The 483536-nt window shown below is 40.8% G+C and overlaps 48 protein-coding genes and 1 long non-coding RNA gene across 83 annotated transcripts; 19 read left to right on the top strand and 30 right to left on the bottom strand.

Moving 5' to 3' along the window:
* Positions 1-5224: 5224 nt before the first annotated feature.
* Positions 5225-8543, bottom strand: Vps51 (vacuolar protein sorting 51). The gene is made up of 10 exons (XM_034322989.2): positions 8351-8543; positions 8142-8276; positions 7841-8062; positions 7151-7746; positions 6861-7074; positions 6557-6781; positions 6146-6477; positions 5891-6068; positions 5558-5670; positions 5225-5493 (listed from the first exon to the last, which is right to left on the bottom strand). The coding sequence occupies exons 1-10, from the start codon at positions 8429-8431 to the stop codon at positions 5346-5348; spliced, it is 2244 nt and encodes a 747-aa protein (XP_034178880.1). The 5' UTR covers positions 8432-8543; the 3' UTR covers positions 5225-5345.
* Positions 8544-8585: 42 nt separating this feature from the next.
* On the top strand, positions 8586-12057 carry LOC117603653 (uncharacterized). Its single transcript, XM_034322995.2, has one exon. It carries the CDS (start codon positions 8957-8959, stop codon positions 10889-10891), a length of 1935 nt encoding a protein of 644 aa, XP_034178886.1. The 5' UTR covers positions 8586-8956; the 3' UTR covers positions 10892-12057.
* A 137-nt stretch (positions 12058-12194) lies between these two features.
* On the bottom strand, positions 12195-13540 carry Vps24 (vacuolar protein sorting 24). The gene is made up of 4 exons (XM_034323007.2): positions 13409-13540; positions 13289-13349; positions 12827-13221; positions 12195-12745 (listed from the first exon to the last, which is right to left on the bottom strand). Exons 1-4 carry the CDS (start codon positions 13451-13453, stop codon positions 12581-12583), a joined length of 666 nt encoding a protein of 221 aa, XP_034178898.1. The 5' UTR covers positions 13454-13540; the 3' UTR covers positions 12195-12580.
* A 276-nt stretch (positions 13541-13816) lies between these two features.
* Positions 13817-19476, bottom strand: LOC117603977 (uncharacterized). Its single transcript, XM_034323621.2, has 2 exons — positions 19364-19476; positions 13817-17453 (listed from the first exon to the last, which is right to left on the bottom strand). The coding sequence occupies exons 1-2, from the start codon at positions 19474-19476 to the stop codon at positions 13880-13882; spliced, it is 3687 nt and encodes a 1228-aa protein (XP_034179512.2). The 3' UTR covers positions 13817-13879.
* Positions 19477-19980: 504 nt separating this feature from the next.
* Positions 19981-28787, bottom strand: LOC117603976 (uncharacterized). The gene is made up of 13 exons (XM_034323619.2): positions 28718-28787; positions 27997-28024; positions 27612-27764; positions 27045-27181; positions 25969-26130; positions 25685-25892; positions 25468-25592; positions 25260-25393; positions 24482-24747; positions 24272-24416; positions 21692-24208; positions 20487-21278; positions 19981-20409 (listed from the first exon to the last, which is right to left on the bottom strand). The coding sequence occupies exons 1-13, from the start codon at positions 28785-28787 to the stop codon at positions 19990-19992; spliced, it is 5157 nt and encodes a 1718-aa protein (XP_034179510.2). The 3' UTR covers positions 19981-19989.
* A 603-nt stretch (positions 28788-29390) lies between these two features.
* Positions 29391-206017, bottom strand: cpx (synaptic transmission protein complexin). 3 transcript variants are annotated; one of them, XM_076690837.1, is made up of 6 exons: positions 205670-206017; positions 168444-168478; positions 138508-138605; positions 50093-50256; positions 38654-38783; positions 29391-37827 (listed from the first exon to the last, which is right to left on the bottom strand). In XM_076690837.1, exons 3-6 carry the CDS (start codon positions 138560-138562, stop codon positions 37751-37753), a joined length of 426 nt encoding a protein of 141 aa, XP_076546952.1. In that variant the 5' UTR covers positions 138563-138605; positions 168444-168478; positions 205670-206017; the 3' UTR covers positions 29391-37750. The 3 variants fall into 3 exon arrangements, with proteins under 3 accessions (XP_076546952.1, XP_034178899.1, XP_034178901.1); XM_034323008.2 differs by lacking the exon at positions 168444-168478 and having other exon boundaries at positions 205670-206016; XM_034323010.2 differs by lacking the exons at positions 138508-138605; positions 168444-168478; positions 205670-206017 and adding an exon at positions 68005-68118.
* A 15026-nt stretch (positions 206018-221043) lies between these two features.
* Positions 221044-240257, top strand: Skeletor (DM13 and DOMON_DOH domain-containing protein skeletor). The gene is given in 15 exon segments (XM_034322986.2): positions 221044-221115; positions 221117-221300; positions 228411-228548; positions 229158-229230; positions 229455-229563; positions 230051-230213; positions 230297-230556; positions 235158-235257; positions 235769-235953; positions 236127-236426; positions 236520-236694; positions 236894-237087; positions 237180-237404; positions 237475-237685; positions 238145-240257. Coding segments are annotated over 15 exon segments (3654 nt in total). The 5' UTR covers positions 221044-221058; the 3' UTR covers positions 239425-240257.
* A 372-nt stretch (positions 240258-240629) lies between these two features.
* Positions 240630-245700, bottom strand: LOC117603650 (DDB1- and CUL4-associated factor 10 homolog). Its single transcript, XM_034322991.2, has 5 exons — positions 244997-245700; positions 244798-244911; positions 244350-244719; positions 244056-244271; positions 240630-243984 (listed from the first exon to the last, which is right to left on the bottom strand). The coding sequence occupies exons 1-5, from the start codon at positions 245191-245193 to the stop codon at positions 242866-242868; spliced, it is 2016 nt and encodes a 671-aa protein (XP_034178882.2). The 5' UTR covers positions 245194-245700; the 3' UTR covers positions 240630-242865.
* Positions 245701-245919: 219 nt separating this feature from the next.
* St2 (Sulfotransferase 2) lies at positions 245920-247927 on the bottom strand. The gene is made up of 7 exons (XM_034323001.2): positions 247775-247927; positions 247488-247691; positions 247172-247268; positions 246950-247106; positions 246759-246879; positions 246596-246690; positions 245920-246533 (listed from the first exon to the last, which is right to left on the bottom strand). Coding segments are annotated over exons 1-7 (987 nt in total). The 5' UTR covers positions 247776-247927; the 3' UTR covers positions 245920-246221.
* A 602-nt stretch (positions 247928-248529) lies between these two features.
* Positions 248530-251925, top strand: LOC117603652 (protein fem-1 homolog A-like). 2 transcript variants are annotated; one of them, XM_034322993.2, is made up of 8 exons: positions 248530-248672; positions 249284-249736; positions 249989-250297; positions 250373-250739; positions 250804-251047; positions 251119-251367; positions 251456-251581; positions 251649-251925. In XM_034322993.2, the coding sequence occupies exons 2-8, from the start codon at positions 249298-249300 to the stop codon at positions 251877-251879; spliced, it is 1965 nt and encodes a 654-aa protein (XP_034178884.1). In that variant the 5' UTR covers positions 248530-248672; positions 249284-249297; the 3' UTR covers positions 251880-251925. The 2 variants fall into 2 exon arrangements, with proteins under 2 accessions (XP_034178884.1, XP_034178885.1); XM_034322994.2 differs by lacking the exon at positions 248530-248672 and adding an exon at positions 248760-248974.
* Positions 251926-253145: 1220 nt separating this feature from the next.
* Positions 253146-256421, bottom strand: LOC117603649 (protein Skeletor knk). Its single transcript, XM_034322990.2, has 12 exons — positions 256281-256421; positions 255810-256029; positions 255631-255739; positions 255305-255543; positions 255067-255235; positions 254878-254989; positions 254682-254818; positions 254481-254616; positions 254231-254420; positions 254059-254159; positions 253740-253994; positions 253146-253663 (listed from the first exon to the last, which is right to left on the bottom strand). Exons 1-12 carry the CDS (start codon positions 256354-256356, stop codon positions 253368-253370), a joined length of 2040 nt encoding a protein of 679 aa, XP_034178881.1. The 5' UTR covers positions 256357-256421; the 3' UTR covers positions 253146-253367.
* A 28-nt stretch (positions 256422-256449) lies between these two features.
* LOC117603658 (uncharacterized) lies at positions 256450-258253 on the top strand. The gene is made up of 5 exons (XM_034323006.2): positions 256450-256567; positions 257372-257447; positions 257508-257747; positions 257813-257940; positions 258000-258253. Exons 2-5 carry the CDS (start codon positions 257392-257394, stop codon positions 258251-258253), a joined length of 678 nt encoding a protein of 225 aa, XP_034178897.2. The 5' UTR covers positions 256450-256567; positions 257372-257391.
* On the bottom strand, positions 257965-261094 carry LOC117603657 (luciferin sulfotransferase). Of its 2 annotated transcripts, XM_034323003.2 has the most exons (6): positions 260780-261094; positions 260451-260699; positions 260283-260379; positions 258829-259127; positions 258664-258758; positions 257965-258582 (listed from the first exon to the last, which is right to left on the bottom strand). In XM_034323003.2, exons 2-6 carry the CDS (start codon positions 260629-260631, stop codon positions 258289-258291), a joined length of 966 nt encoding a protein of 321 aa, XP_034178894.2. In that variant the 5' UTR covers positions 260632-260699; positions 260780-261094; the 3' UTR covers positions 257965-258288. The 2 variants fall into 2 exon arrangements, with proteins under 2 accessions (XP_034178894.2, XP_034178893.2); XM_034323002.2 differs by lacking the exon at positions 260780-261094 and having other exon boundaries at positions 260451-260772.
* A 522-nt stretch (positions 261095-261616) lies between these two features.
* Positions 261617-267278, bottom strand: LOC117603644 (uncharacterized). 2 transcript variants are annotated; one of them, XM_034322984.2, is made up of 3 exons: positions 263043-267278; positions 262798-262972; positions 261617-262558 (listed from the first exon to the last, which is right to left on the bottom strand). In XM_034322984.2, the coding sequence occupies exons 1-3, from the start codon at positions 267276-267278 to the stop codon at positions 262335-262337; spliced, it is 4635 nt and encodes a 1544-aa protein (XP_034178875.2). In that variant the 3' UTR covers positions 261617-262334. The 2 variants fall into 2 exon arrangements, with proteins under 2 accessions (XP_034178875.2, XP_034178876.2); XM_034322985.2 differs by having other exon boundaries at positions 262386-262547.
* Positions 267279-267710: 432 nt separating this feature from the next.
* Positions 267711-272757, top strand: TAF1B (TATA box-binding protein-associated factor RNA polymerase I subunit B). The gene is made up of 10 exons (XM_034322987.2): positions 267711-267982; positions 268043-268133; positions 268217-268421; positions 268481-268622; positions 268687-268817; positions 268892-269107; positions 269180-269409; positions 269485-269677; positions 271087-271527; positions 271607-272757. The coding sequence occupies exons 1-10, from the start codon at positions 267896-267898 to the stop codon at positions 272643-272645; spliced, it is 2775 nt and encodes a 924-aa protein (XP_034178878.2). The 5' UTR covers positions 267711-267895; the 3' UTR covers positions 272646-272757.
* A 200-nt stretch (positions 272758-272957) lies between these two features.
* On the top strand, positions 272958-302136 carry tws (protein phosphatase 2 regulatory subunit tws). 5 transcript variants are annotated; one of them, XM_076690836.1, is made up of 11 exons: positions 272958-273401; positions 282259-282467; positions 290774-291085; positions 294767-294832; positions 295029-295126; positions 295447-295725; positions 296045-296222; positions 296327-296661; positions 296734-296949; positions 297023-297193; positions 297282-302136. In XM_076690836.1, exons 3-10 carry the CDS (start codon positions 291001-291003, stop codon positions 297173-297175), a joined length of 1410 nt encoding a protein of 469 aa, XP_076546951.1. In that variant the 5' UTR covers positions 272958-273401; positions 282259-282467; positions 290774-291000; the 3' UTR covers positions 297176-297193; positions 297282-302136. The 5 variants fall into 5 exon arrangements, with proteins under 5 accessions (XP_076546951.1, XP_034178887.1, XP_034178891.1 ...); XM_034322999.2 differs by lacking the exons at positions 272958-273401; positions 282259-282467; positions 290774-291085 and adding exons at positions 293250-293791; positions 293869-294140; XM_034322996.2 differs by lacking the exons at positions 272958-273401; positions 282259-282467; positions 290774-291085 and adding an exon at positions 291734-291902.
* A 2479-nt stretch (positions 302137-304615) lies between these two features.
* LOC117603804 (uncharacterized) lies at positions 304616-306862 on the top strand. Its single transcript, XM_034323302.2, has 3 exons — positions 304616-304895; positions 304973-305098; positions 305164-306862. Exons 1-3 carry the CDS (start codon positions 304743-304745, stop codon positions 306802-306804), a joined length of 1920 nt encoding a protein of 639 aa, XP_034179193.2. The 5' UTR covers positions 304616-304742; the 3' UTR covers positions 306805-306862.
* Positions 306802-309169, bottom strand: LOC117603810 (ornithine aminotransferase, mitochondrial-like). The gene is made up of 5 exons (XM_034323313.2): positions 308204-309169; positions 307798-308102; positions 307529-307729; positions 307231-307456; positions 306802-307152 (listed from the first exon to the last, which is right to left on the bottom strand). Exons 1-5 carry the CDS (start codon positions 308574-308576, stop codon positions 306986-306988), a joined length of 1272 nt encoding a protein of 423 aa, XP_034179204.1. The 5' UTR covers positions 308577-309169; the 3' UTR covers positions 306802-306985.
* Positions 309170-310228: 1059 nt separating this feature from the next.
* On the bottom strand, positions 310229-312614 carry LOC117603808 (ornithine aminotransferase, mitochondrial). 3 transcript variants are annotated; one of them, XM_034323311.2, is made up of 5 exons: positions 312473-312614; positions 312028-312172; positions 311426-311727; positions 310986-311316; positions 310229-310900 (listed from the first exon to the last, which is right to left on the bottom strand). In XM_034323311.2, the coding sequence occupies exons 2-5, from the start codon at positions 312082-312084 to the stop codon at positions 310304-310306; spliced, it is 1287 nt and encodes a 428-aa protein (XP_034179202.2). In that variant the 5' UTR covers positions 312085-312172; positions 312473-312614; the 3' UTR covers positions 310229-310303. The 3 variants fall into 3 exon arrangements, with proteins under 3 accessions (XP_034179202.2, XP_034179201.2, XP_034179200.2); XM_034323310.2 differs by having other exon boundaries at positions 312439-312578; XM_034323309.2 differs by having other exon boundaries at positions 312380-312522.
* A 1168-nt stretch (positions 312615-313782) lies between these two features.
* LOC117603821 (uncharacterized) lies at positions 313783-314900 on the top strand. The gene is made up of 3 exons (XM_034323328.2): positions 313783-313923; positions 313988-314665; positions 314742-314900. The coding sequence occupies exons 1-3, from the start codon at positions 313864-313866 to the stop codon at positions 314898-314900; spliced, it is 897 nt and encodes a 298-aa protein (XP_034179219.1). The 5' UTR covers positions 313783-313863.
* LOC117603813 (putative methyltransferase-like protein 25) lies at positions 314770-316543 on the bottom strand. The gene is made up of 5 exons (XM_034323315.2): positions 315977-316543; positions 315549-315900; positions 315370-315467; positions 315018-315296; positions 314770-314908 (listed from the first exon to the last, which is right to left on the bottom strand). The coding sequence occupies exons 1-4, from the start codon at positions 316541-316543 to the stop codon at positions 315063-315065; spliced, it is 1251 nt and encodes a 416-aa protein (XP_034179206.1). The 3' UTR covers positions 314770-314908; positions 315018-315062.
* A 76-nt stretch (positions 316544-316619) lies between these two features.
* On the bottom strand, positions 316620-317270 carry LOC117603824 (uncharacterized). Its single transcript, XM_034323333.2, has 2 exons — positions 317116-317270; positions 316620-317038 (listed from the first exon to the last, which is right to left on the bottom strand). The coding sequence occupies exon 2, from the start codon at positions 317025-317027 to the stop codon at positions 316620-316622; it is 408 nt and encodes a 135-aa protein (XP_034179224.1). The 5' UTR covers positions 317028-317038; positions 317116-317270.
* On the top strand, positions 317271-324029 carry mor (SWI/SNF- related protein mor). Of its 3 annotated transcripts, none has more exons than XM_034323290.2 (7): positions 317271-317380; positions 317625-317728; positions 317960-318079; positions 318168-318281; positions 318339-320283; positions 320358-320668; positions 320752-324029. In XM_034323290.2, exons 3-7 carry the CDS (start codon positions 318065-318067, stop codon positions 321199-321201), a joined length of 2835 nt encoding a protein of 944 aa, XP_034179181.1. In that variant the 5' UTR covers positions 317271-317380; positions 317625-317728; positions 317960-318064; the 3' UTR covers positions 321202-324029. The 3 variants fall into 3 exon arrangements, with proteins under 3 accessions (XP_034179181.1, XP_034179180.1, XP_034179179.1); XM_034323289.2 differs by having other exon boundaries at positions 317378-317516; XM_034323288.2 differs by lacking the exon at positions 317271-317380 and having other exon boundaries at positions 317451-317728.
* LOC117603809 (uncharacterized) lies at positions 321594-323326 on the bottom strand. Its single transcript, XM_034323312.2, has 4 exons — positions 322803-323326; positions 322388-322718; positions 321928-322133; positions 321594-321816 (listed from the first exon to the last, which is right to left on the bottom strand). Exons 1-4 carry the CDS (start codon positions 323324-323326, stop codon positions 321594-321596), a joined length of 1284 nt encoding a protein of 427 aa, XP_034179203.1.
* On the bottom strand, positions 323801-326613 carry LOC117603802 (small ribosomal subunit protein mS39). Of its 2 annotated transcripts, none has more exons than XM_034323300.2 (10): positions 326471-326613; positions 326237-326336; positions 325954-326151; positions 325636-325880; positions 325450-325558; positions 325038-325374; positions 324767-324972; positions 324355-324687; positions 324037-324258; positions 323801-323959 (listed from the first exon to the last, which is right to left on the bottom strand). In XM_034323300.2, exons 1-10 carry the CDS (start codon positions 326497-326499, stop codon positions 323801-323803), a joined length of 1938 nt encoding a protein of 645 aa, XP_034179191.2. In that variant the 5' UTR covers positions 326500-326613. The 2 variants fall into 2 exon arrangements, with proteins under 2 accessions (XP_034179191.2, XP_034179190.2); XM_034323299.2 differs by having other exon boundaries at positions 326237-326339; positions 326471-326607.
* A 6453-nt stretch (positions 326614-333066) lies between these two features.
* On the top strand, positions 333067-335840 carry LOC117603801 (prestin). 3 transcript variants are annotated; one of them, XM_034323295.2, is made up of 10 exons: positions 333067-333203; positions 333270-333542; positions 333758-333933; positions 333997-334161; positions 334223-334327; positions 334395-334528; positions 334595-334757; positions 334821-335021; positions 335082-335330; positions 335400-335840. In XM_034323295.2, the coding sequence occupies exons 1-10, from the start codon at positions 333101-333103 to the stop codon at positions 335838-335840; spliced, it is 2010 nt and encodes a 669-aa protein (XP_034179186.2). In that variant the 5' UTR covers positions 333067-333100. The 3 variants fall into 3 exon arrangements, with proteins under 3 accessions (XP_034179186.2, XP_076547004.1, XP_034179187.2); XM_076690889.1 differs by lacking the exon at positions 334821-335021; XM_034323296.2 differs by lacking the exon at positions 333067-333203 and having other exon boundaries at positions 333402-333542; positions 333709-333933.
* Positions 335841-336087: 247 nt separating this feature from the next.
* On the bottom strand, positions 336088-346135 carry Scgalpha (sarcoglycan alpha). 8 transcript variants are annotated; one of them, XM_076690895.1, is made up of 12 exons: positions 344819-344944; positions 343518-343565; positions 343302-343439; positions 342622-342761; positions 342384-342559; positions 342006-342107; positions 338823-339012; positions 338497-338744; positions 336949-337020; positions 336519-336662; positions 336309-336377; positions 336088-336230 (listed from the first exon to the last, which is right to left on the bottom strand). In XM_076690895.1, exons 3-12 carry the CDS (start codon positions 343423-343425, stop codon positions 336206-336208), a joined length of 1290 nt encoding a protein of 429 aa, XP_076547010.1. In that variant the 5' UTR covers positions 343426-343439; positions 343518-343565; positions 344819-344944; the 3' UTR covers positions 336088-336205. The 8 variants fall into 8 exon arrangements, with proteins under 8 accessions (XP_076547010.1, XP_034179195.1, XP_076547006.1 ...); XM_034323304.2 differs by lacking the exons at positions 343518-343565; positions 344819-344944 and adding an exon at positions 345404-346128; XM_076690891.1 differs by lacking the exons at positions 343518-343565; positions 344819-344944 and adding an exon at positions 345431-346127.
* On the top strand, positions 345159-354245 carry 5PtaseI (inositol polyphosphate-5-phosphatase A). Its single transcript, XM_034323292.2, has 12 exons — positions 345159-345301; positions 346173-346214; positions 346291-346391; positions 346992-347079; positions 347162-347225; positions 347308-347528; positions 347600-347740; positions 347813-347974; positions 348075-348260; positions 348346-348411; positions 349183-350695; positions 353018-354245. The coding sequence occupies exons 1-12, from the start codon at positions 345239-345241 to the stop codon at positions 353194-353196; spliced, it is 2826 nt and encodes a 941-aa protein (XP_034179183.2). The 5' UTR covers positions 345159-345238; the 3' UTR covers positions 353197-354245.
* Positions 354246-356392: 2147 nt separating this feature from the next.
* On the top strand, positions 356393-357478 carry SNRPG (small nuclear ribonucleoprotein G). Its single transcript, XM_034323334.2, has 4 exons — positions 356393-356504; positions 356667-356689; positions 356850-356974; positions 357059-357478. Exons 1-4 carry the CDS (start codon positions 356473-356475, stop codon positions 357107-357109), a joined length of 231 nt encoding a protein of 76 aa, XP_034179225.1. The 5' UTR covers positions 356393-356472; the 3' UTR covers positions 357110-357478.
* Positions 357479-357632: 154 nt separating this feature from the next.
* LOC117603800 (uncharacterized) lies at positions 357633-362979 on the bottom strand. Its single transcript, XM_034323293.2, has 2 exons — positions 360682-362979; positions 357633-360618 (listed from the first exon to the last, which is right to left on the bottom strand). Exons 1-2 carry the CDS (start codon positions 360784-360786, stop codon positions 358711-358713), a joined length of 2013 nt encoding a protein of 670 aa, XP_034179184.2. The 5' UTR covers positions 360787-362979; the 3' UTR covers positions 357633-358710.
* Positions 362980-363128: 149 nt separating this feature from the next.
* Meltrin (disintegrin and metalloproteinase domain-containing protein meltrin) lies at positions 363129-404072 on the bottom strand. Of its 3 annotated transcripts, XM_034323275.2 has the most exons (13): positions 403798-404072; positions 380254-380345; positions 374311-374466; positions 371978-372167; positions 371421-371488; positions 371126-371290; positions 370687-370856; positions 370389-370580; positions 369558-370154; positions 369277-369478; positions 368950-369154; positions 368722-368851; positions 363129-366717 (listed from the first exon to the last, which is right to left on the bottom strand). In XM_034323275.2, the coding sequence occupies exons 1-13, from the start codon at positions 403919-403921 to the stop codon at positions 364119-364121; spliced, it is 4890 nt and encodes a 1629-aa protein (XP_034179166.2). In that variant the 5' UTR covers positions 403922-404072; the 3' UTR covers positions 363129-364118. The 3 variants fall into 3 exon arrangements, with proteins under 3 accessions (XP_034179166.2, XP_034179167.2, XP_076547002.1); XM_034323276.2 differs by lacking the exons at positions 374311-374466; positions 380254-380345; positions 403798-404072 and having other exon boundaries at positions 371126-371321; positions 371978-372112; XM_076690887.1 differs by lacking the exons at positions 371126-371290; positions 371421-371488; positions 371978-372167; ... (1 more) ...; positions 380254-380345; positions 403798-404072 and adding an exon at positions 370959-371110.
* Positions 404073-404356: 284 nt separating this feature from the next.
* LOC117603805 (cilia- and flagella-associated protein 206) lies at positions 404357-408371 on the top strand. The gene is made up of 13 exons (XM_034323303.2): positions 404357-404740; positions 404812-404977; positions 405045-405225; positions 405295-405464; positions 405538-405751; positions 405833-405962; positions 406043-406150; positions 406214-406316; positions 406399-406466; positions 406557-406705; positions 406774-406872; positions 406935-407070; positions 407126-408371. Exons 1-13 carry the CDS (start codon positions 404648-404650, stop codon positions 407351-407353), a joined length of 1845 nt encoding a protein of 614 aa, XP_034179194.2. The 5' UTR covers positions 404357-404647; the 3' UTR covers positions 407354-408371.
* Positions 407437-411628, bottom strand: Non2 (upstream activation factor subunit spp27 homolog Non2). 2 transcript variants are annotated; one of them, XM_034323331.2, is made up of 5 exons: positions 411467-411628; positions 410164-410254; positions 409537-409832; positions 409198-409454; positions 407437-409103 (listed from the first exon to the last, which is right to left on the bottom strand). In XM_034323331.2, the coding sequence occupies exons 1-5, from the start codon at positions 411507-411509 to the stop codon at positions 408987-408989; spliced, it is 804 nt and encodes a 267-aa protein (XP_034179222.1). In that variant the 5' UTR covers positions 411510-411628; the 3' UTR covers positions 407437-408986. The 2 variants fall into 2 exon arrangements, with proteins under 2 accessions (XP_034179222.1, XP_034179220.1); XM_034323329.2 differs by having other exon boundaries at positions 409198-409457; positions 411467-411627.
* A 1560-nt stretch (positions 411629-413188) lies between these two features.
* LOC143305821 (uncharacterized) lies at positions 413189-413993 on the top strand. Its single transcript, XR_013062989.1, has 3 exons — positions 413189-413290; positions 413374-413507; positions 413660-413993. It is a non-coding gene; the product is annotated as an uncharacterized LOC143305821 (long non-coding RNA).
* Positions 413994-414542: 549 nt separating this feature from the next.
* On the top strand, positions 414543-418234 carry Trc8 (TRC8 ring finger protein). Its single transcript, XM_076690890.1, has 5 exons — positions 414543-414861; positions 415003-415255; positions 415364-415763; positions 416209-416576; positions 416763-418234. The coding sequence occupies exons 3-5, from the start codon at positions 415481-415483 to the stop codon at positions 418041-418043; spliced, it is 1932 nt and encodes a 643-aa protein (XP_076547005.1). The 5' UTR covers positions 414543-414861; positions 415003-415255; positions 415364-415480; the 3' UTR covers positions 418044-418234.
* Positions 418235-418379: 145 nt separating this feature from the next.
* Positions 418380-436647, bottom strand: LOC117603818 (uncharacterized). The gene is made up of 8 exons (XM_034323323.2): positions 436182-436647; positions 435873-436103; positions 435469-435806; positions 430187-430381; positions 429638-430121; positions 429332-429562; positions 425493-429102; positions 418380-422237 (listed from the first exon to the last, which is right to left on the bottom strand). Exons 1-7 carry the CDS (start codon positions 436645-436647, stop codon positions 428762-428764), a joined length of 2286 nt encoding a protein of 761 aa, XP_034179214.2. The 3' UTR covers positions 418380-422237; positions 425493-428761.
* LOC117603797 (cilia- and flagella-associated protein 61) lies at positions 422220-428372 on the top strand. Of its 4 annotated transcripts, XM_034323286.2 has the most exons (22): positions 422220-422886; positions 422951-423085; positions 423336-423496; positions 423564-423690; positions 423769-424104; positions 424177-424397; positions 424463-424716; positions 424791-425044; positions 425190-425406; positions 425507-425751; positions 425820-426014; positions 426147-426269; positions 426335-426447; positions 426514-426665; positions 426734-426941; positions 427001-427170; positions 427233-427445; positions 427513-427617; positions 427686-427763; positions 427842-427958; positions 428016-428081; positions 428150-428338. In XM_034323286.2, exons 1-22 carry the CDS (start codon positions 422708-422710, stop codon positions 428336-428338), a joined length of 3858 nt encoding a protein of 1285 aa, XP_034179177.2. In that variant the 5' UTR covers positions 422220-422707. The 4 variants fall into 4 exon arrangements, with proteins under 4 accessions (XP_034179177.2, XP_034179175.2, XP_034179176.2 ...); XM_034323284.2 differs by having other exon boundaries at positions 428016-428372; XM_034323285.2 differs by having other exon boundaries at positions 427842-428081.
* LOC143305819 (odorant receptor 67c-like) lies at positions 432154-434223 on the bottom strand. 2 transcript variants are annotated; one of them, XM_076690898.1, is made up of 4 exons: positions 434089-434223; positions 433527-434010; positions 433221-433451; positions 432154-432494 (listed from the first exon to the last, which is right to left on the bottom strand). In XM_076690898.1, the coding sequence occupies exons 1-4, from the start codon at positions 434221-434223 to the stop codon at positions 432154-432156; spliced, it is 1191 nt and encodes a 396-aa protein (XP_076547013.1). The 2 variants fall into 2 exon arrangements, with proteins under 2 accessions (XP_076547013.1, XP_076547014.1); XM_076690899.1 differs by having other exon boundaries at positions 433527-433982; positions 434089-434204.
* A 1983-nt stretch (positions 436648-438630) lies between the features above and the next one.
* Positions 438631-442597, bottom strand: LOC117603973 (uncharacterized). Its single transcript, XM_034323616.2, has 8 exons — positions 442439-442597; positions 441890-442358; positions 441564-441794; positions 441150-441487; positions 440217-440366; positions 439688-440156; positions 439379-439609; positions 438631-439229 (listed from the first exon to the last, which is right to left on the bottom strand). The coding sequence occupies exons 1-8, from the start codon at positions 442595-442597 to the stop codon at positions 438889-438891; spliced, it is 2388 nt and encodes a 795-aa protein (XP_034179507.2). The 3' UTR covers positions 438631-438888.
* A 541-nt stretch (positions 442598-443138) lies between these two features.
* Positions 443139-462739, top strand: LOC143305820 (homeodomain-only protein). Its single transcript, XM_076690901.1, has 8 exons — positions 443139-443258; positions 443327-443461; positions 454547-454731; positions 454824-458114; positions 458199-458809; positions 459292-459593; positions 459666-460163; positions 460251-462739. Exons 2-4 carry the CDS (start codon positions 443347-443349, stop codon positions 454893-454895), a joined length of 372 nt encoding a protein of 123 aa, XP_076547016.1. The 5' UTR covers positions 443139-443258; positions 443327-443346; the 3' UTR covers positions 454896-458114; positions 458199-458809; positions 459292-459593; positions 459666-460163; positions 460251-462739.
* Positions 443876-451227, bottom strand: LOC117603816 (uncharacterized). The gene is made up of 8 exons (XM_034323321.2): positions 450371-451227; positions 449829-450297; positions 449502-449732; positions 449036-449367; positions 445200-445397; positions 444671-445139; positions 444361-444591; positions 443876-444224 (listed from the first exon to the last, which is right to left on the bottom strand). Exons 1-8 carry the CDS (start codon positions 450506-450508, stop codon positions 443884-443886), a joined length of 2409 nt encoding a protein of 802 aa, XP_034179212.2. The 5' UTR covers positions 450509-451227; the 3' UTR covers positions 443876-443883.
* On the bottom strand, positions 445339-449030 carry LOC117603814 (odorant receptor 4-like). 2 transcript variants are annotated; one of them, XM_034323319.2, is made up of 4 exons: positions 448109-449030; positions 447574-448042; positions 447248-447478; positions 445339-447171 (listed from the first exon to the last, which is right to left on the bottom strand). In XM_034323319.2, the coding sequence occupies exons 1-4, from the start codon at positions 448244-448246 to the stop codon at positions 446831-446833; spliced, it is 1179 nt and encodes a 392-aa protein (XP_034179210.2). In that variant the 5' UTR covers positions 448247-449030; the 3' UTR covers positions 445339-446830. The 2 variants fall into 2 exon arrangements, with proteins under 2 accessions (XP_034179210.2, XP_034179208.2); XM_034323317.2 differs by having other exon boundaries at positions 447574-449030.
* LOC117603826 (odorant receptor 4-like) lies at positions 451558-454550 on the bottom strand. The gene is made up of 4 exons (XM_034323335.2): positions 453320-454550; positions 452778-453246; positions 452451-452681; positions 451558-452071 (listed from the first exon to the last, which is right to left on the bottom strand). The coding sequence occupies exons 1-4, from the start codon at positions 453455-453457 to the stop codon at positions 451731-451733; spliced, it is 1179 nt and encodes a 392-aa protein (XP_034179226.1). The 5' UTR covers positions 453458-454550; the 3' UTR covers positions 451558-451730.
* Positions 455587-457085, bottom strand: Dhod (dihydroorotate dehydrogenase 2). The gene is made up of 2 exons (XM_034323322.2): positions 456734-457085; positions 455587-456659 (listed from the first exon to the last, which is right to left on the bottom strand). Exons 1-2 carry the CDS (start codon positions 457083-457085, stop codon positions 455836-455838), a joined length of 1176 nt encoding a protein of 391 aa, XP_034179213.2. The 3' UTR covers positions 455587-455835.
* On the bottom strand, positions 457537-460786 carry LOC117603815 (uncharacterized). The gene is made up of 7 exons (XM_076690903.1): positions 460643-460786; positions 460239-460568; positions 459762-460158; positions 459363-459685; positions 458320-458791; positions 458024-458254; positions 457537-457877 (listed from the first exon to the last, which is right to left on the bottom strand). Exons 1-7 carry the CDS (start codon positions 460784-460786, stop codon positions 457537-457539), a joined length of 2238 nt encoding a protein of 745 aa, XP_076547018.1.
* LOC117603807 (uncharacterized) lies at positions 462605-467288 on the top strand. Of its 2 annotated transcripts, none has more exons than XM_034323307.2 (6): positions 462605-462739; positions 465037-465250; positions 465745-466463; positions 466539-466740; positions 466800-467018; positions 467094-467288. In XM_034323307.2, exons 2-6 carry the CDS (start codon positions 465062-465064, stop codon positions 467172-467174), a joined length of 1410 nt encoding a protein of 469 aa, XP_034179198.2. In that variant the 5' UTR covers positions 462605-462739; positions 465037-465061; the 3' UTR covers positions 467175-467288. The 2 variants fall into 2 exon arrangements, with proteins under 2 accessions (XP_034179198.2, XP_034179199.2); XM_034323308.2 differs by lacking the exon at positions 462605-462739 and adding an exon at positions 464186-464923.
* Positions 467289-467825: 537 nt separating this feature from the next.
* LOC117603823 (ADP-ribosylation factor-like protein 3) lies at positions 467826-469218 on the bottom strand. The gene is made up of 5 exons (XM_034323332.2): positions 469084-469218; positions 468527-468655; positions 468331-468462; positions 468033-468269; positions 467826-467964 (listed from the first exon to the last, which is right to left on the bottom strand). The coding sequence occupies exons 1-5, from the start codon at positions 469084-469086 to the stop codon at positions 467923-467925; spliced, it is 543 nt and encodes a 180-aa protein (XP_034179223.1). The 5' UTR covers positions 469087-469218; the 3' UTR covers positions 467826-467922.
* LOC117603819 (RCC1 domain-containing protein 1) lies at positions 469099-470817 on the top strand. Of its 3 annotated transcripts, none has more exons than XM_034323326.2 (7): positions 469099-469240; positions 469447-469689; positions 469878-469945; positions 470017-470146; positions 470213-470339; positions 470399-470573; positions 470648-470817. In XM_034323326.2, exons 2-7 carry the CDS (start codon positions 469451-469453, stop codon positions 470815-470817), a joined length of 909 nt encoding a protein of 302 aa, XP_034179217.2. In that variant the 5' UTR covers positions 469099-469240; positions 469447-469450. The 3 variants fall into 3 exon arrangements, with proteins under 3 accessions (XP_034179217.2, XP_034179215.2, XP_034179218.2); XM_034323324.2 differs by having other exon boundaries at positions 469755-469945; XM_034323327.2 differs by having other exon boundaries at positions 469755-469945; positions 470629-470770.
* A 72-nt stretch (positions 470818-470889) lies between these two features.
* On the bottom strand, positions 470890-482157 carry LOC117603812 (uncharacterized). Its single transcript, XM_034323314.2, has 7 exons — positions 472441-482157; positions 472044-472186; positions 471813-471979; positions 471587-471749; positions 471364-471525; positions 471096-471292; positions 470890-471035 (listed from the first exon to the last, which is right to left on the bottom strand). The coding sequence occupies exons 1-7, from the start codon at positions 472513-472515 to the stop codon at positions 470890-470892; spliced, it is 1053 nt and encodes a 350-aa protein (XP_034179205.2). The 5' UTR covers positions 472516-482157.
* Between the last annotated feature and the right edge of the window lie 1379 nt (positions 482158-483536).

Genomic DNA, 483536 nt, shown 5'->3' with positions numbered 1-483536 from the left:
CCATGATAAAGGATCGTGTATCGGTGTTAGGATTATGCAGAGTTATGTTTTCTACCGAACAATCGAAAGAAGACAAATCTGAACGATCGTCGGTAAGAATTACAGCGAGATCGGCGAATGTTTCTCGCAAAATGTATTAATAATGGTTTCCGCTTATCGGAGGTGACTTTAGTGGTTAGGAGTTAATCTTATTTGCGTGGTCGTGAACGTATTTACGAGGGAAATAAGACGAAAGTTACTTTGATATCTAATCCATACAAACAAGTCGATTTTTCTTGAACACGTGATTTACATTGTTGTTATTCTGTTTTAAATAAAGCTAATAGCTATGCGAATGATTCCTAAAAACAATACATATTATTAGGCTCCTGTACTATGTTTAACATTCAAGAGTAATCGTGTCGTACATGACCGAACAATCGAAGGAAATCTCATGACCTTTAGCTTCTATTCAACATTACTGGTCATTGATGCGTTCTTCCGTCGTTATTAATGTAATAACACGATGCATTTAGCTCTTCGGAATCGTCATCGTTTGCTACGATCTCACCCAGTGACCTCGGAATATCGTTGAGATCTTTCGTGAACACTGCACTGATTTTATCTAGATTCGATTTCGAAGAGAAGTGCGACAACTATTTGGAGCTCGATCGATCAATGAAAAAGTTAACAACAGGAAATGCACGGTAATCACAAGAAACATGATCTCGAATGAAATACGAAACGCCACTAGGAATGAATGAGTATTACCATACGTGCGAAGCGTATGTTGAAAAATAAGCGTTCCCGCTCGGAACATTATTTTCACGTGACTTTCCCGCGTTCCTGCACAATTCTTCCTTTTAATTTAACGAACTGCTCTTCGTTCGATTCGATCCAACAATTTCAAACATTCGCGACATATCCGCGACGTTAAACGGGGATAAATTGTAAAAAACGCGAGCTTAGCACTGAACGATCTCGTTGAAACCGACAAATATCGCGGGCAAACTCGTGACAAGTGGTCGTTTCTTCTCACGCGAGTCATTTGTTTCAAGAGTTACAATTATTTGAAAAAAAAAAAAAAAAAAAGAAACACGCGCACGACACATGCGATACGACAGCAGACCGACGACTGAGCGATAAACTGTTCTTGATTGGCTTAATATAGTCGGACGAGCGCTGTAATTGGCCGCTCCTTGCCGCGCGGGAAATGATTGGTCAATTTAATCCTAGAAGCACGGTGCATTAAGCATTCAACCAGCGTTCAGTACCTATTAACGGTTCGCAAGAGAGGCACTGCCACTGCCACCGCCATCGTTTTCTGTGCTGTGTGACGGTACACCCAGTCACGATGGTGGTGTATATGGTTCTTTCTTTATCTTCTTCTGCATACTATGGCCTCCAAACCTCTCCACCCCCGTCTAACCTCATCATTCTCTCTTTTTTTCTCTCTTACCATCGTTCCAAATCAATTTACCAATTGAAATCAGTGCCGGACAGTGAAGAATCGCGTCACTGAATGGTCGGCCAACCGACGGGCAATATGCGTCTCCCCTGTGCCTGCCTTCCATCGCTTGTTATCAAACCATTCACCGACTGACCAAATCCTTATTGCCTTGCCTTGGCGCACGATTTGAATCGCGCGGCTGACGACACAACCGTTCGCTAGATTCTCTCTATTGAGAGTGCTTTTCAACCTTCGCTTACCGCCAATTCAATTATTCCGCCGTATCGAAATACGATTCGAAATCGAACTGTACAGGAACGAACGTTTAATACGTCGAAAATGTTCGAATATAATAAAGAAAGTAGTTATATTTCAAATTCACGACATAGAAATTGTGTTAAATCATTGTTTTATGCATGATTTATTTCCTTATTTGAAATTAGTACAATGTTTCTTGAATGTACTACATTGACCATAACCTATGAACGTAGGTTAGTAGGTATTAATATTGTAACAAAAATAAATCATTGGTCACATTTAAAAATACGTATAAAATTAAAATGAATAATTTAATGTAATATTCTTACAAAATTTAACAAATATATGTTTTTTTAAACAACCTTGATTTGATATCAGCAGTACATCCTATGAGAACCGCGGACTCGAACGATGAAGCGTTCGTGGCGCTGATTGGCCGAGAGATATCCTTTCGATTCTCCTCGTTTCCGGTTCGGTGTATTCGGAAGTGGTGTTCCCGCGTCCCTCTTAGTCGTTTTCCGTGTATATTTTACTTTTGGAGGTGTAATAAGTGGCTCTTTGCTAAAAATCAATCAATAAAGTCTCGGTAATAAATCGTGTAATATTAGTAACGCGTTTAAAGACCTCGATTAACTGAAAACAGACGAAACCGTTTCCAACGTCCTGAAGGTTCCCTCGCGCCATGTTCTGACCGCGCAGGTAAGATTTACATCCAACTTCATCGGTTAAAAATACTAAATTTAACACCAAAACTGCTATCTAATGGTATTTGTTGAAATATTTGGCAAAATATTTTCGAAATATTGTAGCTGTTACTTGTCTGTATGAAAAGTAATCGTGTCGAGGTGAATTTGTAGAATATCACCTACGGCACTACTACTTAGCAGACAGACAAGCAAATTGAAGTAGACAAGCAAGTTTTCTTGGGCTCTGCAATCCTTGACAATTGCTTTCTGACTGCGTTACACGAAATTTAGGCCCAAATATATATGCCGGGATGGATCTAATTTTCCTAGTCATTAGTCACACGATATTTCTTATCGCATTTCGTGCTTACTTTTCCTTTCGATTTACCATGGAAATCGTGACCGAAGGAACGTTCTCGATCGAGAAGTTATTCACCAATAGGGTAGTTGTTCGATTTATCGATACCGTTCCGCGAGACACCTGCCGAGAAGATAGTTTAATTTGTGAACGTAGCAACGAGCGCGTTAATTTCCCGCCCATTATTACGGTCACAAATCGAAATATCTTCTTTGATTCGAATTCTTTCCTGTAAATAATATGAAAAAGCTCTTATATATTGTTTAAACATTCGTATTCGTATTTCTAACCTCCTTTGTTTCTGTTTCAGAAAAGAGAAAGTGAATTAGAAGATTTGAAATCGTTCTCACATTCAACATTATCAACAATCTCTACGTACCTTGTCCTGTTGCGTCCAAACATCGTTTCTCATCGTAATGTAAGTAAATAGAATAAATACATAGTATCCCAAATAGATCCATCAGTTTAAATAGTTGGTCATGATGGTGAATCATCTGTATCGAAGTTCTTGAAAGTTGTCCTTTTTCCACACGCGTGTTTCTCGACCGTCAAAGGCTATCGACGTCGAGGCTAGAAATTCGTTGAGCAAATAATTGGTCGAAGGGCCGTGAGCTGGTTCGTCCGTGCAAATTGACGAAGAATGACGGGTAGTCATATACAGGGAGTTTAATGGAGGAAAAGGACAACTTGCCGATTGTGTATGCGATCCGTGTGCCCCTATGGCACCGAATGCGTTACGTGCTGCAGCACCAATCGCTCTATAGAAATAGTTTGGTCATTTCGTGATAATCGTCACACGAGGCCTGGCTGGAGATAGATTCAGGCTCGATTTTCTCATGCGGGTCCATTTTACTGATTTAAAACGATCTAAGCCACGCGCCTCGTACCTTTTATTAGTATACAATCCCTGTGTTACGTGGCCTTTTCTTCCATCGACGACGATCTATTGTGCATCGATTACGACGGCTACTTTCATTTAGTCTCGTCTAAATAAAACGTGAATCGATATCACGTTGCCCGGTCAGTCTTCTTGAACCCTCTATACGACCAGAATTTTTGTACATTTACAGTAAATTATTATAAAAGTTGATATTACGGGATTACTGATAATGGTACATAAATGATTAGACCGTTGCAAATTAGAAAATATTTAAACATCATCGCATATGGAGGGCACGTTGATATTTGTAATTATGCTATTTCTTATAAACAACACTCACCTGTTCTGCAAGGATACTTTGATTAGTATTGCATTTTAGATAAATTTTTTATTTTTGGTACACAAGTAACACAATTGTACACAATTTCGTTGTTCGTCAACATCTATATGGCAACGGTTTAAGTCGAAATGAGCATGTCGTCGGAAATCCAGCTCGCAACATGCAGAGGCCACACGTGCACAGGTGTTTTCGGAGATCACGTGTGCCACAGATGCCTTTACAACGCGATATAGCTGTTCTGGTCTTGAAGAATATATATTTGACTTGTCTTAGATCGAAATAGATGCTTACGGTTCGAATTCTGTTCTTACACAGATTAAATGTAGATTATATAAATTTCATAGCGATTGGCGCAAACATTTCGAGGATTGTATAGATGAATAATGTAGGAGCCATCGGTGATTGGCACTATCAATTAATGAAGGGAAATCAATTTTAGAAAAGTTCATGATTCCATTCTGGTCGTATTCTGAATAATTGCAACTATAAATGTTGACAATAACAATGATGGCAAAGGCAGACTCCGTGGCCGACCTAGCCGAGTGAAATTTAGTGAATTTTCCTTGGATTTCCAGGGAAAATTCATGATTGAACGAGGGAATGGCCCCGGTCGAGCAATTTAGAAGAGTTTATTAAATTGGGTAGAATGCTGTGCGTAGGCCTACGCCGGATACTCGGAGAATGAATCTCATCCAACGAGAGGAAGTTCGAATTAACTCGAGCCACTGCCAAGGGGGTACAACTGAACCCCATATACCATAAACTCTTGTCCCATTTATTCTTTGCACATTTAACGATTCAATCGTTTCAACATTTTTCATTTTCAAACAAATTTAAATTCAAATTTAGATTAAATTTCTATTAGCCATCTTAGAAATTTCATATGGTTCTTTTTGAATTCGATAGTCCTCTCCAAACTCGAAACAAGAATGATAGCATGCCATTTTTATGATGGTAATTATTTAGGAAACAAAATTGATAATAGAGTTCGAAAGTGCAGGATGTAGAAGAGAATTAAGACTTATTAGAATCATTTGACCCTGCTTCTTTATAGCTTACTAAGACTTTGATGAGTTTATTTTATCCCGGATAGGTGGGGAGGGCAAAGGAAAAGAGATGAAAGATCGTATTGTTAAAGAAGGAAAGACAGAAAAGTATGTCGTGCATCGTGTTACTTGAATTAGTAGTACTTTGACGCTATGCTTCAGCCCCGTAGCGTTCGATCTGCGTGGGCGATCATGCGAATTAACAATTAGCCCAGAGATAGGTCTTTTCATTTCTGGAGTTCTTTAGAAAATTTATTTATGAAATATACAATAATAGTAATCAATAAATATCTTTAATCTTTACACGCAACAATACTAAAGACTGTACAATATATCCCGATAATGTTACTACGTCATTCGCATATTTAACATTGATAATGGTTCGCTGTTCGCTCTCTCACAAATAATATCCACGACACTTGGCTCCATTAAAACTGGTTCCAAACACCTATGTACAGCGCTTCCAAGTATTTCATCCAGTAAAAAATGAACAACACTGTAATAAAAATTTCATATTAAATAGTTTCAATTGTAGAGTAAATTGATCTTTGCAAACTTACTTTTCATCCGAGACGAATCTCCATAAATATAGTTGCAAATAATGAGTGTCGACTTGAATTTGTTGTAGACCGTATTTACTGAAAGTTCTTAGTCTGACGCATTCCAGAAAAGTCTGCGGACAAAGAGAGAGGAATCTTTATCGTTAGTTTCGAGCCAAGTGTTGATTCTTGATAGTGATAAATGAACAAAGTATGTTGCGTAGTATGCAGTAGACGTAGAATAAAGGTATCCTCGCGATGCAAAGTGGATAATGACTGTGCTATTTTATCATTGTAACTGCTCGAACAGCACCTGTTTCTATTACGGTACCGTGCCTGCTAAAAGTATTTTACCTTTAAACTGATCTTGATGATCCCGGTTAAAATGGAGGCTTTGTTAAATTGAACCGACGAGAATATCTCTATACGTTCAGAAAATAATTTGTGAATGTTTGTCATCAACGAAGAGTCTATATGACTGGGCGTGTACGATGACCAGCTAGATCTGTAGTGATGTCTCGAAACACTCACGCTGAAATAAACAAACAAATCATTTACCGATACTGATACTGATACATTATTCATCGTATGACAAACAGAATTTTGTACCTGTGTGTTTTTCTACTGCTGTCGCTGCTTCTGTCGACTTGACCGTCCGAGTCGTCGTACAAAACAGCAACTTGTGTATCAATTTTTGTTATGTCCTCTACGACTCTCTTCATTACAGATCTAACTGTTCTTGGCTCGATTGTGTGTAACCAATCTCTTGTCTCGACGGATATTCTTAACATTTGTGATACCGCTAAACCTTGAATACGAACATAATGGTTTAATAGACTTTGTGCCGCTTCTTGAAACTTTTCGCATATCTCTGAGTCAGTTGTTACGTTTGCAGCTGATGTATACTGTTCGATGTTAAACAAATCATTGGTGGTAGTAAGCTGTAATTGAAAAATTTAGGATCATCTACGTCTCTTAAAGTTAGAGCTGTTTAAATTACATTCGCATCATTCATTTTACCAAATACTTGACGTTGTTCTCTTTGTATTCAATACACATTTTGCTCAATAAGAGTAGGAGAGTAGGTGGAAACTTTGGAATATCGGATCCAGTACAGAATCCACTTGCTGTAGCCATTAAATGATGTAGAAATCCAACCACTAGGCCTTCTCTAACTTCGTCCACACAAAAGTCTTGTAGAAATTGTGTCTTTAAATTGAATGACAAATCCGGTTGCAAAAATACCTGAAATTTTATTATTCCAAATCAGTTGGTATCGATTGATTAGGATTATAAGAAACAACATTAAAGATAATAGACTAACCAATAGATCTTGTAAGACACCTTTAACTTTTTCAATAGTAGGCATAATAAGTAATGCTTGAAGCTCGGCTAAACTACCATCTTCTTCTTGTGAAACTTTAGTTGCCAATATTTGTCTTACTTTAACGAGTCCCTCACTTAGGTGAGACTTTAAACTGTCCAAGTGATTACGGCATTGTTTTCTACCTGCGTTGACGACAATGTCTGTACCTATCCTAGTAAATAACAGTATATACTTTAGCGTATATTCTGCTTTTTGATAATTTCATTAAAAGTTTATATTTTTATTACCTTGCAAAGTCTGTTTCTTTGCACAGCATATTCATAGCCTGTAGCCTCCTGTGAAATTTATCCAGTGCTCTTACTAACACTGCTGTATCGGCTACATTTTCTACCCTCTTTCCAATAAGATCAAAATACTTTTTCATATTTCTCATGATAAAATTATTTAAACGTGCGATAGCTTTTGTATCAAAATCATCTGTGAACTGGTTATCTTCTACCGGTGGTCTGTTTATGAACATATCATTGTAGGATGCAACAATAAGACACAAGTCACTAAGAAAACCAGAACTAGCCATATCTACAAATTCTATGATATCATTTTCACACATATCTTTTAGAATGTCTAATTGTTCCATTAATCTTCCATCTGCATGTGTTAAAAATTCAGCACACAAAGAGTCAGCTGGTTCTTTTAACTGTAATAAAAGATCTACATTTTCTGCTAAGGATTTAGTTGATGCATCTCTTTTATGAAACTGCATCCTTAATCTTGATTTCAGTTCCTCCAGAATATCTTCACAGTCTTTTTGTATTCCTTGAAATGAAGGCATATTGCCATATTGATTTAATACTCTTTGTGCATGAATATAATCTTGTACCGCCTAAGAGAAATAAGAGAAAGGGCCCTTTAATTAATATCTTTAATATCTAAATTAAATGAAACGTATAATTCATAGCACAAAATGAAATGTAGACCTGTCTATAGTTTTCTTCGTTCATTTTATCTTTCAAGTTACTAGGCAATTTGAATAGAAATTGCAACTTTTTTAAGAGAGCATGAACTGAAGATAATTTGGAAATTTGTTGCCTTGTTCCTTGTAATGTTGATGAAATCTGTTCTGAAAAAGAAGTAATACTGTCCATGTTTTTTGCCAATAGGTCCATACTTTCTTCCATTTCTTTGAAATCAGTTTTCATCTAAATAATAGATAAACACACTGCAGGTTATTAATATATCAGATGTCTTAAATTTAATTGCTAAAGCACCTGGATTTACCTTCCTGATGGTGTCTGTAGCAGATATGAATTTATTATAATTTTCATATACTAATGTTTGCATATCAGAGTGTAATGTTTGGGTATTTTTTATAATTTCTGCTTTATGATCCATAATTTGTTTCAAAGTACATTCCTGTAAAAGAGGCAACATTGTCTTTTACTGTCAGACAACCACAAGATGTAATGAAAATGCAAAAGTAAACTTACTTTTAATAATTTTTGAAAGTACATATCAGGATTAAAATGTTGTCCATTAATATCATATGGGTTATTAGAATTTTCTGCCATATCTTTAGCTTTTCTATTGCAACAAAACTACTTTGACAGTAGGAGCTTTGTAGAATGTTAGGTTAGTGTATTGCCAAGTTGAGGATGTAATATTTTATGAAAGGTTAGGTAAAAGACGTTGTAACGAGTAACATAACCTTTCACGAACTTTTGGAAAAAATGCAACAAGTGCAATAAAGTGTAAAGAAAGTGACTTTTTAATGTTTGCTTATAAAGATAAAGTGTATTAAAGTAAATGTTGATCTGTTGTACTTTCTTAATATTACTGCACTTCATGAATACGTTTGATACATAAGACTTATGCAGTATCAAGAAAAGAATGAAGAGGTTATTGTATCTTATTATTGAATTTTATTATTCAAACATCATAAAAGTACATCGTATACAAAAGGATTATGAAAAAATAATTTAACTGTAATCATTTAAGACTGTGTTATTTATTATAAGGAAAAGAGAACTTATGATTTTGTCACAAGATGAGATACTTTATTTGACGAAAGTATAGAATAAAAATTAAGTAGAAAAATGCCACATCCATGTGTTGTATGTGGACGTTCGCGTATGAATCCAAATAATAGGGAAGAAGAATATATGTTTTTTGGATTTCCTGTTAATGATGAAGCTCGATGTAGAAAATGGTTGGAATTCTGTTGCCGCGAAGATTTATATAAACTTACAAAAAAGCAGTTGCTTCAACGAATGATTTGTTCCAAGCATTTTGAACAAAAGGATTTTGTAAATGAATATCTTGATAGATTAAATTGCATCGCAGTACCTTCTATTTATGATCCTAAACAAAGTTTATACAATATAACTTGCGTATTGTGCGGTCGTTCACGTAGAGATCCACCAGGTTTGGATTATGATGGTGCAACTTTCCATCATTTTCCTGGTGAAGAATTTCGATGCTTAAAATGGCTGGATTTTGTTGGTGTAGATTCATATTACAGATTGACGAGAAAAGAAATTTTATTCTGTTACATCTGTTCAAAACATTTTGACCATTCCCAATTTATGCCTGGATACAAAAGCAGATTGATAGACAATGCTATTCCCAATATTCGCAATCCTGATCAATTGAATGGATCTGAAGAATATATTATGGAATTTGTATCTGACACAAAATCATATAGTCCATCAGAGAAACATAAAAAGTTAGAACCTTTACCACCTGCTGTGTTAGAAAGTCAAGCATGCGCTGCCTGTGGTAGATCAAGATCTGATCCAAAGAATAAAATAGAAAGATATAAATTTCATCCATTTCCTGCGTATGAGATTGGAAGATGTTTGAGGTGGTGTCAATTTTTAGGCAGAGAGGATTTATTGAAGATGTCTCCAAATCAAATAAGGAAATTAGTATTGTGTTCAAAACATTTTCAAACAGGGCAAAATTTTCATAAAATAGGACCATGTGATGCAGTTCCAACTATAAGGGATGTATCACAGTTAAACTCAGTCAATTCAACAGAACAGGTTGAAGATGAACAAGATGTGTTAGAGGAATCTAATTGTACTAATCCTGGTAAAGGAATTAAAAAACAAGGTTTCTTAAGACCCTTAGTATCTAGTAAAAAACCAAAGGTAGATAATAAGCCTACACCTCTTGCAAAAAAGCGTGGGAAATCTAAAAGGCCAACACTTATTAACATTCCAAGGCCTGATCCTAATAATATTGAAAATCGTGTGATAAAAAAATTACCGCTTCCTCCTACTTCTAACTGGAAAATCCAATTTACAGATCAGTTCCAACCTATAACAATATCTAATAATATTACATCAAATATTACAAATAATATTCAAGGCAACATAAAGAAAGTGATCTTACCATTCACTGGTGACATATCAAATTTAGGTGCTCCTATTCCAGTGCATAGTTTATCTAGCATACCTCCAGGTTTACTAATTAAGATAGATCTTCCTGAACAAGATCAACAAAAATCCGTGAAAGCTAACAAAAAGCAAACTAGAACAAAAATTACTCATACTTCTACTAACTCTAATGAAACTGATTCAAGGCAACAAGTATGGATGAAAAATGGTCAAGCAACAGTTACATTGCCAGTAATAAAACAGATTAAGCAAGAGGCAGATAAAAATTTAGTTGAGTTTCTTTCAATTTCTCCAGAAGAAACAGAGAATAAAATAACTTCTGAAGAATTAGAAGTACACGAAGAAGTTATTTTACCACACGCATTAGAAGTGTTGGATGAGGAAGCAATTAATGTAAAGGAGGATCACTTTTACGAGGACTTTGAAGAAGTAGAATGTTTATCTCCGAAAGAAGAAAAACCCGTACGACGTAAAAAAGTTTCAGGGACAATGCGTAGAACAATGTTTCCAATTAGAAGTGAAGTTAAATATTTTTTACGCAAACTCGCACCTCATATGCATAGACTTCCTAGAAAAGCTAGAGCACAGATAAAACTATCGATCGTTAATATGGTGATCGATCACTTGTAAATGTACTGAAACACAAATAAATGATAAATTTTTAAGAATATATATAGTTACACATAAATATTATGGATTTATGCACACTATACGACTATTTGTATATTAAAAGTGACCAGGTATATACTCTACAAACAGTGATAATTAAAATATGTATATATTATTTTTATTATATATTTATAACACGATGGTGATAGGCATGATAATAACAGTAATAATAATATTAGGCTAAAGTAACAAAAAATTTTGTAGAGTACAAATACAAATTGTTTGGTCATTTTTGCATCATTTGTTTTTATGGTTGTTGAGACATATATATTTTTAAACGAAAGAAATATTAGAATGTTGCAGAAATTTATGAAAACATCACATTTTATTTTGAAACCATATTAAAAAACACATGTTATATCTGAAGCTTTTAATAGGAAAGAATTATAATTTTACTGTGTATATTTATGCGAACACATTTCTATTCATGCGTATGTACATACAAACATTTACACATAAAGTTACAACTATTATGTTGCAAAAAATATATGTAAAAAGATTTATTGTATAATGAATTTTTGTGAAAAATATTGAAATATAGGATACCATTAATTTAAGTATGTATATTTCGTTAATTTAAATATTCTGTAAATAGTTGTGGTAAATTATTTGCGATATATAGCAATAGAATCAAAATTTTAGTTTGATGTCTCTTAGCGGTATTAGGTCTGATACTAGAGGTACCCATATTTTGTCTACATTTTGAGCATTAATATCTAATTTTGTTTCAGAATAATCAAGCATAGGTTTCGTAAACTCTTCATTTAATTTGATAGGATTTTTTATCCACAAAACCTTTGCTGAAGCAACTGGTTCTAATATAAATCAAGGAATTTAAAATACCGTTTAATAATTTATATCGTTGCATATTAATGCATTTATACTTTTGCTCACCTACATTCATCTTGGGTAGTGAATAGTGTCGCGATCCAATACAGTAAAACATAAATTTATTTAATATTTCTTGATGTTCTTTACATTCACACAATATACCAAGAGGATGTTCTAAACAATTATCAGATTTTGGGTACATAATTTATTATGGAATACAAGTATTTCTATCATTTTATAGTTGAAAACAATGAAGTTGGAAACATTCGAACCAAGTAACTTCAAACAACAGAAAGATTGTAAATTTATACAATATATCAAGTTCTAATTTTAATTGAAATTGATCATATTCGTTACTCACCTTGCTGTTAATTCTATGTTTTCGTATTATCGAAATTCAAATAGAAGGTGTGAACAGAAAATGCACAAATGATAACAATCAAAATTAATGTTTTATGTATAATACATATTAATACGCGGTGTTACAGCTATAATTAACTTAAGCAATGTGTGTTTAAACTTAATACACTTAAGAAGCCAGCTTCTCTATATCTATGGCTATAGTATCTTGTACAGATTATAAAAGCTGGATACAGAAACGATATTAAGAGAATAAAAGTTTTTCTCTTTTTGTAATACTTGATCTTTATTTTTTTGGTTACTCAGTATAAAAGCATTATTCAGATACTTCGAATGATAGTATCTAATTTCACTGGGCATCCACTCCATGCTGTTTGTACGTTTTGTATGCATATGCTTAATTAGTGCAGGTAGATTTCAACACAAAATTAATATAAACAGGTTATTTACATATTACACCTAACTACGAAGACTTTGAAGTCTCATTTTCATTTCTTCGAGTTCTTTATCATCTACTTCTTCCCCTTCTTCTTCAGCAGATGTAGATGCTACAACTGATCCTGGGGTTTCTGTAACAACTGCAGGTGCAGTACCTAACTGGCCTGCTGTAACTTCCCATAAAATCTGTAATACATATTCAACATTATATGGCTATATTCTTTTTTAGGTATTCCTGAAACATTTGATTATGTAGTTAGAAATTACTTTATCTATTTCCTCATCTGCCTCATCTTCTACTTCTTCAGAGTCTTCTATAGAGTCCATAGTTTCATCCAACATTTCTTCAATAATTCCAGCTTTCATCATTTCTTTTGACAGTTCTCTCATTGTAGCAGCTACTTCGGGTACCCTGACTAATGACTGCATTGCTTGCATTACTTCTGTAGATTTTGACACAGAACCTGCTACTCTAATAGTAGCCAACTGATTTTTCATTTGCAAAGAAATAGAGTTCAAGTGAGCTTTTGATGTATAGATTTTATTGCAAGTTTTACGGGCACGTATGATTTCCTTTGCAAGTATTTTGCATACATCCTTATCACCTTTCTTAGCTGCTTCTTTTAGAGAACGTTTTATTTTCTCCTCTTCCCGTTGAATTGCTGTCTCATAAATATAATCTCTCATATCAGAGTGTACTCTAATGAAAGATTACTTGCAATAACTTACCTCTAACCTGTCTGTCGAGTTGATAACCCTCCTTCCTTAATTTATGTGTCCATTCTTGAACCTGAAATACGATTTCATGTAAAAATTGAACAACTGATCAGAGTTCGTTTCAATTCTAACCATATCTTTTGGATTTCTTTCCTGGGATTTGCCAAACAAACCCATTCTCTTGCTATGTTGACAGACGTTCAAACCTGCCAAACATAACCAAGTTATCAGTTACCTTCCATTGATTCGAGTTAACCATTGAGGATTACGTCACTCAATGACTCACCACCGATGGTAATAGATCATAAAGATCAGAAATCGATAATAATAATATAAAATGGGAGGATTTTCTTTATTTATCAGGTAGTAACTCTTTATTTTATCTCTATATTACACTAAACAAATTAAAAAAGATATAATGAAATATAAAAAGAAGTATTAAAATCATTATAGCTAGGTAAATTATAAAATAGATATAACATTTTAATTTTATAGATTATAGAACATAGTTTAGTCGGAAAGGGATCTAACCTTAAATTTAAATTATCGCTGTCTTCGCGGTCTGCTATCGGATAATAAAAAATCATAAAGAAAAAAAATCATTTATCGTTTAGGCGATGCATTTAAAATTATATTTTTCAGCCAGTTCAATATACTTTTCACTATTTCTACTCGTTTGTTCACGTTTTCATCGGTGTTGCGATGACGTCGGTACCTATCAAAGCTTTTCTTCTCTTCTCTCTGCATTTGGTACTCGTAACTCGTTGCACCCTCCTTTCTATCATTATTTACCCTTTTCGTTTGATCGTTATCAGAGATCGCGTGAATGGTCAACAGATCACGAAGATGATCAACGTTCACCTTGTTCTTTTCTTCATTTTTCAAATTCCTCTTACGTTCATCAATCTTGTTCTTCGCGTCTAAATTCCACGGTGCTTGCGCCCTCTCCAAATTCAAAGACAGATTGTATCTTCTCGCGAAACTTTCTACGGGCATCGAGAAAATGTGCAAGCTTTCATCGGTTAAATCACGTTTCCTTCGTTCGTTCGATAAAATTGATCTTGTCGATTCACCGTCGCTGATTATTTTCCTCCTGCTCGACCAGATTCCTCCGTCATCATCGTTCGTGTCCGAGTTTCTTCGGACCGTGCGAACAACATTACCTTTCACAGGCACGCAACAAGGGCATTCCTTGTTTAGAAGGTGTTCACAGAATCTCCTTGATATCGATAAAGCGTACGAGCCATCGTTCAATTTTCGGATCTCTAATGGTAGCTTCACGCCGTCACCGATATAATACAGCTCGGAATTTTTAAGACTCTTCACTTCGTCCGCATCATTCCTGTTCTTCAGAGAGATTTTCCCCAAATAAGCGAGATCGTGTTCAGAACCAACGTCTTCGAACGAAGGCTGTTCTTCATTCGAACCTACGTTCTCCATTCCTACCAATGCTTTGTCCTCATCTTCATCATTTTCTGCTTGATCAGTCGAGGACTCTTGATTTCTTGGAGCAACAGCCACGTTGGACTGAGTTTCACTGCAGCTGGATTTATAATTTGGTACCTCTGGTGGTTCTTCCGAGTTCGATGTCATTGAACTACCATCTTTTGCCATTCCAACTACACCATCATCCGTGGCTTCCTTCTCAGTATCCTCTTTATTCAAATTGTCTTCTTGAACTTCTGAGTTTCCTGTATTAAGGGATTTCGGAGTTGAAGATTCATGTTCCTCGGTGTCATTCACACCCGCCTCGTCTTTGGCGATGTCTAATAACTTTTTCATATCAATATTCGATACGTCGAGGCTGTCCGATGCTGGTGTATCTTCTGTCATCGTATCATCTTCATTTTGTTCGTTCTCTGTTTGCATAAGGCTCAGTTCTTGGTTCAGAGTGCTTCGAATCACCGAATCGTCCACAGGTTCTTCGTTTCCTGGCTCGAAAGTGTTTCGAACGCTTTCGACGATCATGTTTTGGACGGCAGGATGTTTGGCCGCTTCCAAACCTACTGCTGGATCCCGAAGAAAACTTCTGACAGAAGCTTGTACCTTTCCCAAACTCGTTGGAGCACGAGTTTCGTCGGTTTCTGGTGCAACAGTAACCGCGTTGGTCACCCATTTTCCATCTTTGAATTGATGTTCCTCGACGGTCATCGGCGGAAGTTCCGTCTTTGGAATGGGTGCAGCGGACAATATGTGACGTAAAGTGTTCCTGATCATGACGGCCGTCTTGTCGCTGTCGAAGATCTTTCTGTCGACGGTGATTATCTTCGACAAACGATCCTTCACCTTCTCCATGATCCTCTGCTCGATCCGCGGCATGGTCAGAACACTCTTCAAATTCGGAATTCCTACGATTTCCGGTAGAAATTCCTGGTTGTGCGTGGAACCAACCGTCTCCTCGGACGAGCCTTCGTTAGCATAATCATTAACTACCGATTTTATTGTGCCTTGCAATAAGGAATTGTCACAAAATGGCAACGATTGCTGTGATTCATCCTTTGCACCTTCAGCATTATCCGTCTTCAGCGATGATCCAACGAGAGAAGAATCTTCTTTCGAATCTGAATACTTGGTTGCTTGTTCATTTACAAAATCATTCTGTTCTGTCGTGTAATCATTTCCAGAATCAGTAGTGTATGATAATCTATCTATCCAAGAACCTACCGAAGTCTCCTCTTCAGCCTCTTCGTCATTAGCTTCTTCTTCTGGCGATTCAATCGTCTCTTCATTATGAAAATACTCTTCTCCGTTCTCTTTGGATGCGTCAGTTTCATCTGGAGGCGTTGAATCTTCGTGAACTGACCCGATTGTTTCTTCCATAGGAGAAGCTTTTCCAGTTTCTTCTTCAGTTTCATGTTCCATGTTCTCATTTAATCCATCGTTTGCAGACTCTGGGTTGCTTTCTCCCAACACAACGTTTCTTCCTTCATCGTTTTCTCCATTCAAGTCTGTATTGCCTAATTTCGTTCTTTCTCCACTTGCTTGATCTTCTTCAGGAGTGTTCGAAGGACTCTGCAAGTTCACGTTGTGACCTTGATCCTCGCCGGTGACATGAAAATCATCGTAACCAGTTGGACCACTTTCAGTTTCATCGGTGTACGCTTTCGAAGTGAAATACGCGTTGGTTACCTCCTTGATTTCAGAGTAATCCAAACCTCCACTGCCCGTCGTTTCGTATTCGTTTTCCTGGCGGGTTGATTTTGGCTCGGTAGCCTGCACGTTTGAATCATCCGGTTGCGAAGCATCCTCGGGGATAAATGGTTCTTCCTCGTCGATGGAATTTTCCGTTGCCTGCTCGGAGGGATTCGAGTGTGCGGATTGTAAATTGTTGTCGTAAACATTGGTAGCTTCTTGTTGATCGTTCCTTGGAGTGTTTTCCGTCGATTGGGACAGAGTTTGGCCAAGCATGTTCGAAGGACACTGAGATTGCCCAACGATTTGTTGATCCTCGTTAAAATCACTTTGTTGACCAATCGGCGCTTGTTGGCCAACGATCGAATCGGGTTTAACGGCAGCCGAATTCAATGGAAGGTTGAATTTTGTTGGCTTTCCCTGAGGATCCACGCGATGAACGTACGGGACGTACGGAATCCTTTCTCGCCCTTTTTGTTGTAGAATAGGGTGGTTTATTTTAGGACGTAAATTTGCAGAATGTTGTGGAACACTGGTATGCGATTTCTTCGGTAAAATTGGTCGATGAGGAACGTTTGTAGGTATCGGTTTATGTTTGCTACCTACGAGCATGTTTCTATCGTCAATCTTTTTTTCTGGTTTAATTTTCTTAGGGGATGGTTTCGAGTCAAGCGTTTGATCAGTTTCTTTTTCGGCTGCGGGATCCTCTTTCTGTTGGCAGTAACATATGTATTTCCCATCGTCGTATACATCGGTTTTCGTCAGCGGATTCCTTTGCGAAGCACCGACGATTTCGTCTCTAGATTTTAAACGATTTTGTATCGCTCTTAAAATCCCTTCTTTTTTAGACAAAGGCGGAGAAACCCTCTCTGCACGAATCGGAGTTTTGCAACGCTTTCTTTTTTGACTGTGACCCTCTGTTTCTTTGCAGTCGATCTCTTCCTTCTCTTCGGATGTTGGCATGAGAACCAACAAACTCCTCTTTGCGCTTAGTTTCGGGTCAGATACGTCCTCGTCGTGGAGCAACGGAATGCTTGGGGTGACTCTGCAAACGAAAAATTTCATCATTTTCCAAGGAACATTTGTGGAAACATTATATTTACTTTGGTAGGTATAACTTATATAATAGCATCTCATAATTAACATTTACAATGTTAATTCAGTGGTACCTCGATATACGTCTGCTTTAGAATACAGTGAGTCACAAAATTATTGGCACACCGTTTAAAATGGAATACCTCGTTTAAAATTGAACCAAATGACTTGGGGCTTTTTGAGAAGCTATAAAAATTAATTTACTAAGATATGTAATTACTTTAAATGCGCTGACCGATCTCGATGAAAGTTTTAAGCATACACATAACTTATTTGAATCTATGAAAGGTATATTTTAAATTTTCATTACAGGCTCAAATAAAAAATTTAAAAAATTGCCTTTTACTATTTTTTTTCACGATTTCGATAAACTAATTTTTTTAAAACAACAAAAGTACATATCTTAGTAAATTAATTTTTATAGATTCTCAAAATGCCTCAAGTCATTTGGTCCAATTTCAAATGAGGTATTCTGTTTTAAATGGTGTGCCTATAATTTTGTGACTCACTGTATGTCCAATTCGGAACACGTCCTGTCTGGACGTGACAAATTTTACTCGGTACACGACATAAATAATTTGTGTGAATTTTGCGTCATTTGTTTAAACAGTATTTAAATTATTTTACAATCCCATTAATGTGGGTATAATATCAATAGGAGTTTTTTTTTTACATGAGAACGGGTTAATCATTTTTACATTACTTCTTATGGTATACGTCCTAATCGGTATAAGTCCAAACATCAGGAACGGATTAAAGTCGTATACCGAGGTACCACTGTAAATGTTAAATAATTAAAAACATTATAAATTTCTTTGTTTTCAGAGTGGAAAGTTGTAAGTTTCAAAAGTAAACAGACTAGAAATACGACTTTTTGATATCGCTCGAGGAACGTTCAAAAACAAAAATTGACCCTGCTCGAGCAAGGTAATTCTCGCTTAGTACAAGTTCGACTCCCGACCCGATAACACGTGTTGCTTCGTTCTAAACGTTATATTAGTGAAGTGTAATTTCATCAAATGGACATTCCTCAACCATCATGGTTTTTTCTTCCCTTTGAGAGAGGAACTCAGCCATCTCGGTGAGTGTTTGTATATATAAATAAATTATTATTTAATTTTTTGCTGCGACACAGATTGTGTAATAATTGCGAGTCGATCACTCATTGTTTTTTATTATTATTATTACATTTCGATCTTTGTTTAATTTAATCTATTAATGTCTCGCAATCTATTATTTTAAAATGTTATAAAAATTGTTCGGTACATATGCACCGTTCGAAATCGTATGACACGGGTATGAATTATATTGAATCGAGGATTTCTTGCGAATTCGAAATTTTATCTTGGCTCAGCTTGAACGTGAAATGTAATTTAAGCGTAGCTGACGCTAACAGTTGCGCCAGCATCGGTTTTCAAATGACTAACATACTTTCGCGTCTACGATCCAACGGGCTACCAGCCTCACCATGATTCGGAATTCGTCCAAGAAGGAACTCGTTTGAAAAACTGAAAGAATGTTCCGATGTACTCCCCTGGAAAGCTAGATAAATGGTGCGGGATAAGGGAAATTTATGAGGGAACGGATCGTGCATCTATGGCCTGCTGAAATATATTCTCAGAGAAATTTGTTGAATGATCTTTCGTAAATGCTAGCCTACCGCATACGTTCTTCTGTCTAAGAAGGGCTACAGTTTTAGAATATTAAATTAAACCTCGGATAAATCTCTTGTACGGTTAATCAAAATTTCCGTATATTTATTAGATTGTATCATTTTTCATATCCATTGGTTACGATGCTCGGTAGAAAATTCACGTGATCTTTTTAAAATTAATTATTTAAGATAAAAGTATCAATTACCTTGAATCGGTTGGGTTTTCGACGTCTTCATTGTTTACAAATCCAATGCTTTTCGAGCACACTGTTGTAATAAGTGTGAAAAGTATCGAATAGATAATAACCGAGCGACGCATAACGATCACGGAAATCACTCGTTTTAAACTTTCCGTTTTAACATCAATTATTTTTCTCTCTTGATCGGAATCGAAGTGAACGGTATCAAGAGCAATCGGTAACTGTACCTCTCGATGATCCTACTCATATATGGGATAAAAATTGCCTACATGTTTTGATGTTTTCTTATTGCAAAATTGATTATGCCGTGTTGCAATTATACTGCTGTAAGTTTATTATACATTTCGTAGTATATGGAACAGCACAGCAAATCATGTGAATGAAAACAAATCTGAATTTTATTTTATTTTATTTTTTTTGTTTATTTTATATTCGATACTTCATATTTGTACTTGTGAATAATTGAAAGCTTTTTAATTGCAAGCTGAAATTTGGAAAGGAATTAACAGTGGTACGTACTTGATAATAATTTTTATTTAATTGTTATATAAGTGGTGATTAAAATACAAAAGGTTTAGTACAAAATATAGTTGTGATTGATATAAAGTAATATAATAAAAATTTGTGCGAAATTATCCTTGTAAAATTCGTGTAATTCCACCGAGCAATGCAAAGAATTTTTTCACGTTTGTTATTGCATTATGAAACACAGCTTGAGTAGTAGTTATTGACCTAGAATTGATCGAGTTATTTTCATCTTCGCCCGATGTTGCCTCGTCAAACTTTTCGTCCAGATTTTCAATCAACTCTTCAACTGATCCCGTGAAATTTCGAGCTTTTTGTAAACTATCGACCACAACGTTTTGCAAACTCGGTATACTTTTCTGTATGAGAGATTGCAATCCGTTCTCATCGTTTAGATCTTCTTTCTTCGTGTATCTTTCGATCGGTACCTTTTGAACTAATGATTTTTCTATGTCGTCCATCTCGGTGGATGTCTGAATTTCTGGGCTCGAAGATCCTTCCAGTTGTTGCAGTACTGATGGTTGTACCTTAGAAAATGACATTGAAAAATGTAACTGTAAAGATTTTATTAATCCACGTTTTATTAAAAGAGCTTAGTCCTTACCATATCAGCATTTTCATTAATTTTTTCTTGATCCACTGCTTGTCTCGGCAACCTACCAAAATGTTCATTTTTCTCTAAAATCTCCATGATTTTAGATGATTTAAACCACTTGGAATAGTTTTTTCCTGGTTTAGTACTCGTGTCCCTTCGTCGTCGTCCAATTATTCTTTCAGGAGGGTGTTCTCCTATAATGGACACTTCAAAAGTGGTGTCATCTTCGTTGCTTTGCGTATCCTGTTCTATGGAAACATCCAGATAACTCTCTGTTTGATCCATCACCTCTTCGTTATTAAGAATCTCTAAAGATTCATTTTCTCTAGAATTTCTCATAATCTCAGAACTTTCTTCGTCTTCCGATCGTTTCTTTCTCATCTCTTCAACGATCGAGCGTATAAAATTACGCTTTTCATCTGTCGTATTATATTTGTCGAGCTGTTTGAAAAGCTCTTCGACAGATTGCAAGTCAAGATTGTCGATCAAAACTTTTAAAAGCTCTCCAGTGTTTACATTTTCCGATAACTTCTCAGATGTTTCGGATACGTCCTCGTTTGTGACTTTGTCCTCGCGTTTGCGTTGTTCCACTGTACGAATGTTATACGGCTTTTGTAAGGATTTACGAATTACTTCGTATAGATTTCTTGACCTGAAATTCGGTCTTGATTTTAATGGATCTCTGTACGGTTGTAAAATCGGTTCTCCACCTCTGTATTCCGAGGGATCAATCACGAATATTTCTTTTTTAGGTTGATTATACCTGTAATTGTTACTGTAACGCAAAGGAGGCGATGATTTCTGTAAAACAAATTAATTATTTATTTATTTAAGCAGTTAATCAAATGGCTTTTCGAAGTTATTTTTATAAATATGGCTGTGTTTCCAAATGGCCCCACCAAAATTGAGAACTCAGGTTCGGATTGACTACAAGAAACCGATTAAAGTTGGTTTCAAAGGTGGATGTCTTACTGTTTTCGAGATATCGTGGTAAGGTTAGGTTAAGTTAGGTTCCGTGTATGCGCAGTATCGAATAGCGCATAGGTAGTCCCAAAAATGTACAAAAATTTCTTACCACGATATCTGAAAAACAGTAAGACATCCAGCTCTGAAATCAATTTTAATCGGTTTCTGGTAGTTAATTTAAGTTATATACCGAGCCTGAGTTCTCAATTTTGGTGGGCCCATTCGGAAACTTATCCATAAATATTTACCTGTACGTTTCTTTGTTTTTCTTGCAAACGGAAAAACCGTGGCCTGTCTAAGTTTTCCACCAAAACAAAATAAGTCGTACCATCATCCCCATCATCCTCGTCAGATTCTCCAATCGTTGCTGCTTCCTTTTCATACAGATCTTTCAATTCGACAATTTCTTTCCTTACACTATCAGGATCTGAGTGTTCCATAAGCGTTGAGTCACAATGGCTCCTTTGATTTTTAGGATTAAAAAGCCTCTCTCTGATATCTGTTGTTCTGACGATTTCAGTGATCGGAGCGTCCCTTTTTTCAATTGATTCATAACTCTCATTATCTTCATCGTTCGTCGGGTTGTATACCAAAACGCAAGCTAACTTTTCAGAATCCATCACGTCTTTAAAATCCTCATCATCATCGATCATCTCCCATACGTGTCTCCTTTTTAAATTTCTGTCCTTTTCATTCACCATTTCGTTCATTTCATTATCAATACTCTTCTGGACTTGCTGTAATATTATATTTTTTTTTTCTGGTGATTTATCGTTTATTGTTTGACCCTGTCCCTTTCGAGTCTTCGATCGTTCTCCAGATTTGGTCCTCGATCTTGATTTTGGACGAAATTTATACACCTCGTCTCCTGTTTTCCCACGAATCATCTTCACTAATGCCGACAGTACCTTTGCTCTCTGCATCAATCGTGATTCTCGAGCTTTGGCAATGTTAGTTTTCAATTTTCTATTCAATCGATTCGGTCTCTGCCTTCGATTTCGTCGAAAATCTTTCAACGATGGACTTGTTGACTTGTTTGCAGCTTTCGCGGATACCTTTGGAACATTTTCATTGACGACTTGCCTCTTGGAGCTTGCCACGGCTGCTTGATCATTATTATAATCCATCTCGGCCTCTTTCGCGATATCCGGTTCCCATAAAGTAGCCGATTTGAACGTGGTACTTGAACTTTCTTCGCCCTCTTCCGTTGCAGTCTCGTTGCTGCTGGAGGATGTAGAATTTTCCCAACTATTCGAACTATATTCCGCAGGATCCTCGAGAGTATCGATCGTGGTCTCCTTCGTCTCGTCCTGCCTCGATTTCTTAAGAAAAAACTTCCTTCTTCCGCCACGAATCGGCGTTCTATGAGATCGAGTCGATTCGTCGCCTTTCTTTGAAATCGACGAAGAGACTGTGGACAATGTGGATCCAGAATTGATCTCTTCAAGATTTACAGAACGTGCACCGATTGTTTCCCTTGAAATTAAGGGAGTTGTAAACGGAGTTACACCAATCTCACTTGGAATTCCCTCCAAATCAATCGGTACATTCTGTTCACTCTCCACAGCCTCCATAGGCGCTTCTTTAAGCTCCGAAAATACTTCTACGTCTGCCATATCGTGCGAAGTTAAAGATGCTACTTCGGAAACAGTTGCGGACTCCACAGACTCTATGGGTTTCACAATATCCCTCTTTGGTCGGCAATTACAGGACTGTGGATGTCGAATGACTCTACACTTGCAGTCTTTTGAATTCGCATCGTCTTCCTTGATCATTTCTTGATCCAGTATAGCGTTCAAGTCTTTGGCTTCTCTTTTAGACCTTCCATTTCTCATGGGAAACCCTTCTGCTTCCCAAAGTTCAACAGATCTCCTTGCGCTAATCTTACTTTTATCATTCAACGTCCTTGGTCGTCCGAAAAAGGGTTCGTCGACTCTAGTCGGATAATCGTACTCGTACTCCTCGTAATCATCGTACTCTGGTGCTGGAACATTAAAATCTGTTCCTTCACTTCTTCCATTGTTCCTTATTTCAGGATGTTCCGCAGTGGCGAAATGCACGTCACCTTCCGGGAATCCTTCCGCAGGATTCATTTTGAAGAATCCATAAAACGTATGTTCATCACTGTCACTTTTGTCCCATTCAATTACACTCGGGCGTATCACCTCTGTAACATCCCGTTTGAACAACCTATTTTGTTTGATTGCACCGATTGGTTTATTTAAATTAACGCGATTCAGAAAATCGTAGAGATCCTTCAAATGATTCTTCGCACTTCTTGGTGATTTTATTTTGTCTGAATGATCGATTTCCTGTTTCGTTGGATCCAAAGCGTTCTGTACCTTGGATACCAGCGACGATACGTCCGAAACGACTTTGTTGAGCCTGGATTTCATTTTGTTCGAATTTGATATGCTTCTTATTCGTAATATGCGATCCTTGAATTCTTGTAATTTGTTTTGAATATCGTTCTGCGATTCCTGCTTGGTATCTTCTGCTTTAGAAGTGGAAGAATCTTCAGATTTCAATGGGGACTTCGTGATCTCGTAATCGTTCAACCTTTTCTTCGCGTACTTCCGCAGTTTATTGAGCTCTCTTTTCAAGATTGACTTCCTGGATGCTTCAGAATCAATTTTCTGTTTTTTCTCAGTTTTCAAAGCTGATCGATCTTGCACGGATCTCGTAACGTGAACTTTCAGCTCCTCTTCACTTTGGAAATCTTCGGAAGAGTTAAAACTTGCATCATCTTCCATGCATGATTTGATCTGCAAAACATCATAGATTAAAGAAGAGCACTAAAACACAATAAAATAAAAATTCCTAGTTACTTTTAAATCAGGAAGGACCCAAAAACCGATGCCACCTGGATGCAATTCAAGTTTTAAACCTTCTGGATCTTTCAAAATAACCGGATACAATTCAGGAACTGTGTCGTTGATCAAATTCAGTGTCTTATTATTCAAGAAAACACTCCTGTAATGGAAACGTGATAAAATAGAAAAGAAGGTTTTCAAGTACCAAAAGATAAGAAAACTTACTCAGAAAACATTCTATTGAGCGAATCGAAACCTGGTGAAAGAACGTATTCATGGACCGTGTTGATTTTCATCTCCTTCAAATCAATGATAGTCTCTTCAGGGTTTAAATTCACGCCAAAAATTGTGACAGACCCTCTCTGGTATCTGTTCGAAGCTTTGGTGCATTGACAGTAGAGGAACACGTGATTCTTGCTACTGGATTGAATCTTTACATCGAATACCTTTTGTCCAACGAGAGTTTTGTGGAGCAAAGACACCCAGTAATCCTGTTGCACCATTTAACGCGTTAATTATTCTTAATAATAATAACTATTATTATTTATATATAATATATATAAAACTATCCCTAAGACCTCTACACCGCTGGATAGATCACGAAAAATCGAAGCGAAAAGTTCTGTAGCATTTTTCGATGGGATCAGTAGTTTAGCCACAATTCGTTGTTGAAAATTAACCAATCAGCGCGCAGCTTGAGTGGCAAGACACGCGGGGTAGGAGTGGCTCGGCGGCGGCAGAGGAGGGTAGTCCCCTACTCCGCGGGTCTTGCCATTCAAGCTGCGCGCTGATTGGTTAATTTTCAACAACGAAATGTGGCTAAACTACTGATCCCATTGAAAAATGCTACAGAACTTTTCGCTTCGATTTTTCGTGATCTATCCAACGGTGTAGAGATCGTCAGGGAATTTTTTAACACCCTGTATACTATATATATATAATAATTATTATTTTTCATTCGTATAATTTCTACAATTTTAAGGGTTCTCTTTTAATAACATACTGGTGATGGGTGAGTTAAATCAGTCGGTTGCCTCATTAGAACGTTTATCTTCGATCTTGCTGCATTGCCTAATCTTCTCGCTAAAATCAGCGCCCCAATGTAGAGGTTCTTGCATTCCTCTGGTTTGGATTCCGCTTCAAGTAATTAATTATGAAAGCTGGTTATTGTTTAGACATTTTGCGATATAAACTACTCGCGTATTTCTTACCAATCCACAATGGCTGTTTATCCACGAAGCGACCAATCACTTTCAGAAGCTCTTCTCTGTCCTTCTCTAAATTATCTTCATGTATGAAGGCTCCTTCGTTGTCCAAAGTCACTCCAGCTAAATCACTGCAATAATTAAGAAATTGTGTTATTAATTTTTGTGTTATTAATTATCGCGTAGTAAAATTTATGCGAACGCCGAGTAAATTTATGTTTACGGATGCCAAGTGATCGCTGAAAGTGCAGGAGAAGCGATATCAAAATAATCTCGAAGGTACTGTCGTTGCTTATCGCTTCTATAAGCGACGACATCCGGTCCAGCAACGATGCTGTTCGAGTATCTCGGAAATTCGTTCAGTATTTTTCGTAGATTCACCGTCTGTCTCGCTAAATCGCTGGCTGAGATGTTGCATCCTGTCTGACATTCTGAAAAAAAAATCAATTTAAACTAGATCCTCCCGGGATGAATAATTAAAGCGAGGAGGTTGACGAGATAATCTACCGTATCCCAGTTGCCAACTCGTGTTGAAAGCCACGTGATCGCTGAAAGAAACTATCTCCCTCGTGTCTTCGGTTTCATCTCGTTGATAATCCGGTGAGATGCAAGCTATTACGTCCAATCCTGATTTTTTCGCCCATTGATGAGTTCGAATCCAATCAGATTCTACGGTCAAAAAAATTTCGCGATTAAAACGATCGAGGCTAACGATTCTACGTAATTAGAAATAGAATTGCCAGGTAGACGTTTCGTTTCTTTCCCTCGTAAATTCCCGGTGGACGGTAATTCTCCTAACTGGAGCATAAAACAACCGAAGCCCCCGGCCCATTATCACGGTTAATTTAGACGGCAATGTAACGGACGATAGCTTACAAAGGACCCACACGCATCCGTTCCCTCGAAGCTTCCATTAACGCGGAGAAACGCGCGTATCACACACATCTTCCTCGCCTAATTTCGCGGCTGATGCACCAACCTGACCGCTCATTGTCAGTTACAGAAACTGGCTGCATTAACTCGAACAATGCTTCGCGCATCAATGCGTTGCTGACATATATCCCGTGGCTAGATATTTCCCAAAGATACGCAAAGTTCCTGCGATTAAACTGGGAGTAGGTAAATTTTATAGTTTTCATATTTTAATTGTCCAACGTTCTCTTTGAACAATCCGATAAACTAAGCGGAACAGAAGTTGAGAGTCTACAAGGAAATTAGCTTTTTCCCTGTTGTTACAATTAGCTGTCTCTCGAGTAGCCTATTAATTTGTACCAAAGAATAGAGAATAGTCGCGGTAAAGTTTAGTCGAAGGGGAAGACAGTATACAGGATTCGGTTGTCGTGGTGTCGGATTGCGTCGTACGCCATGTGGAAAACGCACCGAATGTTAAATTACTGAGCTCGTTAGGTAGATTTGCACCTTGCACCAGACGTGTAAGTTTTGCAGGTAATTAACGCGAACGGCCAGAATAATGCGAGGCGTGTTTCACGGACGAAAACAGGCTGCTCTCCGTGAATTAGAAGAATGAACATTTTTAAAGGATGATCTAACACCCGCTTTAGAAAAATTACGATTCGGCTCACCAGTTAGGATAGTTATTCTGTTCTTATCCTTCGCGTCTGGATCGGCAAACCGGAAGAAGGATCTACCTGGTCCTTCGAATCTTATGTATGCCGGGCTAAGTGCTCTTGCCAAATTTATGCTCTTCTCAAAATCCTTGCTGAAATAATTAATAAAGTCAGAAGAAGGGTTTTCTATTTTTCGGACACAATCAATGATAGTTGGAACTGAAATTAAAACACGTTTAATTTCGCGGGGGCCAGATTGAATTGCGTTTCGTTCAAAGGTTGTGCATGTAGAGTCATTTCGATAGGTCTTTTTGTGCCCGGCATTCGGTACCTTGCATTCTATTGATTGCTTTTAAATTGATCTCGAATTGGTTCACGGTTATAAGCGCAAAACACAAGAGAGGACGTTTGAATATGACGTTTCTCGACTTTGTTTGAAACCTTCAATTAAAAAGTTATCGAACAAAATTCGTTTTAACGTGGAAGTTTTGTTTTAAAAATGCTTTGCTAAATTAACTGTTTATCAAAAGAAATTGTTAAATTGTATTTTGTAAATTGGGTCAGTCTTGTGTTTCCACATACCTTAGAGCACTTCCGGTCAGCAGGGTTGCTGGGTCAACAGTGAGACTAAGAAACTTTTCGTTGGTAACCGAGATAGGTTTATCAAAGTTGACGTTCAGTGTTAAATCTTGAGCCAAAGAACGAACCATGAAGATGTATAGGAGCAGCAAAAAGCAAAGATGATGCTTCGAACGCTTCATTTTTCTACTCGTTGTTGAATTAATTGCTTCGATTCGAGATACTTTCCATGTCACGATAGGGCAAACGATCGATACGTATCCCGGGAAGGCTTTATTTGCACTGAGAGGTCGATTGTTCGAAAAATAATGCATACGACACACCGGGTGACAAGTAACGCGAGGTATTTGAGCTATTTCGAAATCGCAGTAATGTCGGTCATTGCATAAAAAAAAAAAAAGATTGAAAGTAGTGCACTTTTTGCACGCACAGCGGAATTCGCGAATTGAATTTCTCGTCGTTCCAATTTTACTGTGCTAGATCTAATTTTTATTAAATTAAATTGATGTAATACGTGGTATCACATCGGATAAGAGGGAATAAGAAAGGAACAGACGATCCAGTTGGTAACACGATTGATTTTTATTACATTTTATTCATTTTTTTGTTGTTCTTGTCGTTCTTGTTGTATTTTTTAGAACTAAATAACATAAACGCATATTCTGGGTTAATTCACTTGTTGTTTATTATTACTCGTAATATTACTATCGGTATTTTTAAGAGCTATAACGACGAGGCGCTCCCCTAAAAAATCGCCCTCTTTCGTGCTTCTCTCGTGAGTTCTTTTTCTCTCGCGAATTAATCCTTTCCGCCGTTTGGTACCCATTAAGAAACACCATGAATTTTCCGTACAACGTAGGAAGAGGAAAGCTCGATTATCCTTCTCTGTTCTCTCTTTTGTCTATCTGTTTTTGATTTAATCCCTTTTCATCGTTAATCGTCTTTTACTTTCGTTGCTGAATTTCAACCCCTACGTTCACCCTCGAGATGTTCGTTTCATGGAGCGTCTACTCTCTGGACGATTTACGTTTTCAAAATAAAAGTTTTCAAGCGTTTTTCGACTCGGTGGATCCAGAAAAACCATTCGTCCTCCGTTTCCCAGTTTTTACCCCAACCGCTTTTCGTCGTCTCGAGGGTGAAAAGAGGAGAGTCGACCAGGGAAAGTAAGATTCTCTGCATTTTTCACGCGTGACAAGGGTTGCTGCCCCTTCTACTCACAGGGACATTTACGAAATCGTGTGTCCTGTCGTATCGTGTCTCGTATGTTCATTTCCTGTGTGAAAATCGAGTATGTCGCACCTGTATTAACCTTTTATTTGGCACTGGCAAACTGTGAGCCGATTGAATAGTTAATTGAAACTGAAAATCAACGCTTCTTTATTCCAAGTTTTATAAAAAGAAAAAAGAAAAAACAAAGGGTACTGTTCGATGCAAATCAAACATAAAATCAATAAGGGAGAAGGCTGTAATTAACATTAATTTTGCTGATTGATTTATTGTATAATTCTGATTGTAATAACGAATTTACAAAGAAGAAATTTTTAAACATTATAAGACAACTTTACAACAACTACACTACATATAAAAAATATCTAATTTCGTAACGTTTCGAGACATTTTTTCAACAATTTTTGCATCCAACAGTACAATAAATCATTAACGTCGCTAAATAAAGGGTTAATCTTTTCTGTGCAAACGAGTGTATGTTCTGTGTTGGTGTATCGTGAACAAGTGGTCGCTTAACGTCTAAGTTACTTCATTTTTTTTTTTGTTATATCAATGTATATATATATATATATATATATATAATATTATATATTATACATAATCTAACAACAATATTAATATTATTCATCATCGACCCATCCGGCGTTTACTTTGTTTTCCTCTTCAAATGTTACAGAATATTTTACGCTCAATAATCAACTCATTCGTATTCCAATAATTTAACCGCTAAGCATACTACGTTTCATACAAGAGATTTATTAATTCATCTTTCTCTTTGTTTCTCATTTTTCTTTGGTGTCGTTTGAACATTTACTTACTTTCTTTCTTTCATTTATCCCCGGAGCAAGCTTGGTGCGATTTTTAGGGCATTTGATTATCAAGATCCCGTATGCCCTTTTGCTTCCATTCAATCTTTCCCTACATCGTTAACGATTACAATAAAAATGATTATTGGTCGTTGCATGCAGCTAAAAACGCTTCGCAATGTGTTTTTCTTCGAACGTCGAAATATAAAATTACACAGAGATCGATGTGAACGTACGCGTCGAAATTACAGCAATTTTTCATCCATTTCTTCTTAACGCTAGAACAATCAAACTATAACATCACGTTTTTCTAATTTTCAATCACAAAAATCATCGAACTTTTCTCACGTATGTTCACTTTTGTCGAGGTAAAGAAAGAAAAATTTTAAATCACATTGAATGGTTGATTGTTCCAGTGTTAATTAGTCTTTTTCGCGTGTATGGTACACGTTGCTTCGTAAATACAGTGTTCTGAAGTGTGTGTAAATGTACGCGCACGCGTTTCTAATTTTCTCATTGTTTTTGCTCACTTTTTTTTTCCTGTATAAGACACGTATAATAGTAGTAATTATAGGCATCTATAATATTGCTTGTCGGTTCAACGAGTTTACGAAGACACCGGCCACGGTGTGATAATTTGCGACAATTGTGATCACAGTGAAATGCTGCCCATTGTTTTCATATCACAATCGTACGATTAATCCTTCATACTGGAGAAATGAAAGATATTTGATGAACCTTTAAAAATTTCATAGTCCGTCTTACAGAGGACTAAAACCGTGTCTGCCCGATGTTCTCCACAGAATTTCGAAACAAATTCAAGGTAGTTTCGAATCTCCAGCGACTCCAAACTCCAATTTCAGACAGGTGTCGCTTTTCCTCGTTCAATTATTCATTGTTTAGAAGCATTGTGAAAGTTTCAGACGTTTCGTTCAATGTAAATAGAATTTCCTCGAGGGAGAAACGTTTGCCAGAATTTATCTCGTACAAGCCAACAGCAGGTCACCGTGTGTTCGCAGAACCCCTGTCCAAAAAATCGCACAAGTCCGCTCGAAGATGACGTTACAAGAGTTCTCGTGTCTTTTTTTATTTTTTTTTATTTTTTTTTAATTTAAATCCAATGGCAGCTGACTCGAAAGAACTCTATTTTAGTTAAATGTGATTTTTATCTCGTCTCTGGGAACTCGTCAATCATCAGAGTTCTTTCTCCGTTTTTCTCTCCCTCTTCCGTTCGATTTTCATCGCCACCCTCTTTCTGTATACAAAGCTAACGACTACTTTTTTTACTTTACTTAACATCGTGATCTTTTGCTGTTTTCCTCTACGCATTTTTTTTTTCATGTTTTTTTTTCTCATTTTGTTGCTTTTTTTAAATACTTTTTTTTTAATGGTGTTGCTCTCGCACGCTTATCGAGAAACACACACACACACGCGTCTACGTTATTTTATGCAACGATCGTCGAGATCACCGTCGTTAAATGGATCATAACAATATTACGTCGATTTCATTAACGTTAATTTATCATTATTACTTTATAATGCGTTTTGTCGTTGTCTCTGAATAAGTCGAGTCGGTTCTTCTCGCGAGTTACGCCGGTGTGTAATCTCTCCCTCTCTCTCTCTCTCTTTTTCTTTTTCATTTTTCACCTAGAATTTCGAAAAACTCATCGTTGTCGTAACGATGGAAATTTCTGCTAGCTTCGTTACGAATAAAAATCGTACGAATTTGTAGAGACACGCGGAACGAGATGGTTTTTCGAAATTTCAGGATGCACGGTTACACTTTGTCCTTCTTTTTTTTTTCTTTCATTCATTCCTGTCGATTTTTGTGGAATGAAATCGCTTTTAAACGCTAAACCCAGTTTTGGATTTTTTTTTTTTTGTAACTATGTACATTGGAGAAAAAAAGAACGTTACACATCTGTGTCGTTAAATCTTAACGTTTCGGCGCATATCGTACCTAAAACGCGTTATACTCTTTGTGACCTTTAATAATTTCTTGTCCGATAATTAAGTACCTAAGAAAAAGGTCCTTTAACTATGTTTTACACGTTACTCGGACCCGTGTCTCGTTTCAACGAACCTGCTTGTTCAATCGAAAATTAATTGAAAAGAAAGACTTTGTACGATTCATTGAAACCAGACGCGATTCATTTTTTTTTTTTTTTCTTTGGTTTACCTTTTTTTCCTGTTAAAATCTATGAAACACGAATCGAATAGATTTTTTAAGTATTTATTCACTTTTTTTTTTTTAATATCACTTGCCACGTGCCGCGGGTAGGCAAAGGGTGGCTTCAGGGGAAATACGTGAAAAGGCAGGATAGGATCGTTTGATTTGTTACGTGCTCGTGCAAAAGTGAAGATCAACCCTTTGACTAGGGGTTACTCGAAAGCAATCGTCATAACATGTGCATGGTCGAAGTATAATAGTAACAGTGATTGTAATAGAAGCATACAATTTCAAAGTATTTCAACCCTTAAATGTCGAAAGACACCAATGTGGGGTCGTTACGCTTACACTAGAAAAAATCAAAGGTTCCACTAAGGGGACGTGTAAAGAACGACAGTTAAGGGTTAAACAACATCTTCTTTTTTAAAATTTAACAAGGTGAGTCGCTAATTTCAATATAACAGTGAAAGGGTGAAAGGGAATCGAGGAGATCGAGGACAGACACACAGTTCGTAACAAGTGAAAGAATGAAAGGAATCAGAGAACGAGAGAAAGTCTCGAGAATATTCACGCGATCTTTCTTCCCTTCAATTTTCATCTATTTCGCCAATTACACGTCGATACGTGTATCTCAAGATTATTTTTTTCTTTTTATTCGTAAGAGGGTTCTGAATTTCGGACCGCGTTTTCTTGATCGTAGTTATTTCCTGTTACTTCTATCGTTTTCTATTTTCGAGAAAGGTTCTTTTTTTAACGAGAAATCGGTGAAAAATCGTCGGCAAACGGCCTGCTCACCCAAATACGCCACGTATCATAGAGTTTAACCCTTTCAGAAAATTTCTTCACCGACATAGACAGAACATTTACAGCTATAACAAACATTTCTCAACGAATAATAGAAAATATATCATTTCTTATCGAGAGAGGAAAAAAAAGCAGAAATTATACTTATGCGTAAACTATCAATAACACATAATAATTAATTAACATAGATATCACATTTATAGCTATAACAGAGATTCCTCAACGAATAAGGAAAAGAAATAATTTTTCTTTTCGAAAGGGTTAATATTGCGATTATTTTCACGCGTAAGATTATCAAAGTAAAATGAAGTTCGTGTACAGTAGGAACGTGTAGGATAGAATCTTTGGTGCGCTGTGTTAATCGTAACTTGACGTATTTCAATTAAGGTAGACGAGAACTAAAGGCACACAAAGCTCTTTAATCAAATCCATTGAAAGTTACATGTGTGGAGCTTGTAACAATACATAATTACACGAGGGACAAGAATAGAGCAAAGAGTCGAACTACTTAGCTACTGTTAGAGCAACATTCACATGCTGAAATCACATCGAGAAACAACAACGACACACGACATTAATCAGCCGTAACAACGTCTTCTTTATTTCACGCATTGTTATTTATTTATTTATTTTTTTTCTGTTGTCTTGAAGTGCATTTACGCGACGATTAAGTAGTCGTGAGTTGAAAGAGAATATTAGAGCAATAAGGGGTCACACATCGAGCAAGAAGGGTATCCCAAAGACGATAGACAGAGAGAAAGATTGCTGTCAGAGAAAAATAGAGCGTAAGAGAAAGAGAAAGAGAGACACAGAGAGCGCAAAAAAGGCATAAGGAAAACAGTTTGCGAATTGTACATCACTGTCTATTTTAATTACATTACGGTCCGCCGTTCATTAGGATCAATTTTGTAGATATAGAAAATATTCCGGTTATTCAGAGTTCATTTTTCAATTTCATTCAAATCCTAATTGAAATTTGGAAAGTTTCTCGCGATAATTATCGAACCGTAATGCGTTTGTCTGTTGAAATAATTTGACGTCAATTGCTTTCCTTTCTTTAATCGCAATGATAAGAACACGATCCTTTCGAGGAACGATTTACCTTCACTTTCAACTTGTTTCGACACCTCTTCTTTAATCCCCGTTTAACACCGTTTCCACGCATATCGAAAAAACTTGATAAGATTAACGTACGTGTGTATTATTCTCTGTCTAGAATCAATATAGATATATCTTTGGATTAATTATTGAGTAATTGACTTCAAGTGTGTGTTAAGAGTAGATCGTACAGGAGAGTTCAGCGAAACAATTTCTGAATGCTTTCGGGAGAGAGGACGAAGGGAAGAAGGTACTTCTAGGTAATTTGAAAGCGTTTCCATCTAAAGATCGCGATCGTACAGAGAGAAAATATGCGAGGGTTTCGAAATCATTGAAAATCATCGCGATCACGTCCGATTATAGTCTCTGGTTACTTTCTTTCATAGAGGTTGCTTTTCGGCTCAGGTAGCAAAATACAGGTGTAATTCGAATTTGATAGACGATCGATCGGATGATTTTCGATGATCCTTATTTGCTTATAGTAGAGAACATACAACCAACGACATCGATATCGATAGACAAGAGAGGCAGGTAGCATGCACGTTGAGACACGAGAGAGACTACGTCAAATAGATTTACACATGAAAAGCACATCCATCTATTACTCTTCGTTGCTTCTATTTTCATACTTTTTTTTTTCTTTTTTTTTTTTTTAGTTTTCACATTTTATTTTATAGTTCGTCTACGTTGAACAGTCAAGGTTCGCGTGACTGCAAGAAATTACTCGAAATTTTCCTCCCTTAATGGAGGAACTTTTCGAGAGGTTGAAAAAGTTGTCGGTTGTTTGTTGACAAGAGACCGACTGTCAAGAAACGTGTAAGAAGGTTCTCGTTACGTTGATTTTCCGCAAAGTTCGCAAACGCGAGGGAAGCTTTTCCCAGAATCTCTAACCGCAGCGGAAACTTACTTTTCCCTCGGTTCCGGGATCTTTGGAAAAATCCAACGATCCATCTATAACGAGGCGTCGCTTCAGTGATTTTCATCCGCGGTTCGTTCCCGACTAAATCGCTGAAATATGCTCGATCGTTAAAACTTGCCTAGCATTCACTTTTATTATCGACGAATTATCGAGGTCTGAAACAAAGTTGAACTCGTTTCGAGGCCCGATTTCTCGCTCGGCTTTTCATTGGGTAGTTACGCGAACCTTTCGAAGCAACGTGGCTGGAAACGACAGAGAACAGTCGACGCTGTATCGACTAACAGGTGCTCGCGTATTAAACAACACAGGGTGCATTTTACAGCCCACGAACACAGAAAGCTTGACATGCGCCCGTTTGGATAGAAGGCCATCCGACTTGCGGCTGGTGTTTTGCTAGTTTGCCAACTGGGACGCGGTCCTTCATCGTCGATGAAAGATCACGGAATCCGTTCTTTTTCTAATTATTTCCGAAACATTGAGAAACGCGTGATCATTCCTCGAGTCTGCGGCGTATTGTCCAGGAGAGTTTGTTTATTCTTTTGAATTCGAACGAGTATGACAGAGCGCGTGTTTAGGAGAATCTCGAGTTGGCGAAGAAATCAGAGGATAGTCGTTGTCATAGAGTCAGAATCGATTCGAGAAGATTCGATAGTCACGAAGAAGAAGAAGAAGAAGAAGAAGAAGAAGATGCAAGAATAGATTCCTATCAGAACATAAGAAAGTACACTTTTTTTATATATCATTGCACGTATATAGAAAAAAATAAAAGAAACAACTAGTCGCGCGAAGTTGCTTGCCTTTCATTTCCATCGCACATTTATTTCCACCCTATACATATACCTATTCACGTAATAAGTCTCTTTAACCCTTTGGATAAGGAGCATGTTTTAACACTTTATCGACGAGATAATTTAGTAATTTTTTGTTAGATCAAATCTTTTTTTAATTTTAATTTTAATTTTAATTTCAATCTTCGAATTTAGGAGGTCGTCTACCAGTTTTACCATAGAAATTCGGCAAAAATGACCACTGAAAATACTCAAAGGGATTTCTAACGAGTTCTAATCGCATGGATTTCGTCGATAAAGTGTAAATCTCGTATATGTATAAGGCTGACGTTACATGCCGGCAGTCGATTGCTCTGTCCATCCCGTCCAGTGTCGTTGCCACCATTGAGAACGCTAATCAATTGTATTATTTATCGCAACGACTGGAACAAACACGATGGAACGGTAACTAACTTGGCTCGAACACGTTCCCGGCGGTAACACCTGAAACTCCATTAGCTAATGAACGATGTCTCGACTCCAGGCCCTGTCCCCTCCAAAATCGTTCACGAACACTGTTGCCTAACGTTGATTAACCTACTGTATTTAATTAACACTCGATAGAAACGTGCCGTATATAAACATGAAAGAAAGGCATTTTTTGTCATTTTTACATTTAAACGCGGGAAGTATCAGTGCTGCTCGGATATCAGTCGAGCTATTCTTCGCGTCGATATCTTCTTCTTCTTTTTTTTTATATTTTTTTTTATTTTTACTCTCGTTAAGGCGTTCTAACTAAACACGTATCTAAATCAGGTGTTACGCGATTGCCCGACAAAGGTGATCGAAAAAATTCGAATTTGGACGGAAGGGAGGAGAGCAAGGGCCGCCGGTTACGCTCAAACATTTCTCAGTTCCCTGTTTTCTAATTTATTTAATTCAGTCATTCTCTAACGATTCTTCTCTGTCTTTGTATTGTTAACTGTTGGTCTCTTGACTCTAGTTTCTCGTGGCCCTCGATCCTTGTCTTAACTTTGTCTCTAAATATAAACGGTTCAATGGTTAACAATCATAAGAACAATGACCGCGTTATAATTCAACTATCAGAATAATAATCGATAACTGTAATAATAATAATCATCATAATAAATGACTCCCTCCTTTTCTGATCTCCTTGTTGTTTTGAACAGCCGTCGAACGAACTAGTGACTACGTTAACTCTACTACCGGGAGTGTTCTTTGTTACATCACTATTCGAAAATTCGCTAGAAACTTAGGTACTAATTTTACGTCTTTTTTTTTTTTTCATTTTGTTTAAACTTGTTTCTTATTCGTGTATATATATATATATATACTTTTTTTCTTTATTTATATTTATATTTATATATATATATATATAGGTATGTTTATATGCACGCGCCCTTCGACTGCTCACGTCGCGTTTACGCCATCGAAATTCGCACGATATCCGAAAAGACAGACCGATCGAACGATCATTTTGATTATCCCTTTGTCATCTTCGTCTTTCTTCTTCCTTCGAATCTGTAAGGCGTAAACGAATTCTCGCCGATTCTACTCTCTCTCGCGTTCTCCAATTCGCCCACGTTTCCTTTTTTTTACTTCTCGTTCAGTCATCGTCCTCGTTCAAGATCGTCTCCGTTCTCCTCGTTTCTCCTGGGAATTTTTGAGCGTAATTTCTCTCGTACACGTTGCCTGCTTTTATCCGCTCCGAAGAAGTCTTCGTCGATCGCGTCGTTTTAAATCCTTCACTTGATGTTTTTACACTTCGTCAGATGGTTTTTCATCGATTTTTAAACATTCCTTAACTTTCCCATCGAGGATTCGTCTTTCTGAAAGCATTCGTCCTCGACATCGACAACGACGACGATACCTTTATACTTCCTGAAAGTTTCTCTCTCGTCACCGATATCGATCGAAGTTCATAGCTTTTCCGTTTGGTCGACGTGCTTCTTCCTCGAGATCATCCTCGGTGTAACATAGGAAAGCCTTCTCGACGGGATCGGTTGTAGTACGATCCTCGAGAAGTGTGTTTCTCGGTGTGTCCCGAGTGTTTGTCGCTTCCTTTGACACTCTTATCGCCTTTACTGGCCAATTCGAATCTCGAGACGATGATAAGTTGAAACAACACGACGACGACGACGACCACGACGACGACGACGACATTGGTGCTGATGGTTTCCTGTATCGTTCTTTCCCTTCGCTTCTCCGACAACGTTCGATCTCGCTGGTTCCGTTTCTCGTGATGTCGTAGGGGCTGAGAGGCGGATACGGCCCTGGCGTGACACATGATGCCACCCTGTTCACCGACCGCTTCAAGGGTATGGGTAGGCTTATTGGAGCTCGCATTTACCTTCCAGTACTTGCGCTTTGATCTCTTGTATATGCGTGTCTAACACGTTCTTGAGTTCTGCAACAAACATACGAAATGCGTTTATTTTACTTTCGGGTCAACTATACAGGGTGTTAAAATATTCCCTGAATACCTCTACACCGTTGGATAGATCGCGAAAAATCGAAGCGAAAAGTTCTGTAGCATTTTTCGATGGGATCAGTAGTTTAGCTACATTTCGTTGTTGAAAATTGACCAATCAACGCGGAGTAGGAGTGGCAAGACACGCGGAACTCTCAGCGTGGTTCGGCGCGCAGAGGAGGTTAGTCCCCTACTCCGCGGGTCTTGCCATTCAAGCTGCGCGCTGATTGGTCAATTTTCAACAACGAAATGTGGCTAAACTACTGATCCCATCGAAAAATGCTACAGAACTTTTCGCTTCGATTTTCCGCGATCTATTCAACGATGTAGAGGTCTTCAGGGAATTTTTTATCAGCCTGTATAGCCTCCGTGCTCCCGAAACGCGAGGGTTAAGCCTTCGGGTATTCCTTGGAAGTTAATAGCAGAAATTGGACGACTGTGGCATGCAACGGCACAAGGATCCACCAAGAAAACCGTATATAGAGGGTAGAGCTGTTTGATTTCTAGCCACGGCTCGTTAACCCTTCATCGATCACCCCCCTGCCGTGTCTGAGCACCGTCGCATTAATTCGTCGGACAGCTACTCTCTCAACGTATACCGTGAATTTGCAATTCTCCGTTCCCTTAACCCTGTTTCACGATACCTCTGACCATCCTGCGCCGAGACCAACGAACCGATTCAATTCGAATAATATCGAGTGGCATTAAATTCGAATCTCCTTCGAATTACCTGTTCAACGGAAGAAAATATAGATTTACGTACTTGTAATCTCGTCCTCGTCTTCCGCTTCAGCTTCCGCAGCCAACTCCTCTGGCGTCTTCTTCTTACGCATCAAAGGGTTAGGCTCTTCTTGGGTCATTTCCTGTACCTCTTCTCGCTTCTTTATGTTATACTGCAATCGAACATGGAGAAACGGATTAACAAACAGATGCGAATAAGTTGCAGGACGATAGCGCGATTCCTCTGTGCCAGATTTCAATGGTAATCGTATTATTTTAGCGATTGAAATGGAGCTAGATTAATATCACGTTCCAGTGTTCGCGATCAGCGTAGAAATTACAGGTAGTCGGTTAATGGAAAACTCATTTAATATTCACCGATCGAGTATTTTGATCGATGCGTTTAGTATCAATAATGAAACAGGTCGTTCCACGGGATTAGTATATTACGAGGTAAAGCTGCCTCGCCATTGACTCATTATACTTTGATAGTGCAGTTTACAGTCGCCACTGTTATCACGATAGATTAATTACACGCAAATAGCGGTTCGATCGATACCGTGTACGGTCTGCTAATTTTTCCCTGATTCGATAACAAGGCTGGAACGTTGAAAGTCATTCTAGATAATCAAAGTGGAAAGAAAAGTTTGTCGTGTTTCACGATCGTTGGTAAAGGTAATTTCTGAGAGCAGAATGTTTTCTCGAATGTCCAGTATTCGTGGAGTATCTTTTATCGAGACGGCAAAGCTCGGTGCGGCAAGTTTCCTCGATAGAAGTTCCCGCACCGCTACCTGCAGACGTGTACGTCGACCGTGAGACGCTATTTCCAAAACTTCGCTAACGAGAAACTTGCAACGTGACAAAGTAACCGAAAGCGACAATCTTTCCCTCGAGCTTTAACGTTGATGGGGTTTTAAGGAGGCGTTATCTTCCGATGTCTCGTGCTTAATGACCAAGAAGAACCACGGAAAACGGAAATGCTCGAGAGAATCATCCAAAGGGACGGGGAGATATTAAGGCTACGGGTCGAGTGATTTTTTAGCTATCCAGTTATCGGAAGGGTTCTTCTAACCCTTTGATTTTGATGAATCGTCGCGTTAATGAATTACGGTGACCGAGAAAAAGGATAAGTTTCCGAATGGCCCCGCCAAAATTGAGAACTCAGGTTCGGTATATAACCTAAATTGACTACCGGAAATCGATTAAAATTGGTTTCAGAACTGGATGTCTTACCGTTTTTGAGATATCGTGGTAAGAAATTTTTGTACAATTTTGGGACTACGTATGAGCTATTCGATACTGAGCATGCGCTATTCGATACTGCGCATACACAGAACCTAACCTAATCTAACCTAACCACGATATCTCGAAAACGGTAAGACATCCAGTTCTGAAATCAACTTTAATCGCTTTCTTGCAGTCAATTTAGGTTATATACCGAACCTGAGTTCTAAATTTTGATGGGGCCATTCGGAAACACAGCCGAGAAAAATTCAAGCTCGATCGAATAATCCTCTCGGACGATTATCCCCGTCATTTTCGATTCAACGTTTCCGATCGGCTCGTATCCCTCGGTTAAGACGAAGAAACGTAGTCAGGTGTAATTCTCGTCGCAGCTAGCCAGCAATCGATGCAGTCAGATTAGCGAAGAAACGTTTTCGGGCAATCGGCTTAAAACCCAAACAGTCAATCGCGTCTCTATCTGGTGAAACAAGTCTGCCTGTATTAGCCAGCATCGAGAGACCTTCACCACGCCCGAAGCTTCGTAATCGTATTAGCCCGACAATTTGAATCTCCGTTGGTATCATCGAATCCGTCCGATGATTTGCAGGGTTCGAAACGCGAGATCGCCACGTAACCACCGAACCTACACGTGCCTCGTTGTCCCCTATTTACACTAGATTGTCTAGTCACATCGTGGCTGAACGATGCTCGGACCCCTTGCCGTTGCACACGTTCTCCAAAGCTTTGCCGTTGTTGTTGTTGTTGCTGCTGCTGCTGCTGTTGGTTACATGCAGCCAGTAGTAGCTAGGTAGATGCTTTGTACCCAGGGCACTCTTGTCGCCCAGACAATGAGCCCGATTGCGGTACAAGCCCCAGACACATGATCAGCTGTACGAGTGCGGCTGCCTGCTACCATCGCGGGCATTGTAATCGACTACGCGTGTATTACCGCTATATCTGCAAACGCTATAAATTCTCTGTGTCAGCCAGCTTCGTTTCGCTGTTCTATGTACCTCTGCTTGTCTCTTGCTTTCCCTTTTCCGCCTTTGCCATGTCATATCTCTTTTGTCCCGACCCGGTATCATTCTTTTGTTCCATCAACGGATGAACATTTCCATTCTTCCTTCTCTATTGTAGATGATTGATATAGGGAAATAAGCGGGGGTAAAATTTTGCTTAATTAACCGTTTAATTATATACGCGACGAGAGGAGACGATCGGATAGGCTGATCCTAAAATATTTAAGGATTTAATATCTCAGTTAAGAGGAGTTATTATCTAGTCATGTAAGTTCTTAAGATCTTCCTAGGTTCTCCTAAGACCGAAGGTAAGCGATTACTCACCCTTAGCTAAGGGAAGCCTACCCTGCACTCGAGTGTACAATGCTGAGCATGCTGGTCTTCTTTAGGGAAAAAGCCGGCGCGGAGGAACGAGGCCAAATAAAGGGCTTTACAATTTCCTTTGTAACCGAGGGAAATTAACATATTAGATTTATTAAGACTTTGCTTTCACTGGTGGGTGAGAACGAAGAGCTGTCAAATATACTCGCGCACACACTGAAAAATGATACAATGTGTAGGTGGTACACAAGCTGCATCAGCACGTGCGTCCTAGTCGCGTCGTATCCGCAAGCTACGTCGCACTGCGACATTTTTACCGACGCCCTTTTTTTTTTTCTTTCACCAAGCTTCTTACACGGACAGTTATCTATCTATGCTTTTAAATCAGCTGGTAGAGACGATCGATCCGGCAATGAAGAACAGAAGTCTGTTTGAATTGTCGTTCGATCGTAACGCGTGCACGTAATGATGGTAATTTTGTAAGTGTTACCGGTCCGTTGCGGTTGTTGATATTGTCTGGCTATCTTGTTACAGCATTAGCATTCGTACGGTTTCTGACTCTCAATCAGGTTAATTGCAACGTTGGTTACCAAGCAAACCGAGCTATTTGTTAATTGTTCGTCGCCTGTCCTCAGGAAACGCGGTTGATACGCAACGAGAATTAAAGGTTTTGATTGATAAAAGAAACTTTGAAAATTTCCTTGTTCGTACTCATCGTGTTCACAATTATTTTGATTAGTTACATTGATAAACATTACGGTTTCTTCGTCACGAACGCTCGCCATTCGCGTGACTTAATTCGCGAAAGAATCTAGAGCACAGAGCGAACGTATTCTGTTGGAATTTCGTAACTCGCAAACGAACGTGCACCGTTCAGATTTCAATTTGCGCCGAATCATGATTATTTTTCACGATCAGCGAATATTTTCGTTGCTCAGCTCGATCCTGAGAAAATTGAAATAAAAAAGGAGAGAAGCGGTATCTATTTTTCTTTAATTTTTCCGAGCAAGAGTAATTCATTTTTTATCTCACGCCAGCTGGGAATAATTTCGAATCAACGCGTAGTCTCGCTTACAATATTTGATCAATCAGTTCGATGTAATTAATGAAATTTAATTAAACTTGATATGCCAATTACGCGAATTAATTTTCTAATTGGCCGTGTGCGTTACCGTTCGCGATCGCGGCTGCATTAAAATCTGCAATTTCGCCGGCGCGAATTTATCGTTGCGGACGTTTATTGCATACCGATTGAAAAAGAACTGCTGGATGCTCGTTTTTCGTTTTAATCGCGAAATTATCGGTAGGCAACGTTGTAACGCAATGTGTTGCCGTTAAATCTGCGATACATTCGAACGGCTATCTCTTTTTAATTACGTATCAGTGCAATAACGTTAGGTCGTCGATGTTTTTAACTTTGTGAAATAGAATATATATATATATTTTTCATTTATAGATCAATTTCAGAGATTAGTTTCGCTCATGATTGATATTGAAACGTAATCCATGGAAAAAATTTCAATTTAATCCTTACGATATTCCTTTATTTAATTCATTAATTATATTTTTTGGCATGGAAAAACGGATGATCTTTTTTATCTGATATACCTATATACGTAAGTGTTACGCTTGGGGTGCGTGTAGTACCCTACTACTTTATCCATCGTCATGAAAAATCAATTTTTCAATTTATGCAACGCTTGAACACATTATCTTTATAGGATGATAAATTTCTTCTCCATAATCGTTATTTTACACCTCGCCTTGATAGGATCATTTACATAAACTAGTGATTCGCACACGCGATCGCGTAGAAAAATTAAATATACTTAACGATATTATAACGAGTATTATCTTAAATCAGAATTGACTACGATATTCCCTACTGACACGCAAACAATAATCAAACGATGACAGTCTAATGCAGGGTTTCCCAAACTATGTTCCGCGACAATCTGGAAAATTTTATATTTAAAAATAATTACTAAATAAATAATGTGTTTTAATAACATTTTTTTCTAAATTTTTACTAGTAGAAATTACCCAACCTAAAAAATAAGCTGTGTTCCGTTAAAATTTCCGGGTTTGCGAAGTGTTCCATTGCAGAAAAAGTTTGGGAAACCCTGGTCTAATGAATTCGTAGTTAAGAGTTAACTTACTCTATCGAACGAAGTGCAACTACATATCGATTACATTTTAAACACATTATCGCAATAACCTACATTTTAAAATGTACTACAATAAAAAATAGCTTTAACATCGTTGATACTTTCATAAACACTTTGACGATGGGATCCGGTGAACGTCTTAAAAGGAGTCAGCCTGACTCTATTAGGAAGTCGCCATATTGAATGCAGGGACTCCCTACTAGAGTCAATTTGACCCCAGTTAAGTTCAATCTTCTTTCTTCTTTTTCCTTGTCCACAGACTTCCTCTCCATTTTTTCTCCTTCCTTTTCTTCTCGTCTTTCCTCTGGTACTTGCCTGTCTGCTAGCTGCTTGTTCTGCACCATCATCCGTCTTGTTCTTGGTTCCCTTCCTTCTAACCCGTCTCTCTTCGTCAGCGTCACCTTTGACGGGCAACAGGGTATTCGTGCTAAACACAATATCGATCAGACGCCGGATTTTAATTATCGCGTCGAAACCTAATTAGCTCGACACGTAGCTTCGGTGTCTCGTTCGATCGAAGCCTCCGCTTCGTTCACACTGCTGAACGATATTTAAGCGTCAGCCTACGATCTAACGATGCTACTGATCGATACCTTATCGTTATTACATACATATGATGAACAGTCTAGAGGATTTATAAATAATTTCCCTAAAGTTTACTAGGTTTAATTCACTAGGTAATTTCTAATTTATCAGAAATTTATCGATCGATCGGAACAGCTGGTCATAAAAATAGCAGAAAACGGATGACGAGTATAAGGGAAAAGAAACGCGTCTACCAGGGTGATTTAAAACCAAGTTACCACACCTGACTTTCCGTCAGTTTGATACGCGATCACCCTTCGTTCCCGTTTCTCCCAGTATTTCCATGCCATTTTATTGACACCAGTCAGTCGGTCGAAGAGACTACCAGAGAAGCTTCCCCGGGTCATGAATTTGTGAAATTGGAAAGCTGTCTGTATCTCTTCTCCCTGTTTTACACTTTCCTCCGTTCTGTCTGTCTTTCCCCCCCCCCCCCCCCCCTTCATATTCCCCGATTCGTAGATTTTCGGCCGAGCAAGACAACCGGCTTTAGGATATCGAGAACATTGACGGGGCTACGTGTCGATATCTCGATCTGTATTATTTCTTTTATATCAGCCTTTGAATTTCACAGCGACGTGTCGCGGGGGATGTTGATAAAAAAAAAACAGAATAGGAACAGAGGGTGAGTTCTTTGCTTTATGCGATATGTTAATTTGCTAATGCTTTTAGGGCAGTTACAAAGTAATAAATTATAAAAAATCTAGATAACCTTCGTATAAATTTATAACGGTTTATATTTCTTTCTGTTTATAACTGTTTATAACAGCGCGGGTTTAACCCGATCCTGTTCAATTTAAGATCACCTTTCCCTTATCGCTTTACATTTTTCTATTAACCTCGATTCATGATACTCGTAACTTTATCGCCGATTCACGACAAGGCAGTTATGAAATTCAGTGAAATTTAGGTGGACCCGTTGTAGCTCCATCGCGAATTTATTTACATAGATAATATTGTTCCCCCGCACCTGCTGGAAGTTTATTTATGCAATCCATAATTCACCCCGTTTATTTCGTCGCACCTTCGCTCGACTACCCTTCGAGTCACCCAATCCATTTTTTTTTAACGTTTCGCGCGTGCAAGCTGTCGCCTTTTATCGGCTTTGTCCTATTTTCTATTTTCTTTCTCTTTTTTTTTTTATTCTTTCCTCGCGATTCATCTCGGTCTTAATCGTCGAATTACAATTTTAATATCGTTAATCGAGGATCGCGGGTAACGTCTACGGTATTGGACCACTCGTGAACGTTGCTCGAACGATTCTCCAAAAGGGTACACCGGGCTGTTGATCGTGATTGCATAGCAGTTGCGTGCTCGCGTGATGCAAATGTTAAAGCAGTTTCGCCGATTACGGGCCTATCGAAACGCGAAAAAGCCTCGTATCTCGCTAGTCAGCGATTCAGAATCGTTCTATTCTTGGCGAAACTTTAAACGACGTATCAGCATTGCTCGTGACACGAACCATGCAATTTTTCCCCTCTGATTCGGTGTACTTTGTGGAACGCATACGGTATTAACATAACGATGATTTATTTTCCAATGTCCAGACAATTGTCGGTCTCTTTTCTTCAATTGAAAATAAACGCGGTGCAAAGGAAATTGGGGATATTTGTAATTTGTAATATAATCATAGTTGAAGAGTGACTCGTTCACCGGAACATTGGTTCCAAGCCTCGAACCGGAAGAAACAGCCGGTAGAGAGATTCGATAAAGCACATAATAAAACACAGCGAGGGTAGAACGGGAACGTCGATGGGGATTGGTCACGACAACGTGCAATAATGTCGTTCCTTCGGCAATTTCTCGAGAGGAGCCGAGCAGAAAGGCCACGGCACTGTGGAACAAAGTGCCGGAGATGGCACGGCTACATTTTCTTCTTCGAACGCGTAATCGATCGAGGAAAAATGCCGAGCCTCCGTTTCCTTACGCGATCTATTCCTTCGAAATTTCCTCGTTTCATTAACACGATTTCTGGGTCATCGCTCTTTGGATATTCTATTCGCACTGATCCATATTTCTCGCCAGCCTGGCAGAAGGTATCGATTGTTTACTTGACAGTGACACGACCACTTTTTTCCCCTCCCTTGATAATACTGCCAAAAATCGTGATATACTGCCGGTTATCCGGCACGATAAATCCCGAGGTATCGTATTAGAATTTCTCTTCCATATTCCTATTTCGTACTGTCCGTTTCGCGGGAAATTTATGTCGACCATTCTGTATATCTTCGAAACCTTTGCATTAATCGATTCGAACATTTCTAAAAAATTATTCCCCTTTGAAAAGTTGAATTTACGAAGAAGAAGACAACGGAGGTTGGACGAAAAAGAAACTGTTTTCTTGCGACTGTATTGGTCGGGTGAAAAGTTTTCCTCGACTTTCAACCAAGTTTCACGAGATTTGACGTTTTACTTCTGCCATTGTTATCCGTTTAACGTCGCACCACCTAAAATATTTACGACTAAACTTCCCCGATGATCTTCTTTATCCCTTTTAACTTAATTTTAGACTCTATTTCATTCCTCTTTATCAAATTTAGAGCGTCCAATCCATTTTTGCAAAGCTCGTCAATCGGTATTGATCGAACAGCTAAAAGTGTTTTTACCAATTCCTTTCTGAATAAACAGGCGCGCTTATAAAAAGGCTACGGCGATTGATTGAAAGGTTATTTAAACTTGTATCGATCCACGTCATTGGAAGTATGACGAAACAATGATATTGCTCGCGCTATTTGTACAAATGGAAACAAACCTTGGCTGGGTTTCAATGGAAACGTTAAAACACCAATGGGGAATTTACGTGACTGTCCATGTATTGCTGCTGAGTAGCAGCAGCTAACCATGGACATGCTAATGCAGCGCATTGCTCTGAATGGATTGTTTGTATAATAGCGGTGCAACTTATGAACATCAGCAACTACCTTGAATACAGAAATCGAAACAGTTACGAAACTCCGCTTGCATCATTGTTACAGAACGAATTAAATGGTTTTCTCTGATAATTACGGGGATTCCTACGAAGCTTGGGCTATTGTTTGAAATTTATTTACGGCGGACTTATCGTTTGGCATGGGGAACAAATTTTTAATTAGGAAAATCTATCGGAGAGGTGCATTATATCGGATGCCGTCATCGTTTCGTTGCCACTGGGGTCGCCATTGTTTCATCGAGTCACCGTGACGAACGGATGTTGGGTCGTCGCCAGTGTCTGGAGGATTTTTAATTAATTGCTCGAGTTAATTGAGACAGACAGAAAGAGCGAGCCAAAATGAAACGACCTTTTTCAGTTAGCACGAATGAACCTCGCGTTTCGTACAAAAAGAATTGCATTCGCGTCGAAAATATGTGACCATCGCTCTTGTTCGTTGATTCAATGTACGCCCGGGTAATTTCAAGTTGATATTACATGCTATAGTTTAATAATTATAATGTATCGAACTAATATTATAATAAATTCACTATGGTCCGGTTCAACGAGTTAATTACGTTAATTTACAACGTTTCATTGTTCATTTGGATAATAAAATGGTTAATTGAAAGTTTCTTATATCGAGAATAAAGAAAATGATACAAAGAGAGTTTATGCAATTAGCGAAACGAGTTGTAAAATTAGCAGAAAAATCGGGCGAGCGTAAACGAAACGAGATGCATCGAGGACATTCGCCAGAAAAACCACCATCGACAGAGACAATGAATCCACTGTTCGAAAAGTTTTTCAACGCGACCGATTTACCAGGAAACAAACAGGAGCGAATGAAAGAAAAAAAAAAAAAAAAAATACACAAGCGAGACAGGGAAATTTTAACAAAGAGGAAAAAGATGAAAGAGGACAAACAGATGTCGCGCGTTCGCGGTATCGTGCCATTGTCAATCCTGATGTATTGTCCTGTCAGGACGTAGTCAGCGACACTGACATGACCCAGATGAAATCGAGGGCTCTTTACAGAATAATCGTGAAAAACACGTCCGGCTGTGTATTGTACGTATTAAACGAATAACTCTCGAATCGGCCGCGACGTCGCGTCGTGCTCGTTTGTCGAGGGCTTGTAAAATTACCCGGGTATAAACGCGTTTTCGAAGATAGCTCAACAATTTGAAAACGACCGATTCAATAGCCAATTGTTCCTGAACGATCGAAACTTCGCAGGACCAGTGTTCCTCGTTGGCTGAATTATAAAATAATCTCCACCGAGCGAAGTTTCAAGCGTTAAACTCTTTCCGACGTAACGTTCGATATTCCATGGCAATTGAAACGTCAATTAACAGCGATAATTATTCACATTTTTATGGTTGAAATCAGGTTTCACGAGAATCGTGGGTATACGTGACAATTTTTCACGAATCGATCGAAGTGTCAAAGCGTTCAATTCGAAGAGGCTAACGAAGGGTCAGAAGAGAGCTTTTTGGCTGGATGCCATACGGAAATTGGAATCAACTTTCCTGAAAATTTACCGCAAACTAGAGATTACGAAAATTGAAACCGCATTGCATCGGGAGGAAGTAGAGCATCGTTCCGTTCCTGAAATATCACTCCCTCGTTAAATGGAACCGAAACCCCATCTGGATATCTCGTTACCGAGCTTCGGTTCCCATTGATTTCTAACTCTCCAGCAACGAAAATTTTAATTCCATCGGGAAATTTCCAAGTTTCCCTATAAATAACGTAGATCGAATTTTATCAAAGTTATACGAGAAGGAATGAAAAAAGTACCAACCACTCTAATATTCCCTCGAGAATCGCTCGCTTTCAATTAACGAGGTTCATTAGACGGAGATGTCGAAAATCTTTCAAGAAGAATTTCCTTCGACCGGAAAATCCAAGATACCTATAATAACACCGGCGATCCTCTTGAGAATGAAGATGTATTCCTAAGCTGAAGCTTTCCTCGAGTAATCGCATCGGTAGCATTGTGATTTAAAGAAAATCCGATTATGAGACTTGACTAATGATCATCAGGAACAGATTTCGTTACGTGTCTTTTAGAAAATTCCTCAAGATCGGCTCCCGTGGAGGAATATCTCGTAGCGGATAATTAAAAATAACCGGACATTCTTTTTCGATCGAACGTAATTAATAGCTTTAACGTCGAGCCAGATTTAATTACACTCCACATTCCTTTATGCTGGAAATAAACCGTGTTCGCCGCAAATTATTTCATTTACGTTTGAATATCGAGTTAAATAATTTCACGTAATCAAAGGTGGAAGAAGGCGAGTGTAACGAAAGGGTCGAGCAGGTGCTTTGTGTCCCTCGTGTTTGGATAGGGCGGAGCATCGCTTCGACAGCAATTTGCCCGAGCATTTTCCCAAAAATAAACGCATTAAATCGCGAAGCGGTTTTGAAAATAACGACACGCGTCACGGCCAAACGGTCAAATGAAGGCTATTTTTCGCGCTCGTAACCAGTAAAACGTGCCTCCATTATCGCTCATTGTTCCCCGATCGAGAGTGCGGGCCAGGTGACCGGTTGTGCAGGTAGTTTGGAAAGTTTGCTGAATCCCGGCGTGAAAATAATCACGCGTCGAGAAGAGATTATTCGTTAGTGTCATTATCGGGGGAGGACGATTACGAGACCGCGGACAACCAGGGGAACAATGGTTCTCGTTGATCAAACGGTTACGTATCATCGAGCCGGTAGTCGGACTAATTAGCCTGATTGCACCCGACAAAATAGCGGCGACTAGCTATATTCCGAACGATGGAAGCTTCGTTATATAATTGCACTATTTCCTATTGACGCTACGAGTTAGCAGAGACATCGGGGCAACGTCGGGTTATCGTTAAATAGTCACGATTTGCTTTGTCCACGAATTATTAGATCGGTTGGAAAGCTCGAGCAAATTATTGCTTCCCACCCGTTTTCCATTTGATTTTTCCAAGCTGACAGATATCAAAGGCGGGTAACGAGCGATTATTAGCCTGCCACACAATCGCAATTGATGCGGTCTGATTGGACACGTGGACGGGTTGATTGATTGTTGAGAAGATTATTTATCCTCGATAGAGTGTGTTTTATTCCGATTCGCTGGTTGATTCTACCGTGTACTTAAAATCAATTGAATTAAACCCGTCGCTTTGAACGAAGAACGACGCATCTTCCAGTTCATTATTAACGTCATTATTCCAGAAGTTAATTTTCCATTGAAGGTATTTACTAAAGGGTCTTACCTTGTCCCTGATTTCTTGTCGCATCTTCTCTCGCTCCTCTTCCATTTTACGGTGCTTCTCCTTCCTTCGTTCCTCGGCCTCCCTGATCGCTTCTTGCCTTTCCCTCTCGGCTTCCTCTTCCTTCTCCTTGTCATCTTCGTCTCCGCCTTCGCCACCTACGGCTCCTGGAAAATAAAAGAAAATTTATCGTTAAAATTTTCAAAGTCATAGAAAAACTTGATGCACACGGTGCCGGTACTATGACGAAATTTTGAATGGTTCCTCGTGTTTCGTTCTAATTGCAAGTTAGTCCGCTCCTGTTTCATTCCGGTCGTACTCGTCATGCAGAAACTTCCGGCAGGTATAATAGAACACGATAAACTAACGGTTTACCCTTGGAAGCAAACATTGTAAATCAGCCTGATAGCCAGGATGCTATTCCCTTGTAGTTTGCACGGTATTGCAGAGGTACCGTCAAGTTTCTAGGGAAAATTATTTAGTCATAGAGAAGTCTGGATCGATTCTCGTGACAGATAGGAAAGTTTCTTCGCAACTAACGCGCATCTAGCTCCCTGTAGATACACAAAGTGTACCGAGGATCAGCTGCTATTATACAAGCTACTCTGTAACATCATCCAAAGTTGTTCTTTCCTCGATTGATCCTAATAATAAAAGCTATCAAACGTTCTATGTACAGGATATCGTTGAAATTCGCTTCTATAGGGAGAGAAAAAGGCGTTCTCCGTCCTGGGATTGTCCGCCAGACGATCCCTGCCCCAGACGCCTATAGGCTCTGGGTTCCAAATTTGTGACCCGTTCGGGGGTGCACTCTATACAATCTTTCAGATACGAAAAATCCTTTACTCGAAATTCGTTGGGCGCCAGCCACCTTCGCGTGGCGATTTGAAAAAGGGGAAAATCGGGATTCTTCTACACAAGACGGGGACTCGCGGCTCGACCTCGGTCTGCCCGCTTTTTGGAACTCATGCCGGGGGACCACCAGCGAGAACGGACTCAATCCCGCCGCCATCTGGCGGTCGCCGACCCGAACTAAGGGCGTCCAGGGAGACTTACCGCCTTCCACTAAACGCCTACACTTCTCATTGAAAAATTAATTCCTTATCAGTTTGAACAACTGGAAGGAATATTCGTTCGATCTATCGAGTAGATAGTAATACGTTAAGAGTCTGACGTATCGATCCGAGTAAAAGATATTAGAGCAAGAAACGAAGAGGATATCTTGTCGAGTGTCTCCTTGAATTTCGGACTTGATTCCAAATTAATTCGATTCCAGTCCCTCTTGGAACAGCAATTCCACCTCCATAGACGTTTATGATTGAATTCACCTTCGATAACCGAAGTAGAGGGGTGAAAAGTAAAAAACCTCGAAGGGAATCGGTCGCTTTTCATTCGGCTAAGCCATGGATGGAAATTCCAGCAGCTTTGGTCCGGTCTTAACGAAGTTTTATTAGTTTACCGAAAGATTAAGCGGACTCGCGAACGGTTTCTCGCCGTATTACTCGCCCAGCCAGGAGAATCCTGGTCGGTCCTTTCCTTCCGTAAAGAAAAATCGTGTTTACAACGGAAACACATCCGCCCTATGTTCGCTTTCTCCCCCGTAACGCGATACCCTCTGCCGGGATGTAAAAATAAGAAGGTTTGTTTGCGAATCCGTTAGCCGGATACTTTGAACTTGCCCGGCTTCGACCCGGAGCCGGATGCTGGAGAATTAATGGTAAACAGTAGGGGAAGGGAAGGAGTAGGGAAGGGAGAATTTGTCTTTTGTAATGCTCTTTTCTCCCGTGCAAATATTCGCGACGAGTGTTTGCGATCGTGCAGAAAGAAAGGAAGAAGGAGAGCCGAGACGAAGACGAACGACCGTCTCGCGTTAGTAATCCGTGTGCACGCGAATTCTTAACACTTTGCCCTGAAACGACGTCTCTGGCACGTCATGCGTTTGTCGCGAGCAAAGTATACAATGACGTGTCAGAAACGTCGCGCGATTTGAAGAGATACTTAACGAGATTTAGCTTGTGCAAGGCTTGCTCCGTTTATAGAGATTACAATGTGCAAATGGTAATTGCGTCGCGATAATAATTAACAATTTGGTTAGATTGCAGTTTCCCGGGTAATTGATCTCGACTATTTTATCGGAAGGTCGATGTCACGTGATTTAAAAAAATCACAATTTGGAGAACTAAGGAGAACTAAGCTGAGGAGAACTAAGCTAAGCTAATTCAAAGACTAGCTATTCTAGCTGATAAGTTGGGTTGGGTTAAGTTAGGTTAGGTTATTTTTTGGATTCGAATCCAAATTTTTCACATTTTTGAAAAATTGTGATTTTTTAAAATGGCCATAACTTTGTAACGCCACGTGATATCGACCTCGGGACACTTCCTATCGTTTTCTCCGACCTTGATTTATCCGATAAAATAGTCGAGATCAATTACCCGGGAAACTGCAATCCAACCAACAATTTTAATATCTTTAATAATCCGAATTGCTGTAGCGTGCAATGGTAGACATTTCTATTACGTTTCAGCGCGTTCACCGCCACAGTAGAAATATCAATGTTTAGTCAGCCATAGGATACCGCAATAAACCCACTCGTAGAGGCGCTTCAAATTTCGAACACAACGCAATTTGACGTATTAATGAAAACGTTTCGAATTACCGAATCGTGAATCCTCCACTGGCGAGGTTAAGTAAAACTGGTACGGTTTGAAGTAAGAATTGCAGTGTGTATAATGTTAGCAATATCGGGAACGTAGACGGGGACCTGGTTGAAGGGAGGCGAAAGGGATTCGTCTTTCCTGGTGTCTGGCGGAGAATGATGTGCCAGGACCTCCGGGCTCGAGGAAATTAATACTACTTCTGTCCCGGCGCCGTCTACCATTTTCCCTTTCTTTCCTCCTCCTATCTCGTCCCATCTATTTGCACTGTTTCCCGCCACCATTGCTTTCCGCCTGCTGGAAAGGTACTTTGAAGTCCGAGCCAACGAGTACCTTCATTCTCTCAGCCTTTTCTATCCTTTTCACCTTCTCTGTTTATTCTTCGACCCCAATTTCTCCAAATCATCCACTCTTTTCTTCCTCCCACGAATGAGAGCAAAATTTTATCGTACCTATGCGTCACAATTGTCTTTCTTCCACTTTCCAGTGTTATATCTCTCAGTTAACTGTGAGTAAAATTCAAAGTGATATTCTCGGTGACAATCAAAGTCCTGGTTAAAGATATCGTTAACAAAGGGAAGTCAGTTACTTAATTGACCTACAGCACTTAATAATTCGTGTACCTCGAACGTCGTTTTTCATCTCCTCCTCTCGTTCTTTCTCTTTTCCACGTAAGTTCAGCCACGTGCTTTATTCAATTAATTAATTACGCCGGCTGCTTCTCAACGCCGCGCCACTTAATCGTTCTCTTCCGCTTAGCGAGCTTGCGTTTAAGTTTCGTTATCTCCTCGTTTATGCACCGTACGCGGTGCATTTACATTATTACACCGTTCTTATCTTATCTTTTTTGTTTGATTCGTCCTCTCCGGCCAGGCTGGACGAAGAAAAAAACTTCCCACCGAGGGGAAAATCCACTTATCTCTTTCCTCATTCGGTCTTGCGTTCATTCATCGTAGCCGGTTTTAATTAAATTCACTTATTTCGTCCTGGCAGCGATCTCTGTGTCTTCATTAAGAGATCTTCCTGGCCCAGTTTGATCGTTTAGAAATGATATAACGTAAGGGAAATTGATGAGCTTCCCTTCTTATTATTGCAATCGAGCTGTCCGGCCTTTCAGATGGAATCAGTTAGATGACAAGAACAAAGTGTAAGGTTGGTTAAATAAAAATACTAGTTGTCAGGATAACTTTAATCAATAAGTTCCTCAATTCTTCGCTTCTTATTTGCTACTTATTTGCTACTCTGTACTTTCGTCACTGGCGCGCTTTTTCCGTCCCTTAAAACCAAGACCCGCGCCCCATTCTTTTTGGAAAAACCTTGGTATTTGGCTTTCCGAGGCCTGGTCGTCATCGCCCTAGCGAGGACGATCAGGTCCTTGGAAATCATAAGGGACTCTGGGCAACGTCGCTGTACCTGTCGGCGATTGTCTCACTCGCACGCTCTTATAAAAGTTTGAAAAGGGTAAAAATGGTATAGGACCACAAGTAACGAGGTTCGAGTTGCTACTCGTCTGTATCAAAAGAACGTTCGAGCGGAAAGGATTAAATTAGCCAAAGGCGGTGAACGTGTCGAAGAATAGGGATAAAAGTTTTAGCTGTCGTCATTTTATCGGCTCGATTTACGTGAAGTTCCGCCGGCTCATTTGACGCGTCGTGACATCATTTGGTGGGTGGCGATCGTACAACAAGAACGAGTATAATAGCGAACGAGGACAATTGTCCCGGTGCAAATGGTGCGACGAAAGAGGAGTACAGTCATTTGCACCGACATTTTCGCGGAGCCGCTCAGTGTCGTTTCACGTTTCGCGCCATAACCTCGTGATCCTCCACTAGATGCGGACCAACGGTTATCTACATTTTCATCGAAATTATCGATCGTGAAACTTTGCACCTCGTGAAAATATTACCCTGGCTATTAGTTAAATGGATTGCACGTTTTTCAAGCAGAAGCTCACTTTTTCTAGTTGAGAAAATCGAGAGCCTTTTTCAGCTATACTGCAAAATAAGCAATCGACAAATAGTAATTAACCCGATAGATAAAGGTTGCCTAATTTCGAGTACAGTTTTCAGTGGAACAGAAAAATCTAGCGAAGCGTTATTTATAAAGTTTAGAATTTGCTCGCGTACTCGTTGAAAAAGATTCATTAATTTTCGCGACGCGAATCAACCAGGCGGACCGAATGACAGAAATAAAAAGTGTCCCAACGAAATAGTACTTTTTTCATTGCCCGTCAACGACTTCGCTCGGGCTTTCAATACTCGCCACGATGATTTAAAAGCGGCGCACGATGGAGTCATCCACGGTTTCTGGTCGATATTTCAACCAGAGACGTGGCCCGACTCGGTCTCCTACACTCCCGTACATCCGTCCTTATTTTTTTTTTTCTTTTTCACCCTGTCTTCGCATGTAGGCCAAGAGTCCGCTACGTTGCGGCAGCTAGCTTTTTGTTCCCGCGAATCCGCGCCGCGGATCATTAAGCGGAACGACGCAGTCGCTAAATCCGACCGTCGAGAAACGTTCTTTTTCTCCTTAATCATCATGCGATCCCTTAAAGTCGTCGTTACGCGCTGCTCGCTCGCGATAATTAAAATATTTTCGTTGCTACGCGCTTCTCCAATTAACCCGCGTTTCGAAACTTTCAACGTTAACAGATTTCCGATCACCGATCACGCCGTTTCACCCGGTAACTCCTGTATCTTTATGAGAAAAAAAAAATGACCCATTTTTCAAGGGGTGGAGCAACGTCACAGACGTACGACGGTGTTTCAATCTCGGGAATATAAACAAAAGAGTAAGAGTACGATAGGGAAGGCATTCGAAAAGGAACTTTGAACAGGGAAAATGGAAAACCGGTGCTCGCGATCTCTCTAAAGTCGTCATTGTTTTTTGTTCACCATCCAAACGACAACGACGTCGACGACGACGACAGAGTATGGAGACTCGGGGATAAATTCAGCGATGTTTTCTCACTGGAAACCGGCGGAAACGGAAGGGGAAGAAGGCGAAGCATAAAGCGTGGCGAGAGCAAAGGAAACAACGCTGGCCTCGATAGTCATCGGTAATCATCCCATGCGGCGGTGGAATGAAAGCAAACGAAAAAGCAATCTTCATCTAACGTTTCTCCATTCTTTTGCTTTCTGTCTCAGCCGGCTGACAGAAATTCCGTTTATCATCGATTCTTTTCACGCGCCTTCGGGGGTTACTAATCAACCGAGCGATTCAGTTTATATATCTGTCGATATCTTACGGGTCCGACGAAAAATTACCCCTTTTCCCATCAGAGAATTGTGCGATTTTTTAGAAACGTAATAATAGTCAGCACGGAACGCTTCGTCATTGCGGTCCTAATAAAACTGTAGGAAACAAAGTATCATGATCATTCGATTCTTTTCTCTTTAATTGATTACTCTTAAAGAGAGAAAGTCGCAACGGAAAGTAAAGATTGAAAAAGGGGAAAGTTCGTTTCGAAGAAGCTAACGAGAAAGCTGGAATTCCGACCACGCATCCAAGGAAACTCCTCCGAACGGAAACCGCTAACAATAGTTTGAAAACTGCAAAAAACACGACGATCGTGTCGCGCTTTCCAACCAGCCAGTTTTTTTAATTCAAAGCTGAAAATCGTCGAAAAGCCGTGTGCTGAAACGCGAAACTTTCATCGCTGGAAAATGTTGGGAAAAAAGTTATTTCGAACACGGTACCGTTTACACAGGATCGCGTGAGTTGACGGAAAAGTTGTTGTTAGGAGATTAATACAACGTCCTCTTGGTTACCGATCGTTTCATTCGATCGTCATTACAAAATTATCATTATGCTAATTAATTCACGATTTTATGATTAATTCCCCAAGTGAATGCAAAGCTGTGCGTATCACAAATTCCATCATAGCTATAATCGTGAAATATTTTTCAGGGGGATATACTGAAACTGTACAGTCGATTATTTAACAAAAGTAATTTTAATTACGTGCCAGAAGAATGCGCGTTTCGTTCTCGAAGGCATACAGAGTCTATTGCGTTAGGAGTTTCATTCGTTCAATTAATGTAACCGTGTAATTAATAAATCCAGTTCATACAGTTTGACGTATTTATCTTTTAAACATCGTATTCGCTGCAATTTGCCTTGATTAAAATCCAGTCAATTTCGAGGTTCGGCTAATCAACATTAAATAACGTTACTCGATAGAAATGAGAGAATGAAAATTGCAATTCCTTCGACAAAGCTATTGGATGCGATAATTTATAATAAAAAACAAATCCTTTTGTGTTTGTCACGGTTGAAATTTTCTTCTTGTAATAACCATGATCGATATGAAAATTGTACAGAAAATTACGAGTTGGTATTGTAATTGGAAAAAGAAAAAAAATAGGAGAGAAAAGGAGTAAATTAGTAGGTTGAAGAATAATTCATGGTTGTCAGTCACGAAAGTGGTGGCAAGATAAGGGAACGGGAAGAAGAATGGTATCAGGTTTGGGATTTAGGAGGAGCCAGTTTCACCGGCTACCAATCATTTTGGTAAATACACGAGAACTAGATGCTAATGAGGATAGGAATATTGGATAGTTTCGGTGCGGCACATGCTAAATTACATGTTACAGGCGTTGCCAGTAGATATCACTGTTTTAATGGACGCGTTTCGACTATGTTAACCCACATATCCCTTCTGTTACCAACTTGCGAACCTCGGAACGTTGCTTCGTTCCCTCGCGTTAATTCAGGATAAAATGCGGGATAATTAACAGAACGAATCTATTAATTAAATTATTTTTCGATCGGATAATTACACCTACGTTGCATGCGATATTCCGAAATTATTTGAAATTGTATCAAACAGGGAATCTTCTCTGAAAATTCTCGATACAGCTTGGAATCGCATTTCAATTACCGTTCAACAAAGTCGATTAGATTTTTGAAATCCCATCGGGGCTCGTCGTCGCTTCAAAGCTACGTCCCGTCGCAAACTTGTTCCCGCCTTCGGTGACAATTTACCAGGCAAAGCTAGAAATTGCGAACAAGACGAATCCCGTTCGCGTGTAGGCGAGAATCAAATTTACGATCGTAGTTTCGCATCGATTCTCTCGCTGTTTCTACTCGCTTCCTATCTTCTGGTTCGTTGGAAAATTCACTTGCGACCGAATAATCCTCTCGTTCCCTCGGTCCGTCCAGCCCTTAATCCAGACCGAAAACAGGAAGATGAACAGGTAGCGAAATAATCGATCGGTATCTTGCTAACGATCGCGTGTTTTCCATTCTTTTCGAATCGGCGCAAACTTGTTTCACTATCATCAGGTGCAACATCTCCGAGCCGATGATTGGATGACGTTATTGTGCGTCAGCTGAACCGTATACTTCAACATCTGCCTCGATCCACTTTTTCCTCTGTCCGTTCGAATCTTTTTCACACTCGTTAACTGACCGTGTATCGAGACTACGCACCGGTTAACCGTTGTAAAATCTAGTTAAAATGCAGATTCGATGAACGAGCCCGATAACGCGTTGTCCACTGGCTCGAAATCGAAACTGGGTCTTCCCGCCAGCTTTTCCCGCCGAGATTTATGCACCGTGTCGGCTTTGGCAAGAATGGCCTCGCGAGAATCATGCACGCCCACTGCCAAGTAAAATATAACACGATTTATCGCCGGTTTATATTTCGAACGTAGCTTCGTTCATTTATCGAGTTCACTTTTTTCAACAAACAGTGACACGCTTGTTCCCTTCCCGAAAAGTTGATTTCGAAAGATTTTTCATCGTGTTTCGTTTTTCCTGATCCGTTTCGTATGGAAACGACGCTCCCCATTTTTTTTTGTTTATTAATGTAATCTCGTTACTTTTTTCCCGGACGGGGACAAAGGGAGGATATTATGTTTTTTCTTGCTCGCGACAATCGGTTTTCGATCAGCGGAGGGTTGTTTTTTATCTTGGGCTCGTAATCCGGAAAAGATGGACGAAAAGTGTGGGAAGGGTAGATTTGCATCGAAATCGGATCTCGTGGTTGAAGGAAATCGGACTTCTCTTGCAGCTAGAATTTCCGCTTCTAGTGGAATTACGCTACTTCTTCTTGTTCTTCTCGAGCTTGTCTAGATAAGACGCGTAGCCGAAGCGAGAAGCACGCTGTACAGGAAGAGGAAGGATGAAAGTTGAAGGAAAACTCGCGCCACGGGGCAGGAACAAATTGTCCAGACGTTTTTCCGTTCATGCATAAAACATCGGTTTCGTTGTCCGACATTAACGCAAACAGACGTAGGATCTGCTTTAGGGAAACTGGAGGATCCATGGTTCGTCCGGTTCCGTCGTATCAATCTTAGTAACACCTTGACCGTTACGGCAGAAACGGCCATATGTAACAAGACACCCAGTAGTGTGAATTATTAACGCGTTCGCTAACACGAGGGGTCACTTATTAGAATTTCAAATGAAACGCTGGTCATTGAAAAATCTTACGGCTAAAATAAACAAAAGGATCGCTTTGTTACTGGTGTAAAGATAGATAAATAATGGAATATGGGATTATATTAAAAAAGTTCAGTCTATTCTTTATACTAGATTGTAGGAGAGTCAGACTTGTCAGTGGGGCTAACAACAACAGACACCCATCATACCGCAATTCGGAACTTCTATAGCGGGCGACCGCTAGCGAGAACACTGATCACCGATCATCTCGCCGCCACCTAGCGGTCCCCGGCCCAATTAAAGGGGTGCAGGGAGACGAAACCCTCTCCCTCTCTCCGCTAAACGCCTACAAGATATTTTATTTTGAATGAACAAGGGATGAATCCTTCTGAAAATGCACGGAAAAAAACTGGCGCCCAATTTCAGAAAAGAAAGTAACGGCCCCGGGCCTTCAATGCATTTATTACTCAGACCCTTAGGTCTGGAACGGCTAGAGACCCATCAACTCTGGTGACAGAACTAGACCTTTTGTTTAATGGACAGTATCTCTCAACGTAGAGATTCATTTTTGTAGAAACCAAATAATATTATTCCGACATGAAACGTATCAAGCAATTGTCTTTAGACGGAAGGAGATCAGACAGACGATGGAATAATCAATACAGGATTATCATTATCCCCATTGTCTTAAATGACTGGATCGTAATCACTAATCGATAACTGGACGAAGCGAGTATAATCTGACATTCACGTGACACGTTTACACGGTTACGTTCGACTAACAAGCGTATGGTTGCCATAAGCTCGAGTCAAGTAGTCTTGATTAAGCCACTCCGACATAATTAACCGCATCTCCTAGAATTTGCTGTTGAACCAATCGATCCGATTCTCAGTTCTCCACGGATCATTCGTTGATGCAACGCTTAATGGAATTTGCATTATACTCGGGATATAGTATATGCATTTTAAAAATTTTTATTTTAATTGGTTATTTGTTCTGACTAATTGGTAACTAAATCCTTTTTTAAATAAAAAAAAAAAAATTTGAATGTGAGGTATAGATTTTCAGATTGGCAATTTTAAAACGTTTTAGTATTTTCAGAAAAATCCTGCATTCACGAGTTAATTAATACGGTTCGTTAGCAGTACTCAATTGACAATTCATTCGTTATACATATCTTCTTTTATAAAATATCAAAAGCACTGAATACACGAGTCTCTAATAGGGAACGTGTTAAATTATACGCGAAGGAGTTGATCAGAATAATTCCTTGTCTCTCTAAGGTGTACAAACTGCTCAAACAAGAGGTTGTACGAACAGGATGAACCTTTAACACCATCCAAATAGGAGTCTCCGTCTTCTGCCATTTGCCGTTAAGTTGCTGCCACGAGTGGCTCGTAATTAGCCGTGGAAACACAGTTAGAAAACAGAAGCGTCCCCGAAGTTGCTCGTATTCGCGACACGTCCTAGAATTAGTCCTATTGATTTCTGTCCGCCGCGATAACTTCGTTCAGACGGAAACGCGGCAAGAGATGATACTTGTGTGCCGACAGGAGAACCGGGCTGCGGACTCGCTTTGCCTGTCACAATAGCTGGGTAATTTCTCTTCCCATTTCCGTGTTCCCTGTCTCTTCCTTCGTTTCTGTCGTCACCGTGAGTGAGCAACTTGTTTCCCTACCTTCCCCCCCAGTACTCTCGCGAAATTGCCAAGTCGTGGCCTGGCTTTTCTCGCTACGACGCGAAGCTTGGATCGTTTTCAGCTGATTAACGGCTACCTCGTGCCAATCAAGCCCGGACTCGACGAAAGAAGAAAGGAATTTCTCTAGCATTATTATTTTTTCACTCGCTAGTCGTCTGAATTTTTTCCCTCCATTTCTTAAGAACTGTTTAACGTCTCAACGGAGCGTCCGTGAAACGAGTGTATCGTAGAAAAAGACGAAATGTTTAAGCGGGCTAGCTATCAAGGAAAGAGATGTCGACACGTTTCACGACCTTGTCACGAATAAGGCTCGAGTGTGCAAGCTCAAAGTACGAGTAGGTCAAGCATCTGGCTGACCAACGTGAAGGATACGCTGTTCGCGAGGAAGCCAACACTCGAGACTCGGCACCGAGAAAGGCATTTTTCTCAGCCACCTCGTTTATCGCGTTCCTTTGTCAGACGTTGCTTTCGTTAAACGAACCTCTTCGATGCTACAGGCTGCTTCAAAACGAACTACACTCTCATGGACAGTGCTGCATTTCAGAAAAGAAACTTTTTTGTAGGCGGGTTTCGTCTCCCCTGACGCCTTTAGTTCGGGCCAGGGACCGCTAGATGGCGGCGAGACGATCGGTGATCACTGTTCTCGTTAGTGGTCGCCCGGCATGCAGTTCGACTGGGTTAAAAAAGTTACGATAGGTGTCTGGGGCAGGGATCAGACTGACGAGTCTGACAGACGATCCCGAAAAGAAACGTCTTTTTCTCCCTTCTCCTACATTTTTCAAATTCCATTTCCATTCAATATTTAAATCAGAAATATAACGAGGATTTAAGAGGCAACACAGTTGGAACGGGACAACTTTAATGGCTGCGTTCGTCTTTCGTTCAATTTATTTATCGGACTTTCGATTAACGAGCAACCAATGAACCTTGCAAAGGGTAATTACGAAACACCCTGTCCGCCTTCTATTCACCGACGAATGAACCAGCACTAACCGAGCTCGAATGTTTTATTAACTGCAGCTAATAAAGTTATCTACTAAGAAGCTTAACCTCCACAGTTAACTTTCACGGTACTCTCCTTTCAAACGCGACTTCCGGCTATTATCATTCTAACTCTTTCATCCCGTCTTTCTTCAGAGAGCACTGCATTTCGCTACAAGAGAATCATTAACAAGATTGAAATTATTAAAAAAAAAAATAAGCGACCAGCATCCTTCCTTTTTCTCTAACTGAACCACTATACCGGAAACAAGCGCAACACACGCGTATGCATAGGGATGGAGCGGTGGAAAGAGGAACGATTCAATTCCATCGTGCTTTTCGAGCGAGGATCAAGCAGTGCTCGAGCGGTTGTCGCTTATCACGATACCGAGAGCTCGTTCACGAGCGTCGTTAAAAAAATACGGGTCACACGACAGGCCAGTGGTTAGCAGTTCTCGAAAAAGAAGCCTTAGGCTGCATTTTAGGCCAAACTAAACTCGCACGGTGCTCGTCGTGTCTGTTTCGATGCAAACAGTTTCATCTGAAATTTCAATTAGTACGTAGACGTGAAAGAAGAGGAGAAAGATGCTGAAAAATATATCGATCTACGTACGGTAAGATTTACACCTTACGCTTGTCTAGGAAACAACAAAGAAAGTGTTCTATTCTTTGGCTTGGGAACCGCTGACGAGGAGGGTCTCTTTTCGCGAGCAACGTTGAATGCTTGAAGCTTGAACCGTGTTGCTTGGAAAGAAGAAGTAGGCCAGCTTGTGCACGTAAAGAGTCTATTTTTTGTGACGCATAACCAACGAGGTCGGTCAAAGGGAAACCTCAGCAGTTCAGCGAGATCTGACACGTGACGCTGGGATCGCATGCCAACCCGATCGGACGTCGATCCTTGAATACCAATTAGCCGGCTAACCGTTTGCCTTCTTTTTCATTCCATCCGACGGAATCGTACCATCTGATTCCGACTTCGAACACCGGGGAAACTGATCGGTAGATTACGCACACCATCGATTACGCATGATTATTCGTGCTCTTAATCGCGATTAGATTCAGAGGGTTTAATCGTAGGAAATTTTCGGGGGTGAAGGAAATCTCTGCTAAGAGGTTAACTACTTCTGGTCAGATAATGTTTTTAAATTATTCCTGACTGGTTGAAACGGTCGAGCTAAGATAAGCGCACGGCTAGGCAGCAGCTACCAGCAAAATACAACAAGAATTATTGCTACGTCGGGATAAGGATAATCCTCACGTTCGAGGATTAATTGTATAGTTCCGAGTTCTCTCGCGTGAACGCTATCGGCTTGCTTCGATCTAACGATTAGCCGTTTCTAATTGCACGTTCCAACACGCGCGTGACCGTTCAGCGTTCTACGCTTCGAAATCAGGAAAGTTCGACGAACCTGCGAAAGGAGATGTTCCAGCACCGAAAATTCACTGCGACTTTGATCGTTTCATTTACCGAGGATAGCTGTTCCTTCGATTCTCAGGTCAATTTCAAATTACACGTCCCCTTTTCGAGCAACTCACAAGGGAATGGTCAAAAGTGGATGTGCAGAGTTGCTCGTCCAGACTATGAAACGAGGAGTATATGAGCAGTGCAATTTTTGGGTGTCATTGGCAACGGGTTCAAAAGTTATGGGAATTTGAAATTTTCATATTTTTTAGTGCAAATTGGATCACACATGCAATTTTCATTGAAACTCATCTTAATTGTTAGTAAATATCATCTAATCATCTTAAATTCATGCCTTTGTCACTTTTACACTTAATTTTCACTTCATATTTCGATTTCTCATGTTTTCTAATCATTTGCACTTAAAAATATGTAAATTTCAAGGTCCCATAACTTTTGAACCCATTGCCAATGGCACCGAAAAATTGCACCATAAACTCTTCGTTTCATGCTCTTTCGAATAAATATAGTCTGGACGAGCAACTCTACCATCCACTTTTGACCATTCCTTTGTCAGAGTTGTAAAAATACTTTCCTCAGTGATATCTTTGTGAAAAGGATCTTCCTCGTTAATTAGAAATATAGTAGATTCCATTTTACTCTCCTTTAATTACAAGAGTATCAGATTCTAAGCTCGTGAAACGTCGAGTTGCTGTAGAAATTTTCTACAATATTTTTGTGAAAAGCGTCGGCCACTTTGCAGAAAATTAAATTTAGCTTTATAGGATTTTAATTGTAAGAGTATTAGGTCTTAAGCTTTCCAGATATTCAATGTCTCGATGTAGAATTTTTCTACCGTGTTTTCACGAAAAAGTAAAAGCAAATTACGTTTTACTTTGCCGTGCTGTAATTACGGAAGTATTAGATCCTAAGCTTCCGAAGTATGTATTCAATGTTGCCGTGTAGAAAGAACAGAAGTGAAGCTTATTCAAATTATTGAACCGTGGATCCTTCGATTTTTCCGTTTCCAATTAGCTGCTTCCCCGGTTAAAATGAAATTTCAATTTAGAGTCGTCGATAAGGATCGGATTTTTGCCTGTCACGCTGTTTGATCATTAATTACTCCAAAATTCGACGAGAGCGTATGGAGGGACCTGTTAATTAGCATCCGTCTACTCGTTGCTCGATTATTTTTCGAAGAACACCTACGTCACTATGGAAAAAAGAATTACGCTTCTGGGAGGGAAGTTTAATTTACAGAGTATCGAATTACTTCTTGGACTAATTAAATTATAATTAATAGGTCACTCTGATATTATGGTAATCTAACATTTCCTTTTTCTCTTTTTCAGGATCGTGATATGAAAGTTAATTGCAAGCCATAGGAGACTACAGTAATGGTGAGTGTTACCATTTCATCGTATTCTTTCTTTCTGCTTTTTCCTTTTAATTAGAAAATTCCTGAACTTTGGTGAAACTTTACTTTTCGCCGACCAGGGAGCCTGGTATAATTTTAAAGCATGTTATTTACCGAATAATTTGCGGCCCCGTTTGTAATTGGATCGCAGGGAATACACATTGAATTCTATATTTTCGTGTCACGTTGCACTCGGTGTACGTTCAATCAATTAAATTATACAAGCTCGAAACGAACGATCCTGCTGTTCGAACGAACATTTTTGCAGCTTTAGTTTACCGATACCGACTCGTTGCGAAAATCCCAGCTGCGAATTCTCGATAAATTCAACAATGAAATATCGAATGCTTTCGAGGGCTTTTTATTAGCATCCTGCGAATGGATCGTTTTGTTCGACGCGCCGGAACGGACGGTAAAACTTATCTTTACTGCTATTTTTTTATCAAAGGAGCCGCGGTATTATTTTCCACTGTTCCTCTGTTAACGTCTTTAACTATTAAACGCAGAGTTAATTAATTGTAGAAAGGGGAGCAATCGAAACGATAACGACAGAGTCAGATTTAACAGCAGATCAAAGTCTTTCTCAAACTATAACGATGTTTGGAGAGATCAAAATTCAAATTTAGTTCGCGGGACAGATTGTGCCCGACTTCCGGTCCTCGTAGTTAGCAGAGAGTTAGATACCCTTACCCGTTTCTATCCTAATTCGACGAACGCTGTTATCCGTTGTGGATTTAATTGGGATCGTGCTGCACTCGGACCAACTACCGTCCCGGAATTGTTGCTACTTTAAACCGCTCTATGTTGCCGAATATATTCCCACGAAATACCTGCTCACTGCTCACGTTTTCCGCTTCGTTCTCTCTACGACTTAATGAAACTCACGTTGAATTCAAACGAGCGGTGTTTTTCTTCCTGCCAACTTCTCGTACATTTCGCTCGCCAAAGTTAAAACGTTGACAAGTAAACAAGACTTTATGCAGCCATGAAATTTGCCACCTTGTTTCAGCAAGGAGAACACGAAACCTTAGAATCGAAGGCTGTTATAAATATCAGTCGAAGGGATAGTTAGGTGCACTTTGAAATTGTAAATCTTTCGGCGCTAGTTCACCTCGTTCCAAAAAGCTTTCCTCCAATTAACCTGCACGCTATTGCGCGCGGTTCGAGCGGAGCCACGCGTGTCAGTGAAAATCGTTAGACAAGTCGTAAACTAGCGTAACGTAGAGAACGATAGGCTGATTTTCGAAGGCCGTTTTCCAACCCTTCTCCCTCGGTCGTTCACGCAGTTACCTTTGAAATTAATTTCACCGGCAAACAGACTTCGTTTACGGCTGGTCACGTTTTTCGCAGACTCTTTCCACGCGGACAATCGATTTCGCGGCTCCCGTCGTGCATATATTCGCGCTCGTTACGTGACCAGCCTTGTCGAATAAGCGAAAATTTTGCTTCCACCCCCTAATACCCTTCCGAGACTTTCGTTGGCTATCCTTTCTCGCCCTGCAGAGATCGATTATTTTCCTAAATATTTAACATTTATTTAACTAACTCTCACACTTTGTCGCGTTGGATTAGTTGCCCTCCGAGGCGTGGTTCGGTTGCCCGGGGCATCGGATCGTCCCATTTACGTCACTCGCCACTGAGTCCAGCCAAAAAGGCAGTAATTATTTACAAAGGAATCCAGTGGAAAATGTCAAGTATAAAATTATTGCTCCTCTGCGAGAGAAAGTTTACCTGCCGCGTTTGTTTCGCGAATTATATCCCACCCCGGGGAACACACGAGCGGTTTTATCGTGCGAGGAATCGTTGAAACGGAAGTTTCGATCACGGAAAGGAAAAACAACAAAGGAGAAGCCGATGGTGTGTGCACGCGAATGTCGCATGCAGACAGACGCGTTGGAGAGCACTTATGTTTGGCGAAACACAAGGAGAGATGAAGACTGGGAGTGGCCCACACCGCGTTTTCGAGGCAAAGGGAAACGTCGAGCAGGAAAACATTGGCCCCTCCCCTCCCCCAGAAACTCGACGAATCTCGAGTTGTCACGAGCAATTGCAAGCGTAAACATGGAAAACTCTCGAGGCCAGTTCATCGAAGCCCTCCAGAGGCTGAACTTTAGGGTAAAGAAGTCGGAAGGTTGCGTTCTCTTTTCTTTTTTTTCTTTTTTTTTTTCTCTTTCAACGTCGACGAATTCGTTTCGAGTTTTGGCTGGCTTTGGTCTGGAAAGAGCGAGTGCAAAAGCATTCCTCTTTGCTCTCTTCCGCGAAACCGCAGTTGAAAATACACGAGGCGGAAAGCCGAGCTCTTTCAAAAGTATCTTGAATTTATAATCCTGACGTTGTCTTTGTGCAACTCGAGGAAACTTGAATTTAATTATATTCGGATTATAATTTTATTTGGACGAGGCAAAGTTTGACAATTTAGTTCGTCGAGATTCTTTCACGGAGACAAACGTACTCCTAGTAATTGGGCGGGGGGGAAATAGAGACACGACGAATCGAAACGCGTTAATTTTAAACCGATTTAGATTAATTCAACTCGCTCCAATTAGAGTTTGACGATTATCGGTCGCGAGCCGGCATCCGCAGTGCAGTTTGAATTTCAGAAGGGTCATGGCGCAGAAAAGCGCACTGCGTACATCGCAACCGGATATAATGCTTGAAAAATGTTCAGATGTACTTGGCATACTTGCACCGGGGTGACATATATCTAGCGCATTAAGAAAATGGTGGGCGAATTTTCGCGCGGTTTAAATCAAGTCAGAGGATGATGAAGCGGCTCAAGCATACTTCAAACTAAACGGTTTATGCAGTCATACATTAAAGTCAGAATCAGGACAATAGGAGATGCTTAATTATATGAGACGAATGAAATATTGATAAAGCGCTCTCTGACTTTCGCGATACGAATTGTTATTTCATACGTTATTAAATAAAATAACACGAGACTTTTTCAACTCAGTGGAGCCATTGGCAATGAAACATCGATATCTAAAATAAAAACATGCTTGCAAAACATGATTAAAATTAAAATGAAAAATGAAAGAGACCAATATACCTGATTCCGTTCGCTGTTATGGCCAGGTGTGACGTGGTATTTGGTGCCGTGTCACCCTGGAGCCAGTCCCCTCGTGGGCGAAGCGATATTTGTCACACTCAATAAAAAAAAATAAATACGAATGGAAAACTGGCGTTGCAATAGAGTAATGCACGGCAAAGGGACAGGCTCCAGCTATCTCCCCGTTTTTTTCTTTTCTCTACATAAAACTAAGATCGACGAATCGAAATGAAGTAGCTCGTAGCACGTTCGCGATGAATCAACAAGAGAGCAAGTGAAGAGGCTAAGTAGTGTGCATGCTTGTCTTTTTGAACGGACATACCCAGTATGTCCATGTCTCGGCCTCGTGGCTGCGCTCGTGATGCTGGCGACAGTAGTACTGGCGCCGTTTCGGTCAGACTTGGCCTGCCAGCACCAACGCCGACCACCACCACTTCCACCGCCACCACCACCACCTAGCATCATCGTTCTCGTCTCCTATCAAGAACCGGCTCTCCCACCACCACCCACGATGGGCGTGCTTCCACGAGCCTCGGGAAGGGGTGCGTTACGGAGGGGTAGAAAAATGTTGCTCTCCCCTGTGGAACTTTTGGTAACCTCATCCCTTCCGCGTTCAACGGAGCCAACCCTGCCCGCCCCGCGTCGCTAATATTTCGAACGGTGCTTCCGGACTCTTTGAGTACATTTGCTACACGCAACCCATCGTTTCAGGGATCTCGCGGAGAGATAAGTTGCCTTCTTTACCAGGGAAACGAAGGCACTAGGTCAGAACGAAAGCGACTTGCAATTTAGAGTTCTTAAGAGGCCCCGAAAAGTTTCTGGTACACAGGATGGTATTCTACAGGCTAGCGAATTGTTACGCGTTTAAAGCGTTGATTCCATTAGGGGGTTGAATACCGATAAAATCGTCGATTGGATAGACTCGTTTGCACGGATAAGAAATGTTAACGCGAACGGTATTAGCGTGCGAGAGAAAACGAATTCGGTTCTCATCGATCGTTTTCCCGGAAAAGTCCATCCAATCTGGTTCGATCGAATGTTTGAAAGGATAAAAAAAAGGCGGAGGAAAAGGGTGCGAGCACGGTCAATGATAACAATTCGTTCGGAAGTCGTTTTCCATCGCGTTCAATTCCGGCTATTGTTTCCTCTCATGCAAGTGAAATAGAAACGTAAGTCGTGCGGCCGATGAAAATTCGTTTCCTCTAAGCGGATAGCCGGAGAAAGAGAAATAGAGAAAGGGACAGTGGTAGAAAGAGGGAGAGGAGACGGAATTCTTGCACTCGAGCGAAATTGCAATTAGCAAACGCGAAAGCGTCTTGGAACGCACGCATTCTCCGCGTAGCAGCAGCAGCAAGCCATTAAGGAATATTCCCGCGTGCGAGCCTCGCTTAATGAGCGATATAATTTATTGGCTCTACTTAGAAGACGGTCTAGTTGCGGTTACCAGTTAATAGGACCTACGACCTCCGACCCATTAACGGCAGTAGGTGGATCGTAAGATGCCACCTTGATCGAAAGCACCTTCGAGGGACAGTCGGTCGAGGTTTCACGTTATTTCGACTGGCTTTATCACGATTCGAGGGTACAACTTGCCCTTTACCATCCCTTCGAGCAGGCCCATTTACCTACGGTTCGATTCACTCCCTCATTGTCTGCCGTTTCCTTCATTGTCCGACTCTATCGTGGCTCGTACTACTCGTATGTCTATTCTCTCTACCCACCGGCTCTTCCCTTATTCTGCATAGGATAGCAGTTTGATAGACACCAGAAGGAATACCCTTCGTCTTCCTGATATCGAGGTTCCGAAGATTTATCTTACCTTTCACGCGTCTCCCTCCCCTCTTTCTTTCGTCAGCTTGAAACTGACTATTATTTGCGAACAACGCTTTCTGCGAACGGATGGTTTAAGAGAATTTACGTGATAGATTGCTTTTGATACCACGCTCGGTGCCGACTGGATTCTTGCGGTTTAATCCGTGAAAAACGATGGTCGGGTTACTTCTGACAGACAGAAGAAACATCTTTTTTCTTCTGTTATCATTTCACGGTAGGTCTTAAACGATTCTACCTCTCTTAAGCCTCGTACTGACCTAAGCATTTGCGCGCTGAAAACGTTCGTTTGGGCAAGAATAGTTAAGTAAGTGCGGCCCGTTAATGTGTTCGCGAAGGCCCATAGCACGAACGAACGCTTTTCGATGGCTGTAGCCTCGTACTCACTAGAGCATTCGTGCGCCGAAAACGGCCCATTATGTGTTCGCGAAGGCCCTGGGAACAAACGAACGATACAAAATTCCAAGTATCGTTAGTCGACCGCTGTCGAATTTACCCTTCGGAAAAACTCAGTTTATGATATGTCCTGATGAACCGTCATAAGCTGATTTTCGAAATCCGGAACAATTTTTGATATTAATTGTTTGGATACTTTAAACAGATACTGAAGACTCGTATATGAATCTCCCGTTGCTAAAAAATGTAGCGTTATAGCTAAGCGTTCTTTCACCGTCACAGCTTTCCTGAATCTGGTGTCGTTTTTTTGAATTTCGGGACCGATAGCGTTTATTAAAAATTCAAAATCTTCCGATAACATCCGCACAAAGTTTTTAAAATGTCCACTAGCTTCTATCTGTAAATCTCTAACTAGTTTTTCACCACTAGAGGTTACTCTATTTTTATACATCTGACTAATCCACCATCGTTTATCTTCATTTTTTCTTCTTCTTTTTTTTTTAATTATTGTGTTCATAATAATATACATTCTGACATTCTGACTTCGACTGGTTTATGGTAGAAAAAACAAAGGTTTACGGTACCCGAGGTAGAAAGATTTGCGCGAACAACCGGAGAAATTTCATGTTCGTTCGCCGAGAGCATTCTTTTGGGCAAAATGCACAAATCAATACGAGGCTTTACGGAAAGGGTCAGTATCGTTCGAGAACCTCTATCATCATGATATTCCGTACGAGTACCGCAGAGATTCAATACGCTACTAAACAGATAAGTAACCTACTTGGCTGAAGAATTCAGACGACAAGTTTCTCGCTGAAACGCACACACGAGAGGCGTAGGAACGAGGCTAACCACTTAACGAAAAGAACAGCTCGGGTCGGTTTTATACACGCGATAAAGCAGCGAAGCGTTACTGACTTACGACGCGTGGCAAAACGAGTGGAATAAGGAACGGAGAAAGAAGGAAGGCGCGCAGTCGTAATCCATAAACATCGGCAATCCACTTCTCGAGGGTTGAAGCGGATCGAGGACCGAAGGCGATCTCTCACCTGTTTACGCGACGTGCTGCTGCGTGTTCAACCCCGTGTGTGCACGAGGTCTCGAAGCTCTGGCTATCGACTTGATAAATACAAGCGGTCGTTGAATAATGCATGCACCGTTCTGGCACTCGGCAGTAAACAAGTAACCTAACACCGTGGCCTAACGTCCGTCGAGGGTGGATGGTGATTCACCTAAATCCATGTCGTCTTACGCGACTTTTCTCACCACCCTCGGCTGATTTCATTCCTGAATTATAGTTGAAAAATCTTTTATCATCGATTTAGGTCTCGTCGAAATGCGAACACGATCGGTGGAAGGAAAAGATCGTATCGTTGCAAACATCCCCGTTTGCATTGAGTATCAAGAGTGATTAAAAGAAAACATCACCGTTCCAGCGAGACCGATCAAAGAATTTTCTACCGAATATTTTTCCGTCAGCTCTCGGTTGCTCGTTTTGATATCAAATAGTATTTTGATATCGATACCATGAAGAGAAAGGAAACGTGGGTATCGTATACAGCGATATCGATATCATCCTTGGACTTTTTCTAGTAATTGAATGTCAGATCGATATCTCTAACGACTCGTATGAATATCAAATATATAAACAGGAAGAAAATGAAAGCATTCTTCGATTACGATAGTAGGAAAAATTATTGCTTTTTCCCTCTTATTCGATACCCTCGCTGATGAATCGTCGACAGTACTCGCACGTAACGTATATAGTCTCGATTGCATTTCATCGATTCAAAGTACACAACTCCTGCCGTTCTGCCGTTCAAACGTTCAATTTTGCTCGATTGATTGGCCTACGTTGTCAAAGGGTCCTCCAAAATACGAACACTGTTTGCTTCTGCTTGAATCTATCTGTTTAAACAGTAAACGAAATCGCAGGATGGATCGTCACTTTCACCGTCAAATTTTCTACATTATAAGTAGTAACGTACAAAAGCGACTATAACACTTTGAATTTTCAATGTTAGCCCAGATGGTCCTTCCCGTAATCGCTATTTTCTATAATAGTGCTAGGATTTGCGCGTATAGTCTCCTCATTTGGAGATAGGAATCCAGACGCAACACGGTCAGGTCACGTTAATGAGATAATTTCGCGTTGTCAGGGATATCAAGCCGTTTCGGTAATTGCGGACGTTAATAACGATAGACGCGTGTGTTGATGGAACACAGGGTAATCCGTGTTTCGGAATACTAAACGGCATAGAGAGCCACTCGCGACGATGGACTCGTCGGGCATTGTAAACAATCGAACGCAATCAACGCGGTAGATGATTTACGCGAAGGAACGTTCCTCGCGACAAATATTTGCCAGGTCTTAGAAAAAGTATCGATGGATGGTTATTTCGGGATTTCAATCGAGCCTGCGGGTCGCGATCGTTGGCGAAGCAATTATCTGTAATTGCGTGCAAATACCTGTCGTCTAAACTTCTATTAGTTTGTTGGGGAATTTTTTTCTGTTATCAGATCAATAGAGAATCACAGAACGGCGATGACTATCGAGTAATTGGATTTAATATCGTTTATGGGTGGGGCGGGACAAATTGTCGAGGACTGTCGTCATCCTGGTTGAATCCATGGCAGTGCCGCTGCCAATCATTATCTCGATGGTATGCAGACATACCAGCACGTGCGAAAGCGGGTATGCGATGGCTTCCTGGGAGACGACAGGGTCTAGCTAGTAGGCCGGGTCGATGAGAAGGGAATAGGTTGGCGAACGGGCTGCGTCCGGGAATGAGAAGGGACGACAAAGCCCTGGGACCAGTATATTGGCATACCAACGGCCGCTGATATGGGAATACTTTAAGAACAACTTTATACCGGTCGACAAGGCTGAATTGAGAGGCCAGCCGAAGATGCTTCTTCACGGTCCTTCGATTGCTCTTAGGATTCTTCGTACTTCCGATTTAATCATACGAAACTGAATGGCGGCCATACGTTTTTCGAGCCATCGTATCGTACGTAGGTGAAACAGAAACATTGGTAAATGTCTACAATTAGTGCCCCAACGAGAAATCAATTGAAAAGAGGTAAATTCTATGTATTTTTGCCCCCCGAAGCCAAAACTATTTAGTATTTACTAAGATATTGCGGTAAATATTGATATAAAATCATTGTTTTCAAAAGTTAATGACTTTGTGGGGTAGACGATACTTTTAAAGCGCGTCACTAACCTATAATATCAGTCATAGTGTCCGTTTGTCTAATGTATTTTGTAATTTCAAATAAATCATTGAATATTCTAAAGCTTTTATCAGATGATTATATTAATTATTTTAACGCTTTCATTAAATAATTAGATTTATGATATTTGCTGCGGTTAAACTTGGACTCCAAAGTCAGTGCTTTTTCACTAGACGAACGGACACTATGATTGTAAAGGAACGAGTAACATGAGTGGAGATAAAAGTACAGAAAGAGTGTCAGATTAAAAAGTACGGACAAGTATGAGTGGAATTAAAAGTACAGAAATATGTAACATGAATAATGTAAATTGAAAATGGCGCGATAATGCTTGTGGCTGATAACTTTTCGTTGGGCAAAAAGGGACAGATGCAAAAGTCCCTAGAGAACGCCACTCTCAATAAAGGGAAACATATAAAGTGACGTGATATTGTACATAGGTTAAGTTAGGTTAGGATATCAGAGAAAATACAAGCGATCCCCAAATTTTATCAGCAGTTTTGGATTCTAGGGGCAAAAATACATAGAATTTACCACTTTTCAATTGATTTCTCGTTGAGACCCTAATTGTAGACATTTACCTTCAAATTAACCTCTTCCATCGATACGCGTGTTCGTAATGCTTGAACGCGGAGAATACCTAACCTAACCTAAGTATCTTAGAAAATACAAGCGATCCCCAAATGTTATCAACAGTTTTAGATTTGAGGGGCAAAAATACATAGAATTTATCTCTTTTTAATTGATTTCTCGTTGAGGCTCTAATTGTAGACATTTACCTTCAAATTAACCTCTTCCATCGATACGCGTGTTCGTAATGCTTGAACGCGGAGAATACCTAACCTAACCTAACCTAAGTATCTTAGAAAATACAAGCGATCCCCAAATTTTATCAACAGTTTTGGATTCTAGGGGCAAAAATACATAGAATTTACCTCTTTTTAATTGATTTCTCGTTAGGGCCCTAATTGTAAACATTTACCTAAACATTTCCTAGTTAAATCCCTCGAATTGATCGCAACCCAGGTTCGTATTCGCTGCTTGAATTTCTCCGGCGAAGCAGACGCAATGAATGTAAAGCTCGTGCGAATAAGCAGGATCCCTGTTTTTAAGTCGAGCCAGCCTTTGGCTCCCTTCTACCAGTGACAGTAAACTCGCGTGCTTAGAGACATTAATATCGTCGAATTAACTCGAAACGACGATCTACGCGAGTTCGAGACGAGCTTAACTGGAACGTAGCGTCGGTAGATCTTGTCGCGTTTGGATTCTCTCGGAGAAGCGTCTAAGCGAGTCGACTCTTATCTATCACCGACTACAGACGCCTCAATAAAGATACACACGTGTCCTTTCGAAACAGTCCCATTAGTTTAGATTCGCGTTAAATTGAGTCGTTGTCGTCGTTACTCGTGACTACGATAAAACGAATCCAATCTAACCCTCGTGTCCCCTTTATTTGCGACCGTTTCGAATTTGCAATGCTATGAATTCGATGGTTCAGCAGTCTGTCGTAGGAAACTCGTTTCGTTGTCCGTCTAAGCGAACGCGTGAATAAAGTTACAGGGAAATTGCTTGGTAATTTCATCAAGTTCTACAAAGGAAAGAGAATGAAAAACGCGAATAGAGTTAACAGGAGTGTGGGGAGTAAAAAAATTCAATGAAACTTTTCAGAATCTAAGTATTAGATTGAAAAATTGCTTCCTAATCTTAACACCGCAAATGTCCTTTGGAATATAAACATTGCGAGTCGAAATAGAAGCCGAATATTTTCTAAGGAGATAGATCTAACTGATAAGCAAATTACTTATCAAGTTTCGCAACGGAAACGTCGTAGCGGACTGGTTAATGTCTTAAATAATTCATGCCATTGCGTGTCCGACTAATCCCGGTTATTTCTACTCCGGCAGTCAACGCGTTAAGTAAATCAGATATAATCTGACTGCTGAATGTATGGGCAAAAGTGGTAACCGACTGCGATAGCGAACTAAAGTCTCGCATTAGAAAGTTGTCGCCGAATAAAGCATATTATTGAATGTCTGACTAATCGAGGATATTTCCACTGCGCCGGTTATCTTAAAATAGTACACGCGAATCTACTGGATAATCCAATCGCCTTTCAACTAATCATTTCTTCCAAGGTGTCTAGATTTCTCTGTCGAAGCAATTTATTCTTTCCATTATACCATTGTCTAAACACCATCGGTCATTCAATTTCGCGTCGATCGGCAGCGATCGACCGTTTCTCCGACTACGTTGCGCCGAGATGATCCCCTTAAGAAGAAGAAGCTGAATCGTCCGCCTAATTGCCGGAGTCTCTCTTTTTCCTCGTTGCCAGCCTCGATGCAACCCCTGACCCATCCCTTTCTTTCGGTAGATCCGAATCGATCTACCGGCTCCGGCGGCATGGCGGTCGGAGAAACGTGCAGAAACGACGGATAGAACGGGGCTGTTCTTCCACACCGAACGTCAGCTCTTTCATCGACGAATCGAAGCGAGTGGAGATGGTTGTAGCAGGGACAAAGAGGAGCGAGAGAGGCACGAAGCGTTTAAGAAGCGCCGACAGAAGGCAAGGAGAAAAAGAATGAAGGCGAGGAGGAATCAAGGTGGAAAGGTAAATAGAGAGAAGTTGGAGCGTGGAAATTGTATGCCGGGGCTAAGGTGGAAGGAAAATTTCGAGCAAGCAACCGGTTTGAATGGCTCGAAGAAGAAGAATCAGCGGACCGAGGAAGCAACAAGGCTGGAAGAGATAAAGCTCGAGGATATTTAGGGAAGCTGGAAAAAAACGTGGTAGCGAGACGGATAAACCAGTGGTAACCGTGAGACTGGTAGACGGTAGACAGAGTTGAAAGGTAGAAAAAGAAAAGGAATGGGGGTGATGGTGGTGAAGCTAACAGAGAAGCTTAACGCTTCGCTATAGAATCGTAAAAGTCTACTCACGTGCGCGCAAACCACGCCACTACCGTTTTACTGTAAATCAGCCTTAAACCAGTCTGGGCAGCTTACAATCAAACGTACTTAGCCGACCATCCAGCGGACGGCTAAAGTGGCCGAAGACGAAAATGGAATATATCCTTGATCATAAAGCAGCTGAGGTTATCCGCCTTCTCTTCACCTCCCTTACCCTATCAATCGGTCAACTTGCCCCATCGGCATTCCTTGCGAGAAACGTATCGTCAAGGAAAAAGTGCACGCTCGTCAGCACAATGGAAGTGGCCCTGAATGCACCGAGAATGCCATAACTTGGTACACGCTAAAACGTTCTTTTCCTCGAACCCGGTGGCCGCTTGTCGCGGTTTATGCTTCGAGCTTGAAAACGCTCGGGACGGTAGCAACGAGCCGTGTCGGCCACGCGGATTTCGACCAGCAATCGAGAAGAGTTATTATCGTCCAGATCTATTTTACGCCCCTGCGAATCGGGGTAAAAGTACTTTCACAGACGGAATTCTTCATATCGCGACGAATATGGGTGATTTCAGAACGGCTATTTGGAAAAGAGTGAAACTTTTGTCGCGTACCGCGTTCCTCGAACGTTCTACGAGCGCTGTTAAAAACGTTAGATTCTCGGATAAGCTGCGAACGGTGTACGAAGGAATGGGAATGGAAGTGGGTAATGTCAGGAATAATATCCAGGAAATGCCAGAGGGTTCTCATCGATGTCAAAAGTAAAAATATAACGTCACGGACGATGGGCATTATGCATGTATAACGCGCGTCGCATCCTAGCTACGAATAATTATCTTGAAAACGAATTACACGGTTCAAATCTGTAAAATTGCTTTCTGCTGAAAAAGCAGAGAGATTTAACGGGCAGGAATTTTTAAAAATTCTCACAAACAGGGTCAAAGGTTTGTTTCTCTACGGCGGAGGCGCCCGCCGCGTCGATCCAAATTACTCAGCGATATTCCGAGGGCCAAAGGAAGCGAACGCGCTTCGAATTCTTCTCTCGTTATTAACGTTCGCCTATGTTTAACCCGCGTAGCGTGTATCTTCCTCGTAATTCTTATTTTTTTCCTACGAAAAGAGAAGGGGAAACGGAGAAAGAGAGATAGAACGAGGACTTACAGAAACGTGTCACGGGTGAGAATTTTCGAATAATTTCGAAGGGAGATCGTTATGCAGGTTTAACGAGATTAATTTCCTCGTGTTATCGTGAATTTCCATATGACTTGGTCGCAGAAGGATTCGTCGCGTCGGTCTAACGCGATAACCGGGATTAGAAGGGACGGGTCCGAGGGATGTACAGGCTTAGGAGAAATACGGTACATGGTGCAATGATCCTGATTAGAAAGATTTAATTCCAATTGACGCGGAGTACCGCGTCACTTGAGTAACATTCAAAGACACTTGGCTGATGATATTTAACTTTGAATAATAAAAAATTTAGTTGGAAAGTTGCGAAACGTAAGCGAGAAAGTTTCCCGGTGGTTTTTATTTGTTAGATAGGCGAGCGGAGTAATATTTTGGTTGATGCACAAGTGGTACGATAAGATGGGAAAAGTGTGAAGATACGCGGGAAAACGTGTTGGTTATTCCCGCGAAGATGGACCTAGAAAGACAACGGGCACACCGGTGATGGCCTCGAAAGATATGAAAATAGGTGCCGGTAGAAGGGGGAAACGGGAAGAAAATTCGTAAGAAAAAGTCGTTAGGAAAGGAAGATAACGGGGAGTGGAGGCGCAGCGGCGGGTTTCGCTTTGCGAACAATGTTGCGGGAATGAGAAGGAACAAGAAGAAATATGAGAAGGGAAACGTACGCGTGCGTTCACCGTATCGAATTTCAACGATAACGTCCGCTCGTTTATATAAGAAACACTACGAAAAGCCTTGTGAAAACACAATAAAATATAGGTCGTAGAGATTCGCCGGTGATACCGAGGAAGCTACAAACTTATGGGATCAACGCTGTAAGGTTAATTTTGTTTATTCTCACAACGCACCCGAGGGGTGTCGTTGACCCTTGAAAGTTTTAAATAAGGGTAGAAGGGACAGGAAAATGTCCTTTGCTAAAACGTTCGACGTTCTTTTTACAACTCGGTAAACAATTTACCCTTGCGATTAACAAGGGCTCGTTAACATAGCGTACGTCGTACCTTTGTTAAAAATCTCCAAGGTACTTTATAACAATGTAATATTTATTTACCCCTTTAGTCATTCGGTAGCAGACGACAGGCGCATTTGCTCCGAGGTAAATATCAACCGTTGTTACTTATGCTTTTCACATTTACCAGCCTAGCCAAGTGAAATACGTTCCGTAGGTATTCGTTAGGAAAACACGCGAAGGTGTGCGAAAAAGCACAGAATCCTAATTTGCTTAGCGAAATGTTGTTAGCTGCGTAGCTATTTCCAGGGAACTGTTAAAAAAAAAATAAACAAAAACCCATTCAATTTGCTCGCTCTCCTTTTGCCTTCTTTCATGTAATCACTATGGCGGCTTAGGGGGTGCTCGGGGGGAGTGGTGCATCTCGGTGTGCACGTGGCACAAATTACTGGAGTAATTACGGGCACAGGCGAAACGGAAGCATTCGGGTAAACGCGTATTCCTTTTTTGCACATTTGCAGCGTACAGTTTTTGTCGCGCGCCTTCGCGATCGATCGTCGCGATGGAATTTATGCAAATAACGAGCGCTGTTCGAAGGATCATTTAGACGTAGCCTCTGTCTTCGCGTTGCATTAAAAGAATTTTCATTATCCAGCAATTGGAACACCGATTCTGCCTGTTGGTCTAATCTGGACCGCGCCCAAATTCCGGTCAATTTATCAAATCCACGGAACGTTTAATCAAGCCTGACTTTTCGACGAGTAATCCCCACGGAATTGGCAATCAGTGCTTTTTTTTATCGTCGCAAAGGAAATAAAATATAATCTAGCGGTATAGGGGGCGTAAAAACAGGCGTTAAAAGAGCATCTATGGGAGTTTCGAGGTGGCTGTTACCCGGTCCAAGAGAAACGAAGCCCCTGGAAAGGCTGCTCGTGTCACCATCGACATCCGCAGTGCCGTAGCTGGCGTCCAGCCAAAATCCTGCACATGTAACCCCTCCGCGTGGCTTGCTGCGCTCGCCTCTGCTGCTTAGTAAATCGGGGTTACCCGGGCTTCTAGCTGCCGCGTCTTTATCGCGAGGATTTTCCCAGTCCGCGCAACGGCCAACGGGCCTCCATGATTATTGGACGGGGATTCCCTCAAAGCGCTCGTAATGTCTCGGAAATTTTCGCTAGCTGCTCGCAAGAAACGCTCGGAAAAGATGCTTTCCAAGCTTGGCAAGTAATACACCCGGGGAATTTACGTCGTAGCGTTTATGATAGCGACTGATACACTGCTCTTGCGATTTTTGAAGTGAAAACAGTTAGTTTTTTAATATTTAACCGGTAATTATTTAGATTACGGACAGTAACTCCGATTTCGATGATTTTTAAAAATTTTGTAGAAATCAACATTTTGAACAACTTTTTCCTATACATATAACCGCCGCTCGGCCTTAAAAAGGGAACTACTCAAGTGTTACACTCACTTATTGATGAAACTTTGCCAGCTTGTAAAGCTCGTCGAGCTGAACACGCCTATATCCCGTTTTGTGGGCAGACGACTAATTGTTTAAAAGATATTAATAATTAAAGTTAGTTACTACTTACATTGAGAAGTATGACAGACTCACACATACAAGTCGCAATCTAGAGATCCACGGGTCAAATCCTTGATTCCCAACATTTTCTTTTTTTTTAAATGATAATTTGTCTCTTTTTGAATATCTATTACATAAAAATTATCATAAAAAAAAAAATTTTTTTTGTGAACCCAGGATTTGAACCGAGGACCTTCAAATTCCAAGTCACGGATCTGCTCCGTGGTTAAACACATGACTCCTAATCTAAAGGTCCTCGGTTCAAATCCCGGGTTACCGTTTTTTTTTTTTTTTTTTTTTTATTATATAATGATAATTTTTCATTTGTTTTCGAGATATTGCGGTAACAAATATGGAGATTTTTCACGGGAAAAATTCACTTCAGTGAGAAATATCAGCAGGGTTCCTGTTCGCGCGTTTAACTAATTTTAATGATTTTAAATCGCACTATACGAACTCATTAATTATATAGATTACCATATATTTCGTCGGTATCATTGACTCGCATGTTCGCTTAAGTGAGACATACAAAAGAAAAGGTTCAAATGGGACTTTCCTTCTTGGTACAATATTTTTACGCACATAGCTGCAGTATGCACCCTCATCGAGATACTGACGACAGGAAAGGGCTTGAGCCCATTCTGGTATAGCGATTTCATAGTTTTAAGTTTTCACTTCTATCGACAGTCCCCATGACTGATTTCCATTCTTTTTTTTTTCCCCACCCTCTTGTAATTCGGGATGATTCGATAGAATTAGAGATCTTTCTCCTTCAGAGGGATGGATTTTCTCGAAGATTTACGATGCAGTCCGATGAAAACTATTTATCTTGTTACCGGCAACCGCGATAACGTCCCGAAGAGCGGCCTTTACGTCCGGATGTCGATCGCCACCCGTCAATTTTATCCTTATCTCTGACACCTTTTTGCTCGTCATCTATCGCCGTCAATGGTGGAGAAAAATTACACTGTTTACGAAAGCTAGACGCACGTTTTATAAAATAAACGGTTTTTAAGCTCGACGATTAATCGACGAATATCGTTTTCAACAGTTCTTCTTTGTTGCCAGAACTGCGAAATCTATTTTTGACAATTTTAGAGATATAGTACACGCCGAAAGAATGGTTGCGAACAACGAACACCGGTATAACTTTTTTACAATTATAAAACTCAAGCTTTGTGAAATATTATGAGCTTCTAGAGTTTACGTAGGTTAAAAAAGCTCGTAATTTTAACCTTTACGAAAACGTTCTCACAAAGGTGAAGCAATTAACCGTCGACCCAGTTTCTTCGTTTACGCACAATCCTTTATTCACGTTTTCGCGAGCTTTTCAATCCTGCGCCCCTCGAATTACCTTCTTCTCTTGTCTGATCTTCGTGCCATTTTTCGAAACGTATTTTTCTCAAAAGGATAATAACTCCCTTATTAGTACCTTATATAAGTACCTTATATGCGCGAAGGTTGTTGATATTATTATTATTATTGCTATTATTATTTTGTTAAAATTTGTATTAAAGGGTTTATTCCCGTTTAGGAAATAAATAAATAAATGTATTGATATTTGGATTTTCGATCGTTCTCGATATGGACTGAAAGTCAACCAGCAGATTAAGGGTATTATAAATTTAAATCGTACGAGAGACTAAGAACCGCGAATGTAGATTTCACGCGAAAGATAGGAATTGTATGCGAAACCGACACACTTGAGGCCGCATTGTACGTAAGATAGAACAGGTAGAAGATTCGCGTGGCAAATACGATTCAGCATGTTCCAAGCGTGTACTGGAACAACGAATAAACGCGTACACAGGACAATTCGATTTAATACAGGAAACGCCTGCGCCGAGCAGAAAGTAAATATTAGCTTCCGCGTACAATTTAATAAAGTACATTTACCGCGAACGCGGTTCAGTTTGGAATATGAGATTCCATCTCTCCGATCTAATGTTTGCATTGTTTCTAGGCCAATGGAAGGATACTTGCTGTCGACGGTATAATCGTAGCCACTAACATTCACACAAACCATTGGGGGGAGGGAGAGAAATAGCAACGGTATCGGATGCAAGCAAATATTTTACATAATCGCAATTAACGTAATTCTCACCACGGAGGATCGGGTTTCGAGCAATCGGTAACTCGCCTCGCTAATCCTCTCAGTCAGGATAAATGGGACGAAGTTTTACTTTGTAATTTCTTCTGGAAACTCTTCTCGCAAACGTTAGACTGCATTTAACGGAGATACGATTAAACAGTTTCTTGGTTTTGGAATTCTTCGTTTCGTGAGAGCTTAGACTCGTGATCCAAAGTACTCGATATCTTCATTTAGCATTTCTCTTGTAAAAGAGGGATCGTTGTAATTTATCCGGTAGACAAAATACCATGAGCAGATTTTCTGTTCTATCGCTTTTAAATTCTAATTACACGAAGAGCACCTCCTTGACCCGTATTTAACGACGTCGCTGAATTAAGCTTGTCCCAGCGCGCTTACATTTGAGTAATTAGCAAGATTGCGCCGCAACTAAGATAAACGTACACGTTTGATCCGAGAACGCGTCGTTTGTTCAAAGGAACACGAAAGGCAAACTTTGGACAGGTTTATTCCGTCAGCATCGGAAATATTTCGGGATTGTTTTACAGGGGCTGGTCTTAATCGTTTGACAAGATTCGAGGAAAGTTTCGTTGGTAATGTAATGAGCGGTGCAGCTGGGCTCGTTCTCGAACGACGGGATAGAAATTATGATACGGATGAAAGGCGAGCGTAGGTGGACGTGAAATCCAATGCATATGCAAAAGAACGGGCTGTTTCCTTTTTTCGATGCGGCATCCGTGAATATTCATGAACTAGCGCGGGAAAAAATTCTATGTAATTTCAAAGCCGCGTTCGCCAACGGCCAACGAAACTCAGCTGGAACGTAATGACCGATGTAAATCTCGGGGACACTGATAGAACCGCGATTCTTTTTCGGTTTGTAAGCGAAAATAGAAAGCCAAGCAACGATTGCTTGATTCGCCGGTACGGGAATCGCAAATCCGTATGAGAATATATGAAAATTCCTCGTGTAATGAATATCTTTATAATACCATAATGCATACGTCGTGTAACCCGAGTAAATCCTTCCGTGGCAAAACCAACACCATCGTCGGGCCAGTGAAAGCAATTTTCTCTGGGAACGGGGGTCTTCACCGAAAAAGAAATTTATCTCTCCAGAGAAATCACCCGTTTCCGTTTGGCCCACGATTTTCGGCTCAGCCTGTACACCGTTTTCCCTTTCCTTTCATCCTCCTCGCCGAACGATCCACCGCTCTTTTTTTTCTTCCCTATCGTTCTTTTGCTCTTTCTGTCAGCGGATCTGTCCCGCATCACTTCTTCACGGAATCCTCGTGAAAAATGGTCCTCGAGTGGATCCGACCGGGCAAAAACTGGTGAAAACATGGAAACGATGCGCGAAAAAGACGGTGGAGCTGCGTGGAGGGGATTCGGCTCGTAAATTATTAGGTCATCTCATAAATATCGCAAAAAAACATGAATCGCTTTCTTTCTTGGTCACATTTCGTAGATAAACGGTTTGCAGGAAAAGTGGGTCGAACAAAGATGGAGCAGAATTGTTTAACACAGCCTGGATAGTTGGCACACTGACGAAATTTCCATGGAACAAGATACCGCGATAACGGGTCAGCCAGTTTTGTCCGCGTTTCAGGAAAAGAAGCCGAGAAGCGATCGTGAAACGGCTCGATTACAGCCGGCTCACTTTGTATCACCGTGAAACATGCAAATCGAGCTTGCCTTGTCATGGAAATTCAAACGATACACCAACATACCCCCTCCCGCCACTTCGCTATCCGCGAAATCGTTATTCCAACCTTGGACCAGAAACTCTTCCATCGTGAAGGAATGCCGTTTGAAATTGCGGATTCCTGTCGTCCCGCTGTGGACGACCATTCAAAACGGGATATTGTTATGTAATCTCGAAAAGTATGCGATCGTTCATCTTCGCTAAAGAGGATCAAGGGGGTCGCATCAAGTTCATCCGGTTAGACTTAACGAAGAGCGATCGTTTCCCTTTTCAATTTCTCGGGCCAGTAGCTTTTTTCGAATAAGGAACAAAAATCATCATCGTTTCGAGCAGTCGAGTGTCGACGGCTGGTTATCTCAGCGAGACATGCTTCGGGGACACAATAACGAATCGGTTCACACTCGAACCGACGCGATTCGATCGAGTGTTGAAAGGGGAATGGATCGTCGCGTCGCGACACCTTCGACGACGCTACATTTACTCCTGTAGGTTGCTTAACGTATTACCACCGTGTCACGGGCAAATATGTCTGCTCTGGCATGTCGCTGGCGTATCTGGTGTGCCAGCTTTCGTTACGGTCCAGCCGTTAAGGCGATGGCTTTCGTTCATTGCTGCGGAAAGCAGATAGGCTCTTGGACCTAACCGTGTCAAGCACGCGTGTGTTCGCACGCTTCAATGCTCGCAGAACGCACGAAAATTCTCCATTTTCTCGTCCGTCAACCACAAACTGGCCGTCGCAGTTGTTATCTCGGGGATGGGCTGGATTTCTTCTTAACGATTCGATGGTGACTTGTTTTCTGACCCAGTTGTCTTTCGGATAGAGAAACGTCTACTTTTTATAGGGTTATGAGCGAAAGATGGCGCCTCGGCGCTTGGGCCTCTTCTTTCCTGTGATGGCCGCAAGGTGTCGCGCGAGTAACTCCATTCTTTCTCGCAAGTGCTCCATCACGGGCCTTGTTGCTATATACAGGGTGATCCTCTCGCTACTGGACTCAAAGAAAATGCCGCCATACCATTATGAATGGACCCAAGCCCTTTTCTCGACGGGGGTGCATACTGTAGCTGTGTCCGTGAAAAGGTATCGATGATAGAAAAAGGACTTGGGCCACTTCTCATGCTATTGTTCACTAGCGAGAGGATCACCCTGTATATAGAAGCCAGGCGTCTGGGGCAGGGACCGTCCACGTCAGCCCCACTGACGAGTTCTAGTGGACGGTTCCCGAGACGAAACGCTATAATTTTTCCGCCGGCATTCTATATTTCTGATAACTCGAGGCAGGGAAAATGTGTTAATATATGGTAAAGAATCATAAGGCAGATGTGGTTAATTCTCTAATCGATGAGGGTAACTGATGCGGTTCCGTTGGCCGAACTTTCCGACCGAAGCGCAAACTTTTCCGAAAGGTTAGCGGGTTGCCGATATTCCAACCGAGACAAACTGCAGTTCGGCTTTATCGCTTTACCTAACTCGTCTTACAGCACCTCGTTCGTCTTCCCTTTCCGATTTCTTTATTTCCCAACTTTCGCGAACGATCGATAACACCATAGCGCCCCATCGACACCTTTCGACATCTGCTAATTTTTCAGAGGATACCATTAGTTTTGAGCTTTGAAATTGCTTTTGGAAAAGCTGGCGTTAGCTCTTTAACAAAGAGCATGTAAGTAGGTCATGTGGGCCCGAGCACGGTGGAAAGCTTAACGTCCGGTAGATGTGTCCGTCCATGGACTTGACAAGAAACTGGAGGTTGTAAGATATTGTTAGTAGAGTTGTTAAATCCCTTTCCAGCTGCTCGCAGCGTCGAGCTGCTAATTCATTGTAAATTTATACAATTAACTCCGTCAGAGCTGGTTTCCGTGACACGACACTAGGCGGTGGCTTCGTTTTCACGGGTCCTGTCAGCCCCAGTTTACTCGCTACTCTCTCTCTCTCTCTCTTCTTCTTCTACTCGACACCCTAATTAAGTTCTGACCCGGCTCCTTGTAATTTCGGCGCCGTTCATTTTTCAATTATTCGCTGAAATTTCATTCTTAACGCGTATCCTCGACAAACTGCGAACGAACAAGACGAGCAGAGATTTTCTAAATTGCGAGCGAGATGCCAGCAACGTTTAAGGCTCTCGTCAAGTGTAAACGATATTAATTGGAAATTAAATTATTCTTTCGCCGCGAACTTTCTTCGATACTTGGAAAGTATCCTCTCTAATGGTAGCTTGTTTCATCGTTGAACTTGAATCGTTGCTAGACACCTTAGCGAAGTTAAAAATTCAGTTAGTTCGATCGCTATTAATGTTTTTCACGTGGAAATATCGTGATCTAATAACCGTGGGAGCGAAGAGGGTAGAAAGCGAAGCGCTCGCTCGAGAGCAATTAAATTATACCTCGCTTTTCCTCGACCTTAACTTTCGACAGTTTAGCAAGATGAAAGGAGGAAAGGCAGGTGGCGTAATTGGTAGCCGTTGGCGCGACATCCAATGAAAACCGGAGACGTTTTGTCTGTGATTGAACGACGCGTTCGCGACTTTGTTCATTCTGCATAATTTCTGCCGTATTGTGGCCCATCAGCGGCCATTGTTTCCCGACAGACAAACGCGTTCGCGATTGCTTTGTCGCGTCGCGTCGTCGCGAACGACAATCGAGAATACACTTCGTGTTTCCCATAGTTCGGATAAAGTGCCACGATATTGTTGCCTCTTGTAATTGTCTCGTTTCATTTTCGACTGATCCGTGAAAGGATCGGCAGACGAAGGCAAGTCTGAGAGAGGGCAGGAAACTTGATATACCGAGTCAAACTTTCGGCAAACTCGAAGACTTTCGGTTAATAGATTCGAATCGAGTTAGAGTCTACTTAACTGTTGGAAAGTTTGTGGTCACTTGTCTTCCAATTACAATCGGCGCAAAGAAATCATTTGTAATCTATGCATCGCTAAAGATCAAGAGCGTTCGAACAAACTAACGAGAGAAAGAGGCGAGGAATCAACTTTTCAATATTTCTAAGAAGTTGTATTCGCAAATGGTGTCACGGGTGTGTTCTCTTATCACGGGAACTCGGCTGGAAATTCAATTGAACGAGGTGGGAATAAAGGAGAATCAAAGTCGCGCGAAGGTATCCATAGCTGGAATGAGAATTTCAAAGAAAGATCGCGACCGAACGAACCGTCGGCGCTGCCGTGACTAACAATATTTCCGGTTACCAGTGAATCCGGCGGCTGTTGTTGAAGAGCTGCCTGCTACTTGCTCTCGTGGTTCAACAATAGGAACACGAGCGGAGTCTTGCTTATTCATTGGTATAAATCTTTTAAGCGAAAACCTCGCGGGATTTCGCGCGTGTACCTGACGAGAGTACAAATCGGATTCCTACAAATTGTATTTTCGGCTCGCCTTCTCTTTAAGGAAATTTTTTTCCTCGAAAGACACGGAATCCTCTCGGAGATGAATTTCACGGTAATTCGCGACTGCTTGCATCCGAACACCGTTCAAAGTCTCTTCGACTTTGCTATTCGTCGCGAAAAGCCAGGGTGTCTTCGATTTACGAGGAGGAATTCTCGTAAAATAATCCGTCCGTTGGGTCTCAAAATCGAATTTTCCAATTTCCGGCGAACCTTGAAACCGACGACATAAAGGCCGGATGCTGGAAAGCCTTGGAACAACCCGTTCGCCAGTCCATCTCGCGTCAACTACAGATACACGAAAACAATCTTCGTTCCCATCGGTTCCCATCGGTCGAAAACACTGGGAATGGAAAAAGGAGACACTTGGGGTCTGTCGTTACACGTTCCACCAGTTTACAGTCCAGAGGATTCAGGATTCGTTCTCCGATTGAATTCTTCCTGCATCCTGCTACACCTAAGTCTTTCTCTTGCTCTTTACATTCGAAAGCCATTTGATCGATCGATGCCTGCTTCTCGCAAAATTATAGCTTAAAAGTCAACTTTCCCGAGGGACTCGACGATTATCGCGAAACGAGCTGCGATTTCAGCGAAATGGTTCAAGTAACGAGGCTGATGCGTTACCCATCCCTGTCCTTGCACCCCCGAAACTGAATTGCCGGCTACGAGCATTGCAACGTTCGGTCTATTTGATATGCAGCAACCTAATAATTGCGAAACGAGAGAAATACACAGCGACGCTGAAAAATGTTTGACCACCGGTATCATCAGCTATATTTCACGAAGCAGAAAAATTCAAACATTCAAAGAGTTTAATTCCTTCAAACAGCGAAAACAAATATTTATTCCATTGGAAGTAGGATGAAATAGTTGATCAATAGTATGCGGTAGCGTAGGAGGTAAAGTTTCTATCGCGGTAAAATCGTAAACGCAAGCGCGCTGGGTCAAATTGTCGTCTCGTTTAGCAAGTTTGAGGCCCGGTCAAATTGCATCCGCTCGGATTAGGGAAGTTCCGGTCGGGTTAGGTAGAAGAGGGTGGCAGTTAGGCGTCGCTACTATTGGCTCGCTCGAAGGAGACCGCGAAACTTTGCCAGTGCTTCTTCCCGTGTGCTGTTCTCTTCTACCGGAAGTTACCTCTGGTATCCATCGGAGCCAGGGCGACCAACTTCGCCCGATTATTATTCGGGAAATTAATTCACGGCGGGTGTGTATGTATGTGTGCTTTATTGAAACGCGACCAGAGCCTGGATTAAACCGAACTCATTACCTTTGGCTACCTTAACTCAACGAGGATCTTCTGCTCGAAGTAACTTGCTCCTTGCTTCCTGCGACGCGTGCTGTTTCAATTTTATACGAAAAGAAATCGATTTCGCATTACACGTACAGATTACGACGAATCCCAATAACGTGGAGAACAAAAATCGCGGTTCTAACGTGTTCTCATCGGGCGAGAGAACCAACGGGAATGTCGATGGAATACTCTTCGAAGGAGATTAAGGTCTAGGTCGTGAAATCGCGCACCCACCCGCGTTCGCGCACGAAGAACAGAACAAGCTCGCTAATGCGTAATCCGAATTAATAACACGCTCGCGTGTTTAAGCTCGACCGGAACATCTCTCGAGCCGTGTGCTTGATAAACGCGTTTACTCGACGCGTGTACACCAGCTTCGAATTCCTATAAATTTGATCAATCGGTAAACGCGTTAGTCGTATTATCGTCACTCTGCTATTACAATCTTGCTTTATCGTTATTGTATCGACGTTTTACGACGTGTAAATTTGGCAAATTCGTTTCACCCTCTAAATACGTTGCAAATGCAAACAATAATTTATATCGAAAGCGTCCAGCATCGAAATTCGATGAAGCGTACGATGTTTCGGCAGGTTGTTAATAATTACACGCTCGTTGTAAATCGGTTTTTATTGCACAATTGCAGCAAGGTTACTTTTAACGCTAAAACGAGACAAACTAAAACGCCACTCAGACTGCAGAGGTTGTTTAAAATAGAAAATAAAAAAATAAGGGAGTATAATCGTTCTCGTTACTCGTATCCAGGCACTATCTCTTCGCTCCGTTTCGAGTGACATTTCCCTCGAATTAATAACCGTCCGGAGTTTTTAACGCACCATCATTTTTCTTGCGAGGAATGAATTTCAACGTAATCCCGGGGTAATTTTCCTATTGCGACCGGCTGCTGGATACGGGCCAAACGCTTCCCCGGTTTTTGCCATCGTTTCACGCTCCCGCACACCCTGTCATTTCGTTTCCGCGAAATTTCTGGCCTCGATTTCTCTCCTCTGTTTGTACGTATATTTTAATTAGCAATCCTTTTTTTTCTTTTCGTTCGTCCGTTTCAAACAACGCGTGGAAATATACATTATACGGGTGTTCCTTTCTTTTTTTTCATTAAAAGCTTACACCCACATGCACCCTTAATGAAGGTGAAAATAAGAATACTAAGGGGGTTCGGTTCGCACTCTAGCTTGAGCGAGAAAAAGAAAAACGACGGTCTCTGGTGGAATTTAAACGTGCGAGGCAGTGTAAATAGCGGTACAGGTTCGCACAGTTTTTCAAGGGGGCGAAGGATCTTTGGATGCGGGCCAGATAGTTCGCTTCCACACCGACAGCACTGCCAACTTCCTCTTTTCTATCCTTTTATCTATCCCCTGGCTGATCGTTCGCTTTTGTTCTCGGTCGGCGGGCAACCGCCGCACCGCGAGATAGAAACGAAGAGGAAAGTTCGAATCTGACCCAGTTTTCTTGGCGGAAAACGCGAGGAACTGCAGCGTTCCGTAAAAAATTTATATTCCAAAGAGGCTCCCGGACGAATTCGAGCGATCGTATTTCTTGGATGGAACTCCATCGACCAATTTATCGACGAAAAATCAGTCGCCAGGAGGAAAGTTCGAAGGGAGTAATGTACTTGGAAAGGAATCAAACTTGACGGGACGTACCTGAAAATTCTTCTCTCATGGGGCAAGCATCGTGAACACATGCGAGTGAAAAAGGAATACACCATCGATGGAAGGTGTACAGGGGAAAGTCGAGTCAGAGGCCATTATGCTAGATTAAATTGGAATTTGCATTACGATGGCCCGCTGGGACACGCTCGAGGAACACGCACGCACCGTTGGGACCGTCGGAAAATTACGATGCCTCGTTACGGACACGTGTATCGACGAGGAACGAACAATAAAGTCGTAGGAAATGCGTCGCGACGAGGAAGTAATCGATGAAAAATCGACGATCGAACGTGGAGAAAAAAATGATAAGATGAAATTAAAGAGATTCGAGGGTGCTTACGCGTGAATTTCCTTCCTGGTCTCGAGCTACCCTTGAATTATTCAGCAGCTAATCGAACCGAGTCCAACGGAAGAAGGTAGGAAGGAAGGAAGGAAGGGGTGCGGAGGACAAGCAGCCTGTTTTTCATTATTCATTTTACGCTTCTCGTTTCCGTGTTTGATGTTTTATCACGAACCATTAGCGTAATACCGGCGACTGGTGTTAATAATTAAAATTTGGCGTTGGGGTTGGAGAAACGAAGGGGTGGCCGTGTCGATGGGATCGTCGAAGGGTCGGGAAACGTCGACGAAGGCGTTTGAAACGAAGGGGATCCTCGGATACGATTAAAGGTGTTCCAAGGTGATACGTTCCTTCCAAATATTTTCGATTCCCCCTTCTGATAGATTCACATCAACGTCTCCATCGTGTCGAAAGAAATATAGAGCGCGTTAGACGATAACAGGCCCCGCTAGAGGAACGGTAAGCACAACGAAACACGCGATAAATCACTCGGACAATAACGTCGTAATTAACGATGACTTATGGACTAGCTTTTGCGCCGACCACGACCACACATATATAATACCCGGGCAATTATCGCAAGGTATACCATCCTTCTCCTTCTCGACGTGTGCCATGTACCTTGCACGAATGTTCTTGGGGGAAAAAAAAGAAGAGCGAACAATTTAAAACAACCTTTATCAAGGGGAGCGAAAAGAATAGCACGGGGTGATAAATCTTGTTCGATATGAAAAGGGTGTTAAGTGCAGTCAAGGTATCGGGGCAAGAAAAATAATTGCCTTTTCGTGTTACCCATATTTTATTTCATATTTTACTTTATAAGACATTTACGGTGACCAAATCAATCAGAAATAAGAATCGTGAAACGGGACGTATCAGGCATAAGTAGAATATTTGTCGATCAGACTGGCGAGGAATTCGATAGCGAAAACGATTCCGTTTCCCTCTCGAAGTGCACGTTCGAAAGGAATGAATTTGTTCTGGCAAGAAGCGGAGGATCGATTGGTGGAAACGATACGCCAGCTAGAACGTGTTCCTCCCTTTACTTTCCCGATAATTAAGTCCGCGTTACGTGTAATTATGCGGGTAACGAATACGGGCCGGGGGATTACATTCGCCTAGGGGTCGCCGAGAATTACTTTGCATTACACGTACGGTAGCTGGTGGCGAGATATACTCCATAAGTCGTCATTAATTATGCCGCTATTGGCGTGATTTACCGTCTGCTTGGTTAACCGGAATTACAATTATTCGTTGCTCGAGGACCGATATGTTTAGAGGAGCCTTAGAATAAGTTTGCGTGTTCGGCGACTAACGTGGACGCAGTGCCGGTTTTAGAAATATTGGCGCCCTGGCCGAGATTATCCGTCCATTCAGGGGCTCAAAATTTGTAAGAAAAAAAGACAAGGTAATAATATGAAACGATGAATCTGTAGTTAAATTGTAAAAATAAATTGTTAAACTACATAGCAGCTTTACTAATCTAAAGGGGTATAAATGAATAAATACTATAGATCTAGCGCCCTGGACGATTGCCCGACCGCGCCTCCCTCCTAACGCCGGCCCTGCGTGGACGAAAAGTAACGAATTAAAATGAGACACTGAAAATTTCAACAGTTTATTCTTCGTAACGTGAATTTTCATTGTGACAATCAACGCGTTAGAAACGTTAGCGCAGAGTACACGCGTGCTTGGAAGTTTCTGAAATAAAACAGCGTTGAGAATTTAGTTCTTGTCGAAAGTTTAACGAGCCAACTAGTTTGCAGAGGGACGTAAAATATAAATGGTAATAATACCGAGGTGCCTTCGTTTTATCCTCCCGTGGAATAATCTCCACGGCACGATGGCTGTTTAACTGTTTAATTACGCATAGTTCCGTTATGAACTAACAAGTTAATTATTAGCCTTTCATCGCTCGCGAGCTTGAAATTTATTTATTTCACGAGTTAGAATACACTTTAATCGTAGCTGATGATTAATTATTGTTGTAAAGCAGGTGAAGCCTTCGAAATTTCCAAATCCCATGCAAACTTTCTAATCTTTTTCACCTGTTATTTATTTATTCCGGGGGTTAAGAGATAGTAAACGCGCTGCTTGTTCAACAGTTCGCATTATTCTTGATTTCTCTAGAAACGTTTGTCCAGTTTGTTTGGAATCGTTTGTTACATCCCCTTATTCGTTAGGGAGAACGATCGAGAGGAGGTAACTTTACTCGGCGATGCCGTAAGCGAAGCTTAAATCCATTCCCCCTCGTTTTCTCGATGGAAACGGAATATTTACGAAACGTTTCTTCTTATCCTTGTGTATCTTGTTTTATCTTGTTTACCCTGGATCCAGATTGCTACGCTAACCGCCTATTCTACATTCTTGCAACGATATTTATCGGCACCCTTATTCTTCTTCATTTATTATGCAAGCAGAAAATCTTACAGCATTTTAACAGATTTCTTTTATGCAAGATATTTAACTTGGAAATTGAATATTTACTAAAGGACAGTACTGAATTCTTGATTGTTGAAAAGTCAGAGAAGCTTTAAAGCCCCCTCTATTAATTCTCTACTTGTCGATCATCGATCAGCATCGCGAAATCCTAAGTACAATGTTCGAGAAGAGGGTTGGCCGCGAAAAGGTGTCTATAATCGTGAGTCATTCATCGTGCATGATTAAAGGATCTCGAAGCTGAAAAGCTGGAAATCGTGCGGGTGGCTTTAGTCGGTCTGTAGATTTCATTAGTAGATTACTTAATCTGCATTGGTTGGCAGGATCGATGGAAAGATTGAACAGAGTAGCAAGCTAAAACGCTGGCATTATTTCGCGGTCGTCCGCAAACTGCTCTTTCTAACCGTCGATCTGAAATTCTCGGAGCTTAGCCTACTTTCCACCCTTCGCTAAACCGTGGATTTATTTCCTTCCCCACGGAACCACGCCGCGCCGCGCCGCGCCGTCTGCTGTTTTCTACTTACTACCTTCCAACACCCTCCCAGCCCTTCTCTTCTTCCCGCCCTTACAGCCACCTTAATGCACACGTCGAAATCTCTCACCTGAAACAGACCACCGACACGAGTTTCGTTAGAAGGCTGATAAGTAAAAGATTAAACTTAAGGTTAAAGAGTATATTAAATTTCTACAGTGATATAACGGTATAAAGAGTCAGACGGGACTCCTTGATAAAATTCGACAAAATTTTAACACCATTCGTACTCTTAACGAGTGCAAACCTTCACCGTCGGGAGTCTTAATTAATTTTCTGACTGCAATTACTTTCTTAGCACCGTGCACACGAGGGTGTACGCAAAGAGGTGGAATTTGCTAACAAGCAGAGTAGAGAGTAAGGAGTGGTTGGTTTCTTTTTAAATTTGAAATTGTAATTCGGTCGTGAACGTGGTCGGTATCGTAATGAAAACGGTCCTTGTGTAAACGTTGTTTCGTTGAATGGTAGACGGTGTAATGGAAATTTAACCGGTGGTTGTAGAGGTTCCGAAGGAAACCAGGAAAGAGGGTCAGGAGTTGGATGTAAATGACTGGTCTCCTTTAGAGGCGTTATGTTGCAAGTTAGAAAGCTCTCGTGAAATTCTCTCGCCTCGTTCCGTGACCTGGAACACCAGGTTCATTTGATTTTTATCTCGGGCAATAGCACTATCTACACCTTATTTTTCATCCCTTCCGTTCGTTTTCCCTCCTCGTCTCCGAGGTCTTTTCGGACACCACTTTCGATTATTCCATATTCTAATTTCTTTCCTCTGTACTTGGAACTTTCGCTCGATTTTTCTTTTTAAATGACTTTCAAAACTTCTCCAATCCATTACTATTCAATTATGATAATATACCGCGGTATTATAAAGGGGGATAGAAACGTTTTCGACTAAACTCGACCATTTTCTCGTCGCGGCAACCGTCGCAATGTCAGAAGGATTAAATGGCGAATTTTCCGAGTTCACCAAGTACGAAGTAGTTTTTAGAGAAAAGGAGATCCAAGGATGTTTCTGCGCGTAATTTGATCGTCTTTAAAATGTCCAAGAGAAAGACACGTCTGAAAAGTTACCGACCCACCAACGTATGTTCCACGCGCGCGGGGTGAATTGCTTTTACACCAGGGATGAAAACCGTTTCCGCCCGTTTTTCATCCGCTTTGCCGTGTCCTCGGGCGGGCAGTTTCATCCCTTTGCACGACGGATTAATTTCGAGCAGTCTACACACTCGTTGTCCAAAACTTCCTCGGTTCATTTTTATTGTTTTTTTTTTTTTTTCACCGTCATGTAGTCAAGATACTTTCAACAAATCGAAACTCTTTTTCGGTGTTGTCTCATCGGTAAAGGATCGAGAAGAAAGAGTCGGAGTACATCAAACGGATTAAATAAAACAGAAAGTTCGTGTTCGTTTCTTGGCGAGCTCATTCGGAAGTAAGAATGCTTCTACGTGTCGTAAAAGCTTCTTCTCGAAGCGTGCCAGGGTAGACGAATAAAATGATGGAATGGTTGTAAAAGGATCGTAAAATTTCGTACGGAGTCGCAGCGGACGTAGGTTCTCGGAGACAACGAGTATTAAAGTGTACATATTGCATGTAGGTAGATGGCGAAGCCCAGAGGAAACATTCGAGGGGATTTGGGGATGTTAAATTATTTTTCAAGACTCGTACTTATAGGCGTTTAGTAGAGGGGGGAGAGGGTTTCCTCTCCCCGGACGCATTTAATTCGGACTAGGGACCGCTAGGTGGCGGCGAGACGATCGGTGATCAGTGTTCTCGCTACCGGTCGCCCGGCATGCAGTTCGAATATATAAAAGTTCCGAATTGCGGTATAATAGGTGTCTGGAGACACGGGACCACAAAGGTGCCGTTCGGGGCCTTGCAGCCAGCCCCAGCGGTGTCATGTGGCAACCCCCTCCTGCCCGTGGTGTGGTCCGGGCACCGCCTATTCTGGTGGCAAACGGGGCGCTCAGGCTGTGGACGCGCGAAGCCGCCTGGTGTGGGTGTAGTTGCTAAACCCACTCCAGGTTAGTTTGTTTAAAGTACTGTGGAGAGATGAGATGTTGCGGAGGCGGCTAAGGAGTGCCTCCTTGGTGGTCTGTCCCGCCTAGTCCCCACGCACCTCCACACTATTTGACTTTGCGGCGTGCTTAATATCTGTGAGCGTTTCGACCAATAATAACACGCGCGACGGTCTAGAATGCGTGTGCATTAGGCGTGACTAGAAAACTCTGACCAATCGTACCCGCATTCCTTAACCTCCGCAACATCTTATCCTCTGTACAGTAGAAGCGTCTTAGATGACCTACCCGGCGCCATTTGGTTGAGAGGTGGCTGCTGGGAGGTGGATCCTAATAGCGCTATCGCGCCCTTAAACACCGGCGGTATAAGTGCAAACTTGAGAACGGCAGAGCGGGTTTTAAACCCCACAATGCTCCTTAAACAATAATCTGTCTGGGGACAGGGATCGTCGATTGTCAGCCCCACTGGACGAGTCTGACAAATGATCCCGGGACGAGAAACGCCTTTTTCTCCCCTCTCCCGCATACTGTAATTCGACTCAAAGTACAGTGCACCGTTGAGATGTTGCGGAGGCTAAGGAATGCGGGTACGATTGGTCCAGAGGTTTCTAGTCACGCCTAATGCACACGCATTCTAGACCGTCGCGCGTTATTGGTCGAAACGCTCACACATACTAAGCCCGCCGCTTGCCCACCGCAAAGTCAAGTGGTGTGGGTGCGTAACGACGTTGGAACTAGGCGGGACAGATAGCCTCCGCAACATCTCCATCGGTGCACTGTACTGTACGCGTCTGCTAAGTTGAGACTCCTAAGGAATTGGGTCTGATTGGTCGGAGCTAGATGGGCCAGACTTAGACACGCACACTTATACAGTTGACCCACACGCATTCTCGCTATTCTTCGCTCTCTAGGTTACAACTACTAGTAGAAACTACTACTACTACTACTACTACTAGACGAGGGTTCGAGGTGAGGATTTCACACCTCGAGTCCTCAACTTAGTAGACGCTTACAATACCATCCTTGTTGGTACGTTTAAGGATCGAGTAGCGAGCGTGTTGCAATGCGTGAAAAAGGGAGCGAAAGGATCGTTTTATAATTAGACCGTTAAGTGGTTCATTAGCAGGCAAAGTGGAGTTGCATGGAAAAGGCATTAGTTAGAGGTTAGGGGGAAGGAAAGGCGTAGTGGGAAGAGGTCAAGAAGGGGAAAGGTAATAATGTGTAGGGTAAACCTTATCGCGAGGAGCACGAGCGAAACAGGGAGCAAACATCGACCACAGAGGGAAAGGGAGGCCGCAATTGGGTAGAATGGGAAATTAGAGGTGGTGGTACAGGAACTGAAGGGAAAAACTGGGTGGAAGCGAGGAAAAAAAAGAAGGAGAGATAAGCGTCATTTATATACCGGCTAGCAAAGAGAATACCGAACGCATCCGGCCTGTATACCATGTTCCCTTTGATGTCTGCAAACGTGTATTCTGCTGTATCTTCCCTGGCAATTTCGGATGAAATTTATTCTCTGGGGGGGCGTACCGAACGGAAATGTTACGACGGAAGGACGAACAAGTACGATTTCCGGAAAGGACAGGTAACCTGTCGCTGCCTCTGTTGATGCCTTCGTTCATCGCATTAAAAGCTTTCCCGCCGGATTTATGGCCTCGCCATTTATTCACGAGTTGTTTCAGTAGCTTCATGTTGATTCCAATGTCGCGTGGAACGAGACGTCCTGTTCGTTGAGTGTTTGCTCTTTTATTTTTTCATGGAGAAACGTTCGTGCGAGCAATGATTATACATTTTTACTTGTAACCGGTTGGTTGCTCATTAAACTTTCGCAGTCGCGTTTGCCATAGTTGAAAATGTTTTTTCATAAATTCCCGATAAAAATGATAATCGTATTGTAAAATGACAGGGCGATGACGCGGGATGATAAATATTCAGAATGACATTCGTTAATTCTTTTGAAAAACAAGAGAGGCGTTCGGATACTTGTTGCCTGCCGATTGATTCCGCGCGGTATTTACAGAGAATTTGTTGCGTTCTGGTGTCGGCTAATTAATCTACACATCTTTGTTTCACATCCAATTAATTTCCGTTATTTGTCGGCGTGAGAAAATTGCGAACAGTAGATAGCGAACCGGCACCGCGTCTTTCCCAATTAATCGATCGGTCGGCCGTTTAATTAGGCGGCTTGTTAACGAAAGTGTCTTCGTTAAAATATATTTACCGTGACGCGATAATACCCGTCCTCGGGAAATTAAAATATGTCAACACTGCTTTCCCCGGGGGCAACGTTCAACAAAGACTACTCTATTTCACCTATCATCGCCGTCAGAGCTTAACCCTTGCTCTTTTCTAAATAAAGATCTAACCCGAATACATCATACCTACGTAGAATTTCATGGAAATCAGACGAATGGAGCGTGAAGGAAACTGTTCGTAGAAGTTTCGTCCACGGTTCGGCTAACTTTCGAACGCGAGGCCGACTTTCGTTCATGTAAATCGCGAATGAAGAAGAACTAGAGGCAGAGGCCCGGTGGTTGCAACGTGGAAAGCCAAGAAAGGCTGCTTGCTTTCCAGTTAGGCCACGGGACGATATGAAAAACTTTGAACGTCAAACTCGACGGCCATTAATCTTAGTCCCCCGCAAACATCGATCCTCGACTTTGTACACGAATACGTAATGTTCAGTTACCTCTTGCCAAGTGGTTGGCTTCGCTAGATTGCAACCAGCCCCCTTTCAACCGCTTGCTGACTCTGCTACCAACCTTTCCCTCCCGAAGTAATTCAGATATTTCTTTTTCGGTATCCGGTTGCACGTAGAGGCCACGTGTTTGGTAGTTTTCCAGTGGAAGGCAGGTATGTAAGCAAGAGAACGCGAAAGGAAGCCCCGGCTTCATCGTAATGCTCTTACGATGTAACCGAGCTATAATCTCCGACGGGAAGACCTATTCGAACAATCTGTCTTTATCTTGAAAGTTGGTGGCGACTTTTCGAGAGGCAGAGGGACGGAAAGCTCAGGAAACTTTGGCCCCGTGTAACTGTCTCCTTTGTCGAGCTCAATTGATTTTTATTACTCCGCTCGCGGCAGAATAAAATGTACTTTTATTTCGTCCGTTGAATGGACGACGACGACGACAGACTTTATGGCGTTTAATATAGTAGAAGAGACTTTGGCTAACAACCACTCCTTCTTCTCCCTATCTTTTTTTCGCTCGGATACACAGCGTTCATTTTCGTGGAAATTGGTCACGATTCGACTTTTACAAGAACTAACCAGATTCTCCGCTAACCTTCTTGGTTACACAGCTACCGTCTGTAGAAAAAGTAAAATATACATTTCACTGTACTAAGGAACTTGATTGTTACCGTGAAAGCAGACACGATTTTCCTACTTTAGTTATTTAACTAAATTAAATTGTTCCATCACTGCTGACTACCTCGGTATTCTACGCGCGTTAAACTTTGCGTTTCTATCCAAGTTCTGCAATAATGTTTCGTTTGTTTGTTTCAGCGCGAGACAAGTAGATGAAAGAAGAGACAGAGTTGAGTTCCTGTCTTCATCATGGTAGGACGTTTGCGTGTTCATCGGGTGAGTGCATTTTTCAAGAAAAGTATTCGGACATTTTTTAAACAGAATACCTCATTTAAAATTGGACTAAATAATTTGAGGTTTTTTCCTTTTCGGAAATTTTAATTATAATTTTTAAACGCGTTGACTGACCTCGATGAAATTTTCAGCATATTCATAACTTATTTGAATCTACGAAAGACATATTTTAAATCTTCGTTACAGGCTCACATAAAAAAGTTGAAAAATTACCCTTCGCTATTTTCTTTCACGATTTCAACAAATTGTAATTTTTTAAAACGATAAAAGCACATATCTTAGTAAATTAATTTGCATAACTTCTCAAAAAGCCTCAAGTCTCTTGGTCCAATTTTAAATAAGGTATTCTGTTTCAAAGAGTGTCCGAATGAATACTTTTTCGAGCCAGGAATGTGAATTACAGAGAGGGTGAAGTGTATAAAATCGGTTCCAAATTCTTTTAAAAAAAACACTTAATATTTTCTGAAGTTATACTGAAATAAAAGTGGTAAAGTATAATTTGTGAATGGGAGCGATTTTCAAAGCACCACCCTATATACTGAACGATTTATCGGGCAGAAAGCCACAAGCACCGGTATCGATCACAGGAGAAGGAGAGAACGAAGCTCGTTTCGCGAGCAATTTGTATCTTTGAATTATTTCGAGACGGTGTCTGTGACAGGCCGAGTGTCGGACCATTCAAGCATCGAGCTTGTATCAGGGACAGGATCTAACTGTGCTTAGAGGTTCGATCCTTAAACGCGGTTCCTTGCTTTCTACCCCTAATTCCTTTCATTAGACCGTAGCTACGGAGCTTTTAGCAACACCGTGGCACGGTTATTCCTTCGTAACGTCGTTTCTCCTAGGTGTCGCGTTATACAAATTGGTCCATCACTCAAATTACATTCCTTTGAAAATTCCACTTCGACGTCCTTAACACAGATGGGGGAATATTAAAGCTCCGGAACTCGAGATCTTCGTGGAATTTCGATGGGAAATGGGATTTTGAACGGTCCATAGCCGATACATTCACGATGGCACTTGCCGTCGTTCGAAGGGTTCCTTCCAAATTACTGCTTCTTTATTTTATTTTTTATTTTTATACATATATATATATATATATCTTGTATCCGACACTTTATCTAGGTTAGATTCCTTTAGCCCCTATTTCCTACGAATTCCAGCGACACTTCGCAGCCGGTATAATTCGTATTTCACGCTTAGCCCGGGTAAAATATTCGTATCGCAAACCCGGGCTATTAACGCGACAGTAGGTACGTTTCCAGTGAAAATTATGGCATATTGAAACAAAGAAACTCGGACCAACCGGTGCGTGGTAACGCAGCGGGGAAACTTTCGTATTCCAAAAGTTTCGAAATCGCTTTTGTTTAAAAATTTCCCTCGAAAGTAGGAAAACATTCGTCCAAACACCTGAGCGAAGAAGTTGTAAATAAGAAACGAGATTACGTCGAACGTACATACGTTCTCGGGGACTGTGAGAAACGGAAAGAAAAACGAAGCGCGTTAAAATTTCACTTCCTCTTATGAAATACCCTGTACAAACCGTCCGACCCGACACCGACTAGTTTCCATGTGTAAAAAGGGGTTAGGTAGTCCACTAGCTCAGTTCAGGCTGAAACACATCTTCGCTTTTTCCATTTCTTTTCCTATTTACCTTCTTTTTCGGTGTATATAAAGCGGGCGCGCACTCGGTAGCTGGAAAACGAGGTGGCGAAGAAAAGAAAAGAGAAGAAAAAGAAGTGGAGCAGGGAGGTTCTTTCCTTGCGAGAAGCTCCCGTTCGTCGAGTGGTGTCTGTTCTAGACACAGCTCGTGTAATCTCGCCGACGCTCTTCAGCCACGTGGTTATCCCGCGATAATGGAAAATACCAGGAAAACGAGTCAATTTACGTTACGTCTCGTACAGGCTCCCACTATCGGTGAGATTGCTTCCGTTCGTTTGGTCGTTGGCCCATTCAAGGAAGATTCAATCAGACGGACGAACGACCAGATAGACAGGACAGACGTTTGCGAGAACCAGTTATATCACGTTAGCTGGCTACCAGATGCTGCTGTACTCTCTCTCTCTCTCTCTCTCTCGAGTATCCTGTTACCAGGAACTTGATGAAACGCCCTGGAATCTACTTGCAAATCGGAATTTAATAGAATCCCTGTATCGAGGTGAGCAGAGCTCGGCGGGATTTAATGGTTCTCCGGTAGGAGAAGAAGTAACGAGCAAGCGAGAACCGGGCAAATTATTTGTTGCCGGTGAAAGCTAGGATGGCCTAGAAATTCGTGGAACGCGTTGGGAATAGCTGGAGAACAATTTGGTAACAGAGTGCACTTGCTTCGATCGGTCGATGATATTAACACTTGGTTGATCGCATATTTTACGAAATCGATGCCTCTTGAAATTTCATATTTTATTTATTTTTCTTTGGATTGAAAAGGATCGAGTTTGTTACACGCCAGGGTCGTGCGAGCGATCGACAAACGAACGGTTCGAATTTTTTGTACGCGACCCTTTGTCCACGACAAATCGAAGCAATCGCGGTTTCTACGTGACCGATCGTAAAACTGTGCTCGAATTTTGATTTGTTCCGGCGGATGTGCTTCGAATAGAAACTCTTTCTTTCGACGGTTTGCTAAATCAACCCCCGTTGGCAAGTTTATCGGAAGAAGTAGCTATTTCGAACGATTCGTGTATTCTCCGTTAATTGGATACGATTACGAGATAATTTGAGTAAAAGGGGATTTAATTAAAGGACACATCGTCCTCGTGGGACTAGCCGTTCGGAGGGAAATTAATTTTCCTTTTATCGATCAACAATCTGGCCGTCTGTTGGCCGTCTGCTCGGCAGCCTGTTAATATCGTAATGGCGGTTTCTGGTTCCATTAAAAGGAGCATCCCATTAAAAGTAGTCTCACGCCGCGTGGCTCGCCACCCTGTGTGTTTTCGTGGCTGGTCGGGCAATTTTCTCGAAATTAACGAGACGTTGAGTACACGGCTGTGGGGGGTCGGTCGTTCATCTTATCAACCATAAAGCCTTGCTCACGTTTCGATCTCGAACGCGAACGTGATCTCTGATACACCTTTTAATGAACCTTCCTTCTTTGACGGACAAGATTGTTAGAGAATTTTCGTGCAGGAAACGGTAACTTGTCGAGGAGTCTTTTAAAAAATGATCACCTATCCGTAATCGATAGCGATCGTTGCACCGAATTCTCGACTCGGCAAGAACGGAAGTAAAGGGAGGCAAAGTCGCCGCTGATAGCAGCAACTTCACGAAGAAATGAGGCAGAAAATGTCTCGATCCCGCAGAGCTGTTCCACGTTCCCAGCGATTGGCCAGTGGCCTGATTTTCATGGTCGACTAGCCTCAAGATAGATTAAGTATAACCCTCGCACACCTTTCATCCACATCTATACGTGTCCCCGTGGAAGTTGCGTCCTTTCTAACTCGCCTCTACCGACCAGATACTAATTTTCGATCGTTTCAGCGCAAACAGCCGAAAAAGTGAAAGACGTAAAATATTTCACGATAGGTCCGGCCGATTCGATGTCCCATAGGGCAGTTAAATTAGGTCTCTCAGGGCAAGAGCCATATGGTAGGGTTGGCTTGTATACGAGGCTCGGATCTCGTAATGTTCTATCGGGCAGAGAGGCGAAACATCGAGGCGGAACGCTCGATGGCCATTTCCGACCGCACGTACCGGAAGTTTCGCGCGTTTCACCTGCGTCCCTGCCTTCCATAATCGCGAACACGATCCGCGTCCGCGTTACGAATAATACAGATTAACTGTCAGTCTCTCTCGAGTCGATGACCGTGTTGATTCCTAACGGGAAATTATCAGGAGACAGCCTTTTATTATTACCGAAATTGCGCTAATAATTTCTGCCGGTGTCGTTATCAATTTCATCGGTCCATGGAACGAGGTCGCGGAACGGCTGAAAAATCGTGGCGATACGTCAAAAAAAGACGGAGAAAGATTTATACGTTGAGGGAAAAGGGGACGGAAATCGAAGGGGAAGAAAATTACAGAGCAGAATTTAGCGGTGACTGTTCGCTATCGCGAGCTGGTAATTCCGCCACGGTAATTTGTCATCGAGCAATCGACGTATAAATGCGTGGCCGTTCGCCAGGATACAGGGCGACACTCACCCCCTACCGACAGGTTCCAACATACTGGAAATTCTCTAGGACTCGCTACCATTAACATTCGCGAGAACTTTGATAAAAAAATAAAAAGGAAAAATCGAGGCTTTGATAGCAAGGTGATTAATTCGTTTTCTCATAGGGTATCGCGTTAAAAACCTCCTCGCTCGACGCGCGGAGCATTGTTACGCTCGAGCGACAAGGGTGGCGTGAATTTGACGAAGGAAGTGATAGTTTTCCTCGATCGAGCACGGTGATCATCGTCGAGGATCATTTTTTAACCGGCAGATTCGTTTGGAAATTGGGCAGGAAAATTCAAAAGGGAAAGGGTGAAATGTATGTTGCTATAACACAGCGAAAGAGCCACTGCTCCCACTCTTACTACTTCAAACTTCCCCCACCATCCAGTAGTGTCAGTAGTGGGGCAGCGGTTTCTAGCAGCTAGGACTAGGGATACGCGTGAAATATTGGAAGAGTGGGGGGAGGCGAGCGCGAGCTGCATGGTGGGGGAAGGAGCCACGAGCGGCCCGCGGGCCGCAGATTAGACGGGCCTGCTATAACAAGATCAGCAACGCAAGCTCTGCGCAAAGTGGTTACTTATTAATTGCAAAAGTAACGAGACATAGATCACTAGATCCTTAATCATTTTTAACGCTATATAAAATTGTGATATCGAATGGCAGCTAATGAAATTGGTTGGCTAGCATTCGCGAGAGCATCTTTATCCTCCTTTTACGTTAACTTTAAACGTTTAACGAGCCTCTAAGTGGCGCGTTTCCGTTGCCATTCGATCAGTTCCTTTTACGTCTGTCGGATGAAAGCTGCTCTACTTCGGGATTCTCGATGAAAGCTTTCAAGCTGGAATATCCCGGCGTTTACGTGACCATTTCCACCACCGCGATTACAAACGGCGAACAGAAAAGATCCGTTCGTGCTTCTTTTTTCTATCTTCCTACTTGAAGAGGAAAAATATTTAGCAACGAAATCTTTTGAAAGTGAACGAATGAAAAATTCACCGATTCAAATCTTTCATCGATCTCGGTGCATTTATATTCCTTTTTAACGAGCGACTTTAGCCGACAAACTTTCGACCGCGCGTCTATTAATATTCATTCCTTTAATCCGACTTAAAGGCCAGTTCTTCGGAAGTTGCCGGGCTCTTTGCCTGGCCACGATTCATCGTCGGATCGTGCTTTCCATTTGTTCCTCGGGTTCATCCACCCATTGTCCTCGTGAAAAGAGAGAACGACACTAGATGATCGATCACCGTTCGCGCGAAACGTCAACGAACGACAGCTCTCCTTCGCCGGAGGGCAGGGGAAATTTTAATTTTTCAAAAAACACCTTCGACAGTTTTGTCCTCGAATCCGGCTCGAAATGAAAAACCATCGACGAGGAGAGATGCGACAGACGCTTTTCCGTTGATCGCCTCTCTCCTCGACGTTTTACGTATTAACGTTTAATAGGAACTTTTTCATTCCCGAATAGGGTCCGAGGATTAACGCGTAGAGTATCGCGCTTCGTACCGCGAATGAGATATATCGTAGGTATAGAGTTGTTTATTTTTTTATTAAGCGACAGGGAAATAAATCTTTTTGGCTGGAAAGATGACCCAGTTAACAGATTAAAATAATCCCAACGGTACGGGTCTCCCTGTTCCCGAACGGATGAAAAACGAGCATCCAGATTCTTCCTGTATTATTCTCGATCTAAACGAATATCGATGAGAATCGTATTCATGCGCAGAGACAAAAGAAACCAATTCTTTTCTAACGAGACAAGAACGTATAGAAACTCTTATGATCGAGGTCTGCAGTTGAAGGTTTCCCTGTAGCGTCGACTGGAATATCAATGGTACGCTATTTTTCATTTCTTTCCCTTTTTTTTTTCTTTTCCTTTTCGCTTCTTTTTTTTAAGCTCCCAGAGATGAACCGAATTGCTTTTGCATTTATATTGGTTCGTGCCAGTGAATCGGCCTTTCTTCTTTCTGCCCCGGACTCGCGTTTCTTGTTTCCCCCTTTTCTCTTTTTGCTCCTTCCCTTCTTCTTTCACCGTTCGCCATTGCGGCTGTGTTCTCGTTTCCGCTAGAGGAACACGTGATGCAGCTGCTTGATTTTACAAGAAGCAGAAAGCTCATCGTCGACCCTCCCCCAACCTCGAGTCGGTAGAATTTCGATGACACGGGGTTGCAGGGTGAGAGCTCGTATCCCCGTTTTTCTTTCTCTGCGCGAACAGATTCCCGGCAGAAAATTTGATTTTCTTCCGTCTGTGTCACTTACGGTCTCTGTGTTCTTATAGAAATGCGGTATCTTATGATTTAGTTGAGCCAGAAGTAGTAGTTATTCCAATCTTAGAAATTTCTTTTGATGGATCTCCGCTGTATTCCTCCAAGAGCTTTCAATTATTATTTGAATTGAACCCATCTATTCCATAAACACGATTGATCGTGAAAGAATTAGTTATCGCGAAAGAGACAAATTACCCTTGTAGAAAAGCGTATCGGTTTTCCCCTTGATCTGCATAATCCTTTATCAGGATCCACGTTATTATATCTATTGATGGAATAAAAAAAGGCTGACGCGAAATATGTTACTTTAGAAAGAAGTTAAGTGGTTTTAGTCGTCGTTAAACGGGCACCGTAGGAGGGATGCTAATTTATTCGTTATTCATTATCAAGAAAGAAATTGAACAGGCACGATTTAGGTGGGCCGTTACTTATTATGCAAATTCACCCTTACGAAGCGGTGTAGCTGGCGGGACGAACTTGCGCCAGCATAATACAGTTGTAGGGGTTTTTTCCGAAATTTACGATAACTGGCATCCAGATAACCCAGAAACGTGCTTATCCTTCGGGAGTAGTAGCAGCAGCTGCGTTTCTGCAACGACCCCCAGCCAATCGGTTTAATTCATCTCTGGTTGCCGTGTCGTGGCTGCGAAAGAACCGAAACACACCGCGTATAAGTGGATGCGTGTCCCCTATTAAACAACCCTGTTTCAACCGATTTTACGAGTTAAACAGCCAACTCGTGGCATCCGAGACGCCAGCTGGATATTAACCGACTGTTTTATGGGATCGAGCCAAGTATATCGCGCGGTTATCCCGAAGGTTCTTCGAAATTTTCGCTTAAAAACCGACGGTGCTACGAGGGCAGGATGATCTGGTAACTGTTCGACGTGGCCTGGTCACGTCGCGTGCTGGCAATCGATTAATCTTGCCGGCTAATCCAGGAGCCGGCCGATCAGCAACCACGATCACGCCGGATTAGAAGGCCGATTAAACGACGACCACGCGACAAGCCGGCCACCCTTACTCCGCGTAAATAATGTCGGTCGCGGTTCTCCAAGGCTCCCAGGGGATCCTTGGTCAACGAAGCGACGCAAACGATCCTTTCTCACACGAAGAAACAATCTGAGCTTAAACTTATCATTCGACGTTTCACCGGCTCTTTAAATCTATCCTCGTCGACGTTTCAATGTCGTAAAATTAACGGAAACAAAAGGAAAAGGAATGTTAAATTAAGCGCCCTCGAACGAGGATCGCGAACAAGATTGAGTTAATTAAATCAAAGGTTCGAGGCTGGTCCTTACGCGTTTCCGATAAGGGAATCTCAGAAAACGGAGCGTGTAACCGGGGAAAATTCGCAGGCAATCGAACGGGAAAGGACCAGTGGCAAGGAAAATCTCGTATCCTCGGAGATACATAAAGAAAAGGAAAAAAATAGGGAAAAGGGGGATAGAAGAAAGGATATTACAATTTCAAATGCAATTCCTTCGTCTGGTCTCGACGGGCCACTCGGAACTATCGAAACGACGACACCGTAAAACAGCACGCGCGAGTTTTCCGCTCGCGCGGGTACCAGTTAACCGCGCTGCTTGCTACGCTCGCTGTTTCGCATTACCAGGATTAAACGGCTTGGAAAATGGCGTCGATAGAAACGATCCGACGGAGGCTGCGACTCTCCGTTCGATGAGTCGTCGAAGAAACGATGTCTCTTAAAATAATGAAACGTTCCCTACCGGCCGGAGTTCTTTAATTGGATGAAAACAATTAACGCGAGCCCGTGGACGACGTTCGAATTCCATTTCGTAATTACCATGCATTCCTTTCCTTCTCTTTTTCTATCATTCTCGCTGTTTACGGGATGCTGTAAAATCCATGGGCAAGAATCAGAATCGTATGGAAATACATTTTCATTTTATACTATTTCAATTTATGCTACGTGTTTCGAAACAATGGTGAACGAACACGTGTGGTTCGCGTTTTTCAAACAAAATATCAACGGTAATTGAAAAGGAAGGAGGAGACGGTGTCGAATAAAATTTTTCCCGTTTCCCTCGATCGCACAATGGATACTTCCGGTCGCTAGGGAAGCACACGTTTATCAGGATTTTCCTTCTCTCGCGAAGCATAAATTTCATCGTTCTTCGTGACGAGGTGTCGTCACGCGTCGTCGCGTTAATTCTTTCCTTTTTTTTTTTTTTTTTTTTTTTTTATTTTCTCTCGAATTTACGTCTCTGTGACAGATCGAACAATGGGACGCGTCGGGATAACGAGTAACGAGCAAGATTTTCCCGTACGAAAGAACAGTATTTCCCTTCCGCGAGGGTGCAGATGCAAATACTCGCAGTCTAGCCAACCAGAACAAAGGAGAATCGCGACACGAGTTTAAGATGAGGTTTTTACGTTCCCCTAGACGACGACATGGCTGCAGCAAGGGGACGGAGGAAGCCGGTAAACAGCGACAAATTATTAATCCGTCTCGGAGACAAAACCCCATTTTCCTAACAATACTGTACTTCGTTAAATCAACGAGCTTTTATGCTTTCGTTCCTTAATGCGAATCAATACAAGTTGCTCTTTTATAGGGAAAAGGAAAATGTTTGTCGAATATGGTTTTTTTTTTGTTAGGAACACGCGTGGAAAGTTATAGAAATAACGCATACACACACGTCGGGAACAGGGTGGAAAAGATTGGCCCAATTCAGGTTCGAAGCTCGCCACCCTTCTGTAGGATTCGATTTGCCGGGTGTTGGAGTTGTAGGAACGTTTATTCGACAGATTCACGGTCGCTTTGCAGGTTCTTAGCTCGGTTTCTTCTTACGATCTACATCGGTGGGCTACAAGATCGCGAAGCCCGTTTCGAGTCGCTTATTCCCTCGGGTCTGCGCGAAGATATAGGATACCGGTGAAATTTATGGACGCTAGCCAGCCGAATGCGCAAAACACGAACGTTGCAGCTTAGATTTATCGTCCTGTAGTATTTCGTTCGGATGTTACGCCCTCTCTGTCTGAAACGTAGACTGCTCAAGGTATTCCCATCGACTGCCGTTTCTATCTAGCTACATTCTAAACCCCTCGCCGAGCATCCGAATACCCTTATACCAGCTATTCGATACCTACAACCATTCTCTCCGTGTATCTCGGACCATTTGTCTTGGTATCCTGTATCACAGCCTGCCTCTCCTTTTCTGCTGTTTCACATCGCCTTATGAGTTACGCTGACCTAGTAATCCCTTCGGAACGATACGGGTATAACGAAAAATTTCATTTAATTTCAGCTGAAAAATCGTACCAACAACGGTCACCTACCTGCAACGCGAAAGCAAAGTTTCGCCGTAGGGCGAATAGCGGACGTAGCAAAAGAAAAAGGTATACACTCGTAAGGGTGATATGTAAATTAGGTGCAGGGAGAACGAGGCGGGATATCCGCACCTGGGAGGACGTTTCCCGCTCCTTGTTTGTTCCCAAGCTAGTCGACATCCGTTTTCATCCACGAGCAACCAGCGAACGCACCTTACGCGTACATAAACGCGTTGTTTCTGTAGTTTCGCATATGATTTACGTTCGGAACACGGCAGGATTTCAGTCAACTTTTACCAGAGAGAGGCGTACGCGTACTTTTTTCCCCTCTAGCTAGTTTTATCGTGTTTCTAGACCGCGCGTCGTCGAGATGGAAAACTGCGGGCTATTAGTGCCGTTTGTTTTGGAATTTTTCCTTTTTTTTTTTTCGTCTGGCTGGACGAGCGAAGCGGAGCCGTAATGCGTCCATTAGGTCCGTTTGCAACACAACCAGCGTGGATTTTATCGAGTCGGTAGCTCGCTTTTAGCTGGATCGTTCTGAAAAGTTTTTCCTTTTTTCGGGGGCGGAGAGGGATATTCATCGCTGGATCCATGATGAAACCGACCCACTTTCGCGTTGATAGGGGGTTATAGAGCGTACTATGGGGGAATAGTAATCACTTTAAACGCGACTACCGCCTTTTATAAAAGTAATCCTTGTTTCTTGCGATGCACTTTTCGAAATTGCCCGTTTGAAGAATTGACCGACAACTTTCAACTTGTTAGGCGTGAAATTGCCCGGCAAGAAAGGGGTAAAAACTAGCGGATAGAATCGAATGTCGACGGTCTATCGATGCTCCAGATCTCGGTGTCACGACCTCGGCATTCTGGGTTAATCCGTTGGCCGAGCTCCATCTCGATGACGCGTCGATATAACCCGGGCATATTTACACGGCCTCCGATTTAACCAAGTTCCCTGAAAAAATTGTCGCCCTGGACAATGGATAGAAAGCTCTCGTTTCAACCATCTATCGTTGTAAGACACCGATCCCTTACGTTCGAGCGGTTAACGTTCGTCGTTCAATCGATATATGGATTCGGGTGAAATAGTTATCAAAAATCCGATCGTTTTTCACGCTCGATTGTAAGCGCAATTCGTTACGAGGATTCGAACAACGTGGCTGGTTGCATCGAAATATCATTTATTGGCCGACGTTCGAACAGCTTATCGTAATCTGCGCATTGTGGTCTACTGTCCCATCCGTTCGATAACGGACGAAGACTTAATCCGACGTCCGTTACATCGATAACGTGAATTATAGATTTTTCCCCCGTCGAATCGTTACGTCCCATCTGGACTATCATATTTCCACCATTGGCTTCGTGACATGTATATATGCTCTTTGCAATTTCAATTGCCAGTTTTGAATTTCATCCCCCGATATTCGAACCTGCCTGCATATTCATCGCTCGATCGTTAACAGCTTTAATTTATAATTCTACTTAAAACTGATGCGATACATTCGCCGGTACGGTTTGCTCGTTCGTTCGATTAGTAGATAAACAAATATGACCGCTTCGACGATCTGCGAAATAGTCGGAGACAAGTTTGGTGACAAACGCGAAGGCTACGTCGTACATCTTCATTCCTTTCGCTCCGTATAAAGCGTCTTATCTCACGCTTTCCACCGATGATTCTCCATTATTCCATTGATTCTCGTCGAGAGAAAGAAAAAAAAAAAAAAGGATGGTAAGAGAAATCCGGGACAGGATCGAACGAGTGCTCGCCGCGACGCGACGTCGCGACGCGGAATCGAATACCAGAGAATCTTTTTATCTGGAGGAGAGAAAAATTCCTCCGCGACTATCCGTTCTACGGTAAATCTCTCTCTTTCACCCTTTTCCTTTCTTTTCTTTTGCTCGAGGCTTCGATGAAATGTTGACACTCTGGCAGATCTGGAGCGAAGCGAAGCGTCCTTCTATTCGTTATTCTATTTCCCTGACAGTTTACCGACACGCGACGCCTCCCGTAACGCTGTGTCGTGAATTTACGCGCGTTGCCGATGCCGGCTATGATCGTCGCGAAATAAGTTGTGCATAATTCACGGATAAGAAACGGGATCGCCTGGCGAATCGATATTCCAACGGGAATATCCTTGTCGCGAGGAATAACATTTGTTAGAAATTTTGCGGTGGAAACACGCATCAGCTTGCAGAAAAATGAAAGGGAGACGGGTCGAGTGATATCTGGATTTTCAAGCTCGAAGGAAATTGAAAACAAAACTTTCTCGAGTAGACTGTGGGAATAACTCAATTTTCTCGGTCTGCATTATCTATTTATACTCGTCGACGTTGATTAGACTTACAACGGGCACATAATTCATTATCCTCGAGGAAGTTATCAGTTCGGCAACAAGCTTCTGCTGGGTTGGTGCATATCAAATGAATGCTCGAAAATCCAGCAGGAGACTGTATGAAATTTAGCTCTGCAACGTGTGGAATTACTCGAAGATTTTCGAGACGAATGTATTAAATAGCCATTGCTATTCGCGCTATCAGAGCGTTAAAGTGCAACCAGAGAGGAATCCTTGGAAATCCCCGAAGCGTTGTTCGGGCCAAGATATCACGAGAATGGAGCCGATGGCAGGGCGAACGCGTAAAAATCGAGTGTCATTCCCTGGAGAAGCACTTCGGTAGATTCGCCGCTATCAAGCAAGATGGACGAACGGACCGGGATCGTAAAGTCTGCCTTGGATTTTCTTGGCCCGGTGACGCGTTACAACGACGTCATTCTCGATGATGGCCGCTTCGATCCGCGGCCACGTTAAGCCGAGACGCCATGCTGGCCAGCCACGAACAGTTGTTGGCTGTTCTCCAACTGCATACAACAGCTCGAAAGAGCGGGGCTGAACAAGAGAAAACTACGAATCCTCCTACGATCGCTCGCGCTCGGCGTACAGGGTAATAATTCGAAACGAGCCAGCCGATCGTCGCGTCGAACGCGTGTTCTCCATAATCGTTGACCTCGATCACTTAACGTCCAGGGAATCGGGGTCAGGAGGGACGCGTTACGTAGAGTGCTCGTTAGGTGGTCGATTAATTCCGCGTGATGGAGCACCTACGATTGAAATTTTCGCGGGTCCGGTGTCGTGGACAGCGGGTGAAAACGAGCGGACGTCATAAGCCGTCGACGCGAGACCGATCCTTCGGTTTTACGAGGGTCGCACACCGGCCTCGCGACGTCCCGAACAGACGTCGAGAACCGCGTCCTCGTAAATTTATCGAGTGTCATATCGAGTGCTGTCAACCCCTTGGACCGATCGGGTCCATCCTCCCGATCGCGTAAAGTGGGCCAAGATAATCGTTTGGATAAACCGTTCACCTCTCTTTCCGACACACGCATCCATCCTTCAACCGACATCGTTCTATCCTCATCGTGTCCGGTTTTCCACTTTCCAACGAGTTTTCACGAGACGGCACCTCCGTAAATTCTACGCTCGAACGTTTATTGCGAAACGACGAAATCAGTAGGTGGCGGTGGACGAATGAACGATCCGCTTCGAAACGACCGACCCCGTCGTTAAATCCGTTTCCAGTTTTCTTCTCCTTCGTGGACCATCGTCCGAGAAAATCGATTCCCTTGTAACGATACAGAAGACTCGCCGAATCGCTTTCACACTTCTGAAAAGGAAGTTTAATCGAACGCCTCGAGAAAGAAATCATTGTCGCGATAAAAAAAAGAATAGCACATGTGAAGTTTATGAAGATTACTATCTTGCAACTAGCCATCAGACGTCGAAGCTGTTCGATCTTCATAGAAACCCCATTTTTCACGGCAGAGGAAGCAGGGACAGGAAGATTTCTATGAAAAGGGAAGCGCAGGGGTAAATTTAATCAACGGCTAACAAAAATCGCGATCTTCCCTGTGGCCGGCGTGCAGGACGACGCGTCTCGAACAAGGTTTTTCAGCAAACAAGGTTCTCGCTTTAGCATCGAAGTCCAGTCGAGTAGCTGCTGTCGGCTTGCAAGAGCTAGCGGCGAGCGCAACGCAAACACTAGCGCGGTTTTTCCCGATTGCTTGGTCGCGCCAAATGAAAAGAAACGATGCAAGTCGAGTGTTTTCCGATAGAGCAAGAAAGGGACCGGTTACCCGGTGTTCTCTAACCAACGACTAATTGCTTTCTTTTTCCTCGTCGACCGAAAGTTAAAGCCGCCACCAGCTGGAACCACCCTTCTTCCTTTCCCTGCCTTTCCACAATCCTCTTCCTTCCCTCCTTTCTCTCGCTATTTTTAATTCGCTCTATTAACCGTTCCACTCGACCACGAAAGGTCTAATTAGGTCCACCAGTTTCCCTCCTTCCCTCTGCTTTGTTATTCTTTACCTAAAACCCGGCCATTTCGAACGATCAATTGCCTTCAACCCCCTGACGGTTTCCAGAAATTAGCAGGGTTTCTTTGAAAACATAAATGACCATTCGATGTAAATATCGTGATAAATGATTTTTTAAATGGTGTAGGCATTTAGTGGATGGGGAGAAAGTAGGGTTTCGTCTCTCCGGACCCATTTAGTTCGGGCCGGGGACCGCTAGGTGGCGGCGAGATGATCGGTGGATCAGTGTTCTCGCTGACGGTCGCCCGGCATGCGTTCCAAATTGCGGTATGATAGGTGTCTGGGGCAGGGATCGTCTGTTGTCAGCCCCACTGACGAGTCTGACAGATGATCCTCCGAGACGAAACGTCTTTTTCTCCCCTCTCCTACAATGGCTACATTTTTATGAACCGAAGAAAGCAATTTGAAGGTTCCGGAACGAGTATTGGCACCGGCCGCGTAAGCTCGGGTCGTATCCGTTTCGATAGGGAGGAAATAATTGCTTCGGATCGGACTTATTGTGCTCGCAAGCACCATCTGGCACAGCAACTTTGCTATCCGCAACAGCCACGTTTTCAGACGATAGAGCGGCAAAATTCGTGTCGGTGGTTTCTCGGTATCCTGCGGTTAGATGGTACGTATGTATGTTACGAACATATTCGCCAGCCATATTGCATCCGAAACTTTTCGTTCCTGTCGAAAGCAGCGAACGATCGGCTGTTCGTTTATCGTTTTTCGTAACTGCAACTAATCCCTGGCGAAACTTCCCGATCTTGCTGGCAAACGACACCGGTTCGAACAGCCTACACCTTTAATTATCGATCGAACATGGGGTATTCTTTGATGAGGGGGGTGGGGAATCGGTAGGTCGGTAAACGACGGCTTTGTAGCGAGCGTTGATGTTCCAATTACGGGAAACGTCGCCGCCTGTGCACTCGCAAATGCCAAATACGACAGGGCAGAGTTCAGCGGGCCGTGTACGGGTCGGCTCGTAAAATTTTAACGACTAGCCGCTGTTGTGAGAGCCGGTTATAAACGAAACATCGTCGCGAATCTACCGTGTGCATGCTTGCAATACCCCTCTCCCTCGATAATCGACGCGATTTTTCCTACGACGTTATTCGACAGATATTCCCTCGTTTCCCCCAATGTTATCGAGCTATATTATACGGCCAGCTTGATATTTCTTTCGAATTACGACCCGTCGAAATTACCATCTCATACGTGCCGGTTATATTATATCGTCTCTTTTCATTTTAGTATTCAACGAATTTCAACGAGTTTATTTGGCGGCTCTTTAAAAGCGCGAAGATCCTCGACTATTGTCGAGGGAACGGAGGGACGGCGTTGGAAATTGCAGGACCTCGTTGTCCCAATTACGCGAAGGTATCGAGTATTGCTCCTCCGTAATCGGTGACGTCGAGCACTGCTGCTGGATACGTCGATTCCCATGAAAGGGTAATCGAATCGACTATCGCACTTGTTAGACGACAGAATAGTCCCCTTGATCTCGGTCGCTTCGAGTTAACTACTCTCCGCCATAGCACATAGAGCTGGTCTTATTCGGTGGTTTAGAATCAGGCTCTTCCTCTCCTTTTCTACATCGTTCCATCAAATTTTCCGCGAATACAGCTTGTTAAGGAAGCACTAACCAACAATTTCGACTATTTTATGTTGGAGCACGTTTTAGAACTCGAGTGGCAATTTTAATGGGGCTCCGAGTTAAAAAGCATCCATACTCGAGAGACAGATTTCACGATTGCTTCCATTCTAGCTTTACTATCGCCGTCTGCAGGCCGTCTGTTCGCAACAAAAGCCGAAATTGGATCGCAGCCATCTCGATCTTCTTTGCGATCTACCGAGTACGATGCTGCGATTCTCGATTCAAATCCTATCTGCGTTATTGCATCTCCCTGTCGCCGTTCTTTTTCATAAAACCGTCTTGCAATTGATTTTCGTTTGATTTCATATACCAGGAGATTTGGTTTATTTTATCAAATACCTGGTTTCTCTATAATTCAAATTGGTAAATGTCTACAATTAGGGTCCCAACGAGAAATCAATTGAAAAGTGGTAAATTCTATGTATTTTTGCCACCCAAATCCAAAACTGTTGATAAAATTTGAGGGCCACTTGTAGTTACTAAGATATTGTGGTAAATATTGACGTAAAATCATTATTTTCAAAAGATAATAACAATGTGGGGTAGACGATACTTTTAAAGCGCGTCACTAACTTACATAGGTTATGTTAGATTATCAGAAAAAATATAACTTACCTGACGGCAAAAACTTGACCAGTCAACAATAGTCTCCTTGCTCAGTTATAATTCCTGTTCATAGAGTGCACAGCGCGGAGGACGCATCATAAGAAAGTATCCAATAAAACGGACAATCGTCGTGATATCAAGATTAGAATTGGTTATCCACCTACCACTTTTAACACTTCGTTTAAATTTACACTTTGAAGTTATTCTTTTCAATGAGACTATTGTTGACTGGTCAAGATTTTGCCGTGAGATAAGTTATATTTTTTCTGATAACCTAACCTAACCTATGTATCTTAAAAAATACAAGCAACCCCCAAATTTTATCAACAGTTTTGGATTCGAGGGGCAAAAATTCATAGAATTTACCTCTTTTCAATTGATTTCTCGTTGGGGTTCTAATTGTAGACATTTAGCTTCAAATTAACCTCTTCCATCGATACGTGTGTTCGTAAACGCGGAGAATACCTAACCTAACCTAAGTATCTTAGAAAATACAAGCGATCCCCAAATGTTATCAACAGTTTTGGATTTGAGGGGCAAAAATACATAGAATTTACCTCTTTTTAATTGATTTCTGTTGGGGTCCTAATTGTAGACATTTACCTTCAAATTAACCTCTTTCATCGATACGCGTGTTCGTAATTGTTGAACACGGAGAATACCGGATATTACGCTCTTGTTATTCTTATCGAAATTGTATCAGCAAGCAGTATCCGCTCAAAATCCCTGCATCTCTTTCGTCTTCCAGTCACGCCCTACATTGGAACGAGCGTAAAGCATCCGCCCCTGAAGCGAGATTTTTACACCTATTCTTATTTCCCAGGCTGGAAGACTTCCTTACGAGGCAGTAACCCTTTTACACGCTCGGAACGACGATAACGGTGCTCGAAAACGTTCCTAAGCTCGTTTCTTTTACTTCTCCAACAGGAGGCTGCGTCGAGTAACTCGCGAATGAAAGCGTCCGTCCGGAGGGAGGGTGTAGATTGAAAACGCGAGGTACGATGATCGGTAGGAATCTTAAAAGCACGAAATCGAACGTTCCCTTCGGGGAGGAGGCGCTTACAAACGGGACGAACGAACGAGCGATTAAACGAAATAGCTTGTAAATTTAATATCTAAGCTTTACGAGCTTCCTGCTCGGAGCTGGAATTCAATGGATCCGTTTGATCGCGCGTATTGGAGCCGATTGGCCTCGAGCCAACGCGCCGATGGAATCGAGGACGAAAAGGTCTCACTGACCGAACGATTTTCAACGGCCAACAGTTGCTCTTTACGTTTCTGGCTATTGCGTAATTTCTTCCCCTTCCGTTGCTCTGAAATATTTGCAAAATATTAAGTAAATTGTTCTTGCTCCTTGTTATCGCGTTTTAACGATGCACGCGATAGAAGGCGAGAAAATCGCAAGGTGGACCTCGTTCTATTCGTTAAACGATGGATTCGCAAGGATAGTCGCGAGTTACGCGAGTCGTGATCTCCTGCGAACGATTGATATTATCCTGAACGAGGATTCGTGCTAGGAATCCTGTTCCGCCACTTTTCAGACCTTTGTCTCCGGCTCGTTTGAATCCGAGAAACGATCCCGGCGAGTGTTCGTGTGCTTTCTTGAATTTTTCTTCGACGACCTAGCAGTACGATCGTTCCCAATGACGAAGCCAATATCGAGAATGATCCTGGGTACACGGTCGCAGTTACGCGTTAAAGTAACGCGATCAGCGTGTTCGAAGCGAGCAATCAGCTCGCCGGGAAATGTGATTTGCAAGCGTATTCTCCTTGTCAGAGATTGCGCCCCCTTCTTCTTCGCGGCGTTTCGACGCCATGATAATTCCGGCCTTTTCTTTTCTCCTCTCCACCTGACAAGCAGAAATTTTATCGTGGAAGACGCAAAGCCGATTTCCAGCCAGCCTACGTGGCTCGTCGTAACGCAATCCTTGAACGACGTCGGGGAAAACGTGTCTGGAAATCTTTTCGTCAAACTCTATCACAGCTACAACCTCTTCGAACTTGAAAAAAAAAAAAACACAGACCAAGCAAAGCCTTTGGCTAAGGGAATCGTAAGATTCAGCATCTGCCCTCGAAATAAAAATTAATCTTTTACAATCTTTTACTTCTCGAGCTGATAAATTTCTAAGCTCCAATGAGAATAGTTAGATCTCTGCGAACTTTTCACCCGTATCGCTATACATCTTGCTTTTCTGCACATGATCCCGTAAATCGCACGTGTCACGTAGCAAATTCCTTTTGTTCTCGATCGAGAATGCCGTACATCGGCGTCGTCCAATTCATTTGTTATAAACATTCGTGCGTATCTAGGAAAACGCAGGGACAGCTGTACCTGCGTGGTGGCCCTGGGCAATGCCGCCCTTACACAAGTAACGTAACTTTCTTTAGAAATTCGATTGAAAAACTTCTACCAGACTAGGTTATGCGACTTGTCACCCTACCTACATATAATCCTTCTTTTCGGTCATCTGCTTTTGTAAAATTCATTTATGTACACTAATGGAACTTGTACCGTCTATTAAAATAAAATAAAATAAAATAAAATTAGTTAATTGCAAACGTCTCTCCCTGTATATTTGACGAGCAATTCCCAATCGAGAGCGTTCGACAACGTGAATGAGAAAAGGAAAGCTGATTGATATCTTTGCCTTTATAGAAACCGAACCGATACGATATATACATATAGAGATGTAGAGGGAGGTCGAGACCGATCGAATGGGCGATTCGATGAAAATCTGGCTTCGCTAACGATAAGTGATCGAGCGGACAGAGGTTAATGCAGCGTGCAGAGCCGGCCAGACCGTTCCATATAAATTTGCGTTTACCCTGTTTATTACACGAGTATTTTATCGAGTTCCTGTCACACGCAGCCACGGCTAGATACAAGGGCCAACGATAAATCTCCCGGCTCTCGACCGAGGCAGCCATAAAGATTTTTCTCTTTGCGCCGCCGATACCTGTGCACGAGCACACGCTAATAGAAGCCTGATTAATTTCGGGTTCAACCGATTGGACGGCTCGTTCGACCTCGATAAGTGTTCCCTCAATTTTATTTTCTACCTCTATTGCAGCGTTTTTTACTCTACACAGTATTTCCTACACTTTTTCATTCTTATTCTGAATTATGAAAGAGAAATTTTTAATTAAATCGTTTATTAGCCAACCCGCATCTAAGATTGAAAATCTTGAGAAGGGGGATGTAGCATTTAGACTTTATGTCACTTTTGTACAGGCCAAACGGTAAGAGTTATCTAAATAATTCCCGATCACTTCCGATCTGACCGGAAATGGCTGAAAAAGGGTTGGCTCTAGAGCAATTCTCGCTCTAGTTCACTTTAACTTGTTTTACATACAGTCTTTGTATAGAGATAATGTAATTAGAATGTTAGTTGATTAAGCGTGGCTGTCGACGAGCATGGTATAAATGTCGTTTTCGTTAATACCGATGGGCCAGGGTGGCGTGCACCCAGTACGGTTAATAGGGTGCTAGAGCGTCAAGGGAAACTTGAAATGGTCACCGTGTACCCTCTGCACGCCTCTATTTATTCGCCCTGCTGCAATTCCACGTGCACCCGTTGCATTCGATACGGGCTGCAGAGTTTTTTCCCTGCACTATCGACGCCAACTGCTAAACCAGTTGATGCCTGATCGCACCCAGATAATCCTTTCCCGTTTCTTTTTTTTTTTATGCTTGGTCCACCGCGTGTCGTGTTTACGTTTCGATTCACAATGGCTGCTTTCTTTGGTAGATACATGTTATTTCGCTTTGAATTTCGGTTCACACGTGGCTGAACTTTGCGCGAATTGTAGGGGATTGATCGAACGATCCTTAAATGGTGTATCGCGTGATCTCGGAACGATACGTAGCTTTTCACTGTACGGATGGATTAATTATTTTCGAAGGGCACGAACTGCTGCGAAAAATTTCTACCTCCTCGACGAAGATAAGTTGGAAATCGTGCAAACTCGAAAGAAATCCATCTCGAGAAGCCGAGATTCCTATCCCTGAAAAATCTAATCGCACTCAGAAACGCTACTTGCCGAACCACGTAGACCATAGCGAACTCTTTCACGTTTTTTTCCCCGACGCTTCTTCTTGCGAGGATCTGTCACCGGAGAAATTATTCTTAGCGGGAACATTCTTTTCGCACGGTTGCACCCTTTTTACTGTTATTCTTGCGTGGATTCGTTGTTTTTGCGAGATCCTCTGTTATCGATTCCAACCCTCGACCCTCCGTTAAGAATCCAGTGTCGTCGACAGACCTTTTTCCGCTCGACTTCTGGAAAAAAGGAAACTTGTTCGCTATAGAGCACCTGTTCTTGCTCCCTTGTTCCCTTCTGGCCGATGCCTCGTTTCACCAACTCGGTGACACTGTCTCCTTACTGGTCAACCGGAAGGAACGAGCCAGAATTCGTATAATTACGAGTATCCTACGATGTGTAGGCAAATAGTTGGAGCATCGCTGCATAACATGCTAATTTCAGTATCAAATGGGACGTTAGTTATAGATGTACAGGGGTTACGGTGAATAGAGGGGACACGTATGTATATGCAGAGGGACAGGATGTCTCAGCTCTGTGTCGCATGTATGGCCCAGATAAGACACGGTTAATTTGCCTCGAGCGAATGTTGCCTCCTGCGAGGCTTCGAGCGACAGCTTATCGATACACGAAACTACTTACGCCCATGTAGGTACGTATTTCTACTCGTTTGTTCGAAGAACAGAAACGTTGAATTAACAGAATAGAAATTGCTAAATCCAAGCTAATTGATAGAGCACCCCATGGGATTCAACGCGTTAACACCAAAAGTATAATACGGTTGGAGCGAAGTGATTGGGAAAACGTTCGCTTTGATCGCGTTATTCGTGGAACAGAAACGCGTTCGATTTGCGATACACGAGAGCGGCAAGATACACGCGACTCTCGCGGAAATGAAATTCCGCTTGCGCCGCGGTCGTAATTGGATTTTCGGCTTCCGAGAGAAAATCTCGGACACGTTGGCCGGGAAAAAAAAGCCCGATTCCGAGGATCCCCATCGGAGAATCACGCTCCAATTCTCGTTACCCGGTTGACTTTTCGTGGCTCTCCGTTACATCGACGACAACGTCGTTTGGCACCGAGCGTTAATTAATCTTCGAAACAAAGAACCTTTCCGAGACGAGACTTCTCGAAGGTTTAATGGAAAATCGACGAACGCTCGCTGGCATTTCACCAAATTCTTCTTCCATCCTTTTCTATATCGATTAGAATACCGAGCTTCACCTAATCTAACGTCCCTGAAGCGTTAAACACAATTTTATTTAATAACCGACACGTTCGTCAGAGATAATTCGATCGATCAATCAAACCTCCTACTGTTTCTCACTGTTCTCTTGGGAATCCGAGTAAAAGGAGCCACAACGGCTGATCGATCACAATCGAATTCGCGATGTAAAATGCATCGAGGCCGATAATTCAATCGCAGACGTCGCTGCTTCTGCTTGCCTCGAATCGATATGAATTGCTTCCCACTGAATCACAAGATTATTCCGTTTTAACTATTTTTCCCTCGACAAAAAGAGCATGAAAATGAAAATATAACTGTCAGGGTAGTATATTCCCTTAACGGCTTTCCATCTACATCGGCATTTTCATTTTTGCCGTTTCCTCGGAACGGGGTTGTTATCGTGAAAACCGTGATTCAGTTGTCCCTGGTGGCATCGAGTGTCCAGGACTGAACTTGTCCAACCCTAAACCCTTTAGCGACATCCAAAGTCTCTTCTTCCATTCTTGTCGCAGCAACGAGCCCGTTCGATCCAGCCGTCTATCCTTCTACGTGACTCGACGAGGCATCGGTTGCAGGGATTCCAGGAAATTCAACTCGTAACCGAAGCTCGATCGTATTTCCTCCAATAAGGCTCCTCTTCTCGCGGCCAGTCAGCAGGAATTTCAGAAACTCCATGCGGATCCTTATTCCAGCTTCCGCGACGTATCTCCAATTACCGCGCCAGCCCGGTACAGTTAAACTTATTCCATAGAATCCGTCTTCAATACACCGTGCAGACGTATAACGCGGCTCATTGTTCCTGCCTTCCCTATTGTGTCGTCCGCTCGCGTGTTACATTCTAACCTTCCACACACTCGCTGCCCTCATTCACTTGCTTGCCTCGTCGCAGACCTCCGACCAACCCCTGCCCGCCCCCACTCCTTTCTTTTCCGCAGCGTCTCAATCTGCGAAAGCTACGGCAAACAAAAAGGCCTGTCGTTCACGGCTGCGACCGTTTTGTGTCTGCTCGCGAATCGCGAGCCACGTTACTGCGGGCGCAAACTGGAACGCTGTTTCCGAAACACCTTCGGCGAGCTTTTGTCAAGCTTCATCCTACTGAAACGCTTCAGACTTCTGGCATTTCTTTTTTTCTCACCAACAGAACGATTATTCACACTGATTTTCACGCTAGCCTGAAGCTTCGAAACTGATAACGTATTAAGTATATAAATTTATTCTGCCGAAAATATAGAAAACCCCTTTCTCCAGGTCACTTCCAGTTATTGTTGTAGCAACGCGCGTGAAATCACGGCCGGGACCGCGCCAATCAGGCGCGAGAGTGGTTCGAGCTTATTTCCCGATCGCCACTTTTGAAGGCCTCTAGGTTCTTTCGCGCGGACCTCCAAGAGTGCCGATCGAGAAATATGCTCGAACCAATCAGAGCCACTCTCGCGCCTGATTGGCGCGGTCCCGGCCGTGGTTTCACGCGCGTCGCTACACTGTCTTCAACCGATTCGTCGAGTTACGTTTCTTTGTCGCAACAAAAACGAATCTCGGATAACAAGTCGAGCAATTTTCCGCGAGAATCTCGAGCATAAAGTGCAGGGAAACAAGGACAATCCTTCTGGTCGTAGTGCTTTAAAGGAAGTCGAAACGCAGATACGGGCTTCCGCGAGTCAAAGGCTAGAAACACGACTAACTGATGGACAGATTCCATAGCTGCTGGTAGGATGGAAGGGGACGGGTAACGTTTCTCAAACTTTCCAACACTATAGACGCTTGATACGTGACTTTCGTCGAGTTCAGACCTTGTCGTTTCGCTTTTTCGAATAAACCTAAAGTATTAACATGAAACGCACCTGCGTATCGCAAAGTCTTGCCGAGAAACTTTGATCACGATTCTAAACAGACTTTTTAAAGCTTCCAGTAACTCTGTATAAGAATTGGGTTGGATTTGAAAACGAACTATATGAAATGGCAAACGATAGATCGTAAGATTCTGATAGGGATTTGGTAGAATAGCTTGTACTTTGAGAAACGCTGCTCTAGCATCGGGGATGACCAGACCCAAGGGGGAGGGGTGGCTCGTGCTATAATCTTCTTGACAAAAGCCACCGGGCTCTGACCGCAATCCGAAATCAATAGCTCGCGGTCTGTTGCCGCTATCTGTTCCATCGCCTCTACATTCCGTATAAATAGACGTACGCTTAATGGAAAACGAGTTCTACTCGTGGTAAGTCGGCGGAGTGCATCGATAGAGCATCTACAGTCCCTGGTTATCGAATCAGTACCACGTACGAGAATTTCACTTTTATGGAATATATGGAAGATTGTCTTAGGTCATTCAAATTATTACTAGATACATTGATAACGATTTGTTACTATTGTGATGAAAATAAAATTCTATTGGCGAGTGTTTGCCTGGAGCCTACTCAAAAAACTTGTTTACAACTCTCCAAGCACCACATTATCGGAATTGAAAACGAAAATTACAGATATTTGGGAAAATAACGAAGATATAAAAAGCAACGTACGAAGCATGCCGAAAAGAATACAAAGTGTAATCAAAGCAAAGGGTGAAAATACAAGATATTAATTATGTTAGTAGCTAATACATTATATTATTACAATTTGAACAGGCCTTTTAATTTTACAGGAAAACGTGAAAAATGCTGAAAATTTCTAGTGTTCTTAATTCGATGGCCAGGAACTGTTGGTTTTATTCAAAAGACAGAAGCTTCACGATACCTGTACGTTTTTCAAATCTCTTAACGATGCAAATGAATTATTGCTACGTTTTCCACGTTAAAACCGAAGGTAAAAGCGTCCCCGTTCGATGCCGACGAGAAATCGTTCGGTGATTTATTATCCTGAAAGGGAAGAGCGTGTATCCGCGTGGCAAAGCCAACGTGTAGCAGCTGACACAGAGATTCCAGGGGATGGTTCTGCCTTCTCGAATTACCGTTTACGTAATTCCCTAGCCAAACGATCAGATTTTCCGGGTATTACACGGATTTCCCGACCTCGTTACAAGATGACTTCGCCCCACTGAATTTATGCCCCAGGTTGTTCCATTTCTATTCGTCCTACCTACCGATCTGATACACGTCGAACGATAAAGTCAACAGGAGCGCAAACACCATTTTCCCGCGTGACAAAGCGTCGAATAATTATTTCTTCACGGTGATGGATATGTTGCTTAATGTTTCCCGATAAATGCCGCAGAAAAGTCAGCCAACGAAGTAGCCGCACGATTGAATTTAGCGATCGTTCGGTTATCGGGGAAAAAGCGAAGGCGGTTTCCCTGGCTGTTCTATCGAACGAACTTTTCCCGGCTCGATTTCCATGAAATTTCTGGCGCGAGCATTTTTCGAATACCGGCGTTATTAAATGCCCGATATATCGGCCCGACTGCCATTGGTGACATAGCATCGGTCGGCACGAGCTGGTCTGCGTTAAAAATCCACGTCAGGAATGTTTTGAAAATACATCGGTTGATCGATGCTGCACGATGGTGCACCACACACCCGCGCATCCAGAGGAACAAGGACGATGGATTTTCCCTACGGTGTCGAATTCGTTTAATCCATGCCGTGAAAGCAGTGAGAGAAATCGCGCGCGGTTTACGCGATTTAGGGAAAAACAGTTGCCAAGCGGATTTTCTGCATTTACGGACTCGTTTCGTTCTAAATCTTCTTCATTTTTAAATAGCTTCTCGTGAAATTTCGATGTTTCAAGTTTCACGAGGAGTTCATTTTTGAGAAATTCAAGCAAAGTAGGGAAGCGAGAATAATAGATATTAGATTTCGAGTGGAATAGAAAGTAATCAGAATATTTTCACTTGCTCCCGCGTATAATATTTTCAGATTTTCCTAAGAATTTTTACGGCAGTCGGATCCTAGAATTGGCTAGAATTTCTACGTACAGTCGAGACTGCTCGGTATTCGCCCTGAATTAAATTAATACCGGAACCGCGCGATTTTTTTCCATTTCCCTTTGTCCCGCTTGTATACAACAGGCCAGGAAAAACGGGAATAATTTCCACGAATCGTCACCCACTATGATAAAAAGAAAGATTAAGGTGCTTCGATTTCGCTGCTAATATCGAACATTTGATGTTACAGAAAGCGGAATGGAATAGATGGAGCATCGTCTGAATTCGTTAAGAGTCGAAAATGACGTCGTTACGACGGCACGGAGGCAAGGTAAGAATTTTAATTAATTTCCATAGCCGGGACCGGCAAGAAGTTTCTCGTTAATGCATTCTTCGAGTCTGCCGTTCGACGCATAATTAATATCGTTAAGCTGGCCAGACCGGAAGAACTTTTACGCGGCGCATTCGAGGCCGGAAACTGCGACGATTGCGATGCAGGCCGGCATTAGCGACGCGTTGGATGCTCGTTAAAATCTCGTTAAGTGTTCCCGCTATTCTGTCCCGTCTTATGTTAATGCTCGCTCGCATAATCCGCGGAAAGAAACAATGCCATTCTTTCCCAGCCGCTCCGCGTTTTATATTTCGACGAGATCGCGAAACAGAAAACGTTGCCGGATGAGGGACGGCCGGTTGAAATGGAACAGTGAAACGCGCTTCTACCGCTAAGTAAAACAACTCTTAAATTCTGCTTCTGGCAGATCAATTTATGTAATGCAGAGTAGACGAATAGATGGCTTTTATCGCGTTACCGGTGATTCATTTCCACAGTTTTAAGACAGTTTTGCAATAAAAAGCTGGAAAATCTCTGGCTGTCAGTGAGAGAGACACGGTAAGCAGTTAAAAAAAGATTTCACCCCGACAGAAACGTAATTACACAAGAATATATATCATAGAGCAAGGTTCCGCATGGTCCAAAAGGGACCCATTTAAAAAATGTTTACAGTTTCGACGTGAATCACGTTCTTCGCCGTGTTTGCGTTCGCGTTATGCGGCAACACGAGGATGTCGTGTGCACGGGACTCCATTAAAGTGCACCGGCAACTCTCGGCGCGCGGTGGGAATTTCGGCGCGTTTTAATTTTCCGGCCGCTGGTAGGTAGAGGAAAGGAAGGAAAAGGATCCGCGGAATTAGTCGCCGGTACTTCTAATTAGAGGTGGCGGTAATGAGTTAAAAACGGACGCGAGGATCTCTCGAGGAAACGGAAGGGCTGTGAAAATAAGGGATGGAACACGGTCTCGGATGGTCGTCGAGCAAACGATAGTCTATTACGCTCGGCGGCCGGAAAGAATTACCATGTTGACGAATGGATTTTCATTTTCGAGTCTCGCCGCGTGCACGAAACGAACGTTTTATAACAACCTTTTCCATCGCGATTCAGTTTTTATTCTCACCTTTCACCGACTCGATTATTAATTAACGCGTCAATTACTCTCGTAAATGAATTGCATCTGCGCGATCTCTCGACTCCGGATGAAAGGAAGGAAAAAAAGATGGCGATCCGGGCGAACAATCGAGATTATTTTCAAAGGAAAAGCAGACCCGTCGATGTCAGCGATTGTTTTCACGCGCGGCAGACACGCGAGGCTGAACAGGCAGATTCTTTTTTCGACATTCCAAGGATCCTTCCTTCGGAAGCGTTTTAATTCCATCGACACCCCACTCAGCTAGACATTCTATTCCCTCTGCTTCCCTCGTTCGTTCAATTCAAACTTAATAAAGCGTCATGCACACTGGCTGGCATTTTTCCGCGACTCCGGCAAGACGAAGACCGAATTGAATGCGGCGAATGCTCATTTAGCATCGCGCCGCGTTGCAGCCAACCCCGACCCACCTCCCCTAAGCCGCAGCCAACCTCCGTCGATAGGAAGCTGGATCCAGCCTCTCCTCCTGGATACGGCAGCATCCTTCTGGAATCCTTAATATAGTCCGTCGAAAGGGGAGAGCTGGACGGGGGGGTTGAGAAGGGTGAGAATGGCACGCGAAAGGGATGATATCTCGCCATCCTGAAAATTACGTCCCGAGCACGATATACCCCCTCGGCTGGGTAAATAGGCATCGGGAATGGAACATCGTCGGGATGCGAAATGGCTCGACCCCGCCATTTATTCGTTTCTTTTTTATACTCCGAATGGAAGACCGTGTTTAATTTTCAATTAATAGGACGTAAAGTGTAGCCGGTGAAATTTCTTTAACATCCCTTATATTTTTATAAAATAGCTTGATAACGCGCTGGAGTTGCTCTAATTTGGCCGGGGTTCAAATCCAGCCAGGGGTTGAAACTATTTCTCCCTGAAATGTTTCATCGCGAAACTTGTACAGGATAGGAAAAAAAGTGAAATTCTCGTTGAGAAAATTAGCGGAGATTAGAACGTTTCGCAATCGATGATAAACTGGGGAGCTCGAAACTATCGGTCCTTCAATCTCTCTCGTCTGCCAATGACTTCTCTTTGTTCTAATTCCGTGGTGCCGTCGTCGATCTCTGATCGATGGATCGTTCTCTAGCGTGGCTCTAGGGATAACGAGGATGTGGCTTCACGCAAACGAAAATGTCGTCGATCATCCTAGCCTCCTCTCTTTCTCTCTCGGTGCATCTATCTTTATCCTTCTCGTCCACAGAAATGCCTCTCCGTCGCGATTATGCTAATTGCTGTTGCAGCTGCAATCACTCGCCGTGACAGTGTACTCCCTCTTTCTCTCTCTCTCTCTCGCTCGCTCGCTTCCACTTGGTACTCGCTCGGTATCGATCGATCGACAAGGATTCCCGCAGATGCGACTCGCGTTACCAGCAACGGCAACGCTAATTAATCGGTCGCGTTGCTAATTCGGGGCTCGGATCATTTGCATGGAGATATAATTGCATACGCGAGACCACCGTAATAAAATATGGAGTTTAACCAAGCCTGTATGCTCGCTGCGGACACGATTTTTCCTCGCTATACAATTCGATTCCTAACGGTGCAATAACGATACCGAAACTACGATTGCCGAAAATAACCGGCAACCCGGGTAAATGGGTGTTACTCGTGGGAACCTTTCATCGTTCGAATTCATCGTCAGAGAAAAGAGCCCTTTTCTTGAATTATTCGGCACGGAAATCACGTCAGCTGGAAAGTGGGTCGTTATATTTCGTGCATTAACGTGATTGCCCAGCAACGATTATCACGATCGAAGCGAGGAGTCTTCTTTACGAGCTTAAAAGCTGCTTTAGAGTGCTTCTCGTCTAACGCGATTGGAATTTTCTCGCATTTTTGCGAGTCATAGAAGAAGAAGAAGAAGAAGAAGAAGAAAGGTTCTTAACGCGAAACACCGATTGCCGAGAAAATCAAGGTTCCGATCGATCCGTGAATAGCTCGAGAATATGCCATGTTCGAAATCGTTGGAGCGAATTTCCTTTCCACGTTCACGGGTCATGGGGCAAGAACCGACTAGGGGGTCCGTGTATGCGCCATTCGAATTTCCAGCTCGGATCCTGATCTAATGACATGATTAATGGGACCATTGTCTCCAAGTACAGCACCGATTCGAGGGCACAAAAGCGACGAATGTGACGATAGTGAAACATTGAAACAGAGACAGACACGCATAGTTCTCTGAAGGGGACGTCTATTAAGAGCAAAGTTATCAAACTGGTGATCCTTGCTCCTTGAATCGTGAAAATTATCCTTACGAGAGAGATACCTCGCTTTCGTTTCTGCTAGTTTGTTTAATAAATAAATATTAAATGCCTTTACATATAATATTGGAAGAAGGAATTCGATAAATTACCTTGCTTCTCCTTTCATCGAATTAAGTAATACTCATCCTTGGCTGGACGTTTCGAAATTTGCAACCGTTCGTTACGTTTAATCGCGGTTAAGTAGAACTCGAACCACTAGCTACTCCGTTAATTAAATTAGTTAAATATTTCGCGAATTCGGTCACGAGCATACGATCGATCCTCCAGTACGAAGCTGCTTGCGTTTGTTAAATACCTGGACGAGCTAGCGAGCCTTTCCTCCATTCGCCCGACTGAAACTTGTCGAAACTTTGTTTACACCGGGTCAGAGATCCTCCGCTACTGTATCGCTATCGATTACACTCTGTTGGAACAGCGTACGCAGCCGAATAATTGCAATTAGAACGATTAGCATAATTACTACGAGGCGGGAAGTGCGTTCCTGACTGATGCGACGATGCGACGTGAAACACTGATTATAGGCAGGAAATCAACTAAACGTCAATTTCTTTCAACTGCTTCGTCTCGATACTTCTACGATACGTGGATAAACATTTTTAAACTGTTGAAAATGCACGGCATTCCAGAGGAAAATTTATTTATCCGAAGGAAAGAAACGAAAGGAATTTGAATGGAGAGTGAAATAATTCTAGAGGCCGCGCATTGTACACTGGTGACCCTTATCTCGGGATTGCGACGTGTTAAATAAGAACAAAAGCACAGCTTTTGTGTCCCTCTCGCTTTATAACCATCCTCGCCCTCGAGAGTTCTGAATTAATCACGCGGATACTCCATTTGCGTAGTGTCTCATCGCCAACAGTTCCATAGGGATCTTCGAGGAACTAGCCGTTTCTTCTTTCCCTTCGTACCTGCTAAGCTCGTTAGACCTTACACTGTTGCGATTACGCTTGTCCAACATTTAGAAGCACGATTCTTGTCGTGGGGAACTTCTTAATTCGTCGACTCGTTTAACTAATGCTCGCTGATCGCGCTTTGTTTAATTATATTGATAATCCAACATACAATTATATTATTTTCATAGAGCCACATTGATTATAGACAATTCGATTAATTCGGGATGAATTATCAACGGCAACGCGACACATCGTTACACTAGATAAATTGTTAATTAATCATTTCCGCGAGCGTCAATTTCAGATCACGTTAATCCAGCCTCGATTTTAACGTCGGATGATACTCGCCGACGGCTGTAATTCATCGAGTGTAACTATAAATCGAGGGAACTAGATCGATTGAATTTTCTCGCCAACTCGTCGACCGTCGATTACGTGTCGTTGTGCAATTGACAATAGCACCGATGATTGATTATAAGAATTAATACCCTCGTGTATATGAACCTTCCAACGACACACGTAATTTGGACAAGGTTGACTGAGTAACCGTGAGCAATAATCATCTTACTTTTGCAATATTATTCAATAAAAAGTAGTGCCGGCCCTGAAATTTCGGGGCGAGCTCCGAAAATGGGCCCCTTCACATAATATAACATAAAAAAAAGTACCTCTAATAAAATTTATAAAATTAACATTAAACCTTGTGTAACTAATTTAGATTTGCATTTACACTGATTAATATTCAAGTAAACATTACTCTTCTTGCATTCTTAGACGTAAAATCGTCTTATGGAGGCCCTAGGCGGCCGCCTAGTCTGCCTAGGCACAGGCCTTGATAAAAAGTATAATTTTGCCAAATTGGCTAAACAGGGACTTAGAAATTGTTCCCTCTTAAGGTTGTTGTATACCGAATCATTCACTATCGTACTTAGATAGTCCGACTTTCTCATTGTATTATAAGTCAACCTTCAACAACAACTACCCCAAGTCTTTCCTTCTATTCTTAATGATTCATCCAACCTAGGCATCTCCAAACCTTGACCTCATAACCTCATCCCTTACCGACCAGTGGACTCACAATAACTCCCACCTTCCTATTTTTCCGATCCTATAAAATACCCAACACTTCCCTCCGGGTCAGATTTTTCCGAACCATTTTAGGACTAGAGTCTACTTTTGTCACGACGAATATTGTATGAAAAACTTTGCTTGTATTTCATTTTCTGATTGAAATAAATAAATATCGCGAGTAGAATACAAGGTATATACACCTCGAGGCATGTAACCCTATACATATGTGGGGGTTATGAGCGGAGCATGGCGTTCCCGGCGCCTGGGTCTCTTTCCCGTGATGGCCGCAAGGTGTCGCGGGTGTAATTCCATCCTTTCTCGCAAGCGGTCACAAAGGAACTGGCGACAATGAACCCCTTGCCCGCACCATGAAGAGGGCCGTACACACACAGAATCATCTCGGCCCGGGTAGGTCCCCGTTGGCACGCGACAATCCGGACCTCTTCATGGTGCGGTCAAGGGATTCATTGTCGCCAGTGTTCCTTTGTGTCCGGCTGCGAAAGGATCACCCTGTAGAACTCAGGCGTCTGGGGCAAGGATCGTCCACGTTAGCCCCACTGACGAATTCTAATGGACGGTTCCATAATTTTCCCGTCTGTATCCTACATATACAGGGTGATTCTCTCGGCGCGCAACACAATAGCCGTCCTGCACAATGGAACCCTGCTGTTCCGTTTCTTGTCTTCGCCTCAGCCATAAACACACACAGAGCAGTCTTGGGTCCGGCGATATGGCCCCTGGGCCTCTTTACCCGCAAAAACCGCAGGGTTCCATTGTGCGGGACGGATATTGTGTTGCGCGCCGAGAGAATCACCCTGTAGTATAGGTATGAAGAATCCGTCCGGAAGGTCTGCGACGCACGGCACTTTACTTTTTCCTTCAATAAGTAATTGCTCGCGTAAAACGTTCGAAGTCTATAGTTATTTATATTTAGTCTATGCAACGCCTTACAACGTGGCTGTATTTTATCCCTGCCACCTCGGAGGTAGGATCGATATGTTGGTGCGCGACCAACCGCGAAAACTCGGCCTCGAAACAGCGGGTCGGTTTTTTAGGCCATTCTCCAACACAACGATGAGCATCCACCGATGTATCTTGCAAATGTTCAGGCTATGACCATCATTATTGGCAGCAAACGCCTATACCCGGTTGCTGGGTAGCTTTTTCACGGAATCTCTTCGACCCTTCGAAGCTGTCTACGAACGAGGCACTCGAAAATATATCGTAGCTCAGCTGGAAGGTAGCGGGTTCAGCCTTCCGGTTCGCGAGGGAATTTTTCGGTCGTTTCGTAAATGCGTCTCGTTTATCTTGCAACTTTAATTTCACCGAAACGCGACACGCCTGCTGCGGATATTGCTGTCGCGAAGACGGAACAGAGAGAGAATGAAACGAAGCGGTTCTCGTTTATAAAATCCACATGTTGGTTCCAAACGATCGGTCACGCGAACTCTCCACAACTCGTGTGTACCTAGGATTCTGACCCAGAAACCGAGCAAAAATTATTATTATCATCTAGAATACGTAACGTTCAATCTGTGAAAACCGAGCAAAATCTGCTGTTTCAACAAATTGTAGGTGATATTTGTTATCGGGTTGACAGACCTATTTCGTTGCTGTTCATTTTTTTTTCTCTGAAACTCGTGGAACAATCGATCGAAACAGAGATACCACGGTAATTTCCGTAAAACCTGAAGGTGATGGTTGCATTATAGGAACGGCGTGTTTCGCGATATTTAATTAAATCGCTGGCTGGTCGGTAGAAAGTTCTGTCGATAGTTGGGAACAGTTAGCAGGAAGCACGTTTGCCCTCGGCCGACGGACATTTCGCGGACACGGACAACCCACGTGGCCGTTTCCCAGCATCGGAACGCCGCAATGTTCTGCGAACCAATTCCATTGGCCGATACTATTAACCGATTGATTTTCCAGGCTTTCTAATACGTTTCTGCCACGTAACATTAATGTTACCTCGAACACGTAGCACCCTTTATAAATTTTTTAACAGGACCCTGTTTTTCTCCTTTAATTCTCTATCGATATTTCTTAGCACACTGGAAACGAAAGTAAGAGTCTCGCATGAAGATATAAAACTTTCTTCTATCTTCTCCATTGTTCCGTGATGAATTTAGCAAAACGGGACAGACGGGCATACATCGTTTTCGAAAGTGCATTCGTGTCAACGACAGACGGACAGCTGCGCCGTCATGGCTCGTTGAAACGCCTAGACCGGCCCTCAAATAAATCACGAGGCGCATAATTAATTGGGACGATTGTTTGTCGCGCGGTGGTATCGATGAACAGGCTGATTCCCCGGTTAAATGCTGAGCCCTGCCTCGATATTTGATTATCTCTGCGTGAACTTCGCTCTTCCATTTGAATTCGAGCTTCCGAGTTTCCCCTGTTCCTTTCACGTTTGCGGTAAGTTCAGCAAACAATGATTTTCCTACAACCAACACGCATATATAATTTCATTTACCAATAACTACTGCTGTTTTAAACACGATCACGTGTGAATTATCATGCTAACGGTATAAGTTAAAATTTCAAATGTCTTGCGGCCTGTGCCAATTTTCACTCAACATGTTAATTAACTGCTGTGTGCATTTCATCCGAAATATCGTTCGAAGGTATCTTACCAAATATGGTGAAAATGCCAACATGAAATTTCGGCTAGTTTTCCCGAGTGTTTACACGCTCTATGCGAGCACACCCTATGTTCATTAATTTAGGGTGTTTCCGGAGATATATTTATAGTCTTAAAAATAACAGACATCGTCGTGTTTAACGCTAGATTTAATCCGAGCAGTTGAAACTCGATGGCATGGAGTAATTTTTTTCAGCGCGTCCTCTTGGGGTAACATCCGCGCGACGGTGAAGAGAAGGGGGAAGGGGAGGAAATAATTCAAAGTCGAATGGAGTAATCCTTGGGAAACTTTGCTCCTAGCTAGTGCTCTTTTGTTTTCATCGCTCTTTTGTTCTTTGCCGCCAAACTCCGTGGAAAAAGGAGTCCCGCTCGCCTCGTAAATAGAGTTCACGTGGAAGTTCATTTAAATTGGACGAGGATCATTCTAGCGGGTTTCCCGCGGAACCGCGCCGAACACATCGGTCGACCAGCATTGCAGCTATGCTCCGGCCAATTCTGACCGCAGCCTGGATCCGCCATAGTTCAGGTTTTGGGGCTCGGCCCAGATACGATGCCGGATCCATGGAGGGTAATTGATGGAACCACGTTGGATCTGGCTGGAACGAGCGACAATCGGTTCGTTTATCGATTGCTTTCCTTCGTGGTCGAAGAGCGTGGCTAATCGACTTCGTTTGATGGTCGATTTTGTAAGAGCACGTTGTTTCTTTTCATTCCTGTTTCTCTAACGTTAACACGCGTTACCGTTACGCTGTTGGTCAGATTACGTTTTCTTCTTTTTTGTTCTATAAATACATGCTGTAGGGATGCGCGGGTACCCTCGATATTACGGGCTCGGGCGGGCTCGGAAAAAATTGGACGGGCTCGGACGGGTGTCCGACTATTTCGGGTCAGGTCGGATAAAGTTGGGCAGATTCGGACGAGCTCCCGCGGACCGCGGTCCGTGACCCAACTCTCGTGTACTTGTTAATGCTTGCAATAAGCATGTTCAAAAACTATTTTGTATAAAATGAACAAGTATTAGTTTTCAACATAAAAATTATCTTATTCCAAAATTCCACAAAACAGATTTTGCACATGCTTATTGCAAGTATTAACAAGTACATAAGAATTAGGCCTCGGCCCGCGGCTCGCGGGAGCTCGTCCGAATCTACCCGATTTTATCCGATCTGACCCGAAACAGTCGGACACCCGCCCGAGCCCGCCCGATGTTTTCCGAACCGACCCGAATAGCCGGGAACCCGACATATTATTCGAGCCGCATATCACTAACATGCTGGTCATCGATTTATATTAGTCTAGAGAAATGAAATTGATGGCTACCGAGATTCATTATTCAGGAAAAATTACAGAGTTTCGTTAAATTGTATGACGAGCGTCCTGAGACTTTCCGAACGATAACATACGACATCGGGAATAAAGCATCGATAACGACGATCGGTGTGCGTAGCCGTTCCGCGAATCGAAACAATGCCGCGACATTTGCATACCATTTGCATGATTTATAACGCGAGAGATAATTATCTTGGTAGCCAGGCGCCGTAAATATCGCCGTTCACGCGCATTACCGCACCAACCCCCGTGCACCTCTACCCCTTTTACCATAACCATCCTGTTATTTATTTACAATATCTCCTACCGAGCGGTTGTCGCAATAATTCTCTCCCGTCTACGAATTTATAGCTGATCTTTCTCGCTTCCACCGACCGTGTACCCGTTCGCGGCTGTCGAAACAACGTTCCAGTTTAACTGGAACGATAATAATTTGTATACTGTTCGTTCGTTTTAGAATTCGACGTTAAATAGCAGGAAGGTTGACGAAAGTGTACCGTTGAAATATGTATCAACGATTTCCAGCAGAGGATCGTATCATTGGATGGCAAATAAAATCCGCAACGAATAGGATTTCGTTCCTTCCAGCTACGAATCCGTTTGGAAGCTAGCAAGACTATGACTGCGCCGTGAAATAGGGAGATTTTCCTGAGGAAACGTCAGATTTGCCGGTGACAAATACCGTTCGAGATAGTAATGCGATCTACAATATTTCCCGCGGCATCGTCCTCTTCATTCATCGTTTTATCGAGCAATCTCTCTTTCGCTTGATAACAGACGATGCACTTTTCAAGAAACTCTGATCGATCAAGGAGAAAGACGTTTTATTAAGCTGCCGCAAAGATAATCACGATTTTTCATCCCTTTTATTTTCTCGATAATTCTTTGGCGAACGCCGCGATATGGATAACGATAGATAGAAGAGAAGGAAATCGACAACACTACGGGGAAGAGGAAATCCGTAGAGAAGCATTCATTCGGGTCAACCCAAACTAATTGCCATTCGATTCGTCCACTCTTGGAGGTTCGCGAAAGTTTCCTGACCGCATTCCCCGCTAAAATCCCGTGTCGCACCCTCGAGCAAACCGCTGGTTTCCGGACCTCTCGGAACTTCCGACTTCTCCTCCCTCGTGACTGCTTTACAACCCTGATGGACAACTCGCGATAATTGCTCGGTGAACGATTGCGCCCGGTTTATCCTTTCGTGAATACAGCAATAGCAGCTTGTTTTCCAGCGATCCATCTACTTTCCAAAACTACGAGTTTGCGCAGTCTTGAAATTATTACCCCTGATTTTCTGAAATACATTCGAAATCGAATGGAGCTCTCGAAAAAGCTACGAGTTTGCCGAAATCACATCGATCAGAATATGCTATTCTCGTTATCGTAAAATACATCGTTATCCCAAGGCCCGATCCTCTGAATTCCAACAAATCAGAGAAGAGTCTAAGGGACGAGGGAGGAAAAACGAGCGAGGCCATTTAAAAGTTACATCAAGGAAGGTGATTGTAGAGAAGAATCGAGTCAGAGCTCGAGACGATTCCTCGGTCAATGTACATAATGGAAGACATCGAAAGAACAAACGAGCCAGTCGAGAAAAGACAGAAGAAACGAAGTGATCGGGTGGAGAAGGAAGAGGATAGAAAAGCCGGGACGGTGGAGGATGGATTGATTATGTCCAAGTGAGTTAAGGTTGGCCCGAAGAAAGATTCGAGGTCGAGGCTTGCTCGTAGCTTGACGAAGGTCCCCGTTTCCCATTACGGATTCCTCGCGATACGCTTGCCTCCCATACACCCCGTTTCCCTCTCTTTCTCCCGTTCCCGGGGCAAGGGGGTTGAAACTTTCCCCTTAATGACAGAAGTTTTATTGCGAGCCATCGTTTACGCTGCCAGCTAGCCGACAAGCCAGCCGGTGACGCGTCGACCGAAACTCTCTGCCCGCGGTTGCTTCTCTTCAATTCCCACTTCCAACCGGCCAACTTGTAATTGTAACACGAATAACAGTGATTAAGTGTTCCGCTCGCGAACTGCCATTTGTCGCGGCTACATAATCTATACTATGAGATCTTCCGAAAAGTAAAAAGAGATCACCGAGACTCGTTATCCTAATTCAAAGAAATTCAAATTGCAAAAGATCAATTCTAAAGCAAAGAGTTTATAAATGAAAGTTACAAATTCATTCGGAAGTGGATCGGAGAAAGCAAGTCGATTAGGACCCTAATGAGAAATCAATTGGAAAGAGGTAAATTCTATGTATTTTTGCCCCCCGAATCCAAAACTGTTGATAAAATTTGGGGGTCGCTTGTATTTACTAAGATATTGTGGTAAATATTGACATAAAATCATTATTTTCAAAAATTAATGACTTTGTGGGGTAGACGATAGTTTTAAAGCGCGTCAGTAACCTACATAAGTTAGGTTAGGTTATCAGAAAAAATATAACTTACCTCATGGCAAAAACTTGACCAATCAACAATGGTCTCCTTACTCACAAGGAGAACTACCCAAGTGTTACATTCACTTATTAATGAAACTTTGCCAGCTTGTAGAGCTCGTCAAGCTGAACACGTCTATACCCCGTTTTGTGGGCAGACGGCTAATTGTTTAAGAGATATTAACAATTACAGTTAGTTACTCCTGACAAACTCACACATACAATTCGCAATCTAGAGATCGACGGTTCAAATCCTTGGTTCCCAAAATTTTTTTTTTTAATGATAATTTGTCTGTTTTTGAATAACTATTACATAAAAATTATGTAATCCTACTATTCCGAAAATGTCCTGGGACAATGTGTCCTAATAGTAAAATAACAAGGATGTTATAATGGAACAATCTTCATTATATTTTACGTCTGATACAACAAAAAACATGCGTTGCATAGTTGCCTATATATGTACAAGGAATAAGCTCAAAATTACTGGAACACTCAAATAATACGCGGTTTTGGGACGTATTTGTCCAATAGTAATTTGATATTTGCTCTGGGACATATATGTCCCGACAGTGGTGAAAGGGTTAAAAAATACAAGCGACCCCGAAATTTTATCAACAGTTTCGGATTCAAGGGGCAAAAATACATAGAATTTACCTCTTTTCAATTGATTTCTCGTCGGGGCCCTAATTGTAGACATTTACCTACCGTGTGGATCATTAACAGAAGGTTGATTCGATTAAGCGCGTCGATTTGGTTTGCTAGCAATTCGATTCGCGGCTGCAGCTGCCGATTATCAACCGACCAGTTGGCAAAGTTGACCGCGAACGATATAATTGACTGGCAATGGAATATACCGTGTGTCGTTCAGTTTTCGAGGATTCGATGGCCCTTGGCGATACTCTAATCGAGCCGAATCAATTGTACGCCCTCGGTGGGTTCGCTTTAATCCATGCGATACAACGCCGCGATTCCCACGCCACCGTGGAATTCTCTTACGTTAAAGACCTTGTAACTTTAATGGGATATGTTGTATCGTGTGATCGAAAGTATATGGAATCGAGCCCGTGTCTATGAGGTTTATGGCTCCTTTGAGGCTTGTAAATGTACAGCTTCTGTATAGCTTGCAGGCAGATATATGCGTTTGATACCGTCTACTGACGAATATATACGTTCTACTTAGACTAGAAGCGTTCGGTATTAGCTAGTAGCTAATGTAAGCGTTCGATATGGCCCAATGACGAATATACGCGTTCGAGGTGGCCTAATAAAGAATATACGCGTTCGATATGGCCTCCTACGGATATATGCATTCCAGGTGATCTAATAACGGGTATAGACTACTGGCGAAATAATCCGAAAAGCAATAGCTGTCAAAGCTTAGACGGGAAGGCGAGGATAAATCAGATACGAAATGTTTCTCAGTGACGAAAATATAACGCGACGCAAAGTCATAAATAACAAAAGTGACAAGCTTTTTATATCATTTCGTTGACACGGTTACGTGAACAGCATCGAAGGGTCAGTATTACAGAAGATTCTATTTCAAGTATTATCGGTAACTCGGGCGAGCGTGAGTTAAGGAAAGATTCTTTTAACTCGGATCGATAGGATAAAAATACATGGCAATAGCGTTGGCGAAAGTAAATAATTTTTTCGTGTTTTTTTTTTCTTTATCATAGTCGACGAACCAAAGCCTTGGCGCCAGGATAACGATGCTTCGTCATTTGATCTAATGCTTTCTTCCTTCCCTCCCTCCATCTTTGCTTGGCTAGCGCGAACGATCAATCTTAATTCGCGAGCTAAATTACCGAGCGAAAGACTGATGTTTCTTATCGAAGAAAATGTATTAAGACAGGATGAAACGGTGTTTTTTCTCTAGCGGCGATTATGTTGCTTTCCCTGATCTCAAGAATTTTCTTTTTGCAAAAAGAATATTTTGGTAATTGTAATTTTATCCGGGAACTCTAGTTCTCTGTCGATTAGAAGAGCGCAAGTTTGTTCGGGCGTTCGAGGATAATCCTTAATCGTCGAAGCGAAGACTTTCGAAAGAAATACGAAAAGAAAGGAAATTTCCAAAGAAAACTCGCTGGTTTTATCGAAGATGCGACTTACCTTTAACGGCGTTCAGCTTGTTTCCAACCATCTGCTTCGCCACGAAAGCTGCCATCTTGGTGCTGGTTGTTTATCACACGGGGATGAAAACTGTGGACCTGTAACCAATGATTTTCTTACAATCGATCGAGAAATATCAAGCTATTGTTGGGAGAAAAATATCTCTTTCGAAAACATTTCGTGCTATTCATTCAAACGTTTTGCAGTCTACTTGTAATAAAATAGAATCCATCCCCGCAAGGAAATTGAAGGAAACGTTTCATTTTTCCCAGCATCTTTCATTCTTCTTCCAATAACTTTAAATTTCTTTTCGAATTCGTCTTGCCTTCTCTTTGCACTCGAAGGGGGGCTGTTTCACCCCTTAAACACCCAAGTTTCAGCAAGAATTAGATAATAAATCCTGATATTTATTGGAAGGATAAAAATCAGTGGTACAAGGGGCGAGTGGGCGAGCTTCCACTGTCAGAAACAACCCTAAACAATCCTAATTGTCTCGTTGGTCGTACACAAGTTTGGATAAATGAACGTGTTTCACTCGAACGACGAGTTAACTCATCTTCCCCAGGGTAAACACATCGGCTAATCCAGTCTATAGATTGCCTCCCCTAAACTTCAGAAACATAAATGGCCGAATGGTAGTCATTCATTCGTCCAAGTAGAACAGCGAAGTAAGCAAAAGGAGAAAGTGTTGGTCGTAAAAATTTCCATGCCCCCTTTTGAAATCCACGCGAGCCGCGATAACGTAGCCCTGCCTTTTATGTATGTCCTGAAATCTCTTCGTCCAAAGAAATAACCATTTCGGGTAATAACATTATATGGTTTTCGGCTCGTAAATTTCCTTTTACGACCTCGTGAAAACTAATACCGCGTTCGATCCGATTTCAAGCTATTCCAAAGTGGCCTACTGAAACGTTTCATTCTCATTGTCAGTCTATGTACACGCACTGTACTCCATCGAATTCGTCGCGGTTCATTTCAACGAATCAAGGATAATAACGACTCGAACCGAATGATACCGAACCTTTGGCATAATTTCATCCTGTAGAATACATACACTAGTGAAATTAATTCTGGACACTTAAATTTTTACTTAAATTTCCCATTTATTCAAATTATAATCATTTATATTTTATATTCTAATCGTTATTTTCTAATTTTAGGGCGTCGCTTATATAAAAAAATCAGTGAAAAGACCATTTACAGCCATAATTTTAATATACAATAAAAATTACAATTTCAGTACATCAAAGGAGGTAGAAAAAATTAATATCCAACACTCTAATTGAATATTTCACATCAGGCGCAAAAATAAAAATACCGACACAGTTTAGATTTTTTTTAATAAAAATTTTGAAACGTTTACAAAGCAAATCATGTGAAAATATTAAGTATAAACATTATAAATTACAATAAAAATATTACGGTATCAATTTAGCATAACAGAATACACATTTTCCGCACAAATATGAAATAAAGAATATTTTTATTCAAAGTGTCCAGAATTAATTCCACCAGTGTATAGAAGAAAAGTGATAGCATTAATTTTTTTCGAAAACAAGGGGTACAAGAAATTCCCTTCTTCTTTTCGTGTCTCTCGATATCACATTACCGTGAAAATAAACGTCTCGAGGAACTTTCTAATGGTATCCCCTGCTTCTTCCTCGTTCTTCCAACTTTCCTGCTTTTCCTCGATTTGTCGCTACCTGTGCCCGGAATAACAGCTCGGTGGGCTAATAATTTAAGCGTTTCGAAGTCGGACGATCGTTTCGAGTAATCGTCGTCGTGGGGGAACGTTTGCTTGAAATATCACCCCTGCTCCTTACCCAGTAGCTTTTCCTTTCGGTCTTCTTCCTTTTTTTTTTTCTCGAGAGAGCGTCGTTTTGGCATGGAAATGAAATACGCATCTCGGGGGACGTCCTCGATCCGACCACGATGAAGAGCATTTTAATCTAACGTCGCAGATGGCCACGGAAGGGTAAGGAAACGGTACGTGTTTCGCGTGTCGGTAACGGCTAAGGGAAGGCAAGGGGTGCACACGTTACGTCGACGAAGATGATGCTCGTCGACGCGGAAACCGCCCTGTCAGCGCGATGAATAATTTAACAAGGAGCTGTAGGTCACCTAGGCTCGGGCCTCGTGCACTTTCGTTGGCCTTGTCGAGGGACTACGAGATGTCAAGAAGCTTAGAGAACGGTTCGCGTTGCCTATCGGTTAATACATTGCGAAAACGTCGAGTTACATTTGTATAGGCGGAAAAATGTTCGTACATTAAGCCTTGACGTGGCCTGCTTTCTGAAAATGCACGATGTTTGCCTCCTGGATGCATCAAGCTATATTTTAAAGTCGTACACAAAGATTGACATCATTCGCAAATGCAACGTTTCTTTTTGACGTCCTAATTCGTCTGTTCGCGAAAGGAAATTCCCCAATATTTTTCCGTGAACGAAAATTCAGCTGGATCGCTTATGTTGCGACCCTAGGTACATCAGCGTCGCTTATCTGGCGTCTAGCGCAGAAATGGCTAAACCAGAGTGGCTTGCAGTCGGCCAGCCAAACACAGGGGGTAGAGAAAGGATCAATAGAGAAACAGAACGGATCCAGAGAGGATGGAAGGAGACAGGGTTTCGATGAAGCCAAGGGGAGAGCGAGGAAGAGAGAGAAACAACAGGCACGGTGTAAACGGAGATGAAGCGACTACCGGGAGACGAGAGGAGCAGGGCGTCTGCGAGAAGACGACGCCGATAAACCGGCGGTAAACCGGCGTCGAGACGTCTCGGCGCCTCTCCTCTCTCGCTCCACCTTCCCCGTGATTTTCCAACAACGCAAGGCAACTTTATCCCGACGACAATGAACGAAACGAACATCGACGAAGATATCGCCTGTTTTTTTTCTTCTCTTGCATCGATGGAATTCGCTGTTACAGGAAGAAAGCCCTTCGATTAGCTCTTAGATCGTCACTGGTAATGAAAGGACTCAAAAGGGACTATGCTACCTTCGGTTATTCTATCGTTAAACAAATTCAAGCCTGCGCTAAGTTATCCAAACCATCGACGAGTATTCTTTCTTCACCTTTGAAAATTCAAACGATTGTTATCTCAAAGTTCGACGAAGGGTTAAATTCTCCTCGGTTCATCCCTTAGGAAAGCCTGCCACCTCTCGCGGCATCCTTGTTTTCGTTTACTTTAGCCGACGATTAAGCCTTTGCCGAGTAACTTCTTCGCCGACGCGATCAGGAGTTATACAGAAGAAGCTTCTCGAGGGCTTCTCGAGGCAGCTGCACCGAAAATTCGACCATATTTTCGCGACAAACTTGCCGTGTTTGCTCGAGCCGCGAATCCTTTTGCCGAAGAGAGGCAGGATGCTTGCAATTACGCTGACAAGCGAACGATGGAGCATCGAATTGCAGTCGAGTCACCGCGGTGGAAACTTTATCCAGGCTCGAGTAAAACGAGCTTACAGCTAGGAGGCTGGAAAATCGAGGCAAAACAAACGGAAGGAACCTCCTGAAATCAGGCTAAAGAAGACTCCTCTCGTAGAATACCACTTTTTTTTAACAGAGTATCGCGTTCAACCCTTTGAAAGGAGTGAATTTTAACCTTCGTAATGACGACCGGAGTCAATGCTATTGTTAATTCTGCTACGTCTCGTCCAGCAAGGAAGAAGAGATGTTTCCTTTCGAGGTCGCGCAAAGAAACGAGCTTTGAGTTTAGAAGAGATGCCGAAGTACTCTCTTCATAAGAGAAAACTGCCATGCTGCCTCGTTAGAACGCTGAGACCACCTCAGGCTATCCTCTACCTACCTTCTCGATCCCATGCCAGTAATTGAATAGAGCAAAGGACGCGGATTCGGCGTTCGACTCCAGCGAAAATCTCGCCTCTGGGGCTGCAAAGTGTCGAGGAAGAAGAGCTGGCTGCAAACGGACAATCTCTGGATCTGCATTTAACCCGGGTTAATTATCGGTGGACCGTTCGTCCCTGCGATTTCCTTCCCTTTATCCTTCGTTCTGCCTAACGAGCCGTTGTTTTTTCAACTTATCCTTTCTTCTCTTCGGGCTTACTTTCCGTTGGAATTCTCTGTTCTGACTTTTAGAAACGCTGGTTCAAGCGTTTTCAGTTTTCCTACTCATTTATTTATTTATTTAGCTTCTAAACGGGTGAAACCCTTTTTACACAGAATATGGTTGGATTGCAGTTTCCCGGGTAATTGATCTCGACTATTTTATCAGATAAATTAAGGTCGGAGAAGACGATAGGAAATGTCCCGAGGTCGATATCACGTGGCGTTACAAAGTTATGGCCATTTTAAAAAATCACAATTTTTCAAAAATGTGAAAAATTTGGATTCGAATCCAAAAAATAACCTAACCTAACTTAACCCAACCCAACTTATCAGCTAGAATAGCTAGCCTTTGAATTAGCTTAGCTTAGTTCTTCTTAGTTCAAGATTTTCAAGATTTTTTTGCCGTCCTAATAAATATTTAATATGAAGTGAAATATACCATCGAAAAGTACATGTTTTAAGGTTGTTTTCAGATTTTTTTAAAAGTAAAATGTTAAATAATGAGGGAACGCTCGTAGAACGCACTTATCTTGAGAATCACTTGCGGTGGCCACGATATCTTCCAAACCGCTTATTTGAAATCAAAACCAAAGAAGAATGAGTTAGTATATTGTATTGTTAAGGGCCTGAACGAAGGATTTATAATTTCGTTGAAAAACTTTTTTTTTATCGCAAAGAAAACAAAATTTGACTTTAAAAACCGGATTTTTCAGTAAAATTCTTGTCATTTTGGTGAAAATCAAAATTTCGCAAAACCCTTCGTTCAGGCCCTTAACAATACAATATATTAACTCAATCTTCTTTGGTTTTGATTTCAAATATGCGGTTTGGAAGAAGCCCACCGCAAGAAAATTATTTAATATTTTACTTTTAAAAAAATCTTAAAACTACTTTAAAACATCTATTTTTCGATGATATATTTCACTTCATAGTAAATATTTGTTAGGATGGCAAAAAAAATCTTGAAAACTACGTCATTTCCCCGATCCGAACAAGGCGTAACCCCTTAATGAGTTGGAGACGGGCCGGACAGTCAATTATTTTGTTTGTTAAAATTTTATGAAGGAACAAAATTTCAACTACACTGCGTCATTGCTCAAGTGTTTTGATTCTGAATCTGGACATGATAGGATTGTAATTATGATTAGTCAGGCTCATTGTACTTCCAGCTTTCGAGGCGACCATATAATTGCTGCGTATTCAAGATTTGGTACAACAAGTGCTAGGTAAAGACAAAATAGTATGTGTGGATTGGTGAAGTGTTTATAGACGCGTTTGAGAAAGCCAAGCATGTTAGATGCAGTTACCTGCACCTTTGCCCTTGCCTTTTCATTGTCTTGCTCGAAGTTTCGTTTCTTCCACTGCGAAAAAGTTGTTGCGAATGTAGTTTCGACGGCGAGCGCAGAAAATATCACCGCGACGTGTTATCTGATTCAGCAGTCGTCGAGAGGTATCCTTGATATAGAATATAGAGTATCTAGGAGATATCTATCATTCAATATGGTTGATTATCGATACCGTTAGCCTCCTGAATATCCAATGACGTTTCGAGTTTCCCCGCTCTATTTTAGCCAGCTTCGTAAAAAGGATACACGCCTGTTAAAGCATACCTCGTTTCGAATCGAATTTTCTTTATCATTCGAGGAGTCGTTGCCTTTCAAAACGCGATAGAGTTAGAGAAGTTACGAAACCCTCTCTCTCTTTTGATAACTGATAGAATCGATGAAAGTTGAGTAACTTCTGCCCCGTAATCGATGCTCGATTAATACTCGGAGTAGATTAGCGGAACCCGGTTCCATAATCCCCGAGTCAACTGTGGCAAAGGATAAGTGAGAAACCGTGTAATGTCGCGATCCATCAAGGTGATCAGTCGATCCATCAAAAACAATCCTTCTACTCAGCATTCGCGATACGACTCGTTAATTATTTCCAGGTTCACCTTGTAAAAACTGGCTGAAACCGCGTCGGGTTATTACAGGTTTTACGATTTATGGGTTATCGAAGTAATTCCCTGCGTGAAGTATGGTGTATCGATTACAAGGCAAGCGGTGTAATTCAGTACACAGCTCGGGACACAATAATCCGTTTCCGTTTCGAGGCCAGATACCGAGGGATACGACTGGCGTAACACACAGCCAGCCCCGTAACTAAGCGCTAAATTATCCTACAGGCTAATGGCTCGAACTGCGCAACCCTTTCGCTCGAGCTCTCCTCATCCCTTGAACGTTATAACATGAGCTGACCTTCGGAGAACATTATGCACCGCAAACTACGTAACTCCTAGCCAGGCGAAATTACGTGGCAGCTGTCGCTGGATGAAATGATTCAGGGGGTCTCGAGTGGAAAGTAAACTAGAGATTCCATGAAAACTTGCAACTTTCTTCCGGTGTCGTCGAACCGTAACCAAGTAGTTTCACCTATAAACTTTATCAATTGTTTCGCATTGATTTACAAGTTTCCGCGATGAAACAACCCTTCGAGAATTATTAGTTTTCCTAATTGAAAATCAACCCTTGTCGTAAACGCGATTTAGTCGTCGAGTCATGTCTTCGTTTCTGAATTCTTCGAGATATTTGTGAACTTTCCTCGCGGTCGTTTCTCGAAATTTTATGCCAAGTTTAGCTCGCCATGACGTCCCGAAACGTCCAGTATTTCCACGTCGAAGACTTTCCTCGAAGACTGGCTCGCCAGGTCAGCCGGATATCATCAAGTATTCGTCGTTTCGAGGTTCCGGGAGACAAAGGCGCAGCGACGAACCGAGCATTGAACAACGAAGGGAGATTTACAAATTAAAACAGAGAAAAATGAAAGGAAAGGAGGGAAAAAAAAGGTGGCGAGTTTTGTAAGTCGGTGCAGCAGATAGTTCTACCGGCCCTGCGATGTACAAAGGCCCTCTGTACGCTTTTTTCTACACAGTTTTATCGCTCGACCGATTTTTTTTCTTTCTCTCGTCGTTGCTGGAATACAGGCCGATGTCAAAGCTGTTCTATTTTCGAAATTGCGTTTTCCCTTGGTATATTCGAGGCACACGTTGCGAATCCTTTCGAGTTCATAGCGTGAAAACCTTTGACGAAGAGGCGATCAATTAAACAGGAAGAAACATAGAAAGTCTAACGTAATTTCATCGTATGAAAGTATCTGAAAATAACTCTCCTGGTATATTAATTGAAAGGTTAAGGTTCGACAAAGAAAAGACTATGGCAATTCGTCTCTTATTCGTTTATTTAAGGGGTTAGGCCACTCTGGAGCAAGAAAAAATAGGCATATTTTGGGAATTTTTTTTTTTTTTAATGATGGAATAAATCCAAATTCTGTAAGCATGCCTTTATTTTACAACTAATAAACTTTAAAAATTAATTTTTGTATAGTGATTCGATGACGCCTCTTTTTTGTAAGGCTAAACGGCCGGACCAGCAGCTCTTACTACGTAGGATTTTTTTGCCATATTGATTTTTGCAAAAATGACGTATGTTTTAAGAGAAAATGTAAAATTTCAAGAAAAAATCGCCAAAAAATTATTTATAACAAAAGAACTATGTAATATAATGAAAAAATCCTACGTAGTTCGATAGAGAATTTAGTTTTCAATGTACTGTTAAATTTTCAAATCGATTAGTAATGGTCTGTTTGATTTACGAGTCAGGCCAGTTTGAAAAATGCGTTTAAAGTCTTCAGTAATAGTCTCCAGAATTCGAAATTCGAGTACTTAGAGATTTTCCCCCCATAATCTTTTGCCATATCATTTTTAAGAGATTAAGGCACCTTCTAAATAAAAAAAGAAATTTTGATTTTTTCAAAATTCTAGAGTGGTCTAACCCTTTAAAAAATATCGAATGATTGTGTTCGTTTTCTCGAAGACGGTGTCTCGCGGCATAGAAGATACACGAGGAAGTCTATGTTCCCCGTGGAATCGTTTGAGACAAGAACGTCGTGATCTCGTATCGGTTCAATTTTCATTTAACCGTCTTGTTGGATCCGTGTCGCGACACGTGCTACAATTTTCCGATACAGCCGGTACACCATATTTCCCGGCGCCTTTCTCACACATCCTTTTGTCCGTTCAGCTCGCCACAGCGAAGCTGGAAAATGTAATAACTCAAAGCCCACGGGAGGCGCAAGGGAAGATACAACGGCGGATACGGAATCCAGGCTAAAGTTGCCGCTCTCGTTACTCACGATCGACCGTTGTTTATCGCCAGCTCTTCGCTCCTAATGTAATATGTTCGTCGGCCTCTGTGCGGAACGAGAAATCGTTCGTCCCGCGATAAATAACATCCGTCGAGCGTACGCTGTTCGCAACAGACGATTCCTCCTATTCTCGTACATCTGGAAACGTCGATTTCCCTCGGATGATCAACGAGATAAATGCCTCCCAACTGAAACTTTTAAGAATCTTTCATGGTACCAGCTCAGCTCCTTTGTTCCTCGAAATCGAGAATGTTTATTAAGATGAAACGAATCTGCTCGATTCAGTTTCTCCTGCAAAGTGTAAAGGAACGGCCCGCGGCGTTCGGTCGTTCTATGGATTAAACGACGAGTGGAAATTTCGTGAGCCGTGAAAAATTAGGACGACTAGGAAGGCTGGTTCTGCTGGCGAGGAACAAAGATAAAGTCGAACGGTGAAACAAAGAGGAAGAGTGGAAGGTAGATGAGAGGAGGAGCAGAGAGCAGAGAAACGCATCGCGGCTATTGTCTCGCAGACGGTTTCTCCAGGAGGGCGAATAAAAGGCAGGACGGCCGATAAAGGAGCTCTGAACCGAAGCGGAACACACCGTGAAGGAAACGTTTCACGCGAAACGGAGAAATATTAAGGGTTGCACTCCCGATATTAGAGATCCTGCGGCAGATCGGTCGCGATTTGTTCCAATGAAACGCTCCGACAAACGTTCCTTCCGATGCTTCCTCGGTATTCCTATTTTCTTGCCACGATTGCCTCTCGTTTCTCTCGTCGCGTACAATTTTCTACTTCTCCTTCGACCGTTTCCCTCTTTTCAATTCAACCATTTTACCGAATCCTTGAAAATAGAGGGGATCGCCATTAGGCGGCTCGAGATTTCAGAATGCATCCGTTCTCGTTGTTCACGAGAATCCTCTCTGCTCGATATCGCGCGTAATTGTTGGGATAATTGTGGCACGACGTGTGTTTCGGATTTGAATAATAAAAGAAGAAAATTTCTCTGTTCCAACAGCGATACAATGGCTCTTTGTGCTGGAATTATTTTTCACGTTTTGTTTTCGCTAAACGAAAGCGTAATTATTATTAAATCAGGCGCGATGCAATTTCATATTTCCGAGAATTTTAATTCTATCTGCGTTTATCGATTCGAATGTGAAGAAGAAAGAAGAAATTCTGATAAAGCTTTGCTATAGGGAAATTGTTAATAAACAGTGGCAGTGAGACTGGTCAAGTAATTGACCTGGCAGGAACACAATAAAATTGATTATATCATATGGAATGAATAACTCTGCGAGCTCTGTCCCGGGAATATACCAGCTTCAAACCGCAGAGGGTTAAATTTGCTCACCGGATAGGTTCGTATCACATCCACGTGTACAAAAGAGTAGCTTTATAGAGTACAGTCCGGCGTGTATTTTACGAGGAAACGGTGGCTGGTCATATTACAGAGCAATGTCGTAATAAGTGGCTCGATAACGAAAACTTTCAACCACCTGGAAATCAAGAGGAGGTGAAAGAGAACCGCATACCTCTGAAAATACGCTTCTATCGTAACTGCATAAACTTTTGTGTTCTCGGATCAATCGTACTGTTCTCATCTTTTTTTCCTCTTTTTTTTATCGTTGCAACGTATCGTATCTCACTTGACTACCGTAATTTACCGTTCGGTTTTTCTCCCTGTTTGAACACGCGCAAGCATCGCGGAACAAAGTTTTTAATTGCGAATGTGGAATCGTTGAGGATCCTCCTTTTTTTATTTATCTTTTTCCCTTATTTTTAAACGAGCAGCTTTAGAACTTGTTCGATGGGCGAAACAAGGCGAATTTTCGAATCGAATTCGAGGTAGATTTTGGGAATTCAAAGGATAGCCGCTTGAAAATCTACTCGATAACGCGACTTCGTTACCTCTGGGTAAATAAATTCGAGGACGTGAGCAAGATACGTGAAATGCATTTTCTGGAAATGTTGTAAAGTAGAATGGATAGGATTGTAAGAGACAGGATGAGAAATCTAGTTAAGGGGCTGAACACGGAACGAATTTAATCTGTCTCGGTTTCGAGGTTGCAGTAGAAACAAGCCCCATCTGATAAGAATGATCGAGATATAGGAACGTGTAAGTACTCGAATAAAAAAGAAACGAGTAAATAAATAATTTAGAAATTCGAAAGCCTATTTTGCATACCTACTCGGTCTACCTTCGTGGCAGTCGTAACTTTGAAATAAATAAACTTGCCCGAACAAACGGTGGAGGAACACGATAATAACTGTGTTTATTCGGGATGTGCATCGAGAAACAATATTCGCTGGAAAGAAGAAAATACGTAACCACGACTCGATCAATACCGCTTCGAACTTCTCTCCTCTGTGTTATACAGCCGTATTGTTCAGCCTGCTTCCACCCCTTTAGTCCTTCCGACAAAACCGCTTGTGGCTTTCAAGAGGGTTATATGAAGCTTCCAGAAGTAGCCGTCTCCTGCAAGGTTATACCCAGCCACTAAATAGCTGCTTCCTGTCTCGCGGAATTGCACCCTCCCTACCTCTCCCCGACCGTTCCGTTCCCCTTCGAACGCGACCAACGACAAATATTTTTCCATTTCATCGCCGATAGCTGCTCCGAATAAAAAACGCGTATTCGGCAAAACGGCGAGGGTAAACAAGAAGAAAAATAAAATCGTAAAAAAAAAAAAATACATCCCTCCCTTCGAGTCGGTGATAACCGTCGGATGGATCGAGCGTGATTAACAACATTCGAATCATCGTTATTCCCGTTTGCATAACTTACCGTCAGTGTTTTCTAACCGTTCCGTACGGCAAAGAGGAAACTACGGTGTATAACCGGAAAGCTATTGCCGACAGTCACGTCAAACGCGTTATCCGTGCTGAAACGTCCGATAACGAAGTCTGAAAAGAGTTATGAGCGGCGTTTCTGACGATTCTAATGGGGGTCGACGACGAACTAATAATAGAGGGGATCGATACGAGCTGTGGTAGTCGAAGTCACGGTGGCTATCCCTCTTCTCCCCCCCCCCCCCCCCCCCCGCTATGCCAGCCATCGCTGTTTAACCGGCATCGTTGTAGTTTTGCTTCGAAACAGGGATCCCCAACCGAGCGATACAATCGTCAATCTTCTCTAAATATCTTACCATTTTCTACCATTTCTTCCATTTTCGATTGTCCTCCTTTCGAACGACGCGAATATCTCGCAGAGGAATTTCGATTCTAAAACGATTGGATCGCTTAAATAATAATCCGGCTGACTTATCGTTCACTCGTACTACTGGCGCGGTAAATTCGTCGAATGTCTGTAGAGTTATAAATGATATTTCGGTTTCCTTCGTCTGCATCGAAACGATAAATAATTCTAAAGCAGTGAATGGCTAATTAAATTGTTTGATTCATCGTTGAGTCGTACTACTCGGACTGTTTAATTCGCAAAAGTGATTACTCGACCGGCTCGATTGAAGCGACTTTTATTCGTGTTTTCGAGCAATCACGCGTCACCGGTGACATGGAAACGGCAGCATAAAGCTGTCAGAAAAGTTGACAATCACTGGCGCGGACATCCGGCAAGTAGACCGAGTCAGGCCTTTAGCAGGCGTCCGTTTATTCCCGGGCTAGACGTTAAAATATTCATCCACCAACTGCAGAAGTCGCTTCCTACTATCTCCGTCCCTCGTTTCTCCTCTCTATTTCGTTCGAAAGGAAACCACCTTTGAACCCCGACGAGCCGGCTGAAAATCTTTACCCGGAACCGATCGATTTTCGATCGAGGGGAAAAAGAAACGAACAACATTCGTTTCTCTGAACGTAACGCGAATTTCGAAGAGCAGTTTGAAATAACGCTCGAGCGTGGCACCGCAGAAACGAAATCAAGTCCAATTTCGTTTATCCTCTCGAGAAAATGTCTCCACGGTTTACGGTATCGTTGGAAACTTTTTAAACATCGTTGAAGCCGAGGAATTTCCGTTTCCGTGATACGCGAAAATTTCAACGAACCAGCTCGCCGGTTCTCGCGCCATAAAGCAGAGGGAACGAGGTAACTCGCTTGTTGCCGTCCCTCCATAAATAATATTTTCCAAACTGGCTTGGAATTCGAAAGTTCTCGTGGTTCTCCTCGTTAAAAAGTGGCCACGATAAACGAGTCGGGCCTAAATCACGCTGCTCGGCTGAATATCACCCTTTCTTTTTTTCTTTTTTCTTGGGAAAAGGGAACGCGCGAAGAATGACGAGAACAATTTCTTGCTTACTCGAGTGTACGACTTTACGGCTTGCGTCGCGGACGAATCACGTTGGAACGTTCTCGCGAAACAGTGACAAGGGTCTACTCTAACAGACGATAAAAAACTTTAATCTCCTGCGACGAGGATCGTTTTGCAATCGTGACGACACTGAATCTTAAGGGTCGTACAGACACTCGCGACAGAAACTGGGATGTATAGGGTTATCCAAATTTAGTGTTGCATCTTCAAATTGAAATAAAACGCAAAGTATGTGATTTTTTTATGGTTTCGTTATTTTAACACAAAGTCTACTATATGACATTAATTATAAAAGATAATATTATTTAAATGTCCTCCTCGACTTTTTTCACCTAATTTTTCATTATATTTTCACACAAATGGAATTCAATTTCATCAATAGCGATTATGATTTTGTTGCTCAGCTCGTCGATAGTCTTTGGATTATTGACGTAAACTTCACTTTCCATAAACCCCATAAAAAAAATCTAATTGTGTTAAATCATCCGATCTTGGTGGCAATTAGTGTCTCTTCCCTGTGAAAAATGACTCATTCGAAGGACCGTTGAATGATATTGTTTTTCATAATTAATAAAGTAACCATACAAAATTTTCAATTTGAAGATGTGACACTTGTGTTTTATTTCAATTTGAAGATGTGACACTTAATTTGGGTAAAATTATATTAAGATTTATAGGAAGCATTTGATTACGAGTAAATTGATTTATGGAGACGGGCGAAACTTTCCTTGTACCCCGAACAAAAGTTTTTCAGTATCGATCTCTGCTGATCCATAGCGCAACCAAAGATTTTCAAAGTCGTTTTTCCAAAAAACGAAGTTATCCGTAACGGAAACTTACTCGGCAACTTTAGTGTACTTCTTTATACATAACAGCACCCCTTTTAGAACGCGTTGTACACGAAAAGGCCAGAGGCTAATCTTTATCCGAGAGATATTCATCGTCGGAATAGGCGGACGTGGTCTGCCTATCGAGAAACTTGTAAGAAATGCTAGGAATCTGTCTGAACAAGTTGTCAAAGTGTGTAGGACGGATCTTTGAGGTAGCTGGGCAAAGTTTCGCGCAAAGTTTCCTACGGTACATCCGGTGGTTGGGTAATGGTGGCCGCAGGCGAAATAGTTAAAATTTATAACGGCGACCAGACCGTAGTCGCGGCGCTATAAATTATCGAAATCAGGATTTATAAGGGTGGAAACGCGACGGCGACGTCGGCCACTCGAAAAACCGTGCCGCTGTAAGAAGCGTCTCGCGCTCCCGTTCCGATTTATCCCGTTTTATTGGCCGATATAAATAACAGCATCGTCGATTCACAGCGAATCCCGCGATATATGTATAGAGAGCAATTTATAAAGAATCGTCGGCAATCTGATCGATTGACGTTCGACCCTCTCGAAGGAAAGTGTCGAAGGGCGAAGAGAATATTTTTAGATGAATTTTTTTACATTCTCATTGTTACGAGCCCGTTTCTGCAAACAGACATAAACAGACCTTTCATGGGTCCCAGTCGCTGCTAACGTCACGATCGTAAAAGGAAAAATCTGATATCCTAAAAAATGTAGGGAATCTCGTTAAGGGAAGGACGTACAGTACAGTCTGAAGTAGTAGAACTGTTAAATAAATCAGACCCGGGCTTCTGTTTTATTGAATGTTGAAATGGAGTGGAAAAGTGAGAAGAAGCGTGCTCGAAACGTGTATTGAAATTAACTCGCTGGAAGAACCCGGAGACGACGATACGAGCACCTACGCTTTTCAGTACAAAGCAGTCTGAACTTTCACATTTACCCCGTCGCGAGTCGAACAGAGACTCTTCTGAATAATCGGGAGCACGCTCGTTTCCTCCTTCCACCGGCGTGATTTTCTCGAGGTCGTTTTCTCCTCGTGCCGCGGGAAGAAGCAGAAAAAAATTGTCTAGAAACGAAAAAATTGCGAGGCGGAACGGCGAAGGGGGGAATAGAAGTGGGGTCGCGATAGGCCTAGCTACGGTTGTGGATTTTTCCAGTGGCACGGTTGCTCGAAAAAAACTGGGTCGAATATCCGTGGCGCAGGTTTTCTAAAGCAGCCGTTTCGAGCGACGCCACACTCTCCGCGGAAAAGTGCTTCGAGCGCTAATTAAAGGGGCTGAGTCGGTACGCGATAGGGTAGCAGAGCTTATCTCCTGTAATCTCACGCTGTCGCACGTCCCATCGATCCTCAACTTTCAAAAATACTTGCACTCTTTCTTCCTCTTAGATTCCAAAAAATCTATAGTACTATTGGGAGATGAGAAGTTGACGAGGCTAAGGATTACACGCATTCTACGCGTTCGGACTCATTAATCGCGTCGTCTGACAAAGAAGAAAAATGAGACTTCGCGTCAAAGCGAAATGGTGCGAAGTCAACGTTGCGGCGAGGATCAAACCGTGGGGACAGCGTGCTCCCTTTGCCCTCGTCACGTCCATCTCTTCAACTTCTCATCTCGCAATAGTACTTCCCTCGAAATTGATTAATCGTAGATCGGATCGAGAATGAAAACAATTTTCCAACGGTTTAGACGTCGATCTTTGATCCGTCGAGAAGGAAACATTCCTTTCGGTACCCTGAATGGAAATCCTGTTTCCAACTGTATCGCCCCGTGAATATCCTATATCAGGATGGATAGAGTCGAAAAGCACGTTAACGTAAACGAGATTCACTCGATCCCTTTTCAGCCCGTGCACCGGGTGAGTCCCATTAAACGAACTCGAAGTCATCTTACCCCCGTCGCGTTAGGGGATGTTTCCTCTGACACGATGCCTCTGCCTCGTCTCGTCTTTCAGCCTGATTCCGTGCAAAGCTATTAATTACTCGCTCGTTCGTCGGGTTTGACCGTATTATCCGTGGATCGGCGTGTTTGCCACTCGAAATACAAAAGCACGGCGAAGAGGAGACGCGGGAAGAACATGAAGCGGCGAAGATAAATAGGGAGATACAGCGGCGAGAACGGTCGAGCAAACAGATAAACGTATAGCTGGTGTATAGAGAAAGGGAGAAAGAGAGAAGGGGCCGGGAAATAGGTCCGGTCGATTCCAACTGTAATTGGAAGAATCGATTTGTTGCGATGTCGAGCGTCGTTCTAGATTCTCGCGTGGCCTGTAATGAATTTTCAGCCCAACACCGCTTTGCCCTGGCCCGGATTCTACTTCCTATTTCATAGAATACGAGAAGAAAGGGTATCCCTTTTCTCAAACGACTACAACATTCGCCTTCTGTCTTGTCTTTGTATCGAATTCGATTAGAGGTGTCCATTTAACATTTTAATTGAATCCCCTTTGATCGAGTTACAAATTATGCTTGCTAAAATCTTTGAGTCTGCTATACGTATGTAGCGCGAGGGTAAGCGGTAAGAGGGAAAACAATGGTCTAAGGCCAGGTCGCTTTGGTATAGCAGCTGTCAACGACAGCTTGCTTTCTGATCGGCAACTCGATAACTATATCGTGATCGTGTCCCGGTACGTTTAAGTGCGTCAAATCGAGTCAAGTCACGTAGCTGGAAACTCGATTAGCGACTGCGGACCATACCTACGGAATAATTGCTAATTAACCACTCGCCGCGTCGCGTCGCTTCGGACGCGATCGTCTCTTGGAAATTTCATTAACAATCACGAATCTTCGTGTCGGACATTTCTCAGAATCTTTATTTAAAATTTATTCAATTTAAATTCAATTTCCATTCCCGATGGTCCCCGGTACATTTTTAGAACTGTTACGTTTAGACGCCCTCTGGTTATTCCTTTCTCCACTCGCGTCATAGTTTTGTGGACAAAAGAAAATTTTCCAGCACTTGGAGCGCGCGTACGATTTCCCATCTGTCCTCGTGTTATAGTTGCTAACTTCCTGTCGTCTGCATCCACGGCACGTAACGAAGTTTCGGATACGGGTGTAGTCCGGTTGCCAGAACAAATATTCGTTGCATGGCAGGTGCTACATTGTTCGCAAGCAGACAGCAACGACCTCGGTAAAGAGCTTGTGGACAACGTCTGTCGGACAACGGCTCTCGAGCACGCTCCATTTCAGATAGTTAGGATTATATCCGGTATTTATTGCGTACCTTCTACCTGAACAAGACTTCCGCTTCCCAACCGAATCTCTGTATTTGCGAAACGTTTCAACCATTTGTAAAGTTTCACGTATGAATTTCGATACGGTACCATAGAGAATACCCATTAAAGTTTCCGTTCGGATAGAAAACTATTACGGAAGAAAATGAATGTTTATCCGAAACACGTTCCGCTATGCCTCCAAATGTCACGACCATAAAAAGCATCCGGGTTCGCTGGTGTTATTGCAGATTTCCCTGTGGAAGCGAAGGAAAATCGTATCCGGAGGATGATCGAGTGGCCCCATAACGTTTCAGCTGTTTCGCGTTCGTTTGATGCACTTTTCCAAGCTTCGGATACGATTCCCGTTATAGTACGTGCATTCGGAGAGAAAGAGAGGACAGGAGGACGTACGTTATCTTTTGACGCAGCCGCTCGTCTGGAATCCAATCAGAGCAAACGAGTCGCGTTTGCAGAGAGCAGAAACGAGGGATTTAGGCTGTTTGTTTTCTTCAAACGAATATAAAGCTCGACTAATTTTTTAGATAAACCTATCGTTTTCTATCGAACATTTTTTTATTTGTCAATATTGAGGATATGTAGGAAGCAGGTTACTGAGATAGTCTTTAATGAAAAAGAACTTTATTTGTGTGGGCGTTTAGTGGAAGGCGGTGAGTCTTCCCGGACGCCCGTAGTTCGGATCGACGACCGCCAGATGGCAGCGGGATTGAGTCTGTTCTCGCTGGCGGTCCCCCGGCATGAGTTCCAAAAAGCGGGGTTATAGGCGTCTGGGACCGAAACGAAACGCCTTTTTCTCTCCCTACATTTGAAATGTGAAAAAAGAAACAAACCAGGACGTACTGTCCTGCCCAAATTGATTCTTGTATCGAACTGACTTAAAGATTAAAAGGTCGCTAATACTTATACGAAGATATAAAAGTCTGCCTTTTCAGGATGGTGCATGAACTGCACAAATTATTTTATGACAATTTATGGCGGGGGCCATGAAGGGCCCGCACAAAGATCCTGTACTGTATACCTGGACAGAGCTCTGTAGAGCCAAAAAATAATTTGATATTAAAATTTTTTGAATGACTAAGGCCTTCCAGGCTGCCAGGAATATATTCTTTTAAAAATATGAAATAGATAGTTATTTTTTACTGACTAACCTAACCTAACTTTACCTTTTTCTATCTAATCGAAATTAAAAGAAATCTTCCGCTGCTGATCGAACGGGTTAAAGATTGTACTGTGTAATTCCCGCAGGAGCCTAGCTGGCTCCTTCGTACAGGACCTTCGTGCGGGCCCTTTATAGCCCCGCCATAAAGTGCCATAAAATAATTTGTGCAGCTCGAGGCCCACCCTTTTTCAAGTATGCTTACTCCTCGACATAACCTGAGCGCAAAACGTCTTCGGCAATAAAACGACTTGGAAAAAGCCAAGTGTTTTATTGCGCCTGATATTTTTGGATGGGGAGTGTTCTATAACTGTTTGAATCCAACAGTTAAAATAACTTGACAATCGATTGGTACACTGTAATGTGCAGGGAGGCGCGTAATAATTGTCGACCGAACGCGAATATCGGGCGATACGAAAGCAGACAGGTTCTCTGAAGTAGGTTAGTGATGTGTCTCAAGCATTACCGCAACGCGGGCCAACCGGTCCGACCAAGTCGAACCACCCATTTCCCTTGTCCCATGCTGCTGCCTAACCCAGGTCAGCTTATCGCCGTTCCTTGACCTCCACAATAGCGTACGCCGGCCTCTCTGGAATTCGCAATCTCGATCACGCAGCTTTACCTTTGACCGGATCCGATCGATTATTCCCATAAACGAGCGATTCGGTAAATTCGAAATTAATAAAACGCCGATGGAAATGATATTTTTCTATTCATAATCCAGCAGCCGAAATTCGTCGCGTTGAAATTCACGTCCGTCGAGCGAGAGGAAAGAGAAATAATCGAGGTGGCGTAAGGTAAAGCCACGTCTCTCCCCCAGGGGAGCTTTAACGATCACGAGCGTTCTCCGGGTAATAACTGTAAACAAAGAGGCCGAGGAAAAGCAGCTCCGTTCACGAAGCACCTTGCGAATGTGTATCGGGGCTGTTCTGAATTCGTGGCACGCGAACCAGCTTCGCTGACAGTGGCGGAGGTGGTACGCTAGCGAAAGAAATCCCACGGGTAATTCATAAACAGAACCAGCTCTGCGGCGAATTAAAGCGCCGTTGAGAATGATAATTCGCTTCGCGCTGTCCTCGGAGTCTCGTGGACTCTCTTAAACTCTACCTTTCTTCTGTCTCCGAGAAAGAAAAGAAGGAAACCGACTCGTTACGTTCGACCATTGTTAGTCGGAAGCCTTTCTTCACCCCAGATACGAATTACCAGTCCGAATAGATCTCCACGACGAACAGTTTCCCTTTATGCACCTCCCTTGGAAATTTATTATTCGATCGTCGACGAGTCTCGTACTCCACAACCGCCGTATTAGCTTCCTGCGTTTTCGACATTTTTAAAGGGGATCAAATCACGAGCAGTATTATCCTCATCCACCGATTCCCTTCTTCTCGCGCCGCTTTTAATCGTCGCTATTGGAAGAACGCGGAGATTCTCCCATTGCGAACGTTAATTCTCTAAAGACCTCTTCATCCTCGTCGGCAATTTTTTCCGACTCTGACGCTTCTTCTTCTTCTTCTTCTTCTTCCTCTCGTTCACCTCCTTCTCTCCCGCGGGACCGACGATTAGTCTTCCGTGAAGAGCTTTGCCGTGCAAGAAGAATCCTCGATTCCCTCCTCGGTCAGGAGATGTACCTTCGTTGCTCTTCGTTATCAGTTGCGACACGAGCTTTCGCCGCGAGCTAATTGAACTTTAACGAGAAGGAGTCCGTCTTCCGATCCCGAAGGGAATCCGTCCTCTCGATGACGCGGCTGTCTGGGAATCGTCGAGGGAGCGTTAAAGCTTTCTGGTACCTTCTCGCGGCGGGATCGTTCGTCGAAAGACGAAAACGATGTTTAATGTTGTTTCTCGAGAGTGAGGGAAACTCGTGGAGAGTTGACCACCGCGTTAACGAGGGTTCGATCGCCGAACAGTTGGCCATTTCCACCCCATCGGTTAGTCGTTAAGCTACCGCCAATGGCTGATGCGGAATCGTGGGAATCAGCTCTTATCGGGTTGCTTGGAAATTCCGTGAACATCCGTAACTTGCTCGATCATGATTTCGAGAGAACGTGTAGCCCACGGTTTCCATCCACCTAATTGGAGAATTTTCGACCAACTCTATCACAGCTTTGAAAATTAAAACGCCAGCTGTTTCGTAACGAGCGATATATTTAATTTTAAGCTTCCATCCAACTGCATAGACGATTTCTCAGAAGCTACCTTCGTTATATAGAAGCTCTAATTAATCAACAGCGAAGTGTCATTTAGCAGCATTCGTGTAACCGAATGTTGACAGAGAACAATGTAATTATAAACGAGTCAACATATAACTGGCCGTCGTTTAAGGGACCGCGTTATTAGAGCCATTCGAATCTGTTTCGACGTCGCGGGGCGAGCTCTTCGTCGACGCGTCGCCAAGTTCTCGGTTAATTAGCAGACACTGCGTTAGATTCACGGACACGTTCAACCGCGAAAATAATTTATCGTTACCTTGGTAGTTATCCCTATTAAGCGCGAGGGATTTAGTCCGACATTGCAGCGAGATAACGGCGTACACATAGCTCCTTAGCCTGGTTCGCGGTGAATAACGACGCCTCTGTTATCTTCCATCTCCTTCCTCCACTTTTACGCTCCAATTTCAAGCTCCATCTTTAACGAAGACCTAAGACCTGTTCGCTTTTCTTCTACCACGGTCCCGCAAGCACTGCCAGTCGATTCTCGCTCTTCTTTCCACCGAACTTCCAAACCTTTTTCTCTTTCTCTCTCGCCTCTGTTCTCTGGGAGAAAAACTTTTCGAATGGTCGCTCGACTAACGAAGCCAATTATCCGTTAGAAGTCGATGCTGATTCCTTCGTTATAGCAAATCACTGTTTACCTTTGCGACCAGACTTGCGGTTAAGTAATTCTCGAAACGAAAGAACCTGCAACTTGCTTTATCTCTCGATATACGCGTCGATCAAACAACGATTTAAAACTTACTTTCTTCCAACGTGGAGGAAGTTTCGAAGCAACCATGTTGCGTTTCTCGGAGGTAGCTATTCTCTCTTTTTTTTTTTTTTTTTTTTTAAAGAACATTGCTATCGTTCTTGAATGGTTCGCTCGAAACTTTTTTATTCCACCGTTCCATCCTGTGTTTTTACGAAGCAAGAGTTTGGCTTTTATCACCGCCTTTATTCTGTAAGCAGCTTCGAAAGCTTCTCCGCGAATTTCAGAAACATCTACCAGACGGACTCGGAGTACGTAAGAATGGGAGATTGAGAAAAGCATCGAAAGGTAAACGATTTCGAACGGTGAATCGCTAAGCTAAGCAATCGTAGAGAAGTAGCCTGGCTGGGAAAAGTTTCGGGCTTATTATCTATAAAGGTCAGAGTAATCCTTACGGAATGGTTGCTTATGCAGGCATCAATCATTCGGAGAGTTGGCTTTAGGGGGAGAACAGGAAGAGTTTCAACGAATCTCCTCGTTTCATTTACGCGACAGTATCTCCAACACTTGTCCCACCTCCGTCATCGCGAAATCCCTGTTTCCCACTAGTTCCAGGTCTATCCATCGATCCACTTAAATGGATTACCTTCCCTGACAGCGAATGCCACGTGCCTAAAATACGTATGCCTCCGGTTACTTGGTACTGCGTTAACGATAAGGCCTGCCTTCACTTCTCTCCGTTTTCTATCTTTTTTACCTTGCCGTATTATCTCGAGAAAAAAATGAACTCTCCGCTGCGTTGTTACCTTCGCTTCTTCAAGGATTCTTTGTTCGAAAGTGGAACAGCTTCGCTGTACACTCAACGTTTTACGACTATTAAGCAAGGATTTGCATAGAGAAAGCACAGTTCGCGGTATCCGGCGCAACGAGGAACATTATGCTAATCTCTCATTGGAGGGAAATCGCGGTTCAGTTTCAATTTCCTTGGAACGTTAACGAAACGACGTTCAAGATTACCCCCTGTTACTGTACGCTAAACTTTACGAATCTCGGAAATTTCGTGGAAGAAATGAAATCGCCACCGTGACGCTAGTTCCTGCGTCCTGAAGAACATTCGCAAGTCTTCGCCTAAGTCCTTTCTTCTGGACAATGGAAATTTTGGGAGCCGTGTACTATTCTTGTCTCTCTGCCAACTTTTCAGCTTTGCACGCTTGAAAACTCGGCCTCGAAAACTTGCCTGCGAATCGAGTTTCCTTTCCCAATCCGTGCTCTTCGGCACGATCACCGTATCATATTGGAAGGCTACTAATACTGTTACAACCCAAGCATCCTGTTTATTTAATTGGACGCGATTGCCGCGGGTTAATCGTGGCTCCACACCACAGGTAATTGTAATTTCCTGTCCCTCAGTGACTTAAGTCATGAATTACATAATTACGCGGGTACAATTGAGTCGTAGGTAATTTTGCACGAATGTTTCTTGCCGAGCGATCTTCGCCGGATGCCAATTATGGATCCGATCCCTTTGACAATTAGCGAAATCGATATCGATCCGGCAATTTCATCCCCCTGGTTGAGTCTTAAACGGTTGCGTGCTCGCAAAATCAACACCCCTATCCTCTGTCGACGTTCTAACCAGCCGGAAATCGATGTCCCGCATCTCTACGCTCGAACAAAGAGTCCGTCAGTGATTCGCTTGCCGCTTCAATCACAAGATTATCAAATTTGTTACTTATCAATGCTAATTAATCTCTTGACCTCTTCGCTGTGACGTCCGTTGCATAGTAATTGAAAACTGACCGCTAGAGCTTCGCAATTCATCATTGCGAGCATACATCAATGGCTCGAGTCGACATTGTTTCAACGGATTTTCCTGAAACTTGCAGGATTTCAAGATATTGTCTCCAAATTTAATTTGGCAAAGTAATAGTGTGCGCCTCTCAAGATTTTCAGAGAAAATTGCATGAGAATCGCTGTTCTTCTTTATAAAGAGTGCGTTAAGGAATGATAATCAGTAGGTTGCTGGATCGAATCTCGCTGTCGACGTTTTTTTTTTTTTTTCTTTAATTGATACCTACCTCAATTTTTAGCCTGAATTTTAGGAAATCTGTACCAATGAACAATTACTTTTATGATTTACGTAGAAAATGCATGTTTTTTGTTTGTGGGCATTGGGAAAAAAATCGTACATAAAAATAATACAGAATGTTATATTGTGTTTGCGAGACTCGAACCAGCAACCTACTGATTAACAGTATTTCTAGTTACGCCATCAACCATTCGGATCGTTGTTCATTCCTTAACGCAAAGTCTTTATAAAGGAGTACAGCGATTTTCATGCAATTTTCTCGTAAAATCTTGAGAGGCGCGCGCTATGCTTTTGTCAAATTAAATTTGGAGACATCTTCAAATACTGCAAGTTTCAGGAAAATCCGTTTTCCGTCCATCGCGCCCTCTCCTTGTCAGACATTCTCCGCACGAAACTGAACTTGGACTTTGAAATTTTACGACTAGAAACACCGATCGAATTTATCGGCTTAAACGAGGACCAGCTAAAGGCGGTCGCCATCTGCTTCGACTATAAACCTTTCCCTAGCTCTGCAACACTTTTGTTGCAGCGCACACCCACGCGTACACGCCTCCGTTTCATCGTCTTACATAATACGCGAGGAGAATTAATATCGTAGCCGTTCTTTGCGCCCGGATCGCTAATTGCGCGTTCGATAAATACGAGCCAGCCGTTTCTAAGAGGGGAGTAGAATTTTACCGGGTCAGTCGTTAATGAAACGCGATTATATTTCCGGGAAAATCGTCTCTCCAGCAGGTTAGTGTACCGAACGAGGATATTCTTTTTTCATAGACCCTAGAGAAGTGGAGATTCTCATCTAATTTCAGATTCTCTCATCGAGCGTTCAAGAAAATTATGAAACTACCCGGGATAAAGTTCTTTGTTCCCTCTCTGTTTTATACAGAGTACACCACGCTTTAGGAGATAATGTTTTTGAAGCAAGATTGCGATACTTAACGCGCTCAACGTCAAAGTAACAACGCGTCAATCAATCCATCCGTCGAGCTAACCAAGTGATTAATCAAACGAGCATCTAGTGACTATTGATCGTTCAACGAAATCAATCCAATGTACTCCGCGTAACCCGGTAACGTCTCCATCAGGTGCAGAACGGCATGGTTCAGTCTGGTTGGTCGATTTCTCGACTGGAATGTAGGAGAGGGAAGCTTGTAGAGTGCAAGAGACGGCTGGTTGCAACTGCTGCCACAAGGTTTCCGTATCCGACAGCACTTGGGCCCATCTTTGTTCCCATTTCCATAGCTATTCCATTAGCGGACAGGTCTGAGCCGACCTTGTAATCTAATAACTAATCTTCCCCGGACGTACCAGCTCGGATGAGCCACGTATTTCGAGACGAAACTCGGCAAGAGCGACGGCCGAGTTACAGGATGTTCGAAAAGCAACGATGTCGTAACTAAAGTTTCTTTTCCCCCCCGTTTCCTGTGAACTGTACTAATTTTCTAGAGTTTCGTTACGAAAGCAACTTAAAAATGAAAAAGTCTTTCTTACGGTTCGCGATGTCGTAATGTTTACAATCGCATTCAGAGAGCAGGTATAGAGCCACGAAGGAAGCCTGTTGGCAAGAAACACTGCTATCGCTAACCCAGAGAAGACCTTTCAACGTTTAAAGCACACCGTTGCCTGTTTTCTTTACGAAACTAACATTTCTCTCGCCGTTTGAAATCTCCTTCGTCTCTCGGTTAACTATCATTGCGACACGGAAGTCGTCCTTCGAACAGGAACTGGACTACTCGATCCGTCGGAATCGAGTACTAATCGTTCTTCTTCTCGTTATTTTTCCGTTTCGAACGGAAAACGAGCACGGAAGAAGAAAATGCAGCGGAGAATTTGAAAGCAGTTGGTTTTGCAATTCATGAGTCACTAATTACTCGGCGGGCTGTCGTTATAGAAGGAAAGCGAAGGAGCGGTGCGCCGCGACGCGGCGGGACTTATCGATTCAGAGGAAAATTCGGCGGCCGGCGCCCAGCGCCAGCCAACCGGGGCAAGGGCGGAATGTACAATTTAAAGGGAAACGACGGACCCGCAACGGAGCAAGACGTTTAAGTCATTAATTGCATTAAGTAAAGTGCCGTCGCGTCGCCAGGCTGAGAGACGCGGGAGAGCTCTCGCCTAAACGAGACGGATAGAGGAAGCTCCGCGGAAATTTGACCGGGAATTTAACGAGACGCGACCGGAGTTTCGAAGCTACTGAAAATCAGAGGATATTAAAGTAGGCGTGCCAAACTTACGACCCTGGAACCTTTTAATATTTGATCGCGAAAGCCGTTACTCAGTGTGTGTACAGTCGGAAAGAATTCAGCAGAAATTCTCGTTTCGTTTTTCCGCATCGAGGTATTTTGCGTAAATTATTTGCCATAATTTCACGTTTACTGGTTCGCGATAGTGAATTCCACCTATCCGAACGTTTTTCAGCCCACTTTTTTTCCGCAGCTCGTTTAAATATCGAAAACGTAGAGAATCTTGGGTTGCGATGCGAGTAAACGGACGGAAATCGATAAGCCTGGTACGACATGGAAGCGTAAAATATCCGGTTAGCCGCTAATCGAATATCCAGAGCGAGTTCGGGCGGAAATCGCGACGGAAATCTTGGATCAGGCAGACGTTCATCTGGATCGCAGAGGAAGAACACCGAGTGCCGTCTCCGAAGGACGCTACGGTCACCCTCGATCTTCTCCTCCGAGTCGTCAAGGACGAAAATTCAATTTCCCGCTATCCGAACCGTGGCACACGAACGCTGGCAAACTTGCTTTTCCCTCCAACGTGTTTCATCGTCCGACGGAAGTGGAGTGTTTCACGTTACAGGAAGAAGACATCGGACGACGGCCACTCGGCACGAAGACTCGGGCAAAAATAAATGAAGAAATAAAAGAATTTGCAATTTATAAAGATTGTTCCGAAAGTTGATGAACGCAAATGAAAGGAAGAGAGTTTAAATTTTCCAGAAGTAAAGCTGGATCTTGGAACAGCTTGCGGAAAATGGCAGAGTAACAAGAAACTCGTACGACCCCTCCAAGTACCCATCTCGATGGAAAGCAAACAACGGAACGCAATGTTTTCCAAACAAAGTTTGCGATTGCTTCAAAGCGGGGGATCAAACCGGATGTACGTAGCTTCCTGATCGCAGGTGGTACATCTCTTGGCTACTAATTAGTCAGGCTATCCGGCAATTACAGCAGCTCGAGGAGAAGGCAAATTAGAGATGACGGATGGAAGCGGGATGAACCGTTTGCCAAATATTTGCTGGCCAACAATGATTAGCTTAATTCCACTTCGGCCCTCCGTTCGCTTCCGTGATCGCTCCGGAACATCCTATTCTTCTCTAGAAGCATTTTCAGATACTCTATCACTTCCCAGCCGAAAGTTATACAAATTTTTTAATTTTTCAACAGAGCGAATCGCTTTTCTTTCTGTCTTTGTATACGCGAGCAAAAGTTTGTTCCGTGAACAATTGCCTGTACCCTGGACTACCCTTTAAAGTTTCGCGGGTATCGTTTGCAGACAGCAATGAACGCAAATATAACTTTGAAGATTCTAATATCTGACTCGAATTCAACGGGTGTTGAAAACGTATCTATACGTTTGCAAACTTTCCATCTGACCCGTCATTTTGTCTACCTGCGGAACCCAAGGAATTTTTCGACGCCAGCTATTTAACGGAATTCTCCGAATAATCAGCTTAGTTGATGGAAACGTTTAATAGCCTTAACGAGCGAGTGTTTTGAGAAGAGGATCATTAATCTATCGGAGCACCCGCCTCTTAAGTGAATTACTTTGAAACAACTTCTCGAAGGAAAGTCTTTCTGCTCTACTTTTCGAAAACGTTCAACTACGATGAAAGCTGTCTATATACAGCGGAGCGTTGCCACTTTCCGAGGACATATATAGAGCGGTAAGCGTTGAAAATTCGAGACGAGCCGATCGTTCGAAGCGAGAAAGAATGATAGTAAAGCGGAGATTAATTTGAGAGCGAAGGAAAGGAGGGCAACGGAAAGGATTCTTTCAATTAGTTTGTCGAGTCGAGGTCGCAGACAATCAAGTCTCCTCTCGGACGTCTGCTACTCTAATGATCGCTAAAGTCGAGAGAGAAACGTTGGATGGTCCCTCCATTATGCGGAAACTTTAACGCATCCATATTGATAAGCTTGCTCTCGACTCTTCCGCAACATCTACTTCGCAAAGGCTTTCGAATAAATTCAGGTACGTCCTGTGGAAAAGTTGCGAGGCTTGCTAGCAACGGAAAAAACATATCATGATACTATTTCTATCATTTGAAATTAGTAGAGGTGTGCGAGTACTCGTAATTTACAAGCCGAGCTGAACTCGCTTCGATTGTTCGAGCCGAATTACTCGAAATCGACGAACTGTTTGAAACAAAAGCGAGCTACTCGAAAAAATCGAACTTCGATTTACTTGAAGATGAATTTTCAGCTCGAATCTTCGAGTAGCTCGCTTTTGTTTCAAACAGTTCATCGATTTAGAGTAATTCGGCGAATTCATGCGCTCGACTCGCCTCGACCGACCGATCATTGTTTCACTCGAAATTCGAGTACTCGAATAAATCGAGAACGCTTAATTGTCGCTTACGACGCGTTAGCGGTTCAGCTTTGGGAGAGACGTAAAATTTCCCATTTCGATGGTAACGATTTAAACGATTCGGCCGAAATCTCGTGGTAATTGAAGGAGGAAAGCTAGTAAATTCTGGAAAAGTTTTCGTGCTGCCGGACCGCTTCGAGGGCAGACAATGAGTAACGAGTTTCGGGCCATTAGAGGAAATGGAAGACGAAATAACTGGCCGGACACGGTTCCCTCTTAAAAACTCGATGGAGAACGAAGAGCCAGACGATTTCCTCTTTCCATTCGGCACGTAACGTCTCTGGCGAATATACTTCGAAAGAAATTACGATTCTGTACACCGGTTTGCGATATACGAGTATTTTTAAAACCTTCCTCGCTCACCAATCACGTGCGACACGATCGCTTTGGTCGCTCGGTTGACCAACAGCCATCGGCCAATAGGCGATTTGTAGCTGAAGGAAGATTAATCGATACATTCTGTCACGAGCATCGACAGAAATCTGGGTCGTTCTTTGAAAGCAACCGGGACAAGAAGAGATTGATCGAAGATCGAAAGATGGGCTAAGAATTTACATAAGTGCTTAAGTAGCTGGCACTCCGGGGGCCGAGCATCTCGAGAAGTTAAGTTCCTACGGAAAACGGAAGAAACTTTCAGTTCTTGTAATGAGCTCGACATTTTTTCTTTCTCTCGACTTACCGGATGACTCGGCGAGCCTCTTACCGAGCGAAGCTCCTCTACGCTTCGACAAACGTCGTCGAAGAACGAAGAAGTCGAGCGATCAGAAGAAACGAAGATGAACTCTCCGAATACGCGATTACTTTTTAATCGTTTCGAACTGGAAGAGGATTAATAAAAAAAAAAAAAAAAGGAAGAAACGGGGCAGACAGGAAGAGAAGAGCGGAAAGTACTTTTAACCGGAAAGAAAGTTTCGGCTCGTGTTTCCGACATTTCGTCGCGGACGACCCTTCTACTCCATGGACGCGGCGAGTTAAAAAGTTAAACGTAAGTTTTATAGGGAATCGATTGGACTCGATCGGACTCGATTGATGAATATCGGCTACCCTAACTTCCCCGTGCCTCTGGAGACCTTACTTCGAATTAATGGCCAACTATTCGACTTAAGAATCTACAAACACGACGCTGCTACGCTGCTAGTTAATTTTGTTTGCAACAGCAAAGCAAGGCAAGTTTAATTATTTCAGGTGATTTACTGTCGCTGAGTGTACGGAGATTGTTTCACCAGCTGAGCGCCGGTGTAAAAAGTTATACATCAAAGTCACGAATACGTGACACTACGTCGCGGTGTTATGTTATAAATCGAACGTGCTTATCCATTTCGTCCGGGAGCAATAGCGTGTTAATAATTCGAATTTAATGCGCAGAAATATCGACGAGGTAAACACTTTGGTTCGACGACGTTTAGGACGCTTAGCGTCGAATAAAAACGGTTCACGTGTTAAACGCGAAACTTGCTTCTAAACGATGTCCAAGTGGAAAAGAGGTAAATCTCAATTTCAGCCGTTTCACGCGATAGCCGTCAACGAGGAATGATAAACGACGCTCGATTAGCTTGAATTAACATTTTTCCAGAAAACTCGACAACATCGATCGAAGTTATTCATGACGGGGTAGCTCGATTAATTCGCCGACAGGGTACTTTCGAAGAGAAAAAAAAAAACAAAGGAAGAAGAAGATGAAAAAAAAGGATTGCAAGCGTGTTTCAACTCGCACTTTTTCGCAATTCATCGTCGAGGACATGCGTGGCCCACTTCTCCCTAATTCATTTAAGGTGACCGCGAAGGGTGTTCATTTTTCACATATTCGTGACTCCGGCCACTGCGAAGGAGACAGTCCATTTATCTTGTAAACATAAAGGGACATTCCTTTGTAATCTACGCATCTATACTACCTCGCCACGCGTGTATCTCTGGCATTCTACAATCGTTTTTTTTTTTTTTTTGTCACTCTCATTCATTATCAGCGAGCTGTACCGCAAACCCCTAAATGGTACGCGTTGACCTTCCTCGACAATGACCAGTCACACCCCTATGATAAATTACCGCGCAAACGAGCTAGAACAATTAATTCATTTTTCAACCTTATCCTTCGACAACACGGAGATTTCAATTGAAAAATTCAAATTGAAAAGTTACACGAATTCCATAAATGTTTTATTAAATTCGACAAAGATGGATCGCAGATTAACGATAATCGTGTTCGTCGACAGTTTCCAAGAGAAGCAGATTCTACCATCCTGTCGGAGGCTCTTTGATGAAAATAGTAGCGCTTAATTGGAATAATGGAATCGTTCTGGAAAAATGGTCAGCTGTAAAAAAAAAAAGAAGGGAATTTTCGCTTGAACCGTTGGAAGGAAGCATCCACACATGGTCTCTCGTTTTTGGAAACGTGTTCCCTCGCTCGGCTGGAAAAAAGCGTTCCGTCGGTTAATCCGACGGGTCCAGCGAGAGCTTCGAATTAAATCCCTCCCCGCATAATGATTTTCCTCCGGCTGGCAGCGAAAATTTCGCGATAATTCGAATTTCGTTGAATTGTTCGAACATTTCGCGTAGCCGTAAGTGGCGCGAGGGATTATCTGCTTGGAAACTGTCGCGGCTTTTCTATGAATCGTTTAAATAGCTCACCGACGTCGAATGGCTGCAATGAAAATGCACCGTACCTGCAACAGACAAAGAAAATAACAAATTATCATTTAATCTCCGAGTTCAACCCGTGTCGCATTCAGATGTTTTTTTAAAAAAATAAAAGGTTTGCATGCATTTTATAAAATATTATAGCTGCAAAAGTACTGTCAGCAGACTGTATAAAAAGCTATGAACGAAGAGAAATGTCTACTTTCTAGCAGCAGACAACTTTAGACGCGTTAAATTCGAACGTTTCTCGGTCAAACTTTTGAAATTACTGTTTGGTAAAGGGTGAAATAGAGAAGAATGGCCTCTGGTCCCTTCATAACTCGCTGCAAAACTTGCAAGCATTATTTCTCAGTCGAAGCTTATTGTCTCTTAAAAGGAACGATCAGTCAGCCTCCGGGCGAACTCGTCTCGTTCCAAGCAACTTTTCTCTCTCCCATCTCTTCTTCACTTTCTCTTATTTGCTTATATTTTTCTTCCAACAAATAGATCCTTCTTCCCGAACGAAACTTTGTCGACGCCCTCGAGACGTCCGCGCGACTTTTGGTCCCTTAAAAAAGGAACAGGACTCTCGGATATTATTCTCCCAGGAGATAGTACTCGTCTTTGGTTTCGTTACTTTGCGACGGTGTTTCCGGACGAAAAAATCATCAATTATAATCCGGATCTGTTTCTCTTGAAGATGCTATCTCGAATCTTCGACCGTCTCCGCTAAAACTTCATTAAACGTTTATCACTTTAATGGCCTGCCAGCTGTGAAATAGTGACGCTGATTTTTAAACCGTTCCACGTCCAGTTGACCCAAAAACGTATTAAGTTCCTCAATTTTCCTCTGTTTTTTATCTCTCCCTCTTCCCGTCCTCGCCGCTCTCGCGTTGCGGATAGCATTGAAAAATTTAGACAGGCAACGATTCAGATAGGAACGATATTTTCCGCAGAGTACCGTTTTAATGGCAAATTGCGATTCCAACTAAAGACCCTCGACCCTCTGTTGAGAGTGGTACACAGAACGCTTCAAAATTCATTAGAAACTTTCGTCGAAAGAAGCTCTCGAGAATCGAAGTTTAATTGAAAGTTCGTTCCAGAAAGAAAATACGTTCCCTGAGTTTGCGGGCAATTTTCGTGGGGGAAATGCTTAATCATTCCACATCGGGACAGTTTTGGGAAGAATTTTGCAAGTCTGCCGACTTGCTTTTCCTCTTGATCTCTTTTGATTGATTTAAAAAAAAAAAAAGAATTGAATCAAAGTGAGAATAAAAATTGGGTCTTTTCAGATGTCAGTCTGAGGTGCAGTGAAAGAGGGACTGGTGAAACAGGCAGGATTATAATACCTATAATACCTAATCTCGTCTAAGGGTGTCTGGGAGCCCCTAAATCATGACCCCTCGAAAACGAAGGCACGTCCAGTTTTTTGCATCTGTAGCCATTACGGTAAGTAATTATCTACTGTGTTTTACTTTTAACAACCATCCGTGGGACCAGGTGTTGTTCATTTCATGAAAACGTTTTCTCGGTCCCTCGAGCCAACTCTGTTCGCAGCGACGATTCGCTGTCGCGTTTGTCTACAGCTTGTTTTTTAACACTAAATTCGTCCCAGAGGAATGAAACGCTGTTGCTTAAAATTATCGACGATACTTTGCAAGAATCTTATCTTCGTTGTTCGAGGCAAGGACAGTAATTTCTCTGTCCTCCGGTTTTATATTTTTTTCGTAATCAACGCCAGGAGTGCGATTCATATCTCTCGTATTTCAGCAGGATCGTCACGGCACCGGCTTGATTATCCCAAAAGGTAATAACGGTTTAAACAAATGACGGTCGGTTGATTTGCATAACTTTTTCGAGTCGTCGCGTCGGTTTCGAGCAAAGGATTACCAACGCTTTGGCGAAGTTATAGCGACTAGAACGCTGCTCGCAAGAGGAACTCGTGTCTACCGGTTAAATCCGCCATGAATTACACGGTCCGGATCATAAGCTTCGCTCTTGCTCGTTAACTGTTACAATGTTCCTGTACAGTTCACGCGGTTACGCTTTCGGCGAAAGTTAAACGGATGGCCGAGCCTGGTCCGTCGAGCGATCGCGGCGCTACTCTCGCGACGGTGTCTCCCTCTAAGAGGCCGATATCTACTCGAGAACTTATTACTTACTCTAAACGTGCCTCGATCAACGATTAAACCGTCCTTGCTCGAATGGACGGGGACAACGTGGAAGATGGAACGGGGCTGGTTGAATGTTGAGCCTTGTAGATGAAGCAACATCTTCACGGATATTACCGAGGCAAAGACGCAGCCGCGTATGCAAATGACCAACACGTTTTCGGCGCATTGGATTAAGCCATAGCTTATGCGTCTAATCCCAGATTAAACTGGATTATACGCAACACATTGGGGGGGAACAAGTATAGCGGTAACATTTATCAGATGAACCGGGAACAATCAGCGTACCAGAGCTCGCCGTTTCACTCGTACTGCTCGAACATTTTCATTTGGAGAACGGTCTTACTTAGAGTTTCTCAATTATCCCGGGAGAAGGATAATGTTGTTTAATCGTCTCGATCCACCGATACGATAAATGTGGCGTAAATTTAATGGCTGAACCGTGACAAAGAGGGAAACAACAAAGTTCTAACTGATCCAAAGTTTGCTCATCACTCATCAATGAGGTTACCAGGGGATCCGGAACCCCATTTCGTATCGTAAGGGATTAGGTAACCGGATATGAATACAAAGGTGTTGGGTTCGATTATTTTCTACGCTACCTTAGCCCACCCTTATTTTAAGCGTTTAGGGAAGGAGAGATCTTCAGTCTTTTAGGCGATAGCGTGGATCCTAATAAGGAAATACGAATTCACCGGTAAGGCTGATTCGCAAATTCCACTGGTTTACAAGTATCTACGAAGATAGACTGGTTTATATAGAGACAATATAGAAGCGGTAAAATCGGAAGGGTGGTATACTCTGTAGGGTAGTAGATGGAACATCGATAAGCTTCGAAGTAGCCGCGGGCTGAGTTCCGAGAGAGTAAGCCGATCAAACTGGGGTGAGTTTGTATCGACGACGAAGTGTACGGGTTATTCGGGCTATCTTCCTTCAATCTCGCTACGGTAACTTGTTAGCGGTGTTAACTGCTTCGTAAAATTGCTATCGGAAAGTACTTGGTACCGGTGGAAAGGGAAGGATCGAACGTTCGACGATGATGCTAATGTTTGCCTGCTTCCGTTGTATCTTCTAACGCACTGTAACCGGCTACAGATTATCGATCTGTTTGACTTCTTCGGGGTGCAGGGCATTGTTCACGATCGGTTTCAGCTTGTTAAACGGTTCGCCACTTTATCGTATACTCTCTTGGCACAACTTACTAGTCGATTCTTCCCGGAACTTGAGTACTTAATCCTCCCAACTATTTCAGCTGGTCGTCTCAGATCGAGGCAATGTTTAATGCTACTTAAAGTGTTTTCCCTTGAAACATTTCGTTGATTTATCACAACTAAAACTTACGATCTTGTTCTCCATGAAACTCGAGCGCTTAATCGTAACGCTATAATGTTTCGTTCAAGTTTCGTTGAATAAATATCGCGGCCAACGTTACGCGGCGCGCGGCAACACCTCGTACTCGAGTACTTAGGTTACCAGATTACTCTCCGAAAACACTCACCGCATCGGATATCGCAGCGAGACGTATCCTCGGAGAAACAAGGGACCCCGTAAATAAACTCCACCTACATGGTTAAAGCTTAGCACCGGAAAACGACGCTGGCGAAGATGCGTTTGTCGACACTGGATATCTTCTCCTAACCGACGATTAAGTCTAATTTCTATGAGACCGACCCAGAAGGCCCTTCTACGTCCAGTTCGCGATATCGTCCTTGAATTGCACCATTCTAATCCTCTCTCAGTGTTTCTTACCCCTTATCTGCCAGCCACCTTACCCTCTAACCCTCTCTCCTGGGGCGCGGAAGCGAGTGTAACTTCTCGCTATTACCACGATACACCCCAGACCCAGCTACCTAATTCGATCAGAACTACGAAAGACAAGTTCTCTACCCCACGGATCGGAAACTGCAACGAGCTGCAACCGTCTTGGTCCAACTACGCAACGATCTTTCCTTACCCTATGCAAGGGGTAAAGAGGTTTTCCTGACGGTCGTTCCCAGCGAAACAGAGACTCCGGGATGGTAGAATAGCCGGGTAACGAAGGAGAAACGGGAAGAGGGTGAACTCGGTGAATAGGAAACAACGAGGCGGTGGAAATATAAGGAAATTACTACTTGATTCGATACGGCTCTCTTCAAGTAGCGCTGCATCTTCGAGTAACGAATGTTAAATCGAGTCCTGCGATATCAGTTCACTGAATAAATACTGAAAGATGTGGATTTCTTAGACGTTGGAGACATCGGTCGCCTTAGGCGGTCGCTTTTCGATTCGATAGTAGCAGGATGGTTCGAAAGAGGGTGGCTAACAACAAAGAGGGTGACCATGGCCGGACCGTCCATCGCAAGAACATCAGAATGGATCCGTTACTCGAAAAAGAGAGGCTTTTCCGTTAGGAAATTCGGTTTGCCGGACAAATGCATCCTGCCGAGAGAGCCGAGAGGATAGTGGGCGTTGGAAAAGGATTTCGTATCCTGGAACGAAATAGAACCGAGGGAAATGAGATGGGACGAATTTTAGAAAAATTTCGAACTGGAGAGTCAGGAATCCGGTGGATCTCGTTACTTAAATGGCCGGCTTGATTTAACGTAAATCCCGTTTCCCCGTCTGCTCGTTTAATCATACCGACCTAACATGCTGTCTAAGATATGAAATACGAGCCAAAGTAACTTTGAGGAACGTATATATGCTTCATAATATCGCGAGAGGTTACGCGTTTAAAGGGGAACGCTTTTAAAGGCCTTTCAGGTCAATGATTTCAACTAGCGAATTTTCTGAATCGTTTTCAGGGAATGGAAAATTTCCTCTTCCGGTTTTCCTTGTCCAGAGAAACCAACGAAATTAATCCATTTTACGATGTATCAACATTTCAATTCTATCAAAGTTTTTCAAGTTTAAAAGAAAATCTGTCACATAGCACTGAGATTAGTATAGTTAATCAGCTGGTAAAATCGTTTCGCCATTAAATCCAGCAAAGGTAATTAAATACTAATCAGAAACACGTAACGAGTAGAGGGAGTAACTCTCCGGGGATCAGCATTCACGATGCAACCAAGAAACGTATTTTCGAGTAACGAGCCGTTTGACTGAAGGCTAATTTGCATAATACCTCCATCAGAGAGAAAACCAAGATCGCTGATAATAATCGAGCGAATTAAAGGAATATTCATCCGGCGTACGGGTTGTAAGAAAACTTTCTCGCAAACATCCCGTCGCAATGACACTGCGAAACGTCTCACGCTTATGTAACAAACGACTAAACTTCCACGGAAGATCCTGTCAACTTATTTCAATGTAGAACTGCTGGAACTTGGCAAAATATCAAGCCATGTATAAATCAAGAAGCTGCTCCACAAAGGACAGACGGGTTAGACGCGAGTCCTGTCAACCTTATTGAGCATGCACGCGAGAGTTTAGCCGTGTTCGAAGTACTGCTTCAATTTCTATACGTAGAAGCTAGGTAGAATGTTAGACTGGATGAAACTGAGGACGAAGAGTACGAGAGGATGCTGTTTCTGCAGAGAAGTTTCCAAGGCAAAGGTGTCGTCGCTCGATCGAGCGCTAGAATCTTCCTTGAATTAATCCTTTGCCCTGTAAATTTCGTCTCGAGCCAAACGAAATCAGTCTTATTCGCTGAATAGTGAAATTTTCAATCGTCGAACGTTCGTAAAATCGTGGATAAAAACCGTGTCGTCGTTTACGCGCAATTAAAATCAAGATTCTTTCGTTTGTACCTACAACCTGAATTCTCATTACTCGAGAGACTTTGCATTTAAATGAAAAAGTACTTTTCCAAGCGATGCATTTGTTCTCCTAGAGAACCGATAGAACGTATCTCGATCTCCGCTACCACGATCAACCGGGTTAATTAAAAATTACGAATTCTACTTGCTCCGCGTCGAGTTTTCGCGCCGACCTCTTTCTTCTCCCCTGGAATTTCTTGCATTTCCAGTTAGTTTATCCTTTCATGCAGTTCACAGTCCCGGAGCGTTATTTCTCGACGAAATTGAAAGAGAACGAAGAGCCCGCCTTCGCGAGAGTTCTCGTTCGGGGAGGGTGAAAATATCACACAGGAGGGAGGGTTTACTGCAAATTGTACACGCGAACGGAAGTAATTTCGCCATTCTTTCGTTGAAATTCTCGACATCTAAGATCTGCAATATACACTGCGATCAAAAGTGGCCTCGAACGTGTAGGATGCTCTGGCAATTGGAAAAAAAGGTATTCGCTCTCTGATAATCAAATTTAATTCACTTGCATGCAAAGGGCGTTACGCGATAGGATTCTACAGGACAATGAAGATTTCTATAAATTATTTGAAACGGCCTGTGCAATTCTAATAACATTGTTAACGTTGATGATTCGTACGTGTTGGTTAGTATGTAGGTCATAGCATTACATTTACATAGTTTGGTATTCCAGCCACGTACCATGCGAACTTTGTTCGGATTTATGACGGTAATGAGATTTACATATTAAATTATCTTCGCGAGATAGTCGTTGCGAACAATTCCCCCGAGAACAATAAGTTTCCACGCGTCTAATTAAAAGCAACTTCCGAGACGTTTGTCAGACGCACGCATCGCGTTTGAAAGCGATATAAACGCGCGCTTTGACTGCGAGTCACACGCTCGCTGACGAACTTTCCATCGAGACGTTTAATAATCCCTTTACGTGCTTGTACGATCCTCTTACTGTACCATTAGTGTAGGCGTTTAGTGGAGGGGGGAAGAGGGTTTCGTCTCCCCGGACGCCTTTGGTTCGGGCCGCGGACCGCTAGGTGGCGGCGAGATGACACAGTGTTCTCGCTAGCGATCGCCCGGCATGCAATTCGAATATATAGGAGTTCCGAATTGCGGTATGATGGGTGTCTGGGGGCAGGGGACCACGAAGGTGCCGTTCCAGGACCTTGCAGCCAGCCCCAGCGGTGTCATGTTGGCAACCCCTCCTCCCCGAGGTGTGGTCCGGGCACCGGCTATATATATACCAGTGGCAAAAGGGGGCTCTCTAGCTCTGGACGTTGAAGCGCCTGGTGGGGGTGTTAGTTGTGCTAACCCACTCAGGTTAGTTTGTTAAAGTAGAAGCGTCCTAGACCAAAATTCCCCTTACACGCCAACAATGAGTCAAGTGTGTTGGGTCTTCCGTTCACTCGCCTAACCTTAACCACTTGATAGGGAGGTGGTTGCTGGGAGGTAGGTATTATTAGTGCAATCGCGCCCTTTAACACCACCGGTATAAATGAAAACTTGGGAACGGCAGAGCGGGTTTTAAACCCCACAAGAGGCTCTCCTTTATACAATGATATCTGTCTGGGGACACAGGGATCGTCGTCTGTTGTCAATCCCACTGACGATCCCCGAGATAAGAAACTCCTTTTCCTCTCCCCTCTCCTACAACCATAGGCATCCGCAGGATTTTTCTAGGGAGGGGCATAATATAAAATATCACTTCTAGAAAATGTATGCTATAGCCGTGTGAAAGAAAAGGAAGAGTAATCAAGAACAATTCGAGATACAAGATAATTCGAGCGAGAAAGAGACAGAGTTCCAAACGAAGGAGACAATAATAAATGCGACTCCCCTCCCCTCTATCCAAGTGGGGGCTATTCCATCGCTGTCCCGATTGCCTACAACATTAGATTCTTGCATATCGGATGGACGAAATTTCCAAGTACGGAAAGTCTGACACGATTACACAAAAAGGTATCGAGAAATAACAATAGGTTTAAAGATTAATGCGGCTCGATATGACGCAACGCGGTGGAAATGGCCGTGACCAGTACGGCACACGATAATATGGATTATTAAAAGAAGACACACGGGGTATCGTTGAAAATTTCACATCGCTTCACAGTGAATTTTAGTAGCGGAACGAAGGGGGGCAGGAATCGCAGAATGCCGCGTAAAAAGTTAATAAACCGAAACGTTCACGAAACTTACTGCCTCTCGATAACCATAAATTCGCGATGAGAAATATTTGCCCGTGGAAGCGTTATAAAGATATAGAAGAAAGGTAACCGAGCCAAGGAGAAAATGAAGCATATCCGGAGGAACGGGTCGAATGTGGCTCGCTTTCATCGACGCGCTTATTACCGACACGCTTCGTCATAGTTTGCGAGATAACTTGCAAAACCGTCTGCCGATGCCTCGAAACTTGACGAGGCTAAGTAAGCGGAAGATCGAAGTGGCTTATAAAAGTTTCCCTTGATAAACTTTGCAAATTACTCTTCTTTCGGGACGCTGTAGGAAGGAGAGCTTTTCCCAAATAGAGTTTCCGAGACAACGCGGGTATCCTAGTCCGCAGTTACAAAATTCTTTCGCCAAGATTCTGGTTACATAATAACTGCGACAAAAATTTGGAGAAGCGACAGGAAACAAAGAAAAATGTATGATACTCTGTTCACGGTCGTCGATAAAGCATCGGGCAAGGATAAGCGGGGACTAAGCGTTTGTCGACGCGCGAACTTGGACGGGAGGTGGTGGTTGAAAAACTTTCTGAAATATTGACGGCCTCCTGAAAGACTTTTCCAGTATTTCACGCGGATATCTGGCTCTTGTCCCGGTTCTTCGCCGACCCGCACCCTTCTACCGTTTCTTCCTTTTCCTTTCGACCCTATTTTCTACCCCCTTATCGCGTATCACTGCGACTAACAAACGTTTAATGCAATATTAAGTAGGTATAGGAAAGGTTGGAAAAAAGGGTTCGGATTGCTCGGGGAGATGGTCTTATAAGAGGTCTGAATCACGAATAGGTTAACCGTGAGTGGAATTTATGCGTGCAAGGGGAGCCCGTAGCTGGCGTCGTCGTTCGATCGCGAGTATAATCGACCAACGGGGTCAGAGCTGCTCCAATGGTTTTGCATTATTAAATCCGTTCGATCTATCGCGGATGTTTAATGCATGACGGTGCTACCCGTTTGTTGGCCGCATCAAACGAAGTCGAATTTCAGACAAACGGACAATTTTCCTTTTGCTTTGAAATCCGATGAAACTAGGCCGTTCTCTTCCCTCGATCGTTCTAATTAACCCCGAAAGAGAGACTTTCGTTGTCCCGGCCAGCATCTGATATCCTGCTGGCACGGTTCGTCGAATTTTCTTTGTTGCCATCCTGCAGTTTCACGGTGACCCAATTTTCGGTTAATTTAAAAGCCCTTGGCTAAACCGTTCCGGCAACTTCCGGCCGCCTTATGGGCCCGGTAAAAGTGAAAGAAAGTTTCGTACCGTGAAGAAAGATTGCTCTGTCGTGTCGGTTTCGTCTTCTTTTTCTTCCCCGCCTCGTGGAAGTAAGACCGAAGTTCCCCGTTACGGCAACGGGAGGTATGCGCGTTTCGAAAACGGATCACGTCTCGCAGATTCGATAGATAGACATCGACGGAATCGAAGTAACTCTCCCGTTCGATTTTCATCTATAACGCGAGACGAATATTCTATTCTGAATGTGTCATTGGGCGATCTTCGATATACGCCGGAGGAACGGGGCAGGATATATTTGTACATCCTGATGGCGAACGATCGAATACAGATAAGGGTTGATTTGCCAGAAAAATTGGCGGGAAGCTATTTTTTTTTCTTCTTTTCGTCACAAGGACCACGCATAAATTACGACGACGAGACGTTTTTGTATTCATGCCGGCTTGTTCCCGATACGGTCGATTGTATTATCGGTTTTTCGATGCTGAACAAATTCTACCGGGTTCAAGTTGCCTGTAAACCGGAAAATGTAAATAAAAGGTCGTGGTTGTAACGTTGAAACGAATCAACTCTCGAATACGTGATCCAGCTGTTAAGCAGACGAATTAAACGAATCAAGAGCTTTTTATTTACTGTTTCGATAGATTTAAAGAAAACCTCGGTTGCATCGTGACTCGACGTTTAATCGACGATTAATACTCGAGAGGGAAAGGGTTAACCAGCTGTAGGACGCAGTGTGCTTTCAACGTGGCAGGAAATGTAAATGAAATGTTGTTTATCTTTCAAGCGTATCATAGCAGGGAAAACAAGGTTGGCTGGTCGAGTTCTGAATAGAATCGACAGCAAAGCTCCTTCCCTTCCATTACGAAATATGTTTTGAGCGTCGTCGGTTGCCGTTCCAAGGGACACAAACAAGCTTTTCATCAAACGTTACGAGGCAAAAGCCTGCGGAACTTTCCACTAACACGAGCTTGTTAGTTCAATCCCTCACAAAAGGTGTCTCGACAAGGTTTCCGCTACTATTTCGTCGTCTTCCCTGTCGACCCCGCACAGAATGAACAGAGATACACGCCGGTATCTTCTACCGAACCATCATCCTTCTCGCTTTCAACGGAATCGTGACACGGATAACGCGAGGACGTCGTTATTCTTCCCTTTCGTCAACTCTGCCACGGTATCTCTTGCAACGGCAAGCGTAAATCGAAGAAACAGCAGAGAAACGAGCCGATAGAAGAAACGTGACAATGCTGTTGGGCAAAATTTATGTGATGGGTCATAGGTAAAAACACGGTTATTCTTCCTCGCTCAATTTATTAACCCCCTTACAGTTACTTGGCTAACTTTTAGATAACATATCATAATTTAAAGCCTTCATAAATTTCAAACTTTCTTCCTCTCTGCTTTCACCTCGCACCGTAGAGGTGTGCACTACTTACACGTAGAGGTACTCGAATTTCGAGTCAAACAATGATCGGTAGGTCGAACCGAATCGAGCGCTTGAATTTGCCGAATTACTCGAAATCGACGAACTGTTTGAAACGAAAGCGAGCTACTCGAATATTCGAGCTGAATGTTCATCTTCAAGTAAATCAAAGTTTTCGACGGCTCGAATATTCGAATACTTCGATTTATTCGAGTACTCGAATTTCGAGTGAAGCAGTGATCAGTCGGTCGATCCGAGTCGAGCACTTGAATTTGCCGAATTACTCGAAATCAACGAACTATTTGACACCTACACGTAGAGGTGTGCCGAGAATGTCGAATAAATCGAGTACTCGAATTTCGAGTTAAATAATGATTGATCGATCGAGCCGAATCGAGCGCTTGAATTTGCCGAATTACTCGAAATCGACGAACTGTTTGAAACGAAAGCGAGCTACTCGAAAAAATCGACCTACTCGAATATTCATCTTCAAGTAAATCGAAGTTTTACGACGGCTCGACTATTCGAGTAGTTCGATTTTTATTCGAATAGCTCGCTTTTATTTCAAACAGTTCGTCGATTTCGAGTAATTCGGCAAATTCAAGCGCTCGGCCTGTAAATTACGAGTACTCGCGCACCTCTACTTACACGTATCAATAAGTCAAGGAGAAATATTTATTCGTTCAACCATCAAGGATACTAAACGAAGAAACAAATGAAACTTCGTATCGTAGCTTATCCGTGCGGAAATGCAAGCTCCGTAGCCGCGCGCGCATTCTTCTCGCGGTAACAAACGAATTCCAGCGCCTTGTTTCGAGCGGAATTCCGCGTTGCCGCAACGACGCGGCGATGTCGGATGCCTGGATCGTTCACAAAGCCGCGTACACGATTCCAGCTGTCCCACCCTTCTGCCCTTTCCGCCCTGCATTGTGAGACACGATACGATACAGCCAGTCGATGCGTTACACAGTGGCTTCGATAATGGTTCTCTGCTTTGCATGCTGCCCGCTTTGCCAATGGCACACCATACGATCCGCGGATCGATGCAATTAAACCGCCCACCCTTCAGAGAAATTCTGCTGGTCGGAGGGTGAGATAAAGAGCGGGCAGGTTTTCGCGGTGTGTACCGGACCGAGGAGCCACGCGTGCCGATCCCGATTCCGTTTCCATTTCTCGCGGAATCTGGACAAAGGCGCGTCGATAAAAGCGTAAATTCGTTTCCAATTGGAATCGAAAGCTGTACACCATCTCCCCCTTGCTATTGGCACTCACGGATTTTACCCTCTCGTTTCTTTTTTCTTCTCTTTTTTCCCTCTTTTCTCGTTTGATACGGTTATCGAGGGAAAAATGGAAGGGCAGAAACAGAGAACGGTCGGAGTAATTTCGACTTTCGAACTGTTTAAATTTCCATCGATTCCAGGCAAAGTTTGCGATTTATGTTGAAAAGAGGGACGAAGAAGGGGACCAGCGTTAACAGATTCTTCGTAGGAGACTGCGAACGATGACAAAGCACCGAGCGGCTCGTTGGAAAGTGCTTCCAATAAAAACTCGCTTGGAAACTCGCCTTAGGCATTATAAGGGAATCACGAACATCGACGAGGGTGGACCAGCCACTTTAACTCACGAAACTTGCTGAGTCGCGATTAAATCGTGGACCATCCAGCGGATACGTAAAGGGTCTAACTTGGTCGGGTTCAACACTTGGAGGGCCATAGACGTATTAATGCGTTCGAAAGGGGTGGTTATAATTGTCGAATCAGTGATCATCCTGTCTACGTGACAAGACTGCTTGAAACTCTGAAAAATATTTTATTATTCTTTGTCAACTCTGACGTCCATAAATCACGCGTGGAATTTTTATTAAACTCCGGCTGTTTTAACTGTGACGCGTGCGAGGCTCGATATTGCGCGAGACAAAGGGTTAAATATTATCAGAAGAATCCAAGCGTCGATCGATGGAAAGGGGAAAAAAAGAGCAACAAATTGTTTTTTGTTTACAAAAAGTGAATCGCCAGCCTGCCGTGAAGACACGTGAAGCAATAAACGTCTGCAGGGAAGATGGAAACGTGTTCCCCAAGGGCCAGGGCTAAAGGGATTCTTTGAACGTCGTAAAAATTAATTAAAATCCGTTGGCTTGTAAAACGAACATCACGATGAAGGGAGGAATATGAGGAAGTTACGGAGCGGAGAGAGGGGAAAGCGAGAGGGGGATTTGAAACGAGAGATGACGAGACGAGACGCGGAGCCGAGGAGAGGAAAGGCGTCGAGACGCCTTGTAACAAGGCTCCTCGACTCGCAACAGCAACGACAATACCGAGAAGCGTCTGAAGAGGATGAGCAAGCATCCGGTGAGTGGTCTCGCAAGAATGTCCTGCTGAAACAAACAGAAAACTGTCCCCGGATTCGTTGAATTATTGGCGTATCAGTCCTTCTGACAGCCACAGCAGAGAGTACGAATCCTGGACAGCTCCTTCAAAGAAACGCCGACATTCAGAAGGTATGTGGCTCGCTGCGGCACACAGTGGGGCGACCATATACGAATGTTGGACATTGAGGCAAAATATTAATGTTGTAATTTAAGAACATAAGTATATTTTTATGAATCTTTAAGTCTTCCACAATTATGTTCCACAATATTTTTACGTTTTGTACCAGTATTTACCCTGAGGCATCCAAAATTAGTTACATCGATCAATTTTTCTTTTTGGTAATTCACGTTCTAATCCTTGTATTTTGTGACTTTACCAAAAGAATATGTGTAATATCTAATGTTGTGGTTCTAATAATTCTAAAATAAACAGAAAGGTGACATAAATAATCAAAAGAAATGTATTGCATTTGATTAAAATCGTCCAGAAAAAACTTTGCACCATTTGTTTTAAGAAGTATATAGATCGTAGCCATTCAAATGTTTTTTGCTTTTTGTTGCTTTTTCGTCAGATATTTAATTTAATTGCTTAACAGTTTAAGCTTTATATCTTTGGTTGTAAGGTATGAAAAATGTTGAAAAAAATCAGGAATATTCTGCTCCATGACCAACGTGTTTCTGAATTTTTTCAGAATTTTTCATTGCAAAATGGATTTTTAAAAATTCGGAAAGTTTAAAAAAATTTCTTTTTTAAATAGATTTTTTATACAAATGTATCACATTATATATAGACACTTATGTTTGAAGAACAATTAGTATAAAATATTTAACGAATTATATTTACTTCATACTTCATTATACCAATGTCCAACATTCGTATATGGTCGCCCCACTGTGCGGCATTCCGAACGAATTATTCTCAAACGAGAGAAGGTAAAAGGTGAACCGATGCAACAACGAGTTTGTTCGAATTAGGAAATAAAAGTAGTCGTTAAAACGTAGAGGGGTAATTAATTTGTTAACTGGGTCGTGTTTAAAACGCTATTACTTTCTTCTCGCACGTGTAATAAGGGGATTATACCAAGCAAAAAGATGGTAAAAAGTATCTTAAGGAGAGCTGTTACAAGTAAAAGCTAGTAAAAAGTACATTAAAAATCGCGTTAATATTCTTTTATTAAGAAATATTAATACTCGAGGCAACGCGTTAATATCTTTCCTCTCGATATGCAGTTTGATTGGTCATCCACGATCACCGTGCCAGCTAGCGTGTTAATAATCGTTTCTATAATGTGTCGTATTGAATATGACCATTTTCAACATGGCAATCATCGCATCAATCGCCAGCTATATTCGAGGAATCGAATATCGGTGGTGAAACGAATATGAAACTGGTATTTAACCGTGCTGCATGGATATAAAACAAGTTTCGCCGGTTTCATCGATCGATACGTGCTAATAACTTTATAAACTCGGAGATTTTTTATTGAAATCGTTCGTTATTCCACGCGAACGAGCACGATCGCTCCTTCGTGACGAGGAAACCGACGGCAATATTGGAATCCGGAAAAATAGTTTCCAATGGTGAACGATCCAAGCCTGAATTGCGGTCAACCGTTGCTCTAGATTACATTTTCAATCTTACATTTTTTTAAATCCCCCCGATATCGAAGAGTTCCCTCTGAAAATCTGCCGATCGTATAAAAACTTTCCATATACAATGAATATTCGTGAAAAGCATTATTTGATGCTCCGTTGAAAAAGAAGATTCGATATGGAACATCGATCATTCCTTCTTTCATATTACATAGGCTAATTGCATGACATTGAAAAGAAGTTTTAACAAAAAAAGAGAAAGAAAAATGTGATAAGATTACTTTAATGAGAACGTTCTTTCGGCGAATGATTCATAAATTACAAAATTTCAGTCGACGAATGCGGGGAGAGAATATTTCTATAACAATGATAGGATAGCGAGAGGCAAATGGTCGGAGAAATTTATATCGTCAGAGATCAAATATTTCGACGGAAACTGGTAAATTGGAACCAAAATTGTATCTTCGAACAATTGAAATATCGATGGTTCACGCGTGGTGCCGGGCGTTCGGTAACGATGCCGGTCGTATATTTAACGACTATTCGTCAGCAAAGTGTTCGGTTTATTTAAAGCTGGAATATTGGGAAATACGTGTGATATTTCGAGGATGATTCGCTCGATATTTTTATTAAATAAATTGTTCAAGAATATACGCGTGTTAGAAGAGTATGTATTTTTGCTTTTAACTGCAACATCAGCAGCTGCATCAGCCAACTGTAATCACCCTTAATAATGAAAGGGTTAATGCAAACTCAAATCCCGACCTAGCTTATTGTGGTAAGGGAATATATTGGTCAAGAATTTTACACCAGTAAAACTGAGAAATCAACAATTTCACGTGATCGATGATAGAAGTATTTTTCGATCGGAAAATACGTGTGATATTTCAAGAACGATTCGCTGGATATTTTTATTAAATAAATTGTTCAAGAATATACGCGTATTAGAAGAACATTTCTGCTTTTAACTGTAATCTCAGCAGCTGCATCAGCCGACTGTAATCACCCTTAATAATGAAAGGGTTAATGCAAACTCAAATCCCGACCTAGCTTATTGTGGTAAGGGAATATATTGGTCAAGAATTTGACACTAGTAAAACCGAGAAAGCAACAATTTCACGTGATCGATGATAAAAGGATAAACCACTGGTATTTATTTTTATAACTATTTTTTTATATATTAATAGTGGAAGATTATTGATTAAAAGTTACATAATGTAAAAGCCTTAAAATTATAGCTCTATTTCTACACAAACACGAAAAACTCATTTTTCATACCGTGGCTCTAATAATTTGATCACCCACTGTATTAAATAAATAGTTCAAGAGTATACGTGTATTAGAAGAGTATGTATTTTTCCTTTTAACTGCAATATCAGCAGCTGCATGAGCCGACTGTAATCACCCTTAATAATGAAAGGGTTAATGCAAACTAAAATCCCAGCCTAGCTGATGGTTCTGCGCCTCGAATAGAGTCGTTGTTCCTGCGAATAGCCATGAATTACCAAACGAGCATAAATAAGAGCGGTCTGAAAGATGAGAAAGGAACGGATCGGTCGAAAAAACATTCTGAACGAGCAAAAACGGGGCAGAGGATTAGCGAAACTTTCAACAAGCAATCCCGCCGCGACTCAGGGTAATCCGATTCATCTCACCTTCGAAAAGTTTCAACCGATACCTTGACTAATTCCGTTAAGAAGTTCCACGAGGTTAGCGTCGGTAGAAAAGCTCGACGTGGCTCGCGTATTTACGGCCGCCTTCTGCCCGCGGTAATTAATCTTAATTTTCGCGACCGCGGGAATACCGTTCCGACTGTTAACCACGCGGAGCGACATATTTACAAGCGTCGACGAGGCTCGATGTTATTACGTGTCGGCTTTAACGGTGACACTGAACAGGCCTGGTGAAAAAGATGACCGCCATGCGAGCGCATACATTAGCGTACCGCCACCCTCGTAAAACCAACCACCAGGGAAACTGTAACCGCGTTTCTGTCCCTGCAACCTCCTTTTTTGCTGGTGAATTGCAAATTGCTGGCCTGGATGCGGTCGCCAACTTACAAGCTCTCGTTTAAGCGCAAAAACAACTTAAACTAGTTTCCAACCCGAACGCGTACCATTCGAAACTTTCTGATCATCGATCGAAGGGCAAACGATTTCGCGTCGAAAGAATCTGGGTATTTTCAACTAGAAAATAGATTTTTCATATATTTCAGTGTATTGCGTTACGAGCACTTGGCTGGAAAGTAATCCACAAGGAAGAGCAGCTTACCGAATTCTGGTTGATTTAAAATTCTCACAGAAACACGAACGCGCTCGAACATGTCGAACCATCGAACGGTAATCCTCTAATGGACCAGAGGTTTTGTCAGAGTCCGAGAGCGTACTACCAACGTTCGATGATTAAAGATGAATGATGAACAGGGACAAACCAGGACGAAGCACGGTAATGTTTACAGAGAGAAAGAAGAGATAAAACGAAGGGGTAGATTGGATCCGGTATCGAGAATAGTATAGAAATTTGTAACGCGAACGCGTACGGATATTCGAAGGAATAAAGGATCCCTTTTGTTCGTATATAGACGAAGGACCGAGGACGAAAGATGAGGGTGACGTGAAATTTCTTCAACGTTTCGCTATCTGTTACACAAATTCAAAGATTGCTGCTTCCTGTTATATGTATTCCGCACCAGCAAACCTATACAGATCCCGCCATTTGTATTGTTCGCACGTTTTAAAGAATGGCTTATTCGTGATTCAGGATCGTGTAACCGGCATGGGAACAAAAAAATGGAAAGATTTAAGGGGATGTTTGTTAACTATTCTCCTAAATAAAATTTAAGCCCATCCGAGGTTAAACTTTACTTCAGGGGACACTAGATCTTTTTGGGTATGGGTTCCATCACTAGCTGAATTTAAATTACTCATAAAATTTATACGGTAGAAGCAATAACCAAATTCATGGACTCTATCCTCTCTCTAAAATCAAATTCACGTTTACCATTTTCCACTCAACTTTTCTTAATTACTTTACTTTTCTTAATGAATAAGAGGAATGATTTATAGAAGAAAACATTAAAATTTCTTTTAAATTTATTTCTTCAAGAATAAAACTAGAAGACCGTACAAAAATGTTTACAATATTAGAATAGATTTTGATCTGTTTGTAGAAAGATATATATATATATTCATTATTTTTATATTTTAAAATCAATAAATTATTACATATTTACAAGATAAATATAAACCTAACTAACTCAGACAGTATCAAATTTACAATTTGACTAAACCCGCTAAAGTGGTCGGCACCCACATGCGTCTGCCTGCGGCTAGCGACACCGTTCATTGGACAAGAAGCCAATATGGCGTCGCAGCAAATGCACTAAAAGTGTCAAACTTTACACGCTTATAACTTTTTAACCACTGGATTCCTAAAGTTAAGACTTGCATTTTTGGATTCTACACGTCAAAAGCTATAAATAGAAAAAAGAAAAGATCCAAAATTTTGGATCCCCTGCAGTAAAGTTCAGCCCCATCCGATGATGGACGTTGGATTTTTCTGAATATCTCCGCTCGACTCGACTCGCAATAGCGCATTCCAACATGCAGCAGGTGACGTGGATGGTGAGCGAAGTAAACAATAACGATATTGTCCGCTTTCAGTCCCTGCGGACCTGCCGCGTACAATCTCCAGCCTCGCCATTGTCTCGTTAATTAAACGGATAAGCCGTCGAGAGGCTAGGGAGAGAGAGAGAGAGAGGACGGCGTCGTCGACGTCGACGTCGACATCGACGCTGCCAGCCCCGGCGACGCCGATCGCGACGAACTTGACGCGAGCGAAACTCGCGCGGCACAAAGCGTCGGAAGCGTTTGACGAGGTTGACGGACGCGGACGGAGATAACGAAGTTGCTTTGCTGCGTTCGAGTGACGTCGGCGACGAGAAACGTCGCGTCGAGTCGCGACAGCTGGAAAAGAGGTCCGACGGGAAGAGGAAAGAAGAATAATAATGGCACGGTAGACAAAAGACCGTCGAGTTGCTGCGCGTCAAATGAATGAGAAAATAATTTTCCGAATCTCGTTCGATTGGATTCTCCGAAGCTTTCGCCGATCCCTGATTCGAGGGACGAACGAGCGGAGAACCGAGACACTTTTATCTGGGTTTTGTTGTATTTGTGGAAAGCTTCGCGTCAGAGAAAAAGATTTAAGAGCATACGGAATGAAGATAAGAAATTGGAAGAGCGAAAGGTCAAATCATGGTCTTGTTAAGAGGGGCAATTAATCGTACAGATGAATGGATGAAGAAGAGGCAGTGAAATGAAATTGCAAAGAATGAGTGAAGCAACCTAAGAAAAATATTTGTCCGTAATAGCTTGTGAAAAATGTGGAAGATTCGAGACACGACAAGATAGAAGCGGCATTCCGTGCATACCGTTTCTCGTGGAAACGTTCCTCAGACTACTCCATTTCCATCGAAAATATCTCGTAGTTAAACGTGAAACTTTCTGCTCAAAGGTGAACACTGAAACACAGTAGGGAAAAAAAGCAGAGAAATTCGATGAAGCAAACGTACAAAAAAAACCTAAAATAAACCCATGCTCTATTGGGACCGTTCGCAAACAAAACCATTGATTCGAATAGGGGGAAAAAGAAAGAAAGGAACTCCGGTGTGAAAATTCAAAAACACCACGGGAAAATATGATTCCCGTGAAAGTTTAACGACATTCGCAACGATTTCGTCGTCTGTCGCGGGTTTTGAAGTATTTTGCAAATATCAGCGAACCGGAGATGGCCGGCGTTAAGCGTTTCTACGTATTCGTTAATTAAAACTTTCCCGCGGTCCAAGTACGCGTATAACCCCGAAATATTCGCGCGAAAAGCCTGAAGCCGGAGAAGATGAAGGAGCTGACGTGGAATTGCCGAAAGCCAGGTAAAAAGCTTGTGAAATAATGAGACTGTTTCAACGGAAGAGGGAAACAAAAACGTGAAAATCTAGATGTTCCGCCTTAACCCGTGGATAACCCATTATATACCAGCCTTAATTAGAATTAGACGCTAGCTGCAGGGAACAATCGAGTCGGAAGAATTATTTCGACAGAAATAAAAGGATCTTGCTACTGGAGAACAGGTGAAACCTCGTACGCCTAACGAGTTATCGTACAGAAGAAAAACGTTTGATTAAACGAACTTTTTAGCTGTGCAATTTTAATACCTGCTAGTTTGAAAATTTTCATCTCATTTGTCGGTAATGTTATAGAATAGAAATGTGAATCTAATAAGTTTGATTCCTTCTACACGACGGAGAATTCATTCGAGGGTGATAACCGATCGTCACGAAAATTCTCCTCTTGATGTATCTTGTAAGCCAATTTGTTCATTAAATTAGCCTTATCAACGGCGCGGAATGATCGATCACGTGCCAGGAGAAATTGGAAACAATGGAGGGACCGTAAAGTCTCGGGGGTCACGAAATATACGTTCATAAAGAAAATTACGAGCCACGTCGATGTTCATCGTTCATAAAGTGGCGATACACTGGAATATCAAATCGTAAAAGAAATTTTGATCGAGAGACTGTTACGCGGTGGAATTAAAATACCGGATAAAATTTTAATTATCGATTCCCGAGCCAATCTGATTTGATTACTCTTTAACAAATGGAGGATTTATTTACGAAGCTTTTAAGAGCCGTAATATTTCTTTAATTTATACATTCTATTTGATCTTGATTGCACACTTGCAATCCATCAACGGCGAGCAAGTAGTATGTCACGAGGATTGGTCAGACGGAAAAGAAAACGGCTGATTATTCGTCTATTTTTCTACATTTTCTCGTTTTAGAGCTTCTTTAACACTAGAACTACCAATGGGGTAAAAATGACTAAAAAAGTTTCCATTTTCTTATTTTAAATTATAAATTTTATCGAGGTATTTTTATGTTGGCTGTTATTGAGCTGAAGAATGAACTCATGGCCAACCGATTAGGAGGTAATTCTACGCGTAAAAATGAGTCGAGAAGAAAGAATAAAATTTTTTCCTCCGTGTCTTCGTTTTCGAGGAAATCGAAGTCGAAAATTTACTCAAAAATTACTTACTTATTTCAAGGCAATACTGTAATCATACCGATAATAAGACAGCACGAATGACAAACTATCAACCGAGATCATTACTATGTTTTTAAATATAAATAAGATCCAAAACAAGAGTGTATAGCAAGATACTCGAAACCAAGTATATTTTTGACTTCGATTTTCTCGAAAACGAAGACACTTATGAAAAAATTTGATTCTTCCTTTTCGACTCATTTTTGCATATATGTAGAATCACCTAATCGGTTGATCATGAGCCGCGGGACACGCTGTATATTAAATTATGTTTCATCCTTTATCTATTTCGTAATCTACATTATTTTTAACTTAAAAATAAGTAGATACTACTTTTAGTATCTAAAATTTTTAATATATATAAAAATAACTACGCCGGTAGTTGTAGTGTTAAAGAGACGTTCAAAGGTCACCGTATGGGAACAAGAAAAGAAAGTAAAAGAAAATGTGGAAAGTCTCGCGGGAGGAGCACCGGCATCAGCGAAGCCCCGATCAATTTTTCACTTACTAAAATTCCTGCCCTACACAATTTTCCGAACCTTCTATTTACCGTGTCGGGATCGCCACGGAGGGGAGATCGATCTTGAAACTGCTCTTTCTCCCTTTCCTTATCCTTAATCCAAATATAAGGGAACGTAGAGATCGTTTCGTCCAAACCAGTCTCGTCGTCAAAGAGTTAATTTCGTTGCGACGATAAAATTAACATAAAAGCAGTTCATTCCGAGAAATCTTGTTCCGGTGGCACTTTCTTACAGCGAGTTGCACTGTTTTATAATTGAATTGTAGGTCGGTTCGTAGCGAATCGTAAGCCGAAAAAAAGCGGGCGTCTGTCCATTTGCGAACTCGAAGAGTCGCGAGAAATGAATTTATAAGGGAAAATGGTCGCGGTAATTGAACATCAAAATGTCCATTAAAAGCCTCTGTGCATTGGTAACGCAATTTTCCATGCTTTTACGATGCTTCACGCCTTTCCCACGCAGACTATCGCCCCCTTTTTGCGCGAAACACCGGCAAAAGATTATTAGCCGGTACACCCCCACCCCCCCTCCTTTATAGTGTGACACGGAAAACGCGCCGCTAATAGACGTTAAATGCATTTCCTAATAGTTACGTGATACTTCGTCAAGGCAGATTCTATTCCGGGGAAGAGAATCTTCATTAACGCTGTAAGATTCCATTAAAATGGGATTGCGTCATCTAAACGGATGGCCGTTTATCGTTGGATGACTGATGAGTCGGAAGATGGCACACGCGAATAGGATTCGTTCGAGCGTTTCGCCCTTTTAATCGAGAATTTATCGTTTTAATGGGAGGAGAACAGCAACGAGAAATCGTTAACGGGGACGGCTGGCTAATTACTCGATCAACATCCAGGCCTTCGTATCTGACGAATCTCATTATTCAACGTCTCAAAATTTCAATTTAACCGAGAAGTTTGAGAGTTTCATAGCTTGGGAGTGTTAAGAAACTATAAGATACATTTTCAACGTAATATAAATATAAAGTTGAAGTAAGAAAACATAGACACAGCGATTCGAGGAACGTTTCGCTAGATTTAATGGGCCCATCGTGTCGAAAAAGGGTTGCGAATCGTTGTCGGTTCAGTTTCGTTGGTAAATCGGTGCGTACACAAGGGTTGCGAACCAGATGAAATCCCAACGAGAGAATACGACCCTACAAATGGCGAAGTTGCGTGCCAGGGATACCAGCCGTCCCGCTCCTTCCAATTTCGATGTATTTGGGTAACGTTGCACACCCGGCGACCCAATAAAAACCATCGTCGGTGGATAAAGAGAAAAAAAAAAGGAAAGAAGGGATCGTGAACGACAAACATCCAAAGACAAAGTGGAAATGTTTTTTTCCCTTTCCAAAATACGCTACCAGAACGCGACTCGAACGTGACTAACCCGGTGCTTTCGATTGTAATAGCTTCGGCAGCTGGAAAATTGCCTGTTAAAAGTTACAATTGTAGCGGCCAAATGGAACGTTCGTGAATTCACAAGGTATTCGACAAATTTTCGCGAAGAAAACAAAGATTCGAGGGGAATTGAACGCGCACGATCGGACGGAAATTTCTATTTTCCTCGACTATCTCATAAATCGTGTATCGAAATTCAAAGCTTCGTTTTATTGATCTTTCTTTACGCGAGAATCTCGACTCGATTCGGTACGATGTGATCCGCTTTAGATGCTCTTTCCCTTCGATATTTCGACGATTCCTCGATAATTGTAGGTATTAGCTCGAGAAGAATCAGAACGGATGTCCCATGGCACCCTCAAAGTATCGCGAAAGTCGATCAATTAAATCTCGACGTGAAAGTTTTCTTATTCTTCGTTCGGAGGGGGGAATCGTTCGAAAATATAGCTGAAACCGAATGAATTGGAACGGAAAGGGGAAGGTAAATTGAGCGAATCCGGCAATGGTTTTTCAACGAGAAAGCATTCGTTTGGAATTTTCAACCGCTAGCGAAAGAGCAGCTGTAAATCGATCACATAGGAAAGGTTGTCTATCGAATATCGTGATCTTATCGAAGGCTGATTGATTAGAAGATTGCCAGGCTTTCGACGAAAAACCACCAAACGAGGGCAATAAATCACGCGACCGAAGGAATTCGATCGATACACAGTGGTTTCTTAACGTGTTCACTGCCACTTACCGATTAATGACGTTACAAAATTTAACTCATTAGCTATATTACCATATTTCTGAATCCCACTAGCACCATGTTGTATCTTACTTGCACGAAGGTTCTCAAAATATTTCTGTTAAACTTTGTATTAAAGGGTTAATCCCGTTTAATAATAAAATTTATTTATTTATTTATTTATTTATTTAGCTTAAACGGGTGAAACCCTTTTTTACATAGAGTATAAGATACTTTGAACTTACTTACATACTAATGGTGAGAACATAAATAAATAAAATAAATAAATATATTAGGTTGATAAGAAAATGAAAATAAGCTCAGAGTATTGATGCCTTCGGAAAATATTTCGCAATTTCCCAGGAGAGGGAAGAAAATCTTCTTCGATGGGAAATGATCATTAGGGGTTGCAATTTATAACGATCATAAGGAAGATCGGGCAAGATATCGGCGAAAAATAGGCTACACGCGGTAACAATATTCGATGCTTGATGAGCTCATCAACGACGAAGTTTATTAGCTGAGAATAAGAACAATATAGACTGGTTGGCTGGTTGCGTTCGAACCCCCTCGGGGAACATCCTTAATCGAAGGATAAGAGAAAGGAACCGGCTCGGTTGCTGTGGCCACTTGACGCGAAATAATTGGCCCACTTTCTCATCTTCTTTCCTTTTTTTTTTCTTCTTCTTCTTTGCTTTCTTCTCCTCCCTGTAATAACAGGGAATGATAGCGGCTTTCATTCGGAAACGTAAAATCCCCAACGGGAATGAACGATATTTTCGCCAAGAGTAATTTGCCTTTTAACGCAACTACGGGATTCGTTCTTCTCGGGGAACAAGCTTCCCGACCAATTTCCCTATTCAACATTCCAAGCGTAATTAAAAATATCTCTCCGCTGTTGAAAACTATTTTAATCTGCGCGGGTAATTTCGAGGAGAGCTCGGTTTAAAATGTATTTATTTCGAAAACTGATTCAAAACACAGCCGGACGATGTTCGACCGAAAGGAAGGTGCTTCTATTTTTACAACGTTCCAGGACACAACCTTCCGTCCTCCCTTTTGCAATCGGGCAAGCTGTAACAGCACGTTGAACACGATGAACCAACAAACTCGTCGTTCAACCGTGAAGGTTCGAGCAACCAAGTGAAAAGGCAGCGCGTAAGCAAGCCATAAAATTCAATCCGGCAAGTTGCCTCGCCACGAAACTGTACATACTTGTAACTCGCAAACCCCATACCTCCTGCTGGGGTGAGGGATAGAACCGTAGAAGTGGAGAGACCACAAGTGCAGTGTACACAGAATAGAGAGAGGAAGATATCGCGTCGTTCGATGCCATATTTTGATACGAGAAGGCGACACGTTACGCTCGACCAGCGTACAAAGAGTGGAAAAAGGCTGAACGAAGAGACACAGACATCTGGAAAACACCGAGCCACGAGCAAGATGGACGATGATACGTCGATTCGGTGAACAAAGAGGGTTTCACAAAGCGTTGGAGAGAGAGGAAGAGAGGAGAAATGATGATAGTAAAAGAGAAGGAGAAAAAAAGTTAAAGGTGAAGAGCGAGAGAACGGGTGTTTCAGAGGAAAACCGGCCAGCTTTACGGTCGAGAGGTTCCCAAAGGGTGGCCACAAGTTTGGCTACATTATGCAACGAGATGGTAGTCCGAGTTGAGGGTAAGGGTGCATTTCGTGCAACCAGTGCTTCACCACCAACGAATCCTGACGTCTAGATTTACACGGTGTCTCGTATACTCCGGAGACACTGTTACTTCTCAGCTATCTTCTTGTTAAGGCTATGCCATTTAATCCGTGCGAAGGGGATACGAGGAGGATGTATTTCTTGCCCAGAGCTTCTCTTCTGCTACTAATTTTCATGCCGTGATTTTTCAATGTAAATTCAATTTGCCAATGTATCAAATTTACTCGGGGATATAAACTTGACGTGGTTGTTAAACTGTTAATTAGACTTCCACCCGAGTGGCACGTTTCAATCGTAAAATCTTCATACCTGCAGTAGTTGACACTTTAATGATAGTGCGTTTCATGGGTTCTATGATACTTACTACGGTAAAAGCTGGATATATGCAACAAAAGTTTGGTTGGATATATGCAACATCGCTATCAACTCCACTTGGGGGGATCCCCCTAGGCGAATCGAGCCGCTCGACGAGGAAACCGTGTAAAATGATCCGACCGTAATATCGGTGTGACTAATACTAATTGAACGATAAAACTTTTTTACTTTTAACTTTTTCTTAATGAAACTTTTACTAACGCATTTGTGAGATTTTTCTGATTAAAATGATACCAAACATAAGTCGCATGGTGTGTACGAACGTAGAATAGGTATCGCGGCTGAATACAAACGATGCGTATGTACTGTGAGTTGCATTGAACTTGTCGCAGTGAAGTTGGCTACAAATTCACTACGCATTTACGCCGCGTCGGTGAGTGAATGCGTGGCCAACTTCACTGCGACAAGTTCAATGCAACTCAGTGTACGGATGCAAAATCGACACCTCCACTGGATATATGCAACATTAAATGCCCAGAATCGATACCTCGGCTGGATATATGCAACGTCTGGGTGCCAATATTTGTTGTATATATCCAGCTTTTACTGTATAATATAGCATTTTTATACCGTAATGTTTGTCAAAAAAGCCTACACTTGTGGAGGTTATAAGCGAAGCATGGCGCCCCAGGCGTCTTGGGCCTCTTTTCCATGATGGCCGCAAGGTATCGCGTGTGTAACTCCCATCCTTTCTCGCAAGTGCTCCATCACGGGCCTTGTCGATATATACAATATCAATCATAGTGTCCGTTCATAGTGAAAAAGCACTGACTTTGGAGTCCAAGTTTAACCGCAGCAAATATCATAAATCTAATTATTTAATAAAAGCGTTAAAATAATTAACATAATCATCTGATAAAAGCTTTAGAATATTCAATAATTTATTTAAAATTACAAAATACACTAGATTGATATTGTATATAAGATCTGAGAATATAGAACCCAGGCGTCTGGGGCATGGACCGTCCACGTCAGCCCCACTGTCGAGTTCTAGTGGACGGTTCCCGAGACGTCCTACACAATGTTTAAAGTACACTGAATGAATTCATGGAAAATGATAAGATTTCGAAAATGAAGGAAAAGAAAGGCACGCGTTACAGGAGGTATCTGTCCAATTACACTGTAAGACCGCGTCGTTGGGACGCCTGAAGAGGCAAAATAGATAAGGATTTCATCAGGCTGTGCGCGGATGCATTGTGTAAGAAGACAATCCGTCCTACATATGCCAGCTATCTGTATGCAGCAGTAGTATGCATCTTAAGTATGTGCAACTCCGGCACTCGGCAGATTAATCCGACTGGTAATTTGCCGTCCCGCGAATTCCTGTAGACTCTGAAACTCACTCGACTGCACATGCTACCGCATCCTGTCGCGTTTACACGTATACATGTATGCATACGTATATCTGAGAATATTTCGTGCACCAAAACGCAACTTCATTTCCGTGTTTATGTTGGGTCGACCAAGCGACTGTATTTTACTTCGAAGACACTATTCGACGCAGTCTCCCAACGAGAGACTTATTGTGGAATTAATTGCAAGCGAAAGCTATTGCTTCAAGAATGTTGGAAATATAAAAATGTCTCGAGCATTAAGGGAGCAAGATGCAACGGTGTATCATAAAACGGAGCTCATCTATCTGAACTTAAGCTCGTTCTAGTAGACTCAGACCGGGGAATAAATAACTCTGCACCGAAATATGTACGTACGGACCTGGTCTGGCTACAATACCGCCACCGACAAAAAGAGCCAGAAGCACTGGTGAAAAATAACACCATTTGCAACCTCGAAGATGTCTCTTACGGATCCGCTACTCGTACATCAGGCCAGCGTTATCCATACGAGTTACGACATCGTGATTTATACGTGCATTGTGGTAAGGGAAACTTTTTAAAGTCACTCGCGAAATACATTGGTCAAGACTTTTATACTAGTAGAATCGAGAAATCAACAATTTCACGTGATCAATGATAGAAGAATAAACCACTAATGTCTTTTGATCGGAATATACGTGTAATATTTCTTTATTTTTATAACTATCTTTTTGTATATTAATAGTGGAGGATTATTGATTAAAAGTCACACAATGTAAAAAACTCATTTTTCATACCATGGCTCTAATAATTTGATCACTCACTGTATTAAATAAATTGTTCAAGAATATACGCGTATTAGAGGAGTATGCATTTTTGCTTTTAACTGCAATATCAGCAGCTGCAGTAGCCAACTGTAATTACCTTTAATAATGAAAGGGTTAATGCAAACTCAAATCCCGACCTAGCTCATTGTGGTAATGGAAAATTTTTAAAGTGACTCGTGAAATATATTGACCAAGACTTTTACACTAGTAAAATCGAGAAATCAACAATTTCACGTGATCGATGATAGAAGGATAAACCACTGGTATACTTTGATCGGGATTAACATTTTGGAACGATAATCCCGTAATTGAATGAAACGCAACGTATCAATAAGTTAATGCATGTAAATGGACCGCGGTATATATATATTATATTAAAGTTCGTAATGTAGTATAATTTCGTTACTCTCATTATGCAGCCATAATGGATATAGAAAGGACGCGTAATTTAATTACGTTAGCATGACGGTGAAACGTTGATGTAAAATTTCACTTCTCGGTTTCACGGGAAGTTCAGAGGGTTATCGCGAAGAAGAAAAGGGTTCCCATCCCTTCCCCCTGTGGTTGAAATGTACCGAAATATACGTGAAATGTCCGTTATAGCTTCCGGTTACATTACCTGCCGAGTCAAATAGCCGGCGTGTACAATAAAATCAACATTATTAATAATTCATTTCGCAATATAAATGGACATCCATAACATGGTTACGAATAATTTATCGTGCGATCGACGTTTCTAAAGTTATTACATATTCCCTAAATTACTTTAATATTAAAACTAATTTTTAAAAATATATAAATTCAATTTATTTCAATATAATTTCCACGTATTATTGTACGTTCATTGTTGGAGATTTAGCGAACCCAATGAAGCTAGTGCAAGCGTACGCGTCTTGTTTGTTTTCATACTCGAACGTCCTTACGTCGGAGCATCGCTATATTCGGACCGGTTCCGGACACGATATCACGAGCTAACTTCAGTTATAACTCCGCTTTCAAAGCAAACACATGCGTGCCGATTCGTTCGTGTAAAATTCAGCTCAAAGCTAGTCCAAAAGTGCTTTAAACAGTTTTCTTTACAATTTTTGCAATTCTTTATTACACGGGCCACAAATGCGAACCAGTGATTCATTGACCATAACCTCGCAAGAGGTTAAGAACCAGTGACTATAAACATTCGTTCCATTACATTCGAGCGATCCTTCGAGTGCCACGATTTTTACCTCTCCATCCTTGACAAATATTTCATTATTTTACAAGGTACGTAATATTTCAACTTGCAAGAAATAAATTCGATCAATCACGAATGATTATCATACGAAGCGTAGGTGCGTCATTGACGTCCATCGTATATTCTCAATCTGGGTCAACGAAAATATTTCGTTAGTTGTTTATGTTATCGTAACAAACGACCGGTTAGCTCATAATTCATAGGGAATATGTTGTTCGCGAAACAACCCCCTCAATGAGAACGATGTTTCTAGCGGAGCTATTGTTTTATCATTCTGCGAGGAAGCAGTTTATTGTTGCCGTTCCGATTCAAAGCGACGTTCACCAAAATTGTCGATGTAGGTCGGGACCGAATTATATTCGCTCGTTTAAATGGTTATTTCTGTGAAAAGTGTCTCTCTCCCGCTTAACTCCGTGTTCCCTTTGCAACGACGTGCAACACTGACAAGAAGGTAAAACGAAAATCGAGCGAGATCGGGCAATTGTGTTAATTCAACGACCAATGCGAGTAAAGTGATTTTAACTAGGATTTAAATTGAACTTTCGAGACTACACGCCGCGTGTTCTAGGTGAATATTAATTTGCGGGAATATCGAGAGAGACGTAATTAGCGGTAACCCGATCGTAGGAAGGATCGAAACGATGGTATAACAGAGAGGAGAAAAGGGCGAGGGAACAGGGTCGATTGTTGAGCGATACCGCGAAAGGTCACGGCTTTTCTTGACAAATGGCGGCCTTGTGCTGCCACTGATGGACTCGAAATGGTATCTTGGCGGTCTGCGGGACCACCGAGGTACACGAGAGTACATTTGCAGCTCTCCGCTGAATCTGTTTCCAGCATTGCAAAGTGTCCAGTTAACTGGTCCGCTGGGAATTATCCAGCGAAATGCATTCGGAACTGTTAGATACTTTTAAACGATAAAGTATTAAAGTATTAGAGTATTTATATTAAAGTATTTATATCAATTCACCGCGGAAGTGAAAATGTACGAACCAACGAAGAAGCAGTTGGAAATTCTCTTTAAACTTTTCCACCATTTTCATTTAGAATTCCCCGGTGCACTTTATAGTGATTTTCTTTCCGTTATCTAATCGACCAAACCAGAGCTGGGTTAAACGTGTCGATAATTAAGCGACCCTTTAAAAGAGAAAGCTTTCTCTTGCTTCGCCGAATGTTTATTAAATATTCCAACTGATAACCGAATGTACGATAACTAATGAACACGATTTTGATATCGGAATTAATGCGTTTTGCAGCTCGAAACGATAAAACGCTTTTCGAATCGAATTTCATTTTTATCTCGATGTACGAGGACGGTCAGAGTGTTAACATCGGTGTAAGATTTAATGGATAACACGACCCAAGGACAATTGCTATTTCAGGAAGATTACGGTCAAACAAGGATACCGATCTTCCATTGAAATAATCTGAGAAAGATTGCTGGTTGGTCGGTTAATATCGAACAACAATGGTGACCCAATTTCGAAAGATTAATAGGCTTACTGACAGCAGTTGACCTTTGCTCCTTTACAAGATTAAAAGCAAATAGGCAAATATGGATATATCGATCGACGGATGCTCCGTCCGAAATCTACTTCTCTTTCGATAATTATTTCTGTCCTGTATAGAAATAACAGTGACGGACCGACTGGTTGAAATTAACTTGTAACCAACGAACCGAAATATTTCATCTACCAATGGCAGATAAGAATGAAGTTTAAACGGGGAAATTTTTATGAGATAAAAATTGAAATGAAATTGAAATAAATTTTCGGTGTTACGAGTGGTTTAACCGTGACAAGAGGGTTTAATCTTTCGCGCGAAAGCAATCGCGTTATCGAGATATAAGCATAATCGAGGATGGTGTAGACGAGGGTAGAACGGTCGATATAGGAGGCAACGAATAGCACAGCTATATTCGAAACTGATAATCAGCGATAAGCCGTGGCCGGTCGATAATCGAGGGGCTTGGCACGAAAACGACTCATCGTGCGTGTAACCGCGTCCACGGGACGAAATTGGCCGAAATGAAGGGACGAGTGACCATTTCATCCGTGAAATGCTATCATAAATTCTTTTCAAAGCATCGAACTGGGTCGTCCTTCTGCTAAGGGAGATTTTTTTTTCTTTTTTCGAAACAAAGGAACACAAACGCAGAGACTTCCATCTCGTATGGAAGATGTAATACAGTAGAGAACAAGGCTAACAGACGAATAACCAGGGGAGAAAGGGAAAGCGTAACGAAATCGACGATCGGATGCATTTGTTCCCTGTTTGAATTTCGACGAAAATACCCTGCTCCAGATACGACTGCACGGATGGTTCAGTTAAAAATTTATCTCTGTTCCAAATAGACTTTGCACATCAGATAGACACCATTCTCTTCGAGAGTTTATTTTCTCTATTCCAGGCAATCGTGGATAGACTCGAATCGCTTCGAACGTAGATGAAAATGAAAGAATTTTAGCTTTTAAAACTTATACACAAAGGGAAATGGTGCTTTTGTTTGAGAAAGATTTTTTTTTTGTTTAATCGGAGCAGAATTTTATTGAGACTAGTTTCAATTTCTTTTCATTCAGCGACGTCGCGTTACATATTGACTATTTCTACTGTATCAGACTAGCTGTCATCGACTAGCTATATAAACGATATTGAAATTGACGTTTTAAAATGTCGAAACTTTTCGAAAGAAAGAAAACCAGCCGCGGAACTTGCACAACTTGTCCTCTCAGTTAATTTCTGTCACCTATCGAATTACCGACCGCAAAACTTTCCTTTCGAAAGTCCATCCCACGAGCTATCAGATACTCCATCCTCCACTCCGTGAAACTCCCTTCTTTTCTCTTCTTGCTCGTTTTTTTTCTACTTTTTTTCTTATTCTCGTTTTTCCCTACCTCAACCCCGATTGTCCCTGAAAGGTCGTCCCGATTTTCGGACTTCGTATTCGACATCTGACAACACGAATGCAGTTTCCCACAATCGACCGACTAACGAGAATCCGACTAAACGACCGACCACCTTTTCCGCTCTTCTTCTATTTCCATCCCTCATTAATTTAACCGAATTCGTCTTTATCGGAATCCTGATCGCAAGCTGGAAAAAACTCTGATCAAGTCAGAGAACAGAAATCGGATTCGCGTCGTAAAAAAGGAACGGTTTGTCTTCCTAAAATCACTGGAAGATAGAAGAAATCGGGTAAGGAATGGGAATGGGAAGACTTTCGAAAATTTCGAAGGACAAAATGGAATGGTAAATAAAAAAATTGGGGTGATGTGGGAATGGGTAGAACGTAATCGAAGTGACTTAATTAACCGAATCAAACTATACACTGGGAGTATTTCAATTCGAATCTCTTTCTGGTTGCACGATCAAAGGGCGAATAACGTGGTATTGACGAAAGGGAGGACAGAGGAAAATGCGGGATAACTAAGGAAAAAATAATGGATCGAATGCGTTTTGGTTTGACCATGTGAAAAATTCTTTTGAAAATGATCATAGGATTCTATACGATCGGAGTGGCGACAAAAGTAATTGAAATGAAACTGATAGATCGGCAGAATTTATTCGAGCGTTTTAATATTCTGCGTGGACCATTGGTGACCCACCAAATTTATCGATTCGATTTTGGAAATCAAGCAATCGTTAGCCGTAAATTCGTTAATTTATAATTTTCCAATTCCATTAACGCAAAGGGAAAGATTAATCGCCTCGAATGATATAATCCGTTCATAAACATTTATATTCCTTTAAGCTTATCAAGCATTTAGATCCGATAAGGTTTTTAACGAACAAGTTGATTTATAATTATCCAATTCCATTAGGGAAAAGAAAAGATTAATTTCGCTAAGTAATTTATACCATTTAGCGATATTAATGTTCCTTCCAAAACTTACCAAGTGTCCAGATACTTGTGAACGATAGTGTACGACCCAAATTCAACCCCATCTCTTTCCCTTCCGTCTACCTTCCACCCCATCGCGCCACGACCTACCCTTACTTTCCCAAGTCCGACGGCACGCTGGTCGAATTATCATCGGGCTTGCCGATCTCTCAAAGCCTTTCCAAAATTACAAACTCACAGGCCTGTGAGCTTGAAATTAGTTTCCAGGAAAGCCTTTCATTATTAGCAACGCGCATTTCTCCTTTCCCGTAGGACAACTGTCCTTTCATTCGAATCGAATGATTTCAATCATTCACTTGTACGTGACAACCCTTATTCCGCTGTTCGGTTGAGAGGGAAAAAATATCGTTGTCAAAAACTGAGGGAGGATAACGAGGTCGGTGCTCTTTCTACCGAAAAAGTGGCTGTCCTTCGAAGCTGGAGCTTTCGTTTTTAGCAAGTCGTTCCTTTTACCGAGTAAATGGTGTAATTCCGTTTCGAACTGATGCTCTCTAATTCGTTTTTTTACGCGCTACCGCTTCCCTTTTTCCTTTTTCACGTTATTATTGTATAATCGTTTTATTTTTATTTTTAAAGAATCAATTGCTTTAGAACCTAAAGAACCCGTTCTTTATTACAAGCTACAAATCTAGATTTAGCCACGTCGACACCATGAACAGGGTGTGTGAAACCAGCAACAACTGTCGCACTAAAATCGACATTTTTACTAGATCTACTTCCACTCTAACAAGGGACATTCCCAAATCGGCACACGCCGATTTTGATGCTTTTTGAGTATGATATAGAACTCAAAAAAATATTTGACACGTATTTTTTTTATCGGCAATCATCCATGCTGAAGGGGTGAAAAAAATGACAGAAATAGATTATTTTTCAATATATTTTAAAAAAAAATAAATTTATCAAAAAGGTGGCTACCTAGAAAAATTTGCTGTTCAAAAACACACAAATTCCATTTTGAAATTTTCGCCTACACCTAATAGTTCCTGAGATATTCAAGAAAATATGCTTTGCAACCCCAACTTTGAGGGCTATTTTCACCCCTTCAGCATGGACGATTGCCGTTAAAAAAAAATACGTGTCAAATATTTTTTTGAGTCAAAGGTACCTTCATATTCTGTACTTATGTTTTCCTAATGTAATGTTTTCTGCAATAATGCAGTATGTACACTGGTTGTACCTTGTACCTTATATGCGCGAAGGTTGTTGTATGAATATTATTATTATTATTTTGTTAAAATTTATATTAAAGGGTTTATTCCCGTTTAGTAAATAAATAAATCAAAATTGCTGCACGAAATAAGGGTGTTAGTGAGTGACAAACCCAGTAGTACGAGTCAAGCTGGAGGGAGACATTCGTAACAAGTCGCGTTGACCGGGTTAAAGAGATGCCACTTAAAGAATCGTCTGCTCGACAAGCCAATTCGATTTAACTGGCCGTTATAGAAAGTACGATACTGGTACAGTCGATGGTTTCTATTTCGAGCGATATTCGGTCGGGTATTAAAGGCGCCTACCCTCCGCCCTATGTCAACTGGGTCATCGAGCTTCGTATTAAAAGAAGCTACTGGGCCACCTATGAATATTCCGTTTATTTATTTACTTAGATTCACGTGATATCTCTTCTTCTATACAATATTCCCCAGATTCTACCGCATCAAATATTTCTTTTCAAATCTATAAGTAGAACAAATCGTTGTTTTCAGTTCAGGGCCAGAAATATCTCCGAATCTTACAGCACCCCTTGAAAACGTAACCAGTCACGATCGAAGTTATCTGGTATCAACATCTCCCAGACGTAGCCGTAAATTATTAGGCCGGTAAGATAGCGTTCGAGCGAAATAAGAAAAAGTAGGGGGAAAAAAAAACCGAAAGGTCGCTTTACATGCGATTTATAGGTCCGAACGAAGGAGGTAGATTTAACGACGCCTCGACGCGAAGGAACGGCGCCAGACCAGCGGGTCTATCGATTCGATTCGATTGCCGAAAAATGGTAATGCGGTCGTGCAGAACGGCGAGCGAACTTGGTATCGAAGAAAGGACGTCTCAATTTCGTTGCTATGCCCTATAGGAATGCGGAACCAGGCTACTCCATCAGAGAGCAGACAGAATTTCCTTCGGGCTACGAAAGAACTTCCGTGCGCTCCTTGAAATTTTCACGGTCTAAAGAATAAAGAAATCTTTCGCGTTAGAATCTGTATTCGCGATGTTAGAACAATCGCTTAATTTTCTATGCAAACGAGGGCTAGTCACGCGTCGATGTTACGTTTTACGATCACGAGGGCTAACGGATACATCACCGACAGAAATCCGTGATTCATTGTAGCTGCGTTAAGCCTATTCGCATAATCAGAGAGCGACGTATCGCCTGCGCCATTAATTACGAGAACGTGTAACGCACATTCATCAAGTTGAACGGCTCCGCAGAGCTGTGGGCAGATTGGGACGAGGAGATAGAAAATTGGCAAATGCTCGTGTCGACGACCCCGGGAACGAAAAAAATAAAGGCACAGGTGTTGGCGTAAAAATGTAACGGCGTTATAACGAGAACGAGTTCGTTTTTAAGATAACGACGAAGAAGATTAGGAAAATGAAAAGCTTCGAAGAAAACAGGCAAAGTGCCGAAGGAGTTTCTCATTCGGTCTCACCTCGCGGAGAAGAATTAATTTTCGTGCCAGGCTAACTTCTGGATGCCGAGTTAATCCAAGTTAGCGAGATATCCTCGGCTGGCGGAAACTTCTCCGAAGGAATTTCAAATTCGCAATATCACAACGGGCTCTCGAAGATCGCTGTCGAAATAAATGGATTCGTGAATTATACGTGCGTCAAATTTCAAGATTTAAACCGCCCATTCAACTTCTGCGGCAGGCGGTAGTCGCGACGGGTTTACACGTTCTCAAGAGAACAACGCTTCCATTCCGATACAAGATAAACGAACGTCTGCTTAATATGCTCTGGAAGAACGTAGAGAAACCGAGCCCATTGAATAATCACTTTGAAAGACCTTCTTCCTCTATTCTTCTTCGTCTACGCGGCACGAGGAACAAAAGACTGGAGTATCATAAGAATAGACGGCCGCGTCGAAAGATGGTGAAAGAAACGGTGAAAGTTCGCTAACCTTTCCTCTATCCTTCTTCCACCTTATCTACGGGAACGACATTCTCGTCTAGCCATTTTTCTATTGTCTTTTCGAAAGTTGAAATTTCGACGAATTTCCGTACGCCAGTTTGCCAAATATTTCATCGGAGAATGTATACGAGGTGTTAAAAACAGTCGTACGTTTAACGCTTGGAATGCTCATATTTCTCCAAGTTAAATTGGCCATATTTTTATTTAAAAAACAAAGGATATATTTCGTGGCTGTAACGAAATAAAATCGCATTTAACGACGCTGAACGAATAAACAAACCACGCTTGGTACGGTCTGAAATATAATAGACCGGAGCATTAAACTAGATAGCCAGTAGTTAATATCAATAATCTGGCGGACCGCGCGGCGTTACAGCCACTGATGTTTCTACTGCGACCCCAGTCGTCAATGACCAACGTTACGAGTTTGAACAATAGAAAAGAATTACACCAGTGATTCGAAACATCGAAAAACCTCAAAATTGAATTGAATAATTAACGAGTAATGTGTTTAAAAATATACAGTCTCGCGTGGCGCACCGAACGTTGATGTTTCCACTGCGTCCCCAAAGACCAACGCTATTAATCGAAATAAAAAATAGAATCAACTGATTTCAATAGTAACAAATTAATCTGTCTCCTATACGATCTGTGCGATCTGATCATACACGTCTATGTTTCTACCGAACCAGTGAAAGCAGAGGCTACGACATTGGCGAAGGTTAGTAAGGGTTTCCGCGGGGAAATCGCGGCTCCGCAGCAGGAGACTTTGACGACTGCTGCAGCTCGTGTGCACACGGTATGTTGAAAAGCCACGAACCTCGACGACTTTGCGGCTCGGGAAAAGCAAGCTGCGTTCGAGATCGATGAGGAAGAGAAAGAGAGAGAGAGTGTGTGTGAGAGAGAGAGAGAGAAGGAGAGAGCCGCAGAGCGGCCTAACCCTTGCGTTTTATCGAGCCGTGGCACACGTACCTCTCGCGACGAACAGCCACGAAAAAGAGAGAGCTAGAAAATACACGGACGTGACGCGATCGACGAGGAACGACAACATACGCCTGAACTTAGCCGCGCATCCCTGTGACGCGACCTCGAGCTCTTTCGATAACTCTCTCGCGGGTTTCTATTATGTATATTCAAAATACCTATGCAACCCTAATCATCCCCCGGCGTTTGCATCGCAAACCAGAACGAGGAAGAGACATCGACGATGTTGTTTACCCGACCAGACGACGCATACGCTGAATCTTTCAAATTGATATCGTAAAAATTAACTCACCTTGGCTCGCTGATAACTTTGGTGTCGAGTAACGAAGTGCAGATAGAACCGAAGTGCTGGCTCGAAAAACAGTGTACGAGGACTACCGGCGAGGACGACGACGACGACGTCCGTACGAGTCTCACGTTTAGACTACGTGGGTCTGCCCGGTCGTCGGTGGCGGTGACGCTAGCGACGGTGGTGGTGGTAGTTGTGGGTGGCGGTGGTGGTGGCGACGGTGTCGGTGGTGGTGGTAGTTGCTTTCTGCCCTTCGAGAGGGAAAAAGAAGGAAGGATAGACAGAGAAAGACGGGAAAAGACCGATGGAGATCGAAGTCTCGTGGCAAACGGTCGTAGACTGAGTGAACCCGAGTTCCGACTGAGCGGCCGAGTCGTCGCGACGCCGACGCTGGCGCCGCTCGACGGAGGGTGAACGAATCACCATCGATCCATCGAAAATGGTATGGGGTAAGCTTGGGAACAGAGCGGAAAGAGGGGATCGGGGCGAAGGGCTGGCAGCACCCGACGAAGAGGGTGCACGACCAACGGAACCCTACCGTCGAGGCTTGCGGAGGAAAAGGGAGAGGGAGAGCGACGAGTCGAGTTGGGAAGAGGGCGGGGCGTACGCGTACCACACGTTCCTATCTCTGTGTCTATACTCCTATCTTTCCTCTTCCTATTTCACTTCTCTTTCTCCCTTATTTACCATTCCATCCACCCCCTTCTGCCTCACACAAACGTTCCTCTACCCTTTAGCGTTGTTCTTTCTTCGTTTTTCGCTTTTCTCGGTACTATTTTCATTACCTTTTTCTTTTTTTTTTTCAATGTCCTTCGTTCCTTTCGGTATGCATTGATTTAACCTTATTTTCGTTCTTCGTTTCCCATACCTTCGATACCGATTTGAAAAAAAAAAAAAGATACACCAGTAACTATCGACGGAATCTTCGTGTTGAACAGGTGAAAACTTTCTTCGCAAACGAAAGTACGAAAAGAGAGAGTATGTACATTATATATAGGTCGTAGTATGATGAGAATTTAGACGATGTTGTGCGTTTCACTTTGCCACAGCGAAGATGAGGAACTTCGTTGTTATCACAAACGTTTTAGCTTTAAAGCCGCTGCCTCGTAGCGAAACCTGCCGCGTAAATATAGAGCCAACACGTTTCTCTTATACCTCATTCGTATACACTTTACGTATACGAATATAGGTGTTTAATGAATCGATAAAAGAAGCGGGTAGCCGTGTTTCCATTCATCTGGTTCGATATCCAACGTATAAAGGGATGTTTTGTTCGCTGGTAGCTGGCGCGATCGAAATCACGGGCTACGATGTGACAATAAAAGACGTTCACGTACGTACACATCGCCTTGGGATCCATTAAGTAAACGCAACTTCTCTGGGTGGTGTCGTACACATGTACGTGTACATGCAAGACGTTTTTAGTCGAGAACCGTCCGTGGAAAAATGCAAATCTGGGTCAACGTTATTCTGAATTGGAAGCTGACAGAGAAATGAAAACGCGGACAAAAGTTAGCGCGATATTTCTTTTTTTTTTTCCCTTTTCCTCTGGTACTTTTTTTTCGAGTTCGTCTTTAAAGCCTAGCTGACATTTATATCGTAAGCAAGAGGGAAGAGCGAGAGGGAGAGGAAAAAAGATCTACCTGGAATATCGTTATACCCGCGGGCAAAATAAATGTCCGCATCCCTCAACTTTTACCTCATTTCGCTTTATTTCGTGAAAATCTCTCGGTATTTAGAATAAAGCGAAATGGAAACACGCCGGGCTTAAATAAATGCCATTTTCTGAATAATATTTGCTCTAAATGTTTCGTTAAGTTAAGCAAAGAGGGAAATAAACGGTCGAATATCCTGGAAGGAATGAAATAGTGAGGGAATTTCTAAAAATAGACAATCATCGTTTCTGCTTTTATCAACTTGATAAAACGAACACCTAGAGTGATTACACGAATTTGTAATATCATGGTATTATCGTTGAAATTTTATGACACTCCGGTGTTGGTACCTGCTTAAAACGGAAACGTATCGGATATGCGGAGTTAATGGTGCGACATGGCTCGACTTTATCTCTAGTTGTCATATAAATCGCGAATATTTCCGCGACAAATCGATCGTTTTTATACCAGACGCGAATCCCTCGATAAATATAATAACTGATGAATTTCGAGTGCTATTTATGGGAATTTCGCGACGTTTCTGCGAGCTACTTTTCCAAACGTAGAAAACTCGAGTTACAGATGGTCGAGTAAATGATTTATCTCGCGAAAGGAACGGGGAATGGAAAAGATCGGGGATTTCGCTGGAGGGCGAGTCTGTCGAATCGAAGATTAAACGTCGTAGGTGAAAACGTAAACAGGTGGATAGACAAACGCGTCAGATGCATCTTGGAATGGGAGAAATCTTCCACGCAAAAGCATGAAACGAGGACCGTGGCGCGACAGGAAAGCCGGAAATTACGTAATTTCCTTACATTCTGAGAGAAGTTAAATGCTTTATACGAGACACGCTGCCGCGTCGGAATATCGAATTCCTAATCGAATCAATAATTACGAGATACCGCGCCAAGGAAGGAACTGAAAACCCTTCCCCGTCGTGCACCACCGCTGCGCGACCGTACAACGTTTTCCTTTCTTCCCTTTCGCCCGGTGGAAAAAGAAAATCATTCGCGTACTGGAACACGAAAAGTAATCGCAAAAAAGATCACATTCATCTACGAGAAATAGATTCGTTGCTGTTCGATCAAATTTATTGGACTTCCTGCGGTATGTTTGCTGGTTGAAAATCAAATCTGCGATAGTGGACAGTTTGAAAAATCGTTGAAGAAGATAAGGAAATAAAAAAATTCTATTAAATTTTCTAGATTAATCGGTGTGCTCTGTAGCCGGTACGTTCATTCGTAACCGACTAAACGATTTATTAAAGCAATAGTCTAGCCGCGAGATGGTAGAAATGCAAGGAAATAATCCGAGAAAGATAATCGTGTTTTCTCACTTTTCGGCATGCTTATCACGGTCCACATAATTCCGAGACTTATAGCGGTGCGTTATACCACTAACATGGATTTGCACTTCGCCAGTCCCAGGACGTGATTTCCAGCAGCATCTCCTGGAACCAAAGTCTGCCGGGCATCCGGGAAACATTGGGAATCCATACGCGCATACATATGCTGCTCGCACATTTGTTCGTATACTTTTCTGTTTTAAATCGTCATCGTGAAATCGCTTGCAATTCGCGCGTGCATTAACGATATCCCCTTTAAACATAGTTCAAAGTAATATATTGATCCACACGGCGTGTTCAATCCGCTTTCAGAGATTAAAGGAAAGGTTCGCGTAACAATGAAGCTAACGTTGTGCATTTTTTTTTTTTCTTTTTTTTTTTTTTTCGTTTCAGGTAAACTCTTGTTTTCGAGCGATCATGATCTTTCTATGGTCAGGACGATAAACTCTTGGTGACACAGTCGTCGAGTAAGAGATTTCACACCTGCTGCCATGGGAGACACGTGTGGACACACGTCTCGAGGTTCTTACGAAGGTGTGCAAACGGACGTAAGTAAATTGTAAACACCCTTTGACTATCAAGTGTAAGGAACGAAATTCAACTCAACGTCCAAATCCAACTCCCTAACACGTGCATTGATATGTGTGTATATGTGTGTGGGGAAGATGTTAGACGAAGGTGCTCGTCAACCTGGAAAATTACACGGCTTCCGCGCGCATTTAATTCATTAACAATTTCCTGGTAACGTTGTTTCACATTTTGACTAACGAGCACGTAGAATATCCCAGCGCCATCGTTGCTGCTAATGAAACGACGTTGGAAAAATATCAGATTCGTTAAAATTTCGAGTAGGAAGCAATCGAAAACGAAATCTTTAATTCTCCAGGTCTCTGTCCTAATTGCTGGAAAACTAATTAAAAGGTAAAAACTTAGACTGCAGGTTAAAATTTTTCGAGAGAAAATTAGGGACGCTGATAAAAGACGATAAGATCGAGGGTGCACCATGAAATTTCGAAATTTCTTACTCTTGGTACAAGTTCACGTAAGACGTAGAAATAATTTCAACGACTGGAAGTTGAAGTTTTTCGAAAGAAATTTAGGAACATCGATGAAAGAGGCGAAGATAAAGGGCGAAGGAAATATGAAAGTTGGCCGAAAGGGAAAAACGTGAGCGTGCAGGTGATCTGACCTAATACACTTCCCCTGATGAAAAATAGCTGCGAATGAAAAGCAATAACCGCATTCTTGGTGGCGCTTGGTTTAATAAAATACGGGTTAGGGGTTGCGCCGAAAGGCATCGATCGAGAATATTAGATTTCATCGCGTTCACGTTTACGCAGGCTATCGCGAGGGCATTAACGCTCGTTGGCAGTGGCACGGTGTGCGTGGCTGGCTTAATTAAACTTTAATTACTTTAATGCATCTGTGATCGCATTTCTGAACTAGGAACTGCGATCGTACAGCTTGGAAATGAACTTGTTGATCGTGGTCTCCCACGAACTGTGCGAACTTATTCTCTACTTGGGAAATTTCTCGTTTAATTTAATCTTTGACGGGGATGGAATTCGTTTCTTAAAAAGTATCAGTTTGTAAATTTTTTTCTTTTCCTCGACAACTATGCTGCCGATGAATATTCGTTTCGAGCAAAAGAAAAATTTAATTCGCTCTTCGTTTACTTAGCAATCTTTTAATTAACGTCTCGGTATCGAAGAATTCGATTTGAAAAATTAATTTGAAATAGTTGGAGCGCTATTAGGCGACCTCCGTCAGAAGAATGGATAACTGAAGAGAATAGAGTGGATAACAGAGAAATCTACGATATCGATTTAATTAAATTCGAATAGCGTTTCATGCACCGTTGTAATTTTAACCAATTAACGTCCAGGTACGTAATATTACGTTGACATGATTTTAAATAGGGATCTTAAGCGGTTAATGAATTTGAAAAATTCCACGTTATGGCTGTTGCGTCAGTAGTTTTGATTTATACTTCCACGCGTCCTTTATACTACAAATGGAATATTACCGTCTCGAGAAACTGAGGAATGAAAATTAAGAAAGAAAAGGGAAATTGACGCATTCTTGTTGCATTGTTCTTCTTCTATGCGACTCTGTTTTGCATCTTTGCGGAACTTCCTTCGTTTCAATAATAAATGCGACAGGAAAGATGTTGTAGTCCCGTGAATCAAGGATGCAAAATAAAGAAATAGATGGGAGATAAAATATGATAGTAATTGCCTTCGGTGTTCTTTCAATGATATTTGTCCGTTCGCATTGAAAGTAGAAAGATTTTTAACTAGAAAACTATTCGCTTAACGCGTACGAGTTCCTTTCAATCGTTAAATCAACGCTAAAAGAACAAGAATAAACAAACAATTATTTTACGAGGTGGTCAAGTGGAAAGTAAGCACGAGTAAGATGACGTAAATCTGTGTTGAAATCAGTGACTGGCGAAAATAAAAAGGTTAATGCTCCAAATTAGAATCCCTCGCGTTTCTATTAAAACACCGCTTGTGGATAAAAAATTGAAACGCAATAACACAAATTTTTTTTTTTTTTTTTTTTTTATAAAAGAAATAATAAATCTTTGACCAGTTACTTCCTCGAATTATGGTATACATCGAGTGAGAGGAAACTAGAATTCATCAAGGACGATCGTCTTCGCATCTTTCCATTAAATAACATCCACGGTGGTGAGAATAAATATACGATCGCATGATGGAGAACAAACAATGAGTTATGATTCTGTAATACAAGAAACCATGCGCGTAGTTTTTTTTTTTTTTTTCTTCTTTTCGATGCAGGTCGAGTAAAAATTTCTAATGGAAATATTTTAACGACCAGTTTCGTACGCAGAAAAAGTTTCATTATACGGGATGTTCACAGGCCTTGCGAAAGATATTGAACATTATACAAAATAATAATTATTCATCAATGTCATAACCGCAACGTTATAAGGATTCATTGAAAAGGAAACGGTTGGAGCATTACGACACGCTATCTCATAAGCAGACGCTAAAAGATCTAAGAATGGAATCTTCTCGACAACAAAAAAAAAATCACCGATCCCACGCTATGAGTGATAGTTAATGAAACTATATAACGATACGAGGTAATAAGCAATTATCGCTTCATTAAAAATATGAAAAATCGAAAACATTGTTTGTTTTATTGGCAAGCATCCATTCTGCGAGGGTGAAGACAAGTTCTGTAGCTGAGGTTGCAAACCGTATTGCAATTGCAATACCAAAGTACTTGTATATTTTTATAAAATTCCTAGGAATTGATTGAAGGATATCGCAGAGTATATATTAAAGATTCTCGTACATAGAAGACACTCATTAGAGTGATTACCGAACACACATCGTTGAACATTTGTCTATGTATGCCGAGTAGTCGAACGCAAGAAAAAAAAAAGATTCCATCATTCCCTTTTAAAAGAATATAGGAGACCTTCGATGCTCCAAAGATCGCGATCTCTAATAAGACTTGAATCATGCGTTACAAGTCCCTCGAAGCATCGAACAAGTTTCATCTGACACCATTTCCTTCAACAAACATTTTGCAGTGGTACCTCGGTATAACATAAATTTTTTCTGTGAATTTTGCGTCATTTTCCAGAGGAAAAATTAAATTAATAATCAATTATATTCGGAGTTGATGTATTATTAACTGACTGATCGTACAAGTAAGGAAAGGGTTGGTTTGGTATACGTCCTATTCTGTATAAGTCCAAATATCAGGAACGGATTAAAGTCGTATACCGAGTTATCACTGTATATACTTTAGAAAATATTCTTGATTTTAGTATCGATAGTGAGTCACGATAGACAACGATCAGTGTTGAAGTTAAAAATTTCAACATTAGACCATTTCATAAGTCATCCTTCTTGTTTGCAACTTTTTTTTTCTATTGAACTAATTCGCTATCGTGCCTTTCGCTAATTAAATTGCAATCTTACGGCGCTACAAATGCAATTCAGATCTGTCACGTTCGATATAATATCGATTGCGATTCCTCATTACGAAGCAAAGAGTTAATCGAAATGCCCATTACAAGCAAAGTGCTTGTCGCGACCCAGCAATCCCGTGTTAATAGAGTTAACTATTCACCCTTTAGCAACCCCCGCTCTACACAATTCTATTATAAATTAGAATTTAACTATGTTACAAATGCGACCCAGATTTGTCCTATTTCAATTGTAAACTAAACCACAATATTTTCAAGCAAAATATTAATCGACATTCTGTAAATAGATTACTTGTACCAAAGTCACTTTCGTTTACCTGTCGCGTGAATGCTAGTGAAAATTAATTAGACCAAACCATCGGAGTAATTGTTATCCAAATAATCTAACAAATATCTCTAACGATTAATTACTCTCTTGACAGTAATGAACGTTCCGTATCCCAGGAAAATAATTGTTCATTGTCGGCCGAAGCAAACGATAGAATTATATCTAAACGATCGAAACCGAATTTATCCGTTGCAATTACCAAAGTAATTTAGCAAACGCGATAGATGAGAGGATAGGGGGATTATTGGGCGGCTGATGCAGCGATATCAAAACAGTGATAATCAGTGCGTAGAATATTAGATTCCAGGTTGCCGGTACATCCCGAAACCAATTTTCTCCGCGAAAGTATTAATTGCATTTCACCTCGCGATCAAACGCGATTCCTACCGTTCGACTGTACAAATTATCACCCCGTGATTCGTTCGACGTATCCTCGGAAAATTCGACGACCGCAAAGAACAGGAACCGTCGACGCGACGCGTCGCGTCGCGTCGGTTCGCCACTTTTGTAATCCGTCTTTTGCGTAACTGGGTTAGAAGAATTTACCGTGAACTGGGTCGACGTAATTACTGAAATTGCCGTCAAACCCTGTTCTACCGTTTGCAAAACGTAATCGCGAGTGATGCTCCCGTCTAAGCGTAATTGTAGCCGGTTAATTACGCCGAACAACCCTTCAGGTTCTTTCACTGAAATGAAAATCCAGAAATTCTACCTTCGATACGCGTGCTTGAAGAGCTTCAGGAATTTGTTATATCATTGCAAGCATTGAAGTACGGAGAATCGAAAGTAGGACAGGACGTTTGGAGAACGTCGCGTGCTTTCTCGAGGACCCTTTTCAACGAAAAACCGAAAGGACCTGAACGCTGACAAAGCATTCCAGGGAAATATCCAATGCAACACACGCAACACACTGAGATTCGATTGATAACCCATTCTAACGAGCGTGTTTTTTGATGTCAACTTTCTTTCCATCCAGTTCTCGATAGGACACGCAAAGCATCGCCGCAACCATGATCCCCTAAGCGTGGCGATTCCTTAGGTATCTTTTGAATTCCGTGTACTTAGTAGAGCACGGACGAAACGAAGCGTGTAAACTCATCTCCCTCAGCCTTTCGCGGTTCCCACAATGCTAGCGAACGAACCAAGTTAAATCGAAGGCGAGCTGCTCTTTCCATGCGTCGCGTCGTAATAAAGGATTGCCAGTCGAGAGATCCAAGGATACCGACTGATGCTTAGAGAGTACTTCTCGATTGCAGCCTCCTTACAAATTTCTTCATCTTCTTTGCTGATGTAACCGAGAGCCACAGGTGCGTCGCTGTTTTTTTTTTTTTTTTTTTCTTATCATCGAATTCATTCATGGTTCCTGTAGAAAGTTACCTGTACGATTAAAAGCCGTATTCGTGACAAGAAAATCGAGTATACACATCGTTATTATATTTTTCGCAAAATTGCTCGCCATTTCCTGTTCGCCAACGAGACCACCGCGGCACGCATTGCCCGCAATTTCCTGTTATCTCGATCCGTTTGAAACGATAATAATTTAGTAAGATCGATGAAATTTCCGTGTCACGTTGATCCATAACAAAAGAATCACCAAGTTGATATTGTGTTTCGAAAGAAACGCGGTTCTTCTCTCCGTTCGCGAGCATCGCGTTAATAAAACATTTTATCGTTGCCCGGCTCGTTTTTACGATTCGCCGACATAATTGCATACGCGGACGCGTCTCCATGAAAGAAAGATGCTTCATAATGAACGCAGCTGAAGTCTACCATAGTCCAGATATTCAAGAATCAAGGTCATTCTTACGGACCGTGCAATTTCACGGCGGTAACAGTAGAATTACAATTGGTCAATAGAGAATTTACCGTTTCTTCCTTTTTATCTTTTTTTACCAACGACCATTATTGTTTCCTGTGACATGTTTTTCGTGAAAGAAGCATTCCTTTCCTTTCGAACAAAGTAAAATTCTTCTCGCCTGAGAAAGTCTTGTACCAAAATAAAGAAAAAAAGAATTGTCGTTCTCGATCGAACTGGTACCAACAAACCTGGAAGTAGCGTTATTAATTGGTAGTCACGTTTCCTGTACGCAAGTCGTGCATGCAATCGCGGTACGCGTTCAGTACAGATCTCGCCGGTTGCACGCGAGTCCGCGTGCAATTGTGCGCGGGTCAAGGAGTTCGAGTGAAAGTATTAAATATCAGCGACCACCGTGTAGATCTTCCACACGGGCAACGTTTCTTTCTTGCCACGTCGTCTCCTCCGTGTGGATATACTCTGGCGCAACTTTCCCAAAACTTGGCCGATCCCATCGATGAACTTTGCCGAATTTCGCGGTAACCCCGTGGACGGGTTAAAAATTTAACCAGTCGTACCCGTTCCTTGCCAGGAATATATATTTACAACCGTGCTCGTTTACAGATCATTGATTATCTTCGATCGATTTACCGGTACAGTTGAAGAAAAGTACTCGCGTGCCGTTAACGGGCGTTCAACCGTTGGATTATCATTGTCTAATATGAGTCAGGTGTGTGCCGTTGAGTCTGTTGTTGCATAAAAGGCGTTTAAGTATGCATAGAATCAGCCGCACGGAACGATAACACGACGAAGCCGTGAAGTAATGGGAAAGATTATTTATGGATTGCGATATCTCTTATATCTTCAGCTGAATTACGAGGGATCTCGGAAAGTTCCCGTAGACGCGCCTTCCTGACACAGATTTCCCCTGGAAAATCTATGAATTTTAATATTCTTCGTAAATTGCGAAAAAAGCGCCGAGTTGACGAAAAAAGTGGCCAATCATTTCCCGCTATTTCGTGAATAGAAATCTTCTTCGCCGGCCGAAGGGTGCTCCGTGTCGCGTTGCCGTTTTATCCGAATGATAAATCGCCTGGCGGATTAACTCGCTCGTAAAGAACCGCAATTAAAAGCTGCCAACCCTTTCGAATGGAATTTAAACTGCAATTCCACCGATCGTTTATTCCTTATCGGGCACACTGCTGCTTGGAAAGTGAAAAGTAACCCGACGAAATCAGTCAAAGATTGCAAATTGTTTATCAATTAATTATGACAAATTGACGATCGTTCTCTAATCTAGAACATTAGCTAAGATATCATCCTAGAGTTCTGAGACGGCCAGAAGAAAAGAACAAAGGAGATGTTTGGATGGTTTTTTAGGATGCACCGCGTTGCTCGTGCAATTTAAACGAAACAGAGTGGAAAATGTTGAGCAGGTCGTGTAGCTGTCTGCGTAGCGTTGCAAAAACGACTCGTTCTTACGTAATAGAGTCTCTTCTCTTGCGGCAACGATGAGAAACGACGGACGTGAGAACGGTTCCTTCGCGGGTCCGCAAGATCAACCGAAATGCATCGTTGGATGCGGCAAAATTCATGAAATTGGTCAGCCAAGTGACTCGTACCATTGCTGTTCGAAAAAGCTACCGAGTCGATTGGCGAATATCATTTCCTGGTGTATAAACGAATAAACCACCCTATAACGTTAATCACGAAAGATCGATCGTCCGATCAAGCCCCGATCTCCGACTCAGACTTTGACCCTGCTCGTCGATGGCGTTTCCATCAGAGAAAGTCTTCCATTTACGGTCAACGGCCCGCTCCTCGTTACCTCCGACCACTTTCGCATGTTATGTTGTCGCGAGGCTGGTGAACGCGGAATCCGTAATAACGTTCACGCGTCTCGATTAACCGCAGTTGCGTACCACCAAACGAGTCATCATGGACCTGTTACGAAACGAGAAAAAACGTCCAATCGTCATTTTCTTTTCTTATTTCGCTTCTCGAGTGAATGAAGAGTCTGAAATGGCTTGTTTTTTTTTTCTTCTTCTTCTGAGTTTCGCAATCAATCCACCATGCAGAATTTGCAGCTCCGAATCGAACGAATCCCCTCTTTTCACTTTTGTACGCGACTACGTAATCTCGTTGCGAAAGTTTCTTCCTTTTGCGATTAATCCGGATCGGTCTATGCGGTGACCACCGCGACGAATTTCTCGGAAGTCCTAACAGGTAGCAATTTTATTTTTAATTGCCAATTTCGGTGGCATCTACTTTCTTTTATGTCGGATACATATGTTTTGAAATAGTTTGTAATATTTTAACGTACAGTCAGAGGCAGAAATATGTGGACTTTTCATCTAAGAACGTGACTAGTTATGTTCTTATTGTTAGATGAAAAGTCGCGATTTTTGGAAATTTTAATTAGGGGCAGGTGAGGCAAGACGGGGTAGTTAAGGTTTATTAATGAATAAAACACAGGTTTGTCCAATTAATGAATCCACTTTAATTTTTTATTATTCTTTGATAATTGATCTATAGATTATATAAAGCAAAAATCAATTATTTACAGCTTATTAATATATATAAATAAAAAACAAAGAAAGGTCTTTTCTCCCCGTCTTGCCCCACCTTCCCCTACTTGTAATTTTTAAATGCATTGACCGACCTCGATGAAATTTTCATTATAGACTCGCATAAAAAAGTTCACTATTTTCTTTCACGATTTCAACAAATTGTTATTTCTTAGTGAATTAATTTTTATACCTTCTCAAAAAACCTCAAGTTATTTAGTCCAATTTTAACCGAGGTATTCTATTTCGAACAGTGTCCGCTTATTTTTACCTCCGACTGTATATTTTTTTTCGTTTTCCATTTGATTAGAAAATCAACTTGATTGTTAGCGGAAACGAGGAAAGCGGGGTAGGAGGTGGCGTTCGTCAAAACAATTTTCTCTCGTTAACTCATCGGCCGGACTCATTAACTTCCGCTAATAAGCATGGCCAAGTGCAAGTGAAACACGGTCGAGCGTAGTAATTGCTGTCGGCCGTAATTATCCATCCTTTGCCACCGAAACCGTTGAATGCTTACGTACGCAGCCGGCAAAACGTCATAGAGTTTCAATTCGTATACGAAAAACCGAGCGGAACAATTTATCAAGGTACACGAGTACCCTTCGTAGAAATGTTCGTATTCCCAGGAAAATGCTATTTGAATATCTCAAAGACGGTTTGATTCTTCTTTTTACACCGTGCTTGGTGCAACCGTGATAAAAAAAGCATACCGTAATGCTACTCGACGTCTTTTGATTACACGTTACGAGCAACCTTCTTTCCGCAATACTGATTTCACTTTCCACTCGAGCCTACTGACTCCCCTGTTTTGCCGTCCATTCACAGAGAATCCGAGTCATTTGTAATAAAAAACAGAGATTCTACTCTGTTTAACACGTTGATCATCGAGGGGGTCAGAAAAGAAGGAAAATTTTAATCCGTCCAACGAAAATTGTTTTTCATAAATTTCTATAAATTTACTGACTCATCACCCTGGCTGTTTTCTACAAAGATACGCATTTGCATAAATATCCGCAGTCTACTAATTACTGACCACTCTTTCGTGTTTCTTTTCTCGTGGAGGGTCGTCGAGGCGCAGAAGGCGGTTTCTAGGTTGAGACAGAAACCTCTTGGTTTCTGTTGGTACACAATCGGCCCGCATACCAGTCCAGCCATGAAAGAATGGAGAGCAAGCTACACCACGAAATCCTGTAACTTAACGAGCCTCCATTTACAGGGAAGCTTTCTAACAATAACCATCATCTGCTAATGCGTATCTTTATAACATCGGATTTTGTATTAGATCGTCCGGAAAGTATTTCCCTCCACGTACTTGTTAAAAAAGTCGCTCGGTATACTCTCGAAAGTGCATCCGTTTCTGTAAATATTTTGCTCCGTCCGTCAAAAAATTTTGCAATAGATCAAAACACACCGTTTCCTGCATGAATTATGCAAATGTCCAGTTAGGTAAACCGAACGTTTCTTAAATGATAAAAATATTTTTGAACAGTCTAATTGAATTTGCGACGAGTTAATTCAAAACGGACGAATCCGAGATGAACCGGGATCCTAATTTTAAAGTTTCAATATATTATAAATATTTCATGAAAGCGACGCGAATTTCGTAGAGAGAAATATTTCTGTTCGCGATTAAACGCGTGAATGGAGGAAAGAAAGAAGGAAGGAAAGAAAAAAGCTTCCCGTTAAGCGTCTTGGTAATCGGTGGTAGTAATTCCGTAATAACGTTTCTTTTGAGCACGACACCGTGGCTCGAAAGACCGTTCTCATAATTATTCCGTAATTATTACTCGCAACGTAGGCGAGATTAAATTTAATCGCACGGCTACGAGAGAGTGCTTATGACGAGGAAGAGGGATCCTTGCAACGTGTACGGCACGTGGAACCTATTATCTTTGCCACGCCGTGCTCTCCCAGACCCTTAACAAATGTAACTAGTCATTGTTACAAAAGACAATGACCAACTGACGCGTGTAATCGTTTCTGTCTATCTAAGAATCGCACCTGCGACAAACGATCCGCATTTCCTTTCGATCATCAGCGCTTTTCAATCGCCTCTTTGATTTTCGTCCTTCGCGTCCTTCGATCGCTAATGATACTTTACGACGAAGGAATTTTCATATTCTTTTTCCTGCGTTTCCTTATTTCATTTGCTTCCACAGCTGTTAACGATGTATCGTTACGAGTTTCCTTACAATTACAGCGAATTTGGCACTCGACGTTTCGGTAATTTCCCGAAACATTATCTACCGTGTACGACGCTTCGAGAAAGCTTTCAATTATATCAAAAGTTTTAGAAGAATGTTAATTTCGTCTGCTTGTCGAGCCACATCGCCGAAATAATCGCCGGGTGAAGTTGCCTTTATAAAAGTTTCCACGTGCTTCGAGTTACCGAAAAACGAGGCTTTTAATGAACCATAAACGTTCGCAGTTTCCGACACGCTTCTTTAAGCGAATTCCACAGTTCACCGTGAACGAGAAGAAAAGTTTCCCCTCTAAAAGCTATTCGCCATGGATCGATCAACTTTAACCTCCCGAAGAAAAATCAAAACTTCCGACCATTGCTTATTTTCTTAGAAGAATCATCGAGCATCAAGCTTACAGAAACGTTTGCACCCAGAACCTAATAAGAGCCTTTTATTTTCTTTTTTTTTACGTGGAGGGATTCTTCGGAAGCCCACCTGAGGAGGTACCGGAGGTAATGTGGGATTTCTACCCACTGAAACCTCCACGGTGGCCTGCACTGGGACTATAGGGAGGGCCCCGGGGACCCCCTATCTCTTTATTTTTTACGTGGGGAAATCTTGCATAAGACACCCCCGCCCTGTCAGCACGGGGGTAGTGTCGGATTCTTACCGATCAAAACCCCACGTCGGTCCACCTCATGACGCAGTGAGAGGGGCCCTGGGACCTCTGATGAACACACTATAGCCCCTCCGAAAAATGTGGAATGCTTCACGATTTTGCGTGTCATCCTTCAAATTTTAGTATATGTACTGCCGAAGCAAATACATGGGACCCTCCACCACTGGCGCACTGGCGCCCCGATCTCGGGGGTGGATCTAACCTTTGACCCTCCCAACCTAATAAGAGCCTGCTTTTCAACGATAACAATAACCCGGAGGGAAAAGAAAGCGAAACAAAGTGAAGCAATTTTTCAAGCGTTTGGTCGAGTCGGTGTCAGCTATTAGCCTGCTAGATTTCGTGCAACCAGCATCCGAGCTGGATTTCACGGTGTAAATTGCAACCGCGTTCCTCCGCTTCTCCACCCTGGATGATCTCGTTTCCTATTCGTCGCGGCGGGTGTCGAGAGGGCAGCGAAATAAGGACACCGCGCGGAGAGGGAAGGAATGCAGACAAAAGCATGCTCGTTACTTCATCCGCGTTGAATTACGCGTTGCTTTCTTTGTTTTCCTTTCAAGGACAGAGCCCGTCTTCTGGTACGAGTAGGAATCGGTCTGATGACCATTCGAACGACGAAGGACACGGATCGAGGCAGGGTATAATGAAAGAAAGGGAAATGGGGGGCGTTTCAGGAAAGAGTCGACCTTGTCTGTATGGACTGATAATTACAATCGCAAACTGTCATTGTGTCTCGAGTTTCTTCGAGTAGGATATTAATGAAGAAACGATGCTACCGGTTCGAAAGGGTTAAAATGATCGAGGATTAGATACAAGGGGGGATGAGATGAAAGATGAAAAGGAAAGAAAAAAAAAAAAAAAAAACAAGACTCGATGACGGATTTGAGGGAACAAGCAGAGCAGAAGGGAGAGGCGAGGAGAAAGAGAGACCGCCGAGGTGAAGCAAGGCGAGCCAGTGATCGTAGTGGGATCGACAAAGCTACCTGGATCCACGACGGCCACTTTCGACGGCAGTAACCACGAAGACGCCATGACCGCACCATCACCCACATCGTCCTCGACGCGGCTATCCACCGCTCTTCTAGTTGCTGCGGTTTTTATTCTTCTCGCCACACGTGAGTTTCATTCGGCTAAAATCAGATCGATCTCTATTTTAGAAAGTACAATCCTCATGTTTCTTATATTCGACCCGATTCGAGCTGTCCATTCCGTGTCCTCGTGATCGGTTAACCCTTTCGTTACGAAGGACGTCTACTATATACACTCTCCAAAGACAGATCACAAACGCACTTTCAATTCTAAAATTAAGCCCGAATTAGGTCGAAATTCTTCTGATATTCCGTACGTGACAACTCCTCAGGTAGGAATTAATTCAACGCGATAGCTTCGAAGATAAACAGGAATCGCTTAGTCTCAGCTTTAACGACCGCGAAATCTTTGGCTGTACCATTTTGGCATGGTATTTTGTACGCTACCAACTATGATGCGTTATTAGGAAAGTTTGCAACTGGAATTGTTCACTGGGGAGCGTATTTACGAAGTATGCGGCTATATCGCGGAAACGGCGTGTTCTAAACAACTCTAGCTGTCTCGTTTATCGAAGGAAAAGCCGAAATTCGTATCCTAATGTTTCACACGGTTACAAATGAAAAACGTGTCAATTTTCGAGCTACCACGGCATTTCCCGTGTAAATTCCGTGTAAATAAACGGTAAAACGTGTCAACGGTGGAGCCGGTCCAGAGAGAACAGTAGCTGCAAAGCGTAACTCGCTATTGCTAACGCGTGAAACAAAGTGTAACCTGTCAAATACGGAACGTTCTCGCTTGTCACCGGGAAATTGCAACCGAGTTTCTCCACTCTTTGATATTTAACGGCGAATCGAACTGTGACAATTCTGGACTGTAACGCACGCATACTTAACAAAGCTTCCTTTGTAATTCGTTTTTTTTTTTTCTTTTTTTTTTTTTGTTTTTTAAATCGCAAAGTATACCGGAGAAAAGATAGAAACGTATGCGTGAAAAGGTACGAGGTAGCTAATTAATGACGGCGCTAAGGATCCTACAAACTCGTTCGACGTCTCGATTTGCCGGTCTGTTTCCCGACTCTCCACGACTTTCGCGTTCCTAGCTTTTCCTCTGGCAATCGTCACGATCCGAGAGGAGAAACAGATTCGCGGATGGGAAAAAAGAAAGAAAAGGAAAAACACGGTCGTAACGATTCCAAGAAGAAACTCTGGCCGATTTATACGCTCGACTCGCGAAAGTGTCACGGATCGACGGCTAAGCCAGACGTGAATATCGTTATTTTCACAAAGTTTCTTTTAGAGGTGTGCGAGTACTCGAATCTCGAGTGAAACAATGATCGGTCGCGAGCTGAGTCGAGCGCTTGAATTTGCCGAATTACTCGAAATCGACGAACTGCTTGAAACAAAAGCGAGCTACTCGAAAAAATCGAACTACTCGAATATTCGAACTGAAAATTCATCTTCGAGTAAATCGAGGTTCGATTTTTTCGAGTAGCTCGCTTTTGTTTCAAACAGTTCGTCGATTTCAGTGATTCGGCAAATTCAAGCGCTCGACTCGGCTCGACCGACCGATCATTGTTTCACTCGAAATTCGAGTACTCGATTTATTCGACATTCTCGGCACACCTCTACGTGTAGGTGTCGAACAGTTCGTCGATTTCGAGTAATTCGGCAAATTCAAGGGAACAATCGAGGCGAGTTCAGCTCGACTTATAAATTACGAGTACTCGCACACCTCCAGTTTCTTTATACGATCGTTTGATAGAATCGTATCGATATTGAAAAATACCGACGATGGACTACGATATTCGATCTGACGCAGCGGTGTCGAAACAGTACCAACATTTCTATGTTTCACCGTTGTGTAACAAACGGGAACGCGTATCCAGATTCTGTCAACAGATACGGGTGTCGGTGCGTCTAATCGTACACGAACTTAACACTCCGTATAAAAATTGTTCTCCCTTTTACGGTCGTTGCACGTTTCGCTTCGCCGGCCGCGTATACGAAATTCAAGGTTCGGAAAGTTTTCCTACTCAAACAGTTGATTTATCGTAACGATTCGGATTGTTACAAAGAGTAACAGGTTTCTTTTGTAACGAACAGCTCGATTCAAAGTTTGATGAAAGAAAAGCAATCCAGATTTCCATCGAGCATCCCGAATGAAACCTCTTTCTCTCGGAACCGGGCTCTCGATGCTGTTCAACGTTGACGAACCGAAATCTAAAGTTTCCGATTTTCGAAATTCACCGTTTCGCTGAGCCACTCGAATATTTCTATCGCTCATTGAATTCGAAGCGTTCTCCACTTTGATTCGATAGGAATATAAAGCACGTTGTCGCGACGCAAACGTTTCCAATCAAAGGGGATCTTTTATACAATTTCCAAGCGAAATTCCTACCCATCGAATTTAACGTTATTTCTTGTTATACCCGCAAATCTATCAGAGATACGTAGGTACACACGTTGCGACATTAGCTGGAGAGTTGTATTATGTAGAGAAGGCTTGGCAATTACGTTTGTCCGCCTCTCTGCTTTCTCTTTCCTATGAAAATGTCAAAGGTATTATACAGGGCTCCTCATAACGTACGCCGTGATAGACGACGAACGGGAAAACAATGGAAATAAACATTTCTGAACGTGTCTCGTATTTTCAAGTTACATTCGTCGTATGTAATAGGGGTTGTAAAAGTTCGAGTAGCATAACTGTTGGAGAAAAATATAAAAAGAGCCTTTTCAGAGCCGGCCCTGAGATTTCAGGAGCTCCGAAAAAGGGCCCCTTCACATATATGACACAAAAAAAGTAGCTCAAATAAAATTTATAAAATTAACATTAAAGCTTGTACAGGGTGTCCGAAAAGAGTAGCAGGGTTTTGTTTTTGAGTTGACGTTCTTCAGGGCCAGCGGAAGGGTGCAGGGTAGGGATACAAGTGCGCACCACTGCATGGAATTTTAATTGCAATGGAATCGTATTCAAAACAATAATTCCATGGTGACTGGTTAACGTTCGTATCGTGCGGAATAACATTCACGTAGCGCACCGAGCAACGATAGCATTAGAAAATTGATTCGGATGTTTAAAACCACCGACTCAATAGTAAAAATTCAAAACACAGGACTACAAGAAATGAAGAATCGATCGAAAAAGTAAGGGCGTCAGTTCGTCAAAATCCATCACTATCAATCCGCAAACGAAGTCAAGAACTAAAAATTAGAAAATCATCTTTGCAGTTAATTTTAAAGAAAGACTTAGATCTCAAAGCCTATAAAATTCAGTTAGTTCAAGCACTAAAAGATAGTGATCATGCTATTCGATTAAATTTTCTCAATGAAATGCTATAGCGATTCGACAACATTGAAAACATTTTGTTTAGTGATGAAGCAAACTTTCACATAAATGGTCACGTGATTAAACAGAATTGCTGTTATTGGTCAGAATAGAATCCTGAACGGAAGCAACAACAACTGCTCCATAGTCCAAAGGTCATTGTATGGGCTGCAATGTCTGGTAATGGCATAATTGGACCGTATTTTCGCGAAGATCTCACTGTGAATAGTGACCGTTATTGTGAAATGTTAAGCATTTGGTTTCAACAAGATGGGGCCACTTGCCATACTTCCGACCAGTCAATTGAAGCTGCGAACGAATTATTCCTGAATAAAGTGATTTCTCGTAGAGGCAACAATAATCGGCCTGCAAGGAGCCCTGATCTCAACCCGCTTGATTACTTTTTATAGGGTTACCTTAAAAACAGGGTATACGAAAACAATCGAAGCACAATATTGCTTCAATCCCAAGAACAATGTGTCAACGCGTTATTGCTAATCTTCGTACAAGATTAGAGGAGAGGAATAACATAATCTTTTCTAAATAACTCTCCAGTTCAATGATTTTATTTAAATAAGAAACAACCAATTCAATTATTACTATTTTTTGTTTTATTCAATTATCAAATTCCCGATACCCTTTTTGGACACCCTATATAACTAATTTAGATTTGCATTTACATCGATTAATATTCAAATAAACATTACTCTTCTTGCATTCTTAGAATAGAGGCAAAATCTTCTTATGGGGACCTTAGGGTGCCGCCTATTCTGCCTAGACCCAGTGCCGTCCTGTAAATATTTCCTCAAATAAAATTTATAAAATTGACATTAAAGCTTGTATATCTAATTTAGATTTGCATTTACATCGATTAGTATTCAAGTAAACATTACTCTTCTTGCATTCTTAGACGCAAAATCTTCTTATGGGGGCCCTAGGGCCGGCCCTGGGCCTTTTACACATGCCACCCTCTAGATAAGATTACTTTGCTAAAGCTTCCGGATACTCGTAGCCTTTTTTACGGTGCTCGTGACTCGGTCGGATCGAGAATCACGCTCGTAACAATTTAATCACATTCCACGGTGTCGTTACCGCGGCGATAATTATTCGCTAATGGTTCGCAACCGTAATGCATCCTTTATAGCCTGGAAACCGACGACGCTTTGACGCTTCGACTTCTCATTATTAATTAATTAACCAACGACGCCAAAGTATACGCGACTATGTCCTACATTCGCGAGATCGTCGCGTTGATACTAGCGTTCGAATATCTGACGGAGTTCGCTCTTATCTTCATCGAAACATTCCTATGGTAAAAATCCAGATTCTTGCATGTTTTAAATATTAGCCAAGTCCGAACTTCGCGTTCGGATTTTTATGAAAATATCCCCGCGGCTGAAATTCATTCTTATCTTCACCGGAACGTTCCCATGGCTGTAAAATTCAGATCCGAGGATCGTTTAAATGCTCCAGTTCGAACGTTTCACGTTCATTTTTCACGGATATATCCTTAACGACAAGTGTTCGAAAATGATATTCGGATGCGCGAAAAGAGTTACCAAGAGCCCTCTAAAATTTTAAGAGAACCTAAAATCATTTCTAATCTCATATTCGAATCGAACGTCTCGTCGATTAAATTATAGCACCGGGGATGCTGATTATTATACCTAATACCAGCGTCCCGTTAGAAGACGGATACCAGTTTTAAATCACCGTCGATCAAACGAACGCGCCTTGAATTAATTAAGCTGTGGAGATGACCCGTTCTAGCAACAAACAAGTCAGCCAGAGGATCCTTTGTCATTTCATTCTAGAAGTGTGGGTCACTTAATTCTAATCTATAATCAATTCTCAAGTCTTAAACTCATTCGTAAAACGTGATTGCCCCTCGACTATTGTAAGATTCATAGCGGAACACGCGAATGCAGATAATAATGGGAAAACACGAGCCGGTGGAAAGCTGGATCGATCAAGCAGCTGGTTGATTAAAGGCGCCGCAGTAGCCGCGTTCTCCATAGAGAATCGGCAGGCCATTGCTGCGCATGTAATTCTCGTTACGCGTGTTTACGCCGATCCGCTCGATCAATGACAAGACTCCTCTCGAAGATTACACGTCGCGACTTAATGACAGCATGCACCCACGCTGGTACATCGATGGAAAGGGAACGTTCAACGACACGTGTCGTTTCGATCGAGGAAAAGAAAAATGAAGGATCGAAAGTTTCAAGGATGATTAAAATGCGGAAATGATCGCGCGGTAATTAATATTTCCACCTGTTTCCTGATCCTGTAATCTGCAAACAAGGCTTACGGGTTTCAGAAACGGTGAACTTTTTCTTTTTAACGCTCCTCGCAAAAACTAGACTGAAAAGGGTACCTAATTTCTGGTTAATTCACTGACATTTGGACTAGTAATTTCAGTACCGATCGTTACGTAAGAGAATTCCTGCATCCCCGGAAAAATGAAACTAGCTTTTCACCAACGAGGAACACGATTTACCTATCGGAATTGTACGCGTTCGAAGCGATTCCCGCCACCGGTTGAACCGTATTCAGAATGTATATACTCGCCGCGATCCATCCGGACGTGCACCGTAACAAATGTATTTTTCTCCAATTATCAAATACCAGGAGATAGAACAAAGTGGTACACGCTGTCCTATCCTGTATCCCATACGTTACATCACCGATTACCAGCGACAGTTAACGGCACCACGAAACCTCGTAGAACGGATCGTTCTACTGTATACCGTCTAATTTTCCTCTCAGATCACCACCATTTTTCCCATCTGCTTTTCCATCGAATCAGCTAACGTGTGCAGGTCCTTGAACGCGCACGATTTATGCTCGAATCGTGCGTCAATCTCGTCGGATGGACGATATCCTGTCCATCGTTGAAGAGATAGCAATAACGGTACGCGTTCGATCAAAGGGTTAGACACTGATCGTCGACCGGTTCCCTCGATTCGTTAGCATCTAACGAACGATTCGCTTAAACACGGGATTGGCCTTCGATTCACCGCATATTTATGCGAATTCTAACCCTGATCTCTAACCGTTCGAACGCTGATGGACAAACTTCCTGCGTGATCGTTCACCGACCTCCGCGTATCCTTCTTAGACTTCTCTCGATCATTCCAGGGCTAACTCATCATTTTCTTTTCTCCTTTTTCTCATTCTTCGTGGTTAAAATCAGTTGCCCTAATGGATAGTTGATAGAATAGTTTCCGCGTTCGAGTAGAAAGTTGGATTCCACGTAGGACAATTTGATGAGCGGGCCTGATTTATGACGAAGATCGTGGAATTCTTTCGAGCAGAATTTTACACGAGCCTCGTAACCAGCAAATTGTCGGATCAACTTCGAACCAGATGGCTAACATTCCTCGATCTCGTGCGACACGATCTGATCCACATGCCGCGATAGCAGCAGAGCCCTGCAAGCATCCGAGGAACTCGCTTTTCGCATACCCTCACGATTCGCGGGGATCCGTTCTGCTTGACGAAATCGATCCTCGAGGTAATCGGTAAATCCACACCGAGAGGAATTTATTATTCCCACTGTCGGCGATTAGTTATGCGCCCGACCGGTTTCCCGATCTTCCTTAAAGAAACGCTTAATTATCGATCCTGTTAAATCAACGATCAGAATGTTATATTCCTTCGCTTACGTCTAGCTGAAAAACTTTGAGCCTCCTTTTTATTAAATATCATCTTCTTCGGGAATTTCAAATTTTTTCTCGAACCTCGATGCACGAACCGGAACTATCCAGTAACAAGTGTCCAAGGAACGATCCCTCCAGTAACTTTAGCCACCCCTTACCGCGTTCCATCATTAATCCACGATAATTAATTGAACTCGATTGTGTTCGCAGAGGTATGCAGCGGAGCTTATTACGGGAAGCTTATCGGCAAGCTGTCGGAACTTCATCACGGCGTCAGCGGTGAAGTTTACGCCGTGGACGGGCGAACTCTGTTCGTCAAGGATTTCACATACGACGGGGAAGCGCCAAGTTCGTAACCAAGAAACCCGTACACCCGCATAGATATCCGTGGCGCGAACAAAAGTTTCCTATTTCGAGGCATGCGTCTTCGTGAATCGATTGTCGTCGAAAACATTGCTTCACAGGATCTATGACTCTTGCTTTTAACACGTTGAACGCCATAGTGAAATTGGGCATTTTTTATGGGATAATTAATTTTCAAATTTCAAACTTTCCATTTGCCATTTCACATTATTTTTACCATAGAAATATTACTTAGAATAATGTTTTTCTATTATTTTCTTTTAATTATTCAGGCGTATGTAAATTGCGAAGCCGGTCACCGGTGACCCCCATGGCGTTCAACGTGTTAACTTTATGATTCTGAATTCGTTAAGTGTCCGACTTACGGATAAACAGTTGCATTCTCACGCTTCTTGCTTTCGATTCACTCGGCGTACTCTCGCTTTCCTGTCTGCTGCACGGCTCGATTAAAATCGAAAGCGTTCGCTGTGATCGTTTCGGATTGCAATTGAAAAAAAAAAAAAAGAAGTCGTACGAAAGAACCGCGATATTAATTGCGATCTAACGAAGTTATGCGATTAGCTGCGACTACAATGTATAATTATCTCGTTTCAGCCGCTTATTTCTATGTCGGCAATACCAAGACCCCTAATGGTAATGGAATCAGGCTTCGTGACGAGCGTGGATCGTAAGTGTGTCTTTTTGTATCCTATTTACTCGACAGGATGATCTATCTTACATGCCTTAGGAGCATTAACTTGTTAATGTCACAAGTACAACTATATTAACGATGCGCGTAGACTTACGAAGCTTATAGAACATTCTCTTTGCATCGGTAGTTGAAGTATTCATTTTTTTTAATCAGGAGATGATTCAGTGTTGTAAAAGAGAATTTTTTCGAATGTCTGACAGGGCGGAAACGATAAAGCGGTATCGAAGGAAGAGCATCACCCTGACGTTACCGGAAGGCAAAACCCTGAACAACATCAAATGGTTCGCCGTATGGTGCGACGAATACGCTGTAAGCAACAAACGTATCATGCTCGTGACCTTCGACGTGGACATTGTTTCGATTCCACTATCGCGATACAGAAACCGGTATCGTTTCCTTGCCGCGCAACTTTCACGCTCGCGGTTTAGTAGGAGGCGCGTGCTTGCGAACCCGCCAACAGATAGAAAGTAATCGGTACGGCTGGCTCGATGCCATACCGACACCGAATGTCCCGACAAATTGGACCCGACCACCTCTTACGAAACTTTTCGAATGAGGGGGGAGAAAAAAAAGAAGAGAAATTGAAAATCCGATTACGAGCTGGAGAACTAGCCGTTGAACAGGCAATGCTGGTATCGTTAAAAGTTACGGCTCTGTGGAAGTCACGGTCGTGGAAAACTTTACGTTGCGTTCATTCTTTGATGCCTTTATTTATCTCTTGTTTTCTTATTTTCCATCGGTTATTGATTATTGCTAATTTAAGGGAAATTTATTTTGGAATCTCGATGCTTCGTAGGTGAATTTCGGAGACGTCAGAATACCACGAGGATTCGATTACCCTAAACCTCAGAAATTGGCGGCATTGAGCGGAGTGCACGGGGTCAGTTCGGAACCGATCGTCGTAGTCGATGCCCAAACCCTGTTGATACCAAGTTTCAGCTACGATGGCGAAGCACCTGGTAAGTTGCTCCTAAAATCAATCGATAAAACCAACAATTCCTTCTCTATCTACATCGACGAATCTTTTGATTTTTGTTCGCAGACGCGAAATTTTGGGTAGGAGCCGGTCCAACACCGTCGCCCCAAGGTATTCGAGTGCCCGATGAGAACGGCAAGGAGGTTCCTCTTCGTCGATACGATCGCAAGGCTATCGTGCTGACGCTACCTGGCGATCTAACGATCCACCAGATCGGCCATTTTGGCGTCTGGTGCGAGGCGTTCACCGTCGACTTCGGCCACGTACAAATTCCGCAGAATCTTAACGTGCCACCGTCCCTTAAGATGCTCGGAGTCTCGCCGCAGGTAAGCTGGAAAGCCATCCTCTAGTCACCGACCATGCTGCTTCCACCTTTTAAACGCGATAGCCCCTTTGCTACGCTAAACCGAACAACCTTCCGGAAACTCTCGCAATGAGAACGAGTTACGAACTGATTAACACGTTGATTGCCACGGTAGAGATAAAAACATTAAGGACACGGCGTAACGATCTTAGACGATCGTCTACCGATCAACGTGTTTAGGTGAAAAGGAAGATAAAAACATATTTTGCTTGCCTTGAAATTTATTTGAACGATAAGGACAAAGTGCATACACAAGTTTTCTCTAGTTGCACAGATACCGCAAAATTTCTATGCGAATCACGTTCGAACCGACAGAAGTAAAGGGATTCGCGCAAGCTTTTAAACGTTTCACGACTTACGACGCATCGTCTTTAGCCGAGCTGATGCTTTTGCGTCACGTCCCCTAAGTTTCCCTGGGCCGGAACCAACTACCGCGTACTTTCATCTTCCGTCGACATTTGACAGGGCGATTACGTTGGCGAACTTTCATAATTCTGGCCGTCGTCGTCTCGGGAACACGCTCGTTCTCCGTCGTTCATTTGGACGAAATTATCAGTGATTTTAATAACGGCTGATATCCCTCTTTTCTTTCCGCTTAATTTTCACTCGATCAGAGCAGCAAACTGTAACATCGCTGCCGGAACAAAGACTGTTTCGAGTATCTGTACAATCGAATGCAGCCGAATTTGCAGAAACAAACGAGCCTTTCACGAGGACAGTCGATACAGACTCGGTATTGTTTCACGTCGAATTTGTCTCTGTCAATATTTGAGCGGATACCTGGTTGTCAGCGGACATATCCCGAGGATTTTGCCTACCGAGTCATTCTTCTTCGACGAGTCGACTTCTTTCCCGTTTCGATATTCAACTTTGGTCGAGCTTTAATTTCGAAAGCCTAATTGACGTATGCATAACACCCTGTCTCTGTCCTTGTGTTGCAGAACGTGCATCGCGGAGGGCAGGGACAGACGCTCGGTCTGGTAAATCCGTACGAGCTGTCTGCTTCGTCGTCGTCGTCGTCGTCCTCTTCGTCGTCTCCTTCTCCTTCGTTCGCGACCGCGTTGCTGACACAGCAGCAATATCAACGTCCCACAACTTACCGGCCGATTAGCCGTCGCGAAGATCAGGTCCAAGTGGTCCGGGCGATCGACTATCGAATACCAAAGAGTCTCCATATCCAGGAACCTCTCGCGCAGCAGCTTCACCGCCACGAACCTGCCTCTTATCACACGCAAACTGGAAGATCGGCCGCGATCGTGCAATACGCCGACGACGATGCCTCGAATCTAGACGACTCGTCCACGTATCAAGAACAACTCGGAACCGTTGGTTCAACTTCTTTCAACCAGCCGTCCGCAACGGAACGATCGAGATCGCGCGTCCAAGTAACCGGCGAACCCCAAAGTAACTCGTACTCGAGGCTATTGCGATACCAAGGCGATAGGAGGCTAGACTCTTTCGTTCGTTACTAAACCCCCATGCAAGCCCCGACTGCCGCAAACTTGACGAACCATCGAACTTAGTGCTTGTTTCAAGGCTTTTAGGGAAGAAATTTCCGTCGACGTCTCTTTGGTACGCGATGCTCTTTGCAACTGTTCTCTGCGATTGAACGTGTTCAGACAACTTTCTTCATCTCTTTCTCAAATATGTTCCCAGGTTTCGTTGAAAAATCGTGTATCAGTAGGTCGAAGCAAGATTTATCGTAGGAAATCGAAACTCGAGTTATTCGCAAAAGTTCCGTAAGCCGATCGCGTATACCAAGGATGATTCTGAGGTGGCAAACACAGGTGGCACAGCTGCGATAATATCAGCTTCATACGTGAAGTTGTACGTATTAATCGTGTGCAGCCACTTTGGAAAGTTTGCCACCTACAGCATAGACGCTACAGCATAGAACACTCTGGCTTTCCTTTTATTTATTTAACACCACGCGTCGACCATCTATTAGACAGAGGAATCTCTGAACAACGCTTTACGCCCACAACCAGTGGCGGCTCGTAGCTAAAATTAGTGAGACTGCTGCTCCAGAAAATTTTTAACCTTTGTTTTAAAAAACCAACACTGTGGGAGCGAGTGCTCTCTCTCCTGCGCAGCCTCGCGCGCAGCTTCCTATGTGCGCATGCGCGCACAGTCGGACGCCACGCTGCTGGAACTGTGAAGCGCACAGTTCCATACAAAGATTTATGTATCTTTTTCATAAACTGGGGAATGCTACTGACATTAAGCTTAAGGACTATATACTATTGTACAGGTATAAAGAAAGAATTAAAGAAAAAAGACTCATTATATTAAATGTTATCGATAATATCAAGTGGAAATAGGAGGTACTGCAGTTCCACAGTGCCTATACGCGAGCCGCCACTGCCCACAACTATTCCTAAACGTGCACACAGTCACACCCGCAAACGAGGAGCATAGCTTGCTAATAGGAAACTTGCACTTAATGAAATCAACTTTACAAACCACAAAAAACGATTATCCATCTTTTCTGATTTTCTGAACCTCGAGGAACTACGGCAATCAGGTATTCGTTTGAAGTGAAAAGGATTAGACTATGTGTCCTCAAGAGTAGCAGAATCATCTGGTTGAAGAAGAAGCATAAATCTAACCGTTTACCACCATCCTCCTTTTCCATCGCGTTGGAGAAGAACGATGTAGTTTAGTTTCGAAACGCAGCACGTCGGTTCAAAGTAAATTCAGCCTGTATATGGTATACATTGAGGATCCATGGTGTAAGTAGACGCAATCTATGCAGACGCAGACCGTCCCACGGACACATACCTACCAGGCACGCCTTTAATCTCTCCAATCCCCTCTAGAATTCTATTCCAAGAGACGTACAATCTCGCCCATCCCGTACAACCGGATGCATCGCGTTCTCCACGAACAATACGAGTCGCCATAATTCACGGTTTGCCTCTCTCTACGACTGCCCGTGAAATATGTGTCGATATTACCGACACTTCGATATCGGTTTTTGTCTCCCGGCTCATCTGCTTCCCGTTCTAACAAGAATATACGTACATACGTGCGTACACGTAGGAACCAGCTAGAGAAATAATCGTTAAGAACTGTCGCAACCCTTCCATCGACGAATTTAATTCAAAGAAAATCCAAAATTCAAACTGATAAGATAAGCAGAATTTAATACTGGTATTTAGTTGATAAATTATTTTCAGAGGATCGTACATGAGAGAGAAAATACAATAATTTTTGTCTATACGCTTCGGGAATGAAAACGTTTTGCGAACCTACAAAGGCTGATCTGAAATTTCATTTTATTACAGAAAAATGAACGCAAAGCAGAATGTCTAAAAATTATTTTGTTGGTACGATTATGGTAAAGGGATGTTTCTGAAGCGTATGGACAAATTTGATCCAAACGACATTATACTAATACACCCATACCTCGCTTTACGGCCTAGATAAGTTGGCCGTAAAGCAAAAAGCCGTATAACGAATCAATTATTTTGGTACAAACCCATACAAATTCAATTGGATCTGTTCCAATTTTTTTATAAAATAATATAGTTTTTAGTTCATAAAGCATTTTATTCTTTTTATTCCCTATAAAAATAAAAGTACAGCATTTTTTTTTTGCCGTATAACGAAACATTGTGGGCCATTGAAACGTTTCGAAACATTGAAAAAGTGCCATAATTAAAAAAAGTCGTTATAGCGAAAAGCCGTATAAAGAGCGGCTGTATAGCGAGATATAGGTGTATTGATATTAGGTGATTGCACATGAAAATTTTCAATATCTCTGTTGATTGAATTTACCAAACTAGCTGAAGTTTCGTGTTTTCACGGTTTCGAAATGAATCGTTTGATGTGCAACAACCTGATAACAGCGTGCCTTGCCAGGGACGGCCAATTTCAGTGTGACAGTGAACGTGTTAATCGCATCTGGAATTGTGTTTACAAGCAATCGAGCGACGTTTGCGAGCGAATTATCATACGATTGTAAGGGTATCCGTCGTGGTCTTAGCTTTACCGTAGCGCTGATTTCAGGCGTAAATTTGAAGCAACGATCGAGCGAAGAGGAAGAAGAGGAAGAAGCATTAGTTTTGTAAAATCGAGCGGTAAAGAAAGGAAAAGCGATGCTTTTGACTGTGATAAGAGGGTTAAGTACTAGTTTCGTGGCCAGAAATAGACGAAGGACTTGTCGCTTGGAAAAAAGAAAGCTGAGGGAATACCTTGCAGCCTGGGCCAGTTCTTCCTTCTAAGTGCATCAGCTTCCAACATATTATAATATATAAAATATATATATTATTAAAAATGTAGATTATGTATATTCACACGCACCGAGAATATTATTTTTTCTATCGATATTTGTACGTTTTTACCTGAGATTGATACAAAATAAACGATATTATATATATTTTCTTGAAACACCAGTCCTTTGTTCGATTACAATCTAGCGCAGTCCTCGAAAATCCAACGATCCATGGTGGAAGGAGATGATGTTGAAATGAGATTGATCGACGATGTCTGCTCGATCGATCGGGAAGAATCGATGTTGCTGTTGTGAACGATGGTAAACGGTGTGTCGTTTGATTTCAGTCGAAACTGAACTGCGAAGTTCTGGAGGAGAAGCTGGCTTTCGAGGTGCGATGGGCCGTGGCCGGAGACAGCATAGTCGCCCAACTGGTCGGAAAGCTTGGTGAGTACACGTTACCGTGCTGTCTCGCGCGTGCACCCCTCGCAAAAACGCGATACTTGACCGGTGTTTATCGCCGCGTCAACGAAACGGAAAATCCAGCCCAATTTTTCATTAACGACGCATTCCCGCCTCGTTACCGTTTCGTTGTTCGCAGAACTTTCGTCGATCCGGCGAAATATTTACTTTTTTTTTTTTCCCAGAAGGTTTCGATGAAAGGGAGCCAGAAAACAATCACGCGCCCTATTTGCACCCTTCGCCAGGTGTAATCGCTCTTGCGGAAAGGGTAGCGCGAAAAAGATCGCGTTTCACAGTCTAATTAACGCGCGATCGCGTTCTAAACCGACCGCTTAATGAATTAAGGGCCACCCTACCGAACCGATTCCCCGTGTCCCGTGGAAAATAAATTTCGCCTGAACGAACCGCCGAAATTAGTGCGCCTCCCTTTGAACGCGTTCTGTCATTTTTACATCGTGATTTCCCACTAATCCTGTCTCTGCCTATGCCCTAACAGAAGACGGACAGTACATGGCATTCGGATTGTCTGCGGATCCTAACAGAAGCTTGATGGTCGGAGGAGACGCGGTAGTCGCATGGGTCGATAAACAAACCCTTCAAGGATACGCTGTCGATTATTTCTTGGACGCCAAGTCGCAATGTTCCGGTGGACGGGGTAGTTGCCCTGACACGCGCATACAAGTTAGTCGTTGGTACTTAATATTTTTATCGTGAATCAAGAACGATCGTTCTTGTTTAGATCAAAACGTTTCCTGAGTCTAATAGATTGCAGTTAACGCGTGAAAAACAGATGAAATCGTTTTGTTACCGAACGCTTTGCATTCAATTTACCGTGTTGAAACGACGCTTTGCAGGAGAACACGAATTCCATTCGATTGTTGAACGCTGCACTGGTGGACGGATATAGTATTGTCACGTATCAGAGAGCACTGAAGACGAACGACGAGCTGGACCATCAAATCCTGACAAACGGCTCGCAAGCGATCATCTGGGCCATCGGTCCTCTCAACGAGAGGCTAGAGGTCAGCTTTCACACGGACTATCTGAAAAGCGACCGTTTCATCGACTTTGGTAGACCACCGGTCTGGAATTGTCCCATCCCGGAGCATTCGCAAACGCTCGTGGACAACGAAGATAAAGCCAGCGGAAATCAGGTGACAATCTATTCGTCCTTGTTTTACTATGTTTCAACGACAATCTATCGATGAGATGAAATGAAATATTATTGAAAAAAATTAACGAAACAGCCAGTGGCGATTGTAACTACCAGAAGACCTCAACGAGCACCAGCAACTCCAGCGCCAGCGTCGAAAAACGATGCCTGGGAAATTCCACCTATTCAATGTTACGAACCTGATGATGGAGTGTTTTACGCTCAGATGGGACCGACCGGAGGAAAACACGGCTATCCTGCGATAACCGGTACGATAATTGGGTCGATGAAAGGCTAAAATCGAGTCTCGTAAAAACCGCATAGCTGATATCGGGTTTTAGAATCGCTGGTGAAAGTTTATTATTCAATAATCGGATGCTTTCGGTGAAATCGATGCGACACGAGTTGAAAACCGATAACGCAAACTGGTCAGACAATTAATAAACCGGTACGATTCGCTTTCCCTAGGTCACGTCGGCTGGGGCATCTCGTGGTACATAAATGGCCTACTAATTCCTGTAATCAACGTTGTACGAGGTACAAAATATACTTTCGTGGTGGAAGGTGGTGAGGATCCTGACACACCCGCTCGTTACCATCCCTTCTATATTACTGACGACCCTGTTGGTGGATATCAACACAAAACACCTGAAGAGAAAGCCGTAAGTCACTTTCCCTTTTTTTTTTAAATCATGAGAATGTATCTGAACGAGGTATGTTCAAAGTGATGATTATTTTCCTTTGCACTGAGAAGAAGGTAAAAATATTCGCTGGTGCTCAACGTCAACGCGGCGTGTATCGACCAACGGGTGTCGGTCGACTGTGCAATTGGGTGCCGGATCAAAATCAACCCCCCGCCGATGATTTCTCTTCGTTTGGTGCTTACCAGCGCACGCTGACTCTGGTATGCGATCATGGAGACCCAGGTATCGTAGAATGGACCCCTGACAAGAACACCCCCGACACCGTCTACTACCAGGTAAGTGGAAGTTGAAATTTATGAAAGAAGATCTCGGACATCACACTGACGATCGTCGACGAACGTTCAGTGTTTCACGCACCGTTACCTGGGTTGGAAGATCAACGTTCTCGACAGCTGCGACGCCGGCGAAACAGCTGCCAGCGAGAACCACGAGGTGTTCGTGCAGCCGGAACGTCAACGAACGAACGTGGATCTCGAGAACAGCCCCAGCATCCGTGTCCCGAGCAAGGTAACGCCATCGGCGGAGTTTCTTCAGCAGCATCTTCATCAAGCTCACGGTGAACACGGGCTTCGTATTCCTTATCATCCAGCGACTAACCCCGGCAAGCTAAGCACACCATACACCCAGCTACTAACGAACGCTAATAACAACAATTACGTCCGCTTGCAATCATCGTCGCAGTACGAGGAGCCGTTCGTTTCGAAGCCTTCTTCTCCGTACAGTACGCCGGGCATCAGCGTTCTGCCCCATAGTCACGAGGTACGCGTGAAGGATATGCATCACGTGCACCTCGACGAGGATCCGATGCAGCAACAACAGCATCATCATCCGAACTACCATCGTTACAATCATCTTCATCATCATCATCATCAGCTAGCTCCGATCTATCACGAACAATCGATGGGAATCGATAGACCGATCACCTCCCATCCTGGCAGACATCATCAAATCATGGAGATCGAGCCGGATTTCATTCGTCAAGCCTCTAACCAGCAATTGTCTAACCTCGTTGCAGATAACCCACGACCAATGAGCCACGGGACAAAATACACTTATCCGGCAGCCAGCAACCCGCAGATCCAATATCCCAACAGACCGTTGTATCATCATTACGCGACCAATTACCACCACCTTTATCACCAACCGCCCCACCATCATTACCATCACTATCAGCCAGAACAGAGGAATCAACTGATGATGATCAAGAGACCGATGATGACTCGTCGACCCATGTTGCAGACCTCTCACACGATGCCACAGCCAAGTCTTCCCTTACCCTCCAGACCGGTCTTCCTAGAACGAAAGAAGTCTGTCTACGCCCCAGCTTCGCCCGTTTACAGAAGAAATCAAGAGAAAGTATCCGCGGTGAACGGTAATGTTCAAATCTCGAAGCTGAAGAAAGTCGATCCGAAACAGTGGAGCAAAGTTGAGGCTAAAGTTTCCGATACGAACGCACCCAACCTCTTCTCTACTCCCATGAAACCAGCCAGAAACACAGGCTTCGATCCAGGCTCCATAGTGATCGAAAGTGGTTTCAAACCAATCATTAGAACCTTAGAGAAACCCACGGACGTTGCTGAGAAGAGATCGTCCGATATAACGGATGAAGAAGATGCTCGAGGAACCACGAATCACAGACCTAACGACAATTTCGGGCCAGTTTTTATACCTTCACCCCCTGTCCCAACCGTGGACACGGTAAAAAGATCGAAGAAGAAACCTCGTCTAGGCGAGGTCGAGGACATGGAAATGGCTGCCGACAGGATGAACGCTTATTACTTGCCTCCGGTTCCCAGCACGATCACCAACGAATCACCGTCTTCACCCTCGTCAGAGGTATTGATCACCTTCGACGGAAAGAGACTGAAGGACTCTGGCTTGGCCAGGTCGATTTCCGGGATCGAAGAGCATTCGAAAAGCACGTTATCCTCGGATGTGCTTAGTAGAACACCGCAATTTGGAAGATTCAAGGGAGAACTACCACCTTTGATCCCTGGAGAGGCTCGTTCTCAGCTCGAGAAACGTCGTCCATCGTACAAGGACTCGTTGCTGGCCGAAACAACCCCGATAAAGAACACGAAATTGACGCTTGTCATGAGATCGAAAAGATCTCCACACGAGGGACACGTGCATTTAACGAACGCTTCTGATACTGATCATCTCGATCGCCATAGTCACAACGATCATCACGATCATCAGAGTAACTCGAGTTCTCTGCTCGTCAGTACCGGTGAAACTATCATGGCTAATTTAGGATACATCTTTCTAACTGTTGTCTTTTATTATATCATTTGAAAATATTGGCTGCCGAGTGTGTAGGATTGTTAAGAAGATTCAACGATTTCGTATTCAGAGTTATTTCTATTAGGGACTTCAGGGTGTGAGCATTGTCTTGAAGAATATTCGTTTCGTTAGTATTTTTGTTAACTTCATCTATTTTTTATTTCCTCTAATAGTAATAATTCTGACATGCTGGGACCATTAGGACCTCAAGAATATTTGTCATTCATCAGGGGCAGAGGTAAAGGATGCTGGTCCTGGTTCTAACAATGCAAGCCATCTGCAAGGAATAATTTCTTCTTTTTTTAACCTGTTAACTAGAGACTTCTTCTTTTAACACGTTGATCGTCACGATAGAAATAGCCATATCGAATACAGGATACAAGGGTTATTTGCCTCTTGCGCGTGTAACAATAGTTTGTCTTATAAATGATCCATGAATAATAGGATGTACTTTCTTTCTGATGTAAGTGTAATAACATCGCCGAAGGCAAGAATCTTTCAGGATTTGCATTATTAGATTCTATAGGTCTTTCAGTGGAATCCAGGTTAACAGGTTAATCACGTTTGCCACGTTTCAGCGCGAAATGTACGTGACTTTGTGGATTAATAGACAATGTAATCGACGCGATAACACGGGAGAGGAATATAACTAACCACAAAATACCGATCCATGGTTTACTTATTTATTCAGCTATTTATTCATGAATTATTTTGTCCCTTTGTCGTACGAGAGAGAAGCTTCCAAGACGAGCAATAGTATTGGAAAAAAAGTTTGTGTCATTTACGCTCATCGGATCTCCGACTCTATAAGAGTACAATATACCTTCGTTACATTTATTTTTTTTTTTTTTCCTAAGTAAGTTTTAAGTCTCGAGGTGCATGAAAGAAGGATCTTATCATTCTACGTGCTACGACAACTACGTTGTGCTCTAGACTATATATACTTGTACATAAGTTGATTGTTAATAAATTGTGTAATGGATATCACGTTCCTTTCTTTATTCTGTGCGGTGAACTAGAAGGAAGGGTAACGGGAAAAGTATGGAAAAGGAAGGATGATGTCAATATTGTACTCAACCGAAATGGTAAAGCAATTTGTGACTAATTTATAATTAACAAGAAGAGAATTCAACGAGGACAGCTTCTTACAACTCTGATTTTAATTGATACACAATGGATTGCATAACAATTATAAGGAAGTACAATGAAAACACATGTCAGACGTTAAGCAATATTTTATTGTATAGAAAAAAAAAAGGAAAAAACAAACAAATCTTACAAAACAATCAGCACACTAACTACTGTACAGGACCGTATAATTGTAATAGAAGAACGTTACGAGCGACGATCAGCCGGTTCAGCTAATTAGTTTGAACACAATTGTCGATTGGAACGCGGTAAGCAAGGATACACTGGTTGTCCCTGAACGTTCACGCATTTCCCGGGTAAAGATGGAAAAGGAAATCGCTGACGAATCTTCAGCTGCACTAGCAGATCATGTGTCGTTAAAAATTCTTGTTAAACGTTTCGAAGCAAGTGTCCGTCGGTCGATTGCATTCAATTTCGTCGACGGATCGAGATTGATCGCCGATCGATCTCGTTAAAAAATATCCCGGGTAGAAATACTACAGTTGAATCGAAAAAGAAACATTTTATCAAACTATCGAGACTCCAAAGCGTGGAATCAAGCTTGTCTCTCTCGAAAAAAAATTAACAAACTCCACACAAAACATTGGCCGCTTCTCTTTTGGCCACGATTTGGCTCGATTTCGTCTTAAAAAGTAATACACGCGTTATTACATACACCGTTATTACATACTCTAAGTCGACGATGTATTTACATATGTTACACGATCTCTCCTCTGCTTAACGATACAAATTCCATTTGACGAGTCTAAGGTACGCCACGAAACACTCGAGTTTCATGATCAAACAGCTCTCCTTGTCGAAGAACGTCCCTAAATCTTACGTTCGCTTAAGATAGTCGCAAATCAGTCGCTAAAATTTGGTAAATAATTCACATGTTATCGATTCTGATGCTTTCAGAAAATTACATCTCCTGTTCGGGCTCGATATCAGCTTGGTATCTCGATTGGTAACCGTACTAGTATGTTTTCTTTGCAATTTTCGACTAGGCGATACATCTTTTTTTTTCAAACAACCTGTATAAACGAGCCTGTCGAGAATAATTCATCAAATATTCCTTATATTAGCGATTAGACGTTTGGAACTTCGTGCATTTAAATATTATTCTAGTTGCTATCGACGCGTTTCGTGCCTCCTAATTAGCTTATAATGTTTTTTCATTTATAAAGTTAATCAACAATGGCAATGAACTTAACGTTAAGCATTACGATACAATTGAGAGGTGGCACGAAACGTGTCGGCAGTTCGATAACAATCACTGGAAGGCCCCGTTCGATGAGCCAACGATACAAATTTGGTAGATAATCAGTCAAAGTTTCGAGTACTTAGCAACTAATTACGCGATACGTGGCTAATTAATTGAATACTAACGACAACGCCAAAAGACACGTTCTTCAGCGAGGTTGATCTTTCTTGAACGATTATTTCACTCCGCAATGTTTAATACACTTCCTTCTTTATTTTTACAACTTATTAGACAACTCTTGCAAACAATACAGAGAAGCACAGAGTTTCTGTTAACATGTTATTGCACCGCTTTCAATTTTTACAAGAGTTTAAGAGAAAACTTGAACCGCTCTTTCGATCGTTGCCAGATAAAATGTACAAGATACTAAAAAAAAAAAATGTAACATTTGCATCAATCGAGTTTTAACGAAGAATAGAAAACTATACACGCGCACAATTGTTTCCGATCTCAATTTGTTTCGCTTTTACAAACGCAAATCGCAGTATTACAAGAGTATTTACAGTTGAAAGTAAGCGGAATGTTTCTGAGATGTATGATTCAAACAAACACCTTGTTCCTACACGTGTTCCACGACAATACAAAGGGAAATAAAAGTACTCTGGCCGTAAAAATTATTACTGCAACGATTTGCTATTTGTAAAGATCTATTGTCTGTAGCTGCTCGAACGTACAACTTATTAGATAATTCTTTGTCCAAAATGATACTTAAAATAGCGTCATGATTGTTTCTTCCTTCAAACTGCTACTGAAAGGTAATTCTGTATAAAATATCTTTCGTGCTTCGATAAAAAATGTTTAACATAAAAAAAAAAAAGAAAGAATCAACGATTCTCGTTAAATCATACCTCGAACATAAGATACGTTAAAAAATATAAGTTTCATCAAAAAGAATATTATTTAGAAAACTTCGTTTAGACACTGTAAGACTGTCTAGTTCGATTAAAAGAGAAAATAAAGAAGCAAAAACAAAGGACAACGGAAGAGATAACGGCAAGTCGTATATGTCTTTTCAAGACTATCCTTAGATAATGAACAAATAAATTTGCTAATAGATTTCACTAAACCACCGGCTGATGCCAAACGATCTTTCCACCGAGGCAACCCGACACGAGCAAACAATGCCTAGGTGAAAATTTTGTACTGACCACGATGCCAGAATGACTAACGTTCGTCGCTAGCTCGTGCAACTGTACAGACTCGTTAAACGGTGGTACACAATTGGACAGTTCCGAACAGTCGCTAGAGAACGCTAACAATCGTACGCCATAGCCGAACGGCGAACATATTAATCGGCCATCGGCAGAGAAACATAGCTCTTTGATGTATCCAGAGCCAACGTTAGGCTCCTCGATGTAATGCGTTAACCTAGGTGTATTCTGATGGATCATACGATTTCTCGGAATAGCGTACATCGTCTGTTGACCTTGCCTGTTTCGATTCTGGACTCTGATCCGATCGCCAATTATAACCACAGCATTGTTGTTCGATCTGGCAACTCGATGTCTTTCCCTTCGAAGTCTAGCTTCTCTGACCGCCACGTGTGCTTCCCACACGTCGGTCGTACTTACATGCAACTCTATATTGCCGGTAGAAAAGTCATCTATCATATTGCGTGGTCTCAGGTAGTTCAGGTGTATGTTCGGTCTTGGTAACCAGTAATTCAGACCTGAATCTCTCTCTTGATCGTTGGAGGCATCCTCCTGTATGCTCTCATTATTCTCGGCCCCATACATGTATCTATTCTCCTGTCTATCGTCTCGATCCACAGGTACTCGTGAATCCGAGCTTAAACCTGAACCAGAACCAGCTTCGACTGTATTAAAATTCGTCCTCGATGCGTTTCTGTCCAAACGCGAGTTTCTCGACTGCAATCGTGATGTTCTGCGAGACGTCGGTTGCCAATTGTTCCTCGACGATCTAATTGGTTGCGCGTTGTCCGAGGATCCGATCGAATTCGATCTCGCATCGGACGTAGTGTGAACTACCCTGACACGATTGTTCGGACTTTCGATTAAGAACGACGATGTTATACCTGAACGCGAGGATTGTGGTTGTGGAAAATCTTCGAATTCGTCTACAGCTACTTCGTTAAACTGAGGGGTGGCTTCTTCTCCTTCTTTACCTTGCTCCGTTGTGCCGGATACGTCACGCTCTTGTATGTCGTGAATACAAGTCCACTGTAACAAACGCGACATTTAAAACAATTGTACGAATTAAGTGAATACGTTGAAGGACGAGTAAAATCCACCTCAGATTTTTCTGCACTACTGACGTTCCTGGACAGAGCACACCATCCTTGAGGATGTACTTGCAAACTAGATATTATCTCTGCGTCGTCGCCGGCAGGGAAATCGGTTAAAAATTCTACTCTGTTATGCGTACGAGAATGGGAAAAGAGATGCGTGAAATTTGCCACGTTCGGTATTGTTGTTTGAGACGACTGCATTAATCGGTACATATTTGGCTGAAATAAAAAATTCATGTTTCTGTAACGTGTCATCGCGTGTATAACAAAAAGTAACGATTTAAGAAATAAACGCACTCTAAATCCTGCCAAGTCTTGAGTTAATGTGCTTAACTTAAGATTGTGTATGATGATGAGGTATCCAGAAGTGGTACTTATTAACATTTTGCTGGCATCCGGACTAAGTCTAGTGCGCATTAGTCCATTTGTATGAAATACGCGGGTGTGTAGAATACTATTTTCCGTAAAACTATTAATATCCCAGGTATATATGCTACCGTCAAATCCACTGGTTAGTAGTAAACTATCTTTGGGACTATACTCTATATTCTTAACCCAGTTCGAATGACCCTGCAATGTTCTTATCCTTTGTTTCAGATTCCTTGCATCCCAAAGAGCTACCGTACTGTCATCTGAACACGTTGCAAACATACGTTGATCTAAAAACCTGTTGTAAATTAAAATTATAATTAATTGTTACAAGCACTGAATGTGCTACCGATTGGAAATTGATCCATATACGTACCTAACACAATTGACGCAATCATCATGAGCATTGTCAATCGCATGAATTAATCTCCTCCTCAAAGGATCAAACATTAAAATACTTTTCTTCTCACATGCTGCCAACAGAAGAGAACTGCAAACCAATGAATGGTAAAATATTTATAATGCGCATAACATTTGAATCAAGCCTAAGGAATACATAATGCCTGTATACTAACCCATCTGGCGAATACTCAAGATTGAAAACTCCACCATGAGCAGCATCGGACAATGCATGATCCCAAGAAGTTACAGGTTGTATAGAAGAATAAAGGGTTTTATGAAAACGATCAGCGTGTCCCAGGGGAAATTTGATGCCCAATTCGCGTTGCCTTAACCAGAGGCTATTCGCTTGCCTGGTTTTTATTTTAGGCATTTCACCCAGGTGTAAGTTTTACCAGCATTCAAATAAATATATTCGACAACTTAGGAATGATATACTATCTTGTAAACAATGTTCGAAAGTGCGATCGCAAATTTCGACGTTTACGAAAACTTTTCAAACTTTTCTTTTATTGTAGAACATTAACGATCACCGTTCATATCATCTCCTAATTAATCAATGCAGATTTGTGATCTTTTCTTTGACAGGAGATACAACATTGACGTGAATTGACCAGAATTTTTGGTCAGATTCGAAGACGACCGTACAGTATCGGATGAACGCTAAGGTTAAGTGTAAAATGCCACTAGCGGCCGATATTACACGTGATTCTTGACAGACGTCTTGACGTTTTTTTTTAGTTAACGATCTTTGACGGGGCTAAGAATGGCGTAAATAATAAATCGAAGTATCGCACCCGCGTGGAATGTCAGACTTCGATGAAATTTAAAGGAAACTTTAAACACCTGACACAACACGAATCAACGCCATCTTTGCTTTGACATTCAACGTCGTACGTTGAGAATCGACTAAAACTCAGGCGCGATTCTCGAATAAAATTCACGTCACCCGTGTTCTTTCAAATAAATTAAACGCGCCAACACTTTGTTCTATCAAAAATCCATTGTTCTCACATTATTCTGTTTCCACGTTTAATCCGCACAAAATTAGAAACCCATACAAGTCTGGAAAATAAGTGTCCTTTAATAGAAAACCGGTCTCTCGTTAGGTGTAAATGTGTCCATCAATAATTATAATTAACGAGTAAATGGTAATGACAATGAGTCTTATAATTGTTTAAGTATATACATATAGGTGACGTATGTACACACACGCGCGCGCACCTTCATTTTTCTGATGTATTTCTTCAATGAAGACAAATACAAATGTGTGTGAGTATAAACACTAGCACATTTATATGAAAACATATATATATATACACATTTATAAAAGATACAATTATTTTACATAGATCTTGCAAAGAGGCACCCTTTGATTCTAGAAACTTTAATAAACTATTCTTATTCTTCTTCATACGTGACCACTTCCTTATCGAAGTCGAGGCCACTTCCGCGTAAATGCTTTTCAGTCCATTCATCGAACCTCTGGGACAATTCCTCGGACATGTAGTTTCTCCAATCGCCAACTTTTCCCTTTCTTAGAAATTTGTCATCGTCCGAAACACCTTTCTGCGGTAATATAGACTCCAAATTTATAGCAGGATTCGCCGCCATTTTCGAAAACTTTAAATGTTCGCTAAGCCCGGTTATTTCTTCTTCCGTCACGTTCTTTCCCAAAAATTTCGCTGTCTTCTTGATGGCTTCTACTTGATTCTAACAAAATAAATCATTTTCTCAAGTTTTTTACACGTTGTTCGTCTGCATTTCTACTTTACCTTCTTCATTTCTTCGTACGTCAAAAACAACACGTTATCCTGGTTCCTCATCTCCCAGAACTTCAGCACGTGACTCCAGAACGGACCCATTGGTGCTTAAACGGTAATTTTGTTCAGTAATTGCTATTCAATTATTTATTCAAGTAATACATTAATTACATACTACTGTCGTCGAGGAAAAGCTCAGCAAATTCTTCGAAGCTTCCTTTCATATTGTGGAACTTCCTGCAATAATGGTAAAAGCTGACGCAAGTGTCCTTTGGATTTCTAGCAACATAGATGATCTGAAATATTCGCACGTGTAATAGAAGATTGTTACAAAGGTTAGCGCAACGCGATGTAAGTTGATAGTACCTTCGGTTTCTTTTCATGAATTTGCTGTGGCAGTAAGTCCAACGGCAGGTGAGACTTTAGGTATCTAGTTCGTGGCATCTTTTTAACGTTCTCAACCGAGTCCCCCAATTTTGCAAACCATTCCACGTAGTCTCCTGAGACCATCAATGCGGAAGCCCTGGAATAACGAGGCGTTACAATTGTTTCTGGAGTATCTATTTAAATCATTCTATTGAAACTCACTCGAGCAATGGATTACGTATGACCAACAAAGTTTGAGCGCGTTCGTAATCGAAATTATTCCCGATGCACCATACCATTTCCTGGGCCCAATGACTGCCTATATTAAAAGCAAATTAAAAATAGTATAATACAGTAAACCCTCTATAAGTCATAATTTTCCTTTCCTGGTCATTTTAAAATTTACATGGTTTTTACTCCGTTAGAGTCGTCAAAATTTCGCGGTCCCTTGAGTGACGACTTTTACTGTATATGTAAAATCTTGAAGCGTCACTGTTTGGTGAAAATTAGTGAAAATTTGAATTTTTTTTTTTGTTACCAGTCCTTGGGTAGGATACCATCCATACGTCGTCATCGTAAACATCCATGTCCCGTATCTTGGTCCCGTAAAAAACAAAGTGCGGCGGTAGTAAACAGTTGCCTGGTTCCACTCTGAGAAAACTGGATTTTACACCAAACATTCTATCCAATCTTTCTCCCGCGTCGCCCTCGATCGTGACGAAAGTAATAGGTTTTCTATCCACTGTAAGGATTATGATAACTCTATGTAACAAACGGATCGCGTGATCGTTCGTAATACATTCATATAATCAAGTAATCACTCACTTGGTTCTCAAACGTTGTTTGAATGATATTAGTTTAAGTGGTGTGAAACGGAGAACGAGATGCTGATGCTTCCGTGGTCCGCCACGAAATGAATGTCCACGAGTTTTATTGGCATCTCTTCTCGGAACTCACGGTCCAGTTCTTTTTTTTTCTTCTTCTTCTTTTTTCAGTTGAAGCAACTTTCGAGTCCCGGATCTGTCTATGTAAATCTGTATGATAATACTTTCTTTTTATTTATTGAATAACAAGTTTTTATTACGATTGAATAAATAGAAGGAAAAATAAGTTGCTTTTAACCTTGCAACAGTATATCTGTAAAGATTTATTACACGCGCGACGTATGCATATGTAATGCACTTAAGAAACAATCCATGCGTTTTATCCTTTTATCTAATTTTCAATCAGAAGCGAATGTAAATTAATATGATCGGTAATGGATTTCGTAGCATATTAGATATTCGTAAAAATGGTGCCAGGCGATGCAAGAATTACCCATTCGCACACAAAACATTATTTCGATGTTATTAACTTTCTCGCTCCGAGAGATTTCACTTTCGGAGAAAGTTAATACATTCTAACCAAGAATGAACCCGTCGTGACCGATATACTTACCGAAATATCACGTCACCAAGTAAAATGGTGCTTATCGTTATTAAAATCAGTATTAATCTTACGCTAGAAGTAGAAAAGTACAGGTTCTTTTTTGAAAATACGAATGCATTTGTAGCGACGCGTTTGAAATCAAATCAAATTTCGTTCGCGCATACGCAAAATGCGTCACGTGATTGGAATTCTAATCACGTGATTTATCGACTAGTAGCTGTCATTTACGATGCACGGAAAATTAGTAATGCATTCACATTGTTTTATTTGTTGGGTGACCGTCGATAGTGCCCAAGTAAGTTTGCTTTCTTTCTAAATCGACGCTAACGAGGCAAAAATTATATCGTACAGTTTTTGTAAATCTTCGTTTACGCCATTCATTTTAAATGATACATTTCATTCATGATCTTATAAAAATGATAACAAGTGGTGCTTCTAGAGAAAATTCGAAGCGTCTTTTCCTCCGAATCTCATTAGTGTGATGCCTTTCTCTTTAATACATATTGTGTGTATTGCGTTGTTATTGCGAAAATGTCAGTTCATTTCGCTATATATGTATTCACCATATTGTGAATTGTAATGATCAACTTTAGCTAGGTACAGTTCTTTGTGTTTTCCTATTTGTATTATTTTGATACATCATGTTACTACCTGTTTTCTTTCACTGTTTTAATTATGAAATCAAGTTTCAGGAATAAATTGTAACTTGATTGTGTATGTGTTGAAGTATCATATTTGTTGTTTAACTATAACATGTATACAAAAAATAGAAGCCTCATTTTCTATATTATTGTAAATTTAGTTTCATGCATTTCATATTTATATTAACTACACTTCATAAAGAAATCATTTGTCTAGTTCAAAATTTAAGCAAGATGTACTAACCAAGAAATTAATTTTTTTCAGCCTATTAAGGAGAAATGTTAAATATATATGCTTTCCAAAGAAAGCTGGATAAAATATCCCATGATCTCATAGAAGAATGCAAATACATTGCACCTGGAGCACAGCTAACAATAGGGTTAAGGAGTTGGTTAGAAAAATATAAAGTAGAAATCAGAAAAGAAATTGTGTCCCGGGTGGAAGATGGCTGTGCTCCTTTATTCATTGCTTGCAAAAGGGGAAACGTGGAGATTGTGGAGTACCTTATAACAGTATGCCACGCAGATATTGAACAAAAAGGAAGATATGAAGTACCTGATGATCGATCTGTACATTGTGCTACACCACTATGGTGTGCAGCTGTTTCTGGAAAACTTTCAGTAATTAAATGTTTGATATCTCATGGAGCTGAAGTTAACGCAGTTTCAGATTCTGGTTCAACTCCTGTGAGATCAGCTTGTTTCATGACTCACATGGGTAATGTATTCGCTTAAAATATTTAATATATGCAAAATGATTTTGCAATAAGATTGATATAGCATATAAATGTGAATTATATTGTATTAAAAATAAAACTATAGTCAGGTCTAGGTCAGTGGTTCATTTGCCAAAATCTATACTTAATAGATGTCAGTGTTAATTGCATGTATGCAAACATAGCACGAAACCAATTGGTTTTAGTTTTCAAATACAAAATTTAACACGAAAATATGATTTTGTTGATTTTAGATGTTGTTTCATACTTGGTAGAAAATGGTGCTGATATACTTAAAGCCAATTATAATGGTGGAACATGCTTGATAAACTCTGTTCAAAGCGTAGATTTATGTACTTTTCTCTTAAACCATGGTGCTGATGTAAATGCAACAGATATTCAAAATAAGACTGCTTTACATTACGCCATTCAAGAACACAGGCTTGAAACTACCAAACTTCTCCTTGAACATAATGCAGATCCTCATCTTAGATCTCGATATAATGATGATGCTCTTCAAACTGCTTGCCTAAAAGGGGCCATTAGAATTTTTGAATATTTAGGTAATAGAAATTCGATTGTTTAAAACATTATGTAATTACTTAGAACCAATTGTAATATTCTTTATTGTGATTCAGTGGAAAAGGTTTCTCCTTATTCTCCTGAAAGATTAGCAGATGCAAATGAATTAATGGGATCTACATGTTTTGATGATAATCGTGACATTCAAAAGGCATTAAAATATTGGCGCGCGGCAATAGCTATTAGAAATGCCAATGCAATAAATGGTGTTCCTTTACCAAAAAGGCCTCTGTTACCTAAACGTGATATATATAAAAATGCAACTGAGTTCACAACATTAGAGGAACTTAACGCGATTGCGCTTGATTCAGATGCCATGAGAATCCAAAGTTTATTAATATGTGAGAGAATTCTAGGCCCACATCATAAAGACACTTTATTCCGATTAATGTTCCGAGGAGCTGCATATGCAGAAGCCTTCAGGTACTTACACATATGTTAAGCGATTTTTCCCAGATATTTATCCATTTATTTATTTTTATTATAGATATCAAAATTGTATAGATTTATGGCACAGAGCGTTAGAAATTCGGGTGGAAAAAGATTCGATTTTATATGCCGATACGTGTTTCACTGCTCAAGCCTTGCTAAGGCTTATGGTTGAATTAAATGAGAACACGTTAGAAGCGGCAGATCATAATCGAGATAAGGAGGAACCAAGGTTTTGCGATGTTGTAGCAATATTTAAATTACTTTCCAGTCAATTAACAGAAGCCAAAGAATTATTGGAGGTAATTTACAATATAATTAATTTGTGTAATTGGATACTATTGTTCTGTATATTGAGCTTATTTTATTATAGAAACGACCAGTACACAAGCGACAACGGGATAGTTATGAACGAATACTAAAATGTGTAACGCATCTTATTTACTTATTAGTGGAAACAGGAACATCGGATGATCAGAAGGCGCTAACCAAGCAGCTAGTTTATGATTTAGTTAAACAAAAACCTAGATCTGCATATACGGAAGACACGCTTCTGCATCTTTGCGTTTCAAAAATGAATACCATCAGTTCTACTTATTTTACTGCTACTGATAGTATACACGTGGGTGTTTTGCATTAACTTCATGCATGGATCAAATCTGTACATAGCATAAACTGTTGGAACATAAAATATGAATTATTTTTTATAGAGAATTTTCCCACACTTAAAAGTCGTCAAGTTGCTTTTAGAATGCGGAGCGAACGTCAACGCAAGGAACGAATGGCGGTCAACACCCTTGCATATAGCGAGCGATCCATTTAACTTTCAGAATGCAGTACGTATTTCACTTTATTTTAATTCCGTCTGCGTAAGAAATACAAATTGTTACCCGTTCTTTACAGCTAATAAAATTGTTATTGGACTACGGGGCACATTTAGACACTCCAAACAGAGCCGGAGAGACTCCAGTACGGTTGATATCTTCAAATTTAATGAACAATGTGAATCTTGTAAACTATATTAGTCTTCGGTGTTATGCGGCTCAAGCTATTCGGAAATACGGCATTCGTTGTAGAAGACACATAGATCTGCCCGATACACTTTATCAATTTTTAGAACTTCATAGAGAATAATGAATAACAAACAGAACTTCTACGTTAATAATGTTTTTTTTTTTTTCATTACTTATAGAACTAAATTCAGCTATAGAAAACGCACCAACGTTCGCAATACAAATATATGTACATGTATAGTGTGTTCGGCTATGGGTGGGTATCCTTTGATAGAGTTGGAGTGATTTTGAACAACATTTTCTTTTACTAAGGCTTAGTTTTTGAATAATTAAAGAAAAATACAGACCAGTAAAGGAAAAAGTTGTCCAAAATCGGCTCAGCTACCACCCCTTCAAAGGATCACCCGTCGCCGAACACCCTGTATATAATATTTTTTCAAAGTTATAAAGAATACAAGGATACATTAGGTATGATAAAAAATTTTAAAAATCCATTTTCGGAATATAAACACTCCTATATCGAATGTAACTAAATCTCTCATACTTTGTTACGATTGTATGAAGAAATTAGAATTTGTACAATCTCACTTTTTATTGAGGAAAGTAATATTTTTAAAGAAAATAATTATTATACAAAATAGTTATTTTGAAAGGTGTAAGAATGGTAAAGTATCCAACTCGAAAAGACTGGTTTGAATAAAGATGTTTTGATAAGGTTTTTATGTTGGATGCTATATTATAATTCGATATCGATTTATGTACTTGTACGTAAATCATTAGCTAGAGTATCTTCTAACATATATCGCGTGTGAATGGATTGACATTATATTTTAAGAATAACATTTAGTGAAAACAAAAAACGGAGAATTATTGAATAAGCTTTTACACTCATTTTATGGAAGAGATCTTGTGTAATAAATACATAATAAGGATACAAAACGTCAAAGATCTGTGAAGAAGACATGGCTATTAATTTGAATGCCAAAGATGTACTATATTCGAGCATTGCCATACTGTTACAACACACATCACCATCAAATTCATAAAATTATGCAGCAAATGAACGGATTTTAGTGAAGAATATAACACATTTATATTTATTGAAAACACTTTCGGTATGTTTCACTGCTTCTATTTATTAATTACAAAAGAAAAATATTAAAATTGTAATCATTCGAATAACAATACTTATAAACGCAAAATGTATGAACATATGCTTTAAATAATAAACGTTTCATTTCCGTGATAAATCCACCTGTTTATGGAAAACAGCACAAATTTTTTTATGTCACGAAAACGAAACGTCTTGTATTATGATATTTATAAAATTTTGAGTTTACCATACAATTGAAATGTTACCTATAAATAATAAAAGAACAATATCGGTATAACTAAATAAATACAGTATCGTTAAATATTCACAAAGCAACTAAAGTGTGTAACAGGTGATGTATGTATAATTCACAACAAAGTAACTGTCTAATTTATTTTTGATTATTTTATTTTTTTTTTGTAGGAACTCAACATTCTGTATTCATTGTGACCAAAATTTTGTCAGGTGATGTCCATATGAAAATGTATGAATGATTTCAACAACTTCTACCTATTTTTATAACAAATGAACAATCACAGCCATTATTCCTGTGAGCAACGACAATTTTCCAACAACAGCAACGTTTCTTGAGTTAGCATCCCTCACATGTATTTTCCAGCCCATATTAGCATGGGTGAATGAATTATAGTAAACGATGTCTGGCCACGTAGAATTTGGAGTAACTTCCAAAATTCCACCTTCTCCTGGTTCACAGGTACTCACTAGTGATCTATTGAATTGCTTGAACGTTAAAAAGTCATCATCCAGTCTTCTATCTCGTTTGTTATGCTTGCTCAGACAAAGTGGGCCAACTGGAAAAATTGAACAGAACAAACATTCAATATTTCTATTTAACAAAAGAAGAATTAATTATTTTATTCTATGAACCTGCTGTTGGTCTGGGTTGACCTCTTCTGGTGAATTCGACACCAGCTAGAACTCTGATTTTATTCTGTGCTGCATCACTGAGCCTATCGTATCCACCGTGTGGTTCAGTAGTTATAATAAATGGATGATACAAGTTAGGACTGTGAGGATTATTTCCTCCGTGAACCCGGAAATTGTAAGTTAATCCTCGACGCAGGTACAATTCGGGTACCAATTGACCCTCGATGTACCATGCCAAACCGGTAGATGGTTGTCCTACAAAATATATAAATTTACTGGTGTTCAGTATCAAAGAAATTATATAACACTTTCAGCACACCTGTGATTCCTTGATAGCCTTTTTTACCACCAGACGGTCCAATTGTGGCTTTAAAAGTTCGAATACTTATGGCAAATATATCAGCCTTTTCCCATGGTTCTCTAATGAAAGAACATTTATAATTACAATAATTATATCAGAAACATTTGTTCTAGATAAATTTGCTATTCACATGAATTTCTCATTGGTCTCTGTAAAATCCATGCAGGTGTTCTCTGGTTCTTGACGGGCTAATTCTAACTTCAAATCACTCTTGGGATATATGTCATGGAAAGTTGGTTCTTTGTTCTCGTCCATTTTTCCTAGAGCCCATATCACGTAAACTGGTCTATCCGTTGGATACTCTTTGTCTCCTGAATCGGCTACAATTTAAGGTACTCAGTATATTTCACCTTTACTCATTTTTTTAAAAAAATACTTACATGAATTAAGAGTACGTCTGTAAGTGATAACAGTGATTCCATCTTCTCTTGCAGCTGTGTACAATTGATTGTTATCCTGACCACCCAACAATTCATCCTTACAGACACCTTTATATTGACCAAGAACTTTTCCACACTGTTCACGGAATAAAACAAGTTATTCTAATTAGGTCTGATGGAATTTGGTATACATTTACATACCGGTGCCTTGGCGGTGATGTTATAATCCATGGCGTATCCTCTGGTATCGTCCATATAAGCAATTACAGCATCAGCTCCTTCCATTTGGCTAGAAGTCTCTGAACCGGATAGCCCAAACGCCATGTATTCAGACTCATCTGGAAGATTTAAATGTTTAACCTTGTTTCATTTTACCCTGCCACTAAATTTCACTTACCGATTTGTCCAGCTAATTGAACGGTGATCTGAGGACCGAAAATTTCCCAGCTAACTTGATACCGTTTATGAAGTTGAACGCAATTTGGTAAGGCCTGCGCGTGCTTGATCACCTGTACTTTGATAGATCGCTCAATGTTATTTTTCCTTCGGACCGTACAACCGATGGGAAATTGAAATAATTTATTACTTTTACTAGGGAAGGAGGCACGTTCAAGCCATCAGGAATTATAACAGAGCCGTAATTTGATTTACTCTTCACGTCGAAGATACTTAGCCAATCGATATTGAACACAGTCATGTCCCCAGGTAATTGAATGATCACATCTTCCCCTTTGTATTCGCGAATCGGATCCAAACTGATAAATGTTATAAACATTATTTCTGTAAGAAACTTTTGTAAACGGACTCAAATAGCATGTACTCACTAGCCGTACTCGTCGGGAACTTTGGTTCCTTTGCTGGAAGGTTGAGGACCAAGTCCTACCCAGAAATACGTGTCTGTTCCTTGCCCATTGTATTTGAATTCTGGTATTTTTATGGTTTTTGAGTCCATAATCACGATAGCCTCGGAGGACACTCCGTGCGATCGTTTTGTCAATTGAGATATTTTCTGGGGCGTTGGAGGGTCGAACTCTTCAGGAATGTACACGTCCCCGAATGTATTCTAAATTTAATAGCCATATAATATAATATTACAATATTATTATATTATAATATTACAATATTAATTCAATTACAAAGAATATTGTACCTGGCTTCCCAGATCGTATACAGCAAACCATTTAATATCCGTTATCTTCTTATTATCCGGTAAGGTGAGCGTAAAGTCCTTGTTAAAATATCGGTCCAAGACGTTTGTTCTGAAACAAAAGACGCATTTTACCTGCACAGCTCTTCGTCAAATTTCTTTTTCTATCGAAAAGAACTGACTTGCCCCATTCATCGGGTACGATGAAACCTTGAGGACCCGGTCGGTTCGTCGCACCAGCCCAGAAGAAGGCGTCGGCTCCATTGCCATCATAGCTAAAAGACGTCAGCAGCAACGTGTACTCGTCGACTACGTAAACGTCACCGGATACCTGATGATGGTACGCGTTCAACTTCCCAAGGTATTTGCCCTTGTACTCTTCGTCATCCGATTGAGCGAAGCCTGTCGATTACATTTCATTCATGATCAATTTTTCATTTGTCAATAAATAATGATATATTCTTTGTTTAGAACTGAACGAGGCAATAAGGGGCAGCTGCTATAATTAACAATAAACGGGGACTTCGATGCTTGATGAGAAACGTTAACTTATCCTGATTCAATAGAAAAGTAAGTATATCTATTTTATTTATGAATATATTGCAAGTACTTTCAAGTATCAATATAAATTTCTATTTCTCTTAAACACATACCACAGGCAGGAAACAATACACATGCCAAAATTGTCACAAGAACGCACGTTATCCACCTTCTTGTAACATCTGCCATCACTTCATCATCCTCAGGTGAAACTTTTGAACGATTCAACGCCCGTCTCGTCGGTCACTGAATTTATGAAAAGCCTAAATAATCTCAGCTGCAGAAAAACAAAAATTATTGTCCAGAGGTGAATGAAAGGCACAGAAGCACAGCAATGGACGCGGCCTCGACTCGTTCTGGCTACCGTCTCTCTAGAAAGTAGACTTTGGCCATTCGAACGGTTAGTATACCAGCACGTGTTACCGTCTCGAAGGGAAAGTATACTTGTTTTAGAGGGGCCTCGATCGAGGTTCAACGTCTTTAAAAGTTTCCTCGACGTGGAGAAAGACAGTGTCATTGGATTGCTGTCCTTCCGGTGCTCGATAGAATGGAATGCATGTCTCCAATTAAAGTACCAACTAACAAAGGAAGTACATGATGTTATGCACCGATTTCAATATAACTTTACAGATAAATCGTGAACTAGAAGCTTTAATATTTTATTAACAGTAGAAGGATAATGGTATCCTTGAAAGTCTGAATGGCAAAAGTTCTTCTGTATAGCTCTACATAATTGAACATTTTTAAACATGTTGCGTTCAGCGGGAAGATAATCATGGAATGTTTGGTCGATTTGAGACCGGCGCAGAAACATCTGTCCACTGATAACACAAATTTCCATAATATTCAATAAATTTTCCATTATATTGAGAATGAGATATAATTTCGAGAAAAATAGTAAGACAACGTGATACAATAATTTTTTACTACAGTGGTACCTCGGTATACGACCTTAATCCGTTCCTGATGTTTGGACTTATACAGAATAGGACGTATACCAAACCAACCTTTCCCATAAGAAGTAATGTACAAATGATTAATCCGTTCTCATGTAAAAAAAACTGCTATTAATATAAATGACGCAAAATTCGCAGAAAAAATTTATGTCGTATACCGAGTAAAATTTGTCACGTCCGAACAGGATACATTCCAAAGTAGACGTATACCACTGTATTTGTACTAATAAATTAACGTTTTGTTTCAGGTTCCATCGAGGAGCAGTTCATGTGGCTTCTTAGATTCGCAACTATCAAACAAATCAAAGACTTTTTAACACAGAAGTAGGTATGTTAATGTAAAGTTTATTTTCGCGATGTTAATATTTGGCGTTACGATTGCAGCCCGTCGATAGATTTGCATTATCCCACGCCAAATTTAAAAACACCTCTGACATCAGCTATTGATCGAGGCGATCCACAAATCTTGTCAATTTTATTAGATAATAATTTAAACATTTTAAACGATACCGTCACTCAACCTTGGGGAAGAACAGCTCTCATGTATGCATCATTCGTTTCGAGAAATCCGGAATTGTTGCAAGTTCTTTTGAAAAAGGGGGCGGATCTAGGAAAAGTGGACATGTAAGAAATAAAATAGGAAGGTAGGAAATTCTGTCGTTCTTTCGTCAAAGAAAATATATTTATAGGAGAGGCTGGACTTGTCTTCAGTACGCCATCGTAGCAGAACGATCAAAAAATGTTTTGTTTCTTCTAGAAGCTGGTGCCTCTATAATTCAGCAAGATTTCCAAGGGCGTACACCGCTTATGGTATCAGGTGAATAAAATTAAAGCAAAAGGATTTATTAAATCATTACAGAAATTTATTTGTTTTAGTGTATCTTTCGAACGTGGACATTGTTTCACTTTTGTTGAATCACGGTGCTGAAATTAATTCACTGGACAATAGGAATTTGACTGCTCTTCAGATAGCGATTTTATGGAGGAAGAGAGATGCGGCGATCATTTTAATTGAAAGAGGAAGCGATACCAGCGTCGTTACACCTTTGACTAAGGCGTCGATCGGTGAACTATCAAAAACTAGCATGCCGAATATTCTTCGATGCATTGAACCAAAGACAAGGATATAATTCAACTGATATGTGTTTATTGTAAGGTTTAAAGTTTAGGCGTAAATATTGTGTTTAGATAATTTCTCCTTCGTCAACTTATCAAACTGAAGTATGACATTTTCAGGCATTGCTTCTTTCCACTGATTAACTTTACCGCTGCGCATGAATTCATCGTTACCATCAATCGGTCTGAACATTTTAATATCGTTAATTACTTTCTCGAAGTTCACGGCTGGATTAGTCTTCATATTATCGAAACTCAGATGTTCCAACAACCCTTTCATCCCACTGACAGGCACAGGTTTGTTCAAAAACGCTGCTGTTTTCTTAATTACCGCCGGTAAATCCTAAATTTTTAAAAAAACATCATCGCATCTTCGAACGAACATTATTGATCAGCTAATTGAAAACTTTAGTTCGTTACTTACCGCTTTCATGTCTTCGTACTTTAAGAACAACATGTTGGAGTCGTTCCTCTTGTTCCAAAAGTCGATAACGTGATCCCAGTATGGAGCATAGTTTACTGTAAGAAAGCAATCGAATAGAAACACCAGGAATCAATTGGTTATTGTTTCTGTTGTAATTGTACGTACATTTGTCACCCAAGAACAGGCGACAGAAGGTGTTAAAGTCGCCATGATAACCCTCTATCAATTTGCAATGGTAATAATAAGAGATGCAGGTGTCCTTTGGATTTCTAACAACGTAGATAATTTTCGGTTTCTTTTCACCCGTTCGAATCTGTCGTGGTAATAAATGAAAGGGTAAATGAGTTTTGATAAATCTCGGACTGGGTTTGTTCTTCACGTAAGCCGGGCTGTCCATATTGAACAACTCAGGTTTGGTTCCCGGTCGTTGAGGCATGGATGAAGCATCGAACAGTGCGGAAATCCTGGCCAAACATGTGGTTTTTATTCGTAAATGATTTGTATAGAGTTATAGAGTTATCCGTATGTCAATATGCACTAGTAGAATTAATTCTGGACACTTAAATTTTTACTAAATTTCGCATTTATTCAAATAATTTAATATACAGGGTGTTCGACAACAGGTGGGCAAAGTTTTAAGGGGTGATTCTAGGGATCAAAATAAGCCGAAAGTCAAGAATAACGAAATAGCGTTTGCGGTTTTGTTTTCTAGTAATTAACGTTTAAAAATTTGAGTAAAAAGCGCCTAAAACCTGCAATCCGCCCAGCACCGACGACTGAACGTCAGGTCAGCAGGGGAAGGTACAGTCATAACCAAGAAGAGAAAGCCGAATGCTGCATACCGAGAAACAGAATAGCACGAGGTAAATTTCTACTATTCAACGATTCTTGGTTATGACTGTACCTTCCCCTGCTGACCTGACGTTCAGTCGTCGGTGCTGGGCGGATTGCAGGTTTCAGGCGCTTTTTACTCGAATTTTTAAACGTTAATTACTGGAAAACAAAGCCGCAAACGCTATTTCGTTATTCTTGATTTTCGTCTTATTTTGATCCCTATAATCACCCCTTAAAATTTTGCCCACTTCTTGTCAAACACCCTGTATAATCATTTATATTTTATATTCTAATCATTGTTTTCTAATTTTAGGGCGTCGCTTATATAAAAAAAATCAATAAAAAGACCATTTACAGCCATACTTTTAATATACAATAAAAATTACAATTTCAACATATCAAAAGAGGCAGAAAAAAATTAATATCCAATCTTGTGATTGTTGCCAGGTGGAAAAATAAAAATAACAACAGAGTTTAGATTTTTAATTAAAATTTTAAAACATTTACAAACGAAATCATGTGAAAATATTAAGTACAAACATTATAGATTGCAATAAAAATATTACGGTATCAATTTAGCATAGCATTTTCTGCGCAAATATGAAATAAAGATTATTTTTATTCAAAGTGTCCAGAATTAATTCCATCAGTATAGTTTGCTAAGATTATGTAGCAGTTCTAATAAGTGCAGATAACAAAACATCTACCTTTTTTTTATATTTCTCACCGGTGCTAGCGTCATTTTATAATTATGTAAAATCAGAATCAAGTAAAATGAAACTTACTCTAAAAATGGAAATCTTTCAGCCAAGGGTACCTTCGCCCCTTCGTAATCCAAATTGTTTGCGATACACCATACCATTTCCTGGGTCCATGTAGTTCCTGATCGCATTATTTAAATTAAACATTCTTCATAAATTTCTGTTATCAATAGAATAAGTGAGAAAGTATACCGGTCTTAGGAAAACTGCAGACCCAAACATCATCTTCTTTGACTTCCAGATCCTCGATCGCTTGTGCAAACTTTTTGTATCTTTCCGGCAGACAAACACCTTCTACAGTGATATATCCTGTACGAACTTGGTTGGTAAAGGTTTTGTATAAAAGCTGATCCAATTCATTTTTCGAAGCCATCTTTCCAAAATGTTGCCACAAACTATTGAAGAATTTTCAAAGTTTGCCGATTTCGCGTCTACGTCCTTCTGTATTACCGAACGAATACTCAGTGGTCTATTACTGTTGATCGTCAGTCTTATTGTATTAAATATTTTATTTTTCTCACCTATTCAATACTGATATCGAAAGGAAACTAATCCTGATAAGGTGCATCGAACTTTGAATTGATGGTGGGGCGTTCATTGCAAATTCTTATCAAACTGTTAATAAGCGGAATTAGCTTTTATTGTCCAAAACAAACTTGTTCTAAATTGCTTTGTCTTTCAACAACAAACAGCTAAGGCGAGATAAGATTTATTTATAATGATCGTTGATTAGAGACACAAGAACGGATTTCGTGAACACGAATGAACACCGTGGCATTCGAGTCGAGATTTAAACAATCAATTTGAAAAATATTATACTTCGATCTGTGTCGAACGAGACGTGTTCTTAGTTTTCAGAGAGAACCAACTGCCTCGGAATCCGCAGATGTTCTTATATAGAACAAACGGAGCTGAAATTGTTAAGTTTTTGTTGAGCGTTGGTTTTACTGGAGCAAGGTTGCAGTCTATTCATTTTTCCTTTCAGTCGGATAATTAATCTTCTAAAACGATACACCGATACATTTTTTTGAATGATGCAAGGATGTTGATCTATTTAAGAAAATTCAACAATCATGGCACAATTTGTGCCTCGAAGATGCGATTTGATTTTTAAGATATCTCTTATTTTGTCGCGTAATTTTCCTTCAACGACCAAGGACAGTAAACGATAAAAAATATATCTCTGTGAGTGAAATCAGTCTCGTTGCACACGTGGTTCTAATCCAAGAAATTACAGTTTTTAACATTTTTATGGTGCGAAGGTTTCTTGAGCAAAATGTCTCAGATTGAAACTTTAAACAGAGCATGTTTGCAAAGATATGAAGGTGAAAGTAAAGAAAAAGATGAGGAATGTACGTTATATTTTTATTAACCAAATGAGTATAATCGTCATACAAAAAGGTAAAATATTAGAAAAATCCAAGAGACTATATATATATCATCTAAGTCTTACGATTAACAAAGGGTTGTGTACTGTGATTCAGGTACTAATAACTACTTTCATCGTCTTAAAGCATTTCAGTTTTCTACGAACGCTTCCACGACGCTCGAAGGTTTTCCTTTCAACAACATTTTACCGGTAAAATGCGAAACCTCGAACACCGTGAAATCATTGATCGTTTCTTCCACGAAAATAAAAGTTATTATTGTTGTAACACTATATCAGATCTCATGCAACGTGCGTCGTGGTCTAAGTATATCATTAATATATGAAAATATCTTGGCAAGACAAAATTTCTTTAAGTTCGATACAAATGCCGTGAACATTAGGCACGAATCTATAGGATCAACACGCTATAATACTATAATTCTTAGTTATATATAACAAATTAATATTCTTCGATCGTTTAAGTCTCGATCCGTGTTACACACGAGCAACAACGAACGTAGCAATAATTTTTCAAACGCGTCTTAAATTAAAACATAAACACGAATACGATATGTATATATATATTATGCAATAACGTAAAGAAAAGTGAGATTCATAACAAGATCTTTCAATTTAATGATCCCTGTCGAGTTAAAAGGTGAAATACTTTGTACGCTTCTCTATTATCTCTATCATCCGTCTTAACATTATATGTTTGAGATAACGCTAACGCTTTGCGATAGATCTACTTGGCCCCTCAGTACTTTCTGCTGCAACTTTTTACAAAAGATTTTGGCCATCAGCTTGTTACGTCGTGCCTCCTCTTGCTTCTCTTGTTGTCGCTTCTTCTGTCGTACTTCGTTCAAACGAAGATATCTCTTCCGCAGTCTTTCCCTCATTTCTTCATCGTTCATCTTCCTCTGAGTACAAACTATATTTCAAATTTTAAAAACAATGTAAACGAAGAATGGTATCTTACGAGATACGCTGGTGAATAAAATGATGAACCTGAGATTAATAAAGACGTAGCTCATCAATAATTATAGACGATATTGTTTGGTTCAAATTCCAGTAAGATCAAACACTTTCCTACGGAATTCCCCCAGCGTTATCATTTCGTTCAGCAGCGTAATCCGCTAAATTTTAATTCGTGATTTAATCAATCTTTACCTGTTGGTTTAGAACAAGCTTTCAATGGTTTTACCACGTTCGACGTACTAGCCATAGCCAACAATTGTATTCGTTTCTCCTTGCGCAGCTGTCGCAGGTGGGATATCTCCGACATGTATTGTCTCCGTGTCTCTGCATTGCTCACAAAGTCCGCTTTATTCTTGGACAAGTAATCCTGAAACGATTAAACGAACCCAAGTGACTCGAATTATTAGCGTTACTCGTGTGAAACTTAATCTGTATACCTGCAAAGTATCCTTCCGCGTCGAATTCTTACTCGAGCCATTCTTTTTAATCATATTACAGACACAGCCATCGATTTTAGCCCCGTTAACGGTACGATTCGGTAATGGCACTTTTTGCAACGACGCCAAATTATCGTTTTTCCGGTCGTTATCTTTAGAGAACGATAACTCGTACGCTACCGCTTTCGGATAAGTTTGATTACAATTACATTTTTTCACGGTTTGATAAGCGGCCCCGCAACGACAACATTGCTTATAATTTCGATCAGAATCACTATTCTGATTATTTCCTTCGTCCGCATAATTTGACCTGCCGTTGTTACAGATCCTACCATGCGACGCGTCCTCGCTTTTCCCTCTAACGTTACAAAGACAATCCTTCTCGCAATTGCATTTCAGGCTGTTTTTTTGTACTTTATATTGAGAAGATTCACCGTTGGTCGCCCGATAAGGTCGCGTCTGAATCGGACGATCCTCCGTTTCCGTCCAATGTCCACAATGGCATTCGCATAATTTTGTACGATTATTTTGATTAAAGCTCGAAACGTAGCCGTTGCTATCCTGATAATACTTTGTACCAGATCTCATCGCTGTCCATCCCTTCTTGGACAAACTGTTCTCGCATTCGCAAGCAGCGGTGCAGCTGCACTCTTTCGAGTTCAACTCTTCCCTTTCGTGAACGCAGGATACCTTTTTCTGGCAATCCTCGCATTTTGAGCGTACGTTGTTAGTCTCGATCGCCATTTGCGTGGAACACGATCGACATTCCTTAGACAAATGCTTCTTACTTTCGCATCTGCAATCGCAGGACTTCGATCTCGACGCGTTTATTTGATTTTTCGCCTCCTTCTGTTTCGAAGAGTTCGTTTGAACCTCTTTATCCGCGCAGTGCTGCGTAATCATATCCGACGAACCCGTACTGTTCGTCTGATCGGAGGATGTTTGAGAGGCAACAGGAGGACCCTCTTCCTGTAAGTTCGCCGGAGGGTACACCTTTTGAATCCTATTCGACTGATCCTTTTGTTCCTGCAAACAATGCACGCAAGTAGTGAGCACGTTCTGAATAGCTTGATGCTTCATACACTGATTGGGCTGCTCGGTGTATTTGCAGCTATTCTGGAAATGCATCGCATCGTGCGCGGGGCACTTGATGTAATGCACGATTTCCGACTGTATCAAGGTGGGGACCGTGGAGGAGGATTCCTGGGGAACGGTTTGCACCCCGGTGCTTATCAGCTTCGTCGTGGAGTTGTGTATGCTCGAGGCGGACACGATCTCACCACCAGTCTTCGAATGCGCGCCCGTTACATTGGTCGCCGTTTGCGCGCAACTGTTTCGTTTCTTAACGCGTTGGATGACGCTGTTTGACCTGCTGGAAGGCTGACACGCCGCGAGATTGCAATGGGACGACCAGGGTTCTTCGACAAAATTAGCTCGGGCGTCCGATCCGTTTCTCTGCGAGTAATCGTTCGTTTTGGACAGTTCGTGCATGTGAGGCAGAGACTCTACGGGCTTGGTCCTGAAGTTTGCGGACCTAGATTTCTTCGGGGATGCCCGGGGTCTGTCCAGTCTTCGCGGTTCCTCCAAAAGTTTCTTCAGATTGCATAGATGGCTGATCTCGTTTGTAATCCAAATCAATTGATTCCTCTTCTCCATCTCCGCGTAGCTGACTAACTTTGAGTCCCCAGAATCAGAATTACTGCATTTTTTCAGTTCGAATTGCCTCTCGGAGAAGGTAGTGAGCAGTCTCCAGTCCACCTGTTCGTCCGTGTTGTTGCTCGAGCGAACGCTTGCTTTTCTGTTGTTAACAACCGCGTCCAGTAACATTCTATTGTGATCGGGCGGTGTGGTGTTCGTCGTCGACGAGTCTCCCTGCGATAATTTGCACCTCTCCTTCACGCAGAATATGTCCTGTACCTTGTTACCCTTGCGACCTCTTTGTGGGAAGAAACAGTCGGAACTCTCGCTTTTCTCCGGATCGGTTGTGGTGTTGCTACTTCGATGACAATCGTCCAGTCTGAGACCCATCCTCGCCTTTCGACCATCAGTCTCCGTTCTATCCGTGTTTTTGTCCATCTTGTCGCTGCTGCTGTCCAAGGTAACATCTTTCGCGATCCCCCTCCCGGTTCTCGTAGACTTATCCCTCGTCATCCCTTTCTGTGGATTCCAATCGGCCGATGAATCGCTGGTGTTGTGTTTCTTTGTTAAAGCTTGAAATATCTCTGCCCCGTAAACTTTCTGTCTGGCGTCGTCCGGGTTCCACGGGACATTGTCCTCTAAATTGTGCTCGATCTTGTCGTCCGTATATTTGGCTGTTATAAGTCTTTTCACCACGTGATGTATCAGTCTTTTCTTCACCTCCTTGTCGCACTTGTTCGCGTCGACGAGACTTTTCAGGATGTTGACGCTACGTTCCAGATCTCTCACCAAGCTGTCCGAATCTCCCCACAGTTTCTCGTTAATACTGGAGCTTGTATTAGGTAGAGTAGAGTGCGATCTTCCGGTCTCCGACGAAGAGACGTGGCTACCGCTTCCATTTGGTACGTTCTCGTAAACGTGACCAGGAAAATATTCAAAACTGTTCGCCCTTCCCGTTATATTTTCCGTATCATCAGGTTGAGGTGTTTGCGTTGCAGATCCATTTCTCGATACTTCCGAACGCGTCGATCGCTGTTTGGTTTCGTCGCGACATCGTTGCTGGCCCGTTACAGCCTCTCGCGTTTCAGTTGCGGCTTCCTGTTTCCTTGAATTTGGAACCTTATACGTACCGTTTGGTACGTCCTTTAGAATTGTGATGAAACTTTTTTGCAAACTAGTTCCTCTCTTTGGCAATGGTGGCTTCTCTTCATCGAGAACCGAAACTTGAACACCAACGGATTCTTGAGTGTAGATGTTCAGGCTGGTTTGTATAACTTTATCACAAGTGGAAGGTTTATTTACAATAGTGGAGATCGAAGAGGAAGAGTTGAACATTAACGGCAACGTAGCTCTATTCTTATCTCTAGCGTACAAGTTTAACTCGCTTTGACTCCTTTTCAGGGTTGATTTTGAAGATGATATAACTAACGTGTTCATCGATGTACTCTTTTTCAAAGGCAACGCTGGTGGACATACGTTCTCTTTGCTCACGTTTTGTTTGTTCGTTACTTTTCTCACCTCGGTCGAATGTTTCGCGAAAGGTAATTTAAACGTAAACGTCGACTTGGGCGTGTCATGGATATGTTGCTCCCTTTTTGAATGTTGCATGAAAACATCTTGCTGCTTGAGATCTTTAGGTAGAGATCTTTCAGTTGACTTTATACCGCTTCCTGTTATTATACCTGGCAAGTGATTCTTCACGATGGGAGTGATTTCGATCTCGCTCTCCGATCCTGAAGCGTTCCCCAACAAAGGAGTAGAATTGGCGTCAGGAGTCATGGAAGCTTTAGTACTTTTCTGACCTCCTGCAAGTTTTCCAGATATCCCCGATTCTGTAGTACCTTCAGGATCGAGTCTTAAAGCGGCGGAACAACCTCTCGCTAAAGCCATACGTTCGATTGTACTTAATTTCTTGTCGCTCTGTTTATTACTAGGTAATATGTTGAAGTATCCGACGTCTGCGCCGCTATCCCATTCGAGCGGCTTGTGGGAAGCAATACTAGAAGTTGGAGAAGATATTTTTCTTTCTGTCACTTCGGTTAGTATCTCTGGACTTTCATGTTTCTCTTCTAAAATTGTTTCCGGTGTAACACGTTTTAAATCGGGTGATGGAGACTCAGGATTGGACAATGGCTGAACGTACCTGGATGTTGATTCTGTGTTTGAAGACTGACCGATAAGAGGTGGTCTTACCCATCTTCTTCTCTCTCTAGGCACGCAAGATCTTAAATTATATTCCTCGCCGATACAGTCTTGCCTATGATCTCCTAATTTAGGATTTACTTCGTATATACTATAATAATATTTAATTGCTTCTGGCGTTGCGCTGGTTGTAGGCAATGAAAAATACTGATCTAAATTTGCACTTTGAGAATATTTGTGGTAATACTCCATCACCTGAGAGGAAAGGCTTCTGTTTGTTGTCCCCAGTTTCAGCTTTGACTGCGGTGCCAGAACTTGTAAAGAATGCCATGGCGTGGTATTTGTATTACAAGCTGAACGTTCAGGTTTTTGCGTTCCTCCTAAACGCGGCAGATCTTCTGAAACTTCAAAATCTCTCAGACGACCTTCGCAACTCGATGCAGAGTCATACTCCATAATCACGAACTATACGCGCTTTGTCATCTTCCATTCAGAGTTCCGTACACTGTCATATTTCCACGATAACCCTTTTCCTTGAAGGAAATTGTTCATAACCATTAGAGAATCTAATCGAGCTTTTCTATTTAAAAATATGAAACTTCTTCGAAGAGTACAATACAAGAGGGAGGTTAGGACGCTACTACAAACGAATACAGGATCGACCTATATACTTTAGTTCCCTTAACGTAACAAATTTTCAATGCACAATTTGATAATTATATCATCTCACAATAGATTGGTTGAATATTTGTCACACTTTGTATGTTTCATTTATAAACTTTTCAAATAAAAGCTCCGATTATTGTTTACATTTCTTCAAAAGCTCAACCGTAAATTAGCGGTGAACGCTATAAGCTACATGCACGCCAAAAAGTGCATACATGCACAAGTGCATATGTATGTCCGTTTTACTTGTATCGTCGACATGTCATTCGCCCCCAATGCACCAATTGTAGTTTACGTTTAAGTACGACCATGTTTGTAAAACAGAAACTTCAGGAATTTTAAATTTGCGGCAACGATGCTGCATAACCTTATCATATGAATTCTAAACTTAATAATTTACGAATAAAATGTCCACGTGCAAAGTTTGCAATAGCACGAACTTTTACAAAGAAGCTGGTTATTTTTTCTGTCAAACATGCCAAACTCAGAACGAGGTATTGTTATTTAATATATTTTTTAAAAGAGATCATTTATTAATCGTATTACGTTTGCAGAATATCCGGGAGGAGGTCCTCGAATTGCGTATAGATAGTTCAACAAGATTGCGGAAAACGAAAATCAGACAATTAAGATCTGATATATCAGGTTCATATTTATATTTGGATATTACGTTGACAATGATTACAGTTTTTAAATGGATAATTTATTATTCTTTCTATAATTGTTAGGTGAAGAACTTGGATGGACTTCGTGGGAGCTGTACAATTTTGTTCTTATTGGATTGACAAATGAACTTATAGAACTCGGAGTTCCTTCTGATATAAAAATGACAATATTACAATTATGGGCAACGTATTTAAGAAAGATAGAAGTTGCATTTCTCTCAACTAAGAAAAAATGTATACCAAAGTTGGCTAGAAGATATAACAGCAGGTATATTAAACGTGATATTTTATTCAAATGTGCTTGTAATTAAATCTTTATCGTTTCAGGGATGCTGAAATTATTTATGGTAAAGTAAGAATTCAAAAAAGATATAGAAAACGCAAGAGAACTGGCAGCAGTGCTAGCACTTCCATGATATCAAGTTTTCAAAGCGAGGGTAGTTCTAGTAGAGAGTTAAGTAAAAACAAGGTAATTATTTGAATCACATTTATTTCAAAGTTAAACTTTCGATTTATATAAAAATTTTGTTTAGAAACTTTTAGTAGCTGCAGATTATGATAGGTACCTTCAATCTCAAGCTAGTTCTGACGATGCTAATACAGGTAGCCAAAGTGTATATAGCAATCAGTCTAGCTCTGTAAAATCTTCGATCGATGAAAGGAAGTATGTATTCAGTGTTTTTATGCATACACATGTCTATGTTGTCAAAAATTCTTTATAATTTGTCATTTATTTAGAGTGCAATTCAGCTCGCATGCTAAACAAGAAGCAAAAAAGATTAAAAAACTAGCTAAAAATATACCTAAGCATAAGAGAGCTAAATACAAAGCAACCCACATAAGTACTCAGTATAAAACGGGACCTCATGTGATTACACCAATGAAATTATGGGCAATTATATATCTAGCTCTAAGAATTCATAATCAGCCTATACAATTAGGAGATATGCTAAGGTACGCATTAAATATACCCTTTTATTCCAGTATTAAACATTCTTTTCTAAACATATAAATATGTTTATTTAGATACGGAAGAGAAGGACATTTATCTTACTACAAGTTAGATCATTTATTACCACCAGAAGTAAGTTCAACTAAAATCGAAAAACACTTTTTATCGCAAAACGTTGAAATTACGCATAAAGGTATGAGGCGAACTATTGCGAGTATGGCAAAATTTCTCGGCGTGTGGAATGTAATTTGCCCAGATTTTTTACCTTTAATTAATCGATATTGTCAAGAATTAGCATTACCAAGTATGTAAAATATTTTTATTCAACAGATTTATATGTATCAGTTAATTTAGTTGTACATGTGTAATTGTTTTCTAGGAGGTATTCAATTATACACCGAAAGATTAATAGCGTTAGCACCTCCCAAAATGGTATTTAATTCAAAAAAATCATATATTCCGAATTATGAGGGTCGTGCAATAGCATTTATTATTGTAGTATTAAAAACTTTACTTGCCTTAGATGGTGTAACTGAGTATCAAATTAGCAGAATTGCAGAGAAAATCAACAGGTATGTTTAAAAAAATGAAGATCGTGCATATATTATTTTATGTTTTGAACCTCAAAATTGTGGTTGGTATTTTCTTAATGTTGAAAAGTATAAAGTAAATAGCAAAAATGCAGTATGAAGATATTACAACGTGTTATAATAATACGCGAAAACAAATTGGGGAGGGAGAATGCAAGTGTTATGAAAGTAATAGTCCATGTATAATCGTACACGGGGGTGCAGGAAATTTTAGTGACTCTATTGTCATAGAAAAAATGACAGGTTGCAAAAAAGCTGCTATTAATGGATATAAAATGTTATTAAATGGCGAGAACTCTGTGGATGCTGTAGAAACAGCATTATGGTGGCTGGAATGTGATGAATTCTTTAACTGTAGTTATGGTTCTATGTTAAATGAAATAGGTAGTTTTATTATGTACGACATCTATCTTGATCAACCGATCAAATTATAGTATTATATTCCTGCTGTTATCGTGTAGGAAAAGTGCAAATGGATGCAAGCATAATGGATGGCTTAACATTTAAATGTGGCTCAGTAGCAGCAGTTTCAGACATAGAACATCCTATAACACTTGCAAAATATGTTATGAATTATTTTCCAAATTCTATTTTTGTCGGCGATGGTGCGAAAAATTTAGCGAAACACGCTGATATGAATTGGATATCGGAAGGAAATATGGTTGCACCGATTGCGCGTGTAGCTTTTAATTCAACAGAGAAAGGAAAATATGAAATAGACATTGATGACCAGTGCTTAATTGATATTGATTTATTAACAAGTACATTAGTTTACAATAATAAAAGCATATCTAACAATTAGAATTCTATACATTTACATAGTTGTTATTTGTAGATAGTTTTGGTACTGTTGGGTGTGTTGCATACGATGGATATAGTGTTGCTGCTGGAACTACAACAGGTGGCTTAAATAGGAAGCTGGTAGGAAGAGTAGGAGATTCTCCTATATTGGGTTGTGGTACATATGCTATCAAAAATATAGGTTGCTCTTTAACTGGTCATGGAGAGTCTATAATAAAGTTAGGATTAGCACGTGCAATCGTAGAGGACATCGAAAGTAATGATCCAAGAGAGGAAGTCCTCCAGAACCATTTATCTTATATGTTAGAAAAATTTAAGCAAACCGGTGGTGGAATTACGCTTCAGTCAAACGGAAGTTGGTCAGCACATTTCACATCTGAAAAAATGCCGTACGCTGTTATTGTTAATGATTCAATTACGTACGGAGCAAGATTATACGAAGAGAAAAAAGAAATATATAGCAGTTCTAACGCGAAAGACTGTGAATGCAAATGTCCATTTGTAGTTGTACATATAATGATATATCTTCATCCATTGTACCAATTATCTTTCTTTAAACACCCTTCTAAATAAATGATTTTTTATTTCAGCGTTGTTTCTGATCAAGATTTGGTCAATGGGAAACTGTTTAGTTTTAACGAGTGGCAAAGATACATCGAATGTAGGAAAACGATTTTAACGCATACACATTTTCCAACCAAACTAAAGTATAATCTGGAAACAGCTGGGATTAACGATTTATACATCAAGTTTTTAGAACATATGTCCTCTAAAACGAATAAAAAAGAACCAGATATAAAAAATTCGAAACATTTTCTACCTGAAGAACTTATTAGTGCCATGACAAAACACATAAGTAGTTTGAGTATTAACGATTTACCGCCCAAGGCAGCAGAGATATTCCCACCGTCTTTAACACCACTTCATTCGTACCTTCAGCAGTTATTGGATCATCCACTTTATGATATTCCTGCTATAGCACGAAATGACTTCTTCCTTACAAAAGTTGGATACATGACAAAGCCTAATTTGTTAGTTATCATTCATTTAATTATAAATGGATCTTGGGTATATAAATTAGATACATTAATTAAAACATTTTATTTCTAGGCTCATGGACTTGGCAGCCCAGTGCGATATTGAGTTAGAAATAATTGATTCGAGCTTACATTTTCTGGAAAAATATGTACCTCCATTTGAACAGCCTAAAATGCCAAGTATGAAAGAACTACAGGAACTCGTAGACGTGGAAGATGATTCAAAAGTTCGATCCGTAAACGCAAGTGAAAGCCTGAACGATTATTTACATGCTAAAATGCCATGTAGAGTGAAATTTGATACCACTAAACAACGGTATTACGATAGTGCTGTAAATACAATGAAGAATTTAAAAAATGTTGATGTAGAAAGTGATTTTACATTTGGTAAAACCTTACCAAATGGAAAATTAGCAATTCCTGTTCATAGCGATACTGAAGATGAAAACGAGGAAGAAGACACAAATGTTATTAGTAACATTAAATCAGAAAATATACAATTGAAAAATACTTTTTGTGATAAATATAATTTATGCTTGTCGCTCGCGGAAAAGGGATCTATTAGTAAATTAGATGCGACAGAGAAGATACATTTTAGGAAACAAAAACATAAAATGGCGCGAGATACTAAAGGCCAGTTTATAAAAGGCACCAGCGTGTCTGTACAAGGCACAAAAAATGAAGTATCAAATAATCTTAATTTAGATAGTGACGTCGCTGTAAAAGTTGAAAATACTCATAAGAGTAGGAATGATTCTTGCGAACTTAATGTTTCAACATCGGTCACAAAAGAGATAAAATATATAACTGAAGAAAGACATCGATTTTTTAGACCTTTTACGGAATACTGGATGTATCATTGCATATTCAGTCGTGTAAAACCAAAGAATTTTGCAGTGTTTGAAAGAGCACTGCCAAGAACATTTCGTTGGCTGCTAAACGAATGCGCGCTTATCGTAGAGATGTCGACGGAAGATCTTTACGAGGAAGTATGTTTAATAGAAACTTATCACGCTCACGTTTTGAAACCTCGTAATTCTAAAACTAATCATTCTAGCAATACAGATCGACTGTCCAAAAATCAATTGAATTTAATCTTAAGTAAATGGTGAAAAGTTCTACATATATGATAATATTCGACAATGTATTGTAATAGCATATGTAATGTAATGCTCAGTATTTATAAAAAAAAAAGAAGCTAGTTGTATCGATAATCCTTTTTGCACATTTCGTTAAATAGGAGTTATAAAAGAAAATATTGCTTTTATTTCGGTTCAGTCAATTTCGAACGATACATAATTTGAATAGATGTTTATCGACTGTGTTTACGGGTACGGCCATAGGCGTTAATATCAATAGTTGACATTGCGGGGCGCTCCGGTCGAGCAACTGTTGCACTCCGAAAGAGTCTCGCTGGTTCCCGGTGTGTTCCTCGTCCCGAGCCGTTGGCTCGAGGGACGACGGAGCGTTTCAGTAGTAAACACCAGTTGGCGTAAGACCGTGTCGGATGGCTGTCATATTTCCACGCTCGCTACCACGATACGTGGTGTGTATACGATCCCGCGGCGGTGTGTACCCGTTGTTAGCCGCGTGTGCGTTCACGTTCGTTTCTTAAGGAACCTTTACCAGTATTTGTGCTTGCTACGTGCGTGCCTGCGTACAGAAAACTTAACTTTGCCCTCGTGCTTCGTAGAGTGGTCGTGACGACGCGGTTGTTACACGTAGTGGCATTGGCCACAACACACAACATCGAAAGTGCACACCGTTATTACTTTTACGTATTCAATTCGACACCGCACCTGCTCTGTGCCCCTGGTGTCGTTCACCGAGGCGCCTGATCGCCCCGTCCTCGTAACTTCCTGTCTACCGTAAGTGAACATGAAATTTTCTAATATCCGTTCGATAATCGAGTCTAAGTATAATTTACGAGGTTCCTTCGCAATAGATTTCAAATTACTCTGATCGATTGCATCGCGTCGTATATAAAGCGAACAATGTCCCTTATGGTATACGCGATTGCTTAAGTGTATTGACAGGACAATCGGACAAGACATTGTTGTGTTTCATCGGTCTTCGTGATTGAAACCTTTCCAGTGCACCTGCTGCACACCGTTGAATTTCGCTACACCGATCGATCACGATTATTGTGGCGTGCAACAATTTCGATTTCTCGGATCGTTGATCGCTGGAAACAATTGTGTCTATCGTTCCCGGTGCATCGTTATTTCCGTTGCATCGGAGTTATCGTTTTCTCCGAGGGACGAGATCGACGAACCGTACCAAGGTTCTCGTTCCTTTGATTTCACTTGTACTCCCACGACGATGTCGCCGTATTCTCGCTTACACCGGTATAAATCGCGTTGTACGGTTTCTTCTTATGGGCTTATTTCAACTGGCTCACGTGCGACAGGTAAAGCTGACGGAAGGCGAAACAGGTACGATATCGATATTGAATAGAGACTATAATTCTTTCTATTATGTTAGGCTAATAGACCTATTTTTCAACCATAAACTCATCATTATAGATTACGATTGACCTTTTCCTCTGTCATCGTCCAATTACACCCTTATCGAAAAGGGATCATCGGTTCCAATCGCTGTCTATTTTTAAGATTTTCGCGAGATTTGCCATGAACGATAAATCGTGCAAAGAGGGTTATCGTTCTTCTTTAGCTAGAAAAGGTTGAATTCGAGAATTAGAGGAAATAATTTAGGAGTTCAGGTTAATGCGTTGCTCCTATTTCATGACGTATCATCCTCTTAAAGAGGATGTTACCATACGATAGGTTATTCGATCGGTCGAGGTTGCGAAAGAAACAATCGATACGATGCATCGCGTTGTTCCTTCGATTACTCGTAGAATACTCTCGATTAAGAATCGAGAATTCAAATGAAATTTTTATACACTATCAATACCGAATTTCATTGATTGTTAATAAAATTGAGGATAAACTCGAGGTGTTCCATAGGAACAAATTAAATAAAGCAGTATCGAACGAGGTACGGGTTATCGATTTTTGGCAGTCGACTGATTAATTCCTTTATCGAACGAACTTCATAGAATATTACTCGATTCCCTATCCACTCCGTACCGACGTCCCAAAGCCTCCCTATTGAATATCGAGCTTATTGACTCGTTACAAACGCAATAGATATTATGCACACAAATTATGTTCACAAAACACGATTTCACGTTTCAGGAACCAACGAACGTTGTATAAAATTATTTTCTACGCTTTTTCTTCTGGGCGTGACAATCGGTCTACCTACAAATCTACACATAAAAGAGAGCTTTCAGTTTTAATTCGAGTACGCTTTACGCAACCTGTAATTCGTATCGATTTTATGGAAAGAAAGAAAAAGGGGAATGAGCAGTTCCTTGTATAACGAATCGTTTAATTTATTGTTTCGCTGAAAGTTTTTCATTCCTCCAACTTTAGGGGGTTGTTTACACCCCTTATAAAATTTCACAAGCGATGATCTAGTCCAGGGGTGGGTAAATAGCGGCCCGCTAAGACAGTTAGAAAAATTCGTCTTGAACCTAGATTTCCAATAAAACTGCCATTATTTTATTTAATTTATTTTTATTGATTTTTATGGTACAATTTATACCTTTCTGAAATGCAAAGTTAATTAATGAATGCAATCATTTTAAAAAGTCCGGCCCTCCTCTAACCTCCGCTTCCACAAAGTGGCCCCCGAGCCAAAACTAATTGCCCACCCCTGATCTAGTCGATTAATATTCCTAGCGAATATTTCGCCAGTAGATCTTGCGTCCCGTCGAACGGTTATCATCGATTACACATTGTTAACGCGATCTACATTGCATAGTCGTTAGCAGGCCACATCCCGCTCTTGCATCGGTGCGTAACACCATGTTTTATATTTAGTCCCCTCAGCAACCACTTTGAAAGTTTCTCACCACGTTTGGGAAACAAACGATCCCACTATCTATCCTTTATAAATTGCAACGATATCTCTGTCGAGGAAATTTCTTTTTTTCCATAACTCTTCGACCGGTATTAATTTTCAAATTGAAGTTATCGCGCGAAATGGGTTAAGAGCCTTTCATTAGCACACCGTTATCGATGATATTGGCTTAACCCATCGATGCGCTTAACCCGTATCGAGAAGTCCAACGATATCTGAATTTTCCCGTCCGGCCGGGCGGTGCGATTTCGAATTTTGTCGTCTGGTTGCATCGAAGTGCCAGAAACGGAATGGCTACGGGCCAACTCTTCGAAGAGAGACTCTTTTTTTTTATCAACGTCTGCCGCGATTCGTTCCAAATTTCATAAAACGAGGGGAACTTTTAATCCCGTTTCCTCGATAGAATATTAAACAATCTCCAGTTTCGAAGATTCTCTTTTTTTTCAATTCGAGAGTTCAGCCTTTTTTTTTTACATGGTGGAAATCTATAGAAAGACACCTCCAGCCCCCCTGGGAAGGGCCCGGAGGTAGTGTGGGATTTTTACCTACTAAAACCAGGGTTGGGAAGTAACTCGTTATTTTTAACGAAGTTACAGTTACTTATTTTCGGTAACTCTAACTTAACTTCGTTCTTTTTTCCCGCCTGTAACTGTAACTTAACTTTAGTTACATATTTTTGGTAATTAGTAATTATTTTAATAGTTAGTATATTTCAATCTTCATAATAAAACGAAAAATGTCCCTATTTAGAAGATTTATTAGGAATCTGTTCTGCTGAGAGTTCCCTAATTCTTGAACAAAATCTCGACGACCACGATGACTTTTTTGCTTTTAACAAGCAAATCAAAGAAATTGACTCCGTACAAGAAGAATTGTATCGGTTCATAAAATCGAGTAACTGCAATATCAGTATGTTAAACGATTACAGTTGCATCTGTTGAACGGATGTTCATGACACCTTCTTGACATAATTGAATACCAAATACTGTTAAAATGCAATAAAAGCTTTAATTAAAATTTTCAGTAAAATATTGGGTATTATTGAGTATAATACGTAACTTTATAGAATTATAATTGTAGCAAGAAAATAAATTTATCAGTGGTCCGGGGTCCTTTGACATATTTTTATTTCTTATTTTTCTTCAACAATTGTAACTGTAACGAGTTACTTTTTAGAATTGGTAACTTGTAACTGTAACTAGTTACACTTTTAGCGAAAAAACTGTAACTGCAACTAGATACTTTTATAAAGTAACTTTCCCAACCCTGACTAAAACCACCACGGTGGCCTGCACTGGGGCTATAAGGAGGGCCCCGGGACCCTCCCGCCCCTATCTCGGGGGAGGGTCTGACCTATGGCCCCCATGCGCCAAGCTCCGCCGGCATCGGGGACCACACCCGATGCCGGCGCTCCTCGGGCCGCGTGCAATGGGCCTCGAGAATTCAGCCTGCGAACATTCTCATCTATACCGTACGCTGTCCTAATGACACAGTGAGAAAGCATCGACAGTGTCAGCGAAGAGGAAACCGGAAATCCGCGGTTTGCAGCAATATGGAAGGTACTTTCGAAGGCAGCTATCTCGTTGGCGCCTATAGTTCTAGTTCATCGAAGCGTTCGTTAATCATACCGCGGTCGCTTTCACGGCTGTCTCTCATCTCTTTCTCTCGTCTATCCGACGCAGAATTCGTTCGAGCGATTCTCCATTCAGTCGAGGATAAATGGGTCGGCACGTGGGAAGTTGGGAAACGAGGATCGCTTTCTGCGAGCGTTACATCGAGCCTCCTCTTCACCGTTTGTCTGCTCGCGACAGCGCGACCGTTCGCGGTGCTTATAAGCTGTTCCATAACGAGTAATACTCGTTTCAGAAAGGGGAAAATAATAGGAAAAAGTTGCTGTTAAAACGTGTTACATCTAGACATTGATCTTCAAGTGATAATCGTTATCACACTTCAGTAATTATCGTTTGAGTTTCATTTTTTGAACGGACATGTATCTTGCAGGCCTTCGTGCAATGTGTATGAATATTTAAAGGGTTAAGCCACTTTAGAGGAAGAAAAAATATTTTGGGAATTTTTTTTTAAATGATGATGGAATAAATTCAAATTCTGTAAGCATGCCTTCATTTTACAACTAATAAACTTTAAAAATTAATTTTTGTATAATGATTCAAGTGAAAATATGGGCTCTGCACCAGCGGTGTAGAGGTCTTCAGGCTATTTTTTAAGAGAATATGTAAAATTTCAAGAAAAAATCGCTAGAAAATGATTTATAACAAAAGAACTATGCAATATAATGAAAAAATCCTACGTAGTTCGGTAGAGGATTTAATTTTAAATATACTGTTAAATTTTCAAATCGATTGGTTTGATTTATGACTGGAAGGGGCTTTAGATTTTTCCCATCTACAATCTTTTGCCATATCATTTTTAAGACATTAAGTCATCTTTTAGCAAAAGAAATGTTGATTGTTTCAAAATTCTAGTGGCCTAACCCTTTAAAATGATTTTGAATTGAACACGATGAACGGAAGAGTTACAGGTGTTATGAAACAGCCTGTAGGAGAGTGTCATCACACGCGACCACGTTTACACCCATGCCATCCATTAAGCGTTCTAATCGCGTTAACCCGTATTCGATTAACCTCCTTAACGGGGAAGTTGCTTATTCTCCGATCGTTATGGTTACATGGAATTTCTATTCGTGGAAGTTGCAAGCTTGACGACGATTTTCGAAATCCTCGTTCCAACGAGTTCTTGCTCGTTTGCGGCTTAACCCTTCCGAGCGAAAGGAGAAAGGCGAAGAAGAGGAAGATAAACGATCGAACGCGACGTGTATAATACTTTATCGAAGGGTCATGGATAAGTGTTATCAGCATTCGCTCGAATCAAATTCCATTAACATTATAATCCGTTAATGGCACCTAGGATCATCTTATAACTTTCGAAAAGTTCAAAGGTGCAGAGTTAACAGAGATTCGATTACACTTTGTGCAAACTTTCGGGGAATAAAATTTTCTCGGCTGAATCGTAGAAAGTTCGGTAATGAAAAATAGTTTTATAAACCGTGGAAAAAAGAGGTGATATTTCGTTTCGTTTGCTTAGCGATCGACGAATGATCGAGGAAAAAAGGGTGAGACAGGGCAAGGCGAGCCAGAGTGCTCGTGGAAAAGGAACGATGAACACGCGCGAAACTCAGCTTTTCACCTTGAAACAACACCGACCGAAATAAACGGCTGTTCTCTATTTTCGGGCAACCTCTCGACCGGCACTCGAAAGTACGCTTTTCTTTTTTTTCCACCGATGCATCCGTCCGTCGAGTGCACATGCACACTGCAACCTCTAACTCGCGGCGGAATAGACTCGTGTCGTTCAACCCCTTCCACTCACTCGAGGCTCTAATATAAATCCCTGTTGGAGCAGCCTTTTCCGTCCTTTTTACTTGATTCCCAAGAATACACGTTAATGGAGGAAGAATGAACATCTCGATGTGTCGCGGAATCTCTCAGACGGTTCAAGTAATTATCGCGAGGAAAGCTGTGAAAAGAAAGCGGCCGACGCTCGAACAATGCGTGCGCCCGCTGGCATAATTCTCGCGATAAGGAACGTCACAATGAAACGAATTTACGGGTCGTTGAAACTCCGTAGAGGCGAGAAATTTTCAGGATATTTTTCTCGATGGCGACTGCAGCTGCCGTTGGCGCCAAGGATCTTCGATCCGCGTCCGCCAGACGAGACGAGACGAGACGAGACGAGAAAGAGGAAATAAATGTCACGTTAGATCCTTCGTGAAAGGAATATCGCAAATACGATCGCTAATGCGAAAATCCATTGATAATGGAATTTGTCCGGCTTTTGTCGTTTACTTTCAACCAAGGCACGTTCTCGTGTAACCGTCAAGAAATCGAGAGAACCAAAAGGATACCGATACCGTGTCCTTTTTGATTTACCAAAGAAACGATAGAAGAATAAGTCCGTCTATCGTTTCGATGTCTGGCAAAACATCGACGCTCAGAAATCGATTCGATGACCATCGAAGAACGTAATTTAATTTCGATTCCGTTCGAGACGCGCAAATATCAGAGAGCTTTTTATTTTTTTCTCGCCCCGGCCAAGGATATTACAAGCCAAGGACGTTTCATTCGAGAAACGAAAGCATCGAGGGAATAAATGCGATGCTCGAAGAAACGGAGAAAAGATGGAGGAGATTGATTACGACAACAAGTGGTCGGCTAATGGCGCAGACAAGAAACTATAGGTCTGTATTATTAAGAATTCATTTTCTAATGGAATTAGGCCACCGGCAGTGTTAAATGCCGTCTCTAACTTAATCGTCAGCGTGAAAATACCAGGGCAATAAAGGCGTAGTAACTTATCTCGTCCCTGAAAGCATAAGCTAAGTAATCCAAACTTTGTCTTTGTCTTCGGCTTTCCTATTTACACAAGAGGTTTCATGAATCGGTGCGTTTTCAATGGCCTAAATCAGACGAGAAATGGATCTGAAAGACTGTCCGACGAATAGAAACCGAGATGCAAAGTGTTTTCTTATAGAAAATACGTGTTCATCTCTCGTTTTCCCCGAGCCAGCTAATTCGTGCAACGAAAAACGAGAAACCCCTTTTATTCTCTCTTCGCTCAAGGATCTTCGATCCAGTTCGAAACTGAATGCAAGAGATATCGTGCAGATTTTCAAGAGCTGAGCATAGAAAGAAGTAATACGTAGTACGTTTCGTTTCGACGAACGATTGCCGGAGAAGAAGAAAAGTAATCGCGAACTCTTCGCAACCGTCACGTATTTCCACGCGATATTCTGCGCACAGAATAAGAGATTATGCTAGTTCACCGAGTAAATAGCACGACTTCGACTTCGTTTGCGGAAGAAAACGAGAAGTAGGGAAAAAAAGAAAAAGTTAATTTTGAATCTTCCATGATGTATCTGTTTGTTATTCCTACTTGCCCGTTTCTCTCGACCGTGTTTCGCATGCGTTTCGCGAATTGTCGTGCATCCGTGAAACATTATCTTAACCAGCCCCGAGGAATACAAACTCTCCAGTTTCCTCGGTGACCGATAAACGCACGATCGGACCATTTTATGAATTAAAATGTTTGTCGGTCCTGAATGTTTAACCCGAAGATGACCTCGTATGCGAGCGAAATCCCTGAACCGCGGGCTATGTACGTCAAAGCGTTTCCATCTTTCTTTTTTCCTAGGAGAAAGAGCGAATACGCGTTGGTTAATTCCGCTGGTAGAAACGATCGAAGGGAAATCGAGAGCAACACCTGATAGAAATCCTGGTCCTTGGTTCCGACACGCCTCGTACGAAATTCCGATTGTGTCATTTCTAATTCCTCGAACCGCTTCATTAACCGTAACCCTAGAATCATAGCACGTGCCGGTTATTGGCAAACATCGATCGCAGGGAAAACTTGGGCGCGATCGAGTCGGAGCCCGGTTCGGGATCGTCTGTCCTCGACTCGTTCGCTTTAAGGCCACGTGTTTTCAATTTCGAGCTTTGATAATCTAAACACGGATCCCGTGTTTCCATTGAACGCACATGCGACCGATTGCGCAAACGGTTCATGCAAATCAGCCGATCCGAGCGGTAAATACGGGCGAAACGGAGTCCTCGTTTCCGATAACCGTACACATCGTTTCGCAACCAACGCCTAAACATTTTCTCTTCGTAACGTTCGTGTAACATTTCTCGAGACGCGATTATCGATTGATTATTTATGCCCGTAAACATTTTACGAATGCATCGTCGAATCGAGAATCGGAACACTTTCGATTCCCGACGAAAGTGGAATAGAGCGGAGTGATCGGAGCGTAAGTAGATTCAGCCGCGAGTAGTCAGACAGTGGAAGTAGATTGAGCCGCGAGCTACGAGTAGTCGGACGGAGAACGCGTTTACAGTGAAATCTCTCTAATTGTCCGTTGCCCTGCTGACAGTGTCCATCAGTGTATTTCTCACCCGACGCCTATGTTCTGTTCATTCGAGTCAGTCAGGCGATACGCGACGAAATTTCTTTGATGAGAGAGTTTGGTAGTTTATAATATAAACTTTTTTAATATTAATTTTCTTTACCCACGGATTTTTTAAACATATTCGCCAGACTCTTTTGATTGAAATGAGACCAAACGCGATATAATTTGGAGCATATTTACTTTATTTTATGTACAAGGGAACATCCTGTCCATATAATCCAAATTATGTCATGTTTGGTCGAATTTGCATCCAGAAAAATCTGAAAATAAGAAAGTTAAACTGTTGTTAATTTCTCGGTTGCTATGGCTCTCATGCTATCCTTCTCTTTTACGACTTGTCACCGGAGATCAAAAGCAGCCCACATTGTCCATTTTCGCTTCTCAGCTTACGGATAACTACGTTGTAAATAAGTAGACATCTGAAAGTTATAAGTAATTAAAATTTCCGAAAGTCGCGACCTTTCATTTAAGAACGGAACTGGTCACGTTCTTTTAACTTTTAATCACCAGTCTAGTAACTTTTAAATGCGTTGATCGATCTCGATGAAATTTTCAGCATACACATAACTTATCTGAATCTACGAAAGACATATTTTAAATTTTCATTATAGACTCGCAAAAAAGTTGAAAAATTACCATTCACTATTTTCTTTCACGATTTCAACAAATTATAATTTTTTAAAACGATGAAAATATATATTTTAGCGAATTAATTTTTATAGCCTCTCAAGAAACCTCAAACTATTTAGTCCAATTTTAACCCAGGTATTCTATTTTAAACAGTGTCTACTTATTTTTGCCTCTCACTGTAGATCTCCGAAACGAGGTAATCGAAGTAGATTGAGCAGCGTGTAGTCGGCCAAGAAGCTTATCGCGGGACAGTTGAAGTAGATCGAGCTGAGTTGTGGTCAGACGGACTGGAAACAAACATTGTAGCTAATGTATCCTACAACGAATCGAAGTCCGCTACATGTTCGCATTTTCGCCAAGGAATTACTCATTAGCTGCAATTTACGCACAGGCAAGTTTTTATTTTTCGAATATCATCGGTTCCAATTTGCGTAACCCCGAATAGTCTTCTAATTGCAAGCTGCATCGATCAACGCGGATCGAGCTTTCTATTGAAAAAATATACCTCCCTGCGACGAACATAGGATGCCTGCGAAACTCCGATAAAACGGATCATTGATTCTTGCGGGAAAATGTTTGCAATTATTTTTTTCGCGTCGAGATGCCTGCCGCGTTTCAGTCCGATGGATTCCTAGCCGGATTACCAATCGAATTCCGAACGTATCCGATGTTCTCCTTGACCTACTGCTAGCATCAGCAGTCGGCTTTTCGGCGCAAGTGACCACTTACCGATGGTTTACCCTCTTCGAACGAATTTTCCACGCGAAACGATACGAATTTCCTCGAATTACTCGACGCCAGTCGATACTCGTCTCTTGCCATGTTTCACGTAACGTTCGAGCGTCGTCATCAGACGGAATGCCTTTTAATGCGATCATTGAAAGCCAGTTTCAACCGCTTATCAAATACCAAGAGGAACGGGACAGAGAACCCAGAAAGGCGATGGAACGTTCTTTGTCAGCGCCAATTGTCCACACGCGTTCTTAATTAAATTCTACGACAAGGTTACGCGCGTCTTAACGGCATTCTTATTCATCCTAATTATAAATAATTCCACCGAGCGTTTCGACTGAAAATGTTCCCGATGTTCGACGCGTCGATGTTGGAGATAAATAGAGATCGGTTTTTCAAATTGCACGCGATAATGCATTTTTATAAAATCTCGCGTGATCCATGTTGGATAGCGTGAACGCGTCACGGTATCGGGTAAATAAAAACGAACGGAAGAGTCACGGGCTTATTGTAACCAGCTGGAGGTTCAATATACGTCGAGAAATTGTGGAATATCCTTCTTTCGTTTAACGCGTCGCTATTGTTCCCGTCCTATCTTTCGTCCTCGAATGCCGAGAATCTCTATTGGACCCCATTGTTTTCCATCTATTCTGCAATTGAAATTAAACCGTACAGCCTCTGCGAAACACGAACGTTGTTCGTTCCGATACGCTTTTTCTATAACAATGAGCGACGAACAATATCAATAGAAAGATTCTTTCTCTATAAAATAACAATTAACGAAGGGTGTATAAACAAAGTAGCAAAACACGAAAGCAAAGTCGGCAGGTAATTAATGCGTTTCTTCTCGTAACAAGTTCCAGACGAAAGAAAAGAGAGAAAGGTGACGGTGGGGTTGGTTCGAATCGCAAGGTAATTGCATTGATCCGATGTGCATTAAGCACGGTTGCAAGCACCGCTGCGTTTCTTTGGCACGCGGTTTCGTGAGTCAATAAAGCCACAACCTATTGATCCGAAAGGTTCCCCTCTCTCTCTCTCTCTCTCGTTCTGTGTCTGAGCTGCTTCTATCTCGATGTTGAAGGCGAGTTGTTGGCTCGTAGTACGGCTAGGCTCGAAGACAGACACACCTACCAGACGGAAGCCCACTAGAAAGCTCGCAAAAGTTCTATCAACCCTCGATCTCGAGACTCACCTCTTAACCCGTGCCATAACGTCAGCTGCTGACACGGACTCTTTTCTTGTCCTCCTGTTCGAGATTGCACGCTAATCACTTGGTTGTTTCAACGATCGTACATGTTTTATTAACCTCCTTCCCCAGACCCACCTGTTATTTCATCTCCTCTCAGTATTTCCTTTATCTCGATGCAAGCGAAAGAGCGCGAGAAGTCTAACATGCTTGATGCCTCTCGATATTGGGAAGATTCGAATCACGAAATCCTTTGTTACCATTGTGTTAAGAGTTCGTTCAACTCTTCCCCGCTCTTATTGTTCTTCCAACGAGCGATCTCTGAACGGGATACCGAGCAAGTACAATTATTATTGCGGAGAACGTATCCCTAGGCCGAAAGTGAAAAGAAAAGCGTCATGAATTTAGGCGATATCTTAGATTTTCGCACGCGGAATTTATTAAAACGGGAACTGCAATTTATTCGCAAACGGAAAAGCAGCATTTTTTATTTTATTTATTTATTTATTTATTTACTAAACGGGATTATCTCTTTAATATAAAGTTTGACAAAAATAATGTTAAAAACCTTCGTGAATATAAGATAAAAATGGTATAAGATACAATATGGTACAAGAACAATACATTAGGCAAAACATATAGTTCAGATAATAAAGGTACATTTTTGGGAATTTGTCAAGCACCTTCGGTTCAGCTTGCAGGCGAGGATTTTTTTAAACTAATTTAACTTGCATAGTGTCGTGTACCTGCGTACGTCACTCGAAGTATCTGGGTCGCCGGCTCGTGCGGTAATTGGCAGCAGACTAATTCCCTTACAATTAGTTCGTTGACGGTGTCAAAGAGTGTCTCGCGATACAGTCATAGCTAATGATATTCATCCGTTACGTGGAAGCAAAGATAAGTTAATAAAAAGTTTCTTTTCTCGAACTTCTTGCAAGATTTACAGAAACATTAACATCGTCTGAATTATTCGATATAATGTCTGAAGAGTTGCTAGTTGAATGCATCCTCTGCAATTAATCCACGCGCTGGAATTGCATCTGTACGGTTAAGTGGTAGCTTTGATATGCACAACACAATCATATAATTTTCTATAGTTGCACCGACAGTAACATGCTATTTTATAGTTCTCCCGAGTACGAGTTTAGAAACTTTTCAATTAAATCAAATGATTGTGGATTTAACAGTAACTCGTTCGCAGGTGAAATATTCGACATATTGTTACATTGTTTTCAATTTCCTTTTACAAACATAGATCTTTTGAATTGGTCTGTGTTTTAAAATGAATCGATGCATGAATTGCATTATTTTTATCGTCAAAGTGCATTTGTCATCGATGCCAGATTTTATTACCTGATATTTTATGAACCCTATGGTTTATTCATAAACAAGCTTCTCGCATGTATTTCTATTAATGAGTTCAATGTTAATGGCTTTTTTCCTTATCGCCTTATTTTCAGAGAGATACATTGTGTAAAATGAAACGGTAGTTGGCAAAATAAAAGGAACTGAACGTATTAATATTAAACATCCGATATAATCTCAAAGCTGTATCGTAAAATTAATGACACTTTACTAATCAAATCATTAACCCTCTATTGCATTCCGTTCCTAATTGGGAACTTAAATTTCAAATGTTCTATAGTGAATGAAATAGGCAATACTGAAGACTCTGAGCATGTTGGTTCCAAGTGGGAACATTGCGCTTATGAATAAAAATAAATATTGTTTATTTCATGACCATACTTATTTTTAAATAGACTAACAGGCGTATATATTTTTTTCAACTCGTCATAAAAATTCGTGCAATAGAGCAGTGTTTCCCAACCTTTTTTGTGCCATACCCCACTTAAGCCTTTCTAAAATTCTTATACCCCCTATGTAACGTAAACATAATTTTTAATATTCAAAAATTGAATTGTTCACTGAAGAAACTTAAATGATAGGTTTCACAAAGAAATCACACAGTAAGTATATTTTCAAAACATATAATGGAGAACCGAAATTCAAGTAGGAAATAATTTTAATGAAAGATTTTTCTATATTATTTTAATTATCAGTAATTATGGACGTTTATCTAGCTCGAGTAACGACTCAGACGGTTAACTTAAACTCTGGACGAGTCAATTTTCGAATTGCCCCCCTTAACAATCAAATTGCCTCCCTGTGGGGCGTGGGCCCCACGTTGGGAAACACTGCAATAAAGGGTTAAATTGCGACGTTTGAACACGTCGTTGAATTTTCCTGCTCGTTCAGTAAACGAAATCTCCGGTTTCGCGATGAAGATCGCTATTGAAAATTCGTAAACGGTTTCCCGCGTATTTATGACGCGATTTTAAGAGAAACGAGCAGACGGTGCTCGAGGAACAGTGGTACAAGATCTAGCACTCGAATTATCTAGGCCACCTGCTTGTGCAGAGTAACTGGCAGAAGCGTCGAGTCTCTTACATCGCTGACGGCGCTGAACCTCTCTCATCCCTGTGTGTATACAAAAGCCTAGCTATAACCACTTACGAGCGTCAGCCGAAAAATAAAAGCTAACCCACACAGACGACGATGACACGACTCCGTTTCGCGACCATCTCGAACTCACCGAGAGTTGTTCGCTTCTTCGTCGGCCCTTTTTTCTCCGCGACACGAGCAAAGCTTGAAAATCAGGTTACTCGAAGACCAACTCCGTACCTTCGAACAAGCATTTTTCTTTTCATCTAAATTTAAACCACCCTCTAAACTATTATCTTGCCGAGTATCGTGTCTGTTATTAATATAAAATGGCCGTTTGCCAATCACAGCAAACAATTGTACGAAACACTTATTCTTTAACCGATGAACGAATGAGAAACGCTGCAACTTCCTTTCGTACAACCATACGCGATCGATGGAAATAAGAAAAAACTGTCTCGCGATTATGTAAATCGCGCATTAATTCCAACGTAACTACCATCTATCATCCGATATCGATCGCTGTACAATTCGCGACGGGTTCATATTTATCCTCGTTAAATTTGCAGACCAATTACGTTCGGAAAGTTTTCGTTGCATCATTTAAGTACCGGTTAATCGTTGAAATAATACTTTTATCCGTAGTGCTCTACAATAAGATGGAACGCGCGCATACATAACGTCATCAATCTTGAACGTATCAACATGTTAATTGCCGGAATGAAAATGGTCTTCTGTACGATATCGAACATCATAATAATGATTATAATGGATCATCAATCTCGAACGTATCAACGTACCGACCGGGGGCAGGATGCAACACCGATTGATAAGAGTACAATCATTTCCTAGCTCGTCGATCACAAACATGTCAAGAAAGTCGTAAACGAGTAATTTCAGTCAGTTAGATCGTAGAACGACGACGTTCGTGAGAAACGATCGCGATCACGGTTATCGTGAAATGATGTGCCATGACGGCGATTCCGATGTTACGTAGTGGCCGGGGAAATTGTTCGTGCAAGTATCAACGAGATTACCACACCCGGCATTATTATTCTCCTCTGGTACCGTCGTACACGTATCTCGTCCTTGTAAAAGGGGCAGCCCTGTGAAAGCGAAGGCTACAACAAGCGCAATCTTTTCTCACGATCCACCGGATGGCTCGCCAGCAATTTTCATTTATTAAACTAGGACTAGAAGTACCGTGACGCACGCTCGTTCCCTGCTCTGGGATCAATTTCTCTTTGCATACATTGTTTCGAAGCTTCCGAAACGTTCGCTTCTCTTCCCTATCAACTATACATTGGACGAGGTCCGGGCAAGTATTCAGATATCCAAATATACAAGTTGCATCTCGCTACCTTGCCCCGTCGTTTCGTTCTTGCTCTCCGAGGCACGGTTTACTTTTCCAGTGATAAAATATGCACCCTAGGGACATGCGAAGACCTGTCTCTAGACACGTCGTTGGTGTCCCGTTTCATCTTCGATCATGTTCAGTATCGATAAACAACCGGGAATGTACGGGCCAGGATACTGTATCGAGCGAGGAAAGGTGCAGGTATGAAAAAATAACGAGGATTGCGAAGGAACCCCGAGGCCAACAGAGACGTACGTTCTTCTGGAAATAGTGGGTCAACGCTCAATGTTAAAGGGATCATAAAAGCGTACCAGTAGGCCATCTCGATGAATCCGTACGACGGAGACGTGCGTTTTTGTAGGCTTTCAACAGGCACCCACTGCGACACGCATTGTTGAAGAAATTTATAGCGATCCGTACCAGTTCACGGTACACTGCCAAATATTCTTGGTACCGATGACGTTGGAGTGGAAAATAAAATAAGTATCAAACTTGGGATCATTTATTTCTCTCTTCTGAAACAACGATGGAGAAAATAATTGATTGATCGTGCTTTCGACAAATGCTTTGGGATTACATCTCGTCGAGTGCGGTAATTAAAGGTGCCGAGTGAAAGGTTAAACTCTCTACATGCACGGTTATTGATCGTGACGGTTTTCCAGCTGTGAAAAAAAAAAAAAAAAAGAGGAATTCTTTTTCGTCGCGCTCGAGTGATCGAGTGCAGCCTGTTCGAGTGTCTTTTGTGTTCGCAGCTTTGATTCCTATACGCTTCAACTGTCGTTCGATTATCCATCGCGATGCAATTAATAAGTACTCGCGGAGTACTTATAGTACTCGCGGTACAATAGAATCTAGCCAAGCTAAACGTCTGGATGAAAAATTTGGACGTAGTCGGGGAGGTTCGATCGTTATCGTCTGGAAGAGACGACTAAACGGGGGTGCATCGAACTCGGGGATGCTGCGTGTTCGTACGCAAAAGGAACGAATTTGGAGCTGAAGAAGCAGTCGGGAAATGGTCTGGCTAGACGCCAGGGACCTCCTGCCATCATCTCCCTGGTTTAACAAACTACCCGCCGTCCGCGACCACCCTCTTTAACTCGTCTTCGCAAATCCATACTGGCGAAACATTCTCTCAGGACGTGCCGAAAGAAACTTTCACCGTTTGGAAAACAAATTCTGTCTTCTTCTTCTTTTCGCGCCTGAAAGAATCGGACCCAGAGACGGATGTAGAAAACCGAGAAGATCGTTTAGTTTGAGAATTTGATCCACTCGGCGATTAGCTCGGTGACCTTAAGCGAGCTTTAAATTGCAAGATTAACCGGCAGTAGTGATTAGCGGTAAAGATTTAACCTTGCTTCGTTCCTGAAGGTTCGTTCATTCCATCCCAGTGCATCTCAATCGAAACTCCGTGTACGTTCGCGTATCAGCTGAAATGTAACGCAAATCAAATTAAACTCTGACAATGAACGGGTTAACAAAAAGAATTCGCTGGTGATAAACAAAGGTATTACCTAGTGCGTCACCGACTCTCAAACAGACAGCATTATCGTATGGTAAATGACTACGACCACGCGAATAAACTCAACGTTGCAAACTTGAGTCACGGTAAATATGTACGCAGGTACAATCGATGGCACTGATGACCGTGTGTTGCAGCAGCTTCGTAGAATATAATCCGATTATGTTGTAGTTTATACGAACGATACGTGGATCGTTTGCTGGGCACGTGTTACTTCGCTGTTGCACTCGTGTCGTCGTTGTTGGAAATGTCACGTAACAAAGCGATCGGTAGCCTCCGTAATGACACCAGAACACGTTTAGTTTCATTTGTTCGAATTCGTTTGCAAACGCCTGGATTTTCAATTTCATTCTAAGCATTTCATTTACTAAGAAAAAGAAATTGATATTGCAACGTTTCACGCGAGACAGTTCGCTAAGGGGGTAGTTTCTTGTCGAAGAGCACGGCGCAAATTTGACGGGTAGTAAATCGATGGGTAGCTGGCTTTAACCAAATTTCAATTTCCCCTCGCGAGATCGCTACGAGAGATCCCATCCGTCGAATTAATGGGCTGCGTGACGCAGGAGACTGGTGTAATGGTAATTTGAACGGTAAATGCGGAGGTTGATACTGGCTCCGTCGGTTATCCGAGGTCAGCTAATCAGTTGCACGCGTTCTATCTCGTAAGCTCATCTCTTCGCGTACCTACGTCTCCGTTCTTCTTCAACAAGGTCGTACTCGAGGTTTTCGCACCAACTACCTGCTGTTTGTTTTCGAGCATTCTTTGCGTTTGCCATAGGTGTTAACTCTTCGCGGTCCAAGTACGCCTGCCAGGCATAAATTAAATCGAGCCTCCTTGCCTAGAGAGTCCGCGGTACTCGAGAGTTCTGGCAGAAAGAGAAAACGCTCAAGATAAGTTTCCTTCGCTTTAAAATTAAAGAAGATTTATCGGAACTTTCCGGGATTCACTCGTACACTTGGTTAATTTGCAAAGTCAAGTGTATGCACCCTTTCCCGTACTCGGTACACCTGGATGAATTTGTACGTTTCACTACCTGTTGCCTTCTTTCCTTTCCGTTCGTCGCTCATATTTATGCATTTGCGCGACAAATGGTCGTGCACCTGCACTAAAGAGAAACGCATTCACGTGGTCGTCTTTCAATTGACAGCATTGACTCCGTTGCACCCCACGTTTACGCGATGCCACGCTTAAATCGAGATTGAAAGCCGTCGTATACAAAAGCTGATCTTTATTTGCAAGCATACTCTTCCGGGTTCTCCAGATGCTACGAAGCATATCGCGAAGAGGGTTTTTATAGCTGCTGCTTGGACCAACGATCCAACAGGTGGAAAACATTGAATGGGAACAGGGAGATAACGAACGTTATCGATAATATAGATAACGATCGTGAGATAATTAAATTTTTTATTGTGGAAAACTAGAGGTAAATAACGGGGTTGTTGATGATTTTATTGTTCCAGTGGTGACGAAGCAAGGTGGAGGTTGAAGTTAAAAATTACTGGGAGACTAACAGGTGGATAAGGGTTGAAATTGGTGAAGTAGCACCACGCGTCACGCAGGGGTGGTGGGTCTATGGGGGGCTCCGCCCCAGCGGCCCCCCGGCTCCAATCCGAACGGAAACTGCCGAAACGGTGGCATTCTGGCAAGGTCCAAGACCGCCCCGCTTCCGGTACCACCGTCCAAACGGATGAAGAGCCCCTCCAACATCATGAGGCAGTCTAGCCTCACCAAGCTTGGTTCCATGATCAATACCGCTGTGAACAAGAGAGTCGGTGAGTACTACTTTCTTCTTTACCTTTCCCTTTCTCTTCCTATTCTGTTTTCTCTTATTGCTACGGTTTTGTTCAACTTTAAGCTTCAAATTGGTATGCTGTAAGTGCTATTTCGCGTTTCTTTTATGTCATGAAATCGTGTTAAACTTTCTAGCTTTCGAAATCGGGCATTTGATACGTAATAATCTATTAAATTCATTTTGATTTATTTCTACATTCAGGGAGTAGCAGTATGTTAAATATTTTACACTTACAATTTCAATATTTAAAAAAAAATAATCAATTATAACTCTGCGCCTGGAACTAGCCACCTGTCGTACGCGCAAGCAAAGCGGGTTGCCGGTCTACAGGGGTATGTCGAATCCCTCGCTACGCGTACAGGAATACAGTTAATACTCGAAACAAACTGTAAATTATACATTCTATCGTACATTCGAGGCACGAAAAGGCATAGGAGGTCGTAAAAACTTTTACAGCCAAACATCGGTTGACATCGGGGGAACGTTAACCGTGTCGTAGTTTGATGTTTTTGCGCGCAAATACGTAGGCAGGAAACGAGTCAAGAATCGTTTACGTTTAACGTTCAGTTGGTAAACTCGACGGGGCTCGATGTCACGTGGCAATAACAGTATGTTGTCGCGATCGTAGCCGGTATCGTGTGAGAAAACGGTTTCCAAGAACCGTCATCCGATGATGAATTCCCGAAGCCGAACCAAGATCAGGAGGCACTCCATCGATTTGGACAGGAGTTTCATTCGTGAAACGAACACGAACACTGAGAAAAGCGCGATCGAGAAAAGCTACGATCATTATCTTTGTAAGTACTAGAGAAACACAATCAAATTTCTTAACGAACACGGTGATGATTTTTGAAAACTGGAACGTTGATCGATTTTAAACTGTTACGATCGAATCTTTTGTCTAGAGGAGCACGTAACTTCTTCGACGTTGTTTTTCTGTTTGTACTTTTCGAAAAACACAGTCAACTCTCGGCAAACATGTCGAGTCGAGTCGAGTCGAGGTAAACGTTGCACCGGCTCTATACGCTTGTTAGTGCAAACTCATTAACATCCTCCATCTAACACGTTCGACAACCAGTGTTTCGTGTGTCGTTACGAGAGCTGATGCACTTTCGTACCACTTCGAGACAGTCTCATAGGTCGTTTTATTCGCGAACGTGCTAGCATCGTATAAAACAACACTCGTCTTCGTTTATTTGTTTAATCTGTTCCAGTCTGAATTGATTGTTCAAACAAACGAAATAACGTGACGCGTTTTTAACACCTGACTTGTTGATGTAACAGATAAGCGTTATCGCATTTTTAAGTTAATAGTAACTAAAAATTGAAAGACGTACGATCCGCGTTATCAAGGTCCTTTCAATTCCAGCATATATATTTTACAAAATTTCTCGTAAAACCAGCCACGGCTTTCAAACATGTAGAAAGCTTGTCTCTTCCTGTGGCGAGTACGCCGTGATTAGAATTTAAATTCTATGCTTTGGAGTGACGGTTCGAAACAACGCCCAAAAATGTCCTCTCTTTGCTTCTTCGTTCGTACATTTTATTATTTCGCTTCGAATCATAAAGCGGAGGATAATTTTTCTTAGTTTTTTGTAACTACAAAGGAAATACGCTCGTAAAACGTTGAGCGTATAATAGCCAACGATCGATCTACGAATAGAGAAAAAGCATATTAATATTCAATGCAGGCCGGACGTTACGACCTTATCAAGGATGAGATTTGTTAAAATAAAACACAATGACTTTTCTGCTTCTGAATGCGGTGAGAATGTATGACGGGTTTCGATCTTGAGGACACGTGATCCAAGTAATTTTAATGTTCGTTGAGTTTTCACGGTTGAAGTTGAAAGGAAGAAAATTCTTTTCACATCCAAGTAATTCTAGTTCTGCTAAAAATGGATCGCTCGATGACAGACTTTCATTCAGGCAAGAATTTTTCACGCTTCTCTAAGAACGTGCCTATGTTTTCCTCTTTGGAGGAATTGCATGAGAAACTAACAGAACTTTTAGGTAATCTTTCCTTTAATATAATCCCATAAATAGTTTAGATTGATTTATAATAAATAGTGTTTTTCGGACGAGTTACTTTATTTTCTTCTTTACAAAAAAGTCTTATTCTAGTACGAACAAATAGCGCAGATGGAAAGAAAAACTTAATTTATAATTACTGAACAAATATATAACATTTATATAAACTTATAAAAGAATTGAAATAATGATTTATCGAAGAACGTTGAATAGGTGGTTTCAAGTTGCCGTTTAAATTTTCCGCACTGTAGATGGCACTGTTCGGTCGGCCATGTTCGGTAATTTTCGTTGCATTTCGGGTGCAATCGGTTTTCGCACACAAGATGGCGATTACCGTGGAAGTAGCGAAACCTGGCTGCGGTGTGACGTCACGCCATAGTAGTGTTGTGTGGTTATGCGTTCGTGAATTCCGCCATTGAAAGTTGGTGATCGCGTTCAGAACAGTGGCGGACTAGACGGACGAATATGTGACAGGATAAAAGGTTACACGAAGTGTTGTAAATAAGCGTGAAGGTATCCCCTGGTTCCTGGTCGCCGGCGTGGCGCGCCGCGCGCGTGTATCTCTGGTCGAGTAGGTGGTATTGGAGCTCGCACCGGGATTAAGCTCGCGTGCGGATCTCTCTGGTTGCGTAGTGTCTCGTATGCGAGATGGCCGGTAAGTAAACGTCGTGGACGGTAGTGTATTCTGCGTGGTCGCCGTATAATTTCTACCGCACGCCGTAAACCGAACAGTGCGTCGCTCCTGCTGGCCGCCTCGCCGCGCCGCGGTAACCTGAACCTTGACCCAGATACTATCACGGGTTCACGGGTATATCCGCAGCGCTCACAGTACACGCAACGTTCTTCTTCGTCAATTCCGCATCCTCAAATATAATCACCCGTACCCACTCTCTGGATTCTTGCCGTGCGCGGGGCCAAATGCGCCCGTCGCCGGCGACGGCGACGGCAACGGCGGCGGCGGTGGCGACGGCCTAGAAGCACGATGGATTGCGCCGAAACTTCAAGTAGGCTTACTTTTACCTTTTTTCCGATCTGTTTTTTCACTTTCTTTTGCTGCTTTATTGTTTCAACTGTCCGCATAGTTTCGCCCCGTCGAACGCTTTTCCATAGCTCTTTGTATTAAAAAATGATTTTCTTTTATCGGGATTTTATCGGCACTCATCTTTACAGGTTTACTTTATCATGCTTTGCAGGTGCATTCTCGTATTCGTCCCTGTTTCTTCCTTTCGCCTCGTTGTCCTTATCGATTTCTACCGCTTTTCTTGTTTTTCATTCGATTGTGCGTGTTTCATGCGTGCAGTCGATCGAGCGAAAACACCGCGTTCGGTTTTGGAGCAAACCTCCATATCACCTTATTTCCATTATACATGTATCTATTTCGGAGTAAAAACCCGTGATATAATTCATGCGATAAGCATTATCGGTTTTCGATCTGTTTTGTAATAACAGTTATGTATAAACATGTTACCAGTTTAAAAAGTGAACATTAAATCTGATTCCATATATTACTCAGGGTAATGAAGTTTTCCACTGTTCACCTAAAGATTTTACAGTGTTCTTACAAATTCTCAATTTGTTCAGATTTTAAATAAATTTCTCTGTGTACAGTGTTTGCATATTTTTGTTTCAGGCAATGGCGACATACAATGGTGTTTCTCACAAGTGAAAGGAACATTGGAAGACGATGTCACAGAAGGTAATTCCAATTTAAAGTTTACTTATATTCGTTGAGAATGTTATCTTATCAGTTAGCATTTACTAAACTGAGGGAAACAAGTGCTGTTATTCAGTAATTATACACTCGTTAAAGTATGTTTGAATTCATAGAATAATTCAATCATTTTTGTTTAGAGTAATTGAATTGTTTCTTCCATTTTCTCTTTTGATTCTAGCTGATATAATCTCATGTGTTGAATTTAACCATGATGGCGATCTTCTTGCAACAGGAGATAAAGGTGGACGGGTTGTTATTTTTCAAAGAGACCCCATTGTAAGTTGAAACAATTTTGTAACATTATTACTATTTATATTTATCTGAATGTGTTAATTCTTGCATTCTTAATAAAGAAAAGCTCATCCTTTAAATAAAAATTATGTTTATATGTTAGTATTGGATTATTGCCAACTGTATGTTACATTTTCCTATCTTTAGAAAATTTCTAAAGATAATCATTGAAACAATGAAAGGAATAAAGATTTTTACTTATTTTTCATTAAATTTTTCAAGTAGTTGTGATAAGTTTAAGCAAAAGAAATAAATGATGTTTCATGAAATCTTAAAATAATAAAGAAATATTTACATTTGTGTAGAGTAAAAACAGTATACCTCGGAGAGGTGAATACAATGTATACAGCACCTTCCAAAGTCATGAACCTGAATTCGATTACCTGAAATCATTAGAGATAGAAGAAAAAATTAACAAAATTAGGTGGCTGAAAAGAAAAAATCCTGCTCATTTTTTACTTTCCACAAATGATAAAACAATCAAATTGTGGAAAGTTAGCGAACGGGATAAAAGAGTAGAAGGTTATAACACAAAGGAAGAAAATGGTACAATTCGTGATCCTGCTTGTATTACTTCCTTAAGGGTAAGTATCATTAATAAATATTTGCATGCTTTATATGTAAAATAAAAGTTTATGAATTATTTGAATATTGCGAATAAAATGATTTAAAATTGCATTTTTTTTTTCGTTACTATAAATTCTTCACAAACGGTGTCCTTTGTACCATTGTAGATCTAACAAAAAATACTTACAATAGAAATGGTCAAGAAGTTCAAATATGCACATAACATTGAGAGTTTGGTATTGTGACAGTGAAACCTATTTATGGTTTGCATAGGCATTGCATGAAACAAGGCTTTTAAAATACATGTTTGAAGTGCCTAATTGTTTAATTATTTAGGTACCAACTATAAAACCAATGGAATTAATGGTAGAAGCATCCCCAAGAAGAATATTCGCCAATGCGCACACCTATCATATAAACAGTATAAGTGTCAACAGTGATCAAGAGACATACCTCAGTGCTGATGATCTTAGAATTAATCTTTGGCACCTTGAGATCACAGATCAGAGTTTTAGTATCCTTTTTTTATATGTCATTTAATGTTTGTTTTACTTTTATCATTTGACATTTATATTGTATCAGTAAATTTGAATGATTTCCTTAACAAATGGTACACAGATATAGTAGACATTAAGCCAACTAATATGGAGGAATTAACCGAAGTTATCACTGCTGCGGAATTTCATCCAGCAGAGTGTAACGTTTTGGTATATAGTAGTAGCAAAGGAACAATTAGACTCTGTGACATGAGATCTGCTGCACTTTGTGACCAACACAGTAAACTCTTTGAAGAACCAGAAGATCCAACAAATAGAAGCTTTTTCTCTGAAATAATTTCGAGTATAAGCGACGTAAAACTTAGTAATTCAGGAAGATACATGATCAGTAGAGACTACCTCAGTGTGAAAGTGTGGGATTTACAAATGGAAACAAAACCCATTGAATGTTACCCTGTATGTAATTAAAATATAAATTTATTCCCTTATTCCTAATAATACCAGTAACCATTAATTGCATTATTTCAGGTACATGAATACCTAAGATCAAAGTTATGTTCATTGTATGAGAATGATTGCATCTTTGACAAATTTGAATGTTGTTGGAGTGGTAATGATTCTGCAATTATGACGGGTTCATATAATAATTTCTTCAGAGTATTCGATCGTTCAACTAAACGTGATCTCACATTGGAAGCAGCGCGTGACATTGCCAAACCAAAAACACTTCTGAAACCGCGTAAGGTGGGTATAAACGTTCGAAGCGTATATAAAATAATTTTCCATTCATTAATAACATAAGTGCTTTATTATAAAGGTCTGTACTGGTGGTAAACGTAAAAAAGATGAAATTAGCGTCGACTGCCTGGATTTCAATAAAAAGATATTACATACTGCTTGGCATCCATCAGAAAATGTGGTAGCTGTTGCTGCTACGAATAATCTCTTCCTATTCCAAGACAAACTCTAGCAGCACATCTGTATGCAAGTAAGTTTAGCGAGCAAGCATTAAGTTTCGAGCAAAAATACATGTTCATAGTGGTGTTCATTTTTTTTTTTGTTTGCTTCTCTTTTAGATTATTCAGCGGTATATACTGACGTGAGCAGGGCACGTTCAACTAAAATGTTCCAGTGGAACAAGTGGTGTCTGAATTACACTGACGAAAGTCGACTACTAATGTGTCAATGATTGACTGACCGAAGAGTGGTGTACGTAGCGCCGTCCACGCAGCTCACATTATTCATACACATTATGTACACACAAACATACAGAATTGCACGTAACACCTTGTCGCGCGTTATGTGTATATAAATGCATGCAAGCAGAGACATATGTATAGCTCTTCAAACTACCAAAATCCGCTAGTTCAAATAAAATGCACGTGGAATCATTGTCCATTGATGAAAAACTGTATAGTTCAACCAAATAATAGACTCGTGTTGGCGGTTATTGATTAACTATTTTAACAAAATATTAATGTGTTCCGTTTGCTTGTACCGTACAAATTTTTATACCGTTCATTTTTAAATGCCTTTTACAAACGTGCTGTTTTCGTGTATGGAACGGTATTTATAAAACAAAATATGATAGCAAAACCAAATTACTAAATGCGGTTAATGCAATACCGATGAATAAACGTGATACCGACATTTATTTAATTAATTAATTTGTAACATGAAAAAAATGCCTAAAAGATGTAAAATTAAAAAGTGGAAGTGGTCGCATGTGCCAATGAGATTTAGCTATAACTCGTCACCATTTTATTCTCAACTCAGTATTTTTCTTCATAAGCTTTCATGTAGTACAATGTTATACTTTCAATAGATAGTTAATTCAAAATTAATCGAAATTACTTTTTCTTCGTAAAAATTCGCTGATCTTCGAGTAAAAGTATTTTCGTAATTAATAATACTAGCGAGTAAATGTGTTGAAGTATGCCGGCAGTTACCATTATAAAGAAAGCAATCACGCTTTCAATAATTTGAATTAGTCATTTATCATCATTATTTAATCAAGGATAATATTAAACCATAGGCCTATTATTCTTTGTGTTTTCGAATAAAATATATGTTCTAGGTATACCTTTCGTGGTATGATAGTTGAAACACAAATATTCGCCGATACGAGTCAAAATCTGGAATGACATAAATTTCACCGTCTGCTAAAAACTTGTGGATAAATAATTAGCATCGATGCATTGCATACATTAAGCAATAAAAAAAATATAAAAAAAACAGCATGGGTGCAAAGCACCATTTACCGATTGCCGCTTTCTAAACAAAAATAAATAACTCAATCAAGAGGTACACGGAAATTCTGGTAAATGTTAGATGAAATACAGATTTTCTAATATTTCTTATTGATAACTTATTAACACTTATACACTTATGCATATAAACAGCGATTTCGTACACAGATTGAAATTAAGAAAAGTGCATTTGACGATGGTAAGCTGGGCTTGCAGAGTTTATGTAAACTAAATGTGCTGAGTAACGTACGTTTATTAGCGGAATGTAATTTTTCAACATTCAAAATTTAGAGGGATAAAATTTGAACAACAGAATTGAAATATACGCGCGGATTATCGATTGCGATCAAGGTGAATAAAATTGAAATTTTCTTATCGATTAAAAATGGAACAATAGCATAAAAATTGTCTTGGCGAGACATAGCTTATATCGGTGACTTAAATTATACACGATAGAGAATTACAGCTAACAATTTTCGCTTGTACGAAAATTGTTAGATTTCTTGAGATGTAAGATTATCAAACGACTTTCGAGGTTTCTTAATGATACAAGCAATCATATAGTTTTCTATAAAAAGAAAAAAGAAACAAAGTATACACACAATTCCCTGATAGATCTGCACTTTGGCCAAAAACAAACCTACGTGATATGAAAATTTTTTAACTTATGCGCTTTGATTGGTTTTAACTGATCATATTCTTACTTGAACGATATGTAATATTTAAGCATTAAGTTTTAGGTATTGGAAATGATCGATTAGGTATTTTATGTATTGGATTTTTAAATTAAAAAAAAAAAAGGAAGCATGTTACATGTTATTACGTTTTTTGCAATGCAAAGTTTACACGTCTTACAGTATCGTCTAGAGAAGGAAGTTTTGTCATGTTTGGGCATGAAATTTTTTCACTGCAATGCATGAAACGTAATAATCTTTGTAACGAACCAGAATTATTACTCAGTATCTTTGTAACACAACGTTTAGGCAATTATGTACTCATTGCGAAAGGACGTGAAAAAAAAGACGCACGAATAAAAAAGATATTGCAAAATCATAATCGATAAGTTGTAATCGTGATGTGTATGTTTGTTGAAACGGATATTATACGTAAAGGAACCGCGAAATTCGTTCTGTGCTCGAACAAAAAAACGTAGAATTATTTTTTACAATAAGTAATTAATATTATTACTGCTATTATTATTATTATTATTACTATTATTAATATTAATATCATAGGGACTCTGCGTTATTTTGTTTATTTTGTTAACTGCTATGCAGGTTTAGTCACAGTGATGACGATTTGATCTGTTCGGTAAGCTAGATAGCATATGATGTCGAAGATGATGTAATTAATTGATTATGAATTAAAATGATCGTGTTTAGTGACCGGAATAAAACGTAAAACTTGTATTTGTTTCGTGGAATGAGACAAATTGTATGGGAACCGTTCTATTCCGACAACACTTGATGTAATGCAACGAAGAGCCTGGGGCTCCCGTTAGATTTTTCTTATTAATGTAATACGGGGACTAAAATACGACAAATTATTATCGAATGAGAAACTAAAGAAAAAAGAAAAAAATGAACGATATTAAAACTAAATGCAATTTGTATTCGATTGCTTGAGGAGGCGAAACGGGAGGTTTCACGCATAAATAACATTCTGACTATTTAAAAAACAAAAAAGATATTAACAATGCCTTACGACGTCGTATCATCGCTGCATCCGTGCATCGGACAATCCGAATCGATGTAAAAGTAGAAAGAAAGAAAAAAAAAATGAACGCTGAGCAGAGTAGAATTTTTGGCACGCAGGACCTGTCTCGTTGTGATAATAAACGTCATCGTAATTTACTAGCCGAATGTTGGAGCTCTATTTTTCTTAAGGTATCACATATTATTAGTCCATACTTAGCGTTTTTTATAGAGAATACGTCTTGAAGTGAGTCTTTTTACCTGTCTTGCGTGAGATAACGACCATATTCGAAACGGATTACACTTGCAGTAGCAAGACTCGCGATAGGATTATTAATTTTTTTTTTTTCTTCTTTTCGATCATTATACATTTCATTTCTTCTCGCTAATATACACGCAATTAGGTAGAAAGAACGATCTTGGATACATCTATCCATCGTCGAATTAAGAAGAATCGTGCCATAGAACATTACTTATAATATCGTCATCGTTTTTTATTCTCTATTTCATCATTTGTACCTTATTACTATTCTTCTTTTTCTTTTTTTTTCAGAACACAAAATCGAGAGAAACGGTCAAGTTCTTTTTCCGAGATTCAAAATTGTACGTCTGCACGGTATAAATTTTTGTAAAAGATTTATGCTTCGAATATACATTACCGGTAGAAAATTTGAGACTGGAATATTTCATTTCTGTCCTTACCAAAAGCAATTTCTTGTTACTGCTTTCATTCGATTACACTTTAATGATTAATAATCATTTAACCAGATCGTACAAGGTGTCTCATTATTTCAGTTCTTATTTTTTAGAAGTAAAGGAAAATTATGAAAGCTATGGTTAATTAACTTTGATAAGAATACGAAAACAGTAGTCTCAGAATCTTAACCGATAATGTGCATATATTTCAAAAAATAAAAAGCGTCACGAATACTGATGTAATATCGAAAAAGCGTAAGGCACGCATTAGGGTAGCGAGAAGAATGATGTAAAGCATAAAAAATGAATAATGAACAAGACTATTGAAACCGAACAGCAATCGAGTAACAATAATTTTCAATCCTGCTTTACGACTCTACCATTCAGCCTGATCGTAATTGTTTCAACGGATCCTCGTACGGGTCTCGGATATCTTCGATTACAATCACTGTACTTGAACATCTCCGAGATCGTCGAGTTTATTTTGTACCGTAATTAATGTGCCTCAAATGATGTCAGCGATAACGAGAGCGAATGGCGAACGAAATTCATGCAAAACAGAATGAACAGTATAAATGTAGAATCATGTTAAAATGCTGCGAGCGCAAACATTGTCCCGATTAGATGTACTGATGGCTTATCAGGAATTTATAAAAGGGTCCTGGAACGTCGGAGGAATGGAAACGGCGCGAATATACAGATGAACGCAAAATGAAAAGACACTTGTATTATAAATGTAGCATTACGGTAGCGTATATAAAGCGCATTAAGATTCGATTTATTCAGACAAACGAACGAATACTGCGCCGAGATATAAATAGGTTAACATGGTAGCTAGTTCTGAACGAATGACAAGAATGAATATTCTGTACTCTGCACGTTTGTGTTGTTGCATGTCTGTAAAGACAGAGGAAGGCCAATGATAGAATTTTTTATTTATTATTCTTCTTTCGGGATGAAATGATACGCGCATGCAAGCATCGAATATTGTCAGGCAAATATGAAATCTATCCCGACACTGAGTTACGATTAGAGATTTGTAATAATTTTTATGAAGTTTTCTATTTGGAGTTTGAATCTTCTCAATTGAATCAATGAAGTGTTTAACTATGTATACGCCTGAAGGATACATATATTCGATGTGGATAATAATGCGTTTCCAGTAGTGTCGACTGAGATTGAACGAATGCTTCCAGAATTGATTGAAATTTTAATATTAATCTCCTCATTCCCGTCCCTCCTTTTCTTTCGCCGTCATTGTAATATCGTTACGATCACCACCTTTTATTTTTGCGAGCGAACGATAAAGAGAACATGATACTATTAACAATAAAATTATGAATTTGCATAATAAAATTACCGATATTGAATCTACAATCAACTTGTGTGTATTTATTTCTTTCCCTTTGCATGCATCTTTTATATATAACAAGTGCTTTTACACCACTCTCCATCCCTTACATACATGCATTCATTACATCCCCGTAACCTTTACATCTCTGCATCCTTTGCATCCCTGCATCGCTCACATCCCCATATGCCTTACATCTCTCTATGTTTTACACCTTTATATCCCATACACTCTTCAATCCCTTACATCTCCCTATCCTGTAAATGTCTGTTCCTCTGACAACCCGGCTTCCCTTATAGCCCTGCATCCCACCGATCACTTTATTCCCTACAATCTGCAATGACTTACATCCCTTATATTACTTACATCTTTGAAATAACGCTTTTGGCGGTCGTAACAGCGCCCTCTAGTGGCGCAAATTTGAACTAAAATCTCGACCTCGAGTCAGCGCCATCTGATTTCGGAAAAAGGAACTAAAGCTTGCGGGAATTTTGGCCCTCTAGCGGCAAAAATTTGAACTAAAATCTCGACCTCGAGTCAGCGCCCTCTGGGGGCAAAAAAAGGAACTAAAGCTTGCGGAAATTTTGGCCCTCTAGCGGCAAAAATTTGAACTAAAATCTCGACCTCGAGCCAGCGCCCTCTGGGGGCAAAAAAAGGAACTAAAGCTTGCGGAAATTTTGGCCCTCTAGCGGCAAAAATTTGAACTAAAATCTCGACATCGAGTCAGCGCCCTCTGGGGGCAAAAAAAAAGAACTAAAGCTTGCGGGGATTTTGGCCCTCTAGCGGCAAAAATTTGAACTAAAATGTCGACCTCGAGTCAGCGCCCTCTGGCGGTAAAAAAAGGAACTAAATTTGTATGAGACTTTACTTACCTTTACTTACCTTTATTCGAACCAGTTTTTGTAATATGTTATTATATTTATAATATATTTATTATAAGGGTTGCAGGGATACAAGAGATGTAGGGATATAAGGATTGTAGGCATGTAAGGGATGTCGGGATGTAAGGAATACAGGAACACAAGGAATGCCGAGATATAAGAAGTGCTGCGATGTAAGAGATGCAGGGATGCAAAGGATACGAGGATACAGTGATTTGGGGGTAGTCCCTGCGAGGTCCATGAAAAGAATGAAGAAAATAAATAACTGGAAAGGGAGACCTTGGTTCATAAAGAGTAGGAATAGGATAAACAATAACTGGGAAGGGTGGTCCTCGCGAGGCCCATAAAGAAAAATAAAATAATAAATAATTAGGAAGCGTGGGTTTGACCCATAAAGGAGGATAAAATAATTAATAGCTGAAAAAGGTGGACTTTAGTCCACAAGGAAGGACAAAATAAAAAATAAAAGGGTGGTCGGTCGAGGTCCAGAAGAGAGATAAAATCATAAATTTTATTTCTCTTTGATGAGCTTGTTAATAAGCGGAAAAAATAAATAAAGTAAATTAAATAAACTCCGAAGGCAAATTAGAAGTATGTACATGTATGTTTGATAGGTTAATCCGCACCCCTCGGCGGTCGCTATAAGACTGAGATCGCACCGTGTGCTAGGTGAAATTTCTCATATTAGGAAGAAATTACTGTGTTTTGATTTAAATTTGATTTTCGTGTGTATTATGTTTGTAATTTATTAAAGATTAAACAGTTCTTTTGAAGTTAAGTACATTAAATAACTAAAATGATAGAAGAATTTAAGTCAATAAAATAGTAAATAGCTGAGAAAAGAAATTACAAGCATTAAATAAATAACTCGGAAATGAAATTGAGTATGAAACAATAACTCAGTTGCTTATTTCAAATGATTTATTTACCAAAGTGCATGAAATGAATACAAATTTTTATATAATTACAAGACCGAAAAATTATTAGAATAATTATTTGACAAACTTATATTTTGAAGAGACCGCCTAGAATTATTTTCAAAGTTCGACCACTGCGCCATCTATACAAAAGCGGCGGAACCTATTCAACAAATTACCGACTTATCGACTGAACTTCCGACAGTCGGTAAGTTAACAAATAGTTTGCGTCGCTTTTATATAGATGGCGCAACGGTCTATCGCCTGGGGTGTTAGGGACCCCGAAGCACGGGCAGTGCTCTACATACTAATCTGATATCGTATTGGGGTATCAGAGACCCCGGCGACTCCCTCTGCGCATCGACAAAATATCATCTTGGGGTATCAGGGACCCCGGCGACTCCCTCTGCGCACCGACAAAATATCATCTTGGGGTATCAGGGACCCCGGCGACTCCCTCTGCGCGCCGACAAAATATCATCTTGGGGTGTCAGGGACCCCGGCGACTCTGCGCACTTCAATTTAATCGATAAAACAGAAATGTAACTTAACAACGAGTAATGTAAATCCGCCACAAATAACGCAGTTGTGGTGTCATCTTGCAGTGAATAACCATATTATCCTGTCTGTCTTTTCACCTTAGATGACGCCCTCAACTTGTTAGGCAGCGCATGTCAAACTTTGACGGTAGACGTCAAAACAAACTTATAACCTACGAGTTATTAAAGAATTTCTTTTAAAAGGGAACAATGTTTATCGTTACAAAAGAAATCGATAGCGAAAATATTAGCAAACTATGCCGTACATGCTTAAGGGAAGATGGTGATAAAATGGTTTGTTTGTTCGTGGGACCGGCTGGCTCTTCTCTCGCTGCAAAATTGCGCTCTCTTTCCTGTTTGGAAGTAATACATATTTTCTATGAATTAAAACTTATTTAGCAGAAATAAATACTTGCCCTTCAAACCGTGTACTTCACCAGGTTTGGCAAGGCGATGGTCTTCCAGAAAAAATGTGCGATCGTTGCGTAACTAGAGCAGAATCTGCTTTACTGTACAGAGAACAGTGTCGAGCTGCGGACAGAGCGTTGAGACAAGCTGTTTTGAAGGTAATTTTGCGTGGAATGTATTGGGTTTAAACCTCTGATCTAATCAAACTTCCAAACATTACCAGGTTTCTGGCCTAACTTCCTACACCACAGTATCTGGATGTAAATTATATCAACAGAATCAAGGTTTTGTTCCGATACAAAATTCTCACAAAACCTTAAAATGTATAGAATGCGGGGCTGTGTTTACCAGCTATCAGGAACTCTGTACTCACAACCGGCTGCACGTACCTTTCGTTCAAGATAACATACCAATGCAGCACATGCATATAGTTGAATCTCAGAACCCTTATTTTAATTTTAATTTTAATCAGTTGAGCACCACTCTAACCAACGACAACGTTCAGCACACGGAATTATCTTCTTTGATTAGACCAAACACGATGCAAACGATTCCAACGAACGGGGAAAATCCAAGCCGTGCCGCGTGTGCTTTACAATGTTCATTGTGCAATCGCACTTTTACCAACAGAACACAGTTGATCAGTCATAACATCTCCCACAACACGGAGAATATAGATATACCTTGCGAAAACGAGAGCATAGATATCTGTGAGAATTCTAATCAAATTCCACAAAATTTGACTTACGAAAGGTCTATTAATTCCGTCGGGAATTCCATTCAGAACTTATCTTATCAAAGATCCACGACGAACGATAACAATGAGATGCAGAACTTGAGTTTTCCTGAGAATATTGATCTCGTGGAGGACGTACGAGATGGGAGTCCTCAGCGCGTACAAAATTCATCGATACACGATTCCAACACCTATGTTGCTGATTCGCGTTCGCTCGTTCGATTTTCAAAAGGTAACGAGCATACGGACAACAGGGAGAGCATCGATGGGTATCGGTTATGTTCGAACCTCGTTTACAAAGAAAACATTGAAAAAGAAAATCTGACGAATGCGCAATTTAAAAAATTCAAGTGCGAACTATGTTCTAAACTGTTCTCTCAGAAGTCAAAATTATTGACCCATCGATTGTCGCACTCTAATCAACAGCCTTTCAAGTGTTCCGATTGCGAAAAAGCTTACTCGTCTAAGAGCAAACTGAACGCGCACATGCGATTGCACACGAAAACAAACGTACATTCGTGTAAATTATGCGACAAGGTTTTCGCCTATCCATCATACTTACGCGAACACGTAAAAACCCACAAGCAACGCGATGGTATCACGAGTAACGAGGGGGGTCAATTCTTCGAGTGTTCCACTTGTAAGAAGAGATTCCGATTGTTAAAGAATTTAAAGGCTCACGAGCGACTTCATACTGGGAAAGGTGTGGTACAATGTGAGATATGCGATAAGAGATTTAGTCAAAGCTACAATCTGAAAATTCATTTGCGAACGCACAAAGCAACGAGATCGCACAAGTGCGAATACTGTAATAAGTGTTTCGTACAGAAGGGCAACCTGGCGGAACATTTAAGGATTCATACAAAGATAAAACCATTCGAATGTAAAATATGTAAAAAGCGTTTCTCACAGTCGAGCCACCTGAAGAATCACCAGGCGTCGCATACGTCTCTTAGGCAACATCAGTGTCGATTGTGCGGGAAACGATTCAAACTGGCGAGCCATCTGAAGAGGCATTTAATATTGCACAACGGTACCAAAGCGTACAAATGTCATCAATGTAATCAATTGTTCTCGCAAGCATTCAGCCTGACGAGGCATTTAAAAAGGCACGAATCGCAAACGTAACGCGTGTACATATAAAATTTATATTTGATATTAAAAATACATCGTTTTATGTAAAACACTTTTGTACGCTATGTTTCAACAGTTTCTTCTACTTTGAGCAGACTAGAAACATTATACGTATGTACCTTCGTCGAACACGAGACATCGCTGACTTATCGAAAAGTAATTCAAATGAATTATCTCACTTGTAACTATTGAGAACGGTAGCTAGTATATGAAGACCTTCTTCGATTTGCTCTTTTTTAATAGTAAGCGGTGGCGAGAGCCTCAGTATTTGTCCATGCGCGGGTCTCGAGAGCAAACCTGCCTCCTTCAATTTCAAGCAAACGTCCCAACCATCGGCAAAGTCTGAGAAAACAAAAATGAAATTAATGCTACCGTAATTATAGCTTACGGTGAAAGAAGGGTTGCCATCATGTCGCATACCTTTATTAAGTACCGCGCCCATCAATAAACCACGACCCCGAATTTCCGTGAATATTTCTTTCGGAAACTTTTCCAAGCCTTCCCATAAAACATTTCCAAGTTTACACGCGTTTTCAGCTAGATTCTCTTCTTCCACGATTTTAACCGCTTCCAGAGCTACTTTGTTCCCAAGCGGACTCCCGCCAAAAGTGCTGCCATGCGAGCCGACTTCCAAACACAGCATTATCTGATAAAAATGAAACTCGTCGTTAAAAAGGTTTACTCTTGGATAGAACGAACGAAGCGGGAGCAAATTTACCTCGTCGTCCGCTAAGATACCGGAAACAGGATACATTCCCCCAGCCAGTGCTTTGCCTAAGACAAGAATATCCGGCCTCTGATTCTCGTGATCGACGGCCAACCGTTTACCGGTTCTTCCTAAGCCGGTCTGAACTTCGTCGGCGATCCACAGCACGTCGTACTTGTCGCAAAGATTTCGTACGCCTTCTAAATAACCTTCCTGTCGGAACGGAAAGGAGAAATTTTCTTTCTGGCCTCCGTGATTATATCGTTAGAGTTGGAACTCACTTTAGGTACAACAACGCCTCTTTCTCCCTGAATCGGTTCCACCATGAACGCGCAGACCGTTGGATCTTCCTTAAACTTTTGTTCCAAGGCTTCGAGATCGTCGTATGGCACCTTGTCGAAACGAGGGACGTAAGGCCCAAAATCGGTGTAACACTTTGGATCGGTGGAGGCCGATAACGCGGCGATCGAACGACCCCAAAAGTTTCCTTCGGCGAAAACAACGGTCGCCTGTTGATCCGGTATTTTCTTCACCCTGTATCCCCAGCGTCTGGCTACCTTAATGGCTGTGTCGCCGGCCTCGACCCCTGCAACGAGAGAGACGATGGGCCCTGGGTACCTTTTTTCGCGGAAAGGATATCACAGAACCATATCACGATCCTAATTTCTATTCTCGTTTCGTTCGTACCGGTGTTCATGGGCAAGAATCTATCCCATCCCAAAAGCTTGGTCAGGTATTCTCCTAGGTCACCGTGGGGCTCCGAGTAAAAAGCTCTGGACGTATGACTCAATTTCCCTGCTTGCTCGCACATTACCTTTACCAAACGTGGGTGAGAGTGACCTTGATTGACCGTCGCGAAACCGGCGAGGAAATCGAGGTAACGTTTACCCTCGACGTCCCACAAATGAACATCCTCGCCTTTCGCGAGAACAACCGGAAGTGGCTCAAAGTGTCTACCGCCGTACTTTTTGTCCCGTTCGATCAGCTCTTGGGAACTCAGAAATCTTTTCGAGCCCAGCTCTCTCGTTAGCATAACGGCGATCGATTTCGTCGAATGCATCGCTATCGATTTAAAAAGAAACAACTACCAATGCTCGGTTAAAAGAGACAAGATCGATCGGAAAACACCTAAAGCCCAAGAAACAAAGACAATGTATCGCTTTGCTAATGCTGTAAATATTGCTTTGTTAATGTAAGAAAGTAAACTGTGTTGAATTTCGCATTCAGTCTTACATTTATATCGGCACGATAAAGGGTAGGGGAGGTATATTGCTTATTTGCACGGGATGTTTTTGTATACAATTGATAGGTCGGTAGGATTTAGAATACATAAATGCTACGATACAACCGCACGAAGAAGTCATATCTGATAATGAACGGGACACGCTTTAATGTGGCGCCAACGCGTTAAGGCCGTAGACTCCTTCGAGGCCTGTTCCGAATCGATCTAAACACCGTTATAAAAAAAAGGAATGTTAGCAAAAACACATAATTGGTTAATTGGACATTTGACGATACGACATCTAATCGTTATCAGGAAAATAAATCAGTTCAAGCCAACATTTTCATTTCTCCCACAGATAGAAAAGAACAGCGCGAACGGAAGAGAAAGAGGTTAGAAGAAATTTAACGTGCATTCTTGACTTCGAACATTCTCAGAAATATTGCGCTTACAAATTTACTGCTCGGTGCGCCAGAAACTTCGCTTGAGTCGAAGGTAACAATGATTGTCTTATTTGCGTGTGTTCTTACGTCTCTGTATTCGCGTATTTGATGACTCGCTGTCAAATTCTAGATTAGATTTACCAACTTATTTGTATTTTAATCAACTCTGATAACGCGAACAAATTAACTAAAATGTCCAATAAACGCCTCTAACAGAAAATCATTGAACTATTCTTGCGTCCGATTGCGTGCTAATTGTAAATTATGTTTTATAATTGTGAGTCAAAAACAATAAACAATGTGTATTAATCGAAGGTGACGTGCTCAAAAAATACTCCGCGCCGTCATTTATGATCGCCTGATCCGGAAATGATAAGTACACCGGTGCGCGGATGGTTCAACAACCCCTGATTTTTCCTACCAATCTGCAGAACTATCGTTATTCTTATAACTACGAACAATGTTGCAGGAAATTTTGATATTCGATCCTAAGTAAGATGCTGTTATTGGTAAGACTAATTTTAAGTTGCATTATGCGAAGGTCATCGTAAGAAAAGAAAGGGTTATGTGATTAAGGAGAAAATTACCGACAACATTGTTATCATTAATCCGTCAGCATTCTTTGGACGGTCTCACGATTATTACCCAATAGCATAAATTGATGAAATAAAAATTATTACAAGTATGTTTGAAAAGAAATGCATTTCTTCGCTGGAAGTCTCAACGTTTGCTTTTTCAAACACGAGAAGATATCGCGCTTATGTAAATAACGACGGCCGTCAAACATCAGAATAAACATTGAAAAGAGGATAGGACGACGATATCGCGTTTGGCTATTAATAACCACTAACGCAACCAGTCGACCAATTTTTCTTGCTTCATAGTGTTCCAAAGATAATAACCTCGGCGGGTGCATTCGAACAATCCCGTTGTCCCGATAAGCGCACACATATTTCATTGAATTTCATCAAGACCAGACGACTTTCAATTGTATTTCTTCGGTTTATCCGCACAAGGAAGATGATATGTTTCAAAAGAATTCGCTGATTATAAATGAAAGAAATTTATTCAGACGAGATCCGTTAAAAATTGCAACGAAGTAGCTTCGAGCAAAAGACGCGCCTATTGATTTGCGTGTCGAGAAATAGTTGTACAAATGATATTAGCACACTCTCGTATTTGTGATTCGGTAATAACCAACGGTGGAGCCAATCTGATAATGTGTCCGTGCGTTGGTTTCGCGAGTAAACCTGCTTCCTTTAGTTTCAAACAGATATCCATAGCGTCGATCTTTTCGTTAATAACGATTGCATTGAGGAGACCCTTTCCTCGTACCAGGGTTACAATATCTTTCGGAAGTTTTCCAAGTTCCTCTCTAAAAATATGACCAACTTTTTCCGCATTCTCTGCTAACTTTTCCTCTTCGAGAACGCGAAGAGCTTCGAGAGCGACCTTGCATCCTAAAGGATTGCCACCGTATGTCGAACCGTGTTCGCCAGGCTTTATGGTCAGCATTACGGAATCGTTGGCTAATACTCCGGAAACTGGATAGAAGCCACCGGAAAGAGCTTTTCCGAGGATCAAAATGTCTGGCTTCACGTTTTCGTGATCGACAGCCAACCGTTTACCCGTTCTAGCTAAACCAGTTTGTACTTCGTCCGCTATCCACAGAACGTTATGTTTCGTACACAATTCTCTAACTCCTTTCAGGTATCCGTCCTTAAAAAAGATAACATTGAAACATAAAAATTAAAAGAGCAAAGTTCGTGATAACTGATCGAACGTTGGAAACTATGGATCGTACCTTTGGCACGACAACGCCAGCTTCACCTTGTATTGGTTCCACCATAAAAGCGCAAACGTGAGGGTCAGCCAAAGCTTGTTCAAGTGCTACAAGATCATCGTAAGGAACGACCTCGAACCCAGGCATGAAAGGACCAAATCCACTGTAACTGGTAGGATCCGTGCTCGAGGACACAGCGCTCATCGTTCTTCCCCAAAAATTACCTTCTGCGAAAATGATTTTCGCTTGATACTGTGGAATCCCTTTGCACGTGTAACCCCATTTACGTGCTAATTTGCAAGCAGTTTCACCACCTTCTACTCCCGTGTTCATCGGTAACCATTTCTCGTATCTGAAGATAATATACCATCTTACTAATTACCCTATCATGAGTACTTAGATGCCAAGCAGAATATGATTATAGCAGGTAGAGCAAACAATCAACACAGTTTGTTACTTACCCGAAAAGTTTTGTGATGTATTCTTCGAATTCACCTAACACGTCGGAGTAAAAGGCTCGCGAAGTTAACGTTAATACTTTTGCTTGATCGATCAAGGCTTTGTAGATCCTGGGATGACAGTGGCCTTGATTAACAGCGGAATAAGCGCTTAAAAAGTCGAAGTAACGTTTCCCTTCAACGTCCCACATGAAAACCCCTTCGGCTTTACAGACTGCCACGGGAAGAGGATGATAATTGTGAGCGCCGTATTTCGATTCCCGCACGAAAATCTCCTGCGACGTGATACTTCGACATTGTCCGCTCTACAATCATAGTTTTAATATACAATATAATGTTCAACTGTATCTGGCAAAATAAAAATTATTATTATTTATTCATTACTAAACGAGATTAACCCTTTGATACAAAATTTAACAGAAATCATTTTGAGATATCATTTGTATATAAGATACATGGTACTAACGGCATTTAGAAATGTGATAAAAGAATAATAAATTAGGCAATTATGATTTTACGTAATCAAATTATTTCACAAACATTCCTCAACGATAAGGAACGAGACGCGTTATCTTTACACCTGCCACCGCGTGCCGTTTCATTACCTGGCAGAATAGATTCGTAAGCTTTTTGTTAGATATTCCTCCAATTTTCTTAAACATCTTGATCAATAGTAGCTCGATGGTTCAACGATGTAAAAAATTCGTTACTTATCAATGGCTGATCTTCCAAATTCCTCCGAGCATTAATCTAGATAATTAAAACATATCGTGTTATTTCGATAAAACAGATGTATCTTAGCGAGATGTGATATTGCAGTTTTTAAAAGCGTAACGATACATGCATTATCAGTAACCGCTTAGCAAAATGATTTTCAGTCGGAGAATGTAAGTACTTATAGCTTTTGTTAAGAATGAAAGGAAAAAAATGATTATCAGTAAGAGTATTAATGCTTACTGGAAAAATGATCACGACTGCATCGTTATCGCTATATCAAAACAGTGTGTCACTGATACCTCGTCTTTCTTTCAATTACTGTACGCCTTCTACCTTTGCAGAAACCGATGATTGTATTAGTAAAACTGGCACATCAATGTTTCCACTCGATGATTCCTTCGATGTTACCCGTTTTCCAAACCGGTTAATAACACGGTTGACTTGAATATGTCTTGACGTGTCTAGTTGTTTCTAGTCGTGTCGCGCGTTTTATTCGTTTCTCCTCGGTACGTACGGTCACGTTACGCGCTCTTCATATCGAAGATAAGAAAAACGATATAATTATACGGTCCATCAACCGTTTGAGTCCAATAGCCTATTTGAGTCCAAAAACCGTGATAATTTGTATTCAAAAGTAAATACGATAAGTTGGATTTCTTTCGTGCAACATTGTTTTATATGATTTCTTCTGACATCAGACAACTAACTATTAAATAAGAAAAGAATATTTTAATCAGATTTTACGACAAATTTGCCGCAGTAATTATATGTTATATTGATATATTACAAACATCGCAATATTTTTATCATTTGAAAAATGGGTAGAGACACTTACGTACTTATCTACAAATATTCTTATCGATATAATGAAGACTGATAAGTAGTTGTCGCAGGCTCTGCATTATCGACGATCTCACAGTTACCATTCCGTTAGATTTACCAGTATGAAACACGTCATATTCTCATTATTTAAAGTAGCAATGCACATAAGACATTTCTATTATCTTTAAAAGAGACAATAAGAGTCCATTGTACATGAACATTACTGAAACATTACAAAAATGTATCATGAGCTATCATAAATTGAATACACTCAGCATCATTATTTTAAAATTAAATCTGTTACGGTTTTACAGATATGATTTGTCCAGGGCCGGCCCTGCCTGGCAGCCGCCTAGAGCCCCCCCAAGGTCCAGGACCCCCATAAGACCGGTAAGTATTATTGATCACCATTTTAGATTTTGCGTCTATATTTTACTTGAATATTAATCGATGTAAATGCAAATCAAAATTAGTTACACAAGTTTTAATGTTAATTGTATAAATTTTATTTGAGGTTTTTTTGTTTTTATGTCATATATGTGAAGGGGCCCTTTTTCGGAGCTCGCCTCGGACCCTCGAAATCTCAGGGCCGGCCTGGATTTATCCCATATTTATAAAATATAAAAACTTACACAGGTAATTTCTTTTGAAAGTAAATATGTACCAGCCAGGTTCCCTTTATAAGTGTAGAAATGTGTATGTATGTATGTATGTATACACAACTATGTAGAGGCCTCTGTGTCAGTTTTACCCGCCAAACTGACTATTCGGCTCACCATGATTTTATGTATACTAGTTGCTAGGTACGCTCCTATGCGGTTCAAACATTCGGTACTTGTTTCTTGAAAGCTGTGATTTTTATACTTTGTATGCGAAACCTGAAATAAAAATAAACTTTTAATATGAGTGAAGAAGATTATGATGAAATTCGAAAAAGAAATATCGCCGAAAAGAATGCTATTGTAAGTATTTCTGATTCTCATTTTAACCTTTAACGAATGTGTTTCTGTACATTTAAACTTACAGTTTGCAGAGTTTTTCAAAGATTTAAAGCAACAAAAAAATGAGATAGAAGAACTGGTAAAGGAATATAAAGATACAGATAATTCGGAGAATGAACCACCAAGAAAAAGACGCAGAACCACTTCCCGTTCTTATTTTAATAGTGCAAAAATTAAATTTCGGAAAAAATATAACACTAGAAGTAGTTCCAGGAATAAAAGTAACGATAACTCAAATAATTTACAAGATGAGTTGGACGAAGATTTAATTGAACCTAAAAGTAATAAACCTAAATTGCAAGTCCTATTTCCTTGGGCAAAACCTTTTCAACGAACAATTGATCTAATGAAAATGGGAGTCTGTGATGTAGATGAAGAGCAAGAGGAACGTAGTGATGATAGTTTTGAAGAATATATAGCAAAAAAAATGGTTTATAAAGTAAATAAGACCCCATACGATCCAAATACCATACCATCGGTTGATGAAATAACAGAGGAGATGCTAGACAATATAGCAGAAAAAAGCTCTTTAAAGGAGTATTGTAAAATTAATGGAACCAGTTGCCATCAGTGCAGACAAAAAACCTTGGATACAAAAACAGTATGTCGCTCTGGAGAATGTGTCGGAATTAGAGGACAATTTTGTGGACCTTGTTTAAGAGGAAGATACGGTGAAAGTGCTATGGAAGCATTAAAAGATCCTGTATGCCTTTGACTCTTATATTAATACTTTTTATAGCTCTTCTATATTTATTTCTTTTATTGTTTAAAATTTATAGGATTGGGCTTGCCCACCTTGCCGCGGTTTATGTAACTGCAGTATATGCCGAACGAGAAGCGGTTTACGCCCTACAGGAATTTTAGCGCCTGTAGCGCAAGAGGAAGGATACTCATCCGTTATGGATTACCTCCAATGCACCGAAGACGACGATACGTAACTTCATTACTGCAAAATACATTTAATAACGAAATGTTTTTATACTGAAGGTTTTTTTAATAAATAAATTAACATTGTCATATTGCATGTAACATTTCTTTTCATACACAAATCTTACTTCATATTTAGTCAGTTTTCCTATCCTGAATTCACTTTTTTGTTCCTATTTGATTGCAATAATACCATAATGTCTTGGTGATAACACAGGATCGAATAAACGTAGTATTGCAAGTTTGGAGCACCCATTGCTCTCTTGTAAAAATATCATTCTATCGAGCATAATAGCTGCTTCTAATACAAGACCAATATGTACTCTTAACATTTGAAATACATAAAATTTTTTCATAATAGGCATATAGAGTTGGTATACATTTATCAACTCCTCCTCTGACAGTATCTGAGGAAATAAATGTTTGTTAAAAAAAGAATATTGATAGAAATATTTATACTCGTCGATTTTTTTGTTATACTTTTTCTGGTTTTACTCCAATTCGTGAGAATGCCCATCGCGCGTAACTTGTGAAATCATTTAAAGGCCCTCCACGACCTACTCTGGCATCGTAGATGCCTATTAGCAAAAATAAAGAAAAGAAAATAGTACATACTATGACAAATAATGAAATTATATTAATTAAGAGGAACAGTGTACCCATAGAACGAAGGATCACTTGTAAAATTGCTCTATAGAATAATGATGATGGCATAATTTTATTTTTTGTGCTTCTTTCAATGCATTGTTGAGCTAACATTCTAGCATTCTTAGAAAAACTGATCCTTCTGTTAAACGTTTCATTTGTCAAGTGATAACAACAAGGCACGATGCACAAAATTCTAATATCTTCAGTAACCAAAAATGTTTTAATAGCTGAATGAGTTAGAGAACCACATGTATGTAAACCAGTTAATATGAGATTCCTATTTATATTCCAATCACAAAAACGTTGCTTAATCATGTTAATATAGTTAGTTTTCTCATTTATTTCTTCTACTACATACTGTACCTGAAACAGAACATGACTTATCTGTATTACTGTAGTATAAAATTTTGTTTAACATATGTGAAACTACTGTTGGTACCAAATTTTGAGAGCATGTCATTTTCTTCTTTAATTGTTTCTGTTTACAAATTGCTCCATTGCTACATGATTGTGAAGAATCTATTGCAAGAACTGGAATTTTATGATTCTCTGCCAAAAATGTTGACAAATATGCTTTACCAGCACCAGCGTCTATTACTAGATTATCAGTTGATACTGCAATTGTTCCAATAATATTTCCAAGGGATTCAACTTCATGTAATTTCTTAGCATTCATAAAATCCATTTTTGCACTTTTGCATTTAAATTTCTTCCAATTACCAACATCTGGTAACACATGTGTAAATTCCTTTGAATCTATTTCTATGGAACATGATTGCAAAGAAAGAGACCTTGTCAATTTTATAAAATTATTTAATATAGGATAATTGTCATTTTCTGTCCAATAATCACAATTTATTTCATTTTTTTCTAATTCTGATCTTAATGGGTCTGGTAAACATGTCTCCCATAAATTTTCAGTAATAAAATCAACTATATGACAATTTATCAACTTCTCATAAGTATTTATAAAACATATAACTTCATCAAAATGTTTATCATACATAGTTAGAGTAAGTATGATATTTCATTTGACACATTTTTTAATTTTCTATTTGTTTAAATATGCGATTTTTATTTTACTAAAAATCAAGCTTATCTCCTTCTGGATATAATGAACATATTTTTGCTAATGAACAAAACTTTGCATACTTAAATTTAATATTATCAATGGTTTTTGATATATCTGTAGCCTTGTCATTAAATTTGGGAAAATTATAAATATCTTGTAAAAGTTCCTGTGCAATTTGAACACTTTTCTCTGAGTTACATTTATTAGTGTTCAAGTATTGTTCCAAGATACCACTGTAATATCCCAATTGTGCAGCTAATAAACTAGCTCTATGATATCCAAGATGAAACCCATCTGTTAATTGTTTCTTGCCAATCTCATAACCTTCTGTATAACCTATATGTTGAGCATTTTCTTCAGCAAATAATAAGTTTGTAAACTCTTCATTCACATCTACTTGTTCTTCTTTGTCGGACATACTTATCAATCCTGAAAATATATTAGCATAAATAAAGAATAAAAATAACCAATACAATTCTTTTAACAACTGCTTGTATAAAACTTACCTATTACATGTTTTAAATTAATACTTTAACCATACATCAATAATCTTCGTTTATTCTATTAAAATATTTATATATCAAGTGGTTTAAATACTTTTACAATAAGTATACAATTTAAAATTCAAACTAATGCAAGGATTAGTTTACAATAGTTGAATTACAAAGCAATAACAAATCCCATGGCGAACAGGTTTGCCAATTGTTAAAGTCACTATTCTCTTCGTTCAGTGTTAACAATAAATATGTATTATCAGTTAAGGTTATAAATGTACATAAAACAGAACAATATTTTCTTATATTTTTAATAAGAAAGAGTTACTGCTATGTTTGATGAAAAATATCCTGATTAATTCACAAAAAAATTTTGTGAACTTGCTTCAAGATACTGTATTCATAGGAATAATGTAATTCTAACCAACTTCAGAGGCGTGTCATGTTTGCAATAAACGCGGCGTTCTTTCTGTAGTGTACCTTACAACTTTTTAATATTTTATAAAAGATGCTTGCTTTAGGACCTAAAAAGGACGGTGGACCCAACACAAAATTTTTTGAATCGCAAGAAATCCTCACACAACTCGATGGAGTCAAACAGTGGCTCCTGAAAAACTGCAAGAAGGTACGTCTAAAAGCCCGGCGTCTAAGTTTGTGATCAACTAGTCAACAATTTACATTTGCGCTATATTAGTATGTTTTGACGCTGAATGATTTTACTAGGTCTTGTAAAACTTCATAATCATTCCTGCTTTTATATTCTGAAGTGATATAAATATTAATAAACCGTACATGCATGCAGACATTTGCAACTTCTTCTGTATATCCTGTCTGTATATTTTTTAATATTTTCCAGTATGTACAAACGGATCCTCCTACTAATAAAAGTTTAGCTACTCTGATAGTCCAATTGTTACAATTTCAAGAAGATAATTTAGGAAAAAATGTTTCAAAACCTCCAATGACAAGGCTTCCTGTATGTATTTATGTATCAGTAGTATTAAATATTACTTTAAAGATATAATATTATTTTAAAAGTATAAAATAATTCATGGTATTTTTAGATGAAATGTTTCTTAGATTTTAAACCAGGAGGTGGCTTATGTCATATTCTTGCTACAGCATATCGTTTTAAACAAGAACAAGGATGGCGTAGATTTGATTTTCCTGTTGGAAAGGTAAATATTGACGTTTACATTACGTTAACATAATATATAAAACACTTTTGCTTCTAGTCAGGATCTCGTATGGATAGGACAGTGGAAATGTTGATGGCAGCTGAAAGAGCCCTAGTGCAAAACAGGTGCATGCTTATACCAATTGTATACGTAAGACCTGATGTAGACAAATCAACAGCTGTAAAAGTAAAGGAAGCAGTTCGACGACATCAAGGCACTATTGCCGAAAATGAAACAGATGCTACGCACATAATTTACCCTCCAGTAGATCCATTAGAGGAGGAATATGCGCGGCCTTGTATGAGGCGCGAGAGATCCGTTCTACTTCATTGGTACTATTTTCCAGATAGTTACGATTCTTGGACTGCTTTAGATCTTCCGTGGGATTTTCCAGAAGGAACGCTTACAAGTACAAACATGAAATCGGTATATAAAGTATCCGCGACATGGGCGTTAGATTTAGATCAGTATAACGAGTGGATGAACGAAGAAGATTATGAAATGGATGAAAATGGTCAGAAGAAAATACATAAGTACAGGCTATCGGTGGAGGATTTAATGGCTCAACCATCTCATCCTCCACCTTCCGCAAAGAAACCTAAAAGAAAACGATCTCCCAGTCCGCCTCCTAAACTAGCAAAACGTAAAAGTGGAAGAGCACCATCGGGTGTTCAGAGTGCCTCGTCCTCGTCGTCGCTTGCGGCGCCAAAAAAATCACGCGGCGGAGAAGAGGAGGACGATCTCACTCAAGGAATGGAAGATCCACCGGCGGAACCTCGGATCGTGGAAGTAGTGGCTACACCTACGAATCCACCCGTTACAGGTCAAGGTAACGTTCCAACAAGCGGTACTACGTTAACGACAACGGGAAGTAAAAAACAGGATAACGAACTTCAACCACTTAAATCCGGTAACATGGCGGACTTAGACGAACCGATGGAAGGTGACAAGGGAAGTTCTCAAAGTACTCAAGATAGAGAAGAACGAGATACAAGTAAGGAAAGAGGAGAAGGTAATAAAGGAGACGAACCGGAAGACAACGTTACAGAACAAACACATCATATCGTCGTTCCAAGTTATTCGGCTTGGTTTGATTATAATTCGATCCATACTATCGAAAAGAGAGCTTTATCTGAATTCTTTAATGGTAAAAATAAATCTAAAACGCCAGAAATTTATCTGGCGTATAGGAATTTTATGATCGATACCTACAGATTAAATCCCACGGAATACATTACATCAACAGCCTGTAGACGCAATTTGGCAGGTGATGTATGCGCAATCATGCGTGTACATGCATTTCTAGAACAATGGGGACTTATCAATTATCAAGTAGACGCAGAGTCAAGACCAACACCCATGGGACCTCCGCCAACATCGCACTTTCATGTATTATCGGATACACCTTCTGGCTTAGCACCCGTTAATCCCAACCCTCCAAAAACACCTCAACCATCAGCCGCAAAAACGTTGCTGGATTTAGAAAAGAAATCGAATGTAATTGGAACGGAAGAAAAGGTTTCGGCCGGTGCGATGACGAACTTCGGATTGAAAATTGATCAGTATTCGAGGAAACCAGCGGTTCTAAAGAATAAACAAGCAGCTGGCGCTACTCGTGACTGGACGGAACAAGAAACACTTTTGTTATTAGAGGGATTGGAATTACACAAAGATGATTGGAATAAAGTTTGCGAACACGTTGGTTCTAGAACACAAGATGAATGTATTTTGCATTTCTTACGACTACCTATAGAGGATCCATATTTGGAAGAAGGTGGACCAGAAGGTTTAGGCCCATTGGCTTATCAACCGGTACCTTTCTCCAAAGCTGGCAACCCAGTCATGAGTACTGTTGCATTCTTGGCTTCGGTTGTTGATCCTAGAGTTGCAGCGAGTGCAGCTAAAGCTGCTATGGAAGAATTTGCAGCCATTAAGGATCAAGTACCAGCCGCTTTATTAGATCAACATTTAAGAAATGTTCAAGCTAGCGCGAATTCTGATGGTAATTAATCAGTCTTCTTTTTCTATTATATATACCTTAAATGATTCTGTTTTATAATCATTTCTTATGTTTAGGTAAGTTTGATCCGGCTGCGGGATTAGCACAGTCAGGCATAGCTGGTACTGGACCACCCGAACCACCAGATGATGCAACAGCACCTTCGACAACTGGAAGCGTACCAACGACCGTGGCTACTTCTCCGCATTCAGCGACTCCGGCTTCGATAGAATCTAAGAAAGAGGAACAGGAGAAACCTAAAGAAGCCGAAGTTGATCAAAATCAATTAGAAATACCGAAGAAGGAAGAAGATCTTAAAGAGACAGAAGAAGATACGAAATCTACTATGGATGCTGAAGCGATGGAAGCGAAAGAAAAGAAAGACAAGGTAAATTGTTCTTTCGTATTGTTATTAATGTTACAAATCCTTGTAATATTTTATTACATTTTCTCATTTAATTGCATTAAAAGGTTGTACGAGACGCTCAACTTCAGTCAGCAGCTGCCGCCGCGTTAGCAGCGGCCGCTGTTAAGGCAAAACATTTGGCGGCCGTGGAAGAACGTAAAATTAAATCTCTAGTAGCGCTGCTCGTTGAAACACAAATGAAAAAATTGGAAATTAAGTTACGTCACTTCGAAGAATTGGAAACTACAATGGAACGAGAACGGGAGGGACTTGAATATCAGCGGCAACAGCTTATCACCGAAAGGCAACAGTTTCATTTGGAACAGTTGAAAGCCGCTGAATTTAGAGCTAGACAGCAAGCGCATCAGCGTTTAGCTCAGGAACAGCAACAACAACAACAAAATCAACATCCTGCCTGGCAACCTGCTGCGCAACAACAACAGCAACAACAACCACCTAGCCCGCAAGCGGCAGCTCAACAACCACCTGCACACACGCCCCCGCAACAGGCATAATTTCATTTGTGAGTTATTTATAAAACATAGTTATTGATCGCGAAAGAATTGTATGGTGTTATCATTTTATTCAGAAACACGAAGAATGTAGAGATATAAATTTTTAATACTGAATATATTATTTCTGCAATATAGAATAATATTTTCTTGTGTTAATGGTTTTATTCGTTCACGTTTAGTTCAACTGAAAAATGATCATTTTTAATATATATATTTTTCTTTTGTTTAACATTACAATTACATCATAGTACAAATTTCAATTTGTAATGATACTTATACGAACCTTTAAATGTGTATACTCCTTTGTATAAGATTACACGGTATTTTCCCAGACTTGTTTCGTTATATCGTAAGAAAAATACTTGAATTATTTATAAAGATTAATATCCAAGCTATAAAGCATGATTATTCACAAGTTCTATAACTAAATCAGTCATGAGTCGTGCACATTCCGTTCCTCCGCGTGGTGGTGCTCGCATATTTTGTTTTATTTCGTTTGTTCCCGACTTTTCGTATAAATCTGGAGCGTCTTCGCTTTCACAGGTACTAATTGGTAACATATCTAATGCAAGACCAATACCAAATCGTCCACAACGTCGCATTTCCTCGTCTAATCTATACATGGTTAACAATGTTAAATTTAAATAAACAAAAATAGTAATGTTTCAAGAACTATTGTTTGAGACATTTATTTCTCGCAAACAAGATTCTTAGTTTGATACTTACAATTCCCACATCACAGAAGGATCTTTTGGTGGTTGTTTTGGATTTAGCGTATGTAATGAGGACATTAAATGAAAATGATAGTGTTGGAGAAGTTGGATCATATGAACTCGTCTAATTTCCCCAGTTGTGCAACAGTACAGCAAGTTTGCAAGATCAAGGGCAAGTGAACCAACTCGAGCTAGTTGAAAATCGACTAAATAGACGACCTGCAAAGACACGAGAATGTTAGTTCATTTAAACTTGTTTAAACTATTCGTTTGCATTCGACGAAAAGGGAAGAAATCGTAAGAGGAATGTCTTACAAATTAACATAATAAAATTGAACTAAAACAAGAATGTTTTTAAACTCACTATTCGTCCTTGATTCCTATGCAACGCAGCGTAAAAGTTTTGATACTGTCATTCAAGTGAATACTAAATTTTGCTTAAATGATTTGAAAAACTAGTATATAATACTTACTTCTTCGTTTGGACTAGTATTATCTTTAAATAAAATATTATTAGTCCAGCAATCACCATGACAAAACACGGTAAGAGGGCCTTGCGTAGCTACTAATTCGCACATAGTGCGAAAAAATACTTGGTCGTCAAGAAACGCTTGCAATTTCTCCATTATTTCAACCCTTCTGTGCTCCATGTGACTAGGAAGACTATCGGACACCATTCTAATAGCATTCTTAGCAGCAACTTGATAATATTGACGGTACCAATCTTCATTTTCTGGTCGGAAAAGAGCCTCTTTTACACCTTGACCTTCGTTTGGATCCGACAATTTTGTAAATTCCTCCGGCCTTTGTAATATACGTAATACATGTACAATCAGATATTGAAATATGAACTTAACTCGTAATAATAAAGAAGATTATTCGACTTGCCTTGTCTCTCTAAGAGTCAAACTAAGCGCATGGAAACCCGCTAAAGTTTTCAATACTCGTTTTAAATCATCAAGTTGTAACCCTTTCCTTCTATCTGCCATTTTAAAATCTCTTTCTCGTAAATCTTCCATAGCAATAAGATCAATCTGTGCCGCATATATTTTAGCAACTCCGCTAAAAACTTGTTTACTATTTGCTTGTAATTTGTTCAAAGCTGGCCACACGTACGTGTAAAATGCTACTTCGTTTCGAAATAGTAACTCGCTTTTAAAAGCTTCGCGGTGTTCTCTTGATCGAGGTAAAACTTTGTAAATAATCGCAAGTTCATAATTACTCCATTTATCGTTTGTTATCCGTTTACGTCCTTTAGCTCGAACACGATACAGCACAGATGTGTAATTGTCACCCCTTCCTGAGCCAGGTTCCTCTTCTAAACTTGTAATTTCTACGTCTGGTTCATCTTTTGTTATCAGTTCGCGAACAGATTCCAAGGTAAGACGGACGTCTTCTTTTTCGTCCACCATCCTGCTGGTAACAATGAAAGTTTCCACCGAATATCTTCAAAAAACCTGTTTAAATAGTGTGATCGTGTAATTTGTGTAGCCCCGTAAATTTCCTGAATCGATAGTATCGCAGCACTTGAACCTTTAAAGCGAATGGGTGAGTTACGATGTTAAGCTATGCAATGCAGGAAATAAGTATTTGAGTGATGAGAGAACAGTACCTCCCACTGCCATACAACTTAATTTATTAATCATACGTACCCTAGCTAGAGGGGCAAGGACATTAATACATACCAATCACGTATGTAATTTCTATTCTTTGAATGACAAACTGATTGAAAATTTTGCGCATATAACGCAAATTTAAACGAAGAAATGATCTCAAGTTCTGTATATTTTTAATGATTCAATATGGTGTTCTTTTTTCAAATTGTACAAATAATACAGAATATGTAATGTTATAAATATTTTTTCATCGTATTGATTCATAATTAATTATGACTTCGATTTATCTAAAGTATCCAACGCTTCCTCCCCTACTAAATTGATCAATTTATTACGGTCAATATCTGTAAGTTGTGGGTGATCATACAACTTCCTAGCCATCTCAGTGGCTTCTGGAAATCCAAAATTTGTAGCGTATTGGAGAACAAGCTGTAAAAAAAATGTAAGACATATATGTTTTATTTTAAATTTAAAAAAAAAAAAAAAAACAATGAAAGAATACGCACTAAAGTTCCTGTAATACAGTCCTTTGAAATATAGCTTTCAAATAGTTTAGTCAATTGTTCTTTGGTCATTGTTGGTACAAACAAATGTGGTTGTTCAATGGTGTACGATAAAACGTCCATACTTTCATTTATGCGGTTACCGCATAGTAACATCATTACGATAGAACCCGTCATCGCAGTTTGAACCGGAGTATACGTTTGTAATTTATTTTGGATTTCCATCTATAATAAGATGTTTTTTATGTTTACATTATTGCCTCTTATTTTTTCTTTTTGTTAATATACCACGTAAATATAGCAGATAAATAAACATCCAACCTTAATGTCATTCCAACAAGTCCAAGCTGCATCTACAAAGACTGTTCTCAAAGGTGACTCGGCTGGTAAGCAAGCTATTTCCATCAACGATATGACAAGTAACTTCAATGAAAGGTTCATATAACCAAATAGAGTTATATCTGACCATATCCTTGCTACGTATTTTGCTACAGCTTTCTGTTCGTGAAATTTTAGCTCATTTACAATTTCAGTGTATAACCGCACGCTTGGAATATGTTCATTTGGAACAAACTCTTCATAAAATTTGAAGAATTCGTCTATCGTGCTTGTCCTTAATAGTAATCTTATGTATGAATTGTAATATAGATTATCCTATTGTGTATAAAATATGTTATTTAACAGTATTTTGCACTAATAAGATATATTCTATAATATTGAAATAAAAACATACTCCATCACTATCTGAAATAAATTTATAATTATCCCCAGTAAGAAAAATTTTGTGTATCATGTCACCAGCTTTTCTATCATTGTAACATTTAAGAGCACACTCCATAGCAACACTAAAGAATGTAACATCCATCGGATCTTGAATTGTGAAATTTTCCTTTGATACTGTATGTAGGAGATGCATAAAATCATTATATGTAGAATCACCTGAAGGAACGTATAATTCTGTATAAAAAATTACTACACAAATAATATGAGGGAAGCATAATTACCTTTTTCTACAAGTATCTTTATAATATGACGATACGAAGCTAACGAAAATTTTATATTTAACTGTTTAAATTCTTTACATAAATGTTTCATAAGATTTTCAGCTGCCAGTGATGGTGATGTAGAAACCAGTTTAAGAGCAGCATTCAACGTCCAAACATTTGGTTTAATTCCTCTTTTGGCCATTGATTTAAGTAATTTATATAAGTTTGCTACTTTTTCTTCATTTTTTTTATTATAAATTTCTATCATTATCTTCATAATGTAATTGTAAGTAGTAACAGTTAATGGAATATTTTCGTTTTCACATTTCTCAAACAGCATCCAACTTTCATCAATCTAAAAATGTAAATCCATAATATATTATATTATTAAATTATGCAGGTCTTTATAAAGAAATTTAATTCATCATACTCTTGAGCACTTTGCTAAACCACATAACATAGCATTGTGAGCTAAAGCTGCTGTTTCAGGATCTTGTTCTATTAAAAATTTATATAAGTCATCAACCTGTTTATTATGTCTGAAATATAAAGCTATTAAACATAATGAAACATACTGTATAGTACATTTATCTTTAACTATTACTTCATTACTTACTTCCATATAAATACTGCAGGTTTAGAATACCAGTGTTCAATAGGCAATGTATTATATGGAACATTTCCATAATTGTAAAAGCACAACAATTCTAAAAGTGCTTGTTTTGTTTTATTGGAAACATTGGTTTCTAATAACTCATAAATATCAACAGCATCTGATAATCTATATTCAGACATGGCTTGTAATAGTATTTCTTCTGATACTTGATCTTTACGAGTATATTTTATTGGTGGTTTAAATGCCTGGGAAATACAATAAAAAATAAAGTTACTTCTGTTACATCTTATGATATATATAGGTATGATTAAACTTTACTTTAATCATTGGTTCAGAGAGATTTCGGGGAAATAGATTCCCATGTGCTTTATGAACCCACATAGCTGTTTTTTTGCCTGATTCATACGACAATGCATATATACGATGATTTTGTTTTTTTGTTGGAAGTAAGAAAGGATCATCATGATACACGTAGCCAGTTGCCATTTTATCCTTTGGTATTGTACTTTCAAGAGCCTTTAATATACAGAACATCATATATAATTATACAAACGAATTAACGAAAAATTGGATACAATAAGAAACTGTACAATATATTTACATTTAAAATATCTGTAGGTTTACGTTCTATTCTAGGTGGTATTTGGATTGTAGAATTTGATGACGAAGATTGCAATCTTTTGAACTGACACCATGAACCTCTGCTAATTAATTAACTTCATTAATATGTAATAACATTTGTATATAAACAAAAAATGAGTACATTATGATTTTTGTCACAACTTTAAAAATTAAACAAATTAATATATTTTAACGAGAAATATATATTACTAACCTAGATGATATATATTTGAAGTGATTCATTATAAAAACTTTTAAAGTTTCACTTATAATATAAAATTAATCAAATATTATAAAAAATGCAATCATAGAGGTTAGAACTGGTTACAACCCAATGCACTTCGCTTCTAGGGCCCGTATTCACAGTCGCAACATTGTATCCGTTAGATTCATAGTCGCCGAATAAGTAACGCCTTAAGCATCAGCTTATCAAAATTATTGCTTATTGATGTAGATTCACAGTTGATTCTTAAGAAAATCGTAAGTTCTTATGAATTCATAGTTGAATAAGTTCACCTTATTTGTAGAAAACGAGTTCTTATTTCGCTTAATTGAGGTTATTTTTGAATCAACAATACATATATATATATACCGCAGTTCACCATAGTCCATTACTGCGACGCGCAGGTTGGAAGATGGTGGGGGAACGCAGCGAGCTCTCCGCTAATCGCTTTCCACTTCGTTTGGAAGTATCGCCAATCAGGGCGAAGATGCGCACTGGAGAAGCGCGAAGAACGAAAACTGGTCTTTTCGCAGTTATGGACTCTGGTGAACTGCGGTATACATATATATACGAAGGTGTTACTGTGCAGTGTTGAAGGATTTAGCTTGATTAATTGTGGTGAATTGTTGAAAAAGAAAGTACGAAATGGAATTTGACTGCGGATATTGAAAATATTGATGATATCGAGAGCATTGATAATAATTGTATGAACACCTATGAATACAAATATATTCAAGACGCAAGTGACCCGTTTGATTGTTATGATGCTGAAGAATTTAGGAGACGTTATTGGTTTAGCAAAGAATCGGTTTTGAATGTAATATTGCCGAAAATTCAAGGACTGTAGAATTGTTAATTTTCAAGTCATAAATATATCAGTATCACTACAACTAAAATAAATAGAGAAAAATAAATATTATCTACTGTAATTGTAACTTATTCTGGGAGATACTATGAGTGTTCCACAACCAACAGTCTCCTGCATATAAAATTTCCAAGGGATCCAGACAATTACATTGAAAATTGCTGGTTATTCAATAATCTTGGACAGGGAAACAGAGGTATTGGTTTACCACGTTACCAACGTTAATGAAAACTGTGCCGAGTGTTTTTTCATCTAATTTTGCAGAGGAAGATTTGACGAACAAACGAGATGCCACATTCCATGACGAATATATCTTTGATCATATGATCGAACTGGATGGTGACAATCATCCGAGTATAAACACCACTGAGGAAATTAATTATATTACGACCGCAATTAATGATCAGGGTCTTGAAGAAGGTCATTACTAATCATTCCCCAAAATGCAAAAGGCATGAAATTGATGAGATCGTGGATGGTACACTGCAGCGACGAAGACCAATCATTCTTGACGCTCCAAAGATGGATTATGATGAAAGGAAACTGAAATTAGAACGTATTAGAAAATTAGAAAATTTTATATGAATAAATTATTGAAAAGATAATTTTTTATACCTACAAAATATTTTTTGTTATTCATGAACATTAATGTTTATTACCTTCCTGTTGTTGTTTTAATTGTAATTCCGCTTTTTCTGCTGCTGCGGTTGCAGCACGGATTTCTAAAGCATATTTCGCTCTTAGAAATTCTATTTCTAATTTGTTTTTTAGTTCTTCATGCCGTAGTTTCAAATTAAATAATTCCTCCTCATTCTTCATAATAGCGCTCCGTCGAAGGGATTTCATATTGCTCCACATCTTTTTAAGTTGGGTAACATTCCTCTGAAAAATAAAATTTATATTACAGAGTGTCCCAGAATGAATGTAAGTCGCTTCGTTTTTGAATTATTAAGGAAAAACGTTGACCAATACGAGCGCACGGGTTCGGTTATAATATACAAATCCCAAATTCCAAATAGTGATAAGCATTCCCAGTTTCACGTAATAATATTCTTTATACTACAAACCTTTGATGAAATCACAGTGGATATATTATATTGCTCCGTGATTTCCTTCCATGCATCTTCTTTATTTTTTAATGTAGAGCTATCGCTCTTTTTGTTTTCTATAATGTGCAAGAATTTTTTTACTATTCCCAAAAATGTTTTTTTATCCACTTCGGTATAATGCTTTTTACTAGCCATTTTTTTTTAAGATTTGGAACTTGAAACTGCTTTATTCAGACTTTGAGTCGATCTGCGCTTGGCGGTGAAGATTCTCGTTCGATGTCGGCTGGAATCCCCTCTTCGCTGGATCATGGATCCTCCCTCAGGATCATCCCTGGTCCAATGGTGGCCGAGCCCATCCCTGTCCGGAGGAGATCCCCTCTCCCTGGTTTTGGTCTACCCTCAAGCGAGTGGAAGTGGTGGTGCTCCGCCAAGTATAAAAAGAAATTCTAAGAAATAAATAAAAACCATTAAAAATGCGTATTATATATTATTTAAATAATTTGTTATTATTTCACGAAAGCGTTGCCGACCGCCTACTGGCAGCCGGATGTAAATATGTATCCTAACCTAACTTATTACATCAATAACATTCACTTATAATTGAGTTTGAATAGACATTGTTTGGAGTCTGGTATATGCAGTTGTGAACAGAACCTTAACTCTCGCTCGACCCACGTTTCTAAACAGGAGATCAACAACTACAGTAAGGCCGCGTTCAGACTATGCAATAAAGTTTACAACTTTCCGTGCAGCTTCGGGTCCGAATTTCTGTGTTTCTGGCCGTGCCCGTACCAGGTATGCCGTCCGAAAAAGAAAATGGTTTTCTCTTGTAGAAAACCTTTTGTAGGACGGTATACATGGTATAGGCAACGCCAGAAACACAAAAATTCGGACCTGAAGTTGCACGGAAAGTTGTAAACTTTATTGCATAGTTTGAATGCGGCCTAATGCTCTATTGAATTTCACTACGTTCGGGAGTCGGCAGTGAAATTCTCGCGAGGAGGGTCGCGTTTGTATTCCGAGAATTGACTGGAGCAGAACTTGACAGAGTAAGAGAATAGATACGATAGGAGGAAGCGAGATAAACATACTACGTCTAACAGCGACGGTTGAGGCCCGGCACTTCAAAGAGATGCCGCGAGTGAAAAAAATGAACATGCAATAACGAGAATTTCACTATCAGTAATTTTCAACTTATTTTTATGAAAATTATACTGAGACCCTTCTAATTAAAATGAGTCCAAACACGATGTAAATCGGATTAATTTTGTTGGTGGTTAATTTAAAGAAAATTGTATAAAATCGTTATGTAATATGATTTCTACAAATTGAAATATTCTTAAATAGTTTTATATGTATATATATTTTTTTTACGCGTACATTTTGTTTTCACTCTCCGTGCTCTTGAAAGTGATCTTTTATAGCTTTTGCATGTTTTTGGATCGAAATATCATATTGTTTTGACCATGCAACGATAACGTCTATAGCTTTCGCAACTTCGTGTTCTTTAAATTGAAGATGGGTTGAAGAACCACCTTCTTCTTCTTCTTCTTCTTCTTCTTCTTTCTTTGGTTCAATATTCATTTCTACCTCTGCTTCCTCTTCCTTTTCCTCTTCCTTTACCTTTACTTCTTCCTCTACCTTTTCCTCTTCCTTTTCCTCTACCTTTTCCTCTTTCTTTACTTCTAAGTATTTTGAAAACGTGGAAGTAACGTTTTCAGTTGCTTCATAATCCGCCTCTTTACTTTCACCGGCCATTTGGAGGAAGCATATGTTATGGCGTTTTTTGAAACGCCATATCCATCCCCGACTGCAAACATAATTTGACGGGCCGCCACAACTTTTATTTAATTCCGTCGCTTTATTCTGCAATATCTTATCGGTTAAAATGTTACCATTTGTTGATTGATCTATAAACCACAAATATAATTTGCTGTCCAATTCGGACAGTACGGGTTCCCTTAATTTTTTTCGATTTGCAGTTACGGGGTGTTGCATTTCAGCTTGTTGTCGCAATTGTACTGCACTTTTTTGTATTTGATACACTGTGCGGAGACAAACACCAAATTCACGTGCCAAGTGTTTTGGCAGGACACCATTCAACAGTTCCTCGGCAATATGCATACGCTGAGTTACAGTCAATTGTTTGTATTTCTTTCTTTCAACGGTAGACATTGTATTTAGTTCGTAGGAGGAATAGTTTAACCACTAAATTAATTATTAAATTAAACACTAAATTAAACCACTTAATTAAACACTAATCACCCAATAATAATAATAATAACATAGAGTGCTAAAGTTTTTTCGATCCGAAGTAAATTATATACTTTTGTGATTCACAATTCAAAATTGGAGCTTGTGCATGCTTGCCGACACTTGGAAAAAGAATGAAACCATCGCACTCTTCTTGCAGTTTCTACATTTTTTAAATTTTGCCAACAGTCCCTAGAAAAATCCCTAAAAACGAGAACACAAATTACGTCGTCATTACTAAATAGAATGCAAAACAATCTGAGGGACGTGTTCAGGAGGCCCTAAAGAATGGCACTCTGGTCCTTATATTATCAAAATCGTCAAAAAGTTATAAAATATTGAAATTTATGTCTGTCAATGGTCAAGAAAATGGCGGATCGGACTCACCTGCATTAATTTATTCGTAATATAAACATTTTTGCGAATCGTATATTCAAATAAAGACCAGAGCGTCATTCTTTGGGTCAGATAGAACAAAACGAACACCCAAGGAATGATGTACAAGCCTTCAGGTAGAAGAAATTTGTGTTCTACGATTTTTACTCGCGAAAGACGTCAAAAAGGTAAAACAGACCACAAATTTAGTTCCTCATTTTTTCTGTAGGGCGCAGTTCGTTCATTTTCTGCGCTCGACCGCGCGCTTATTTGCAGCTCGCATATGTGAATATGTGTGTGTTGACCGAACCGTCGACGACGATACAATGTATCGTGGAGAATGGGACGTTCGAGCCTGGAAGAGGCGATGAACTCCGATGCGTGAATTTCTTTTTCACGCGACGTTCTATCGACTACGATAGCGATTTTCAACCCAGGTGTCATGAGATGTACTTACTTACTGTCTACCGATGACAAGATGTCCCGTGGCACGGCACAGGGGCAAGGGGGGACCGTCGTTCGCTCCGCCAGTTCCCTACTGTTTGACGTTTTCGTAACGCCCACGTTTGGGTTTTTGACGTCGCACGTTACATAGGCGTAGGATTTTTGTATTTGGGTAAACTTTACCTCAGGGGCCCAAAAATTATGGCCTTTTTTTTCTATCTTCTTGAAGTATTTAACGAGTAGAATCTAAAAATCCTAGTTTTAAGGCGCGGAATCCATCGGTTCAGAAGTTATACGTGTGTAAAAGTGAGCGTTTTTAGCGTATTTGACAGGTTATTCCCCGCATCCAATCCTTTGCCGACCACCAGTTGGACTCTATTCGTTGGGTGTGAGTACCATCAGTTCCTATCAAATCCGAGGGGATATTGTTTATAAAAAAAAAAGCTAACCTTAGATATACCGGGTTTAGGCCGCCACTTATGTACATAATTCTGTTTTACCGACGGCGACTCCACTCATTGGACGACACCTGGTTACAAGTCAATATGGCGTCGAAGTAACATGTAAAATACGCTAAAAACGTTCAGTTTTACACACGCATAATTTCTGAACCGATGGATTCCGCGCCTTAAAACTAGGATTTTTAGATTTTACTCGTTAAATACTTCAAGAAGATAAAAAAAGAGGCCATAATTTTTGGGCTCTTGAAGAAAAGTTCAGCCATTTTGTACTTTAAAAAAAAAAATTCAAGTGGTTTAATTCAATTTCGAAAAAATTATTCTGTTTTAAAGCATTTGCCACTACTTTTCGGATATACCGTATGTATGCTGCGCCAATGCTCGCCTCGCACTATCTCACTCAGTCTTAATACGTCTCATCGACTTTTTTCGTCACACGGTTTGAATTAGTGTGCGTGATCGTTTTAGTGAATTTTAGTCAATAGCTCGCTAGAACCGAAAATGCGTGTGAAATGAGGTATCTCCCTTCCATTCTGACCAATCAGATTTGCGGCCTTTTCATGGGACATCTTGTTATCGGTGCACAGTACTTTTTTTGCGAAAAGTAACGAAGAATAGCGTGCCGTTAGTTGGATGTGATAACTTAGGTGGCGCTTAAACCAGTTTCTGTTCGGCCGAATTTTCGATGAACTGTTTTACCGACGCGGAATTCGAAGTTCGGCCTTGACGCTAATAATCAATGTCAATTTTACAACCAAATAAAGTGATATAATAATTGTAATCATCCCAAAACATAAGCTTGAAAATTATTTTACAGTTAAATAGTAGCACTAAATCATTACAATAAGGACAAAGTAAGTTAAACTACAAAATGTACTGAATATTAAACATAATCATAAAATATTTATAAACATATTGTAAGGTTAATTCATTTTGTTTTATAAACTATTAGACTATTTGTGATTTGAAACTTTGAAAATAGAAAATTTCAATTTCTGTATTGATATAAATATATATTCTGAAATATGTACTTACACATATTTAATAGTATCTTGCAATAAATGTTAAATTGATTTTTTTTCAAGAACATTACATAACATATTTCAATAGGCTTAAATAAAAAATGACGGCTTAAATTTTCAGTTTCCAGTTATAACATTTTTTAATTGACGTTGATATGGAGAAAGAAGATATATTTTTGCAAGTAAGTTTAGAAAGGCCTGTTTATGAACAAGAAGCCTTAAATAGAGATTATCAGTATGAAAAACCAAAAACACCTGGTATGTATACAATTTTTTAAATATAGATACATTTTTCATATAATTGATATTAATTGTTTCTTTCAGTATTTCAAAATGCAATAAATAATATAAAATCAACAAATTGGAAGTCGTATTTTATGTCTGCAATTCCAACTATAAGTTGGTTAAAAAAATATAGATGGAAAGAAAATATAATATCGGATATAATATCTGGTTTAACAGTAGCAATTATGCATATTCCTCAGGGGATGGCTTATGCACTTTTAGGAAATGTACCACCAGTAGTTGGTATATATATGGCATTCTTTCCTGTTTTAGTATATTTTTTCTTTGGTACATCTAGACATGTATCAATGGGTAAGAAAAATATTTGTATTAAATTTCATTAATGTAATAAGAGGGAAAAATGTTCAGTATTTGATGATGATTCATATACATATTTAGTGTTTTACAGTATGTGTACATATTTTGTAAAATGCTACTTCTATTACAGAAAAGTTACACATAAAAATCCTTTTAATAGAAACTTCTTAGACAAGTTAAAACAATGAAACATTATTGGCACTCATCAGGAACATTCGCCGTGGTTTGCTTAATGACTGGGAAAACAGTGACGACTTATTCGGTATCACACAATGAAATTATAAATCCGAATGCTACAAATGCAACGTCCGATCATCCCGAAGAATATTTATATACACCCATACAAGTAGCAACAGCAGTTACATTAATGGTTGGGATATATCAGGTAATATTTTGGAGATTTTTGATATATTTAATAACAGTTAATAATTACGTTCTGTTTCCTTAGATCGTAATGTATATATTTCATTTGGGTATAATAAGCACATTACTTAGCGAACCTTTAGTCAATAGTTTTACGACCGGAGCAGCCGTTTATGTCTTAACATCTCAAATCAAAGATTTGTTAGGTTTAAAAATACCAAGACAAAAAGGATATTTTCAACTTATTTTTGTAGGTATAAAATAATCAAACTTTTGTCAAAACTGTGAATTAATAAAAGAAATTATTTTAGACATTGATAGATATATTTAAAGATATACAGAATACAAATTTGGCTGCTGTAATCGTATCATTGATAACTATTATCGTTCTTGTTTGTAATAATGAATTTTTAAAGGTAGATATTACAATTTTTCTATCATAAAGGTATATAAATGATTGTCTGACAACTATTTTAATATTAGCCTTGGGCAAGCAAAAAGTGCAGTATCCCAATACCAATTGAATTGATAGCAGTTGTGAGTGGAACATTAATTTCGAAATATTTTTATTTGTCTGAGAAATATAGTATTCGAGATGTAGGTGATATTCCAACTGGGTATGTGCAATCATTTATGAATAATAATTTTGATTTTCTGAATTTGTAAAACTGACAAATTTACAGATTGCCAACACCACAAATACCAACGTTTGAGCTGTTACACTTGGTAGCGATAGATAGTATCGCTATAACTATGGTTTCTTACACCATAACTATATCGATGGCCTTAATATTTGCACAAAAACTTAATTATAAAATTGACTCGAATCAAGAACTTCTTGCTATGGTAAGAAACTAACATTGAATATAATTTTTCAAGTGTACGCATATTTGTAAAGTGCATTTCTAGGGTCTGAGTAATATAGTGGGATCTTGTTTCTCATGCATGCCAGTATCAGCGTCTTTAAGTAGATCTTTAATTCAACAAACTGTCGGTGGCCGAACACAAATAGCTAGTATTGTATCTTGTTTAATATTACTTACTATTCTGTTATGGATCGCTCCGTTTTTCGAACCTTTGCCACGATGTGTTCTGGCATCAATTATTGTTGTAAGTATCTCGTTCGGAAAATCTAAAAAGTAATAAATACATATCAATGACGCCTTTCAGGTAGCGTTGAAAGGAATGTTTCAGCAAGCCAATCAACTTATGAAATTTTGGAAATTAAGTAAATACGATGCGATCATTTGGATCGTGACGTTCTTGATAGTAGTAATAGTAAGCATTGACATTGGTTTACTAAGTGGAATAATATTGTCACTTGGAATTATTTTATTGCAAAGTCTTAGACCGTATACTTGTTTATTGGGACATATACCAAACACGGATTTATATTTAGATTCGAGTAGATTCAAAACGGTACGTATTACATAATGAATATTTCTTATTGTATAAAACATTACGTTTGATAGTTTGATCATTTTTTAGGCAGTAGAAATTCCTGGATTAAAAATATTTCATTATTGTGGAACTTTGAACTTCGCGAACAGCGATTATTTTAAATCGGAATTAAACAAGTTGATCGGTATAAATCCACAAAAAGTTATCGAACAGAAGGCTAAGTTAAAAGAAAAAGGGATTTATATGGATACACAAGATTCAGAAGATATACAAGAGCTAAGGTGTATAATAATGGATATGAGCGCGTTAAGTTATATCGACTCTAGCGGTGTAAGCACTTTGCACTCGACGATAAAAGATTTCCAACAAATTGACGTACATTTTTATTTTGTTAATTGTACAAGTCCTATCTTTGAAACCATTAAAAGATGTGACTTGTATCTACATGGAAAATTTACGCTTAAGATGTTTGCGACTATACAAGATGCTAAAACGTATTTTGAAAAGGAAATGTGCTTAAGGTATTGAAAAGGAAACGTTAGAATGTACTTATCTTTGGTAAACATACTTTTATGTTATCTTATTTTTAATGTGATATTGTTACATGACGTATTTAAATATTGTACTAAATTTTTAATAAATTATAATGGTGTTTGATTGGGAAATTATTCATGAGATCTATTTGCGAGATTGAAAATCAGCTCTCTTTATGCAATTTACATAAGATTAGAAATAGTTCATTTCTACCAACCACTAAATACTTATCTACTGTCGGCAATTGTTTTTCAAATAATGGAGCCAGTTTCGATGATTTTGCGATTTATCCGGTAAAGCTTGTAATATTAAAGCTTATTCACTCAGCAAAACCACGTTTTTGCTGGCTCCTCGTGTAGTCAGAAATCAGCTCGAATGCCAATGCTAAAAAAAAAAGAATTTTCTTTCTTTTACTAAAATGTAATTATGAGATACAAAGGTAAAACGTATCGTGGAACCTACAGATTAGGTGGTCCTGTGTATGGCGGTGGATTTGGTCGAATATACGGATTACAACGTTCATTGGATATCCTAGAAGATCAAAGATACGTTAGATACGTTATTATACAAATTAGATAAACGATGAAAAGTACCTAGGACTTCGTAATAGAGAATCAATCAAAGATACGTTAGATACGTTATTATACAAATTAGATAAACGATGATAAGTACCTAGGACTTCGTAATAGAGAATCGTTGGGACTGGAAGGCTGAGCAGAGAGTGACTTCAAAGTACCCCTTTCGATGGTAGCATACTGTACCATTTGTATGTTGTTGTTGCTAACTCCTTCCCCTGACGAGATCTCTCTCTTTTCCCTGTGAACAAGGTCGTTCAATTTTAAAATTAGAACTTGATAAATTAATTGTTTTTAAACCATTAGAAAAACTCTGTATTCCATTGTGATTCGATATTCATACAGTTGGTTCATCATGTTCTAAAGTACCAATATCCTGTATGTAAAATAGGAAACTAGTTAAACTCGTTGGCATAAAAATTAATAAATTATTGTAAGTTTGGGTTTCAAACACGATCTCGTGCGAATTAGTAAAGGATGATCAAAATAATTAGCATAAAGAAACGTTTCTTTGTATCGCGTAATACCTGGCTACTTGGTTTCTGGCGAGAAAAACGTTAAACAATTCGTTGAAATAATCTTCGGATTCGGGATCGTTCCTACGAAGAAAAAACATGAATCATATCGCTTCCTTGTGTACGATTCAAGTACCGTTTAATAATGACAATTAGAGAATTTTATTAGCAATATAGACGAGGATACTGGTTGTATACGCGCCATTGGTATACCTCAACGATAAGTGAAGTGTACATTAATCGGCACCGCGAAGTACTGAACCTCTTTCTATTTATACCACCGACTGACATACACGTGTATGCTCGTACCAAGGAAAAATCGCTTATTTATTTCTGTTTATAAACTTCGTTACGCTCGCTTACGTAGATTGTGTTTATCATACCAATCGTACAAACATCCGCGTATTCTATCACTAAAAAAGATTGCTTTTTCTTTTTTATAAAAACTCGTGACGGATCGGTTTTTAAAATCATCAATTTCAATGGTACGTCAGACTATAAATATCTTCTTCCCTAAGTATTTGCAGGAAACTTTTTACGTTCCTCAACGATAACACTTAATGGCAAGTGGCACTTAAAGTGATAACGAATCGAATCGCTAAATTGCATATAATACGGTAAAGTATTTACGCTTACATATGTTGGGAACGATTTAACAATTAGTTGAAAAGAAACTTCGATTAGTTCGTTAAGTGACTCTTTAATTATTACTCGACGCGTAATAATCCTATGCATACTCGTTGGAAGACACTTATTCCTATAATATTTGAAATAATCAAATTATTATCCGACTTCGAAAAGGAGGAGGATACTCAATTCGATCAGTATACTTTTTTTCTGGCTTTGTTCGCCGATGTATGTCTTCCGATTGGTCCCGTTAAAAAAACATTTTGCATTTTTTCATTCCGATCCATTTATTGCAAAGAAACGGGAAGTTTCTAATCTCAACATAGAATGATTTCAATGATCCTTTAATATATTGTCGGGGGCATGATTCTGAACATCTTTTTCAGTATGCATAATTAACGGAAAGCTTTAGTTTTCGAGATATTCGTGAAAAACTATTCTTCGCTAAGACTTTCCTTTTTCTCCCAACGATTTCTATCGGACTATGTAATTCTATTCACTCGACTCGAGTGTTTAGAACCGTATCGAACGTACTCTTATCGAGAATATGTACGATTACTTCGTAATCGTATTTTCGATCGTACCGTACGCTGCCTCGCCGCTTGACCAGATATCGTAGCCGTTTTATGAATGAAAGCAACTCGTAGTAGTAGCCCCCTCTATCTACTCTTAGCGCCCCTACCACTTGGCCTCGGTTTGCTTGTACAGCTATACAGCGTTGGAATTCGTTTCTCGAGCACGTGGTTCGTGTAGAATGACAAATATTCCGCTACAACCTTTCTCTAATCCACCGTTTCTGATCCTGAAGCAGCACCGTACACTGCGAGTACCACTGGATCATCGTCCGACTCGTCTCGAGAAGCAGTGGAAAAATCGCTCTCCAAAAACAATGAATTCTAAAAAGAATGAATCCGAAGCCCTGGTACCACTTACATTTTCTCGTGATTGAGGCACAGCACAGTGCTGAGCAAAGCAGCCAACACGAGAAGAAGTATAGTGGGCACAAAGATCGTGGTGACGATTTCGTTGAAGTAGCTTCTCGTGGGAACGCTAGCCTTCGTCGACCTGGCCCAACGCCACTCCGTGTGCTCCGAAATTCCAGAGGCTGATAAACCTACCACGTTCATACTCTGTCCACGTCTTGCGCTCTCATGCTGCAAGCTTTGTTGCTCTTGCTCGACCTGCGAAAAACAACCGGGAAACCTTGCGACAATGAACACTTGTCAAGTTGAACATCCAAAGAATCGTTAAAGACTTACTTCCTTCCTAATTACTAATCTAAAGGAACACCAGTCCAAGGCAAATCCAGCTTCCCTGAACAGTCTCTCCACACTGGTGCGTTTGAAGTCCCGTGGACAGAATGGTAATTTCCATAGAGGTTTCACCTCTTCCTGTAGTTCGTTCAATTCTTGTGAAAATGGCATCGAACTGCCTAGCCTTATAACGACCCTGCACCGAAAAACAAAGAAAAATACAATATAGGGTACGTTAGCTGTTCGAGTAGTCTAGACGCTCGAAAATACTTTAGCTGCGAGATATCATAAATAATAACTATGCCGCCATCCGCTTCGTGGCTGACATACTGGAGCGGAGCGAGTTGAGACGCAATATAGCAATTAAAAGTAGAAAACTCGAGTTTTAATTTACGGAACACGAATTCAAAGCTCGTAGAGGTTTCTGTGACCATTCCTCAAGGACGCCACCGATCTCTGATTTTATTCTATATAAACACTCACAGTGACCACTGTGATCGGCTTGCAAAGAATGGTCAGAATTGATAATCTAGTTAAAAAGTCACAAAAAAATCCCCATCAGTCGTTTAATAGCGGAGCTTCCGAGATATCTAACGGTTCTCGATAAGAAACGAAGAGGAAAGCCACTATCAATCGTTCAGCAGGAAGTCATCGCACAGTTGCGCGCAGAAGGTGAACTCGAATTTAAAGCCGCAATGCGTTTTCTTTCTCCGCAGCCACGCGTTGCTTCGATCAGCGCGTACGTGAACCACGACACGTCCTACCCGAGCTTCAGAAACTACGTCATCGTTTTCCAACTCGTGCATTATTTCCCGTTATCTTGCTCGAAAGTTGGGGAGAGTCCCGTGCGTAGTATACGTGATTTCCATTGACCGAGATCGGCCAAAGTCTCGAAGCATCCTGCTACCGTTTTTCACGGTAATTAGCAGCCGACACGTTTCTTCGGTTAATCGTCAACGTTTCGTCACGGATGCTACTTCGATCGACCGTTCAAAGGGATGATCGTCTTCCCAATCATTTTTCCAGCTACTCGAACGATCTATCTTCCTAAGGAAACGGCGAACGTGCGATCGTGCACTCCTGATGATACACCAGAATCCAAAGTCGGAGTGTGTTTCTCGGTAATTAGAGAGTAAGACAATTATAATCTATCGATTCATTCCTCAATAACGTGGAATCAATGACGTGTCAACAAGCCGAAGATACATTGAATTGGAGAAGTCTCGGACTGTTACTTGGATAACTCGAGTCATCATCCTGTTTCGTTTCCTCGAAAATTCTACGCTCGTACATGTGAAATTTTGATGTTTTTTCCTTGTACCATATACAGTGGGTGATCAAATTATTATGAACAGATGGTATTATGTATTCCATAAAAGTGAAATATACCCTTTCTAGCAAAAACCGTAACAGCCTACCTAACTGATAAAAAGATTCAAGTTTTACCGTGGCCTGGAAACTCACCAGATATAAACCCAATAGAAAATTTATGGGAATTATTAAAGCGTCGCATTGCATCAGAGACAATAACTAACAAGCAACAACTGATTGACAAAATTATATTCGTATGGCATCACGAGCATGTCGAGTCGTATTTACGCAATTATAGATGCCAAGGGCGGCGTGACCAAATATTAATATTATATGTGTTTTAAATGATAAAAGTTGTAAAATATAGCAGTATAATAATAATAAAAATAAAACAGTAAGTATCTGCAATAAAAAGAGATACCATTTTAAGTGTATCTTCAATTCCATTCCCGATCAAACTTCAAATAAGTGGTAATTTCGAACTGTTCATAATAATATGATCACCCACTGTAGATCTCGATTCCTGTGCGAGGGCTAAGGCAGGTAAATTTACGAAAGCGTTTGATAATAGAGGAAGATCCATCCTAATTAACATAAATCTTCATAGAACGATACGAAGCGAAAAACTTTCACCAAAGCGCAGAGTGTTGTGTAAAAGCGGGTGACGTTTAAATGTTAAGAGCAGACCGGCATGGCACGAGATACATACATAGACCGGAGCAACAGCAGAGGCCAAGCCGGAAGTCGTTCAGTCGTTTACAACGCGTACGAGTGCGCTGACAATGTCGCACTTACGTTAACCGGACCATTTATGCGTATGTACATACAGCTTATACGACAACATTAAGCTCGCGCGACTAATCTACGCCGTTTTCTCGCCTTCTACTTTTGAGTGAAACAAAGACGAGTATTTTTAGTTAGAGCGAAAAGGATCGGTATTCTTTTCACTACCACCTGCTCAGGAGGAAAAAGATTTCTCGAACGGTTACAGTGTTTCATAATGCGTTACGTGAAAATTCATTGTTCTACCAGCAATTTGGAAACGTTGCGACACTCGTAGACGGATGTTCTCGTAATAAAGATGAAGGGAAAAAATGTTAGAACGACGGTGAAACGACAATCGTGACGAGCATGGGACGATACCGAACGAACGAATCATTTGGCAAGAAATAAATGTTTGTTTTACGCCTGCCTCGACTTGAGTAATGACACCGTTACTCATCCGTGAACCGTGAACGAGCGATAGTGCATGAAATGACTCCGATTTGACGCGAAAATCGTGCCAGCCGATTTATAGTGACGCATAACGTGTTCAAGGGAATCGTTATTGGGTTCTGTTTGCAGAGGATACGTTTGATTTCTTCGTATCGCAGCCTCGGTGAGTTGGATTTATTATACACGAATCTACTATGTAAATCTACCCCCTGCTGTGCGCCGGCTCCTCTCGAATTACATTGAGGTATAAACAATTAAAAGATCCTAATCATTTTTAATCGCGTACAATTTTACAACGTCTTCTATTCTCAGCAACTTTGCTCTGCTAGAAGAGAGAACGTTCTCCAGCGGAATAACAAAGATTTATCCACGGGATGATGCTGCCGTTTAACGTCGCGCATAGAAAGCGGCGATTATCGATTTCGAAAAAGCGTGGGACGCGCGTCACAACGTTGTTTTCCGTTGATCAGACGATTAATACGTCAGCGATATCGAAGCGAGCACGCTGAATCTCATTGAGTCCGCTCGATTAACATAATCGGCGATACGTTAACGGAACCTCTGCAACGTTTTTTCTCTTCCGTTCAAGCCGAATTTCTTGCCCGCATATTGCCTCGTACGATCTCACAGCTTCTTCTATTTTATAGAAATCGCAGAACTCACCCTTCGCCTTCGCTCGGTTTCAACGGCAGACGAGCACCCAGCTCGACTGCTGATGCTAGGAACGTTGCGTATAAATCCGTCGCGTCTTTCCATAATTTCTTTCTGTAATAGAGAGAAAAAAAAAAGAAGACGTACAAACATTTAACCGTTTCGTTTATGTCCAATTAAAAGGCGCGCTAGAGTTGATTTCTTTAACGCGTTGACCGTCACCAGCGTACACAAGATTAATTAAGGACTCAATCATCAACGTATTAGCGGTTCGTATCACGAGCAGTCTCAAAGTCTTCGTCACCCTTTCTTATTTTCCATCGTTTAACGCATCGTCGTGTATCGAATATTTCAAGGATATACATTTTTCCTTGAGTCCCATCGACGTACCTAAATATATCGAGAAGTTGCTCGGTTCTATTGCGGTTGAACATGTCCTCCACGTTCAGATTATCGATCTTCAGATGGACCTCGTACTTGGTCAGGTTCTCCTTTTCGAGCACCTTCATGTCCAGGACCTTGTACCTGGTTTCGTAGGTGTGTTTGTTCAGGCCTACGATCTCCAGCTGAAACATCGAATTGATACGTTAACGTAGGGCCAGGAAAGCAGGCGTTTGCGACAATTTACCTGGAAGTATTTCTGATTCCTTGGCGCGACGCCGTACAGAAAGCCATGGTGATCTCGCTTGCTGTACGTGTAATGAATCCATGAGGGAAGATCGGGCGCGTTCAGTAACGAGGGCTGATAGGAAAACTGATCGTATCGTCCTGAACAAAGAGAGAGATTCCGAATATGGTATTAGAGAATAGATGATTTCGAAGGATTTCGAAGATATTTGGCGATCACTCGAGGTTAACGAGAAATCGTAAAGAGCGTTGCGGGCTCGGCGCTTCCGGACGCCTCCGATGACGTCCAGCGTCGGAGAGTACCGATACACGCGAGAACGTCAATCAGCTGTGAGGTCGACGCGAAACATTCGTTGCTCGACTATGTTCGTTAATTGATATTCGAAACGCGGCGCGAATGACGCGCGGAGACACGCTTTAAATTTCAGCCGGTGAACCGAGTTAACCGGGCGACCAGAGATATGGAAGATGGATACTTCGATCATCGTAGAATTGTCGATTACTTTGCTAACTGTTCGAAACAAGAACAAGATATTCTAGATCATTAACCATGGGATTTTCGATTACGCGTTTCTTCGCTACTACGTTATTTCCTCTATGCTAATTAGTAATACAAACGCGATGGAAATCGGTCATCGATCGGTATACCAGCAATTATAACCGTGTACACTTCCTCCTTACCGTCTTCCCTCCAGTCGAAAGTCTCTGGCCTGATTGGAATGACGAACACCTCGGTCATTAGGATGCTCTCGGCGCTCGCGAAGGCCGCCACCGCCAACGACAATGTTATTACGCCCGAGAGCATGCTCTTTGTCGTACCTGAAAAGTATCAACAAACCCTAGGTGTTATTAACCCTTTCGCTACACCTGTGACGGGTATATACGTCATCGACGTACAAATGGAAAGTGTTAAAAACTCGATCGAACTCGTTTCATCGATCTTTCCTGGTGAAAAAAAAAGAAAGCAGCGTTGATTTTTTCGAAATTGTCGCCGGTAATCGGTCGAGGGAACACGAGGAAGGCTCGCGATGAAAATAGAACCTGGTTCCGTCGACACGATACTCTGTATACTCGAGGAATCGCCAGACGCAGCACACTCGCGGTGTATCGGCTTACGAAACGTAAACTGGCCGAGGCAACGATACTTTTAGCGGTGAAAATGCACTCTGGACAGGTTGGAGCGACGCAAGTGCAACGCCAGGACGAAAACCTTTCCACGGGTCGACAGACGCGAATCGAGCGTGGTAGTCGGCGAGATAATTGATGCGATACCTGTTACTAATTAACGAAACGCGTGCGGTGGCGTCGAACGCGCACGTTTCGTTCACTATCGCGGCTCGTCTCTACCGCCCACCTATCGTCCAACTGTACATTCGAGCTTGCCAAAAAAACGGAGAAAAATCAAACAAAGGAGAGTAAAATAAGGTGTAAGAGTAAACGGAGCATAAGAGCGCGTGCGTTTCGCCCTTCTCATGCGCAGCTGGAACATCGCTTCCGACAACCGTTCCCAGGAGCGTACGAGCGATACGCTCGACGCTGTTTCAGTATTCTCGAGAATCTTATCTTCTAGGCGAGATAAAATCTCAAGGGCGGCCTGTTATTCGTCCGTTGGTCACGGACGAAGGTCCGTGCATTTCGAAAGAAAGCGCGCGCGTAGCGTAACTCTAATTTCTTTCGGATTTTCATCGACGCGTGCGGCACCGTGCGCGCGCAGCGTACCCTTTTATCTGAACTAAACTTCCGTTCTGTTCGTTATCGCGACGCTTTCAGCGGTTTCTGATAACCGCTTACGCGTTTCCAGGAAGAAAACACACCGAACACGTCGAAGAATACGATGAATTGAAATGCAAACTCGACTAGGTTCGCAGAGTTCAGATTTCGTGAACTCTCGAAAGCTTTCCATTGGTCGCGATCGAAAATCAAAATAGCCGAGCTTTCGGCGAAGGAAAAGGAGTAGGAGAGTTGGTTTTTCCATAGGCAGAGTCATAATTTCATCCAGATACGGGGATAAAGAGATTGAGAGAGAGAAATGGGAAAGCCGAGAGGAATCACGCGAGCGCAAGCGGAGGCGCCCGCGGAGCGTCGCGGGGCCCGGCGTCTACTCTCTCGACCATTTACGTTTCCTACGTGCACGGCACTGCCTATTGACGTCTGCAGTAGGCGTGGTTTCGGTCTGGCCGATAGAGGGATATATTTACCGCACACACAACTTTTCTCTCTGGTGCGCGAACGAGGCTCGCGTTATTCGATTAATAATGTGTATTTGCAGTGCGAGGTTTGATGCGACCGGTGGACGGCGCAAAACCGCGGCCACTCCTCGGCACAGGGGTTGATTGTTCCGGACACGCGGACGTTTCCTGGCCGGGGGTGACTTCCTCCACGAATCTGGTTACCAGTGCTCGTCCACGGGAAAAGCTCGGTCTCGCGGCACTCGACGCACTCCCAGTGTGCTCGACTCGATTACTGGTGACAGTCTATCTGCACCGACCCTCTACCTCTTCTACGCCGTCGTGGGACCGATACCTGTCTTCCTGTTAACGGACGACCGTTCGTTCTTTCGCCCCGAGAGACTCGACCAGCCTCTTTCAAAACTTTCCCTTCACTGACACATTGAAGAAATGGCGGGTAACAGCGTTCCGGTGTTGCTGGTTACCGCAAACGTTGGCAGTATTTTCGAGGAGGTACGTACCAGACAAATTTTTATACGTTTATCTCTTTCTCCTTTCTTTAGATTATCGACCACGACCCTGAAGGATCGATCGAGACTCGACGACGATTTTTACCTTCGTACGCGACGCGACACGACCTACTTATTTCCTTCCTTCTTCCTCTTTCGTTTCGCTTCGCTGACTCTTGTTTGGCGCGTCTTTCGTACGTGCAATGTTGTAATAATGTCAACTTGTAACATCCTCTGCCTCTCTTCTTTAATTCTTCTTTCTTCATTCAACTTTTTTCCTCTCCTTTTCCTCGTCGTCGAACCTCCAATGCGTCGCTCGAACTTACGCGTAAATACTAAATACAATGCAGTTGTAATGTTAACGCGCGAACCAGAAACCGTGCGTTACGTCTATCGAGGATTTTCCATAATTGCTGGTTCGTTATCGGATCGCGTCGATTTAGATAGGGAACAGAATTACGTCTCCCTTATTAAATCAATTAATACGAAGTTAATGCGAATCCTTTTACGTAGAAATTGAGCAAAATTAAGGAAAACGGATCTCCAAATATATTACACACGGTAATTTACCGAGAATTACTTCTTTCGCGGTACTTTATCGACGAACGATAAACAGACTATTCGTTTACGCGAGATAAAATATCGATGAAAATTATAAAATCGTCTCCTTTTTACGGCCTAGTTTTACGTAGAAATTGAGCAAAACTAAGGAGATCGTAAAATACCAAGAGAAAACGGATCTCTGATACATTACACAGGGTAATTTACCGAGGGTTAATTCTTTCGCGGTACTTTATCGACGAACGATAAACAGACTATTCGTCTACGCGAGCTAAAATATTGATGAAAATTATAAAATCCTCTCCTTTTTACAGCCTAGTGTGATGTTGAAAATTTGGACGGAAGAATTTTTATCTGTAAGTATCACCGATAAGATGCATTGTCACTGCGTAAATACAGCGAGTATTTACACTCACCGAGAATTCTTTACAGACTATACTGAGGTTGGATCCAAAGTTTATTGCACTACACTGCCAAGAAGTAGGTGGAAAAAATTATGAGCAAAGTATGAGACACGTGGAAGACTTTGTTAGGTAATTTAGCATTGTATTTTTTTTTTCAAATATTCTTCCTTTTATCTATGTAAGTTTTGTGGATTGCACGCTCTGTACATAGTAGCTATATTGGACTAAAGGTGAACAAGATTCCTAGGTAAATCTTGTTAGAGCAAAGCTTCTTATGAAAGGTTTCCTCTAGTAAAGGAATCTAACTGAATTAATAGAATGATGAGCACAGATCTTTAGTAGACATATTTATGTAAACCTTATTTCTATACTCATTGAATGGAATTAATCTGAAATCAATTACCAGTTCCACAAATGATATTTTTATGGAACAATACATAGTAGCAGTTAAGCATGAACCTTTTTAAAACTATACTAAGACAAATAGGTTTCTCTGACCGCATATTGAATATGATTTAACGCATAAGTGGCAGAAAGGGATAAAAATAGATGATCACGCGTGGCTCTACAGTTGAGTGAGCCACTTCAAAAGATGAGTTTATTGAATGATGTTCATGGGGGAACACTGTAAAAAAAAGTGTTTGAAAATATAGTCTATCTTTGAGCTATGAAAAGTTCAGGATCTTTATCCTTATAAGGCTTAATTGCATCTAATAATATTTCTTACAGGTTACTAATGTCATCAGAGGAATTAAGGCTGTTTGACAAAATTAGAGTATTCTTAGATGAAGACTATTCATCCGCTGAACATTTTACAGTATGTATATAAAAATTATACGCATATTTTATCTATATATTGATTGCCAACACAGATACAGAACGATATCTCTCTTTTTCAGGCACTTGGAAATTTTTACTTTGTGCATGAATCTTTGAAAGAGGTTTTACTATGGGACTTTAAAGGTATAGCGTACATATATTTTATAATTAACAATCTATATGTAAATTTATATAACTGAATGTAATTATCATGCTATGATTTCAGAATGTACTTTTATACCAGTAAATGGAAAAGAGGTTCATTCTGGTAATATCGAGGCAGTTACAACCAAAGAAAAAGCAAAGTTTCCTCAAGAATTTTTTCCAGAATGTAAATGGTCTAGAAAAGGATTTCTAAGAACACGATGGAGTATTAGCGGAACTGTTTTTGATCTCATAAATATACACTTATTTCATGATGCCAGTAATTTCATTGCTATGGAAACAGTAAGTAAACGTAACCGTTCAACGATAAGCGGCTCGTTGTCGCTTAATTTATCCCGATTGTTTATTTTCAGTTTCCATCTGTATACAGTAAAACGCGTAGAAGAGCGCTCGAGCATACGTTAGATAGGTTTCATAATGATAAATATCCAAATGTACCATACTTTTTATTTGGAGACTTTAACTTTAGAACAGACACAGCTAGCGTAATTAAAGTACGTATAAGAAACTATACTATTCTCGTATAGATAGAAAGAAATTAAACAAAAATTTTCTCTTTTTAATAGAAACTTACAGAAGATACTCAAGAAAGAAAGTTGTCAAACAAAGGAAGCATCTCGAAATTGCAATTTCACAATAAAGAAGATGATCTCATATTAACGTTAGGAAAGAAAGAATTCTCTCATCACGAGCATCAAAATGTTTTTATGCAAAACAGTGGACAATGGGTAGGTAGTTGATCGTTTAAATATCAAACTGTACAATGTTACTTACAATACTGCATTAACAATTAGGAAGACCATAATGAAATTACCGATATTTATATAGCTACGTGAATATGACAGAGAGCTGGAAGACTTTGACGGAAGATTATATGAATTTCCAATTAAATTTGTGCCCAGTTATCCCTTCGAGGAGGATATCAATGAAGGTTCGAATTACATGCAAACCAGAGTACCAGCTTGGTGCGATCGTGTTCTACTGAGTACTACAGCTAAACTACTAGTCGAAGATGTATGAATCATTATTAAATTGTTATTGTCAACAACATTTTCTGGAACAAGTCATTGTAAGTAAATCGTTTCTTTCTCTCTTTCAGATATCATCACCAGACGCTGTAGAGTACGGAATAATAGGACCAACAACTTGTATGGGTGATCACAAGGTGAGACAATTTAATTTTTTTTATTTTTGTTCTAACAGAACAAAGAGGTACTGACTCGTTTTACTTATTATGCTGGGTACATATATTTACACTCTTCTTAGTTCTTATTCTGATGATTCATTTTTCTAATTATTATGGTGCAGCCTGTTTTTCTGGAGTTTCGAATGACTCTCTAAGCACTAAGGTACCTATCTATGAACTGTCTGCCTGTTCTTATCTTGGTTTTCCCATCTATCCTATATTTCTCTTAGTATTCCATTATCTTCTTTCTAACTATTATACATAAAGGCTTGTTTGATGTAGCTGGTTCAATGTAGTATTATAACTCCAAATTCACCTTTTTACTGATTTTCGATACCATGATTCCAATTAGCTTTCTGCTATTATTATCATCGAAAGTGATTAAATATATTTTATTTTATCACCGCAGGTGTGCACTTTGTCGCTTCTTTGATACATTTATCGTAAAAAATTCATCAATTTTACACTAAGAATATTCTACCGATATGAAATTACGATTGAAAACCCATAAAAAAGAAAAATAAGAACTTTCATGATAATCGTATCTGAATACTATATACAAACGTTCAGTACCATATTAGCCTTACGTTAACCGTACCAAACGTACAATCGTCACTGTATCATCGTCCTGAATCACGTTAATGTTAGTTAGACTTTTTATAGAGCCTTACCATATGAGGAATGTCCCTCTATTTCTTCATAGAGATGCACGATAATACATAAGGATCGTCCATTTTTTCCCGTTTCCAGCCAGTCTACTTGAGGGCTAGTCTCACCTTGGACGAAGGTATGATAAATTGCTGCAGCTTGCCGAGTGCGCCTGAGTTCTGCTTTCGAGTGCCAGACAATTACGTGGAATTGTTGTCCATGTTGCCTGATTACAGTAGTTGCGTTAGCGGACGGCTCAATTACATGGACCGTTCGACTAATCTGTTGCACGCAGCACCTATCAAGCATGATCCTTACACCCCGGATAGCATGGACAGTCCTAGTCCGAATGCTATTATGACAGCCTCGGTTGATCTTCCGGACGTAGACATAGAGAATATCAACAATTCGTCCACGTTACAATCGGTGAATCCGTCGAACTCGATGAGACGTCTCGACCGAGCTGTGTCGCCCGCTCTGTTGAAATCAAAATTGGAGCTGATCGTGCGAAATAAGAAGCAAGAGACGGATACGATCGACCAAGAAGCAACGGACATCAAACGAAGTCCTAGCGATCGTTGTTTGCACTCTTGGCCAAACACCGAAGAACAATGGACGGTCAGAACGAACAGATGTAACAGCGACGTGTCCTGGCAAAGGTCTCATCTGTTGACCGAGGCATGGGTTCAAGGTAAAGGACAGCAAGGATACCATTCCTTCGGGGAGTTCGTTAATCGAGCATCCCTAGGTGGTTCGTCGTCGCCGAACGGTGTCGAAGGTTTATCGTCCGACTTGATCATACCCAGGATATCGATCATAAACGCAAGTAATTTAGAATCGAACGAGAGTTCTGTGTACTTACACGAGGATAAGTACAGCAATTACTCGGATAATAAATTGAGCGTATACTCGGACGGTCAAACGAAGAGTTTAAGCGGAGAAGCTTTCAGCTCGGAAAAGTCGGACGAAACGTGCGAGAAGAAAATTCACGAGAGGAGCAACAGACTGAGTTCGAACACAAAGATCGCGATCGACGAGAACGTATATCTACGTGACATAAGCGAACTTCTAACGAGTCAAGATAAGAATGCTTATCCGATGATGGTTGGTACAAATGTTTATCGAGTGGGGAGTAAAATAGACGAAGATAATATGCTCGAAGCGAAGGAACAGCGTTTCAACGAAATCATAGATACATTGGAAGAGAATAACAGCAGAAATCTGTGCGCCCACGTACAGAATGATGATGAATCTAGTATTAAAGATAGAAAAGTAATTACGGAAGATCCTGCGAACGATCAGACTTCTCAAGTATTAAAATACGCGCGAACGGAACAGATCGAAGTTCATTCCGGGGATAACGAAGCGGACAAGCTATCGGAAAGAGATACGAAAGGTATGAAAACAGAGCAGAACGTGGGGGGAGGGCTTAGAACGAACGAAGTTGAAATTTTAAGATGTGACAATAAAAACGAAACGGTAATCACGCAACAGATAACGAGAAGTAATTCTATACAAAGCCAGGATATCGGTGATAGTACAGGAAACGTGAAATTGAAATTGAAAGCGTATCAAGTGTCGGAAAGGTGTAAGCATAATATCGCGGAGAAGAAAAGCAGATGCCAAAAATGTTGTTGCATAGTGTCGTGAAAGGACGCGTAGATCTTAATGCACTGATGTTCCTTATTTATTTTCCATAGTCATACACGCGTGTCACGTTCGAATTAGGTTGATGCACACGAAATGTTCAAGGAAAATTGTTAGAAAAAACAAAGCTAGTGGTGCTTTACTTTTATTAAACCCAGAAAATCCGTCATCTCGTATGCATCAAACTAATGAATCGTTAGGAGAAAGCGGTACTTCTATAGTCACTTAAAACCCTTTACGACCCCGCTTATGCTCAGCCGAGTAGCACCCTAATTAATTCTACGTCGTATCGCATGTTATGAGACTTTCCAATTGTTTCCTGCATGTGCACGATACATCCTAATATTCTCGTGTCGCGTGAATTTCGTTTTGTTTAACATGGATGTTGTGAACGGTAAATTATGTATATTTTCATATTCTAGATGCGCAGTTGAATAAGCAGTATATATCGTTGTTATATAGCGACGTGTTACATTGCGTTGAGTTGATGAATTCGAAGCAACCGGATGACTGTCATCGTTTAGTTAACGAACAATACCTACGATGTATTAAAAAATAGCGTTACCACACTGTACATAATCGAGTCGCGGAAAGTTACGGTAGATCGCGTTTTATTCTTATTTTATCCCGACACCTTTCGCGATTTTTTAATTATTAAGAATCGAGTCGTGTCTGCTCGAGTAAATTGTTACCTCGTAGTCGTTTTTAATTATTTCATTATACAGATTGCAATCAAATCTTAATTTCAAATGACGGATCGAACGATTCGATTTTATACGATTTCCTCGCGTTTGTTTTTTAATTCTCATTTATCGCGAGAATTCCATCCATTTTTGTATTTACCAGCAGGAGTTACGACGTGGATAAATTTTTTGAACGAAATTGGGCTTTTCGAAACTCTCTCATTTCTCTTACTAACACCTTCATACTTTCGCTTATTCACAAATGCTCGATCCTACTCGCTCATTAATTCGTTAAGTAGTTAGCAATATATTTACGATTAGAATAGATATAAATCAGCTATGTTGTAACTTCAATTTCGTCCAAAAAATGTTCATTCGTAACGTCTAATTGGTATCGAAAGTGTATGCATCGTATCCTTGCCAAATTGTACTGTCCTATCGTAGTATGTTTAAAAAATCCGCGCGCGCAATGTTATGCGCATGCGCACATTAAATGCGCGCAAGTAGTCCGACGCGTTTGGACCCCGACTGCCAAAGTTAGTTTGATTTTAGCGATAAAAAGAAAGATATTAACTTATATTAGCGAATTATAGTTACCTAAGGAATTAATGCTATGTTCTATATCGCTTTACGTTTCGATGTTCGATCGTCGATGCTCGAACGAAAGCTTTCCCTACTTATTCGATTAACACGCTAGATCGTGGACAATAAAGAAGATATTCATTTGTAGCGTCTCGACAAAATTTCAGTAGACGGTTAATCGTATCTTCTCGGAACGTGGACGTAAATCTTAGTCAAAATATCGTTTAACATAGAGTAGTTCGCGTATGAATGAACGTATACGTTCGAATCTTGCCAAAAAAGTTACACGCAATACGAGAAACAGTTAAAAGTAAGGTTAAGTTACCTGTTTCCTTCCCCAAGTTCGAAACGTTGCGTTCGTAGGTACTTATTGTTAGCAAAGTATAGCTTGTAACTTTTATTTTATTAGGCAAACTTCAGATCTTTGAATCTGAATGTAATAATCACGGAGATTCGAGCAATCGATTTATCGTGCATTCGATTCTGATCCTACTATGCTTACGAATCGTAAGACAATTATTTAGTTATTATTTTTTTTGCCGTTTGTAAATATAAATTTATTTTTAATACAACCGAACATTGCTTTTTCTTTTATTTATATCCTTATTAGCATAGCACAATTGTTTTCCCGCCCGACTACTAATCTTTTTTTATTTTTGTAAATGTACGTTTTTTTTGTAAACTCAGTGTTTAATTGTATATGTATCGTTATCTGCACGTTGCACGACAGTGCATTCTCAGTTTCGCATTTTTGAACGTACATTGTTTTACAGTAGAGCAGATTTAAATAAATGAGGAAAATTATTCTGTAATTATAAAAATAATCTTAATCTAGAACTAGATAATTTTACGATGGATACATTTCACATTGATGACTGCAATTTTCTTATATTTCTAAGCGTGGATATTCGGAAATATTTGCATAAACTGATAGGCATGCAATAAAAGAAAATAATACAGACCTTAATCTGCTCTGCTATATACGATTCCATAATGGGTAGTCAATGATTGATTCCTGACTGCAGACACGATGAATCAGGAGTCCGAATCGGGTACGATGTCCAGTTTAACCAGCCGTGAGATCTTCAACAACAACAACAACCACAGCAACAACAATTATGACAGCGCAACGACGATCACAAGATATATACACATTAAACACGCGGATTCTTCGGTTAAGGTTTTTCGCGAAACAACTGTTTGATATCGGATCGACCGTTTAAACGAACATCAATCGCGGATAAAACCGCGTCGAAAAGCACTTCACGAGCTTCCATGCTGCAATGCATTATGGGTAGTTTAACGGTTTCGCGACGCATCAACCAATGATCGTTGTCCGCGCAGATCTCGCCGCGTCAATTTCGAAGTATACCGGTAATCAAATGATCGATCGTCGATTCTAACCTATCAATTACAATTGGCCGAATAATCACAATAATTATTGGTAAACTGATCTCTGAATATGTCTACACGTGTTCGTGTTGCGTATTATAAAACGGTTTGATGAATTTATGCGAACGAACGTAAACACTTATGATAACGAGGTTAGTTCGCGTGACGAACGATAACACATCCTTCCCCTACAGCGGACCGAAGTCGACTGCGCGCGGTGAATGATATTGCGCGCGCATCCACGAAACCTGCGCGCGCATCCGCAAAATGATCCCGCTTGATTCGGGTATATTTACGCGAAATTCGTTACACTATTAGCGATTCAATGATTCAAATACGTCCTAAAATATGAAATAAGGGATGTTTTAAGTCTTATCGTGAAATGTTTCATGTTTTTGAAAGCGTTAACGAAATATCATTGTCAGTAGGAGAAGCAACAGGTTGATGCCGTTTTAAACGTGAACGCGTTAGTAGTCACGTGATGTAACGAAGCGTATCTGTCGATACAATCACGCGAGCAATTATCGTATGTTATTTTTTCAATGTCTCGATGTTCCTGTGATGCGTTTTTTCGAACCAGTTTTTCCCGCAATGACTTGTGGTCTTGCAACGATTTTTAAGATCATACGAGCAAAGATTCCACACGGGAGAAGCGTTTTCAATAGAAGATCGTTCGATGTGATATTACCGTGGTACATACATACCTCGCTTCGTCGATCTTTACTGTTAGAAATCGTGACATCCAAGTAGAAGAGAATTGCGCTACGATTGCTGCCAAAAAAGCGGATTCGATTTAACCTTTTGCGATTCGATTTTAATAGAATTTCACTGCAAAAGATTAATAAGAATCACATGCGAAACTGCAAAGAAACGATTGCGTATTAAAATAAGAAAAGAGTACGTAATAATATCGTTGCAACTTCGAAAACACGTGCACACGTTTTCCTATTAGTACGTACCAAAATATTGTCGTCTCGTTTCTTCCTTTTTTTTATCGCTGCTCTGTTTTCTAGATATATAAGCGTATTATTTTTGACGCTCTAAGAAAAAAAGTTGGCAATCTCTGACGCAATTCATTCGAAGCACTCGATCCACGATAGTATCTTAATCCGATCCAATTGGACTAAATTTGCGAGTACATTCCATTAGCGTAACCACTATAGCGAGTGAACTCGATGCTTATGAAAACACGTTGGAAGGTACTCGAGATCGTTCATATACCTAGAGAAAATAAAACAGAAAAAAAAAGAATTTAGACGTCGTAGATCGTATGTAATTGCACGCAACATATCTGTATTCCTTTATCGACGTACATGTGATAAATTGTACACTCGTTGCAAGCCTTCTACAAAAGCTTGCTGCTACTTAAAAGTCCTTATTACATATTAGATCCCTCACTGCCTCTGGTTACGCCACTGGTGCATTCAGATTTTTCGATGTTCTTATAGTAATGCGTCCATGAACGTTGTAAAATACCGTACCATAAATTACGATGGATTGCGTTCGTTCGTTTTCTTTCAAATTTCTATTACACCGTCTTTTTTACTTCGTTTTAAGGATTCACCGATTCTCCGAGTCTTACACTCTCAATCATTGCCTGCAGTACAACCAGCGATCGATTAGTTATTTTCTAAGAAGATTTATTGTAACTGGAAAATTGGTAAACTCGAAGGAATCGAGATGTTTACCTATGACTGTTTTCGAATCCGTTCCATCTTATAATGTTGCATCTTTAACGATAGCGGATAAAAGTATGCACGAATCCTGATTGAGAATGGCGCCGAAAGGTGGCAATACTTTTCATGTTCTCGTGCTTACAAAAGGTTTTGCTGTTCGTTATGTGACATACACTCGATTCTCTTGAGCCACGTTTTCCTGAAAAAATTCTTTTATTAGCGATTGCTATGTCAAATGCCTCCTGTCGAAGTGTATGTCCATGATAATCATAAGCCATTCCTTGAGAGTTAGCCGTAAGATAGCCGTCGTTAAAGCGTATAATTCAATGAATGCAAATTTTCCAAAGTACCTGATATCAGTTCGATCAAAGCATTAACTACATACGCTGCGATTCTTTCTTCCATGTATCCGTTCCGTTGAATTTCTGGGTATTTCATAAATTGATGAACCTCCAGCTACTAACATACTGTGCACTTCAATCTATGCAGTACCTGGAAAATATTAGAATTTTGAATTATACGCTTTACCTGTGATGTAATAATTTAATTCGATGTATGTACATAGGATATAAGAATTTTGACGCTTTCACCAGACTGGTTTTAGGATCTTCCGCGCGGGCAAATTTTTCGAAGAACTTTTCCACGAGAATGTTGTTCGATTGCTTTCAAACTTATATCGATGATTCCTGCTTCCTGAAATAAGGAAAAAAAAATGTTAGTAACGAAAATGATAGAATTAGAAAATAGACAAAAGATGCTGAATTTGCTAGTGACTCAAGTTTACAAACCAAAGCGTACGATCAAATCGAAATGCAAAGCGCGCTATCGAAATCCTTACTTATTCCGATGTTTTAAGATAAACGTTATTTCTTCCGTTTTTTTCGACGGAATGTGAACGTTGTACTTTTATAAATATGAATGTACTTATATTTTGTACTGACAGTACCTTGCAAGAATATAATATGTTAAACGATGAAGTTATATGTACATGTATAATGTGTGTTACAAATAAACGTTTTAAAGTAGGATCACTTGAGATACGACCAAACTTTGTTGACCGAGAAAACTGGGACAATGTTTCTGTTAAATTTTCAAACCAATGTATGCTAAATTGCGATGCACTTATTTTATGTATTAGTATAGAGAATACAGAATAAAGTTACCGTTCTACAGTGTCTGCCAATGTATATGATTTATTTAAATCCTCCAATGTATTGTTCGACGCTTCTTTAGAACTTTGAATTCACTAACTTCCTTGAAGTCTTCAGCAGTTTGGAACAAAGTTGGTAGTACTTACAAATTTAATGTTTGGCATACCTGAAATCGCACTATAGCGTCGTTCAGGTTTTAAAAGTCGGGAAAAAAGTTTCTGATAACCTTTCTTCTTCCTTAAAAACAAAAATACTGTAAAAATGAGTAAAGCACATCCTCCAGAACTTAAAAAGTAAGTATAAAAAATGGTTTAATTTGCAATATGTTATAACGTATGTTACATTGCATTTACGTTACTCCATATAGAGATGATATAAATAATAATATAAATGTAAATAAATAAATGTAACGTGTTTGTAAGCAACTGATAGAAAGTTCTTTTCTTCTGTTTTAGGTATATGGACAAGAGATTATCCTGTAAGTAAAGAACGCTTGAAATTATTCAAACATTTAAATAAATTTTGATATAGGTTAAACCTTATTGGTTAGGAGACTATTCATGCGATAAAAAACATCAATGTATATAACTGTATTGTTATAAATTACCTGTATTAAAAATAGTGTATTATGTTTGCAGTAAAATTAAATGGCGGTAGACATGTTATTGGAATTTTACGTGGTTTTGATCCATTTATGAATATGGTTATAGACGAAAGTATTGAAGAGTGTAAAGATGGTACTAAAAACAATATTGGAATGGTGGTAAGTTATATTATGAAATATTCAATTGATGTTAATAATACAATTTAAAAGCAAACAAATTTTTATGTTGCGTTGTTGTTCTAGGTAATTCGCGGGAACAGCGTGATAATGTTAGAAGCTTTAGACAGGATATGAATTGAACTATTTTAAATAAATGATTTCGATATTAAACAGTAATTTATTTCTATAACCTTTTATATAAATACATTAATAAGTAATTATTTTCAAATGTTTCTTCCAGAATATGTTTAAGTTAGTACTTTCATAACATTGATTATTTCAAAAATAGTTTGTAAACTATGTAATTGAAAGATTAAACTTTTCATATTGCAATGAACATGTTGATTTTTATCATTATAAAAAAATATTTCAATTTCAATTGTATTATAACATATAATGTTACAAGTATTAAATACACACATACATAGTCTTCATCAATAATTCATTTAATGCATAATTGCATTAGAAGTGAATTTTTATTGTCAATAAAGATGGCAAAACGAATTGATGGAATCGATTTCATTTTATAATTAACATTTATTTTTTCACCAAGTGATGGAAAAATGTATTTATATAAGGAACATTAAAATTTAGAAGGCACACAATATTTCACCTAGTTTCCTTCATCAAAAAGGAACTCTTTGTATTTGCAGAAAGTACTGTTTTTATCTGTTTTACTCTTTTGTTAACATTCAGTAATATTTTAGTTTCAATGTATTTAACCCATGTACAATTACAAACTTTTCTTCATACTATTAATGTATTTAGTACAATTCTAATACTCTAAGTACTTGATTTATCCAATAGTAATAATATAAAAGTATTTACAGGTTTACCGTTATTTTGAACAGTCAAATACTTATAGGAATAGGCATTGTTCTACCATATAGTAAAATAATTCTAAATCTAATAAAATATTTCAATTTAAGGCTATAACATAAAGATTAAAATGTCCAAAAGAATTTTTTAGCAATATTAACATCTTCACATGATTACACGATTTATATTAGTAAAGATTTTTAAAAATTTTAATTTATGTGAATGAATACTCAGCTAGAAAAAAGGAACACAATGTCACTAATATATATTTACATTTAAAAAATGGCATTTAAACCCTCTTTCCATACAAAATACTCTAAATATCAATAACAAATTTCTTGATCTTAAAATATGAATATGCCTTTTATTACAATTTTTTCCTGTGCATTTCAAGATATGTACTATTATTTACTTGTATACATAAATAAATATGTTATATTTAAATGGTTGTTAGTATGTATTAATTACATTGAATATGTAATTAAGAAGGTGAATTTTTACATTATATGAAAACAGAATTGTTGTAGTGGAAAGATGGCCACATATCACAGTTTGAAATTTTTCGTACAGCATAATTTTTCCTAACTTTAACTTGTTCCGTTCATAATTTTTTATACTGTGTTATTTACCTCAAAAATATTGATTTTCTTTTGAACTTTGTGAAACATCTTTACTTTTCCCTACTTTTTATTTTTGTATTAAGAGTTTAACATAAAATTTGATACTAAAATAAAATTAACACTTAATTAGCTATAATGTTTAAACATCTTTTTGAAAATATAATTAAATCATTTAATATTTACAACAGAAATACTTTCGATCTATGTAATTTGATTCTTTTCTCTTTTTTTGTTTGTTTCAACTGTAATGAGTGGCTAAATTGGAATGTTTCACAATACAATATAGTTTTGATGTACCTAACAATATCCATTTGTTTTATTATCATCTTTTGCGGTATTTGAAGGAACTTTTAGTTTAGCTCTTTTACCAGAACTGTTATCATTATTACCATTTTCTTCCACTGTATTTTCCTTCTTTATATGTTTGTGCATTAATTCTATATGCCTATCTAAATCGTCTATCAAAATTTCATTATGGCAAAATGTGCATTCTGTTTTTCTATGACATTTTTCCTTATGATGCTTTAAGTGATCAATATTTACATATATGATATTACAGTCTTGGCACTTATGGCCTTTAATATGATGCTGGTTATGCATTTCCGGAGTATTCCCAATTTTATGTTCTTTTAGTAAATGGTCTTTCATATCAGAACGATTAATAAAGGACATTGTACATATTTTACAAGGATATTGTTTCTCACCTGTATGCTTAGCAACATGCACTTTGAAATACCAATCTGTGCTAAAACTTTTAAGACAATAATTGCATTTGAAATTCTTGTTTTTATGTTGGTGCTTTTTTCTTATTATTTTCTTCCTTGTTTGCGGTTTTATTTCATTGTCATCTGAAATATCAATGCTTGGCACAGATAGCGAGAGCTGAATAGGCTGTGGGCTTGTTACAGTTGGTGGTGGTGGTGGCGGTGGTGGTGGTGGTGGTGAAGGTGGTTTCGGAGGTGGTACCGTATTATCTGCCATGATGCAAAACTTTGGTATACCTTGTGTTTGATGCAACAATGATGGTTGTGTTATTAAATTAGTTATAGGTACAACGCGTATAGGAGTTAGCAATGGTTTAGGTTGAATTGGTGTTGTCATAATTTGTGATTGTGACAACAGCAAATCATTTATTGCTATTGGTTGTATATTACTTTGCGTTGCAAATGTAATATATTGATTCTGAGATAAAGGAACTGCACCAGTTGTTGTTACAAGTGGTATGTTCAAAGTATTAGGCAAAGCTACCTGTATTGGAGTAGTTGCACTATTTTCATTAGAGCACTGTGTTTTACCAAAGAATATACCTTGCTGTTGTAATACAATTGGTATATTAGGTAAACATTTGCCTAGGACATTATTTACAGAATCAGTATCTTGAGTAGATTGAGTTGTAGGTACAAGACTTATAGAAATTTCTGGTTGCTGGGCAGGAACAGATTGTGGAATTACAATTAATTCCTCATTATTCTTTAGTGCTTCCATTGCAAGGTTATTTCCTGTAATAGGATCCATATATTCGTTCTTTTTCGTTTTAGAATCTTCTATCATTTGAATTTCTCTTTCACGCATTTTTACTTTTAGTATTTGAGCACCGTCAGTTTCATTATGCCTATACTCATTTCTCCTTACACAACTTTTATGGGATATGCGAGATCTCTGCGTCGTTAAAGGAATACCACAAATGTCACATGCCATTATTTCATTACACCTATTCAGTCTCACTACAGCTCTGCGACAACGATCATGATCAATGCTCAATGCATCACACTTCTCGTTTGAGCAATGTTTTGAAACAGGTGCATTTATTTCATCTTCCTCTATGTTAATAGCTAACATAGGCGATACTCCTTCATGATCCACATACTGTTGTACAGCCACGTCACAAACAATATTCTCACAAGGTTCGTAGTGACCACAAGGTTTTTCTTCCCTTTTAATAGGTACTAATGTAACTTCTGATTTACCTTGACTTTTAGAAGGCAAGAGATTCTCATCTTCTTTACCAGATTCTTGATCCATCTGTAAAGAAATTACAGATAATTCTGGTTGGTTTGATTCATTTAAATTCGTATTTAAATTATTTAGTTTGTTTGTGACAACATTATCATCTGAGGTAAAGGTTGTATTTATTTGTAAAGGAAACGTCTTAATAACAATATTTGGTTGATTAAACAGCCGTTTCACTGGATCCGATTTTAATACCTATAAATAAAATAAAGTATAACATAATAAAATAAAGAAACAGATCGTAAACGTCAAACTCACATCGGACAAAGCGGTTGACGTAGTAAAATCCGTGGGGCACATCTTAAGTGTATTTACTGGTTCACAGATAAGCTTTGGTAATGGAGCATGGGCCATTTTCACCATATAAAAATATAAAATTCAGATAATTTGTAAATCACAATGAATTTTTTTTTCTTGTTGTCGTGCAACAATGCGACATAATTACGAATCGTGATGTTACACTTGATTACACCATAATGCGTGCACTAATTCTTTACGATAGCAATGTCATTAAACGAAATTATTAAACGTTAGAATCTCTTATGATTTCATCTATGAAATGTTATGTGAAACTATTCCCAATGCTTCAAATAACTGTTAGGTTATCGGTTCTTTGACAAATCGCAATAGTACTCCCTCACATTGTTGGGTACACAGTGTTTAGGGTGGTTTAGCAACATTTGGCAACGAAATGCTCACAGCTTTCGTGTATTATTATTACTAATTAGGATCAATAAACGTATTATTCAACAAGCATTCACGCAACTTATAATCACATTAAATCAAATATGTACTTCGTACACGAAAATTAAGTTTCTCTTGAAAGAATGTGAATCTCTTTTTTGTTTGTGAAAAACTTACGCACGAAAGGTGCGTACTAACAGAGAATAGAGCACAATTCAATGGTGTTTATAATACTGTAATATCAAACGTATCAGTTTTATTCTTCGCAGGCTATGGTTTGCTTAAGCGAGTCCCATTGGAGGGGAATGGCATAAGGGGAAGGCTTCTCCCACTTGATGCATACTTTTTGATTAAGCTCTTGGCACCTACTATCCTTTAACGTATATTACAGTTTTAGTCTAGCTCAAACCATCGATTTATTTCGTAATTTAAATACTCATTTTCCCGCTAATACTGCAAGACTTTTCAGAGCTTATAAGACATCAGGAATCCTGAAATTTTAATCAATCAACTTTAGACAATAGATTCTTCCTTTTGATATCTCGTTCCACTGTACCCAAAAGTCGGAATTTATTCACCTACCTTTTCTCTCGATCATAGTGTCAATGAATTATGAAAAAAAGCCTGCGTGGAATAAAGAATTTATTGTTATGTTACTAATGCATTGGGAAATGTACAAGTTACGGGGCAACGTTTAAGTGTTAAGTTAACGGTGGCGTATATCTTGGCCCTTTAACCCTCTCAACCTTAAATACAATTCGTGGTATGCAGACGCTGCGGACTAAATGCTTAAAAAAATTATTATTACAATTAACCAATTAAACAGTAAATCACTATACGTATACATATTTCACCCAGATAAACATATTGGGTCCTTAGTCCACGATCTATGCAGTTTGTAGTCATGAAAGGGTTAATTCATAAAATATAATTTATCTTTGGTATTGAACGTATAATGTAACCATGATTGATAGTCACACTGTGACTTAACACAACTGTAAAATACTAAAAATGAATGAAATTTATATTGCTCGGTTAACGGCCAAGGCTTTCTTCAAAAGCGCATCTTATTTTGAAAAATGTCTGATTGTCTTTACACCGAGGACGACACGTACAACGTCGTCGTCGCGTGGAAAGAAAATGGAAGCGGAATAACTACGATTACTATAAAACGATACGCGATCAACGGGGTTAAGTTATTCGAAAAGCTTTATTGAACTTAACGTTGCGGCCTCTGAGAAAGCTTCAACAAATCGAAACGTTTGCGTCTGTATATACAATATAGGAACTATAATATAAATGAAAAAATATTATCGCGAACAAGCGTATACGAGAAATGCACATCACGAAAGATCGCTTCGTTAAAATAATAAATGCATAAAATATTACCCTACAACTGTACCGTTCAATAAAAACTTTTCGTTTTTCCATTATTTTCTTCTTCTTCTTTGTTTTGGTACAGGCGAATTTTACACGTTTAAAGATAGATCGAACGAGACACCGTTTTTTAAAAGAAGCTAAACAACGTGGTTTCGCGAACGATCACTTAGCGAGCACGAAGAGGTACATTGTACAAAAATGTTACTTACATCTATAACGTTATAAACATATTTACATCGCTCAGTCAAATAAATATTTCTCTTTTATTTTTATTATTTTTCTTCTTCTTCTTCCTTCTGTTAGGTGTTCCGCGTGTCTACGCCGCTAATAATGATGAAAGCAAAGGTTTGCGTGGTTTAAGCAAAAATATCTCTTAACGTTTTAATTCGAGCGTATTTTTATCGCAGAAGAAATTCCCCGTCTCGAACGGAACGTATTGCATTTTTCTTGCAGACTCTAACGAATACTACAGTAGATATGCTTAAGCTCTCTTAAACTTAATCGCGCTCTCTGAATTTTGATTCGGTTCTGAATCACAATGGTACTCGTACGATCGCACTCATCGGAAAGAAACAAGTGTGAACTGTGACACGCATAGTCTTTGGAAAGTGTTATTACTTTTAAGAGTTCGTTTAGTATCCTTTCTTTTTTTTTTTTTTCCTTTTCGTTCTTGTTTTCTTTCATGAAGATATGATATAAAATGGATAGATTTGGTCGCGTCTATACTCGGCTACTTACAATAACGTACGACGTGTCTGTGTCACACACCTTTCGTTACACGTTATATCACAGAGTTTAAGAAATTTCGAGCGAAACCTTTGAAAATAACTGCTGCTCGTCCCGTCATCTCATTTTACAAAAAAAGTCCTCGTAAGAGAAATAGTCTGACGTTTCTGAACGTTTCCTGGTACGTTACGTGGTAATGGATGATCTCTACAAAAAATATTCGTATTATATATTTTTAAGTAACTACTATTTACACACGGTGGTAATATTTGACCGTAATACAACCTAGCTTCAGTAATTCTGATAGTAAATACGAGTTACGTTCGCGTACTTTTTTTCAAACAATTATCTCATTCGCTCGATGTACCCATAGCGAATCGATCATTGTACTATCGTGACTGTCCTCTTTTGCATAATCTTTAACCCTTTCTCTGTGCCGTGCGATAATCGAAAATTGATCTCTTGGAAGCTTGACGAGTAATATTTATTTCAATGCTTCCAGAAGATACCTGTATCCTGTCGTGGTTCGATAACGAAAGGGTTAAATCATTGACTGCCATACCTAAACTGAATTTTTCAATCTAACGCTTCAATTTACTATGCTTCGAATTACTGGTGTACTATTAGTGATATTCGGAATAATCTTCCTTTCTTTATACGAATAAATGAAATTCGTGACACTGATCTAACAGCGATGACAGTCAACGCGTCAAGTATCTCATCCGAAGAAACAGTCAAAGTCAATTGAAATCCATGATTAAAAATCCAATTCCGTCCATCGAGGGGTGTCAATGCAATAAAATAAAATTCATAGAAGAAATCTCGCGCGTCCCCATTTAAACGACCAGTAGACTAGAATATTTCAAGTAGATCCTCCCTTTGTCTAGTTGTTCCACACGTGTCAGTCACTTTTTAACACCAGCAGTTTCCGTCGTCTTCCCGACAGTCTTTTTGTGTACACTCGGTATCGTCCTCGACGCGTTCACGTTTCTGTTGGCCTCGAATTTTTGCTGCAGAGATGCCACGTTCGATTTGCTGCTAGCTGCCCTTTGCACCGCGTTCGTCTTCGTTCCTAAATCTCCGGTCTTCGTTTCCGTTTTCTGATTCGATTTCGACAACGCGTTCTTCGTCGTTGCATCCTTCGCGGTCGTTGATAAAGATTTGGTGACGTTAACGTTACCACCGACCGAAAACGGTTTCTTCTTCTCCAAAGGGGGACCGGTACCCTTGGAGGCAACGTTCGACGGCTTCGGCGGCGTGGAGGTTGCCTTGGCGTTTCCTCGAGGAAGCGTCGGCGTTTTTTGAACATTCTTCGGCTGTAAACTTAGCTTTGGATTGTTTCCAAGAACATCCGGTGATTTTGTACTGTTTTGGTTGGAATTCGAACAACTAGACACTAAATCAGGGCTGTTCAACCTTCCCCCGTTATCCTTAGGACTACAAGGCACAGTTTTCATGGATAATTTATTGTGAGAATCCTTATCCAAGCTACCGGTGCTGTTTTTATTACTTTTAGTCTCTGAATCTTGGCTCACTGTATCCAAGTTTGAACTCTGTTTAGTTCCATGTTTAGACTTTGATGCGGTGTCCACGCTTTGCCTGCTATCTTTCGACGTTCTGATGTTCGGTGGGGTTTTTGTTCTTCCAAGAGGTGGTTTCAACGGTTGTTCCTTACCGTCGACCGTGTCCTCCTCGCTCTTCGAGTTCGTCGATGCACGTTGAATGCCTCGAGTTTTCAGAGGAGCGAGTGGCTTACGGTGTACGACCTCTTCCGCCGGTTTCATACCCAGCTCTTTCGATATATCGTCGTTCAAATTCGGGTTCGTCGAACTCAGAGACACTGGTTTATTTTTGTTCAACGTTTTCGCGTCTGGCACGACTTTGTTCGACTGTTGCTGGGGCACGTTCAACGCCGAAGGATTCAAGTAGCCCGAACTGGTCGTCGAACTGGAGGAGTTGAACTTGCCGGAGGTAGAATTCGAATAAATGCTGCCCGGTGATTTGTAGTGGTTCGAGTTCACGTAAGCGCCTAGGGAACTGTTGGAGCCCAAGTCTTCCATGTTCTTCGAATTCTCAGCCTCCTGTCCCTTCTTCAGTGTGGCGGTCGAGTATATGGAATCAAAGTTTCGATTCGATATCTCCGATACGATCTCCGACAACAGACCCATCGACTCTAATCCAGCAGAGTTGGACGTTGTCTCCACGCGTTTCGGTTGTTTGTACTCGTTGTCGACCTGCTTCTTCTCCAATTCCGGATTCTTTCGATTCTTCTCGGGAACAGCCTCCTCTATGACAGCGTAAATATTATCGTTCGTTGGCGATTCTTCGGTGATCTTAGTCAAAGACGAGTCAGAGACGAGATTCATGCAGTCGTCGTAAGCATTGTCCACTACCTTTTGCATATTCTTCACTTGCGGAGTTTGGTAACCGGGTAGACCAGGAATCTTCCCTGTCTCGTTGATCTTGTCCGTGGTGGTGGCCGTGGATGTAGGAGGTCCTGGAGGTGGAGCAGTGGGTCTGGTACTAGCTGGAATACTCGTTGGTCTCTTGACCGGTGTCGTCTGTCTCATGGATCCAAAGGTTTGGATCGTTGGTCTTGGTGTGACCTTGTTGTCCCTCATCGACTGAGCCCGTAGCACCACGTTTTTCTTATCCACATCAGTGGCAGGGATCACGGAGATGGCTGGTGTGGGTATCTCGATCTCCTTCTGAGGGATAGGGTTGGAGATCTCCAAGTTCCTTAAGATTTCTTTATCGATCACCTTGTTCGCTTTAAGGTGCTGCGTTCTAGGTAAAGAATTAGTGTTCTTCTCGTCTTTTTGGGACGCTTGCAGTCCCACCTTTATGATACCAGAGTTTGGTCGAAGCATGTTGGCTAATCTGTTCAGGGTACCGCTCTTGTCGGCTTTCTTTTCGACGGGTTCAGGCACCAGGACGTTTGTCAAGGGTGTACTGTTGGGTCTGGGAGGTTTTTGGATATCGTTGGAAAGAGGAGGAGCCGGAGCTGGCCTGGTGGGTCCATCAGGAGGTCTAGTGGAGGTCTTGGGAGACACTAACTCCACGGAGGTGCAGGTTGTCGCTGCCAGCACCGGACTACTGATCAGAGGACGGGCGGTGCAGCCTGGATTCAAAGGCGGCAGAGTTGGTGCAACGGATGCATCGTTGAAGCTAGACGTCGTGTTCAATAAAGAGCTTCTCGACGGATTATTCTTCGGGATAGTCTTGATGTTGGTTTTGATGGCTACGGTTGGGATCGTAGGCGGAGGTGGTGCCGGTTTATTCGGCTCAGGTGGTTTCGTTTGACTCTTGATCGGTGTGATCGTGAAGCCTTTGAACTGGCCGAACAGGTTATTGTTGTAAGGCTTGTCCGGTTGGGCTTTCGGCAACAAGCTCGCGCACGCTGGATCTTGGCTCAGCCTAGAATCGATCGTTTCGATGCTACGAGGCAAAGGACTGGAACGATCGATCGTTTTGATGGATAGTCCGTTGTGGCCGCGATCGGTCCTGAAATTTTAAGCACAAGTGTAAGCCAAGGAATCGAGGTGTCGCAAGCAGGCTACGTTCTTCCACTCTTTTTCTTTTTATTCTTCAAACACCACCGACACATGCAGTTGCAAAGAACCAAACGTGTGCTGGTCAAACGAGCCACCAAAAAAAGAAAAAAAAAAAAACGCATGCAAACACGCGATAAATTTGCTGGGGATTGTTAGTCAAAGATTAAAGTGTTAGTAGCAAGCGTTTCTGGAAGAAGGAAGTTCTTGATTGCATAAGAAAACTGTGTACACTTTGTATAAAATGCTACTTTTATTGAATAAACTTTTACAACTTATCCGTTCAAGTGTCAGCTGTTTCAATGATAAAATATTGAAAATATTCATTGACACTAAAAAAAAAAAAAAATGAGATAATCAAACGTTGACTCTTGTTTATGTTTTCATCGAGAATCGTTCCGATTATAGACTGATCTTTAATTCTGACTCATCGACTTAGTCATTAAGATAGACGTTTCAGTGATCTTAAAAATGCAAAAGCCATAGAAAAGAAACTCACGCATGCTCATGCTCGTGTCACAACTTCTATGCATGCTCTACGTTTATGCTTCTTCATCGTCTCTTGAAACATGACTTTCAAGCTTTTCGAGCTGACAGAGAAGCATTTTCTTATACTTCATTATCACCCATTTTTTGGTACTGTTATACGGTGTAAAAGTATCTATAATGTTCTAATGATATCACGTCAATATACATGTGTCTATCGTATAAATTGAGCATGAAACGATACTAGTAACGTAATAATAATAATAGTAATAATAATAATAATAAATGAATAAATAAATCAGCTAGACGCGAAATTGACGTACACGTTATACACATAAAGTAATATATTTTTTTTCCTCCGATTACTTGTAAAAATATATCTAGTTGAAATATCGTTTGGAACGTACACTACGATAGGAGTGAAGTATTTTTCCATACGAGTTGCGCGGTGCCCGAAGATATTTCTTTTAAACACTTAATCTTAAGTACATTGGTTCGTGTATTCTCTATGAGAAAAAGCCCTGCGTTGGAGTATTCGTTAATTAGACTTATTACGATGATAAAAATCACAGCGTACACTATATACGAGTTCGTTTTGGCAATTATAAGGATTCGACTGGGTTAACCATCACCGTTATCGTCAACCCTGTACGTGATAATGCAAAGGTCGTAGCTACGATAACACGAAGCTCTTTGCTACGACGTTCGCACTAGAAAAAAGTAGTATATTAAAATAAGAGGAGATTAAAAAGAAATAAAAATAATAAAAAACAAAACAGAGGAAAAAGTATCAGATTAGATCTTTGGCTTTAAACTTTGAGCCGGGGCCGGTGGAGGGGGTGGTTTTTTGTTATAATAAGGAGCAGGTGCCTTGGTGAACGGCTTCTCGTCGGCTAACAAGGGTTCACCTGTCTCTGGCGTAACGGCAGAACTGCTGCTAGGACTTTCGTTCAGATGTTCGAACTTCGTCACCATTTTAGACGTCAGCCCCTCGTTATTCTTAGAGGGCTTTTTCTGCATCTGTTGAATACACTCGGCTATTTTCGAGCCCAATTCCGACCTAACCGTATTTTTCCTCGTTTGAGACTCTAGCGACGGCGACGAAACGGCTAAACGTACGCAATCCGAGCTCTCGGTTGAGGTTTTATCGTTATTCCTCTGATCCATGTTTGCAAGCAACATCGACTTTCTGTAAGCGATGCTGTTGCTGCAGTTAATAGCGTCTGGGTTAGTGGTCGATATCAGATCGGTTTTAGTTATCTGAAGCTTCTCTTTGTCCGGCCGATTCTGGCTGATCGTGAATATTCGGCCGGTGTTAGAAGAGTTCTCTTGCCGGGGCGAGAAGAATATCGCTACTCTCCCGTAAAAGTTTTTACCGATCATGTGACCCGAGTTTACGCTGCGAGCACCGCGCGACGCAAAAGCATGCGGTTTATGTGTCTCTTTAACGCGATCGAGACTAGATACGTACGTTGACATCATTCCTTTTTTCCAGTGTTGGCCAGGGTTTCTCACGTACCAAACGCCGAACGAGGACAGGGCAATCATCGGTACTATGCCCAAGAAGATAATGTACAGAGCCATTATAAAGTCGTTTCTCGCTGTAACACACGAACGTGACCGAGAATTGATCATGTTAAATGATTGCTTAAAATTATCGTCAACGATTTAGAAGCGATTCGAACGAAATCAAATGTACCATTTGGATCCTCGGCTGGACCGCTGTCCTCGGAACCACCGACGCCAGGTTGAGTGCAATCGGGCGGCCGGAAGCCACGACTGCAGTGACAGTGTCCCAAACTGTTGCACACACCGTTGCCTCCGCAATTATTGGGACACGCTTTCCCTCCGGACACGGATGCGCGTAGATCGGCAACCGTCATGCACTTCTGATTGACGCACATCTAAATTAGAGAAATTTATCAAATTACCCAAAGCTTTCACCGTTACCTTCCGAGCGTAGATTGCATTATACAAGGTCTCGAAGTAGAAATCATTTCGTTCTCATCCTGGAATCATTTATTACCTTCCCAGGTGCACACTTGGCGCCGTCTGGAGCAAGACCAGGGTCTACCTGATTCAATCCCAGATCCACGATAGCCGAGCGACAGGGTATAATCTTCCCCCCGTTGTTGATGAACGAGTGACTTAGTATCGCCACGGATTCCATACCGAACTCTAGCCTCTCGTTCAGGTGTTTGCAGTGAAGCATCCCGCAAAGAAGATTCCTAAAACCCAATCAAAAATATCCATACTTTACATTATCTAAGAGAACATGAAACAGAGAAGAAGAAGATCGAATCTTACTCGTCGGTGCACCTGACGTAGCTGGATGCGACCCTGTTGTAGCCGCAGTTCCCATGTTTCGTGCCCCTGTTGTTCATGTCGTAGCACTGGGCGTCGGACGACGAACCCGTAGGACCCCAGAGTAATTTGCACTGATCGTTGTGCGTCCTGCACGAGCCTTGGTAGCAGAAAGCTTTTCCCATACTGCACGATTCCCCGTCCATCTTGAACACGTCCACCGGACAGTATTCGCTCTGTCCGGTGCAATACTCCGGCAAATCGCATTCGTGTTCCGCGCTTCTGCATTCGGTGCCAGCGCTCTTCGGTCGACAGGTCTTCAGATCGCAACACTCTCCGGTAGCGCAGCTAGCGTTGCTGTGCAACATGCAGGTGGTTACGTTGCAACAAGGATTGTCGCAATTCTCCTTCAAGCCACAGTCGCATTGTTCCCCTGGTTCGACGAATCCGTTGCCACAAATTGGACTGTCGAAAAGCTTCGGCGGTTTGTTCCTCAGGCAGTAATCCATGCCGTGTTCGAAGGCCAACGCTAGATGTTCCAGAGAACACGTCGACCAGTGTGTCGGTCCCGAGGAGCCGCTCGACGATGCCATGATGCATCTGTAATCGGATGCAATCGAGCGTGTTTAGAGGACGATAGCCGTTACTACGACCGCGACGAAACGACGATAATCGCAATCACGCCCTCCGCGCACAAATTGACGAATCTGTTTCACAAAGGACCGTGGGATCAAAGGGCGGCGGCGTTACTTCATTCGAAGTTCAGTTACGACACTCTACCGTACGAGGAGTTTTATTTACAAAATGTGTTCGTTAAGGATAAAAGGAACTTACTTCTCTTCAGGGCATTCGCAATCGGCGGAATCGTGTTCCATCCCGAAATTGTGACCCATTTCATGAGCCACGGTGGCCGCCACTAATCCAACGACGTTCGAGTGATCCATCGAGACCCCACCGGAAAATTCGTACGTACATATTGGTCCCTTAAGCGCTTTTCCTACCACGCCTCCGCCGAAGGTGATTCGCCTACGAGTTTCAAACATTCTCGCTGAACAATCGGCAAAAGTAAAGTGCAGCTCTGGCGCGGCATCAGCTCGCGATGACACGGGATTTCCATCGCTCTTCTACTTACGTTAACAGTTGGGCGTTGTCGTTCGGCATGTCTTGGACTAGCTTCTCTCTCCTGTAACGAAGGAAATTCGAGAGGGTGGTGTCCCCGTTTGTAGACAGAGTGATCTCGTCCGTGTCAGTCCAAACTTGTACACCGACCAGGGCGATGAATATGTTCAGCGGCATGTACAACTGAAACGCGATAGATTTTCATAAAAATCTCATTGCATTTAACGCGTTAACTCTTCGCAAGGTCTGACCCTTTGATACTATGCATCTTTCCAATATACGAACGTTTTTTATTCAAAAACACCTGACCGCGTGATCGTCCAAGCATCGTTGAACTTCGCATCTCGAATGTGAATCGTTTATAAAATTCAATCATCATCTCGTATCTCGAATACACCGTTTTACAGAGGTTGGGTCAGGATTGGCCCGAGGGTCAAAGAGGATATACTAACAGCATTGATGATGTTTGCAATGTCCTTGCAGTGTTGATACACCTTGTCCAGGTTCTCGTCGAGAGCAATGTACTCCTTCTTATCGATCACCAGCACCAACTCCACGTATCTGGAATGTCTGTTCGCGTTGTAGGGTCCTCGAATCACCTCGGTCGCTCTTTTGTGCTGTAAGAAAAGCCTCTTTCCAATTGCTAGTCTAAACCAGAATATCGAAAGGTCTACTAGTGTATTTGAGAATGTAAAGCTTCTCTATCGAAGCTTCGTAGCGAGGGAAAAACAATCGATTGGTTCCTACCCTGGTAGCTCTGTTGACGATCTTGCGGTGTTCATGGTCGGTAACATGGTGCGCCGTTCCTTCGTAACCTGTGCCGAACAAAAAACAGCCAAGATGATCGTCGCGTCGCGTCGCTCGGATTCTCGGTAAACTTAAGGACAAAGAGTCGAGGGAGCTAGTAGAATCTTGCTCCCACATTCGTTAAGACCGTTAAGGAGAGACCAGTGTCCGGGAGACAGGTCTTCCAGTCCAGGAAAGGAGCGATGCGTGCGTTACAAGGGACAAGGGTAACACAGCACTGGAAACGAACCGATTCCTTTCATGGGATCTCCCCTATCTCGCTAGGAAGCGCGATAACCTTGCAGATGGATGTTACGTTGGCTATCGATCAGATCCAGTTCATCGATAAGCCTCGATGACACGAGGATCGGAAATTTTACATCTTTTAAATCCTCCAGATGGAGGATAGCCCTTTTCGAGATTTTACTTTGGGATTTACAATCCAGAAATTGGAAATTCTTACAATTACTATGGAATTACTTTCAAGATTTCTAATCAATGCGTCGAGGGATAATTACCGCAGGTGTGATTGGCGACGAGATCGTTGTGCTTGTAGACGTAATGGTTCGAATCCAAGGATTCCTTCTCCGGGTGAATGTGGTGAAGGTTCTCGCCGTCGAAAACAACACCGCGCAATCCTCTGCAGGTAGATAATGCTACCCAGGAGCCAGGAACGTCTCGAACGCTACCTTGATAGTGGCAGAGTTCCTAGAAATTGCGAAACGCTCTTCTTTTTACAGTTTCAAAAATGAATTCCAACGCAAGTTTGTGGTCTCTGTTATACCTCCAGGGTGTAATATATTTTAACGAGACGAGAAATAAACGATGACTAAGAAAGATTCTCGTCTCGAGTGGAGACGAAATCCGAGAATGAATTTTCCACGACTTATCCTGGATTCTCGAGACGCGTAGCACCGTTCGCTCGTGCATTCGACCCGCTACAAATATAGTTGGCCCAGATTCAGCTGGGCCAGGCCAGCCAGTCGCCTTTTCGACTTCCTTTTGCTCCTTTCTCCCGAATAAGGATCCGCGCCGTTTCGAAATGCAAACGTCATCGAAAAACGCGAGAAAACCGATTTATCGCACGATTATCCCCGTGATGCGACCTTTTGCGCAACTTCTTTCAACGCTTTCCCCGTTCAACTTTCCTTCGGGCTATAAATTATCATTTATAACACAACTATTAGAGGTGTGCGAGTACTCGTAATTTACAACTCGGTTCGATTGTTCGAGCCGAGCCGAGCGATCGAATTTGCTGAATTACTCGAAATCGACGAACTGTTTGAAACAAAAGTAAGCTACTCGAATATTCGAGTAGTTCGATTTTTCCGAGTAGCTTGCTTTTGTTTCAAACAGTTCGTCGATTTCGAATAATTCGGCAAATTCAAGCGCTCGGCTCGGCTCGACCGACCGATCATTGTTTCCCTCGAAATAACGAGTACTATTCGAGCAGTCGTAAAACTTCGATTTACTTGAAGATGAATTTTCAGTTCGAATATTCGAGTAGTTCGATTTTTCCGAGTAGCTCGCTTTTGTTTCAAACAGTTCGTCGATTATCGAATAATTCGGCAAATTCAAACCGACCGATCATTCTTTGACTCGAAATTCGAGTACTCGCACACCTCTAACAACTATCCTATCGTACAACAGTCTGGACGCTCTGATGTATATATAAATTTCGAACAAAAACAAAAAGCGTCGACCAAAGGAAATGAAATTTGACGAAAGTTTCTTTCAGCAGGACCAGCGGAGGAGAGAGAGAGAAAGCCAGACAGAAGAGAACAAATGGTAATAATTACTTTAATTTCGACTGTGAAAGCTCCGGGTAGTATTCTAACTAGTTAGATTCGCAGAATTTCCCTCGTTTAAACGACCAAAATTAGCTCGTCCGCTCGACACCGAGGGACCGGATAAACTGCGCCGAGAAAGAGAAAGATATTGCAACTGGACGCGCCAATTCATTTATTCAATTGCGTAAAATGTGGAACCGACGACAACAGAGCGCAACGAACCCGCCCTCCCCGGCCCCGGGCTCGATGAAAACACGTCCTGACGATGTTTTATGCCTGCCCATTAACCGTAAATAACACGGCTCGCAAAAATTTATATCAATGGCTGGTGTTTGAATCGTTAAAAAAAAAAAAACAGCTCTCGACGGCTATTTTTCTTTCTTTCTCCTCTCGCCCCATGGAAAGCTTGTTATTCTTCTCGCGTGATTCACGGGAACGCGGGAGATTCGTGAAAAATATGAATTGTTGCGAAATGAAAGGAACGGAAAATTCTGTGGAGAAAACGTAATCCGAGCGTAATTTCATTTTCTTTTTTCCGCGAATGACGTATGTGCAGATCGTAGAAAGCTCAGTTATTAATTACACCTGTTCTTATTAATACGATCTGTTCCAAATAAAACTTCGCGTCGAAGAAAGGAAGACTTTTATTTTAACACTCGGATCCTCGTGTTTTCTCGGATTCTTCCAGAGGAGCGGCAAATATGCGATAAGGGATGATTCTCCATCGCCTCTAAATGCAAACCCGATTTTTCAGTAAAAAACGATTTTCCGTCAGGAAAGTTGACCGAAAACGGGGAACGGTTAACCAAAGGTGAAGCGTAACCAATGCTCGGTTTAGGGTTTGCTGTACACGCTACCGGTAAACTTTATTTAAGAGTGATCGATACTCTCGAAACGTCCACGTCCGTTTATACACGCTCGTCCTGGGAACGCACGGTCGGACACTGAGTCACCGTGATCGATTCTCGCGTTCTTTGCGCCTATATACCTGGACAACGTGTACAAAGAATTTCCACCTACGCTACGCACACATTTACCCATTAGCCAGGATAAGCACTCACATTTTTCGACGGGAGGTGCTCTTTGTAGGTGCCGCGATGCTGATGACGTTGCTGGTATCCGACCGGGATGAGATCGGTGTTCAGCCTGAGATCCAGGATGCGTTTCACCCCGTCCAGCTCGAAGCCCACCGTCAATACATCCGCGTGCTCCACGTCCTGAAAACGAAACGACAACGAGAAATTAGTTTAAGTGAGAAAATGTTGCGGTACATCTTGTATTCGAAATTGGTATATTCGAATGCATTGTAATCGAAACTCGGCATTATGCACCTGTTGCGCTCTGGGTTGGCGGAAAATCTCCAAGATCGAGATAAAGGAAGAGGAAGGTTGATAAAGGTGGTAGGAAAATCGGAATCGACTTACGTAGCTGGAAAATACTTTCACAGCTAACGACTCGATGATACGGAGGCAATTATTCACGGCTCGTTTGTGTTGCTTCGCTTTCTAATTATTTCGAGAAGGGAGATCGGGTACGCTTTCGAGTCGCATCGAAATTAATCGAATTTTCAGCCTGCATTTTTCCACGCGAACTCGCTCGACCGTTTCGCTGCAGCGGGGCGTCGATCGCGGAGCCGGAAAGTCGACCGTTTATAAAATTTATATTCCCTCCGTTCGAGGGAATCTGGAACTTTATTTTCTTTTTTTTTTTTTTCAACGAGCGCGTGCCGACCAGCCAAATGAATTTACGAATCTCGTTTGCGCGACCTCCCACGCTCCCTCGAACCCGCCCTATGTTTAATTCATAGAGGATACACGTCCCGTTCGTCCATTCCTCCCCAAACTGGAAACACCCGCGTAGCTACCGACTGTATCCAAGGAACGAACCTCTCCCTTCGCCTAAGGGATGGAAGTAGAGGGTCGAAAAACCTAATCCACAGGATTTTGCACGGAGATGCTTACGACTTCGAAAAAGAAAAGAAATGTACAGTGAAAAACGCAAATAGGAGTTCTTTCGAAAAGCTATCGTGTTCTCTACTCGTTCATCGCAAAACCAGGACTCGGGGGTCAGAGGCGAGCTCCGAAAAAGGGCCCCTCCACATAAAATAAAATTTATAAAATTAACGTTAAAGCTTGTATAACTAATTTAGATTTGCATTTACATCGATTTTGGGGAGCCCTAGGCGGTCGCCTAGCCTGCCTAGGCCCAGGGCTGGCCCTGTGCAAAACATAAACTATCAGCAAAGACAACACAGAGAAACACAGTTCCGCGGAAAGAGGGCGGTTCGTGAAAATGGTGTGATGGGCGCAGAAAATGGGACAGTAGAATGACTTTTATGGGAGTTTCGCGGAGATCGACCGTTTTAACAGGCTCCTGGTTCATTTGACCCATAGAGAAGGAATTTTCTCACCCGATTATCCGAATTCCGGAGGAAACCCTTCGATCGACGTGAAAGAGCAGGGAAAAGATTTTGATAAATTGCGTGCACGTAGTGGCGATTCAACGTTGTCGAAACAACGGGAGAACAATCGATTCGGGTATTGTCAGGTATTCCTCTATGATTCGTTTGTTGAAACGGAGCAAGGAGAAACCCTGACCCATGGATACATTTGTTTCTCTGGATATCGACACGGAATGAACGCGGGTCACGGTGTAACGGCAACTGGAATATCGAGAAACGTTTCCTGGATTGGCAGCCGGCCAGATTTCGATTGCTGACTGTCCGACGACGATGATAGAATCCCTGGATCCATCTATCCTCGATCCTGGCCGCATCCCCTTCGCGTGGTTGGAATATCTGAAATCCACCAGCCGAGGAAAACAGCATCGTGTATACGCAAAGTGATTGAAAATAAACTAATCACGGCGAGCAGCCAGGCTATTATTGATATTAAGTTGATGACATCAGTCAACGCGTGCTTGATACCACTAAATCATCTAGCATCCCATAACTAAAGGTGTGCCGAGTACTCGTAATTTACAAGCCGAGCTGAACTCGCTTTGATTGTTCCAGCCGAGCGCTTGAATTTTGCCGAATTACTAGAATTCGACGAACTGTTTGAAACAAAAGCGAGCTACTCCAGTATTCGAGCCGTCGTAAAACTTCGATTTACTTGAAGATTAATTTTCAGCTCGAACATTCGCTTTTGTTTCAAACAGTTCGTCGATTTCAAGTAATTCGGCAAATTCAAGCGCTCGGCTTGGCGCGACCGACCGATCGAATTGTTTGACTCGAAATTCGAGTACTCGAATAAATCAAGTACTCGCCCACTACCCACAACTCATCGATTCATCGCGTTAATTTTGCAACGAACTGCACCTGAGCGTTCACGGTCGCCGTGGTGAGATTTGTCCGTGGTCGGGAGATTGGTTAAACGATCTGGTAGGTGAGAGGAAAATAGAATGACGTACATTGGTATCGAACGAATCGCGGTCGGTGGTTGGCGCTAATTGTTACGGCGATAAGCCACGCAAGGGACCCGTTAATTATTCGAAGTGACGGGTTTTCTTGGAAATTCGTGCGGTTAACGAGCTCGCGGTGAGCGAGGCACAATGTACGCAACGTACAGAGAGGCTCTTTGTGGCCGGTGGATAGGATGAAAGGCATCTTTTAATCTTAACTCGGTTCTAGCTCGACTATAGTACGAGATGCTAGAAGCAAACACCGCGCCGTTTTTCGTGTCCTAGAGACGCCTCTAATATCAGCATACAAACCGTCTCTCGCTTCTGGAAACGATTAACGCGATCCGCGAACAGGGAGGAACGATAGAAACTAGGCGAGTCGAAGTTTAACAGACGTAGAAGTTATGAAAAGAGGATAAAGGAGATGGCTATCCCCGATACGTTAGTTAACTACCATGGTCCCGGCAAATTTTTACCCCATGGAATCCATAGAATAGACCGCCAAGATGATCTGTACCAAGTTTTATCCAAATCGATTAATAGGAACATGGTGTGGGAGTGGTCGAAATCCTAGTGCTTTCGGCATCCTAGTTTCCGGATATGTTAAACTAGACAATAATACCTTTCAAATGAGCCCATAAGCATCAAAATTGTCAAACGGGAAATTGGTCAAAACCCGTCGTGAAAAAATGAAGAAAATCTTCAAAGTCGATTTCTGACCAAACTACTCAGCGGATTTTCACAACAGGTTTTGACCAAGTTCCCGTTTGACGATTTTGATGCTCGTTGGCTCATTTGAAAGGTATTATCGTCTAGTTTAACATAACCGGAAACTAGGATGCCGAAAGCACTATTTCGACGACTCCCCATAAAGCTCCATGTTAAAAGAGTCAACATTGGCCGCCATTTTAACCACGTTTCCATTAATCGATTTGGATAAAACTTGGTACAGATCATCTTGGCGGCCTATTCTATGGATTCCATGGGGTAAGAATTTGCCGGGACCATGGGGGTCAACTAACGTATTGGGGATAGTCATCTCCTTTGTACTCGTTTTTCCAAGAGTTTGATAATCGCGTTTCGAAAAGCAGTTCTTTTACACGCTTGTATCGTAGCTCGTCTAAATTGGACGCGTTTAACGCGCGCCGAGCCGTTTCCTCCTCGCGTCTCATCGTGAACATACGAGCGTTCCGAGGCGGAACGCGTTCCATCCATGCAGGATGTGTACGCCACGATACAGAGCAACTGCTCCGTTTCCCTTTGTGGCCGGAAACTTGCGAGCCGGATAAAACGAGCCCTGCACAACGCAATCTCTTTACCTCGATTTTCCACTCCTCTATTTTCCCCATTGCTTTCCTTACCACTACTCTGTTACATCATCCTACACCAGACTATCCTCGACGAGTATCTCCGAGTTGGATCGTGCGCGGATAAACAGGGCCTGAACAACCACCACGGTTTATTGGGCTGCATACCCCTTTCGGTCGGCTTATCGGCTATGGATGCGGTTTACTTTCTTTTCACTTTGCTCCGCCTTTGTTCCTCTCCGGAAAGAAATAAATTAACTCCTTTTTAGCCTGCGGCCGGTTAACCGAATTGCTGCTGGAATTTTTAGATGCGGTTTGTCGGTGGTCGAAAAACAGGAATTTCGGTTTTTCCTTGTTATAAACTGCTCGTACAATTGTTTGCGAAACAAATATTTGCCCGCAATAAAACCGAACCATAAACATTTGTCCAAACGTTTGTTTTCTATCTTTCATGAAAAATTGTTATACGTTTGTTGTACAACTGTGATAACGATGTAATTTCTTTCTGGTTTGGCAATGACTCGGAAAAATTGATATAGATGAGTGTGAAAACGTGTCATGGTAAAAAAAAGAACTGGCTATTCTCTGTTTATATGGAGTATTGATAAAATCGAACGTTTGATAGCATCTCGATAACCCTTATCGTCGAGTTTGATAGAATAAAGCTCGAGCGGGATGTTTTTCGTCTACGAGTAATTGTAGACAGAAATCAGCTGGGAGTTGCGACACACGGTAAGCGACCCTACGTATAGCAGGAAATTAGATTCGTCGCCATGGACAGACGCGCTGATAGCGTTCATTCTTCCCCGTGATAACGAGAAACGAGGTCAATTGCCTTTACTTCGTTCAGGTCCCGGTGCTTAGATCGCTTCTGCATCGCGTTAAACAACGAAACGATTGCATCTTTCGCTCCTTTTCAATATCCACGTCCCCTCGGATTGAATTTCAGCCAATTCGAATTTCTTGGTGTTGCAAGGGAACGCGGTTAATGCTTTCCGATAAAACTTTTCCCCGTAATCGTGTCGATTGGACGGGTTATTCTTCGAGGTATTTGGAACGAGACGATGCCAAGTAGGAGTAGACTCACGGTCGTGTTAACACTTTGATACGTTAAACGACAGATGAAAATAGATCAACGTGGTCAGGGACGGTCTACGACTTCAATTTTTACAGATCTTACACTGCTATATCTCCGAGTACTCGATAAAATTCTTCGTAATCGAGTAATAAAATCGATGAGTCAGCCAGATACGATTAACGCGATAATCAAAATGCGAAACCGTTTTCAGCAGAAATCGCAGAATTCAGCGAGCGGAAATCTAGTTAACGGTGTCCGGGCAGAGCCACTATTTATTTATCCTTCCGCTCTATGCTAATGTTACTGAACTGCTCGCAAACATCATCGTACCGTGAACACGCGTGCAAGTACCTCCGCTAGAACATCGGTCAAACTTTGCTCCTCGCTTGAATCGGTTGTGTTTGCCTTCAGCCGCGCGTAACCTCGAACCGTGTTTCACCTCGACGTGCTTTCGAATCGTTTGCACGTGGATAGGAGCAGACAACTAGACTACTTACACAATCGAGCCGTCTCTAGCGCGTCGATGTTGCGATCGTGTGATTGGCATTGTGATTAGAGGTCCATTTATACCCGGCCAGAGGATAGATGTATGTAAATCGACTTCCGAGCAACGAAATGCAGCTGTTCCGTTTCTAGAGCTCCCTAAGCCCTGTATTTAATTAAACATTGTTCAGTTGCAATTTTTCAACCAATTTCTTCGCGTCGTTTCGCGTCAGAAATACCGAAAAAAAGCAACGATACTTGGTCTGGTTTGTTTTATTTTGAACGGCATACCGCGTTTAAGAGGATTCATCGGTTTATAAATAGCTCGGCTAACAAAACGCTTCTCTGGAACATCTGCTTTCGACGAGCGTATAATAAAGAGGGAATTGCAATGTAGTTTCAGACGGGAGTAGTAGTTTTCAGACACGTTCGACGTTATCGAAGAAAATTTCTCCCGCGACCTCTCGACTCACCGCGACCTACCTGTCGCGATCCTGGATTCCGTATTCGCGGCGCGCGCGTCGCGACGCCTTGCATTTGCATCGAAATCGTTGCACCCGTCGACGGCTACCGTTCAGCATTCTAAGTCGATTGTATGCACGCGGCTATACACCGGGTATATTAAAGCAATCGGGTATCACCGTGTTCGCGGCTAAACTAGTTACCCTTTTGCCATCGAGAAAACAAATTGAACCAAGTGTATTTGGAGCTTATCTATCGAGAAAATTACTCACGTTTTCTTTGCTGGACGAGATCTGCCGCTTGGTCCTTCCGTGATACACTCGTGGTCTGATCAGCGTGTGTCTGCTGAAATCTGGTGACGGTCCTGCAACAGAATCGAGGGGGTGGATCCTTACGATTGTTCAAACTGTAACATTGTCGGGGGAGTTTCGAAGCGGGTGGAGAGGTAAATGGTAGAGGGCTTGGCTCGCGATTCGTCATTCTGTCGGATACACGCTCGAGCGTGGGCAGTTTGAGCGTAGGTATCAAATGAACTGCAATTATTGTCTAACGCGTTCACCGGTTTCACGCTTGCGTTTCGCCTGCCGGCGATGCTCGGCGCTGTTTAGAAAGGCAAAGAAAGAACGGAAAGCTCAAAGAAACATTTCGCGTGTACACCCTGGCTCATTGATATTCATTTATGTCCGCGAAATTATCATCGATCCTTGAACGAAGGATCGCTAAGACCATCGTGGGATTTCGATTTGAACGGTAAATCGTCGGGTCGATGTCGCGAACGGAACCGACGAAACGCGGGCACATGTGCACCCCGTTTATGGGAACGGAGATTGACGTCAAGGGTAACGTGAGAGAAAAAAAGGCGGCCTCGCAAAAAGATTAGCCAAATGTAGGGACGATTCGGTGGGCCAAACGATTAACCCGTATCCCTTGACGCAAACACCTCGAACGTTTCTTAAGCGGAACTCGACTCGGCGAGCGCGACACGAGATTAATAATTTCCGTCTATGTATCCCGCAAATCGGTCAAAGCAGCGTGATAAATGGTGATAATTATATATGCACACGCGGAGACGAATTAGCCGCGTTGTCGTTTATTTGCGGACGTCCGTGTAACACGCATCGGACCGTGAGAAATATTAAATTCCGACAGCGTGGTCGAATCGCAAATACGTAGGATTTCGGCACCGACGTTGGCTCCTGTGGCGCGTAATTAAATTCAAATAACGTGGATTCTCGGGTAATACGGCTGGGAAATCCCTCTGCCGTTTCGTGGCTTTGTTGCTCCCACGCAAATCTCCATATTACATTTTTCACTCGTTTACGACTCGAAGACTCCGTTATAAACGAATTGCTGTTTGTTTTGGCAAACGTTCGTGGTTTCTCGACAGCTTCTTTAGTTATTTCCATTCTTTCTCGACGAAGATACAACCTCCTTATTCTTCGATCATCGTATACACTAGAAATAAAGAGCGAACGATCGAGTACCGTTTGGAAAAGCCATAACGACCGGTTCGTCGGTCTATCAAATATTTTTCACGATTGCGTTCCCGTTCGGTGAACGCTGATTCCACGCTGCATATCCGCAAACGCATTTAATTCTAATTTGATCGATTCCACGCGAATTCAGCCCGTAATTACTAGCCGATTATCTAACGGATTTAAAGCCGGCCATCCGATGGTCACGGCATTTGATTTGTCGTTCATTTCCTGCCGCTGTTACAAGAGGAATTGAAAATCTGTTAAAGCGGTCGAATCGAATAAACTCCGACGAGTCGATAATCGTACAATACGCGATGAAGTAAACTCGTCAGAGATCCTCTTTGTTCAGGGTTTAGGTTCACCCACGCGTGTGGCACCCATCTCTGTCTAACTCCGTGTTACAGCACACCTAGCATCTCGATAAACGCAATCAGAACCCTGCGACGCTTACAAATGGATCGATAATTAACTCGCTCGCCACGCCATATCGTGGACAATGCAATGTTAACATCGAACTAAGCGCGCGATGCTTAGAAAGGAAGAGTTTCCATAAACAACGCCAAATGCAATCGACAGGATCGTGAGAGTATTTAAACGACGACGCGACGTTCAAATCGAATACAAATGATTTTTCCTGAAACTTTCCTGAGACTTTCCATACCTCGAAATCGCTCAACGGCTTAACGATTTCCCCGTGTCGACGATTCGGGGTAATTATCCTTTCGAAACGAAAGTTTCAAGCGTGTTGAATAGAAAAAGAATTTGAAAAGGCTGGACTGCGTTAACCATGTTCATCGCGAAACTCGACGTTTACGAGGGCTAAAGAGAGGGAGAAGCGTCGAGGACGAGGGAATTAGCGACGGTCAATTAGGTCGCCGTTAATTCGGCGTAGAACGCATACAGGCATGCGTGAGCCTCGCAGGCATATGCGAAGGCGGATCTGCCGTTTGTGTTCCCATGCCGTTGATCCCGATTTCACATGTGTCCCGTAGCCTCGGACGCCTGACCCGGGGGAAATATCGCACGAAGCCTGAGAAGATTCGACTGCTTTCGACAACCGGTTCGTCCAATGATCCTCCGAACCGATCCATCGACGATCGATCAACGCGGGAAAGATCGTCGATGATCGGATCCCACCGTTGATGAACCTCGAAACGAAAGAAAATTATTGGAAAATTGAATTTACTCTATCGAAACTTTCAATGACTCTACCGCAAAGCTGTATCTCTTCCCCAAGTCCCATCGAAAGTTGAAGCAAAGATTTCTGACCACCAGCTACTGCGACGAGCACGGGTTAATCGGTTGTTTGAATTGTAAAGGGACTCTATCAAATATCGATCCTCCGGGTATCGTTACTTTACTCGTTGCTGGAGGAGTTTCTACGAGGAACGTTGTACACCGACCGCACTCCAGCAGCTAGACGCTTTCGAATTAATTGCAACGTGAATGAAGTAAGTCGGGCTTGGCGAATGGACCAATCAGAGCTCCATTTCTGCACTGCTTCGCCGATCCCCGTCCGTGCTCGTTAGTCAATTAAACTTCGTAATTATAGCTGTAAAGGGAGGGGAGGCATCGACCAGACCGATAGGAGCATCTGACGCATGACTCACGACGGATGTGCGAGCTGCTCGATATTTTACCTATGTCAACGCTAGGTTACTCTTTAAAAGTCAGCTCCAATTACAGTGGGTGATGAAATTATTCGAGCCACGGTATGAAAAATGGGGTTTTCGTGTTTGTGCGGAAATAAAAGTTTGTGTAACTTTTAATCAATAATCCTCCGCTACTAATATACAAGAAAATACTTATAAAAATAAACAAATATGTTTGAAAGATTATATTTATACATGTACAGTGGCTCAGAAAAGTATTCGGACACTCTTTAAAACAGAATACCTCATTTAAAATTGGACCAAATGACTTGAGGTTTTTGAGAAGTGATACAAATTAATTTACTAAGATATGTGCTTTTGTCGTTTTAAAAAATTACGACTTGTTGAAATCGTGAAAGAAAATAGTGAAGGGTAATTTTTCAACTTTTTTATGTGAGCCTATAATGAAAATTTAAAATATGTCTTTCGTAGATTCAAATAAGTTATGTCAATGCACTTAGATGTTACAAGTAATTAAAATTTCCGAAAATCGCAACTTTTCATTTAAGAACGTGATTAGTTCCGTTCACATAAAAAAGTTGAAAGATTATCCTTCACTATTTTCTTCCACGATTTCAACAAATTGTAATTTTTGAAAACGACAAAAGCACATATTTTAGTAAATTTGTATAATTTCTCAAAAAACCTCAAGTCATTTGGTCCAATTTTAAATGAAGCATTCTGTTTTAAAGAGTGTCCGAATACTTTTCCGAGCTACTGTATGTTAGTATTTCGTAACGCCGCTTTTTGCTGCAATTACTGCCTCAATTCTTTTCGGCATACTTTTTCGATGCATTTTAAGCAATTCATTTTGATTGCTTTATTTCCGGCCCGTACTTCTATCAAACGTTCAATCAATTGACATTTATTACTAATAATAAATATTTCCACAAATTTTCGATGGGGTTGAGGAGAATTTCCAGGCCAGTCAAGAACGTTCACTTTTTTCAACCGTGTATCATAATTTTACAAGCATCAATACATCATAAAAAAATAATAAAAACTCTGTTTAACTCGGTTTTCATTTAAAAATTAATGATATTTATGTAAAGTCGTCAATTTATGCGAGTGGATCACCCACTGTACATACTCGGTTAAATTCACGATGAATCCAGATTAAAATGCAACACTTTTTTTCCAAGCGCATTGACACGAGTGACGAAACGATTATTTGTCAGGTGTCGATTCGCGATAATCGGTTACCAGACGTCGCGTCGGGATGATTAAATACGATAAGAGGTTGCGTTAAATTCCGCGTGTCTGCTTTTCGCGATAACCACCATTCATACCTTTGATTTATCGATATCGTTTATCAATGCAACGAATGAAAAGCTAAACTCGTTATCGTTTCCTTGTCTCTCGTTAATTGATCGTTTACGCTTTCATATGAAAGAAATTTTCTGCTGCTTGCCTCGCATTTCACGCTTTATAAAGATTCGAAAAGGGTAACAAATATCGGAATCAAAGCTCCGACTGTGACTCGAGATCTCATTGAGAGAATTAGAATCGGCTAATCGCGCCGGTTGGCTTCCCGCGTCGAGTTTCACGATTCTCGAGCGTTTTCCCGAGGATTCTTCGGTGTAGGTTCGATCACGCTCACCGGATTAATTCGCGCTCGAGCGTATCGCGAGGAACGCGAGCATGAAATCGATTTATCGCCTGGTCCCATTCTTCCCGACGACTTCCGTGAATCTTCGATTCAACCCGTTATCTTTTCCGCCGGTAGAATTACCGTTCGCGGTGAGAATTTCAATGCTCGAAAAACAGTCTGCCTCGATATTTCTGATGCTCCACGGGAGCAGACCAGACGCGGACTCTGTGTTTTCCGATCCCAGAAATAACGTCCCGTTTCTCCTCTCCCTCCTCTACCCTTTTCTTCTCTCTTTTTTTTTTTTTCTTATTTCCCGCCATCCCTCGTATTTCCGTGCCGGTTTCTGGTTCCCGTTAATCCTCGCTTTCCATCGAGCAGACCGCGTCAACGGAAGCGGATTTCTTAATGAGACGAGTGAAATAATAAGAGGAGAGACGTCCCGAAAACGCGGATATCGGTAAATATCGATTCTAATTGCTTCCCTGTTCGACGCGTGCTTCATCGAACCCTCTAAACGTTTGACAGTTATTGGAATAATTATCTATCACCATCGCTCCTAATTGACGTTAGTTATTAACCACGGACGATACTCGAATGACCGTGTTCAAACACGATATCGATGAAACTTTGTAAAACGATCCTAGAAGCACAGGTGCCTATGTTGGCAAAACTTTCGAGATAATTTGACCGGAAAATTACTCCAGCATCGAATTACAAAAGGTTAGAGATTCCGCGGGTAATCCCTCCAAGAAGTTTATCCTAAACTTATTCCATTTCATCCTCTGTTTCGCCCGTTTCAAAGCCGATTTGCATTCTTCGATGGACGTTGAAATCCGCTTTCGCGAACTCTTCAGCCGAAACGGAGCGAAGCCAGGCCGGAACGTACGTTCAAGTTCGAATGGCAGAGCGTCCAGGAAAAGCGTGGGTCGTCTATCCTCTTCATTATCGCATTCTCGACGCTATCTGCTTCGTTTTGGATAAGGTATCTTCTTCGTTCGCCGCATGTTCGTTTGTACTCGCGGCTCGGCTTCCGATTCACTGACGGTTCTACTTTCGTTCACGAATTCCTTCAGAAAAAAACGATCGCATGAAGTACGAGACAATTAAGTAGCAGAAGCGCGGAGATACTTGACGATGACGAGTAACGCGAGGTGATTGATCGAGGCGGTGATTAGGCGTCGTTGAGTCTCGAGACGGAGATGGAAGACCAGTGTTACGGGACGGTAAAGTTTCGAGGATGCGGTTGGTGACCATTAGCGGCAAGAGAAACGCGATGCTTCCCGTTTGAATAATGGATTTTCGATAACGAGAGGAGAAACGGTTGCTTCTCGTTTTCTCGAACGAGCCGCGGCCTAATTATTTTCGATTTCGCCACTGCGATTCTATCGATTCCGCGGCCACGCTTCGTTTCGATAGCTGACAGCCCGTTTTAATAACGCGTTCGAACCTTTTCCCTCCTTTTGTTCGATATTCGGCGCGGAGAGATTCGGCCTCGATGGAAAACGGGACCAATTTCCAGAGGGAAAACGCACGGTTCCAGTTACACCGCGATTTTCTCGCGTTTTATTCCGTCTCTCTATATGCATTTTAAAGCAACATAATTGAGTAACTTTTTGCGACGTTTATCAATACATACTTATTGATTGGTACTTAAAAATAACTGTTATACTGGTTTTGCGCGGAGCAAATATTTTATTGAAATAATAAAAAGGTGACTATGTTTTTGATGCGATTAAACGCGAAGCGAGTTATTTCAGTAAATCGGAACGAAATAAAATAAAATAAAAGCAGTAAATACTAGTGGAAATTTGTCAAACTGATTTTTAATCGTAAATACAAAATTCCTCCGGTTCAATAAGACTCGCAATCAAAAAACTACTCTGCTATCAATCCTATCAAAGGAATGTCAACAGTATTTCCTGAATTCCTTTTTCTTTTTTAATTAAAAGCTCACTCGACCAAAAGAAGATTGCTTTAAAGAGAAAAAAAAAGAGCGGGTACGTATGAGAGAACAACCCTTTTCGCGAACGTCCCCGCCGGGCGAACGGTTTAAACTCCTCTCTGCTCGTTCACCAAAGTAAGGAGCGGTTTGCGGGTCGACGCAAGGACGGTTAAAAAAAAAAAAGAAGAAAGGAGGAAGGTAATTAGCAAAACCGAAGGAAAAGTGGTGCAGGATTCTTGAAAGAGCTCTTATGCGTTCAGGACGTGTAGTAGCGAGCGAGAGCGGGGCGATGACACACGCCAAATATAAAACGCGCTGGTGTACGTGCGAGCACGCACTTTCACGCACACCTACGCCAACGTACACAGCTTTGGGATTCACTTCTGTTTCGCTCGCTCTTTACGCTACGAGTCAGTTCGGACCCTCTTCTTTCACGTGTCGATGCACGAGCTGCGTTACACTTCGTGGAACCTTACCGAATGGGGAATGACCCTAACGGCGCCGCCGACAATTTTGGGGATCCGAATCGACTCCGACACTCGACTACGCTTCTATCGATCTCCGGCTTCCACGAAAACCACCCGTTTTCCTTCGACCACCCGTTACTCGCGCCGCTACAACTTTCTTCACCCTTCGCTCCTTTCGTTTCTTTCAAAGAAGGGAGGAAGATCCAAAGGAAACACCAAAGTTAATGATTTCTGGGCTAAGGTAGAAAATAATACCCCATTCCTTGATCCGATCATTTGTAAGTTAATCGGTGATTGAAGCGATTTCGTGGCTTCTCACGGATGCACCCAAGTGCACGAGCACTCAACACGATTGTAAATTCTAGCAGCTCAGAATTTCACACGAACCAGTTGAAATTCTCGGCTAGTTCAACTAGCCTAACTTAATCCAGATAACCATGCTTGCGGTATGGAAACCCATTAGGAAGCGGGTCAGAATCCCTGGGTCAACCCATGGTTATTAAATCAGCCAACGTTGAAAGTTTTGAGAGCGTTCCTTCAGGCCAGTAACAGAAGCCATAAAGCAAATCAACAGACGTTGGAGTTTTCGTGGATAATCGTTAGCGAACACTCGAGAGTTGCCTGCGAAAGTTCCGTGTCCAAGAGTATCGATCTGCCCCCTGCGACTGACCCTCTGACTCATGCCGCAATTTCTCCGAGGATGTCGGCGACCCTAAGTCCCTATACCACCGCTTCATTAAGCAAACGATATTTCTTCTCTCCGAGAAAGGCCGCAACGATCCCCAAACAATGTTTCTACACGGTGCTGTTTGAAAGAAAATTTTTCTTTCCGAAACTTCTGGGTTAGTATTCCCCGCGCTCGCCACCAGAGGGATCATTCGCGACATCAACTTTCTCGCAAGTACTGGTCGAACTATCCGTCCTAACGTATACACTCCCATCTTGACAAAACTTGGACCGGTGGTTGTTTGATTTTCCGAAAAAGAATTTCATCTTAAATTCTGTTCGAGTGGTAAAAAACGAAATTGGTAGGAAACGCGATGATCAAAAGGAAAGAAGAAGAGAGCATTAATCGGAAGCGGAGATTACGTCACGTCGGTTTAACGAGGGTCGCTGGTACGATCTTCGCGAACGACCCTCGACTCGTCTGGTCTCGTCTTCGCGTTTTCACGCATCCGACGAGTGAGACCTCGAACGCGATAATTAACGCGAGTCCTCGCGGCGCGTTATTTGCGCGTTAATCATCGAAAGACTCGCGAGTTTCAGCAAGTAAAAAACACTGTCGCGGTCGCTCTAGGAGCTCGGTTATTTACAACGGCTTTAATTAAACCGCGCGCTTCTTGCCAGCGTCCCTCGGCGGAGTCGCGCCGCGTAATTACACTCGCGAGAAAACGCGCCGCGAGCAAAAATACCTGACGACATTTGCATGAGAATGAAACTCCATTCTTTGAATTTCCCTTCCGCGTCCATGGAAACGGAGACGTCCTAACGTTTAACAACCGGAAGCTTATTTTCCATCGGCTCGTTAACATTACCGGCTATTGATGAAGACCAATTAGATCGAACAAGAAACCAACCCCCGTGCGCCCTTCGTTCCCGGTAGTTTCCTTTTTCACGAAATTCCGTGTACTCGCTACAACGCGGCTTATACATAATTTATCAAGCGATTCATCCTTAAACACGCTTCCTGGCGGCCACGTGGACGGTTTCGAACATTCGGGAGGATGTTCCGGGAACCTTCGATCACGTACAATCTACCGTCGTTGGCGTTCTTTTACAGAAAAGGTTCAATAGGACGGCTGGATGAAAGGTAGGACGGTCGGTGGATTACGTTTTCTTTCATCGACCCTGTCTTACTCCCGCCGGAAACGACGTCTTATTATTCCGATGCTCGATCCTCGAGTGGCGTCCGATTGTCCGAGACAAATCGCGCGGAAAGTATCCTTCGAAAGCGACCGACGCGACGAGCCGAGCAGCAAGATGGAAGGTGGTGCGAGCAGAGGTCAAGCAAGAGTTCACCATCGCGAGGGTGGAGGCGTAAAGTGAACTAAGGAACACGAAGCCCTTCGATGCGCGTACGACGTCGCACGCAATGTCGGATAAAGCGATGACCATGCTCATCGGACACCAGACAACGACGCCTATGTCATGCAAGCTCGTAATAAGCGCCGGTTGAGCTTGTAAGTTAGAGAAAAAGAAGAATACTGGGATTTCCTCGTGTTTCGCGTTACGTTCGTGACGAATTTTCGTTGAAATTTAATGGCTTGCGATTTAAGCCCTAGGCAGCAGCCATTTGGGCCTCGGGACTTCACAGACAGAATATTCACCGACAGCTGGATAGCTCGGGGCGATAATCTAGTTGAGCAAGAGTAGCCGTTTAAGAATTTCAAAAGGGAATATTCGCCGAGTGCTGGATACTTGAATAGTTGCTCTTCCAGAAATCGACTGAACGAAATCTCACCTTTGCGATTTAAACTATGGAAAGTAATTTGAACGTTGCAATATTGGAAGCTAATCCAGTTAAGTGAAAGGTCCGTGTTCGAATGTTGCCCTACATTATTGTTGAGATCTCCTTGAATATCGATGATGAGAAACGAAAGGAATATCTATCGATGGTTGGAAAACTTGTACGATTCCGTGTTCTCGTATTTTTTCTCGTCCACGATTCATCGTGGCGTTGTTAATTTTGAACAAATTGGCTCGCATTTGTCGACAAGTTTCACCGAGGATCCTCTCATCTCGAAACGGCGCAACCTTTCGTTTCCGAGGATGGAAAAAGCGGTCGAGTTTAATCGAGAAACTGGATTAACGAGCGATTTCGATCAAGCTTTAACAACACTTGGAAACGTTCGTTTGGATCAGTCGAATTTTCCAGCCCGGGGAGGGAATAAATTTAGACCGTTCCAAAGAAAAACTCCGACCCCGCTGCGCTTTCCGCCGCTTTGCGAACTCTCGAGACCTTTTTTCTCTATTATTTCAGCCGGCTAGAGCGTGTCCGGGCTAGATAGCGAGGAGAGTAGAAATTCCGGAAAAACGAGCCAACCGATGCCCGAGTTTCAGCGATAGCGGAAGAACGAGGAACGAGGAAAAGGTAGGATAACGTGAATTTGCGGAACGACAAAAGCTTCCGGGTGGAAACCTGCTGGCTACGACAAATAATCGTCGCTTGAATTCGACGCTGACACCAGTCACTGTTACGAATGTACGTTTTTTCGACGGTCAAAGAAACACGAACGATTAATAAAACGGGCAGGAGCTTTTTGGCGGAGAGAGAACGGAATTGAAGGAAAAGAAACGATTCAATTATCGTTACTACGGGTCTGATTTGCGGCCCTATAAACGATAACAAGCTCCGTTCAAGCGTTGCTCGGCAATCGCAATGAATTTCACAATTTAACCGGCGGCACACTGTTCCAGCGAATCGAACTCACCCGCACCGCCGCGCCGTAACCCTTTCTTTTTCTTCCCTTCAAATTCGAACGAATTGAAAGCTATACAGAGGAAATATTGACAAAGCGAGAACTGCCTGCGCAAACATTGCGGACGTTGCGATTAATAATGACTTCCGTTTCCTCTTTTCCTATTGCGCCTTTATTCTACCATTCGATACATCGTCGTTTCACCGTTCACGTAGAATTTTATTCCCGTTAACAGCTGTTTTTTTGACGCAACTTTAAATTAACCTTCTGACCCGAATTGCTTTATCGCTCTATTCGTCGTTCCTGTACGAGTTACTTAAATTCCACGGTAGTCAGTCGGTTAATTAAAGACAATTACGATTCTGTAATCGTAGAGAAGCGAACGTGATTCGTTGCTTTACATTAATTAATCAACGGTGCTATTCTAACAATGAATCATCGCTTGGCCCCTGATCATTCTCATTCGAGTATGACTCGTTTTACGCGATAAGTTAATTAATTCATAGACTGCGAAAACGTACGTGTACAGCCGTCAGTCTCATTAAAGCAGATGATTATGAAGATTCATACGTTATGATACTCAAAGTGTTAAGCCAGTCAGCGATATTAAACTTTATTATCTCAATATTTCATTCGTCTTAACCAGCCTGTACGCCTGTTATGCAAATTAGACCGAGAGTCGCACAATGCCGATGCTTTTTAAAGGATCAATTTCAACGTATGGCTAATTGCGAGTGACGAGTACTGTACGTTCTATAGACACGTGTGTGACAAAAGTAAGGCCGAGTTGCTAGTAAAATTTTTACGATCGTGTCAACGGAGAGAAACAGATTTATACGCGTGCCATGTCAGCCGGGCGACGTTGGATTTCTAGAAAAATGACCCAATTTGCACAGCTGTCGTGGTGTCACGCTCGTGCCACGGAAATGTGCCCCGTCGACATCTACTTCCGTAAAGGTGCGTTTCGAAATTTCCCGTTTGTCATCCGCACCGCTATCATAACTTTCAGTGTAAACTAGAACGTAGTACACGTGGAGCGGACTTTAATCTACTGTGAATGATGCTCGAAAATAAGAGCAAAGCGTAATAAAAATAAACGTAACTCGAAGTATTCGATTTGAATCTGCACTCGATTTATTCGAGTACTCGAATTTCGAGGGAAACAATGATCGGTCGGTCGAGCCGACCGCTTGAATTTGCCGAATTACTCGAAATCGACGAACTGAAAAATCATCCTCGAGTAAATCGAAATTTTACGACGGCTCGAATATTCGAGTAATTCGATTTTTTCGAATAGCTCGCTTTTGTTTCAAACAGTTCGTCGATTTCGAGTAATTCGGCAAATTCAAGCGCTCGACTCGGCTCGACCGATCGATCATTGTTCGACTCGAATAAATCGTGTACTCGTAATTTACAAGCCGAGCTGAACTCGTTACGATTGTTCGAGCCGAGCCGAGCGCTTGAATTTGCCGAACTACTCGAAATCGACGAACTGTTTGAAACAAAAGCGAGCTACTCGAAAAAATCGCACTACTCGAATATTCATCTTCAAGTAAATCGAAGTTTTACGACGGCTCGAATATTCGAATAATTCGCTTTTGTTTCAAACAGTTCATCCATTTCTAGTAATTCGGCAAAATTCAAGCGCTCGGCTCGGCTCGAACAATCGAAGCGAGTTCAGCTCGCTTGTAAATTACGAGTAACTACTTACGAAGACTAAGAAACCTATCTCGTCTAGATTCGAGTCTATTTGAAGGTATTACTTCTATCCGACAAAGCGAGATCCCATCTGCAGTTGAGAACCATTCCTCCAAATGCAAAGGCCGATTAAGATCGACAGATGGGTCTCGAGTGACCGAACCTAGCCATAGAACTCCAGGTAAAGCGATTCAACAGGGACTAAGGAGAGTCCAGGTGCGAATACCTGTGAATTGGCCACGTGGGGTAGTTTCCTCCGAAACGATTCAGGAAACTAGCAAGAGAAATCCTTCGATTTGGATGCGGTCCAACGGTGTAAAAACTAACTATGACTGAATAGAACGAGGAGCGTTTTAAAAGAGGAGGACACGGATCAACTTACGTGTCAGTTTGAGCGCGTGTCAGAGATTCCAAAACATCTGTCTCGACTCGAGATCCTCTGTCGGATTTCCTTCGTATCGTTATAGGAGACGGAAGAAGAGAAAAAGTTTCGAAAGTTCGATAAAACTGCAAGAATTCGAGACTAAGGGCGAAGAGAGCGGGGATCGGCAGTCATTCTCTAGCCCGTTTTAAGAATCCATTTTTAGGCGAGCTACCCCCGTCGACAAATGCGATCGGTCTAGACTCCGAAGAAACAAATACCACGGCGATTCTTTTTCAGCTACGAAACCGTGGAAAGGCGTTCGTTCGCGATGCATCGACCCCCGTTCCAGTTCGATGGTCTACTTACTATTCTTACGAGGAATATCTATGCGAGCGTCCGTACGCGCGCTTCGCTTATCGTTGAAAACGAATAAAACTGGAGCGAGCTGTTAACGGACGATGCTTGCTGCTGTTTTGCTCATCGAACTTTAATACCATATTTCACTTTATCTTAAATACCCGTCGATCTTGCTTAACATTTAAGCATTTCTTCGATTATTCCTTGAAAACACTTATTCTCAATTCCTACTTTCTATCGGAGATGAACGATACCGTTCGATTCGATTCGATTCGATTCGATTCGATTCGATTCGCGACATTGGATCGCGTTTGAATGGAGATTCGAGCTGGCACGAGGTTTCAAAACGGAAGAAACGTATCCGATCTGGATGGGACGTTTCGGGTAGTGAAATTTCTGATATACGGTCTAGACCAGACGTCAGGTTAAAACTGTGACCCATTGTTAAGCCGAGAATAGATTCGGATCTTGCGACGACGCCAACCCTCCCTCTCGGTGTTCTCAACTACGTTTCACTATCTCTGATTCTAGTTTCACCGAGTGTCTAAAGGCTACCTGTGTTGGTTCTCTTAGTTAAATAAGACACGGACAAAGATTCATCTCTTTGTAGGAATAAACTTCGAGGGAAGTGGCGTTTCAGAAAATAATTGTACGATGGTGAGATTACAAAAAATCTATTAATCTAATATCTACTCTTTGAATCCTGAGTGCTTCTTGTCGACCAGTTTTTATAGAAAAAAAAAGGGTGTATCAGAGAGGCGGGGACTTGGAGGTTCCCAATATTCGAAGGTAGTTCGAACGTGAGGCGTAAAGGAAAAGCTGGCCAACAGGAAATTGCGTTATCACCTGTGGGGTCAAAGATCTCTGGGCGGGCATCGAACGTCGTTATCGGAGCAGAGTTGATTTAATTAACCGGTGTGGCCGGGGTCGTGAGGGAACGGGTTTCTCTGCACCTTGAAAAATCATCCTTCACGATCGTGACTGGCGCCGTTTCCTCTTCGAAGAATGCCTCTAATTCGCTCCATCATCCCGTTCACGAGTAAAATCATTCTACGAAGAGAGAACGTGACCTCTCGTATCGATGATTCACGCATCGTGACGATGCTTGTGTTTTACCTTTAGTCACGGCTGACGAAAAGAAACGTGGCCCCGCGTGAAATACGTAATTCATTAGCATTCTTGGAACCTTCCGAGACATCGGACATCCGATTCGATTTGACCAATTAGGAAGAAGTAAAATCAAACTCGAAGAGATCGCGACCTTTTCGAAAATACGCGAAGTCAGACAACGACTCGAGTTTAACACTAGATTTACCGACATTGACTATATATCTTTTTTCATTAAAATCCGTCTTTCTGACCGGGTATATTAAAATGCAATTTTTTTCTAAATTATTTATTTAAACTCTATAGATTTTTATTTACTGTTGTCTTCAATACATTTTTTACATGCAAACTCTATCCTGGATGTACGCTTTCCGCATACATACTTGTCATACGTGTTGTTTTTTCTTATTCATTGTTATTTCCTAATAATTGATCTATATAAATTAACCCGTCAAATTGACGGATTTTCGTGAAAATAGGTATAGAACATCGAGAAATAATAAAATATAGATGTTCCAGAGAAAAAGAGTAGAAATATATATTTGCTGCATTATATCATTAAAAACCAATATGCAATGTCTAAAGAATAATATTTGCATGTTCAGATTGTTTAAGCATAAACTCTAAAACCCGTCAAATTGACGGGTTCCGTAAATCTAGTGTTAAGAGCATGATAAAGCCGAAACAAAGATAAACCGACGGCGAGTAAAAAGATTCTCAGAAGATGCTCGATGTTTGACTCGTTACGGAACCTCATAAAGTACAAAGATCCCTCTAACGATAAGCGTTTGAGTTAACTGGCCCTAAATGCGAACAATCGTCCGGACCTCGATATTGTTTATAAATGTTATTAAGAAATCCCAGTCCCTGGTTGAAACCGGGAAAGGAAACGTTCAGATGGCATACCTTAAATCATTCGAAGAAAAAGTTTGGACGCGAAAGACAGGGTGAAGTCGAGCGAAAAAATTTACAACCCGCTCGTTTTCCTGGCTAGGAATGGAGCTCTGGAAAGCGGATTCAGCGACATTCATTTTCGTTAAGCCAAGAAGGGAAAAGGCTGGAGGAAAAATCATCGCCGGGGAGGAGGGTAGCCGATGGTCCCTGTAATTTTCGCGTTCCCGATGGAAAGTTCGACGTTAATGTCGCGCTCGGCGGATGCAATTTAACGGTAACACGGCGATTTGCATAATTGGCCGAGATTGGCCGTGTTCCGGCGACCTGGTCCGATTCGACCGTTGAATCGAACACCGCGAAACGAGAAGAAACCTCCAATCTGCTCCACCCTGTTTTAATACCGGAAAGGGAAGTAAATTAATCGTCGGGAAATGCTGATAAAAATTCGTACGAATACACATTTCTCGAGAAATCCTATGCAATTATTTATCATTGCACTTGCGATTGCGTTGCGAAACCCGACTATAGGGCGTTGGCAAGATCACCTCTGCGATATCGAGACCAAATATTCGCATTGGCAGCACGTGCCGGTGATCAGGATCGTCTGACGTGCAACAAGTAACGAGGAGCGTGAAATAACGGGTCGTCGAAATACGTGGACGAAGAGAAGCGGTCGTTTAGTAAACCGGCGAAACTCGAAACGAGTCGGTGAACCCGGTATCTCATTGTCTCCTCGCGCAATTATCCTCGATGCGGAACCGCAGAGATGCATCCTCGGTTTCCGCAGGTCAAAACTGGTCGATAACTTCGACTTCGCCAAAGCTGGAACGCGTTTGCTTAATTCGAGAGCATACGGCGGCCGCTGGCACGCGTCGCATAATTCCGTTCCAATGGCCGGCGTGTTTGGAAAGCCTGGACGGAAATAGCTGGCTTCAATGAGACTCGGAAGTACAATGAACGTCGCGAACTAAGGGGACCCGATGATTACAGTCAACAGACCCGCTCGTTTCTCTTCGACTCTTGATCCTGACTCGCATTGTTCCCCGGCGTTCTCCACCGGGTTGCAACCGGGATTGGGAAGGGATGACTCGACCGTGTCAACTGACGCGACCTACTGTCCGAAATACAACAGCCGTCTGAACGAATGTAATTTTAGGGATAAACCTGGAATCCGATTCAATGGAGCAAGAAACTTTTTATAGGAATAAAAGGTCCCCTATGACAGTCAGGGTGTCACAAAAAGCGAAACGTCTAATGGCTCTTTCTAATTTCGTCCCATCTTCGACCATCGAATCTTTCTGCTTCTTTTACAACGAAAGTAATACGAGTTACCTGCTTCGACGAACTTCTTTTAGAAAGCAACCAGCGTACAGAACGAAAGGGAGAGATTTGAAAAACGAAAGAAAACGTGGAAAGGAGGAAAGAACGAAACGGACGCTTTGGGTTTTCTCGAAGATCGTGTACCGTTTGAAAGCGCGTTGAAAAATTAGAGCACCGTGATTATACGCGTTCCGCGTTTTTACTGCTTTTGCTACAAAGTCGAATCGAACGGTATCGTTCTTCGTTTACAGTTACGCGCGACAGCTGGAGAAAGGGTGACTAGGGAGTAAACTGATGGTAATTTAGAACGGGATCGTGGCGCCCATATGGTACAGCTGGATTTTTATTTTAACCCAGAGTGCACGAGTCGAGCGGAAAGCTTTACGATCGTCTGTCACGGTAAACGTTCCTACGTGTTACGTTAGAAACGTACATTTACGGAACGAAATTAACTCGTAGAGTAGCCGAGCGTCTATCTTAGCACTATGTATGATTGATGTTCATTCGTTAATGACGCTTCTTTTGATCAATCTTAACCCATTTCTTCCCAGTGTTGCATACATGCAACACGAAGTTTAAATTCACAAAATGCAGTCAAAATGAATTTATTATACAAAACTCATCGTGAATATGTTAAAAAGCATTCACAAACTCTCTGTCTATGGGTTTATATTTCACAGTTAGTCTAACACTTCGTGAAAAAAAATTAATTACTGAAAACATGCTAGAAATGTTACAAAATTTCATGAGTGACGACATCAACAATGTTGTACATTTTGAGCAAATAAAAATTTTTTATTTTTGTACCAGGAAACTCCCAACGTTGCGGCAGCGCAACATTATGTGTGGTGCAAATGACAACACATACTGCTAGTTTTTAATATTTATAATGTTACTTCAATTATTTTAAAGTGAAATTGATGACAAAATACCATATTTTGTCACAATTTTTATTTTTGGGAAGAAATGGGTTAATTGTGACACCGATGAAAAAAGATATTTCCTGGAAATCTATGAACCTAATCGAAAAGTCTATTATCATCTTCAGATATAAACGACTGAAAATGAAGTATCCGCTTATGATTTGTTCCAACGAGGAATCAGACATCTTTTAAATGCGGCTTCGCGGTACTTTTGTGTCACGAAATCGTGTCAGACTTTCTATGTTTCGAAATCGCCATTTGATACACGCAATGTATCTGCCTACACCACTCTAACAGCACACCAGGCGTTACCCATTGATTTCGATAAAACTTTGCCGATAGGTCAACAACCTATGATGCCTCATGAAACGTTTTAGAAAACAGCAGAGCAACCCTACGATTGGGCGATCGTATATAGCGATAATAATTTTTGTCTATCAATAATTCATATTCGCAAGGCCCTGACGGATCCCGTTCTCCTTCACGATCGTCCTGTCGTTCGAAATGAATTCCGACATTGGCACAGCTATAGAAGAATGTAGGACTGTGGCCATTGCCGGAAAGTCGAAGGTCGCGCGATCGAGTGATGTTCATTGCTCGCGAATCGAGCTGAAAAGCTCGAACGTGACACGATTATGGCTGTGGAAATGATTTCGTGAAACGTGTCGCTGATAGGAGTCCGGGAAATCTAACGAAGGCACGCGTTACCATTTCTTTTTCCCGCGATAGGAAACGCTTTCGAGCGCAGGGCCTTGGTTTTTCGAGAAGGCAAACTCGCAATAATCTGCGGATGTAGCGAACGATGCGTCGGCTGGTACCAGTCTCGCCCACGAGCGGCACGTATCGTTTATAAAATTCTGCCCACACGTGGCACGAGCCTCTTCGTCGCCTCGATCCTCCTTCCCGTTCAGCTTAACGCTCTTGACCCCTCTGCTAAAGCCTGCCTTTCCTACGCCGCTTTAAATCCCCTTGCGCTAATCAAGATTTCCTACCTTCGCTTCCATCCGCAGCGCCGCTCCAAACCGCGCCGATATCATCTCGTTACGTCGTTACCTTTTCTCGTTGCAATCATTCCAGCCGAGTTTCACGCCTCGTCAAAAGTTAACGCGTTCAAAATCTTGGTCCGAATTGCGCAAAGAAGACAGAAAGAAGCGTTCTCATTGCTGCCACGAATAGGCTATTAGTTTTATCGCGAAACGAACTTGTTCATCGGTAAACTTGCAACTTTCCAGTCTATCGATAAACGTCAGGCAACCCGATGCACCATCCCGGGCCAATTAATCAGCTTTTCGTTGCTGCTAATTATCCATTTATCGAACGAATCTTTCTGAATAAAGAAGAAGAACGAGAAGGCAAAAAGTCGGAAACTTTTAACTCGGCTCTCGAAAGTTTCAAACTTTACTCCAAGGTTAAAGTATAGGGTTATCCAAATTCAGTCTCACATTGAAATAAATTGAAATAAATTGAAATAAAATGGAAAGTATGTGATTTTTTGTGGTTTCTTTATTTTGACACAAAGTTTACTATATGACATTAATTATGAAATACAATATTATTTAAATGTCCTCCTCGGCTTTTTTCACGAGCCTGTTGCGTTTCGCCCAATTTTTCATTATATTTTCACACCAGTGGAATTCAATTTCATCAACAGCGACTGTGATTTTGTTGCTCGGTAAACTTCACTTTCCATAAATCCCATAAAAAAAATCTAATGGTGTTAAATCATCCGATCTTGGTGGTAATTAGTGTCTTCTCCTCGTGAAAAATTATTCGTTCGTTAAATTTGGTCAAACGTATCAAGCTCGCAAAAAAAGCGGAGAAGGACTGTTGTTTTTCATAATTAATGTCATAAAATAGACTTTGTATTAAAATAAAGTAACCCTATTTGCGTTTTATTTTAATTTGAAGATGTGGCACTCAATTTGGATAACCCTTGGCAAATTTCAGAGAGGTAACGGAATGAAATCGGGAAAAGCGTACAGGTTCGACTGGTTGTTTCTTTTCTGGCGGTTTCATTTGTTCGCAACGAATGTATTTTTCTTCCCCCGAGGGGGTTCGGTGGTATAGGGTGTCGCACCCTCGTCAGGGTGTTCGCGGCGACAGTTTTTTCCTCGCTGATCTCGACGCGGCGGCTCGTTTTAACGGGCAGACAATGAAGAACAATGTAAAGTGGCGAGGCGAGGTTTCATTGCCTTTCTCGCAGTCGCATTGTTTGCCTCGTCAGAAACTCACAGACAGCTCGAGGGAACGTTTAATCAAGAGTATACTGCGAGCGAAGAATCCTAGTCGATCGTTTGCGTTCACCGGTCTTTGCGACAACGATCATCGTTAATGCTTAAATACGTGATATCCTGATAATTAAATCGCGCCGGCCGGTTCGTTAATAATTTCGAACGGAAACGTTTACGAAATTCTGAAAATCCTATTTCGTTCTATCAACGCTTTCAGCGAATTGAATCATCGATACTGCGCAATCGATCGTGCTTCATTCTTCTTCGCGATGCTTGATTAATTATTAATGCGTATTATTATGGACAGAATTCGTCATTGTTCCCCCGTTTCATCATGGTTTTCGTGTTCGATGATGCATCTATTATTCGTCCCCGCCCGTTCCTGTATTCTCTTCGCTCGTCGATGCAAATCAACGAATTATACATCGACTGTACAAACTGCGATTCCAATGTCCACGATGCGACGACTTCCGTTTATCCCGTTCCGCATAAACAATTCCCTGAACCTGCCTTTCATTACTCAACCCTATGACTAAAGCGATCATTCATACACCGAGAGATGATCCGTGAAACAATTACTATCGTTGACACGGCGCTCCGAGCAATTGAGCTAATGAATCAACGCGTGGAACGAGTTAAAACGTGAAAAGGGTTAAAAGATACGTAAAACGATGCCCTTCGTCGATGAACGCTGAACCAAGTCGACGATAAGGCTTCCTAATCGGCGAGCGATTACAATGACGGATCGCGGACACGGTCTCGATTACAAATTTCCTGCAAATCAAGGCAGCAGCCTTCATTCACGGAAGTTGCAACCACGATATCAACTGGCATTCACGAACCATTTACGATTTAAACGATCCTTTCGCTCGCGAACACGTGCGCTTCAGGTGAGTCAACGTAACGGAACAACGTGTACACGAATTTTACAGTTACATCCAGCTACGTTAAATTTCTTAGCCACATCGTTGGCACGATGCACGCAGAAATCTACGTGGCTCCGAAGAAATTATAGTCTGTGCGTTTGATTATTTCGTTGATATTCGACAGACGGCACAAGAGGCGCTATAAATCGTTGCTCGAAGAGTCATTCGATAAGCGGAAGTCGCGATGAATCGACCTTCCCCGTTAGACGCCGCTTATAATTATGCTCGACCACTTAATGAACGTCGCGTCGCGTCTCGTCTCGTCTGCTCGTGGCAAGGGTTGCCACTGATGGAAATCGTTTTAGCTCGTTTATAATAAATATAGAACCATCCTATCCGAGAATCGCTGTCCTTAAGAATTTCTAATGGATCTGCCTGTAACGTTCAGTAAAACGTTGGAAAGTTTTAAAATGTTGGTTCAACGATAAGTACAAATTGCGAATAATTAACGACGTCCAGGTAAGATAAACGAAAGTTAAGTAGAAAATCAAATAGCAAAATCCTGTCTGCTCGTTGGTACGCGTGCAAACGTAAGAAAGATCGCGTGGAAGCATAAACGAAACGATGGCTTAACCGGCAGGGAGGGGCAAGAAAAATATTTTCACGGTACGAAGGAAGAACGGAAATGACGATGAATCAAGCTTCCTCGTTGGAGAATGGCAATGCAAGCGAGTACACACCTCGTCGGTTCGAAGAACCACTTGACCGTGTCAACGTCTTCGAGGAGGATGGATTAATCATCGATTAGAATCGATCAAGTTGGCTTTGAATGTGGTCGGAAAGCTTGTCGCGTCTCAATGAAACACAGACACTCGACTACCCACGAACTTTCACTCTCTATTTTTTCCCTCCGATGGCGAAGAAAATTCGTATCTACACCTCTATTAATTGGCCCTGCGCCCGCGACAGTATCGATACGCATAGTTTTGTAATTTATCAACCGTGGCTAGCTAATTAGCCTAGATTAAAGCCGATGTATAATGAACTAATGCAACGAGGATGTTTATGCGACCTCCACTGCGCACGGATGTGGCTCATTAATTTACGATATGTTTGCAATTAAAATATTAATCACCGCGGAGAAAAACTATGTAATCTTGGGCGTGCCTCGACCTAGCCAAGCCTCGTGTCCATATCAGACATATTTTTTATCGAAACGAAACACGCACCTTCTCTTTCTGTTTATTACATAGCTTCAAATTCATCGTAGAATCTAGTTATACTGCCTGCTTTCCATTTCCGATTGTTTACAAATTCTCCGATCAAGTTGGAGAACCGTACGCTCGTTAATTCTTTTGTATCCACCAAACAAATGTAAACAGCGTGGAAAGACAGAAGGAAAATTGAGCCGTTGGAAAATCGGGAACAAGGATATCGTGTGCGAAACGAAATCGATCGCGATGCTGCTTCTAGCTGGAATTGCGTGGTATAGAAATGATTGCATAAAAGACACGCTGGAAGATGACGTTTCGCGAACGAAAGTTCGAATCTTTAGCAGCTACTCTCAAGGACTCTCGGCGAGTACCTTCACGGTTCTGCGAGCGTTCTAAGGACGCGAAAAGTAATGAACGCACAACGCTAGATCGCGCGGCGCAACGAATAATTAAGACGTCGTTGCACTTTTTCTCCTTCGTTCGTCGTCGCAGCCGTTCTCGTTTCAGCGTCGCTTAGCAAACGAAACACGGAAAATCGTTTTGCTAGGAAAGCAGGCTAGATTCTTGAAGGGAACTCGACGATGATTCGTTAGCGCGCATTGTTCCACAGGTTACGGAGCAACTCCGCAACTCTTGGAAACGCGTAACCATCGCTGAGTCAACCAGTTTTCTCGCGTATGTGCACCGACTCGACAATCAGCTTCGGAGAGTTTGTTTTTCTTCCGAATTAAACTATCTGCAAAATTGTTGCGTCGTTCTGTCGCCGAATAGAAGACAATAGAAATTTTCTAAATTTATATCGACTCCTCGGGAACGTTCCTCCGTAAAATTTTCGTAAAATTTCCGAATTTCCTACGGGATATCTCACTTCTGAACTTAAGCTATAACCTTCCCGGAAGAAAGGACGCGGATCGATGCTTCGTATAAACGCGAACGCGATTGCAGTTAGATACCTTCGAATCGGAGCGATGCATGCATTCTACGCGCACAGTACAGAAGGGTATATTATTTTTTTTTAGACGCATCGCACCCTGATAAACGATTAAACCAGATTCCCATAAATTGTCGATACGGTCGCGTGTATTACCTATTTACGGGTATGGTCTCCTCGTAAATCTTCATCGATTCGACGATCACCCTCTCCGTGTCCCCTAACCGCGATGAAGATAAATTTCTCAACTGGTCCTTCTGCTCTCTATATAATTTTCTACGTTCTTTCCTCTCGCGACAATTATTCATTCCGATAAACCGAGCTCAGATAACCAGTTGGCTTTATTACTTTTTGTCGGGAGAAAAAAATTGGACGATAACAGGGGTTCGCATTAATGTAGTCGTTAATGGATCGCATTCGCTCGAAACCTTTCGCCATGGTAGAGTTTCCCCGAAAAGCGATCATAGTTCTATGGGTCACTAACTTACGCTAAACTATGACGTTCTATTCGGTAACACCGTCTCTAGTTTACTTTGAATATTCAAGTTATAACTTTGGAGCGTACGAAATTAAGTTTACCTAGAAGCTGTAGCAAATTCGAAGTAAGAATGTACAAGTTACACACCGAAAATACATCTTGACAATGATTTTTAGTATTGTCAACACAGATAAAGTATTAATTTTAAAATACGTATCTTGTTTTGCTTGTCTGTCACAATTATGAATAAACAAATGAAAGAAATTATGTATACGGTATATTTTGTACGATGAAGAAATATGAGTGACGTTGGTGCCCGTAGGTCGTTTTGTAGAGGACGACTATAGTCGGCGCTGGTAGGGTTAAGCGGGGTTTGCATTGTTTGGCTACTCCAAAACCTCTACCACGCGCGATTAACGATGCGCATATATCGTACCCCATGCAGAGTCCCCCCTTCGTTTTCATTTTCGAATAAATGTTTTATAATAAAGGTAAACTCGAACGAGTTTCTATGTTTCAATTCGATTTCTTTTGTCGTTTGTTAAAAACCACACGTAAGCTCTTAGTATATGTACGTGCACCTGCATAGGATACAAGACAGTCAACCGGAACTGATGCGTGAATCGTCACAAGATCGGATTAATCATTACATACAATTTACATTGTCAATGAGAATTAGTCATTATTAGTGCACGCGACATACCGCCTGAGAAAAAATTTTAATTATCGTCTAGCACCGAACGCGTCGAGCGTTTCAAAGAAACAATGCATTTAAAGGTTAATAACCTCGCGATCAAGAAACGTCGAATACACGTAATTATCAGATCAGCTGTCTTGTTTGTTAATGTAACCGCTTGGAAAAAGAGAAAGAAAAAGTGACTTACCGTGGCTCTCGGTGTACACGTCAGGTAGGATTGCGAGCAGCACCAAAATCAGCACCAATTTGCACTGCACCGTCACACCACCGACGATCCATCGTGGATTCGAGCACCGGATATCACTTGGCATGTTTTTCGGGCAGTGGATCGCAGTGCACTAGTCTCACGCGAACGTCATGACAACCGCTTATCACGTTTTTACCTTCCGTCTTTTATCCGCTTTCGTGACGCGCACACCACCCCGTACTGACCACCCTACCAGACTGCTCCGCCGGTCTGGACTGTTGCGACACCTCTGATGGAACCTCTACCCCCTCCATCCACGCGTATCGAGCTCTACCGAACGGCGCACGAACGTAGCCGAACTCTACCGAGCTCGTAGCGCGCCGGAACGAGCCGCGTTTAAACTACGAATTATTCATTCGTTTCGTGTTCTACGTCCCGCCTTTTATTCAATCTTTTTCTCGTTTTTCTTTTTTATTCTTCGCTAGCCACTGTTGTATCTCCGTTGTTTTCTTTCTCCTTGACCTTTGGAAATACAAATAATCTATCAGCTGCTATCAATTGATGATAGTATACAATAATACGATTGAAACAAGAATAATTAAGAAATCATTAAGAAAGAAGAATGAAATTATTGACATTTTTTAATACAACAAACAAGTTTTATTTGTTATTTGATTCGAAATTTGTAGAAAGATAGTTCGAACGTTGATTGAATTCGAGGAGAAAAACGTTTCGTGGTTTGACTCGTTTACGAATATCGATCAAACAGCATGCGGAACTTCAGCACGATCGGTCGACGATAACTTGAAATATATCAAAAGCCCTTGTTAATTGCCTTTGAATTCCAACCATGGAAGACTTACGAAAGGAATTGATCAAAAAAATAGTAAATGGTTGCAAGCAGTACAACGTGCACACAACTAAAGACTTTGCTTCTTTTTTGGTAAGTTTTTTCGGGAAATATATTCAAGATAACCTACGTAATTGTTAATTACTGATAACTTTATCGTATAGTTTACTTTATATCAATTGAATCCTGAGTACGAAATCAAAAAGGACGACGACGAACGCAACACTGTAATTGTCGAGACGATAGTGGAAAAAATACACAACCAAGACAGAGCAAGTTTAACGATATTAAAGAATCAATTGTACTTTTCCAAACATTATCATGAAAAAGGTCAGAATTAATTTTAAATATTCCATTTATCGTACAACGTCGCTATCGTTAATGTCTGACATTTTAGAGGAAACTATTAAACGGCACAGACTACGTTTACACCAAAAAACGGGGCCTATGGTAGCGGAAATCTGCGAAACTGATAAAATCTCCGACAATCAAGAAGCTGAAAAGTTGTATCAGAAGATGTTAGTGGTTATCACTGTACTGAGTGGTCTTGGAAATCCTACCGTACCAAGTGTACTTCGGTAAAAGAAAAAAAACCACAATATTTCTGTCTTTCTTATGGCAATATACTGATTTATTCTTTCCTTCAGAGAAGTCTCGGTAGCGTTACAAAGCGTTTTCCAACCTTCGGAATTAGAACAATATGTGAAAATGTCTAAGCGAGAGAAGGAGGAACATTTGATGGAACTGATGTGCATAGTCGCGGGGATACGTTTGTTTAACAGAGATTGTCAACGTGGCGGAGAAGGCATAGACGATTGTGGGTCCCTTATCAACCTTATGAATGAATACCATTGAAAAGAAACGAATCGCTAACGAAGGATGCCTTTTAGTGCCAGCCATTCTACAAGAAGCTGTTAAAAAGACTCACGAGTCCATTATCGAATTTCTGGAACATTTAATGTCGAAGATTTACAAGTTCACCGCAGCCGTGGAGAAGTCTGTCGTAATGAAAGCGATAATACCGTTCGGAATCTTTACGAAGAAAAATGTAAACTGGGTGAAGGAAATGTTGACTGCCTGTCGGCAACAAGAGATTTATGTCAGGTTGTTCCGGCTGAAACTTTGCTAACGATAATTTACCGTCGTCAATTTTATAAACTTGAATCGTTATTCTATCTGTCGTAGAAAATTATTGAGCGACGTGGAGCACAGCGACAAACAGATCCACGACATTATGGAAAAACTTCAGGGAAGACTGTTCAAGCTTCACGACACCGTGAGATATAGAACCGCCATACCCACTGTTCAAGTCTACGTAAGAACTCGATAATTTTTCCTTTTCTTCTACCGAGTTTTCCTTTTGTAATCGTAAAATCTTGTCGACGATCCCTTTAGCCGCAATTCATCGATCTAGCCGACATATGGATGGGATTGCAGGACGAGGTGATCGTATTGAGTAGCTTCAACAATTTCCTTTGGGAATTGCAAAGTCTCGGCATAAAGGTAATTGTTAAACGTAATTATCATACGATTCGATCAACAATTTCAAGATCTCACGTATCATAGACGGTGAGTGTCTTCAATGAAACGATACTGGACGATATGCTGGGCTCCGAGGAAATTCTCACGGATGCTGAGAGATTGGAACGAACTATGGGCAATATAATAAGTAAACAATAGAAATTACAAATTATTAACATTTTAAGATTCGTAGGAAAATTACAGATTTAATTAGGATTCTTCTTTATCAGCGGAATGCGGTGACTGTACCCTTTATTATCCGAACGAAACGAAGGATTTTGATAACATAAATCTGGAGGTAAGATAAGATGGATACAGTTAGAATCGAGCATCGTGCTGAAGATTCCAGGTAAACGCGACATTCCTAGGTTAACGAATGTCCCATCAGTTCTTAGGATTTTGCGCGTGGACGTTCGTAGACGGCCAAGGAGCTCTGATACCGGGAAACCCGAATAACGGAGTTGCCAAATGGAAAGGAAGATATTATGTGTTCTGTTCGAAGAATGCGGCCGAAAATTTTGGAAAAGATCCTGACAAGTATAATCATCAAATATATAAGATGAAACATTATCAACATTATTGATTAAAAAAATCTTCTCTAACAGTTGCATTTACGATGCCCTCGATTTCATACGTAATAATTTGGAGTACGTGTACCTGTTCCAAGTATACAAGGATATTCAAAATCTAAAAACACACGAGATGTAAGTATAATTACATTTTTTTTTTCTTAATATCCTGTTAAAATAACCGTACGATTGATAAGACCATCGGCAGAAGGGCCTCAATTAAAAACCATCCAGCATCAAATGGTCCAAACGGACGTTCATATACTTCCACCCCTTATCGATAAGGACTATAGCTCAAATGTTTGGGAATTCAGAAGAAGAGCTTTGCATTTGGTAAGTACTGTTAAATTAACGAGAATAAACAGAGGTTTTATGGTTTTTCTCCTAGGCAACCATAAGACACTATGCAACGCATAGCACGCAAACGGATAAGTCAAACTTCCGATACGGTGTTTACGTACAAGCCGCTCCGCCCCGGGACAAACAGATTCAAACAAGAAGAGATAATTATATGAATACAAAGAAACTGTTGACTTACATATTTGGTCTACGGGGAAGATACGATGACAATCAACATGTATTATCCTTCTTGGAAGAGGAGTTGGAACACTTATAGGTGTACGGCTTCATGGATGCGAATGAACAAAATGGATAGGATGTATCGAGGATTATCCACGCATGAAAACAGCTACAACGAGCACCCTTTAAAAAAAAAAACGAAAGCAATATTTTTTAATGACATTTTCAAATACATTTATGGAATATCAGGACAATTCGCATTTTTTTGTTTTGTTCTTTGTTTAAAAAAGAAATTAATATTATTTTACTTTATCATTCCGTGCACACAATTCTTGTTATCCGCGTTGTAATGTTTCCCTTAGTCTTATCGTGGAACGTCGTCAATTTCATTTTCTTGGTGGCTTTTACTGATTTAGGCCAGCATTCGTATTAATTTATATTCAAAATACACAAATTCATTCCATACATCGAGGTATGGATATATCCGGTGTAGAAGTAACTTCCTTACCTCGCACCACGAACCTAACTTATTCTCTACTCTTCAACATTGCGCAGTGCTGAACATACTGTGACTTTTTTTTTGTTTGTTTAATATGCATACATCGTACCTTCGCTGAAATACATTATTCACGTAATTTTTTACCATTAAATCTTAAAAGTTAGGTCAATTTTTTTTACACCAAGAAACCTATATTACGACAATAATTAGTAATTACACGATAATACAATTAAATTTCACTTAGTCATAATTTCAGTGTATAATGTAACTATTATACAGAAGAGGTACAGGATGTTGATTTTTTCTTTTGTATCGTCTTTCTCTTTATTTTTACCGTACTTTATTTATTTTTTTCTCTTTTTTTTTTAAAATTACTTTTACCTCATATTCTCTCTCCTTTTTGTTAACAAAATGAATTTTGCCCTATTACATCCATTGGTGAAAAATAACAGACATCAAAAGAGGATGAAAATATTGTGTGATACTTGAGTGGCAGCTTATAATTTAAAATAAAAAAAATGAAATCTAGTAGAGCTTCATTAATATTTTTTCCAATCGTTGAAAGCATTTAAATTAATGTCACATAATAAAATAAACATTAAAAAATAAAAAAAGGTCACTTTTAAAATGATTTCAAAGACCTCTTTACGTTGCTTTGACTTTCCTGCCACAACGGCACACTGTATTTTCATACCTGGTAAAATGGGGGTTTGCTGCTGTTTAGAAGAACCATCAGGCAAACCATTGAACCTTAATCCTGAATACATTGACTTAAAACCAGCTTATTGACTATCGGCCATTTTAATTGTTTGCCACATTTCGAACTCGTCCGAACGTCCATGGTACCGGCCCTTTCTTTCTAATTTGTCCCAACGTTGCGTCGATCGAATCTAACATGTTGGTTTGCTACTGTTTTGTGGGTCCAGTCGTCAGCGTACACAGTTTGGACAGCCTTTTAACAATGTTAACGAGCCACGCTTTTCATAATGCCCATAAATTAAAGTACTACACTGCGAACATTTAGCGAAACAAAGCAGCTACCATGGACAACAGAGTACATCGGAATGGTGTAAACATGGCTAACGTCTTAAGTCGCAAGAAATATGTTTGTGTTTTTATGTCTATGTATTTATGTATGTATCGTGTGGAAAGATGGAGAGATGCACTTCGCATCCTTGGAATATGTTATACAATGTTTATAACTTGTCAGAGATCATGGTTCATACGTGATTTAATCTACAAAATGATTTTTTAGGTACTTCATCATACCGAAAGTTCTGAAACGTTTTACTCCAATTACTTTCATTAATTCATCGTCGCAAATTGCGAACTGTTTGTTCTTCGGATCCTGAAAACAAGCACGGTATACGGTTAGTACAGTTAAGGGGGTATAAGAGAGAAAGTAAAGTATCTAATGGCGAATCATGAAATCCAATACTTACATAAAGATTCCTCTCTTTGATGATACTCCAAACCTTCTTTACAACTTCGTGTCGGGCCATTTGTTCGGCACCAACGACAGCAGCAAGCTCTGGAGACAATGTAATGGCTCGAGTATAGCCACCTTTACCTTTACCACCACCGCCACCGCCACCGCCACCTTTCTTTGCTGCACCACTTTGTGCTTTCTTATTTTTACCCCAATCTTCGTCGCTGTCGCTATCGCTACCCTTCTTCTTCCCTTTCTTTCCAGGTTTACCTGCTAAACAAAAACATGTAAATACGGAGGGAATAAAACGGTATATATGAATTCGTTACAAAAAATCTAAATAAATAAATACTCTTCTTTGGGGTAGCTTTTGGTTTCTTTGGACTGTATTCTTCGTCGCTAGCATCATCGTCGCTTGCACTTTCTTCGTCATCGGAAGATGCTTTTTTACGTTTATTTACTGCTTTCTTTACAGGACCTCTTTTGGCCGGTTTCTTTTCTTCTTCTTCCTCCTCTTCTTCGGATCCCTCTTCCTCTTCTTCTTCACCATCCTCGGATTCTTCGCTGGCAGTCTTCTTCTTCTTCTTCTTAGCTCCATCTTGCTTTTCTTGTAAGCACTCCATGACTAAACTGTCCACTTCTTTTTTCCTGTATGCATCATACACATTTCAATTATCGCAGAATTTTCATCGGATATCAGAGAAAAATAGAAATTTATTTATAACGAGAATGTTGAAAGAGGAACGAGGTAGTCACCTAAAAGAACCAGTACCACACAGAGTATCTTTCTTTTTTATCTAGGACAAAGGTAAACTAACTCTGAAGTCATTTGAACTAAAGAGTGCCTGTTATTGTCCAAACTTTATTTAGTTTAGAATATTATATAATAATAAATTTCCTATTACATTTATTAATGAATCAAAATAGAATACATATAAATCTTTGCGAGCTTTGTTAAATGTTTTTAATCCTGTCTTACCTCTCGGTAAGATCTATGTCCAATTTTCCTTCAATTTGTAGCCTTATTTTCTTAGCAGACATAGTTGTAAGGTCTGCATCCTTAAGGATAGCTGAAAAGAATAAATAATCTGTCAATTGTACAGTTTATTTTAATAATATTATACCTGATCAAAGATACACGATATAATTAATAATCATTTTGTAATTAAATCCATAAATTATTTCCAAAATGTAAAAGTTCAAAATATTACATAAAACGGATAAAATGTAGGGTAATGTAGTTTCCCGCGCCAGGAGGCTAGTAAATATTGAACGTAAATGGCCGCCGTTATATCGTGCCGGTTGCTGATTGTCTGTATTACAAAGAAAAGAATTTCTGAAAGTAAAACTGGCAGTGAAAATTTATGAAGTTAATTGTGCTTCTAAAACTGCTTGCTTTACATTGGCCGATCGATCGCCGAGCTCGTTGAACTGTGGAACAGCGGAAAATCGGTAAACGTTCAACCGTATATAAACGACAAAGATTCGAGGTGATTGGGAACGTGGTGCGTATTCCTGAAAAAAATATTCTCGAAGCAAAAAAATGGATCAAGGACGAAAATTCAATGTCAAGAGAAATAATAATCGTCTATCGCAGGGCATTACGATTATCTGAGACGGCGGGAAATAGCATAAACTAACGTACATTCATAGCAACGAGGTACGCATCGTGCCTACGATCGCGCATTGGAATAATATTTGAGGAACAATGCTATCACTTGGAGCGATAAAATAAAAATTATTGAAACAGAATTCGTTGAAATATCCTGGAAAATGAGAGCACGGTCCATATTAAGATCGCTTTTAACGGAGTAAAAGACGCCGAAAACAAGAGAAAGAGTGAGATACGGAGCATGCGATGGCTTCAGGCGCGCGCCACCACAGCTTAGACGCGTCATACAGCATACTATAGGAGAAGGACAGGGAAAGCATCCATTTCTAGAAAACCAAGGAGAAATGAAAATTTTATCAAGGCATCGAAAAATTTTGTAAAAAATCTATGAATGGATCGGGTTAGGATTAGATTAGGTCATACAATATATCGCTAAGGCTGTACGTAGATGAAAATACGATGCATCACGGTTGTAATGGCCGGCGTGGGGCACGCCACTTCGTCGCATACGTGCGCGCTAAAGTCGTCACGTCGCAAGAGTAAAGAGCCCGATTTCCTACGTATTCCCACTCACGAACGTACGAATAATTAACGGCACGAATAATTGGAACTTTAATTTTATGATATACGTAGGTCAGAATTCGGTAAATCGAAGGATATCGCCACTTACCGGTGATCTCTTTACGTAGCTCTTCGTTTGAAATATCAGCCATCGTGATACTTCTCGCTGTGCGAACTGCTGCTAACTGAACCTACGCCGGCTGCGGCGGACTCTCGTAGCGTTCGTTGATACAGTCAATTTGGAAAGTGAATCCAAATACGATAGGTTTAGGAAAGTTCAAAAACGGATAACTCATGATGGGTGCGTTAAAAATGAATACTCTATACACCAAATTGTATTAGTTTTTTACGGGCTACAAGTTTCTCATGACGCCCCACTCGTAATTTTGCAATCGAAAGACCTTATTCTAAGGTTCCGCCAGCATGCTCATGTAAACGTTTCAGTTGACACTGTACTTCAAGCGACCGCTCGTGGCGGCCGGTGGCGTCTACGGTACAGTCGGCTCGTACACATAGTGTTGTTTCTTCCAAAGAATATATTTTCAAAAATCCATAACATTGTTATCCGTCACTTTAGAGGGATATTGTATACACCAAATCGGGTCAATTTTTTTTTCTCTACAAGTTTCTCATGAAGCCCCTTGGCCAATATTGTGATTTAACCGATCGAAATATGATTTTTCATAACCGTTCAGGCAATTTTATCGAATCGGACTGTACAAACCGACCACTCCGAGATTCGTAGCGTCGAGCATATAGTCGCATCATATGACAATCAGTATACATTCTACAGATATGCTAAAAAAACGACTAGTTTATTGAATAACGGTTGGAATTTGAGTTACGTTATGCACCGAACAGTCCAACACGAATATGGTTATCGTTAGAGCTAAGCATTTATTTGGCCATGTATCTTTATATCATCTGTATCATGAACTTCATTATTTTTATATATAACAATTTCTAGCATTCTGTTTATGAAACCAGAAATTTTGCGGGTCAATAACATGCAAATACAGGAGATTCCATATTTGCTTGCAATATAAATCAAGTTTATATAACAAATATGCATCTATCATATCTAAAAATTGATACATTCACGTGTAATTGCATCCAATCAGTGCGATATTTTAATAGGCCGCGACTGTCGAAGCGGCCACTTGGTTTCTTCCTCGCGTTAGTGGTACAGTAACAATGGACACGTTTGGAAGGATGTTCCCGATAAATGATGTTTGAAAATTCATAACTTTTTAACGGTAGCTCCGAGGAAAATGCTGTACATACAAAATCGTATCAGTTTTTTACAAGGAAAATGTTTCTCAGGAAGCGCCTTTGTCGATTTTACCATGTTACGCCTCTAGCTGGCATACTCGACGACTTCGCCTTGAATAATTTCAATACTGACTGTACCCAATCTGTTAGGTTAGTTGCAGGGCAAATTTCTCAATAAAATCCTATATAAATTTGTTTTGAAAAGTTTACCAAAATACATTGATATTTTTTTAAAGACGATCTACGTGTTTACATTCTTTTATTTCAGCCTGAATAATATATTTACTGATGACACGTCGAAACATAGTGCCGCCACGGGTGTTTGAACGCGTTAAGATGGCGGTTCCATTTTTAGCGGATTCTATAGTGCGTTATCGATTATTATTCAAAATATTTAGTAGAAACAAATGATTTGTTCCCCGTAGGTGTCGCTATGATCAATTTGTCTAAATGTTACATAGAAAAACTGATTTTTTGAACACGAATTAATAACATTACAACGTTTTACTAAAAATATATTGTTTTCCCTCCCAATTTTCGGTCACTTCCGGTGTAACAACATTATTATATTTACAATGAAGAACTACTTACTCTTTTTTGCTGTTAAAGTACCTTAAATATTTGAGAATGCATTATAAATATGATATTTTCTGGTCGAATCGTCAGTTTGTTATATCCTTTTTATGTATAATGCATAGGTTATAGTTACAAACTCGTCTTGGAAATATTGATATTTTCCGACAGCAATTGTGTTTGTCTTGCCATCTATCCGATGCAGTACGCACTTCTTTACTAAGAACAGTGACTACAGATGCAAAAGACTGGACATGACTTTGTTTTCGAGGGGTCACGATTTTGGTGGTTCCAGATACCCCCAGGTGAAATAGATCTCCATGTACTATTAAAGCGTTTAATCAACTGTGAGGATATTTTTCCTATTTATTTGAAAAAATAGGATCATTTAGCGACCTCGAAAATGCCCAAAAGTTCCTTGTTTCGCCAAAAAACTAAATGTTTCGTGTTTCATTAGTTCCACAGGGTGCTCTAACAGGCAGTGACTACGGATACAAGAAAACTGGACATACTTTTGTTCACGAAGGATCATGATTTTGAGGTCCCAGACACCCCCAGGCACAGTTAGGTCTGCATGTACAGAACATATAGTCGGTATGACTATCATGCCTGTTTTACCTCACATAGATTACTGAAAAGACACAATTTTGACTCCTTCAAACTCTATTTTTTATTTATTATTATGTTAATATACTAGGATATAGCAGATGGTGCTCGTCCTCAAGGGACAAACTCAAAACCCTTTGTTGGAGTCTTGTTGGATTTGTAGTCACTGTAACCAGCAAACACTAGCGCTCTCTATCAGGAGGTCGCTGAAACTAGTGGACAGCTTATCGACTGCAAGGGGATAGAAGTTTATGATTTTATCCTCCTGCAGCCGATAAGTTGTCAAGCAGTTTCCGCGGTCTCCCGATAGCTCGCGCTAGTGGAAACCGATCGGTAAGTTATTGAGTAGTTTGCGCCATTTTTGTATAGATGGCGCTGTGACTGAAAATAAGAGCTCCATCTCCTACCTTTTCGATGTCCGAAGCCAAACTGACGCGCTTCAACAATAAACAGCTAATATGTAGTCAAATTTAACTAAATCAAGTTTACTACCGACCATGACTTAATAAATTAGTCGATAATAAATCAAAGGGATGATGAGCCAAGGATTATAAGAAGGATAAAAGCAGAAATTTCATCTTCCTCATGAACTTATGTAATATGCTAAGGAAATCAATAAAGTAAATTAAATAAACTCTGGACTGCGGGTGTCTGGGACCCCTAAAATCATGATCTTTCAAGAACAAAAGCATGTCTAGTATTTTTGTATTTGTAGTCGCCGCTTTTGGCACAGGTCAGGGGAGAGCTTATGACATCGTCATTTTCTGTAGGAAAATGCGGTACAAAAATGAAAAGTACATAGCGCCATCTATTTAAATCGTTCAAATTCTTCGTGCATGTTCCTTTGTAACCTCTAAACTATACACGACAGTGTTTTACGTCGGAAAAAATTACGTGTACCGTAAAAACGTAGTTTAGTTGGAATCCCATTGCTGTCACGTTCACGCGTTTAATTACTATTATCGTGCGTGAATAACAAACATTAGAGATACGATTCAACTTCTAACGGGTAGAAGAAAACACGATTGACAGAAGATCGAAGAACGAAAACTTGCAAGTCCTACCTGTTGTCACAATATTCGAGCACAATAACAAAATCTTTTTCATAATTTTATGAAACAATTTAATTCATTGTGTAATCTGTAACTGGCGAAGATATTAATCGACTGCATTTAACATTAAATTTTTACGCAGCAATAGGATCATCCAAAGGGATAAAGTTCAATACATGGATCCAGCAAAATTTTGAAAGCTCTTCTATATATATTTGTTACATAGATAATCTCCCTGTGAACTGTATTCATCGATTATGTGCAAATAGAAATTCACAGTATTTGGCACATTCCAGTTTCAATCATTTTTGCTGATAAGAATCATTCCTATTAGGTTATTTACGTGAGATAAGAGTAATCAAGGATGTGATTATAAAACCTTGTTGATTCTGAAGGTAAGCTTATAAATTATCCAGTATTATTTCTCTTGGGAATATAAAAACGTATAGTATGTTACTTGTAATTATACAGAAACCTCGTAAATTATTAACTTTATTCTTTAGGTTCAGGTATCACACAAACTAAATTCAATTGCACTGTACTGCAAAGACTGCTGTTGTTTTGCATAAGGATTAAGTGTCAACTTTGAAAGACTAAACTACAAAAGAAAACTCTTTAAAATGAATAGCTCTATGCGCGAGAAATTTCTTACCTTTGCTGATGTTATAATTAGGGTACCACCTCTATTTATCATAGATGAGTTACTTAAAATGGGGCTTGGAATGCCGAATGATAACGTTGTGCTGGATAGCACAGAGAGTGGTTTTAAAATATCAAAAGTTTCAGACAGTGTTGTTGACTCAGTGACACCTAATTCATTAATGATAGATCCATTTGATTTTGATCATCTTGTCTATAAAATATATTTCATAATTGTATTGAAGAGTCTATGCTGCTGCTTAGGTAAGATATTTAGATTATAAACACTATAATAGATAAGTTTAAAATATTTTGTTTTCTAAATTTAGGTAGTAAACATTGTTCAAATATTGTGCATTTTATTTTTCTGTGTAAAAATTGTTTTGTAATCTTGTTATTATAGTAGATAAAATCTAGCACTTAAACATAAGGATATAGTAGTATTTAGAGTAAATGAATTTGAAAGAATACAGGCTAGCAGTAGTAGAATGGTGTCTTTATATTCAGAGTAGCGTGATTAATTTCTGTAGGTCATTGTATATGTAAAGAGGAGCAGACCTTTCATTATACAATTGTCAAAGTATTCATGAAATGTCAGTCAAATTATACACAGCAAACATGTGACTGATTTCTCTTTTTTTGTACAGTTTTAAAATGACTATTAATAATAAAATGAATATTGGTATTTGACAGACAAATATTTTTTCAGGATGTGTTGCTGCAATATGCACATTTATGTTATGGACAAAACATCTAATAATTGTATACCTATATTTAATATCAGTAGGAGCAGTATTTATATCCTATTGGTCAAATGTTAGTACAATGAAAGCTATTATAGCATACGTGAACGCACATGAATCAACAACTAGCATACTTGATGACATTTTATGTCTTAATTTAAAATACGTTTTAAACGAAGGACCCGGCCTGTTGATCGTTCAAAACTATATATTGCAATGCTTATTAGCTAGTATTTTTTGTTACATTCATCTTGCACCAAGGCATCCAATTCAACAGAAACTTCTTGTACTAAGTTTTATGGCACCGTCAATTTTGGGTCTTTGCCCTCTTCCGGTAAGTTCGATTTAATATATTTGTTTCAATTTAAAACAATTATATTCTTAAAGAAAATTACATGCACGAACGCACGCATCATTTTAATTTTTATTTATATTAAAAACTGGATGTATCGTACAGTTAGCATTTCTTATATTTATGTATTTGAACGTACCGTAACGAATGTAATCTTTTCATTTCCAGACGCAAGTTTTGTACAATGCACCCGTGTTTGCCGCACTTCTACCCTTGGCAGTATGCAAATTTGTTATTTGGTACAACGGAATCTCCATACTAAAAACAATGTACATAGGTTACCAACACGCGCGTAATTTTGTAAGTAACTATGGATTGTCAGCGCTCGTCGAGACAGAGTGGATCCGATTGAACGTACCGTGCGTGTTACGCACGTTCTGGATCCTACGCGTGGGCGGACAAGTGGTCCAAATTCTTAGCAATCATTACGACGAAGAGGATTTCACTTATACCTTAATGATTAAAACTCTGTTGGTGAATGGCTGTGAAACTCTGACAGCGGTCTTAGGAATGACCAGTATAATATCGTTTATCTGCCATTACATCGGTTGCTTCTTTCAATGGGTACTGTTGACAGTGGACGAGGACGAGAAAAGCATCGGCACCCTATCCGCTACTTTGTTTTACGTTCTGGCTCTTCAGACTGGGCTGACCAGCTTGGACCGAGAGAAACGTTTGGTCAGACTGTGCCGTAACTTTTGTTTATTACTGATGGCGGTTCTACACTTTGTACACAACATCGTGAATCCTCTGTTAATGTCACTGAGTGCCTCTCACAATCCGGCTCTTCATCGGCATATTCGTGCCCTGGCGGTATGCGTGTTTCTAATACTGCTACCAGTGTCGTTGCTGGCATTCCTTTGGTCGCACTACACCGTGTGCACGTGGCTATTGGCAGTGTCGGTATTCGGTATCGAGGTGATCGTAAAAGTGTTGGTCTCCCTCGCCATCTACTCTCTCTTCCTCATCGACGCTTATCGCAGCGTGTTCTGGGAGCAGCTGGACGATTGTGTCTACATTATACGATCGTTTGGTAACACGGTCGAGTTCACTTTCGGGATCATCCTGTTCATAAATGGCTTCTGGATTTTAGTGTTCGAATCCGGTGGAGCGATTCGCGCGATCATGATATGCATTCATGCTTATTTTAACATTTGGTGCGAAGCAAAGGCTGGATGGAGCGTGTTCATGAAGCGTCGTACAGCTGTTAACAAGATCAATTCTTTACCGGAAGCTAAAGCGGAGGAACTTCGAAAATTGGACGACGTCTGCGCTATCTGTTACCAAGAGATGGAGAGTGCCAAGATCACGCATTGCAATCATTACTTTCATAGTGTTTGCCTAAGGAAGTGGTTGTACGTGCAAGATCGTTGCCCGCTTTGTCACGATGTGCTGTACAAAGTGGAGAACGGCCGTCGAGCCAGGGACACGGCGGAAGATCAAAGATAACGTCTTCCAATTAGTGAATGAAGACAGGTGAAAAGACGCATAGTTTTATTGTGATATATACACACGCATATATATATCATACAGAGAAACTGTTGCGAATTCAAAACTTGCATAGTTAAGGAATCGATCTGTGGAAATCTTGCCCGAGAAAGTTTCGTTTCTCGTAAAAAGTCGCTCAAATTTCGGTACTCGGGGTAACGATTGTAACATTTCAAGCGCGACCAAGTCGACGTTGTTGCCCGAACGAGAAATTTGATCGCATGGAAAAAAAAAAGCTGTAAACCGATAAGTTTCACGAGTAATCGTTTTGTTACCACTTATTGCATATACATTTAGCTAATGGAACTCCTTTAATCTTACGATACCAGAAGCTGCGACTTTTAATGACAGTCGTAAATCGCTCGCACCTAATGTAACTTGTCTTTACATTTCTACAAACGTTTAACGCAATACCGAAGCTTCCTTGTGCACGCGTATTGGGCTTCAATCTTCCATTTTTTCTAACGCTAACTTTATGTAATCCTGGTTAGATGAAATCGCGAACAAAGCTCGTACGATTTTTTCCATTAGAAATAAACGTACTTTGAAATACGATCGAACGAATTATCGCGTATATTTCTCAGCGCGTGAATTAGTTTACTTTAAGCCCTCGAAAGACTGCAACAGAAAATACATGCGTTTCTATTTCTCTGACATAAATTGTAGTCTTTATTTATGGTTTCATACGAGAAAATTTTTTTAATTGATTGTCGAATTAATTTAACACGTTCACTGATTGAATTATAGTGCGCTATAGTAATTGTCCTTAGCTAATGATATTCTTAACACTTTCTCTTCACAAATGCTTAAACTAATTTTAGTAAATTTTAAAATCTTCTCTTTCTTTCTTCACTTGTTTAATTACTTAATTGAATTATAGCCCATGTGACAGTGGACGTGTTAAGTTAATTACAAGATAATGAGGTGGTATCACGAGATTCACGTTTTTTCTTGAATTCGATTGAAGAAAGCAACGCACGATTCGAAGAATTTTCTAGTACCGTATTAGTCGCAGAGTGTTGCTGTGGTACAAAAATTTCGGATGCAATGAACAGTAGACGGTGCGATTTTGTATATCGAGTTTTTGCCGGTCTGAAAGCAGTCTAACATTTTCCAGATCAACGAGACTATATCCGTCTGTTTTGGATTTCAATCACTTTCTCTGTCGTTCCGAAATCGAATCCACAAGCCTTTGTGATAGTAGTTGATAGAGAAAATAGTAAAGTTTCCTAATTTATTGCAACAAAGCATTATTTACTTACACGATTTAAATATCAACCGTATAATAATGTTTCGTTTGTAAGGTCAGATCTTGTCCAATAAATGTTATATTTTTAATACGTTCTTGTTCTTTCGAGTATCCTGTCCTTGTCCCCGACGTATATACTTACATACAAGTGACCAAAAAATTTTACAATCACAAGTTTCGCTCGGAACACGGTGACGAAGAAAATTTGTCGCCGTTTACCTTGCAGATTAATCGCTGCGCCTTTGCATAATTAGAGCAATTCCACCGTGGGTGATGTAACTGGGTGAAGGACACGTTATCGTATATAGTTACCAACCACGTGTTCGGTTCTAGGTTTACCAGGAATTCATTTCAAATCAACAAACTTGGCCATCAAAGAATCAACAATTTAATTAAATAATTTTTTAATTACTTAAGTCCATCCATTTAGTCGGAATACCTCTATGCCTAGAACAAAGACGTAGAAGGTATTTCAGTTATAAATATTCGATTCATACATTCATCCTGTTGACGATAAAACACACTTTCACCCAGAAAGATGATTTCCAAAAAACAAAATAAAAAATCGAACGAGATAAGTCCGCATGGAGAAAGCAGGATGTAAAAGCTATGGAGAATTTTCGTTCGTTTCTCATTTTCGATAACAACTCCTGATCAACTATTCGCGCCAGATATACATATATACTTTCCTAGTCATTTCCCTTCCCCTCTCTCTCTGTTCTATACTCTTTCACATAGCAGTTGCAGACCGCTGTGTTTGATCTCCGAAAGTCCCCAGTTTCGTTTCAGTCTACTGCGCACCGTTGCAGAGTGAGGGTGTAGTTCGTTCTCCACCGAGATTTTTCCCGACACGATTCGAAGCTTGACAGCAACAGGTAAGTACTAGATTTTTACCATTAAACATTTACTTCCACGTTTACGAGCTACCTATTCTTTTTTATTTTCATTAAAATTTTCATTGGTGTTGATCACGAATCGATTCGTGTACCACTGTTTTTCAAATAAATCAAAGGCAAAGCCTCGCCGTGAAATAATAAACTAGAAAACGAAGCTACATGAAATTCGTAATCGTATTCGTTACGTTGGAAGTCGAGCGAACCGTTCGATCGTCGTTAATTAACTTACGATACCTGGGTATAGATAAGACTGCTAATGACGCAAAACATCGCCGCGTTTTTACGACGTATTGCTGGAACGGAACAAAGGAGGTCAGAAAAGTTAGCAGAAGGAGCGTGTGACATGAAAAAGAAAAAAAAGATGGATCATCGATGTTCGCAGTAACAGTGAAATTTTTGAAATAGAAATCTAAAAAAAGAGAAGGAAGGAGGAAGGGGCGTTACGACTGGTCCGAGTCTTTGAAGTCTTAAAACTGCATCGAACAAACACGAGCTTATTTTTATGCAGCGTAAAACGCAACATTTGATTCGCGTCGGTTTGGTTCGCTCGGCTGGGAATTGTGGGAACCGTGGTAAAAGTAAAAGTAAAGGAACAACGAGCCGGGTGTTTCGCAACTCGGAAATTCGTACGACGTTTGCTCTGATGTAACTAGTATTACAAATCGTTGCTCGTTCAGTGGCCCATGTTATGTATTATTCCAGGAACAAAACAAACGTGTACACTCGTGACTGCGGCAATGCATTTTCTTGAAATTTCCTTTGGCCCAGAGCCGCAGGAAGTCGACGATAACAAAAGGCATCGAGGCAAGAATCGTGTCGTCGCTTCTTCCGGGTTTCTTGCAGTTGTTATTATAATAAAATCTTGTTCCTCGCGTTTCTTCGACGACCGCACGGTCTCTCACGGCCTGTAATCAGTCGGCGGATCTGCAACGAGCTAATTAGGGATGAACGATGGAGGAGAAGCTGTTCTTTGACTGGTTTCTAAACCGTTTCGTACCGGAGAAGCCTGGTTTCGTTGGTAAACGATAATCGATCGTGTCTCGTGCATGCTCGCACGTTTCTCCTCGCTAATTTCTTTCCCTCGAGTTTCACTTAATTAGCTTCAATTGCTTCGAACGAGCCTCCTTGCTGTTAGCCGACTCGTTGACAAAGGTTTATCGAAGAACGCAAGAAGGATTTTCATTTAAAGCTGTTTAAGCAAGAGCGTAGATTATGTTGTGCCAAACTGTTCGAGAAATTCTCAGAACCAGTCCCGAGATCTATTTAGCGTTTCCGGGACGCGGGTGAGTAGGGGAGGATCAGCATGCCAGAATAAATTTGCGTTGACGTTGGGTAAACGAACAGCGAGAAAGATCTATGGCCGAGAAAATTGTACCAATGTCGACGGAAATCGTTTCAAGGCGCGAAGGAGGACGAAATTCGTCTGAATCACTCAACGCGCGTCTAATGATCGCATGATTCAACGTGGTGTAACGATTGCGCTTCGTTCGCGAAATTCGTCTCGACGACTTAATGTTTTCTAATGCGACGTAACGATTACATCACGGTAAACACACGCGGTAGATGCATTACACGCGCTAAGTGTCGTGCGAATGACTTCCGCGATGCGTGTTGCGGCCTACCGCAAAGAAAAACACCTTCAACGCTATCCAGAGGTGCTGTACCTACGCACTCGTCAACGGTGAAACTGCGTTTGCTCGCACCCTCTACCGTTTCCGGGATTACGATATTATTTCTCCAAGTAACTTAAAACAGCAGACAAATCTTTTCTATACTTAAACTGTATTTCCATTTCGCGGTCCCGTTATTCGTTATTCCGTGAAATACGATTAACGTAAGCGTTGTGGCGGCTCGTAGCTAAAATTATTGGGGGTGTTGCTCCAGAAAATTTGTAGCCTTTGTTTTAAAAAACCGGCACTGAGGGAGCGACAGTGCTCTCTCTCCCGCGCAGCTTTGCGCGCAGCTTCCAATGTGCGCATGCGCACGCAGTCAAGCCCCATGCCGCTAGAACTGTGAAGCATACAAAGATTTTTGTATCTTTTTCATAAACTGGGGGATGGCTACTGACATTAAGCTTAAGAATTATTATATTGTACAAGTATAAAGAAAGAATTAATGAAAAAGGGACTCGTTATATTAAATGTTATCGATAATATCAAGTGGGAATAGGGTATGCTACAGTGCCTATACGCGAGCCGCGACTGATTGTGGACGAGGCCTAACGCGGCCAGAAGAAAGGCGAACGAGAACGCGAAGCAATTACTTTGCTTCCCCTTCGTTTAAATCGTTCAGGCAGTTTCGTTATTACCTTTTTTGCGGGCGTTAAAGTCGGTCGTCTTGTCGGACTCGTATAGTCAGACTAGCGTTTCCCATGGTCACTGGACGACCGGCAAAACCGATCGATCGTCGATCTAATTCTAATTCTTGTGGCAGATTTCACGGTAGTCGATTAAATATCAAAGGGAAATTGTTCCTTCGAGATGGTGAGCATTTGGTTCGGTGGTTCAAGCTTATATTTCCCCGCGCCGAAGAGCAAAGTTCCTCTTTCGAGCGTCTGTGGCGTCAGATGGATGGAACATGCCGATCTACCGATCCTCGAACAACTGATGTGCTCGGAGACGTACAACCTCTTCAACGAGCCGAACCTTGGACAAATCTAGTAGTACCTTTCGATACCTTTCGATTTTTTCAGATAAGATTCGAAGGAACGTTTCGGTTTACAGCGAGGCGAGTTGCTTGTCTGTCGTCCAGTACAACGCGAATCGTGACATAGTATCAGGCATATGCCTTTGCAATTATCCTAACGTGCTGTCAGTGATCCCGAAAGATTGGCCATGTTGGCTAAACACGTTGTACAGGTAACTAGTCAACCTTTCATTTAGATAGGTATTAATTATATCCGTCGAAGACTGGCACGAACGTTTTTGCTCGAGTTTATGTCGCGTAAAAATCTGTCAGCGGTCGAGACAAGGAAAGGTGAATGCACGCTTATTATCGCTTGTTTTATATTACAAATAGCCAATTACTAGCGAATAGAGATTCGCCTTTTGAAAGAGGCCGTATGTTGGGAGCAATTACAAGGCCATTACTGTCGTTCGTTTATAAAAGGTTGGAAAACGTGACGGAAAGGAACGCGATGTTCGTGCACTTCCTTGCGTGGGACAAACGCTACATCGGCCATTTCTTCGAGGCCCTTCTGACCGGAGTGTTCGACATCGCCTTCTATCTACAGCACGTGATCCTCGTGGTTCCTCCTCGGGTTATCCTAGGTGACCCCTCGAATCGATCGTTCGGCCGATGACGCGACGTTCACGGGTCACCGGTGTAATTTTCTAGCGGACGTGTTCGAACGGCAGATGATCAGGATCTCACCCAAGTGCTTGAAGGACACGTACACGGTGCAATCTCTCTACGTGACCGTACGTCATCTGAAAGATGCTCAGCTAAGGATTCGACGCGTCGTGTGAGGCTAACGAACCATCAACTATCATCTAATGTAATCTAAATCCGTTTAACTACGATATGTATGTACACGCGATAGGGAGGAAGACAACGACGAAGTGATACCGATCATCGATGCCGACTCGAAGCTTCTGAAAGAATGTTACGGCGAATATTACGTCAGCGAGATGGTACGTCATCCCAATAATCGACGTCGATTGATCGTCTCCGAGAACCATGAGGGCTTAGCCACTGGAGTGATGTTTCTGAACAGCACCATAAACGTCGATCTTCTCGACGATCATTTCGAGTTGAATCCTTACAACGGTCTCAGAAAGTTTCACGAAGACGATCTGATCCTGGCGGGCAACGTGGAACCGGCCAGTGAAATTTTCTCCTCCCTATTCTCGAGGAAAGCTAGCGAAGACGCAGAAGAGTTAGAATGCGTTCGATGTTTCTCGTTGAATCTTTGAACTTAACAAATATTGTATATATGTACTATTGATAGGTTGGCGAGAAAACCGTCTTCGGACCGAGAGAGCTGTGAGAGCACCACCTCTTTGAGTTCCAGCGATCGTCAGGTATTGAAGCCAATGTTAACCAGAAAATCAATGGACTTTTCTGAAATCACCTTCAGTGAATTACCATCGCTCACCGATTATTTCAACACTCATTACTATTCGAAAATGTTGACCACCGCGTTCATTGACGGGATGTTTGATGTTCCACGTGAGTTAAACTTGATTTGGAAAATTCAGCCAAGGCTTGACGCTAAGTTTCTTCGATCAACGAAGGGAAAACCACCACTTCGTCGCTCGAAGACGATGAAAGCTTGATGTCAAAGGATGTGAAGCTTCCTGTACGAGCAATCTATCATGGCGAAGTGAACGCGTTCGTTTTGGAAATTTTTGCGACGCAGGAACATATAAGCGATCGTTGGTCGCAAAATTTTCTCCAAGCCGCTTTCGAATGTTTCCCTGATCTCGACTACTGCACGATCCTTCTACCGTTCTCGCATCCTTATCTACCGTTTCTCGAACACTTCGTGGTACGTTGAATTTTCATATCATCACTCGAATTATTATAATCTAAAACGCTCTAAACGTTTTCTAAATGATTTAGCGTGTCCCATTGAGGTGTTACAAGGACTACCCGATGACTCTGTTTTTGACTCATCGCGCGGCTCTTCTTGGACAAATAAAGTGTCGCAGGGCTGTACCTTCCGACAGGGACAAGCTGCAGATTCTTTTGCAGAGGATTTTTAAACCGGACAAAATTTTGATCGATTTTGACGCGGCTACGAGCAAGGAACGATCGGACTTACGCTGTTACGTTTTTCTATGGAACGATATAGTTATTGGTACGACGATCCTATGGTGAGAAATGGAAGAATCTTGTTAAGAGAAATTACGAGCTGGGAGCACTTTTTTCGCTGAATTTCCTGCGAAAAGCGTTGGTCCAGGGTTCGCGTTAATCTGTAATGTGCTAAGAGTAAAATGGTACGATGTATCTGACGATCAGTGCCGAGAAGGACACCACGTATATCCGAAGACGTTTCCACGTGGAAGATTACATCGCGATACAGAACATACCATACGATTCTTACGGTCGCATCCTGCACTTTGTTCTGATGCCAATCTTCGCCATTCATCTACCGAGTTTCTTCCGCGAAATCATGCGTCTCACCGACGCCATCGTTTTGTACTATCGGCTAACGGACAGCATGTTAAGCGCGCTGGTACAAACTTTTATTCCTTCTACCTTTCGAAATCGACCATATAACCGGAAAGGGTTGATCCAACCTTTTTAGAATTATGTACATACCTGCACGATTTTAGACTCGTTCGCAACCGTTGGCCATTTGTTTGAACGCCATGGTCCCTGTGTGTCCGCGACGAAGGATCGACTACAAATTTCATGGTTACGTGGAAAGGGACGAGCCGAAAACAGAAATGGAACGATTTTCGTTGTTCATGACCACTCAGCGTCTTACTGGGGTCGTCAATGCCATCATCGATGCGAGGATCGTCGTGGTGGGCGCTTCGGATTGCGGCATCGCGTTTCTGGAACAACTTGCCTTCGGGTAAATCTGAAAGAAAAACACAGATCAGTCATAGACTGTCGATTTTCGAATGAATTGTTTGTTATCAGAGCCAGTCAAAATTACACGCGATTCGCCAGTCTGACGCTGATATCCACCAACGGTCTGCCTTTCGAAAACGAACGAAGCAGTGTAATCGAACGTATGATTCCGTTCAGTGGTCGATTCTGTCGAGAATATCGCCGCGAGGTTCCAACGCGAACATTCGTTAACGTGGTGTACGGCACTGTGCTGTCGATTGACAGGTAAATTCTCCTTTCTGATCGTTACGCACCCGAGGTGACTAGTAGCAAAGTCTATAGCTAATCGTGATGATTAAGTAGAGAAAGTTAAGACAAATGCACCCTCGTGTACACTTACATTTACATAATCAACAGGAAACAGAAATACGTGACAGTAATGAGCCAAGGAAACGTCTCCTACGACTATTTGGTCCTGACTTCCGGGCTGCAGTATTACAGGCCTCAATTTCAGCAAGAAGTGCAGGCGCAACAGAGAGGGTATAAATCGACAGAACGAAAGTTAAACGAAAGATTTGTAAATAGAAAAATTCTATTTCGACCAGGGAATTAGTGGAGTACGAAACTCCTTGGAATTGTTTGACGATCAACGACGACACGGAAGCAAGCAATTGTCTAGAGAAGATTCAGTTGATTACAAACAACTTTGAAGACGAAAGTCAGTTCTCACAGGATATAATCCTGAACGAAGATTAAGAATCAAAACCACGCTACTTGTTTCTAGAGAGTATCGTCTTTTACGGACACAGCCTGGACTGCTACTGCGCTCTTCAGGGACTGCTCGAGGCCGGAGTGAAGGCTTCTTGGATCACGATAATACGACCTCCGTTACAACACTGCGAAACTGGTGAAACCATCTTTTTCAACGATTGTGAAGTGAGAATCACAGGGATATCCACGGTGATCTTCCGCGATAAATGAAACGAGGCAATGATATGTTGAAGGTATACACGGAAACGATGAACTCGATTTCAAGAAGCGGTGTTACAATGCTCGTAGGGTGGAAATTGATCGACTGGTGCCTGAAGAATTCCGGAGAAGAACAAATGATAGAAACGATCATTGTCCAATTGAAGGGAAGAACGAAAATGATCAATTGCGACGCTTTCGTGAATTTCAGCGAGAAGACGATGAACATGAAGATATTTCTGGGTATATCGGTTTCTTCGAGTACACCCTGCTGATCTACGATAGAAATGCGTACGTTTCAGCGATTTGCAGAGCTGGACTGGTGTTCGATGGTCAGCTGGTCATAGATCCGGAGTTCAAGACGAACGATCCATCGATCTTTGCCGCTGGGACCATGACCAAGTACCGTAGAAAATACTACGCGGAATCCTGGCAACACAAGTATTACAACAGCATCGAAGTCGGCGATAGAGTTAGTATCTCGAATCCTTTCCAAAAGCTTAGGAATATTAAACGCGAGATACTTTTCTCAAGCTGGCGTCCGTTCTTCGATCGCTTATCGACAACCATCAACGCAACAACGTGGAACCCACTGACACGTTAAAAAACAAGAAATATTTAATCCTACCCATGTTTCGTGCACCTCATATCGTGGCCTGCATTTTACCTGGTGGTTATCGTTACCTTCACATTCGCAAGCCTGGAAAAATGCTTCTGCGTAGCATCGCGATTCGTTTCGACTTTTACGTGAGTCCCCGTTACGACGATATTTCTGGCATTCGAGCGATGAAAAAAAGTATTCTCCTCGATTTAGGGCAAAGTGCTGACGACAGGCTCTTGCACGTCGGAAATCGGCTACTTCCGGATACGATTGAACCGTTACGACTCGGTGGAGACCATCACCTGTTTCAGCAAAAAGGTACACTTCATCGCGTCCACGTTTCCTCGATTTTTTATATACATAAAAGAATTTCTCGTTTCACTTAGGATTTCGAGGTGTACCATATGATCGCGTTGTACGGGAAACACGAAACGATGTTGAACGAGTTGAAAACGCGATACCAAGTAAGCCTCTTCCCGTTAACTTTCCGTTAAATTCTCACCTTTGCTAAATGTACAAAATGCGCAAATTGATCGTGTCAGAACTCGCTGATCTCCGATTTGTACGCGTACTTCCGGGAGCCCTGGGCGATGGCGATATTCTACGATCGATTCGAGTGTCTGCGAGTGGAGAACCGTGCTACCTTGTTGTCGAAAACGGTAAAGAAAAAAAGTGATTCAATTTTTGCAGCAAATCTGACGTATTTTTCAAAACAGGCGATCCCTGCTCAGTCATTGAACGACGATTGCATACGAGCTCTGATGAGATCAAAATGGAACGCGGTGAGTGATGATGAAACTAGGAATTCTTTTACATATTTAGAATTCATTGAACACCATCGAATCTGTAGATATCAGACAGCGATCGTCGTTCCATCGAAGCGAAATACGCGGGTTCTGTCTATCAGCAAGAGCTTGAAGAAAGTCTGGTGGACTTTCTACAATTCTCTGAAGAGGATATTCCCGTGTATTGCACCCCGAGAAAGTTACGTCAATTATATGCAAATATTAAGAACAGTCCTCTGTACAATGATATTTAAGCAAGTTATACCGGTGTCCATCACAAGGATATAATAAATGATCGCGAAACGAGCCGAGTTGTTTCTTGCATTTATGAGAACAAATATCCGATTGATAGTCGTCCTCGATCGACACGTCCGTGTCTACATACTTGGCATGCGATCCCGTCTGTAGGTCAAGTTTAATAGTCCGTAGCGACGTTGCTCCATAAAGGTAGCTCAAGGCGCTGCCAATGTGCCACCCACGCATACCGCAATAACAACGAAAACACGTTATACAAATGTCACGGCTGCGACTGTAGCTATTAAACGAGGAAATATTTCATCTGATAATCTCTGTTAGACAAGAATCAACGTTTACTTTATTAATTTTACGTCCTTCCTTTTTCAAAGAAATTAGGTACTCCTAGCGCTAAAACTATAGCGATAACTAGTATAGATGAATCATGCGTTAATCATTACGCGTAGAACCGAGAGATACGACATCGAGGTCTTCAGAATGCTCATAAAACCCTCCAGATTGACGACGAAGAACTTTCCAGCCATTAGATGAACCGGTTTCTGAGCATTTAGGATCACGATCACAATATCCTTGGCCACGTTTGTTGGAAGTTTGTACCAGCTGCAATTGTACGAAGAGTATCCGATTTCATCCATTTGACACTTCAAGTAATTACCCACGTAACTGTACCCGAACAGTTGTATCATCAAAGTGCTCAGTATAATGAACGTTTTTATCACCATCACAACATTTCCATCGTGCAGCGCGAGAATAAACTGAAATCCTAGGAAAACAACGGGCAGTTAATTAAGGATGTAATTGTATTTTTATCGCGTTGATTGATACGTTATAATTTAGCTGAATTAATACTTATATTTCATAGCTATGTGACCGAATGAAATTCGCAATGGCAGTCAATGAAGACCAATATAGCGATGAATGAGTTATTAATTATTATAATAACGTGTCAATCAACGTGTCAACGGGCAAATTAAAGATTTATAAATGCTCACCGCACGTACAAATAAGTATACAACTGGATAACAGTTGCATAGCCAAAACCAAACTAATTGTATCGTTCAGCATCACGCTTAATTTCAATAAATAATCGTGCCTGTTGATTAACGAGTGTAAATTTTCTGCGCCTCTACCATTATCGTCGATCGCTCTGCTAAACTTTATTTTCAGTATCTCCACTTGACCGCACAGGTGAAAAACGATACCGAAGAAAAATGCATCGCTGCCTATCGACGATGTTCAAAATTCAAGACAATCTTTCAGCTTTTCAAATCATTACCAAGCTCATTACGAGTCATTACCAAGGTTTCCCATACTGGTGACCACCAACATCAAGAATTCCATAAAGAAAACGATCAGTTGTAGACTCTCTGGAAACTTTACCAGCTCTATAACGTGTGCCGAAGGCATAGGGTATGACACTGTATCTTTCACGGTCACGTTGCTCTCCTCTTCGTTACTTAGCAATACAGGCAAAATGGCAAAGATAGCTGCACAGAAATTTGCGGAAAATACCATACTGATAAGCGTTACTTTTGCCATGTACGCGTGTCGTCGCATGATCGTTCGTTTCTCATTGTCGTTGTCGTCGTCGTTGTCGAGCTCGTTGTAATCTTTCGCAGCCGAAGAAAAATTGATGATCAATCTCGAAGAGTAAATACGGAAACACGTCACCTTCGACATTGCTAAAATACCGCATCCGGACATCATTAAAGCATCCAGATTCGCTTCGGCATCGCTTCCATCCAGATACATTTCTGTGTTCAGGATCGCTACCATTAATAACTGCGGAATTATAATAAAGTTTTGAGTAACAAGTTGTCGAATTATAGAGCGTCAGTTGTCCATACCAAAATGCCGACCACGAAAAGGTAACGTATAAAGGCGAACGAATTGTAAACTTGAAGAGGCCAAATGCCCATAGACCAGGAGAGAATCTTGAACGGTCTCATCGCGTAAGCGAAGTCTTTGTTCTTCGATGTCCGCATTTTTACTGAATGCTCGAACAGGTCGAGAAACAGTCTGTTGATCTTATCGCTATCTTTCTGTCATAGCATCGTGCTTTTCGACTCATATTTTATTGACCGTAATCGCTTAACTATATGTCATCGTGTACCCTTACGGTTCTACGTCAGCTGCGAAGTTGTAAAGAAAATTCTAGGGAGGACGGTTCAATTGCGAATTTGTAAAATTATTGCTACATTTTGTAAAATACAAAGTCTCTCAAAGTAGTTCAGTCTGGCGAGTGTCGTTTCTGCAGAATACGAAAGAAAGGGTTCCACAGTGTTTTCCAGGATGCGTTCAATTGTAGCTGTACTGTGTAAAGAATATTCCTACTATTTCTTTAGTAAGTAGATATTTCAGATCACGAGCAAATACATCCTGCGTTACGTAGTATATTATAAAGATAACGCGATGCCTTATCGATTAGACATCGTAGGAACCTAGTCAAATATCTTCTGGCTTCATCAATCGAATGACTCAAAAGCGGAAGCACGCCATTATTATAACTAACTATTTTGGCAACAAACTCATCGGAGGGATTCTCGTTAAGCCCGTACGTCGTATCAAAATTAATCATTTTCCCATGTCTATGCATCGATTTACATTTTGACTTACATTTGATTTACATTATTGCGCGGGTAAAACTGATCGCAAAAAATTGATTTGTTATAGGTAATCAATCGCGTTCGAACCTCCTGCAGACACGTTCATCCATTAATTTTTTTTTTCGATCGGCTACTTGCAAAAGTCTATGGAACTTTTTATCGTTAATAACTATTGTTATTGCAATTAACCAATAACAACGGTAAACTTCCTTACGGCAGCAAACAAATACTGCTCGATCCACTGAAAAGTGTGAAATAAAATAATTTTTAACAAAAAATACAACCGACTTCAAAATGCGCTAAAAAGTATAAAATAATTTATATTTCGTTTATACAACTGAGTAACAGTTATTAATGGAACCTCTTACTACATTAACAAAATTCGCTAAAAGGTACAAAATAACTTCTGTTTCATTTATACCAATACTCCACAGCTATTAATGAAACCAAGTAAACAATCGTTTACCTGAAATTATCAAATAGATCACTTGGTGACCCGCAAGTCATAGGCTACCGACGCCTGAACTGGGATCTTCCTAGTAGAAGAAATGTTTTTAATTTTGCGCCGCCCCTTAAAAGGTAGAATTTAGTATTCTCTAATAGCTGCGGAGTATTGGTATAAATGAAATAGAAGTTATTTTATACCTTTTAGGGCATTTTGTTAATGTAGCAAGAGGTTCCATTAATAATTGTTACGCAATTGTATAAATGAAATATAAATTATTTTATACTTTTTAGAGCATATTGAAGTTGGTTGTATTTTTTGTTTAAAATTATTTTATTGTTTCTCTTTTCCATTGATCCAGCGTCGAACAAATATTTCTGGTCTCGCGTGATCGACCTTTGAAATGTATCCAAAAGCGCGAAGACCCTGGTACTGGGTCAATATCATGCTATTCTTGTTGCCGCACTCGAGGAGGCGAATTTTGCAATCGCCGTTTGCAAACGAATTCACTATAATGCATCGCAAATGCAAAACAGCATTGCGCGTGTTTACTTAACGCCTGCTTTATTATACTGCTATTATAATTTTCAAGCCCCCGTGACGACTTAAGATCGTTTTGTAGATTAGAAAAGCCACGATTCGCGGTTATACTTTATTACGTTTACATAGCTGCTCCTTAAATCACTACATTACCGCACTTACTTCTTTTAATTGAATTGCCTCGAGCACCCAAAGCACATGCTCGACAACTAAGACAGAAGAATCATGTGTTTATCATTACGCGGAGTACCGACAGATACGACATCGAAGTCTTCAGAATGCTCATAAAACCCTCCAGATTGACGACGAAGAACTTTCCAGCCATTAGATGAACCGGTTTCTGAGCTTTTAGGATCACGATTACAATAACCATGGCCACGTTTGTTGGAAGGTTGTACCAGCTGCAATTGTACGAAGAGTATCCTATATCATCCATTTGGCATTTCAAGTAATTACCCAAGTAACTGTACGCGAACAGTTGTATCATCAAAGTGCTCAGTATGATGAACGTTTTTATCACCATCACAACATTTCCATCGTGCAGTGCGAGAATGAACTGAAATCCTAGGAAAACAATAGGGGGTTAATTAAGGATGTAACAGTGGCGGCACGCGTATAGGCACTGTGGAGCTGCAGCACCCCCTATTTCTACTTGATATTATCGATAATATTTAATATGAGTCCTGTTTTCTTTAATTCTTTCTTTATACTTGTACAGTATTGTATAATCCTTCAGCTTAATGTCAGTAGCCATCCCCCAATTTATGAAAAAGATACAAAAATCTTTGTACCGTGCACCGATGACAAGATGTCCCATCAGAAGCACGCATTTGCATTTGTTTCATGGGACATCTTGTCATCGGTGTACTATATGGAACTGTGCACCTCACAGTTCCAGCGGCGTGGTGGTTGACTGTGTGCGCATGCGCACATAGGAAGCTGCGCGCGAGGCTCTGCGCGAGGCTCTGCGCGAGAGAGAGCATTGTCGCTCCCGCAGTGCCGGTTTTTTAAAACAAAGGCTAAACATTTTTTGGAGTAGCATCCCCACTAATTGTAGCTACGAGCCGCCACTATGGTATGCAATTGCATTTTCAATGCATTGATTGACACGTTATAATTTAGCGGAATTAATACTTTTGAGGCTGTCTATAATTATGAAGGTCGGTTATCATTGCATAGCTATGCGACCGAATGAAATTCAACTGACGTAGCGATGAATGGATTAATTATACTAAACTAACGTGTCAATCAACGTGTCAACGGGCAAATTAAAGATTTATAAATGCTCACCGCACGTACAAATAAGTATACAACTGACTAACAGTTGCATAGCCAAAACCAAACTGATTGTATCGTTCAGCATCACGCTCAATTTCAATAAATAATCGTGTCTGTTGATTAACAAGTGTAAATTTTCTGCATCTCTATCACTGTCGTCGATCGCTTTGTTAAACTTTATTTTCAGTATCTCTGCTTGACCGCACAGGTGAAAAACGATACCAAAGAAAAGACCATCGCTGCCTACCGACGATGATCAAAATTCAAGACAATCTTTCAGCTTCTCAAATCATTACCAAGCTCATTACCAATCATTACCTTGGTTTCCGATAGTGGTGACCACCAACATTAAGAATTCCATAATGAAAATTATCAGTTGCAAACTCTCTGGAAACTTGACCAGTTCTATAACGTGTGCCGAAGGCATAGGGTATTTCACCGTATCTTCCACGGTCACGTTGCTCTCCTCTTCGTTACTTAGCAATACAGGCAAAATGGCAAAGATAGCTGCACAGAAATTTGCAGAAAGTACCAGACTGATTAGCGTTACTTTGGCCATGTACGCGTGTCGTCGCATGATCGTTCGTTTCTTATTGTCGTCATAGTTGTCGTTGTCGAGCTCGTTGTAATCTTTCGCAGCCGAGGAAAAATTGATGATCAATCTCGAAGAGTAGAGTCGGAAACATATCACCTTCGACACTGCTAAAACACTACATCCGGTCATCATTAAAGCATCCAGATTCGCTTCGGCGTCGCTTCCATCCAGATACATTTCTGTGTTCAGGATCACTATCATTAATAACTGAGAAATTATAATAATATATTGAGTAACAAGCTGTCGAATTATAAAGCGTTAGTTGTATAAATAATAATTCCATACCAAAAGGCCGACCACGAAAATGTAACGTATAAAAGCGAACGAATTGTAAACTTGAAGAGGCCAAATGCCCATAGACCAGGAGAGAATCTTGAACGGTCTCATCGCGATAACAAAGTCTTTGTTCTTCGATGTCATTATTTTTACTGAATGCTCGAACAGGTCGAGAAACAGTCTGTTGATCTTATCGCTATCTTTCTGTCATAGCATCGTGCTTTTCGACTCATATTTTATTGACCGTAATCGCTTAACTATATGTCATCGTGTACCCTTACGGTTCTACGTCAGCTGCGAAGTTGTAAAGAAAATTCTAGGGAGGACGGTTCAATTGCGAATTTGTAAAATTATTGCTACATTTTGTAAAATACAAAGTCTCTCGAAGTAGTTCAGTCTGGCGAGTGTCGTTTCTGCAGAATACGAAAGAAAGGGTTCCACAGTGTTTTCCAGGGAGCGTTCAATTGTAGCTGTACCGTGCAAAGAATATTTTTACTATTTCTTTAGTAAGTAGATAATTCAGATCACAAGCAAATGCATTTTGCGTTACGTAGTATATTGATCAATTGTTTGAAATAAAAAAATAACACAACTTTTTGGCTTAATCGATCGAATGACTCAAAAGCGGAGGAAAGCCAGTATTATAACTAACCGTTTTGGCAATAAACTCATTTGGGGGATTCTTGTTAAGCCCGTACATCGTATCAAAGTTAATTATCTTCCGACGTCGATGCATCGATTTACATTTTGACATTATTGCGCGGGTAAAACAGAAGGTAATCAGTCGCGTTCGAATTTCTTACAGACACGTTCATCCATTAACTTTTTTTTTCGATCGGCTAGGACGATATTCGTTTACTAAAATGAGCGGATTTAGGGCATTTGCATACTTCTACGAACGGAAATGTTACCTGTGCGAAAAACGTACAGTTTATCCGAATCGCGAGGCTCCGAAAATAGTGAGATTCTGCGTACCAAGTAAGTTTACGTCGATTTTTGTTTTTCCCTTCCATTGATCCAGCGACGAACAAATATTTCTGGTTTCACGTAATCGACCTTTGAAATGTATCCAAAAGCGTGGAGAACCTGATACTGGGTCAATACCGTGCTATTCTTGTTGCCGCTTTCAAGGAGGCAAATTTTGCAATCACCGGTTGCAAACGAATTCACTATACTTAACGTCTGCTTTATTATACCGCTATTATAATTTCCAAGCCTTCGTGACGACTTAAGACCGTTTTGAAGATTAGAAAAGCCACGATTCGCGGTTATACTTTATTACGTTTACATAGCTGCTCCTTAAATCACTAGATTACCGCACTTACTTCTTTTAATTGAAATGCCTCGAGTGCCCAAAGCCCATGCTCGACAACTAACACAGAAGAATCATGTGTTTATCATTACGCGGAGTACCGACAGATACGACATCGAAGTCTTCAGAATGCTCATAAAACCCTCCAGATTGACGACGAAGAACTTTCCAGCCATCAGATGCATTGGTTTCTGTGCTTTTAGTATCACGAATGTAATATTCTTAGCCACGTTCGATGGAAGCATGTACCAGCCGCACTTGTACAAAGAGTATCCGATACTATCCATTTGGCACTTCAAGTAATCACCCACGTAACTAAATGCGAACAGTTGTATCATCAGGGCGTTTAATACGAACAATGTTTTCGCCGACAACATGGTATTTCCATCTTGTAAAACGACGAGAAACTGAAATCCTGTAAAAACAGTGTGCAATTAGTTAAGAAAGTAATTGCAATTTGAATAGAGGAATGAATGTTTACCGCAAGTGCAAATAAGTATACAACTAGTCGACAGCTGTATGGCCAAGATCACGCTGATGGTGTCGCTTAGCATCTGTCCCAGTTTCAATAAATAGATGTGCCTCTTTAGTAACAGGTGAAAATTCTTCACAACTTTTCCGTTTCCATCAACCACTCTGCTAAACTCCATTTTCAACACCTCCGCTTGACCGCACAGGTGAAACACGATACCAAAGAAAAATCCATCGCTGCCTATTGATGTTTAAATTTAAGAAAAGTCAAATTTTTCAATAGTAATTTCTGTTGATATATTACGAAGCAGATGATTACCAAGGTTTCCCACGCTGGTTACCACCAACATCAAGAATTCCGTAATGAAAATGATTATTTGCAGATTCTTTGGAAAATTGACCAGTTCTATAACGTGTGCCGAAGGCATAGGGTATATTACTGTCTCTTCCATAGTCACGTTGCTCTCGTCTACGTTTCTTAGTAACACAGGCAAAATGGCAAAAATAGCTGCACAGCAATTTGAGGATAATACGAGACTGATAAGCGTTACTTTAGCCATGTACGCGTGCCGTCGCATGATCGTTCGTTTCTCATTGTCGTTGTCGAGCTCGTTGTAATCTTTCGCAGCCGAAGAAAAATTGATGATCAATCTCGAAGAGTAGAGACGGAAACACGTCACCTTCGACACTGCTAAAATACCGCATCCGGTCATCATTAAAGCGTCGAGATTCGCTTCGGCATTGCTTCCATCCAGATACATTTCTGTGTTCAGGATCACTACCATTAATAACTGCGGAATTATAATAAAGTTTTGAGTAACAAGCTGTCGAATTATAAACCGTTAGTTGTATAAATAATAATTCCATACCAAAACGCCGACCACGAAAAGGAAACGGATAAATGCGAAGGAATTGTAAACCTGAAGAGGCCAAATGCCCATAGACCAGGAGAGAATCTTAAATAATGTCATCGCGTAAGCGAAGTCTTTGTTCTTCGATGTCTTCATTTTTACAGAATGCTCGAACAGGTCGAGAAACAGTCTGTTGATCGTATCGCTACCGTTCTGTTATAGCATCGTGCTTTTCGACTCATATTTTATTGAACCGTAATTGTTTAACTACATGTCTTCCAGCACCCTTACGGTTCTACGTCAGCTGCGAAGTTGTAAAGAAAATTCTAGGGAGGATGGTTCAATTACGAATTTCTAAAATTATTGCTCTATTTTGTAAAATGCAATGTCTTTCGAAGTAGTTCAGTCTGGCGAGTGTTGTTTCTACAGAATACGAAGGAAAGGGTTCCACAGTGTTTTCCAGGATGCATTCAATTGTAGCTGTACCGTGCAAAGAATATTTCTACTATTTCTTTAGTAAGTAGATATTTCAGATCACAAGCAAATGGATTCTGTGTTACGTAGTATATTGATCAATTGATTCAAGTAAAAAGATAATGCGATGCCTTATCGATTAGACACCGTAGGAACCTGGCCAAATATCTTCTGGCTTAATCGATCGAATGACTCAAAAGCGGAAGCGCGCCAGTATTATAACTAATCATTTTGGCAATAAACTCATCGGGGGGATTCTCGTCAAGTCCGTACGTCGTATCAAGGTTAATCATCTTCCCACGTCTATGAATCGATTTACATTTTGACATTATTGCGCGGATAAAACTGATCGCGGTTACTGCAGAAGGTAATCAGTCGCGTCCAAACCTCTCACAGATACGTTTATCCACTAATTGTTTTTTTTCTAACGGCTAGGACGATATTCGTTTACCGAAATGAGCGGATTTAGGACATTTGCACATTTCTACGAACGAAAGTGTTACTTGTGCGAAAAACGTACAGTTTATCCGGATCGCGAGGCTCCGAAAAGAGTGAGATTCAGCGTACCAAGTAAGTTTACGTCGATTTTTGTTTTTCTTTTCCATTGATCCATCGCACAGTGGGACAGAACGGCTTTCGGCTATCAAAAATCTGTAACTTCGGTTCTATTGGAAATATTTTAATGAAACTTTCTGAAGTTTTTGCCGATATTATGGTAATTAAGTTTTGTCAATATAAATCATATTGAACTACAGGGTGTCAAAATATTCACGTATATAGTGTAACGCGTTCAGTATCCTTCACTTCTTAGACATATTTTATGTCATTTAACAAAAATTGGACTCAAAACTGTTGATAACTATAAGAGAAACGGATTTATTAATTAAAAAATAACAAGACAATTATGAAAATTTATTATGGCATACTGCAAGGACGAAATAAAGTTTTTGATGACGAATATACACGTGGAATGCAGTTAACTGGTTAATAATCGTATCTGGTACTGTTTTTCTATCATCGTGCACAGCGGCCAAGATGGATGTAATTTTATTCAATTGCCATTTTCCTGAAAAAGTGCGAAAACGTGCACCCAACTTTTTGAGATTCTGGTCGACGAAGGTTCGCTCTTTCCTGTAGTAATAATTAAACATTCGGCAAATGCTGGAATTTTTAAGAAATCAAACACAAATTTGAGATTCTAGTTAAATGTAGGTACTTCGTTCTGACGAATTTCTACGACTTTGAATGCGGACCACGGCAAAACGGAAGCAAATATCGATGTACGCAAATAGTTTTTCAATTCTCGAATTCACGAAAATCGACTTTTGATCTCCGAAAGTCGTTTTGTCCTACTGTGCATCGTCGAACAAATACATCTGGTCTCGCGTGATCGACCTTTGAAATGTATTCAAAAAGGAGGCAAATTTTGCAATCGCCGTTTGCAAACGATTTCACTATAACGCATCGCAAATGCAAAGCAGCATTGCGATTGTTTATTTAGCTCCTGCCTTATTATACAGATATTATAATTACCAAGCCTTCGTGACGACTTAAGACTGCTTTTTAGAAGCCACGATTCGTGGTGATACTTTATTACATTTACATGGGAGTTCCTTAAATCACTACATTACCGTACTTACTTCTATTAATTGAATTGCATCGAGCACCCAAAGCACGTGCTCGACAACTAACACAGAAGAATCATACGTTTATCATTACGCGGAGTACCGACAAATACGACATCGAAGTCTTCAGAATGCTCATGAAACCCTCCAGATTGACGATGAAGAACTTCCCGGCTACCAGGTGCACTGGTTTCTGAGCTTTTAATATCACAAATGTAATATTCTTAGCCACGTTCGATGGAAGCATGTACCAGTAGCACTTGTACAAAGCGTATCCGATACTATCCATTTGGCACTTCAAGTAATCACCCACGTAACTAAATGCGAACAGTTGTGTCATCAAGACGTGTAATACGACTAATGTTTTCGCTGACAACATGATATTTTCACTTTGTAAAGCGAGGAGAAATTGAAATCCTGTAAAAACCATGTACAATTAGTAGAAATGTTCCATTTCAAGGCGTATACGCCCCACGCTCCATACAAGGTAACGTGTACAGAAATTGGTCCTGTACGAAACATGTTAAGAAAGTAATTGCAATTTGAATAGAGGAATAAATATTTACCACATGTGCAAATAAGTATGCAACTAGTTAAGAGCTGTATGGCTAAGACCACGCTGATCGTGTCGCTTAGCATCTCTCCCAGTTTCAATAAATAGATGTGCCTCTTTAGTAACAGGTGAAAATTCTCCACAGTTTTTCCGTTTTCATCAACCATTCTGCTAAATTCCATCTTCAACACCTCCGCTTGACCGCACAGGTGAAACACGATACCAAAGAAAAATCCATCGTTGCCTATTGATGTTTAAATTTAAGAAAATTCAAATTTTCCAATAGTAACTTCTGTTGATATATTAGGAGACAGATGATTACCAATGTTTCCCATGCTGATAATCAGCAACATCAAGAATTCCGTAATGAAAATGATCATTTGCAGATTCTCTGGAAACTTGACCAGTTCTATAACATGTGCCGAAGGAATAGGGTATTTTACTATCTCTTCCGTAGTCACGTTTTGTTCTTCCTCAATTTCCAGCATAATGGGTAAAATGGTGATGAAAGTTGCCCCGAAATTCGAAGATAATATTAGAGAAATTAAGGCTACTCTGCTCAAGTAAGCGTGTCGTCGCACGATCGTTCGTTTCTCTTCATCATCGAGTTCGTCGTAATCCTTCTGCGCCGAGGAGAAATTGAAGAACAATTCTGCCGAGTAAATTCGGAAACACGCTATTTTCGATATCGCTAAGAAACCACAGCTGGTCAGCATTAAAATATCCAAATTCGCCTCGGCATCGCTCCCGTCTAAATACACTTCTATGCTCAGAATCAGGATCATTAATAACTGCAAAGCGAGTAAAATAAGTAATAGATAATGCGAAGAGTATAAGAAATAATTTCATACCAAAATCGCGATGGCAAAGATGAAACGTATAAACGCAAAAACATTGTAAACTTCCATAGGCCAAACGCCCGTAGTCCATGATAGAATTTTTAGCGGTTTCATCGCGTAAGTATAGTCCTCGTTCTTCGTTGTCGTCATTTTCGCAAAATGCTACATCAGATCAAGAAGGTAGTGGTTGTTTAAACTGTCTTCTTTCTGTTACGGCATCGCGCTCTTCGACTCATGTTTTATTCAGTCGTAATCGTTTCGCTATTTGCCGCTGAGTTACCCTTTATTTTTTATGTCTACTGCGTATTACCAAGATAATTTGAGAGATAGGGTTGAAACTTTCAAATTCGCGTTGCTGTAAAGGGCAAACAGGTTCCCCACCTTCTTGGTTAAATTTTCTGAAATGCAATGTCTTTTAAAGTATTTTGATCTAACGAGTGCAATTTTTATAGAGTATAAAAGGAAAGGCTGATGCCTGCATTTCAGGGTGCATTCAAGTTGTGTGTGTTGTTACTGTACGAAGAAGTTATGTTCTGCTCTCGTGGATTCACTCGTGAATGTGATCAATGCCCATTCTACAAAATGAAGACTTTGTTAGAAAGAATGTAAGTAAGAAAAGTGATGGTTCTAATAATTTAACTTACAATACTCTGAGATTATGAACAACAGAAAACTGGTACCTGATTATTTCTTTGTCCAACATAAATTTGAAATTATTTCTACGTATTTTATATCGTAATAAAATACACATTCCGTGTAACGCAATACGTTTATTCTCACAAACACCCTCATTTGAAGACAGGATTCAATATTTGATTGTTCAATACTGACTTTATTAATCTGACATAATTCTCTAAGTTTCTATATTACCTGCTAAGTAGTTTCCTAAATCCTATTCTTTCTAACATTAAAACGAAACTATGGTAATTTCATATAGGAGAATCAAGTGTTCATTATTATGCGAAGTACCGAGAGACAGGACATCGAAGCTTTTAGAATACTCGTGAAAGTTTCCAGATTGACGGCTACGAATTTCCCAGCCTTCAGTTGAACCGGTTTCTGAGCTTTTAGTATCACAAAAACAATATCTTTTGCCACATTTCTGGGAAGGTTGTACCAGCTGCAGCTGTACGAAGAGTATCCAATCCCGTCCATTTGGTACTGCAAGTAATTACTCACGTAACTATACGCAAATAATTGTATCATTAAGATACTCATTGTGGTGGTTGATCTCGTCGCCATCACGATATTCTTTTCCTGCAGCGCGAGAATAAACTGAAATTCTAGAAAAACGTTTTGCGATTAGTTGACGACTGAACTGCAATTGTAACGCGTTAATTGCCACTGTATAACGCTTACCACACGCACAAATAAGTATGCAACTGGATAATAATTGTACGACCAAAATTGAGCTGATCGTTTCGTTCAACATCTCGCTCAGCTTTAACAAGTAACCGTGCCTTTTGATCAACGAATGAAATTGCTTGGTAGTTTCACTATTCATATCGAGCATCTTGTTAAACTCCATTTTCAGTATCTCCGCTTGACCACACAGATGAAAGACGATACCAAAAAACAATAAATCGCTGCCTACCAACCATGTTTAAAGTTCAAAAAAACATTCACAAACGCGAAACTATCTTTTTTTCTACATCAACTTCTGTTATTATTTGACAAATCATTACCAAGATTACCCGCGCTGATGACCAACAAGATTATGTACTCGGTAAAGAAAACTGGCAGGTACAGATATTCTGGCAATTGTATCAGGGTTAAAATGTTCTCTGAAGGTAGAGGATATTTTAATGTATCTGCTAAAGTCATATTAATCGTATCCTCGTTTCTGGATAGCACAGGTAGAGTAGTAAGGATCAACGAGCAGGCATTAGCAGCAAGCATCAAACTGATAAACGTTACTCTGCTCATGTAAGCGTGGTGTCGCATGATTCTTCGTTTTTTTTCATCGTTCTGCTCGTTGTAATCCTTCACGGCCGAGACGAAATTGAAAATTAATCTTGTGGAATGAATGCGGAAATACGTTACTTTCGACACCGCTAGGATGCCACAAATAATTAATATTAAAGCGTCCATATTCTCGTCGGCATCGGTGTGATCCAAATATAACTCCGCGTGTATGGTGATCAGCATTAACAGCTGCGAAAATTAAAAATGATAGTACACACACTGTTTGTGGTGGAATTTAGAAATTGCTTGATAAATGTAGAAGCACGTACCAGAAAGAAGATTGTACAAAAGAAACGCACGAAGGAGAATACGTTGTAGTTTTGAAGAGGCCAAGTGCCCACGAGCCACGACAGGATCTTCAACGGGGTCATCGCGTAAGCGAAGTCTTTGTTCTTTGACGTCTTCATTTCTACAGAATGCTCGAACATTTCGAGAAACAGCCTGTTGATTTTATCGGTATCTTTTTGTCATAGCATCGTGCTCTTCGACTCATATTTTATTGATCCGTAATTGCTTAACTACATGCGTTCCAGTACCCTTACGGTTCTACGTCAGCTGCGAAGTTGTAAAGAAAATTCTAGGGAGGATGGTTCAATTACGAATTTCTAAAATTATTGCTCTATTTTGTAAAATGCAAAGTCTTTCGAAGTACTTCAGTCTGGCGAGTGTGGTTTCTGCAGAATACGAAACAAAGGGTTGCACAGTGTTTTCCAGGATGCATTAAATTCTAGCTGTACTGTGTAAAGAATATTTCTATTTCTTTAGTAAGTAGATATTTCAGATCACAAGCAAATGTATTCTGCGTTACGTAATATATTGATCTATTGATTCAAATAAAAAGATAATGCGATGCTTTATCGATTAGGCACCGTAGGAACCTGGCCAAATGTCTTCTGGCTTAATCGATTGAATGACTCAAAAGCGGAAGCACGCCAGTATTATAACTAATCATTTTGGCAAGAAACTCATCGGGGGGATTCTCGTTAAGTCCGTACGTCGTATCAAGGTTAGTCATCTTCCCACGTCCATGCATCGATTTACATTTTGACATTATTGCGCGGATAAAACTGATCGCGGCTACTGCAGAAGGTAATCAGTCGCGTCCAAACCTCTTACAGATACGTTCATCTATTAATTGTTATTTTTCTATCGGCTAGGACGATATTCGTTTACCGAAATGAGCAGATTTAGGACATTTGCACATTTCTACGAACGGAAGTGTTACTTGTGCGAAAAACGTACAGTTTATCCGGATCGCGAGGCTCCGAAAAGAGTGAGATTCAGCGTACCAAGTAAGTTCACGACATTGATCCATCGTCGAACAAATATTTCTGGTCTCGCGTGATCGACCTTTGAAATGTATCCAAAAACGCGGTGACCCTGGTACTGGGTCAATATCGTGCTATTCTTGTTGCCGTTCTCGAGAAGGCGAATTTTGCAATCGCCGTTTGCAAACGATTTCACTATAACACATTGCAAATGCAAAGCAGCATTGCGCGTGTTTGTTTAACACCTGCCTTATTATACCGCTATTATAATTACCAAGCCTTCGTGACGACTTAACACCACTTTGTAGATTAGAAAATCCACGATTCGCGATGATACTTTATTGAATTTACATCGTAGCTTCTTAAATCACTACATTACCGTACTTCTATTAATTGAATTACCTCGAGTGCCCAAAGTTCATGCTCGACAACTAACACATGACTATTCATGTGTTTATCATTACGCGGAGTACCGACAAATACGACATCGAAGTCTTCAGAATGCTCATGAAACCCTCCAGATTGACGATGAAGAACTTTCCGGCCTTCAGATGCACTGGTTTCTGAGCTTTTAGTATCACGAATGTAATATTCTTAGCTACGTTCGAAGGAAGCATGTACCAGTCGCACTTGTACAAAGCGTATCCGATACTATCCATTTGGCACTTCAAGTAATCACCCACGTAACTAAATGCGAACAGTTGTATCATCAAGGCGTTTAATACGAATAATGTTTTCGCTGACAATATGATATTTTCATCTTGTACAGCGAGTAGAAACTGAAATCCTGTAAAAACGGTGTGCAATTAGTTGAAACGTTCCACGCATACGCCCCACGCTGCATAAAACGTAACGTGTACAGAAATTAGTAATTTCTATTTATTTTTTCTATTGGCAATTTGATTAGAGAAAGGAATATTTACCGCATGTGCAAATAAGAATGCAACTAGTTGACAGTTGTATGGCCAAGACCACGCTGATCGTGTCGCTTAGCATCTCTCCCAGTTTCAATAAATAGATGTGTCTCTTTAGTAACAGGTGAAAATTTTCCACAATTTTTCCGTTTTCATCAACGGCTCTGCTAAATTCCATTTTCAACACCTCCGCTTGACCACACAGGTGAAACACGATACCAAAGAAAAATCCATCGCTGCCTATCGATGTTTCAAATTTAAGAAAAATCAAATCTTTCAATAGTAATTTCTGTTGATGTATTAGGAGACAGATGATTACCGAGGTTTCCCACGCTGGTCATCACCATCATCATGTATTCCGTAATGAAAATAATCATTTGCAGATTCTCTGGAAACTTGACTAGTTCTGTTACATGTGCCGAAGGAATAGGGTATTTTACTGTCTCTTCCGTAGTCACGTTTTTTTCCTCCTTAGTTTTCAGTATAATGGGTAAAATGGTGATGAAAGTTGCCCCGAAATTCGAAGATAATATCAAAGAAGCTAAGGCTACTCTGCCCAAGTAAGCATGTCGTCGCAAGATCATTCGCTTCTCTTCATCATCGAGCTCGTCGTAATCCTTTTGAGCCGAGGAAAAATTGAAGAACAATTCTGCCGAGTAAATTCGGAAACACGCTATTTTCGATATCGCTAAGAAGCCACAGCTGGTCAACAATAAAATATCCAAATTCGCCTCGGCATCGCTCCCGTCTAAATACACTTCTATGCTCAGAATCAGGATCATTAATAACTGCAAAGCGAGTAAAATAAGTAATAGATAATGCGAAGAGTATAAATAATAATTTCATACCAAAATCCCGATTACAAAGATGGAACGTATAAACGTAAAAACATTGTAAATTTCCAGAGGCCAAACGCCCATAATCCATGATAGAATTTTTAGCGGTTTCATCGCGTAAGTATAGTCCTCGTCGTTCGTTGTCGTCATTTTTGGAAAATACTCCAACAGATCAAGAAAGTATCCGTTGTTTAAATTGTCTTCTTTCTGTTACGGCATCGCGCTCTTCGACTCATGTTTTATTCAGTCGTAATCGCTTCGCCACTTGCCGCTGAGTTACTCCTTATTTTTTATGTCTACTGCGTATTACTAAGATAATTCGAGAGATAGGGGTGAAACTTTCAAACTCGCGTTGCTGTAAAGAGCAAACAGGTTCTCCTCCTTCTTGGCTAAATTTCCTGAATTGCAAAGTCTTTTAAAGTAGTTCGATCTAACGAGTGCAATTTTTATAGAGTATAAAAGGGATGGCTGATGCCTGCATTCCAGGGTGCATTCAAGTTGTGTCTGTTGTTACTGTACGAAGAAATTATGTTTCGCTCTCGCGGATTCTGCAAAAGGAAGACATAGTTAGAAAGAATGTAAGTAAGAAAAGTGATGGTTCTAATGATTTTACTTACAATATTCTGAGATTATGAACTACAGAAAACTGGTACCTGATTACTTCTTTGTCCAACATAAATTTGAAATTATTGCTACGTATTTTATATCGTAATAAAATACACATTCCGTGTAACACAATACGTTTATTCTCACAATCACCCTCATTTGAAGACAAGATTCAATATTTGATTGTTCAATACTTACTTTATTAATCTGACATAATTTCCAAAGTTTCTATATTACCTGCTAAGTAGTTCCTTAAGGGGCTATACCAGTGTGACCGCTCTAAAATTAGGTGATTTTCGAGAATTTTTTTTTTTAACAAATATTACATCAAATGTTTTTAAACTATAGGGATGTATTTAGTTACAAGTCGTATATCTATAATAATTTTTTGGTACAAAAATAATAAATAACAAGCGACTTATACGCTATCTTCCAGGGCTACAAAGAAAAAAGTTGCTCCACTGTTGCAGTGATTGCCACCGTCTGAGTGCTTAAAATGAAAAATGACAAAGACGCAGTTAAACTAGAAGGTATTCTCCGTACCATGAACTAGGATTTTTGAAAAATATCAAAATCTGACGAAATGGCGAAGTTTTGAAGAAAAGTTTAGAAATTAGCCTAAACAAATCGTAGTTTTTTTAATGCCAAATTGGCATTTTTCATCCAATCAAAAAAATTCTAGTTCATGACATGGCAAAACATGTACTGAACACGCTGAAAAAGTTTCGAGTCGATACAATAATTTGTATTTGAGTTAGAGCTGCAGCAAATTTGAGAAATACCGTTTTGAGAAAAACGCGATCCATCGGCGGTAAGCGAGTTTCTGACATGCCAGCAGTTACTCCTTAGAACGTTGCCATTCCTAAACTATTTGAGATTCGACATTAAAATTTTAATATGAAATTCTAGGGAGTATAGACTTTCAAGAAATGCAAAAAAAAATAATCGATTTTTCAAAAGTGTTACACTGGTATAGCCTCTTAAATCCTATTCTTTCTAACATTAAAACGAAACTATGGTAATTTTATATAGGAGAATCAAGTGTTCATTATTATGCGAAGTACCGACAGACAGGACATCGAAGTTTTAAGAATACTCGTGAAAGTCTCCAGATTGACGGCTACGAATTTCCCAGCCTTCAGTTGAACCGGTTTCTGAGCTTTTAGTAACACAAAGACAATATCCTTTGCCACATTTCTGGGAAGGTTGTACCAGCTGCAGCTGTACGAAGAGTATCCAATCCCGTCCATTTGGTACTGCAAGTAATTACTCACGTAACTATACGCGAATAATTGTATCATTAAGATACTCATTGTGGTGGTTGATCTCGTCACCATCACGATATTCTTTTCCTGCAGCGCGAGAATAAACTGAAATTCTAGAAAAACGTTTTGCGATTAGTTGACGAATGAACTGTACTTGTAACGCGTTAATTGCCACGGTAGAATGCTTACCACACGCACAAATAAGTATGCAACTGGATAATAATTGTATGACCAAAATTGAGCTGATCGTTTCGTTCAACATCTCGCTCAGCTTTAACAAGTAACCGTGCCTTTTGATCAACGAATGAAATTGCTTCGTAGTTTTACTATTCACATCGAGCATCTTGTTAAACTCCATTTTCAGTATCTCCGCTTGACCACACAGATGAAAGACGATACCAAAAAACAATAAATCGCTGCCTACCAACCATGTTTAAAGTTCAAAAAAACATTCACAAACGAGAAACTATCTTTTTTTCTACATCAACTTCTGTTATTATTTGACTAATCATTACCAAGATTACCCGCGCTGATGACCAACAAGATTATGTACTCGGTAAAGAAAACTGGCAGGTACAAATATTCTGGCAATTGTAACAGGGTTAAAATGTTCTCTGAAGGTAGAGGATATTTTAATGTATCTGCTAAAGTCATATTAATCGTATCCTCGTTTCTGGATAGCACAGGAAGAGCACTGAGGATCAACGAGCAGACATTAGCAGCAAGCATCAAACTGATAAACGTTACTCTGCTCATGTAAGCGTGGTGTCGCATAATTCTTCGTTTCTTTTCATCGTTCTGCTCGTTGTAATCCTTCACGGCCGAGACGAAATTGAAAATTAATCTCGTTGAATGAATGCGGAAATACATCACTTTCGACAGTGCTAAGATGCCACAAATAATTAACATTAAAGCGTACATATTCTCGTCGGCATCGGTATGATCCAAATATACCTCCGCGTATACGATGATCAGCGTTAACAGCTGAAAAGTATTCACACTGTTTGAGGTGGAATTTAGAAATGGCTTGATAAATGTAGAAACACGTACCAGAAAGAAGATTGTACAAAAGAAACGCACGAAGGAGAATACGTTGTAGTCCTGCAGAGGCCAAATGCCCACGGGCCACGACAGGATCTTCAACGGTGTCATCGCGTAAGCGAAATCCTTGTGTTTCGACGTCTTCATCTTGTAAGGTTCTCGAGGAGGTCGAGGAACAGTCTGTTGCTCTTATTGTTCTCATTCTGTCGCGGCACCGAGCTTTTCGACTGATACTTTATTCATTCGCAATCGCTCAATTACCCGTTATCGAGCACCTTTTCGTTCCCTCGTAAGTTGCGTGCTTCCGTGCTATTCAAAAGATGACAATCCAATTGCGGACATCCGGTTTTCTGTGTCATTTCTATACTTTCCTACGGGGAATGAAGGATTATCCCTTTCCCTGACTGCTTTTGCTGAAATGCATGGTCTTCCAAGGTAGTTCAGTCTAACAAGTGTCGTTTCTGAGGAGCACAAAAGAAAGGCTGGTGCGTGTTTACCAGGATATGTTTGAGGTACATTTGATCTAATGGTGTAATGAGATGTTTTGCTATTCGTGCTCCTTTCATCACAGTGAATAAGTCTTCGGTTTTCGACTTACGTCCAAGCAGTTTTATTGAGTACCTAATACTGACAGAATATGAAACTGTGATCAGTTTACATGGTGTAACTCAGTTTTGGAAATTAATTTGACGAATGTTTTTTCTCTCAGTGCGACTATTGTTTCCAACAGTGTGCTGTTATTTTTGAATACTGTATGCTTTGAGTAGTAACTATATAAAAGACAAATAATTTTAATAGTACGTGACTGCACAACACTTGTTTTATTAAACTTTGTACAAACCCCAAAGTTTATGTATTATCTATCAAGTATTTTCTTCAATCTAATTACTTCTAAACTATAGACGTACGATAGCTAATACAGAAGAGTCAAGTGTTTATCATTACGCGAAGAACCGAAAGGTACGACATCGATGTCTTTAAAATGCTCATGTAAGTTTCCAAATTGATCACGAAGAACCTTCCAGCCGTTAGGTAAACCGGAACCTGAGCTTTTTGTATGACAAAAATAATGTTCTTGGCTATGTTTGCCGGAAGGCAGTACCAGCTGCAGCTGTACAAAGAATACCCGATGTCATCCATTTGCGACTTCAAATAATTACCCACGTAACTGTACGAGAACAATTGGATCATCAAACTGGTTAGTATAACGAACGTTTTCACCACCATCACGGCATTCCTGATGTTCAAAGCGATAAGGAACTGAAATCCTGAAAAACAGTATACAATTAGTTAGCACAGTAATTGCAATATTATTAACGTGTTAAATTAAACTAAACTGACAGCGCTGCTATTTTTTAATGCCGGTAATCATGTTAACAAGTAAGGATTCATGACTACTTACCGCATGTACAAATCAACATACTGCTGGCTATCATTTGTATAACCATAACCGAGCTGCTCACGTCGTTCAGCATCGTGCTCAGTTTCAGTAGATAACCATGCCTTTTGATCAGTAAATAGAAACTCTCTGTAGTTTTTCCATTATCGTTAACCAACCTGTTAAACTGCATTTTAAGTATCTCCGCTTGACCGCACAGGTGAAAGACGATCGCACCAAACAATAAATCACTGCCTATTGACGATGTTCAAAATTAAAAGAAACTAATTAATCGCAAGATTATTTTATCTACGGTAATTTCGTCCGACATTCTACGATTCAAATCATTACCAAGGTTCCCTGCGATGGTGAACATCATCATTATGTACTCCACAAGAAAGACCAGAAAGTAAAGATTCTCTGGTAATTTCAACAGCAATACAATATGTTCAGAAGGAACAGAAAATTTTAATGTGTTTTCAACAGTGATATTGCTGTCCTCATTGTCTTTTAACAGTAAAGGCAGGGCAGTGAGGATTGCAGCGTATACATTGGAAAACAGCATCACGCAAGCAAACGCCACTCTGCCCATGTAAGCGTGTCGTCGCATTATCTTTCGTTTCTTTTCCTCATTTAGTTCATTGTAATCCTTCAGAGCCGACTTGAAATTGAAAATCAGTTTCTCCGAATGAACACGGAAACTCATCACTTTTAATAGCGCTAAACTGCCACAGGCGATTAGCATTAGGGCATCAAGAGTTGTTTCAGCGTTGCTCGGGTTTAAACACATTTCTAAGCTGAGTGTCAGTTGCATTAATAACTGCAAACACACGTGAATCGCACAGTCTGAATCTGAGGATCAGGATTAATTATATAAATGAAGAATTTCATACCAAGATACAGATTGTTACGATGAAACGTATAAAGGCGAAACGGTTGTAAGTCTGGAGAGGCCAAGTGCCCACAGGCCACGATAGAATTTTGAACAGTACCATCGCGTAAGCAAAATCTTCGTTTTTCGTTGTCTTCATCTTGCAAGGTTCTCGAGGAGATCGAGGAACAGTCTATTGCTCTTATTGTTCTCATTCTGTCACGGCACCAAGCTTTTCGACTCGTACTTTATTCATTCGCAATCGCTCAATTACCTATTATCGAGCACCCTTTCATTCCCTCGCCAGCTGCATGTTACCGCGGTATTCAAAAGATGAAAATCCAATTGCAGACATCCGGTTGTTTGTGTCATTGCTATACTTTCCTACGGCGAATAAAGGATATCCCTTTGCTTTTGCTGAAATGTATGGTCTTCCAAAGTAGTTCAGTCTAACAAGTGTCGTTTCTGAGGCGCAACAAAAAAAAGGCTGGTGCGTGTTTTTCAGGATATGTTCGAGGTATATTTGGTCTAATGGTGTAATGAGATATATTGCTATTTGTGCTCCTTTGATCAGACTAAATAAGTCTTCGGTTTTCGACTTACGTCCAAGCTGTTTTATTGAGTACCTTATTGTGACAAGATGCGAAACTTCTATCAGTTTACATCGTGTAACTCAGTTTTGGGAATTAATTTCGTCAAATTTTTTCTCTCTCACAATCAGTGCGACTATTGTTTCCAACAGTGTGCTGTTCGTTTTGGGTATTGTATGCTTTGACCAGTGACTATACAGGGTGATCGACAACAGATGGGAGATTATTTAAGGGGTGATTTTAAGGATTGAAAAAAGACGAAAATCAAAAACGACGAAATAGCGTTTGCGGCTATGTTTTCCAATAATTTACGATTAAAAATTCGAGTAAAAAGCGCTTAAAAGCTGCGATCTGCCCAGCAACGACGACTGAACGTCAGGTCAGCAGGGGTTGGTACAGTCATAACCAAGAAGAGAAAGCCGAATGCTGCAGTACCGCGAAAAAGAATTGCACGAGGTAAGCATCTACTATTCAATGATTCTTAGTTATGACTGTACCCACCCCTGCTGACCTGACGTTCAGTCGTCGGTGCTGGACAGATTGCCGGTTTTAGGAGCTTTTCACTCGAATTTATAAACGTTAATTACTGGAAACCAGGATCACCTCTCAAAAAATCTCCCACCTGTTGTCGAATACCCTGTATAGAAGACAAATAATTTTAACAGTACGTGACTGTACAATACTTGCTTTATTAAACTTTATATAAACCCCAACGTTTATGTATTATCTATCAAGTATTTTCTTCAATCGAGTTACTTCTAAACTGGACGTACGATAGCTAATACAGAAGAGTCAAGTGTTTATCATTACGCGAAGAACCGAAAGGTACGACATCGATGTCTTTAAAATGCTCGTGTAAGTTTCTAAATTGATCACGAAGAATCTCCCAGCCGTTAGGTAAACCGGAACCTGAGCTTTTTGTATGACAAAAATAATGTTCTTGGCTATATTTGTCGGAAGGCCGTACCAGCTGCAGCTGTACAAAGAATACCCGATGCCATCCATTTGCGACTTCAAGTAATTACCTACGTAACTGTACGAGAACAATTGGATCATCAAAGTGGCTAGTGTGACGAAAGCTTTTACCACCATCACGGCATTCCTGGTGTTCAAAGCGATAATGAACTGAAATCCTGAAAACCAGTATACAATTAGTTAACACAATAATTGCAATAATGTTAACGTGTTAAATTAAATAAACACTAAACGTACCATGACCGGTTGTAAACATTTGATTAGAAAATTCGCATAAAATGTTATCGCTTTTTCACATTTGACATCGTGACTTTTTCTATTAAATATATACAATTAATTTTACATCATTTATTTATATTCTTATTTGTTAAATCCGATAAACACGTGTAACCTAGCGTCATTTACCACGACAGGTCATTTGATCGACTGCGGTACAAATAGTTATGTTTTAAATCTCGGTACGTTTAATGTTAAACTCGAAGAGCTGCTTTCTTTTAATGCCGGTAATCATGTTAACAAGGATTCATAAATGCTTACCGCATGTACAAATCAACACACAGCTGGCTAACAATTGTATAATCAAAACCGAGCTGATCGCGTCGTTCAGCATCTTGCTCAGTTTCAGTAGATAACCATGCCTTTCGATCAGTAAACGGAAACTCTCTGTAGTTTTACCATCATCGTTAACCAACCTGTTAAATTGCATTTTAAGTATCTCCGCTTGACCGCACAGGTGAAAGACGATCCCAAAAAACAATAAATCACTGCCTATCGAGGATGTTCAAAGTTCAAAGAAACTAATCAATTGCAAGATTATTTTCTCTACAATAATTTCTTCCGACATTCTACGATTCAAATCATTACCAAGGTTCCCTGCGAGGGTGAACAGCATCATCGTGTACTCCACAAGAAAGACCAGAAAGTAAAGATTCTCCGGTATTTTCAACAACAATACAATATGTTCAGAAGGAACAGGAAATTGTAATATGTCTTCAACAGTCATATTGATGTCCTTATTGTCTTTTAACAATACAGGCACAGCGGTGAGGATTGCAGCGCAAACATTGCCGAACAGCATCACGCAAACAAACGTTACTCTGCCCATGTAAGCGTGTCGTCGCATTATCATTCGTTTCTTTTCCTCATTTAGTTCGTCATAATCCTTCACAGCCGACATGAAATTGAAAATCAGTTTCGCCGAATGAACACGGAAACTCATCACTTTTGATAGCGCTAAATTGCCGCAGACGATTAACATTAGGGCATCAAGATTTGTTTCAGCGTTGCTCGGGTTTAAACACACTTCCGAGTTGAGTATCAGTTGCATTAATAACTGTAAACACACGCATATCACACAGTCAGAATCAGAGCATCAGGATTAATTATATAAATGAAGAATTTCATACCAAGATACCGATTGTTACGATGAAACGTATGAAGGCGAACCGGTTGTAAGTCTGGAGAGGCCAAGTGCCCACAGGCCATGATAGAATTTTGAACGGTATCATCGCGTAAGCAATATCCTCGTTCTTCGTTGTCTTCATTCTTGTAAAATGTTCGAACAGATCGAGAAATAGTCTGTTGATCTCATTGCTCTTTTTCTATCACGACATTGTACCCGGCGACTCATATTTTATTTAACTGTAATCGCTTAACTACCTGCCATCGAGCACCCTTTCGCTTCTACGTCAGCTGCGTGTTGCCAAGAAAATTCAAGAGATCGAAATTCAATTGTATACATTCATATCCATTATTATTGCCATACGCATTTCCCTTTTCTTGACTGCTTCATGTGAAATATAAAGTCTTTCCAAGTAATTCAGTTTAACGTGAGTTCTTATAGTCGTTCCAAGTTTTGTAAGAAACTGATACTGTTTGAATTGAAATTTCGTAGGGCTCGATAAGGCTAGTACATTATTAGGAATTGGAGTGAAACGCTGAGAGGGATGCTCCCTTCTAGATACCAAGAATCCGTCCGGAAGGTCGGCGACGCACGGGACTTGGACTCATTGTCAGTTGTCGCAGTGTTATACTCGATAATAAAGAAGTTCAGTCACGTGTATTGTGTTGACCTTCGCATAATCTTTTTGGGAAGTTATTGTATTCATTTATTATGTAACTATTACGATTTCTACGCCTTCGCAATATATCAAACGATCCAAGTGATAATGCGAGATTCGCTTACATAACGAATGTCAATTTACCGGGCAGACGTTTATCGCGCCTTTAGCGTGGATCAGAGCACGTTTGTTCTCCGTAAAAGGAAATATTCGAGACACGTATTCGTGACGCGTAGCGCTGATTCACGTGCCTTTTGTCGCGATAATTGTCACGGTTTTTCTCAACTGCAGAGCCGTACACCTGGACTCCCTTCCTTATCCAACGTATTCCATAAAACTTTGTTCCGATTAGTTTTTATTTCCTTCGACTCGCATCGTCGAGCAACCGCGTCTATTTCTATAACACTTCGAGCAAACTGTGAAATAAAATAGATAAATTTCTTGCCCGAATTGATTCATCAATGAAGTACCTATTATCCATACATCCTAGTTATCCGAATCATCGTGTCCCCTACGCGTTTTGACAAATAGAGTTTTACTCTACTTAATCAATGTTAAATTCTCTGTTCGCAGGCAGAATGCTGAGGTCAGCCTCGCCGCAGTATCCCAGCAGAGCAGACGATATTCGTGTAATTCGTTTGACGGCTGATCAGGAAGCTGTTCTTCAAGAACAATTTAACAGATGGCCGAGGGCACCTCACACAGCGGATATCGTCCTGTTGGCAGCCGAGACAGGACTCTCCGAAGCCGACGTTGAGGTACTTTTTCTAGAAAATAAACATTTTATATTTTCACCGTCCGGCGAGTCAAGTTAATTGATGTTTTATCTAATTTCATTTACGTGTTCCAGGCATGGTACGCTATCCGATTAGCCCAATGGAGGAAGGAACAGGGCTTGGGAGGAAATCTTGGTTTACATTAACGCATTTCTAACGTTGCGGCCCTCTCCAACGTGATCGTACTTGTGTACCTGAAAATGTAATTCTTGTAAGGACTCTGTATGAACCTGACAACGATCTATTCTTTCACGATCTTCCGTTGCTTTCAGCTTACCAATTGTAGATGCCGTTAACACCTTACCTATCGCTTGCAGATGGAACGATAAGTATTATCGCTTTTTAACTTAATAGTAAGTAAATATTGAAACGAGTAATCAGTTAAATATCATTATTAAATTATGGATAAACGGTTAACAATCAAAGACCACTGACATCGAAATGTCTGTTAGGTAAGGTGTTAACTTAGAACCACGCGAAATATCGGTTTATTTATGTTAATTGTAAGTGTATAGAAAAGGTAAGAGAAAACGTTACGAACGATGGTACCAAAAAGTGATAGAATGATGTAGAGGAATAATTAGTAATCTTCATTATTATTTAATTCGACTCTATAGTTTATGAAGTACTTTCGGGGGTAAGCAGAATAAAAATACCCCCGTTCAAGTGCCTATAAATAATATCGTTTACTCGTAAGGAAGTCGTACAAACAAGACATTACCAGCGAGTATTAATCATAGGATATACGTATGCATATGACCTGATTATGGGTCATGAAAAAATTACGTTAGTTGTAATATATCAGGTACCACAAATATGTTTTAATGCTTTCGGATAGTTGTGCTAATAATCTTCACCAGAAATGTACAAAAAAAAAAAAACGAATACACCAACTAAAACAAAAATGGGTATCATACAAATTATTTAATTGTCGATACTACACATTTGATCTATACATAATAGTCTCTTAACGGCGTAACCCCAGAAAATAAAAAGTATAACAATTAAATTTATGTAATTTACATAATTCTTTAAAATTACAGAATTAACACCTAACTAGAAGATCGTCTCAATCGTTTGAACAGTTTATCTGATGCCAGTATCTTTCCCAATTGCATCCTTGATGGATGTTAGGCCATCTCGTTTGAGCGCGTCATCCAATTCTCGTTTAATTTTTCCTATTATCGGTGGTCCAAAATACGTAAACGACGTGTAAACTTGCACCAAAGAAGCACCAGCTTTGATTTTATTGTAGGCGTCTTCTCCGCTGAAGATTCCACCGACTCCAATGATTGGAATGGTGCCTTGCGTTCTTTTATACATATCAGCAATCATTGTCGTCGACATGTTGGCAAGAGGAGCTCCACTGAGTCCTCCGCTTTCGTTTTTGAGATGGCTTACTAAATTGTTTCGCGTAACTGTAGTATTGCATAGTATTAAGCCGTCTACTTTAGACTTCTTCTTTAGTATTACATTCGCGATATCTTCCCGTTCAGATTCAGACAAATCTGGAGCAAGTTTCAGTAATAATGGTTGAGTACTCTGTATAGATTGTCTAACTTCATTTACTTTTGTCAGTAAATGTTCCAACTCCTTCTTATTTTGCAATGATCTCAATCCTGGAGTATTAGGACTAGATACATTGATTACAAAATAATCTGCCACATCTGCAAACTTCTTAATGCCATCTATGTAGTCTTGTACAGCATCTTCAGAAGTTTTGTTTCTGCCCAAATTGATTCCAATTATACCATTGTAGTTTTCTTCAGTCCTGAGCTTTTTCAGACGTTCCCACACAGAGTCATGACCTTCGCTGTTAAAGCCATACCTATTGACAACCGCATTATCTTCTACTAATCTAAATATCCTAGGTAGAGGATTACCAGGCTGAGGCTTTGGTGTGACAGATCCTGGAAATGAAATTATATAGATGATTATATTATTTTGACGTTATGTCAGTTACAGTGCATATAAAACTACATACCTATCTCTACAAAACTAAAACCTATTTTGTCCAAATTCTCCACAGCTTCTCCTTGCTTGTCGAAACCAGCTGCCATACCTATTGGATGTTTGAATCCCAGGCCCCAAACGTTGATAGCAAGAGAGCTTGGATCTTTTGTTTTTTGTCCAGGCAAAAGGCCCCATTTTAAAATCTTTACGGTAATATTGTGCGCGAGTTCGGGGTTCAGTAGTTGTGCAACAGGAATAATATACTTATTATAGAACCTTTCATCACCTCTATATATGTTATAACCCCCATATAAAACAGTAGCAGCAGCGGCGACTTGTACAAGCGACTTTAATTTTGCTTTATTAGACAATCGTTGGGCCATTTTTCAATATTTTCTTGTAATAAATATATTTTTTTTCAAGTGCATAAGCACACTTGAACCTCCTTTTAAGGTTACGTTGTATTTTGCCTGACATACAATCAACCATTCACGACGAGATATCGTAACAAAGCATTATATTGTAATGTTCGCATAAATCACGGGTTAACTATTGCAAATATTTAAATAAAACGTTAAATTCAATATAAACATTTTTCAAATGTTTCTGTCACGCGAACAACGCGTGTTGCCGCCAGACATTACCGCGCCATCGTTAGACTACTTTGTCAACTATAACTTCAAATATTCAAACTTAAGATATTGAGATTCATCACTTCTTTTATTTAATTATTTATGCATTTAGATTATTAAATTTATAAATTAATATAGGGGCTAATTTAACAGGGACAGGAATTCAATTTCAAACTTGGTTATCGGTTGCGCGCGGAAAATATTAGGCGTTTATCATAATGCGAAGCACCGACAGATAGGACAGGGAGGTTTTTAAGATACTCGCATAAGTTTCCATATTGACGATGAAGAATTTACCAGCCATTAGATGAAACGAACGATGAGCTTTCATTATGACGAAACTAATATCTTTCGTTAGATTTCTCGGAAAATCATACCAATTACAGCTGTACAAAGAATATCCAATGCTGTCTATTTGGCGTTTTAAGTAATCACCAACGTAACTGTACGCAAATAATTGTGCCATAAATGTGCTCAGTATGGCAAACGATTTCACTACTACCGCGATATTCTGAACATCCAGAGCAAGAATAAACTGAAATCCTGTAAACAAACGTAAATTATGCGTGAATTAAGTAGATACGTATACATAACCTTTATGTCAATCAACTCCTAACGTCAAAGTGGAACTGGGTACATGGTCACTAACGTGATAAATGGGCGAGATAAACAGATTTACGGATACTTACCGGTTATGCAAATCAGCACAGAACTGGAGAATAATTGTACAATCAAAATCGAGCCGATCGTGTCGTTTAGCATCTCTCCTAATTCCAACAGGTAACTGTGTCTCTTAATTGACAAATAAAGATTCTCCTTGGGATTTTTATTTTTATTGGGCATTCTAGTAAAATCTTTTTTTAGTATCTCCACTTGACCGCACAGATGAAAACTAATAGCGAAGAACAACGAATCGCTACCTGTTGATGACGCAAATATAAGGAAACATATTTCACGCCAACCATTGAGGAGGATAAATCTTTACCAAGGTTTCCAGTGCAGGTGATCAGCAACATGAGAAATTCTGTCACAAAAATCGGTAAAGTCAAGCATTCTGGAAATTGGAAGAAAGTTAAAACGCGTTCCGATGGTATAGGGTATTCCAAGGTATGTTCTAGGGTTACGTTAACCACGTTTTCATGGTCGTCGGTCAACATGGATACCGTGATTATAAGTAACGAACTGATATACGAAAATAATATCACGCTAGCACACGCTACTCTTCCCATATACGCGTGTCGTCGCACAATCTTTCGATTCTCTTCTTTATTCAGCTCGTCGTAATCCTTCAGGGCGGAAGTGAAGTTCAGAACAAGACCGTCCGACCGAAAGCGGAAATACATCACTTTTGACATCGCCAGGATGCCACAGGTGGTCACGGTAAGAGCATCCAAGTTCTTCTCGGTGTCGCTTCCGTCCAAATAGATTTCGAAGCTCACGACGATCAGCATCAAGAGCTAGAAAAATCAGGAAAGGTATTATTCAACCTGTTCAATCTGATAAATGTAGAAATTCTTACGAGAAGAAAGATTGTAAAGATGAAACGCGCGAAGGAATACGCGTTGTAATCCTGAAGAGGCCAAGTGCCCACGGGCCACGACAGGATCTTCAGCGGGGTCATCGCGTATGAAAAGTCTTTGCTCTTCGACGTCGTCATTCTTGCAAAATGTTCGAACAGATCGTCGCAGCATTGTGCTTTTCGACTCATATTTTATTCAATCGTAATCGCTTAACTACCTGTCATCGAGTACCCTTTCGTTTCTGCGACAGCTGTACGGTTATCGAGGGAGTTTCAGAAACGGGAGCTAAATTATTGAGATCTAACATTGTTCCTTAATTTTGCTATCTTCTTCGAAGGATACCAAGCTAGGAAGGTTGAATTATGTTTTCAATTTCATTTTCGTGGAGGAAAATATGTCTTTGCGAGTAATAGCATTATTTTTTTTATTATAAACAGAGGGACCATCACACGGATAGCATGTATAAACAGCTTACGTATAAAACATGTGATTACGTCTTCATCATTACTCTCAAGACCGACAAATAAGAAGCAGAAGCCTTCAACGCCTCCTTGAAAGTGAGCCCGTTCATCGGAACAAATTTTCCAGCAGTCACGTGGCACGATAAGTGTCCACGATGGATCATCAACGTCAGGTCCCTCGCTGCGTTACCTCGTAGAAGATACCAGGACGATTTATATGCAGCATTTGCGATACCTTCTGCTCGAGACTCCAAAATGTCGCCGGCGTAGGCGTAAAGGTACAGTTGTATAATCATCGTGAATATCATTATTACGCTTTTAAATGTACCGAGAGTGTCTCCTGTTCTCAGATAAACCAGAAACACGAAACCTAGTTTCGAAGATGATGCATGGGGTGTGATTGATATAATTAGAGCGTAGAAAAACCGTAGTAAATTAATAATTACCTTCTATGCACATTATTAACGTACTACTAAACAACTGCAACAGGATGATTACGCTGAAGCTCTGTTTGAGGTATTTCGCAAGCATGACGAGACGACAATGTCGTGCCACTAAATGACCGAGCTTTTTATGCGAGTCGAACTCCTCGAACTTCATTTCTTCGAGGTTCATCTGTAGAACTTTGAACTGACCGGAAAGGTGCATCGTCAAACTGAAGAACCATCCGTCATTGCCAGACTGGGAGATGGTCATAACGGTTAGCTGCATCACTTGAAGCATTACAACTCCAATTTTTAAGTACAAAGGCATAACCCCGTAAACACAGGTGGTCACTGTCATATGGTTCAACGTCCAAGTATCGTTCGAGCTATCAGTTGAACCCGTCAAGTATTTCATTATCTGAAGTACGTATGAAATATTCTTACCTTATATTGACTGAAAATTAATTAACAAATAATTAATAGAAATGTATCAAAGACCTGCTGTTTCAGGATCTCGTCGAACGAGTTGGTTTTAATTATGATCGAAGGTGCAGACACATAGCACATGTAAAGTAACGCCAAGAAAGCGGTTCTTCCTGTCTGGAAATACTCTGTCATTACTCGTTGGTGACGAGGATCTTTGACGGTAGACCAGTCTTCCATCACCGAATTAACAAGGATGCGCATATGTTTCCAGTTCATTCGGTTAATTAATAATTTCAACGCGGTGGTGACGCAGACGATGCTCAAAATGACAGCGTCCATCGCTTCATCAACGCTGACACATTGCCGATAGAATTCCACGGACAGACTGTAGATATAACTGGTCTAATTACAGAAAGTATTCCGTGGGAAGATCTTGTCGATTCTTTCAGATTACCGTGATCGAAGGTGAAACTTACATTTATAACCATGGCAAAGAGAAATCGAGCGAAGGGTGCCAAGTCGTTGACGTTCGACGGCCAAATTCCGAGTATGTTCAATATTTTCTCTTGCGGTATGAAACCACTTTCGAACTTTTCGTATTGCTCCTTTTCCGTCTTCATTTTTAAAGTTGCGCTTCGAGAAGAACTGTCACTCGGACTGTGTCCTGTTTCAAGATATGATTTACCGCGAGCCGCTTGCAAGAGGTTGCGTGACGTTTACGCTCGCTTACACTCTGTTCCATTTGATCTTTTATTCAGGCGAACGTGCGCGATACTTTCGAGGGTTGCGAGAAACCTGCACTTCCGTCAGGATGAGAACACAAAGTTGTCGCGAGACAAAACGCCATCAAAAGAATAAACGGTGGCCGTGATTGCAGGTCTATCGGGTTGGTTTCTATTTATCGTTACAGGACGCTTGTAATTTTGCTGATTTTATACTTTTTCTTCTTCGCGTTGGTATAAACTTACCCCCCTGCGAAATGCCACGGTAGTTGTATCAATTTTTAACGCGTTCCATCGAGGACCGACCGTACGTACGTTATCAATTATTAAGGTAAAAGTAGCGAAACACAGGGCCAGATATCGCGAGGGAGAGGAGCATTTCACCTTTCGTCGCGGCGAATTTCCAGCGTTCCGCATCGCGCGTATCAAAGTTCATCGAGTGAAACGCGAATGAAAATAACAAGTCCGATCTCGTAACGGTGTTTCTCAACGAGCAGGAACGCGTCGTGTAACTAAACGCGATAATATTGTGGAATTTATTCACGCGCAGATCAGAAACATAGTACACATCCTAATTATAATAATGACTACACTCTGAACAGTTCGATGACTGTTCACCTTGATCCGTGGACTCGAAAATTTTATCCCCGAAGATAGACGTCATCAGTTTTCCTGTGAGAGGCTTCTCGAACCAGGGATTACCAAAACTCGGTCGAATACCAAGAATACGAAGAAACGTTGATCATGGTGGTACCGAAATCCTGGCATTCAGCCACATAGTTGGGAACTGGTTGAACGATCCTGGTTCGGTTGTACACAGTACATCCACGACCTTGGCGTTTCGAACGAAACGGGATGTCGTGGCACCGCGTTGACGCGCGTTCCCCAATTCTCCTCGGGGTCAACGATCGCCCGTTGGACAGAGCCACCGAAAGTGGACATGCTCGAAGTTGATTCCACCGACCAGCGACCACTCAATCGAGCGCCCAAACTTTCGCGGTTCTCAATAACCAGCGACCCTTCTCGAATCGTCCTGGATTATCCGTGTCCCTAGCTCGGGTGAAAGGAGATACTTTCGGAGATCGAGCAGGGTCTACTTACTTTCTATGGTTCATCTCTCGAGTACTCGTAATTTATAAGCCGAGCTGAACTCGCTTCGATTGTTCGAGCCGAGTTCCGAATTTGCCGAATTACTCGATACCGACGAACTGTATGAAACAAAAGAAATCGAACTACTCGAATTTTCAGCTCGAATATTCGTGTAGTTCGATTTTTTCGAGTAGCTCGGCAAATTCAACTCGGCTCGATCTTTGTTTGACTCGAAATTCGAGTACTCGCACACCTCTACCTGTACCAAATGAAATTAGAATTTCTCAGACAAATATTTGATACTAATTAATCAAAATATCTTTAAGTCAGAGTTCATTTCGATCTTCCCCTCTTGATCTTACAACTTCTCACACATCTGTCGGTGTGTACATAGGATTACGGTACTGGAACGTACAGTATAAATACACGGCAAAGTTTCATGCAAATCTGCAGTTTCATTCAGCAAGAAGTATCGTTCGGACGAGGAAAAGATCGAAGGATGCAGCGGGTATTCGGTGGGCATCGAAGTGCTGCAACCGATGCACGGCGTTATCGGCTTTCACGCTGATGGCCGGGTGTTGTGCCTACCTGCTCAGGTAGGTAAGTACCGTTCGTCGAGCTACCTTCGTCGGCAGTCACGCCACAACCTTCGTCGCGTCAGGTGCGCACGGATCTCCGCGACCAACGGGACTCTCTGTTCGCCAGTTCCCTGATCGCCGGCACTGACATCGCCTTTATAATCTTTCTTCTCGATAGCCAGAGGTAAGCCGAATTCAAGCATACCCTAAAGTGATACTCGCGTACCACGCACTCTCCTATTTTCCTTTCAATTAGAAAAATCGAACGACTTTTATCCTCATTTTTCCCTTCGTTCGGGACACGATCGTTGGCGAGAAATCGAGATCTGAATTTTGTGGTAAATAGAAAATCAATGGCTCGTTGCGTTTTACCGTTGGCCAAGTAGAAGGAGTCTGATCGCGCTTTGATGCACCGTAGCTTTCCGATACGCATCGAATACCGGTGTTCCAAGCTTCACTGATCGTGTCCACGTTGAAAACGCAATCGAACACGCTCCAGTTGATCCAGATGACTACCGTTGTTAGAGCTGCGCGAATTTTCAATCAACTTCACTGCGGACGAGATCCAGTCTGAAAATTTTTCTATATTTTAAATTGTCTTAGTTGCTATATCTACCTTCTTTCATTAATCGCCAAGGTTTTTCCTTATCTGTATACCGATAAATTTTAGAACACTATCGGTTAATTTATGCTAGAAAAACAAATTTAGAAACATCGAATAAATTGGAGCATTTGCCATAAAATTGAATATCGTTCAACGGCAAGAAGAAATAATCGTTCGGACCTAATTTGACTTTCAATAGACAATGCACCAGCTGTGTTGCAATTATTATCGAAAAGAAACGAGTGTTATCTTCGCCAGTTTAAGTTATGTGCAACGATGACGCGAACTAGTTAAGGCATAAATACGTGTTCCAATCGGAAAAAGAATATTCACTCCACGTGTAAGTCTTCGAGTTTTTAACTATACGCACAGGTTCGAAAGATACAATAAGAAGAAGCAACTGACCGTCGAATGTATTATACGGGATGAGCAAGTTACGTTCCAGTCAATGTATAAAAGTATTCTGACCGTGTCTAACAAGCTTCTTTTTAATCACTCATCAGAACGGCTGCAAGGGATCCATGAATCTCTATAGTCTAATAAGAACGTTCTATCGTTTCTCTGTTTTCTTGATAGCGATACGTCAGCTGTTCGAGAACGGTACGCGTTGTCGAGCGAAACCATTATTAATAACACGAATTTTACCGTTACATCGTTCAATTATCCCGCGGAACGGCATACAGAGAGAGAAGGAACAAAGGAGAAGATGGAGGAAATCGTGTCAATATCCGGCTGACCTTGGAAATCGACAACGTTCCTCGAGTACTGCTTGCTTTCCCTCTCATTCGTGCGAGAACAAGCTGCATCTCTTGCACTTTCCACGTGCAATCGATAAACAAACGGACGAAAAGGATCTGGTTAATTGCCTGAAACAATAGGCGTTCGATCGATCACCGGGAGGGTGTTCTTCTGGATGAAGTACGGTCGCCGGACGTTGGCTGACTTGTCAATTGACGCGAGTTTCGCGCGTCGGAGGAACGATGACTAACTCGGTCTGTACCGTTAACCAGAATCGTTCCTTCAGCCGAAGAATGTCAATTTCATGCGGTTTACGGTACTCAAATTGCGCGTTAGAATACACCGCTCCGATTGTTCGTTCCTTCTTTTCATTCGGGACGCCTCTCGGGGATCAGTCCTTCGGCTGGTTGCGATGCACAGCCGTCTCGAGAATTCCAGGTATCAATGGTGCACAGGGAGGTGCAGAAACGAACGGCACTTTCGTGCAATGTTCTGAATTTTAACGTTCGCCGTTCTTGTATCACACATACATGATCGATTTCGCGAGGTGCTTCTTCTAATTAAGGGTTATACGTTTTCGCTAAGCGTACAAGAGTCGTTATCGTATTTGAAGATAAAGGTAATGGCCACTAATGAACAAATAACCGCATAAGGTACCACGGTCTTAACACTTTGGACAAGTGTTCTAAGACTTTTCAGCGATAATGTTTATCATGACACGTGTTAGGCTGGTTACATTTCTGATGTCATACGTTATGCCTTGACAGCTAACTTAGGTACAGAACTTACAAGAAAGTAGTAGAGCAAGTGGTGTTATAAAAGTTTACGAGGTAAAAATGGTGGACAATTGAAGAACGATCCTAACAGCTCGATTGTTAGCGAGATAACGCTTGCGTCCAACGGTATTCAAGTGACCACGAGCCGAAACGTTTCCGGTGTATCACTCACGCTTAAAATCCTGCCGACGACCTCTTGCGAGGTGTGCCTTCCTAAAATAACTCGACCACGATCAAGATCCGGTTGAAGGTGAACGACTCTCTTTAACTCCCTGCCACCTTGGGATCAAGAACGAGATTCCACGAACTCTACATGGATATCATAAGGTGTTTCCCTATTAATCGGTACCGTATTTTTTTCAGAAATAATCAAACGAACCTTGGAAACATGTGGTTGCCGAGGACGTGCGCTCTGCTGATCGTATTGGCTTTGGCAAGATGCGAAAAACCCGAAGAGGAGGAGGATGCTTCGACGGTGTTCCTCGAAGCAGCCAAATCCTTTTTATCGAACAAGGACAATTTAAATGGACTTCAAGGTTTGGCCAGGACATTTATACAGTCGGATGTGGGGAAACAGGTGAGAAACTTCGTTTTTTCAAGTTCTCAAGGGGCAAAGATAACAAAATAGCAGGATAAGAAGGTCAAAAGTGCCATTGAGCCGAATTTATTCAGTAATGCACCATTTTATAGCTTATAATAAAAAACCACTGTACACCAAGTTTCAACCCTCTATCTCGACCGGGAGGGTAGTTACAGGGTGAAGAAGAAAAAGTGGTTTTTGCCATATTTTTCCTATTTAATGACATTCAAAAAATCTGAAAAAATTCTAGAATATTCTAGCCATGTTTCTTTATGATTGTGAATTTTTTCAGATTTTTTGAATGTCATTAAATAGGGAAAATGTGACAAAAACTACTTTTTCTTTCTCACTTGGTGTACAATGGTTTTTTATTATAAGCTATAAAATGGTGCATTGCTGAATAAAATCGGCTCAAGGGCACTTTTGACCATCTTATCTTGCTATACCCTTTAACAAGATCTATATTGATTATGCATTTTTTCTTTGAACAGTCCAACGAAATGTTCGATGGAAAGTCCAATCTAGACGGTATAGGACAGATCGTGTCGGGCATTGGCAGCTTGTTTGCCGGCAATGAAAATCATCAGGGTATCGATCTCTCTCTGATCGGATCGGTTCTCGACGGGATGATGAATTCGAACAAAAATACGAAGAGAGTCTCCAGAGATGCCGAATCGAAGCCCAAACCACCCGGAATAGATTTGGACGGTATTCTGGGCACGTTCATGGGTCAGAATGGTAATTCTGACCTGTTGATGGGCTTGCTGCCGATGTTGTTACAAGGTCTCGGAAATAATGACGTACACAACGAACCTGGCAAGATGCACGATCACTCGGGACACTCCTGGTACATGCCACCGATCCTGGAGAATTTGCACGTGATGTGGGATCACTTCAGTAATTCGGAACTAGGCCAGACTTTGTGGAAGAAGAGCGGTCTAGCTCGCTTTGTAGGCCAAATTTCCAATTCCGAGGGACGCATCCAGTACGAGAAACTTCTGGACAACATCGAGAACCCTTCTGTTCGTCGCAGATGGATCAGGTCGCTGACGAATTATATCGGGGAGTGGATCTCCCATATCTCCGATCCGCAAATCCAGCAGCGTTACCTGAATACGGTTCAGTTTGTTGGGAACAGTTTCTTGAAATCGCAGGGCTTTCCGAAATCGGCCATGTTCGACTCGATGAGGCCGGTAGAAAGTCTTTCCAGGTAATTGGCAAATAGTACCAAGGGTAGCTGGACCGATCGTGAACAACTTTACGAAATTAAATCATTTTTCCATAGGTTAGTGAACGCAATAGCGAAACGATACGTAGGGATGAAGATCGACAGTTCGCAGTACATTAAACCAGCGGAAGCATACATCAAAGAACTAATCACCCTCGCTTCGGAGAAAGGGTTCATAATGTCTCGAGTGAATGCCAGGGAAATCAGCAACAGACTCAGTGAAACGATCAATCACGACATCGTTGATCCCATATTGAAGGTAACAAATATCTACCAGGAACCCTAAATATTTTTCTTAATTCGTGATACGATTTACAGTCTTACCGTGCGTACAAATGGGCGATCAAGAGGCCACAATGCGCTAGTCAGATTCTGTGTACAATCAACGAACAGAACGATCAGGATAAAGCACAAACGCGTCTACGAAGCGGTTTGTTGAAAGTAACCAGCTTTCCAGCCGCTTGGGCTGTGAGCAGCAAGCTAGGCACCAATTTCTGGACCCTCTACGGGGCCATTATGGACCACGAGAGATGCGTCGTGAGTAGAATAATTCGAAGACCACTTTGATACGTCCTAGAACCGAAAGTCTAACGTTGACCTTTTACTTTCCAGAAAAAGTATCCAGCCGAATGTACAGATTTCCACGAAGAAGAGATCCGAATTACCACGGAAAGCGTTCACAGTGAACTTTGATCCGTGGCTAACAATGAGTGTGAACTGTGAGAGACATTTACGACATACAAAGTTTATTTTACAAGCACAATGTCGCAAACGGCGACTATCGTTTTTATATGATACTTGCTACCTGTCGTGAGAATGTATGGTGATGAGATAGAATTCATTTTTTAGTGGGATTATTCGAAAGGTCGACCGAGTAAAAGTGTGTCGCGTTGAAAACACTTCGCTTTTATCGCGTGTACATAAAACAAAACCGTGAAAATGAACGTAGAACAACTAGGCTTTAAATTTCACAGAATCTTTCGTTTATCTGAAAAACTTAGAAATATCGTTCTCTTTCCTTCTTCTGTTAACGCGACGCGATTACTTTAGTTTTAAGCCTATCGAAAGTGTGATCTTACGATCTGATAGAAAAAGAGGCAGCTACGATTATTGGTATCTCATTTCATTTCATTTTTATATATTTGTTACTTCTAAAGGAATCTATAAAAATTCTACTTTATACAGAGAGCGTGCGAAAAAGGCACGTTTCGTTACGACGTTCCTAGGGACATCGTAAATTCGAGCTTAAGGAGAGCTCGTTCCAGGAGGGACGAAGGTTCAACGACTAGGAGATCGCTCGTGCGTTTTGCACCGGATTTATTAACAGCAATGTCTGTGTAACAACTCCTGTAAATATTAGATGAAAGCCAAATAATAAAGTGTACGTTGAATGTACAAGACACATCATAGGCTGATCATTCTCCTCTTTCTTGCTTCACCATTATTTTCTCTTAATGTTTTTGCATGCCCATTCGAGGCCCTCCTGATAATGAAACATTTTAATTTTCTTAATTATCACTCTATGTATTTCAAACAAAGCGATAGACGTACCTTGACGCCTTTTCCTTCAGTCGCGATACAAGATTGTATTTGCCAATCGCGATCCTTGATATTATGCAACCCGAGTCCTTCTGCGATTTCAGCCGCGGTTACAGCCTGTCCAAGATCTTGTTTGTTCGCATATACCAACAGCGGAACACCTCGCAGCTTCTCCTCCAACAAAAGTTCCGATAACTCTTGACCCGTTTCCTCTAGTCTCTTTACGTCCGCGCTGTCCACAACGTATATCTGTGCAATAATGGTCAAAAAGGAGTTAAATGTATCTGATATGATGCTACAAAAGAATTACCAGAACATCTGTATTTTCAAAATAGTTTCGCCAGTAGGGACGAATTTTTCGAGCACCGCCTATGTCCCACACATTCAATTTGAAGCCTTCGCTCTGCACGCTTTTTATGTTGAAGCCTTGCGTAGGCGTTACCTTGAATAAACAAAATATTTCATTAGTTCGAATCTGCGATAATAAAAAGGAATGTATTTCATACCTGTGTAATATCTTCGCTCGCTAAAGATCTTAATATTGTCGTTTTTCCTGCATTGTCTAAACCCAATAGTAACAGACGCAATTCTTTATCTGGATTTGAGCGTAATTTCCTCAAAATTGATAAGAGACCCTGTTTTAAAATAAAAATGTATCTTTAATATTTAATAAAATAATTAGAAAAGTATTGCATACAGTCAGGGGTGCGACAGTTTGAATTTGAATTTCGCGCCCAGTGCTACTCTAGCAGACGAAATCACTTTACGTCAGTGCCATTGCGTTCGAATTAGAAGGAAGGTTCTTGCAAAATTTTTTTTCATTCTTTTATTAATTTATGGATATATTTAGGGAATTGCGTTAGAAAAACATATTACGAATTAAATAGAGTATTTTCAATTAATAATACATGTTGCAAGAAGGTTAATTATGTTGAAACTTGAAGGTACCATGCTTGATAGGTTATGTCGTATGCATATTGTGTTTCAAAATGTACGTTTTGAACGAAAAAAGGTGCATTATGAAATAGAGTGCATTTAAAATCAGTGGTCTTTGATTCGTTACCATATTTTATTATTTGTAAAACGGGAACCAAAACAGGATAATAGTCGACTCGAACACGTCTACCGCTTGGTTATCCTCCACCCAATTTGTTGTGTTGTTTCTTTCGTATCTAAGGAAACTGATGCTATCTGTACCTTCTGGCCAATAATCTTCCAAGGTATTTGTATAGAACCAGCAGGTGCATATTTTGTTACATGTTAAAAATGAGGAATAGGTTTATTCTTGAAAAATTAGAATAAGAAAATAAACTGTTTATTGTATACTGTTTAGTTCCTATTTGTACTAATTAGTCTTATGCTCATTTGATGTATTCAATAAAGAACTATCATACTTTTGTGTACAATCACCTGATTTTATTTTTAGAAACATGTCACTTTATTACGCTGGTTTCAATACCAGCATGCTTTTCTATAAGGATGAAAATGTAATTTTTGCAGTAGATTCATTTACCAAAATTTCATTTCCTGAAATTACTGATTTTCAAATAGCTTGGGGTTATTTTCTGATTTGGAAAGGAAAAGAATTATATATTGTTAGGAAAGCGGAGGAAAATCATACAGATACAAATATGCAATTAATACAAATTCCAGAAACAGCAGTGAATAGGTATAACTTATAGATGTTTAATGAGTTTAAAGAAATCATCTTTTATGGTTCTATTATCTTTATAGTTGTAAACAAGTTGCAATTGGTAAAGACAGTATAATAATCTTATCAGACGACAATAAGATATGGCAATATAAGATCTATGAAAACTCTTGGAAAAAAGTAATCAATTTTATTTCTGCTGGCAGTGACTCAGAAAATGAGTATCCTGTTAAAATATTGCAAGGGGGATGTACTGTGGTTTTAACTAATCTAGGTACATATCTGGCATGCTTGTAATTTAAAAAACTTCCCAAGATTAGCATGATCACTTGAATTATGATTCAGGTAGAGCCTTCAATGTTCCTACCCTAGTTGAAATGCCAAAGAGGGTTCAATTCATAGATGTTGCATGTGGATTTGATCACACCATTCTATGTGCCCAAAATGGTGATATTTATTCAATGGGAATGGGAACGTATGTATCTTAATTATCAGAATGCATCTTAATTAAATCTAAAAATATCGACTTGTACAAAACTAGACGCGGTCAACTAGGACACGGTGATCTAGAAGACTGCGATAATCCTAAACTCATTGAAGCTTTAGCTGGTATCAGAGTAGTACAAATTTCAGCTGCTGGCTCGCATAGTGCCGTTGTAACAGAACAGGTACAATGAAATAAGTCGGACTAATATAGATCGTTCGCGTAATGTATTTTAAACTGTAGGGTGACCTTTACACCTGGGGATGGAACACTAACGGAGAATTGGGATTACCTAATCAGGAGAGCAAAGTAGTAGCTGTACCCACGTTGGTAGATTTCACGGACGATCAAAATAAAAACGCAGAGGCTTTTGTTAAGAAAGTGGAATGCGGAAATAACTTCACTATTTGCATGATGGGTACGTGTTTAAAACCAGGCACTAACATTTCAGAGAAGAGATACATTTCGAGTAGGTACATATTTCTGTGATAGATGATGGCACACTTTGGGGTAGCGGATCCAACAAATACGGACAGTTAGGAGAACCCCGTGATGTCCTTCCCGACACTCCTAAATTCGTCAAACTAAAAGTTTCGTTGAATTCCGAAAGAATTACAGACTTCAAGTGTCGTGAATGGGGTACAATGCTGATAACAGAATGAGATCATAATTTTTTACAAGTAAAATGTTACAAGCTGAAAATAAAGAGAATGTTTTCCAAAACGTTTGTCATTTCACTGTGGTTCAAAGACCTTCAACGCTTCGTTTGCATCTATCAGCGGTAAAATAAATAACCGCTTCGTTGTTAATATTTTCTCGTCGCTTAAAGACGGTGGAGGAGTTACAGGTACCTTATCATTTGCTTTACCTTTCCTTTTACCTGCAACAAAGTTTTATAATTTTAATTATAGTTCAAATAACAAAAATATGTTTCCAGTACCTGTAGTCATCCTAGCTTTTTCGATTGCTTTAATCTTTTTAACACTTTCACGAAGTTGCATATTAAAAGACATCGTTTTATCTGTAAACTTCACCGGACGTGGTGGCCGAAAAACGAATGGTAGATTATAAGTCTGCACCTCTATCGGTTCAACGAAAACTGCGTACACAAGGCTGTATCGTAACTCGTTGGCATACCTGTTCAATAAAATTTAATTAGTAAGTTTTTCCGTCGTATATCGTTTACTGTAATGAAACAATTAACTCGCATGTTGTATGTAGACTCGATTACTTTCTCCAGCGCGAAGAGTGGATCAATGTTACTCGAATGTTTGGGAGTTTCTTGTAACAATGATGAAAATTGACTTTTAAGCGTCTGTTCCGACTTACCCACATTTCTTCGTGATTCGTTGAATTGTCCTTTCTGCAAACTATCGTTCACACGAATTGAATTAAAGTATTTGGCTGAGTATTAAATAAAAAAAATGCTACTGTTTTGTGTATTCCTCCTCTTCTTCGGTTTCTTCTTCTGCGTCACTTTCATACATAATTTCGTCCCAGTACAACAGTCTGTCCTGATTTGATACTTCCTCAGCTGCCGCCATAAAGATCTCTCTCATTTCTTTAAAAAATTCTTCTCGAGAATGGTGCCTCTCTGCTAATCGATGCAAGTTTGAAGCAGAAACTGTTGCTTATAAATAACATACGAATTCGTTACCTCGAAGCAAGGTAATTTCTCCAATTAACCAGCTGATCAACACGCCCAAGTGATGTTCGTCGAGATCCTTGTGGCGATAGAGGAGCTGAAGGGCTAACATGTTCAGAAACCAAAAGGATGCCATGTTCGTCGCATAATCGGTGATCTCGAGAATGTTTCCCAATAATCTGCAGGAAAATTAATATTATGTGTATTAGTGTTAGTAATCGGAGAGAAGAGAAGAATTCAGACTCTATGAGATCCGCAGGTTTCTCGCTGTCGACGATGATCGGCACGCTCTGTAAACTCTTGAATTTCCATGGAAGGGTTGTCAAAAGTTTTCTGGCCAACTCACCGGAAGTGCTGGATCCATCGACGGGACCCGGTTCGGTTAGCTGTAATTTCGTGACCAATCGAAATTTCACGAATTCGTAAACCTCTCTCGCGTACGACGTTTGCACGAACAAAGTTTCCACGAACCGGCGAAACGCGTATCAAAAACAATCGCGACTAAAATGACGTTTCGCGAAATTCGACGAGAGTTTCCCTGTCAAATTTTCCATCATCTTGGACGCGATCGACCGACCGGTTCCGATATTTCTAACAGCAAACGTTGCAGACGAAACAATCCGAGTTACAAAGTTCAAACCTCGTTTCGAGTTTCGTACGATCGATAGCTTCTATTCTCGATGGTGATCGTTGAATCATGCGGTAAATTCGACATTCTTGGATATTTTTTACCGGACGAATCCTTCGAGACGATATCACAGGACACGTTTGAAGGATTGACAGTTTCTTTTGTCGAAACGGAGCAACGGAATCTGAGGAGGCGCCTTCGGGAAGCATCAATGAAAATAAAAAAAACAGTTCCCTCGTACTTTTTTTTTTTTTGTATTCATTGATTTTATTTTTTAATTTTTTTTCCATATTTTGTTCAATATTTTCAGAAAATAACACTCCAAAGCGAAAAAACCGTATATTCTCACCAATCCCAATGTGTTTTGTATAATATATAGATATATATTATACTTCTCATATATAATATATATGTATATATAATATATAATGTATACTTTTATATTTTTATATATAATAATATTATGTAGAGTAGCGCACACTTTAGACTGTTATGTATCGATACTTTTTATAATTTCATCGATAAATTACAAATATTGAAAAACATGAAACAGACACAGCCGGCGGGGACGCGAGGACTTGAGCGTCCTGGGACATCTTCTTGTGGAACCGCGAAAAGAAAAAAGGATTCTTTTCTTGCGACTTCCGTTTCCCTCGATAATCTTTAAACAACTCATTTCGATCGACGACCGTTCGCGAAAAAGGGATCGAAACGAGGGAAGAGGCGTCAGACGAAGAAGAAGAAAAAAAAAACGTTTGTTTCATATTTAATAAGAGGGTTTTGCGAGTCTTCCTTCGTTCGTTCCTTCAGGTCGTGTTTGTCGACGAAGCAGTGAGGGAAACGGGAAACGCGACGAACCGTGCACCCTCTCCAACCCTTGGAGACACCATTAATTACCTATAATATGTATATCAGTCGCTCGAAAATCCCCGGGTCCCGGCGCGACTGACATTTTTTTGTTGTATATTTATATATTTTCACACCGAAGTCAGAAAGGCAATACGCAGTATGAACTTACTTAGTACATTTGTGTGTGTATGTGTGTACGCGTATGTGTGTGGCTTTTACAACTATTATCCTTCTTTTTTTTCTTTTTCTTTTTTCGGTATGTTTCTCTCTCTGTTTTCTGTTCGTTTTATTTTTCCACGTTGGTTTTGTTACTGTCGTTTATTTTCGTGTTTGTTTCGCGTTTGCTAGTGTTCGTTCGTTTGTATGTTTGATTCCACGCGTTCTTCCTGCTTCTTCTTCATCTTCTTCTTCTTCTTGCTCTTCTTCGTATCTTAACAAACAGACTATCTTTTTTACGATTTCGATCGCAATCATATTTATACACCGTTTGCTATAGTTTCCTCTTTCTACCTCTTCGTCTCTAGCGTTTCTTTCCTGTTCCATTTTTCTTCTTGCTTTCTTTCTGCTTTGTTTTTAATTACCATTTTCATCTAAAAAAAAGAGTTATATACGCGTGCGTGTATGCTGTTTCATTCGATCGTTCGTCCCGTCTTTCCCCAGTTCTTTCCGAGTCACGAAAATCATCCGGGGATACCGTGAAATTAAAAAGGAGAGAGAGAGAGATATATATATAGAGAGGATAGACGAGTATCAAAGATAGAAGAGAAAGAAGCGCAAGAGAAGGGTGCTCGAAAGGGTGGTATCACAGGGAAGAAAATCGTATGCGGACGCAGCAGCCAATTAATTAAACTGAAACATAAAAGAAAATGTAAGCAAAGCACAATCAACATAGATCGAAGCATCAAAGAAGAGAAAAAGGTGGGATTTGGTGGAGAGCCGTGATTTCAAGTCTTTCTTTCTCTTTTCTACTTTTCCATCTAACGTAGTTAACAAAATTTTTCTTCACCCCACTTTTGAAAAAATTTCTCTATCAATTCGATTGATCGTGATCGTGTTCGATGAAAAGAATCGAAACACCGGAAACGATCGATATAATCGAAAGAAAGAAGAAATCACTTCGATCAAGCAAGAACTTTCAACGAAGCGCAAATAAAAATAAAACCGAGGAAATTAAATATTTTCAATCGATTTTATTGAAAATAATACAACAAAATATCTCATAATAATAATAATAATTAAAAATAATTAATAATTAAAGATACGTACTGCTCTACTCGATATCTAGATAATCATGTCTTAGAACGTTGTTTAAATAATAATAATATTATCATCGTCATTAATCACTGTAATAAAATAATAATAATAAAATAATAATAATAAAGGCAATAAAGTTAATAATAATATTATATCGTAGAATAATGCATCAATAAACAAATTCAATAATCTACTTATTGGTTAATGATTCGTCATCGTCCTCGATCGCTATCAATGGATCATTTTTGTCTTTACCTATTCATTAATAATGGATAATTAATTAATTCATTAATTAAATTACACGTTGCTTGGATATGCACATAGAGATATAAAGTCGTTTTTGGTCCCACCTAACTGCAAACGTTATATTCGTACAACTTTGTTCCTTTTTTTTTTTTTGTTTTATTTTTGTTTATCGTCGCATGGATCGCTTTATATGTATATGCTCGCGCGTGTTATATGTGTTCTTCGTGTGTGTATGTACGTGTTGCAAATAACTATTGTTCAACTATCGGTAAAGCTGTCGTTTCTCGAAGAAAAAAGAAAAATTTCTATTTCGCGTATACACATGACAATGTATGTTCCGTTTGTTCATTTCAATTCGCCTTCTGCTCTTTCGTTTTTTGTTTTTTTTTTCTTTCTTTCCTTTCCCTATCGTTCCCCTTTTTATCTTTATCGTTCATTATCCTACGTTATCTGATAGTTTCTCTGTTGTTTCGTATCTTCCTATGGGACTCGTGATCGTTCCCATCATGACGGTCGAATATAAGCAAAAGAAAGGAAAACGAAAAAAATAGAAGTCACAGCGTGTATGTATAATAATATCAGCAACGTCGCGACCGAAGGTGATATGCCGTTTTTTGGAAACTTCCTTTCCATACCTTTCGTTCTTACGTTTCGAACTGAATTTTCTACTTTTGATTTCGTTCGTTTTTCTCCTTACTTTTTCTCTGCCTTTGCTTGTTTCCTGGCGATCAACGGTCGCGTTGCTGTTCATCGAACATATATCTTTTGATACACTATTTTTTTTCTCTGACTATTTGTTTCTTTCTTTCCTCTTCTTTCGCGTCCTTCTTTTTTTTTTATTTGTTCATAAAAAAGAAAAAAAGAAAAAGAAATTTTCTTACAACTGGCATTTCATTACGCTCGTTTTATAATACGCTTAAGTTACCTAATAACATTACTCTCACTAGATACATCACCGTGCGATGAGGAACACTTTCGGCGACGTCTTCGAGCCTCGATCCTTTCCCCGACGGTCTCGAAGATGCGTTAGTTTAACGTCGCCTACACAGTTCATCCCCATTCACGACAACATTTTTACAGCCAATCGAGATAATTTCGACGAAGGGACCAACAACCCCCGGTGCCGATCCAATTAAACCTAATTCAATCTTTCGTATTAAGGCTAGGTTACGCGAATTTTATTTTACAATTTCTCGCACGAATACTGCTTCATATCAGTCGCATGTTCTTCCGTTAGTCTGGTTGCTCGTTACGACGATTCCCTCGCTTCGCGATCTCGCTTAACACGTTATCTACCGTTCGCCGATCAAGTAAACGCAATTTAATAATAAATCAAGGCTAGATTTCAGTATTAATTCCTTTTGAACAAATTTCTGGTAGGCAAGGTGTTAAGCTTAAGTGACTTTATAAAGCTGTTTGAAAATTGTTCGATCGAGAAGCTAAGATTTTTGTTTGTTTCTATTTCGAGAGATCGATGCGAGAAGGCGTCGTTGATTTTCAATAAATCGAATAAATTCCGAACCAGACTGTACGCGGGATTAATGCCAGTTGTACGCTTCCTCGGAGACGACTAGTAACACTGCAGGGAAAAGCGCGTTCTCGCGAATGAAATTTAAAACGGAAACGCGCGCGGCCAACTAGCTAGTTAAAGAAGCTAGATTCTCGGAGTGGAATGTTCACGATTTATAGAATCACGCACGGTTTCCGCACACGAGAACGCGAGGTTTCCCTCTAGTCTCTTCGTTGGCGATTCTTCGAAACGATTGCCTTACAGTTTCACGGAACGGGAGTAAGAATCTTTGCGATTTTTTAGCCGAATCGTTTTTCATTCGTCCGTTTCTGTAAACCGTTCTGCAATCGATCGGTCGAATGTTCGCGTCGCATCGTTAACACATTTCAAATAGTATAACCTCACAACCATTTTGATAACAATCAATCTTCAACAAAAGAGTGTCCTACCTCAAAGAATCTTTAAAAAATGCGCCAACCTGCAAATCGATTTCCGTCCGGCTTCTACCGTTCCTCGCGTACCGATATACATGCTACTCTCGTATTCTGCTTTCTTCGCGGTAGAATGCCGAAAAAACGGAAATTAATGTTTGCCGGCCGACGTATCACATGTTTCAAAGCTGCGAACCACGTACTTGCGATCTGTTCGTCATTCGTCACTCTCTCGTTCAATCGCACTTTTCTCGAACGCGATTGAAATAAATGCCCAAGTTATGCCGTGTTAATCTTTCCCGTTCAAACTATCGGCACGACCGAGCGCACCAACCTGCTTCAAAGTTTCGCAAACAATTTCTAAGACAATTTCCCTGTATCAAGGCCAAGTAATTAACGATTACCAACTAGATAGGCTGGCTGGTGCGCGCGGTCTTCCTTAGTCACGCGTTTCCGATTCATCGGACGAATTCCGATCGAGCAGCGACAAACGGCGACGGTATCGAGGTCTGACAACCGGTCGAAGAAATCACCGTTCGTCCGACCGCTGGTCTTCCTTGCCCGCTAGTTCCGCAAATCAAGCGATCAACAAAAGTAACGTTACTAATTACACGATTAAAACGACACTCCTAGATCGCGCGTTAAACTGCCGATATAGCTATACAATTCGCTTGGTGGCGTACATGTACACGATTAGTACGCGCGGGTACCTTTCGTTTTGTTCGATCGTTGATTACCTGATCGAAAGGTATCGATATACCTTCGCACGCGATACATTGGTCAAACGTAATTCCCATCGACGAAAGGTTGGTCTATCGGTATACGATTGTGTACACGTTCGCGTAATCTTTCCCACCGAGTCTAAGTAAAGTATACGCGCAAATTTTTCGTATCGTGTTTCTGTGTGTGTGTGTGTGTGTGTATAAAAGTGTTTTGTAAAAGGTACAGGTGTTTAAGGTGTTCCGTCTCGTGATCGATCCCGCTTGTGTTCCTCCAACGAGCTCTCCCGCCTCGTTTCCGCGAAACGGGTTTAAAAAGGAATAAACCTTCGAAACGAAAGAAGGGAAGTGCGAGCATCTGACCGGCGAAATAGAATAAGGAATGGCTGCCTGGCTGTGGAAAATACGGCCGGCAATGTTGCTCGCACTCGGACGTAGGGCAACCGTGGACGAACTCAAAGGGTCCCCCCGAGTTTTCGATCGAACGCGACTCTTTTGCTCGACGCATCTCGTATTTCGAGCAGCTCGCGATAGTTAATAATCGTCAACGAGATAGCAAGCGATCGGTACGCGGTGAGCGCACGCGCGCGCGCGAGTACGCGCTATAGGCGCCAGGCGCCAAGCGCCGTGCACCTGCGGCAACCGCGCTCGCTCGCGCGCCACACCGTCGCTTACACGTATTTATCTATATATGGGTGTGTGTATATATATATATAGATATACCTTCTTTATATATATATATATATATTTATATATATAAACGACAGCGCCTACCGCCATAAGAATGACCGATAATCGATATATAATCATCGCGGTGTAAACAATAAATGGCGACACGTATATCGAGAGGTCTCGTTTATTTATAATATATATCTATGTAACGCTTTGGACGCGCCTTAAACTTCCTCCCTTTCGATACGAAACGATAATATATAACTGTAAAATCCATGTGGAATATAAAAAATATTCTCTTGACGTTTCCTACCTAACTATATGAAACACTGCGCTAAGACTGTATACTTCGTTACGAAACGTATATGCGCGCGCGCGTCTATGTGTACGCGTGTGTACGTGTTTCTCGTGTGTCGTTAGCAATCGCGTACGAGTATACTGTGTATACGGGTGTATATATGCATCTGTTCGTGTAGATAATATGTCTGTATGCGTGTGTACGATGTGTGTTGTATCGAGAAAATTGTTATATGCTCTAAGAGAGGCGAGGGCCAACCGTGGGGTCCGAATTTCGACGTATACTTTATAATCATATCCATTTTGTTAGAGGGGAATGCATCGGTTTCCAAATTACGGTTCATCGTTCGCGAGAAAAGGTAATCGGACCTCTGGCAGGGATCTCGCCTCGTACGATGGTCACTTAATTCTACGAAGATATGCCGCTGAACGAAACAGGGCTGAAAGAAGGAGAGGTAGGGAGACAGCGGACAAGGGCAGGGACACAAGGGTGGAAACGTAGAGTCGAGACGGTCGGATACGCGATGCCGAGCGTCATCAAGGTACGAAGGTTGTTACCATTAACGCGTGCAAAAATGTTACGTGGGTTACGCATGCTTCCATTGTACTTGACGAGCGATTACGAGTGACTGGGAGGCAGGTGATCAAGGAGAGAGAGAACGAAACTTAAGCTGGGTGTACGAGTTTAGGTAGGAGGCGATGGGTGTCGACGCTCGACCGTGAATCGATCGATCTGCGCGTCGGAAATACACCGTGACATACGTATCGTGGAAACTTGGTGTCTCTACAAACGTGAACTACCTAAGAGATAAGCTTCCGGCGGGATTCAAACGACGCGTCGCTCGAAACGCGCCTCTACCTTCACGGTTTTCGAACCTTTCGTTCCGTTCCGTTTCGTGTTTGCTTTACAACACTGACTCTGTTGCGATCAGACGAGCGTTTTCGCTAGACCCTTCCAAGAGTGGTTCCGCGACAACTTTCCCAACTGTACCATTCGTGTCAAATCGTAGCACCCAATGGTAGAAGATTTTTTGGTTTCTATATCGTATACTCGAATTGAACCGCATTTCATAGAGATTCGTTTGTTTCTTTGCCGCTTAAGTGGCGAATAAAAGCGAGTAAAAGATTCCACCCGTGAAAAGGTCTAATTTGTATGGGAAAAGCAGAAGGTGAGAAGACGCGCGAAAAGCAGCGGAATCCCTCGACAGTCATTGAAACGCGTTCAACGCGCGCGACTTTTCGTTGAATTCGGGATTTTCGCTTGTCGGTGTGCGCTCGGTTTTCTCTATCGTTCGAAAGAAAATGCAGGAAATTCATCAGCCAGCTAGACTGTGTTTCGATCGACGAACGTCAAGAGAGCTCGTCGCGATTCTCACGGACTTGTACAGGGTGTAAGGGCTGAAAGGTGTACCGTTGAAAACTCGATGATGGAGGAAACAGTGTTACTGGTTGGAGGATTTAGCAATCGTGTCGTAATCGCAGCATCGTAGCGGCCTCGATGTGTAACGCGTGTTTCGGTTTACAGAAAGTGATGTGATACGTGTCCTACGCGGTATATACAAGGTTTGATTTCTATCCGAAGATCGGCAAACACCGCGTCGATGTTTGCCCGATTTATGCCCAGATTAGACTTACGGTCGATTAACGATCGTCTCGCGCGGCCTCGCCGTCTCGAAACAGCGCGAATAATTAAAAAAGAAAACGATCGACGAACATCCTGGCGGAATGTCAACTGAACGTTTGCCTTTCGATGCGATTCGTTCATGATTCTTGCCTTCGCGCAGAGAAAATCAGGGAAAATACGGATTACGAGTTACGTATTAAAAAAAAATGAAATAAGACGGAATGATCGTGGAATGACCGGTAAGAACGAACGATCGATTTGTTTGTTCCCTCAATTTGGATTGGTTCGAGTAAAATTGAATTCCGTTTTATACTGTCTTCGGAAAAAAAACTCTTAAGAAAAGGTTTGAGCGACCAACGTCTATGGAATAACTCGAAGAGTTTCGAATGATCGATACTTTGGTATCGATACTCGTTTCGTTAAACATTTTCCTCTTTCTCTCTTCGCCTATCTACGCGAATTATTCGAGCCTTTTTCTCTGTTCTCGAGATACGTAAGTACTTTGAACGAAAAGAAGGAGAAACTAGAAAGCGCTCGAAGAAAGATACTCACGCTCGTAGAAGAAACTAACGACGAATGGGAGGTGCTGGTGCCTCGAAGGCGCGACAAGAAACGCGAGTAATCAACAATAAAAAAAAAAAAAAAAAAAGAAAAGTTACAAGAGACGAATGGTTACGAATTGCACTTGGATTGGTCAGAGACTGATAAGTCTCGCGTTATCAAACATAAAATGTTTTACAAAAAAGTAGTACCTATATAGTTACAAAAAAAAAAGAACATACGTGTTTAAGAAATTAATCATCGTTCGCGCGTTTTTATTCGAAAGTAATCGATAACTTTGATAATTACATAACGATGGTAATAATAATAATAATAATAATAATGATAATAATAATAATAATAATATTAATAATGACGATGGTGAGAAATCGTAACGCCGATGATGATAACGATATCGATGTTAACGAACCGCGACGATAATGACAACGAAAATGACACGGATAATGATAATGATAAGTACTATATATCGATTAACCTATTAACAAATGCACGATTACGCAGAGGCACACACGCAGCAATATACATACAACGTATTCACAAGGGACGCGAATCCTTCAAACACTCTCGAGGTAAACAAAATTCTAAACTAAACGATACCAATAATAATAATATTAATAATAATAATAATAATAATAATAATAATAATAAGGATAATATTTGTAACAATAATGACACACTGATAATGTATGCTTGCATGCGCGTGTGCCTGTGTGTTTTACTCGAACGCATGCCCGTCAAATTCGCAAATATTATCTCCTCTAACAATGGTAGCGCTAATAATAATAATAATGACACTTACAAATAGCGATGATAATAATAATAATACTAACTCTAATAATATAGCTATCAATAATAATAATAATAAAAATATTAACCATAATAATCTGAATAGCAATAATAATAACAGCAAATAATACGCGCAACTAAATCAATGAGTCTTGTCGTTAGCGCATGCAGCTGAGCGCAAAGGAGCGCTTCTTCGTTACGCGACAATAATCGTCGTAATTACAAAAGCTCGCCGGAACAATTAAGTATGCCCTGGTCACGATCGATCGTTCTCGACCGGCAACGCAAAAATATCCTACTGCTATATTCTTTTGCTTTCTTTCTTCTCTTCCTCAATTCTCTCACTTTGAAAATGGAATCGACGCGAAAAAGGCAACGCAACGTCGTACCGCGAAATTCGTGTTTTTCTTAGAGAGCACTAGGCTAAATTCAGCATCGGGAAATCGCGGCGAACCTCCGCTCATCTCGTTATTATTATACTCTTTCCCCTTATTTTCTCTTATCGCGAATCACTCTGTACAGTTTCACCCCCCGAGACGTTTCACCCGCGTCTTTTCACAGCCTCGCGGTCCACGATTGTTCGTCGAACGCTTGCTTTTATCCGCGCTCCTTCAACGGCGACCACCGACGACGATTATCGAAAAATCTCTCGTTCCCTTTACAGTTTCTTTTTTTTTTTTAAGAGCATATAAAAAGTCGTGTGGCACATTGACGGTTGGAATGTTATCATTGTTTCATTAAATTTATAATAAGAATCATAATAATTAATAATAGTAGTAATATAGTACTTCTTTGTGTTATTTATAATATTCTTTTATGTATGTTTAATAATTAATTAATAATAATAATAATAATATATATATAATATATATATACCTTTTTTTTGTTTAATTAGAGTAGTTTGTTTCCTCTGCACTTATCGTTTATGTTATATTACTTTTTTTTTTTTTTCTGTGCTGACTGCGGGTTTTGATTTGAGGGGACATACGCCCGGCTCTGAATCTCGATCGTTTCGCCCGTCGATTCTCTCGATCGTCTCGCGATCGAACCCGATCGGAATGAATCGTACGGGCGAAACGCGTTCCCAGAGAACGGAAAACCGGGCGATCCTTGTATTTGCATTGCTCTTCGTGGCATCTGCGTTTTGCTTGAATCACTGCTGGATTATGTGAAATGTAGAGATTTATTAGCTGTAATATATAATGTATATATATTTTGTATAGCTCGAGGGCACGGCGATCGTTGCGAGCGTGGAAAAACGTCTCGCGATCGCGACGTGGCCTGGCTCAGACAGAGAGAGATGTCTATTGTAGCTGCTGCTGCTGTTTTTGTGTGTTGTTGCCGGGTTGTATTGTTCTCGGTGCCCGGGCGAGTATGCAACCCGCGGCACTCGGGCGCGGGATCGCGATCGGACGTATCATCGACGCCGCGGCGCGGTTCGAAGACGAAGAATTTCACGCGTTTGTTTTTCCACTCGCGTTGAATATCTTTGATCTTCTCGTCGTAAGATGTTTTCGAACCGTGCAGCGTCCGTCACGAACGCGTCCCGCTTTCAAACTGCAAGGAGACGACTGGTATCGGGAGGCTGCGATATCTGTTGTAGCTGTATGTAGTAGTAGTAGTAGTACTAGTAGTAGTAGTAGTAGTATTAGAAAGCAGACTGTGTGTACTGTTTAATATTGCTGGTGTTTTCGTTTAGCGTGTCACCGAGTGTGCGTGTGTGATCGAAAATGTGGCAGGTGAATTTGTCAAAGAGCGTTTGCCATAGGTTGTCCGGATGAGGAGTATTTGTTCCAGTGGATGGATGACGACGATCTGTCCAATATATGGGATTGTTTGGTGCGGAGGAGGGATCGGAGCGTTGAGGATATTCTTTTTTTTTTTTCCTTTTTATCCTTAGATTCGATTGGATTCGTAGTTTCTCTTTTTTCCCCTTAACTACCTCTTTAGCATTCGAACGGTTACTTTAAACGTTAAAAAGTTTTGTAGCGTATCGAAACATGCGCCTGGCCTCGCCGAATTTCGGCGGGACGTTGAAGGGACGGTGAGCGTCTCAAACGACAGGATTCTTTCCTTCATTTTATAATTTTATCGTTTTCGTATACGTAACGCGCCTCTCGGACGCGTGTGTTTTGATTGATTTCACCGACAGTTCAGCG

The sequence above is a fragment of the Osmia lignaria genome, chromosome 11 (assembly GCF_051020975.1).
Source record: "Osmia lignaria lignaria isolate PbOS001 chromosome 11, iyOsmLign1, whole genome shotgun sequence".
Lineage (NCBI taxonomy): Eukaryota > Metazoa > Arthropoda > Insecta > Hymenoptera > Megachilidae > Osmia > Osmia lignaria.
Note: the sequence above shows the minus strand (reverse complement) of the source record. Positions and strands in the feature narration are given on the sequence as shown.

Bases quoted from the DNA above. Each gene is read 5' to 3' on its own strand.
- LOC117603824 (XM_034323333.2), bottom strand. From the start codon at position 317,027: ATGTCCGACAAAGAAGAACAAGTAGATGTGAATGAAGAGTTTACAAAC.
- LOC117603802 (XM_034323299.2), bottom strand. From the start codon at position 326,499: ATGAATCACTTCAAATATATATCATCTAG. The intron at 326,152-326,236 runs GTAAATATATTG...TGTATATTAAAG, and splicing joins AACCTACAGATATTTTAAAT to GCTCTTGAAAGTACAATACC. The intron at 325,881-325,953 runs GTAAAGTTTAAT...TGTATTTCCCAG, and splicing joins TCTCTGAACCAATGATTAAA to GCATTTAAACCACCAATAAA.
- 5PtaseI (XM_034323292.2), top strand. From the start codon at position 345,239: ATGGCGGGTAACAGCGTTCCGGTGTTGCTGGTTACCGCAAACGTTGGC. The intron at 347,975-348,074 runs GTAGGTAGTTGA...ATATTTATATAG, and splicing joins TGCAAAACAGTGGACAATGG to CTACGTGAATATGACAGAGA. The intron at 348,261-348,345 runs GTATGAATCATT...TCTCTCTTTCAG, and splicing joins CTAAACTACTAGTCGAAGAT to ATATCATCACCAGACGCTGT.
- Vps24 (XM_034323007.2), bottom strand. From the start codon at position 13,453: ATGGGTTTGTTTGGCAAATCCCAGGAAAGAAATCCAAAAGATATG. The intron at 13,222-13,288 runs GTAAGTTATTGC...TTTATGAGACAG, and splicing joins ACTCGACAGACAGGTTAGAG to CAATTCAACGGGAAGAGGAG. The intron at 12,746-12,826 runs GTAATTTCTAAC...TATGTATTACAG, and splicing joins CAGATGAGGAAATAGATAAA to ATTTTATGGGAAGTTACAGC.
- cpx (XM_076690837.1), bottom strand. From the start codon at position 138,562: ATGGCAGCTTTCGTGGCGAAGCAGATGGTTGGAAACAAGCTGAACGCC. The intron at 38,784-50,092 runs GTAAGACCCTTT...GTTCGATTGCAG, and splicing joins GACAAGAAATCAGGGACAAG to TATAACATAAAGAAGCGAGA. The intron at 37,828-38,653 runs GTACGTAAATCT...TGTTTGTTGCAG, and splicing joins AGACGAGGACGAGATTACAA to AACTCAAGAACGTGTTAGAC.
- mor (XM_034323288.2), top strand. From the start codon at position 317,612: ATGCTTGCTTTAGGACCTAAAAAGGACGGTGGACCCAACACAAAATTT. The intron at 317,729-317,959 runs GTACGTCTAAAA...AATATTTTCCAG, and splicing joins TCCTGAAAAACTGCAAGAAG to TATGTACAAACGGATCCTCC. The intron at 320,669-320,751 runs GTAAATTGTTCT...TTGCATTAAAAG, and splicing joins CGAAAGAAAAGAAAGACAAG to GTTGTACGAGACGCTCAACT.
- LOC117603814 (XM_034323317.2), bottom strand. From the start codon at position 448,246: ATGAAGACGTCGAAACACAAGGATTTCGCTTACGCGATGACACCGTTG. The intron at 447,479-447,573 runs GTAATGATTAGT...CATGGTTGGTAG, and splicing joins CATCAGCGCGGGTAATCTTG to GCAGCGATTTATTGTTTTTT. The intron at 447,172-447,247 runs GTAAGCATTCTA...ACGTTTTTCTAG, and splicing joins CATACTTATTTGTGCGTGTG to AATTTCAGTTTATTCTCGCG.
- Trc8 (XM_076690890.1), top strand. From the start codon at position 415,481: ATGAATAGCTCTATGCGCGAGAAATTTCTTACCTTTGCTGATGTTATA. The intron at 415,764-416,208 runs GTAAGATATTTA...ATATTTTTTCAG, and splicing joins GAGTCTATGCTGCTGCTTAG to GATGTGTTGCTGCAATATGC. The intron at 416,577-416,762 runs GTAAGTTCGATT...TTTCATTTCCAG, and splicing joins TGGGTCTTTGCCCTCTTCCG to ACGCAAGTTTTGTACAATGC.
- LOC117603658 (XM_034323006.2), top strand. From the start codon at position 257,392: ATGTGGCTTCTTAGATTCGCAACTATCAAACAAATCAAAGACTTTTTA. The intron at 257,448-257,507 runs GTAGGTATGTTA...TTACGATTGCAG, and splicing joins AAAGACTTTTTAACACAGAA to CCCGTCGATAGATTTGCATT. The intron at 257,941-257,999 runs GTGAATAAAATT...TATTTGTTTTAG, and splicing joins TACACCGCTTATGGTATCAG to TGTATCTTTCGAACGTGGAC.
- LOC117603823 (XM_034323332.2), bottom strand. The intron at 468,463-468,526 runs GTATGAAATACA...TGTTTATTCAAG, and splicing joins CGAGCGAAGATATTACACAG to GTAACGCCTACGCAAGGCTT. The intron at 468,270-468,330 runs GTAATTCTTTTG...ATTATTGCACAG, and splicing joins TTGAAAATACAGATGTTCTG to ATATACGTTGTGGACAGCGC.
- LOC117603804 (XM_034323302.2), top strand. From the start codon at position 304,743: ATGTTTATCGTTACAAAAGAAATCGATAGCGAAAATATTAGCAAACTA. The intron at 304,896-304,972 runs GTAATACATATT...GTACTTCACCAG, and splicing joins GCTCTCTTTCCTGTTTGGAA to GTTTGGCAAGGCGATGGTCT. The intron at 305,099-305,163 runs GTAATTTTGCGT...AAACATTACCAG, and splicing joins TGAGACAAGCTGTTTTGAAG to GTTTCTGGCCTAACTTCCTA.
- LOC117603800 (XM_034323293.2), bottom strand. From the start codon at position 360,786: ATGGTGAAAATGGCCCATGCTCCATTACCAAAGCTTATCTGTGAACCA. The intron at 360,619-360,681 runs GTGAGTTTGACG...TTTTATTTATAG, and splicing joins CGTCAACCGCTTTGTCCGAT to GTATTAAAATCGGATCCAGT.
- TAF1B (XM_034322987.2), top strand. From the start codon at position 267,896: ATGTCCACGTGCAAAGTTTGCAATAGCACGAACTTTTACAAAGAAGCT. The intron at 268,134-268,216 runs GTTCATATTTAT...TATAATTGTTAG, and splicing joins ATTAAGATCTGATATATCAG to GTGAAGAACTTGGATGGACT. The intron at 269,410-269,484 runs GTATGTAAAATA...ATTGTTTTCTAG, and splicing joins TCAAGAATTAGCATTACCAA to GAGGTATTCAATTATACACC.
- LOC117603801 (XM_034323295.2), top strand. From the start codon at position 333,101: ATGGAGAAAGAAGATATATTTTTGCAAGTAAGTTTAGAAAGGCCTGTT. The intron at 333,204-333,269 runs GTATGTATACAA...TGTTTCTTTCAG, and splicing joins TGAAAAACCAAAAACACCTG to TATTTCAAAATGCAATAAAT. The intron at 335,022-335,081 runs GTAAGTATCTCG...GACGCCTTTCAG, and splicing joins TTCTGGCATCAATTATTGTT to GTAGCGTTGAAAGGAATGTT.
- LOC117603649 (XM_034322990.2), bottom strand. From the start codon at position 256,356: ATGGCAGATGTTACAAGAAGGTGGATAACGTGCGTTCTTGTGACAATT. The intron at 255,544-255,630 runs GTACAATATTCT...TATTAAATTTAG, and splicing joins TATACGATCTGGGAAGCCAG to AATACATTCGGGGACGTGTA. The intron at 255,236-255,304 runs GTGAGTACATGC...AACATTTATCAG, and splicing joins GTTCCCGACGAGTACGGCTA to TTTGGATCCGATTCGCGAAT.
- LOC117603977 (XM_034323621.2), bottom strand. From the start codon at position 19,476: ATGCGTCGCTCGGTTATTATCTATTCGATACTTTTCACACTTATTACA. The intron at 17,454-19,363 runs GTAATTGATACT...TTTCGTTTGCAG, and splicing joins GAAAACCCAACCGATTCAAG to AGTCACCCCAAGCATTCCGT.
- LOC117603810 (XM_034323313.2), bottom strand. From the start codon at position 308,576: ATGCATTCGACGAAATCGATCGCCGTTATGCTAACGAGAGAGCTGGGC. The intron at 308,103-308,203 runs GTACGAACGAAA...CTCTCGTTGCAG, and splicing joins ATTCTTGCCCATGAACACCG to GGGTCGAGGCCGGCGACACA. The intron at 307,457-307,528 runs GTAAATTTGCTC...CATTTTTATCAG, and splicing joins GTATCTTAGCGGACGACGAG to ATAATGCTGTGTTTGGAAGT.
- St2 (XM_034323001.2), bottom strand. The intron at 246,880-246,949 runs GTACTATCAACT...CGAATATTTCAG, and splicing joins TTCATGAAAAGAAACCGAAG to ATCATCTATGTTGCTAGAAA. The intron at 246,691-246,758 runs GTATGTAATTAA...TTACCGTTTAAG, and splicing joins GCTTTTCCTCGACGACAGTA to CACCAATGGGTCCGTTCTGG.
- LOC117603652 (XM_034322993.2), top strand. From the start codon at position 249,298: ATGTTAAATATATATGCTTTCCAAAGAAAGCTGGATAAAATATCCCAT. The intron at 250,740-250,803 runs GTACTTACACAT...TTTTTATTATAG, and splicing joins GCATATGCAGAAGCCTTCAG to ATATCAAAATTGTATAGATT. The intron at 251,048-251,118 runs GTAATTTACAAT...ATTTTATTATAG, and splicing joins AAGCCAAAGAATTATTGGAG to AAACGACCAGTACACAAGCG.
- LOC117603815 (XM_076690903.1), bottom strand. From the start codon at position 460,786: ATGAAGACGGAAAAGGAGCAATACGAAAAGTTCGAAAGTGGTTTCATA. The intron at 459,686-459,761 runs GTAATTATTAAT...CTTCGAAACTAG, and splicing joins GTTAATAATGTGCATAGAAG to GTTTCGTGTTTCTGGTTTAT. The intron at 457,878-458,023 runs GTAAGTATCCGT...GTTTGTTTACAG, and splicing joins TGTGCTGATTTGCATAACCG to GATTTCAGTTTATTCTTGCT.
- LOC117603826 (XM_034323335.2), bottom strand. From the start codon at position 453,457: ATGAAGACAACGAAGAACGAGGATATTGCTTACGCGATGATACCGTTC. The intron at 453,247-453,319 runs GTATGAAATTCT...GTGTGTTTACAG, and splicing joins TCGTAACAATCGGTATCTTG to TTATTAATGCAACTGATACT. The intron at 452,072-452,450 runs GTAAGCATTTAT...ACTGGTTTTCAG, and splicing joins TGTGTTGATTTGTACATGCG to GATTTCAGTTCATTATCGCT.
- Meltrin (XM_034323275.2), bottom strand. From the start codon at position 403,921: ATGCCAAGTGATATCCGGTGCTCGAATCCACGATGGATCGTCGGTGGT. The intron at 380,346-403,797 runs GTAAGTCACTTT...ATTCTGTTGCAG, and splicing joins CGTGTACACCGAGAGCCACG to GACCGTCACCAGATTTCAGC. The intron at 371,489-371,977 runs GTAATTATCCCT...TGTTCGGCACAG, and splicing joins CGTCGCCAATCACACCTGCG to GTTACGAAGGAACGGCGCAC.
- Dhod (XM_034323322.2), bottom strand. From the start codon at position 457,085: ATGGCCCAACGATTGTCTAATAAAGCAAAATTAAAGTCGCTTGTACAA. The intron at 456,660-456,733 runs GTATGTAGTTTT...TTTCATTTCCAG, and splicing joins TTTTAGTTTTGTAGAGATAG to GATCTGTCACACCAAAGCCT.
- LOC117603813 (XM_034323315.2), bottom strand. From the start codon at position 316,543: ATGTATGATAAACATTTTGATGAAGTTATATGTTTTATAAATACTTAT. The intron at 315,901-315,976 runs GTACCAACAGTA...GTTCTGTTTCAG, and splicing joins TGACATGCTCTCAAAATTTG to GTACAGTATGTAGTAGAAGA. The intron at 315,468-315,548 runs GTACACTGTTCC...TTTTGCTAATAG, and splicing joins AGTGATCCTTCGTTCTATGG to GCATCTACGATGCCAGAGTA.
- LOC117603807 (XM_034323307.2), top strand. From the start codon at position 465,062: ATGTGGTTGCCGAGGACGTGCGCTCTGCTGATCGTATTGGCTTTGGCA. The intron at 466,741-466,799 runs GTAACAAATATC...TACGATTTACAG, and splicing joins TCGTTGATCCCATATTGAAG to TCTTACCGTGCGTACAAATG. The intron at 467,019-467,093 runs GTGAGTAGAATA...TTTACTTTCCAG, and splicing joins TGGACCACGAGAGATGCGTC to AAAAAGTATCCAGCCGAATG.
- LOC117603650 (XM_034322991.2), bottom strand. From the start codon at position 245,193: ATGCCTAAAATAAAAACCAGGCAAGCGAATAGCCTCTGGTTAAGGCAA. The intron at 244,272-244,349 runs GTGCGTTTATTT...TTTTTATTTCAG, and splicing joins AAGACTTGGCAGGATTTAGA to CCAAATATGTACCGATTAAT. The intron at 243,985-244,055 runs GTGGATTTTACT...CGTTTGTTACAG, and splicing joins GTAGTGCAGAAAAATCTGAG to TGGACTTGTATTCACGACAT.
- LOC117603797 (XM_034323283.2), top strand. From the start codon at position 422,708: ATGGTGAGCATTTGGTTCGGTGGTTCAAGCTTATATTTCCCCGCGCCG. The intron at 422,887-422,950 runs GTAGTACCTTTC...TTCGGTTTACAG, and splicing joins CCGAACCTTGGACAAATCTA to CGAGGCGAGTTGCTTGTCTG. The intron at 427,171-427,232 runs GTTAGTATCTCG...ACTTTTCTCAAG, and splicing joins GCATCGAAGTCGGCGATAGA to CTGGCGTCCGTTCTTCGATC.
- LOC117603644 (XM_034322984.2), bottom strand. From the start codon at position 267,278: ATGGAGTATGACTCTGCATCGAGTTGCGAAGGTCGTCTGAGAGATTTT. The intron at 262,973-263,042 runs GTATACAGATTA...TAATCGTTTCAG, and splicing joins CGCGGAAGGATACTTTGCAG to GATTACTTGTCCAAGAATAA. The intron at 262,559-262,797 runs GTAAAGATTGAT...TTTGAAATATAG, and splicing joins AGCTTGTTCTAAACCAACAG to TTTGTACTCAGAGGAAGATG.
- LOC117603653 (XM_034322995.2), top strand. From the start codon at position 8,957: ATGCCACATCCATGTGTTGTATGTGGACGTTCGCGTATGAATCCAAAT.
- LOC143305819 (XM_076690898.1), bottom strand. From the start codon at position 434,223: ATGACATCGAAGAACAAAGACTTTGTTATCGCGATGAGACCGTTCAAG. The intron at 434,011-434,088 runs GTATGGAATTAT...ATAATTTCTCAG, and splicing joins TTTTCGTGGTCGGCCTTTTG to TTATTAATGATAGTGATCCT. The intron at 432,495-433,220 runs GTGAGCATTTAT...TTGTTTTCCTAG, and splicing joins TATACTTATTTGTACGTGCG to GATTTCAGTTCATTCTCGCA.
- LOC143305820 (XM_076690901.1), top strand. From the start codon at position 443,347: ATGAGCAGATTTAGGACATTTGCACATTTCTACGAACGGAAGTGTTAC. The intron at 443,462-454,546 runs GTAAGTTCACGA...CTCTGTTCGCAG, and splicing joins AGTGAGATTCAGCGTACCAA to GCAGAATGCTGAGGTCAGCC. The intron at 454,732-454,823 runs GTACTTTTTCTA...TACGTGTTCCAG, and splicing joins TCTCCGAAGCCGACGTTGAG to GCATGGTACGCTATCCGATT.
- Scgalpha (XM_034323304.2), bottom strand. From the start codon at position 345,563: ATGAAGAAAGAAGAATTAAAGAAGAGAGGCAGAGGATGTTACAAGTTG. The intron at 342,762-343,301 runs GTAAGGAGGAAG...CTCTTTGTTCAG, and splicing joins TTTCGACTGGAGGGAAGACG to GACGATACGATCAGTTTTCC. The intron at 336,231-336,308 runs GTAGGTTCCACG...TTTTTTTTTTAG, and splicing joins TACACAGGACCACCTAATCT to CATTGGCATTCGAGCTGATT.
- LOC117603976 (XM_034323619.2), bottom strand. From the start codon at position 28,787: ATGCAGAGAATCTTACTTTCCCTGGTCGACTCTCCTCTTTTCACCCTC. The intron at 27,765-27,996 runs TATGCAATGACC...GCATCATCTTTG, and splicing joins TTTCAATCTTTTTTTTTTTT to CTTTTTGCTGCTCCTATACA. The intron at 26,131-27,044 runs GTGAGCCGAATC...TTTTGACCGTAG, and splicing joins CAGAATAACTATCCTAACTG to AATCTGATTGGATTCGAACT.
- LOC117603821 (XM_034323328.2), top strand. From the start codon at position 313,864: ATGAGTGAAGAAGATTATGATGAAATTCGAAAAAGAAATATCGCCGAA. The intron at 313,924-313,987 runs GTAAGTATTTCT...TTAAACTTACAG, and splicing joins TCGCCGAAAAGAATGCTATT to TTTGCAGAGTTTTTCAAAGA. The intron at 314,666-314,741 runs GTATGCCTTTGA...TAAAATTTATAG, and splicing joins TGGAAGCATTAAAAGATCCT to GATTGGGCTTGCCCACCTTG.
- SNRPG (XM_034323334.2), top strand. From the start codon at position 356,473: ATGAGTAAAGCACATCCTCCAGAACTTAAAAA. The intron at 356,690-356,849 runs GTAAGTAAAGAA...TTATGTTTGCAG, and splicing joins TATGGACAAGAGATTATCCT to TAAAATTAAATGGCGGTAGA. The intron at 356,975-357,058 runs GTAAGTTATATT...TTGTTGTTCTAG, and splicing joins AAAACAATATTGGAATGGTG to GTAATTCGCGGGAACAGCGT.
- Non2 (XM_034323329.2), bottom strand. From the start codon at position 411,509: ATGGCTGATATTTCAAACGAAGAGCTACGTAAAGAGATCACCG. The intron at 409,833-410,163 runs GTAAGACAGGAT...TGATGCATACAG, and splicing joins GACATAGATCTTACCGAGAG to GAAAAAAGAAGTGGACAGTT. The intron at 409,458-409,536 runs GTATTTATTTAT...GTTTTTGTTTAG, and splicing joins AAAAGCTACCCCAAAGAAGA to CAGGTAAACCTGGAAAGAAA.
- LOC117603808 (XM_034323311.2), bottom strand. From the start codon at position 312,084: ATGTTTAAGAAAATTGGAGGAATATCTAACAAAAAGCTTACGAATCTA. The intron at 311,317-311,425 runs GTAAGTAACAAA...TATTATCTTCAG, and splicing joins TACATCACAAAACTTTTCGG to ATACGAGAAATGGTTACCGA. The intron at 310,901-310,985 runs GTACGATCCATA...ATCTTTTTTAAG, and splicing joins CTGGCGTTGTCGTGCCAAAG to GACGGATACCTGAAAGGAGT.
- tws (XM_034322996.2), top strand. From the start codon at position 291,776: ATGATGAATTCCCGAAGCCGAACCAAGATCAGGAGGCACTCCATCGAT. The intron at 294,833-295,028 runs GTAATTCCAATT...TTTTGATTCTAG, and splicing joins GGAAGACGATGTCACAGAAG to CTGATATAATCTCATGTGTT. The intron at 295,726-296,044 runs GTAAGTATCATT...TTAATTATTTAG, and splicing joins CTTGTATTACTTCCTTAAGG to GTACCAACTATAAAACCAAT.
- LOC117603805 (XM_034323303.2), top strand. From the start codon at position 404,648: ATGGAAGACTTACGAAAGGAATTGATCAAAAAAATAGTAAATGGTTGC. The intron at 405,752-405,832 runs GTTGTTCCGGCT...TATCTGTCGTAG, and splicing joins CAACAAGAGATTTATGTCAG to AAAATTATTGAGCGACGTGG. The intron at 406,706-406,773 runs GTATAATCATCA...CTTCTCTAACAG, and splicing joins TTTGGAAAAGATCCTGACAA to TTGCATTTACGATGCCCTCG.
- LOC117603818 (XM_034323323.2), bottom strand. From the start codon at position 436,647: ATGGTAGTGATCCTGAACACAGAAATGTATCTGGATGGAAGCAATGCC. The intron at 436,104-436,181 runs GTAATCATCTGC...AAACATCAATAG, and splicing joins AACCAGCGTGGGAAACCTTG to GCAGCGATGGATTTTTCTTT. The intron at 429,103-429,331 runs GTGAGCATTTAT...TTGTTTTCCTAG, and splicing joins TATACTTATTTGTACGTGCG to GATTTCAGTTTATTCTCGCG.
- LOC117603816 (XM_034323321.2), bottom strand. From the start codon at position 450,508: ATGAAGACAACGAAAAACGAAGATTTTGCTTACGCGATGGTACTGTTC. The intron at 445,398-449,035 runs AACACTTGACTC...GCGATGCCGTAA, and splicing joins CGGTTCTTCGCGTAATGATA to CAGAAAGAAGACAATTTAAA. The intron at 445,140-445,199 runs GTATGAAATTAT...CTCGCTTTGCAG, and splicing joins TCTTTGTAATCGGGATTTTG to TTATTAATGATCCTGATTCT.
- LOC117603819 (XM_034323324.2), top strand. From the start codon at position 469,451: ATGTCACTTTATTACGCTGGTTTCAATACCAGCATGCTTTTCTATAAG. The intron at 469,690-469,754 runs GTATAACTTATA...TTATCTTTATAG, and splicing joins CCAGAAACAGCAGTGAATAG to TTGTAAACAAGTTGCAATTG. The intron at 470,147-470,212 runs GTATGTATCTTA...GTACAAAACTAG, and splicing joins TATTCAATGGGAATGGGAAC to ACGCGGTCAACTAGGACACG.
- LOC117603809 (XM_034323312.2), bottom strand. From the start codon at position 323,326: ATGGTGGACGAAAAAGAAGACGTCCGTCTTACCTTGGAATCTGTTCGC. The intron at 322,134-322,387 runs GTAAGTATTATA...GTGTCTTTGCAG, and splicing joins ATACTAGTCCAAACGAAGAA to GTCGTCTATTTAGTCGATTT. The intron at 321,817-321,927 runs GTAAGTATCAAA...AACCATGTATAG, and splicing joins CCTTCTGTGATGTGGGAATT to ATTAGACGAGGAAATGCGAC.
- Vps51 (XM_034322989.2), bottom strand. From the start codon at position 8,431: ATGGCAGAAAATTCTAATAACCCATATGATATTAATGGACAACATTTT. The intron at 7,747-7,840 runs GTCTACATTTCA...TATTTCTCTTAG, and splicing joins ACGAAGAAAACTATAGACAG to GCGGTACAAGATTATATTCA. The intron at 5,671-5,890 runs GTAAAATACTTT...CTTTGTCCGCAG, and splicing joins TCATCAAGATCAGTTTAAAG to ACTTTTCTGGAATGCGTCAG.
- LOC117603657 (XM_034323003.2), bottom strand. From the start codon at position 260,631: ATGGCTTCGAAAAATGAATTGGATCAGCTTTTATACAAAACCTTTACC. The intron at 258,759-258,828 runs GTACGTACAATT...GCTTTCTTACAG, and splicing joins CCTGTTCTTGGGTGACAAAT to TAAACTATGCTCCATACTGG. The intron at 258,583-258,663 runs GTAAGTAACGAA...TTAAAAATTTAG, and splicing joins AGTACGAAGACATGAAAGCG to GATTTACCGGCGGTAATTAA.
- LOC117603812 (XM_034323314.2), bottom strand. From the start codon at position 472,515: ATGTCGAATTTACCGCATGATTCAACGATCACCATCGAGAATAGAAGC. The intron at 471,750-471,812 runs GTAACGAATTCG...ATCGATTAGCAG, and splicing joins AGAAATTACCTTGCTTCGAG to AGAGGCACCATTCTCGAGAA. The intron at 471,036-471,095 runs GTACTGGAAACA...ACTTTGTTGCAG, and splicing joins AAAAGCTAGGATGACTACAG to GTAAAAGGAAAGGTAAAGCA.
- LOC117603973 (XM_034323616.2), bottom strand. From the start codon at position 442,597: ATGTTCGAGCATTCTGTAGAAATGAAGACGTCAAAGAACAAAGACTTC. The intron at 439,610-439,687 runs GTAATCATCTGT...AAACATCAATAG, and splicing joins TATCAGCATGGGAAACATTG to GCAACGATGGATTTTTCTTT. The intron at 439,230-439,378 runs GTAAATATTTAT...TGGTTTTTACAG, and splicing joins CATACTTATTTGCACATGTG to GATTTCAATTTCTCCTCGCT.